The following is a 576,716-nucleotide window of genomic DNA, read 5'->3' as shown; positions in this document are numbered from 1 at the left end:
TCTTGTTCTTTCAGCTCGGACAGATCATCTTCTCTTCCGGCGTACCCTCTCGAGCATGCGGTGCTGCAGGCGTCTACTGTTCTCCCCACGAAACTTCTACTCTGTGGTCCTTCCAGTTCTCATTGTCTTGGGAATAGTTGGACGTTTCCAGACACTCAGACACTTTGGTGCTTTGGTGGACTGTTCAGGTAGCTGAGCGGGGGACTGGAGAACAGGCCTGGCATTCAGGGCGGGCAGGTCATGGAGGAGCGTGCCTGGCGGCTTGTGATGGCAAATGAGTCGGATGATCTGTGGAATCATGGGGATGGGAGTCGTGGGTGACACAGACACAACGGGAATACATTGGAAACCATGACGACAGTAGTGGCTTCTGGGAGGCTGATGAGCCAGGAACCAAGGAGTCCAGCCTTGGGCGGAGGTTCTGGGACTGGACTTCAGCTCTGGGGAGGCCTTGCAGAGTCAGGGCTGCACCAATAAGCTCTAGGCGAGGGCTAAGTGGTTCTAGGTTGAGCTTCCAGGGCAAGGGCTGGGGTGTTTAAAAAGGGAGACACACACGGTTTTGTCTAAACAAAAGTATATCTCCAAGTGCTGTGTTCATGTAGACTTGTCTTGCTTTGAATGTCAGGATGATGTAGAATTACATTGCACCATAAAAGTATATGCATAGTAAAAAAAGAACAAAGGAAAGTATCTCTGCTGGACAAAGTACAAAAGAATACCAGGAAGCAAGGTTAGATGTTAAAAAGTCCAAACGTTTTTTTTTTTTTTTTTTTTTTTTTGCTTTTGATTTATTTTTAAAGGAATGTCAATGCCCTGGCAGGGGCTGGAAAATAATTGTGTGTGTGTGTGTGTGTGTGTGTGTGTGTGTGTGTTTGTGTGTATAAGGATAAAAGGAACATGGAGACATATTAGAAAGCTTTTTTTTTCTTAAATCACAGGCTTCAAACCACTTGAAAGTGAGGCTAACAAAAATAACTATGATTTAATAATCATCGACTCTTTAAGCACATTCAGTGAACGCAGAAAATTCAATTATTTTAGGACATTTAAAGTTATTTCAACCTGTTTGGCTGCTTTGTGTTTGATTTTGTGGACTAGGGCGACAGATTCTGCATAGCTCTTTGAGAAGGAGGAGAGCTGGTGCTGGGGACATGTTTGTGATCACAGCAGCTCAGGAGGCTGAGGCAGGAAGATGGAAAATTTGAGGTCAGCTGGGCGTGGTGGCGCACGCTTGTAATCCCCGTGATTGGGAGGCAGAGACAGGAGGATCGCGCGGGTTCAAAGCCAGCTGCGCTGGCGTAAGAGACCCTGTTTCCAAAAATATAATAGGTCTGGGAGTGTAGCCCGGAGGTAGAAAGTCTTCCAGGAACCCCAGTACCACAAAAAAGAAAAGAAGAGAAAAGAAATTGAGGTCTGCTTGGACAGTTTAGTGAGACCCTATCTCAAAAATAAAAAACATTAAAAGGGCTGAGCGTGTACCTCCTTCCCAACACACGGAGGTAGAAGGGTGTAGTGATGACTGGCCCCCTGCCCTTTGGCTCACCATTTGAATTATACCACCAAGTGCTCTCTCTCTTCCTGGCTGGAGGGGAGACTCCCTGAGCTCATTACCTAGAATTAGTGCAAGAATCAGTATTTCAGCTGTGGAGAAGACTCCGTTGATCGTCCTTTTTGCTTGTTCTTATCTTATGGCACTGGGGGTTGAATCAAGAGCGGTTTCACCACTGAGCTACATCCCCGGCCCTTTTTTATTTTGAAACACGGCCTAAGTCACCACCCACTGGTACCACTCATACCCATGATCCTCCTGTCTCAGTCTCCCAAGTACTGGGATTGCAGGTGTGTGCCACCATGCCAGGCTGTTTTTTATTTTATTTTTTCCCAAGAAGATGGCCATACACAGAGAAAATCCTACTTTTAATTTGCAGAGGAACATTGTCATCTAAATGAACGATTACATTCTGAAGGCTCTGTAAGCGGGTTTAATATCCCGCGCTGTGTGACTCACATTCTCTGAGATGCCTTTTCTACATCTGTAAAATGGGACAATTAATCTCCTACTGTGTCACAGTCGGGTTATGAAAATAAGTCACAAAATGCCTGCAGTACACTTCTAGTTTCTTTTGAAGAAATATAAAATATTACCATTGTGTGGAACTGGTAAAGCTTAATATATAAGTCTGCATTTTTATAGCGATGGAACATGATATGAAGAAACTAATTAACAAACTTGATTATAATATATACTGACATAGACTGTCTGGATGATAATAAAATTGTCCTCCAAAACAAAATTCCCAAATTGAAGAACAAATTAAAATAAATATTTTATAAAGCTTTAAAAAAATCCTAAATCTCTTTGGCACCAACTATAATCCTAAGCCAATATTTTCCAAACTGCATTTGTAATTTGTTATTTTTATTTTTTATTATGATACATTACTCCTCCTCCTCTCTCTCCTCTTCTTTCTGCTCCTCCTCCTCCTCCTCTTACTCCTCCTCCACTTCCTTCTCCTTTTTCTTCTACTTATTTATTTACTTATTTAATTTGTGGCGCTGGGAATTGAACCCAGGGCATTCTACCTCCAAACCACAGTTCAGTCCTCAGCCCTTTTTATTAATTAATTTTATTTCTTTTGCAACATGATCTTGCTAAGTTGTTGAGGGCCTCAATAAATTTATGAGGCTGGCTCTGAACTTATGATCTACCTACATCGGTATCCCAGCACTGGGATTATAGGCATGTACCACCCTGCCTATATGCCTGGGTGTGTCATCTCTAAAGTTCTCTGATCAGAGAACACATTTGGAAGAATTTACTATTGGATAGAAAATTACTATTGGATAGAATTTACTATTGGATAGAAAAAAATTGGAGAAAGCTTATTTATTTATTTATTTATTTATTGTGGCACTGAGGGTGGAACACACGGGCCTTCTACTTCCAGGCTATCCTCCCAGCACCATTTTATTTTTTATTTGGAAACAGGGTCTCGCTAAGTTGCTAAGAGCCCCAGTAAGTTGCTGAGGCTGTCCTCAAACCTGCAATTCCCCCGACTCAGCCTCCCAAGTACTTACAAAACAAAGCAGGCTTGAGAGACTTGCTCAGAAGTATAACACCCTTTGGTTCAATCCACCACAAGGGAAAAAAAAAAAAAAAAAAAGAACTACAAAATTTAACACCAGCCCCTGGATGCGAGCTTTGAACTGTCACGGAAACCTTTTGTTGACGAAAGCGCGCATCCTGTGCTCTTCGTGGCGCCCCGGCTCCCGCTGCTGCTCTGTGGCCTGGCCCCGGCTGTGTGCTGCCCAGGGGGGCCCTGTCATTTTCCTTGCGTCGCATCTTCCAGGCACCGGGGACCCCCACGCTGGTTCCGTCTGGTGCCCGTGTCGCTCCTGTCTCTTGGGATGCTGAGGGATTGGTTTGAACAGGATAAGAAAGCTCTTCCAAGGAACGCTGGTTCTCTAATGAGAAAGTGAGCCACATTTAAAATCTCTCCCGGGGAAGTAACTGGCAGGAAAACACGATGCTCTGGAGTTTGTGGCTTGTCAGCCAGGAAGAGACAGTGGTGGGAAGTGGGGGAGACACCAGACATCTGACTCCAGCGGGCGGGTCTGAGTCCTTCGGGAGGAGCATTTTCTCCTGGTCCCTTTAGTGATGCTTCCGGCTTCATTTCCAGGTCTGAGAAATGGCGGGGAGAAGGGCCACTGCCCTGCACCACGCGGAGCCCTGGAGGGAAACTGAGCTCTATTTCTGGAAACATTTTGGACCGTTTATCCAAAATCGATAAATATTAAATGATTTCTCTCCAAACATAATATGTATCTATTCAAGCCAAATGTCATACATTCCCCCAAGAATATGAAGGGAAGAAGCAATCAAGGTTTTAAACTTAAATGATTTTTTTACTGGTTTGGGACTTAGATTTTTTTTGGGTGTGTGGTACTAGGGATTGAACCCAGGGGTATTCAACCTCTAAGCTGCCTTTTTTTATTTTGAAACAGGGTCTTGCTAGGTTGCTGAGAGTCTTTGCAAATTACTGAGGCTGGCCTCAAAACTGTGAGTCTCCTGTCTCGGTCTCCCGGCTACTGGGAGTATAGGCATGTGCCACCAAGCCCAGCTAGAATTTAGTTTTTTTTTTCTTTGTGGTACTGGGGATGGAACTCAGGGCTCTTCTACCTCCAAGCTGCACCCCTAGCCCTTTTGCTTTTATGTTTTGAAACAGTATATCACTAAGTTGTCTAGCTGGCCCCAAACCTCTATCCTCCTCTCTCAGCCTCCTAAATCCTAGGATTGCAGGTGCACACGCCACCATCTTTTTGATGGTTACCCTCTTCTCAAAGTTTAATAGGCAAGATGCGTGGAGTTCTTACCTGGCCCTCTTCCTAAGGGTCTGCAAATCATTAGGCCATCTCTGCTTTCTGTGATCTCTAACATGGGAAGCACCTTTGCAGGGCTGAGGGTCACCCGTGCAGGCAAACGTTTTGCCCGTGAGCTACACACCCAGCCCTCATCTGTAAAATGGGAAACCAAAGCCGGGCGTGGTGGCGCACACTTGTAATCCCAGCATTCGGGAGGCTGAGACAGGAGGATCGTGGTTCGCGGCCGGCTTCAGCTATTAGCGAGGCCCTTTGCAACGCAGTGAGACCCCGTTTCAAAATAAAGAATAAAAAGTAGGGCTGGGACTATAGCTCAGAAGTAGATTGCCCCTGGGTTCCATCCCCAGTACCACACACACACAAAAGGTAAAAGAAATATCTGTCTGGTCCACATTTCAGAACACTCATAACCATGAAAAATCAGTGCCGTCCACATATGTACTCAGATTACATTTCTGGGTGGGAAATCAGCGTTATTTTTCTAATGCTTTGTGTAGGGTAGAAACCGGCCGGCTCTCCGCTGTCTTTGGCAACAGCGACGAGCAGATGAGTAGGTAAGATGTTCTGTGTTTTGGAGGTGCGCGGGCAGGCAGTTGGAAGCTGTGGCCCAGGGTGAGTTGTTTTGGCTGCCAAGGGAAAAATCTGCACCTGGCAAAAGAACAGTCCTGGGGAACTGGAGGAGCATCTCCCAGGCCCGTCAGACCACGTTGCTGGAGAGTAACACCATGTCAGAGACGTGGGAATGAACAGAGGGAAGGTTCACCCTGTGCGGCTATTGCTGGCAGGCCTCGGTTGGTTCCAAGACCCGCTGTCGTGGGATGGAGGGGGACGAGGCTCTCCAGGTATCAGAGAGCATCGTGACATACCTGAGAGGCACATCCCGACAGACACCATCTCTCGCCTCCGAAATGCAAGGTTGCAAGTGACCCAGACCTGGTTGTATTTACACAATGGTCCTCTCCATGGTACAGAGTGCCTTTGGGGCCACAGACCAAGAACAAGAAAGGAGATTTAAAATAATCGCAACAAGCAATCACATTTCATCGTCTGTACTGAATACTAGAGAGGCTGTTGAAGTGAGCGCAGTTCTTAGCTGTTGGCTAAGCAGGGACTTAATTTGATTTGGTAAGGAAGAGGGAGTTAAACAGTAGCTGATTTCTTTCTTGTCTGGGAAGGGATCCATATCAACCAACATTTATTTTCTTTCTCTTTCTCTTTCCTTTCCCTCTCTCCCTCTCCTTCTCCCAACCACTGTCTCTCCCTTTCTTTTAGCATGCTTTCTCTGAGCTATTCCTCTAGCTCCTTTTATTTATTTTATTTATTTTATTTTTTATTTTTGGTGGTACTGGGGTTCCTGGAAACCCTTCTCCTCCGGGCTACACTTTCAGACCTATTTTATACTTTTTCAAATTTGGAAACAGGGTCTCTTAGGCCAGTGTGGCTGGCTTCGGACCTGCGCGATCCTCCTGTCTCCGCCTCCCAAGCGCGGGGATTACAAGCGTGCGCCACCACGCCCGGCCTCTAGCTCTTTTTATATTTTACTTTGGAACAGAGTCTCAGTAAGGTATCGAGGGCCTTGCTAAGTTGCTGAGGCTGGGCTTGAACCTAGGATCCTCCCATCTCAGTGCCCCAAGCACTGGGCGTGCAGGCGTGCGCCACTGTGCTGCGTGTAGTCTTTTCTTCAGTGAGTTTAGATCACACCGCGCATTCAGGCAAGCATACATTTTCCCCTTGGAAAGCGCTTTCTCTAATTCTTGCATTTGTCTACTCAATACCAGTCTCAATCCCTCCCCACACCAGCTCTGCCACCATTGATAGAAAAACACGGCCCCGGAGGTGCAGGAGCGACCCCACGCGAACCCTGAACTATACCCACAAGCCTTTTTATTTCATGCTTTGAACAGGGTCTTGCTAAATCGTCATATGCTGTCCTCAAGCCTGTGATCTTCCCGTCCCAGCCTCCCAAGTATTGGGATTACAGGCACGTGCCACCATGCCTCCTGGCTTAGATACAGGACTTCAAAGAGAGGCAGAAAAATCAGGATTTGAGACCCAGGAAATGAGGTACACCTCAGCAGACTTTCGGTTCCTGAAGGCCAGAGGCAGGTCACCTTGGTCTAAAGCCAAGCCCTGCTGGACAGCAGCCTTCATCTGTGCTGTGAACGGATGGGATCCTGGCCGTGCTGTCTAAACCATGCATGCCATTGGTGAGCCAGCCCTCTTCCTATGCCGGGACGTAGGCATCTTTCCTGGGATTGAAGCCGGGGGCTTGCTATGTTCAGTCTAGAGGGTAACGAGACCACCTCGTGAATGCTGGCAGCAGGGTTCTTAGCACTGTGACTGGGTGCCCTGTGTGTTCACCACTGTGTATCTGGGCGTTTGGGAAGTGGGTGTAGATGCGGGTGGGTTCTGATGCCTTTGTGTGGCAATCCTGTGGGCGCTGGACAGAGGCAACCTGTTCAGGGTTTTCTTGCGAAGATGTGACATGGTTTAATAGTGTGAGGTCTCCAGTGACAGGCCTGCCCACGGGGAGCCTTGTGCCGCAGCGGCTGGCTCAGCTGGGTGTCGGGGGCCCAGAGACGTGAACCACGGCAGTGGACGCAGGCTGAAACTATCGAAGTCTGCTGCCAGTGTCTCGCGCTTCTCCAGACGGAGCAAAGCCTTTCTCTGGAAAGCTGGCCCACAAAAACTGTCTAATAAATCTCAACTGGTTCGTAATTTGCATATGTGACCAAAGCCAGGAACATTTCGTGTTTTCTTGCATTCTGTCCTTCTGGGCTTCTCTGGGTCTGTTTCCTTCTTTGCACATTGTTGAGGCCATGACAGCCACCTCTCTTCAGAGTGACATTTCCTTCTCACGATGTCCACAGGCACCATTAGTGACAGAAAACAAACTCTCTGCCTCTTCTACTTCCCCGAGCAGGCTCCAGTAGGAGGAGGGATGCTTCTTCCTGATGGGCTGGATCCCTCTGGATAATAAATTTACACCATAGACCTCTATCTCCCCCTGTATTCCATGAAGTTCACCCGGAGCCTGGAGCAGTCTCCCCTGGTAAATCCCGAATATAAACAATTCCGCAGAACTCAGCCCTCGTGTTTCTGCTGAAGCTCACGACTTCATTTTGATATTTCCGTTTTGTACTCGACACACGCAGTATCTTTCCTGCTTGCTCTATTGTTTGGTTTTCAGATAGGAGATAAGGAATGTCTTTGTCCATTTTCTGCTGCTGTAACAGACTACTTGAGACTAGGGTATTTGTAAAGAAAATGGGGATTTTGACTCACAGTCCTGGAGCCTGGGAGGCCCAGGAGCGCACGGCCGCATCTTCACTGAAAGCGCTGGTGTTGCGTTCTGGCAAAAAGGCAAGCCACCTTGTGTGGACGAGAGAAAGAAAGTTCAACCCCCATGGTGGCCAGCCAATTCCACAAGAAAGGCACTAGTCCATTCACAAGGTCTCTTCCCCTGAACCTAAACACCGCCTCCCAACATTGCCTCGTAGACGCCACACCTCTGTGTGGGTTTTGGTGGGACCAGAGCATATTATGGAAACCACAGCAAGGTGGAGAGGAAAAGAGGCTGCTGTGAGTCTTGGTAGAAGAGGCTGCTTCTAAGCATTGCAGGCTTCGCTTCTGAGAAACACCGTTGGCCATGGCCTGACATTAGGACCACAGCGCCAGAGAGGTATGAGTTTGAATCCACCTCTACGTAGATATTAGTAGTCTCTTTATGCCTCAGTTTCCTTGTGTGCAAAATAGGAATGGAAATATGGTAAAATGTGCCTAAGATTGATACAAGATAGGCGTTTGGAGAGCTCGGGAAAGTGGTTGATGGGAAACACGGGTCATTACCTGGTCACAGCATCCAGCCACACAACTCTGAGACCCCCACAGTGGCACGCAGCATTCCTGCATCTCCCTTGGGAAGCTCTGAGGAAATCTGTGAAATGGAGGAGGAGGAAGCAGAGCAGGGGCTGCTGGGAACTCACCACCAAACTCCAGTGCTTCCCAGGGCCCAGCTGGTCTGTCTGTTGAGGGCGCACCTTGGGTCCTGACCAGCTACACAGGCTCCTGCAGGAAGGGGACAGGTGAAGAACCCCCACCCCGCACAAGCACCAGCACTGCCAAGGTAGCCACCCAGCTCCTCTGAAATTGTAAAATGGTAAAAAAGAGATAAGAGGCACTTCAATGACCATTTAAAGAAACTGTTTTGAATTTGTAGATTGTCAGAGGAGAGGAGATGAGGCTCTGAGGCTGACTTGATTTCTGTCCCTTTGGTCCTAGTGATTGAACCCAGGGGCATTCTACCTCCAAGCTATGCCTTCAGTCTTATGTTATTTTTTTATTTGGAAACAGAGTCTCACTAAGTTTCTGAGAGCCCCACTAAGTTGCTGAGGCTGGCCATGAACCTTTGATCTTCTTGTCTTAGCCTCCCAAGTCCTGGGATCATTGGCGTGCGCCACCATGCCTGGCACCCTCGGACCTTTTTGTTTTTTATTTTGAAACAGGGTCTTGCTGTGTTGATGAGGGCCTCATTAAGTTGCTGCGGCTGTTCTCAAACTTGCGATCCTCCTGTCTCAGCCTCCTAAATACTGGGATTACAGGTTTGTGCCACCATGCCTGGCTCCTATCAACTCTTGATAGTCTTCTGTTTGCTTCTAGCATTCCAGTATGAGGCCTCCCTCCGGTCCTGAGGCTTTTGCAATCTCGCTCCTGCTCAGAGACTTTCTGCATGCTGTTCTCCTGCCCTGGAACTCTGGCCTTCCCACTCTTGGCTAATTTCTACATATATCTCCTGTCTTAAGAAACAAGGTCCCCGTGATATAAACACTCTCATGGCAGCTTCTGCTTTTGCATAACAGCACTTATCACAAGATCTATCTTTGTTTTCATGACTATTTGCTTATCTGTCTCCCTAGAAGACTTCAAGCCTTGGTGATATCTCTCTTCCCACCCCCGTGTCTTTAGCGACTAGCATGTCCTAGCCTGTGAAACAGGCTTATTAATCTATTCTGACTCTGGAACAGGCTTATTAATCTATTCTGACTCTGGAACAGGCTTATTAATCTATTCTGACTCTGTAGGTGCTCCCTGTGAGTATCCTGCTCCCTCTGGAGGTGAGTGTGTAAGGATGCATTTCTTCATTCATTCATTCATTCATTCATTCAACACTACCTAGGTGTTACTGAATCCCAGGCAAGAATCAGTTTCCCTTTATCTTTCCTCCATCCCGTGTGTCTTAGTACTCCTTCGCAAGTGTTTTTCGAGTTCCTCAGGGAAGTGGTCCCTGGCAGGGAACATACTTGTCACATCTGTCTGGCACGCTGGAGGCACCAAGTCCAGGGAAGCTTTTCCATCTCTCTCCGTCCTGCTCGGCTCTGCGCTGCTGCTCTGACTGCTCTCAGTTCTGTCCCAGCAGATATGGACTCATTTGCCAAGGGTGAGAACAGTTGGGCCTGGAGGGTTCTTTCTAGCATCCGTGTGTATTTAGTTAAACATTTATTGGGCAGCGACTATGTGCTAGGCTTTCGTAGACTTCTTCTCACTGAATTCTTATGAGAAGCTCTTACAGTGGGTTTTACCATTCCTACATTATAGGTGAGAAGACTGAGGATCAGGGAATTAAATGACTGTAAATCACAGAGGTAAAATTACTATCGTTTTGTTCTGGTATGATGTCTGCATTTTAAAAAACTGCACATTCACGTTTAAGAACGAGCGCAGCCAAATGCTGAATTATGCAATTATGTAATTCTGTTGGAGGGCTGAAAACACACTTAAGGGATCTAATTTATAAGAGTAAGATGACAGTGACCCAGAGAGCCTGCAAGTTGTTCAGAATTTTCCCTGTGGCCTGTGCTTCGGATGGGGCTGTACATGATTCACTCTGCAGCCAGTCAGGCAGAACGTGGTCCCGCCCTTCTAGACGGACATCTGTTCAAATAGAAATTTCCTGTTTATTGAGGCTTCTGCTCTGTTGAAGTAAAGGTCTTGATACGGCCGAACAAGTCAATCATTATAAACCTTGTTAGTGTGACAGCCCCCTGTGTATTGTTTAACTGGAAATGAAACACAAATACACCAAGCCCCTGCAGTATCCGCTTCACGGTGCATAAATCGACCATGCATCATGTCGCTTGAAATTTGATGGCAATCTACCAAATGGCAGAAAAGACTTCATCCTCAGAGGGTTATGCAAATGAGCACGGGATCTGAACAATAAGGTGAGGAGACCCAGCCTGTCCTCGGAGGCCCTCCCCCGCCTCCGTCCCAGAAAGCATTCCCTAGGGTAATTTCTCAGTGGCAACTGGTGAATTATCCAAATACAAATGACCAGTGTTCAGTTCCACATGCAGATCTGGCTTCAGAGGCACTAAATCGGATTGAATGGCTCTTCCTGCTCTCCACTACCCAAGCGGTATTGTTAGTGCTTGCAGCGAATCCTTCTCAGACCCTTATTAAGCCCTCTTAATTGCTTTCCTTGGCTTTCTTTCCCTTTTATTCAAGCCTCAGAGGTGAGGGATAATCTGCTCTTAGTTATGGCAAGATCAAGATGCTCGGCTCCCTCTCCGACTCCCCCCTCCCCAGTCGATCACACAGCCCCGCCACAGTTCAGCCGCCCCTTTCATTTTGGAGAGGTCTACACCGACCACTAGTCAGCTGATGACCGGTTTGGACTGCAGGTAAATTATTTTACCACTGCTCATGTCTTCTTGGTTTGGGTCTCCATGGATGGAGCATTTCTTTAGCCAGCTCTCCTGGGAAGATTTCTTCATAAATTATCAAAATCAAAGCTGGGAGTCTCAGTGTATCAGTCCAATTTTTGGTCTCGAGTGGATTAAATCACCCAGGACAAGCAGTTGGCCGCCGGAATCAGTCCTTCCGGGTCATGGCCCAACCCCGTCACGGTGCCCTGAAGGCAGCGCCAGGTGCGTGGCTGGAGGAGTCAGCACAGGCCCACTCCCGGGTCCTGGGCGGAGGAAGATGGCTGAGGTCTGCAAAGATGGGGCAGCCGGCACAGCAGCAGACGGCGGGCAGGTGACGCAGGAGTCAGGGCCAGATATCATGGAGGGTCTGCTTCCAGTCAAACTTCCAGCCTTTGCGCGGACTTTCTTAAGCATCGAAGGTGAGCCGAGGCTGGAGTTGTGCGACCATCTCTTTGCTCAGTGACTTTCTTGAAAGCATTTAATGATTTTTTTCTCCCTTTATAAAATCTGACCTACCCCTTTTCATTAAATGCCCAGTTTTTTTTTTAAACAGAGAAGGAAGTTATTAAATGTTATAACATACTTTATTCCTATTTCTTTCTTAAGAAGACATCTCTATAACTTTTGAGGGGATATTCCATATGACTATTTGATTGTATGTGTGTGTGTGTATATATATATATATATATATATATATATATATATATATATATATAATTTTTTGGGGTACTAGGGGTTGAACCCAGGGGCATTCTACCTCTGAGCTACACTCCCAGCCATATTTTTTATTCTTTATTTTAAAACAGGGTCTCACTAAGTAGTTGCAGAGGGCCTCACTAAGTAGCTAAGGCTGGCTGAAAACCGAGATCCTCTTGTCTCAGCCTCCCAAGTACTGGGATTACAAGCATATGCCACCATGCCCGGCTCTATTTGATTATATTAAAATATATTCTCATGATAATCTTATGAAATGCCCAAGCAGAAAACACAAATGGCATCCTTTTGGGTTAGGCAATTTTTCTGAGTTAAAAAATAGCAAGTTCTATCTCTTCTCTCTTTTTGGAAGGCAGATGATTTTTATCCTGAGGAACAATTGGTTTTGAAGGGGAGCTGTTGATTTCTCAGAAGAAACAGTTTGGTTTCTCATTTCAGGATAAGAAATTACTCAAAAACCTTGCATATGGTTCACGAATAGCTAAATCTCTGTAGATTTCAAAACTGCAGTATTCTATAGGAACAGATGCATGCAATGTAAGCTTACAGAATGCCGACACGTGCTATAGATTTAACAATCCATTCATCATCACTTCTAGGGCCAGAGAACATGTTGATTCATTTTAGGCTGTCTCCACGGAGGAGGAAAGGAGCAGCATTTTAAGCTTTTTGTTTTGAGAACGGAGCCGGAAATCCCTATCACGGTCCTCATTCGTGCATGAGTTTTGCTCTAATGCCGCTCCTTCCTGAGCAGCGTCGTGAACTATAATTCTCAGCCTTGTGACTCTGTGACTTATAGATGGTCAAGACCACCCGTGTGGGACGGTCAGGCATCACTGTGTTAGAAATACTTGAAGAATACAAAAGAAAACGAAGACATAGTTCCTGCCCTTAGGAATTCATTCACCTCTAGCAGGAAAGACAGGGTCTGCGTTTGTGAAGGGTATTTATTTAAAGACCTACAGAGACGTGCTTGTCAGGATTTGTACATCAGCGTAGTCATCATAGCCGCCATTTTCAAGTGTGCTATGTATTAGAAATTTTACGCAGAGCCTGGTAGAGGACCTCACTAGCTCTATTTACAGATGAGGAAGCCGTCGCTCAGATTGGTCACAAGACCTTCCTGGGATCACTCAGCCGAGAAATGACAGAATCAAGATGGGAACAGGAAGCAGGTGTGGTGGCGCACGCTTGTAATCCCCGCGCTTGGGAGGCAGAGACAGGAGGATCGCGCAGGATCAAAGCCAGCCACGCGCGCTGGCTTAGGAGACCCTGTTTCCAAATGAAAATGTAAAAATAAGGTCTGGGAGTGTAGCCCGGAAGTAGAAGGGCTTCCAGGAACCCCAGTACCACCCAATAAAATAAAATAAAAAAATAGCCAGACGTGGCAGTGCACACTTGTAATCCCAGCATTCGGGAGGCTGAGACAGGAGAATTGGGGTTCTCAGATAGCCTCAGCTATTTAGTGAGGCCCTTTGCAACTCAGTGAGACCCTGTTTTAAAATAAAGAATAAAAAATAGGGCTGGGGGTGTAGCTCAAGTGTAGAATGCCCCTGGGTTCCATCCCCAGTACTGAAAAAAAAAAAAAGGAAAAAAAAAAAAAAAGAAGAATTGGGGGTGTAGTTCAGAGATAGAACACCCCTGGATTTTTTCTTTCTTTCTTTTTTTTTTTTTGGTGGTACTGGGGTTCCTGGAAGCCCTTCTACCTCCGGGCTACACTTCCAGACCTATTTTTACATTTTTATTTGGAAACAGGGTCTCCTAAGCCAGCGTGCGCGGCTGGCTTCGAACCTGCGCGACCCTCCTGTCTCTGCCTCCCAAGCGCGGGGATTACAAGCGTGCGCCACCGCGCCCGGCCACCCCTGGGTTTTATACCCAGAATATCCCACACCCAAAAAGAACTGGCCACGTGTGCTCCCAGCCTCATGTGCTGACACGCCGGCTACAGCTGCGTCTCCGTGGCACCATCGTGTCTCTCGTTCACAGTCTCAGCTGAGCACCTCACAGGACATGTAAGTGTTTGGCACATAGCAGGTACTCAGGGATGAGCCGACAGACCGACAGAGCCCTGCGAAAGCACACAGAAGAGTTATCTTCTCCTAAAGCTGTCGCGTCCTTTGAATTGAATTTGTTTTCTCTGAAAGCCTTTGTGAGCCCGGGTGCAAGACTTTTCCTCTTTAGGCACGTGGTTCTGCTCTTTCTTCATCTTCTTGGTCTGCATCTGCCTTTGGCAAACTGCGAGGCTGGCGGGGTTTCGGGAGAGTAGTGTTTGGGTGGTACTGGCCGGAGCATCCCCGCCATGTCTGGCTCCATTCGAAGCCAGGAGCTTGGCTGCCACAGGGAGGGGTGTCATTCTCTGGACAGCTGGCCTCCTCAGAGGCTCTCGTGTGTGTGAGAGAGAGAGAGGGCAGACCTTTATCTGAGCCGGAGCCTGGGCTGCGCATGCCTCCTTAAGTGCAGGCTGGGAAATGCAACTTATTATCTCTCATTAGGAGATTATTCTAATTTACGGCCGTAGAATGAAGTTATGTGCTTGCTGCACTTTTGAACTCATTACTGAGTTATTAAATCATAGCCACATGCTGTTCATGTAGCAGGTGTGCTGAGGACGGGAGCTCAGACAGGGTCTGGGGTCTGAAATGTCAGTCTGGCAACCTCATTCCCGCTCCTTCTACCGTCAGATTCCATCCTGAATTTGGAACATCTGTTCCTGTTTGTTTATTGAGCCCTCGAGACTCACTCATCCCAAATCATGCTTAACTTCACGAAATTGCCATTTTAAGGACGGTTTTCTGCCACTCTCCTGCAGATGAACGGGGCGCCACGGACAAGCACGGGGTGGGAGGATCATGACATGTCTGTCCTTTTCATTTGCCACAGATGATTAGAAGACATACACTCTACTCACAGCGGGAACATGGTTTCAGAGGCTCGTGGGCTGCGGTGACCCCTGGTGACCCAGCCAGCCTCTCAATATTGTTTTACACTTAGCCTCTGGAAGGAGGAAGGCAGGGCCGGAGAGTGACCAAGAAAGCAGGGGTCGCCACCGATGGCGTCTATGCTGGACCGCTGGCCACGACTTCCTGTTGCTACCAGGGACCATGTGCCGCATGGCGGAAAGAGCAGAAACCTATTATTCTCGCTGAAGGTTGGTCCCTTCTGAGGGCCGTGGGGGAGATCTGGCCCACGGCTCCCTCCCAGCTGCAGGCGGGTGGCCGACCAGGAGCGTATCTGGGAATGCCTGACTTGTGGTCACCAGTTCCCAGGTTCTACCCACACCTTCACAGGACACTCTCCCTGGGTGGGTGTCCATGTTCACTCTGGCTACCACAGCCGGTCATTCTGGATTCACCCCGACTCTGCTGGCTACTTTCTTTGGTCTTCGTTAGACCGCTGTGCTTGACTCACCCACACCGGAAATACTCCCCTTTCCAGCAATCTCCAGGATGGACAGTGGTCCAGGACCTCATTAAGCATCTAAGATTTAAATATTTGTATTATAGACACTTGATTGCAATAGTTTTGGAAAAGTAAAGCTGATAGTAATTGGAAATGTGTCCACGGCATGATACTCAGAGCTGATGGCCCATTCACAGAGAGTATTTAAAATATTCCTTAATTTTTATTTTTTGACACACTAATAATTTCCCCAGAAGGATGACTGAGGGTCAGTTTCACTTGCTATCATATAATCATCACCGAGCTACCAAGTGATCATCTTTTTTTTTGTGTGTATAATATTAGGATTTGAACCCAGGGCGGTTCAAATTTGAACCTTTTGAGATACTCCCAGCACCCTATTTATTTTTTGTTTTAAAACAGGGGTTCACTAGGTTGCTGGGAATCTTGCAACATTTCTGAGGCGATCCTTAAACCTGCAACCCTCCTGTATCAGCCTCCCAGGTACTGGGATTACAGGCATGTGTCACATACACCGTCCAAGTGATTATTCTTATTTATTTATTTATTATTGGTACATTGTTGTCATATATTTTAATGGGGTACAAGATGGTAGAGGTGTATATGCACACCTCACTCATTTAGCCCTTCCTCAGTTCCCACCCTCTCCCCTCCCTCCTTCTCATGTTTGGCTTAGCGATGAACTTTGATATGTTTATGAATGTACATCCCGCACATCAGGGAATTTCCCTCTCAGCCCCCTCAGTTGGGTTACCTTATTTGCTCATCTGTGGTTTTTCCTTCTTCGTCTAGAGTTCCTCCCATGACACTTTCTCTCTCCAGCTTTCACATATTAGGGAGAGCGTCCGATTTTCTACTTTCTGTAATTGACTAATCTTACTTAGTTCTCCAGTTCCATTTATTTCCCTGAATATGATTTAACTTTGTTCTTCTCTGTGGCTGAGTAAAATTCCATTGTGTACATATCCCATAGTTTTGTAATCTGTTCATGTGTTGGTTGTTGGACATCTTGGCTGGTTCCATAGTTTAGCCATTGTGAATTGTGTGGCTATGAACATAGAGATGCATGCTTTAGTTTGGTAGTTTGGTTTCTATTCTTTTGGGTAGATACCTGGATCATATGATAGGTTCGTTCCCATTCTTCTGAGGATCTTCCATACTGTTTTCCAAAGTGGTTGCACTAATTTGCAATCCCACCAACAGTGTATTAGAGTTCCCACTTCTCCACACCCTCGCCAGCATTTGTTGTTGTTTGTGTTTTTAATGATTGCCATTCTAATTGGGGTTAGGTAAAATCTCAGGGTTCAACATCATTAGCATCATTGCTAATGATGTTGAACATTTTTTCATACCTTTTTTGGCCATTTGAATTTCTTCTTTTGTGAAGTGTCTCTTTAGTTCACTTGCCCATTTTTCTTTTTTTTTTTTTTTGCGGGTCTGGGGATGGAACCCAGGGGCATTCAACCTCTGAGCTATACCCCCGGTCCTAGTTTTTATTCTTTAATTTGAAACAGGGTCTCACTGAGTTGCAAAGGGTCTCACTAAGTAGCTGAGGCTGTCCACGAACCGCGGTCCTCTGATCTCAGCCTTCCAAATGCTGGGATTATAAGCGTGCGCCACCATGCCCAGCTCACTTGCCCATATTTTTTTATTGGGTTATTTGTTTTATTAGCTGTGAGTTTTGAGTTCTCTGTATATTCAAGATATTAGTCCTCTATCAGAGGAGTAGTTGGCAAATTTTTTCTCCCATCCTGTCAGCTCTCTGTTGAGGTTCTTAAGAACTACTTTGGCTATTCTGGTTTTTGTTGTTCCAAATGAATTGAAGGACTGATTTCTAATTTAATGGCTATTGCATTGAATTTGTAGATCACTTTTGGAAGAATGGCCATTTTGATGATATTTTTCTGCCTATTCAAGAACTTGGAATATCTTTCCATCTCCTAAGGTTTTCTTCAATTTATTTTTAAATGTTTTATAATTTTATTTGTAGAGGTTTTTTTTTTAACCTTCTTGGTTAGGTTTATTTCTAAGTATTTTATTTTATTTTTTGGGGGATATCATGAGTGGAAGTTGTTTTCTGGATTTTTTTTCCCAGTAGATTAGTGAATGGCATAATGAAAGCTTCTGATTTTTTAGGATTGATTTTGTATCCAGACGCTTTGCTGAATTTGTTGATCAGTTCTATAAGCTTTTTAGTTGAGTTTATTAAGTCTTCTTAGTATTTTGTCTTCTTCAAATTGTGATAGTTTTATTTCTTCTTTTTCTATTTGTGCTCCTTTGAGTTCCTTTTCCTGTCTCATTGCTCTGGCTAGAGTATCAAGTACTATAGTGAAAATAAATGGTGATAATGAACATCTTTGTCTTATTCCTGTTTTTAGGGGGAATTCTCACAGTTTTTCCCCATTTAATGTGAGGTTGGCTGTGGGCTTATTGTAGATTGCCTTTATGATGTTGAGGTATGTTCCTTCTATTCCAATTCCCTTCAGTGCTTTTAATATAAATGGGTGTTGGATTTTTTTTATTTTTTTAATTTTATTTTTTATATATTTTTTGGTGGTACTGGGGTTTCTGGAAGCCCTTCTACTTCCGGGCTACACTCCCAGACCTATTTTTACATTTTTTAAATTTGGAAACAGGGTCTCTTAAACCAGCGCGCGTGGCTGGCTTCGAACCTGCGCGATCCTCCTGTCTCTGCCTCCCAAGCGCGGGGATTACAAGCGTGCACCACCACGCCCGGCTAGGGTGTTGGATTTTGTCAAACAATTTTTCAGTGTATATTGAAATGATCATGTGATTTTTCTCTTTTGTTCTTTTTATGTGATTAATTACATAAATTGTTTTTTGTATATTGAACTGGCCTTGCATCCCTGGGATGAACCCTACTTGGTCATGGTGTATGATTTTCTTAATGTGGTTTTAAATTTGGGTCATAAGCTGGGCGTGGTGGCGCACGCTTGTAATCCCCGCGCTTGGGAGGCGGAGACAGGAGGATGGCGCAGGTTAGAAGCCAGCCGCACGCTCTGGGTTAGGAGATCCTGTTTTCAAATAAAAATATAAAATAGGTCTGGGAGTGTAGCCCGGAGGTAGAACGGCTTCCAGGAACCCCAGCACCACCAAAAATAAATAAATAAATAAATAAATAAATAAATAAATAAATAAATAAATAAATTTGTTTTGTTAGTATTTTGTTTAGCAGTTTTGCATTTAAGTTCATCAACAATAAAGGCTGAAGTTTTCTTGAGCTGTCATAATTTGGTTTTGATATTAATATGATGTTGGCTTTGAGGAATGTATTTGGGAGAGTCTTGTTTCTTTCTATTTAACTAAATAGATTGAGGAGTATTGGGATTAGCTCTTCTCTAAAGGTTTTATAAAATTCACTTGGAAAACCATCTGGTCCTGGGCTTTTGTTTGATGGTGGGCTTTTTTATTGCTGCTTCAGTCTTTTTGATTGCTATTGGTTGGTTTAAATTTTCTCTATCTTTTTAACACAGTTTAGGAAGGTTGTATTTATCTAGACATTTGTCAGTATCTTCCATATTTTCCATTTTGTTGGAAAATAGTTTTTCAAAGTAGTTTATGATAATTTTCTGGATTTCCATGTTGTCAGTGGTAATATCTCCTTTTTTATTTTTTATTTTCATTATTTGGATTTATTTCATCTTTCTTTTGGTTAGGTTGGTTAGTAGTTTATCTGGCTTGTTTATTTTTTCAAGAAACCAGCTTTTGATTCTGTTGATTTTCTGTATTTTTTTTTTTTTTTTTTTTTGGTGGTACTGGAGTTTCTGGAAGCCCTTATACCTCCGGGCTACACTCCCAGACCTATTTTTTATATTTTTTTATTTGGAAACAGGGTCTCTTAAGCCAGCGTGGCTGGTTTCGAACCTGCACGACCCTCCTGTCTCTGCCTCCCAAGCTTGGGGATTACAAGTGTGCGACACCACGCCCGGCTCCGTATTGTTTTTTATTCTCTACTTTGTTGATCTCTCCTCTAATTGTGTGTGTGTGTGTGTGTGTGTGTGTGTGTGTGTGTGTGTGTGTTGCTTGCTGGGGATTGAACCCAGGGGCATTCTACCTCCAAGCTACACTCCCAGCTCAATTTCTATTCTTTATTTTGAAACAGGGTCTCCCTAAGTTGCAGAGTGCCTCACTAAGTAGCCTAGGCTGTCTGCAAACCTGGATCCTCCTGTCTCAGCCTCCCATGTACTGGGATTACAAACATGTGCCACCATGCCTGGCTGCTAATTTTCTGTCTTCTGCTGGCTTTGGGGTTAGGCTGTTTCTTTTTTTCAAGGGCTTTGAGGTGTGTTATTTATTTGATGATTTTCTTTTCTTCTTATGTGGGCACTCAATGCTATGAATTTTCCTCTTAATACTGTCTTCAAGGTGTCCCCGAAGTTTTGATATGTTGTATTTCTATTTTTTTTTTGTGTGTGTGTGTGTGTGGTACTGGGGATGAAACCCAGGGGCCTTCGATTTCTGGGCTACACTCCCAGACCTATTTTATATTTTATTTGAAAACAGGATCTCACTAAGTTGCTGAGAGCCTCACTAAGTAGCTAAGGCTGGCTTCGAAACTGCAGGATCCTCATGTCTCAGCCTCCCAAGTACTGGGATTACAAGCATGTGCCACCATACCTGGCTTGTATTTCTATTTTCATTTGTGTGTGTGTGTGTGTGTGTGTGTGTGTATACTGGGGGTGGAATCCAGGGGCTTTCTACCTCTGGGATATACCCCAGCCTTATTTTATAATTTATTTGGAAACAGGGACTTACTAAGTTGCTGAGAGCCCCACTAAGTAGCTGAGGCTGGCTTCGAAACTGTGTGATCCTCCTGTGTCAGCTTTCTAAGCACTGGGATTACAAGCGTGCACCATCAGACTTGACTTTCTATTTTGATTTGTTTCTAAGAATTTTTTAATTTCACCCCTTACCTCTATGACCCATTCCTTGTTCAGCAGTGTGGTATTCAGTATCCACATGATTATGTGGTTATTCTTGGTCTTCTTGTAGTTGTTTCTAGTTTTATTCCATTGTAGTCTGAAAAGACGCAGGCAAGTATTTCACAGGTTTTGAATTTGCTCATGCCCACTTTGTGGCCCAGGATGTGATCTATTTTGGAGAAGGTTCCATAGTCAGCTGAGAAGAATGTGAACTCTGCTGTAGATGGATGTAATTTTCTGTATGTGTCTAATAGGTCCATTTGGTTTATGGTGTTCTTTAGGTTTGAGGCTTCTTTACTGACCTTTTGTCTAGAAGACTGGCCTATCAGTGTGAGAGGAATGTTAAAGTTTCCCAGTATTATTGAATTAGGATCTTTGTGTGATGTAATGTCAAAAGAGTTTGTTTTTAAAAGTGGCAGAACCTTTGTTTGGGGCATAATTGTTGACAATTGTTATTTCCTCTTGTTGGTTTGTTCCTTTTATCAGCAAAAATGACCTACTTTGTCTATTCTGAGAAGCTTGGGCTTGAAGTCTAACTTTTTTGATATCATAGTTGCTACTCCTGCTTGTCTGGAGTACTGTTGGCATGGATTACCTTGCTCCAGCCCTTCACCTTTAGTTTGTGACTATATTTACTTATAACGTGTGTTTCTTGCAGACAGAAGATAGGTGGATTCTGTTTTTTAATCCATTTTGCCACCTATGTCTATTAGTTGGGTATTGAGCCCATTTATAGTCAGTGTGATTATTGAGAGATACTTTTTAATACCTAACATTTTGAGTTTTAACTTCTGTTTGAAATAGTGTTTGTTCTTCTTTGCTTAGTTGTTTGTTTGGTGGAAATTTTTATTTCTCTGTTTCTGGCATGTATTACTTATTTCTTCTTTGCAGTTAATCTCTTTGAGTATCTTCTCTAGTGCTGTTTTGGAAGACATAAATTCTTTCAGCTTCTGTTTGTTGTGGAAGATGTTTATTTCCCTGTCGAATTTGAGAGATAGTTTTGCTGGGTAGAAAATTTTTCGCTGCAAGTTGGTTTTTTTTTTAAGAGTTTGGAATATTTTGCTCCAGGTCCTTCTGTCTTTCATGACTTGATTTGAGAAGTCTGGAATTATTCTAATTGGTTTGCCTTTGAATGTCACTTAGTTTTTTGCTTTTGTTGCCTTTAAAATTCTCCCTTTTGCCTCTACATTAGTCAGTTTGACTATTATGTGGTGTGGTAAACCTTTTTTATGATCTTGTCTAAAGAGGATTCTATATATTTTCTGTACCTGTGTATTGACCTCTTTTTCTATGTTTGGAAAATTTTCTTATGTTACTGCCTTGAAAATGCCTTTGGTTGATTCCTTTGGTTTCATCTTCTATTCCCTCTTCTATGCCTATTATTCTTAGGCTAGCTATTTTAAAATGGGCCCGTATGTCTTCAATGTTCAATTCATGCTGTCAAATTGTTTTTTCTAAATTATATAATATATGTTCATTTTTGGAATGATCATCTTCTAAGATTCTATTTTCCATGTGGTCTAATCTATTGTTTATAGTCTGTATTGATGCCTTCACTTCAATTATTGCATCTTTGATTTCCTTCAGAGCTACTTTCTTTTTCTTTTTCTTTTGGTGGTACCGGGGTTCCTGGAAGCCCTTCTACCTCTGGGCTACACTCCCAGACCTATTTTATTAATTTTTTAAATTTGGAAACAAGGTCTCTTAAGCCAGCAAGGCTGGCTCCGAACCAGCGCGATCCTCCTGTCTCTGCTTCCAAGCGTGGGGATTACAAGCGTGCGCCACCACGCCCGGCTTCAGAGCTACTTTCGGATTTCTGTTCAGGGTGTCAGATTCATTGTTTATTTGTTCCTTTATTTCTTTCAAGCTCTCTCTAAATTCTCTTTGGAAATCCTGTATCATTTCTACTACTAAAGTTCTGATTGTTCTTCTGGTGATATCTTCAGTTCTGTGTTGTTTGGTTCTGTTATTGTGAGTTTGTGGGAGCTTATTGCTTCCTTGCTATTCCTTCTTCTTATGATTTAAGGATTCTTAAGTTTGTAACTGTTGTTTTTGATAGCTTTCTCTCACTCTGTAGGTGTCAGGTGGTATATATCAGGGCAAGTTGTATTGTATTCAGTGGTGAGGGTTGAGTTTAGAGGAAGGTGCTGAAGTAGTAAATGCAAGAATAGGGTAAAATAACAGATAGGGTGGAGTAGAATGAGAGTTTGAGTGTGGTAATGTAACATACAGTAGTGATTGTAGATAGTGTATATATAGGAGGATTCTAATAATCCTCCTATACTCAAACTCCTAGAGTTTGAGTGTGGTAATGTAACATACAGTAGTGATTGTAGATAGTGTATATATAGGAGGATTCTAATAATCAGTGTATTTAGATGTTATGATATGAAGTAGATTTAATACAAGTCAAAGAAAAGAGAAGAAAAAAAGGGACAGAGGAAGGAGAGTAGATAGGTAAGAGTGAAGAAGCTTGTAAAAGGGGTGGGGAAGAAAGCAAATAAATAAGCACACATACACAAACAAAACAACAACAAAATGAAACGACCCTACAAATATATGAATTTTGAGCTGACTTAGCCTCTGCAGTCCTCCCGAGTGTGCGTGGATGCTTTCAGCCATTTAAGATTCACTTTTTATATTAAGTTATTGAGCCTTTTCCAGGCACTCTCATTTGCTCTGAAATGATGTTGTTGAGTGCCGCTCTGGATCTCTGGAGGACATGCTGAGCTCAGCTTTCGCTGCCAGTGGTCTAGCTGGGGTCCAGGCAGTAGTGTCTCCCTGGAGTGTGGGGCAAGGAGCTGACCGCTTCCAATTCCACTGAGCTGCAACCACTTACTTTGCTTCAAGGCATTGGCTATTTTGCTGGGAGTCTCTGGAGGCCAAAACGCCAACTGTCCTGTCACGGTGAGGCAAGATGGCACTGCTGCGGCTTCTGGGGCTGCAGTAGTTGGAGGAGGGCAGGGGACTTTTCTGCCCTCTCTTTTGCCTACTAGCTTTTCTTCTGCTGCCTTTCCATTCTCGGGTGCTTTGTTTAGTTTTACTCTGTTTGTTATCTCTTGAAAAGACGCTGTTTTCACGGCAGTAGAGATTGAGTTTCAGCAGGACTGAGATGTGCTTTTTCCCTTGGTCGCCATCTTCCTGGAAGTCTCTCCAAATGATTATTCTTTAACAATTTATCTCAATAAGTAAATATATTTTTTTTTGTAGAACTGATGAAATTTGAGCAGCACTCTCAAGTTACATCCTCACAGTCAAAGGGAAATAAACTTGAGAGGCAGCTGCCTCATTATTGTGTTGGGGGAAAGGCAATGATGAGAAGAGCTCCCAGTCGCTGTTCTGTGTTCTGTTCATTTGTTCATCCATGCAAGGAATATTTATTGAGTACTTAATAAATGTTAGGCATTGAGCAAGATGTCAAGGATAAAATGATGACCAAATAGAGCTCTTAGCCTTATCTAACTTACCTAGTGGTAAAGCCAGACATGGGATGAATAACCATCTGTATTCATCATCACAAGCCATAAGTGCTGTAAGAAAAATGTATGAGTCGCTGTGAGAACTCAGTATAGACAGACTTGACTTAGCCTATGGGTCAGAGAAGGATTCCCAGAGAGAGAGTAAGCTTGAGCTTAAACTTCAAGGAATAGTAGAAGTTAACTAGACAAAGAAAACAGAGTGAAATGCTCTACAGCTATGGAACAGTGTGTGCTGAGGTCCTGAGGTGGGAAGGAGCAGGAGTGTGTGCTTAAAGAACTTAGGTCTATATGGCCAGAGTGCCCAGAGGAGCAGAGGGCTGTGATAGGAAGCTGGTGAAACAGGCAGGGGCCAGACCAGCCAGCCTGCTGGTGAGTGTTAAGGACTTTGTGTTTATCCTCAAGCATGGGGACGTGTGTGTGTGTGTGTGTGTGTGTGTGTGTGTGTGTGTTATTGGGATTGAACATAGGCATTCTACCTCTGAGCTATACCTCAGCCTTATTTATTTATTTTTAATTTTGAAACAAGGCCTCACTAAGTTGCTGAGACTGGCTGTGAACCTGTGATCCTCCTGTCTCAGCCTCCCAAGTACTGGGATTACAAGTGTGCACCACCACGCCCGACTTGAGGGAACCGTGTGAGGGCTTTCAGCAGTATCATGGTGAGTCACGTGTATGTTTTGACACACCACTAGTTTTAGTGTGGAGAATGAATGAGGGGCAAGAGAGGAAGTTGGGGGCAGAGAGGAGGCTGCTGGTAGTGCAGGTGTGAAGCCATGGGCACTTGGGTCAGGTGGTAGAGGTAGAAACAGAGACCAGTAGTTATTGGTCTGAGGCTGTCTTCAAAAGTAGCACTCCTGTCTCACCTTAGTGGGTTTTTTAAGTTTTTGTGCGTGGTGCTAAAAGATTGAAACCAGAGGCATTCTGTCTCTGATCTACATTCCCAGCCCTTTAAAACAATTTTTTTTAAAAAACAGGGTGTCACTAGGTTGCTGATGATCCTGCTACATTGCTGAGGCGGTCACAATCCTCCTGCCTCAGCCTCCCAAGTACTGGGATTGCAGGTATGTTTTATTATACCCTGCTTGGCTTTAATGCATTTTTTAAAATAGTATTTTTTACAATTATTTTCACTGCAAAGCAATACCTACTTATTACTAAAGATTCTGGAATTTCTAGTCCTCTCTTCCACTTTCCTGTTTTTATAAACAAATGAAGAAAAGGCGACCCCAGAAGATGAAAGTGTCTCATCTTTAGGGGCAGAGCTGGGTCGCTTTATATCAGGGCCATAAATTACTTTTTTTTTTTTTTTGGTGGTACTGGGGTTCCTGGAAGCCCTTCTACCTCCGGGCTACACTCCCAGACCTATTTTTACATTTTATATTTGGAAACAGGGTCTCCTAAGCCAGCGTGCGCGGCTGGCTTCGAACCTGCGCGATCCTCCTGTCTCTGCCTCCCAAGCGCGGGGATTACAAGCGTGCGCCACCACGCCCGGCTATAAATTACTTTTTAATTTAGGCATTTCTTTGATATGGAGGGGTACGATCTTGGGGAAACTAGAAACATTCTATTGTTAGTGTTTTTATTATGAGCATACCATTTCTTCACAAAGGGTCTTTGACAGCTGCGCACTGGGGGTCTTTGCACAACACAAACATATATAGGGCACAGGCCATCCTCCTCCTTAAAGTTTCTTTTTCTCTAAAGTTTCTTAGTTACTTAATTTTCTTTCTTTTTTTTTTTTTTTTGGTGGTATGGAAGCCCTTCTACCTCCGGGCTCCACTCCCAGACCTATTTTATATTTTTGAAACAGGGTCCCTTACGCCAGCGCGGCTGGCTTCGAACCTGCGTGATCCTCCTGTCTCCACCTCCCAAGCACGGGGATGACAAGCGTGCGCCACCACGCCCGGCTTAGTTACTTAATTTTCTGAAGACCATTTTTTTTTTTTTTTGGTGGTACTGGGGTTCTTGGAAGCCCTTCTACCTCCGGGCTACACTCCCAGACCTATTTTTACATTTTATATTTGGAAACAGGGTCTCCTAAGCCAGCGCGCGCAGCTGGCTTCGAACCTGCGCGATCCTCCTGTCTCTGCCTCCCAAGCGCGGGGATTACAAGCGTGCGCCACCACGCCCGGCTATAAATTACTTTTTAATTTAGGCATTTCTTTGATATGGAGGGGTACGATCTTGGGGAAACTAGAAACATTCTATTGTTAGTGTTTTTATTATGAGCATACCATTTCTTCACAAAGGGTCTTTGACAGCTGCGCACTGGGGGTCTTTGCACAACACAAACATATATAGGGCACAGGCCATCCTCCTCCTTAAAGTTTCTTTTTCTCTAAAGTTTCTTAGTTACTTAATTTTCTTTCTTTTTTTTTTTTTTTGGTGGTACTGGGGTTCCTGGAAGCCCTTCTACCTCCGGGCTCCACTCCCAGACCTATTTTATATTTTTGAAACAGGGTCTCTTACGCCAGTGCGGCTGGCTTCGAACCTGCGTGATCCTCCTGTCTCCGCCTCCCAAGCACGGGGATGACAAGCGTGCGCCACCACGCCCGGCTTAGTTACTTAATTTTCTGAAGACCATTTTTTTTTTTTTTTTTTTTTTGGTGGTACTGGGGTTCCTGGAAGCCCTTCTACCTCCGGGCTACACTCCCAGACCTATTTTTACATTTTTATTTGGAAACAGGGTCTCCTAAGCCAGCGCGCGCCGCTGGCTTCGAACCTGCGCGATCCTCCTGTCTCCGCCTCCCAAGCGCGGGGATTACAAGCGTGCGCCACCACGCCCGGCTCTGAAGACCATTTTGATACAGAGAGGGCTGGGTCATAATTGGAGCTTTCTATTCTTGTGGGAAAATTTGTAGTTCCATAGCTCATTGAGTTACTGATATCAATCTGTGTAATTCTACAGTTGGAAAAGACAGCAGTACTTTCTGTCTTAGTGCCATGTCAGGGGAACAGTGATAAAAGGTAAAGAGCAATTCCCTTGCACTTCCCGAGAAAGCAGAAGGTGCAAAGCCCCCGAGTGACCTGGGGAACAGCCCGGCAGTAGTATCAGGGGGGCAGCAGAGAAAGGATTGAGGAACTAGAAGAGGGTTCCCTGTGCTTTGTTTCCTAGGACAGCTACGGGGTGAGATCTCAGAGCAAGGAATGCCAGACACAAGTGTTCATCTGACCCCAAGCATTCCTGCTGAAAACCAGACAGCTACCTGAGGATGGAGAGGAGGATCCTGTTGCAAATAAAATTAATCTCTCTGGCAGTTTCTTGCTTTCAAAACTAGAGCGAATCAGGGATTTATCTGAGGTTGGTAGTGATTCATCTTCGAAGGAAATGTTTAATCAAACTTTGGACACCTAGGACCAACTTGGAAGATGGGATTGTAGCCTCTTATCACGAGTATTGCCTCATCAGTGTTTATATTTAATGAGGCAAAGATGTGATCAAACTGATTATATTTTTGCTTGTCTATTAATGTTAATGATGTAGGCAAGCTGGCTAGTAAGTGTAATGGTGTTTTTTTTTTTTTTCTTTTTATCAAGTACGGTTCCGGGGAGACAACTTAGGAGAGAACTTATCTGACAGACACGGATATTTTTGGCAGCTGTATTTTGCTGCTGCAAATGTAGGCTGGGTTCCCGGGGAAGCCGAATCTGGATGAAGAGGGGGATTTCGGGGGTATGGAGCACCCTTGTGATAGACATCAGTGGAGGGGAGAGAGCAGCCTCAGGCCGTGGTGAGGCTGAGCTGTGAGGTCCTGCCTGCCCTGCGGGGAGTTCTGAAGCAGCAATGCTCCTTTGGGGGTGTCTTGATGGGGCCAGGGATTAGGCCATTATAATCCCAGAGTAAACGTGTCAGATGCTGGCCATGCTAGAAGGGGTTGTGACCTTGGGAGAGGCTGTCCATGTGGAGGTCTGGCAGCTCAGAGTTTCTTCTGTCCATCCTCCCAGAAGGCGAGTGTAAGTTCTTTACTTTTTTCCCTCCCTCCCTCCCTCCTTCCCTTCCTTCCTTCCTTCCTTCCTTCCTTCCTTCCTTCCTTCCTTCCTTCCTCTCCTTCCTCTTTTTTCCTTGCCCCTAGCACCATAGGGTCTCCTGAGCAGCATCTAATACTATTTAGTTTCCTGAGATATTGGGCTCAAAAGGTTGGGCTGATTGAACTATAGCCTGGACCCACCGTATAGATCTTTCCTTCTCTGGTTCCAATTAAAAGATAACTGTTTGCTCTGGCCTCTTGCTAGAGGCTGGGAACCTGGTATATGTGCCGCAGCACTATTTACAGGGGTAAAATTTGCTTTCTTTAGAGCTCAGTGATCTTCTTAGGTCTCGTCCTTCCCTCTTAATGGCAAGTCATAGTGTTTGTCCTTACTTTGGAGGAACAGTCTTGGCCGGCCACAGTTCATTAGATATCTAAAATCTTCACTGATTGGTTGGGGCCCTGAGCTGTGGGAGGGTTATAGCTCCTGTACTGGAGAGCCCCAGTGTCCTATCCTGGCTTTCAACCTTCATGGCGCACCAGGTTATCTACTATGGTTTGATTAGTGTCATCAATATAGTGGGAGGTGCAATTAATAAATGGTGTGAGCTCGTAATCCCAGCACTCGGGAGGCTGAGACAGGAGGATTGTGCTTTGTGGACAGCCTCAGGTACTTAGTGAGGCCCTTTGCAACTCAGTGAGACCCTGTTTCAAAATAAAGAATAAAAAATAGGGCTGGAGGTGGAGCTTGGTGGTAAAATGCCCGTGGGTTCCATCTCCAGTACCAAAAACAAAACAAAAGTCTGTAGATTGCCTCTGGGTTCAATCCTCAATACCTCAAACATGCCCACATGAACGAACACATACCACACACACACACACACACACACACACACACACACACACACACACACACACTGTGATGTTTGCCAAGATATTCTGTCAGCCCAGTTATCGTTGAAGTTGATTGATTGTGGACGATGGTGGGAGAGTTAACACCGTCCTGGTGTAAGGCTGTAAGTGTTTACTGTTGTTCATTTCAGGTTACACTGTTTCTGGTCTTTTCTGGTAGGGAGAGAAGGAGCTCAGGAGGCCTGTCGGTGGCTACATACTACATACCTACGCTACTGTGGCCAAGATTTCTCTGAGTTGAGTTTGTGGTAACTGTAATTTTCTAGGATAGTGGCAGTTTTGTGGCAGGGACCAGATAGTCAGTCAAGTGCCCAGATGATAGGCAAGGAGTCCCACCACCTTCACTTTGGATTCTGTGAGCCCTAAGTCTGCCGTCACCACCGGGAGCCTCACTTCCCATGTCGTTGATGTTGGGGTTTGGATTCCACCGTGCGCCAGGTCTCACTCCATAGGCTGACCTGATGTGGGTGTGCCATCGGGAAAGCACGTCATCCCATGACACATCTGGGGACCAGAAGTGTTCGTCAGGTGGGACAGCGACCCTACTGTGCGCACTGGGACCTGGCTCAGAGCTGTTTGTTGCTGACCACACTGTTGACCATTCTACTCTTAACAAGGGGGCAGCAGTACCTCGACTTTCTGGATTTCTGTCCACTTCACAGGATGCCAAAGGAAGGAGGCATGTGCCTTGGGTGAGCGGCTTTCTTTGGCTGAGGCAATGGCCATAGGGACCGGCAGCTGGGCATTCTCCTGGTGGCAAATTCCTCATCCTGAAGGGGTACCTGGGGGGCATCACAGTGTTCTCAGTATACCTGCTCACCCTCCAATCCTGCCGTCAACCTGTACCAGAGGATGTGGTGGCTGCTTGTGAAGTTCCCAGCCCCTCACTTATGTGGGCCCTTTCCAAGACCCTGAGCCCAACTTTGTAGTCTTTCTCCTAAAAACAACACCCCCAAGCTGAGCATAGTGGTGCACACTTGTAATCCAAGTACTTGGCAGGCTGAGACAGGAGGATCACAAGTTTGAGGCCAGCCTCAGTAAGTTAGTGAGGCCCTCAGCACCTTGATGAGACCCTGTTTCAAAATAAAAAATAAAATAGGGCTGGGGGATGGAGCTTGGAAGTAGGATGCCCCTCTATTTAATCCCCAGAAGCACACACATACACACACACGTAGATTCTTCACAAGGCCCCGGTCTCCCCGATCCCGCTCCATCCGCTCTGGCTCTGGGTCGAGCTTGGTGTCTTGGGTGCGTCTCTGAGTTTGGGAATGCCGTCTACACTCTCCAGCGCTGGTGAGCTTTGAAATTTGGGTGTTTTCTCTTCCTGTCTGGAGCTCATATCTCTCTCTCTATCTATCTATCATCTATCTATCTATCATCTCTATCGTGTGTTTGTGTGTGTGTGTGTGTGTGTGTGTGTGTGTGTGTGTGAGTGCATGCACGCCCATACCTTTATCATTGTTTCATTTCAGCGCACAGGCTGCCTCCTCCCCGAGTCCTCCTTTATCTCTGAAGCAGGGCTGGGTGTGTCTCACGGGTCCAGGTCCCCCTGAGCTTCTCTAAGGTGGCAGACTCCACGCTGTTCACCGTGTCCTTGGGATGTGGCCATTTGTGTCATTTACTGGAAGTCCAAGAAATGTTGAGTGCCTGTCTGAGATGGGCTCGATTCTTCAGTTCTAGAATGAAATTCCTGAAAGGCTGGATGTGGTGGTGCACGCCTGTAATCCCAGTATTTGAGAGGCTGAGACAGGAGGATTGCAGGTTCAAGGTCAGCCTCCGCTACTTAGGCCCTTAGCAACTTACTGAGATCCTGTTTTAAAATAAAAAAAATAAAATAGGGCTGGGGATATAGCTTAGAGGTAGAAGCCCTTGGGTTCAATTTTCAGTAGCATACATACACAAAATCTTTGGAAAAAAAATATATATGTTATATATATATGATATATAAATATATGATATATAAAAGATATATCTAAATATATATAGTATATAGATATACATACACATATATATGAAGATCTCTCTACATAGTATATAGATATACATAAGTATATATGGAAGTTTTAAAAGTTCCCCTAAATACATATTTATGAACACTTGGAGATATTGCCTTTAAGCCAAAAAATCTCGGCTGAATGAACAGAAATAAGAGAATAAATTCAATATACTTTATTCGGGCTGCCAACAGCCTCCCAGTGTGGGCTCCGAGCCAATCTGCTGGGGTGCGGATGAACAGAGAAAAAATCTCAACGGAAGTTGTTCAGTTGTTTTAATGAGCCTCAAACCTACTGGATCAAGTGAATATTCATCTGATCAACCGAGTGACCCGAGTTGGTGAGGCGCAGGCTGTCGAAGGCCACTCAAGGTTCATATTTTCTTCTAATGTCCTTGGGCTGCTCTGCCCTTTTTTCTTGTGCTCTGTGGCAGATTCTAAAAATAGTCTGGTGTTTACTGAAATGCACCACAGCAGATTAGGACGCATCCTGTGTAGATGGGGTTGCTTTCATGTTTTTAAACTTGAGGTTAAGTTACTTCGTTCTTTGAGTCAGATCACTGAGCACAAAAATAGCCTGCGGTAAGTCCTCACGTTTGAGCTGAAGTTCATTGGAGGACGCGGTGGTTTGCGGAGGGAGTGGGAGCGACGGGGAGGCTTACGGGAAGGATTGGGCTGGCCTGGAAGAAGCAGGAGCGAGGTACAGTTGGCCCTTGGTGTCTGGGGGTTCGGCATCTGCTGGCTCAAGCAAAGATGTATGAAAACATTAAAAAAATTGTATCTGTTCCAAACATCTACAGCCCTTTTGTTTTTAATTTCTATACCATGTAGTATAACAGCAGCCTTCTACATAGCATTTGTATTGTACTAAGTATTAAAGTAATCTAGAGGTCACAGTATACAGAGGATATGCATGGTTTATATACAAAGAAGACTAGATTTTATATAAGGGGCCTGAGCATCCATGGGTTTCGGTATCTTCAGGGGCTAGGGAGCTAATACCCTGTGAACACCAATGGGAAAATGGATGTGGGTTTATTGGACTGAAGACAGGCTTCTCCCAGGGAGCCATAGCCACCAAATGAGGGCCCAGGCGCATCTTCATGGTGGTCACTGCGAGGCCGTCACATCCCAGAGCCCCTGGCTGCATGGGGCACAGGAGCCAGCCTGGCCCGGGCTTTAAAACATCTTCCTGCCTCCGGCAGAGCACAGAAGCCACATGAAGTTTCTGGATCTGAAGGGAGCATGTATGTCTGAGAGGGTGGTATCTCAGCAAGCATTTATACATCATTTATTTATAATCATTTATAAACACAGATGACCTCCATGTGACCCCGGAGAGAGGGCCGTCCCCCGCCATGCTGAAGGATGGGTATCGTGCACACCTGAGTCAGTAGACAGAGATTAACGTCCACTCTGACCACATTTCCTGGGGCCAAACATCTCAGATCATTATGCGCTCACGAGGAGCCATAGTTTTATTTAATTGCATTTGTTTATTTACAATAATTCGATAATATTTCCTATGAGTACACATTTAAATAATTATTCAACCAAAATGATGTTTCCAGGGTTAGTCTGGCAAAGGTGGCTTGGAATCAGAAGTCGCTGTGATGGACAGTGCCTTAGTAGAGGGTGCGGATTTGAATTTCCTTGTGACTCAGCAGAAGTCAGGGCAGACTTACTGCGTGTACTTAACTATGGGTGGAGTTTTGTGCAGTTGATGTCTCTTCAAATCATGAAATTAGTACAAAGTATCCTGGACCTCCAGCCAGAGGACACTGGGTCCCAACCTCTAGAAGGGGACCGTGGCGTTCCCCTTGAATCCCTGGCCAGCGGTACATGAGGTTTTAGTCACTGTATTGAGCTTTGGGTTTCCTTGAAGAGGAGATATTCCAGGGGTGCTGGGCATGGGGACTGATTCTGTCAGGCTGGAACCCCTTGTCCTGTGAGAATGGACTGTCCCACGCCTCACTCAGCCCTTTCATTTGAGCTGGAGCCGTTTCTGGGCTGCGGCCTCTTCCCGGTGGTCTGTCCAGGTGCGGCTGTGTGGGAGCCCACCTTGACTGGGCGGGCGCCTCTGTGGGCGGCGCTGCCTTGGGGTGACTGGCGGCTCAGTGTGAGGTTGTGCCGGGTCCTGAAGCCTGCTTCAGGGAGCCTCAGGAGTGTTTCTGGATCCTAGCTACTCAGTTTCTTTATTTGGGCTACACACACAGCCTTCGTGCAAGACAACATAGTAAGACTCTGTTTCAGAATGAAAAATAAGGCAGGCAGGTGGCATACTCGCTTGTAATCCCAACATTCGGGAGGCTGAGGCAGGAGGATCGAGGTTCAAGGACAGCCTCAGCTACTTAGTGAGGCCCTTTGCAATTCAGTGACACCCTGTTTCAAAATAAAGAATAAAAAATAGGGCTGGGGGTGTATCTCAGGGATAGAGTACGCCTGGTTCAATCCGCAGTGTCACATATACATTGAATGAATGAATGAATGAATGAATGAATGAATGGATGAATACATACATACATACATACATACATACATACATACAGGCTGGGGATGTAGCCCAGCAGTATAATACCCCCTGGGTTCAATCCCCAGTGCCACAAAACACACACACACACACATACACACACACACACACACACACACACACACACACGCAAACACAAAACCCCTCTTATCTTAAATTCTAAATCCAGAATTATAAAATTGAGACTTTCTGTCTATTCTGTTTTTTCATATGTAGACTATAACACGTGTTAATGTCTATTTTAACTCTATCTTTGTAGGTAACAACACAAAACAGGTGGTCCAGTAACACTTCAGACCCCAATTCTTTTTTTGTGTGTGGTACTGAGGATTGAACCCAGGGTCATTCTACCTCTGAACCACATCCCCTTCAGCCCTTTTTATTTTTTGTTTTGAAAAAGGGTCTAGGTTGCTGAGAACCTTGCTAAGTCGCTGAGGCTGGCCTTGCACCTGCGATCCTCCTGTTTCATACTGAGATTACAGGCATGTGCAAACATGCCCTGCTCCCAGCTCTTTTTCATTGGTGCATTATAATCCCCAACAGTGAGATTTACCGTGATATGTTTGTTCACGCACATATAATGACCTGGGCGATTGCATTCCCTAGTATCCCCCCTTTTCCTTTCCCCTCTCCCCAGGAACTCTGTCCTCTTCTCTATTATACACCCACATTCTTTAAGGGCGCTTTAGGGGAGCTGGCCTGTGAGAGCAATGCCCTGTTCCGCATACACTGGAGACTCATCGGCCTGGTTCTAACAGTTGGGAGCAGAAAGCAGGAGAGGGAAGGAGGAGTCCACTAGGCCACATGCTGCTCCGGGCTGAGCGGTCAGTGTAGTTGCAAAGGCTCCACGCAGGAGCAGCTGTTTCTTGAGCTGGGCCCACGGTGGTGCGCACCTGTAATTCCAGTACTTGGGAGGCTGGGTTGAGGCCAGCCTCGGCAACTTAGCAAGACCCTGTCTAGCTCAGAGATAGAACACCCCTGGGTTCAGGGTACTCGCGTCCCCCAACCCCCTCTAAAAGAATCGTTTCCTGAACCTGCGTAGCATCTCGAGGCCTGAGCTCCACACAGCAGCACTGTCCTAAGAGGAAACTTAGGGATCCTACCTGCTCCTTTTTAATGTCTCTGCGTTTCAATATGTGGATTCTAGTCCACTGTGGTAGGAGAGCCAGGCCCAGAGGTTGGTACAGGAATGAGTTCACTGGTCAGAATCGGCCGTTTGACCTTCCACGCCAGTCTTGGAGGACTCGTCTCCTCCCAGGAATGAGAGCGGACCCTGCTATTTTATTATTTATTATTTTTACTCTTTTAGATGTATTTTAATGTTTGACTTCTTTCCTGTGTTTATTTTTTAAAGGTTATGAGAATTTTATTTTTATACTTTTATCGGTGCATTAGAGTGGGAGGAATTTTTACTTTTGGTTTTTATTTTGCGTGCTCTTATTGGTGGATTATAGTCTCACTTTGTAATGCAAATCACATGGGTGATGACATACACGCACACGGTCCTTGGTGGGCCCCTTGCCGCCTTCTCATTTCCCTCCTTCCCAACACAGAGCACCAAGGCTGATGTTGCTGGAGTCAGGTGCATACACCTAGTCAGTGGTAATATTTCCCTTACTGAGCCTCAGGCTTCCTCCTTCCCTACCCTTAGCTCTCCTTGGCTCCACTGCTATTTGTGACCAGTAGTAATGTCTCCCAGTGGAAGCTACAGGGTAATGGGACTCCGGCTCCTGCCGTGCGGCCCCAGCACCCCCCCGCCCCCCGCCCAGGTGTGCCAGGGGAGAGGGCAGGTTGCTGAAAGGTTCACTGGGAACAGCTCACAGGAGTTCATAGCTGCTCCTAGAAGAGTCTGGCGGCCCCAGGCCAACAGGTAGCACCTCTATCTCTCCAGGTGCTTCTGCAAGCAGCGTCCTCCTCCCCCAGGGCGCCAGGTCCCGCGGTGGCCGGCTGGATGAGCGACAGTGTCCTTTCCACAGTGCCCTCGGTTCCATGCCTGCTCCCCCTAGAGAGGAGTCTTCTGTGTTACGTTGCAGAAGAGGTAGCATCGTCAGCATCGCTGGCTGGTTTGTTTGCAGGACCAGCATCCCAAGGAGCGCTGGTCCTGCAAGATACCCGCTCTCCATCTCAATGTGCACACGCGAAAGCCAGCATCCTTCAAGATAATGCGGACCTGGAACTTCCAGCCCAGGCTTGATCTCACTGTTCTTTAACTTGGCTAGGATTTTGGGAACAGAAAAGGGCATTCAGGAACATGGCGTTTTACTATCCCCCTGTTCTTTGAGGATAATATAGGGGAGCGATGGCTAGCATTTCCCTACAATTTCCTCCCCATCAGAGACCATATTGAGGTCTTGCATGGCCAACGTGGGATGCCCACCTTGCGTCTGGGATCAACTACATTTCTCCCTGCGAGTTTCTGCTCTGGGGTCCTGGGAAGCCGAAGAGAACAGTCGGCACAACTCTTATTACTTCTGTTCTACGCCCAGTAGTCACGTCTTGATTCTGGAACGCCTTAAAGTACTTGTTTTGCTTACACTCTGTGGGTGCAGAAGTAGGATTTTGAAAAGCTGCTGTGCTTTCTTCGGCTAATTTAGGAGCCATCTGGAAGAGGCCTTGGGGCCGGTGGACGAGCTGTTTCCCCAGCCTCTGGGAGCTGTCCCCAGGGAGCGAATGCTTGCACACGCAAGCTATAAATCACGTCTTGCATTGGTGCTAAATTAACTTTGAAAACTCCTAAACTCCTGAGCCAGCTGATAGCAGGATCCTGGGTGGCAGGAGGCTGAGCCCCGTGCTTGGTATTGATTAAATAAATCGTATTTGTTTCAAGATTTAATGCATGCATCAATAGAGGCGGCAGTGGTTACCCGATGCTTCGACAGGCAGAGTCAGAGGGAGATGTAGACGGCCCGGGTCACAGGTAAAGCACAGATTCCCTGGCCCCGGCTCAGGCCCCTGGGACTGAGGAGCAGAGTCCTCATTTGAAGAGCACCACTGTCTAGGTGCACAGCCGGGTTAGGGAATCACTGTGACTAGAGAAGGGACTCGGGAGCTTGAGCGTCTGCTACCCGGTTCCAGCGTTCACCCTGATGCCGTGTGACCCTTGACACATCACTTACCCGTCCCGTCTGGTTTCAGCTTTGGCACCTACGTTGTGATAGGATTGAGCTGATTTCTTTGAATAAAATGCTACGTAGAGTCCAGTGATATAAGCAGATAAAAGGAGGGCAGCTCAGGGAAGCAGTGGTTGAGTGACCCTTTTATTAGCCAGTGGTCCTTAAAGGCTACCAAAGAGTTCTAGGGGTTTCCAGAACAGTCTGGAACAATCTGGGAGAGTGGTCCTTAGGAGGTTTTTGTCCTGGGAGTTTTCAAATTGTGGCCGTAGCGTCCCTCTGTCTTTGCTGTCTCTCGGTCTCTCTTTTTTCCATATACCTGTCTATCTCTCTCTGTGTTATTATGTCTATTCTCTCTCTCTCGCTCCTTCTCTCCTAGAACAGGTAAAAGTCCGCTCTACGTATTTGCTTCCAGTTCTCAGGCAAAACATGGTAGAGATTTGAGAAGAGAATACTGAAAACCTTTTGAAGATGCGAAGTTGTTTTGCTCTGTAGATTTTAAAAATCTTTAATAGAATTTTGGGTTCAGTTTGTGATTTTTCCAAGTGGAATCTATCAGCTGACAGGCTTTAACAGTTCCTAACCACCTATTTGACCAAATTCCTGGTAGGCAAATTAGGCACACATTGAATGAAATTGTCTGATGTGTGGTGTGATGTAGATGGCACAATAGGCTTTTCTTTTACTTTTATTGCATTTAATCAGTCAAACACCCACTGGATTCTGGGTTATTTTTGTTTGGGGGATGCCAGGTATTTAGTATATTAGAACGGCAGGAGATCAGCATGACCGAGCTCCTTTAGGAGTAAGAGGCCTTAATTAGGTTCCAGACTTGCCCTGGTTTATCACAGGACTGAATCCTACAAGATCTGAATTTAGCACACCTAACAGTTTTATTTTAAAAATAAAGTCACTATTTCCAACATCAACAATAATGACACTATCATGTGACTTCTAGCTATCTTAGTACTTTTACTCCTAAATACTGTAGCCCGTTGTTCTTAAGAACAAGGGTATTCTGAAAGTACAATCGCAAAACATTCTAGTACAAAAGAACAGAATTTAGAGAAATTCACCTTTGGATAATACTATTTTCAAATGTTCAGCCCAGAATCAAATCTCACCAATTGCTATTCTTTTTCTTAACAGATCCATCTTATATTAATTTTTATATCACTGGGGATTGAGCCCAGGGACATTCTACCTTCTAGCTACACTCCATTCCTATTTTATTTTTTATTTTGAAACAGGGTCTCACTAAGTTGCTAAGAGCCTCGCTAAGTTGCTGAGGCTGGCTTTGAACCTGTGATCCTCCTGTCTCAGCCTCCCAAATTCTGGGATTGCAAATGTGTGCCACCATGCCTGGATTCCTATCTATTTTTTAACGCGAACATGAGAATCCTATAGTTGTAGTATGAATAAAGTGATATATGAGAATTTATCTGCATAAATTAAACTATTTTTACACATTAATTCAACATTATTTATTATTATTATTATTATTATTATTATTATTATTATTATTATTATTTGTGGGTCTGGGGGTGGAACCCAGGGACATTCGATCTCTGAGCTATATCCCTTGCCCTAGTTTTTTATTTTTTATTTTGAAATAGGGTCTCATTAAGTTGCGGAGGGCCTCATTAAGTAGCTGAGGCTGTCTGCAAACTGCAATCCTCTGGTCTCAGCCTCCTAAATACTGGGATTACAAGTGTGCACCACTGCAGCTGGCTTTTAATTTTTACTTTTAAGTAAGTAAGAGAAATGTGTGTGTGTGTGTGTGTGTGTGTGTGTGTGTGTGTGGTACTGGGGGTAGAACCCAGGGGCTTTTCTACCTCCTGGCTATACTCCCAGCCCTATTTTATACTTTATTTGGAAACACGGTCTCACTAAATTGCTGAGAGCCTCACTAAGTAGCTGAGGCTGGCTTTGAACCTGTGAGATCCTCCTGTCTCAGCCTCCCAAGCTCCGGGATTACAAGTGTGCACCACCACACCTTGTAATTCCTCTTCCTTTACTTTTAAGACAGGGTCTCACTAAATTGTTGAGAGCCTTGCTAAGTTGCTGAGGCTAGCCTTGAACCTGAGGTCCTCTTGTCTCAGCCTCTCAAATACTGGGATTACAGATGTGCTCCATTATGCCTGGTTAAAACATTCTTTACTCTAAAGATCTCACAATCCAGAGGTGCCCAAAGAAGTAGGGTGAATGATAAGGCTATGCATGGTGATATAAATGACTAAGCCCTGTTAGCAGAAGTGGGGAGCTCTGGAGAGGAGACAGCTTGTGAGGACTGAGCAGGTGGGTGGACATGTCCTGGCATCACTTGGGTCCGTACCTCTGGAGAGAGATTCAAGTTACAATTTTAGACATGTCCCACGACAGCCAAATTGTGGAACCAATCAAGGTGCCCACTAACAGATGAATGGATTACAAAATTATGGGATACACACGCAATGGAATTCTATTCAGCAATAAAGAAGAACAAAATGGTGTCATTTGCAGGAAAACGGACGGACCCGGAGAACGTTACGTTAAGTGAGATCAGCCAGTCACAGAAAGGGAAGGATCATATGTTTTCTCTCATACGTGGAAGCTTGTAGGAACTCCAGATAACGGAGGAGAGACCGCAGTGGATCCTGGGAGGTGGAAGAGGAAGAGGAAGGGGAAACTAACAAAATAAACACTCCCACGATGATATATACATATATGAGAATACCCATGCCAATCTCAGTATCGTGGGTGGGGAGGGAGCGGGTGGGGGGACTCATTAACTGCTGTATTATGAACTATATTATACCAGCAAAAATATAGAAGGAAAGAGAAGTCTTAGGGGAAGCCAAAGTCTTGAAGGAATACATTTTCTTTTAAAGGGGAGAATTTAACAAATAGAGGACGGAAAATGAGGAAAAGGATGAGAAAGATCCAGAAAGCCCCATCATATAGTCTTACATAAAGCCTACTTTTCTTGTCAAGTGTTTTTTTTTTTTTTTTTTTTTACTAGGCTATTTATTTATTTATTAGAGGATTGGGTCATTGCAATTCACGCATCGCGATGCCTAAAAACGATCGACAATCCATCCTCTGCTTTGGATGAGAGGAATTGAAGAAAACAGTCCGCATCCAACTTTAAATAGAAAGTTAAAAATTCACCATGGCCTTTTCCTGTTGACACTACGATATGAATGACTCTTATTGTTTGGGAGTTTTATTTTCTTTTTTGCTGAAAATAGGTGACATCCTGGAGCTGTGCCTCTCACTATTCTATTAATTGAGCAGTGGCAGGTTTATGTTTTGAGGCCTATTCTAGCACTAATGGACTCGCCGGATGAAAAGCACGGACACCAGTCCAAGCTCGGAGGTGATCAATTTTTCATGCTCATTATCATTTAGATGAGGCCCTTGTAGGGGAGGCTGCAGCCTGGCCGCCTGACTTGGCGGAGCTGACAAAGCCTCCCTCCTCTGGGTAGCCACGGGGAGACTCCGCACGCCACGTGAGAGTGAGCAGCTCTTCAGCCTCAGAGTCAAGAGAAAAGCAGATGGAGATTTGTGGACATAAAATGAGGGCCAGACTGATATTATTTATTGCAAATTTATCACCAGGAAACTTTCCAGTCTCATAAACTTCTTTTTGTGTGTGTGGTGCTAAGGATTGAACTCAGAAGCATTTTACCTTCGAGCTCTATTTTATTTTTTATTTGAAAACAGGGTTTCGGTAGGTTGCTGCAAGCCCTGCCGAGTTGCTGAGGCTGGCCTTGAACCTGCGATCCTCCTGTCTTAGGTTACAGGTGTCCTGGGGTTACAGGTGATGCCATCAGCCCTGGTCTTCATCAATATTTTTATAGTTGCTTAACCTTCATTTTTCTTTGTGTGACTGTTCTGAAGGAACAAAGATAAGCATAAAAACTCAAACTCGAGTACTTTAGTAAACCTTTTGTTGTTGTTGTTGTTGTTTGATTTTTGTGGTACTGGGGGTAGAACCAGGGGACTTCTACCTCCGGGCTACACCCTCAGCGCTTTTTTATTTATTTTTTTGGTACTGGAGATTGAACCCGTGTGTCGCCTCGGAGACCGGCCTATGGGAAGATGGAGTTCCGTTCTGTCCCCTTGTTAATCAAACTGGATTTTTGTCAGTTAACTAGATGAAACACTTAAAATATGAAATAGGAATGTCTCAAATAATTCCCCCTTCTTTTATTCTGAAGTATTTAAGAGCCATAACAATGATGCCCGGGCCTGTCTCCTAAGGAATAGGGTTTACAAAGCTACCCCACAGTTGTGTTTTCTTCTTAGTGTTCAAAAGTAGCTTTGGCATTTGGCATTTGCTACCAGGCCTCCAAGCCTAAATTCCCGTCTCTTAAGGTGAGCGCAGGCCGTCCCTTCTCCCAGGGGATTACCCAGCAGCGTGCCCCGTGGCTTGCAATGAGGACGCACGCTCACATCAGATTTCTGTTCCACACAAAGCAAGATGAGGCTGAAGAAAGGACTATTGACATGTGCGAGGACCGAGATGGGGGGCCGGGAACTACTGCTGCTCCTCCATATCAGATTGCATTTTTTTTTTTAAAGCATTGAAAGGATTCTTTTCACCACGAAAGCCTCCGGCAGTGATAGCGTGATTTCCAAGACCGTACATAGCACCAGGCTAGCTCCTGCAAACGTGCCCAGCGTCCATCTCGGCACTGCTCATTAGGACAACAATGCAAACCAGCTGTCCCCTGGTGCGTGGAGAAGAAGGATGCAATTAACTGGCCATCCTCCACCTGGTTCCAGACTTAGCCATCGCCTTATGAGCCTGGAAGGGCAGCCAGTTTGCATGAATTTTAGTCATTAAATGCAAGTCAGGGGGTGAGGGGCCATGGGGAGGCCTGGTATTCTCTGAACTGCCGTAGGGGGCAAACACTGAAATGCTCTCTAGAGCTGTGGCATCTGGAAAGGGAGCGACTTAGCAAGAGATGGAATGAAAAGCGTTCCTGATTGTGAGGGCCAGAAATCCATGCATTTCTGTAAGAGTAAATACAAAGCCACTTTGGGATGTAATGCATCTGTTTGAATTTTTCTCTTTAGTAATAGTGTAATAGTAATAGTGTTAATAGTGTCATTTAAAGTGTGTACCACCCGCATCTCTTGGAATTATCCATATATCTTTATTGAAACATTCATGATTCACTGGAACTCAGGCGTTCTTCCTTTGTGAATTTGTCAAAAATACTACGATTAACTCAGAAATAAAAGCAATGACTAGAACCCTTCCGTCATCATTATTCCATCTTTTAGAGTCAAGCACATAATTGGTATCTGACCGTTTGGGCCCTGGAACGAAGTGTCTAATGATATGGCTCTTGGAAATGTTACAGGCCTACGCGTTTCTGGAGTAATATCACATTCTCAATAGAGCCATCAATAAAACAATCATTTTCAGCACTGAAGACTGAAAAATCTGTTGTATTACACTTTCCAATCTCTTCAAAATCACATTTTAAAAATCCATTTTGTTGCGAGATGACCAATCTCATCTGATTTATAAGCCGTGGTCTCAGAGGAAATCTGGACGGCTCGGCGTTGGAGCCAGGGCACGGATGTGCGGGCTGGAGGCGGACACTTCCTGCATTCCGATCAGTTTCCAGGATACGCCTTGGAATGTATCCGTTGACAATTTTTAAGCCACCTAGCAAATAATCATTTATTTGGCAATGCATGACGTCTGCATTCCATTAAAAGCTTATTTTCGGGGTTCTGTGCACCCACACTTTCTAGCTGGTCAACACAACTCGTAAATGGAGGATGCTCTTCTAGAAATCGCCTGCTTTACCATTTCTAACACTGAAAGCATTTTATGAATTTTCACTTTTTCAACTGCCAGATGGCCTCAAAATGATTCCATCTTAGAAGGGTTTTTAGCCTCTATTTCTCCCCTGACTCTCAGGAATGTTACAATATAGTCTTGAAAAAACAAATTAAGCTCTATCTGATGTACCGGGGTGGCACAGACCTAGAATCCCAGAACTTGGGAGGCTGACACAGCAAGATCACAGATTCAAGGCCAGCCTCAGCAAGTTAGTGAGACTCTGTTTAAAAAAAAAAAATAAAATAGGGTTGGGGATGGAGCTCAAAGTAGATGCCCCTGCGTTCAATCTCCACTACAAACAAACAAACAAACAAACAAACAAAAAACAAAAACAAAACTCCTCTGAGGTAAAGGTTGTTGTAGTCTGTAAGGTACAAGACGTAGAACTCTGTACTAAATGTAGTAGAATTTCTTTAGATTACTTGCACTTTATGTATTTTTAATCTCTATAATTTTGGGGGGTTATTGGGGATTAAACCCAGGGCATTCTACCTCTGAGTTATACCCCCATCCCTATTTTATCTTTTATTTGGAATCAGGGTCTCACTAGGTTGCTGAGAGTCTCAGTAAGTGGCTGAGGCCATCCTTGAACCCGTGATCGTCCCGTCGCAGCCTCCCAAGTACTGGGATTACAGGTGTACACCACTATACTTGGCTTAATTCTTTTAACGTTTGAAAGTTAGATACGTACATGCTGCCCATGATCTAAAACAAATAAACAATTTATTGATCTTGGAGTTCTACGGCCTTAGTTTAAAAAGCAAATGGAAAGTGAAGCTCTCCAAACCATAATTGAGAGTTATCATTTCAGGAGAAGCTGTTGATTTATCATGTGACTGGACTGGCTCGCCCTTGAGTACCTCTGACCAATCATAGATTCGCTGGTAGTTTTCAAGTCCGCCGGGCCCTCACCAGGTAGGCCTCCCGATCTTGAGGATGTTCTTACAATGTGGCTCAACATGCCCTGAAACGTTCAGCCTTTTGGGAATCACTCCCTTGGCCCTGATCTCTAATGGCTTCCACTCTTCTAAAACCATGGTGTGCTCTTATTTTCTTAGTGTTCTTCTGTCTCATCACCTTTTTATTTATTTGACTTTTCCAGTAAAAATTATTCCGAAGCCTGGGCCTTGAAGTCCGGTGTGTTCTGCCGTAACTTTCACACTGCTTTGCCCACCTTGACTTACCTTTCGGTGGCGTTGTTCTGCTTATCGAGACAGCCTGATGTTTCTGCCCGGCCCTCACGCCACGTCTAGACTCGCACGTGCCCCTTTCGCCCATGGGTTTTGCCTCTGCGGCTTCAACCATGAATAGAATCTATTAAAAAAACCCACATCTTTCCAGAACATGTACAAATTTTCCCTTGTTTCCCCCTAAACAATGTAAAAATGATTTAATAGTATTTATATAGTATTAGGCATTATAATTCATAGAGATGTTTAAGGTATCTTAGGAGGATGTGTGTAGGTGGTATGCAAATACTACTCCGTTTTATTTATTTGTTTATTTTTTTGTGGGTCCAGGAATGGAACCCAGGGACATCCGACCTCCGAGCTCCACCCCCTGCCCTATTTTTAATTCTTTATTTTGAAACAGGGTCTCGCTAAGTTGTGGGGGCCTCACTAAGTAGCTGAGGCTGTCCGCAAGCCGCGATCCTCCTGTCTCAGCCTCCCGAATGCTGGGATTACAAGCGTGCCCACCACGCCCAGCTACTCCATTCGCCCGGCGACTCCATTTTATGTAAGGCATCTGAGCATCCATGGAATTTGGTAACCTTGGGAAGTCGACTGTAATTTCTTTCTCTCTCCTAGCCCAAATATGAAATTCCTTAGCTTGCTTTACCAACCCTGTTTCTGCTTATTGCTTACCCAAACTGGTAGCCAGAGTCAGGTACGATGCTGACAAATCCACGTGAATTTCTAGCAGGATAAACACCAACATCCTTAAGACGGCCTACAGGACCCTCTGCGAGCTGGGCCCTTCTGTTGTCCTGCCTCCTGTGGCCTTTGAGTTCCTTCAACATAGCCCTCTTCTTTCTCCAATTTTTAGCTATTTAGGGAAAATTTTCTTTTGGTAGGGTACCAGATTGAACCCAGGGGCATTCTACCTGTGAGCTGCCTGCACGTTCTTTTTATTTGTTATTTTGAAATAGGGTCTCACTAAGTTGCTGAAGGTCTTACCTAAGTAGCTGAAGCTGGCCTCAAGCCCGCGATCCTCTTGTCTCAGCCTCCGAGGTACTAGGATTATAGGTGTGCACCACTATATCTAGCTTAGAAATGTTATCACTTTTAGGAAAAGTGAAATATCTTTTCCTAATTCTGTTCCATAGGCTCATACAAATAAACATGTTCCTATATGGTACTGTCCCAGACAGCATGGTATAGAGGAAGGGACATGATTGTGGAGGACAATTTAGTTGAAGCCACGAGAATTGGGGCCCATTATGTGTCTGGTGCCGTGTTTATTTGCAAAGTAGGTAAGATAACGGGTTTAGTCCAGTTTAGAGAGTACTTGCTGAGCACCTATTATCTCCCATACGGTGCACCATCATTTGCTACCCTCGAGGAGTTTACCTGGGTGTGGGAAACTCAGGGAAGTCTAAGAAAATATCGCAGGCAGGACTTTTGTTAGGAATGTAGTTCACTGAGGAATTGGCATGACTTTTTCCCCATTGTCATGTAATAAACACTCAGGAATGTGCTGATTATTTCCAGTTACTAACCCAAGGCGAGCAGCAGACATTCAGCTAGAGCTTTCAAAATAGATGTGACCTAGAAATGTATCGAGAGTCCCCGAGGGTGGAGGACGTGGCGCGATTCCTGGAAGAAGCTCCCGCCGGCCATCGGGGACTTCGAGGGCGCTCGTTGTGACCAAGGAAAGCTGCTCGCCGTCCTTCCTGACACCGGGGATGGCGCTGTGCACCCGCCCGGGGCAGCCTTCCGGGCACAGATGCCTTCGTCCCTTCACATCCTTTGCCTGTGCTGGTCATCTTTCTGTCATCCCTTTCATCAACTGCAGAGGAGATGCGCATGGATGACCATATATGAGGTCAGGATCTGCGAGGGACACTTATGTACTGCACTGGGGGTACAAATTGGCACAACCTTTTGGAAAACTGCTATTAACCAGTAAAGCCAAAGATGAGCATTCCTGTGACTGTATTTCTATACTTAGCCGCATATTCAGTAAAAAATGTGTGTCTATCCACCAAAAGACACACACGGGAATAGTCTTATCAGCCTTATACATTATGGCCCCAAGTAAGAAGCTATTTAAATGCCCATCAGTAGTAGACTTGATACACTGTGTCGTATTTGCACAGTGGAATACTATACAGCAATAAAAACAAGTATTTAGAGTGAAATCTCCAATATGGATAACTATCTCTTGCCCAAAATACAATAGGAAAACCAAGCTAGTGTGGGAGTCGGGATCGAGCCTGGTCACTAGGAGAGAGCGCAGGGTGAGATTCCTGGCCGCAGACGATGCCGTTTCTTGACCCGGCACCTGTTAGTTTGTGAAAATTCATTGTGCTTTACATTTATAACTCGTGCGCGTAGTGGTATCTGAGGCTATACTTCAGTATAAAGTTTAAAAAGACTTAGCTCTATTTCTTTTTTCTTATTGAACTCAGGATTCCTAAAGGCAGCTTGACTTACAGAAGCAAAATATGGAAATTACCATGTAGAAAAGGAGTTGTCTTGTTAGACACGGGAACTGGCACGCAGTTTGGGAAGCAGCGACCGGGCCGGCAGCGGTGTCTTTGAACTGAACTCTTGGGATCAGCTGCTTCAGAACCCACTTTCTTCCTCATTTTACTGTTGTTACAGCTGCTACTCTTCACCTGGATCTGATAACCTTAAGTTTAAGACATTTCATTCTATTCTGTTTGCCACGGAATTGGTATTCCTACATAAAATTGTTGGCTGTTCCCGGAGAGTCTTGTAAAATGAGACACTGGAGAGCGAACACATTCTTATCCTAAGAGTTACATTTTGAATTCCAAAGTTGCTGTAATTTCACCTATTCAGGAGATGGAATATTTTGAAGGTCCATGTAAAATTAGGAACTATAAGATATCGAAGATGACTTTTAAAAATAAGTCCAATGACTTCTTTTTTTGCAGTGCTGGGGATCAAAGCCTTTTGCATGCAAGGGCAAAGCTCTCCCTCTGAGCTACACCCTAGCTCCTCAGTGATTTTTTTTCTTTGGCCATACCGGGGATGGAACCCAGGGGCATTCTACCTCTGAGTGACATCCCCGTCCTATTTTTTATTATTTTGAAGCAGGGTCTCACTAAGTTGCAGAGAGCCTCACTAAGTAACTGAGGCTGGCTGCAAACCTGCAATCCTCCTGTCTCAGCCTCCCAAATGCTGGGATTACAAGTATGCGCCACCATGCCTGGTTCTAGCTCTATTTTTAATTTAATTTTTTTTTTTTTTTTTTGCGGTGCTGGGGATGGAACCCACCTCCAAACTATGCCCCCAGTCCTATTTTTCAGTCTTTTTATTTTTTGAAACAGGGTCTCACTGAGTTGTGAAAGGCCTCACTAAGAAGCCGAGGCTGTCTGTGAACCACGATCCTCCTGTCTCAGCCTCCCAAATGCTGGGATTACAAGCGTGCGCCCCATGCCCAGCTTGCAGTGACTTACTAAAATTGTATATGTCCTTGGTCACAAACCTACATCAGTTTCTTCTTTCTTTTTTTCCTTCTCTCTCTCTCTCTCTCTCTCTCTCTCTCTCTCTCTTTCTTTTTTGGTGGTACTGGGGTTCCTGGAAACCCTTCTCTGGGCTACACTCCCAGACCTACTTTATACTTTTTTTATTTGGAAACAGGGTCTCTTAAGCCAGCGCGGCTGGCTTCGAACCTGCGCGATCCTCCTGTCTCCGCCTCCCAAGCGCGGGGATGACAAGCGTGCGCCACCGCGCCCGGCTACGGCAGTTTCTTAACATCTTGTCCTAATCACTGTCACCGGGAGCCTTCGTGGCGTATTGGATTAATAGTGCTACCTGTGAACGTGAACTCCAAAGCAGCACCTCAGAGAGGTTCTTTGTACTTAGACCAGTACTTAGTTTGTCCTCTTGAACCAAGACTCTCACTGCTGTCTGGACTCCTTGGCCCAAAGGATGGCATGCACGTCAGCGTTCTAGCACTAGGGAAAAACACCCGGAAAAATCAGCTTCGAGGGGTTTCAGCCCTCAGCTACTTGGACCCGTTGCCTTTGGGCCTGTGGTGAGACAGTATGTCATGGTAGGAGCCATGGAGGAGGAAGCTTCTCACCTCGTGGTGGCCGGGAAGGAAAGAGACAGAGAGGAACAAGGGGGTCTGGCTCATAAGACCTCCTTGAGGGGTGCACCCCGGTGACCTAACTGCCTTCATTTCACACCTCCCAGGGCTCCCATCACTGACACCGACACTATCTTTGGGGGCCCAAGCCTCTCATGTGGCTCTTTGGGGCTCCAGTAAGATCCAAGGTGGAGCAGCGGGGTGGCAGCGGCTGCTCCCCTGGGCACGGTGTTGATAGCACTTGAGGTTCATTCTGGGAAGCCAGCAGCTGCGTTCATGGCCCCTCAAAGACAAAACCAAGAGGAGACCCAGGGAAGGTCTGATGACAGGAAGTGTGAGGTCCAGGCCTGGCCATTGCTGCGCTACCGCCTCCTGCCCAAGAACTTTAAACACGGGGACTTCTGTACGCGAATTGGCCCTTTAAAGGAACTGTGAAGCTGTGTTTGCTAGGGTATAAGGATAGAATATAGTTCAGTTTTCTAGCTTGAGTTTTTTCTTTTGTTGGTACCGGGGATTGAACCCAGGGGCATTCTAGCTCTGAGCTACATCCCTAGTTCCAAGTATTATTATTTGTTTTGTTTTGAAACAAGGTCTCACTCAGCTGCTGGGGCTGTCTTCGAACCTGTGAGCCTCCAGAGGTCTCAGCCTCCAAAGTTCTGGGTCTACCGGTGTGCGCCAGCACACCCAGCTAGCTTGGTTCTTGATGTATACGTGTCCTGCATGTGCTACATAAGCCTGCATCCTCTGAGGGTTGAGGATGAGCCTGCCTTGGACATCAACAACCCATGACATAAAGGAGGAGGACTTTCAAAGCCTGCACTTGTGAATTTTCACAGGTGTCTAATGTATTCTGATGACATATAGAAACTTTATTTTTATTTTTTTGTGGCACTGGAGATTGAACCCAGGATTATTCTATTTCTGAGCTACTCCCAGCCCTATTTTATTATTTTGAAACAGGGTCTAAGTTGCAGAGGGCCTTGCTAAGTCACTGAGGCTTGTCGTGAACCTGAGATCCTCCTGTCTCAGCCTCCTAAATACTAGGATTGCAAGCGTGTGCCCCACATCCAGCTATTATAGAAACACGAATGATTCTAAATTGGGCACCTCCGTCAATCTGGTCAACTGTTGTTTCAATCTTTGACTGCAGAACTTGGCATATTAACTATGTGCCTAACCAGCCCTGTTGATCTGGTTGGAGAATGGCGAATAGGACTATTCTGCCAGGTAGTTCTGACCAAACAGAGCCACTTACCACTGGAAACGCAGCTTCTCCTTTCACTGGGATAAGATTACATAGAACCTCACACCAAGACTTTTTTTCGTGTGTGTGTAATACTGGGGATTGAACCCAGGGGCACTCTACTCCTGAGAGATGCCCCCAGCTTTATTTTGGTTTTTAGTTGGAAAGAGATCTCACTAAGTTGCCGAGGCGGGCCTCTGGCCCGTGATCATCTGGGATCTTAGCCTCCTAATGCCGGGGATACAGGCATGTGCCACCGTGCCCGGCTCCAGGCCTGTTTTTGTTAGCACTGGAAGGTCTGCCACTCTGTGGTAGCATTTCATTCATTTAGTCAACATATTGGATGCCTACCCTGTGCCAGGCCCTGGAATCCAGGTTAAACAAGACTTCTGCCTTAAAGGGCTCTTGGACTGTTGGAGGAGGCCAGCCACTGAACAGCCGTCTCACTGGTCGCTGGGAGAACGAGGCTCCGCCAGGCTGGGAGGGAGCTCACTGGTGGCCGTGTGCTGAGAGGCGTCAGAATGACAGGTGCTGTGGATCACACAGGACTGAGGACACAAAATCAAAATTCTGTGCCAGCAACTTGGGAGAGCAGCAATTTTATTAGAAAATCTACCTTCTGTTTCTTTGCTTGGAAACCTCTCATTCCACATCAATTAGACCTTTAATTTAGATCTTTCCACCCAAAGTACTTAGTGTTGGGTAATTGTCTCCATTTCTCCACTAATTTCGCCTTGTGGTTAAGATACTTAAATGGTCAAAACAAACAGATTGGATGCTTTTGATTTACACTTAAGCTAATTTCTTTTGAAGTACTTTCATCGGTGCATTGTGATTGTACCACGCTGGGAGGTTCAGTGTGACAGGAGGACACACAGCCAGGCGTGGTGGCACACGCCTGTAACCCCAATACTGGGGAGGCTGTGATAGAAGTATCACAGGTTTTTTTTTATTTTAACTAAAGATTTTTTTAAACAATTTTTAAATTGAACATAAATAGTATATATTTACACTATATTTGGTGCCCTCTCCCCCCCCGCCCCCGTTTTCTCTTCCCCCCTTCCACCAATGCTTGTCCAGGTTAACCATGTCTTATTCATAATTTTACACATGTTCAGGTGTAGACCCTCATTAATCAAGATCGGCCTTTCTCCTCTCCTATCTTTCCATTAAAACTTAGCTAGTATTTCCACTCCAATATCTGGAGTCTCACTGGTATCCTCTGTGTTTCCTAGTTTGGACATATTAGAGGAAACATATTTATCTTCTCCTTCTGTGCTTGGCTGATCTCACTTAACATAATGCTCTCCAGGGCTTTCCATCTTCTTGCAAATGATATAATTTTGTCCTTTTTTATGGCTGAATAGAATTCCATTGTGTGTATTTCCCACAGTTTTGCTATCCACTCATCTGTTGATGGTGATCTGGGTTGGTTCCATATTTTGGCTATTACAAATTGTGCTGCTATGAACATAGGTATGCATATGTTGCTGTATTTCTCTGAATTCAACCCCTTTGGAAAGATACCCAGGAGTGGTATAGCTGGATCATATGGTGGATCTATTCCCACCTTTCTTAGGAATCTCCACACAGATCTCCATAGTGGCTGAACTAGTTTGCACTCCCACCAACAGTGTAAAAGAGTTCCTCTTTCCCCACATCCTCGCCAGCATTTGTTGTTGTTTGATTTCTTTATGCTTGCTACTCTGACTGGGGTTAGATGGAATCTCAGTGTAGTTTTGATTTGCATCTCCCTGATGGCCAGTGATGAAGAACATCTTTTCATGTATCTATTAGCCCTTTGTATCTCTTCTTTTGTGAAGTGTCTATTTAGTTCATTTGCCCATTTCTTGATTGGGTTGTTTGTTTTGCCAGTGTAGAGTCTTTTGAGCTCTTTGTATACTCTGGATATTAGCCCCCTATCAGAATGGTGGTTGGTAAAGATCCTTTCCCATTCTGTAGGCTTCCTTTTTAGGTTATTGATAGTTTCCTTTGATGAGAAGAAACTTTTTAGTTTGATATTATCCCACTTGTTTATTCTTGCTTTAATTTCCTGAGCTTTGGAGGTTTTGTTGAGAAAGTTACTGCCTGTGCCAATATGTTGTAGTGTTGAACCTATGTTCTCCTCTACTAACTTCACAGTCTCAGGTCTAATTTCTAAGTCTTTGATCCATCTTGAGTTGATTCCTGTGTTAGGTGAGATATAGGGGTTTAGATTCATCTTTTTACAAATGGTTAGCCAGTTCTCCCAGCACCACTTGTTGAAAAGGCTGTCTTTTCTCCAGCATATGTGTTTGGCCCCTTTGTCAAAGATTAATTGACTAAAGATGTGTGGGTTTGTTTCTGTATCTTCTATTCTAATCCACTGGTCAGTATATCTGTTTTTGTGCCAGTACCATGCTGTTTTTACTACTATTGCTCTATAGTATAGTTTGAAGTCTGGGATTGTAATGCCTCCTGCATGTTTCTTGTTATTGAGAATTGCTTTGGCTATTCTAGGTCTTTTCTTTCTCCATATGAAGTTCATGATTAATTTTTCTAGGTCTCTGAAGAATGCCACTGGTATTTTAATGGGAATTGCATTGAACCTATAGATCAGTTTTGGCAGAATGGCCATTTTGATGATATTTATTCTGCCTATCCATGAGCACGGGAGATCTTTCCATCTTCCAAGGTCTTCTTCTATTTCTTTCTTTAATGTTTTATAGTTTTTGTTGTAGAGGTCTTTTACATCTTGGTTTAGGTTTATTCCTAGGTATTTTATTGGTTTTGAGGTTATAGTGAATGGAATTGTTGTTTTTGTTTCTTTCATTGTGGATTCGTTGTTGGCATAAAGAAAGGCCACTGATTTCTTTAGGTTGATTTTGTAACCTGCGACTTTGCTGAATTTGTCAATCAGCTCCAGAAGTCTTTTGGTTGAGTTCTTTGGGTCTTCCAGATAAAGGATCATGTCATCTGCGAATAAGGATAATTTTACTTCCTCTATTCCTATGTGGATTCCTTTGATTTCCTTCTCTTGTCTGATTGCTGCAGCAAGAGTCTCAAGGACTATATTGAAAAGGAGTGGTGATAGTGGGCATCCCTGTCTTGTTCCGACTGTAGCAGAAATTCTTGCAGTTTTTCCCCATTCAGTATAATGTTGGCTTTGGGTTTGCAGTATATTGCCTTGATGAAGTTGAAGTACTTTCCTTCTATCCCAATTTTTTGCAGTGTTTTTTTAACATAAATGGGTATTGGATTTTGTCGAATGCTTTTTCAGCATCTATTGCTATGATGATGTGGTTTTTGTTCTTGGTTCTATGTATGTGGTGAATAACATGTATTGATTTGCGTATGTTGAACCAGCCTTGTTTTTCTGGGATGAAACCGACTTGGTCATGGTGTATTATTCTCTTGATATAGTTTTGAATGCGTATAGCTAGTATTTTGTTTAGAATTTTTGCATCTATGTTCATTAAGGATATTGGTCTGTAGTTTTCCTTTCTTGAGGTATCTTTATTTGGTTTGGGGATTAATGTGATACTGGCCTCATAGAAGGAATTTGGAAGAGTTCCATCTCTTTCAATTTCCTGGAACATGTTATGAAGTATTGGTATTAGTTGTTCACTGAAGGTTTTGTAGAATTCAGCTGGGAACCCATCTGGGCCTGGGCTTTTCTTTGGTGGAAGAATTTTTATTGCCATTTCTATTTCTTTGGTTGTTATTGGTTGGTTTAGGCTTGCTATGTCCTCTTGGTTGAGTGTAGGAAGGTTAACTGTTCTTAGAAATCTATCAATTTCTTCCAGATTTTCAAGTCTATTGGAGTATAAATTTTTAAAGTAGTTTCTGATAATATTTTGAATTTCTTCACTATCTGTGGTGATATCTCCTTTTTCATTTCTAATTTTGATAATTTGAGTTGATTCTCTTTTTCTTTTGGTTAGGTTGGCCAGGGGTTTATCAATTCTATTAATCTTTTCAAAGAACCAGCTTTTTGTTTTATTGATTCTTTGAATTGTTTTTTTGTTCTCTATTTCATTTATTTCTGCTCTAATTTTGATGATTTCTTGTCTTCTGCTGGCTTTGGGAATAGACTGTTGCAGAATTTCTAGGTCCTTGAGTTGTGTCATTAGGTTCTTTACTTGGTGGTTCTCCGTCCTTTTTATGTGGGCACTCAATGCAATAAACTTTTCTCTTAGTACTGCCTTCATGGTGTCCCATAGGTTTTGGTAGGTTGTGTCTCTGTTTTCGTTTGTTTCCATAAATTTCTTTATTTCTTCCCTAATTTCTGCTCTTACCCATTCGTCACTCAATAGTACCCTGATATCCAACAAAACAGACTTTAAACTAAAACACATCAAAAGAGACAAATCAGGGCACTTCCTTTTATTAAAAGGAACAATACACCAAGAAGATATAATGATAGTAAATATTTATGCCCCAAATATGGGTGCAACCACATTTGTAAAACAAACCCTTCTGGACATAAGATCCCAAGTAGACCCAAATACAATAATTCTGGGAGACTTTAATACACCTCTCACACCACTGGATCGATCTTCAAGGCAATAGATGAGTAAAGACGCTTTAGAACTAAAGGAAACCATAAATCAAATGGACCTAATAGACGTTTTCAGAGTATTTCAACCAGGAACTACAGAATACACTTTCTTCTCAGCAGCCCATGGAACCTTCTCCAAAATAGATCACATCCTGGGACACAAAGAAAATACCAGCGAATTCAAAAAATGTAATATATTTCCATGCATCTTTTCAGACCACAATGGAATCAAAGTAGAAATCAACAACAGGAAACTCGAAAGAAAGTATTCAAATTCATGAAGTATCACAGGTTTGAGGCCAGCCTCAGCAACATGGGCCTTCAGGAACTTAGACCCTGTTTCAAAAAAATAAGAAATAAATTTATTAAAAAATTTATTTATATAAAATATTTATTTATATAAAATAAATAAGAAATAAAATAGGGCTAAGAGAGGAAGATCGCAACTTTGAGGACAGCCCCAGGACCAAAGCAGACCCTCAGCAACCTAGTGGAAAGCTGCTTCAAAACAAATTTCTTAAAAAAGGGCTTGAGGGTGTGGTTGGAGGTCGAATGCCCCTGGGTTCAACTCCCAGTACCAAAAAAAGCCCCACACCTCTGGCACCTAACAACTCAGCCTTCTCCAGCTTGGGTCAGCTCTTAACAGCTGTATCAAACATCCTGAAATTTTAAAGAACTCTTTAGAGCAGACAATCTGTGATCATATTTTGCTGGCTGAAAAGAAGTTGAAAAAAAGCACAATTCATTTGAGATTGACCGTAGTTATCATGTTCCTTTGGTTGAAATATCAAATTTTCCTCCAGAGGATTTTCCTTCATCCAGTCAAAATGTCTTCAAAATATTTTTATATTTAGGTAAAGAACTAAGAATTTTCATTAACTTATTTCTTCCCTAAGGAATGAGAGTTTAAAGTTTTTTTTTTCTCCTTTTTATTGATTTGGAAAACATTCTGGTCCTCCAACTGTGAAACACTTAGGTGGAAGAAGTTTTAGGATACAGAATTAATCCTGAGGGGTACCTGACGACAAGATGAGAAATCTTTGACTGTGTGTGTGTGTGTGTGTGTGTGTGTGTGTGTGTGTGTGCATGTGTGTGGTTCCAGGGATTGAACACAGCGGTGTAATACCAGTGAGCTGCACCCTCTGCCCTTGTTATTTTTTACTTTAAAACAGCGTCTTGCTACGTTACTGTGTGTTGGCCTTAACCCTGCGATCCTCTTGTCTTAGCCTCCCAAGTCCTGAGCTCACGCGAGTAAGCCACTGCACCCAGCTATTTGTTTTTAAAGGTGCGGTTCTCCTTTATGGTGTTTGAGCATTTAGAGTGTTTACATGCTCGGCGTGGTTTAGCGAGTCTTGGGTTTTGAAGATAGAGCTCTCTGCTGTGGTTTGGATCTCGCATGGCCCCAGGCCTGTGTGTTAAAGCTGTGTCATTATTAGGGAGTGGTGGGAACTTTAAGAGATGGGACCTGCCCTGAATGCAATGGCGTATGCCTAGCGTCCTAGCCACTTGGGAGGCCGAGGCAGGAGGACAGCACGTTTAAGGCCAGCCTGGGCTACTTAGCGAGACCCTGTCTCAAAATCAAAGAAACAAAAGAAGGGCGGGGGATATTGCTCAGTGGTAGAGTGTGAGATCCAGAGTTCAATTCCCAACTATTTAAAGAAAAAAATAATAATAAGAAGAAGAGAGATGGGCCCGACATAATAAGAAGGAGGTTGGGGCCCCTGGGCTGTGCCCTGCAGGTGGCGTGGGAAGCGGGTCTCTTCCACTTTCCCTTCCACGCCTGGCCTCAGGGGGCCCGAGTCCCCGCCCGTGCTCCCACCGCGATGTACTGAGCGTTACAAGCGCAGCCAAAGCTCTGAGCCAGAAGGAACCACGTGGGTACTTGTCGGGACAAAAAGCCAGCGCGTGTCAGTCCCACCACCTGCGCTCTCCTCCGCTCTGCTTCCTTTCTGCCTTTGTCTCGTCATCGCCAATTCGCAGAATGGCATGTGTGAGAACGAACCCGATTGGGCTGTGGCTCGGGGTCCACACGGTATCCTTACACTTCTTAAATGCAGGTATGGGTGGCCGGAGCGCGGCCTCCTCGTGACCCTCGGTTTCTCCTGCCCTTCTCTCGTCCTCCCTCCGCATCTGGACTTTCTAAATTGGGCGTCATCTTTAGTAGGGGGATTGTTCTTTAAAAGTGTCAGGTGTCAAGAGGCTGCAGACAAGCCGTCCTTTCTGTTCCCTGGTCTGTTCTCCACCCTGTGGCGTCTGCTTAGGAAAACAGGTGTGAATTCAGGGCAGAACCTGTAGGAGTCACGATTATGTGTGTGGGTAAGGGGCTGTTTGCTCCGTAGTTCAAATGAATACCACGGAATTATTAAAAGAATACAGAGAACTCATGTGACTACTTTCTTTTATTACACTATTATAAGTTTATTTTATAATTAAGATATAGCATACTATAGTAAACTGCATATATATATGTATATATATGTATGTATATATATGTATATATATGTATGTATATATGTATGTGTGTATATATATATATATATATATATATATATATATATATATATATATGCTATATATATATTACTGGGATGGAAGCCAGGGGCTTTCTGCCTCTGGGCTACACTCCCAGACCTATTTTATATGTTATTTGAAAACAGGGTCGCTTAAGCCAGTGAGGCTGATTTTGAACCTGTGCGATCCTCCTGTCTCCACCTTCCAAGTGTGGGGATTACAAGTGTGTGCCACCACGCCTGGCAAACTGCACATGTTTTAAGAGCTGTGCATGCATGTGGTACTGGGATTGAGCCCAGGGCATTCCACCTCTGTGTTACCTTCAGCCCTTTGTTTTGTCTGGGGTCTTGTGAGGTTGCCGAGAGTCTTGCTAAATTGCTGAGGTTGATCTCGAACCTGTGATCCTTGTGTCTCAGCCTTTCAAATACTGAGATTACAGGTGTGTGCCACCATGCCCAGATGATTTTTTTTAAATATATCCCTATTTACTTAATGATTTCTCTTCTATTCTCTAGGATATCAATAAATAGAATAAGAAATAAATTAAGATAGAGAACATTTCCAATACTGCAGAAGGCCTTTTCAAAGCTTACCCTGAGGTTTCCACAATTTGTGTTTCTGTACTCTGAATTATTTCACTTTTTTTGACCCTGTTAAGAATGGAATCAAGAGTATGTACTCTCAGCCTGCTGTGGTGATAGCATCTGTAATCCTCGTACTTGGGAGGCTGAGACAGGAGGACTGCAGGTGTGAGGCTTAGCAAGACTTGGCAATATGAGATCCTGTTTCAAAATAAGATTAAAAAGAACTGAGTGTGTAGATTGAAGAATGGCCCTGGGGTCAATACCCAGTACTAAAAAAAAAAAAGAAGAAAGGACTGTGCATATTAGTCCCAATTTACCACCCAAAGGGAAATCTCTCCATGAGTATTCTATGAGTGTTCTAGGCTCAGAAGAAGTAAGTGGCTTGTTTTTCTAATGCCAGCAAACAGAACTACTTTGGAACTTCTTTTCCACATATGAATTGAAATGATCACATATAGACTCCAGGGGGATGGATTATACTGGGTTCTGTAATAGCCGAAAAGGTCAGTGTCCCTCCCTCCCTTCTTCCTTTCTATACTAGAGAGTAAACCCAGGGTTTTTTTTTTTTTTTTTTTTTTTTTTACTACTGAGCTACACCCAGCCCTATTTTATTATTATTTTTTGGAGACAGTGTCTCACTAAGTTGCTGAGGGTTTTACCAAGTTGCCCTCCTGAGGGCATCCTGCTGTCCCGGCCTCCCTGTCCTGGGATCCCAGGCGCACACCACCAGGCCAGCTTCGGTCTTGCCCTGTGTGAACTGCCCTCTGTGGTGCTGTATATGCTGCTCTGTGACACGGAACAAGAGCGACACGTGGAGAAGACACTGGACGTGGATCCAGTACTGCCTTGAGAGCTTTGAGCGCCACAAAACTATGCAGTCAGTGGCGCGAATCATTTGAGAGATCTCGGGAAACTGCTCTGTTCCGGATAGCGGTGTGAGATGTAAATCGAGATGCTTCTGAATGTTTGCACTTCAACTTCTGAATCGCATTGGACTGCAGCTAATAGGAGCCAGACATCAGGGATGTTTGGCTACCACTCTAGTCCACTGCTCACTGAGCGGGAAGGCCTGGGATGAAGAAATGATCTGGCCACTTTCTCCTGCCCTCTTTCTGCTTTCCAGCTGTCATGAACTGTTTCCCCTGCCATGCCGTCCGCCGTGGCACCCTGCCGTCCGCCGTGGCGCCCTGCCTCACCTTAGGCTCAGAGCCATGGAGTCAGCCCACCATGGACGGAACCTCTGAGACCATGAACCAAAGTAACTTTCCTCCTCCAATCGTTCTCATCAGGTGTTTTGATCACAGTGACCCAAAGGTAACTAATAGGGTGCCGACGCCGAACATAGAGTTTATTTTCTGAAATCCTAACAGTAACTTTGAGGGATAGATACTCTAATGCGCTTTATGGATAAATGAGAAGACTGGTGCTTTGAGAGAAACCAGCTGAGACTCAAACACCAACTGTCTGATTCCAGAATTTGAGGTTTTTCAGTTATTGCCTCCCCCCTAAAACCTTCTACTACATTTTGTTGGCTGACTTTAGGTTTAGCGGGCTTTCTGTTCTGTCCCTGGAGCTGATACAAGCAGTTGGAGCTTGTGCTACCGAGGCTTTTAAGAGCTTTTCCAACTCTAATTTCTAAAACGGTGCTGTGATTGGACCATGAAGGCCAAGTTGTTGGTGCAGCTGTGTGGGAGGGATTGTGGATTCTGGACTCCAGAGACCTGGGTTCATTTACCAGCCCTGACCTCCTGGTGGTCTTAGTACCTTTTTAGATTTCTCTGCCTCATTTATGAACTAGAGATAAAAATGTGTACTTCTCATCATTACTGTGGCCATTAGAGAGAATCCGTGTAAAGCATTTTGCATTTAATACATAGTTATCATCATTATTTCTCAAGCTGACTTGGCCCAGCCTGCTGCGTGTGAGCAGGGATCACCATCACAGGCCTCACTAGTGATTTGGTGGAGGATAAGTAAGATGAATTTGACTTCTGATTAGCTTTTAACTAAACTGAGACATGCGTGAGATTTCACCAGATCCTCATATCTCTAAAGGAATGTGTTATTTTGGATTGGGAAAATGGATTAAAAAATCAGTCAAGCTTCTTTGAAAGATGCTCTCATTTGTATCAAGAGGAGAGTACTGTCATTATTTGTAACTAGACATCTTATTCTTTCTTAAGGGGAATCCATTTTTCTGCAGGTTTTACACCTTAAGTTACCCTTGGAATCAGGGAGGTTGTACACATACACACACATTATTTTGGCTGCTTTAGGAAAAATAGAAATCTAATGCGCCTCTTAGTTTAGATTCTAAAGATCTCATCACATATTTGAAGTCTTCTGTGTATCCAGAAAGACAATACTGTGCGTTCTCACTTATATGTGTAGCTGAAAAGTTGACTCAAACAAGGAGAAAATAGAACAGTGGCTTCCAGAGCCCGAGCAGGGCGTGGGGGAGGGAGAAATGGAAAGAGGATGGTTCATGGGTCCCGTGGTACAGTTGGACAGGAGAAATCACTTCTGCGGTTCTATAGCACAGTGGGGTAAATACAGTTGACAAGATTAATTGAATGTTTCAAAATAGGTAGCAGAGCCGGGCGTGGTGGCGCATGCTTGTAATCCCCGCGCTTGCGAGGCAGAGACAGGAGGATCGTGCAGGTTCGAAGCCAGCTGCATGCATTGACTTAGGAGACCCTGTTTCCAAACTAAAAAAATGTAAAAATAGGTCTGGGAGTGTAGCCCGGAGGTAGAAGGGCTTCCTGGAACCCCAGTACCACAATAAATAAATAAATAAATAAATAAATAATAAAAACAAAATAGTTAGCAGAGAGAATTTTGAATGTTTCCAACACAAAGAAATCAGAAGTGTTTGAGGTGATAAAAATGCCAGTTACCTTGATCAGATCATTAAACATTATATACATAAAAGAAAAGCATACCAGACCTCATGAATATGTACAACTACTATGAGTCAGTTAAAAAATAGTCAGGGGTCTCTTGCTGTGTGATTGTAAACGAGGAGCCTCCCAATTATCCCAGAAAGAAGTTACTTAAAGAATAGTTACAGCCAGGTGCAATAGCACAAGCCTGTGGGTCCAGTATTAGTGAGGCCGAGACAGGAAGATTGCAGTTTCAAGGCCAGCTTCAGAAATTTAGTAAGGCCCTCAGCAACTCAGTGAGAACCTGCTTCAAAACAAAAAGTAAAAAAGAACTGGGGAATGTAGCTTTGAGGTAGAATGCCCTCAATCCCTAGTAACACACACACACACACACACACACACACACACACACACACACACTAATTAGTATAGTTTACAACACTGTATTTTTAAGTCTTAATATAAATCCTCAATAATAAGGTTAGAGTAAATTAGTCATTTTTCTTGCATACCATATGTCTTTATAATTATTAAAGAATTGCTGCCTCTTCTGCCCAGGGTGATATTTTTTTTGAATGAATTTTTTTTCTACTGAATCATTTGAGAAGCTTTTAAATAAAAGAAAGTAACTTTATAATGTTTTCAAAAGGAGAAGAAATGTTCACTCATCAGCTTTTTAAAAATAACTAGATATTAACCTAACTGTGGGGATGGGAGGGGGAAGAGGGAAATCCTGGAATGCACATGATGTCCTTTAACAAGCATTTCAGTGTCAATCACTATTCAAGCATGAGGAGGAGGGAGGGGAGGGAATGGGGTGGGAACTGGGTAAGGGCTAATTGGGTGATGTGTGCATGTATGCCTTCACTATTTTGTACTCCATTAAGATGTATGACTACAATGCACCAATAGAAAATAAAATAACTAGTATTAAAGCTTTATTGACAAAAATAGAGCTTTCTGTTGAAAGAGGAAAAAACTGGGTTGGGAAGGAGGCATCACAAAGTAGATATGGAACAGCAGAAGACGAGAGAGAGAGAGAGAGAGAGAGAGAGAGAGAGAGAGAGAGAGAGAGAGAGGCAATAATGTTCTCAAGAAAAAGAGACCAGGGTACAGAAGAGAATAAAGAAAGGGATGAACCAATGGTGGGATAACTGAAGGCGGTGTGTGCATCACTCAGGGACTGTTGAGTTCCATTGAGATTGGATATTTCAGTGTTGTAACTCCTTTCCTTTCCTTGCAGCTGGAATAATCAAATTTTACTCCAGGAGAAGGGAGGTGCTAAATATCTCTAGACCAGTAGTTTAGGGCCTTTACATCCACTAAAACTGATGAATTCATGAGCCATTAAAAAGAAAAAAAATAAACTCAACTCTAGCCTGGCCCACGCCCTGTTCATCTTTTCGCAATGGATGGCCCCGTTGGCGTTGAGAATGGATGCTGCTTGAATAAAGTTCGGTTGGGCTAGCGTTGTTGGGCAACTAACAGTGTCCACTGCAGTGACCCCGGGGACAAATGCTGGGTGTGATCCCAAGAGGAAAAGACCAGTGAAACTTCTAAAAATCGGGGGGAGCGAAACAAGCAGATAAATAAGTACAGCTAAAGGTCATGAATATCAGCCCCCAAACCAAACAAATAAATGTCATGGTTTTCTTTCTTTCTTCTTAAAGCATATTTAACCTAGAGGTATTCTAGCATCAAACTATACTACCCCAGCACTTAAATATTATTATTTTTGTTCTTGCTTTAAAACAGCATCTCACTAGATTGCTGAGAGTTTCCCTATGCTGCTGAGGCTGTCCTCAAACCTGTGATCTTTTCTGTCTCCCAAGAACTAGGACTGTCAGGGGGCGAGAGGGGTCCATTCCTGACCTTAGGAACTCAGAATCGGTAGGTACTTGGCTTCTGTGGCACAAAAGAATTTCAGTATGTTCCAGTCAGAGAAAAAGACAGAGGTTTATTTAAACCTCTCTCAAACCGGGTGTGGTGGTGCACCCTTGTAATCCCCGCGCTTGGGAGGCGGAGACAGGAGGATTGCGCTGGTTCGGAGTCAGACTCGCTGGCTTAAGAGACCCTGTTTCCAAATAAAAAAAATATAAAATAGGCCTGGGAGTGGAGCCCGGAGGTAGAAGGGCTTCCAGGAACCCCAATACCACCAAAACAAAACAAAACAAAAACAACAACAACAACAACGTAAAACCTCTCTCAAGAGGGAGAGATGAAAACCTTTGGGGTTTTCACAGTCCTTTTTATAGGAGACCCCATTAAGAGGTGGGTAGGGGCGCATGGCAGGGAGGGGAGCATTTCTCATTTTTTGAATCCTCACCTGCCATTTCATCTCCAGGTGATGTCTGGGCACCACCAATGGTCAGACTTTTTATTTTTTTAATCCTTTGCTTACCAAGCATCTCAGGAGTTTCAGGTGGGAAGATAGGTCCTTGTGTTTACAAAGTGTGGGTCTATTGAGGACCTCTGCCTTAGAAAGGCCAGGCCAGGCCGGCCATTATGATTATAAGTGTGGCTGAGTAGAGGCTTTGTCTAAGAAAGAGCAGACCCTGTAGGGTGAAGATCATGAAGTTTCTAGATTATTTTTTTTTGTGTGTGGTACTCGGGATGGAACCCAGGGACTTTTCTACCTCCGAGCTACATTCCCAGAACTATTTTATTCTTTTATTTTGAAACTGGGTCTCACTGAGTTGCAGAAGGCTCACTAAATTGCTGAGGTTGTTCTCCAACTGTGATCCTCTGGTCTCAGCCTCCCAAGTAATGGGATTACAAGCATGCACCACCAAGCCTGGCTGTCTAGATTTTAAAACTATATCTTCCTCCTTTCTTTACAGTTTGCCTCTTTTTTACCCACCATTTTTATTCTTCCTACACTTCCTCAGATCTACAGGTGTACTGCCCTGTCTGGCTTGTAGTGATTTCTTTATTTTGTTTATTTTATCGGTACACTATAGTTTCACATCATAATGTGGGTCATGTTGACAATGGCATACATTCACACAGTACTTGGTGCCCTCCCCGCCTCCATTTCCCCTCTCCCCTCCTGACAGTGGGTGTCCAGGCTGACCATGCTACATTCACACTTACACACATATTCAGATGTGGCTCCTCCATTAATCACCCTCGGCCTTCTTCCTCTCCTATCCTTCCATTCTAGCTTTGCTGAGGTTTCCCCTCCATTATCTGGAGTCCCTCTGGTATCCCCAATGCTCCCTAGTTTGGGCATATTAGAGAAAACATATGTCCCTTCTCTCTGTGCTTGGCTGATCTCACTTAACATAATGTTCTCCAGGTCTTTCTATCTTCTTGCGGATGACATGATTTTGTTCTTTATTGCTGAATAGAATTCCATTGTGTGTATTTCCCAAAATTTTGCAATCCATTTATCTGTTGATGGAGACCTAGGTTGGTTCCATATTTTGGCTATTATGAATTGTGCTGCTATGGACATGGGTATATGTCACTGTAGTTCTCTGATTTCACCCTATTTGGAAAGATACCCAGGAGTGGTATAGCCGGATCATATGGTGGATCCATTCCCATTTTTCTAAGGAATCTCCACACTGATCTCCATAGTGGGTGAACTAGTTTGCACTCCCACCAACAATGTAAAAGAGTTCCTCTTTCCCCACATCCTTGCCAGCATTTGTTGTTATTTGACTTCTTTATCTTTGCCATTCTGACTGGGGTTAGATGGAATCTCAGTGTAGTTTTGATTTGCATCTCCCTGATGGCCAATGATGTTGAACATCTTTTCATGTACCTATTGGCCCTTTGTATCTCTTCTTTTGTGAATCTATTTAATTCAGTTGCCCATTTCTTGATTGGGTTGTTTGTTTTGCTAGTGTAGAGTCTTTTGAGCTCTTTGAATATTCTGAATATTAGCCCTTTATCAGAGTGGTGGCTGGTAAAGATCTCCCATTCTGTAGGCTTTCTCTTTAGATTCTTGATGGCTTCCTTTGACGAGCAGAAACTTTTTAGTTTGATGCCATCCCACTTGTTAATTCTTGTTTTAATTTCCTATGCTTTGGAGGTCTTGTTGAGACAGAAACTGCCTGTGCCTGTATGTTGGAGTGTTGAGCCTATGCCCTCCTCTAATAGCTTCATAGTCTCTGGTCTAATTTCCAAGTCTTTGACCATCTCGCGGCATGATTTCAAATAGAAGAGTAAACTCTGCAGAGCTCTTTTCTTCCGGGGCAAGGGACTCCCAGGAGAGGACTTCTACTGGTTGTCTCGCAGTCCTCTTCTGTGGTTTGTACTCCTCACTACACAATGGCTACGAGAGAGGAGGCCAAGGAGAAGACCACAGCAGTCTTAGACACTTTGCCTCCAATGATAAACCTGGATAAAATTTCACCAGTTCTTATCTGGACCCAGTGGTCCAGGAGACTTTCCTAGTCAAACTGAATTGGGAGGAAATTTAGTTCTAACCTTAGGTCCCCCGCCTAAGCCTTGAGGGCCACCCCACAGGCACATTCCTGTTTCCTACATCTCCCATCCCCCTTCTATGTGCTCTGTGCAGTGTGGGTAGCCTCTGTGCCCTTCTGTATCCTCGTTATATGTGGGCATGGCCCATGCCGCTCCCTTCCAAGGCCTCATCACCTACTGTGTTGTGTTGCATTCCTGCCTCCTTTGTCTGGGGCAACCAAGCTTTCTGCTCTGGGCAGCAGCAAGGAGAAGCTCATGAGCAGGCAGGGTGGCGGACTGGAGAGAGACACTGGGATGTTAGTGGGTTTGGCAGTTGGCCTTACTGCTGTTTGATGAGACAGTTGAGTTGTCTTCCATGTTGAAATGAGGAATATATATATGCAATATATATATATAAAATATATATAATATAATATATAATATATAATTATATTTATATAATATATTTTATATATTATAAAAATATATTATATATATATATATATTTTTTTTTTTGTAGATCTGGGGATGAAACCCGGGGACATTTGACCTCTGAGCTACACCCCCAGCCCTATTTTTTTATTTTTTATTTTGAAACAGGGTCTCACTAACTTGCGGAAGGCCTGCCTAAGTAGCTGAGGCTGTCGGTGAACTGTGATCCTCCTGTCTAAGCCTCCCAAATGCTGGGATTACAAGCGTGCGCTACCACACTTGGCTAGGAATTAACATTTTAATATTGATCTCGACATTAAGTAATAATCAAAATATCTTCACTCTTATATAAAAATTATGAATAAAATATTTAAAACATGTTTTTGAGGTACTTGGTATTGTACCCAGGGGTAGTCTACCTCTGAGCTACGGCCCCAGACCTATTTTAGTTTTCTGTTTGGAAACAGAATCTCACTAAGTTGCTGAGGGCATTGCTAAGTTGCTGAGTCTGGCCTTGAACCTGTGATCCTCCTGTCTTAACCTCCAAGCTATTGAGATGATAGGCATGTGCCACCATGCCTGGCTATTTTAAGTATTTTTTCCTAATATTTTCCTCAGGAATGAATTGGCTTTATTATGCTAAGGCAGTATTTACCTGCTTTACTTCTCTGGCTTACACTGTAAGGTACCGTTATAGAAAGGTGTGTGTGTGTGTGTGTGTGTGTGTGTGTGTGTGTGTGTATGTGTGTGTAAGGTACTGGGGATTGAGACCAGAGGGATTCCTTTTTTATACAGTGTTTTTATTGGTGCATTATAGTCTCACACCATTATATAAATCATGTTGACAGTGACATACACGCACACAGCACTTGGTGCCCCCCACCTCCCCATTCCCTTCTTCTCAATACAGAGTACTGAGATTGGTGTTGGTATATTCATATATATATATGCTTTTCAGTGGTAGCATTTTCCATTAATGAACTCAGCCTTCCCCCTCCCTTCCCTTGGACTGCCTTCTTGGCTCCACTGACGTTCTCCTCCATTATCTGGATCCCGAACCCAGAGAATTCTACCTCTGGGAGACACCCACAGCTCGTTTTATTTTTTGATTTGAAACAGGGTCTTGCTAGGTTGCTGAGGCTTGTCTTGAACCTGCAATCCTCTTGTCTCAGCGTCCGCAGTACTTAGATTATAGCTGCGTGCCACCACATCCAGCTTAGAAATTCTTAACGAATGGCATCATACCCAAATTATTTCTCAGCAGCCCCTAGGCTTAGTCCGAGATCTGTGAGAGGGAGGATAGGAGGAGGAACTAGAAAGAATGACCTATAATTTGGTGATAGAGGATATTTCTAGGAAGAGGCAGACGTTAGGCTGGGCTTTGAAGAATGAGATGTGTAGTTAATAAGAATAAGACCTGAGGGAGGGAGACCAGGGGCTGAGAGGAGTTGAGTATAAAACATGGAGGTATAAAAGATGAATCCTATGCAGAAAAAGTTATCCTTGGAAGACTATAAAATTATAGCTTGACACTTTGCTTGTACTCTTAAATCTCTTCTTTATGCTTATATAAAACTCTTCTTTGTGAAAATATTTTTAACTAAGTCTAGCAGGGTGAGGATCCCCCCGTTCTATTTTAAATTTGCGACTGGATTCTGTAGGTAAGACTGACAAATGGAATTGGGCTTAACTACATTAATTCTTCCAGTTTAAAAATAAAGGTAAGTAATGACGCCACATCATGAATCAGTGCCTTGGGGTGGAGACGAGGATTGGTGGGTGACGGTTCAAAGTAATTTCTACTGAGAGGAATTAAGACTAATAAAGGATATTTGATTTTAGTTATGTCTTAATTCTTCATGTGCCAAATTAAAGTTCCAGGCTAGGAAATTAATTTCATATCCTGATGATTTCCCCAAAGTATCAATCATTATACAGTAATTCTCCTAAAGCCAAGCAATATAAAACTACAAGTCATACAAATGCTACATATTAAAGTTGGATTGTATTTCTGCGCTGTCTTTTACTGCTTTTCATCCTTGTCTCTTGCCTATCTAATACATTACTGCTAAACGAAACGAAGTGAGTGCATACACGCCTTGACCTGGCATGTCAAGGAAGGGGCGGTTAGAATGCTTGTGGAGAACTTGTTACAAGTTTGGCTGGTCTTGGGGTGGCTGCAGATGTGTTCTTCTGGCCTGCCATTTGACAAGAGAGTATTTGAAAGTAATAAAAGGTGGCACAGCTGTAGCTCAGGATGGCTGGCTGGTACCATGTTTCATGTCTGTAGATGCTGGTTGGGGAAGGGGATGCCAAGGATGATGTGGAGCCTCTGGCTGCTGTGGTCAAGCCTGGCCAGTGTCGGTTTGATGTCCCTTGAAATCTGAAAAGGCGCTTTTATCACATCATGACAGGGAACATTTCTTATTCTTTGATCTCCTAGTTTATTTATTTATTTAATCTTAAGTATTCTTGCAGTACTGAGGATTGAAGCCAGGGACATTCAACTTCCCAGCTACATACCCAGCCCTATTTTTATTCTTTATTTGAAACAGGGCCTCACTAAGTAGCTCAGGCTGGACTCGAACCTGTGATCCTCTGGTCTCAGCCTCCCAAGTACTGGAATTATAAGCATGCATCACCACGCCCAGCTGATCTCCTAGTTTAAATCTTATAAAACTTTGAGTATATATCAGCTTACATTAAAAGCCTAATTCATCAAATATTTGGAAGTGCTCTTAGACACCATTTTGTCCAAATCATAGGAAAAACTTAATGAATTGGAAGGAAATTCTGGTTGCATTTTAAAGGAATGGATTCAGACAAAAAAGTAACAGAAGTCAGGAAAGGGAACTGTGGATATAGTTTGCTCTTGGTATAGAGCACAGCTCTCCTCCAGAGAGGTTTAAATTTGAAAAAGCAAAAAAGGGCAACAAGGAGACCTAAAGGCTAAGAAGCCTCTAGAAACATTGTCCAAGGTAGTAAATGTAAAATTTCCATTGAGAGCAGGGCAGTGAGTTGGCAGGTCGGGCAGCTGATAATCCTAGTACAGATGGCTCCAGGGATGGCCGGGAGAAAGCAGCGATGCTTAGCTAGTCTTCAGAAATGCTTCTCTTTGCTATTGCTCTACCTCTCCAATCCAAGGATACTGCCAGGTATGGTGGTGCACACCTGTCAGGTATGGTGGTGCACACCTGTAATCCTAGTACTTGGGGACAGAGACAGGAGGATCGCAGTCTGAAGGCCAGGCCCAGCAACTTAGAGAGACTCTCAAGAACTTAGTGAATCCCTGTTTCAAAATAAAAACATAAAAAGAGCTGGGGGTGTAGCTTGGAGGTAAATATGGCTCTGGGTTAATCCCTGATGCTAAAAAAAAAAAATTGATCTGCTGGGCGTGGTGGCTCACAATTGTAATCCTCGCGCTTGGGAGGCGGAGACAAGAGGATCGCGTAGGTTTGAAGCCAGCCACGCTGGCTTAAGAGACTCTGTTTCCAAATAAAAAGATATTTAAAAGAATAGGTCTGGGAATGTAGCCCGGAGGTAGAAGGGCTTCCAGTAACTCCAGTACCACCACCACCACCAAAAAAAAAAAAAAAAAAAAATTGATCATATTCAGATGTGCCTTACTTAATGATATTGGTTTATATTTTTCTCCCCAATCAACTGTAAAACACATTTAAGATCATAGAATTATTTTCACCATGATGGGATAATCAGAGAGAACTGAGAGAACTGTGAGTTCTTTCAGGGGAATTTTATCTCATTAAATGTAAAAAAAATTTTCATACATAAAATATTGTCTTGCTTTTTGGGCTCATAGGCTACAATGAACTAAAATAATAAAGAATGCCACCAAGCTCAAGTCTCTGTGAAGACGCTTCCAGGAGTCTTATTGTTTGGGGACTGTGACTATTTGCAGAGCTCCCACCCTGTGGTGACCCAGCCTGGGCAGCCATCTTCAGGGACGGAGCAGGGAACAGGGCTGCTGTGGAGTAAACCACCAGATACAAGGCCACTTCCAGCTGTGTCCTTCATCTTCCCACAGGTGGAGATGGGCTCCGTGTGGCACTGCACACCTGGAATTCTAGTACTTAAAAGGCTGAGGTCGGAGAATTGTAGGTTCAAGGCCAGCCTCAGCAGCAGCTTAAGTGAGACTTAGGGAAACTGTGTTTCAAAATATAAAATAAGCCGGGTGTGGTGACCCATGCTTGTAATCCCAGCTCTTGAGAGGCTGAGACAGGAGGATCACACAGGTTCGAAGCCAGCCTCAGCTACTTAGTGAGGCTCTCAGCAACTTAGTGAGACCCTGTTTCCAAATAAAGTATAAAATAGGTCTGGGAGTTTGGCCCAGGGGTAGGAAAGCCCCTGGGTTCCACCCCCAGTACCACAAAAATATATATATAATAAAATAAAATGGGCTCTGGTGTAGCTCAGAAGTAGAATGCCTCTAGGTTCAAACCCTAGTGTAAAAATAATGAATCGGAGATAACTTCTGTGTCTAGGGTCTCATGAGGCTCTGGTCAGAGTTGAGTCTCAGGCTGGGCTCTCATGTGGAACCTCTGGAAAAAACTTGTTTCTAAGCTCATTCAGGTTGTCGACTGAACCCAGTTCCTGGCCGCTGTGATGTGAGGTCCTCACTCCCCTGCTCACTGCTCCCAGAGGCCACTGTAATGGTTTGGATCTAGAACTCTCAAGACCTCACAGAGAGTGGGCAGCTGATCGGAGGTGGCTGCTGAGGAAGGGCCCCTGGGGTGTGGTTTTGGGGTCGTATAAGGCCCTCCTTCCCTGTTCTCTCTCTGGTTTCTGGTCTTCATGATGTGAGAGAGGAGCGTTTGCTGTCTCTCCCTCTCTGCTTCTGGCTGCCATGCCCTGAGCTCCACAGACCCAGCCCGACACAGACTGAGACTCTGAAATCTCCAAAACTGTGAGCAAATCTTCCTTCCTGTAAATTATGTGTGATCTGGTCTACTGGATTGCAGCAGTGAGAGCGAGGACTGATGGGGACAGCCACATGCACTCCTTATCACAGGGCCTCCTCTGTGCTCAGAGTCTCAGGTGCATACGTCCTCATTTCCCTTGGATAGAACCCAGAGTGGGCTTTGTGGTATAAAATGGTAGCTGCTGTTATAACTTTTTGAAGAACCCCCATATTATTTTACATAATGGCTATAGCAATTTACATTCCCACCAACAGTGTACAGGAGTTTCTTTTTCTCCACATCTTCACCAACACTTGCTATCTCTTGACTTTTGATAATAAGCGTGAGGTGATATCTCATTATGATTTTCATGAAAATCCATTAATGTTGAGAACCTTTTAATATACCTGTTGGCCATTTTTAGGAAAAAACTCTATTCAAGTTGACATTTAAAAAATTGGGTTATTTATTTATTTATTTATTGCTATTGAGTTGTATTGATTTCCTTACATATTTTAGATATTGACACCCTACCAGACATAGGGTTTGCAAACATTTTCTCTCAGTATGTAAGTTGTATTTTTATTTTAAAATTTCATTTATTGGTGTATGTTAATTATACAGAATAGTGGGCTTCATTGTGGCATAGTATGTGCATGTATACATGACATAACTCGGTCCCTGTTATACCCCAGCTCCTCTCTGTGGCCTTCCCTCCTCCCTCCTCTCCTTGGCCCTAATAGCTTCCATTCTACTTTCATGATATTCCCCTCTTTTTCTTTTTTCTCCTCTAGCTTCCATGTATGAAGGAAAGCATGTAATATTTCTCTTCATGTGTGGGCTTATTTCTCTTAACATGATGCTCTCCAGTTACATCCAATTTTCTACAAGTGACACAATTTCATTCTTCATTCTTCTTCATGGACAAATAAAACCCCATTTTGTGTGTGTGTGTGTGTGTGTGTGTGTGTGTGTGTAGTGATATTATATTTATATCACCTTTTCTTTATCCATTCATCTTTTGATGAACAGTTTTATTTCATAACTTGACTATTATGAATTATGCTTTGATAAACATGGGCATGGCATGCATGTATCTATAATGTATGCTTAATTTGATTCTTTTGGGTAAATACTGAAGGTTAGAGAAAGCCCCATATTGATTTCCATAGTGGCCTTACTAATTTACATTCCCATCCATAGTGTATAGGAGTTCCTTTCCCTCTACATCCTCACCAGCATTTATTGTTGTTTGTATGATTGATGATTGCCATTCTAAATGGAGTGAGATGGAACTCGGTGTAGTTTGCATTTCCCTGATAGCTAAGATGTTAAACTTTTTTTAATATATAACTATAGACCATTGTGTTTCTTTTTTGAGAAGTTTTTTTAAAGTTCATTTACCCATTTATTAAAAATTTTTTTTTTGTGGAATTGAGGGTGGAACCCAGGGGCTTTTCTACCTCTGGGCTATAATCCCAGACCTATTTTATATTTTATTTGGAAACATGGTCTCACTAAGTTGCTGAGAGCCTCACTAAGTAGCTGAGGCTGGCTTTGAACCTGCGCGATCCTCCTGTCTCAGCCTCCCAAGCGCAGGGATTACAAGCGTGCGCCATCACACATTTGTTTGTTTTTTGGAAATTAATTCTCTGTTAGAAGAGCAGCTGACATCAATTTTCTTCTAAGGTGTAGGAGAAAATTGGTTGGTGTTCATGCAGAAGCTTTTATTCCATTTCAGATTTAGTTAGTTTGTTTAATTAATTAATAAATTACTTTACTTATTAATTATTTATTTTGCGGTACTGGGGATGGAACCCAAGGGCATTCTACCTCTGAGCTACACTCCCAGCCCTACTTTTTTGTCTTTTTATTTTTGAAACAGGATCTCACTGAGTTGTAAAGGGCCTCCCTAAGTAGGAGAGGCTATCTGCGAACCACGCTCCTCTGGTTTCAGCCTCCCAAATGCTGGGATTACAAGAGTGCTCCACAACACCTGGCCAGATTTAGTTTTAATAAAGTAATATGAATCATTTAAATATAAAACTTTAATTTGAAATTCTGAACTCTGCATAATACTCTTTCATATCACAGTTAAATTAAGTACAAACCATAAAAATGTTAACACTGAAGTTTTCAACAGAAATCTCTTAAAATCCCCCAGAAAAGCTATTTAAAGAAACAACAGCAAGTCACTTCCTGCTACAAAGTTAAAACAGAAAGAAAAAAAAACATTCACACACTTGGATGGAATTTTCAGTAAATAATTTTAACCATAATACTTATTGCAAAATTAAAAGTTCAAAGGTTGTGTGTGGCTCTATGTAGCATTTACAATTTGTAATGAAAATACTAAGCCAAATCTTTTTGATCTAACCAGAACAACTCCATTTAAAAAAACTATTGGTTAAATTTGCAACCTTAAGGATACCAACTGTGAATGAAATAGGTGCATAACTTAGCTAAAATTGACGTGAAAAACAGTAAAAACTACATGCTTTTAAGGTTGAATTGCACAAGGAAAATATTAGGGGGAAAACATTCATAGCCATGGTTATTATTTTTGATACCATGCAATTAATCGAGTCTTGCTTTTATTTCCTGAGTCATAGGAGTCTTACTGAGGAAATTAATAGTTTCAGTTCTTATATTTACATCTCTAATTCATTTCAGGTTGATTTTTGTAGGTTATGTAAAAAAGGAATAATTTAATTTTTGTACATGTGGATATATAGTTTCCCAGTATCACTTATTGAATAAAGCATTCTTTCTTAACTGTATGTTTTTTGCATCCCCATTAAGCATTGGTTGATTATATGCTTTATATTTTGTCTCACTGATTGAAGTGTCTGTTTTTATACCAACACCATACTTTTTTGGTTACCAAAGCTTTATGAAATTGTTTGAAACCAGGAATTGTGATTCTTCTAGCTTTCTACTTTTGCAGGATTGCTTTGGCTATTCGTACACTTTGGTGGTTTTGTACCAATATTGCATTTGTTTTTTTCATTTTTGTTAAAAATGCCATTGGAATTTTTTAAAAAATTAGAAATTGAATTAACTCTAGATTTTTTTGAATTGTATGGTCTTCTAGCTGGGCATGGTGGCGCACGCTTGTAATCCCTGTGCTTGGGAGGCGGAGACAGGAGGATCGCGCAGGTTCGAAGCCAGCCTCGCTGGCTTAAGAGACCCTGTTTCCAAAAATAAAAAAGCATAAAATAGGTCTGGGAGTGGAGCTTGGAGGTAGAAGGGCTTCCAGAAACTCCAGTACCACCAAAAAAAGAAATAATAATAATTAATATTATCTTCTTATTTGTGTCTTTTTCAGTTCTCATCATTAATATCTTATAGTTTTTAGCATGCAGACTTTTCACCTCTCAGTTAAACTTATTCCTAGGTATTTAAATTACTTTGATGCTTTTGAAAATGGGTCTATTTTCTTGTTTTCATTTTGAATACTTTGTTTTTAGTTTATAGAAATGCAACTAATTTTATGTTAATCTTATATCTTAATACTTTGTTGAATTATTTTATAAATTAAGATAGTTGTTGGTAGAGTAATTAGGGTTTTATATATATGTCACTACAAACAGAGACAACTTAACTACTTCCTTCTTGATTTGAGATCTTTGATTTATTATTTTACCTGATTGCTACAGATAGGACTTCAGAATTTTGTCAAATCAATGTGATTAGACACCTTAACCTTTTTTTCTGATCTTAGAAGAAAAGCTTTGAACATTGAATATGATATTGGTTGTGGGCGTCTCATATGTGTTGTTTATTAGGTTAAGGTATGTTTTCTCTATGTATAATTTGTTGGGAGTTTTTATTATGAAGATAGATTACATTTCGTCCAATGCTTTCTCTGTGTCTATTGAGATGATCTTATGATTTTATCCTTCATTATGTTAATGTGACATATTACATTTTATTGATTCATGTATGTTGAACCATCCTGCTTGATCATGATTACTACATGATTAGTTTGAGAAGAATTAGTATTGGGCTTTTCTTTAAATAATTGATGGATTTCACCATATAGAACTGTAGTCAAATCCATAAGGAGATGAGGTTATCTCTGGGTCCATAGCTGGTACCACACTTGGCAGCCCTGCCAAGTGATGGTGGGCCTGCCCTTTCAAAACAGACCTTATCTCTCTTCTACAGAGTTTTCTCAGACTCCTGTTTGGGTCCCAAAGCTCCTGCTCCTACTGTGGCATTTTTTCCATGAATGGTTGCTAAGCTATTATTATTATTATTATTATTATTATTATTATTATTATTTTGTGTGTGTAGTATGAACGATTCAACCTTGTAACTCTGAACTAACTCCAGCCCTATTTTTTTTTTTTTTTTGTGTTACTGGGGTTGCTGGAAGCCCTTCTATCTCTGGGCTACACTCCCAGACCTATTTTTATATTTTTATTTGGAAACAAGGTCTCTTAAGCCAGCGCGGCTGGCTTCGAACCAGCGCGATCCCCCTGTCTCCGCCTCCCAAGCGTGGGGATTACAAGCGTGCACCACTATGCCAGGCATCAACCCTATTTTTTTTTTTAACAGTCTTAGTAGTTTGCTGAGGCTGGTCTTGAACCTGCGATCTTCTGTCTCAGCCTCCCCAGTACTGAGATTGCAGACGTGCTCCATCATGCCAGGCTTGGTTGCCAAGTTCTTGTTGAAGGAGGAGGTTATGAGCAGGGAACCTTCTGTGCTGTCGCCTCACTAACATTTTCTTATCTGTTTAATTTGTGCTCTTTTTGATCTAGAGCACTGCTAATTTTCCATAAAATGGAAGCTATTATCATACTTTAAAGATTCATGTGCCTAAATTATTATTCCATATCAGTAAATTTTTTGCATAGTGATTTTTACTAAGTGGATGCATACAATTGAAAAGAAATACAAGGAGACTTCCGGGAAGATGGCGACTGAGAAAAGCGAGACTTAAGAGCCCCGCTAACAACCAATCTCCATTACCACAAAATCAGCGCCTTTCGTAGCCAGAAAACACCATCACCAGTGAAACAAAAAATCACCAGGCTCCAGAGAGAAAGCGGACTGAGAACAGAGCCACAGAGGAGATAATCGGCCTCACGCCCGAGGACGTGGCAGACGCGGCAGCAACGCCATACTGCTGGTGGCACCGGCGAATTCACAGGACGGCTACAGCAAGCCGAGGTGAGCCGCTGCGGAACCGCCAGGCGGGATTTCTCCGCGCAGAGAGCATCTAAAGCTCCCAGTGGCCGAGCTCAGCACACGCTGCAGGGATTCAGAGTGGAAATCAAAACCAAGAAGAAAAACACCAGCCCCACAGCCGAGGGCGTAGCAGCGGCGCCATATTGGCACCAGTGGCAGCAGCACCGAATTCAGCGAGGCCAGTACAGCTACATCTGCGTACTCAAGAACAGTGAGTCAAATTGCGGGCCACAGAGGAGAAATCCCAGTACTGTACTCCCTGGGACTTGACCCAGTGGGGGAGGGGCGGTGGCAGAGATATCACACCATAGGAGAACGTGCAACCTGGCACCCCCCACAGTCTAAAGCAGCCTCTATCGACTCCCTGGGTCGGAGACTCTGTGATACAACCCAGTGAAGGAGTAGTGGGGTCTGAGATACTACAGACTCGAGATCCAGAACACCTTAAGGGAAGTCATAGTGACCCAAGGGAAGAACCCAGAGAAGGCACAAACTTCCGAAATCATGGGAAAGAGGAATAACACTGGAGCAATGAATGCCCACAACCCCACAACATCAGAACCCGATAAAACAGAAAATCAGAGATTTCTAGAAGATCAAATCAGGAAAATAGCTGTAGAAATAATAGAGGTGCTTTGAAAAGAACTCAGAGAGAGCCAAAAAGAGATAAAGGATGCAATTAATGAAGTAAAGGCCTCAATTCAAAGCACAAACAACCGATTAGAACACATGAAGAACAGAATCTCGTGCTTAGAAGATGATCATTCCAAAAATGAACGCATAGTTTCTAATCTAGAAAAAAATATCCAACAGCAGGAATCTGACATTGAAGAAATATGGGTCCATTTTAAGAGAGCTAACCTAAGAATAATTGGAATAGAGGAGGGAAAAGAAAGTGAAACCAAAGGGATCAACAATCTCTTCAAGGAAGTAATAGCAGAAAATTTTCCAGACATAGAGCAAGAGGTCGATACACAGGTCCAGGAAACTTATAGAACTCCCTTTAGACAGGATCGGAGAAGAGGATCCCCACGCCACATAATTGTCAAAATGACCAATGTGGAAGCCAAGCAGAGAATCTTAAAGGCAACAAAAGCAAAGGGCCAAGTGACATTCAGAGGCAAACCAATTAGAATCACTCCACACTTCCCAAACCAAGTTATGAGATCCAGAAGGGCTTGGAGTAACATATTTCAAACTCTGAAAGAAAACAACTTCCAGCCAAAAATTTCCTACCCAGCAAAACTTTCTATCAAATTAGATGGAGAAATAAGAAGCTTCCATGACAAACAGAAACTGAAGGAATTTATGTCTTCAAAACCAGCACTAGAGAAAATACTCAAAGAGATTAACTACAAAGAAGAAATAGGTAAGACACTCCAGAACTAGAGAAACAAGATTTTCCATCCAACAGACAACTAAGATTGGTTATCTGTGGAGATTCATTATTTATGTTAGTCTTTTACCTATCTCTAAAGGGTATTGTTTGCCTTTATTGTTGTTAATTTCTAGGATTTCTAGTTGGAATATTAATATACCTTCAGATATAGCATTTGGAAATATTTTATCCCATTCTATTAGTAACTGTTAACTCTGTTTACATTGTCTTGGGATATACAATTTTTTTTAGGGAGTTTGTATACTCCTATGTTGCCTGTGCCATTGAAATCATAACCAAGAAATCACTGCCAATTTCAATGTTGTGAGGTTTAATGACCCAGATTTTCTCCTAAAAGTTTATAGTCTTAAGATTTATATTTAGGTCTATTATCTATTTTGAGTTAATATTTGTATATGGGATTAGGTAAGGGTCCAATTTTATTCTTTTCCATGTAATTATTATTTTTTAACAATATTTAGTTAAAAGATTAATATTTCCACCACCAAATGTTTGTGGAAACCTTGTCAAAAATAACTTGACAGTATAGGGAAGAATTTAGCTCTAGGCTTTTATTTAACTCCAATGGTTTATATATCTGCCTTTAGAATAGTACTACACTGTTTCAATTATTGTAGCTTTATATGGTTTGAAATCAGAAAATATATATCTTCTAGCTTTGTTCTTTTTCAAGATCGTTTTGGGTGCCTAGAGTCCATATTCCATATTAGGATAGATTTTTTTCTGAAAAATAAATATATAAATATATGATAGTTTCACCTAAAAAATAGAAAAAAAATATTCTCTGGTAAGAAAGAAAGCAAAAAGAAATATTGAAATGTTATCTTTAAGTCATCAAAAGCTTGGTATCAGACAAATGAAACTGTTATGTGAGATTATCATTTTTAATTTTAGATAAATTGCCATAATACTAGATGTCTACTACTAAGCCAAGCATGGGGCATGGGAGGGAGGGATAGGGAGAGAATGGGGTGGGGATTGGGTGGGGGCTGACTGGGAAAAGTGTGCATGTATGTCTACAAAAGTATGTATCCTACTATGATGTATGAATACAGTGCACCAATAAAAAAAAAAAAGAAAAGAAATACAAAATACAGGAGAAAAGAAAAAACTTTCTAGGAACAAAATGAATGCTGTTCTGAAGTAGATTCTACTTTCAGAATCTCTTGAAATATTTACAGAAGATGAATCTGAAGCCAACACCCAGTGAGCAATACCCGTAGAACTTAGACTTTATCTAAATTTGGAAGCCGGAACTCAGGACTGGTGATGTGGACAATCCTAGAGAACATAATTTTGGAAGATAATTTCAGAAATCTGAAGTAGAAGTTTGAATCATATTTACAATGTAATTGCTAGAATTTATTTTATTTTTTTGTGGTACTGGGGATGGAACTCGGGCATTTTACCTCCAAGCTACTTCCCTAGTCCTGTTTTTTTGTTCTGTAATTTGAAATAGGCCTCACTGAGTTGCAAAGGACCTCACTAAGTAGCCGAGGCTGTCTGTGACGGCAATCCTCCTGTCTCAGCCTCTCGAATGCTGGGATTACAAGCGTGCGGCACCACGCCCGGCTTTATTTTTTTTAAATGTTATTTATTCAACTTCAAAAACATTTCAACATTTTAAACATACAAAAAAGAATATTGTGAGTCATGTTTAAGCACAGAAGGTTCTTGAACTTTCACTGATGCAGTGGCTGTTGCTTTGTTCACAATAAAGAGGTCTATGGTTTGTTTTTAAAAAAAGTTTATAAACTACTGCACTTAACTAAAAGAAGAAAGAAAGAAAGAAAAAAACCCAGTCTCATGCCAGCTGACCTCCCTTTTTCCAGAGTAAGAAAGGCAGCAGAATGCTACGTCTCTATGTACAAAAACAAGACAACCTGCAGCTACCTGGATGCGCCCTGCAGTGTCCACAGGTCCAGCCTCACGGGCACACCCTGAGCTCTGGCCTCTGCCCCGCAGCCTCAGCACCAAGCAAGGTACGTGAAGTTTGTCTGGGTTGCTTTGTTCTTTTTACAAACTATAGATATGCACAATTGATAACTCAGGATTTCTAGCCAATAACCATAGTTAACACCACCGTACAAATTTCCAAAAAGATGCCAGAAATATCTCCAAATGCCTTGCCACACCAACCACAAAGGGCCCGGAGTGAGGAAAGCACAAGGGTGCTTTTGCATTTTTAAAAATGTTTGGAAATATGCACAACTTTAATGGAGTTTCAGGGTGCTCTGGACACCCACGGCCACATGTAATTGTCAAGTAAACCACTGACAATTTCTAGAGCACCTTAGAGACTACAATAGGACCACAATCCAATTTTGTAATGAAACCTAATGAGGGCAACAGATGCGGCTCGTATAAGAGACGTGTAAACCATGGCGCGCCTCTACTTTAAGATACTCACAAGGAGACAGATAAACCATCTTTTATTCCTCCTCCTCGTTCTGCTCCCCCTGCTCCTCCTCCTCCTCTTCCTCCCCCTCTTCCTCTTCATCTTGTCTTCCTCCTCCACCATTTTCTGGGGAACTTTAGCGGGACCCTTTGCCCCTTCCCACTGCCCTCTAGACTCCCAGCCAGCGAAATCCTTCTCATACTTCTCCTTCAGCTCCACAGCTCTGGTGATGTGCAGCTGCACATCACTGTCACTCAAAATTCTGCATCTCACCCAGCTTCTTAGCCACGTCTCCAGTAGAGACGCCAGGGTTTGTGGATTTGATCTGAGGGTGGAATTCTGAACAGAAGAGGAAGAATCTAGATCGTCTTTGGGGGCGTTAGGGTCCTTTTTCTTCTTGCCTGTCTTGGCTGGTCCATAATCCTTCATTTCCCAGTCATAGTGTCTTTATCCGCCTTAGTCATTTTGTCAAATTTAGATGTCTCTTTCCCAGACATTGTCTTCCACCTCTTGGAGCACTTCTTGGGAAGTTCTACAAAATGGATAGGGACTTCTGAGTTTTTCTTCTTATGTTCTTCTCTGCATGTTTGCACACAGAAGGCATGCGCAGACATCTTGCCCTTTGGTTTCTTGGGGTCACCTTTTGCCATCCTGAATGTATTGTTTGCTACTCTGCCTAGAATCCTTATATAGTATATATTGGCACTTTTATAATGGTTATGATTATATTTAAGAATTAGCATGTCAGGTTACCAACCTTCTTGGTAACTAAGAGATTTTATAGATGTTATCACTGTGCGCCTATAGTAGGTTAACTTGGGGTTCCAGTTACTCAGCAGGGTCAGTCTTTTCCTCTGCTAGTCTCATCCTCTATCCAGTAGTGAGCTGGCAAATGTTTAACAACCAGCTCACCAAAAATAAGTAAATAAATAAGATCCTGATTTGTAGTATTTGCTGATTTCCATGTGAATACATCCTTCATGACCCATTTCAAGGTACTAAAAATTTAACTGCTGGATTTCAGATTTTCTGAAAATTTAATAATTGGCTTTTGTGAGCTGGTGATATGGTTTTGACTAGTGGTTTCCCCTCCAAAATTCACACTGAAACATAATACCTGGTGTAGTAGTACTAAGAAGTGTGACCTTAGCTGGTTGCGGTGGCACACGCTTATAATCCCAATATCATGGTAGGCTAAGACAGGAGGATCACAGGTTTGAGGTCATCCTCAGCAACTTAGCAAGGCCCTTAGGAACTTTGCAAGATCTTGTTTTGAAATAAAAAGTGAAATAAGACTAAGAATGTAGTGTGGAGGTAAAACACCTTTGGGTCCAATCCCCATGTGCACGTGCACAAACACACACATACACTCACACAGGCATCATCTCTGGGAGGTGATGAGGTCATGGGAGCTCCACCTTCACGAATAGGATTAACACTCTTATAAAAGAGCGTAAGGTTCCAGGGGTGCCCCTTGCCCTTCCATCTTTTACACGTGTGGCACAGTATTCCTCTTTGGGATGCAGTAACCACGCCATCCTGGAAATGGAGGTCAGCCCCCGAGCAGACACTGAGCGCCAGTGCTCTCACCTCACCTTCCCACCTTTCAGAACCACAGTAAATGATTATCTACTGTTTATAAACCACATAGTAATTTGTTTCTTTATAAATTACTCAGTCTGTGATATTTTGTTATAGCAGCACAAACAGACTAAGACAGCTGGTATAAACCTGCCATAACACACCACTGTCCAAATCTGTCTCACACATCTACAGCTCACAAATTTCCATCTTTATTTGTGTGTGTCTTTGTGTTTTCCCCATGTTTTTAACTGTATTATGTTTGTAGAAGAGCTGAAACTTCAAGAAAGTTCTCATTCTTCTAATTTTCACATGACAGACTGTGTAGTTTAGAATTCTCCTTTGCATAGAGAGCAGGGAGTCCTATTGATGGGGAGGAAATGAAGTTCACTACCCCCCCCCCAAATGAAACAAATGAACATGTATGTGTGACAGTGAGAAAAAGGAGAGACATTTTCATACGAAGATAAAATTGAGCCGGTGTGGTGGCACATGCCTCTCATCTCAGTACTTGGGGCACTGAGAAAGGAGGATCACAGATTTGAAGTCAGCCTCAGCAACTTAGTGAAACCCTGTTTCAAAAAAAAAAAAAAAATTGGGCTAGGGTTGTAGCTTGGAAATAGAATTCCCCAGGGTCCAATCCCCAGTACCACCAAAAAAAAAAAAAAAAAGATAGAAAGAAAGGAAGACAAAAATGGGTAGATCTCTAAGAGCCAGGGGGCTTTAGTCTGTGAATAACGGGGCCACAGTCAGCAAAGGGGCTGGTGGGAGCAAGAAGCACTCTTTGACCAACACTGGTTAGGCTGACAGGGAGCGGCAGTGAAGACTAATGGAGAGTCTAAGAATAAACTTTCTATTTTCTTCACTTTATAACAACATGTCATGCCGGGCGTGGTGGCGCACGCTTGTAATCCCCGCGCTTGGGAGGCAGAGACAGGAGGATGGCGCTGGTTCGAAGCCAGCCGCGCTGGCTTAAGAGACCCTGTTTCCAAATAAAAATATAAAAAATAGGTCTGGAAATGTAGAAGGGTTTCCAGGAACCCCAGTACCACCAAAAATAAATAATAAATAAATAAATAAATAAATAAATAAATAAATAAATAAATACAACATGTCAACTGTTTACTAGTATTTGGATAATTGTGACTTAATTCACCAGGGCATATGGTTGTATGGCAATTAGTTCTCCAAGAACATGAAAGATGTCAGCGATCATCAAAACTTTGGCTCACCTTTAGGACAAGGTGAAATACCAACCCTTCTAGTTCTGTTCTCCTAGGGAGATAAAAAACAAAAAAGGTCAGTCTTGGGAGCACAGGTAACTCAGACATTGCTTAAGGTGCTCTTCTGCTCCAATGATCTATTTTCAATTAAAAAATTAACATTCAAATAAAGTGGGTTTAGGGGTATATGTAATGTAGTTTGGGGAAACTTAAAGCTACACTGATATGAAAACTTTTAGAAATTGCTATTTCTAGAAATGGTAGCATATACCATAAGAATTGGTTTGATTCTTTTTTTAAGTTGGTACATTATAATCATACATTACGATGAAGTTCTGTTGACAGAGGCATACATGCACACGGCCCCCGGTGAGCCCTGCCCCCTCCCCGCTCCCTCCCTCCCTCCCTGCGCCCCATTGTGAAGGCCTGGATAAATCTGTGCATGTTCGTTGACGTATTTCCTTGATCAAGTCTCTCCCTCTTCTGCCTCCTTCCCTTAGGTCCTCTCCACCACTCCACTAGGGTTTCTCCTCCTTTGTTTGGCGTTCTGGACTCCTGTGTCCCGATTTCTCCCCAGCTTCCATATATGTGAGGGAAAATACCTGACCACTTTTATGACTGACTAATCCCCTTAGCATAATATTCTCCACTTCCATTTAATTGCTCGCCAAAGACATAATTTTCTTCTTCTAAATATTGAGTAGAATTCCGCTGTGTGTATATCCCAGAGTTTTGCAATCCATTCCTCTCTTGATGGACACCTAGACTGGTCCCATAGTTTGGCTCCTATGAAGTGTGCTGTTGTAAGCATAGATATGCATCAATTCTTCATGACTGAAACCTGGGTGTAGCCTTTGTGAGTCTCTCTATTCTGTAAGGCATTATTGCAGAGTCATCAATTCAGGCCAAGGCAGAGGTGTTCTAATTAAGTCTGAGGAACTAATTAGGATGATTGAATCGTGACCTAGTCAATGAAGGTTAGAAACAGTCAGAGCTTGAACAAACCCAAAGTACATCATGGGAGAGCGAGGCTGTCAAAGTGCATGCACACTTAAACTTAGAGAAGTGCCACATATTTTGAATTCACAAAATGGATAGTCACTCTGTAGCGTTTTTATGGAGGTACCCTTGGCAAGAAGTAAGGCAGGCATATTTAACGTGTACGCTGTGATGCAATCCATCTCCTGCCTTCCTCCCCAGCCCCTGTCCTGAGAGCACAATTGAAGTTTGGGATTTTGCAGAATGCACATTCAGTCTCTAATAATCTGTGAATACAGTGAATTGTATTTCTTGATTTTGAAAGATGAAACCAATTTTGCATGTTGGAGATAATCCCTATTGGGTCATAATATTTTATCCTTTTAAAACATATTGTTTGGTTCCGTTTACTCGGATTTTAAGGGGTTTTGCAACTTTCCTTACAGAATGGGTTGGAAGTATTCCCTAGCAATCAATTTTCTGGGAGAGTGGGTAGAAATGGTAACATTTCTTCCTTAAATGCGAATTAGAGATTGCTCTAGGCCTGGAGTTTTCTTTGTGGGAGAGGTTTTGATTAAAAATTCAACTGCTTTAATAGATAACGAACTATTTAGGTCAGGATTTTCTATTTCTTTTTGAGTGATTGTAGTCTCTGTCTTTCAAGGACTTTGTCTATTCTATCTAAGTTGCCAGGTGTATAGGCATCAAATCCTATATATGTTTTCCATATTATCCTTTTAGTGCCTGAGTAAACTGATGTTGCTACACATTCCAGGTATTGACATTTTTGCTTTTTCTCTCTGTTTTCTGGGTGAACCTGGCTAGAGGTAATGATTTTCCTGACCTTCTTCCAAAGCTGCTTTGCAGTTTCATTTTTCTCTATTATTTTTCTTGTTCTACTTACTTGATTTACTTACTCTCACCATTCTTACCTTCTTTCCTCTTATTTTAGTTCTATTTTTCTCTTCTTTTTCTAGCTTCTTAAGATAAAGCAAATGGTTTGGTTTCTTTATTGTATATCATAAGCATTTGGTTTTTTAATTCCTTTTAAGTTACTATTTTATTTTTATTTATTATTATTACTTTTAGTATTGGGAATTGAACCCAGGGACATTCTGCCTCTGAGCTATACCCCCAACACTATTTTATTTTTTATTTTGAAACGGGGCCTCACTAAATTGTGGAGGAGGGCCTAAGTGGGTAAGGCTGGTCGTGAACCTGCGATCCTTCTGGTTCAGCCTCCCGAGTTCTGGGATTATAGGTGTGTGCCACCACACTTAGAAAACTGAGAAGAAATCAACACATTTCTAGACACATGCAGTCTACCTTCATTGAGCCAAGAGTCTTCCAACAACATACTTTTCTATTTTCTTCTTGGCCTTTGGGCTTTGCTGTCATACAATTGACTTCTCTATATATTCCAAATTCCACAAAACGTTATTGTCAACATTGCTTTCAGAAGTCGATTATCTTCTAAAGACATTTTAAAATTTAGAACGTAATATTTTATATTTTATGTGGTGAATACTTCCAGTGTTCTTTTTCTTTTGTGTATATTCAGGCTTCCATGAGACTGTTTTTTTCTTTTGCTTCAAGGACTTTTAACATTTTTTTTGTAGCATAGGCCTGTTGGCAATGAATTCTTTCAACTCCTATATGTCAGAAGAAGTATTTTCTTTGCCTTTTTATAAATTACCTTTTATTTTTGAATAATTTTAGAATACAGAAGAGCTTCAAGGAAAGGAGAGTACCCATATTCCCATCCTTCAATTTCCCATATTGTTATTTTTTATTTCTATGGTACATTTGTCAAAACTATGAAACCAAATGTTGGTAATTACTAACTACTCCACCCCTTTATTGGAATTTTATTAGTTTTCTATTAATCTCCTTTGCTGTGACAAGATTTAATCCAGGCATCCCACAACACTTGTCACGTCTGTTTAGTCTCCTCTCATATGTGAGTTTCTTAGTTTTTTTTTAAGTCTTATATGACCTTCCAGAACTTAACACAATAAGTTCCTATTGCTTTCTTTTCTTTTCTTTTCTTTTTTCTCTTTCTTTCTTTCTTTCTTTCTTTCTTTCTTTCTTTCTTTCTTTCTTTCTTTCATTCTTTCTTTTTTTTGGTAGTACTGGGGTTCCTGGAAACCCTTCTACCTCCGGGCTATACTCCCAGACACCTATGTTTTATATTTTTATTTGGAAACAGGGTCTCTTAAGCCAGTGAGGCTGGCTTCGAACCTGTGTGATCCTCCTGTCTCCGCCTCCCCAAGCACAGGGATTAGAAGTGTGCGCCACCACTTGTCCTATTGCTTTCTTTAGCCCCTCAGTCGATGTGCTTTGTTATGGCAACCAAGTGAGAAAGAACCAAGCTCTGGGTGCACGTCTCTCTTTTCCTTCCTTCCTTCCTTCCTTCCTTCCTTCCTTCCTTCCTTCCTCCTCCTCCTCCTCTTCCTCCCCCTCCCCCTTCTCCATCTCCTTCTTCCTTCCTTCCTTCGTTCCTTCGTTCCTTCCTCTTTTCTTTTCCTTTCCTTTGTTTTCTTTCTCTCACTAAGGATTGAACTCAGGGCATTCTACCTCTGAGCTACACCTCTAGTCCTATTTTATTTATTTTTGATTTTGAGACAGGGTTTCTCTAAGTTGCCGAGGGCCTCAGTACTGGCTGAGGCTGTCCTCCCGCCAGCGCCCTCCTATCTCGGCCCCTGAGTAAGTTGGGATTGTAGGTGTGCGGCCCTGCCCAGGCTCTTTTACCATTTCTGTCACTTTTTTTTTTTTTTTTTGGTGGTACTGGGGTTCCTGGAAACCCTTCTACCTCTGGGCTACACTCCCAGACCTATTTTATATTTTATTTGGAAACAGGGTCTCTTAAGCCAGCGTGGCTGGCTTTGAGCCTGTGTGATCCTTCTGTCTCCCCCTTCGAAGCATGGGGATTACAAGTGTGCGCCACCATGCCGGGCACCTTTGTTTTCATAAGGTACTTACAGTGGCACAGAATTGCCAACTGATGGTTTTCAGCACTTTATGGATATTGCATCGCTCTCTTCTGGCTCGTATTGTTTGTGATGAAAAATTACCATAATATTTTTCTACACATAATATATCTCTGGACATAATGTGACTTTTTTGTCTGTTTTTAAGATTTTACTCTTTATCCTCTTTTTCTTGGCGCTTGGGGTATGTTGAGCTTTTAGAGTTTTGATAAATTAATTAATTTATTTTTTATTTATTTATTTTTTTGGTGGTACTGGGGTTCCTGGAAGCCCTTCTACGTCTGGGCTACACTCCCAGACCTATTTTTATATATTTTTTACTTGGAAACAGGGTCTCTTAAGCCAGTGAGGCTGGCTCCAAACCAGCGTGATCCTCCTGTCTATGCCTCCCAAGCACGGGGATTACAAACGTGCGCCACCATGCCTGGCTAGAGTTTTCATTAATTTAAAAAAATTTCAACAATTATTTCTTCATACATTTTCTTTCCTTACACTTCTTTAGGAATTCCAGTTATTAGCTTAAGAAGCCACTTAAAGTTGACTATTTATTATGTCTTCAAATTCACCAGTAATTTCTTTTGCAAGGCCTATTCTGCTACTATTTCCATTCAAAAATACACTTCTTTGTGAGTGTTACTGGGGATTGAATGCAGGGTCTACCTCTGAGCTACACCCTGCCCTATTTTTTTATTCTTTATTTTGAGACAGAGTCTCACTAAGTTGTGGAGGGCTTCACTAAGTAGTAGTACCTGAGGCTGGCCTTGAAGCTTTGATCCTCCTGTCTCAGCCTCCCAAGTATTGGGATTACAAGGGTGTACCAACACACCCTGCCCCACATATACTTTTTTGCATATCGTTTTAATCTTAATTTGTAGAAACCTGATTTGAGTCTTTTATTATCTTTTATGTTTGTACTTAACACGTTGGATCTTTTTCCGGCTTTTTGAACATAATGTTTTTCATGTCCTTACTTATCAGTTATATCATGTGTGACATCTCTGTGGGTTTGGTTGATTAATCTTTGTGTTCCTAATTATGGATCATATTTTTCCTTCTTTTATGCACGCCTCATTGGATGCTATATAGTGCCAATCTTACCTTGCTGGGGCTGGGCGCACTGTGCTCTGTAGGTGCCCTGGAGCATTATTTTGCGGATGCTGTTGAGTTACTTGGAGGCTGTAACACAGCCTCATTTAAAGTTCAGTTAGTTGAAGTAAGAGAAATGTATTGTCTAGGTTCTAACTTTCTCCTTTATTGAGACAAAGCCTGGAGTGTTTTACCCTGTGTCCTGTAAGTGATTAGGTTTTCTATTTTAGCCCGGGGCAGCAGGAATTGATCTCGTCTCTGTGTGAGCCCTAGATACTGATCCTTCTTATCTTGTTTACACTCTTCTTTCCCCGTCTCAGATGGTCTCCTCACATGCATGATCAGTAGTGGTTGAAGACTAGGAGAGGAATGTCTTAGAGAAGAACAGCTTAAGACAGCCGGAGCGTACGGCATCCCCGTGAGGTCTCTCCTCTGCCCTGTGAGCTCTAAGCACCGTGGCCCCCAGAACTCCAGCTCCATCTTCTAATGGTTAAGGTCTGATGGCTGCTAGACTCTGCCCTGGCTCTTCCTTGTGTGACATCCCCTCGGAACTCTCTCCAGGAAGTAACATAGGCAATCCTAACACTCCCCTTATTTATTTTCCATCACTTACAAGTCGTTGGCCTTTTTCTCCTGATCTTCTGAAAACCATTGTTTCATATATTTTATGTTTCTTTGAAGTTTACATTTGAAAGAACACTGTGTTACCTAAGATACTTTCAATGTCTCCATGCTATTGTACTAGACTCTCGTGTGTGTGTGTGTGTGTGTGTGTGTGTGTGTGTGTGTGGCACTAGGGATTGAACCCAGGGGACCTCTACCACTGACCTACAAGGGGACCTCTACCACTGACCTACACTTCCAGCCCTTTTTACTTTTTATTTTGAGGTAGAGTCCTGCTAATTCACCCAGCCTGGCTTTGAGCTTGGAAGCTGATAGAGCTAATAGTATAAAGATGCTAGCTAGCTTGACAGCAAGGAAAGAGACAGAAATGTATAAAACTATGCCAGGCGTGGTGGCGCACATTTGTAATCCCCGTGCTTGGGAGGCGGAGACAGGAGGATTGCACAGGTTAAAAGCCAGCCTCAGATACTTAGTGAGGCTTTCAACAATTTAGTGAGACCCTGTTTCCAAATAAAATATTAAAAAAAGGGGTATGGGAATATAGCCTGGAGGCAGAAAGCCTCTGGGTTCCACCCCCAGTACCACCAAAAAAAAAAATAATACAGAAATGTATAAAACTGGATTCATAAAGCAGGGGCACATCTGTTTGGCTCTCCAGTGTAGGTCAGTGTTTCTTGAGAGTATTATAATGTTTTTTCACAGCATATTATTTATATATCCACATATGTTATTTTATGATATAATAGTCATGAGGACTAGCCTTAAGCACAGAGAAGACAGAGTAGTGAAAGGATTAAGTAAGGCGTGAGCATAATCTATGAAGTTTACCTTTGTGGGTTTCTTCATTCTGTCATGGTGGGCAAATAAATCGCTGCACAGGTGGATTCACGGCTGTGCCTCTTTCTATGCAGTGGGTTCCCTGCTTAAGCTCTTTTGTGACGCTATATTATCCAAACTTTTCTGTTGCCTTCATTCTTTTGCATCTGTTCATGTGGAAACAAACTAGGGTTTGGCGATTCTATAGAGCTGAGTCACCAGATTCCATTAACAGAAGAACTGCTCTAAATTTTGCCCAGTACTCTTATTAAAGAATAGCTTAGAGTTTATAAATTTGGACAAGCATATGAGCTAAAATAAAATAGCAAAAACATCTACACATTTATACTTGTGTAGAAATAGGAGGGGCAAATTTATCTTATCTATCATTTATTTGATAAAAATATTTCATGATATAACTCTTTGTCTTTATTGTTAATTTGGCATTTAGTTTCTTTTTGTGGTGCTATGGGTTGAACCCAGGGACCTTCTACCTCTGAACTACATCACCAGACTGATTTTAATTTTTATTTGGAAACAGGGTCTTACTAAGTCACTGAGCGTCTCACTGAATTGCTGAGGCTGGCTTTGAACCTGTGATCCTTCTGTTTCAGCTTCCCAAATACTGGGATTATAAGTGTGTACCAACCCCCTCCCCAAATTTTTAAAAGCTATATAAACATCTTAGTAAATTTTAGTGATGTTGTGGAATATCACATAATATGAAAGATGGAGGGACTAGCTGGACATGGTGGCACACGCCTGTAATCCCAATATTTAGGAGAGTTCAACAGGAGGATCACAGGTTCAAGACCAGTTGTAGCAACTTAGTGAGACTGTTTCAAAATGAAAAACAAGCCTCATATCGTGGTGCATATTATAATCCTAGTACTAGGGAGGCTGAAACAGGAGGATCTCAGGTTTGTGACCAGCCTCAGCTACTTGGTGAGACCTCATTTCAAAATAAAGAGTAAAAAATAGGGCTGGGGAGAGCTCAGAGGTAGAATGCCTTGGGTTCAGTCCCCAATATGGCAAAACAAGCAAATAAAACCAAAACCAAAATAAAAATAAAATAGGGCTGGGAGTGTAGCTCAGAAAAAAGATGGAGTGACTCAATTTTCAAAATTAGAGAATAAAATCTCCTTGAAATTTGATATATTTAATACAATAGAGAATACTTTTAAATTATGTTCCTATCTGTGAGAACTAACAGTATAGTATGCCATTTAATACATCTTGTTAAAAATAAATTTTATCTCATACCCTATTGAATGTTATCTTAGGATGTAAACAAATAGTAATTATGGGCCCTGTTACACACACACATACACACACACACACACACACACACACAGGTTGAAAGCTAGCATCCTTTTGGGTTTTATTGTGTTTGATTCTCATATTTACCTCAGCAATTAAGATAGATATTAAGAATTCAATAAAGATATGTTAATTAGATTTGATTTTTGTTCTCAGAAGCGTTTGTTCCATAGGATAGGTTAATATTTGAGTAGATGAGGTATCATTTTAGGTTGTGAAGGTTGGGGTGGGATGTTGTAAAATCACCGAGCTTTGAAATGCCATGTATTTGCAACTGATTTGAGGAATTTGTGAGTCTGTATGGCAGCTTTCTGGAAAACACATTTCCTTCAAATGTGATTGTAGTTAAGTTACATGAATGAAATAACACACTCGTTTCTGTAGATAGGCTTCCTTTCACCCCCCACCCCCCAATCTTCGTACTGGTGATTAAACCCAGGGACATTCTGCCCTTGAGCTACACCCCCAACCCTTTCTATTTTTCATTTTGAAACAGGACCCTGCTAAGTGGCTGAGGCTGGCCTCGAGCCTGACCCTCCTGTGAGCCTCCTGGCTCAGCCTCCCGAGTACTAGGCTCACAGGCATGTCCCTGATTCCATTTTTTTTCATTTGAGTTTTTATTTACGGTATAGTCCACCTAGTATTATGTTATCACAAACACCTTTATAGATATTTGTTGAAATCTAAGGAACCCAAAGAGTTAATATTTAGTTTGAACATTTCCCCCCACCAATACAGTTCATTTCATTTCCCTGTGCAAATCACTATTGCTCTGAGCTCAGCCTGGCTGCTAATTGAGTTACTTATTTAAATGGCAAAATGGCTTCTTAATAACTTCTTTAATTATTTAGCTATTTAACAGAGCTCAATATTCTTGTCTAGAAGACAGTGACATTGGAACCGTTAGCACATCATTCCCAGTGTTGGCATTATTTCTAGTTATGATAATAACCCAGAATCTATAGTAATGCGTTCATATTATATTTGACTTGTTTTCTTTGCTTTTGTGTTGCCTTGGTGCAAAATTTAGAGCCTCAAATGTTGTCATAGGCCATCTTTAGCCACTAAAAGCACAGCTTAGCCCTAGACTCATTTATTTTGAATTAGGCAAAGCTGGCACTATCCCCCAGGGATGAGTGGCTTTTCTGAATTGTGCTCTGGCCTCCTCAATAGAAAACAGCTTTCTCTCCCCCAATGAACAAACACTGTCGCTTTAATGGTTAGACGTGAGGCTGTCTGTCCTCTCGACGCCATGCCAGTGATTACGCCCTCCTGGTACTCCCAGTGAATCATTTACCGCACGCAGTACGAGGAGGCGGCTCCGTGATGGGGCTACTCACAATCATTTCCAGATACCAAGCTCCGGCCAGATCCTCTCTGCGCCCTGGCTCTGTGACACTGTTGATCTGGTGTTCTCTTATTTTCTAATTTGTTCCTTGATTACAGAGTTCTATGCCTAATACATTTTCATGACACCCTGTAGAAATTTCTATTCTCTTTATGGCCCAGTGTGACATGAGGGCCCAATGATACCTTCACAAGGTTCTCGAACAGGGCAGGGAAAAGAAATGTTCAGTTCAGTTCTTGGATTTTTACAGCCCAGAACCTTGGCAAGGGGGGGAAGCTATGCCCGCTAAATCATTTCGCAGCCAAGTGTGTTTTAGAATCTTGGAATTTCCTTTTTTGGAGTACTTCATAGTGTGGGCCCATTGGGAAGCTGATAAAACAGATTGCCTGTAACAGAGTCAATATAAAAATAGTCTGCAAGAATGCGTGCCACCATCTGTGTTGTCTTCTCTAGAAACTATATCCCCATCTCAGATTGAATTTCAAATTAATATGCTTATAAATATTAATTGATGGGAAGAAATTAGAGAAAGTGTAAAAGTGTATATGAGTATTATGAATATACATACACACGCATATTTTAACACATACATGGTTTAGGGTGAGATTTCTTTTGGATTGGTAGCTATCATTGATTTGAAGTTTCCTTTCGAAACCTGTACTCATAGCCTGGTGTGGCACATACCTATAAATCTAGTAACTGGGAGGCTAAGGCAGGAGGATCACCAGTTCGAGGCTAGTCCTAGCACTTAGGAAGACTCTTAGCAACCTAGCAAGACCTTTCAAAATATAATAGAGATGAGGGTGTAGCTTAGAGGTAGAAACCCCTGGGTTCAACTCCAGTAAAACACACACACACACACACACACACACACACACACACACGTACTCATAAGAGTGTGTATAAGTTTTAAATATATTCTTTCTTATGCTTGCAATTAAAAAAAAAAACCCAGAGGTTAATGACGGAGCCACATCAAACACAGCATCTTTGGTGATTCACAAAAGCACTTAGGAAAGCATTGGCTTCGAGATGATGTACGGGTGTTCACGGGATATATAGCGACCCTCTATCAGGACGCTAGCTGATCTCAGAATAGAGAGAGAGAGAAGAGAAGGAGAAATTATTTATTAGGCACAGAAAAAAAGTAAAGCTGATGTGGTATAGGGGCAAAGTCTTAGCTAACCAAAATAAATTAGTATTTGAGGAAAACAAACAGATGTGCACAACAGTACACTTGGTACCATTTGCTGTGCTAGTAAAACCGACTCATGGTTCCCTTTTATTTTTATTTTTATTTTTTGTAGTGCTGGGATCGAACTGAGGGACATTGTATGGGCGAGCTACCCACCAGCCTTATTTTATTTTTTATTTGGAAACAGGGTGTCATAAAGTTGCTGAGAGCCTCACTAAGTTGCTGAGGCTGGCTTAGGACCTGCGATCCTCCTGTCTCAGCCTCCCAAGTGCTGGGATTACAGGCGCATGCTACCATGCCCAACTATAGTTATCTCTTAAAAGGCACTCCCCCTTTAAAAAGGAACCAGTAGCCATGGATCCTAAAATTGCTTTCTATTCTGATTTATTGACACTGAAGCTTCATGCCTGGAGAAAATCTCTCTGCAAACCTTGTGACATAGTGCTTATTATGAATGCTCCCAAGAGTTTTCTAATTAAAATGGTTTTCTTTCAGCATAAAGTTTGTAGGAGATTTTTTTATTTTTTTGGTGGTACTGGGGTTCCTGGAAACCCTTCTACCTCCGGGCTACACTCCCAGACCTATTTTTATATTTTTATTTGGAAACAGGGTCTCTTAAGCCAGCGAGGCTGACTATGAACCAGTGCAATCCTCCTGTCTCCGTGTCCCAAGCTCAAGGATTACAAGAGTGCGCCACTACGACTGGCTAGGAGAAATATTTTTGAAAACGAAGTTTGATAATCTATTCGTTAATTCTTCACATAGTTTCATTCCCTAGTTTAGTGGAAAGTCCTTTTTTTTTTGTGGTACTGGGTGTGGAACGCAGGGGCTTTTCTACCTCCGGGCTATACTCCCAGACCTATTTTATACTTTATTTGGAAACAGGGTCTCACTAAATTGCTGAGAGCCTCACTAAGTAGCTGAGGCTGGCTTCGAACCTGCGATCCTCCTGTCTCAGCTTCCCAAGTGCGGGGATTACAATACCCAGCTGGAAAGTCCTTTTAATTGGGCAACCTAGGAAAGATGGTCTTGGGAGGCGGCAGAGGGGGATGGTGCTGCTACAACATCCCCAGCCGTCCTCCTCATTCAGAAGTAAACAACTGAGCCACACTGGATTCATTTGTCTTTCTACTTGCTATTCTTGGCTTAATGCCAGTTAGCCTAGGCACTTAGATCTAGCCTTGAGGTGGAAACCAACAAACAGCTCGCCCTTCCTTCCTTCCTTCCTTCCTTCCTTCCTTCCTTCCTTCCTTCCTTCCTTCCTCTCTCTCTCTCTCTCTCTCTCTCTCTCTCTCTCTCTCTCTCTCTCTCTTTCTTTTCTCTCTTTCCTTCTTTTTTTTTTTTTGGTGGTCTAGGGGTGGAACCCAGGGGCTTTTCTACCTCCGGGGTATACTCCCAGACCTATTTTATACTTTATTTGGAAACAGGGTCTCACTAAAGTTGCTGAGAGCCTCTCTAGGTAGCTGAGGCTGGCTTCGAACCTGTGCGATTCTCCTGTCTCAGCCTTCCAAGTGCTGGGATTACAAGTGTGTGCCACCTCGCCTGGCTGAAACCAACAGCTTTCTACTGGGTGTGGACTCTAGCATGCCAGAAAGACCTGTTCATTCTAAAGAGGTGTCTACTTGCATAGACTCCTTCAGGGACCAGGGAAGCAACCTTGTTTCCACAATTAGAGTTGAAATCTAAAGAGATTTCACAACGAATTGAACATGCATTAGTGGGCAAATTACTTTTACCAAGTCATGTCTTAAGAACAGATTGAGAGAGAAGGGAAGGACAGACTGAGACGTGGAAACGAGAATTCTTGAAGGGAAAATGAGATAGGGGAGCCTGAGGTGCTGAGAGCCTGTCCATTACCAGGCTATTTACATTCAAATATAGTACTTTCTGAGATGTATTCTCTGGTTGAAAAAATACACTGAGGATGTTGGTGTGTGTATGAGTGCGTGTGTGTGTGTGTGTGTGTGTGTGTGTGCATGATAATCCAGGTATGATGTGTCTGTGTAAACAAGTTAAGAAAATACTTCTGTATTATACTTCTGTAGAACAAATGGTACCTTCTGTTGTGAGCACAGGCCATATGACATGGCAGGTGGGAACCTAACTCCATCTCTCAAAGTTTTCCCTAGCCTGCATGGCTGCGCTCTGGGCCTTGTCTGTACACACCTGTAGGCAGCAGTGTGACACCAGTGGTAGAAACTGTCCCTAATCACCCACATGGGTGTGTCCAGGTGATGAGCAGGGTCCAGAATTATTTTTATACTGAGGCTCGGAGGCCTCAGTAGCGGTCTTGCCTCACAGAAGGCTCCAATGCCGGCCGCTGGCCCTGGTACCAGCCTAACCCCTCGGCAGGCTCCAATCCAGGCCTCAGAGGCCCCAGCACCAGCCTTTCCTCACGGTGAGCTCCAATCCTGGCCTTGCTGGCCCTGGCACTGGCCTAACCCCTCGGCAGGCTCCATTCCTGGCCTTGAAGGCCCCAGCACCGGCCTAACCACTCGGCAGGCTCCAATCCCAGCTTTTCTGTGTCTGTTGCTGGCCTCACCCCTTGGCAGGCTCTAATCCCAGCACCCTCTTTGCCCAACCAATTGTCCCATGTTCTCGAGGGTGGGAGGTGGTAACATTCTGCCTCTGGGGTTATTATTTCAAAGGTTCCAGGTGTAATGCATCAGATCTCTGCCTCCCCCGAGTACTAGCCACTGCCATTGCCACTGCCTCCACCATTTCAAATCCTTCCCAGGCTCTTTTTCCACTCTGAATGTTGTCCAGTGTTCCTAAGCATACGTGACGGTAGCATTCGACATTTGGTGTAATTTCTCCCAAAAAATAAGGTTGGTAGGATCCGATTTCTGCTTCACCTGAATACAAGTCTCCACCTCCATCGCGCAGACCACTTTCAACACCGCCTTTCTCCTTGGTCTCCGCTAAACTCTCTCCTTACAGGTGATGTCCAAGATTCTTAACAATATAGAGAAACAGCAGTCCTCCTTCACGGGGAATTTTTCCATAAGTTCAATTGCATATAGATAAGTTTTGTCAGCATCTCCAGTGTCCTGGCATCCGCCACAGCTTTCTTAACTCCTCTCCGATATTTTTCCTTTTTTTTTCCTTTTCCTTTTTTTTTTTTTTTTAAATAAGAGAAGACAGTATATGTGGTTTGAGGAGGTAGTGGGATCAGGCACTCATAGCACTGTGACCTGGTCAGTTTCCCCATGGGTCCAGCGTGCTCCGCACTACTCCGCCTGGGACCCAGAGTCCCCCGACCCGGGCCCCGGCTGGCGTGCCCCGCACGACCCCTGCCCGGGACACAGGGTACTGTGCCCGGCTTCTCCAGGGGTCTGGCGTGCTACACGCTATCCGGCCCGGGGCCCAGAGTCCCGCGACCCTGGCCCTGGCTGGCGTGCCCCGCGCGACCCCCGCCCGGGACCCAGGGTACTGGGCCCGGTTTCTCCAGGGGTCTGGCGTGCTACGTGCAGTCCGGCCCAGGGCCTTATTCTTTATTTTGAAACAGGGTCTCAATAAGTTGTGGAGGGCCTCACTAAGTAGCTGAGGCTGTCCGTGAACCGTGATCCTCTGGTTTCAGCTTCCCGAATGCTGGGATTATAAGCGTGCACCATGATGCCCGGTTAATGTTTATTTTTCAGTTGTGGCAACTTTTAGTACAGAATAAACTAAAAAACTGGTGATTGACCATGGGAGGCAAAACATATACATACAGGTTTTTGGTAAATCTTTCATAAGGAGATTTACATGTGGTTGTTTTATGAAACAATTTCATATTTTGATGAACAAAAGATGACTTGCCTTGAACTTACAGCCTCCTGCATTGTAGACCTCTGCCCCTGACCTGCACCACTGACCCAGGCGGAGCTCTCTTGTCAGGAGGTCTGATCCCTGGGGGCACGGCCCCTTTTGGCTGAATTCACTCGCAGCACTACAGCCTGTGTTGGCTCACTGTCGCCCTCCTTTCTTTTCCCTTCAGTCTGAGGTTCTCCTGGCTCAGTACTGTGGCAGTGCTTTTCTATCCTGTTTCCTATAACCTTGGTGTTATAGTTTGAAAATAGAATGTCCCCTGGAAGAACTCATGTACTGATGTTCAGAGGTGACATAATTGAATCATGAGGGTTCTAATCTAATTAGCAGATACATTCATTACTGGATTATTTGGGTGGTAATGCAGGCAGGGAGGCTGTGCTGGGGGAGTAGGTCACTGGGGCTGGCCTTGGAGATGTTCCTGGCTCCCTGCTCTCTCTCTGCTCCCTGTGCCAGGTCCTGAGCTCTAGGCTTCACCTGGCCTAACATGGACTGAACCTCTGAAATCTCCAGAACTGTGAGCAAATAAATCATCCTTCTTCTAAGTTGTGGTCATCAGCTATTTTGGGTTATGGCAGTGAGGATGCTGACTGAAACAGTTGGTATCCTCTTTAAACATTTTGTGAGTTTCTTCTTATGTGAAACCATAAACAATTTTCATTTTTCTTTGTGGTCCTGGGGGTGGAACCCAGGGGCTTTTCTACCTCCGGGCTATACTCTCAGAACTATTTTATACTTTATTTGGAAACAGGGTCTTACTAAGTTTCTGAGAGCCTCACTAAGTAGCTCCCAAGTGCCTCCCAAGTGTGGGATTACAAGCATGCGCCACCACGCCCGGAAAAACCATAACAAATTTCAACAATTTTCTCTGTATAATGAGGGGGGGAATTATAATTCTTTTTGAACTACAGTGTTATTTGGTAACCATAGCATCTACATTCTTCCATCACTAAATTAATTATATTGTGACTATACTTTGTTATATTATAGACTAAGAATTGAAACTCCCAAGTCAGTGAAAGAAACATATTGGCCAGTATCCTCTGCATTTGAAATGCAATCGGCATGCTTTACACACAATTCAGTTCCATACATATTCTACAATTTAAATTTTTATTGATGCATTAAAATTATACATAACAGTGAGATTTATTATTATATACTTGTACATACATATAACAATTTGGCTGATTTCATTCTTCAGTGTCCCTTTCCCTACTGCAATCCCAGTCTATTCACCATGAATAGGTGAATTTTGTCAAAGGCCTTTTCTGCGTCTGTCTGCATGGCTATACAATTTTTTACTTAATCCTAATTATGTAAATTACATTAATTAATTTGCATATGTTGAACCCACTCATGGAATGAAACCAACTAGATAATGAAGTACAATCTTCTTAATGTGTTGTTGAATACAATTTACTAATATATTGTTAAAAAAGTTTGTATGCTCATCAAAGATATTTGCCTATAGTTTTCTTTCCTTGATGTGTCCTTATGTGGTTTAGGAATTAGGGTGATACTGGATTTATAGAATGAATATGTAAATGTGCTATCCTTTCTATTTCATGCAATAATTTGAGGAGCACTGGCATTAATTCTTTTTTAAAGGTCTGGTAGAATTCAGTTGAGAATCCATCTCATCCTGGGCTTCTTCCATTGGCCAAACAAATCACAAAATCAGCCCAGATTACAAGAACAGGAGGAGTCATCACCTGTTAACAGGAGGAGTTGCAAAGTCACATCATGAAGGGACTTGGGTTGGAAGGATGGGCATACTTACCGGCCATGTTGTAAATGTATTATACTCAACACTAGTACCTACTTTTTTTTTTTTTTTCAGTTCTGGGGATCGAACTCAGGGGCATTCTACCTTCAAGCTATACCTCTAGTCCTATTTTTTGTTCTTTATTGTGAAAGAGGGTGTCACTAAGTTGCAGAGGGCCTCACTAAGTAGCTGGGGCTGGCCTGAACCTGTGATCCTCCTGTCTCAGCCTTCCAAGTCCTGGGATTACAAGCGTGCACCACCATGTCCGTTATACTAGTACCGGCAAAATCCGTATACAACTTGCACATCTGTTAACAATTTATGAAGATTTATTTTATATCATGCCATAGTTATTAAACCTCTTTATTTTTACCCACATAATAGATGGAAAAAATAAGATTGTAACTTTAGTTTTCTCATTTGAAGAGATGCTGGCATCTTTTCTGGTGACTGAAAGCCATGGAACAGCTACATTCTGAAAGAGAATTTGAGCAGCAACAAAGCTGTTGTGGACTGTAGCACGCATTTAAAGTGCTGAACAGAAATACAGAAGGCTTGACATTTATTCTGACCTTTCAAGAGAAACAGGACAAAGTAATGTGGTTTGGAGGACAATCCAAACTTGAGGGAGCTTGATATTCCTCGTATGGCCTGGCAAGGGGATGCTGAATCTTGACCGGAAGCTCCTCAAACCTAAAGATCCAAGAAAATGATCTTGTGTGAATCACAAGGGAAGATCATGCTGATTTTGCCTGTTCAGCATGAATGTTACTGCCCATGCTGCGCTAATCCACCAGGTCAAATGGGCTTACCATGCAGAGATGCTAAAACATTTGTAGAATTGTGTGCAGCACAACACATGAGTGGTGTCTGGGTGGAGGAGAATCTGCTAGAGGACTGTCTGGGGAATCTCCATACGCGTGGTCAGGAAAGCATTTTGTGTTGATTGTCCAGTGAACATCCGAAAAACACTGTGGTTTTCTTTTGCTCTCCTCTATGTGACACAAAATGGCATGCATTTGCCAATTCAAACCATGGGTCCCATTAAAAAGATCAGCCCTATCTTTGTGCTTGATTTTCTTTTCTCCTTTTAGCTGGTTGTGTTGCAGAGCAGCAAAGTCACTGTTGGCATTGTTCAAGGATCCTAAAGACATTACAAATGCTGTAGGTAATGATATTCCCAAGCCATTGAGATCCCCAAACAGCTTCATTTCTGGAGATAAATTCATGGCAGGAAGCATATTCCCTAATGAACACAATCTCTCTTGGAAGACAGCCATCATGGTGTTGCTGGCACCCAGCACTGGTGGAGTGCCACCACGGGTGGTTACAAAATTGATCTGTCCACCTATAACATTGCGCATGCAGTGGAAACAAAGAGAATCCAGAAGTTATTTAGACAATGAAAATGCTATGCAAAGTGTTTAACAGATCCTGAGGTCATTACATTTTTGCAACAAAATAAAAATGCTGGGGAAAGTGAAGGAGTAGAAGAAAAATGCTAATCTCTCTCTCTCTCTCTCTCTCTCTCTCTCTCTCTCTCTCTCTCTCTCTCTCTGTCCAGCTATTTTATTTAATCCACTTGCTGCTGTTTGGAACAATACTGTAGTTAAATTGGGTTCTCTGTGGTGCTAGGAAAGAGTTAAAAGCATCAAAATCCAAACGCAAATGATGCAGATGAGCATTTCGGTTGGCTGGAGGGGCTGAGTGCTCTTTGCTGATGAGGACACTGCAGGCCCCCTGGGTTGAGGGACTGGCCCAGCCTCACACACAGAGCTGATTAGTTCCGGGGCTAGAACTGGACCCATGAGGTCATGCCTCCAACCGACTGCTTCCGAGTCCCGCTAAGAGCTACAGTGTTCAGTCTACACGGGGTGTTGTTCTAAAATCTTCCTTCAAGTGAAATCAGAGGTCTATCTTGGAGCTAGTGGAGTAGACTGGGGTGAGGGGCATTTTGTGTTTTCTTCCTTGCCCTCTCTAATTTCTCCCAGAGCAGGGGAAGATGTTAAGGGTGGTTACCACAGGGCTTCTGAGCCTCAACGTGGCAAACGAGAAATGCAATCTAACGCCAAGGTCATGACCACAAGGGCAGGGACTGTTGGCTGAAGACTCAGCAGAGAAGATCAGGCAGATGAGACAGATCATCAGGCTAAGTGCAGATCTACTCCCAGGTGGTAGAAGAGAGCGTGTATTAACACTGCCGTTCACATTAAAACATCTAAGCTGGGCCCGGTTTGGTGGCACACGCTTATAATCCCAGCATTTGGGAGGCTGACACAGGAGGATCATGGTTAGTGAGACCCTTTGCAACTCAGTGAGAACCTGTTTCAAAATAAAGAATAAAAAATAGGGCTGGGGGTGTCGCGGAGGTAGAATGCTCCTGGGTTCCACCCCTAATATTGTAAAACTAACAAATGAACAAAACATCTAAGCTGCAGCCTTCTGAGTTGTCAGAACTGAATAAAACCAACTGTGCTATTGACTAGGCCCACTTACCCTTGGGTGTCCCCACCCTGAAAGATAGGATCTCTAAAATGAAAATTATAGAAGACTGAAGAAAGAGATTGAGGACCTTCAAGGCTACCTGTTCTTGGATAGGCAGAATAAATATTGCCAAAATGGCCATACTACCAAAAGCAACTTACAGATCCAGGACAATTCCGAATCCTCCCACCCCATGGTCATCTTTCAGGTTTCTCAGTTTTGTAAGAATATTCTTCAGAACTTATTAAGAACCATGTCAGGTCAAGAAAAGTTCCTCAGGAAAAAGTCTCTGAGGTTGCTCCTAGGTGGGGGCTCAGGGCTCCCCGCATCTCCAGGAGGCTCCCGATAGCCTTGTGACTGCAGTTCATGTGGAGAGGCCCCAGACAGCTTGCAAGTCCCCCCTGCAGTGGAGTCCACGCTGGGCTGGCCGATGTCAGGGTCTGGGGAGCGGGTATTGTTGCCTTAGTGGTCTGCTCTCACTGGGGACCCTTTGAGGTTACATAATCCTCGACACCTCTGCTCCCTTCTCACTGGAGCTACTTGGTTGGATCCAGGGCAGATCTTTGGGGCCAGCACACAGCGGCAACAGGATCAAAATAACTGGGTCACAGTTCTCCAGGTACCTACATCCAGCCTGAGCATTCTCTAGGGTACGGGCTGCAGGCTCACGATGGGGTTGGACTGTGCTGGGAGTGGGGTCTTCTCACCGGGGCTGTACAGGGGAATGGAGGGCGGACCTTCTATACTCTCCCCGGCGCTGCACAGGAGAGTGCAAGGCTGGCTGTCTCTTTTTTCCATGGGAATGGCAGACAGGCTGTGTCTTCTGCTCCCCTGGCTGCCCTGTCTGTGTCTGTGTGTCCTCCTTAGCCAGCCAGGGGAAGGGGGAGGTGTGGAGGGCAGGCAGGAGGGACAGTCAAGGCAGGAAGATCCTTTGGGGATGGAGGCAGCCCAACACCCCAGTGCTCAGGCCTAACCCAGAATGCACACCCTGCCCCCCGCTGGCCCTGAGTTGGACAATAGGTGGCCATAGCATCATCAAGAGTTCTATTCAACACAGACAGCCAAGTCTGGTATGGTACCAAGTCAGGTAACTCATGACTCTCATCATCATGGGGTTCAGGTGTTTGGGGAGTGGCTGGTGAGAAGTTGGTGAATTCTCTTCACTCTGTCTCAGCCATTTGCCTGAGGATTCTGTCGGCCATTGGCCTCTGGGTCGCCACGAGGATGGCAGCCCACATAGGAACAGCCTGAACAGCCGCTGCACCTCCTTCTCCCGCAGGCCAGTGAGCCCGTGCCCCCTGCAGGCATGCTCCATCCAGATAGACTTGGTCGGTGGTGTCTGGTCTAGAACAGCTGGACCACACTTGGGGCCTCCCCTGTCCTCAGTATGTCAACGTTGGTAGAATGAGGCGGAGTTTAGACCTATCCTTAGGCACTTCCTCATGGTTACCTTGGTTCAGTGAGGAGATGGCGGCCAGGGAGACCCGGGCAAAGGTGCCCTGCCATGGCCCTCAGGATCTTATAATGGATCTTGAGGGCAGCCTCGCTACTGTCATTATCAATTATTTTTCTGTGTAGATGGGTGAGAATCATTAAAAAACAAAACAATTGTATGGGGGGAGGGCAGCAACTACTGTGTGAATATATGTCATTATCAACACAATCCGCATTATAAGGTGGCACTACAGTGCAGCAATAAGAGGAAAAAATAAAAAATAGAGAGAGACTTGAAAAGAATCCAGCACAACTGTAGAGCAGACAAGCCCGCTTTCACTTGAGATCGCGCCACTGTGTTCAGTGCTGGGCCTTCTGTCTGCTGGCTGAGCTCTCTAGGAGGGTCTCTCTGTGTGTAACTGGTCACACCTCTGTCCTCAGCACATTCTGCAAGGTCCTTGGGCCATGAACAGTGCCAAGAAGGTGCAGCTGGTCCTCCAAGACAGTGGTCTAGCGTGGACCACAGAAACTGCCCGACGTCTCAGGCTATCCAGTCAGTGTCCAGGCACCAGAAATCGCAAGACAGAACCAGCTTCCAAAAGGCTTCAGGATGGAATGACAAGCGGCGACTAAACATTTTTAGGATTTGGGTCTCAGAAGACTCCCGATCCAATGGTTCTGATGATTCAGCCTGTGTTACCACCTTTCTTGCCAGTTAAGGGTTACTTAAAGTGTAAGTACTTTTTCGGCACCATGCTCGAAATAAACATGTCCTAAAGCAACGCTCAGCAAGTGCTGTGTGCTAAACAAAAACAAAGGCTCCTTTGCATAATTTTATTCCTATAATTAAAGAAGTTAATTATACTTACATTTACCACACTTAACCAGAGTCATCTAGAACTGCTCTTGGACTGTGGTCCTCTCCTAAAAGAGAAAATGTAGCAGGTAATGCATGTCTAGGAATCATACAAATTCTATTGCTATGAATGACTGGTTTCTTCTCTTAAAGATTTCTCATTGAATCCAAATCTAGTCTGTTTCCCATCAAAAGAGGCTCATTCTGTTTCGAAAATGAGTGTATTGGCCTTCAGTGTTTGAATTCGAGCGCCAGGACTCATATCATTGGGTTTCACCCATGTCCTACCCAGCCGTGACTTGACTGCTCCCGGTCTCACCTGCTGTGCTTGTACAGCTCAGACGATCGCAGACATGAATTCAACGGCCCAACAGGGAACGCTGGAGTGAGGATGCCCTTTTTCTTATGAGCAGGACATACTTAGTCTGTATTATTCAATGACCTTCTGGGAGAGTGGCTGCCAAGGATGCGCTCTAGAAGTCCTTGTTCCAACTCAGCACAGCATCTGTGGCAGACTGCCATTTCCACAACTGGTTCCAAATCCTTTCCCCTTCATCCCTTCAAATGTGCCAACTGTTGGATGCGAGGGCTGTCTCCTGCCCCAAGGCCTTCTCAAGGCATCTACCCTAGGTTATCCTCTGGTCTCTTAGCCAGCCTTCCATTTGCCCTCCCTCTCCTCTTTGTGGCCCAAAGCTTCTAACCCCAGGTCCTACTCCCCGTGGCTCACTCCCAGCCTACTCCTACCTCAAGAACAGAAGGAAACCATCTCATCAACTCTTGTCTCCTAGAATCTGAGTTCAAGCTCCAGGGCACCCTGGAGCTCTCTTAGCCAACCTCACAGGAGTGAGCTACACACAGCCCCGTCTGGCTCACCACCTCCAAAGTTCCCTGATGTGCTCTCACTCTGCACTAGGGTCAGAGTTAAAGAGGAAATATGGGGTTGGGCGTGGTGGCGCTTGTAATCCCCGCGCTTGGGAGGCGGAGACAGGAGGAGACAGGAGGATCATGCAGGTTCGAAGCCAGCCACGCTGGCTTGAGAGACACTGATTCCAAATAAAAATATAAAATAGGTGTCTGGGAGTGTAGCCCGGAGGGAGAAGGGTTTCCAGGAACCCCACTACCACCAAAAAAAAAAAAAAAAAAAAAAAAGAAGAGGAAATATGGGGAAGATACTAGCAATATTTTCAAATCTCTCCTTCTTTCAATTTTGCTGTAGACAATGAGACCAAGGACTGGCAATAGTGACCCGGAGGAATGAAAGGCTTTGAGAAGACCCATGAGAACAGTAATAGAAGCCGCTACTAGCACCTTGTTTTGAGTGATGGTTGTATGCCAGGTATTATACAAATATTTACATATATATTCCTTTATGCATATTTATGTGTGTATAAGTATACACAGTCCACATATATTTCACATATATTAATGTAAAGCTTTATACATATTTACGCATTTATCCTCACGATGACCAACGCCCAAAGCTAAGATGCTTCCCTTTCTGTACGAGTTCCCCAGCATCACCCACCACCCTTCCGGAGCAAGTCTATAACATGATTTCTGCTTCGGTAGCCTGGCTTGACCTCCCACATGAAGGAGGCGTGTTTATATATTTGCAAATCGTTCCACCCAGGGGAGCTGGGGAAGAGGAGTGGGGAGCAGAAGGCCCGCTGGGCGGCGAGCGATGGAGGTGGTACGCTTACTGCGCAGGGGCAGATGATGCTGGGAAACAGGTGGTGACATTTGGCCTCGGGCCTCCAGGCCAGAAGCAAACAGCAGTGAATCTGGAGCCTGGCAACACCGTGGAGTCAGGGGGAAACTTTCTAAACACACCCAGGCGTGGTCACCGCCCTTCTGTAGAGTTGCTGATTAACTGGCCTGGGCTGGGGCCCAAATGGCAGAATATTTTTAAGAACAATTTTTTTATTGGTGCATTGTAGTCATACATCTTAATGGGATAAAAGACTAGTGTAGACATACATGCACACATCACCCAATTAGCACTTACCCGATCCCCACCCCATTCCCTCCCCATCCCTTCTTTCCATGCTTGGCTTAGAGATTGACTTTGATATGTTTGTGTAAGTACATCAAGGATGTTTTTTTTTTTTTTTTTTTAACTGGTGCGTAGTAATTGCACATCTTGGTGAAGTTCAGGGCGATGGGGGCATGCATGCTCACAGCTCTCTCCCGGTTCCCACCTCTCTCCCTCCTCCTCCCCACCTTTGTGTGCATGGTACTGTGATGAGTTTGAGTCCATCATGTCTACTGAAGTGTTCCCCTCCTCAAGTCCCCCTCCCCTCCTGCCTCCCTCAGGCCCCTCCTCGGTCCACTCAGGTCTCCTCCTCTGTCTGGAGGCCCTCCTGTGTCCCAGCTTCTCCCTGGCTTCCACATATGAGCGAGAACTCCTGACCTTTCCGTTTTTGTGACTGACCAGTCTCACTTCTGAGTGCCCAGGTGGCTCCCATATGCAGTAGGACTGAGAACCATGGCCTGGAGTCCGCCTCAGTCACCCCTGGTCTCTGAACTCAGACCCTTATTTATGGGACTCCTCATTCCTTCAGGAATTTCCACAAGCTTCCCCACTGCCTGGTAATTATTGTATGCTATTCCACCTGATAAGCTCTGAAGGGGCTGGGGAGGGGGCACCTCAGTGGGACAGCCCTTGCCCAGCATGTGCAAGGCTCTCTGTTCTACCCCAAGCACCAAATTAATAAGAATAAATAAAAAGCCCCAGCCCCAAGGACATGCCTGCTGAAAGCTCCCTCCAGCCACTGAATTTACTGAGCGTCCCTGCGGATCCATAGTGCAGAACTGACCTCACTGCCCAACTTCATGACTGGTCAAGTAGAAAGATGAATGTCCTGTCATTTCACTTGAATTTTTGATGTTATATACAACAGTGAAACTGTAATTTCTCTTGCTATGAATTGGGTATTTTCTACATTTTTATTTGGGTATTTATTTATTTATTTTTGTGGTACTGGGAATGGAACCCAGGGGAATTCTACCTCTGAGCTACATCCCCAGCTCTATTTTTTAATTAATTAATTAATTAATTAATTTGTTTGTTGGTACTAGGGATGGAACCCAGGGGCCTTATACCTCCGGGCTACACTCCCAGACCTAATTTTTTATATTTTTATTTGGAAACAGGGTCTCTTAAGCCAGCTGAGGCTGGTTTCGAACCTGTGTGATCCTCCTGTCTCAGCCTCCCAAGTGCGGAGATTACAAGTGTACACCACTATGCCCGGCTTAATTCTTTATTTTGAAACAGAGTCTCACTGAGTTGCAAAGGGCCTCACTAAGTGGTAGCTGAGGTTGTCCTCTAACCGTGATCCTCCTGTCTCAGCCTCCCAAACGCTGGGATTACAAGCATGAGCCACCACGCCCAGCTTATTTGGTATTTAATGATATTAAATAAATCCGTAGTAGAGCTACAGTTTCTGATGCACTGAAGGACAAATTAGCTTTTGAGAAGGGAATAAAACTTGAGAATGTAGAATAAGAAAACAGTAAAATAAAACAGAATGTTCCATTTTTTTGTAGTGCCACCAAACCAATAATAAGAGGAACATCATCTATCAATCAGATCATCTCTCCAGGCACAAAGCCACCTTGCATTTGAGACAGGTGTCTACCCTGCCAATGGCAAGTGAGTCTTTATTCTGCAAAACAGATTGAGATCAAGAAATGTGAAGCCTTGCCGGGCATGGTTGCGTACGCTTGTAATCCCTGCGCTTGGGAGGCTGAGACAGGAGGATCGCACAGGTTCGAAGTCAGCCTCAGCTACTTAGTGAGGCTCTCAGCAACTTAGTGAGACCCTGTTTCCAAATAAAATATATATAAAAAATAGGTCTGGGAGTATAGCCTGGAGGTAGAAAGCCTCTGGGTTCCACCCCAAATACGACAAAAAAAAAAAAAAAGAAAGAAAGAAAGAAAGAAAGAAAGAACGAAAAAAGGAAAAAGAAAAAAGAAAGAAAGAAAGAAATGTGAAGTCTTTCCCACAGAAAGGAAAAGAGGAAAGTCAACACACTCGAAGAAGGAGATGTACCAGGTGTTGTGTGCGCCTATGTTCCTACCACTTGGCACTTCAATAGGATGGATGTGCACCAATGCAAGTTATAATTATATCAACATTGGACATTGACTTAAAAAGATTATATGTGGATGGGTTTTCTGGCCACCCATCCACTTGGCTCCGTAATCTTACCTACTCTAAAATTTAAGTTAATCTGAGCATATACTGGGTGATTCCATTTGCATAAAAGATTCCAAAGTAATAAAATGTTAACTAAAGTTAAATATTTAGAGAAGTATGCTCAGGCAGTAAATCTAGGAAGAAAAGGTAGCTCTTTTCGGGGGAGGAGCTGCTCTTGTTTGGTGTGGGAGTGCAGAAGGAACTGTACCCTCTTTCTCAACAAGGGGATGCTCACACAGTTTCAGTGAGCTGACCGCTTTCTGTTCTGTGGTTGCAATGTGATTGGTTAAAAAAAAATCTTACTGCTTCAGAAGACTTCTGAAAGTTCTCCAGTGGCAGTCTCCCAAGCACCAGGGCTAGTAATTAGCAACTGTCAAGATTTAATCTCCCTCCCCTCCAAATTACCATCAATTGGTCTTCTTCTTCTTCTTTTTTTTTTTTTTTTTAAAGAAAAACCTCTGACAGGTAATAAAGTTTGAAAAGATGACTTAAGTTTGTAAATTTTAATGCATAGCAGTGGGATTTTGCAGAGCAAAAAATAGCAAGTATTTACTCCATCTAAATAACCTAATTCAAGTCACTGATTATCTTCTGCACTGATAAAATTTAAATTACGTCAATAAACTTCATGCTAACTTTCCACCTAGCTACTTTTACTGGAAATAAAAATAGAACCATTAGGTGGGCATGATGGTTCAGACCTGTAATCCCAGTACTTGGGAGGCTGGGATGGGAGGATCGCAGGTTCATGGCCAACTTCAGCAACTTAGACCCTCAGCAACCTAGCTCTTGAGAGCCTATTTATAGATAAAAGTACAATAAAATAGTGTTGGGGGTGTAGCTCAGAGGTAGAATGCCCCTGGGTTCAATCTTCAGTACCATAACAAAACAAAACACAACAAATCAGAATTATTGCTGTAATTAACAAATACCTGCAGGACTCCTGGGGACCTGGGGTGCCTGCAGGACAGCGCAGCAACTCACTTCAAGCACAGGGTGTCTCCCTACCAGGGGTGCTGGACACGTGCAAGAGGACACAGAGCCCAGGTGGAGACCAGGCAGGGGCATGGGTGCTGGGCAGGTGGGGAAGCAGAGGAGAGGAGCCAGGCCCGGTGGGTGAGGTGCCGGAAGCACTTATGTTGCCAAAGCACAGGGCTTGGCAAGAGGCCCTGGGGCCTAGGATGACCAGGAAGGATCAACACATCTCAGATCGGGAAAAGCCCTTGAGCGCTGTGAAGGAGGTCCCCAGAGGAAGGAAGGGAAACTCGCGCCTTCAGTGCCTATGAAAGCATTCTTAAGGATAAGAACCAGATCCAGGTAAAGCTTACACCGCCCACTTCCTCAGGCTCCCGAGGAAGAGAGACTGCCGGGTTTTGCATGGATACTGGTCTGTCATAGGCTCATATCTACAGACCATCAGCAAGAGAGAGAAAAATGTATGCAAAGACAGAAAACAAAACTTGTAAAAAGCAATGGCAATGAGCAGCAGCTGCCCCATCTGCAATCGGACCAAGGGAGAATCTTCTGTTATTCAGCTGCCCCAGAGCTGCCTTCTCAGCCACAGCCCTCTCCCTCCCCTCCCTGGTTTCTAGCCCTTGAGGTGCAGGGGCACCCCCTCAGCCCCCCCCCCTTCCAGGGCAGGACCAATGCATGGCTTCCTCCCTCCGAGCTCACTTGAACATAAAGCAGCCCTGGTTAGACTAGGACACCGGGCCTGCGAAGCTGCCCCTGGCTGGGCGGAGTCTCATCATCTGCCCCAGGTCCACTGGACACTCATCAAGCCAAGGGCCCCGGGTCTGGAAAGAGGGCGCCATGTGGGGATTGCATAAAACCCTCAGTATCATCTCCATAAGCACAGCGGCACCGTCACCACTTCAACGACATTGCTCTTAAAGTTGACAATGAAGGCAAAAAACTAGTGTTGTCCACCACGGGCTCCTGGAGGAGAGGGCGGGCTCTCATTCCACACGGAGCTCAAATCCAAGTGCTTCTGAAAACTCATCCACCCCCTAGATTTGCCACCAGGATCCCTCCTGTCCCAAGCCTTGCCAGTTGTGCAGTTTTGGCGCTGGACAGTCAGAATGTTTTCGGCAGGAGCTGCTCCTGGGTGGCATTAACCACGAAGGGCGTGCAGCCACAAAGGAGGCCCATCTGCAACAGAAGGACCGGGAGGTGAAGGTGACCCTGCTCTTCTGAAATGAGGCAAAAAGCATTAGTCTGAGGAAGATGACGCTTCTAACTGGGGATTTCCTAATTTTCCTCAGATCTATGACTCAAATGCAAATCCCTCCATTAAGCTTCTCAACTAGAAAGAAAGGTTGCAGGCTGCGTTGGTAAGACCAGCTGGCTCTTTCCCTCTGGTGTGTGTCGCTCCCTGGCACTGCTGGAGCCTGGGATTTAGCCGTTCCTGGCCTGATCAACTTGTAGACACCAACAGCAGAACAACTTGGTGGGCTGGCATAATTTGGAAATAACATCCAATTACGGAGTAGGATGTTAAGAGTGAGGACTAATTTTTATCCTCACATTTCTCTTTCTGGCTGCAAAACTGGTCCAGAAATTTAGTAATCCACTTTGGCCTGAGAAGGAGACTGGCATTTCGGCCTTCCAGGCCGCCTTGGGAGGAAGCCGCCATCTCTTCAAATACACAGGCAGGTTCAGAACCCAAGGCAAGAGGGAAAATGACCTTTTGGGAGATGACCTCAAGGTATCATCCTATGTTGCAGCATGCTTTGTTTGTTAGATACATGGCTGTCAGAACATACTGATCCACAGGAACCAGGCACATCCTGTGGCGCCACCCCTGTGGGACAGATGCCCCCCAAAACTGCGCCCCCACAGAACAGGACAACACAGACAGCAGTCTAGAATCAGGAGAACAGCACCCTGCCCTCGAGGAGCCCCAGGCTGGAGTTTCCATCTTCAGTGGATGTGGGGGCTGAGATGACTCGGGTTTGGACACAGTAAGCAGAGCTGAGACAGAAGGGATGGTGACCGGGAGGGACGGCCCCACCTCCACCCCCATGTCCCCAAGTGCTGTGCTCACAGGCAGGCCAACTGTCCAGCTCACACCATCTGTACATCCAACTGTGGTCTTCCTTCCTGGACCCAGGGGCCAACATGATGAGGATCAAGGGTAGATTTCCAAATTAGAAAAGAGGGAGAGACCACTGAGAGAGAACAGGTCCCCCTTGGGTACCCAGGGTGGAATGAGTGAGGTCCTTGAAGCATCTTCACCTGCCCTCAGCGGCCACCCAGGACCCCAGCAGCTGGAAGGTGGGTGATTCCTGAGCCCTGGAAGGCTTGCCAAGCAGAGGGGACTTCTGAGCTGCACCAATGGGGAAACACGTTATCAATCTGTGTGAGTCAAACCCAGCACACAACAGCTACGTGCCAGAGTCACCGAATGAACTCCACAGAGCAGAAGGGATATTTGCAAAAGGACACCCACTACATATACTATGTAAAGAAGGGAAATCCTAAGGGCAAGAAATCATCGTGGTGAAAGAGAGCCCCCAAGCTTCAGAGGGGAGCCAGGAGCCACCAGCCCAGTCCTGCCTTTGGACATACCTGACATTTGTGATCTCACCCAGGGAGCCCAGCCTGGGAGGGCTGCCAGCTTCTAGGGTCTGGTATGAGCTGGGTCCTTCATCTCTATGGGGTGAGAAAATTTTAAAATCAAGTCATGAGTTACAAAACAACAGGGTTGGGGTCCGAGGAAGGCATAGTTGGCCATTTCCAGGTTCTGCAAATATCAGGGTATACCAAAACAAACAGACAGATGTGATGCCATTGGGTCATAGAAACTTCCAGAGTCACCTTCACCTATGAGGCTGTTTCTTTGCAGAAGCATCTATATGTGGTGCAGGGCTGCTTAAAAAAACCCTGACAGTCTTAGTACAGAATACCTAAAATTAAGTGTTATCATCATATCTTATTTGCTTGAAGTTTCCTTAAAAAAAAAAAAGAAGAAACATAATAAATAGTTAAAATTCAAGTCCTCCAACATTCTCAGTCTCAGGCAACTTGGCCTCCAACATTCTTAGTCCCAGTCATGGCCTTAATGGATGTTCTTAGTCACATAAACTCCACCAAAGATTTGGTTTGAGGTAAGAAATTTAAAGGAGGTGAATAGCCGGGCACAGTGGCGCACGCTTGTCATCCCCGCGCTTGGGAGGCGGAGACAGGAGGATCGCACAGTTTCGAAGCCAGATGCGCTGGCTTAAGAGACCCTGTTTCCAAATAAAAATATAAAATAGGTCTGGGAGTATAGCCTTAAGGTAGAAGGGCTTCCAGGAACCCCAGTACCACCAAATAAATAAATAAATAAAATAAAATAAAAAATAAAAGAGGTGAATATTTTGTGGAGTTTCCAATTTTGCTTGCGTTGCTTTCGCTACCTCTGTATACATGGAGACATCTAGGTGGATGCCCTTCATATCCCCTTTGTTTTCTTCCATTATGCCAGAATGACTATCTGAATAAATATGTCAGAGCCGGAGCGATGCTGCATGCTTCTAAGCCAAGCACCGAGGAGGCGGATGAGGGCGTACGCAGGTCAGAGCGAAGTAATGTGGAGAGATCCTGCTTCAAAATAAAAAATAAAAACGGCAGGGGGGTAGCTCAGTGACAACCTGCCCATACCCTGGGCCACCCCTTTTAGTCCCCAGCTACACACACACACACACACACACACACAGAGGCTTCCAGAGCCTCCGAGTTGTTAACCCAGCAGGTAAACTATACATGTAAGGATTGGAAAGCAAGCCAGTGGTCTAGAGAGGAGGCAGGGTTGGAGGAACTAAGCTTCCAGCACAAGGCAGGGCAGTCTCGACTGGAGTGGGTAAGAGTGCAGGTGTCGCCTATCAGAGAGGAATAAAGAACATGGCCAAGGTCTTGTCTCTAGGACCATGCAGTCAGAAACACCAGAGAGCCGGGTTAAAGGCGGCAGGGTGGAAGGGCTCGGCTCAGTGGCCAAGTCGGTTTGAACACAGGCCTTTGGGTGGAGGGCCAGGGCAGGGCGTGGGACCAGAGGATGAGGCCGGGAGATGAAGGCCAGACTTCTCTCATCATGGCGGTTGAACTTGTGGGGAACGCCAGGCCACACAACCTAAGAAGTTAACTTCCATGTGTCAATATCACACAGACAGGGAACCTGGGTCATCTACATGTCATTTTTCTCAGAAAGTACTTGCCTCCTTAAGCAACACACACATATTTCTCTGCCAATAAACACCCCTTTTTCCTTCAGGGAAAGGAGTTAAGGAAAAAAACCCTTAAGTTCCTCTTACATATTCATCTTAAAATGGTGTTTGTGCATCTTGTACTCCAAAAAGAAGACAAGGGAGCAAAGCCGGGTGGCGTTTTAACCTTTAGCCTCGGTCAGCTAATTTCATGGCCCACGTGTCCGAAAGTCCAGTTGGATACCCGACACATACGCAATTCCCGGGACTTCCTCCTTTCTTCCTGTCTCTCTAGTGAGAATCAGTCAGTGCGTGAGAGGGATGGGAAGGCTGACCTCAGAGCTGGCTTCCCCAGCAGCAGCACCGCTGACAGTGGGGCCTGGGGGCCTCTTTGTTGGCGCTCCACCTGTCTTTCAGTGTGGGTTGATTGATGACACCCCGGCCTCCACTGCCACAAACCAGCAGCAGCCTCGGCAGGGACTACAAACCACAGTCAAAGGGACTTGAATTATTTTGGAACTAACTATGTGGTTAATGTACCTCCATCTATTGGGGATAGAGAGTTGGTTCTTGCCATCTTCCCTGTATGGCGCTACAGAATATTTCACGAAACCAGACTTGGATCAATTCCTTTCTTTCATCATAGGCAACTGGTGTAGTTGGCAGGTTTCACAATGCATCGAGGGTAAATGTTGAATGAATTTCCGAGTTTAAAATTCAGTGAATGCAATTTGAATGGGACGATAGCCGAGAAAGGAAATCGTGATATGTTCCTCCGCATCTCCAACATTCTAGCACATTCTCAAATCTTTTTATGTGGGGAATATTTCTGGTAATGACATAAAATACAGAAGTTCCATCACCTATTTTATGTGAATTGGAATTTTGAAAAAAATTAAAACCAAAGTGTCTTAAAGTAATATTTTGCTGGGCGTGGTGGCGCACGCTCGTAATCCCAGCATTCGGGAGGCTGAGACGGGAGGATCGCGGTTCGTGGGCAGCCTCAGCTACTTAGTGAGGCCTCTGCAACTCAGTGAGACCCTGTTTCAAATTAAAGAATAATAAAAAAAAAAACTAGGGCAGGAGGTGTAGCTCGGAGGTCGAATGTCCCTGGGCTCCATCCCCAGACCTGCAAATAATAATAATAATAATAATAATAATAATAATAATAATACTTTCAGTGCTATAAAATTATAGTGTGCATGTATGCCTCCACCATCTTGTACTCCACTAAGATGTATGACTATAATGTACAAATAAAAAGTTAAAAAAAGAAAAATTATACACAGCTATTATCTGGCATGTTCATTATAATACCTAGACACAAAGACAGCCATGGGAAGAAAACCAATAGCAATTTACCAGATGATTAGAAGACTATATAAATAGTCCAATCACTGTACAAAACCTATTAGCGTAAGACTTACATACATTTAGTACACAGACATCCTATTAATATTTAACAGTGCCATCATGCATACATATATGACATACTTAAGTATGGTAATAGTCTAGAAAATTAATACCAAACAGAACTAACACTTCCTAAATTTTTTATATTAAGAAGATGGTAGCTGGGTGCTGTGACGCACTCCTGTAACACCAGTAGTTGGGAAGGTAGTCGGTTAGCAAGACCTTGTTTCAATATAAAAAAATAAAAGGGGCTGGGGGTTCAGCTCAATAGTAATGCATCTAGATTCAATTCCTAGGGCAACAACAAAAAAAAAAAAAAAAAAAGAAAAAAGAAGAAAAAGATGAGCTATCAACCTAAAGTATGAGAGCTACTAACTCTAGTAAAATTTCATGATATTACATGGTCACAAGAAAAAGAGAGAAACAAAAGAAAGGAAGAGAAAGAAAGAAAGAACTACGCTGGCTTTTTTATGGAGCCTACCAGAGGAGGAGAGACCAATGAGGGGCTGTTTCAGCAGTGCGGGTGAGAAGTGGTGGCCAGGCCGGTGAGAGAGAGTGAGGAATGCTGGGGCCCCACCAACTCGGAGCTTGACAGGAGAGAGCACGTTGATGGCTGGCACTGCAGTTGAAAGAGGAGGCCAGGTGAGTCTGTCCTGAGCTCCAGGTGTTACATATCATCCTGAGATGGAAAGGGGTAGTGCTGACCATGGACAGGGGAATCGGTACTTCTGTTCTCACTAGTTTGCATGAAGATTTGTGACACACACACACACACACACACACACTTATTATGTTGGATGGAGATAACATATCTAAGAATTACCTACAACCCAGGAGGAGGGGCCACACTCATAATCCCAGCACTTGGGAGGCTGACACACGGGGATCACGAGTTTGAGGCCTGTCTCAATAACCTACTGAGAGCCTTAGTAACTTAGTGAGACTCTACTTCAAATAAAAAGTTTAAAGGGCTGGGAGGCTGGTTCAGAGCTAGAAGGCCTCTGGGTTCAATCCCAGTGAACACACACACACACTCTACATACAGATGTGGTATTTAGCACCAGGGGATTTAATGGGCTCCGTTAGGTGCAGAAATATGCATGCGCAGGACTTGATCACTCCAATAATTTGCCAACTGAAAAAATGTGAGGAGCCTGTGAAGGTGGAGGAGGGAGAGGAAGAGGAGGAGGAGGAGGAGGAGGAAGAGGAGGAGGAGGAGGAGGAAGAGGAGAAGGAGGAGGAGGAAGAGGAGAAGGAGGAAAGGAGGAGGAGGAGGAAGAGGAGAAGGAGGAGGAGGAAGAGGAGAAGGAGGAAAGGAGGAGGAGGAGGAAGAGGAGGAGGAGGAGGAAGAGGAGGAGGAGGAGGAGGAAGAGGAGGAGGAGGAGGAGGAGGAGGAGGAAGAGGAAGAGGAGGAGGAGGAGGAGGAAGAGGAGGAGGAGGAAGAGGAGGAGGAGGAAGAGGAGGAAGAGGAGGAGGAAGAGGAGGAGGAGGAGGAGGAAGAGGAGGCGGCAGCCAGTGAGGAAAGTGGTAAATAGGCGGATGTGGTGTTCAGAAGACTAGAGAAGAAAGTGTTTCAAGAAGCCAGGGACGGCCAGTTATGTCAGATGTGGCTGAGAAATCTTGGGGAGAGAGAGGCCATTGATGCCCGTCCTGAGTGCTTTTCAGTGGCAGGGTGAGGGTGAAGGTCTGCCTCGATGGAGTGGAGGAGAGGTGAGGTGTCCAGGTGCGTTTCCTTCAGACCCCTCCTCGCTGCCCCTCCCCGCACAAAGCAGGAGCTTGATAGCGATGGCGATACCTGCTGCACGGCGCAGCGCCATCTCCGTCCCTCCCCCTTCCGCCATTCCACCGGTGTCTCTCCTCAATTACCTAAGGTCGCTTTTGTGTCCCATTTTCTCTGAAGTTTCCTCATATGGGAGAAAACATTCCACCTCTGACGTCCTGCAGCGGACTCATTTCACTTAGAATATTATCCAACTCCGTCCGCTTTCCTACTGAGTTATGATTTGTTCTTCTTTGGGACAGAGTGGCCTCCCAGGGTGCGGCTACCCCACATTTCCATCACCCATTCACCTGCTGGCGGACACGAGGCTCATTTCATAATTTGGCTGCTGTGAATCGTGCTGCTAGGAACACGGACAGGCAGGTGTCACTGAAACATTCTGACTCTGCTTTGAAGAGGGGTACGAAGCCGTCTTTGCTTGCCGATGGGGCCGATGAAGCGACGGAGAAACGGATGCAGGACAGAGCTGTACGCACAGCCGCTGGCGACAGCGGGGGCCGGTCCCAGTGGAGGAGCCTGTAGCGGGCAGAGGGGTGGTAAGCAGGTGGAGTCGACGCGGGAGGGCGTGGCTTTCGCTTACTAGCTCTGTTTTCACCATCAAGCGCGAGGTATTGGTGGTGTTGCTGATGATAAAGGCAGGAGAGAGAACGCGGCCTCAGTGGCAGCGGGGAGCTCGGAGTCTGGTCAGGCTCCCTGAGAGCCCCGGCATCTCCAGATGGCCAGGGCGGCCAGGGGTCAGTTTATATAGATATATGTGCGTACATACACGCACACTTTAAATAAGCACGTGGTATTCATCAGGCAGATTTTAAACAACAGCGCAAAACTAAATAGTTCTTATCCTGCGCATCAATATCTTGCTTTCGTATTTAGAATTCTTTTTCTTGGTACTGGAGTTTGGACCCGGGGGCTTTCTACCTCTGAGCTGGACTCTCAGCCTCTTTCATTTATTTTATTATTTTCAAACGAGTCTTACTAGTTCGCTCAAAGTCTTGCTGAGTTGTGGAGACTGGCCTCAAACCTGTGATCCTCCTGTCTCTGCCTCCCAAGTACTGACTGGGATTACAGGAGTATGTTCCCATACTTAGTTTGGAATTCGTTTTAAGAAATAGATAACCAGGATTGGTTGGAATTAAGGGATAAGGACGTTCTTAAGGCTCTCGAAAAAATAATTTATACCTTTATTAGCAGCATGTGAAAAGCTCTGTCTCATAGTGCCTCCTCTAATGGGCTTCTGGACCCAGAGGTGGCACAGTGCCAGCAATGGATATTTATTTATTTATTTATTTATTTATTTATTTATTTGCAGTCTCCAATTAACGGTTCAGCTTTTTACTTACTTTGTTTTAGAAAGTCTCAGAGCCAGGCACTATGACTTGCACCTGTAAACCCAATATTTGAGATGCTGACACAGGACGATCACAGGTTTGAGGCCAACCTCAGCAACTTACTGACACTTTCTAATGAGAGCCTGCTTCAAAAATAAAATATTTAAAAAAGGGCTGAAGGTGTAGTTCAGAGGTAGTTCAATCCCTGGGTTCAATCCCTGGTACCTAGAACAAACAAATAAGCAAAGAGACAGAGAGAAAGGCAAACACCATTTCTGCCGAAGCCCAAGGCCTCACACACTCTAGGGTTGCTCTGCTGTTTGGGGACAGCAGAGTCACCGTACGAGATCCCGCTCTCACCGTCCAGGTGTGTAGCTTTCTCTTAGGATGTAGACTTTTGGTTTGGTGCGAGTGCTTTTTCAAATCTTTTTCAGTCGGCGAGAAAATTTGGAGTAAGTTATTCATGATTCTGGCCCACATTAAAATTTTATTCTTAATTTTGGGAAGAGTGTACTTGTGCATGCATACACATGTATGTTGGAAATGTTTTGAAAACTTGGACAAGGAGCCAGGTTTGGTGCTGCATGCCTGCGATCCCAGTACTTGGGAGGCTGAGACAGGAGGATCACAGGTTTGAGACTAGCCTCTGCAACTTAGCAAGGCCCTTAACAACTTAGCTAGTGCCTGTTTCAAAATAAAAAATATAAAGGAAGGGCTTAGGGTGTAGCTCAGAGGTAGAATGCCGCTGGGTTCGACCCCCAATACCACATGCACAAATTGAATAAAGGATTTTTATTATTTATTCGCTCCACCCTCTCTCTATGGAGTGTGTATACTGGATTTCTTAAGTTCTGTGATTTTGAAAACAAAATACATCTGCTTTATTAGTACTTTATTTTATTATTGACCAAGGGGCCTGCGTGACAATAAGAGAATTTACTGGTATCTGAGACACGGTGACAAGTGACTTTTTGTCTTGCTTTAAGGTTATTTTAAAGGTAAGATAGAGTCCGTATGCGCATCGGGTAGCACTTTTTAACTTTTCTAAATGAAAAAGAGCTAAGACTCTTGTCCGAGATCCACGAACTTGCACAACCTCTCTGCTGGCCATTTGCTTCTCGGCAGTCGGGCTTTTAATGTTCTTGCGGTAATTCCATCAGTCACTAAAAAACACCCCATCTTTCTTTCAGTCACACTGTACTTTGTGCATATACTGAAAATTTAAATGGTCTTTTTCCACATTACCTTGATAACTGTTATCTTCTTGAACGAATATTTCTACAGCCCAGTCTCCATACAAGTAGGGTTATTCCTATGAGTATCGTTTTACAAACAGTTTTTTGCCCAGCTTCTGTATGGAGTACAATTCTGGATTTTCTTAGCATATAACTTACTGATGGGTTCCTGTTTTCCAAACATCTTTTGCTCCACATAAAGCTTTACTGCATTTTTGAAGGCTTTTTCTATTTCCACTGGGTGTTGAACATTCTAAATCTTTTGTTTAGGTACTAGGAATTGAACCCAGGGGTCCTCTACCTCTGAGCTATACCCTTAGCCCTATTTTACTTATTATACATACATTTTCTTTGTAAGTAGGAGTCAAACCCAGGGCCTTGCACACTGTAGGCTAGTTGCCTACCACTGAGATACTTTCCCAGCCCTTATTTTTATTTCAAAACAGAGTCTCACCAAGTTGTTGAGGCTGGCCTTGAACCTGCGATCCTCCTGGTCTCAGGCCTTTTAAATACTGGGATTAGAGGCACTTACAGACTGAACACTGAACGCATTTGCCATGGGCTGTTCTTTTTCTCTGTGATTTTTTTCATATATATTTGTGAAGAAGAGGAAACTCATCCTTTCAAAAAGGATAGATACTTTGTGTTGTTTTACCAGCAGAACAGATGGATTTTTATTATTTTGTTTACTTAGTTTTCTCTTCCTTGTGAACAGTGGCACACGTTTGTGAGTTGATTGTGTGTGTGAAGGCTGTTTCAGGACAGGGGCAGTAACATCTGCTTAGAACAAAAACCTCACAGTAGAGTTTAGTTATGTTAAACTGTGAGATGGGCCGGGCGTGGTGGCGCACGCTTGTAATCCCCGCGCTTGGGAGGCAGAGACAGGAGGATCGTGCAGGTTCGAAGCCAGCTTCTCTGGTTTAAGAGATCGTTTCCAAACAAAAAGTATGAAATAGGTCTGAGAGTGTAGCCCAGAGGTAGAAGGGTTTCCAGGAATCCCAGTACCACCAAACCAAACCAAACAACAACAACAAAAAAAACCAAAACAAAAGAAACTGTGAGATGAACGGTGTGGTGGTGCATGCCTATAATCCCAGTACTTGAGAGGCTAAGACAAGGATCAAGACCAGTCTTGTCAGTTTAGCAAGATTTTCAGCAGTTTAGTGAGATTGTTTCAAAATTAAAAAATAAAATGGGGCTGGTGGTGTAGCTCAGAGGTGGAGGATGCCCCTGGGCTCAATCCCCAGTGCCACAAATTAACAGCAGCAGCGACCGCCACCAGCAGCACCGCGCTGAGGGATGGCTTACCCAGGCAGCTGCCCTAGCAAGCCTCCCTCCCCATCGCAGCATTCAGGAGCACATGCCACGGCCCCGTCAGCAGCGGGGCCCGGTGCAGCAGCTCCCAACAGAGAAGGCAGGTGGGCAAGGTTTCTGTAAGTATTCTACAAAATCCATCAGGACGTGAGCTTCTTAATTTGAACCTCTGAACCTGGACTTCAATTTTGTCAGGAAAAAAATGGGATTTACTTGTCTGTAAACTTGTCTACGTTGTTTCCCATGGTATCCCTATTCTCTTGCACAACAGTTGCTCAAAAGAGATCAGATGAGTTAATAAACGGTGAGGTACAGAATGGCAACTTATTTGAATGAAGCCAGATGGGATTTCTGGGATTTCTGATTGTACCTCTTGTTCTTTAGGCCGTCTCTCTTTTCTCTCTTATAAAGACAAGAAGCATCATCTCTGCTTGCTGTACATCTGAGAACTCTAACAATGACAAAAATACGGATAGTGCATCCTATATGCTAGGCATTTTGGTACTGGGGATGGAACTCAGGGGCATTCTGTCTCTGAGTGACACCCCCAGCCCTGTCTTTTATTCTTTATTATTTTTTTTGTAAAAATATTTATTTATTTATTTTTTTATAACAATTTTTTATTGAACATAAATAGTATACATTTACACTATATTTGGTGCCCTCCCCCCGCCCCCATTTTCCCTCCCCCCCCACCAATGGTTGTCCAGGTTAACCATGTCTTATTCATAATTTTACACATGTTCAAGTGTAGACCCTTATTAATCAAGACCGGCCTTCCTCCTCTCCTATCTTACCATCCAAACTTAGCTAGTATTTCCCCTTCAATATCTGGAGTCCCTCTGGTATTCTTTGTGTTTCCTAGTTTGGGCATATTAGAGGAAACATATTTATCTTCTCCTTCTGTGCTTGGCTGATCTCACTTAACATAATGCTCTCCAGGGCTTTCCATCTTCTTCCAAATGATATAATTTTGTTCTTCTTTATGGCTGAATAGAATTCCATTGTGTGTATTTCCCACAGTTTTGCTATCCATTCATCTGTTGATGGTGATCTGGGTTGGTTCCATATTTTGGCTATTACAAATTGTGCTGCTATGAACATAGGTATGCATATGTTGCTGTAGTTCTCTGAATTCAACCCCTTTGAAAAGATACCCAGGAGTGGTATAGCTGGATCATATGGTGGATCTATTTCCACCTTTCTTAGGAATCTCCACACAGATCTCCATAGTGGTTGAACTAGTTTGCATTCCCACCAACAGTGTAAAAGAGTTCCTCTTTCCCCACATCCTCGCCAGCATTTGTTGTTATTTGATTTCTTTATGCTTGCTACTCTGACTGGGGTTAGATGGAATCTCAGTGTAGTTTTGATTTGCATCTCCCTGATGGCCAGTGATGAAGAACATCTTTTCATGTATCTATTGGCCCTTTGTATCTCTTCTTTTGTGAAGTGTCTATTTAGTTCATTTGCCCATTTCTTGATTGGGTTGTTTGTTTTGCTAGTGTAGAGTCTTTTGAGCTCTTTGTATACTCTGAATATTAGCCCCCTATCAGAATGGTGGCTGGTAAAGATCCTTTCCCATTCTGTAGGCGTCCTCTTTAGGTTATTGATAGTTTCCTTTGATGAGAAGAAACTTTTTAGTTTGATGTTATCCCACTTGTTTATTCTTGCTTTAATTTCCTGAGCTTTGGAGGTTTTGTTGAGAAAGTTACTGCTTGTGCCAATATGTTGTAGTGTTGAACCTATGCTCTCCTCTACTAACTTCACAGTCTCAGGTCTAATTTCTAAGTCTTTGATCCATCTTGAGTTGATTTCCTGTGTTAGGTGAGATATAGGGGTTTGGATTCATCTTTTTACAAATGGTTAGCCAGTTCTCCCAGCACCACTTGTTGAAAAGGCTGTCTTTTCTCCAGCGTATGTGTTTGGCCCCTTTGTCAAAGATTAATTGACTAAAGATGTGTGGGTTTGTTTCTGTATCTTCTATTCGAATCCACTGGTCAGTATATCTGTTTTTGTGCCAGTACCATGCTGTTTTTACTACTATTGCTCTATAGTATAGTTTGAAGTCTGGGATTGTAATGCCTCCTGCGTGTTTCTTGTTATTGAGAATTGCTTTGGCTATTCTAGGTCTTTTCTTTCTCCATATGAAATTCATGATTGATTTTTCTAGGTCTCTGAAGAATGACACTGGTATTTTAATGGGAATTGCATTGAACCTATAGATCAGTTTTGGCAGAATGGCCATTTTGATGATATTTATTCTGCCTATCCATGAGCACGGGAGATCTTTCCATCTTCCAAGGTCTTCTTCTATTTCTTTCTTTAATGTTTTATAGTTTTTGTTGTAGAGGTCTTTTACATCTTGGGTTAGGTTTATTCCTAGGTATTTTATTGGTTTTGAGGTTATAGTGAATGGAATTGTTGTTTTTATTTCTTTCATTGTGGATTCGTTGTTGGCATAAAGAAAAGCCACTGATTTCTTTAGGTTGATTTTGTAACCTGCGACTTTGCTGAATTTGTCAATCAGCTCCAGAAGTCTTTTGGTTGAGTTCTTTGGGTCTTCCAGATAAAGGATCATGTCATCTGCGAATAAGGATAATTTCACTTCCTCTATTCCTATGTGAATTCCTTTGATTTCCTTCTCTTGTCTGATTGCTGCAGCAAGAGTCTCAAGGACTATATTGAAAAGGAGTGGTGAAAGTGGGCATCCTTGTCTTGTTCCTGACTGTAGCGGAAATTCTTGCAGTTTTTCCCCATTCAATATAATGTTGGCTTTGGGTTTGCAGTATATTGCCTTAATGATGTTGAAGTACTTTCCTTCTATCCCAATTTTTTGCAGTGTTTTTAACATAAATGGGTGTTGGATTTTGTCGAATGCTTTTTCAGCATCTATTGCTATGATGATGTGGTTTTTGTTCTTGGTTCTATTTATGTGGTGAATAACATGTATTGATTTGCGTATGTTGAACCAGCCTTGTTTTTCTGGGATGAAACCGACTTGGTCATGATGTATTATTTTCTTGATATAGTTTTGAATGCGTATAGCTAGTATTTTGTTTAAATTTTTGCATCTATGTTCATTAAGGATATTGGTCTGTAGTTTTCCTTTCTTGAGGTATCTTTATTTGGTTTGGGGATTAATGTGATACTGGCCTCATAGAAGGAATCTGGAAGAGTTCCATCTCTTTCAATTTCCCAGAACATGTTATGCAGTATTGGTATTAGTTGTTCACTGAAGGTTTTGTAGAATTCAGCTGGGAACCCATCTGGGCCTGGGCTTTTCTTTGGTGGAAGAATTTTTATTGCCATTTCTATTTCTTTGGTTGTTATTGGTTGGTTTAGGCTTGCTATGTCCTCTTGGCTAAGTGTAGGAAGGTTAACTGTGCTTAGAAATCTATCAATTTCTTCCAGGTTTTCAAGTCTATTGGAGTATAAATTTTTAAAGTAGTTTCTGATAATATTTTGAATTTCTTCACTATCTGTGGTGATATCTCCTTTTTCATTTCTAATTTTGATAATTTGAGTTGATTCTCTTTTTCTTTTGGTTAGGTTGGCCAGGGGTTTATCAATTCTATTAATCTTTTCAAAGAACCAACTTTTTGTTTTATTGATTCTCTGAATTGTTTTTTTGTTCTCTATTTCATTTATTTCTGCTCTAATTTTGATGATTTCTTGCCTTCTGCTGGCTTTGGGAATAGACTGTTGCAGAATTTCTAGATCCTTGAGTTGTGTCATTAGGTTCTTTACTTGGTGGTTCTCCGTCCTTTTTATGTGGGCACTCAATGCAATAAATAAACTTTCCTCTTAGTACTGCCTTCATGGTGTCCCATAGGTTTTGGTAGGTTGTATCTCTGTTTTCGTTTGTTTCCATAAATTTCTTTATTTCTTCCCTAATTTCTGCTCTTACCCATTCGTCATTCAATAGTGTATCATTCATTCTCCATGAATTTGAATACTTTCTTTCGAGTTTCCTGTTGTTGATTTCTACTTTTTTTCCGTTGTGGTCTGAAAAGATGCAAGGAATTATATTACATTTTTTGAATTTGCTGGTATTTTCTTTGTGTCCCAGGATGTGATCAATTTTGGAGAAGGTTCCATGGGCTGCTGAGAAGAAAGTGTATTCTGTAGTTCCTGGTTGAAATACTCTGAAAATGTCTATTAGGTCCATTTGGTTTATGGTTTCCTTTAGTTCTAAAACGTCTTTACTCATCTTTTGCCTTGAAGATCAATCTAGTGGTGTGAGAGGCGTATTAAAGTCTCCCAGAATTATTGTATTTGGGTCTACTTGGGATCTTATGTCCAGAAGGGTTTGTTTTACAAATGTGGTTGCACCCATATTTGGGGCATAAATATTTACTATCATTATATCTTCTTGGTATAGTGTTCCTTTTAGTAAAAGGAGGTGCCCTGATTTGTCTCTTTTGATGTGTTTTAGTTTAAAGTCTGTTTTGTTGGATATTAGGGTTGCTACCCCTGCTCTTTTTTGGTCACTGGTGGCATGGTATATCTTTTTCCATCCTTTCACCTTCAGCCTGTGGATGTCTTTGGCTGTGAGGTGTGTTTCTTGCAGACAGCATATATTTGGATTATGTTTCCTAATCCACATTGCCAATCTATGTCTTTTGATTGGTGAGTTAAGTCCTTTGACATTAAGAGATATTATTGAAATATGATTTTTGTTTTCTGCCATTTTGTGTTCTGTCTACTCTTGGGTGGTGTGATCTTTCTTCTTTACTTAAGTGGCCCACTTATTAACTTCCTCTCTTCTCTGATTCTGAAGTCTGCTTCTTTTTTCTTCCTTATGGTTTATTTCTTTAAGAATTTTCTCTAGTTTTGGCTTTGAATTCATGAATTTTTTTGAGATTCTGTTTATCGTGAAAGACTTTGGATTCACCATTGATCTTGAATAGTAGTTTTGCTGGATAGATTAGTTTGGGCTGGAAGTTATTTTCTTCCAGGGTCTGAATCACGTGGTACCAGTCTCTCCTAGCATTCCTGACCTGGGTTGTATAGTCTGGGGTGATTCTTATTGTTTTGCCTCTATATGTCACCCGTCCTTTTGTTCTCGCTGCTTTTAAGATTCCTTCCTTAGCCTCTATATTGGTCATTTTGGTTATTATGTGGCGTGGAGTGGTCTTTCTTTGGTTTTGTCTCAGTGGAGTTCTGTATGCCTCCTGGACTTGAAGATCGAAGTCTCTTTCCATATTTGGAAAATTCTCTGAGATTATTTCCTTGAAGATATTACAGATGCCCTTGGTCTGTACCTCTATCCCTTCCTCAATGCCTATTATCCGTAAATTAGGGCGCTTCATATTATCCCATAATTGCTGGATGTTTAGGTTTTGTTGCTGTAAAGATTTCTGTATATCGCTGACTGTGTTTTCGGTTTGGGATGTACTGTCTTCTAATATTGATATTCTGTTTTCCATTTCATCTAATCTTCCAGAATTTCTTTCTATTGCTGTCTTCAATTCACTTATTGCCTCTTTCATTTCATTCCAGACCTCTTTCTGATTCTTTTTTAGTGTTTCTACTTCACCTTTAACCTCCTCTATACTTGTTTTGAATCCTTTCATCATATTGAACAACAAGATTCTGAACTCCCCTTCTTGCATTTCTAGTAGGTCAGTATTCGTGATTTCTGCTGTCTCTTCATAATTCCTGGTTCTCATATTTGTAGCGTTCTCTGTCCTGTTTTTCTGGTTTCTACCCATCATTCGTGAGTATTATGCTTAGTCAAATCTTAATATTAGGAGTTGGGGTATCGGCTAGTCAGCAGAGCCTTTCCAGTGTTGAGGGTGGGTGATGTGGGAGGAGCTGGGGTGATTAGTAAAGGAGTCGGATTAGGTAGAGGATATGTTTAGGTTGAGAAAGACTTTAAGTATGGTAAGGTGAAATCTTGCTAGGAATGAGAGAGAGTTAACTACTAGGACTCTTGTCGTTCGTGGAGTAATTATGAATGTAAGAAATACTTAGAGTATTAGACCAGGAGGTATATTATGTGGAAAAGTTTTGGGGGAGAAAAGTATGTAGGGTTAGTGTGGGAAGGTTTGTAAATAGGGGTGATGGAAGGAGCAGACAGACATAGAAAAAGAATAGAAAAAGAAATCCACACAAGATACCAACACTATTATGTAATCCAAGAAAAAGGGAGAAAGACCAATCAAAGGAGGAGAATGAAAATAAAGGAAGGAAAGAGGAAGAAAGAGGACAAAAGAACAGGAATAAAATAAAAGGAGCTAGCAGCTGTGTGAAATAAAAAATACGGCAAACTATCCAATATATATATATATAAAAAACAACATGTGAAAGTAAGAGAAGTGTGGGTTGAAAGAAAAAAAATAACACAGCAATAACCATACCAAAACAAAAGCACTGTAAAAGCAATATAAAACAAAACATCCACATTAAAAGTAAAATAAACAGTCCTCCTTATTTACGCATATGGGGTCAGGTCTATATAATATGTGCGTATCTGATTGCTTTGGTAACTTTCAGAATACCATCCAATGTCTCTTAGTTTTCTTTGTACTCTATTTTTTATCTTCTTAGGTCACTCTGGGTGTTTGGACACCTTCTCTCCTTTAGCTGCTTTAGGTTTATGTGTCCGGATGTCTGGTTTCACTTTTATTTGATTCTGTACAATTCACAGGTTCTGCGAAATTCTAACCTGTGGTCAGTACCTCTGCACTCACCACCCTAGACTCCAGCCTGTGCTTCCCTACAACATGGGTGGAGCATGACCAAGGTATAATTAGAACCTCCCCCTGAGGTCCTGTGCAGATATTGTGGCCCGATGGATTTTCCTGTGTCTCTGGAAATTCCAGCTGGGTTAGCCGGTGTGGTCCCAAGATGTACCCTGGGCAAATGGGTGCTGGTTCCTGGGTGCCCACGCTTGCTGCCAGAGCTCTGCCTATTCCAAGGGTGCAGGCTGGGTGTGCTGCTTTTACTGGACCCAGGAGTGAGTGGATGCAGCTGTCTGTTGCTGCTGGTATGCTCTTCCAAGGTGTATTGAGCTGAGTTCTCGCTTAGAACTAAGCCTCTGGCTAGCAGGAGGGTGGGAACACCCAGCGGTGGGCCAGGAGTGCAGGATAGGTGCTCAAGGATCCAGTGCGTGGTGCTCAGTAATGGTCTCTGCCTCCCGCGGGATGTAGAAACTGGGGGTGCCCCAAGGAGATTTCCGGTTTACACAGGGCTTTCGCAGCCTTGAAGGCAGCCTCTGGCAAGGTGGCGGGGGGGCTAGACACCCAGGTAGGCTCCAATTTAGTGGAGAGAGTGGGACAGGCAATGACTGCTAGCAGGGAACTGGGGCGCAGACAAGGTGTGCAGAGGGGAGTGCTCGGGTCTGAGGCTTGGGCGTGCTGGGGGGTTGGAGTGCAGCGCATGCTAGGGTCCGCGCTTCCCTGGGCGCCCGCAGGTACCTGTCTTCCTTGGTTCAGGATTCGTGGGAGTCTCTATGCTGTTGTGATCCAGTCGCTGGTGAGCACACAGAATTCTGACGTGGGAGCTGCTCGCTGTTTTCAGTCCCGGATTATCTTGCTGCGGGACTATCGGGCAGGCAGCTCCGCAGGCCCGCGAAAGCAGCCCGCGGCCGCCGATCAGCGTTTGCAGCTGGTCCGGTGTCGGGTCTATGTTCTTCTTCTTCTTCAAGTTCAGAGTTCCCCCGAGGTACCAGGATTTGTTTTGGTTCCTGGTATGTATTTATTTTGTTGATTAAGACACAGCTTTCTAAGTATCTGAAGTTTTATTTGCTTCAGCTACTGAGGAGTACTGTGTCCCTCAGTCGCCATTTTGAAAAAAAAAAAACTTATTCTTTATTTTGAAACAGGGTCTCACTAAGCTGCGGAGGAACTCACTAAGTAGCTGAGGCTGGCCACGAACCGCGATCCTCCTGGCTCAGCCTCCTAAGAGCTGGGATTACAAATGTGCGCCATCACACCCAGCTTGCTGGGCACTCTTCTGTCTCTTCTGTTCTTCACTACTAAACTATCACTGTCGACAGTACTAGGTACAATTAGCTCCAGTTGACAGTTAATGGACTGAGGTGAAGAGAGACCACGTCACTTGACTGAGGAAACGGTTTACAGTTTACTAACTGTCCTCTCCCCTCCTCTTCCCTCCCCTCTTCTCCCCACTCTCCTCTTTCTCTTGTAGTACTGGGGATTGAACCAGGGGCTTTCTACCTCCAAGCTACATCTCCAGCCCCCCCCCCCTTTTTTTTGCAGTACTAGGGATAGAACTCATGGGTATTTTACCTCTGAGCTACACTTCTAGCCCTATTTTTAAATTCTTTATTTTAAAACAGGGTCTCACTGAGTTGCAAAGGGCCTCACTAAGTAGTAGCTGAGGCTGTCTGTGAACCGCCATCCTCCTGTCTCAGCCTCCCAAATGCTGGGATTCCAAGAGTGCGCCAACATGCCTGGCCCTCTTTATTCTTTTTTTATTTGAAACAGGATCTCGGTAGGTTTCTGAGAGTCTCACTACTTGCCGAGGCTGGCTCCGAACCTGTGATTCTCCTGTCTCAACCTGCAAGTACTGGGATTACAGGTGTGCCGTCATTCCTGGCTAGCACTCTGTCTTATACTTCTATTTTTACTTCAGTATCCAAAGCACATTGTGTAACTCCCATCTGTGTCATTCTTCTTGGACTTGGTCTGTATAAACAGATGAAGAGGAAAAGCTTTTCACTCGTTTATTAATTTGTTAAATATTTGTTGAGCACATGCTCTTTGCAAGAACTTGAGCTAAGGGGGGGGATGACTATGATAACTCCTATTCTTCAGGAAGAGGCAGAATATCAAAGGGATAAATTTGGATACAAGTGTTATTCTAAAAATGTCTGTTTATTCAGATAGTTGAGAGCTGTGATGCACTAGGCATTGTGTTTTGCGTGCTTTGAACATGCAATAACCAAGAGGCAAGACCTGCTTTTAAGGTGATTTTAGCCATTGGGGTGGCTGACACATGACCAGTTAAGAAGTAATACATAGTAGGCTTGCCATGGTGGCATTCACTTATGATCTTTGTACTTGGGAGGCTGAGGCAGGAGGATCACAGATTTGAGGCCAGAGTGAGACAACTTAGTGAAACCCTGTTTCAAAATAAAAAAATAAAAAGGACTGGTGGTTAGCTGGGTGTGGTGGTGCACGCTTGTAATCCCAGCATTTGGCAGGCTGAGACAAGAGGATCGCGGTTTGTGGCCAGCCTCAGCTGCTTAGCGAGGCCCTTTGCAACTCAGTGAGACCCTGTTTCAAAACAAAGAATAAAAGATAGGGCTGGGGGTGTAGCTCAGAAGTAGAATGCCCCTGGGTTCCATCCCTAGTTCTACAAAACAACAACGACAACAACAACAACAAAAACAGCAATAACAACAACCACCCTGGTGGTGGTATAGCTGGGCTCCATCCCTAGTACAACACATACAGAAGATATAAAGAGTTGAAATTTCGAGGTATATAAGATGGATAAGGGCCTGTCAATGGAGCCACGGAGCTGGGGAGTGTACTGTGGACACTGAGGCATCAGGGCACTAGTGAGGGTCAGGGTATCAAGGGTCCTACGCTCCACACACAGGCATTTCTATACTCTCCCTTGCTGCCGGGTATCCTGCCCAGGAGCGCTGGCCCCTCTGGCTTCTTTGTTCTTTGGTTGTTAGGTTTCCTTTTGCTTGATTCTCTGCTTTGCTGCTCCCTCTGGCCTTGGTTCATCTTCTTAGTTTTAGTTTCTAACTTTGTTGGAAGCTTAGTACATTAGTACATTCTCAGGTACTATTAGTACATTCTTGGTACATTCTGTCTTTTTTTTTTCTGCTTGGGGTTCTTGGATCTGGAATGTTCTTGAAGTTCCCAGGAGGAGCTGGGCATGGTGGTACATGCCTGTAATTCCACTACTTGGGAGTCTGAGACAGGAGGATCACAGGTTCAAAGCCAGCCTCAGAAACTTAGAGCGGCCTTCAGCAACTTAGTGAGATCCTGTTTCCAAATAAAAAATAAAATAGAGATGGAAGTGTAGCTTGGAGGTAGAATACCCCTGGGGGTTCAATCCCTAGCAAGAGAGAGAGGCGGTGGGGGGAGTCAATCATGTGGTCATGTGGGTATCAGCCAAGGGAATCTTTTCCATATGGAAAGAGCTTATTGAATGTAATTTTACTGTAAGATGCTCTGGCCAGATCATGGTAGTGGACACTATCTTAGTGTTCATTTTTTGTTCCAATTTCTCTTTTTATGTGGGGATTTTCCTATCTCAAGCCAGGAAGTATAATTTTTCTGTGATGTCGCCAAATATTAACACGTACATGATTGCATCTGGTTAGAATTGAATAGAAATGATGACCAGAAATTCTCATGACAACAAAATATGACATTTATTTTTTCCCTTCAACTTATGGTGATTGGAGCATCTATAATTTTCTTCTTTTCTGAACTTTCCACTCACTTTTGCTAATTTCCTTTCTAAGTTCTTCTGATAATATATTCATGTTATTAAAGCATTATATGCATTTTTGAAACCTTCAACTTTATGTCTTTCTAATTATGCTTCTCTGTTGCTCTGTACAAAATCTAGGGGAACAGAATCTTTTGGCCTCTAAGAACCATCAGGTGCATAATTTTGCAAAATTCTGTTTTGACATTTAAAAATCAAATATTTTGAGAACCTAGGGTAAAGTATAAAACAGATAAATTAAATTTTTTTGGTGGTACTGGGGTTTCTGGAAACCCTTCTACCTCTGGGCTACACTCCCAGACCTAATATATATATATTGGAAGCAGGGTCTCCTAAGCCAGCGAGGTTGGCTTCCAACCAGTGCAATCCTCCTGTCTCCGCCTCCCAAGCGTGGGGATTACAAGCGTCCCCATCATGCCCGGTTAAATAAAAAAAATTCAATGAAATGTGGCTATGATGCAGATATCTATGTGCTTAGAATTTAAAGTTTATAAGCCAGGTGCAGAGGTATATGCCTATTATCCCAGTACTTGAAGGGCAGAGACAGGAGGATTGCAGGTTCAAGGCAAGCTTCAATAACTTATCAAGGACCTCAGCAACTTAGCAAGACATTTTTAAAAAATAAAATAAAGTAAAATAAAATAGGGGTGGTGATGTTGCTCAGAGAACGGCCCTGGGTTTAATCCCCAGCCCCTCTCCAACATAGGATTTGGGTTTGTGCCAAAAGATCATAAATTAGACTCAGTTTCTGGATGAATTTATTTAAAAAGCAATACAAGTAAGAATGGAATCATACACGTTTCTACTTCTTCTTAGTAGAAACCAAGAATGAACGCCAAGTATTTTAGTTCAGGTTCAGATATAACACTTAGTGATTGGTTCACTCATAATTAGGATAGATTTTTTCCAGATATAAACAATGGTCAGCCTTCTCTAACAGATATTTATAAATACAAATTTGATATGAAATAGCACAGTATGGTGGAGAAAGCACTCTATTTGCACTCAGATGTTGTAGGGGAGAAGTTTTGTTTGTGTAGTCTTGGCAACGCCATTTGGTCTGTCTGGGCCTTTCCTCCTCCTCTGCGAAGTGAAAGGCTATCCTAGATGTATATTACTAAATTTTCTACTGAAAAATTTATAAGCTCATCTCAGATAAAATGGAAAGTGTTATTGAAGGGAGACACCATCCATATACCGTGACCCAAAGGACACAAGGTCCCGTGTCCTCTGACTTCGATTTGACATATAGTGTAACTTTCCAAAGAGTTTGCTTGTTGTCTTTGAGGTTCCGTAATAAGGTAGAGTGCTTTTCCTTTCAGCTTATTTCTTTTTACTTTCATAATTTTACTGATGCATTGCAATTTCACATCATAATGTAGTTCAGAGTGATCGTGGCATACATGTACACAGCCATTGGTGAGTTTTACTCTTCATTTTAAGTTCTCATTTTCTTCAAATACTTTCTCAAGCTTTCTAGAAATTATACTAAGAACTTGAAACACCCTATATTACTTTTTATTTATTTATATTCCTGCTAAAATAAGTTTTGAATATAATTTTGTTGACAACAGGAGGTATGTTACTTATTCACCGCAAGCACCACTTTGGGTAAAATGCTAATTATTAGTGCAGAGCTGTGATAATTAGGGTAAACAGATATGCAACAAAATACCCAGCTTTGTGACTAGAATAAATTGTTATGTAGTGGGAAGAGTGACCATGGGATGATTTTTACAGTGATAACGTAAGAAAAAAATACAGTAAACCATTTAAGGCTATAAATACCTGGTTATCAAGGGGGCAATTAGTTAAATAAATTTAAATGTATTTTTGCATTTGCTAGGGTGATATCATGCTGGTGCATCGCTTTTAGAGACGTTGGCTTAGCATTTTCTAATTTAATCTGGAAGCCAAGCTGTTTCAGTGTCACAGTGTATAATTATTGGACAGCTAGCAGCAATTTTTTAAGAGAAAATTTCACACTATTTCTGAAACTAGTGTCATACATTGCTAGTTTGAATTAGTTTGTGAAAGTTATTTATAAATTATACACTTTAAATTAATGAGAGATAACATTTCATTACTAAATTAGGCCTGGGAATTTACTTTTGCAAAGGTGATATATCTACAAATAGATATGTTAGGAAAAGGTAAAATATTTATTTTTTTAATATTCTTTTGTTAAAAAAAAGTACTTATGAATCCCCTTTTTCTGTTCTTTCATTAGGACCTGAAGCTCAGTTTTTAATATTCATTAAAAAACAAATAACATGTTAAAATTCTTGTTGCTATGTAACTCAGAATACCGGATGCCCACAGATTAGAGGAAGGAAGGTTTATTTGTTCACAGTGATGGAGATTTCAGTCCATGTTCCGATGGATCATGTGTGCAGAGGCCAGGGCACAGTGAGAAGTAGAGATAGCAAGGGCAAAGGGCAAGGGAAATATGTAATTCCCAAGGCACAGCCCCAGTGACCTCCCTCCTCCAGCTATACTCTACTTGTGTACCTAACCATCTAATACATCCATTAATCCATCAATGAATCCATCCACTGATGAGATTAGAATCCCCATAATTCAATTATATCACCTCTGAACATTTTGGCCAATACATGGCTCTTTCAAGGAGATTCTCTATTCAAACCATTGCAGCATGACCTTGGCTTAACATTCCCATAGGGTCTTCCCTGTTATATTTTGCTAAACCTCCCCAAGTTGATTCCAGCAGGCTTTCCCATGCTACTTTCTCTTTCCTTAGCTGATTTTCTTTTCCATGACAACTTTTAAGTGACACTTGGCTGGGAGCTTTGTGTTCATCAGAGGAACCTCCTTTCTAGACACATATTCTCCTCCCAGACACATATTCTATGAACAGACAAACGACAAGGATAATCTGTATCTTATCTATTCAGTAATAATATTTATATTTTTCCTTCTTAAGAAGCACCTTAGACAAGACAGTGGTGGGCTGATTTGTTAAGAATCTATGTGGAACCCCATGTAGGCTCTGCATGAAGGTGTGTGCCATAGGCCTGTAATCCCAGTGCTTAGGAGGCTGAGACAGGGGGATCACAGGTTTAAGGTCAGCCTCAGCAATCTTGCGAGACCTTCAGCAACTTAGCAAAACCCTGTTTCAAGATAAATAAAAAGAATTTAGGGTAGCAGGAAGTAGTTGCACATGCCTGTAATCCCAGTACTTGGGAGGCTGAGACAGGAGGACACCAGGTTCAAGGTCAGCCTCAGCAATTTAGCAAGACCCTGTTTCAAAACAAAAGATAAAATAGGACTGGGGGTGTCGCTCAGAGGCACAATACTTCTGGGTTCAATCTCTAGTACTACAAAAATCCCAACCCCCAAAATAAAATAAAATCTATGCAGAAAATAAAGTTGTGGTGAGATTATGGAGGCATTGGCAAGACATGGAGCTTAGATGAGGGGCATAGTCAGCAGATAGGGATCTGGAAAGGCTGAGAGTGTAAAAAGTCTAAAGAATTAAAGGCTAATTTTAAAGCAGGTGATACAGACAAGGGAGACCTGGATTTGGTTATCTGGCAGAATTTGAGCATGAATGTAGTAAAGCAACTCAGGCAGCTTAGTTTATTTAAGTCAGCACCACGGACAGCTCCCACGGCTGCCTCCAAGTGCAGGTGTTGCCTGACAGTTGCCTCTGGCAGAAAGGTACCCACAGTGGTAGAAGTCCGTGGCCCAGTGACTAACGCTTGCCATCATGCCAGTAATGTGGCGGCACACTCTGAAGCGGATTCAGAGTGAGTCATAGAGAGTTGATGTTTCTTTGTGTGCACATTAGAATTACAGTAGTCAGTACTTGTGTGTGTATCTTGCAGTTTTGGGGTTGAACAATTAGCTTGTCCTCAGGGACTGGAAAGGCAGGATGCTATCTTGTAGAACTCTATGGAAATTGGGGGCAGTAAAGTATGATGGTTAAGAGCTCAGGCATTTCTGGCTTTGAGTGTCAGCACTGCTTCCTAGTTATCTGGGTTACTAAAACTTCCAAAGGCACAGTGTAATTATCAGGCGGGTACTCCATCTATAACACATGGTTGATTGATATTATAGGGCTGTTGAGATAATTAAATGTTTACACACATACACAAACATACATATATGGGGGGATGGTACTGGGGATTGAACCCAGCCGCTTTCTACCTCTGAGCTATACCCTAAGCCCATTTTATTTTTACTTTTATTTTGAAACATGATCTCACTAAGTTGCTCAGGGCCTTGCTAAATTGCTGAGGCTAGCCTTGAACCTGCAATCCTCCTGTCTCAGTATTCTTCCAAGTACTGGGATTATAGGTGTGTGCTACCATACTTGTAAATGTTAACACTTACAATAATACTTATTATTATATTAGCACATGAGATTTGCTATATAATTGTGCGTATTCCAGCAGACTTTTCAAAATTAGCCATACCACCACAGTGAGGATTCTGGCAAATATCCTAAGTCTTCTAGGCTTACTTGTATACTTTCTAACAATCTATTGATAATATTTCTTATATCAGAAAAGCATGAGAAATCCTTATTGTTTTGTTTCAATGAAAAAAAAAACTGTTAAAAATTCTTTACCAGCCAGGCATGGCAGTGCATGTCTGTAATCTCAGTACTTAGGAGGATGAGACAGGAGGATTGAAAGTTTGAGGCTAGCCTCAACAACTTAGTAAGGCCATCGGAAACTTCGTGAGATCCAGTTTCAAAATAAAAATATAAGATAGCGTAACTCAGAGATAAAGTGCCCCTGGGTTCAATCCCCAGCACTATTCTCCCACACACATTCTTTATCATATAAATTAAAAATCAGGGCTATAAACCTAAAGGCACAAATGTGTCTGCTTCTTTGATGAGTATTGGCATCATTAACTTAGGTATATATGCAATGATTTCTGATTCACTTCTTTTAGTCTTGGTTGTTTTGTTTTAAGGCTGGGGATTGAACCAGGGACATTCTACCTCAAAGATACATCACAGTCATTTTGAAATTGAGTCTCACTAAATTGTTGAGGTTCTAAGTTTCTGGCCTTGAACCTGATATCCTTCTATCTAAGCCTTCTAAGTGCTAGGATTAGTGGCATGTGCCACCTGGCATGCGTTCTCTCTGTCTGTCTCTCTCTCTGTCTCTGTCTCTGTCTCTCTCTCTCTCTCTCTCTCTCTCTCTCTCTCTCTCTCTCTCTGTGTGTGTGTGTGTGTGTGTGTGTGTGTGTGTGTGTGTGTTACTAGGCCTTGAGCCCAGGGAAATTCTACCTCTGAGCTATACTTCCAGCCCTTTAAAAATATATTTGAAATAGAGTCTTGATAAATTTAGGAGGCTGTCCTCTAACCTGCAAACCTCCAAAGTACTGGAATCACAGGTGTGCACCACTGTGCCTGGCCTCTGGTTCTATTTAAATTTTTTTTTTAAATTTTGAAACAGGATGTCACCAAGTGGCTGAAGGCTTTACTACATCTCTGAAGCTGTTCTGGAATCTATGGTTTTCCAGTCTCAGCTCCCCTCCCTAATCCTGGAATTATAGTCATACACCACCAAGCCTGGACAGCTGTTTATTAATCATGTAAGGAAAAAACTTGCGACAACAATATTTGAACTTACTGTACAACGATACAGTAAAAACATCAAAATGAATTGGGTGGAAATAGTAATAAGTATAATTATGCTATAAAAACACATGCCTTTCAAATACTAATTGTGGTGTGTGTGTATGTGTGTGAGAGAGAAAGGGAGGGAGAGAGAGAGAGAGGGAGAGAGAGAGGAGGGAGGGAGAAAGGGATCTTCTTTTGTGGCTGACACAGAGGAGAGGGTTCACTGATGTTCTAGTGAGTGTCTACAATGTGCAAGCCATCGCCTAAGGTGTAGGTTCCCTTCAGAACTGTCAGGCTTGGAGCATAGTAGAGTGAAGAACATTAAGATTTATTTTGGGACCAGGATAGTTTAGGCATGAATTTCAGTGCAGAATCTTAATTCTCCTGTCACAAGTCATTGAACTTCCTTGAGCCTCTGATGCTGCTTCAATGAAATTTAGATAATGCTTATTTTGAAGATTAATTTGAAAATTAGAGATGGCATTCAATAAGTGGCAGATAACATATTTACTAAATTAAGGTAGCAATTTAGCCAGTTGTTTGTGCCAAATTGGCTTATAATAAAAGTTTGCATGTGATTTTGCCAAAGGCTAAAATTATTTTTTTAAAGATTCTGCTTAAATGTCAATTTAAGCTTTTAAAGTTAAAATGTTCTAAGGGCTTGGTTTATTCAATTTAAATATGTAAATGTGAACATATTTTTACTTTTTTTTTTTTTAATTTAAGTTCTTTTTATTTATTTGCTTACTAATTATTATTTTTTATATAACAATTTTTTTATTGAACATAAATAGTATACATTTACACTATATTTGGTGCCCTCCCCCCCCCGCCCACATTTCCCCCCCCACACACACCAATGGTTGTCCAGGTTAACCATGTCTTATTCATAATTTTACACATGTTCAAGTGTAGACCCTTATTAATCGAGACCGGCCTTCCTCCTCTCCTATCTTACCATCCAAACTTAGCTAGTATTTCCCCTTCAATATCTGGAGTCCCTCTGGTATTCTTTGTGTTTCCTAGTTTGGGCATATTAGAGGAAACATATGTATCTTCTTCTTCTGTGCTTGGCTGATCTCACTTAACATAATGTTCTCCAGGGCTTTCCATCTTCTTTCAAATGATATAATTTTGTTCTTCTTTATGGCTGAATAGAATTCCATTGTGTGTATTTCCCATAGTTTTGCTATCCATTCATCTGTTGATGGTGATCTGGGTTGGTTCCATATTTTGGCTATTACAAATTGTGCTGCTATGAACATAGGTATGCATATGTTGCTGTAGTTCTCTGAATTCAACTCCTTTGGAAAGATACCCAGGAGTGGTATAGCTGGATCATATGGTGGATCTATTCCCACCTTTCTTAGGAATCTCCACACAGATCTCCATAGTGGTTGAACTAGTTTGCATTCCCACCAACAGTGTAAAAGAGTTCCTCTTTCCCCACATCCTCGCCAGCATTTGTTGTTATTTGATTTCTTTATGCTTGCTACTCTGACTGGGGTTAGATGGAATCTCAGTGTAGTTTTGATTTGCATCTCCCTGATGGCCAGTGATGAAGAACATCTTTTCATGTATCTATTAGCCCTTTGTGTCTCTTCTTTTGTGAAGTGTCTATTTAGTTCATTTGCCCATTTCTTGATTGGGTTGTTTGTTTTGCTAGTGTAGAGTCTTTTGAGCTCTTTGTATACTCTGGATATTAGCCCCCTATCAGAATGGTGGCTGGTAAAGATCCTTTCCCATTCTGTAGGCTTCCTCTTTAGGTTATTGATAGTTTCCTTTGATGAGAAGAAACTTTTTAGTTTGATGTTATCCCACTTGTTTATTCTTGCTTTAATTTCCTGAGCTTTGGAGGTTTTGTTGAGAAAGTTACTGCCTGTGCCAATATGTTGTAGTGTTGAACCTATGCTTTCCTCTACTAGCTTCACAGTCTCAGGTCTAATTTCTAAGTCTTTGATCCATCTTGAGTTGATTCCTGTGTTTGGTGAGATATAGGGGTTTAGATTCATCTTTTTACAAATGGTTAGCCAGTTCTCCCAGCACCACTTGTTGAAAAGGCTGTCTTTTCTCCAGCGTATGTGTTTGGCCCCTTTGTCAAAGATTAATTGACTAAAGATGTGTGGGTTTGTTTCTGTATCTTCTATTCTAATCCACTGGTCAGTATATCTGTTTTTGTGCCAGTACCATGCTGTTTTTACTACTATTGCTCTATAGTATAGTTTGAAGTCTGGGATTGTAATGCCTCCTGCGTGTTTCTTGTTATTGAGAATTGCTTTGGCTATTCTAGGTCTTTTCTTTCTCCATATGAAATTCATGATTGATTTTTCTAGGTCTCTGAAGAATGTCACTGGTATTTTAATGGGAATTGCATTGAACCTATAGATCAGTTTTGGCAGAATGGCCATTTTGATGATATTTATTCTGCCTATCCATGAGCACGGGAGATCTTTCCATCTTCCAAGGTCTTCTTCAATTTCTTTCTTTAATGTTTTATAGTTTTTGTTGTAGAGGTCTTTTACATCTTGGGTTAGGTTTATTCCTAGGTATTTTATTGGTTTTGAGGTTATAGTGAATGGAATTGTTGTTTTTATTTCTTTCATTGTGGATTCGTTGTTGGCATAAAGAAAAGCCACTGATTTCTTTAGGTTGATTTTGTAACCTGCGACTTTGCTGAATTTGTCAATCAGGTCCAGAAGTCTTTTGGTTGAGTTCTTTGGGTCTTCCAGATAAAGGATCATGTCATCTGCGAATAAGGATAATTTTAATTCCTCTCTTCCTATGTGAATTCCTTTGATTTCCTTCTCTTGTCTGATTGCTGCAGCAAGAGTCTCAAGGACTATATTGAAAAGGAGTGGTGATAGTGGGCATCCTTGTCTTGTTCCTGACTGTAGCGGAAATTCTTGCAGTTTTTCCCCATTCAATATAATGTTGGCTTTGGGTTTGCAGTATATTGCCTTAATGATGTTGAAGTACTTTCCTTCTATCCCAATTTTTTGCAGTGTTTTTAACATAAATGGGTGTTGGATTTTGTCGAATGCTTTTTCAGCATCTATTGCTATGATGATGTGGTTTTTGTTCTTGGTTCTATTTATGTGGTGAATAACATGTATTGATTTGCGTATGTTGAACCAGCCTTGTTTTTCTGGGATGAAACCGACTTGGTCATGATGTATTATTTTCTTGATATAGTTTTGAATGCGTATAGCTAGTATTTTGTTTAGAATTTTTGCGTCTATGTTCATTAAGGATATTGGTCTGTAGTTTTCCTTTCTTGAGGTATCTTTATTTGGTTTGGGGATTAATGTGATACTGGCCTCATAGAAGGAATTTGGAAGAGTTCCATCTCTTTCAATTTCCCAGAACATGTTATGCAGTATTGGTATTAGTTGTTCACTGAAGGTTTTGTAGAATTCAGCTGGGAACCCATCTGGGCCTGGGCTTTTCTTTGGTGGAAGAATTTTTATTGCCATTTCTATTTCTTTGGTTGTTATTGGTTGGTTTAGGCTTGCTATGTCCTCTTGGCTAAGTGTAGGAAGGTTAACTGTGCTTAGAAATCTATCAATTTCTTCCAGGTTTTCAAGTCTATTGGAGTATAAATTTTTAAAGTAGTTTCTAATAATATTTTGAATTTCTTCACTATCTGTGGTGATATCTCCTTTTTCATTTCTAATTTTGATAATTTGAGTTGATTCTCTTTTTCTTTTGGTTAGGTTGGCTAGGGGTTTATCAATTCTATTAATCTTTTCAAAGAACCAACTTTTTGTTTTATTGATTCTCTGAATTGTTTTTTTGTTCTCTATTTCATTTATTTCTGCTCTAATTTTGATGATTTCTTGCCTTCTGCTGGCTTTGGGAATAGACTGTTGCAGAATTTCTAGATCCTTGAGTTGTGTCATTAGGTTCTTTACTTGGTGGTTCTCCGTCCTTTTTATGTGGGCACTCAATGCAATAAACTTTCCTCTTAGTACTGCCTTCATGGTGTCCCATAGGTTTTGGTAGGTTGTGTCTCTGTTTTCGTTTGTTTCCATAAATTTCTTTATTTCTTCCCTAATTTCTGCTCTTACCCATTCGTCATTCAATAGTGTATCATTCATTCTCCATGAATTTGAATACTTTCTTTCGAGTTTCCTGTTGTTGATTTCTACTTTTTTTCCGTTGTGGTCTGAAAAGATGCAAGGAATTATATTACATTTTTTGAATTTGCTGGTATTTTCTTTGTGTCCCAGGATGTGATCAATTTTGGAGAAGGTTCCATGGGCTGCTGAGAAGAAAGTGTATTCTGTAGTTCCTGGTTGAAATACTCTGAAAATGTCTATTAGGTCCATTTGGTTTATGGTTTCCCTTAGTTCTAAAACGTCTTTACTCATCTTTTGCCTTGAAGATCGATCCAGTGGTGTGAGAGGCGTATTAAAGTCTCCCAGAATTATTGTATTTGGGTCTACTTGGGATCTTATGTCCAGAAGGGTTTGTTTTACAAATGTGGTTGCACCCATATTTGGGGCATAAATATTTACTATCATTATATCTTCTTGGTATAGTGTTCCTTTTAGTAAAAGGAGGTGCCCTGATTTGTCTCTTTTGATGTGTTTTAGTTTAAAGTCTGTTTTGTTGGATATTAGGGTTGCTACCCCTGCTCTTTTTTGGTCACTGGTGGCATGGTATATCTTTTTCCATCCTTTCACCTTCAGCCTGTGGATGTCTTTGGCTGTGAGGTGTGTTTCTTGCAGACAGCATATATTTGGATTATGTTTCCTAATCCACATTGCCAATCTATGTCTTTTGATTGGTGAGTTAAGTCCTTTGACATTAAGAGATATTATTGATATATGATTTTTGTTTTCTGCCATTTTGTGTTCTGTCTACTCTTGGGTGGTGTGATCTTTCTTCTTTACTTAAGTGGCCCACTTATTAACTTCCTCTCTTCTCTGATTCTGAAGTCTGCTTCTTTTTTCTTCCTTATGGTTTATTTCTTTAAGAATTTTCTCTAGTGTTGGCTTTGAATTCATGAATTTTTTGAGATTCTGTTTATCGTGAAAGACTTTGGATTCACCATTGATCTTGAATAGTAGTTTTGCTGGGTAGATGAGCCTTGGTTGGAAGTTATTTTCTTCCAGGGTCTGAATCACATCATACCAGTCTCTCCTAGCATTCATGACCTGGGTTGTATAGTCTGGGGTGATTCTTATTGTTTTGCCTCTATATGTCACCCGTCCTTTTGTTCTCGCTGCTTTTAAGATTCCTTCCTTGGCCTCTATATTGGTCATTTTGGTTATTATGTGGCGTGGAGTGGTCTTTCTTTGGTCCTGTCTCAGTGGAGTTCTGTATGCCTCCTGGACTTGAAGATCGAAGTCTCTTTCCAAATTTGGAAAATTCTCTGAGATTATTTCCTTGAAGATATTACAGATGCCCTTGGTCTGTACCTCTATCCCTTCCTCAATGCCTATTATCCGTAGATTAGGGCGCTTCATATTATCCCATAATTGCTGGATGTTTAGGTTTTGTTGCTGTAAAGATTTCTGTATATCGCTGACTGTGTTTTCGGTTTGGGATGTACTGTCTTCTAATATTGATATTCTGTTTTCCATTTCATCTAATCTTCCAGAGTTTCTTTCAATTGCTGTCTTCATTTCACTTATTGCCTCTTTCATTTCATTCCAGACCTCTTTCTGATTCTTTTTTAGTGTTTCTAATTCACCTTTAACCTCCTCTATACTTGTTTTGAATCCTTTCATCATATTGAACAACAAGATTCTGAACTCCCCTTCTTGCATTTCTAGTAGGTCAGTATTCGTGATTTCTGCTGTCTCTTCGTAATTCCTGGTTCTCATATTTGTAGCGTTCTCTGTCCTGTTTTTCTGGTTTCTACCCATCGTTCGTGAGTATTATGCTTAGTCAAATCTTAATATTAGGAGTTGGGGTATCGGCTAGTCAGCAGAGCCTTTCCAGTGTTGAGGGTGGGTGATGTGGGAGGAGCTGGGGTGATTAGTAAAGGAGTCAGATTAGGTAGAGGATATGTTTAGGTTGAGAAAGACTTTGAGTATCGTAAGGTGAAATCTTGCTAGGAATGAGAGAGAGTTAACTTCTAGGACTCTTGTCGTTCGTGGAGTAATTATGAATATAAGAGATACTTAGAGTATTAGACCAGGAGGTATATTATGTGGAAAAGTTTTGGGGGGGAAAAGTATGTAGGGTTAGTGTGGGAAGGTTTGTAAATAGGGGTGATGGAAGGAGCAGACAGACACAAAAAAAGAATAGAAAAAAAATCCACACAAGATACCAAGACTATTATGTAATCCTAGAAAAAGGGAGGAAGACCAATCAAAGGAGGAGAATGAAAATAAAGGAAGGAAAGAGGAAGAAAGAGGACAAAAGAACAAGAATAAAATAAAAGGAGCTAGCAGCTGTGTGAAATAAAAAAATAAGGCAAACTATCCAATATATATATATAAAAAACAACATGTGAAAGTAAGAGAAGTATGGGGTGAAAGAAAAAAAAATAACACAGCAATAACCATACCAAAACAAAAGCACTGTAAAAGCAATATAAAACAAAACATCCACATTAAAAGTAAAATAAACAGTCCTCCTTATTTACGCATATGGGGTCAGGCCTATATAATATATGCGTATGTGATTGCTTTAGTAACTTTCAGAATACCATCCAATGTCTCTTAGTTTTCTTTGTACTCTATTTTTTTATCTTCTTAGGTCACTCTGGGTGTTTGGACACCTTCTCTCCTTTAGTTGCTTTAGGTTTATGTGTCCGGATGTCTGGTTTCACTGTTATTTGATTCTATACAATTCACAGGTTCTGCGAAATTCTAACCTGTGGTCAGTACCTCTGCACTCACCACCCTAGACTCCAGCCTGTGCTTCCCTACGACACGGGTGGAGCATGACCAAGGTATATTTAGAACCTCCCCCTGAGGTCCTGTGCAGATATTGTGGCCCGATGGATTTTCCTGTGTCTCTGGAAATTCCAGCTGGGTTAGCCGGTGTGGTCCCAAGATGTACCCTGGGCAAATGGGTGCTGGTTCCTGGGTGCCCACGCTTGCTGCCAGAGCTCTGCCTATTCCAAGGGTGCAGGCTGGGTGTGCTGCTTTTACTGGAACCAGGAGTGAGTGGATGCAGCTGTCTGTTGCTGCTGGTATGCTCTTCCAAGGTGTATTGAGCTGAGTTCTCGTTCTCGCTTAGAATTAAGCCTCTGGCTAGCAGGAGGGTGGAAACACCCAGCGGTGGGCCAGGAGTGCAGGATAGGTGCTCAAGGATCCAGTGCGTGGTGCCCAGTAAAGGCCTCTGCCTCCCGCGGGACGTAGAAACTGGGGGTGCCCCAAGGAGATTTCCAGTTTACACAGGGCTTTCGCAGCCTTGAAGGCAGTCTCTGGCAAGGTGGCGGGGGGGGGGGGAGCTAGACACCCAGGTAGGCTCCAATTTAGTGGAGAGAGTGGGACAGGCAATGACTGCTAGCAGGGAACCGGGGCGCCGACAAGGTGCGCAGAGGGGAGTGCTCGGGTCTGAGGCTTGGGCGTGCTGGGGGGTTGGAGTGCAGCGCACGCTAGGGTCCGCACTTCCCGTTGCCCACAGGTACCTGTCTTCCTTGGTCCAGGATTCGTGGGAGTCTCTATGCTGTTGTGGTCCAGTCGCTGGTGGGCACACAGAATTCTGACGTGGGAGCTGCTCGCTGTTTTCAGTCCCGGATTATCTTGCTGCGGGACTATCGGGGCTATCGGGCAGGCAGCTCCGCGGGCCCGCGAAAGCAGCCCGCGGCCGCCGATCAGCGTTTGCAGCTGGTCCGGTGTCCGGGTCTATGTTCTTCTTCTTCTTCAAGTTCAGAGTTCCCCCGAGGTACCAGGATTTGTTTTGGTTCCTGGTATGTATTTTTTTTTTGTTGATTAAGACACAGCTTTCTAAGTATCTGAAGTTTTATTTGCTTCAGCTACTAAGGAGTAGGTTTCAGAGGCTTTCATTCACGGTCGGGTGGCTCCTGGGCAGCGAGACAGAACCTCATGGCTGGAGCAAGTGCTGGAGCAAAGCTGCTCACCTGCCAGAGGCTAGGAAGCTAGCATATTTTTACTTTTTAAGATTTTAAAAATATCATTAAAATGTGAGGTGATGGATATGTTAATTACCTTGATTTAATCATTCTGTAATATATGTACATATATACCTGTCTATAACAAAATATTATATATTTTTATATTTTGTACTTTTGTATTTTTATTTTTTATTTTTTTATTGGTGCATTGTAGTCATACATCTTAATGGGATACAAGATGGTGGAGGCATACATGCACACATCACTTATTTAGCCCTTCCCCAATTCCCACCACATTCTCTTCCCCTCCCTCCTTCTCGTATTTGGCTTAGTGATTGACTTTGATGTGTTTGTGAATGTACATCATGTACATTAGAGAACTTCCCTCTTATCTCCTCCCATCCCTCTTAGTTAGGTCCCCTTATTTACTCATCTATAGTTTTTCCTTCTTCATATAGAGTTCCTCCTATGACCCTTTTCTCCCTAGCTTCCACATATTAGGGAGAACATTCAATTTCTTATTTTTTGTGACTGACTAATCTCACTTAGAATAATGTTCTCTAGTTCCATCAACTTCCCTGCAAATGATGTCATTTTTTTCTTCGTTATGGCTAAAATTCCATTGTGTGCATATCCCATAGTTTTGTAATCCATTCATCTGTTGATGGACTGGTTCCATAGTTTGGCAATGGTAAATTGTGTGGCTATGAACATTGATATGCCTGCATTACTATGGTACTTTGATTTCCATTCTTTTGGAAATATCCAGAAGTGGTATTGCTGAGTCATATTGAAAGTTTCTTCCCATTCTTCTGAGGATCTTCCATACTGTTTTCCAAAGTGGTTGCACTAATTTGCAATCACACCAAAAATATACCAGAGTTCCCACTTCTCCACATCCTTGCCAACATCTGTTGTTTATGTTTTTAATAATTGCCATTCTAATAGGAGTTAGGTAAAATCTCAGGGTAGTTTTGATTTGCATCTCTCTAATTGCTAATGATATTAAGCATTTTTTGTACATTTACTGACCATTTGAATTTCTTCTTTTGTGAAAGAAATTTAGTTCACTTGCCCATTTTTTATTGGGTTATTTGTTTTCTTGGTGGTGAGTTTGAGTTCTTGTATATTCAAATATTAATCCTTTGTATATTCAAATATTTTGGCTATGGTGAATTGTGCAGTTATGAACATAGATATGCATTCATTAGTTTGGTAGTTTAGTTTCCTTTCTTTTGGGTAGATACCCAGAAGTGGTATAGCTGAACCAAATGGTAGACTTGTTCCCATTCTTCTGAGGATTCTCCATACTGTTTTGCAAAGCGGTTGAACTAATTTGCAATCCAACCAACAATGTATTAGAGTTCCCACTTCTCCACATCCTTGCCAGCATTTGTTGTTGTTTGTGGTTTTTTTTTTGTGTGTGGTACTGGGGGTGGAACCCAGAGGCTTTCTACCTCTGGGCTATACTCCCAGACCTATTTTATATTTTATTTGGAAACAGGGTCTCACTAAATTGCTGAGAGCCTCACTAAGTAGCTGAGGCTGGCTTCGAACCTGTGTGATTCTCCTGTCTCAGCCTCCCAAGTGCAGGGATTACAAGCTTGTGCCACCACACCCGGCTGTTGTTTGTGTTTTTTTTTCTCTTTTCATTTTCTCTTTTATTTTTTTAAATTTATTTTTGTTGGTGCATTGTAATCATACATCACATTGGAATATAAGACTTGAGAGGATATACAAGCACACATCATTCAGTTAGCCCTCATCCAGTCCCCATCCCATTCCTTCCCCCTCCCTCGATCCCATGCTTGTTTGGTGATTAACTTTGATACATTTGTTTATGTACCTCCTGCTTTTTAAAGAGGCTCCATCCTCCCCTATTCCATACCCTCTGATTGGTCACCTTAATTACTTCACTGTAGGGCCCTTTCTATAGTTCGACCACTTCTTGTTACCCCTTTCCTCCTAGTTATTGCTGATTAGGGGAAGCATCTGATTTTAATTTTATGCGATATTTCTCTGTACATGCTGCGTTGCAAATACCGATCCCACTCTTGACAGCCCTAGTTGTGGCCTGGCTACCTGGTGGCTCAAGCAGCGGCCTTGCCTCATGGGAGGCCCAGGTTCTGGCCTCGCTGGCCCTGACACTGGCCTAACCCCTCAGCTGGCTCCGATCCCGACCTCAGAGGCCCCAGCACCGGCCTTCCTCACGGCAGGCTCCGATGTTAGCCGATGGCCCTGGCATCGGCCTAACCCCTCGGAGGCTCCGATCCAGGCCTGGGAGGCCTCAGTAGCGGCCTTGCCTCACGGAAGGCTCCGATGCAGGCCAATGGCCCCGGCACCGGCCTAACCTCTCAGCAGGCTCTGAACCCGGCCTCGCTGGCCCCAGCACCGGCCTAACTCCTCAGCAGGCTCCGATCCCAGCCTTGGAGGCCCCAGAACCGGCCTTTCCTCACGGCAGGCTTCGATCTCGGCCTCGCTGGCCCCAGCACCAGCCTAACCCCTCGGCAGGCTCCAATCCTGGCCTCAGAGGCCTCAATAGTGGCCTTGCCTCACGGAAGGCTTCGATGCCGGGCAGTGTCCCCGGCACCAGCCTAACCCCTCAGCAGGCTCTGATCCCGGCCTCGGAGGCCTCAGCACCGGCCTTACCTCGCAACAGGCTCTGATTCAGGCCTCGCTGTTTCCAGCACCGGCCTAAACCCTCGGCAGGCTCCGATCCTGTCCTCAGAGGCCTCAATAGTGGCCTTGCCTCACGGAAGGCTCCGATGCCAGCTAGTGGCCCCGGACCCGGCTGAACCCCTCAGCAGGCTCTGATCCCGGCCTCGGAGGCCTCAGCACCGGCCTTGCCTCATGGCAGGCTCTGATCCCAGCCTCGCTGGCCTAAGCACTGGCCTAACCCCTCGGCAGGTTCCGATCCTGGCCTCGGAGGCCTCAATAATGGCCTTGCCTCAAGGAAGGCTCTGATGCCAGCCGTTGGCCCCAGAACTGGTCTAACCCCTCGGCAGGCTCTGATCCCAGCCTTGGAGGCTCCAGTACCAGTCTTGCCTTACGGCATACTCCAATCCCGGCCTCGCTGGCCCCGGCACTGGCTTAACGCCTCAGCAGGCTCTGATCCCGGCCTTGGAGGCCCCAGCACCGCCCTTGCCTCACAGCAGGCTTCGATCCCAGCCTTGCTGGCCCCAGCACCGGCCTAACCCCTCGGCAGGCTCCGATCCCAGCCTCAGAGGCCTCAATAGCGGCCTTGCCTCATGGAAAGCTCCGATGCCAGCCAGTGGCCCCTGCACCGGCCTAACCCCTCAGCAGGCTCTGATCCTGGCCTCGGAGGCCCCAGCGCTGGCCTTCCCTCACAGCAGGCTCCGATCCCGGCCTCGGAGGCCTCAATAATGGCCTTGCCTCACGGAAGGCTCCAATGCCGGCCATTGGTCCCGGCACCGGCCTAACCCCTCAGCAGGCTCCGATCCTGGCCTTGGAGGCCCCAGCACCGACCTTGCCTCATGGCAGGCTCCGATCCCAGCTTTGCTGTGTCCGTCACTGGCCTCACCCCTCGGCAGGCTCTAATCCGAGCACCCTCTTCGCCCAACTATTTGTCCCACATTCTCGAGGGTGCGTGGTGGTGGTAGCATTCTGCCTCTGGGGTCATTACTTCAAAGGTTACAGGTGTAATGCATCAGATCTCTGCCTCCCCTGAGTACTGGCCACGGCCATTGCCACTGCCTCCACCGTTTCAAATCTTTCCCAAGCTCTTTTTCCACTCTGAATGTTGTCCAGTCTTCCTAAGCATGTGCGACGATAGCATTCAACCTTTGGTGTAATTTCTCCAAAAATAAAAAATAAAAAAAGCTTGGTAGGCTCCGATTTCTGCTTCTCCTGAATACAGGTCTCCACCGCCAACGTGGAGACTGCTTTCAGCACCGCCTTTCTCCTTGGTCTCTGCTAAAGTCTCTCTCCTTACAGGTGATGTCCAAGATTCTTTTTTTTTTTTTTTTTGGTGGTACTAGGGTTCTACCTCCGGGCTACACTCCCAGACCTATTTTTACATTTTTATTTGGAAACAGGGTCTCCTAAGCCAGTGCGCGCAGCTGGCTTCGAACCTGCGTGATCCTCCTGTCTCTGCCTCCCAAGCGCGGGGATTACAAGCATGCGCCACCACGCCCGGCCAGTTCATTTGGATAAGTCTTTTCTGCATCTCCAGTATCCTGGCATCCGCCACCTCCTTGACCCCTCTCTGATATTTTCCTTTTTTTCTTTTTCTTTTACTTTTTTACAGGGTCCTTCAGGGTGGAGAGGGGTTTGTCTAGGGGTTCCCCGCCAGCGCCTGCCCACCCGCCCAGGGTCGGGGCCAGCGGGCCCAGACCATGGGGTCCTTCCTGTGGAGAGGTGGGTCGCCTAGGGGCGCCCTGCCAGCACCTGCCCACTCTCCCAGGGTCGGGGCCAGGGGGCCCGGACCACGGGGTCCTTCCGGGTGGAGGGGGGGTCGCCTAGGGCACCCCGCCAGCGCCTGCCCACCCGCCGAGGGTCGGGGCCAGGGTCCCAGACTACAGGGTCCTTCTGAGTGGAGAGGGGGGTCACCTAGGATGCCCCGCCAGCACCTGCCCACCCGCCCAGGGTCGGGGCCAGGGGGCCCGCTGTTGTTTGTGTTTTGAATGATTGCGATTCTAGTTGTAGTTAGGTGAAATCTCAGGGTAGTTTTGATTTGCATCTCTCTGATTGCCTATGATGTTGAGCATTTTTTCATGCATTTGTTGGCCATTTGAATTTCTTCTTTCATGACATGTCTATTTAGTTCGCTTGTCCATTTTGTTATTGGATGCTTTGTTTTCTTAGTGTTGAATTGCTTGAGTTCTCTGTATATTCTAGATATTAGTTCTCTATCAGAGGTGTAGGTGGCGAAAATCTCCCATTCTGTTGGCTCTCGGTTGAGGTTCTTGACAATTTCCTTTGCTGAACAGCTCTTCAGTTTCATGCAATCCCATGTATTGATTTGCCTTTTAATTTGTTGTGCCTTTGGGATCTTGTTGAGAAAGTGTTTATCTGTGCCTATGTGTTGCAGTGTTGGACCTATGCCCTCTTCAAGGAGCTTCAAGGTCTCTGGTTTGATTTCCAAGTCTTTGATCCATCTTGAATTGACTCTTGTGCAGGGTGAGAAAGTGGGATTAATTTCCAATTTTTCTGCATATGGTTAACCAGTTTTGCCAACACTATTTGTTGAATAGGCCATCTTTTTTCTAGTGTATGTTTTTGGCTCCTTTGTCAAAAATCAATTGTCTGAAAGTGTGTGAACTTGTTTTTGGGTCTTCTATTCTGCTCCATTGGTCTATGTATCTGTTTTTTTGCCAGTACCTTGCTTTTTTTTTTATTACAATGGCTTTGTAGTATAGTTTAAAGTCAGGTATTGTGGTTCATCCTGAATGTTTTTTGTTGCTGAGAACTACTTTGGCTATTCTGGGCTTTTTCTTATTCCAAATAAATTAAGGACTGATTTTTCTATGTCTGTGAGGAATGATGTTGGTAGTTTAATGGGCATTGCTTTGAATCTGTAGAGCATTTTTGGAAGGATGGCCATTTTAATGATATTTATTCTGCCTATCCATGAACATGGAAATTCTTTCCATCTTCTAAGATCTTCTTTGATTTCTTTTTTTGATGTTTTATAATTTTCTTTGTAGAGATTTTTACCTCCTTGGTTAAGTTTATTCCTAAGTATTTTATTTTTTTTTGTGGGAGATCCTGAGTGAAAGTGTCTTCTGAATTTCTTTTTCAGTGGATTTATGGTGGTGTACAGAAAAGGTTCTCATTTTTGAAGATTGATTTTGTTTTTTTTTTTTTTTTGGTGGTACTGGGGTTCCTGGAAGCCCTTGTACCTCCGGGCTACACTCCCAGACCTATTTTTACATTTTTATTTGGAAACAGGGTCTCCTAAGCCAGCGCGCGGGGCTGGCTTCGAACCTGCGCGATCCTCCTGTTTCTGCCTCCCAAGCGCGGGGATTACAAGCGTGCGCCACCACGCCCGGCTGAAGATTGATTTTGTATCCAGACATTATGCTGAATTTTTTGATCAGTTCTATAAGCCTCTTGGTTGAGTTTTTTTGATCATCTAGCTATAGCATCATGTCATCTGCAAATAGTGAAAGTTTGAGTTCTTCTTTTCCTATTTGTAGTCCTTTGCTGTCCTTTCTTGCCTTATTGCTCTGGCTAGAGTCTCTAGTATTATATTGAAGAGAAGTGGGGATAATGGACATCCTTGTCCCTGATTTTAGGGGGAATTCTTGAAGTTTTTCCCCATTTAATATGTTGTTGGCAGTGGGCTTATTGTAGATTGCCTTAATGATGTTGAGATATGTTCCTTCTATTCCAATTCTCTGCAGTGTTTTTATTATAAATGGATGTTGGATTTTATCAAATGCATTTTCTGCGTCTATTGAAATGGTCATGTGATTTTTGTATGTTGATCCAGACTTTCATGCCTGGGATGAACCCTACCTGGTCATGGTGTATGATTTTTGTTATGTGGTTTTGCATGCATGTTGGTAGTAGTTTGTTTAGTATTTTTGCATCCAAGTTCATCAGAGATATAGGCCTGTCATTTTCCTTCCTTGAGCTATCTTTATTCGGTTTTGGTATCTTTATTGGGTATTAGTGTGATGTTGGCTTCATAGAATGTATTTGGGAGAGTCAATGCTTTTTCTATTTCATGAAATAGTTTGAGGAGTATTGGGGTTAGCTCTTCTGTAAAAGTTTTACAGAATTCACTTGGGAAACCATCTGGTCCTGGGCTTTTCTTTGATGGTAAGCTTTTTATTACTGTTTCAATCTGTTTGATTGCTATTGGTTGGTTTAAATTTTCTATATATTCTTGACTCAATTTAGGAAGGTTGTATTTATTTAGAAAGTTGTCAATTTCCTCCATATTTTCCAATTTGTTGGAGTATAGTTTTTCAAAAGTATCTGATGATCCTCTGGATTTCTACACTGTCAGTAGTAATGTCTCCTTTTTCATTTCTTATCTTCATAATTTGGGTTGTTTCTTTTAGTTGATTTTTTAGTTAAGTTGGCTAGTGCTTTACTTATCTTGTTAATTTTTTTAAGAAACCAGCTTTTGGTTTTCTTGATTTTCTGTATTTTTTATTCTCTATTTTGTTAATTTCTGCTCTAATTTTAATAATTTCCTGTCTTCTACTGGCTTTGGGGTTTGATTGTTCCTGCTTTTCAAGGACTTTGAGGTGTGTCATTAGGTTATTTATTTGAAGATTTTCTGTTTCTCTTATGTGAGCACTCAGTGCTATAATTTTTCCTCTTAATTCTGCCCTCAAAGTGCCCCAGAGGTTTTGATATGTTGTATCTTTATTTTCACTTGTCTCTAGAAATTTCTTGATTTCACCTCTTATGTCTTCTATGACCCATTCTTCGTTCAGAAGTGTGTCAGTCTCCACATGTTTATGTTGTTTATCTGGGTCTTCTTATAGTTGATTTCTAGTTTCATTCCATTATGGTATGAAATGACACAGGGAAGTATGTAACATTTTTTGAATTTTCTAGTGCTCCTTTTGTGGCCCAGGATATGATCTATTGCCGAAGGCCAGCTTAGTCCAATCGGGGCGCGAGTTTACTCGCGGTCGAGAATCTCAGCAAAGATGGGGAAGGATAGAGTGAAATACTGCAGATTCTTACTGCAGCGGTTCTTTCCCTTCTAGGAAAATAATCCTATTAGCGGCACTCTTGAAAAGAACCTGATATGGATCAATGCTCCTTGTGCAGTCGAACACTTTATTCTGGACACAAGATTTTTTATATATTCCCCTCTCCCAGTGAATTTCTAGTAAAAAAGTGCAAAACACACAAGGTACAATAGAGAGATACACATGCAGATTACCAACCCTGGACAAGACAAAAGTAAAGGCCTGTGATATCACAGGTCTTTGTGATTGAGATCAGTCCCATTATCCCAGGTGGGTCTTGTGCCTCGATTCAGCCCCCTTTGGCCTTGCAGCTGCAGAGGCTTTTATTGGCTAATTCCAGAAGAATAAAAGTCATACTCAAAATCACTTGTTAAGAGTCTGGTTAGTTTTTAAGAGTTTTCTTTAATCCTTTTGGAACTTTCATTCCTAGGGCTTAGTCCAATGCCCTTCTTTATCTATCAACCTCCTTTGAACTGAATGGGGGACGAAGTCCGAGATTCCAGCTTTCATATAGTTATCGTAGGGAAAATCCGTGTTCCTTTATGATGATTTAGAGAATTTCGATGAATGTCTGCTGGATTTTGTCTGCAATACAATCTGCTGTCTGAAAGCTTAAGCAAACTCATAACACAGTTTAGCAGGTAAATACCAAGAAATAATATGAAGTTTTTAGATTTAGTTGTCAAATATACCTCTCTAGCTGCTGAGCACTTTTCCTCAAACGATAGGCTTATTAGAAGCCTATTCCTCTTTTAATAATCCATATTCCTATCACTAACCCTCTGCAACTTCCTTTTCTTTTCTGATTACCCTAATCCTCTCTTTCCCATTTGGGACAATCTTAGGATACGCTCTTCTTCATACAAAAATACTTTCTTATTCTCACCATATTTTCTTTCTTTCCCCTTTACACATCTATTTTATCTGTCCTTTGTTTTGACATAGCTATTTTTAACCAGGTGGTGTCGCTATATCTCCAGGCATTGCTATTACTAGGTGCAAAAGCCAAGATTCCTTTTAGCCTTTGCTCTATTGTATTGTAGGTCAAAGATGGGGGGGGGGGTTTCTGCATTTGTAATTACAAACTGGAATGCTGCTACTGCATCTAACTGGTTATTACCATTTGAACAAAGCTGAAAGTTTACCAGAAAGTTTATTTTTCATGGACTCAGTTTCTCTCACAGTCCTGATCTTTTACCACCGGAGCAATTCGTGTGGAGAGTTAAAAGAATCATTACTAAAAGAATAATAGTTATGAAAGAATATCTAAGAGTGGAGAATACTTTTGGCCAGCGACCACAACTTCTCTTGGGGCAATTTCTCACGTTGAGAATCGCCTATGGACTGCATGAATAAGAATGCAGATGCTGAGAGGGCAAAGTCTTGGCAATCTATTTTGAAGAAGGTTCTGTGAGCAGCTGAGAAAAATGTAAACTCCGCTGTAGCTGGTGAAATATTCTATATGTGTCCAACAGGTCCATTTGATTAATGGTGTTCTTTAGTTCTGTGGCATCTTTACTGACTGTTTGTCTGGAAGATTGCTCTAATGTTGTGAGAGGTGTGTTGAAGTCTCCCAGTATTTTGTATTGGGATTTATGTGTGACTTCATGTCACAAAGAATTTGTTTTATGAAAGTAGCTGCACCTATGTTTGGGGCATAGATGTTTATTATTGTTACTTCCTCTTGCTGGATTATTCCTTTTACCAGTAAAATATGACCTTCTTTGTCTCTTCTAATAATTTTGGGCTTGAAGTCTAACTTGTCTGATATCATAGTTGATACTCCTTCTTGCCTTCAAGTTTTGTTAGCATAAATTACCTTGCTCTAGCCCTTTACTTTGAGTTTGTTCCTATCTTTACTTGTAAGGTGTGTTTCTTGTAAGCATCAGATGGATGGATTCTGGTTTTTATTCCATTTTGCCACTTAATGTCTTTTTATTGGGGAGTTGAGGACATTTACATTCAGTGTGATTATTGAGAGATAACTTAATTCCTAACATGTTAAGATTTTATTTCTGTTTGAAATACTGATTTTTCTTCTTTGCTTAGTTGTCTACTGGATAGAAAATCTTGTTTCTCTGGTTCTGGTGTGTATTTCCTATTTCTTCTTTGTAATTAATCTCTTTGAGTATTTTCTCTAGTGCTGTTTTTTTTTTTTGTGTGTGTGTGTGGTACTGGGATTCCTGGAAACCCTTCTACCTCCAGGCTACACTCCCAGACCTATTTTATATTTTTTATTTGGAATCAGGGTCTCTTAAGCTGGTGCAGCTGGCTTCGAACCTGCACAATCATCCTGTATCCACCTCCCAAGCATGGGGATTACAAGCATGCACCACCATGCCCGGCTCTCGTGTTGCTTTTGAAGACGTAAATTCCTTCAGTTCTGGTTTTTTATGGAAGCTTCTTATTTCCCCATCCAATTTAATAGATAGTTTTGCTGGGTAGGAAATTTTTGGCTGGAACTTGTTTTCTTTCAGAGTTTGGAATATGTTACTCCAACCTTTCTGGATTTCATGTCTTGGTTTGGGAAGTCTGGAGTGATTCTAATTGGTTTGCCTCTGAATGTCACTTGGCCTTTTGTTTTTGTTGCCTTTAAGATTCTATCCTTGGCTTCCACATTCGTCAGTTTGACAATTATGTGGCGTGGGGATCCTCTTCTCTGATCCTGTCTAAAGAGAGTTCTATAACTTTCCTGGACCTCTGTATCTATCTCTTGCTCTATGTTTGGAAAATTTTCTGCTATTACTTCTTTAGAGAGATTGTTGATCCCTTTGGTTTCACCTTCTTTTCCCTCCTCTATTCCAATTATTCTTAGATTAGCTCTCTTAAAATGTGCCCATATTTCTTCAATGTCAGATTTCTGCTGTCAGATTTTTTTCTAAGTTATAAATTATGTGTTCATTTTTGTAGTGATCATCTTCTAGGAGTCAGATTCTATTCTCCTTGTGGTCTAATCAGTTGTTTACAGTTTGAATTGATGCCTTTACTTCAATGATTGCATCTTTATTTCTTTTAGACTCTGTAAATTCTTTCTGAAGGTCCTGTATTATTTCTACAGTTATATTCCTGATTTGATCTTCTGGAGATCTCTGCATTTCTGTGTTATCAGGTTTTGATATTGTGGGGTTGTGGACATTCATTGCTCCATTGTTGTTACCCTTTCCCATGATTTCAGAATTTAGTGCCTTCTCTGGGTTCTTCCCTGTGTCACCACCACTTCACTTAGGATGTTCTGGATCTTGATTTTGTGGTAATCTCAGCCACCACTACTCCTTTACTGGGTTGTATCACAAATTCTCAGACCCAGGGAGTTAATCGAGTCTGTGCAAGACCATGGGGTTGCTGGGCTAGGCGTTTTCCCACAGGGAGCTCTGACTAGGGTGTGGTATCTCTGCCACCGCTACTCCTTCCCTGGGTTGGACTGTAAAATCTCAGACCCAGATGGATTATCTAAGCTGTGCAAGTCCCTGGGGGTGCAGTGCTGGGATTTCTTCATTAGGGACCACAATTTCACTTACAGTTGTTTTGTGTGCTGATCTGGTGCTGCCGCAGGTGTGGTGAACTCGCTGCTGCTGCTGGCAGTATGGTGCTTCTGCCATGCCCTCGTCTGTGATGCTGCCATATTTATTTTCTGGTTTTGAGCTCTGTTCTGAGTCCCTGGAGGGCATGATGAGCTTGGCCACTGCGAGTTTTAGATGTTCTTTGCACTGAAAGAACTCCTGAATTACACCTGAATGATCCACAGCTGCTCACTTCAGCTCCTTGTTTACCTTTCCTCTCCCTTGTTTTTTCTTATGTGGGCACTCAGTGCTAGGACTTTTCCTTGTAAGGTGTCCCAGAAGTTTTGATATGTTATAATACTATTTTCATTTGTTTCTAGGGATTTTTTAATTTCACCCCTTACTTCTATGACCCATTCCTCATTCAGCAGTGTGGTGTTCAGTCTCCATGTGTTTATGGTGTTACTCTTGATCATCTTGTAGTTGATTTCTAGTTTCATTCTATTGTGGTCTGAAAAGACGCAAGGGGAGATTTTCACAGTTTTTTAATTTAGTAGTGCTCACTTTGTGGCCCAGGATGTGTTCTTCTTTAGAGAAGGTTCCATGAGTAGCTGAGAAAAATGTGAACTCTGCTGTAGTTTGGTAGAATATTCTCTATGTGTCTAATAGGTTCTTTTGGTTTATGGTGTTCTTTAGGTCTGAGACTTTTTACTGACCTTTTTCTAGGAGATTGGTCTAGCAGTATGATAGTAGTATTGACATCTCCTAGCATTATTGTTTTGCGATCTATATTTGACTTAATGTCACAAAGAGTTTCTTTTATGGAAGTGGCTGCACCTGTTTTTGGGGCATAAATGTTGACTATTGCTATTTCCTCTTGCTGGATTGTTTCTTTTAGCAGTAAAAACTGACCTGCTCTTTGTCTTCTGATAAGCTTGGGCTTGAAGTCTAATTTGTCTGATATCATACAACTATCATTACTACTCCTGCTTGTCTTCAAGTTCCATTGGCATGGATTACCTTGCTCCAGTCTTCCACCTTAGTTTGTGACTATCTTACTTGTAAGGTGTGTTTCATTTTTTATTGCAGTACTGGGAATGAACCATAGGGGTATTCTACTTCTGAATGCCCCCTCCAGCTCTCTTTTATATTCTTTATTTTGAAACAGAGTCTCACTGACTACAAGCATGCATCACCATGCTCAGGATAAGCTGTGTTTCTTGCAGCCAGCAGATAGATGAATTCTGGTGTTAAACACATTTTACCACTTTATGTCTTTTTTATTGGGGAATCTAGATCATTTATATTCAGCATAATAATTGAGAGATGGTGTTTAATTCCTAACATTTTGAGTTTTAATTTCAGTTTGTTATTCTTTGATTAGTTGTTTATTTGATGGAAATTATTATTTCTTTGGTTCTGGCATTTGTTACTTATTTTTTCTTTATAATTAATCTCTTTGAGTATTTTCTCTAGTGCTGGGTTAGAAGACTAATTCTTTCAGCTTCTGTTTGTTGTGGAAGATTTTTATTTCTTCACTGAATTTGAGAGATAGTTTTGCTGGGTAGGAAATTTTTGGCTTCAAATAGTTTTCTTTCAGTGTTTGGAATATATTGGTCCTGTATTTTATGATGTCGTTTGGGAAATCTAGAGTGATTATAATTGGTATGCCTCTGAATGTCACTTGGTCTTTTGCTTTGGTTGCCTTTAAGATTATCTTTTTGGTTTCTATGTTAGTCAGTTTGACTATTATGTGATATGGTGAATCTTTTCAGTTTCCTGTACCTGTGTATTGACTTCTTTTTCTATATTTGGATAATTTTTTGATATTACTTCTATGGAAAGATTGTTGATTCCTTTGGTTTCACCTTCTATTCCCTCTACTATGCCTATTATTCTTAGGGTATCTCTTTTAAGATGGGCTTATGTCGCTTCAATCTCCTATTCTTGCTTTTGAATTGTTTTTATAAATTATATACTATAGCCAGGCATGGTGGTGCATGCTTATAATCCCCGCACTTGGGAGGCGGAGACAGGAGGATCGCACAGGTTTGAAGCCAGCCACGCTGGTTTAAGAGCCCTGTTTCCAAATTTAAAAAAAGAGTATAAAATAGGTCTGGGAGTGTAGCCCAAAGGCAGATGGGCTTCCAGGAACTCCAGTACCAAAAAATTATATACTATACATTAATTTTTGGAGTGATCATCTTCTAAGAGTGAGATTCTATTTTACATGTGTTCTAATCTCCTGTTTATAGTTTGTATTGATGCCTTCACTTCAATGATTGCATCCTTCACTTCAGAGCTTCTTTCTGATTCCTGCTCAAGGTGACAGAGTCTTTGTTTATGTGTTCCTTTATTTCTTTCAGGCTCTCTTTCAATTCTTTTTGAAAAATTTGTATTATTTCTAATATTAAATTTCTGATCAGTCCTTCTGGCAATCCCTGGAATTCTGTGTTGTCGGTTTCTGTTATTGTGGGATGGTGGCAGCTTATTTCTTTCTTAATATTCCTCTTTCTCATGATTTCAAGTTTCTTCAGTTTGTATATTTGTTGCTTTTGATAGCTTTCTTTCACTCTGTAGGTGTCATTTGATATACAAGGGCAAGATGTGTTGTAGTCAGTGACGAAGGTTGAGTTTGGAGGAAGGTGCTGAAGTAGTAAATGCAAGAATAGGGTAAAGTAGTGGATAGGATCAAATAGAATGAAGGTTTGAGTTTAGTAAGGTAGTATATATTAGAGATTAGAGATAGTGAATATATAATAGGATTCTAGTAACCAATTTAGAGTATTCAGTATAGTGATATGCAGTGGATTTACTACAAGACAAAAGAAAAGTATAGAGAGAAGAGTAGATATGAATGAGGGTAGGAGCTTGTAAAGGAGCTGGAGAAGAGAGCAAACAAGCATATATATACAAAAACAAACAAACAAAACAAAACAACAATAGAATAAAATGACCCTACAAATATATGAATATTGAGCAGACTTGGTTTCTGCAGTCCGCCTGAGTCTGTATGGACTTTTTCAGCTGTTTAAGGTTTTTATTCTGTAATAGGTTCTTGAGCTTGTTCCAAGCACTCTTATTTGCTGTGTCACCTATAGTAAGATGTCACCTTATAGTCCTGCTTTTTGTTCTTTTTCAGTGATTGGGGCCCTGGCCTGGTGTCTTTCTCTGTGCTAGCACCAAATGCTATTGGCACCTTTCCTGCTGCAAGCCTGGTCTTTGAGCTCTCAAAAAAGACCTGTCTCTGAGACTTTCATTCTATGCAGGTGGCCAGTATCCCTGGTACTGGATCTACTGTTCAGCATGGGTCTCTATGATTTCCACAGATCCTGAGTCTGTGTCTCTCTCTACTCAGGCAGAGTGCTGCTTGGACCAGATCTAGTGTATATGTAGGAGTCTGCATTCTTCACAGCTAGGTCTGGGTTGGTCTGACTTCCCCCTGGCCATCCTGACTGAGTGGTCTGTGGCAATCTCTGGAGGTCCTACTAGGGCTCTGAGCCCTGAGGACTATAGGCCTTTTTGCCTGATTGGCTCTGGGAGCTTTCTGATAATCCATGCTTCTTCTGTGTCTGACAGCAGACTCCACCCCTACCTTCACTAGGGTGAACAACAAAGCCCAGACCCTGTGAGTCTATCGCTTGCTGGGTGAGTCCCTGAAGCCACTCTGGGTGGTCTCCTGTGGAAATGGCTGGTTCACTTACAGTGCTGTTGAGTGCTGCTGTGAATCTCTGGAGGATGCAGTGATCTTGGCCACCATGCTTCAAGTCATAGCCAGGGTCTGTGCAGAAGGAGCCAACTGCTTACAATTCTGATGAGCTGCAGCCACTTTCTTCAAGTCATTGGCATTTTTGCAGGGGGGTCTCTGGCAGTCCCAGTGCAGCGAGGCAAGATGGCACCACATCGGACCCCATGGCCATAGCCATTAAAGGTAGGCAGGGTACTTTTCTGCTTTCTGTTTTTCATTTTAGCTTTGTTTCCATCACCTTTCAGTTCTTGGTGCTCTGTTCACATTTATGCTGTTTTTTTTTTCCCTCTTGTCTGGATGCTGTTTTCATGGTGATAGTGATCAAGTGTCAGCAGGAATGAGATGTGTTGCTTCCCTTTATTGCCATCTTCCTGGAAGTCCCAAAATATTGTTATATGCCATAAATATATACAATTTTTTCTTTCTTAATTTTAATAGCTCTTTCAGTTATTTTATTTTCATGGACAATGTTGAGTGTGTGTGTGTGTGTGTGTGTGTGTGTGTGTGTGTGTGTGTTCATGTTTTGCTGGTAACTGAACTCAGAAGCATTTTACCTCTGAGCTAAACTTGTAGCTCTATTTTATTTTCCATTTTGAAACAGTCTCCCTAGGTTTCTGAGTCAGACTTCAAACCTATGATTCTCCCACCTCAACCTCTCAAGTACTGGGATTATAAGCATGTATGACCACAGCTAGCTGAACAATATTTACTATTTACTGCTTTTTCAGATTATGTGATGGTGCATATTTGTATACAGTTGAACATCTATATGGTTGTTAAATTTAAACAGCCTGTTTTTTAGTTGAGTATGTTGAGGCACACCTGTGATTCTAGTACTTGGAAGGCCGAGACAGAAAGATTGCAGGTTTGAGGCTAGCCACAACAACTTAAGGCCTTTAGCAACTTAGGGAGACCATGTTTCAAAATAACAACAACAACAACAACAACAACAACAACAACAATAATAATTATGATGCTAGAGATGTAGTTCTAAGATAGAATGTCCCTAGATTCAGTCTTCAGTACCAATCCTCCCTCCCAAGTACAACAACAGCAACAACAACATCCCCCAGCCTGTTCTTCCAGTAACTTTTCCATTTCTGGCTGTTATATTTCAGCTGAGCCTCTCTGTCCCAGGGAAACACGTTTTCCACGGTGCAGTGAATCACTGCTGACTGATTCACCATCTTGGGCGGAAGCTCGGTCTAGTGGCTCACGCTGTGATGTGTGAGTCAGTTGTTCTGTTTTTCTTTCCCTTTCGGCTCTTCGAGAGTTGGTTAAATTCCTTGCCCAAAGGAGATGGTACTTCCCCACATCTATTGCACAGAGGGACTGTCAAAATGATGAATTTGTGCAAGGGGAAGTAGGGAATGGGATGATGGGGAAAAGCAAAAAGAAAAAAATAGTCCTTTACTTAGAACCATGCACGTGCTATTGGCCTTTCCCCAGCTCAGTATTGACTTCAGGGACTAAGTGGGAAACCAGAAGTGGCTGAGTATTGGGACTTCAGCTGCAGGCCAGAGGAGATAATTACCTGTAGAGCCCCCTCTGCAGTGGTGGCTCCGAAGTGCCTGCAAAGGAAATGGGGATTGATTGTTAATCTGAAGCTAGGAGGCCTGTTAACGCTTCGGTTACAGTGGTGCTTGCTTTTAAAACAGCATTTGACTGCAGGTTTTTGTCAGTGTGGTTTTATTCTCTGACAGAAGGGGCACACGAGGCCAGCAACAATCATTGTGCTAATACTTTATATTCCTCCATAAGCTTTCATTTATGAACAGGCTACAGATTTGCATTTAGCATATAGAGTAAGTAGGTCTTTAAGGTAAGCTGCACAGCTCTCAGGTTATTGTACAGGTATTTGAAAAGAATCTGTAGAAAGGAAATATTTTCTTTAAAGATTTATTAATAGAAGTATAAATTCAGCCTTAGACTAAGCCAGCCATCTACTTATTAAATGAGGATATGCCAAGACACTGAGTTTAATGATTTGATATATTGATTATTAGGCAAGCTAGGCATGATGGTACATGCCTGTGATTCCAGTACTTGGAAGGCTGAGACAGGAGGATCACAGGTTCAAGGACAGCATCAGCATCTTAGTGAGGCCTGTAGGAACTTAGTGAGACCTTGCTTCAAAATTAAAAAAAAATAGGGCTGTGGATGTAACTCAGAGATAGGATATCCCTGGGTTCAACCTAGTAACACACACACACACACACACACACACACACACACACACACGTAAGATGGGCATGGTGGTGCATGCCTGTAATCTTAGTACTTGGGAGGATGAGAGAAGAGGTTAACAGGTTCAAGGCCAGCCTTAGCAACTTAGTAAGACCCTATTGCAAAATAGAGAATAAAAAGGGGTTAGGGTGTAGGTCAGAGGTAGATAACCCTGGATTCAATACCCAGTCTCCCTACAAAGAATACAAGCAAACTGGCAGGACTCATTTGATATACCTGCTTTTGTGTCATATTACTGTTTCATTTTTCTCCAAACCTGGATGCTAACTTGCAGGTGGTATTCCTCATGGTACTTTCCCCTCTGGGCTGTTTGTAGGGGTGTTTTTGTCAGAGCCTTGGATTTTTATTGTGTCTTAGTTTGGAATGCAGAAGGAGTCCCTAGGATGAGAGACAGAATATACAAGCAGTTTATTTGGGAGACGATTCCAGAGGATAAAGGGAGACAGGGAGAGCAAAACCTGCGTGGAGCAGGTTGCTTCAGTGCGCTCTGCGGGTCGACCCCAGAGCGCTCTGGACAGCACCGGCCTCAGAGTTAAACACCCAGAGCCCAGGAGCATGGGTGCCTAGCCGCATCCCAAAGCGGGGGCCGGCTGCTGCCCGGGCCTGAGCTTCTACAGCTTGTGGTCACCTTGAAAAACAGACTCACAGACCACCACCAGCAACAAAACCAGCAGCGGCAATAACAACCCAGACCCAAACCAAGAAAGCCCAGGCGCTGGGCAGGCAGCCCTCCGCACGGCGCGGGCCGGGGGCTCGGCGCACTCCGGGGCCCCTGTCCTCGCACTTCTTTTTCCTGGTAGAAATCTTCCCAGTTGTGTTGCTTCTACCTTTTGGCTATTGTCAACGTTCTCATGAACACTGGTGTACAAGTGTCTGCTCAAGTTCTTGCTGTGATTTCTTTTGGATATATTCCCAGAATTGATATTTATAGTGCTTTTCTTAATTGTCCTAGAAATTGAACCCCAGGTGCATTGTACCTCCGAACTACACCCCCAGAACCAATCCATTCATTCATTCATTCATTCATTCATTCATTCATTATTTTGTGCTGGGGATGGAGCCCAGGGGCATTCTACCTCTGGAATACTCCCTCAGTCCTATTTTCTTAATTTTTGTGGCACTGAGCATTTAATACGGGGACATTTTACCTACCAGCTGTACCCTAGTTCTTTTTTGCTTTTTAAACAAGGTCCTACTAAGTTGCCGAGGCTGGCCTTGAACCTGCGATCCTCCAGTCTCAGCCTCCAAACTACTGATATTACAGGTGTGTGCTACCATGCCAGGCTCCTTGATACTTTTTTTTTTTTTTTTTTTGTACAGGGGATGGAACCCAGGGGCATTCTACCTCTGAGCTACGCCATCAGCCCTATATTATATTCTTCATTTTGAAACAGGGTCTCACTGAGTTGCAAAGGGCCTCACTAAGGAGCTGAGGCTGGCCATGAACCGCGATCCTCCTCTTTCAGCCTCCCGAATGCTGGGAGTAGAGGTGTGCACCACCACGCCCGGCTTCCTTGATACTCTTTTGAAGAGCTACTTTACTGCTTTCTACAGCAGCTGTAGCACTTTACATTCCCACTGGAAATACCAAAGGGTTTTAACTTTTCCACACTCTCAGCACTTGTTATATTCTGTTTTGTTGGATAATAGCCACCCAAATGGATGTGAAGTATTATTCTTTTATTCTTTTTTCTATTCTTTGAAGTTCAGCTCTGTTCTTCGAACATCTTTGTTTTATTTATCATCTTTATTTTCAAAGTATACCTCAAAGTATTTATATAAATCTAGTTATGCTAAAATGTTCTTTTAAGAAAATTTATTTTTGTATTTAAATTGATGGCCTAACATTCAAATCAATATAAAAATATAAAAAATACAAAGCATGTAAGATCTATGGAATAAAATAAAATTTTATTATATATATCTTAGGAATATCTATCTATCTATATATCTATCTCTATATATATCTTAGGAATAAAATAAAATTTATGATAAGATAATTTATTCAACTGCTTAATCGTATCATGGTGACTTTTTATTTTTATTTTTTTGGTGGTACTGGGGTTCCTGGAAGCCCTTCTACCTCCGGGCTACACTCCCAGACCTATTTTATATTTGTTTTATTTGGAAACAGGGTCTCTTAAGCCAGCGAGGCTGGCTCTGAACCAGCGCAATCCTCCTGTCTCTGCCTCCCAAGCGCGGGGATTACAAGCATGAGCCACCATGCTCAGCTCATGGTGACTTTTAAAGCTTAGACTCCAAATCCAGACAGTCTATGGTTAAATCCTGATGCAACTTAATTTCTATTTTACTTTGGAAAAGGCTCATCACCTCTAAGAAATGAAAATAACAACAATGACTTGGAGTTGTGCAGATTAAACATTTATCATGCAATGTTGAATAAAGAGAGATCTGAGGCTTATCTCTATCGAATAGCCTAATAGGAAAGGAATATTCATAAGGAAATCACTGTAGTGAATGCACAATTGCAATCTAAGAAAAGTTCTGGGAAGAAATAAGAACATAGTTCTAGAGAGTTTATTTTATTTTGTATTTATTTTTAATTATTTTCTGTTATTTTATTTTGTTTTTGGTACTGGGAATTAAACCCAGGGGCATTGTGTCTCTGAGCTTCACCCCAGCCCTAATTTCATTTTTTATCTTTTTGTTTTGAAACAGGGTCTTTCTAGGTTGCTGAGAATCTTGCTACATTGTTGTGGTTATTCTCAAACCTGGGACCCTCCTGTCTCAGCCTCCCAAGTATTATAGGTTTGCACCAGTGTGCCCCGCTAGAGTTTATTTTTAAAAAGGTCAGATCTAGCCAGACCTCGGAGAGGTCTGAAGATGGGGGAGAAATTAACTGGATAAAATAGTTGGGGGAAGGATAGCAATGTAAACAGAAAGAACGGTTGTCTTATCAGAGAAGAAAGAATACACTGGGCATCTGCAGAAAATAGCACTAAACTCAGCGTGAGAGAGTCAAGATGAGTTTTAGAAGGGGAGATCCTGGCTGGCTTTTTGAAGGGGAAGGAGATTTTGCTAGATGTAACTAGAGGAGGCGGCCGGTACTCTGTACCAGGAGGAGGATTTCGGAACTATTATTCCAGCTCTTCAGTGAATGATCTGTCACCACGTGGTGGAGTGGGGGGCTCCTTAAAGTCTGGGGTGGGTAGCAGAAGTGGAGAAGGTGGAGAAATGGGCAGAGGTAGAAGCTGAAAGATGTCCAAACTACACAGAACTAGTCTTTTATCTGAAGGAGTCCTGGAGGAATGTGATCAGATTTGCATATTTGAAATATGACCACAGTCAGTGTGGGAAGCACTTTGGGAGTTGACATGCAATTAGAAGCAGGAAAGCCAATTAAGGGCGGTAGGGCAATTATTTTGATAGTCCTTTCAAGAAGTGATGAGGACCTCAGCGCTGTGGCTGTGGGGACAGGCAGGATGCAGATTTGAGAGATTAAGAGTTAGACTGACATTTAGTGGCCCATGTGATGTGGAAAATGAGGGGGAGACGTGTAGACTAATGCACTACTTTCTGTTTTGGTGCCGGGAAGGACTGAAAATCTTTTGTTTTCAAGTGTGTGTGTGTGTGTGTGTGTGTGTGTGTGTGTGGTACTAGAGACTGAACCCAAGGTCTCTCTACCTCTGAAATACACCCCAGCCCTATTTTAGTTTTTATTTTGAAGCAAGTATATGCTGTTTTTTAAATTTGTTTTTTATTTTTATGCGGATCATATTGAAAATGGCGTACATTTATACTGAGCTTGGTGCCCTCTCCTGCCCCACTTCCCCTCTGCCTCCCAACAATGAGTGTCCAGGTTGACCATGCTACAGTCATGCTTTTACACATACTCAAGTGCAGCGCCTCCATGAATCAGCCTCAGCCTTCTTCCTCTCCTACCCTTCCATTTCAGCTTTGCTGAGGTTTGCTGTTTTATTGACTGAATACATAAGATTTCTCAGGGCAAAATGATAACAATGGCAAAACTCCTCAGTGTCAAATCAGGAGGGAGAGAGTAAGCTGAGCATTTAGAGTTTCCTTAAAGGGGCGAGTGTCGCTCTTGACCATTGGTGTTCATTGCATTTCATCCTGTCTTTTTATTTAATTTATTTTTTTTTTGCAGATTTTTTTTTTGTGGTACTGGGGTTCCTGGAAAGCCTTCTACCTCCAGGCTACACTCCCAGACCTATTTTATACTTTTTTATTTAGAAACAGGGTCTCTTAAGCCAGCGCAGCTGGCTTTGAACCTGAGTGATCCTCCTGTCTCCGCCTCCCAAGCGCGGGGATTACAAGCGTGCCCCACCACGCCCGGCTCATCCAGTCTTTTTAGTATATAATTTTAAAATTCAACATGGTTGTCATTCCAGATATATAAAATATATTACTTGCCCACTGAATATATATGTGAATATTTATTTCTCACTTAATATGTGTGTATATATGTATATATAATAATACACTTAGTATGTATATGTTTGTTTTTATGTATGTATGTATATGTGTATATATGGAAGGATCGATAGATGATAGATAATTTTTGTGGTACTGGGGATTGAACTCAGGGCTACACCCCAAGCCTTTTTGGATTTTATATTTTGAAAGAGGGTCTCAGCTAGGTTGCTGAGAATCTCCTGAAGTTTCTGAGGCTGGTCTTGAAACTGTGATTCTCCTGTCTCCACCTCCCATGGGCCAGCATTACAGGAGTGGGTCACCATGCCTGGCTCAAATGCCTTTATTTGAAATTTAGGCTTTATTTCATTTTGTAGGCCTGGTGGTGGCTTTTTAGGCACTCGTGTGCTGTGTGAACGTGCATTTTATTCCTACAGAGACGGTTTCAGAATTCCTATCAGCTTGGCCTTCGGAGCACCCTCATTCACATGAACATACAGTCATTTAACATTTTGAGGTTATATATAAAATTTGTATGTCAAACTTATTATAGGATGGAAGAGAGACATACACACAATTAATTATAAAAAGGAATAATAAATATTCCAATAGAAGTCTATGAGTCTTATCATAGAATGAACAAACTCTACAGTTTTTTTTTTTACTAAATCTAAATACCTAGTTTAGGATGATATTTTAAATTAAATGTGATTGTTTTCTCTTCTTGATTTTGCACGAAGTAAAAAAGCTTATTTTTGGATGAATGATTGTCTTTTTTAAATACGTTTAGCTAAAAGACTTAGGTTATACGTTTTCCTACCTTTGTGCTAAGAGGATAGAAAACTGACATTTAATAATTATTGGCTATGTGCATGGCCCTGTATTAGGTGGAATTATTCATGTCATTTACTTTAATCCACATTATTTCCTTCAAATAGCGATATTTATCCTTGTTCAACAGAAGGGGGAAATTGAGGTATAGGAGAGTTCAATTACGTTCTTTTCTTTTGGTATTGGAGATTGAACGCAGGGAATTCAGCCTCTGAGCTATCCCCTCAGCCCTATTTTATCTTTTGTTTCATTTTGAAACAGGGTCTTGCTAAGTTGCTAAGGGTTTTGCTAAGTTGTTTAGACTGATGAGTTGTTAAGTTGCCTCAAATCTTCAATCCTACTGTCTCAGCCTCCATGGTTTTAGGACTACAGGAGTTCTCCAGTATGCCCAGCTGTACCACTCTTTTTGAAAACTCGACTCATTAAGTAAGGATTCAGAGAATTAGTATTCAAACTGAGATAGTCCTAATACCAACAACCACGTGTTTTATTATATTCTAAATATATATGATTCTGTGAGTCTGATCTTTAAGGAAAACAGACCTTGAAAGGTGACTTTTGTATTATGGAGAACATCTAGATATCTGTAAGAGATATCATATACAATGTTTCAGTACCTTATGGTGCCCAATAAAGCAATGCCTTGACTTTTCATACTAATGTGAAAGGCTATAATGTTGAAAATGACATTCGTACAGTATGACATACTTCTTTTGTGATATTGAACCCTGGGACGTTTTACTTTTTATGCTTTTATTTTTGAAACGGGATCTTGCTAGGTTGCTAAGAGTATGTTGCTGAGGCTGTCTTTGAACCTGCACTCATCCTGTCTCAGACTCCCATGTACTGGGATTACAGGTTTGCGCCACCATGCCTGGCCATACTATTCCCCCCCCCCCCCACTAGTTTTATTGTTTTCCTTTTCTTTCCCGTTTGGTTTTTCTCCATATGTATGACATAGGAGAAAAACAGCTGACTTACATCCCAATTCTGTCATATGCCTGTGGTAGCAGTAATGAATGCTCTCTAAAAATTACTGGCCAGCTAGGAATGGTGGTGCAGGCCTGTAATTCCACTACTTGGGAGGCTGAGACAGGAGGAGTGCAGGTTCCACAAGAGCTTGCTTCAAAACAAACAAACAAACAAACAAACAAACAAAAAATTAAAAATGGATAGGGGTGTAGCTCAGAGGTAGAATACCTCTGGGTTCAATCCCTAGTACCAAACTTAAAGAAAGAAATAAAATAAAAAATAAAAATATTACTGGTTCAAGGGAGGAAGAACACAGTAAGACTTGCACCTCTTTCCTCGGTTGTTTTTCATGTGTCCCTCTGATCATCCCTGCGGACGCAGCTCTCTCTCTCTCTTTCTCTGTCCCTATCAAGCAGGACAAGCATGGCCCTGAGAGATAAATATGTGTTCATTTGACAGGAGCAGGAGCCAGTGGCTGAACTGATCTCATGCTATAGTGTCAGCTCCTGAATGATGGAGCGTGGTCTGTGTGATTAATGTACTTATGTATTCAACGTGTATTTGCAATAGATCCCTGTCATCTTCCTGCATCTGTCTCTCATCCCTCAGCCATGCATGCGCGGAAGGCATTCTAGAAAGCGTGCTTGTCAATAAAACAAGCAAGAGGTTGCAACTTCGAGATCTCTGCTAGGATAACGGTGTCAGGGAACAAATGATTGGAAAACATTTAAACAACTTGTGTAAATGTTATGTTTTATATGTATACACATATTGTGGAGATAGACAGTCTGCAGTTTCTCAGTAGCAATAGCTGAGACTGATAACTAACGGTAGCTTTACCACATTAGCTTGGGCTACTTCTTAAATTTTTGCATTTGGTTGTGCTTCTTAGCAATGTAATGCACAATGTAATAAAAAACAATTCAAACTCATAAATGATGTTTTATTTCATAGAAATACACTGTGCATTTAGCACTAAGCAACAGTATCTGCTAACTAAAATGATCTGAGCTGAAAAAGAGCACTAGAAGAAATGGTAAGTACTTGTTACCAGAGAGACCAAATATATTCTTTGTTGACTCTTCTATCTTTTTGAACCCTGACGGTGGAAGCAGAGGTAAAATCAATGAAAAGTATTCAATTTTCATGTCATACCAATATAGAAAACATATTTTTGATCAGGTCCACTTAGACACTTAGATTTTTTTTTTTTTGGTACTGGGGATTGAACCCAAGAGCATTCTACCTCTGAGGTCCACTCCCAGTTCTATTTTATTTTTTATTTGAAATAGGGTCTTGCTAAGTTGTTGAGAGTTTTGCTCATTTTCTGAGGCTGACCTTGAACCTGTGATCCTTCTGTTTCAGCCTCCCAGTACTGAGATTACAGGCATGTGCCATCACGCCCAGCTAGGTCCACTTAAATTTAGCAATATTGTACTACAAAACCTAACAAGATATTTAAGGCAGTGCCAATTAGCAAAAGTGTTTGTATGAGAAAAACGTGATTCACACACTTTGAGGATGACTAAATTAAAGTTTACAATGTAGACCTAGCATACAGGTAACAGATCTATATGCTGTTTGCTTACATTAGGAGCTTTTCAGACCACGTATAGAAACCTGGCATTTCTCCACTGGCCAGAAGTAGCCAGACATGCTTAATAGAGTACATACTGCTTTGTGCTCTCAGTTCTCAGGGAGCCTCCTTTATCCTGACCTCTAGATGCACCACAAAGTCCTGATCCATTTTTTCCTGAGCTGATGGCTGTGAATCCTGGAGAACTGTGCCTCTTGTTGCTAGGCAAGGACTTCAGAGCTCTCCCTGTGGGTCCTTTTGGGCCGACCACTTAGTGCCAGGCTTTGGGAGACCACTCTTCTGGGTGTATTGTGAGGGCTGTACTTGTCCTTGCTGATGGCCTTCTGTCCTCAGCCCTCAGCTATCTTGTGTCTTCTGTCTATGCACCTGGTAGAATGGGAAGGAGCCTTAACATACTTACTGGAATCTAGTAATTTTTGCAGGGAAAGGTTTTCTAGAAATAACACATAAAAGACTAATCCCTCCATGAAATACTTCTGACTTAGCCTGGTACCTGGGAATAGACATTTTTAATTCTTCACTTTCAGTGTTCAACTCAATAATAGATCAAGATGAAACCTAATCTAAAGCCAAAAAATGCATCATCTGCCTAATGGGCAGTTGTATTCGCTTCCTGGGCATTACAAGGCTTCCCACAGTTATCTGGAACTGATCAGTGACTTAATATATGGCCAGGAAGACTTTAGGCTGGTGGCCATGTTGGGACTTTGGCTTGACTCTGGTCAAATTCCAGTTCCAACCAATCATATAAACCTAAGGGTGTGGCACTATGATTAATACAGTAGTAGAATCACGTCTGCAACAGAAAGTGGGAAGCAGAAAACAATACATGTCTCCCTCCATGTGTTGATATTGGGAATTTGATGTCTCACTTACCTATTTAATTATCTTATTGACTTTTATTCCTTCTGCTAAGAGTTGTGAGTCCAGGAGGGTAAAATTTTTGAATAAAGTCTCTGGGATTCCTAGATGCAAGCAAAGCTCTGGGTAAAACGTGCTCATGCCTAGAAACATTTTATAAAGGGCAGTGTCAAGAGGAAGCTAATTTTGCTAAATGTTTGGGATGAAGCTGTACTTGGGACAGTGGCTCCATGGCTTTATTAGGCAATTTTGCTAAGCTCATCTATTGTTCAAGAGAAATTAACTGCAAGAGAATGAGAAAGTAATCCCAGTACTTGAGAGGCTGAGACAGGAGGATTGTACATTCAGGGCCAGCCTCAGCAACTTAGTAGGACTCTCAGTAACTTATCAAGACCATGTTACAAAATGAAAAATAAAAAGAGGTGGGGTGTGGCTCAGAGATAAAACGCCCCTGGGTTACATCTCCAGCATATGTGCGAGTGGACACACATGTGTATACACACACACACACACACACACACACACACACACACACACACAGAAATAAAACACTGGGAGTGTCTGAGAGAGCAGGAGAGGGCCTTTGAGAACCAGATTGGGTTGTAGAACATCACTCTAGAGAGTCAGTGGTGCTGGTCGTGTTGACCCTCTGGGTAAAATCCAGAGGAGCGCAGAGCTTCTAGCCCTAAGAACATGGACACTTTATTTTGGAGGCTTTAACTTAAGGATGGTTATATTAAGTAGAGACAATAAAACTGAGGCTTATCAGTCTTATCAGTCTTAAAGGGGAGAAATAGCTCTTCTGTAGTAGAAAATAATGCCAGCCGTCCATTGTGTGCCATTATGTAATGAAAAGAGAAACAGGTAACTAAGATTATTTTAGTCCTTATGGTAAACATACAACACATCTGTAATTTTGTTTTTTAGACCAGATTAGAATAATCATCTCGTTATTTGCTACTAATGGATTTAAAACCTGGAGCTTCTATGGCCAGTGAGAGGCCTAAAGGAAGCCTGTGCTGTCAGATTTCACAGTCTTTCAAGTTTTCCAGTAAAACACATGACAGAGAATAGATCACCTAGACTTCATTTCTGGGCAAATGGAAGCTACCTACCCGAGTCCTTAGATATATTCTAAAAAAGCAATTGATCTATAATAAACAAATTACCAGCTGCTGACCGATCTTCATAACAGCTGACTTTATGATGCTTCCAATAAAAACATTCAGTGGAGTTGGGTTGTGGTGGATGCCTGTCATCCCAGTACTTGGGAGAGTGTGACCGTTGGGTCAAGGTTCAAGGCCAACCTCAGCAATTTAGCAAGAGCCTTGGCAGATTAGCAAGACCCTGTTTCAAAATGAAATATAAAAAGTACTGGGGGTGTAGCTGGGAGGTAGAATGCCCTCAGGTTCAGTCCCTGGTATGGAAAGAAGGAAGGAAGGAAAGAATGAATGAATGAATGAATGAATGAATGAATTCAGTGAGTCCCCTATAGAAGGAAGTCTACACTGTCCTTCAAAGTCCTTGGCTTGAGTAATCTCTGAAGCTCTTAGTATGGTCCTGTTCTACCACCAGCCACTAGGACAGCCTCTCCCACCATCTTTTTTAATATTCCTCATTTGCATAGTATCTTGTATTTTTCTGTCTTTAGCTTCTATTTCTCGGATGGCTAAACATATCATAGCAAAATGTAATTATTTAAAAACTTCTACTAAGCTAGCATGGTGGTGTACACTTGTAATCCCAGTACCTGGGATGCTGAGACAGGAGGATCTCTGGTTTGAGGTTACCCCCAGCAATTTGTCAAGACCCTCAGTAACATAGTGGGACCCTGTTTCAAAATAAAAAATAAAATAGGGCCGGGGGTGTAGCTTGGAGGTAGAACCTCTGAATTCAATTCCCAATGCCCCTCCAAAGAAAAAGGAACCTCTACTAGAGTATATACATCTTGAAAAAGGGAGAATTTTTAAATTTTGAAATATCTTTCTTTATATATGGCCACACAAAAATTGTATTCCATGAATATTGTAATAAAGTAGCAGATGTTCACTTGGGGTCATGATTGGTAATGGTAATTAGCTATCATGTATGGAGTATCTACAATGTGTAAGACATTGCATTATACTTTGTATAAGTAATTTCTCATCCCAGAATAGCCTATCTGGGGAGAAAGGAAGTAGCTGGCCTGTGACTCAATCTGCCCTGATTACTAGGGGAGCCCTCCTAGGGAGGAAAAGAGTAAGCAAGTGACCCAGTTCAATCTTGAAACCTAAAAAATAGAGTCTAATGTTTTTCCATCAGATACACTCCTTTTTTTGTTATGGGGTTTGAACCCAGGGATGTGTTACCACTGAAATACATCCCTGGCTCTATTTTATTAATTTTACTTTGAAATAGGGTCTTGCTTAGTGGCTGAGGTTAGGCTCAAACTTATAGTCCTCCTGTCTTAGCCTCCCAAGCTCTGAGTATTGGGATTACAGGTGTAAACCACTGCATCTGGTTTACAGGAAGATATTCTCAGTCTATGGATGCTTTGAGTAGGACATCCCAAGTTTAGAATTGTCTATTGTGAGCAAGCCAAGAATCTCTGGGTATACGAGGCCTGACTCTCTGGTGAATGTCATATATTCTATACAAGTATATAGAGCATAAAAGAGATTTTTTAAAATGTAATTTAATTGTTCTTTACCCTGTGGGTGACCTCAGAGAGCTCATCTATTGTTCTGGGCCAGAAAGCACTTGTACAAAGCAATGAAGTGCTCCAGGTGTCCCAGACTTCTCCTTGCTTTGCTTGGGCCTCTTATTTTATCCTCCTGGATCTTGTGAGTGAATATATTGTATCATCTGGCAAAGGAGAAATAAGGACACAGGTAGACTAAAGGCTCCTAGGCGTCTGAGAGTCATACAGGCAGATAACATTGGATTGCCCTGATGGGTCCAGTGTAATCACCAATGTCCTTAAAAGTGGAAGAGGGAGGAAGTCGGTGTGAGAGTGCCGCCGTGTGGGGAAGGCTTGCCTGGTCTTTCCTGGCTTTGAAGATGGTAGGGGTTTCAAGCCAAAGAATGCACACAGCTCCCAGAAGCTGTGAAAACTGAAGGAGTGGATTCTGCCCTAGCGTGGCCAGAAGGAACACAGCTCTGACAATATTTCAACACTTGATTTCAGCATGGGGAGACCTCCAATGGACTTCTTGTTTTGTTTGCAGTGCTAGGGATTGAGCCCACGGGTATTCTATCTCTGACCTAGACCTCTAGCCCTTTGTTATTATTATTTTTTTTATTTTGAAGCAGGGCCTTACTAAATTACTGCATGCTGGCTTGGAATTTGTGATCTTCCTGTCTCAACCTTCCAAGTACTGGGATTACGGTTGTGTGCTACCATGCCCGGCTAATCAGACTTGTGATCTCCTGAACTACAAGATAAAACTATGTTGTTTTAGGTCACTAAATTTGTTTTAACTTGTTACAGGGACCAACAGAAAACTTACACAAAAGGATATATCCTATATGGCCCCATTCGTAAGATTACTTGGTTAGGCTGGCATGATTATTAAGGAGGCGGGGCCCGCATTTAAACTCAGGTTTGTCTGACCCTAAACAAAATTTTGGTTCTTTCTGCTCTGATTGAGGACTTCTGTTCTCATTAAAGGATTCGGTTGAGTTTTCTCTTATATAATCGCGGCAGTGTTGGCTTTCTGGTTCTATGGGTCATGGTCTCTCCTTTTACATTCCGATTCATTTGCTTCCTTGTGGAAGAAATCATTTCTCCCTGCTGTCATGCCTAGCAGAGCATGCTCTTCAGGTTTTTGGATGGGGCTTAAGCAATAGTAAGATTAATTTTACCTGTGGGGATAAGAGTGATTCTGACCCAGGAGTTAAAAGACTTGTACACATTTCTAATTTCTATAAATAAAAGTTTCTTACCTACCTAAATTAAATAGGGTTAAAGTTCGATGAGCATATTAGTGTCTTTAGGATGATATGTATGTCAAGAACAGCTCTTATTACTTATGTGATTAAATAAGAGACATTTGGAGTGAGAACGACCTTCGTTTCTATTCAAGTGTCTACTTATTTGAATGATCCTGGAATAATTATCTTTGTGCTTCTGTTCCCTCATTTTTAGGATGGGGATAATGTAAGCAAGGTTCAAATGCGAATTACTCTGGAGCACATTGTGATCTGCAAAACACTATATAAGTATAAGATGTAATAATGATGATTGTTAGGAGATTTGGAGAAAACATATGAGTTTATATGAATGTGATTTACTTGGTATATAAAAAGTTTGGCTGATTATTATGGCCCTAAGGGATTACTACTGTCAGTTTTGTTCAAACAGTTACTGGCTGATCAAGGAAAAATTATGAATCAATTTCAATAACAGACATTATTATTAGCTTTCCCAAACTAATTTAGAGCACAGAGGTCCCTAAGTATTCAAAACTCATAACATTTATTGTTGATAATAATGATTCACAAACTTGACTACACATCAACATCAGAGGAGGAAATTAAAAAAATATATCCTGGGTCCCATACTGAGTTATTTTGATTTTTGTGGTTTTTTTAAATGCCTGATGATTCAAATTATTATTTGGGTATTGACACTATTAGTATATGTTAGTCTTTTAGTGGCCAATGGTGTTATTTAACTTAGGTACTGATAGTAATTTTTCCTGTTTTGAAAGTATTCTTGGTTATCCAGGCATGATGGTGCAAACCTGTAATCCTAGTAGGAGCATAGAGACAGGATCACTGGTTCAAGACCAGCCTCCTCAGCAATTTAGTGAGACTCCCAGAAAACTAGCAAGACTCTTTTAAAAATAATAATTGAAAAAGGGTTAGGGATATAGCTTGGAAGTAGAATGTACCTGGGTTCAGTTCTTAGTACTGCACATGTGCACAGACAGATGTACACACACACACACACACACACACACACACACACACACACACAGAGTTAATGTGAGCTCTGTATCTCCACACAAAGAGCCTTGCACTGAGAATTGCTGCTTATGATGTTTTTACAAGGAAAAGCACTGCATCTTTCACAGCCACAGGGAGTGGCTCCTAGTTGAGTAATTTGGAGAAATAACACTTTTAATTATTCATGTTACATGCTTAGAAAACTTGGAACTGGAAGAAACCACAAAAATTATCCAGTCTACTTAGTGTTTTTTTTATATAAAGAAACTTAGACCAAGGGAAATTTAAAGTCCATTTCAAGGTGACTCTTTGTCATCTGGGGTTAGAATTCCCCAACTCTGTCTTTTTCCTTGATGGTTAGAAATTGTAGAAGGCATAATGGAAATTCAAGTAGTCAAATCTCCCTTCTTAGCAGTAGCACAGCCTCCTCTCTCTTACTAGAATTCTTAATAAGTGGCAAAATGAAGACTCTAAAATTTTTTCTTTTGTGCAAAGCCAGGATTTTCAGAATTCAAAAAGTGAAAAGAGCATCTGAATCAACAAGAGTGTTTGTGTCCTCAATTGGTTTAATGTTATTTTTCTCTTCTTGTTTATTATCCAGCATGAAAATTACTGTAATATCAACCCCTCTAACATCATTAATGGGGCTAATTCCAATCAGAGGAAACAGATTGAATGTTAAAATGCATAATAAAGTCCACATGACAAAGCAAATGGAAATTTGAACCTTGTTGAATAACAAAGCACTTTCCTTCTTGAGCTTTTATGCACCCAGATACAAGAACAAATTCCTCCTATGTTTCCTATGTTAGTCTTAGCAAAGTCAACTGGTAATGTTTCAGAAACTATACATTTCAGAATGTTTACATGTATTATTTCTTTTTTTTTTTTGGTGGTACTGGGGTTCCTGGAAGCCCTTCTACCTCCGGGCTACACTCCCAGACCTATTTTATATTTGTTTTATTTGGAAACAGGGTCTCTTAAGCCAGCGAGGCTGGCTCTGAACCAGCGCGATCCTCCTGTCTCTGCCTCCCAAGCGCGGGGATTACAAGCGTGCGCCACCACGCCTGGCAGGTTACATGTATTCTAAGTTTCTCTTTTTTCTGCCTCTCAAGTAACATAGATGATCTATTTGTTATCTCTACTAAACTCTACATTTTTTTAAATACCTGGAACATGTCTTATTTATCAGTGATCTATTAGCTTTCCTCATGGCTGATTGTCAAGATACAGTCTGTCAAACTGAGCTGAAGACCAAAGGAAAACCTTGAAAGCCAGAGTTAAGCAACATTTTTACAATTTGAGAGCTATTTTTATTTCTCGAAGTATTCTCATGAAGATGTCTTTGTATTAAAATTTATATTGAGATTGATCTCTTTGCTTCTTATTGAATTAATTTTGATATGCTTCTGATCATGACATCTATAACAATCAAGAGATGCCAATGTTTTGAGTTTTCAGCATTATGAATTAGATTATTTGTAAGAGGCTTGCATTAAAACTAGACCTCTGATAATATAGTAATAATTAAAATGGGTTAAAGGTCACCCTTTTAACCCATACTAGGCACTATTCCAGGTGGTCAGGCTCTAACAGTAAGTGAAAGAATTCCAAACCCATTCCTTCTCCATGTATAGGACAGAATAGAAATAAACATGTACTGTCAGGTGGGGAGTGTGAGGAATAGAAAAACAGGAAGGGATAAAGGATGATTGAACAAGAGTGCCCAGGGAGGTAGTGAAATGCTCAGGGTTGACAAGTGCAAGATTTATCTAGGTGGTGTTCAGGGCCAGTAGGGTGTGGTTCCCTGGGCATGTGGCCTAAGGGGCTGTTTGTGTAGACTGAATCTCCTTGCTTGCTCTCGTTTCCAGCCTCCATGATGTGAGAGCAGAGCCTTGTGCTCCCTGTGTATGCATCCCGAGGCCATGCCCTGAGATCTGCGGTCCCCGATCTCACATGGACTGAACTCCAAAATCTCCAGTGAAATAATGAGCAAATGAATCTTCCTTCCTCTAAGTTGTATGGTCAGTTCTTTGAATTATAGCTGTGAGAATTCTGACTAAGGCAGGGACAGTGGTCACAAGAGTTTCTCAGTAAGCATTAAGTAAAAGCATCCAGAATTTATTTTTATTTTTTTATTATCCGAGTGTGATATTCTGAGTTATTTCAGCATATTGGAATTTTTCCTAAAAGTTTTATACATTTATTGGTGCATTATTGTCCATATCGTAATCTAGTTCAGGGATAGTGGCACATGTATGCACAGCACTGGTGAGCTTTCCCCTGGCTCCCTTCCCACTCCCACTTCCCCATGCATGATATTAAGTCTGCCCTTGGTATCCTCACATATGTACATAATATCCATGGATATTAATTTTCCCTTTCTTCCACTCTACCCTGGACCACCTCTCTTGATCTACTGGGGCTTCTCCTTCATTATTCAAAATCCTTCTTGTATCCCAATTACTCCCTAGCTTCTGCACATGAGAGAAAACATATGACCCTTCTCTTTCTGTGATTGGCTAATTTCACTTCACACGATGTTCTCCAGGTCCATCCATTTTCCTGCAAATGACATAATTTTGTTGTTCTTTATTGCTGAGTAGAATGTATTCATCTGTTGATGGACACAAATTGGTCCTAGGTTGGTTTTATAACTTGGCTATTGTGAATTGTGCTGCTATACACAAGTATATGCATGCGTTACTATAATATTCTGATTCAGTCCCTTTGTAAAGATACCCAGGAGTGGTATAGCTGGATCATAGAGTGGATCCATTCCTAGTTTTCTAAGGAATATCCACACCCATCTCCATAGTGGATACACTATTTTGTAATTCCACCAACAGCACAGAAGAATTCCTATTTCCTCACATCATCACCAGCACTTATTGTTATTTAACTTCTTGGTGATTGCCATTCTAGATGGGGTTAGAGGAGATCTCAGTATGTAGTTTTGATTTGCATCTCCCTAATTGCTAATGATGTTGAACCCTTTTCATATATTTACTGGCCACTTGTATTCTTTGTTGAAGTGCCTATTTAGTTCAGTTGCCTCTTTCTTGATTGGGTTATTTTTTTAAGTGTTGAGGCTTGTCAGTACCTTGTGTATCCTAGCTATTAGTCACCTACTAGAGGGATAGCTGGCAAAGATCTTCTCCCATTCTGTAGGATCTCTCTTTAGACTCTTGATGGTTTTCTTTGCTGGACAGAAACTTGTTTAATGCCATTCCATTTATTAATTCTTGTTTAGTTTTCCTGAATTTGAGGGTCTTATTGAGAAAGTTTGTAACTATGGCTATATGTTGGAGTATTGAACCTACCCTTCCTCTAGTAATTTTAGTCTCTGTTCTAATGTCCAGGGTTTTGATCCATCTTGAGTTGACTCTGGTTCAGGGTGAGAGTTTGGAATTTAACTCCATTTTTCTGCAACTGGGCAACCGGTTTTCCCAGCACCATTTGTTGAAAAGGCTCTTTTCTCTAGCATATACCTTTGACAACCTTGTTGAAAATCAACTGGCTCTAAGTGTCTGCATTTGTTTTTGTATCTTCTGTTCCACTGATCTATATGTCTGTTTTTGTGCCAATACCATGCTGTTTTTATTACTGTAAATCTTTAGTATGACTTGAAGTTAGGTATTGTGATGCCTTCTGCATGGTTTTTATTGCTGAGAATTATGTTGGCTATTCTGAGTCTTTTGTTTTTCCATATGAAATTTAGGACTCAATTTTTTTTGCTCTTTGAAGAAGTGTGTGTGTGTGTGTGTGTGTGTGTGTGTGTGTGTGTGTATTACTAAGGATTGAACACAGGGCATTGAGCTATACTCTTAGCTCTATTTTATTTTTTTTTATTTGGAAACAGGGTCTTACTAAACTGTGGAGATCTCACTAAACTGCTAAGACTGGAATTACAAGTGTACACCACCACTTTTGTCATATTCTGCATCTTTTTTTTTTTTTTTTTGGTGGTACTGGGGATGGAACCCAGAGGCTTTCTACCTCCAAACTATACTCCCAGACATATTTTATATTTTATTTGGAAACAGGGTCTCAATAAGTTGCTGAGGCTGTCTTCGAACCTGTGCAAGCCTACTGTCTCAGCCTCCCAAGCGCTTGTGCCACCACGCCTGGCTGATATTCTACGTCTTTTAGAAAAACACTTGAGGCAGCCAGGCATGACGGTGCACATCTGTAATCCCAGTACTTAGGAGGCTGAGACAGGAGATTGCAGGTTCAAGGCCAATCTCAGTAACTTAGTGAGTGAGACCTCTATTTCCAAATAAAATATAAAATAGGGCTGGGGGTGTAGCTCGCAGGTAGGATGTCCCTGGATTCCAAACCCTAGTACCAAAACAAAACGCTTAAAGCAAAAGTAGTGTATATGATATTTACTAGAAGAGAAACTATCATTTATGAAATAATGTCTGTACTACTTGTTTTCTCAAATGCAATCTTATGTACAGATGCTAATTAGAACTTCTCAGTTTAGACGTTATAATTATTACTATTTTGCCACGATGAGACTGAACTTGGCATGCCACTTGTCTATGATTAAACTCAATTGACAGAACCAAAATGCCAGTCAGAACCATCTGGCTTCAAACCCCAGGCTCTTTCCCTACACTACGCTACCTTAAAAATGGAAAAAAAAAAAAGCCATTAGGGGGCTGTGTGTGTGTGTGTGTGTGTGTGTGTGTGTGTGTGTGTGTGTGTGTGGCTGTGATCCCAGCAACTCAGGAGGCTGAAGCATGAGGGTCACAAGTTTGAGGCCAACCTGGGCAACTTAGTGAAACTGCCTCAAATTAAACGAGTGAATGAATAAATACAGTAAGTTAGTCAATAAAAATGAGTGTAGAAAAGTACACCGGTGTCTGCACCAGCCACTAGGAGGCTGCTTCGGTTCCTTGAATGAACCACACCGCTGAGTCTTTGCAGAGGGCTTTCAGAGGCTGTGGTGCTGCACACCCTAATCTCTTAGTACTCCGGAGGCTGGGCAAAGAAGGTCATGAGGCCGGCCTCAGAAACTTAGACTCTCAGCAACCTAGCTAGCAACACCCTACTTTGAAACTAAAATCAGAATAGGGCTAGGGTGTGGCTCAGAGGTACAAGGTCCCTGGGTTCAAGCCCACTGTCTCCTGTGCGCATGCGCACTCATAGGCGCACACACGCACGCATGCGTACGAGGCCTCGCCCCTGAACTCCTCCCGGGCCATGGCCTCCTTGTCTCCTCGCTCAGGCCTGGCTCTTGCTTTGCCTCCTCCGTGTCTTGCTGCGTTTTCCTGTCCTCCTTGCGCCATCAGCTTCCTGCGTGTCCTCGGCCTCCAAATTCAGGATGCGTCCATAATTTATAGCACTGCATTTAGCACCTTACACAATGTTTGTTGGAAAAAGGGATGGGAAAAGTGAATATAAAATTTATTTTAAGAAACAAATTGATAGCGGGGATCAACACTTCTTTTTGTATGTGTGGTGCTGGGATTTGAATCCAGGGGCATCTACCTCTGGGCTGCACCTCCAGCCCTATTTTATTTTTTATTTTTATTTTTATTTTATTTTTTGTGGTACTGGGGGTGAAACCCAGGGGCATTTCTACCTCTGGGCTTTACTCCCAGACCTGTTTTGTTTTTGTATATTTTATTTGGAACCAGAGTCTCACTAAGTTGCTGAGGCTGACTTTGAACCTGGAACCTGTGTGACCCTCCTCTCTCAGCCTCCCAAGTGCCGGACTTACAAGCCTGCGCCACTTGCTAAATTGTGGAGGGCTTCACGAGGTTGCTGAGGCCGTGGACCTGCGACCCTCCTGCCTCAGCCTCCCAATACCAGGATTACAGGCATGAGCGAGTGTGCCCAACTTTAAACATTTTTTTTTCTTTGAATATTTGTAACACTAGGTTTAAATGCATCTAACATAAGTATATAAGTTTATGTGTATATTTATTACTATGATCCATTATAGAAGACATTTCTGAGGTTCACTCCTCAAATTCAGGAATTTTTCCCTTCTACTTTCACTATTTGATATCTTTTATACATCTTTGTATTTTTGGTCTTTAAACAGTTTGTGTCTTAGTTAAATGAACGATGCTCATATATCTTTTGGGACAGAATAGCCAAAAGGGGAAGAGAGAAGAGTGGGGCCCCGTGGCCTGAGTTTGAGAACCCCGGCTCTACTACTTTCTGGCTGCATGGCTTTTGACAAGTCAGTTGGCCTTTCTTTATATGGAAAAATATTAGGGAATAGAAGAGTTTATCTCCTCTGACTGCAATGTGTAAACCTGGCATGGTGACTCAAGCCTGTAATCCCAGGACTTGGGAGGCTGAGATGGGAAGATTGTAGTAGGTTTGAGGCCATCTTCAGCAACTTAGAGACAACCTATTTTGAAATAAAAAAATAAAACAGGGCTGGGGGTGTAGCTCAGAGGTAGAATGCTCCTGGGTTCAATCTCCGGTACGCTCATCACAAAAAAACAAAAAACAAAAAAACCCCCCAAAAACCAAAAAACCCTAAAATAGAAACAATATAAATACAGCACTTTAGACACTTGGGAAATCTGCTATGTAGTAGAAGTGGTTATTTTTTCCTTTGTTTAGGACATTTTAGTGTCAAATTATAAAACACCGTATGAGTAAGGGGGACACTATGAAACTTGATTCTTATTATTCTAGGGCAGGTTGCATAGAGCAAAGGATCCACGAAACCCTTCCTAGGAACTTAGCGGCAGCACCCTGGGACAGTGTGGCTTAGACCTTCCCTTCTCCTGGTGTATTGCTATCAGATGCTGGCTCTTCCAGGACTTGTTACTGACAGGGTGAGATTGAAGGATGCTGAACTAAGTAGGAGATGGTCCTGGGGCTGATTTTGGTGATAGATTTTTGTGATATGGCTGTTTGCAACTTTCTTGCTTACTTTGAGTAAGTTCTTAGGTACTCTTTATAATAATTAAATGTCTTACACACACAGGAAGGATTTAATACACTATAAAAGCCTTTTTCTCTCTGGGTCCTGGACCCAGATTTGGCTTCATAAAAAACAGACACCCATATAAAATTAGGACTTTGGTGTTTACACACTCTTGTCATAATGTGTAGATCACTGTGTCTCTGGTCTATAACAGTTAATAGATGACAATTATACTGCTTTCCTCAATAGTAGGTCCCGTTAATCTTGGCTGGTGGTGGACCTCCTACAGGAACTTATTATAAATCATCCCAGTAAGTCCTAGTTAGTCAAGGGTGTATGAAGACTCCCTAATCTGTGGAAGTGTGAAATGCTGGATTAACAGATACCTGTGTTTCGGATATGCGCAATCATCCTGTCTCTGCCTCCCAAGTGCGGGGATTACAAGCGTGTGCCACCATGCCCGGCTATATTTTAGTTTTCTAAACTACAAATTAACTCATATTATACTATAATGTTAAGAGAGCTTAAAAGGCCAAAATTATTCAAGACACAATGTGACAGACTTTGCAGATAGGGCATCAGTAGTACACTTCTGCAGAAAATAGATCCCATGAGATGACACATGGTGGTACTAATGACCTTCTTCATTTTCACTGAGAATGTCATATACTTCACTGGAGAGCTTCTTATGTCCTTAAATGGTATATGTATGCGGAGATAAATCAGAAGAAAATGTCCTCTTGAGAAATGGGTCATGCTCATACAAAACATGGTTGGGTTTTACTTTAGTGACTACCGAATATCATTCTAAGGCTGTTTTTATTGATAACTACTTGATATTTTCATCTAATTTTAATTAGCAACTGGGAAATTTAAGTGGGGAAGATGTAATATTTGCGCTCTACACTTCTGTGAATATATGTCATATGCACCTCATACAAATGCTGAAGTTTCCCAGGCATAGAGACCCCTGGCTGCCCATTTACTCATGGGGACTTCAGGAATGTGGAGGGATACCGCTATATTCCTAAGTGGGAAATGAGAACTAGACCTAACTAAAGAAGCCAGGAGAAAAAAAGATGGAGAATTTATTTATAGAACTTGTTATAGTAACTTTCTTTTTTTTACTGTTTCTGGATTTCATCATTTCTTCTTATACCTTCAAGTTACTATATGGCATAATTTTATTTTATTTTATTTATTATTTTTGGGGGTACTGGGGATTGAACTCGGGTATTTTACCTCTGAGCTATATACTCCTAGCCTTTTTTCATTTTTATTTTGTATTTTATTATTTTATTTATTTATTTATTTATTTATTTATTTATTTATTTATTTATTTATTTTTGGTGGTACTGGGGTTCCTGGAAGCCCTTCTACCTCCGGGCTACACTCCCAGACCTATTTTATACTTTTTTATTTTGGGGAACAGGGTCTCTTAAGCCATTGCAGATGGCTTTGAACCTGCGTGATCCTCCTGTCTCCGCCTCCCAAGCCCTGGGATTTCAAGCATGCACCACCACACCCCGCTTCCTTTTTATTTTGAGACGGGCCTTGATAAGTTGCTGATGCTGGTCTTGAACCTGTGATCCTCTTGCCTCAGCCTCCCAAATGGTGTAACTTTTTTATTCCAATAAAGCTTTGTTTTCCCCATCTCTTTTGTACTATTGTTTTAAAAACATTAAATTTGCCGGACTGGTGGCACATGTTTGTAATCCCAGTATTTGGGAGGCTGAGACAGGAGAATCACAGGTTCATGGCCAGCCTCTACTATACTTAGTGAGGCCTCTGGAACTTAGTGAGACCTTGGTTTAAACTAAAGAATAAAAAATAGGGCTGGGGGTGTAACTCAGAGGTAGAATGCCCCTAGGTTCCATCCCCAGTAACAAACACACACACATGTGCATGCGCACGTCACACATTCACACAACATTGAATTATATATATATGAGTCCAATGACAATATAGGCATTGCTTTATGTAATTGGCTTTTTGATTATTTAAGAGAGCATGTACAATTATTCTGTATTTTATAACTTACTACAAACAATCTGTCTTAGCATTCTTTATTTTATATTTGTACGTATGGATTCAGATTACGATCTAGTATCCCTTGCTTTCATTCCAAAGACTTCACTCTACTATTTTTTTGTAAGCCGTGTCTGATAAAAAACAAATTAGCTCAAATTTTTATCTTGGCATGTATTCATTTTGCTTTCTTTTAAAAAATGAGTTATCATTCAGAAACCATAAAATTGTCCCATTTAAAGTACACAACTAAGTAGTTGTTAATATAATCACAAAGTCGTGTAACCATCACTGCTATTTAACGTCAGAACGTTTTGAACTTGAGAAGATAATCTATGCCTATTAACAGTCAATTACCTACTCCCTCTCCCCCAGCACCAGGTACCTACTTTCTGTTTCTATTTATTTGCCTATTCTGGACATTTCATATAAATGGAATTACATGATGTTTGAATTATTTTACTTAACATAATGTTTTCAAGGTTCATTTATGTTGCATTAATTATGCATCAATACCTAATTCCTTTGTGTGTGTGTGTGTGTTACTGTAGATTATAGGCATGTGCCACCATGCCTTCTACTTCATTCTTTTATTGTTTTAACAGAATGCTGACGTTTTATTTGGGAAGTGCAAAACCAAGGAAGTAGGAGTGAGAAATGGTAGCAAGGCAGGGAAAAATGGGAGGCAGCACAAGGTGACACACTTCCAAGCTGGGCCCTGCTTCCTGACAGGACTCAGGAGAAGGTGTGTCCAGTGTCTACCTGGAAAGTCCTCCCCGCCCATGGCTGTACTGTTGGGGAGAAACTGCTTTATAGCAACTCATGGGAGAGAGAAAAGGCAGAATTTATCTGCCTGGCTCTCTTCTACATCAAATTTCCTGTAGCCAAATTTTACCCCATGAGTATTAATATCCCCACACTTGGTTGCTATGGCTACATGGATGCCAGAAGCCCTGCATTCTGAATCTGGTGGGGATATTTCATTCCTTTTTATGCTCAAATAATATTCTATTTGTGAATATGCTATATTTTATTTTTTTCATTTATCAGTTGATGGAGATTTGAGATGCTTCTACCTTTGGGTGTTTTGATTAATGTTGCTATGAAAATATGCATTTTTATACTTTTGTTAGTGAAAAGAAAATCTTATTTTTTATTTTTTTTTAAAATTTATTGGTGTATTATATTTATACATCATATTGGGGTAAAATACTTGTGTGAACATACATGTACACATTGCTAATTTAACCCCTACCCAATTCCCACCCCATTCCCTTCCCATCCCTCCTTCCCTTGCTTGGCTTAGTGGTTGACTTCTATATGTTTAAGTACATTGTGTGTTTTAGAGAATTTCCTTCTTCCCTACTCCCATCCCATCATTTAGGTTTCTTGTTTGCTCCTCTATAGGATTTCCTTTTTCATCTAGAGTTCCTCCTATGACCCATTTCTCCTTACCTTTCACAAATTAGGGAAAGCATCCGATTTCTAACTTTTTGCAACTGGCTAATCTTGCTTAGCATAATGTCCTCCAGTTCCATCCATTACCCTGAAAATGATGTAATTGAGTTTTTTTAATGGCTGAGTAAAATTCCATTGTGTACATATCCCACAGTTTTGTAATCCATTCATCTGTTGATGGACATCTTGGCTGGTTCCATAGTTTGGCTATGGTGAATTGTGCAGCTATGAACATAGATACACATGGCATTAGTTTCGTAGTTTAGTTTCTGTTCTTTTGGGTAGATACCCAGAAGTTGTATTGCTGAATCAAATGGTAGATTTGTTCCCATTCTTCTGAGGATCCTCCATACTGTTTTCCAAAGTGATTACACTAATTTGCAATCCCACCAACAACGTCTTAGAGTTCCCACTTCTCCACATCCTCACCAGCATCTGTAGTTGTTTGTGTTTTGAATGATTGCCATTCTAGTTGGAGTTAGGTGAAATCTCAGGGTAGTTTTGATTTGCATCCCTATGATTGCCAATGATATTGAACATTTTTTCCATGCATTTGTGGGCCATTTGAATTTCTTCTTTTGTGAAGTGTCTATTTAGTTTGCTTGCCTATTTTTTGATTGAATGCTTTGTTTTCTTAGTGTTGAGTTTCTTGAATTTTGTGTACTAGGTCTCTATCGGAGGTGTAGGTGGCTCCCATTCTGTTGACTCTTGGTTGAGGTTCTTGACAGTTTCCTTTGCTGAACAGAAGCTCTTCAGTTTCATGAAATTTCACGTATTGATTTGCCTTTTAATTTTTTTGCCTTTGGGGTCTTGTTGAGAAAGTGTTTATCTGTGCCTATGTGTTGCAGTGTTGGACCTATGCCCTCTTCAAGGAGCTTCAAGGTCTCTGGTTTAATTTCCAAGTCTTTGATCCATCTTGAATTGACTCTTGTGCAGGGTGAGAAAGTGGGATTAATTTCCAATTTTCTGCATATGGTTAACCAGTTTTGCCAACACTATTTGTTGAATAGGCCATCTTTTTTCTAGTGTATGTTTTTGGCTCCTTTGTCAAAAATCAATTGTCTGAAAGTGTGTGAACTTGTTTTTGGGTCTTCTATTCTGCTCCATTGGTCTATGTATCTGTTTTTGTGCCAGTACCATGCTGTTTTTATTACAATGGCTTTTTAGTATAGTTTAAAGTCAGGTATTGTCGTTCGTCCTGCGTGTTTTTTTGTTGATGAGAACTACTTTGGCTATTTTGGGCTTTTTGTTATTCCAAATAAATTTAAGGACTGATTTTTCTATGTCTGTGAGGAATGATGTTGATAGTTTAATGGGCACTGCATTGACTCTGTAGATCACTTTTGGAAGGATAGCCATTTTAATGATATTTATCCTGCCAATCCTTGAACATGGAAGATATTTTCATCTTCTAAGATCTTCTTCAATTTTTTTTCAGTGTTTTATAATTTTCTTTTAGAGATCTTTTACCTCCTTGGCTAAGTTTATTCCTAAGTTTTTTATTTGTTTGTGGGAGATCCTGAGTGAAAGTGTTTTCTGAATTTCTTTTTCAGTGAATTTATGGTTGGTGTACATGAAAGCTTCTGATTTTTTAAGACTGATTTCGTATCCAGACACTTTGCTGAATTTGTTGATCAGTTCTATAAGCCTTTTGGTTGAGTATTTTGGATCTTCTAAGTATAATATCATGTCATCTGCAAATAGTGAAAGTTTGAGTTCTTCTTTTCCTATTTGTACTCCTTTGTTTTCCTTTTCTTGCCTTATTGCTCTGGCTAGAGTCTCTAGTACTATATTGAAGAGAAGTGGTGTTAATGGACATCCTTGTCTTGTTCCTGTTTTTAGGAGGAATTTTTGAAGTTTATCCCCATTTAATATGGTTTTGGTGGTGGGCTTATTGTAGATTGCCTTAATGATGTTGAGATATGCTCCTTCTATTCCAATTCTCTGCAGTGTTTTTATCATAAATAGATGTTGAATTTTATCAAATGTTTTTTCAGTGTCTATTGAAATGATCATGTGATTTTTGTCTTTGATTCTGTTTCTATGATGAATTGCATGGATTGATATTTTTATGTTGAACCACCTTTTAATCCCTGGGATGAACCCTACTTGTCATGGTATATGATTTTCTTGATGTAGTTTTGAATGTGCGTTGCTAGTATTTTAATAGTTTTGCATGTAAGTTCATCAGAGATATAGGCCTGGAGTTTTCCTTCCTTAAACTGTCTTTATTTGGTTTGGGTATTAGTGTGATATTGGCTTCATAGAATGTATTTGGGAGAGTCCCAATTTTTTCTATTTCATGAAATAGTTTGAGCAATATTGGGGTTAGCTATTCTATAAAAGTTTTATAGAATTCACTTGGGAAACCATCTGGTCCTGGGCTTTTCTTTGATGGTAAGCTCTTTATTGCTTTTTCAATCTCTTTGATTATTATTGGTTGGCTTAAGTGATCTATATCTTCTTGACTCAGTTTAGGAAGGTTGTATTTATCTAGAAAGTTGTCAATTTCTTCCAGATTTTTCATTTTGTTGGAGTATAGTTTTTCAAAGTAGTTTCTGATAATCCTCTGGATTGCTACACTGTCAGTAGTTATGTGTCCTTTTTCATTTATTATCTTCATAATTTGGGTTGTTTCTCTTTTTTAGTTAAGTTGGCTAGTGCTTTACTTATCTTGTTAATTTTTTTTAAGAAACCAGCTTTTGGTTTTGTTGATTTTCTGTATTGTTATTTTATTCTCTCGTTAATTTCTGCTCTAATTTTATATTTATTTATTTATTTATTGGTGCAATGTATTCATACATCATAATGGTACAAAGAAAATACTTTTGTAGACATACATGCACACATCGCCCAGTTAGCCCCTACCCGATCCCCACCCCTTTCCCTCCCCATCCCTCCTTCCCATGCTTGGCTTAGTGGTTGACATCTAGTTTTATAGCAATTTATTCAATATTAACAATGTTAATCTCACAAAACAGTTTCATTTGTCTGATACCAAGCTTTTGATGACTAAAAGATAACAGTTCAATATTTCTTTTTGCTTTCTTTCTTACCAGAGAATATTTTTTCTTTTCTTTTTTTTTTAGGTGAAGCTATCATACATTTATTTATTTATTTTTCAGAAAAAATCTATCCTGATATGGAATATGGACTCTAGATACCCAAAACAATCTCGAAGAAGAACAAAACTAGAAGATGTATATTTTCTGATTTCAAACCATATGAAGCTACAATAATTGAAACAGTGTAGTACTGTTCTAAAGGCAGATATATAAACTATTGGAGTTAAATAAAAGCTTAGAGATAAATTCTTCCATATATTGTCAAGTTATTTTTGACAAGGTATCCACAAACATTTGGTGGAGGAAATAATAATCTTTTAACTAAATATTGTTGAAAAATAATAATTACATGAAAAAGAATAAAATTGGACCCTTACCTAACACATATACAAATATTAACTCAAAATAGATGAAAGACCTAAATATAAATCTTAATACTATAAACTTTTAGAAGAAAATCTGGGTCATAAAACCTCACAACATTGAAATTGGCAGTGATTTCTTGGATATGATTTCAATGGCACAGGCAACAGAAGAGTATACAAACTCCCTAAAACATAAAAAAAATATTGTATATCCAAAGACAATGTAAACAGAGTTAAAAGTTACTAATAGAATGGGATAAAATATTTCCAAATGCTATATCTGAAGGTATATTAATATTCCAACTAGAAATCCTAAAAATAGCAACAATAAAAGCAAACAATACAATTTAGAGATAGGTAAAAGACTAACATAAATAATGAATCTCCACAGATAACTAATCTTAGTTGTCTGTTGGATGGAAAATCTTGTTTCTCTGGTTCTGGTGTGTTACCTATTTCTTTTTTGTAGTTAATCTCTTTGAGTATTTTCTCTAGCGCTGGTTTTGAAGAGATAAATTCCTTCAGTTTCTGTTTGTCGTGGAAGCTTCTTAATCTCCATCTAATTTGATAGATAGTTTTGCTGGGTAGGAAATTTCTGGCTGGAAGTTATTTTCTTTTAGGGTTTGGAATATGTTACTCCAAGCCCCTCTGGCTTTCATAACTTGTTTTGGGAAGTCTGGAGTGATTCTAATTGGTTTGCCTCTGAATGTCACTTGGCCCTTTGTTTTTGTTGCCTTTAAGATTCTCTGCTTGGCTTCCACATTGGTCATTTTCACAATTATGTGGCGTGAGGAACCTCTTCTCTGATCCTGTCTAAAGGGAGTTCTATAAGTTTCCTGGATCTGTGTATTAGCCTCTTGCTCTATGTTTGGAAAAATTTCTGCTATTACTTCCTTAAAGAGATTATTGATCCCTTTGGTTTCACCTTCTTTTCCCTCCTCTATTCCAATTATTCTTAGCTTAGCTCTCTTAAAATGGGCCCATATTTCTTCAGTGTCAAATTCTTGCTGTCTGATTTTCTTTTCTAAATTATAAACTATGTGTTCATTTTTGGAGTGATCATCTTCTAGGAGTGAGATTCTATTCTCCATGTAGTTTATTCAATTTTTTATAGTTTCAATTGATGCCTTTACTTCAATGATTGCATCCTTTATTTCTTTTAAACCCTCTCAAAATTCGTGTTTTTTTTGGTGGTATTGGGGTTCCTGGAAGCCCTTCTACCTCCGGGATACACTCCCAAACCTATTTTATATTTTTGAAACAGGGTCTCTTAAACCAGCGCAGCTGGCTTCGAACCTGTGCGATCCTCCTGTCTCCACCTGCCAAGTGCAGGGATTACAAGCGTGCGCCACCACGCCTGGCTCAAAATTCTTTTTGAAGGTCCTGTATTATTTCTACATTTATATTCCTGATTTGAACTTCTGGAGATCTCTAAATTTCTGTGTTATCAGGTTCTGATGTTGTGGGGTTGTGGTCATTCATTGTTCCATTGTTATTCCTTGTTCCCATGATTTCAGAAGTTTGTGCATTCTCTGAGTTCTTCCCTGGGTCATCACTTCACTTAGGGTGCTGTGGATCTCGAGCCTGTGGTAATCTCAGTCACCACTATTCCTTTACTGTGTTGTATTGCAAAGTCTCAGACCCAGGGAGTTAATCGAAGCTGGGCGAGACCTTGGGGGTGCCAGGCTGGGTCTTTTCACATAGTAAGCTGTGACTAGGGTGTGTTATATCTGCCACTGCTACTCCATCATCTGGTTGGACTACAAAATCTCAGACCCAGGGAGATTATCGAAGCTGTGCAAGTCCCTGGTGGTACAGTGCTGGGATTTCTTTTTTAGTGGCTGCAATTTCACTTATGGTTTTGTGTGCACTGATCTGGACCTGTCCCATGTGTGGTGAACTCACCACCTCTGCTTGCAATATGGTGCCGCTGCCATGCCCTTGGCTGTGAGGCTGGTGTATTTTTGTTCTGGTTTTGAGCTCCATTCTGAGTCTTTGAAGGGCATGATGAACTTGGCTACTGGAAGTCTTAGACGTTCTTTGCACCTAAAGAACTGCTGAATTATACCCGAATGAGCCGCAGCTGCCTGCTTCAGCTCAGTGTTTACCTTTCTTCTCTGGAGCCTTGTGCTGTGAGAGAAGATGGCACTGGTGTGGCATCCGCTGTCGCAATGTGGATTGGTTTCTTTTCTGGTATTTGATTGTTCTTTCAGTCTTCTTTTTCTCTGTTCCTTTATTTACAGTTTTTATTTCTCTGCTTATTTTTTTTTTTTTGGCTATGAAATTGGCTGATTTTGTGGTAATAGAGATTGAGTGTTAGCAGGACTCGTAAACGATGCTTTTCTCAGTTGCCATCTTCCTGGAAGTCTTTAAGAAAATCTTTTAAACAAATTTTAAGGGAACAGTTGGACATCAACATGCAAAAAATTAATCTAGACATAGTATTTATAACCTCCACAAAAAATATTTCAGAATTGATCTATACATAAATCTAAAATTCATTATCATCAAGATAATATTAACCTCTTAAAGCTAAGATTAGTATAAGACCTAACAGTTTCACTTCTGGGCACATAGTCAAGAGAACTGAAAATATGTTTGCAAAATTTTTTTTTTTCTATGGAAAAGCAATGTACTACTTTTTAATGGCTAAACAAAATTCCATTCTGTGTATATATCACATTTTCAGTATCCATTTATGTATCAGTGGATACCTTGGTTGGTTCCATAATTTAGCTATTGTGATTTTGGCTGCAATAAATATTGATATACCAGCATTCTGACTTTAATTCTTTTGGAATTATACTAAGGAGTAGTGTACATGTGTCACATGGTGGTTCAATTTCTAGTTTTTCAAGGAAATTTTATAAATCTTCCTTAGAATTTTTGTTTTCATGATTATTTTTTGGTGGTTTTGGGGATGGGACTCAGAATTATACCTCTGAGCAACACCCTCAGCTGTATTTTATTTTTATTTTAATTGCTGAGGCTGTCTTCAAACCTGTGATCCTCCTGTCTGAGACTCCCAATTACTGCAATGGTAGGCGTGTGTCACAAGGCTGGCTTTTATAAAAAAAAATTAATAACTTCTCTCTCTTTGCTGATATTCTTGGTTTGAAGAGACATTGACATCATACTTTCTTTTGCTTCTTTAAGCATGATCTCTTTACTCTTTGAACATCTTTATAATAATTGCTTGAAGTCTTTGCATAAACCCAACATTTGATCCCCTTGAACAGCTTATATTGTCTTTTTCTACCCCCTTTATCATATATTTCTTTTTTTGAAAGTTTTCTATTTTTAAGAAGACATTTTTTTTTGGTGGTATTAGGGGTGGAACCCAGGGTCTTTTTTTTTTTTTACCTCTGGGCTATACTTCCAGACCTATTTTATACTTTATTTGGAAACAGGGTCTCACTGAGTTGCTGAGAGTCCCACTAAGTAGCTGAGGTTGGCTTTGAACCTGTGCGATCCTCCTGTCTCAGCCTCCCAAGCGCGGGGATTACAAGCGTGCTCCACCAAGCCCGGCTAAGAAGACATTTTACTAATACATTTTAGTGACTGTAGATACCTATTTTAAACCACTGGGGCTTATTGCTAGCTTCTTCATGTGTTGAATGACTTGAGTGGATTGATTTGATGAAATCTATTCCTCTGGAATGTGCAGCCTCCGATGTCTCTCTGTGAGGATCTTATCTTGGGCATGCGTATAGGCTTGCTGATCATCAAGGACAGTTGCAGTTTTGGCCAGGCTTTCTTGTGTCTTTCCCTCTTAACCTTCTAGCTTAAAGCTGTTAGAACATCTAGTTGATTATTTGAAGCATAAGTGATTTCTAGATGTAGCTCTAGTACTTTTTATGGTACCTGAGGGCATCGATTGTTTCACAGTATGGTACAATTGCGTTCCACGCCTTGGCAATTCTCGGCAAGTGATGGTTGGCCTCTCTGGTTGTCCTGGGGATGCCGCCGTGGCTACGGGAAGCTGCAAGCTCCAGGAGAACCTAGATCTGCACCTGCAGCAGTATTTCAAGGACAGGTGGTCTCTGGCTAAGGATAGTTCAACTTATGATTTTTCAGCTTTATAGTGGTTGGTGAAAATTCAATATGTATTCAGTAGAAGCTGAATTTTGGATTTTGATCGTTTCCCAGGATAGGGCTATGTGGTATGATTTCTTCTTCTTTTGCTGGGCATCAGCCTTGGTCTGCTTCTCCTAGGCAGCTACACAATCATGAAAACAACAGACACACCTCTAATCTCGGTATTGGGACTTGGGAGGCTGAGAAAGAGGATCAGAGGTTTGCAGCTGATATCAGCAACTTAGTTAGGGAGACCCTGTTTCAAAATAGAAAATAAAAAAAGTTTGAGGTGTAGCTTGGAGATACAATGCTCCTGGGCTAAATCCAGTATGTACATGCAAACACACACACACACACACACACACACACACACACACACACACACACAAGATCATAGGCACGCACCACTATGCTCAGCCAGATAACATTTTTAAGAAAGTAATTTCTATAGTTGAAAAACTTTTAGAGCTACAAGGAATAGATCATCCAAACAATGATGGGTGATTTTGATAGAAGAAGAAACAGGCCCACTGCAGATACATGACCTGCCAAGAGGGAACAGTGGCCAGTGTTGAACCAGAAGAGTTTAATTTTTCTGACTCCTAGGTGCTTCCTTGCAGTTTTAAGAAGACACTTTACACTGTCAAGCATCATGAAGAGAAAGCTAAGCAATTTATTAAGTTGTGCCCTGAGAGCCCACAATTGATAAACAGCTCAAATAGTGACTTTTGGGCATCACGCATTTGCTCAGTGAAAACCTTTGCACACGGTATGAATATGAAGATAAGTTCTCTCTCCTGGAAAATTTAGGTTGAGTGTAATATAAACAAAAGGGCTGCCTGGTTTCCCAAGGCACATGTGGAGTAGACCAAGGCAGGCTTCTGATTGGCTCAGCCTTCGGGGTCTCCATGGGCCTCATTAATTTGGTGTGCTTAGTTTCTGTGACAATAGAAGGCTGGCCTAGTCAATTACTTGCACCTGCATTTCTCAACTTGTCACCTTTCCCCTCTCGCTCTGGGTATGGAAATAAAGGGGGAAGAAAAGCCAAGTGGAAGAGAGGCTTGGTTTGTTCCTTGCTCACATCCAGCAAAAGGATGTAGCTTTTCCTTCAAGTAAGTGAAGGTGAGCTGACTCACTTAGGACAGAAAAAACTGGTTTGCTTACAAAATGTGAGAACACCCAAATTTTAAGAACAGGCAACTCTTTGATGCAATGAGCACTTAACTCCTTTTTAATGGAGTTTTTTCTTCTCCTGCATATAAAGATAAGCAATGTTATTTCTCTGTGCTTGCAAATATTATAACAGTTGATACTGCCATTTCCACCCCCCTCCCTCTGCGCCTCCCTTCTTCCCTCCCTCCTGTTCTCCTTCTCCTCCTCCTCCCTTCTTTCTCCTCGTTCTTCTTGCTCCCTCTCTCTCCCTCCCTTCTCCTCTTCCTCCTCCTTCTCTGTCTGTCTCTCTTTCTCCTTTACTTTTTAAGTTGAACCCAGGGGTGCTCTACCTCTCAGCTCTACCCTCAGCTTTTCTTATTTTGAAATAGGGTTTCTTGTTAAGTATTGTATACTGGCCTCAAACATGTGATCCTCCTATTTAGGCTTCTCAAACAATTGGGATTACAGGCATGAACCACTATGCCCAGCTCAATTCCAGTATTTTAAAACAGTTGCTGCAGGGAATAGTTTTATTCCAGACTGACATTAACATTCACATATTTCTGTTTTTAGAATGCAAATCATAGCCCCATTAACTTTTCCTAGGGGAAAGTGAAGGTTAGTAATAGTGAAAATAAGGACAGGCAAAACATTCTGTCCTATAATCCCAGTACTTGGAAGGCTGAGACAGGAAGGTCTCAGGTTTAATTTAGTAATACCACAGCAATTTAGTGAGACTCTGTCTCAAAATAAAAATGGCTGGGCATGTAGATCAGACGTATAATGCCCCTAAGTTCAATACCCAGCACCAAAAAACAAGAAAAAATTCTTTCTGTCTTAATATTGTTATTGGAATGTCAGAATCTCAACGTTCCTTCAATTTTATAAAGAATTTTAGGATCCTTATGTAAATAATGAAACTTATAGTGAGTCTATTTTAGTAAAAAACAAATTTCATGATGAAAATGTAAAGAATTTGTTGTTAGCTTAGTTTTTCTATTCACATGCTATTTTTAAAATAATTTATAGTTAGCTATAGAATGGTCTCTTGAAAAGTGGCATAAATGGTGTTCAGCGTTGATATGATTGAGTTCTGAGACTTGTATTCCCAGCAGTGGATAACTCCATTGTAATATATTTACCTGGGTGGTACCCAGTAGGCTGATAGGGTGTGGCTATAGGTGGACCCTGGGGCGCAGCCGTAAGGATTACATCTGGATCCCCTGCTATCTCTCTCTTTCTTGCTTCTGGATTTCATGAAGTGAGGAGCACAGCTGACGTGCTCTTCCTCTTTCTGCCTTCCACCGCCATTTTCTGAGATCTGCGATCCCCGGCCTCACATGACTGAATCAGAAACTAAGAAAATAAAAAATTTTCCTCCAAGGTATTTGGTTAGTCTTTTAGATTATAGCTACAAGAATGTCAACAAGACCAACACCCCCCCCCCAAAAAAAAAAAAAAAAAAGGTACCAGGGAAGTGGGATTGCTGCTATGTCTAAGTCTGACCATTTGGATTGTGACTCTTTTTTTCTTTTTGTAGAGTTGAGGTTTGAACCCAGGGACATTCTACCCCTGAGCCTTACCCCAAGTCCTATATTTTATTTTGAAACAGGATCTCACTCAGTTACAGATGTCCTCACTTAAGTAGTGGAGGCTGGCTGTGAACCTGTGATCTTCCTGCCTCAGCCTCCCAAGTACTGGGATTACAGTGTGCCACCAAGCCTGGCAGATTGTGACTCTTTAGAACTGGCTTGTGAGAGGAATTTGGGGAGGCCAGAGTGTGCCTAGAATGATGGATAGTAGAGATTGTGCTAAGGAGATCTTAGAGGGCAAAGATGACTCCATAGGAAATGGAGTAGAGGCCACGTGGGTTACACTTTGGCAAAGTACTTAGACACATTTAACTCTTGTTCTGAAACTTTGTGTGAAGCCAATTAAAGACAATGGGCTTAATAAACTGGTGGAGGAAACAGCAAAGTATCAAAACAGCAAAATATCCAAATTGCATTATGAATATTGATGTCTATGTTTAGCAAACTGTGCACCAAATTTTGGGAGCAGAAAGTACAGCAGAGACTTTATAGATTTGCACGTTGGCCAGAAAGACATGTGTAGAGCTAGAGATGATGTCATGGGAGGAAGTAAGATGGCTGAAAGGAAGGATGAAGGAATTGGCACCTGGGTGGCCTGGATGGACTTGGGGCCAGTGGCCACCTGGACAGAGTGGCCTTGGGCTGTGATTAAAAAGGTCCCAGTGGCAGTGACTGAGAAAGGCGTGACTCCTTTTTCTGTTGGAGGTCCATCTTGGAGCCCACATTAATGCTGGTTTTGCCCCCCAGATTTCAATAAAGGGCCTGAGAAGCCAGGCAATTTATGGTGAATTTGGAATCCCTACAAGCAGGCCCAGATGGGTACTTTGTGAAGCTGTGTGGGTGAATCCAAGGTTGCAAGGAAAGCCCCCCAAATTTAGAAAAGCCAGAAACATGAAACAACTGTGAGGAAAGGCTGCTAGCTGAGAGCTGTAGAGCAGGTTGGAAGAGGCCATGAATTTCCCATTGAAAGGAGCCATGTGGCAGGGGTGGGGCTGCCAGGGCCTCTTGGAGGTCGCTCCTCACCACCATGTGCCCTGGATGCCGGGAGCTGCAAGATCAAATGCCGAGCCTGCTGGATTTACTGCTCTGCTCCCATCTCTTCTTTCTGTGGCTTCATTTCTCCCTTTAGGAATGTAAATGTTTGCACCTTGCCATTGTATATTGGATACATATAAGTTGCTTTTCATTTAGATCTTCATTGTCTTTTTCAGGGGCTCACAAGAGTTCACCTTGAGTCTCAGGAGACTTTGGACTTTGAGATTTTTCAGGGATGTTAGAACTGTTAAGCCTGGAAAGCCTTGAAGAGGACTGAATGCACATTGCGTTCTGAGCTGGGCCAGGGGTGAAATGTTATGGCTTGATATAGAATGGCCCCCTGAAGAGCTCATAATTAGTGTTTGGAGCTGATATAATTGAGTTTTGAGACTTGTAATCCCAGCAGTGGATCAATCTATTGTAATAAATTTATCTGCGTGGTACCCAGTAGGTTGGTAGGGTGTGGCTGGAGGTGGTCCTCGAGGGTGTGGCTTGCGGATTATATATGGTTTTTCCCTCTGCTCTCTCTATTGCTTCTGGATTCCATGGTGTGAGGAGCACAGGCAATGTACTATTCCTCTCTCTGCCTCAGACCACCATGTCCTGAGATTCGTGGTACTCAGCCTCACATGGACTGAACCTGAAACCATAAGAGAATATATCATCTTTCCTTTGAGTTTTATGGTCAATCTTTTACACGATAGCTGCAAGAATGCTGACCACAACAGAAACTAAGTTTTTTAAAAATATTTTTATCATTTCCTTCTTTCCTCCTCCCCTTCCCCCCTCCCTCTTCCTCACTCCACTCAGGTTTCTCCTCCTTTATCGGGAGTCCCTCCTACGTCACAGTTTCCTTCTAGATTCCACATATAAAAGAGAACATACTACCGTTCACTTTTTGTGACTGAGTAATCTCACTTAGCATAATATTCTCCAGTTTCAGCCATCTACCTACAAATGGCATAATTTTGTTCTTCTTTATGCCTGAGTAGAATTACATTGTGTATAATTTTGCAATCCATTCATCTGTAAGCACTCAGTACTGTGAATTTTTCTCTTAATGCTGTGTCCCAGAGATTTTGATATGTTGCTATTTTAATTTGATTCTAGGATTTTTTTTTAATTTTATTTTATTGGTGCACTGTATTCATACATCATAGTGGGATACAAACTTTTGTAGACATACATGCACACATCACCCAGTCAGCCCCCACCCGATCCCCACCCCATTCTCTCCCCATCCCTCCTTCCCATGCTTGGCTTAGTGGTTGACATCTAGTATTATAGCGATTTATCCAAAATTAAAAATGATAATCTCACATAACAGTTTCATTTGTCTGATACCAAGCGTTTGATGATTTAAAGATAGCATTTCAATATTTCTTTTTGCTTTCTTTCTTACTAGAGCATATTTTTTTCTGTTTTTTTAGGTGAAACTATCATATATTTATATATTTATTTTTCAGAAAAAAATCTATCCTAATATGGAATATGAATTCTAGATACCCAAAATGATCTTGAAAAAGAACAAAGCTAGCAGATATATATTTTCTGATTTCAAACCATATAAAGCTACAATAATTGAAACAGTGTAGTATTGTTCTAAAGGCAGATATATAGACCATTGGAGTTAAATACAAGCCTAGAGCTAAATTCTTCCCTATATTGTCAAATTATTTTTGACAAGGTTTCCACGAACATTTAGTGGTGGAAATAATAATCTTTTAACTAAATATTGTTGAAAAATAATAATTACATGGAAAAGAATAAAATTGGACCTTTACCTAATCCCATATACAAGTATTAACTCAAAATAGATAAAAGACCTAAATATAAATCTTAAGACTATAAACATTTAGGAGAAAATCTGGGTCATAAAACCTCACAACATTGAAATTGGCAGTGATTTCTTGGATATGATTTCAATGGCACAGGCAACAGAAGAATATACAAACTCCCTAAAAAATAAAAGAAAATATTGTATATCCAAAGACAATGTAAACAGAGTTAAAAGTTACTAATAGAATTGGATAAAATATTTCCAAATGCCATATCTGAAGGTATATTAATATTCCAACTAGAAATCCTAAAAATTAACAACAATAAAGGCAAACAATACAACTTAGAGATAGGTAAAAGACTAACATAAATAATGAATCTCCACAGATAACCAATCTTAGTTGTCTGTTGGATGGAAACTCTTGTTTCTCTGGTTCTGGTGAGTGTTACCTATTTCTTCTTTGTAGTTAATCTCTTTGAGTATTTTCTCTAGCGCTGGTTTTGAAGACATAAATTCCTTCAGTTTCTGTTTGTCATGGAAGCTTCTTATTTCTCCATCTAATTTGATAGAAAGTTTTGCTGGATAGGAAATTTTTGGCTGGAAGTTGTTTTCTTTCAGAGTTTGGAATATGTTACTCCAAGCCCTTCCGGCTCTCATGACTTGGTTTGGGAAGTCTGGAGTGATTCTAATTGGTTTGCCTCTGAATGTCAGTTGGCCCTTTGTTTTTGTTGCCTTTAAGATTCTCTGCTTGGCTTCCACATTGGTCATTTTGACAATTATATGGCGTGGGGATCCTCTTCTCCGATCCTGTCTAAAGGGAGTTCTATAAGTTTCCTGGATCTGTGTATCAACCTCTTGCTCTATATTTGGAAAATTTTCTGCTATTACTTCCTTGAAGAGATTGTTGATCCCTTTGGTATCACTTTCTTTTCCCTCCTCTATTCCAATTATTCTTAGGTTAGCTCTCTTAAGATGGGCCCATATTTCTTCAATGTCAGATTCCTGCTGTTGGATATTTTTTTCTAGATTAGAAACTATGCATTCATTTTTGGATTGCTCATCTTCTGTTCTCCATGTGGTCTAATCGGTTGTTTGTGCTTTGAATTGAGGCCTTTACTTCATTAATTGCATCCTTTATCTCTTTTTGGCTCTCTCTGAGTTCTTTTCGAAGCACCTCTATTATTTCTACAGTTATTTTCCTGATTTGATCTTCTAGAAATCTCTGATTTTCTGTTTTATCAGGTTCTGATGTTGTGGGGTTGTGCACATTCATTACTCCAGTGTTATTCCTCTTTCCCATGATTTCGGAGGTTTGTGCCTTCTCTGGGTTCTTCCCTTGGGTCATTATGGCTTCACTTAAGGTGCTCTGGATCTCGAGTCTGTATTATCTCAGACCCCACTACTCCTTTACTGGGTTGTATCACAGAGTCTCCGACCCAGGGAGTCGATAGAGGCTGCTTTAAACTATGGGGGGTGTCAGGTTGCAAGTTCTCCTATGGTGTGATATCTCTGCCACCACCACTCCCTCACTGGGTCAAGTCCCAGGAGGCCCAATACTGCGATTTCTCCTCTGTGGCCCACAATTTGACTCACTGTTCTTGAGTACGCAGATGTAGCTGTACTGGACTCGGTGAATTCACTGCTGCTGCCGCCGCCGGTGGCAATATGGCGCCTCTGCCACACCCTCGGCCATGAGGCTGGCGTATTTTTTCTTCTCTGGTTTTGATTTCCACTCTGAATCCCTGCAGCGTGTGCTGAGCTCAGCCACTGGGAGCTTTAAATGCTGTCTGCACCGAAAGATCCCGCCTGGCTGTTCCGCAGCGGCTCACCTGGCTTGCTGTAGCCGTCCGTTGAGTTCGCCGCTGCCGCCGGCAGTATGGCACTGCTGCCGCGTCCTCGGGCGCGTGTGTCTCCTCTGTGGCCCTGATCTCTGTTCTCAGTCCGCTTTTTCTCTGGAGCCTGGTGGTTTTTTTGTTTTTCTGGTGATGGTGCTTTCTGGCTATGAAAGGCTCTCTTTTTGTGGTAATGGAGATTGGTTGTTAGCGGGACTCTTAAGTCCCGCTTTTCTCGGTCGCCATCTTCCCGGAAGTCTCAGCCACTATTTTTTATTTTTCCTCTATTTCTTCTACGATCCAGTTTCCATTAAGAAGTATAGTATTCAGTATCCATATAGTTATTTAATTTCTCTGGGTCTTCATGTTGCTAATTTATAATATCATTCCATATGGTCTAAAAAGATGCAGAGAATTATGTCACATTCTTTGAATTTGCTAGTCCAGGATATAGTCTATTTTGGAGAAGCTTCCATGGGCAGCTGCAATGAATGTGTATTTAGATGTAATTGGATGGAATAGTCTGTGTATGGCGAGTAGGTCCATTTGGCTTATTGTGTACTTTAGGTTTGAGGCATATTTGCTGATCTTTTTATCTGGAAGAGTGATCTAGTGGTATGAGAGGAGTGTTGAATTCTCCCAATGTTACTTTTTTGAGGTCTATGTGAGACTTAATGTTATGAAGAGTTTGTTTTATAAAGGTTGCACCTATGTTAACAGCAGAACTGTTGACTGTTCTTATATCCTTTTGTTGAATTGCCCTTTTTGACAGTAAAAAAATGACCTTATTTGTCTTTTCTGATAAGTTTAGGCTTGCGGTCTGTTTTGTCTGATATAACAGTTACTATCCTTGCTTGTCTTCAAGTTCCATTTGCATGAATTACCTTGTTGTGGACCTTCACCTTTAGACTTTGAATATATTTACCTGTAAGGTACATTTCTTGAAAATAGCATATAGATATATTATAATCTTTAATGCATTTTGCCACTTTGTGTCTTTTAATTGGGGAGTTGAGGCCATTGATATTTAGTGTAGTTATTAAGAGATGATTTTAATTCTTATCATTTTGAGTTGTATTTTATGTTTGAGGTAGTATTTACTCTTTGATTAGTTGTTCATTTGATGGAGATTATCTTTTCTCTGTTTCTGGCATTTATATTTTATTTCCTTTTGTAATCTTTTTTCTTTGACTATTTCCTCTAGTTTGGAAGACACAATTTTTTCAGCTTCTGTTTTCCATGGAAGATTTTTGTTTCTTTGCCAGATTTGAAAGATATCTTTGCTGAGTAGAGTAGTCTTGGCTTAAAATTGTTCTCCTTGAGGGTTTGAAATATATCTATCCAGGCTGGGCATGGTGGTGCATGCTTGTAATCCCCATGCTTGGGAGGCTGAGACAGGAGGAGCATGTGAGTTCAAAGCCAGCCTCAGCTACTTAGTGAGGCTCTCAGCAACTTAGTGAGACCCTGTTTCCAAATAAAATATAAAAAAGGTCTGGGAGTATAGCTTGGAGGTAGAAAGCCTCAGGGTTCTACCCCCAGTACCACAAAAAAAAAAAAAAAAAAAAAGAAAGAAAGAAAGAAAGAAAGAAAGAAAGAAAGAAAGAAAAGAAAAGAAATATATCTATCCAGGCCCTCCTGGATTTCATGACTTGGTTTGAGAGTTCTGGAGTGATTCTTATTTTTCTACCTCTGAATGCCACTTGGTCTTTTACTGTTGTTGCATTTAAGATGTTTTTCTTGGCCTCTACATTAGTCAATTTGATTATTATATATGTGGTGTGGTGATCTTTGTACTGATCTGGCCTAATTGGGGTTTTATATGTTTCTTGTACCTATGTCTTGACATCCTTTTCTATGTTTGAGAAACTCTGATATTACTTCTCTGGAGAAATTTTTGATTCTTTGGTTTTGGCTTCTATATCTTCGTCTATGCCTATTACTCTTAGTGTGTTATCCCAAATCTCTTGGATGTCCAACTCATTTTTCTGAATTGATTTTTCTCTATTATAATTTTTGGAGTGGTCCTCTTTTAGGAGTGAGACTGTTTTCTATGTGGTGTAGTCTACCATTGATGGTTTGTATTGAAATTTTCAGTTCATTTATTGTATCCTTCACTTCCTTTAGAGCTTGTTTTTGATTCTTGTTCAGAGTATCAGTTTCTTTATTGATATGGCCTTTCATATCTTTCAGACTTTCCTCGAACTCTTATAAAATCTCGAATCATTTTAACTGTTAAGTTCTGAATTCTCCTTCCAGCATTCTCTGCAACTCCGAGTTGGTGAGTTCTCTTGTGGGATTGTGGGGTTCTTTACTTCCTATTCTTCTTTCTCATATTTTCAGCTTTCTTGTGTCTAATCACTTTCCCATTTATAATATCCTATTCTGGAGGTAAATATTTACCTCAAGGTCTATCTTAAAAGTGAAACCGTCAGCCATACGGGTAGTTGCAGCTTTCTGTTGAGTATTTATCATCTTACAATGTCACCTCTGTGATCTGTGTTCCATATCCCCCCTCTTTTGTTGTGCCCATAGACCACCAGCACTGGGTTGCAGCTACTCCAGGACTCTGCCTGCTGTAATGGTGGTATTGATGGATAGCAGATGTTAAGGACTGGGGACCTGCTTGTTGCTTCCTTCATAAGGGAGCAGTTTCTGAGGTACAGACCAGTGCAGTTTGTGTCCAATGTGTTTTTTAAACTTCTTTGTGTGGGGTGCTGGACAGCTCTGCCTGTCACCTGGGATAGGCTTCCTGTCTTTAGTGTCTAAAAGTCTGTCCTGTTGGTTCTAGTATCTGGTTTAGCCTCAGAAGTATTGGTTTAGAGGACTCAGCTGGTATATACAAGGGCAAACTGTGACCTAAACAATGGTGAAGGGTGAATGGAGAGAAAGGGTTTAGAGAGGGGGATGTAAGAGTAGGGAGAAGTAGAAAATTGTATCAAGTAGAATCAAGAAAGCAAAGAAAAAAGATAATGAAATAAAGGCACTGAAAAGAAAAGAAAATTCGAGTACACAATATAGAATCCATAGATATAATGATAAAACATGGAAAAAATAGAGTGCAGGGGCAGTCAGGTACCCTGGTTACCAAAGAAACAAACAAAACAATCAAATCCACATACACATACCAGAGGAAAGGAAAAGAAAGTGTGAGCGAGAGTGAGAGAGAAACCTTAGGAATTACTTAACAGAGAGTGAGTAGTTTCCTTGTTGGATAGGGGCTGAATGTTGTGACGTTGGATAGTCCTTTGTGAATTTTTCTTTCTTCTTGGATAAAGTCATAAAAGAGAGATGACTGCTGCTCTAGAGCTTTGGTTCAAGTGTCTGCTTTCCTGCCAGCTGGGTTTCCTACTCTGTTAATGAGGCAGAGTGGGGAGGGGCTGTTCTCTACTGCTGGCTGCCTGGGAGGGGTTCTCCAGGTGAAGGGTGGAGAACTTGCCCTGCAATCACAAGGCTCCTAGGTTCAATCCCCAGCGCCCCAAAAATGGGAGAGAAGAAAAAAAAAAAAAAGAAAGGAGGGAGGAAAGAGAAGTAATGAAAAAGAGAAAAGCAAAAATGTTAAATCTGTAGACGACAACAACAGCAAAAATCCCAAAAACCAAAACTTGCACTTGGCCTCTGTATCCCACTTGGGTCTGCTCGGATATTTCCCGCATTTAAGGCCTGCTTCATACTGTAGATTGCTGAGCACGGTCCACTTGCTCAGAAGCCCCTAAACAAGAAGCCAGAGCAGCCGCAGCGCTAAGGCCTCTGCGGAGACCCTGGCAGAGTGTCAGCGCAGATCGGGCGGGTGTGCAGAAGTTCCCAGCTCTCCACAAAAATGTCTGGATTGCTGTGCGACTTCTGAGCTGGAGGCTTTCCTCAGGGTTTCATGTCCGCAGCCAAGGTCAGTGTATCTTCCCATCCTAGATATTACAATCTCTTTGCAGTTGTCCACGGTGCGGGGCTGCCCTCACCTCGTGGCTCAGGGAGAGGCGGGTCGTGGGTTTGGTCACCGTTTTCTCTCAGGTGGCCGGGTGGGACTGACCGATTCTGTGTCGAGTGCCCTCGCTGTCTGTGGCGTAAGCCTGAGGTTGCTGGATATGGAATTTCTGGGGTTTCAGGTCCCGCCGACAGGAGGTGCACACTTATTGGGACTTGTTGCTTCTTTTCTCTTTTTCTTTGGCCTTTTTGTCTAAAAAACATCCTTGTAAATATTCTTGCCTTTCTGTCTTTAGTTCCTACCTCCCATGAAGGTATTCTAGAATGTGGGCTACAGCTCACTCCACAGTTCCTGAGGTGAGCTAGAGGCGGGCCTTACTTGGTTGCCATCTTGTCCAGCCCTTCTCCGTCCATGGAGCTCACCCTGAAGGGGACGGTGGATGCACACTGGCTCACGAGGAGTAAGTGAAGAACTGAGTCTCAACTCAAGACTGACACAAGGGGCAAGGCTCTCTCCATGGCCCTACATGGTTGATTCTAGTTTTATCTCTTTCCATTTTAGTTCTCCCAACTTCTGTATAATGACCAGGGTCCCCTTCCTTAAACCAGTAACAGAACTTTCTTCCCTAGATCCTGTCCCTCAAGCCAATCATTTTTCTTCTTTTTACTCTTCAACATCTTGATAGATTAATCTACCTATCCTGACTGAACGTCTTTACCTCTGTATCCACTGCCAACTGGCTTTTTGCCTCACTCATTATACAATTCTTTTTCAAGAGCAAACAGTTACCTAGGAGCCAAATCTTATAACTTTATTTACACATTTTGAACTTGAAGTGTTAATGGTCAGATCTTGAGTGTATAGTTTAAATTTTTACATATTTATACACCACTCAGATCAAGTTATGAAATACTTGCAGCCTTTTACGAGGCTCCCTCATGCTCCTTGAGAGCCACATGATGAATCCCATTCTCAGGTGCCCTAATGGTAACTTCTGCACTACATCAAAAGAATTCGGATATTTCTGTGTGTGGTGGCTCATGCTTATAATACTTGGGAGGCCGATACAGGCCAGTCTTACCAACTTAGTAAGGCTCTCAGCAACTTAGACCTGTTTCAAAGTAAAAACTAAAATGGGACTGAGGGTGCATATCAGAGGTAGAATGCTCCTGGGGTTCAACCCTCAGTTCCAAAAAAAAAAAAATTATTCTTATTTTGCTTAGCCTAGAAATAGAATTACACAGTCATACCCTTTGGATCTGGTTTTGTTTACTCAGGGCTATATCTAGTACATTCATATATAAGTGTTACACATCTCTAAAATTCATGCTCTAAAATTGCTGAGTACAATTCAAGGTAGAAATAAGTCACAAAGTACTTATTCATTATACTCCTGGTAGGCCTCTGTGTTATTTTTATTTTTTGCTATTTTTAGTAAAGCTGTTATGAGCAATTCTGTATGTGACTTTTGGTGGGGAGAACACCAGCTTCCTTCAGTATGTGCAGAGGAGGGAAATCCTTATCTCACAGATTGGCCAGTTACTAAGCTTTAGTAGATAGTGCCTTAGCTTTGGACCTATATGTACCCTCATTGGCAATGTCTGAGTATTTTTTACTGTTTCATGTCATCTCTGCCGCTTGGCATTATCAGTTTTATTTAGATTTTAAGTTATATTTTCCAATTGCCCATTAAGTATTAAAAATAAAATTCTCAGAGTGGTGGCGCACACCTGTAATTCCATACTTGGGAAGTTGAAACAGGAGGATTGAAGGTTGAGACCAGCCCCTGCAATTTATTTGGCCCCTCAGCAATTTAGTGACACCCCATTTCAAAATAAAATATAAAAAAGGCGGGGTGTAGTTTGGAAGTAGAATGTGTGCAGTCCTCAGTACTAAAAACCAACCAACCAACCGACCAACCGACCGACCTACCGACCAACCAAGACACCCTCTATATTATAAAGAGCTTGAAGCCAGGTGTAGGAGTTCAGGCTTGTAATCCAAGTACTTGGGAGGCTGAGACAGAAGGATCTGGGTTCGTGGCCAGCCTCAGCTACTTAGACCCTCTGCAAATTAGTGAGATTCTGTTTGGAAATAAAAAGAATAAAAAATTGAACTGGGGATGTAGCTTGGAGGTAGATGCCCTTGCATCTAATCCCCAGTAATACAAAATAATAAATAAATAAATAAATAAATAAATAAATAAATCAATCTACCTATAACATAGCAATTTTACTCCTAGGAATATACCCAAGAGAAACGAAACATATATCCACACAAAAACATATATACAAATGTTCATAGCAACTTTGTTCATATTTTCAAAAGGTTGAAGGAATCCAAATATCTGTAGACTAATGAATGAATGAACAAAATGTGGTATATCTATAAAATGAAGTATTATTTGGTAATAAAAAGTAGCCGGCCATGGTGTCGCACACTTGTAATCCCAGCACTCGGGAGGCTGAGACCGGAGGATCACAGTTCACAGGAAGCCTCAGCGACTTAGCGAGGTCCTTCACAACTCAGTGAGACATTTTTTTTAAAAAAAAAGTCCAAAAAATAGGTCTGGGGTGTAGCTTAGAGGTACAGTGCCCCTGGGTTCCATCCCCAGTACCGAAAAAAAAAAAGAAAGAGAGGAAGAAAGAAAGAAAGGAAGGAAGGAAGGAAGGAAGGAAGGAAGAAAGAAAGAAAGAAAGAAAGAAAGAAAGAAAGAAAAAGAAAGAAAGAAAGGAAGACACATGCTAGGTCTGCACAAACCCTGAGTGCTTGATGGTTGGTGAAGGAAGCCATCACAGTGGACCAGGCTGCACATGATTCATTTATATGGAGCAGCTGGAAGAGGCACTGTTGGTTTGCTAGGGCTGAGGTGGGTGGGGAAGGACGGTGGGGGATTCAGAGATGCTAGCAGTCTCTGAATCTTCAGCATCCAAAGGGATGATGAAGATGTTCTAAAACGGACTGTGAACTGGCCGTGTGGCACCTGCCAGCAATCCTAGTCCTTGAGAGGCTGAGGCAGGAGGACCAACTTTCAAAACCAAAAATTAAAAATAGTCTGGGGTGTAGTTCAGAGGTAGACTGCCACTGGGTCCAATTCCTAGTATCACAAAAATAAAACAAAGCAACAACAAAAAAAACTCATTTTGGTATGGTTGTAAAGCTAGTAGCAACCTACTGAAATGCATGCTTTAAATGGGTAGGTTGCATATTGTGTGAGTTGTATATCAATAAATATATTTTTTTGGCACTGGGGATTGAATTTAGGGGCATTCTACCTCCAAGCTGCACCCCCAGTCCTATTTTTTATTCTTTATTTTGAAACAGAGTCTCACTAAGTTGTCTCACTAAATAGCTGAGGCTGGACACGAAACCAGATCCTCCTGTCTCAGCCTCCCAAATGCTGGGATTACAAGTGTGTACCACCATACCTAGCTTAAAGCTTCTTATAAAAGAGAGGATTTTTTGTTGTTGTTGTTGTTGTTGTTGTTGTTGGTTGGTGGGTTGGTTGGTTTTTAGGACTGAGGACTGAATACATTCTACTTCCAAACTATACTCCCAGCCTTTCTAATTTTTTATTTTAAAATAGAGCCTCACTAAATTTCTGAGGTCCAGATAAATTGGAGAGGGTGGTCTCAAACTTTCAATCCTCCTGTCTCAGCCTCCCAAGCACTGGGATTATAAACATGTGCCACTATGCCTGGCTGGTAGCTATCTTTAGGCTTTTGAGGAACTGTGGGACTGTTTCCCAGGGTGGCTACAGTACTTTATTTTCTCATCAATGTGTGTGGGGTCCGCCTTCCCCTTGTGATTGACAACTCTTGTTACTAGCTGTCTATTTGATTGCCATTCCAGTGTGTGTGTAGTGGTTGGACAGAGATTTGGGGTTGCATTTCCCTGACATTTAAGGATGTTGAACTTCTTTTCATGTGATTACTGGCTATTTGTATGTGTATTTTTTGAGAAATGTCTACTTAGGACTTTCTCCCATTATTTAGTTATATTATTGATGTTTAATATATAATGCCATATCATCCATCTATCTATCTATCTACCTATCTATCTATCTATCTATCTATCTATCTATCTATCTATCTATCTATCTACTTTGTATACTGTGGGTTTTCTTCTCACTTTTATTTTTTCCTTTGTTTTGTCGTATTGAGAATTGAACCAAGGGTTTTTCTACCATTGACCTACATTCCTAGCCCTTTTAATTTTTTTAATTTTTAAATAAGGTCTCTCTAATAAGCACACACGTTGAATATGAGATCCTTTTGCCTTAGCCTCCCATGTACTGGGATTATAGGTGTGTTGTTGAAAACTGGATATTTTATTTTTTTAATTTTTAATTTTTTTTTTTTTTGTGGTACTGAGCTTCCTGGAAGCCCTTCTGTCCCCGGGCTACACTCCCAGACCTTTTTTTTTTTTTTTGAAACAAGGTCTCTTAAGCCAGCGTTGCTGGCTTTCGAACCTGCACGATCCTCCTGTCTCGGCCTCCCAAGCGCGGGGATTACAAGCGTGCGCCACAACGCCCGGCAAAACTGGATATTTTAGATATAAACTCTGGTATTATATTCTTCAGCCCCTGAAGTTTATTTTTTATTTTTTGTTTCTGTTTATTTCTTTAGCCACCTTCTTGGATTCATTCTATGTTTCCTTCAATATTCCTCACTCTTTGGAGTTTGTTTACTTTCCTTGGTTTCTCAGACATCTCAGATAAAATTAAATATTTGATTTTGTAGTTCACAAGGCTTTTTATGTTATTTAGGTGAGAGCAATAGTATCTTGTGATTTCCCTGATCTAATCAGAAGCAGAACTTTCCTAGGATTTTAAGAGACTATATATTTTTCCCATTACAGGAGTCTTTTGAATTATAAGACCCTTAGACCCATCTCCTAAGTTAGGAAATGGACACTATGTAAGCTCAATGATGTATATGGGCTTATCAGCAACTTTTAATTTTTGTTTAAAACCAGATCATTTTTCCTCCAAACCAAGTGGTTTTCCACTTTAATATATTGTTTGGAGCCAAGAATAAGGAAGGAATGTTAGAAGTGAATTGAAAGAATCATGATTTGGTTGGATTGTCAAGAGTGCAGTTACCTGGAAGGCAGTGTTTACCAGTTCTACGCTGAAGTCAGTGGGGAGAAGTCTATGAATTTTATGCTCAAAGTCTTGGTTCTGATCCTGGTTTTGCCACTCTTCTCAGAAGCTGGGTAAGTGGATATCAGAAGTCACTAAGAGCAGCCTTCTTTGTACAGAACTCCAGGGCATGCTCTCAGACGGGACACATGCATCTGTTATGATCTGGCCTCACAGGATTTTAAAGAACTTTCACTTCTCAAACAAAGTGTCTGAAACATCAGCTACTGATACTTGAAGCATAAGTTAACTCCAATTTTGAAGAAGAATTTCTCAACTCCAAAAAATACGTATGGTTGGGCGTGGTGGCACATGCCTGTAATCACAGCAAAGCAAAACAAAACTGTGATACTATTCAAATTCTTAATAAAGTCAAATCAAGTGTAAACTTTACATATAAGAGATAGAGTCATGTTGGCAGGCGTGGTGGCGCACGCTTGTAATCCCCGCACTTGGGAGGCGGAGACAGGAGGATTGTGCTGGTTCGGAGCCAGCCTTGCTGGCTTAAGAGACCCTGTTTCCAAATAAAATATAAGATAGCTCTGGGAGTGTAGCCCGAAGGTAGAAGAACCCCAGTACCACCAAAAAAAGAAGAAGAAGAAGAAGAAGAAGAAGAAGAAGAAGAAGAAGAGGAGGAGGAGGAGGAGGAGGAGGAGGAGGAGGAGGAGGAGGAGGAGGAGGAGGAGGAGGAGGAGATAGAGTCATGTAATCTGTGGAAGAATGTACCTTAATGGACAAAATGTCCTGATGTCCTGGGGATATTTTTAAAACAAATGAAGTTAGAATTAAAACTGATTTTTTTCATTTTTTAAATTATCTTTTAAAATCTATGTTACTCACAAAAAGTATCATATACAACATATAAAACATTACAACATGTGAGTTATAAATCATAATTGAGTAAGGAACCTCTTTGAGCCCACTTCTCACTCCAAGAACTAAAATATTAAGAAACTTCTGGTTCCCAGTTCTTTTTTTTCTGCCCATCTCTGTCTCCTTGCCACCTCTATACCACCAAGGCCCCCAATTTTCTTTTATTATGTTTCTTTAAAATATAGCTGTATCATAAATATACCTATGCCTAAATATGCCCGTTAGCTTTGTTATTGAGCTCCATAAAGGTGGAATAATACTATGCATAGTTTATTGGGACATTTACATGCTTTTTGGGGTAAATAATACATTTTCAAGGTAGACTTATGTTGTTGCAGGAACCTAGAATTCACAGTGTTTTGTCTGTTTTTAAATACTTTTACTGGTGCATTGTAATCGTACATCATAGTATGGCCCAATATAACAAAACATACATGCACACAGCACTTACCATGTTCCCCTCCAGATCCCACTCCACCGCCCCATACATGCTAGTGAGATTGGTAGTGACACCTTCATATTTGGACCTAATATTATTTGAACTGCTTTCTTCCCAGCCCCCCTTTTTTACCCTTTCACTTATCCCCCAGGTCTCCTTCTGCTATTCTACTGGGCGCGCTCCTCATTTGTCTGAAGTCCCTTTTGTTTTCTATTTTCTGTCCAGTTTCCACATATGAGAAGAAACATATGACTCTTGACTTTCCAAGATTGGCTGATATCAGCACACTATTCTCTAATTCCACCCATTTTCCTGCAGTGACATAATTTTGTCCTTCTTTATGCCTGAGTAAAATTCCTTTGTATATACCTACCATGCTTTTGTTATTCATTTTTCTTTTGATGGACGCATGGGTTGATTCCATAATTTGCCTATTGTGAATTCTGCTGCTGTAAACATGGATTTGAATGTCTCACTGTTTGTATTCTGCCTTTATTATTATTATTATTATTTATTTGGTGGTACTTGGGATGGAACCCTTCTACCTCTGGGCTACACTCCTAGACCTGTTTTATATTTTATTTGGAAACAGAGTCTCTTAAACCAGCGAGGCTGGCTTCGCACCTGCGCAATCCTCCTGTCTCCGCCTCCCAAGCGCGGGGATTACAAGCGTGCGCCACCGCGCCCAGCCTGGCTTTAATTCTTTTTGGAAGGATACGAAAGAGTGGTATAGCTAAATCAGATGATGGTTTTACACTGGTTGTACTAATTTGCAATCCCACCAACAGTGTATGAGTTTCTTTTTCCCCATATCCTCACTAGCAGTTATTAATTATTGTTTGTTTTCTTGACAGTTGTCATTCTAACGAGTTAGATGGAATCTCAGTATAGTTTTTATTTGCATTTCCCTGGTTGCTAATGGCGTTGAACATTTTTAATGTATTTATTGGCCATTTATATTTTTCTTTTGAGAAGTATCTGTTCAGTTCAATCTACCATCTTTTGATTGGGTTATTTGTTTTTCGTTGTTTTTTAGTTTTTTATAGATTCTAGATATTAGTACTCTTATCAGAGGAGTTTGTGATAAAGATCTCCTGTTCTGTAGGCAGTCTCTTCACACTCTTGTTCTCTTTGCTGTGCAGAACTTTTTAAATTTGAAGCCATTCCATATATTATTTCTTGTTTTTATTTCCTGAGCTTGGGGGTATATCTTGTTTAGGAAATCTCAACCAGTGCCTGTGTATTGGACAGTTGGTTCTATCTTTTCTTTCAGTTATTGCAAAATTCCTGATCTTTGATGCATCTTGAGTTGGCCCTTTGCAGTGTGAGAAACTGGGATCTAATTTCATCCTCTATTTATGGAAATCTGATTTTTCCAGCACCACTTGTTGAAAGGCTGTCTTTTCCCCAGCATATATTTTGGCATCTTTATCAAAAACCAACTGTGGTAACTTGTTTGTGTAACTTCTATTCTATTCCATTGGTTTATGTGTCTGTTTTTCTGCCAAGTACTATGCTGTTTTTATTACTATAGTTCTTTTTTTAAATTTTTATTGGTGCATTATATTCATACATTATATTGGGGTAAAAAACTTGTGTGTACATACCTGTACACATCACTGATTTAACCCCTACCCAATTCCCACCCCATTCCCTCCCTGTTCTTCCTTCCCTTGCTTGGCTTAGTGGTTGACTTCGATATGTTTAAGTACATTGTGTGTTTTAGAGATTTTCCTCTTCCCCCTCCTTTCTCCTCCTTTAGGTTGTCTTGCTTGCTCCTCTATAGGATTTCCTTTTTCATCTAGAGTTCCTCCTATGACCCATTTCTCCCTAGCTCTCACATATTAGGGAAAGCATCTGATTTCTTATTTTTTGTGACTGACTAATCTCACTTTGCATAATGTCCTCCAGTTCCATCCATTACCTTGTAAATTATGTAATTGTGTTTTACTTTATGGCTGCTCTCCCTAATATGCTGAAGCTAGGAAGAAAATGGGTCATAAGAGGAACTCTAGATGAAGAAGGAGATACTATAGATGAGCAAATAAGGTGACCTGAGGGGATGGGAGGGAGAGAAGAGGGAAATTCTCTAATGCACATGATGCACTTATCAGTGTCAGTTACTAAGCCAAACATGAGAAGGAGGGAGGGGGAGGGGATAGGGTGGGATCCGGTAAGGGCTTATTGGGTGATGTGTGCATGTATGTCTCCACCATCTTGCATTTCATTAAGATGTATGAATACAGGCCAGGCGTGGTGGCGCACACTTGTAATTCCTGAGCTTGGAAGGCAGAGACTGGAGGATGGCGCAGGTTAGAAGCCAGAGGCACTGGCTTCAGAGACCCTGTTTCCAAATTTAAAAGTAATATAAAATAGGTCTGGGAGTATAGCCCAGAGGTAGAAGGGCTTCTAAGAACCCCATTACCACCAAAACCAACCAACCAACCAACCAAACCAAACCAAACCAAACAAAAAGATGTATGAATACAATGCACCAGTAAAAAAAATTTAAAAATAAATAAAAATTAAAGTGGCTAAAAATAATTTCTATAGCAGGGTACGATGGTGCATGCTTTTGATCCCAGTATTGGGAGGACGAGACAGGAGGATCACAGATTTGTGGCCAGCCTCAGAAACTTAGCAAGACTCTCTGCAACTTAGTGAGAACCTATTTACAAATAAGGAATAAAATCGGGCTGGGGGTATAGCTCAGAGATAGAATGTTTCTCTGAGTAAAATCCCAAATGTCACACAAAACAAGAAATTTTGTGTTTATTTTGGTCTGTAACTTTCTTTCTTGGGATATCTTTACTCATTATGAAGGTGACTGGCTTCCTAGAATGAGTTTGAGAATATTCCATCTTTTTCTGTTTCATGGAATAATTTGAGAAACATTGGATTTAGTTATTTTTTTAAAGGTCTTACAGAATTTAGATGGGAATTCTCTGGTCCTGGGCTATTCTTGGTTGGGTGTCTCTTTATTGCTGCTTCAACTTCTTGTTATTGGTCTGTTTAGATTTTTGTATTTTTTGGATTAAATTTAGGTAGATTGTATGTGTCTAGGAATTACTTGACTTATTTGAGGTTTTCTAGTTTATTGGATATAAGTTTTCATTTTCATTATTGGTGCATTGTGATCATACATCATGTTGGAGCTCAGAGTGTTAGAGAAATATATATATATACACAGCACTTAATGAGCTCCTCCCACCACATGCTTGCTGTTTACACCAGCATTGGTAAGTTGGTGTATGTATACCATGTCCATGGAAGTATTTCTTCGTCAAGTCTCCCTCGCTGAGCCCCCTCCTTCACTCCTTGTTTAAACTTCTGATCCTTCTGTCTCATGCTCAGCTTCTCTCTTTCTTTTGGTTAGGTTGGCTAAGGGTTAATCAATCTTGCATTTCTTCTCCCAAAACCTGCTCTTTGTTTTCTTGGTCTTTTTCATTGTTTTGTTTCTATTTTATATCTGCTCTGCTTTTAATTATTTCCCTTCTACTTGCTTTGGGGTTAGTTTGTTCCTATTTTTCTAGTCTTGAGACTCTATGTTTTGTTTCTTTTTGCCTCTATTTTTTTTTAACATGGCACTTAATATTAAAGTGTTTTTCTCTTAAAACTACCTTCAGAGTGTCTAGAAATGTTGGTAAATTGTGTCTCTTTTCATTTGATTGTAGAATTTTAAAATTTATTTCCTTTATTTTTCTTATGATCTAGTGCTTATTCAAAGAGTGTTGTTCAATCTTCACGTAGTCATGTAATTCATCTGGATCTTCCTGTTATTGGTCTATACGTTTAATTTATTATTATCTGAAAAGGTTCAAGGAATTACATCAGTTTTTTAAATTTGCTAATACTTGCTTGGTTGCCAAGCTGTAATTCACACATTTTCTTTTTGGTTTCCTTTTAATGTAAATTTTTTTGCTGGTGTGTATTAATTGTACAGAATAATGAGTTTCATTGTGGCATCTTCACGTATGTGTGTAACATAATGTAATCAATCTCACCTCAGTGCCCCCCACTGCTGATCAGTCCCTCTCCCTCATCACCATCTTTTACCCCAGCGGTCACCCTTCTATTTTCACGAGACATCTCCCAACCTCCATTTCCTCTCTAGCTTCCACATAGAAGAGAAAACTTATAGCACTTGTCTTTTCAAGACTGGCTTATTTTGCTTAACATAATCCTCTTCACTTCTACCCATTTTCCTGCAAATGACATATTTTTGTATCTTTCTTTCCTTTCCTTTTCATTTCTTTTTTTTTTTGTACTCAAGATTAAATGTAGGGACGCTCTATCTCCGGTCTACACTCTGTCCTTTTTATTTTGAAAAAGGATTGTGCTAAGTTGCCGAGGCTGGCCTTTCTTGATCTTTCTGTCTCAACCTCCCAAGACTGGGATTACAGGTGAATGCCACCATGCCTGGCCATATTTTATTCCTTATATATATAATAAAACTTTATTGAATACATACATTTTCAGTGCTGAAACTTATACCACAATTATATTTGTCTATTCTCAGCGGGTATTTTTTACTCTTGTGCCGTTAAAAATTTTTTTCTTACAAAAATATTTAAACAACATAATATGTCTGAAAATGGTTTTACTTTTTAAAAACACATACTTAAGCCAGGCGTGGTGGTGCACGCTTGTAATTCCAGTACTTTGGAGGCTGAGACAGAAGGATCACAGGTTTGTGGCTAGACTCAGCTACTTAGTGAGGCCCTCTGCAACTTAGTGAGAACTTGTTTCAAAATAAAGAATAAGAAATAGGGCTGGGGATGTAGCTTGGAGGTAGAATTTCCTTGGGTTCAATCTCCAGTACCACAAACACACACACACACACACACACACACACACACACACACAAAATTAATGACTTATTTCTATTTTTATATTGGAAATGTTATCAATTCCTATACAATTTGGATATAATATATGGGATGATTATTCTTGTAACTTTCTTCCTCGAAAGCCCTTCATCTTCTCTCATTCCCAGGCTTCATACATTCCTCTTTCTCTCTTCAGGTTTCACCTCCTAATCCTCATTTACGTTTGCTTCAGTCCTTATTCATCCCTGAGGTTGCATCTCAAAAGCAGTACTTTTTCCAGGAAGCTTTTCTGACTAACCTGGGTGCTATGATACGTGGTTCCGGACCTCGTAACAGGCTTCTATACTGTGCACTGGTCCCTTTTCAGAACACGCATTATACTCACAAATATGATAGTTTCTGGCTTCCTGTCCTCCAAGAGATTTGGAATCATAGACCCATGCCTCATTTTATGATTTATCCTCAGAACCCAGACAGGGGCCTGGAGTAGAGATATTCAATAAACTTTTGTTAAATGAATAAATGAAATCGGTCCCTTCTGCTCACCGAAATCATCAGCAAGGGCAACTATTGGTCAGTAGTGAAACAGTAATGTTTTTCCTGGGTCAGGTATTTTAATACTGTCAATTCTGGAGTATAGAGACGAGCAGAGAACTGAACAAACTGGGCCTCTGTTTACTCCTCGTCTCCACGGCCCATGGAGGCACACTCCACAAAGACAGCTATTGATTTTTACCATTAATCTGCCAGGCAAACCAGCAATAATTGCTTTAGGAATTTGTCCTCGAATATTTCCTGTTAATTTCCCAGGAGTAAGACCAGCTGCTTCCCCTCCTTTAACAAAGAACGAGAGAGCAGGTGGAAATTAGCATACTCCTAAATGATTGCTTGAAATATATTATTGACTCCAGTTTGGGATAGTGAAGAATAAGAAACACAATACAAATTATTTAAAAATTTCAAAGGACTTTAATTTGCAGTGTGAATAAATAAATAAAATAAAGCCCAAGGTAGAAAATTGTATTCAATTTATGGAAATACTTTCCCATTCCGTTTAAAAATATTTCATATTTTTCAGGATTGGCAAACGAAGATTACTAATCCCTTCCGTGCTCAGACAAAGAGATGACGGGGGTTGACTCAGCAGTCTTCACGGCTTCTTGTGTCTCAGAACTTGTTTTTTTGAAGCTATTTTCTTTCCCCTGAAGTACTTACTTTTAAATATCCTTTAGAGGTGGTTTTCTGGGATCAACCTCTTTGTTTTTGTCTGCCTAAACATTTCTGTAATCGCTAATTTTATGTGTTGGCTTGGTTAGTTTATGAAACTCAGATATATGGTCAAACATATCTGGTTGCTACTTTCAAACTTTCCTCCCTCCTTCCCTCCCTCCCTCCCTCCCTCTTCTATATTAGAAATCGAAACAAGGTTTACTCTACTCTGAGCTGTACTCCAGCTCTTTAATATTATTATTATTATTTATTATTATTATTATCATTATTATTATTATTTTGGTGGTACTGGGGTCCCTGGAAACCCTTCTACTTCTGGGCTGCACTCCCAGACCTATTTTATATTTTATTTGGAAACGGTCTCTTAAGCCAGCGCAGCTGGCTTTCCTGTCTCTGCCTCCCAAGCGCCATGATCACAAGCATGCACCACCACGCCCGGCTTATTATTTTTTTAATTTGGAAACAGGGTATCTCTAACTTGCCAAGGCTGGCCTCAAACTCGTGATCTTCTTGTCTCAGCTTCCATGGTACTAGAATTAGCACTGGGGATGAAACCCAGGAACCTTCTACTTCTGGGCTATACTCCCAGACCTATTTTATACTTTGTTTGGAAACAGGGTCTCACCAAGTTGCTCAGAGCCTCACCAAGTAGCTGAGATTGGCTTGAACCTGTGCCATCCTCCTGTCTCTGCCTCCCAAGTACTAGGATTATAAGCGTGCGCCACCACGCCCGGCAGCACATTCCTTCTTAAAACCCTATTTCTTTCTCTTTTCTGCTGGTTCTTACCCACAGTGCCTAGCTTTCCTATATGTTCATTGTTATTGGACTGTGATTTTTTTTTATCTTTCATGAATTAGTAAACTTAGTAATCTTGATGTAGCCTAGGGGTAGATTCCCCCATAAAGGATGTGTTTCTAATTCTGTCAAGGACTTGGAGCACTACTTGTTGAGGACTGTTGTTTTTATCGGGGGGAGTGTTACTGGGGATTGAAACCAGGGGTATTTTACCTCTGAGCTATATTATTTTTTATTTTCAAATAGGACCTTATCAAATTGCTGAGGCTGGCTTTGAATCTGTGGTCCTTCTCTATCAACCTCCAACTACTAGATTAAAGGCATGGATCACCATGCCTGGCTCTTGGGGGACCGTGTGTGTGTGTGTGTGTGTGTGTGTGTGTGTGTGTGTGTGTGTGTTTATGTGTGCATGTGTGTTAATGGGAATCAAACATTCTACCTCCAAGCTACACCCGCAGTTTTTTTTTTCATTTTTGAAAGTCTCACGAGATTGATGAGAGTCTCCCTACTTGCTGAGGTTGTCCTTGAACCTGTGATCCTCCTGTCTCAGCCTCCCTAGTACAGGCTGTTAGATCAGAGCAGGGATGCTGGCAGCCCCCAGCCCTGAAAGTTCCAGCTGGCTGATGGATGTAACTTCAGTTAAACAACAGTGGCCTGACTCTAACTGCCCTGGCTGATGTGTACAGCCACAGACACATGTGTCAGCCGGTTCCCAACAGAGGTGTCACCCAGTTCCAAGAACTCTCATACAGAACACTGCGTAAGAAACAACCACCTACCTGCCCAGAAAGCCCCTAACTCCTCGTTCTCCCCCACCCTCAGAAAACAGCCCCATAAAAAGCTTCAACCTGCTGACCCGGGATACGCACTTTACTGGCCCCACCTTTGGACCGGTGAACCTCGCCCAAGAGTGCAGAATAAAGCGCCTCTTGCTTTTACTTGGATGCTTGCTTCTTCCTCTGCGTTGCAACCTTACACAGGCGTGTGCTACCACATCGGCCTGAGGACTATTTTTTAACTCAAATTTAAACTAAAAGTTTGCCTTGAGGCTTTTGGAGCCATCTGGGATTGTAAATTTGGCTCGCAAATCTGAGGCTATAAATTTTGGAGGGGAGATTCCCTACCTGCTCTTTTTTTTTTCACGCTGAAATCAAGCAGTTTATTCTGTGGTTTTGAGATAATATAGGAGGGCCCTGCTAGAAGATGTGGCTTATTTCTAATCTACCTGTTTTGAGATCCCGTTCAGAGCTAGCTTTATGGAGATGGTGCTTTCTTACTAGGTTGATTTTCTTGGGAAGATCAGGGTTGGAGTTCCAATCACGAATACTGAAAGTTAGCTCTATTTAGACTTTTTCCTTAAGTGGCAGCGACCTGAAGTGGTCTGCTGACAGCCTTGGGTTGGTTTTTCTTTCCTGTTCCCTCCCTCCAACCCCCTCCCTCTCTGCCTTCCTTCTTGGTACTGGAGATTGAACCCAGGGATGTTCTACCTCTAAGCTATACCACCAGCCCTTTTTTTTTGTTTTGAAATAGGATTTCATGAAGTTGTTGAGGCTGTCCTTGAACCTGTGATCCTCCTGTCTCCACCATGCCCAGTTCCTGGGTCCCTTTCTTTACTCATTTTGGTCTGAATATGCCTCTTTCTTTTGCTGCTGTTATACATAAGATAAACAATTCATCTTTTTAAAAATTAAAAATATTTTATCTAGCATTTCAATATTTTTCACAATAGTAGAACCAGATGACAGTCCATCAGGTTGTTAGAGGACTATAGTGCATTGCTCCGGCAGGACTTGAGAGGGCCGATGGAGACTGAGAGGCTGTATTTGTCATGCTGAGGCTGACGCAGATACTGGGGAGATCGTGAAGGGTCAGGTGGGTGTGGAGGTGCGTTGGACAGGATCTGCTTGGTGATGCCCCATGGTCTGGTCTTAGCAGGGGTATAGCTTGCAACGCTCTACTGTATGTGGGTGTCTACATCACTGATAGAGGCCTCCATGCCCTCAGGGGCTGGGGTAGGATAGGAAGGCAGCCTTGTCTGACCTGGGGCTGGGAGACCCAGTCCTGAAGGTTTATGTTCAGCCCCAGCAAGGACCCAGGGAGGAAGTTGCTACATTTCTTTCTTTCTTTCTTTTTTTTTTTTTTTTTTTTTTGTGTGTGTGTGTGCTGGGAAATGAATCCAGGGGCATTCTACCTTTTAACTACAACCTCAGTCCTATTTTATTATGAAACAGGGTCTCACTAAATTTTGATTCTGGCCTCAAACCTGCAATCCCCTGTCTCATCCTCCCAAGGACTGGGATTACAGGCATGTGCCACCATGCCTGGCTGTTACATTTCTTTTTTCTTTCTTTCTTTTTTTTTTTTTTTGGTGGTACTGGGGTTCCTGGAAGCCCTTCTACCTCCGGGCTACACTCCCAGACCTATTTTTACATTTTATATTTGGAAACAGGGTCTCCTAAGCCAGCGCGCGCAGCTGGCTTCGAACCTGCGCGATCCTCCTGTCTCTGCCTCCCAAGCGCGGGGATTACAAGCGTGCGCCACCACGCCCGGCTACATTTCTTTTTTCTTAAGAATTAATTTGCTTTTCCTTTTATATGCCATTTTAAATTATTTTTATATTTCTTCCTTCTTGATTAGGCTTGGTTTAATAATTTTCTTTTATTTCATCAACTTTTTTTTTTTTTTTTTTTTTTTTTTTTTGGTGGTACTGGGGTTCCTAGAAACCCTTCTACCTCCGGGATAAACTCCCAGCCCTATTTTATATTTTTTATTTGGAAACAGGGTCTCTTAAGCCAGCGAGGCTGGCTTCTAACCTGCGCGATCCTCCTGTCTCCACCTTCCAAGCGCGGGGATTACAAGCATGCACCACCAATCCCAACTTATTTCAACTTCTGTCTTGAATTATGTCAATTAATTTCTAAGATTTTCTGGTTTTGATGCATGTTGTTTATGTTTTGAATCATTTACTTAATGACTTTTGTTTTTAAGTAGAAAGTTGCAGTTTTCATCTTGTGAACATATCTATCTCATATCTTTTTTGTCTCATATACATATGTAATTATGTATTTTGTGGCACTGGGGATTGAACCCAGGAGACATTCTACCTCGGAGGTACACCCGCAGCCCTATTTTAATTTTTATTTTGAAATGATCCTGCTGAGTTAATATACCCCTTGAACTTGTGATCCTCTTGCTCAGCCTCCCAAGTGCTAGGGTTACAGGTGTGTACCGCCATGCCTGGCTAATTTTTTTTCGTGTGTGTGTTTGTGTGTGTGTGTGTGTGTGTGTGTGTGTGTGTGTGTGTGTGAGAGAGAGAGAGAGAGAGAGAGAGAGAGAGAGAGAGAGAGAGAGATATTGATTGAACATCCAGGGCCTCAGCACAATAAGTATGCACTCTACTACTGAGTAACAACATCTCCAGTCCTATTTTTTTATTTTGAAAACAAGGTCTCACTGTTTCCTTGGCTGGCCTTGAGCCTACCACCTGCCTGCCTCAGCCTCCCAAAGCATTATTTTAACTAAATAGATAATTCATACAATAAAATTTCTACATACATAGTGTTATGGAAGTTGTTTCTTGAATTGTACACAGGTTCATAATCGCTGCTATTCATTAAAGTTCTAATGTTGCTTCTCCTTTAAGATTCATGTCCTATTTTTTCCATTTTCCAAAAATTCTGTTGTATTTATTATAATATTGCTAAATTAATCTGGTTATTTGAGACTTTCTTTTAATTTGTATGTATCTTAGACTATTAGGTGTACAAATTATAAACACTATTTCTACTTTAAGATGCCTTTACGTAGTACAAAATGTTTCTTACTCATTTCAGGGTAATTTTATTTTTTGTGGTCCTGGGGATTGAAGCCAGGCGAGTTCTACCTCTGAGCTATATGCCCATCCCTATTTTACTTTTTAGTTTGAAATAGGGTCTTGCTATGTTGCTCAGAGTTTCTCGGTGTGTTGTCGAATCTTGTCAGGATAATTTTAAATGTTTTCCCTAAGCTCTACATCTGTTGGTCATATCACCAAATAATGCGGGGTACCTGGAGAAACAAAACAATTTAAGCAGAAAAAAATGTTTTATTTTGAAAACATTTCAACACAGTGTAAGTGTGATGGGTCTCCCTTCTCATTTGTGGGCAATTGTAGGGTGCAGTGGGATCTCCTTAGTTCATGGAAAATGCATGGTTTCTAGAGTTTTAATGATGATTTATGAAAGTCAGGTTTATATTTTTTTAAATTGGAAAATGTGTTCTTTTTAGAGTTTTTCCTATGTTTACTTCTGTACTTTTGATTTTTATTCTAAAACCCATTTACATGAAAATAAAATGTTTACCTTTAAAATGAATCATCTCTATTTCTCTTTTCTGATTTAAAAGTCAATTTTAAATCTGCCACCATAGGCTTATACAGAAACAGGGTATCTGAAAATTTTGGTTAGTTGGGATTCATGAAATTGTTATAGGTGAAGCAAATATCTTCGTTTTTATGCATTTGTTCTTAGTAATTCACATCGAGACAACAGAGGATGAAAATATCATAGACCACATCACTTCCAGTTATATTGTTTAAGCAAAATTGTGACTGATGTCAGTTCTGGAGGTTTGTCTATTTTAGGAGTTCTGAATAAACTCTGCTAAGCTGAATAAACAGAACTGTACTAAAGTAATGAATTCTGATTTATCTGATATTTAACAAATACATTGTAATCTTGCTCATATCTCAGTGATCTTCTTTCTTAGTCTGTGCATTAATGACAGTTACCTTTAAAAATCAACTTTCCTAAGAGTAGTTAGATATGATAAATACACTCCAGTTCAATTGATAAACACCTGTACCTAGTGACCACTGCTAAGTCAAGATTAGCTGTTAATATGTTTTTTTGTGTGGTCCCCGGGGATTGAACCAGGGGCAGTCTACCTCTGAGGTACTCCCCCAGCCCTGTTTTTTATTCTTTATTTTGAAACGGGGTCTCACTAAGCTGTGGAGGACCTCGCTAAGTACACTGAGTAGCTGAGGCTATCTGAGAACCTGCGATCCGCCTGTGTCAGTCTCCCAAGTACTGGGTATACAAGTGTGCGTCACCACACCCAGCCTAGCTGCGGATTCTTATGCTAGAACCAGATGGTCATGATTATAGTTGATTTTGTATTAAACCTTGAATTAAATTAGGAAAAAAATCCAACTTTATTTTTCATTTCATAATTGTTTGTGATTTGCTAGGTCCTTTGAAATTTTATGTTAATTTTATAATCAGCTTGCTAAATTTATCAACAATGCCTGTTGGCATTTATTATTTATTTATTTATTTATTATTTATTTATATTTTGGTGGTACTGGGATGGAACCCAGGGGCTTTCTATCTCCAGGATACACTCCCAGACCCCAGACCTATTTTATATTTTATTTGGAAACAGAGTCTCACTAAGTTGCTGAGAGCCTCACTACAAAGCTGAGGCTGGCTTTGAACCTGCATGATCCTCCTGTCTCAGCCTCCCAAGCACTGGGATTACAAGTGTGCTCTACCACGCCCAGCTTTTGGCATTATTTTTTAACTAGATATTGAACCCAGGGTTATTCTACCTCTGAACTACTTCAAGCCCTTATATTTTGAAATCAGGTCTTGATAAGTTGTTGAGGGTCTCGCTAAATTGCTGAGGCTGACCTTGAAAGTACAATCCTCCTGCTTCAGCCTCTCAATTACTGGGATTGCAGATGTGTGCCACCACACCCAACAGCGTTGGCATTTTATTTATTTATGTATTTTTATTTTTTATTTTGAAACAAGGTCTCACTGAGTTGCAAAGGGCCTTTCTAAGTAGCTGAGGCTATCTGCAAACTGTGATCCTCCTGTCTCAGCCTCGCACATGCTGGGATTACAAGGCGAACCAATACGTGGGATAGCATGAAACTGAAGAGCTTCTGTACAGCAAAGTAAACTCTCAAGAACCTCAACTGAGATCCAACAGAATGGGAGAAGATTTTTGCCAACTACTTCTCCAATAGAGGACTAGTATCTGGAATATACAGAGAACTCAAGAAACTCAACACTAAGAAAACAAATAACCCAATCAAAAATGGGCAAGTGAACTAAATAGACAGTTCATGAAGGAAGATATTCAAATGGCCAATAAATGCATGAAAAAATGCTCAACATCATTAGCAATCAGAAAGATGCAAATGAAAACTACCCTGAGATTTCACCTAACTCCAACTAGAATGGCAACTATTCAAAACACAAACAACAACAAGTGCTGGTGAGGATGTGGAGAAGTGGGAACTCTAATACATTGTTAGTGGGATTGCAAGTTAGTGCAACCACTTTGGAAAACAGTATGGAGAATCATAAGAATGGGGATGAATTTACCATTTGATCCAGCAATACCACTTCTGGGTATCTACCAAAAAGAATGGAAACCAAACTACAAAACTAATGCATGTGTATCTATGTTTATAGGTGCATAATTCACCATTGCCAAACTATGGAGCCAGATGTCCATCACGGATGAATGGATCACAAAACTATGGGATATGTACATAATGGAATTCTACTCAGCCATAAAGAAGAGCACAGTTACATCATTTACAGGGAAATGGATGTAATTAGAGGACATTATGCTTAAGTGAGATTAGGCAGTCACAAAAAATAAGAAATTAGATGCTCTCCCTAATATGTGGAAGCTAGGGAGAAAATGGGTCATAGGTGGAACTCTAGATAAAGAAGGAGATACTATAGATGAGCAAATAAGGCGACCTAGCTGAGTGGATGGGGGGGGAGAAGGAAATTATCTAATGCACATGATGTTCTATAAACAAACGTATCAATGTCAATCACCAAGCCAAACATGAGAAGGAGGGACTGGGGCGGGAACTGGGTAAGGGCTAATTGGGTGATGTGTGCAGGTATGTCTCCACCATCTTGTACCTATTAAGATGTATGACTACAAAACACCAATAAAAATTAAAAATATCTCAAAATCTCAAAAATAAAGCAAGAACAAGGGAATTAGAAAAACCAGTTAAAAATTACTGCTGAGTTATAGAATTCATACAGAGAAGAATAGCTTAGTTTTAAAATGTATGCCACTACAAATCTGGGTGCAGTGGTACATGCCTGTAATCTCAGTATTTAAAAGGCTGATATAGGAGGGTCACAGGTTCAAGGCTTGTGTGTAGCAACTTAGTGAGACCCTGTTTCAAAAAAAAAATAAAGTAGGACTATGAATATATTTGAGAGGTAGACTACCCCTGGCTTCAATCTCTAGTACCATAAAAATAAACAAATCAATAAAATGTATAACATTACAACTCATCAAATTAAGAGATAAAAAGCAAAACGTGATGATCTCTGACTAAGAAAGCATTTGATAAAATTCAGCATCCATTCTTTTTAAACACTATTAATATGATACAATTCTATTAACCAACTATCTTTAACATAAGAAAATATAATTTTATACTTATAAAGAACAGCATTTAGAATATCTGAAAACTATTTTTTCCATTTAGGAACAAGAGGAATATGTCTGTTATAACCCTATGCTTTAATGAAGTGTGGCTAACCTAACTAAATTAGAGAAGTAAATGGGGGGTATGAAAGTTAGAAGGGGGGGGCAAAATAAACACTTGCGGGCAGTGTGGTTACATGCTTTAAACCCCAAGTGGGACATCTGAAAATTTAATAGAGCCATAATAAAATTATGAGGTAGTGGAGAAGATCAAGGAAAAAGTACTAGCCTTTCCATGTAAAAAATAAAACAATATTAAAATATAATTAAAGGGAAGTTTGTAGAAACCATAGCCACAAATGGTTAAATATGTAGGAACAAGCCTAATTAGAAATATAAAACACATAAATGAAAAATTTAGAGTACCACTGAAGTGCTCAAGAAGACAGAGAAATTAAAAGACATTCTGATTCTTGGATGCAGGAATTTAATATGATTGATATTTATCTCCTCCCCTATATCCATAATTCAACATGCTCCCAAGAAGTTTTTTAAATTACCTGAACAAGCACAATCTATTTTTGTTCTGTTAAACATTGCTGGGAGATTCTGGAAAACATATTTTTTCTTTTCAGATATACTCACGGAATAATGAGTAGTATAGGCTATTAGACACTCTCTATAGGGGGTGATCACAGGTTTGAGACCAAGCTGGGCACTGTAAAAAGAGCTGGGGTATGGGGGGGGTAGGTAGAACACTCATATGGTAAACAGAAATTAAAGCCATGGTGTATTAGGCTAGAAGACTATTAGCTTGACAAAGATAAAAACAAATAGTTGGGACTTGCATTTCTGTGGTATATGGGTTAATGATAAAACTAATAAAAATAAATATTTTTTTCTACTTCTGAGCTACAACTCCAGCCTACTTTTACTTTTTTATTTTGAAACAGTTCTCAGGGCTGCTGTCACACCTGAGATCTTCCTGTCTCTCAAGTATCTGGAATATAAGCATGTGTCACCATGCCCAGCTCTAACATTTTGATTAGTGTATATTAACCATACAGAATAAGGGGTTACACTGTGGCGTATTTATTCATAGGGATAAAATGCATTTTGTTCATTTCCCTCCCCTCCCAACCTCTCCCTCATCCCTGCCTCTTTTTTAAGAGCCTCTCTGTAATCGAGTGTTGTCTTTCTCTCCCTAGATTCCGAATGTGGAGTGTGCTACTTGTCTGTCCAAATCTGACTTGTTTTGCTTCACGTTATGAGCTCTGGTTCCATCTCTTTTCCTGTAAGTAACATGATTGCATTTGTCTTTATGATTGAATAATACTACTTTGTGTACACACACACACACACACACACACACACATCACATTACATTTAAAAAATTTATTCATTTGTTGATGGGCTGCTCGTCTGATTCCATAGGTTGACTATTGTAAATTTAGTTTTTAGAAGTAACTCCATACTGATTCCAAAATTGCTGTACTAGTTTACACTCCCATCAGTAGTGTATAAATGGGCCTTTCCCCCCACATCCTTGCCAGTATTTATGGTCTTTTGTATTCTTTTTTCTTTTTGTGGTACTGGGAATTGAACCCAGGGGCATTTTACCTCTGAGCTACATCTCCAGCCCCAGTTTTTTTAAAAAAAATTGAAACAGGGTCTTGCTAGGTTTCTGAGAGTCTGAATAAATTGCTGAGGCTGGCCTCAAACCTGTGATCCTCCTGCCTCAACCTCCTGAGTACTAGTATTACGGTGTGTGCTATATATACAAGATGTACACCTGCCTATATTCATAATTTGTATGCATGTGTCCTCATATTATATTAGACTCTCTGGAAGGATACACAAAAATTGTTAATATGACTGTGTTGGGGGCAAGTTGGGGATAGGGATTGAGGAAGGCTTACTTTCATTTTATATCTTTTGTATTATTTAAAATTTATACCATACGATTATATTACCCATTCCAAATGAAGTCTATTGATCAAATTTTTAATGCATGTTGTGAAAATGGATTCACCAATATTCTGAAATGCTCTCTGTAGAAAGGTTGAACTTGGTAACTTTTAATAGTACATACATGAGGCATGTGTCATGATGCTTTGATGTATTTATCCACAGTGAAGCACTTGTGATTATTTTAATAGCCTAGAACCTGTATTAGCTTTCTCCAGCAGTATAGCCCCCACATGTGGAAGCTCTAGAGCTTATTTAATTCGAAGTGTTCTACACAGAAAGAGAAGGGACATATGTTTCCTCTAATATGCCCAAACAAGTGAGCATTGGGGATACCAGAGGGACTCCAGATAATGGGAGGGAAATCTCAGCAAAGTTTGAATGGAAAACTAAGAGAGGAAGGAGGCTGAACTTGATTGATGAGCGGCTATTTCCAAATAGGTGCAAAAGTACGAATATAGCAAGGTTAGCCTGGGTATTAAGTATTGGGAGGGGGGAAGGGGAACGAGGGGGGAGAGAGCACCAAATGCAGATTAAATGTATAACATTTACTTTCAATAAAAAAAACAAAGTGTTTGTTCTAAAAGAAGTGCATTAAAGCTCAGTGGGGTGAAGGGGTTTACCTTTGCAGACCTTCTCCGTGACCATCCATTGTGGCCTCTCACTTGTCTACCTAACTCACTTACAGAAGTTTTTTTTAGCTGGTTCCATCCTGGACAGTTTGCTTCCATAGATGGATCTGAGAGGAGCTCATGAGTATTCTAGAGAGAATATATATATATATATATATATATATATATATATATATTTATTTTATTTATTTATTTATTTTTATTATTATTTTTTGGTGGTACTGAGGGTGGAACCCAGAGGCTTTCTACCTCCGGGCTGTACTTCCAGACCTTTTTAATATTTTATTTGAAAACAGGGTCTCACTAAGTTGCTGAGAGCCTCACTAAGTAGCTGAGGCTGGCTTCGAACCCGTGTGATCCTCCTGTCTCAGCCTCCCAAGCGCGGGGATTACAAGCGTGCGCCACCACGCCCGGCTTCTAGAGAGAATATTGAAGAACAGCATTTTTTAGTGTTGAGATGTGATCAGTTGGATGAGAAATTAAAACTTGGCCAGTGATGATGTAAAAGCACGTTCCCTCTTCTCAGGCTGATCTGGTGTCTGTGTGTGTTTGGAGCCTTTAAGTAATTCAGGAAGAGGAGGTGTTTGGGAGAGACTGCCCTGGTCTACCTGGCTAGACATGACTCCCTTTAGTCCTTGTGATGCAGTGAGGACTCGTTCCTTAGAGGATGACAGAGGTCCCAGGCTGTTGCAACATGAGACATGACATTGCATTGGTCAATATTCTGTGCAGGTGTAGCATATATTTTCAGGTGAATGAGGATACTTTCTGAGTAGCATGCTTCTTTTCTGTATGCAGGGCAATGAAACTCACTCATTGCATTTAAAAATTAATAGATGCCTAATGAATTAATTAAACTTTTAAAATAGTCCACTTATTGTTTAAGGTAAATTTAGCTGGTTGATCATAATTAATAGATAAGTGAATTTTAAAAATTAATGAAAAAACCCTGCCTGCATCTTATTGCAGCGGTGTGTTATGAAGACCCTGGTGTAATAAAGGAGGAAGCAAGGCCCGTGACTTGGAAGCGCCTGGTGATTTTGCCAACCTGACCGTGAAGTACGTATCCCACTGGTCACCCCTGGCCCGCCGTGCGCAGGTGCGGCGGGAGCTGCTGCCTGATTTACAGCTTGCCGCACAGCCGCGCTGTAGCATGTAGTTTATAGCATAGGCTAATTAATTTTAGATGAACTAAGGAGTAAGTTTCCAAGAAACTAATGAAGAAAATACTGTCAGAAACATCTCCAAGTGCAAATCCAAAGAGAACTTATTTCAAAATAGCTATTAAAATAGGGATGGGGATATAGCTAAGAAGGACTTGGACCCTGGGCTCAATCTCCAGTACTACACACACACACACACACACACACATACGAGAAATTATATCGTTTTTAATACTATTATGAAATTCTTTCTTGCATGTTTATTGGTACAATTTGATTATATATCATAAAGAGGTTCAAAGGGACACAAACATGTTCATGTACACAGCACAGATCAACCCTATACCTGAAACTCTTAAATAGAGTCAAGACTAAGATCAGACTCCTTAGTCTGGGTTAAGAAGCCTTGCACATCCAGCCCTCCCCTTTAGAAAGCCTACTTAGCCCCATCCATGGCCACGTGCCCTGCCACCCATTTTCTAATGGCATTAGAAATCCAAATGTCCGTGTGTTCTCTTACCTCCTTGCTTGCTCCTGTGTCCAGGAGGTTGTGAGACACTGTATGGCGGGTTCCTGCCCGTTCGGGCAGAATAAAAATGGCTAGAGTTTTGGGTAAGTCTACTTAGAAGATATTTACCACATTACTCAGCACCGTATTTATTAAGTTTTATAGGCTGAAATGTGCTGCACCCTAATTCATATGCTGAAGTCCTAGCCATCAGAATATCAAATGATGACCCTACTGGAGTTATAATTCAATTATGATGATGAGCCGGTAGCTCAGAGATGCACAGCAGAGGTGTCATATTTCTTTATGTATGTTTAGTTTAGGTTAATAATTAACTAAAACATTTACATATTTTTTAAGGCCAATAGAATAAATTCCTTGAAATGCAGGTTCTAGTTAATTTGTAGTATGAGATGATTTATAAGAGACAAATTTATTCTGGTATTATTAAAATGTTAATACCGATAGGCTATATTTAAAATAAGATTATAAGTCTTTTAAACATAATCGAAGAGTTTTATTTTACATATCAATGACAGGTTATTTAATCTATTTAAAAATGGAATCTTTTAGAACTTCCTTCCTTTTCTCCAACACGATAGAAGTTGTTCTTGGTTCATCAAGTGGGTTAGGCACTTCTCGCTCATGGCTTAGAAGAATTTTACAGTAGGAAATGTCAGTGCTTCTAAATCTTCTAACACAGATGCAATAAAAATAGAAATAGTTCATTTGGGACAAACAAAGCTAAACCTAAGTTAGGAAAACACACGTGAGCTTGACACAGAAATGCTGTCAGGGAAGTCAGGCCAGTCAGCAACAGGACTGCAAAGCTCCCAGCCAGAGAGGAGACTGCATGTGCAAAAGGGAGGGGATCCTTTAACGCTGTAAATGACATATTTAAAATTTGTATTTGTTCATATTGTCAAAGTAGCTTTTTTCCTGGTAAAAACTTGCTATCATATCTTTTCCCATTCCTTCATTTTTCAATCTTAAACTGACACGTCTTAGATGCACTTTCTTTTCTTTTGCTGAAAAGCCTGTAGTTAGCTTGAAACATCTACTCAGAGTCTGTGATTTCTGATAAAATATTATTGTGCTTAATTATGAGTAATCATTTGGATTAACATATTTTACCTTCATTTGACATTATACTTATTTGTCCCTTACTCATGACTATTTATTTATTTATTTATTTATTTATTTATTTATTTATTGTGGTACTAGGGTTGGAACCCAGGGGCATTCTCCCTCCGAGCTACACCCCAGCCCTATTTTTTAATCTTTTTATTTTTGAAACAGGGTCTCACTGAGTTGCAAAGGGCCTCACTCAGTAGCTGAGGACTGTGATCCTCTGGTCTCAGCCTCCTGAATGCTGGGATGGTAAGCGCGCCTACCACACCTGGCTTACTCATGACTATTAATGTGGTATCCAGGTTGACTTTATTTTCTCTAAGTAATTGGAACAAATTTTATTTTATTCTGGTATCTTTAAATATGTCAGTAATGTCAAGCTGTTTTTTATTTTTATATATTTTTCTCTGGGTATTAAGAGTTAGACTTTCAAAGCAGGAGTTTGATTTTTTACTGTTATTCAAAGTCAGAGCTCTCTATGTATCTGTAATTACATGTATATCTGTATATACAGAGAAAAGCACAGAGAGAGAGAGGGAGAGAAAAAATGTTCAATTTTAGAAGAAGGATTAAGTCCACTTTCAAACAATTATTGATCGTGCTCTTGTGCTTTACCTGTTGATAAAAATATTTAAATAAAATAAATGGAAATATTAGTAACCATACACTACAATTTTTTATGAATATAGTACATCACGCAGTGGGTGAAGTAGTGGCGGATAGCTGCCTGTGTGCTCAGAATCCTTTTATTTTTCCTCTTGAACACACAGCTGAGCTAACTTCCCAGTACATTGCAGGCAGGCTGGACTGTGTAACTGATTCTGGATAATAGAACGTGGGTGGAACTGATGTTTGCTTCTCCCAGTATTGTCTTCTAGAACATTCTGAATGGGCCTTGATACACTTTATCTATGAAGATGGAGAAAGTCTGACAGGGAGACTGAGACAGAGGGCAGGATGAGGGGCTGCAGTGCCAGGTATGGAAGGAGCCCGAGTCCCTACGTCTCATCCCCACCAACATAAGTAGCAAACTTCTGAAGACCACAGAATTATGCACATTATAACTTTTTTGTCAAATTTTAAGGCAATTGGTTTATATATGCACCTGATGATAATCTGCAAAAATTGTTAAATATATCAAGGTATAAAATTTATTTCTAACTTGTAAGGAGCTCCTAAGATCTTAAAATCTCATTTCTTTAATAATTAATTTTGGTAAATTAAAACAGTTATTAATGATTTAAATATTCACTGGGTTCTAGAGGATTCCTAAGGGGAAAAGTTAGGTATATAATATCAATGAGGAATGTGGGAGCAGGAAACCTCATCTCTCAGCCCAAATTTGTGTCAGCTTCTATCTCTTTCTAATCTTGACATTTCACTATCAGAGTTTTAGTTGAATAAATTATTGTGTTGCCCCTTAGATATCTTTTTACAACTGCAAGCTCTGTTCTACTCCCACTCCAGATGTCTGTTAGTTAAGTTTCTTTGATTACACATCCAGAGATGGATCTTGACTAACTCAAGGGAAGGGCAGGGTGCTCTAAGGAGACTGATGGGTTCAAAGAACTGAACTGAAGGGTGTATTCATTTTGAGCCACCCCCCCGCCCCATGCCATTTTGGCATGGGGCTGTATTTCTATTTTCTGTATTTCTATCTTCTAATAAACTTCTTTAAATCTTCAAAATAAAAAAAAAAAGAACTGAACTGAAGGTGAGGTATTATTCCTCATAAAGAAAGACCAGGAGGTTGGTTGGATGGCCTGGGTCATCAACAGAGCTGCATGTAGGCGGTCTCCTTGGGCTCTGCCATTGAGTAACCTGCACCAGTTGACTTTCTGCCCTTTGGGGGTCTCTGCTCCTGATTCAGATACTTGGGAGAGATGCTGAAGTCAGCTTAGTTGTGGTCGCTGGTGGTTCCTAGTGCCTAGGAAGGAAGAGATACTAGCACTGACAGCCCACAAGGGACTAGGAAAAGAAGAAAAGGAAATTCTTTGAAAAAATTTGAGGGCATTTAATTGGTACAAGAGGAAAAAAATTGTACATGGCATTGACATGGCATATTGACAACAAAACGTACTCATTAGAAAGGGGAACCTGTTAAGCCATCAATTTCTTAGATTTCAGAGGCTGGTATTTGAGTAAACATGAAGAAACAAACAGTATTTTTTATATGTTGGCTACATACTTTCATAAAAAATAGTAGAAAAGGATGACTGTGGAGCCCAGGGGCAGAGCTGGTGTTGTAAGAAAAGCGCTGTAAAGAGGGGAATGAGGAAGGAGCAAGGTCTGCGTAGAACTCGCTTTCCCATGAGCTTTGCCTAGGTGTGGAAGCACTGTCACCAGGGGGCTTGCTGTCAGTTGCTTCTCATTCCAAGGCAACTTGCTTGCATTTAGATATTTTGTGTAACTTCCTAGTAGCAACACACCAGAGTCTTAAGAAACAAAGACCAACTGCCAATAGACTTCTCCTGGAATTCTGGATGATTTATTTTATGGTAGAAATAAATGAGAAGTACTGTTACCACATGTCGAGAAAAAAGGGGAAAATCTTAAATCATAAGTTATACACCATCAAGTTAACTTCCAGACTTGAACAGAATGAATTTGGAAAAGAAGGAAACAGAGGAACATATAGAGAAAGCAGAAGGGTACAGAAATTAATTCCTTAGTGAACATGAGACTAAAATCCATGTATTGTAGTGTGGTGACTACACTTGCTTCCTTCCCCAGCTCCCCAGCTCATAGGTATCTAGCTCACTTGTTGAAGATTCTCACTAGCTTTTAGGGGTGTCCTACTTCCAAGGTAAACCCCCAGTACTTTTTAGTTTTTGCTTTGAAACAGGATCTTACTAGATTGCTGAAAGTCTTGTTGTGTTGTGAAGGCTGTCCTTGAACCTATGATCCTCTGTCTTAGCTTCCCAAATACTAGGATTACAGGTGTGTGCCATCAACCTGGATTTATTTTGGCCTTTAAAGATAGAGTTGATGATATTCATATATCTACAATCCTCTAAAAATATTGCATTTTCCAATGATTTCCCCAAATAAAATTCATTTTGAGCTGGGCATGGTGGTGTACACGATAATATTTGGGAGGCTGAGATAGTAGGATTTCAGGTTCAAGGCCAGTCTCAGCAAGTCTGTAAGACCTTGATTCAACATAAAATATGAAAAGGGTTGGGGGTTCTGATGATTAGTCTGGATTGTTAACTTGACTGGATCATGAAACATCTAAGATTATATGATGGTTCTGTTGATGAGATGACTGGCTATCGATGTAATGGCAGGCTGAATGGGGAGTCTTGCCCTGGATGTGGGCAGCATGGTTCCGTTAGGCGCAGGACCTGGAGAAAATAAGGAGAAAGCCACGTGGGTGCACGTGTGGTTCTTCATGAAGAAAGTACATCTGCTCCCATCTGAGATGCTGGCCTCAGCTCTTAGAACTGGACCTTCACCACTATTTCTTCAAAGATAGTTTCCCAGCTTTTCCATCTTGGAATGGGGTGAATTAGTGCTCACTTTGATTTTGAGACTCCATCTTTTGGATCCCTCGACCACCTTCTGATTCCTCTGGGATTTGGGACTACACTGCTTCGGACTATAAGCTGATTTGACAAATCCCCTTTTATTACATATGTGCTTTGAGTTCTGTGACTCTAGTGAACCCTGAGCAATACAGGGGTATAATTTGGAAGCCATATGGCCCCAGGTTCAATCTCGAGTACCAATAAAAACAAAAACAAAACACCCTTCTTTTGAGTAAAAAGTATAATTTATTTCTTTTCTATTATGAAAAACATTTGAGTGATTTTATTGTCTTCTAGACTTTTTAAGTAATGGGACATTATTAACTTGAGTCTCTGTTTAAGGTACTTAAAAATGCAAAATAGAATGAATCCTCAGCTGCTCAGATTCTTTTTAAATTAAGACTTTGTGATATTTTTTTTAGAAGGAAATTACGTTTACCTTTGTGTCATGATCAGAGGAAAATGTAAGCAATATTGTTGGCCTGTGTCGATCCGTGAGTAAGAAACCAACCCTTGCAGTCTTACTGAATGCAGTCATTTAGTGGCTGAGGATAGATGGCTCCCATTTATTAGTGTTCCTATAGGAGGTCACGCATTTCTCTAACACTAGTGTTCCCTGCACTAGTGTTCATGCTTATTCTTGGATCAGAGGGCAAACTGTTTTAGGGAACGTTCTTTGAAAAGTGCTTCTAAATTTTGCAATAGGAATTTAATGGTAACTGGTGATTCTCCATTTAGAACATCCCCAAAGCTCTAGTGAGGTCGTGAATATGCTTACATGAGCATAGTACACAGTTCCCGAGGAATCCAGCCCATCTTTAACAGGCTGGGATGACGAGGGAGGGAACAATGTGAGTTTCTTAGGTACCGTGGGAGAGCGTTGATGCGCTGAGTCGTTGCTAGGACTGGAAGGGACCAGTAATTGCCATATCACAAAATGTAATGTTAGACTTGGTAAGAGAAAGTTGTGTCCACTGTAGTAGGTGACATTTGAGGTTACTTGTTATGGAAGGCTTGAAAGGAGTGGAAGTGGATCTTAGGGAATGGTGAGGGCAAGTGGAATGCCAGTTTAATTCTCACTGTAGAACTGATAATTTCAGAGAGTGATATTCAAAGTTTCAGATGTGCCCTTGCCTTTCAGAGGTTTTCCTTAGTCACCCAACCTTCTTTTGATTTCTTTGGTAAGGATAACACTAAAGGCATATTCACACGGATAGTGGATCAGCTCACCCAGGGTGTCCCGCTGGTACATTTACATGGTGTAGCATCCGCAGACAGTTGTGCCAGATGGACCCAGAGTTGGTTCCCTTGGGAGAGATAGAAGGACCTCAAACCTGCTTACCACCTACACAGTCTGTGGAGCTTTGACAAATGACAGTAATAAATAGCAAGCCAGTAAAAAGACAGAAAGTTGTGAGCATTTGACCTGTCAGCTATTAAGTTTTTCTCTTTAAAAATTTTTTTTGCAAAGCCGGGTGTGGTGGCGCACGCTTTTAATCCCCACACTTGGGAGGCGGAGACAGGAGGATTGCGAAGGTTCAAAGCCAGCTTTGCTGGCTTAAGAGATCCTGTTTCCAAAATAAAAATACAAAAAAAAAAAAAAAGGTCTGGGAGTGTAGCCTGGAGAAGGGTTTCCAGGAACCCCAGTACCACCAAAAAAAAAAAAAAAAAAATTTTTTTTTTGGTAGTACTGGGAATTGAACTGAGGGGTGTTCTGTCTCCAAGCTATATTCCAAGCTCTTTTTATTTATTTATTTATTTATTTATTTATTTATTTATTTATATTTTGAAACAGGGCCTCACTATGTTGCTGAAGTTGAACTCGAACCTGCAATCCTTCTGTCTCAGCCTCCCAAGTATTGGGATTACAGGTGTAAACCACCACGCCTCACTTGTTTTGTATATTTCAAATACATTTTGGTAAAGCAAATCACTGCAAGGAAAACTCTTTTGTTAATATAAAAAAAGGGTCTTCTAGAGGACTACAGGTTTGAGGCCAACATCGGCAGTTTAGTGAGATCCTCGGTAACTTATAGAGACCTGGTTCAAAATAAAATATAAGCCGGGCGTGGTGGCGCACGCTTGTAATCCCCGCGCTTGGGAGGCAGAGACAGGAGGATTGCGCAGGTTCGAAGCCAGACTCTCTGGCTTAAATGACCCTGTTTCCAAATAAAAAATATAAACTAGGTCTGGGAGTGTAGCCCAGAGGTAGAAGGGTTTCCAGGAACCCCAGTACCACCAAAATAAATAAATAAATAAATAAATAAATAAATAAATAAATAAATAAATAAAACAGAGTCAGGGCATAGCTCAGAGGTAAAAAGTACCTGCATTCAGTACTTAGTCACACACACACACACACACACACACACACACACACACACACACTTCTCCTAGGTTCCTGGTTTGCTATCTAGACTCCAGGGTGGGAAGCCGCAGGCTCCTGTCCCATGCCCCATTTTCCTTTCATGTCTCTCTGGGTGTTGTCTGTGAGCATCCTCTTATCCTGTACCCCACTTGCTGCATTTGGTCCTTCTAGACTCTGTTTAGTCATGGACAGGATGACAGAGGCTTCAGTGGTGCTCCAGGACCCTTTCTTCTCTCTTTGCCTACCCTGATCTTCAAGGTCAAGTTCAAACCTCATTGCCTTTGGCCATGAAACCTACTGTGACCTCCTTTATTTTCTGAACTAATAACGTTTGTGCCTCTGCTATTCTACCAGTGTGAATTTCTCGTCCTCTTTGTATTGCCTAAGTTTGTTATTATTAATACATGCTATGTAGGCTGGGCATGGTGGCGCACGCTTGTAATCCCCACGCTAGGGAGGCTGAGACAGGATGATCACACAGGTTCGAAGCCAGCCTCAGCTGCTTAGTGAGGCTCTTAGCAATTTAGTGAGACCCTGTTTCCAAATAAAATATAAAATTGGTCTGGGAGTATAGCCCTGAGGTAGAAAGCCCCTGGGTTCTGCCCCCAGTACCACCAAAAATAAATAAATGAATGAATGAATAAATAAATAAATAAAACATACTGTGTAGTAGTTCCTAACCACATTATAAAGTCTTTAAGAGGGCAGACAGTGACTTGTGTGGTTTCCTGTCTATTATAATTTTGGGGCAAGGATGCTGGGAATTAAACCTAGGGACAGTCTACCTCTGAGTTACAACCCAAACCCTTTTTATTTTACTTTGAAACAGGGCGTAAGTTGCTGAGGGCTTTGCTCGGTTGCTGAGGCTGACCTCCAACTTGAAATTCTCCATCTCAGCCTCCCAAGTATTTGGATTACAGGCATGCGCCATTATACCTGTTTGAAGTTTTTTGAGTTCTTTATATATTCTGGATATTAAGCCTCTGTCGGAAGAGTAACTAGCAAGGATTTTCTCCCATTCTGTACTCTTGATTGTCTTGTTTCCTATGCAGAAGCTTTCTAATTCAATGCCATTCCATTTATTGATTCTTGGCTTTATTTCCTGAGCTTTAGGAGTTCTACAGATGGAAGTTTCTGCCTCTGTCTCTATGTTGTAGTGTTGACCCTACATTTTCTTCTTGCAGTTGCAGTCTCTGGTATAATTCCTAAGTCTTTGATCCCAGTGAAAAAAATGTATTGATTTTGTGGTCACTTTAGAGTGGTTACTAGGTTAGAGTGAGGTAGCCAAAGTGCAGTCCTTTTACATCTGAGTACCTGAGAAGGATTTCCACATGAAGGATTGAACCCAGAGGAATTCTAGCTCTGAGATACACCCATGCCCTTTTTAATTTTTTTTTTAATTTTAAAACATGGTCTTGCTAAGTTGCGGAACATCTTGCTACATTCCTGAGCTGTTCTCAAACCTGAGATCCTCCTGTCTCAGCCTTCTGAGTACTAAGATTACACGTGGCTTTATGTTCCTATATGTACGTTGATGTGTTCCGGGAAATTCTACTGTCTACAACAGGTTAGGCCTCAGTTACAAGAAAAGTTTCTAAAGTCTGTTTTTCTAAATTAGTGTTGTGGACACTGTGAGATCTGACTGTGAGGCTTGGCCAGAGGGGATTGAAAAGAGAGGACTTTTGGAACAGTGGGAAAAAAGCCTCCAACCATCATCCCAACCCCTGCCCCATTAATTCACTTGTCCTGGCCTGCTGCTAAACCACCAATCAGAGAAATACACAACTGCCCCGCCTTCTCTTCTTCCTGATAGCCCCTAGTCTGTAAAGAAGGGGGCTCCTGACTTTTGTGGACTGTCTTTCCAGTCAGTCCCTCCCAAGCTTCAGTCCAATTAAAGAGCCTGTTCTGGTCTGTAGAGCTGTGTTTCCCCTTTATCCCTATATTCCCTACAAGTATGATTATTACTGTGGCAGAGTTTGGTGTGGTAGAGGAAATCTTACATTGGGAGGTCTGAGTTAAGTTTTGTCTGTTTCTCTCTTGGGCTCCTGGAGGCATCTTTGGCCATTGAAATCCTCAGAGGAGTTTCCTTATCTTATAAACTGAGTGAATAATGAGGTTATGATCTGTTCATTTGATATTTAAATTTGAAAAGGATCAAAACCAGCCCCTTTGAGAGTGGACCAAGATGGTGGCGGCAGTGGGGGCCAGTATTTGGGAGAGGCAGATAGATCCATTTCAATCCACCTTACATTTTTGAAGAAATCTCCCTGAAAGTAGACTTATTATGAGTCTTATGGACTCAATGGTGAGTCTTAGGGACACAATGGTGAGAATGATGGGTCACACTTAATGCCTTTCATGGATACTTGGTCTTTTAATTCATACAATGCTCATAACACTCCCATTCTTCTCTAACTAAGCCACTAGCCAGATAGCACTTGGTTACCTGAGGCAAAACAGGTCTCCGCCAGTAACCTACATTCAGGATCACTGTCATAGCAGTTGTTGATGGTCGAGGTGCAGATGCTCGAGGTCCAGGGAGTCAGACGGGCATGAGCCCGACTGTCACCTAGAGGAATTGTTCGATAGCTACCAGAGGAATGCCCCTGGCTGAGTTGATGTTCAGCCTCACAGACAGTGGGTCAGAGCTGCTCATCTGGCCACTTGCCAGGTCAGGTATACCCTGAGTTGATATCACCGATTATGTAGGTCTGTTGCTTCGACCATTATCTTGCTTTCTCAGCTGTTCCATCCTATGGACATGTGTCCAGGATGTGTGTTTGTTACTTGGTTCTTATCTTGTCTTCCAGTTGTTCCATCCTGTGGATGTGTGCCTGGGATGTGTGTCTGTTAATTTGTCTTGGGCATGTCAGTTACCTCCTTCTTCTGCCCCATTTCCTTCTGCATATCTGGCCAGTCCATCTGTCCCTACACTATACCTATATCCTGATATGTAGTTCATATACTCACAACATTTTTGACATACACTTTGTATGTTCACAACAAGACTGCTGCACATGCTCAGGAATTCTAGACAACATACTATGTAAGAAAAATGTTTGGGGCACATTGGAGGGAGACCTGGATGGCCAGGCCAGACCACGAGTCCTGGTAGGCCTTGGCGCTCATGGCAGCCGTGCTCCTCTATGCAGTGCTGGAGACCGTGGTGCGCCTGGAGCAGCAGATCCTGCTCTCCTTGGTAAAGCTGTGGGCCTCCTCCTTCAGAGGGGAGACAAAATTCATTGCTGTGAGGTATTTGGGCTTTTGCAAAAGACACGAACTGTTTTCTCCTACTAAAAAAAAAAATATATATATATATATATATATATATGGAAGAAAATGGGAACCTCTATAGACATCCTGCCCATGGTGATGGGGAGTGGAGCCTGCTGCACAGTGAGATCAGGACTGGCGCATGGCCATTGGTGAGGCGAGTGCCTGGGCCTGCGAGGCCAGTTCTGGGGCCTGCTGCACAGTTAGGGCCGGTGGGCCCTTGCAGTCTTGAGGTCAGGAAGCACCTGAAGCTGCCGCTACCTCATCCCGTCTTTCAACAGGATTCCCAGATCCAGGTGACCTCTATTAAAAAAGTGGGTGTGAGTGGATCATCTCGTCAAAGTCACTCAATTTCTGGCTGTCAGGATTTCAGCAGATGGGAATCAGTGTGGAAAATAAAAGAAGGACTTCCAAGGAAGAGATAAACTGTAGTTGATCGGATGTGGAGAAGTAAAAGCTCTAATACATTATTGGTGGGATTGCAAATTAGTGCAACCACTTTGGAAAACAGTATGGAGGATCCTCAGAAGAATGAAAACGAACTTACCATATGATCCAGCAATACCACTTCTGGGTATCTACCCAAAAGAATGGAAACCAAACTACCAAACTAATGCACGTGTATCTGTGTTCATAGCTGCACAATTCACCATAGCCAAACTATGGAACCAGCCAAGATGTCCATCAGTAGATGAGTGGATTACAAAACTGTGGGAGATGTACACAGTTGAATTTTACTGAGCCATAAAGGAGAACAAAATTATGGCATCTTCAGGGAAATGTCACAAAAAATAAGAAATCAGATGCTTTCCCTAATATGTGAAAACTAGGGAGAAATGAATAATAGGAGAAACTGTAGATGAAGAAAGGACCCTATAGAGGAGCGGTTAAGGTGACCTATCCGAGGGTATGGGAGGGGGAAGATGGAAACTCTTTAAGGTAGATGACGTACTTAAACATATCAAAGTCAATCACTAAATCAACCATGGGAAGGAGGGAGGGGAAGGGAATGGGATGGGGATTGGATAAGGGCTAATCGGGTGATATGTGCATTTATATCTCCACAAGTTTTTTTTATCCCATTAATATATATGACTACAATGCACCAATAAAAATATATATTAAAAACAAAACCAGCCACTTCATAAAGAATTATCTCCATGATTTCTCTTTGCTTTAAAAAAAAAGAGCAGTTCACAAGACCTAAGCGGTTCTTTAAAAGGAGAAGATTAAATTAGGGTGTGATAATAACACTTATGTATACATACATACACACATATTACAAGGAAAGGAAGGGAAAAACTTGTTATCAAGGATATTTATCACATAGCAGTTAGAAATTTCCTGCCCTGTGCTAAGTAGAGTTACCATACCAATGCATGTATCCTGGGAATAACTATTATTTGCAAGTCAGTTACAGAAGATTTCTGCAGTATAGCTCTAAAGACAATCTTCTGTAGATTTTTAAAAATAACAGTGATACTGAATTCAGGATTTTTCTTTCTTTTTTGGTGATATAGAAATTGAATCCGCTGGCATTCTACACTTGAGCTACACTCCCAACCCTTTATTTTTTTGACTTGAGACAGGCTCTCACTAGGTTGCTGAGAATCTCACTATATTGCTAAGGCTGTCCTCCAACCTGTGACCCTCCTTCTCAACCTCCCAGTTACTGTGCCACCACTCCCCACTAACTGAAAGATTTTTAAACATTTTTTAAGATACGCTTTTATTGGTGTGTCATACTGATGTATAATTATACATCAGAATGAAGTTCAAGGAGATACATGCACACAGACAGCACTTGGTATTTTCTCCGTATCCCAGCCTGCTCTCCACTCTCCTATGCATTAGTGAGATTGGTAGTGATCTTCTTTTTCCATCTGTGGACACAGCATTGCTCTCCTTTTTCCTGTCCTTGCCTCCCTCCCCGACTTCCCTTCCCCTGTTCTATTGGTCTCCCCTTATCTATCTAAAGGCTAATGAAAAGAATCATGAAGGGGAGCTTTAATTATAGGCAGTAAAAGCCAAATTAGCATCCAAGGTCCTGGTCTGTTCCCTTAAGAACTTTTTGAAAATAACAGTAAAACCCCCCCTCAAGACACTGACCTACTGACCTAGCTGGGCATGGTGGCGCACATTTGTAATCCTAGTATTTGGAAGGCTATGACTGGAGGATCACAGGTTGAGGACAGACTCAGCAACTTAGAATCTCAGTGGCTTACTGAGATTCTATTTAAAGAAACAGAAAACAAAACTAAAGGGCTGGGGGTGTAGCATGGCATTAGAATGCCTCTGGGTTCAATCCCCAGTGCAACATTAAAAAAAAGTAGAATAAGGGTACAACAGAACGATAGAGAAAATGAGCAGGAAAACAAAGAGTTCAACTGCGAAAATGTTGTCATGGGTTGCCTTGAGAATTACAAAAGAAATTTAATATATTCCCTTGATAAACTAGAGCACAAAGTAGAGAGTAAAGGAGGAGATAAAATGTGAGCAGACAGATCTTAGGAAAAGGTAAAGCAGAAAGCCCCCAAGTCCCCCTAAATCCTCAGACTCAAAAAACAAATGCAGTAGAAAGGGACCTAGAAGATGATGATAAGAAAACAGGATTGAATGTTAATGTGGGTAGAGTGTCCTGAAAGCAACAAGGCCTAAGTGTGAATGGAGCCCCTGAAGAAAAAAAACTGCAGTATTGGAAGAGAACAAATATTTAATGGTGCATGAAAATACTTTTCATAAACAAAAGTATTTAATGCACAAACTAAAGTACACATCAAGTCTGGCATGGGAAGCTTCTAGCTGTCTAACAAAATTACTCACCCTCTTTTATCTCTTGGTGCACGTTCATGATGCAGAAAGGCGGGTGTGTTGTGGCATAATCATAACACATGAAAACATAACTGGCTCAACTTAGTCCCCAGCACCTCCTCCAAGAGCCCCTCCTGTCTCTCCATGACACCTTTCTGTTACCCTCAGAGTCTCCTTTCTACTTTCATGGTGTCCCCTCTTTTTTCCTTTTCCCCATGAGTTTCCACATGACAGAAAGCATACAATAGCTCTCTCTCTTTGAGTCTTACTTATTTTGCTCAAAATTATTGTCCCTTATTCCATCCATTTGCCTGAAAATTATATAATTCCATTCTTATTTGTGGCTCCGTTGTGTGTGTGTGTATGTGTGTGTATATATATATATATATATATATATATATATCATATTTCTTTATTCATCAGCTGGTGGACAGCTAGCCTAATTCCACACCTCAGCTATAGTGCATTGTGCTGCAATAGCCGTAAGTATGCAAGTATCTCTAAAATACTTCTCTGCCAAATTCTCTTGTTAGCTACTTCTGGGCATGGAGCTAGATCGCACTTTCCAATTCCTTTATGAGCAGCTGTATGGCAGTTCCATCCAGTGGAATTAGGTATACTTAGAGATTGTCACAGCATAACCCAGGTCTCTGGCTTCCCAGTCTGTGATTTGTGTTTTCTTGCCACCCACTCTCTAAACACTAAACCAAGACCACACCTCTTAAGTCAGAGTTATGGTATGATTCTATTCCTGTTGCTTATCTTCCTAGTAAGTAGTGAAAGCCAGACAACTACAACAAATACATGCAAAGCACAAACATGTTGATTTCTTGCCATTGTAAGTGAGCCAGGCCAAATGTTCTAGAGTTGTGGAGGAGGAGCTTTCTTCTTTCAGTCATTCCGGGACTCAGGCTTATTGTTCCATCAAGGGCTACTGACATACGTGCTTGTCAACACCGGCCTTGACCCTTTGCTTTGGTCTGCATAGTTGCTAGTGAGCTCAATGAAAAGAATGAAGAACATGGAGAGATATGTCAGGAAGGTATTATTGGCTGGTCTTAGTAGTAACACATCTCTATTCCACTGTACAGCTTCTAAGATCAGTATTTCCAGTGCTTACACAGAATATGTCCATGGAGAAGGGACAAGGAAAAATCCTCCAGAGGCTGCAGAGAGAGTCTGTGGGAAACAGTTAATTTCTCTTAAAGAACATGTCCAGATAAATGAGAAGCTTTCAACTTTAAGATTGCATAATGCAGTTGGGTGTGGTGGTATTAGCCTGTAGTCTCAGTACTTGGATAGGCTGAGATAAGAGGATGGCAGATTTGAGACCAGCCTCAGCATCTTAGCAAGATTCTCAGCACCCCAAAAGAGACTCTATTTCAAAATAAGAAAATAAATATGGCTTGGAGTATAGCTCAGAGGTAGAATTCCCCTGAGTTAAGTTCCTTGTAACACACACACACACACACACACACACACACACACACACACACACGACTTCATCATGCTTGCCCAGTTGTCTATCAAGGGTAGGCATTTCTCAGTCTTTAATTTTCTGAATGGGGATCTCTGTTGTGGTGATCTTGTTTGTATTCTATTGTGGTTTATTTGATATGTGTGTGTATGTGTGCGCACGCGTGCATATGTGTGCATTCATGGGGAGGGGCAGTTGTTAATAACTTATATTTTTAAACTATTCATCCTCAAGGAACCAACATTGGGCCTGATACTGAGTCAAAGCAATAACTGAATTAATACTGGGTTTTCTCCAAAGGAAAGTGTAAATATTTTTCTTGTTTGCTCTGTAGGGTGTTCATGGCACATTCTACAATCCAGAAGAGCAGATAGTAGTAGAAATTACTAGTGTCCAGGAAAAATTTTTATTCTTGGACACTCAAATAAATTATCCAGCCTCTTTTGTACCTTGTGACTATATCTAGTCAATAGAATGTGATCGAAAGTAAGGTGTCCCTCTTTTAGACACCCATGGACACTCCTGTGTACTTGTTCTCCTTCTAATGGGCTACTATCATGACTGCCATGATCAAAGAATGAAGAGCTGAGTGGTTATGTGAATTAGAGGACCCCAAATCCTAACCAGAAATATTTATTCCCTGAGTAAGAACTCAGTTCCTATTATTTTAACCATTAGATGTTGAGGATATAGTAGGCAGATTAGCCTAAGCCATCCAAGGAACCAGGCAAAATTGAGGTATTTCTTCATGACATTATGAGACATTAAAGTTAAGAGAAAAATCATTTGGGAGCTAGCCAATAAAATCAAAACACATTAAAATGGGAAAAAAACTGTTGCTGTCCTAAGAGTGATGCATAGTGGCATTTGATACTAATGGAACGATTCCAACTAGTCCTAAAGGAAAGGAAATATGATTCTAGAATATTATATTTAAACAAACTGCCATTCAAGTATAAAGCATATCCAACACACAAGAACTTAGGGACTTATTATTTTCATGAATCTTTTATGGAAGAAATTATGAGATGAACTTGAGTTTTCCAAGTGATAAGAGGGAAATTATGGCAGAAGAACTAACGGTGAAAAGGGGATTTATGTAAATATAATTTATGCCAAATTGATTAGACACACAAAAGAAGGGTTCCAATAACACTAATGGGCACCATGTCCAACAAATACAGACAGTTATGAGTACTCATGTCTAAGTAATAGTTATGAGTACTCATGTCTAAGTAATTAAGAAAATGCTAGTGAAATTACAAGTAGAAGTGGAACTACATTGGTTATAAGAGACTTCCGCTTCCTTTCTCAGTCCATAACAAATCAAGGGGATAAAACAATCAACTAAGGGTATGGAAGATAAGTACAAGATAGAATTGGTTTTTAATTTTTAATATTTCTGTTGGTGCATGTTAGTCTCACATCATAACGTAGTGTATAGTGATAGTGACATACATGCACACAGCACTTGGATGGGCGCTCCTCCAGATGCCTCCATTCCCCCTACTCATACAGGGTATTGAGATTGACATTGGTATTTGCAAGGCAGGTTTGTAAGGTAGATTTGATTATATATAATTCAGTGTACACACACATTTAACTTTGTACCTTAAAAATAGGGAATGTGTCTTAATTTCAACCACTAGTATTATAGTCATAAGAAATGATCATGTCAAGTCAGGTGTGGTGGCACATGCATGTAATCCCAATACTTGGGAGGCTGTGACTGGAGTACTACAGGTTCAAGGCCAGCCATGTTTCAAATTTAGTGAAGCCATGTTTCAAATAAAAAGGCTGAGGGTATAGCTTAGAGGTAGAATGCTCCAGGGTTCAATCCCCAATGCCAAACAAACAAACAAACAAACAAACCAATGCCGGGTGTGGTGGCGCATGCTTGTAATCCCCGCGCTTGGGAGGCGAGGACAGGAGGATTGTGCAGGGTCGAAGCCAGCCGCGCTGGCTTAAGAGACCCTGTTTCCAAAGAGAAATATAAAATAGGTCTGGGAGTGTAGCTGGAGGTAGAAGGGCTTCCGGGAACCCCAGTACCATAAAAAAAAAAAATCAGAAAATCAAGAAATTCCACCACATTTAAGTGTAGAAGTTTTCTCTTAAAACAACTTATCAATATGAAACAGCAGAGCATATTGATAATGAGAATACTACGTAACAGCCAAGGCGTTTGCAGTGAAAGCAAGGGTCAGAAGATAAACCATAGCTCTGTAGAGCTACATTAATGAATAAGAAAGAAGAGTCATAAATGAATTAAACATGTAACTAAAGGAGATAGAAAAACACCAAGAGGAAAGCAGAAATAAAGACTTAATAAAGGTAAAAGTAGAAATCAATAAATTAAACCTGAAAAATGGAAACACTATTTATGTAGCTAAGAGATGGATCTTAAAAATAAATAATGCAAGAGCCAAATGCTAAGTAACCAGACGTGAAAAGGAAGAGAGCACAGCTATACTAAATAAAAACAAGAACAGAAATAGCCCTGGCTGCAGATGAAATTAAGTGCCTCAGGAGAGGCTGGCTTTCTAAGCCCCATGCAAACACAGCTGAAGTCTTTTGAAATGGATTGGTCTCTAAGAGAATAAAATCTACCAAGCCAGGCATGGTGGTGTATACCTATAATCCCAGCATTTGGGAGGCTGTGACAGGAGGATCGCAGGTTTGTGGCCCATCTCAGCAATTTAGCAAGGCCCTCTTTAACTTAGGCCATGTTTAAAAATAAAAAATAAAATAAGGCTGAGGATGAAGCTGGAGGTAGAATGTCACTGAGTTAAGTCCCCAGTGCCACAAAACAAAAACTACCAGAACAGATCTCACAAAAGGGAGAAATAAATGAAAGACTAATTAACACAGAGAATATGAGGTAGACAAAGAGTAAATTATCTAAAAAGAACTCTGTCCAGATAGTGCCAAAGGGAGTAAATCTCATGTTGTTTAATAGCTCTAGGGCCCAAGTGAAGGAAAGCTTCTGAATCCACCCTCAGAACCAGTACCAAAGTCCAACAGAAATAGCATGGAAGACGAGGTGCAGCACAAGGTTGGTGTGGCAGTCTGAAATAAGTAATTAGCAAAGAAAATCTAATCCTCAGTAGAAAGAGGTCATTTCAAGAGTATGAGGATGGTTCTGTGTTAGAAAAGATATGAATATATGTAATCTTTGTAATAGGTCTAAGGTGGATCTTAGTTTTCTGAACATTTTGGAAAAAGGATTGGAAAATTAAATCTAAACAAAAGGCCACCTTCCGTTGACACTCTCTCTCTCTCTCTCTCTCTCTCTCTCTCTCTCTCTCTATATATATATATATATATATATATATATATATTACACGCACACACACACATACACACACACACACACACACACACAAAAGAATAGGCAAATCTATAAAAATGAAAGCTGGGTGGTTTTCTAGGGCTGACTCTACTGGGTAGGATAGGATTTTGGGAAACAAGTGGGTCTGGAGTTTCCCTTTAGGATGATACATGTTATAAAATTAGGTTGGGATGATAGTTGCAAAACTTTGTGAGAATACAAAAAGCCTTTGGATTGTATACTTCAAATAGGCGAATTGTTATGTTTTCATCCTGGACTATATATATATATATATATATATATATATATATATATATATATATACTGGGAATGGAACTCAGGGACCTTCTAGCTCCATGCTATACCTCCTATTTTATATTTTATTTGGAAACAGGGTCTCACTAAGTTGCTGAGAGCCTCACTAAGCTGCTAAAGCTGGCTTTGAACCTGCGATCCTCCTCTCAAGTACTGGTATTACAAGTGTGTGCCACTGCACCCGGCTCAACATTCTGGATTTTACATTTTGAGTAAAATGTTATATTTTTTTGGTACTGGTGATTAAACTTGGTGGCATTCTACTTCTGAGCCACGCTCTCAACCCTATTTAATTGTCTTATTTTGTATTTTTTAAAAATATTTTTTATTGGGGCATTGTATTTATACATCATCATGGGATAAAACACTTGTGTAGACATACATGCACACAGGTCTTTCTAAGTTGCTGAGGCTGGCCTTAAATCTGTGATCCTTCTATTTCAGCCTCCCAAATAGTGGAATTACAGATGTGCACCACCACACTTGGCTCTAAGTAAAATGATCTTAAGTTGATAAAATTATAATTGGTCCAACCCTATGGCTAACATTTATCTTTATGGGAGAATCAACAAGTATTTCTCCATAAACAGTAGGAAAAGGCAAGGGTTTCCATTAGCAATACTCTTATTTCATACTGTTCAGAGAGACTAGTCAATCCAATTAGAAAAAAAGACATAAATTAGGGATATAAAACTTAGAAGGAGAAAACAAATCAGGGTAAAAAATAAGAAATAATAAAATTTGATAAGACTTGTAGATATAAAATCAATATATACATATTGATAGCTTTTATAATTTCACATGATAATCACCTAGACTATTTAGTTGAGAAAGGTCATTTTATATGTTTACTGAAGTAACCAGCTCTGTGACCTAAGATAGGATACTTAATCTCTTTGCATCTTATTCTCCTCAGCTCCAGAAAGAATCTCTACCTTAACGAGGTTTTCTAATGATTAAACGTACTAACCATTCAATAAATGCTGGCGATCTCCTCATCCTTATTCTAAGAATAGGTTATAGTACCTCTCAGAATTGGTTCACATGAAGACTTATTAGAAAGAGTAGAAACTGATAAACAAATTATGTCAGGATATCCACATTGCCCCTTTGTAAATGATGTCCATGCACCATCTCCTGGAGTAGAAAAGGAGCATCCTTTTCAGGGACATTGTTATTAATGGTGTGAGATGATGTTGTTATGTTGAGAATAATTGTGGAGCTACCTATGAGCTTGGTGAGAAGGCATCTTTGGTGCATTATGAGTGACTTTCCAGGGACCGAGAAGGGGGTGTGTATTGATGGAGCCAGACTACAGCCACACATGCATCTCAGGTTTCTCGTCTATTTTCATTACCACAATTGCAGGTTAAATCTTACATTATTGGGATAAAAATATGGCATAAATGCATACTTAATTCTGATACATGAGTAGCAGATATTTTTACTAAAATGATAGAAAAGATATATTAGTCTTAGAAGTAAGTATTTCAAGGGCTAAGCCTGGATAATACTGTTGAATCAAATAATCCTGCTCTCACTACAGTCATTTTACTGTCGTAATATTATTATGTCGGACTTTAGAGGTAGCATACTTTTTCCTATTTGTATTAAAGTCACAAAGTAGATTATTGTTATTAAGCATAATGTTTTCTAAAAAAAAACAAGTGTATCAGCATTTTTATCTTTAAATAAGTTCCACCCTTAAAGTTAGTCATTTTAGAGTGCTAATTACTTATTCTATTTATACTGCTGTTGGTCAAATTGTTATTTGAAATTTCATCTTGCAATTAGTATCATAGCTGGCACTTTCTTTTGAATATGCAGAAATAGCTAGGTGTAATCTAGAGAAATGTATGCTTGAGTTGAATTACATTGCTTGGCATTAAAATGAGGGGAAAAAACCTTAAGTTTTACTGTAAAGTAGCAAGACTGGCTTTTTGGTATGTGGTTTATGCACTGTCTTCTGTATACAGAAGAAAAGACTTTAACTGCCGAGAGGGATTGCACCCTCATCAGACTGGCTTGATGGAGTAGCTTCATGATGAGACGTTCTCATCCCTTGCCATGTGTTTCTGATGCCTGAATCAGACCCAGATCATCAGAGCTATCTCTACCTGGTGTACTAGGGGTACTGGACTGAAGTCTCACAGTGTGGGTTTCAATCCTGACATGGCTACTGAGTGATACTCAAGCTAATCAATCCTGGCAGCTTTGATGGCCCCTGTTATCTGAGACATAACAAGCTGCTAGGATAAGTGAAATAATATGAAATAATATGAAATGTATCAAGACCCAGTGGCATATACACACTTACCAAGTATCAGTTCCTGATGATGAAAACTCCTCAAATAATCCATTATGGAGATGGGAGATTGTGACAAAAGGGGAGACAGAGTGACTCAGTCACTCTGAGACTCAGAACTCAGTCACTGGGAAGACTGCTTCTTGACAAGGGAAGAAAAACAGCAAAACACTTCAAAACAATGAAAGTTGAAATTCTCTGGAATCAGAGCCAGAAGAGAGAGCAGGGGACTGCAAAGTGTTCCCCACATCTCACTTGGTAAACCAGTGGCAGTGATGGTGGCAGTGCCATCTTATCCAGGGTACACCAACTGGCAGCTACCAGTGCTGGGCCTTCCAGAGACCTCTAGCAAAGAAGCAGTAGCTTCTTGTGAAACCAGCAACTACAGCCCATCCTCAAAAGCAGGTAGCATTTCACTCCATGTTCAATAGAGACTTGGTTACAGATGACCCAGCCAGAACCTGCAGCTGCAGTTGAACCCATCTCTTTCTGTGGGGATCTGGAGTGGCACTTATCAACACTGTAAGTCAACAAGCCAGCTTAGCAGGATATAGCCCTGCATGGCTATAGGGACTTGTGTGGCAAGACTTTGGAGGTCTGAGACTTTGAAAATCACCCCTGTGGATGTGGGTAGTGGGGGCTACTGTTGGACACAACAGAAATGTGAATTAGCAGATAGCCCCTAGAGACATTTGGGCAGAAGGGATGCATGTACAGTCTGTAGTTCTCTGAGCCCTTGTAGGGACTCCAAGTATCACTGCAGGGTACCCAGCCATGGCTCCTAGTGGGAAATAACTCAGCCTACTTAGTTGCTGTCTTGGAAAGCAATAAACTTGCATCTGTCGGTGTTGGGTGCTAAAGAACCAATAGAGGCCAGCAATGTGGTTGCAGCTGCCCAGAGCAGCAATGTTGTCCCTGGCACTAAAACACTGAGCTCTCCAAGTTCCAGGCTTAGACCTATACAGTCTCTCCCTGTCAGAGCTTGGGTCTTAGGCAGAGTGGCTGAAGCAGCACCATCTTGGTCAGGCCACACCTGGGGGCAGAGAGGCCAGGTGTCTGGCAGGTTTCACTTGATTACAGCTACAGGCTTGAAAATCAACAATCTCTCTGCCAGCAGAGTTTGTGTCAGGCATGTATGCATGCTAAAGACTGACAATACTTCACATAATTCTAAGAAGGAAATCAGAGGAGATGTCAGAGGGGCCATAAAAACTGAGTGAACCGTGTCACAAAGACAGAACAGAACAATCACTGGCTTTTCTGAGCCTAAGTTCACTGGCCTCAGAGGCCAGAGGACAATGCTCTACAATATTATGGGTTCACAATCAGCAGAGCGGTGGTGGTATTTGTGGGACACTAAATACCAACAAGCAGACTGTAGGCTTTGAACAGAAAATCATAGTCTCTGGCCCTGTGGAGTTTGAGCCTGGAGAACACAGCAGCCTGCAGCCAATTATAGACTCCTGTTTGCCTGCACTAAGAACTATATCTAGTTAAAGAGGATCTGGGGGACAAATTCAAATGTTTGTTTATATGAGTCAGATTGACAGAGGCAAATATATGCCCCAGCATAGACCTTATTATAAAGGGATAACAAATAGATATAGGACTCACACATAAAGAGAAAGAAGATGCCAAAACAACAGAAACACAAACCTGAGAAGTCTGAAAATATGTGAGTGAGAAAGAGTGGAAGACAGTAAATTCCCCCAACAAAAAGGGCTATCATCAATACAAATCTATAGGAAATACAAGAAGAAAATTTCAAATTTTGATCATCAGTGTGATGAAAGGCCTCAAAGAAAGTGTATAAGAAATGAAGGAGGAAATTGAGGCTTTAAGAAAAAACCAACAAGAGGCTTTGAGCAAAACAAAGGAGTCAATAAATGAATTAAAGACCAACCAACTCTGGCAGGCTAGAGCACATGGAAAACAGAGTGTTACTCTTGGAAGATAGTTCATTCAAAACTGAAAACACGGTCAACATTATACAGAAGACATTACAACAATATAACCTGAACATCCTAGAAATATGGGACAATGTGAAACATCCTAACTTATGGATAAAAAGCATTGAACAAAGTCTAGAAGTACAAACTAAGGGCATCAGAAACCTCTTCAGAGAAATAATTTTAGAGAAATTTTCCAAACAGAGAAAAAGACATGAACATCTATGTACAGGAGACATTCAAGACATCATTAAGAGAAGATTAAAGAAGGACCTTCCCATGCCATGTAATAATAAAAAATAACTAACATAAGAGATCAAGGAAAGAATCTTAAAGTAGTGAGAACAAAAGAATGGGTCACATTCAGATAAAAAACAATAAAAATTACTCCAGACTTCTCAACTCAAGTCATGAATACTAGGAGGGACTGGTATGATATATTCCAGACCCCGGAAGAAAACAACTTCCAACTAAGACTGCTACATGAAGCAAAGGTAACATTCAAAATTGAGGAAGAAATAAAGACATTCCAAGATAAAGAAAAACTTAAAGAATCCATGACTACCAAGCCAGTACTAGAGAAAATATTTATAGAAATAAAACACAAAGGAGATAAAAGAAACAAATTTCAGAACCAGAGAATAGGTAACTCTACCAGGTGAGCAACTAAGCAAGGAGAAATAACACTACATCAAACAGAAAATAGAACTAAAAATGACAGGAAACAAAAGTTCTATCTCAACACTGAATGTCAAAGTTCTTAACTTCCCAACTAAAAGATATAGATGGGCAATGTGGATAAAAAAACATAATTAAAATATATGCTGCTTGTAAGAAACTCAATTTAAAGCCAAAGATTTCCATATGCTAAAGGTGAAAGGATAAAAAACGATATACCATGAAAATGGAGGCCAAAACAAGCAGAGGTAACAATGATCATATCTGAAAGACAGAATTTAAACTAAAAGACATCAGAAGAAACAAAGTAGGTCACTTCTTATTAGTAGAAGGAACAATCCAACAAGAAGACATAATGATAATAAACATTTATGTCCCCAATATGAGTGGAATCACTTTTGTAACATGAACTCTTCAAGACATCAAGTCTCAAATGGGTCCAAATAATAATATTGGGAAACATTAACACACTACTCCTGCCACTAGATTGATCTTTCAGACAAAGAATGAGTAAAGACTCTTCAGATTTAAAGAACACTATAAACCAAATGGGCCTAATAGACCTATTCAGAATATATTTTTCTCTTGTTTTAGATTTTTTCTTTCTTTCTTTATGGTTTTTTTTTTTTTTTTTTTTTTTTGGTGGTACTGGGGTTCCTGGAAGCCATTCAACTCTGGGCTACACACCCAGACCTATTTTTTACTTTTTTAATATTTGGAAACAGGGTCTCTTAAGCCAGCACGGCTGACTTCGATCCTGTGCGATCCTCCTGTCTCCGCCTCCCAAGCGTGGGGATTACAAGTGTGCGCCACCACGCTCGGCTTTTTTTCTTTTTTATTGGTAGTCATACATCATAATGGTGTACAAGATGGTAGAGGCATACATGCACACATCACTCATTTAGCCCTTCCCCAATTCCCACCCCATTTTCTTCCCCCTTTCTTCTCATGTTGTCATAATGATTGATTTTGATATGTTTATGAATGTATATCAAACACATCAGGGAATTTCCCTCTTCCCCCCTCCCATCACCCTCAGTTAGGCCGCCTTATTAGCTCATCTGTGGTTTTTCCTTCATCCAAAGTCTCTCCTATGACCCTTTTTCTCTTTAGCTTTTGGATATTAGGGAGAACATCCGATTTTTTACTTTTTGTGACTGACTGATATCACTTAGCATAATATTCTCCAGTTCCATCTATTTCCTCAAAAATGACATAACTTTATTCATCTTTATGGCTGAGTAAAATTCCATTGTGTACATATCCCACAGTTTTGTAATCCATTCATCTGTTGACGGACTTCTTGAGACCTAAAATGGATCTTCTTGGGTGGTTACATAGTTTGGCAATTGTGAATTGTGTGGCTATGAACACAGATACATGCATTAGTTTAGTGTTTTTTTCCATTCACTTGGGTAGATACCCAGAAGTGGTATTGCTGGATCATATAGTAAGTTCATTTCCATTCTTCTGAAGATTCTCCATACTCTTTTCCAAAGTGGTTGCACTAATATGCAATTCCACCAACAATGTTCTTGAGTTCCCACTTCTCCACATTTTTGCCAGCATTTGTTGTTGTTTTGTGTTTTAATGATTGCCATTCTAATTGAGGTTAGGTGAAATCTCAGGGTAGTTTTGATCCTCATCTCTCTGATTGCTAATGATGTTGAGCATTTGTTCATACATTTATTGGCCACTTGAATTCCTTCTTTTGTGAGTGTCTGTTTAGTTCACTTGCCCATATTTTGATAGGGTTATTTGTTTTCTTAGTGGCACGTTTCTTGAGTTCTCTGTAGATTATATTTATAGATATTAGTCCTTTATTTGAAGAGCAATATCTTGGCAAATTTCTCTCCCGTTCTGTCAGCTTTCTGTTGCAGTACTTGATGTTTTTCTTTGCTGTATAAAAGCTCTTGAGTCTAATGTAATCCTATGCAGGATGAGAAAGTGGGGTTTATTTTAATTTTTCTGCATATGATTGCAAACACCATTTTTGAAGAGGCTATTTTTCCCAGTGTATGTTTTTGGCCCCCTTGTTAAAAATAAATTGGCTCTAAGTGTGTATATTTGTTTCTGAGTGTCCTATTATGCTCTATTGGTTTATGTGTCTGCTTTTGTGCCAATACCATGTTGTTTTTATTACTATAGCTTTGTAGTATAGTCTGAGGTCAGATATTGTAATGCCTCCTGCATGGTTCTTGTTGCTGAGAATAGAATTAATTGGATATTATGTTTTTTGTTATTGTTGTGTCAAATGAACTTAAGGACTGATTTTTCTATGTCTGTGAAGAATGACCTTGTTAATTTAGTGGTTATTTTATTGAATCTATACAGAATATTTCAACCAGCAACATCTGAATACACATTCTTCTCAGCTGCTCATATAACCTTCTCCAAAATAGACCAAATTCTGGTCCACAAAGCAAGCACCATCAAATTTTAAAATGCATTATAGTTCCTTCATCTTCTCAGATCACAACAAAATAAAAAATAGAAATCAACAAAATGAGGACCAAGAGAAATTACATAAATACATGGAGACTGAATGATACATTTTTCAATGAAGATTGAATCGTAAAAAGAAAATAAGGGGGGAAATAAAAAAAAATCTTGGAGTTAAACAAAAACAGAGACATGATGTACTAAATTTTGTTGGACACTTTGAAGGTGGTATTAAGAGGAAAATTTATAGCACTAAGTGCCCACATAAGGAAAACAATTATCACCAGATAAGTAACCTAATAACACACATCAAGGAACTACAAAAATAGGTACAGTCTAATCCCAAAGCCAACAGGAGGAAGGAGATAATTAAAATCAGAGCAGAAGTCAATGAAATAGAGAATAAAAAATAATACAAATACAAAGGATCAACAAATAAAAACCTCATTTTGATTAACAAGACTGACAAACCCCTAGCCAACCGAACCAAAAGAGGGAATCAACCTAAAGTATTAAAATCAGAAATGAAAAAGGAGACATCACACCAGACAGCGGGGAAATGCAGAAGATCATCAAAACCTATTTTGAAAATTTATATTCCTAAACTGGAAAACATGGAAGCAATCGACAGATTTCCAGACACATACAACCTACTTAAACTGAACCAAGAGAACATAGCAAGCAAAGAGATAGAAGCAGCAATAAAATGTCTATCAAAGAAAAGCCTAGGTCCAGACAGATTCTCAGCTGAATTCTATAAAACCTTTACAGAAGAACTAAACCCAGTACTTCACATTATTCCATGAAACTGAGAAAGATGGTACTTTTGCAAATTTCTCCTATGAGGCCAGTATCACATTAATACCAAAAAGAAATAAAGATACTTCAAGAAAAGAAAATTATAGATCATTATAATTGATGAACACAAATGCAAAAATTCTAAACAAAATTCTAGCTATGTGTATTTAAACCCATTAAGAAAATTGTATATCATGACATAGAAGTTGGTTTCATTCCAGGAAAGCAAGGCTGGTTCAAAATATGCAAGTCAATACATTTTATTAACCACATAAATATAACTAAGGACAAAAATCACATGATCACCTCAATAGATGCTGAAAAAGCATTTGAAAAAAATCCAACACCCATCATGTTAAAAACATATTCAGAAGGAATTAATTTAAATATATAATAAACCCCAAACCAACATCATATTGAGTGGGGGATAGCTGCAGGAATTCCCTTTAAAATCAGCAACAAGACAAGGATACCCACTATCACCACTCCTTCTCAATATAGTCTTTGAGACTCTTGCCAGAGCAATAAGAGGAGAGAAAGATATCAAAGTAATTCAAATAGTAAAAGGAGAATTAAAATTATCTTTATTTGAGGATGATATGTTCCTATATTTAGAAGACTCAACTAACAAAAAACTCAACCAAAATACTACAAGAGCTGATTAACAAATTCAGCAAAGTAGCAGAATACAAAATAAACCTAAAAATAAATCAACAGCTTTTCTTTATGTCAACCATGGATTTACTGAGAAAAAAAATCCATAAAACAACCCCATTCATGATAACCTCAAAACCAATAAAATATCTATGAATAAACCTAACCAAGGAGGTAAATGATTTCTACAGTGAAAATTAAAAACAGTAAAGATAAAAATTTATGAAGATCTTAAAATACAGAAAGAGCTCTATTGTTCTTGGATGAGCAGAATAAATATTACCAAAATGGCCATTTTACCAAAAGTTATCCATAGAATCAATGTGATTCCTATCAAAATACCAAAATTCCTCTTCACAGACCTGGAAAAATCAGTCATAAAATTTTGTATGGAGAAACAAAGGACTCAGAATAGCCAAAGCAATTCTCAGCAATAAGAATGTAGGAGGCATCACGATTCCTAACCTCAAATTATACTACAGAGCTACAGTAATAAAAACAGCATGGTATTTGCACAAAAATAGACACATAGACCAATGGAACAGAAGATACAGAAACAAATCCACACATTATATCCAATTGATTTTCAACAAAGATGTCTTTTGGAGAAAAGACAGTCTTTTAAACAAATGGTGTTGGAAAACCTGATTATCCACTTATAGAAAAATGGAACTAAATTCTTACCTCTCACCCTGCACAGGAATCAACTTGAGACTGATTAAAGACCTGGGTGTTAGACCAGAGACAGTAAAGCTACTAGAGAAAGGCATAGGTCCAACTCTTTAATACATAGGCATAGGTAGACACTTCCTCAACAACACCCAAAGCTTAGAAAACTAAAACAAGAACTAATAAGTGGGATAATTAATGAGTGGGATATTAAATGAAAAAGTTTCTACTCATCAGAGGAAAGCATCAAGCGTTTACATAGAGGGCCTACAGAATGGGAGAAGATTTTTGCCAGCTGTCCCTCTCTGGTAGAGAACTAATGTCTAGAATACACAAATAACTTAAAAGGCTTTACTCTCAAAAAACAAATAACCCAATTCAGGAATCATTAACTCACTTGAAAAGACACTTCACAAAGGAAGAGATGCAATAAAAATGTATCTCTTTAAAGAGATAAATGAAAAAATGTTCAACATCAATAGCAATAAGGGAGATGCAAATCAAAACTACATTGGAATTCTAACTCCAATCAGAATTTCAATAATAAAAAAATCAAATATCATTAAATGTTGGCAAGGATGTGGGTAAATAGGAACTCTTGCTTCAGTATTGGTGGGATTATAAATTAGTTCAGCAGCTATGGAGAAGTAGTGTAGAGATTCCTCAGAAAACTGGGAATAGATCCACCATATGATCTAGCTATACCTCTCCTGGGTATCTTTCCAAAGGGGCCCAAAACAGAGAATTACAGTAACATATACATAGTCATGTTCATACAGTACAATTTATAATAGTCACATTATACAACCAACCTAGGTGTCCATCAATAGATGAATGGATTACAAAACTATGGGAAATACACACAGTAGAATTCTACTCAGCAGCAAAGAACAAAATTATGTCATTTGTAGGAAAATGGAAGGACCTGGAGAACATTATGTTACCTGAGATTAGCCAGTCACAGAAAGTAAAAGGTCATATATTTTCTCTAATATGTGCAAGGTAGGGAGTAATTGGGTTACCAGAGGTACTCCAGATAATGGAGGAAAAACTTCAGTGGATTCAGGTAGGTATTTTAACGGAAGGGAAGGGAGAAGATGGAAATAATACCCTTGATTATGTGTACATATGTGAATGTACCAACACCAATCTCAGTATTTTGTATTGGGAAGGGGAGAAATGGGCAGGTGAAGGTGGGACACAAGTGCTGTGTGCATGTATGTCACTATCAACATGATTTACATTATGATATCAGGCTACAGTGCATCAATAATAAAGAGGCACAATACTATATAATGTAAATGAGGACTTATGAAATATGTTACCCTAAAAACAATCTTTTGTTCACACATGCATGGAATCAGTTGTATCCATGTGAAAGGCTTCTGTGGGGAGGGGGCAGATGCATGTATTTGTCACTGTGAACCTCACTATGGTGTGTAATTACAATGCACCAATAAAAATGTGATATAATAGAGATGATAATCATATTTTCTAGTTTGTTTGTTTTTTACATTTGTGTGGTCGAACCCAAAGGTGTTTTACCTCTGAATTATACCCTAGACCTTCTTTTATTTTCAAACAGGGTCTCACTAAGTTGCTTAGGCTGGCCTTGGACATAGAATCCTCCTGTCTCAACCTCCCAAGTACTGGCATTACAGGCATGCGTCACTCCACCCAGATAATTTCTTTTCTCTTTTATTCTCTTATTTTCTTTTCTCTTTTGTACTTGGGATTGAACCCGGGGACATTCTACCTCTGAAATACCCTCGTAGCCCTCTTTTTTATGTTTTAATTTTGAAACAGGGTCTCACTGAGTTGCTGAGGGTCTTGCTAAATTGCCACGGCTATCCTTGAACCTGCCATCCTCCTGCCTCAGCCTTCCAAGTACTGTGATTACAGGACTGAGCCACTGCACCTGGCTTCTTATTAAATATTTGTAGGAGCTGGGTGTGGTAGCACATACAGGTTTGAGTCTAGAAATATGTGTATCTTATGGAGACCCTGTTTCAAATAAAAAAATAAAAGAGGGCTGAGGCACAGCTCAGAGATAGAGCCCCTCATGTGTTCTACCCTCACCCAATACTGGAAAAAAACAAGAAACAAAAATACACTCAAAAACAAAAACAAATGCACAAACAAATTAAAAAAAAACACCTAAAGTAGGAACCATACAATTCCTACAGACTCGTTCTTTGAGTAGACACCCGTTGATTTGTGAACGTTTACTATGGCACAGTCAATTTCTTTCTATATTTCATTTCTACATTTAGTCTTAGCCATGAGTTCATCAGTTTCTGGACCACGCAGCCTATGGCAAATGCTTACACCTGAAGCTCTACCTAGGAAAAGAGACATCTTCAGAGGTTCCAGGGACTCAGTGTAAGGAGTCAGGCTTACAACTGTCTCTTTTCGCCTTCTAATTAAATCTGTAACATTTAGTGCTGACCGGAGACTTCGATATCAAGTACAGTGATCTAATTAAGTCACTCTCAAGAGGGCACACATAAAGTGGCTTAAGTAGTCAGGATAGAACTATAGAAGTGGCTATAAGACTTGAATCTCACAGGGACAGAGGAACTCTACTTTTGATTTAGGCTTTTCTCTCTTCCAGATATAATATTATGAATAGAAAGCAATTGCTGCCTCTCTTGGGGGCTTTACTTTTCTAATTTTCCTCTGAACCAGGGAAAAGTTGAAATTTGATATTTGGGGAACATCACTGTTATCCACCATTTCTTATGTGTTATTTCACAGAACGAAACTCAACCAGTATTTTGAGTAGATATAAATGCTGTTTGAAAGGATAACCCAGTAGTAAAATGTTCATATTATTTCATACATTCATGCAGTTAACCATTAGGAGGCCAGGAGACCTCCAAACCCATCAGCGTGCTTTCTGTTTTGAGGCCACTACCCAAATTCTAGGCTCATGGTTCCTCAGTATCCAGAATGCTTTAGTATAGTATTACTTGCATTCTCATCTGTGGATTGTCTGCCACAAAACCCATAGCTGCTAATGGAGAGGGCTGAGTCTACTGAATTAGCGTACCTGGGGGGCATATGTTTAATGAACTTTCATTCTTGGAAGCAGCACTCTTTGGATTAGAAGAAGCAATTCATGTCTTCAAGGTAGTGAAAGTGAAGTTGACATAGTTGAAGTTACTTTTCTGATTAGTGTGTTAATTTATTCAATAATCACATATTGAGTGACTCCCATGAGCCTGACTGTAAGGATAGAGAGACAAATTTACGAGTGATTGTACCACTTAAGAACAAACAGTTGGTTTGGAGAAAGACAGATGAGTAGACACTTAATTATATATGGTGGAAATTCGGAACCAGAAGGTTTTATATCAATTCTGTGCAGAATGGGTGACAGGTGACTTGGTGGGACAGGGAAAGGCTTCCTGCTGGAGACCACACAGGGTTCTGTTGACCAGAGATGGGAGGGGAGAGGCCTGAGTGCAATACTAGCATATGGAGGAGATTTAGCTGTGCTGGGGAAATTTTGGTTCATTAAGAGGGTACAAAACCAGTTTAGGGGAAATGAAAAAAGTCAATAAAATAGTTATGTATAGAGGAAATTTTCATGCTGGTCTAAACTTTGTAAGCAAGGTTTAAAAATAATGCTGAACCATGGTTAGATTATTTAGAGACTGATCTAGGGTTTACAGGTCAAGTTGGATGTGAGAGATCTAGAGATGAACCCAGGGGGCCTTTGTAGATCCAGCATCTGTGGGTGGGATCTAGATGGGGGTCAAGTAAATGAAAACACATATAGTTGACATTTTGGGTGAGAAACTGTCCTGCTTGGTGGATTGATTGTGGCCTAACACTCGTACACGAAATGATAATTTTCTAGTCATAGCTCAAGAATCAACCATTACTTAAAAATGTAATATTGTTTGTGTGTATCTGTGAATTTGCTTGTGGAAAACACATAGTCTTTACCTGATGTAATGATTTAAACACCTGATTTTATTAATACCTCTCCTTCATGTAGCATATGTAGAAACACCCTACTATGACATTGTTGACGATACCAAAGCAGGTTTAGGGAAAGTGCATTCCACTGGTAATTACTCTGTGTTTTATAACTTCACTGGGCTCCTGGTCTAGGCTTCAGGATGATATACAGGCTGCACTAATGGCCAGAAGGTAATAGGAATTCTAAGATGAAGGGGAAAGTAACCAAGAAGCAACCTTGATGAAGAGAAAAGTAAGATAAAAAACACAGTCCATGTGGGACCCTCCTGACACCATGGGCAGCTGAGGGTGTGCAGACTCATCTAAGTACTAAATGTTTGGAACTCAAATATTTCAAAGAGAATTTCTTTTTCAAAGATAATCTAAACAAACATCCTTAAAAATCCCTACATTCAAATAATATTTTCGAAGTGGAGAGTGACACAGATACACAGTTCTTCAGATCCTGAAAACTAGGGGGCTCGGCAAATTCTAGCCTACAGATAAAATTTGGCCTGCTGCCTGTGATTTTGTAAGGAAAATTTTATTGGAGCTTGGCGTGGTGACACATGCCTTGGGAGGCTGAGATATGAGGACCACAGGTTTGAAGCCAGCCTCAGTCACTTGGTGAGACCTTCAGCAACTTGGTGAGACCTTGTTTCAAAATAAAAATAAAAAGGGCTGGGGGTGTGGGTCAGAAGTAGAATGCCTCATAAATTTTTTTTGAAGCACCATCAACTTCATTTATGAATAAATCTTTGGTGGCCTTCATATTAAAACAGGGCTGCACAGTTGAAACAGAGATGTTGCAACAGAGATGTAAAACCTAAACTGTTCACTACCTGGCCTTTTACTGGTTTCTGCTCTAGAACGAAAAAATTTGCTGGCCCCTGCTCTAGAAAGACATATAATATGAGGGCAGTCCTGGTCTGTGCCTCTGGGGCTCTCTGAGCTCGGATTTGTTCTTTCTGTTTCTAGCTAGGGAGGAGGAAGGCATAGCCTGCCCTGGTATTTCTTCTCCCTGTAGACATTTGGTGGCTCAAGGTTGGTGAACCAGCTTCCCACCTCCACTCCTTCCCCATCAGCTTCCCTGTGCTCTTAGCTCCAGCCACAGTGGCCCTCTCACTGTCTCTCAAACAGACCTTGTCAGGTCCACTCCAGTTTTTTTTTTTTACAGCCTGGAGCACCTTCTCTCCCTCTCTCCTGGCATTGGGGATTGCACCCAAGGCAGTCTACTTCTGGGCCACACCCCAGTCCTATTTTATTTTTTGTTTTAAAACAGGGTCTTGCTAAGTTGCTGAGGCTTGCCATGAACCTGCAACCCTTCTGTCTTAGCCACTAAGTACTGGGATTCCAGGTGCATACCCTTATATCTTTCCTGCCTCAGCCCCCCAAGGACTGAGATTACAGCCATACACCACCATGCCCAGCTGAGTATTGTTTCCATAGTCCATGGATTGTTAACGTATTTCTCTCTTTTGTGTTTCATTTTGTGAATTACCATCTGTAACGACTGTCTACATTTACTTATTTATTGTCTACCTTTCTCATTAGATTGTCAACTCTGACACCTAGAACAGATTTTGGCTTATACGAGGCCTCAGTATTTGTCAAGACTGGCTGTTTATATATGATGCTATGCAGAATGAAGTGTTCCTTATATTCCGGTGGTTGACACTATCCACCCTCTGCCTTGAGGTCCTACCAGAGCCAAGTCAGTGCTGGCATCTTGGTTTGACTGTTGAAACTGTGAGCTAACAAAACCTGTTAAGTTAGCTTGTGTCAGGTATTTTGTTATAGTGCTGAAAACTGACTAATGGACTAGTAAAACCTAAACTATCTCCTTTTTAATGAGTGAAGTTTTATTCATGGCCAGGTTTTAAAATGACCCTCCCTGTAAAAGAAAGCTCAGTTTTATTTGCTGATGTAATTTTTAGAGAAATTCCATCTCTAGTGACATAATATTCTCAGGTAAGTAAACTGATGTTACAGAATATAGGTGGGCAAGTCTTGGTGGCGAATAAAAAGTTCTTTGACTCTAATTAAAGAGATCTGGAGCCGGGCATGGTGGTGCACGCTTGTAATCCCCATGCTTGGGAGGCGGAGACAAGAGGATCGCGCAGATTTGAAGCCAGCCGTGCTGGTGTAAGAGACCCTGTTTCCAAATATAAAAACGTATAAAATAGGTCTGGGAGTGTAGCCCGGAGATAGAAGGGTTTCCAGGAACCCCAGTACCACCAAAAAAAAAAAAAGAGATATGGAGCAGGGTGTGGTAGTACACATCTGTAATCCCAGTACCTGGGAAACTGTTTAGGGGGATCACAGATTCAATGCCAGCCTCAGCAACTTTGCAAGACCTTGTTTCAAAATAAAAAAGAAAAAGGGCTGGGAATATAGCTCAGAGGTAGAATACCTCTGAATTTAATCCCTAGTATAAACAAAATCAAACAAGACAAAAGAACAACCCCAAAAACAAAAACAAAAGAGATAGTGTTCGGCAAACCTCTAGTGTTTTCATATAAATGAGGTAGTATTAGATGTTGTCAGGTGTTGTTCACTTATGAGACATGTTGGGCTCTGTGTGCTTAAGTGCACCACCAGCAGCACTCTTTAATTAGGAAGGTGCCGGAGCACTACTTAGTAAATCACCGCTGTAGTGAATTAAATGACCTCCTTCTCTCTAGGGGGACAAAACACAACTTTGTCTCCTCCGGAACTTGGTTTATATGTGATATGTGTGGGAACGGAGACACACATTCTTTCATTTAAAGTGGATGTAGTTTGCTCACTCTGACTGGCATTCACTGGATCCTCAGTGCTCCTTGAAGTTGCTCTCAGCTCCCTGTCTGTCTGTCTGCTCCAGCTGACCTCACTGTTAGGTCGCTGCTCGGTTGTGTTGGATTATGTGCTGTTAACTGAGCATTTCTGTTAAGACACCTTTATTCTTTCTTTTGTGGTAATGGGAATTAAACCTGGGGCATCTTACCTCCAAGCTATACCCCCGGTTCGTTTTAGTTTTTATTTTGAAACTGAGCCTCACTAAGTTGCCGAGGCTGGTCTCCAACTATGATTCTCCTGTCTTCACCTCCCAAATACTGAGATTATGGGCATGTGCCACAAGGCCAAGCTAAGATACTTTTCTTAATATTATAAAATCTCTTTATTTTATAATAATGAATTGAAATAATAATATGGGCGAAATTGTGTCCCATCAAAGTTGAATCTTCCTCAGTGTGGAAGTGGGGCCTCTAAGGAAGTAATTCAGGTTGAACACTGTCATGAGGGTGACACCACATTGGATATGACTGGCTTCCCTATCAGATAAGAAAGCTATCTCTCTCCACGAGCACAAGAAGAGACTCTGTGGTAACACAGGGAGGATGGCCATCTGCAGTCAAAAAGAGAGGCCTTGCTAGGAGCCAGTCTTCTGGCACTCTGTTTTAAAAATGTTTTTATTACATTGTGTTAATTGCATATATTAGTGGGGGTCTGTGAGATCTGTCAACGTGTGCACTTAGGCTGTACTGGTCAAGTCTAGCTCCCCAGGTATACCTTCCCCCATTTTATAACTTTATTTCCATGTTTTTGACTCTTTTTTTTTTAAAAAAAAAACTTCCATCTATGAGATAGAAGAGGTGGTGGTCATCTTTCTGTGTCTGACTTATTTCACTTAACGTAATGTTCTCTAGTTCCATCAATGTTGCTGCAAAAAATTATGTAACATTTTCTTTATTCATTCATCCATTGATGGACCCTAGGTTGACCCTATCTTTTATGTTGTGGCTAGTGCCACAATAAATGTGGGTGTGCAGGTGTCTGCACTCTCTTTAGGATGTAGACTCCATCTCCTCTGGATATATGACCAGTAATGGGGTAGCTGAATGACAGGGTGCACATATTTTCAACTTTTTGGCAGCCTCCGTCCTGTACTAATTTATATTCCCACTGATAGTGTATGAGAGTTCCTTTTTTCTTCATATCCTTCTCAGCACTTATTTATTTATCTTTTAAATAATAGCTGACCTGACTGGGGTGAGATAATATCTCCTTGCAGTTTTGATTTATATTTTCTAATGGCTATTGACATGGGCCATTTCTTCATATTTTGGCTATTTGCATTTCTTGTTTTGAGAACTGTCTCCCTAGATCATTTGCCCATTTCTTAATTAGATTAAGTTTTACAATATGTTCTTTGAGTTCCGTATACATGCTGGATATTAATCATTTCTTAGATGAGTAATTAGTGTGGTTTTGAATTTAGAATGTTCCCCTGGCCCTCACAGAAACACGGGAGCAATGTGGGAAGTGGGGCTTGGTTGCTAGTTAGTGGTCCCTGGGGTATGACCTTGGGGACCATACTTGGCTCTCTTCTTCTTGCTTGCACTTGTTCTTTTTCCTGCTCCAGCCTCCATGACATGAAAGTGGAGCTTTGTGCGCTCTCTCTCTCCCTCCCTCTCTCTCTCTCTCTCTCTCTCTCTCTCTCTCTCTCTCTCTCTCTTTCCAGCCACCATGGCCTGATCTCTGAAGACCTGGCCTGACATAGACAAAACTCCAAGATCTCCCCAAAACTACAAGTAAATACATCTTTCTTCCTTGAAGTGGTGTGGTCAGTTACATTGGATTACAGCAGCAAGAATGTCGACTGAGACAGTCGGCAAATATTTTCTCTCATTTTTTGTCTCTTTATACTGCTGATTGTTCCTTTTGCTAAGCAGAAGCTTCCCAGTTTAATGTAATTCCATCCGGCTATTTTTGCTCTTATTTCCTATGATTTGGGGGTAATTTAAAGAAAATTGTTAACTGTGCCAATGTTTTAAAAGTGTTTCCGCCATGTTTCCGCTAAGTAGTTTCAGAGTTCTAGAGCTTACATTTAGTTCTTCAGTTCATTCTGAGTTGATTTTTTGTGCAGGGTGAGACATAGGTTTAACATTTTAATCTTATGCATATGAATATGCAGTTTTCCCAGCATCTTTTATTGAAGAGGATGTCTTTCTTCAATATGTGTTCTTGGCACTTTGAAATGCACCAAGTGTTGTATGCATTTATATTTCTATCACTCTATACCTCAATATGATACATAATTACAATGCACTGACAAAAGTATATCTATAAAAAAGAATTAGTTAGCTATAAGTGTGTTGGTTTGTCTGTTCCATTGCTCTGTATGTTTGTGTTTTTGCCAGAGCCCTGCTGTCTTGGTTTCTTTGTTAGTGTGTGTTGAAATCAGGTGTTGTGATACCTCCAGTTTTGTTCTTTTTGCTCAGGATTGCTTTCCATATGAATATTCGGATTTTTTTCCCTAAATCCGTGAAGATTGTCATTGGTATTGTGACAGGGATTCCATAAAATCTGTACCTTGCTTTGGATAATATAAATGTTATAACAATACTAATTCTCACACTGGCACTTTGGTCTCTGGAGATTCACAGTCACCAGAACTGAGAAAAGAAATTTATGCCATTTAAGATATCCAGTCTCTAGTATTTTGTGATGGCGGTCCCAAAAGTCTAATAGTGTGCTGTCTATTCTAAGAAGCACGTTTGGTATGATTTTTTACTTTTGAGAGTGGTTGATCTACAGTGCTGCAGAGGACTGCATGGAATAATCATACAGCCCTGTGAAAACTCAATCCATCACTGAGAATCTGAGATGTGACAGCTATGAATAAATGCACACTGCAGTGACAACCAAAAGCTTTCCACAATTAGCTTGGGTTTAGTAAAGACTACTCAACATGGCTCAGGTAATAAAGTACTTAAGAAATTGATTAAGAGCTGTAAGGTGTAATGTAAGCTTACATTTGTGAGTGTTCCCAAGGTCCTGCTATAGTAAAGTGCCAGTGCAATACCAATGTGCCAGTACCTAAAGATAAGGCCCCGAGTGTGTGCACTCGAGTCCTTGGCCCAAGATCTTTGTAGGAGGTGCGTGTTAGTCTGGAATGGCCACAGGTTCTGTGCAACATTCCGGGCTGAAGCAATGTGGGTGTATGTGCTGAGGGGCCCCAGGATAGTTGCTTAATTCAAGGTTAGGTCCCCTCCTGATCCTATGCTTTCTCCTTTAGAAGAATTGAAATTTAGGTTGCTTGGCCCTTTTCTTTTTACGGTACTGGGATTGAGCCCAGGGGTATTCTATCTCTGAGCTAAACCCCAAGACCTTTTTTGTTTGTTTGTTTGGAAACAGGATCTTGCTAGGTTTCTGTGAGTCTTGCTATGTTTCCCAGGCTGGCTTTGAACCTGTAATCCTCTTGTCTTGTCCCAGTACTTGGATTACAGGTATGTGCCACCACTCCTGGTTCCTTGGTTCTTTTTATTCATACCCTCTTAGAATTATTTTTCTCTGAAAGTTGATTGTGTTGTGGGTAAAAATCATTCAGTTATTGTAGCTGAGAATCAGTGGAGGGTGAGTTGATCCACATAAACGCCAACCTCTTCACTGAAGTACTTTCAACAGTTTTAAAAGCTGGGTTGACTCTCCTAACAACCTGTGTTGTTAATGTTAGGTCCTGGAGAGTTGGTCAAGGTTACTTATGTAGGTATTTGAAGGTGAAGGTGATGAGTTTGGATGTTTTTCTTTCTTTCTTTTTTTTTTTTTTGAGGTACTGGGGGTGGAACCAAGGGGCATTCTATTTGTGAGCTACACCCCCAGCCCTCTTTTTTATTCTTTATTTTAAAACAGGTTCTCACTGAGTTGCAAAGGGCTTCACTAAGTAGAGGAGACTGTCCGTGAACTGTGATCCTCCAGTCTTAGCCTCCCAAATGCTGGGATTATAAGCATGTGCCACCACACCCAGCTTGAATTTTTTTATTTTTTGTGAGTGTAATAAAAAACACAGAGTAGTGGCATTACTTGGTTTACATTGTGTATGTGTGTGTGTGTGTGTGTGTGTGTGTGAGTGTGTGTGTGCGTGCACACACATATTGCTAGAGATGGAACTCAGGGACATTCTAGCTCCAAGCTACACTCCCCAACCCTTTTTATTTTTTATGTTAAAACAGTCTCACTAAATTGCTGAGGCTGGCCTTGACCTTGTTTCTATCTTAGCTTCCCACGTACTGAGCTTATAGACACAAACCACCATGCCTGGCTGGCTTATACTTTTTTAAACACAAAATATTTATACACATTTATAAGCTATGGTAATTTGATACATGCATACACTGTTTGATGATCAAACCGAATGGGCTGGAGCAGGTCAAGAGTGGAAGCTGAGAGGAGAGTTGTGCTGCAGGGAATGGGGACCCGGGCACAGGTGTGGGGCTAAATGGAGGGAGGGACAGCACAAATGCTATGAGCCAAAGGAGTGGGTGGTGACAGCAGAGAAAGGGCGGGATGGAGGGTGACATGTGTATCTGGGGCTCAGGAATTGCATAGTGGTTCCGGGTCCAGAAATGGAAAGTGCCACATGAACGCAGGTTTCAGGGTAAAGCCAAGAATTCTGTTCTGGACGTGTTAGTTTTGAGATTCCTATTAAATTTTCAAGTGGAAATGTCAGGAAGTTAGACACATTAGCACGGAACTCAATGAAGCGAAGTCAGTGAGAAGATTTGGCCGTTAGGTGGTGAAATGACTGAGTAGTGGTTAGAATCACAGGAGTTGATGAAGTCACCTGGAGAGAGGAACTAGCAGAGGTAAAAACATGGTTAATTCATGATCCTTTCTCTAAAAATATGTATATTTATATGTCTATATTTCGGTGTTAATCAGCTTTCTGTCACTATAACAAGTATCTGAGGCAATCATCCTATAAAGAGGGGAGGTTTATTTTGGCTCAGAATTTTGGAGGTACAAGTCTGGGGTTGTTTGGCCCCATTGTGGTTGGGCTTGTGGTGAGGCAGGACATCATGGTGGGAGCCTGGGAGTGGAACAAAACCTCTCACCTCATGGCCAGGGAGCCAAGAGAGAAAGAGGAAGAGACTGGGGCCCACATCCTCTTCAAAGGCGGGCTTCCAATGGCCTGAAGACCTCCCGCTCCGTGTCACCTCCTGAAGGCTTCACCACCTCCCAGTAGTGCAGCCGTTGCCCAGAGGCCTTATGGGAACACTTAAGATCCAAACGATGGCAAGGCCTATAGCTCTATCAACATGCAAAAGCTTTAAGAGAGCTCCAAAATTGTATATGCCTCCCTCACCCACTGCCCCAAGTTCTCTTTTTGCCCTTCCAACTCTGGATAATTTCTTTCCTGGGAAGGTAGTTGAATTCATAGCCAGATCTTGGCTTCCTTTCTACACTTTGGTTTAAATTAAGTCAATTTTGAATTGACAGGAATGACTGAGTCTCCTGTTCTCTTAGTAGGAAGAATCACCATTTCTCCATGAAGCTGTTTCCTGTACATCTGAATATGACACTCTAGAGTCATCCTGTAGCTAGATTCTGTGGCTTCAAAATCCCCTTGTGCTTAATAATTTATACTCACCGAGGAAGCCTAGAATTGTATGTTTAAAAATTCTTGCTCTAGCATGACATTCTGGTAGCCCTCCACGCCCACCCACAGTGAGGTTTACAGACACCTGCTCAAATAACGGGCCTTCCCAGCCTGCCTGGTTCAGGGAATGAGAAATGAGTGCATCCAGCAATGCCATAAAGACAGCGGAAAGGGACTTGGCGAGCTAGCAATGACATTTGATAATTCCCAAGAGGTAAGAAATAGTATCTCAGTTTTAAAAAATTTACATTGGTTTGAACTGGTACATTAAAATATAAAAGTGGTGCATAACAATGGGATATCAAGTGGTATTTCCACACAGGTATACACTGCATAATGTTTAAATCAGGTTAAGCATCACTAGGTCCTCAGACCCACCCCCTTCCATCCACCCACCTACCTTCCTTCCTTCCTTCCTTCCTTCCTTCCTTCCTTCCTTCCTTCCTTCCTTCCTTCCTCAGATTGAACTCAGGGGCTTTCTACCTCTACACCCAGCTCTATTTCATTTTTTAAATTTAGAAACAGGGTCTTGCTAAATTCCGGAGGTCAGCTTTGAATCTGTGATCCTCCTATTTCAGTCTCCCAAGTTGTGGAATTACAGGCATGCACCACCACCCCTGGATCATTTATTTTTTCTTTACTATGATTCAAAGTCCTTTTTTCTTGATAGCATCCCATAAAAAAATATAGTTAGCTGGGCATGGTGGTGCACACTTGTAATCCCCATGCTTGGGAGGCAGAGACAGGAGGATCATGCAGGTTCGAAGCCAGCCTCGCTGGCTTAAGAGACCCTGTTTCTAAATAAAATATAAAATAGGTTTGGAGTATAGCCCAGAGGTAGAAGGGTTCCATCCCCAGTACCATAAAAATATATATATATATATATATATACATATATATATATATATATATATATATATATATATATATATACTGTTGAAAATGTGATTTTAAAAATTGTGATTTTTCAGCAGAGTATGGTGGCGCATGCCTATAATCCCAGCACTTGGGAGGCTGAGATCGGAGGTTTGCAGGTTTGAGGTCAGCCTTATCAATTTAACAAGACTTTGTTTCAAAATAAAAATTAAAAGGTCAGGGGTGTAGCTCAGAGGTAGAATGCCCCTGGGTTCAACTCTAGTGCCCCCCGAAATTGTGATTTTTTTACCTCTAAGATTTGATGTCCCTTCACAAAGAATACCTTCCCCATCCTTTCTTTTGTTTTATAGTCCCACAATTTAATGTTTTTAAGCATGAAGTAAAAGTGGTATTTTTGAGGAACATGAAGGAGAGCAATGCTTACACTGTGTGTGTGTGTGTGTGTGCGCATGTGCGTGTGTGTGTGTGTGCGCGCGTATGTGCACGCGTGTGCGTGTGTGTGCGTGTGTGTGCGCGCGCGCATGTGCTTGCGTGTGTGCACGCGTGTGCGTGCGTGTGCGTGCGTGTGCGCGCGCGCGTATGTGCACGTGTGTGTGTGCGTGTGTGTGCGCGCGCATGTGTGTGCGTGTGTGCACGCGTATGTGCACGCGTGTGTGTGCGTGTGCGTGTGTGTGTGTGTGTGTGTGTGCGCGCGCGCGCGTGTCCATGCCCGGGATTGATCTCAGGGGCATTCTACCTCCAACGCACTCCCCAGACCTCCGGTTTTATTTTTTTATTTGAGAACAGGGTCTTGCAATGTTGCTAAGGCTGGCTTCAAACCCGCGATCCTTCTGTCTCAGCCTCCCAAGTACTAGGATTACAGGGGTGCGGCACCACGCCTACCTTTTTTTTTTTTTAACTTTTTTTTATAATGAAAACAGCAGCAACTTTGGTAATTGTGGAGTTAACTATTGCTTTTGTTCCTCTCTGCAATTCTCTTCACCCCATAGATCATGTAGCAAACGCAGTTAGACCATGGTCCGTCGAGGGGATGAGACGAGAAGCTTATGAGCACCAGTTCCAGAGGAAAGTCTGTCAAGCATATTCATATATATATATATATTCACATATATTCATGTATATGAAGATTGTATATGTTTCTATCCGATGGTGACTTTTTGTCTCAGAGAGTTGATAAATATCTTGACACTCAGTTCAGCCTCTCAAAAAAGCAAGTCTATAAAAGTGTGCAAGTATCTTTGGTAGAATGTACTTTTCTAGTTAGGGAAATTCCATTTCTTGCAGTTAAGGATGGCCTTTGAACCATACTGGTAGATGCACTTTCCGCCATTTGGTTGCTAGGACCTGCCTAGAGTTTCCCTGATAGGAATACATGTCGCTTTCTCTCCAGACCTTGAATTACACTACTGGGCCCCCTTTCAGAAGATGGTCAAAGCGGGTTCAGGAAACCTGGATGCTGGATTTCTGCCCTGATTCCATTCAGATAGGCTATAATAACAGCCCCATAATCATACTTTATGGTCACTAGTGTCCTTGTCTAGACAAGAGCACTTGACCTTTTACTTCCAATCCCATTACTAGCTTCCTGGAGTCATAAACTCTCTAAAAGTGAGTGAGTGAATTTAAAAATATTGTTGAATGCCATCTTTCCCTCTGTTAGTACAGGATACACAGTCAGACGGGCTCTGGAATGCAAATGTATGTACATTGAAAAAAGTCCTTTATTACATTGGGCTTGTGAGAATTTATTGAAGCTCCTTTATTTAATTTTACTTCTTCTTTCTGGTATTGAGGAATGAACTTAGAGGCATTTGACCTCCAAGCTATACCCTCCAGTTCTTGCTATTTTTAATAGTACTGGGGATTGAACCCAGGGTCATCCTACCTCTGAGCTATACCCTGAGTCCTATTTTATTTTGAAACAGTGTCTCAGTAGGTTGGTGAGAGTCTCACTACTTGCTGGGGCTGTCCTTGAACTTGCAATCCTCCCATCTCAGCTTCCCACGTACTGAGATTACAGGTGTGCATCACTAGGCCTAGCTGCAGTTTATTTATTCATTGAGAAAAGTGAATTAGTCTTCCATCATGCAAGAAATGTTTTATTTTTCACTGGTCTACAGGGAAAAACAGAACTACCAGCAGAGGTAGTAATTAAGGATTACTACCTTAGTAAAGGAACCCTTTTACTGCATTCTGAGTTGTTCAAGTAGAATTTTGAAGGGAAACAGGCTTTCTCCTCACTCTCCTGGATCCAGTTACCTCTGCCAGTGACCCTGCAAAGCCCGCTCGAAGTCCTGTGTATTAATACCGTGCTCTTCATCACACAGAAGACAATGACTTTTAAAATTTATATCTTGCTAATGATTTGCTGACAGTCCCTCCTGGCCAGTTACTCCAGTTTGTAGGAATAAAACCAGATGATAAAAAAAAATACCTCCAAGTTGTATTTCCGTGGGAATTTATCAAATGTCTAGCAAAAGTGGCTTTGACATTCTTAAGTCTCAGAGGTTTATGTCTTGTGCCAAAAGGTTATTTAAGATTTATCAGAATCAAGTAGGACTTTATTGGAAGAGAGAGAACTATAATGGCATATCTCTGCTGTACTCCAACAGCAGTATCCTGCTAGTTCAGTTAGATAAAATCTTCTCGCAACCCACAGATCCAGGTTATGCCATTTTTGACTGATATCATGTAAAGATTTTTAAGGGAGGCTTTCTGGCTAATAAGATGAATACTTTTAGTCACACAAACCATAATATCCAAAATGAGTTCTCTCCAGGATGTTTTTAATTGGTACTTTTATGTCAAGCACTATTACATATTTCATCTTCTTTCTGTGGTTAATATAATAAGCATGTATAGCACTCCTTGTTTAAAAATTGCTTCAAATAGTTTGATTCTAGAAATTCACAGTTTTGCAAAATGGACACTCATCATGGATTTTTTTTTCTCTTTGCTGTACTAGGGGTTGAACCCAGGGACATTCTACCTTCAAGCTACACCCCCAGCCCTATTTTTTATTCTCTATTTTGAAACAGGATCTCACTAAGTTGCAGAGGCCTCCCTAAGTAACTGAGGCTGGCCGTGAACCTGCAGTCCTCCTGATCAGCCATCCACATACCGAAATTACAAGCATGCGTCACCATACCTGGCCTCATCATGAATTTTAAACATTTTTTGGTACAGTTTTATTGTTAACTACTTCATTTACATTATTTTTAGAGTATAAATTCTATTATGGATTAGGAATTAACATGCAGACTTTCTAGGTGGATGTGAGTTTAATATATAATGATCACAACATCTTATCATCTACTTAAATATGAGATCATTTTGGAATTTTAAATCATACATCTATCAGAAGTACTTTTATTTTGGCACTACAGATTTAACCCAGAGACAGTCTATCTCAGAGCTACACCCCTAGCCTTATTTTATTTTTTTGAAACAGGGTCACTCTAAGTTGCTAAGGCTTCAAATCTGTAATCTTCCTGTTTCAGCCTCCTAAGTACTGGGATAAAAGTGTGTACCACCACGCCGGGCACTTCTGTATGCAAACAAAGTCTTAATAAGCTTCTGAAGAATTTGTTAATATAACCAACAAGTTCCTGTGCTCAAGAAAAAGGTAATTCACATTCTTCTCAAGAGCTTTTATGAAATTTAGCAAATTTGAGTACAGAGCAGGCGAAAAGGAAGTTTCAGCAGATTCCTAACATGCAAAACAACACGCCTGAGAACGGTGAGATAAATGTATCAACCAGATAGTATAATATCAATCTCTTCCCCAAGCCAATAAAACCAGAGAGAACAAACGGAATGCCACATGGCCTGCAGAGTAAAAGGACATTCTCTAACCTTCCATTTTCATGGAAGTTTGAAAATAAATGAACACCAGAGGATGACTGGATCCTCCCTGCTGTGGAGTCAGGTTAGACTGCGCACAGAAGTGAAAGCCAGGCGCAGTCCTGTCCCGGGGCCGTCTCTAAAAGGGAAATTACACAGTATGGTCAGAGCACAGCACTGGTTATCTACAAATCAAAATGAAGGGATCTGGCAGATGTGTGAAACAGAGTTAAAGTCTCAGGAAGGCCACTACTTTTGGAGAAAACAACTTAGAAAAAGGAATATGCTTAGGCCCATGCCCATAATCCCTTCGGAGGTTGAGATGGAAGGATCACAGGTTCAAGGCCAGCTTCAGCAACTTAGAATCTCAGCAACTTAGCAAGACTGTGTTTCAAAATAAAAAAAATAAAATAGGACTGTGATGTAGCTCAGAGGTAGAATGTCCGTGAGTTCAATCCTCACTAACACACACACACACACATATACATGTACATGTGTGCACTCACACATACATACACACAAATACACATATAAAAAGGAAAAAAAAAACAGAAAGAGGGAATGTCGTTTGGGGGCCTAGTGCAAAAAGGAAAAGAAGACATCAAATGGTCTAAGTCTTCCATGAAAGCAGAAAGCATTGTAGAATTGGACCTGTGGCAATTTTTAAAACCAGGTTTTATTGAGGCACAGTTTAGATGAAGGGAAATTTACCCTGATTTCATGTTAAAATTTGACAAAATCTAAGCCAGCCGTGGTGGTGCACACTTGCGATCCCAGTACTTGGGAGGCTGAGATAGGAGAATCCGGGTTTGTGGCCAGCCTCAGCTACTTAGTAAGGCCCTCCACAACTTAGTGAGGCCCTGTTTCAAAATCAAGACTAAAAGGAAGGCTGGGGTGTAGCTCGAAGGTAGAATGCCCCTGGGTTCAATCCCTAGCACCACACACACACACACACACACACACACACACACACACACACACACCCTTGACAATATTTGCCCAATGTAGGCATGTGACCACCACTAACACTAAGATTAGAATTTTTCTATCAACCTAACGCTTCTTCTGTGCCCCTGTGATCATTTTCCTTTCTACATCTTCAGCTCCACGAGTCTCTTTTCTGCGTCTATAGTCTTACCTTTTCTAGAATATCATGTAAATAAATCATAATGTATAATCTCCTAGATGTGCACTTTTCCACTTAGCATAATGTGTCTGAGATTTATTCATGTTGCGGAATGTGCCTTTCTTCCTTCCTTCCTTCCTTTCTTTCTTTCTTTCTTTCTTTCTTTCTTTCTTTCTTTCTTTCTATCAGTGATTGAACCCAGGGGTATTCAACCTCCAATTCCCTCCCCCCCCCACACACACACAATTTTTTTTTTTTTTGAGACAGGTTCTCATTAAGTTGCTGAGACCAACCTCAAACCTGCCGTCCCTTTTATCTCAGCCTCCTAAGACTGGGACTACAGGGGTACCCACCACGCGAGGCCGTATTTTGTTTTAATTGCTGAGTGTTGATCTGTTGTGGAGTGGCACCACAACGGGTTTGTGCATCAGAAGAGACTGAGCAGGCGGTCTTGTCCCTTTACACTCATTATTGGCTGGTGGATATTTGAGGCGTTTCCAGTTCGGTGGTTATGATACATCGCTCTAAGGATTTCCATCGGGTTTGGTGTGGACATATTTCTTTCTTTTGGACAAATACCTAGGTAAGAATGATGGCTAATTGTTGTATTTCAACCTGGCCGTCCCACAGGGGCTCAGTAAGAGATCAAACAGTGTTCTGGGTGTTTCAGTGTGGGTGTCTTTGGATGAAGTTGATACCTAAGTCGGGAGATTAAACAGGGCAGGGTGTCTCACCGCATCATCTGGTCTGAATAGAACGAAAAGGCTGGCCCTCCTTCGTGTCAGGGAATCCTCCTGCCCGGCAGCGTTTTTCTTAATGCTGGACTTTGTTCTGTTTTGTTTTACTATTTTATTTGTGCGCTGTAGTCTCACGTCACAGTGTAGTTCCCAGCGATAGTGTCGTGCATTCACCCAGCACCTGCTGGGCTTCCCTCCGCTCCCCGCCCCGTCCAGGACCATAGAGTTTCTCTAGGGAGTAGTCGGGATACTGAAAGGTCTTCAGGTAATGGGGAGAAACCCCAGCAGAGCCTGGCAGTCTTTGAACAGGGAATTTTTTTCCCTTGTTTTTGGACTTGAAATGAAACTTGGGCTCTTCCTGAATCTCCAACCTGCCAGGTTTTAGACTGCCATTACACTGGGGACTTTCCTGACCTGGGGACCCACCCTCGATGCAGACAGGCCCTAGGTAACAGGTGCACACAAAGACATTGGGTGCCAGACAATTCCTTGTGAGTCTCTCTCATTCTCTCTCCACACGCACATTCTGTCGTTCCCCATTTCTTCAGAGAACCCTGATTAATACAAAAAGCAAGTATCAGACTTTTTTTTTTTTTTTTTGCGGTACTGGGGATGGAACCCAGGGCCATTCTACCTCTGAGCTATACCCCCTGCCCTATTTTTTATTGTTTATTATTATTTTTTGTGGTACTGGGGGAAGAACCCAGAGGCTTTTCAACCTCCGGGCTACACTCCCAGACCTATTTTATACTTTATTCGGAAACAGGGTCTCACTAAGTTGCTGAGAGCCTCACTAAGTAGCTGAGGCTGGCTTCGAACCTTGCAATCCTCCTGTCTCAGCCTCCCAAGCGCTGGGATTACAGGCGTGCGCAACCACGCCCGGCTAAGTATCAGACATTTTAAGGAGCTTCCAAACTTTTTTTTCAAGATGGCCTCAGTCTTGCTCCAGAACTTGGCTCTGTTGTTTTTTTTTTCTTTAACAGAGAATACCTGAGCAATATTATACTTTTAATTTATATTTTCTTAATGACTAATGATATTTATCATCCTTGTATGTATTTACTTATGATTCATATATTTACATATCTTCTATTGCTCAATTTTTTTCCTATTTTGGAGGGAAAGAGAGATTATTTTCTGATTATTGAGTTGGAAAAGTTTTTTCTATTATCTGAATTTTAATTATTTTCCATATATGTGTTTTGCATATGTTTTTTCTAAAGATTTGGCTTGTCCTTTTAATTAAGATAATATTTTGGGGAGTAGGAGTTTGTTTTAAATTTTGATGAAGAGCCGGGCGTGGTGGTGCACTCTTGGAATCCCAGCACTCGGGAGGCTGAGACAGGAGGATCGCGGTTCACAGACAGCCTCAGCTATTGAGGCCCTTCACAATTCAGTGAGACCCTGTTTCTAAATAAAGAATAAAAATTAGGCTGAGGGCAAAGCTTGGATGTAGAATGTTGCTGGGTTCCATTCTTAGTACCACAATTTTTTTATGAAGTCTAAATTATTAATTTGGTTTGATAGTTCATACTTAATGTCTCGCCTTACCTAAGATATAATGACCTAACTCACAATCATGTTTTCCTCCTGTATTTCTTCTAGGTTTGGCTTTATATTTGTTTTTTATGATCCACTTTAAGTTGTTTTCCTCACATGGTACAAAATATAGTTCAAGTTTCATCTTTTTGTGTTTTTTTTTAATACTTTTATTGGTGTGTTGTAATCAGACATCATAGTGAGATTAAAAGTGAAACGGACACGTGCGTACTTGGTGTATTGAACTTGGGGGTGCGGCTGAGAGGTGGCGTACTTGCCTAGTGTGCACAAAGCTCTGGGTTTGGGGGTGCAGCTCCGCAGTATAGTGCTTGTCTAGCACCCACAGGGCCCTTGATTCAGTCCTCATAATTTCAAAAGAGAAAAAATAACAATTCAGGGCGCAGGGTGGGATGTGGAAGGAAGCTTCGCTTTTTGAATACAGACACCCAGTTGTTTTGTCAGCTTTTATTGAAAATGATCATTTCACTATTAAATGTATTTTAGGTAATATACTGTAAAAACTCTGGACACTAAAGTGACTTGGTGGGGATTGCTGCTGCCTACTTGATCACTTACTTATTGTTTACGGTGTGACTGAGCTAATCTATTAGCAGGCTTGTTTCCTCTACAGAGGACGCCCATTGTTTTCAATCTCCTGTTAAACCCATCTACTGAGTGCTGAGAGAGATGTTTAGATTCTTTGAGGTATTTATTAAAAATCAAGATGGAATGGGAATATGTGATAAGCATATTTTCAGTGTGTAAATTTTCAATTTTAGAAAATTCATTCATTCCTTTTAGGAAAATGAAGTCTGCTGTCTCTTGGTATCTTTTCATTCTCTTGGTTCAATATTTGCTTTGTTTTATTAAACAGATTAATCATGGTTATTTTAGGATATACAAAGGTAACTGCGATAATACTGTATGATTTTATTTTTTGTTTTTCCTTTTGATGATGGGCCTGACTTTTCACATGCATAGTAATTTTAGATTGAATGCTGGACAGTGTGCATTAAAGAAAGAGTCCAATTGATACTATCTTCCTGGAGGGTGGTTTTTCCTCTTCTGTGTTAGTCTGATGTGGTTTGAGGTTGAGTTGAAGATGGGTTAGTCTCCATCTATCACTTCCCCCTTTACTTGCGTTTCCATCATCGACACCCTACTTCCAGCTCCTTGCTTTGCAACTCAAAGGCAGCGCATGGGAAGATTTGAATATCCCCGTATGTCTGGGTACCGTTCCTAGATGGCCACTGAAGAAGCCCTCTGCCAGTCCAAATGGGCTGGTGAGACCTCATGTTTGGTTAGAGATGCTTGTGCAGAGCTTCCAGCCCCACTGCTCACCACCCAGGCTGGTGTAAGGATGTTGTTCTAAGTGTCCCTTTGTCTTGGTGGAGGATGGGGTGACATGAGAGGGGGGGGAGAGGGGCACATTGCTGCCGGAGGAAGAGCAGCAGCTATGGCTTGGTCGCCTGGTAGCTGGGCTGCAGGACACCTAGAAACTGGAGGGGCCACACTTCAGTGCCTCCCGCCAGAGCCCAGGGGCCACAGACAGGACTCTGGATGCAATAATGTCCCAGAGGGCAGGAAAAGGCCAGGAGCTCTTCTGGGCCACCCTAACTCCCTTGGTACCCAGATTCCAACACAGAGAACCATGGAATGGGGGTGAATAAAGACAGGGTTGGATTTTCCTGTGAGAGGGATTTGAGTGAACTGGGAGACTCCTGCAACTTGGAAAGCCGGAATTACTTTTTTTTTTTTTTTTGTACTGGGGATTGAATCCAGGGGCCTTCTACTACCTCTGAATGACGCTCCCAGACTTATTTTTTATTTATTTTTTATAATTTATTTGCATTGGGGATTGAATCCAGAGGCATTCTACTTCTAAGTAATACTCTAACTCTTTTTTATTTTTGAAACAGGGTCTTGCTAGGTTGCTGAAATTCTGTATAAATAGCTGAGGCTGATCTTAAACCTGAGATCATCCTGTCTCAGCCTCCCTAGTGCTGGGATTATAAGTGTGTGTCACCATGCATGGCTATTTTTTACTTTGAAACAAGGTTTCACTAATTTGTTGAGGGTTTCCCTAAATTGCTGAGGCTGGATGGAGCTATGATCCTTCTATCTCAGTCTCCCAAGTACAGGGATTATAGCTGTGCACCACCCAAGACTGAATTACTTCTAATTGGCCGTGTGTTGTGTGTGTGTGTGTGTGTGTGTGTGTGTGTAATAATGGGGATTGAGCCGGGGGCATTCTACCTCCAATTTACACCCCCAGCCCTATTTAATTCTTTATTTTGAAACAGAATCTCAGTAGGTTGTGGAGGGCCTCACAAGTTGCTGAGGTTGGCCATGAACCTGTGATCTTCCTGTCTCAGCCTCCCATGTACAGGGATTATAAGCGTGCACCACCACACCCAGGTCTTCATTGGCCATTTTTAAAGCCCCTTTCCCTAGTTCACAATTCTTCTAATGCCTTTGTGCCAATAGGAACACCAGAGCAAGAGGAAATTCAGAAAGTTAAAAGTTTTTTTTTTTTTCACATGGATCTGCGACCTTTAAAATTTGATTACAGTGTAGATAATTAATTCTCACAAGAAAATTATCTTCTATTTTTCTGGGAGAAAAATTATTATTTTTATAATGTCAACTCTGAGCTCCACAGGGACGCTGTTTCAAACTGATATTGTTCTTCACACTTGCTTTAAAAATCGAGCAAAATAAACATAATTTCCACCTTTGTATTGGATTCAGTATATAATTTTGCGAGAAACATTTTCCTTTTTTTTAAAAACTGTGGGTGGAGCCCAGGGGTATTCTACCACTGTGCTACATCCAACCCTGTTTATTTCGAGACAGGATCTGGTCATTTGCCTAAGCTGACCTAGTAGCTGGGATCACAGGTGTGTATTGTCATGCCTGGCCATTTCACATTTTTTTGGTTCTAAGGTTTGAACTCCGAGGCATTCTACTCCTGAGCTATACCTCCACCTTCTTTAATTTTTTATTTTGAAACAGTTGCTAAGTTCCCGAAGGTCTCACTCATTTCCTGAGACTAACTTCCAACCTGTGATCCACCTGTCTCAGCCTTCCAAGCACTGGGATTACAGGCGCACACCACCACACCCCGCTATTTTATGTATATGTCAAGGCTGTTTTGCCTGATATTCATATCCATAGATATCAAGGTACGTGTCTGAATTTTAATCTGTAGCTTTCTTTGTTAATAAATCTGACATTATATGCATTGCATTGTATGTAATTTTTCCTGTAGTAAGAAGTCTCATTTTAAAAAATGGTTGTCAGATCTTCAATTTGAATCACTTGTTTTCTAAATGAAGCATTTAAGACACTCTTTAGAGCTTCAGGGAAGCCAGGTGCAGTGGTGCACACCTATAATCCCCGTACTTTGGGAGGCTGAGACAGGAGGATCGCAGGTTCGAAGTCAGCCCCAGCAACCTAGCAAGACCTTGCTTCAAAAATACAAAATAAAAAAGGGCTGGAGGTATAGCTTTGAGATAGAATGCCTCTGTTTAATCCTCAGTACTAAAATGAAATAAAGATGCTTCACGGAGTTATAGAGGTGGTCTGCAGCCTCAGGGCTGAAGGCACGTGCGCCCGCCTCCAGCCGGTGTGTGCCTCTCGAAATCCAGACACGTGCGTTGTGACATCGGTGCTTGCACTGGCCCATCTTTATTCTGTCAATATTGACAGACAATATTAACACTTGAGTATCTTGGCATTTCCCTTCCCGGTGACTCACTCGCTGGGAACAAGTTCACATGGCAATCTTCAGTGGGCATCTGATAAATATTGGTTGGGTGAATGAATGAGCATGTGGGCTGATTTGCATGAGATGGTAAATGAAGTGTGGTGTGTTTTTTAATAAAATAAATAGTTGTGTGATAAGCTCCTATTATTTTTCATCATGCCCATGGTATCTGTTTATCACTTATGTCTGATATTTGACATAATATATGTACCAATGAAAATTGAAGTAGAAGATAAAGGGAAGAAGAAACTTATTTTTTACTTTGGGAGAATGGGAGTCAAAAGTAGAAAAGCATATGATTTTATTAAGAGTAGTCCTATGAAGTGCTCATTCAAGGGTGCCACTTTTCTGTAGCTTGGAATTAAAATCAGTGTCAGTCTGAATTTTTTCTTCTCTTTTCGAGACAGGGTCTTGCTATGTTGCCCAGCTGCGCCCACTCTGGGCTCAAGGGATCCTCCTGCCTCAGCCTCCCAAGGATCTGAGGCTCTGCAATGTGGCCACTGTGCCCGGCTCACTCTGGATTTCTTTAGAGAAGAAATGACCAGCAGGAGACATGGGGCTCCCTCACTCGCTCAGGTTTGGGACCTGGGCGGGGTGCGTGGAGGCCTGGGTAGTAGGAGGAGGGTCGTGGGTCAAGGTTCACCCTCAGGTTAGTACTGATGCGAAATAACTGATGCGAAATGACAGGACGCTATAGACGGAGATCCTGACTAAAGCAAACTCGGGGTCTTGATGATTCCTTCCAGTTTATGTCTGGTGTGTGTGTTTTCATCTTTTCTTCATGCGATTATCAACAAAGCCCTTGAAATGAGATGAGCTTGAGTAATGAACCTTGGGGATGCCAATGAAAAGGTTGTGATGGAGAAAAGTCAAAAGTCACACGCCCTTGTCCCGTTTGTTTGAAGTGGCTGTTGTGAGCTACTGCGCAGTTTGGGAAGAAGCAATGGTATAATCAAAGGGATTGGGGAGATGGCTGAGCCTCTGGATTGAGGCAGACGGAAACTGGAGGGATGGAGGCTTGCCAGGCAGTAGACCCTGAGGCAGTGTTCTGGCTTTAGGAGGAGAACAGGAAGGAATAATAAGTTCTAACTTTTACTTTAGGAACTTTAAAAAGTAGCAATTTAAAAAGTTAATTTACTTTTACAACTGTTAGTTCTGAACCCAAAGCCCCTTGTAGCATTAATTAGATGTTGCCCCCATTATAACAGCTGAAAAGGTCAGATGCTTGGTTTTGCAGTCGCATGCCTATAAACCCAGTCCTTGGAAGGCAGCGAGAAGTGCATCTCATGTTCAAGGAAATTAGTGAGGTCCTCAGCCACTTGATTAGACCCTGTTTTCAAAATTAAAGCAACAACAAAAATAGGGGTGGGGTGTAGCTTAGGGGTAGAATGCCCCCGAGTTCAATCCCCAGCACCACTGTCACATACACACAACCAAACCGAAGCAAAATTCTCCTTTCTGTCATTGGGTTTGAAGTATGGAGCTGCAGCAGCCGTCTTGTGATCACAGGCAACCAGCCTGAGAAAAGTCATACAAATGGAGGGGCGTACAGTCGAAATATTGTCATCACCCAGTTGTGGAAACAAACCTAGAAATGTCTTCTGCAATTATTTTTACAGGACACAAGCTACTTTATTATCAAAGTCCATTTTTCTATGATGTTTAGATTCAGTAACGTGTGTGTGTGTGTGTGTGTGGTGGTACTGGAGACTGAACCCCAGGGACATTCTGCCTGTGAGCTAACCTCCAGCCCTTTTTGCTTTTTGTTTAGAAATAGGGTCTTGCTAGGTTTCTGAGAGTCTCACTAAGTTGCTGGGGCTGTGGTCTCAAAGGTCTTCCAAGGACTGGGATTGCAGGTGAGCTCCCCCTCTCCAGCTTGCTAAATTCTGTTGGTGCAGACTAAATTTCACTGATTCTATCCTCTCTTTTCTCCATCTACTCTTGAACTCACCAGTGAGTATTTCTAAACTTTGGTAATTTCAGTTCTATAATTTCAGTTCTGTTCTTTATGTTTCTTACATTGCTGAGATTTCCTATTTTTCAAAAAGTTCCATGAGAATTCTTTTACTAATGGCTGCTTTGAAATCTGTGTCAGGTAACTCCAGGGTTAGACTGAGCGTGGTGTCTGTGTCCCTTGACTGTCTTTCTTCATTCTCTTGATTCTCGGCATGGGCACGATGAGTGAGTTTTTAAGTCGTGTGCTGGGCATTTTAGAGTTATGAGACTGTGGAACTAGTGAGTCTTTTCCTTTGCTTGGCAGCCTTCTCGCTCGCTGATGTGTGATCCAAGGGGCTGTGGTGTGTCTGTCCAGCTCCCCACTGGGCCCCACTAGCACCACTCTGACCAAAGTAGGATGCTGACCTGCAGAAGGTTGCTTGGAAGTCCGGTGCCCGCCATGCCCCATCGACATCTCACCAGGAAAAGCCAAGCGCTGTCTTGTCTGATTGTTTGCTAGCGGGGCTGTGCCATCAGCCCTCCGTTGACTCCGTTGCCTCCAGAGGATGGAGTGGAAGGCTGACGCCCAATGCTTTGTTACTATGGGGTGAACCCAGCATCTCAGTCCCCACGGGGCCCATGACACAGGGATGGGGACATGCTGGTGGATGGACTTCCCTGTCTTGAACCACCTCACTGAGATTCATGGCTGGTGGAGACTCATGAGGTCTCTCTCGCACGAGTGATGGGAAGGGAAGTGGATGCTTTCCAGCTCCGTCTTGCACGGTCTCCGTCATGGGCTGATATTGGGTGGGGGTAGAGACTTCGTTAGGCCAGGCAGGTTGAAGCCGAGTAGGAACCAGCTTTGCCTCATACCATGCCATTAGACTTGCTACAGTGGGCCAGCTGTGATGGTACATGTTTATAATCCCAGGACTCGGGAGGCTGAGACAGGAGGCTCTTAGGTTGGAGGCTGGTCTCAGCAACCTAGTGAGATCCCGGTAACTTAGTGAGACCCTGTTTAAAAAAATGGCTGGGGGTGTGGCTTAGAGGTAGAATGCCCCTGGGCTCAATTCCTAGTGCCCTGGTTCAGACCCCCTTTCCCCCCAAAAAAAGACTGGCAGCTGTGGGGTGGAGAGGAAGTCTTGGCTGCCACTGTGCCCCCACCCTGATAGGGAATTGGACCACTATTGGTTTTTACCAGGTAAGGAAATCAAGATCAACTCCCTGTTTGACTCCTCAGAAACCTCCAGGCAGAATTTGCATGGTCCCATGGGCATTTGGTAGAGGAGGGCTGGCGTATATAGAGAATCACTTCTCTGCATATATGGAGGATCACTTCTCCATATATCTGCCTGTGATATATGGAGCAACCAGAAATCTCAGACCTCACCACCACCAAGCTCCTCGGGGCCGTGCAGGCCCCTGGCTTTCCACCTTCAGAGCCTCCCTGAGCTTGCCTGTTGGGCTTTCCCCGGGGCTTTTTAGTTGTCTGAGTCGCTCCGTCTCGGTGGAGACACTGTTAGAGCCTTATTACTTGGCTCTTCTGATACCTGTGGCCCTTTCATCGTGTGTGGTGCAGTTCTAGCTCCCTGCAGTAGTTACAAGGCACGGCAGGTAGGTGCGTCATAGTAAAGTTGCAGTGGTTAAAACATGCATTTGGTTGATTTTCCCTTCTCATTGGAAACTGAGGCACTGGAAGGAACAGTTATATGGGTAACAGAATCTCAGAGGGGGTTTTCCTCACCCTTAAGAGAGTCCTCTCAGCTGGGTGCAGCGGCTCTTGCCTGCAATCCCAGTTCTAGGGAGCCTGAGGCAGGAGGATCAAAGATTTAAGACTAGCTTCAACAACCTAGCAAGGTCCTGTTTCAAACAAAAAGTAGAAAAAGGGCTAGAGGTGTAGCTCAGAGGTAGAATACCCCGGGTTCCATCCCCAGTAAATGGACACACACACACACACACACACACACACACACAGGAAGAAGAGACAGAGGAGAAGGAGGAGGAGGAGGAAGAGGAGAAGGAGAGGGAGTAGGAGGAGAAGAAGAGAAGATGAAGAAGAAGAAGAAGAAAGAAGAAGAAGAAGAAGAAGAAGAAGAAGAAGAAGAAGAAGAAGAAGAAGAAGAAGAAGGAGAAGAAGAAGAAGAAGAATTCTACTTTTCTTCCTTCTAGATGAAGTAAATTTTTTTCCTTGGTCTTCTTAAGTCCTTGCTAATTTCACTGTGCATGTGTGTATTCGTGCATAGCTATGTCTCTGTGTGCATGCATAAGCACATGGGTATACACATCTGTATATATTTGGTATATATTCGTTCTCGCCTTGTTTATGACCAGATTTACCCCTTGACACATGTGCCTGGGAATCACTTTTTCATCTGTTAGGATACTGACCTCCCCCCACCTCTAACACTGGTACTAACTTTTCTTTATCTTGGCTGCTAAAATGATTACTTACTGAGCTTTACTACTGACTTACCAGGACATGAGAGGTTCTTACCTCCAATCACCCTCAGTGGCTTCATTAAAACAGCTTTGTTGCTAGAGAAGTTGTTACTAGGCCTGTTGCCATAGTAACAAAATATCAATATCTATAATGAAGAGCCCAACTTCAGCACTGATGTTTTCTGGCAGCATTCAAAACTCACACCTCCTTGCTGCCCTCCTGGCCCACATCTTGGCAAGGGAGGGTATGCATTCCCTCCTTGGCCCAGGTGAAAGTTCAGACAGGTAGCTCCACCCCTAACCCAATAAAAGGTAAGTTGGCCACCTCTCCTTGCCCTGAAGTGGTTTCCAGACCTGTTGGCGCATTTCCCCAGGGAGCCTCATTCTGAGGGCAGCAGGTACATTCATACCCCCTTGGCACCTGGGATCTGAACTAAAGACTGAGTGGAGACTGCCCCACTCCTGTCGCTTGACCACAAGGATACCCAGATATTTTCTATAACAGACATCACGGTAATGGGCTGTGGGGACTCACGGGGTTTCCCCCTTGTTCCTATCAGAGCTCCTTTTCTTCAGAGGGACAAGCAACAGGAGGTATTTGGGGTCTTTCTGCATTTAATATTCGGCTTTCCTGAGCACTGGATGGGCACACCTATGTGGGCATAGCTGTGGCCACACCACTTGTTGTGTATCTTTAGCCTTTAGTACGATACCTGGCATGTGATAGATACCAGCCAACACTGCCTAATGGATGAGTGAGCGAATGAACGAGTTAAGCCCTATCACGTTCTGCCAAAAGTCTAATTTCAAGGGCGGAGGAGAAAAACTCCTGGGTAGTGTCCTGTTTTTGACAAACTTAGGGACACACTGTGACCTGTAAACATGTTGATGAGCATCCTGGGTAAGACAGAGATGCAGGACTCGTGAGTGTTTACCACCGTCTACTGAACAGCATCATAAAGTGCTTGGCTAAGCAGAGAGACATCTCGGAGATTGCATTAATCAGAGTTAAAAATGGCCAAGAACTGTCAAAAATGAGTCAAATAGGTATACAATGACATCCTTAATAGGAAGAAGCAGGGGTCAGCATCACGAGAATGTGCATATTTGTATGATGCTAAGTGGCTCTGTGAGGAGACTGATCGTTTAAACATTGGGCTGTGTAATGAATTAATGCCTGATAGAAAGATGCTAAAAGGTCTTTCATGCTCCTGGTTTATCCCAGAAATAGGCAACTTTAAAGTAGCCAGGATCTTTGCTTTGTTGGGCATATAGTTTAGTAGGGAAGATGGAAAACACACTGAATTTGGCGATTTTGGTTGAGTGCTATAATGGTGGTTTGCCTAATAATTATGAGAGCCTGTGAAATAACTCATACAGCCGTCTCCAGAAAGAATCCTCAGAAAGTGGAGAGTCATTTTTTGGTCTACATGGAAGCCAGAGGAAAAACAGGAAGCAAAAAGCGACTTTGGATAAATGTGGAGTGATAGAATAGTGGAAGGGTTGGGGGAGGATTAGGGAAATCAGCCACCTAATGGCTTGGCGATGCATAGAGATATTACTGCCTGTTTCACTAGCACTAAAGGGGGGGAGGAGCGGGTAGCAGGATGAAGGCAGAAAGAAACACAGATGCTGAGTGCATGTATGGGTCACACTGAACTTCACTGCTGTGTATAACAGCAATGCACTAATAAAAGTACAAGACAGAGAAAGATTTCCTAAAGAATGAATAAAGGAGAGACTTCAGGATAGTGAGGTCCTCAGAAACTTAGTAAGATCTTGTTTCAAAATAAAAATAAAATAGGAGACAGGCATGGTAGTGCATGCCTTTATCTCCAGTATTTGGGGCTGAGGCCAGAGGATCACAGGTTCAAGGCCAGCCTCAGCAACTTAGTGGGACTCTCAGCAAGCTAGCAAGACCCCATTTCAAAAAAAAAAAAAAGAAAAAAGGGCAGGGGATGGAGCCTGGAGGTAGAATGCCTCTGGATTCAATCCCCAGTACCACACGCACACACAAAAGAAAGAAAAAGAAACGAAGAAAGGAAGGAAGAAGGAGAAAAAGAGAGGGAGGGAAGAAGGAAGGAAGGACGAAAGGAAAGAAGGAAATCAGACTTCTGGAGTTCACCAAGGGAATCCTTTTTTTTTCCTCTCTCTCTCTCTCTCTCTCTGTGCAGTTTCACTGCGTTTTCCTGCTGTCCCTCCCTAAGTCATCGTTGCATCCAAGTAGGATCATGGGACTGAGATCTAGACAACTAAATGTGGGCAGGAAACAGAGATCCCCGAGGCTCTAGACCTGGAGTTGGGCGACCGTGGCCTGGAGACCAGCTCTGGCCTTTGCCTCTTTTGTGTAAATGAAGTGTTTTTTTTTTTAAGATTATTATAGATTCATGGATTTTATTGTTTCAGTTTCATTAAACATTCAACAATCTTATCATTATCTTTTAAAAATTTTTTATTGGCGTGTTTTATTCATACACCTTAATGAGGTACAGGATGGTAGAGGCACACATGCACACATCACTTATTTAGCCCTTCCTCAGTTCCCACCCCATTCCCTCCTTCCTCCTCCCACCAGGTATGGTGGTGTCTGCTTATGATCCCAGGACTAGAGAGGCTGACATAGGAGGGTCATAGGCTGGGGACCAGGCCCATAAATTCAGTGAGGCCCTCAGCAATTAGAGAAGCCCGTTTCAAAATTAAAAAAATGAAATAGTTTAGTCAAATCTATATTGTTTTTGGTAGGCTTCAAAACCACTTCGAATGCTCATGAAATAAAAAAAAGACAATGTCAGGCAATATATTAAGGGTATTTTTGGTACAAACTGCTCTAGCAATTTGGAGCAGGAAGCATTCAAGGTATCTTCCCTTGGTTGGTGTATTAGTTTCCTGTTTGCTGTTGTAACAAGTTACCATGAAGTAAGACACTTAAAACACACAAATTATTGTTTTAATGCTTAATGTTTAAATGCATTGTTTTAATGTTCAGCTGGGTGTGGTGGTGCACCCTTGTAATCCCAGCGCTTGGGGAGCTGAGACAGGAGGACTGCACAGGTTCAAAGCCAGCCTCAGCTACTTGAGAGAGGCTGTCAGCATCTTAGTGAGGCCCTATTTCCAAATAAAATATAAAATAGGTCTGGGAGTATAGCCCAGAGGTAGAAAAGCCCCTGGGTTCCACCCCCAGCACACACACACACACACACACACACAACACAAAATTAATTCTATAATTCAGAAGTGTGATTGGGTCTCACTGGACAAAGATCAAGAGCCAATAGGGCCGTGCTTCTTTCTGGAGTCCACATCCTTGCCTTCTGTTTCTCAGAGTCTTCTGTTTCCTCGGCTCGTGGCTCCTTCTCCCATTTTCAGCCTTGTCTAGTCCTCACATTGAATCGCTTCTGACCGAGTTGTTTGGCTCCTTCTTCACTTCTAAGGAACCTTGTGATTAGGATGGGATTATCTGGGTAATCCAGGATAATCCCCCTATTCAATGGCCAGTCCATTAGCAGGCATAAATCCTTCCTAAACCTACCATTCCATGTAAGTTAACATATTTAATATTCCAGGGATTAAGGCATAGCCATCTTGGTGGGTGGGGAGAGAATTGTTCTGGTTACCATGGTGGGAAAAATTGTCATTCTTAAATCATTGGAACTAACCTGTGGGCTCTGTCATTACTGTAAAAGCCAGAAAAGAAAGTGCTAGCATTTTTCTAGACACTCAAATTTCCATTTCCTGCCTATCTGTTTCTATTTTAGAATATTATTTATCTTCCTAATAAAAGGAAAGTGAAATATCCCATTTCTTTAGGTTTGTTGGCTTTTGGCTTCTCATTTTGAACAGACCTTTAGAGAAAACCTAATATTGTAAAAGTGATAGGTTTCAATTGTTTTAAAGACAGGGTCAATAGGCTTGAATATAAACTTATTTATGTTTAGAAAAATAGAGCTTTATTGTATGGAGTTTATATCCTCTTTTGAAGTCGAATAATTTGGTCACAGAATCAGATCAGAAAGTAGCTAGGATAAGATATTTTCATATTAGAGGAAGATTAATGCTAGTCTTACTTTAAATAGTTGATAAAAATTAATTTTGTATACCAATCTCAGCAATATGTACTGGGAGGGGAAAAGGAGCAGGGCGTCTCTAGAGACAGATGCCTGGGCTGTGTGTATGGGTGTTTCTATCACTTTGAATCTCATTATGATATATAATTCCAATGTACCAATAAAAGCATATTAAACATTACTAAAAGATTATTTTTGTTCTCTCAGTAGAAAGTGAGAGAAATTTTGAGGAAGCTTCCAAATTTTGTGTCCATTATCTTCTGAAACTCTTTACACAGCGTGGGAAACTTGCGCTGTGTTGGATTACTTAGCTACAGCTGTGATAGCTCTTTGGCTAGGAGAGACTTCAATAATTAAATAGATAATTGCTCTAATGTGGGCCCAATCTGAATGTCTACTCCTGGCTCCACTTAATGGCAGCAGAGTTATTAGCTAGTAGGTCATAGTTCTTGTTCAACAGATATTATGTTGGGAAAAACAATTTTTCTGTTTAGCACAATTTAAAATAAACATTTCTCTGGAAAGTGTACTTCTTGCAAGTCTCCTTGGTAATGGAACGCCTATAGCTTTCAATTCAAGGTTGCTTTCACCTCAAGCACTCCACCTGCCTCTGTGTCACTGCTCTCGCCCATCCTCAGAGCTTTACAGGCTGTCGCGTTGTTTGTACATAGAGCCCACTGTGTGCTCTTGAAGGACAAGGCTACTTGAAACAATGGAAGCAGTGATCACTGCAGCCTAGAGGGTGACTTTGATCCTTTGCTCCCAGCATAACGAATTCTGCAGCAGGTGGCTTCTACTCCGGAGCAAGCCTAGAAACCAGGGCCAGCTTCCTGCTCACCTCTCCCGATCTGAAACCCCCCGCACATGCCGACTGCTTGCAAATGCAACTGTCTAGGTTATGTACAAAATGAACATAATCAGTTTTTATTTCCCTTGGTGATACACCAACAGCTACATTCGGCTTCTAATAGCCTGCAATTCAGTAATAATAGCTTGGTTCGGTTTAGTTTATTGAAGACATAAAAATACTTGGCAGCCAGAGAGGCTGGGATGCGTGGCTCAAGAGGACAGGATTCCAGCAGGGACCGCAGGACCTGTCCGTGGAACGTGGGGCTACGCAGCAGTTAGTAAGTGTGATCTATCACGGAGCACAAGCAGCATCCACCCACGTGACTTATGTAATTACCGAAGGGGGTTCAGTCCCTGGCCTGGTCGGAGGCGTCTCCGAGTTTTGCTGCACACATTTCACCTCTTTAATAACATTCAATTTGGCAGAAAATATTTCAGCTTCCCACTTTTCTCAGGAGAAAACACTTCATTTTTATCCTTTAGGAAAAAAAAAAAAAAGAAATAGAACAATACCAAGTTTCTTGGCTCACTAGCTGGCTCAGAGCTTAGGCATTACAGATGTCTGCTGTTAACATGAAGAATTTTCTGAATTCAGCTTGAATAGTTCAACCCAAGAAGAGTAGCTGGGCGTGGTGGCGCACAGCTGTCATCCAGTACTTAGGAGGCTGAACGGGAGGGTCCCGAGTTGAGGCCAGCTCGGCAACTTGCAAGGCCCTCGGCAACTCAGCGAGACCCTGTTTCAAAATTAAATAGGGACTGGGGTGTAGCTCAGAGCTAGAATGCCCCTGGTTTAATCCCCAGAACCATAAAACAACAATAACAAAAACAAGCAGAACTAGTTGGGAATCATTCTCATCAAAAATTTATTTTATAGATGTGAAAATTTTAAAAACTTTAGATTGAACAACATTTGTTAGACATGAGATTCTACCATTAGGCATTAGAGAGTTTATATAATGTTGGTAAGGAAATCTTATTGTTATTTTATTTTCCATGTCAGTGAAATAACAGGATTTAGACTGAGAGGACCTAGGCACCATCACCCCTATCTCCCAAATGCACTGTATCTCACACTTGACCGTGAGCTGTGGAAGCCTGTGGTCTGTTCAGAGCTTTGTTTTCTCCATCTACCAATGGTTGGGCGTGTTACCATAATCTTCATCTGTTACACGGTGCCACACTCAGTACTTAGGAGGCTGAAACAGGAGGATTGCCAAGTTGAGGCCAACCTCAGCAACTTAGCAAGGCCCTCAGCAATAGGAGTGTTGTAAAGCAAAATGGATAATGTATGTATAAGTGGTAGATCCACTGTAGAGAACTTGGTGACCCTGTATGATATGGGAAGTGTGCCAGCGGCCACCAGTAAGCCTTGCTCCTTGAAGGGTCCCTCTCCTGGTAATGGTGGGATTGTGTTATCCCACACACCCCTGCCAGACTTCTTCCTTGCTAGAGATACGACAAGTGGGGAACTGTGGATTAAAGTGGGGGTTCACAGATGTGGGACAGTGGGGGAATGACATGAGGAATCCTGGGCTAAGATGGAGGTCTTAGCCAGGCATTGTGGTACTCACCTGTCACCCCAGTGCTTGGAGGCTGGGGCAGGAGAAGAGCAGGTTAGAGGGCAGCCTCAGCAACTTAGCAAGACCCTGTTTCAAAATAAAAAATTAAAAGGTAAGATATTGGGTGATACACTAAAAATTTTGACCTTTGGTGATCTCTTCTGTTAAATATGAGAATAAAATCCTCTTGTGTCCTGCCACAGAATTTTCTTCTCTAAAAAACACAATGCTTATAGGAACTCTTGGGAGACTTCAAGCCTACAGATGAAAGTTAGCATTACTCTTCTGTTTGGACATTACAACCATTAGCACTGATCAGTTATTTGAGATAACAATTATCTCTTGACAGAAACTTAATGCTATTCTGGTAAAGGAAATAATCCCTTACATTTATTTTCTGTGATAAATGGCTTTCAACATAGTTTCAGTGAATAAAATATATAATTCTATAAATCTTTATTTAGTCAGAACCATGACTACTTAATATAGTGGCCTTTTCCTTTGAAAATTATGAGTCTTTCTTGTGAACAAAGACTTTAGAGCTTACATGCTAGCAATTGAACGATTACTTTTAAGAAAGCTTAAACAAAGTGTTTTAACAACACAGATGTATAAGAAACTCCACATATGTAAGTTCATGTTTTCAAAGTAAATTAGTTGGGGCCAGGATTGTGGGGCAATGACTTTATGTAATTATTCATTGCTTCTTCATAGCATTTAAGGATGTTTAAATTAACTCTGTTATCTGATAAATATGGATTTGGTACTTTGTTATACTATGGTATTGAAAATGAATGATTGCTAGAAAAACGTAGGGAAGGGAAGCAGTTTTTTCTTTGTTCATTTTAGTGAGATTGAGAGCTTTTACTTGATGTGAAATAATTGAAATCTACATAGATATACTGAACTTTCGAATATTGAAAATATCTTTTCTGTATACTTTTACTGAGATAAAATATGCAGAACATTTTTTGTTGTTGTTTTTAACCATCTTTAATTGACATTAAGTGGCTTTGGTGGCATTAAGTACATTTACATCATTGTGTAACCATTGCCATTTTCCATCTGTAAAATATTTTCATCGTCCCAAACTAAAGCCCATAAAAATTATATTTTTAATAATAATATCACCTTGATCTATTTTCTATTACCATACAATTTACCCTTGGTATTCATATGTGTGTGTGTGTGTATGTTAACTTTACATAGTGATGTATTATACCTTTTGCAGTATTGCAAATAAAGAGACACTTTTCCAAAATAATATATTTATAATGTCTATCAGGTAAGCTGAATATATATATATATATATATATATATATATATATATATATATATACTCGCATGTTAGGAACTTTTGGTAGTCAGCTTTCTAGCACTATGACCAAAGATTTGAGGTAATAAATGTATAAAGATGAAAGGTCCATCTGGCTCGTGGTTTCTGAGGTCTCCGTCCAGGTCCAGTGTGTGAGGAGTGAGCTGCTCACCCCATGGCAATGGGGAAGCACAGGATGAAGGAGAGAGGCCAGGCTCCACCTCCACTGACCTAACTTCCTTGCATTAGGCCCTACCTCCTGAGGTCCCCCACTTCCGAATAGCACCGCAGGCTTGGACCTTCAACACTGGGCCTTTGGAGGTACTTATCCAAACTCCTACATTATTATTATAAGCTCATCATTTTGCTTTTGACTATCAGAAACTTTCCAAAGCAATAATTACCCCTGCATTGAGAACTTTTCTCCTGAAAACTTTCCAGTAACTTACTTCTTTAGTTCAGTGATTGTTACCTATGTTGAAATGAACAGTAGCGAGTGATGTCACTCTGGGTGTGCTGCAACTACATTTTTTAGAGACAATATAAAGATGATGCAATATTTGTAAGATAACTTAAGCTTTATAATATTGATATCTTTTGCACTCTCCTACACTGTTAAGGAATGGTATATTGACTCAGTCTCTATAGAGACTAATAGAGGGGTGTCAGAAGTTTAAAAAGTGTATTTTCAATCTGTCAAATACAACTGTAAGAATTCATTTTATGTGTGTATATTTATATGCACATAAATTTTATATGAATGTATATTTTGAATGCATTAATTTTATGTGTGTATATTTATGTATGCATAAATTCACTATAGTACATGACATCTTTTCTTGTCTTTTTATTTTCTGCCAGTGTCTTATCTTGGCTGAGCAGACATTTTTCATTGGAATGAAGTCTTAACCTTTCGCTTGTATCTAAACATTATGCCAAACTCAAGGTCATCTAGCTCTTCTAGAAGTTGATAGGTTAGTTTTTTTGTATTTAGGTATATGATCCCTTTTGACTTAATATTTGTGAAAAGTATAAAGTCTGTATCTAGATTTGTGTATAGGGAGAGTGTCCAGTTGTTCTAATACTAGTAGGTTTTTTTTTTTTGTTTTTTTTTTTTGGTGGTACTGGGGTTCCTGGAAGCCCTTCTACCTCCGGGCTACACTCCCAGACCTATTTTATATTTTTGAAACAGGGTCTCTTACGCCAGCGCAGCTGGCTTCGAACCTGCGCGATCCTTCTGTCTCCGTCTCACAAGCACGAGGATTACAAGCGTGCGCCACCACGCCCGGCTAATACTAGTAGTTTATAAGACTATCCTTTCTATTTTGAATTGTCATTCCTCCTTTGTCAAAGATATGTGAACTACATTTACGTGAGCCAGTTTTTAGACTCTCTGTCTCTTCCATCTATGCATTTCTCTGTTCTTTCACTGCTATTTCATTATCTCGATTATTATAATTGTATAGTAAATCTTGAAGTTGAGTTACACTCTTCTTCAGTATTGTGTTAGCTATTCTATGTCCTTTTACTTCCCTTATAAAACTTAGAATTAGTTTGTCCACAAAATAACTTGCTGAGAATTTAATTGGAATTACATTGAATCAGTAGATCAAACTAGAAGAAACGGCAATAAGGTTATTTTGATCCGTGAACATGGAATAGTTCTCCCTTTATTTAGATTTTTTATTTATCTTATCAAGAGTTTTGTTCTTTTCCCATGTACATCTTCAACATGTTTAATTAGATTTTCACTTGAGTCTTTCTTTTTCTTTTCAGGTGCTAATGTAAGTGGTATGGTGCTTTTAATTTCAAATTACCAATTGTTCATGGCTAATGTGTAGGAGAGCGATTGATTTTTAATACTCACTTTGATTCTCCAACTTAGCTCTATACATATATTAGTTCCAGAAATTTGGTGGTTGATTCATTGGGATTTTCTGTAGACAATTATGTTATCTGTGAAAAAAAAAGTTTTCTTTTTTCCTAACCTATATACTTGTTTTTTTTCTCTCTCTTATCTTACTGTATTATACAGCCCCCTTAATAACATGGTGAATAGGAGTAACCCTTCAAGGGGACACCATGCATGACCTTGTTCTCAACCTTAGAGGAAAGCATTCATGTTTTCATCATTAACTATTGATTTTAGTTGTAGAATTTTTTATTTTTATTTTTTAATGGACCTGGGGATTGAGTTCAGGGACATTCTACCTCTGAGCTATACCCCAATCCTGCATATTTTATTTTATTTCCTTTCTTTTAAAATTGGGTCTCATTAAATTGTTGAGAGTTTTGTTACATTTTTGAAGCTGTCTTCAAGCCTGTGAACCTCCTATCTCAGCCTCCCAAGTACTGGGATTACAGGCACATGCCACCCTACTCAGCATTGCATTTAAAAATATTGATATTTTTCTTTATTATCAAAACAGTTCCTCTCTTTTTAGTTTGCCGATAGATTTTTAAAAATCAGGAATTGGATATTTAATTTCCTTAAATAGATTTTCTATATTTGTTGATATGATTGTATGGTTGTTTTTCTTTAGCTTATTGCTGTGATGGTTTGCATCAATTCATTTTCAAATGTTGAAACAGCCTAGCATTCCTGGAATTGAATCAAGTTAATACTTTTGAAGATGTTTTACGTCTGTGTTCATCTTATGTTCATAAGAGATTAGCTGTAATTTTCCTTTTGTGTAATGTCTTTTGTCTGACTGTGGTATTAGTGTGATTCTGTTCTCATAGAATGAGTTTAGAAGTGTTCGCTCTGCTGTTTTAGAAGATGGAAGAGATTGGTATAATAGTTATATGGTGTTATTAGTAGTAGTAGTATTATAATTAATGTTTTAAGTGGCTGACCTTGAGTTTACATGATATATTTGTACCCAGTTCTCCTTCAGTTACTATCATAGACAGCACGTTATAGGTAGTGTATATACCATAACAATATAGTATTTCCAGGTTTTGTCTCTTATTGTATATAATGTCATTGCCACTCATTTCACTTAATTAGAAGCTATAATCACTGAATGAAGTGTTACTATTATTATTTTGAATAACTTGTAGATCAATTAAAATTAAAACATATTTTACCTTCATTTATTTCTTTTCAAAATCCTTCTTTATGTGGATTCAATTTTCTGATCTTTCTTCTTTCTTTCTTTCTTTCTTTCTTTCTTTCTTTCTTTCTTTCTTTCTTTCTTTCTTTCTTCTTTCTTTCTTCTAGGATGTAGTTTAACATTACTTGAAAGTCAGGTACAGGGTTCTTATTTGTATGATTTCTAAAGAAAATTCCTGTAGTTCTATAGATGAAGTTTTGCTCGTGTGTGTGTGTGTGTGTGTGTGTGTGTGTGTATTACTAGGAATTGATCCCAGAGACATTCTACCTCCGAGCTATACCCCCAGTCCTTTTTAATTAATCAATTAATTGATTGATTGATTGATTTAGTTTTGAGACAGAGTCTCACAAAGTTGCTGAGAATATTGCTAAGTTGCTGAGGCTAGTCTCTATGTGATTCTTTTGTCTTAGCCACCTAAGCCCTGAGATTACAGGCGTGTGCTACCATGCCCAGCATCTTCTGGATTTTAAGAAGAATTTCTTTTTCTCCTTTATTTTTTCCAGTTGAAAATGATATACCTACACGTAAATTTTTTTATCTTTCATATTTCTTTGTGTTTTCTGAGATTCCTGAATCTGTGTTTTAGTGTCTATTGTTAAGTCATTACTTATGTGAAATTCTTACTTATTATTGCGTCAAATATTCTATTTCTCTTTCCTTCTTCTTGTATTCTATTGTACATATGTTACAATCTTTGTAATTATATTGTACTTCTTTCTCTTTGAATTTTCATTTTAGAGGTTCTTTGATATTTCTTCAGACTTACCATTTCTTTCTTTGGCCACAACCAGTCTTTTAATGAGGCCATCGTAGGTATTCTCCAATTCTGTCGTAGTGCTTTTGATTTCTAGTGTTTCCTTTCAATCCTTTCTTAGAGTTCCTATCTCTTTGATTACTTTATCTTTCTGTTCTTGCAGGTTCCTTACGTTTTCCATTAAATCCCTTAGGATATTAATAATGGCTCTTCTAAATTCTCAGTCTCTTCAGTCTTTTAGTATGCCTTGTCATTTTTTGTTGAAAGTCTCAGTACATTATGTCATAAACCTTAACTCCACAAAATAAAAATTTATTTTAAAAAGTCAGATGTAATATCCTGAGTAAAAGGAACTGTAACAAATAGTGCTTTACTGTTGTTGAGAGTTATTATGAGTGGGTACTCCTTTTATCATGAATCTGGCTAGGAGTTTAGGCTGTGTTTACTCTTTGCTGTGCTTTAGGTGTCCAGAGCTTAAGATTTTCTGTGATATTCTTATTTTTTATCTTCCTTCCTGTCTTTTGGGTTCACTAGATACTTCTGGTCTGATGTGCAGTTCTTCAGTTATATGGCTCCTGTTATTAGACAGAACCCTATTGATGTGGGAGTAAGGTGGGGAGAGGGAAAGCATTCTGTTGTCCTATGATTAGGTTTCTGACTTTTAGAGTACCTCTGTCCCTGAGTGGTGACCTTTACAAGTATCTCTCAGTCCTCACCCTTCCTTAGATGAGACAGAAAGAGTAGAGCCAGAGGTGGGTGTTTTGCTTTCCCCAAGTGAGAGGCTAGAACAGGTTGTGGCTGGATCATTCTCTTTTCCCAGGTTGAATAGGTCCTGGTATAATTGTGCTCTGGTGATATATTCCTTTAAGAGCAGGGCTTAGTAAGAAGAACACTATGTTCCAGGCTGTTGGAAGTGGCTGTTTTCCCCTGTGTCTGCCAGAATCATGTGGGAATTTCTCTTCACTCTGAGTGAGAAGATTCCTACAGGTAAAACTCCCCTAAGTGTGAGGTCCCCACAATATTGGGCCTACTGAAGGGCCTACTGAAGTTTTTGACTCTGACTTGCCATACTAACCGTTCAGCAATTTTTCAATGATAAGTGGGGGTTTTATGTTCCGCTACTGGTTCCAGTAGGTGGTTTTGCTCTAGTGAGTTGTGTGTCTCTGTGTCTGTCTGTCTGTTTCATCAGTTATCAAGATAGTAGTTTGCCTTGTGTTCTCAATTCCTTGACAGATAGAAAAAGAGGTTTTGATTTTTAATTTATTCATTTCCCTTTTGTTGTATGAGAAGGGGCATTGGCATCCAAACTTCTTACATGCCAGACCAGAAACTGGAATTTGAGTTCCTCTATATTTTAAATATGCGCTAGTTATTTTAAAACCCTTGTTTAGATTTTCAGTGGACCTAGTCCTACTGTCTATTTTCATTTTCATGGGTGGCAATATACATGTATCAGTAATTTTTATTATAATGCAGGCATCTTGAATGTTCCAGATCCTCTCTCTTACTGTCCTCCAGAAGGAACTCTCATTTTCCTCTAATAGGAGTGTAGGATTAGGGGTTGCTATGTTTTGAATGTGTACCCCAAATTCATGTTTTAGAAACCTAATCCTCATATTCATATGCTAATGAGTTTGGAGGTGTGGTCTTTGGTAGAAACTGAACTGAAGAGGGTTTATAGGTTTAGGTAAGGGCCAGTTTACTTCTCTTTCTTCACAGGACCACTCAGGCTTTTAATTAAGTGCCTTAAAAGTATCAGTGTCTACATTCTAGAAAGTTTTCGGAAGATAAAGATCTGTTCTTCTGATTTTCCTAGGCTAGAGCTTCATACTCTAGCTCTACGCATATCAAGATACAATAAAGGCCCTCATGGGCGAGATTCTGGCTTGGGAAGGAGGAAAGCCCTGCTCCGGCACCCCAGGCCTTCTTTACTCTGAGGCTCTCAGGGATGTACTATGGCCTTTAAGACTTCTTTTCCTAACTCCTTGGCCTCCCAAGACAGCTCCCAAACTCAGCAAATATCCTTTGAGAAAATCCAATAGTGCATTTGATTTCCCTCAAGTGTGGAATTTATTATTGTAGTTCCGCATGTCCCCTCAAGTGTTTATACGCCCCTGTTCACCCCACAGAGACTTTGCCTGGGCTGAACATGATCCATAGCTCACTCACAGGTTGATAAATGCCCCTAAGTGATTGTAAGTTTTTCTAAGAAATGCTGTCTCTTTTTTAGGATTTTAATTTATCAGAGTTTTCTGGTTGTCCACAGGGGCATTAACAGGTTCTGACTTCTGACATTCAACTGGTTGTGGAAATAGCCAACCTCAGGCATTTTGCTTGTGGAATAGATTGACCAATATAAAATGTGTTCTTATTGAACTATGCCATTTTTTTTTCAAAACCACTACTGCTTTTTAGAAACTGTAATCACCGAATAATGGTGAATTAAGGTGGTAATGAGACAAACAGAAAATGACATTATTACTAAAATCCCATGTAGTAGGGAGGAATCTGTAAAGCTTTCTATTGGTACAGATTTTGTGTGATAGAAAATATAGTATGAAGAAGAAAACGTTCCTTTTTTGTGTAATACTGTGGGTTAAATTCAGGGCTGTTCTAGTCTATCTGAGCTACACCCCAGCCCTATTTTATTTTTTATTTTGACATAGCATCTCACTAAGTTGCTGAAGTCTTCACTGAGTTGCTGAGGCTGGCTTTTAGCCTGTGATCCTTCTGTCTCAGCCTCCCAAGTACTGAAATTACATGTCTGCGCCTCCATGCCTGGCTCTTTTCATTATTTTAAGGTGGTCAGTGTACTATTTTTTCTACCTCATAACTTTGGCTATTGCATTTTCAAATCAGTTCCATCATCCTGGTAGTTATTAGGAGTTTCTACCACACTGGTGAAAACTCGGTCACTGGCAAAGGTGTTTTGTTTGCTTTACTTTGGCTTTTGGTGGTAGTGGTGGGGTCAGCAGTCCCTTCCTTTCCCATTGACAGTGTATCAAGGCCTGTTAGCCAGGCATCTGGGCAGGTTATCATGTACTTCCCATTCCCTCTTCTACTGTTTCTGCATTTTTTGGCATGTTTCTTGGTATAGATAGGTGCTGATATTGAATGAAAAAAGAAAAAAAAACTACCATGTTATTGATAGAAGTAGAAAATGCAGTGTGTTATGGGGGTGGTGATCTGGTTTGGGGGACTCTTCTCATAAGAAGTGCTTCTGTCCAGGTTGATGGAGTTTGCACCTTATCATTGAAGTTTCACTGTTTAAATTCCATTTCAGGGGAAATAAGGATAATTTTTGCCCTTAGTAATTAGTATGAGTAGTGGTTATTAGATATAGCTATGTAGCCCAAGGCAGACTTTAATATTCTGTCTTCTTAGTTTAAAGGTATACAACTACATTTTAGTTTAAGAAATAGCTGTTAAATTAACAATTTTCTACATATTCTTGGTCCATAGAATAATGGAAGAAGCTGAATGCAGATAGGTGGTGTTATGTGTTCTACCACAGATCATTTTAACTCAGAATACACATGTATCTTACCAATTGTCAGTTATTGTCATCTATTGAGAAAAAAGTTTCCTAAGTATGTCAGTATAACATGAGAGAATGACCTATAGCTGCTTGTATGCTGGGTATTTTAATGGGTTCTTGTTTATATAAGGGCAATAGCAGACACGTGTGTTATGGCTCTTTTGTCTCTGAGCTTCCCAGACACCATAGTAATTTGGTTCTCAGTGTTATCATCAACCTCACTGCTTATCAGCAAGGACTATCTTTTTGTTGCTTTGCTTTCAGCTGTTTTGTGGAGATACTTTCTACAATCCACTGTCTGTATTTTCTATTTGAAGTTTTAGTTCTCTCTTTCATACCTTTCTCTACTTTCCTCTTGACATGTGTCTCTTCATCTTTTTTTGGTCTGCATTTTGTAGGATTGCAGTTGATTGGACTGTGCACATCAATGTATTTTGCATGTACAGAGTATTTCTAAGAAATGTAGGAAACTTGTGCTGGGGTTTCTGTATTATGGATTGGAAACTGGTGCCTGTAAAGTTGTTTCCCACCAGCCTGGTGCAGTGGTGCACACCTTTGATCCCAGTGCTTGGGAAACGGAGGCAAAGGAATCACAGGTTCAAGTCCAGCATATAAAAATTCAGCAAGACCCACTTTCAAAACAAAAAAAAAATAGAGCTAGGGGTAGAGCTGGGGGTAGAAGGCTCCTGGGTTCCATCTCTAGTACAACAAAAATAAATTGCCACCACAGAGACTCATAGGTATTACTAACCAAGGTAAGAATTATGCTCTGGAACAAGAACTATGATGTAGTCTTAAAAGCAAGAATATCCAAAAGGTTGTATATTTTAAAATCAAAATGCCACTAGGGAAAATGAGCATTTTTGGTTTTTTCACCATTGAAATTACTGAGGAGGCAAGTACAGACAGATCATAGTGCCAACTCACTGTCACAAGCCAGGTTAATGCAGGAAACATAATTTTTTCCAATATCATCTGGAATGCTATTCAGTAAGGAATTTATACAGAATTATAAGATTAAATCATGGCTTTGAACCAAAGGGACAGAGTTCTGTCAGCTACTCTTGTTTCCATAATTGCTTCTGTCAAAACTGTCTCTTGTATTCATCAAACTGGACAATAGTCTAGTCACCAAAATTGCTTTGTCTGTCACATTACCATGGGCTTGCTTGCTGGTAGGAATGGACCTTCTGTTTTTAAAATCTCAACTGAAGGTATCCAAGCAGTGCAATTTAATTCACATGCCTTAGCTGCAAGAGAGTCTGGGAATTAGAGTTTACAGACATCCAGGATTTTCCAAGGAGACATGAGGAAGGAATTAAAAAAAAATAATCCTCAGCATTTACTATTCCCAGTCCACTTGAGTCTAAAACTATTTAAATAATTATTTAGATGAACTGAAACGAGAGTCATCTAGTAATATAATAGATGTGTAATATCTAAATAATTTGCATGAACAAAGATATAGTCTAATTTCTTTATAAATAACTAAGCCCTGCCTCTTTGCATTTCTATCCTTTGCGAATCATGTGTACCTCTCCCCAACTTCTAAGCTCCTCTGGAGACCTGTCCATGGTATAGTGAGTTAGATTAGGGTGCTGCAGCCTCTTAAAGGGCCAGGAAGTACTTGAGCTCTTATGGGCTACGTATAGTCTCTTCCTCCTCTTCTTCCTCCTGGTCTTTTTTCTTTTTCATTTTGATTTTACAGCCATTAAAAGTTTTAAAAAAACATTCTTAACTTGAAAGACATAGAAAAAGAGGACACTGCCAAACACCCAGGCTGACTGAACCCTGATGATTTTTTACTTGAAAATTAAAGAGCCCAACATGGTGCTGGTGCATGTGTGTAAACCCAGTACTTAGGGAGCTGAGAATGGAGCATCCAAAGGCCAAGACCAGCTTCAACTACTTAGTGAGGCCCTCCACAACTTAGTGAGACTCTGGTTTCAAAATTAAAAAAAAAAAAGACCTGGGAGTGTAGCTCAGAAATATAGTGCCCCTGGGTTCAATCCCAGGTACCACAAACACAAAAAAGCAAGCTGGGCATAATGATAGTGGTGCATGTGTGTAATCCTAATGCTTAGGAGGCTGAGACAAGAGGATCATAGGTTCGGGACTAGGCTCAGCAGCTTGGCAAGGCACTCAGAAACTGAGGGAGGGGGGAAGAAACAGGGTGGGAATTCAGTTAGGGCTAATCAATCAAGTGATGTGTGCATGTATGCCTCTACCTCTACCATATTGAATTTCATTAAGATGTATAACTACAATGCACCAATACAAAATTTAAAAAAAGAGGACACTGTCAGTAAACTGTGAACCCTTCATCCGTAGCATGGACTGTTCTACCTCTAATTCATAGTTACTACATTTGCTTATGTCTTTTCTAATCATAACGTCCAAACCATGAGGAGGTGGTGCCGTTACCAGGACAACCAGGCATCCAGCCTCCAGAGAGCATTGTCAGTGGAATTCTCCATTCCTTTGTCAGTTTCCAATTTTGCTCCTTACTGACCTCATACAGAGTCACAGGAAAGAAAATATTTTATAGCCTTCTTGTCCTTAACTGTCTGTTCCTCCAAAAAGACATAGATATGTGTAAATATTCGCTGGAACGCAATGGCTTAATACATTCTGTTTCCACAGACAGATCCTGAAACATTTGTCTCTTTTAAGAAAAGAAAATAGTTAATTTTCTGATCAAGATCAACCAACATTTTTATACCCTGAATCACAATTGATAGAAAGAATGATGGGTGGGGATGAGACGCTCACTACAGAGATCGAAGTACATGGATGCTGGTACCGAATCTGAAAATGAATATACCAAAAGTATGCATTTATTATCCCTAAAATTTATAAATTAAAATCTACCATAATGTAACACCCTCTTGGGTTGTGGTTTACCTCTTTGGCTGAATCATTACTGCACATGTTAAGCAATGGAACACACCTTTTTATTGAGAAAAGAGAATGATGTTGATATAGCCCAGATATAAATTAATCATTAAGGTACTAGTGACTGTAAGCAGCCTATGAATTCCTGAATGTTACAGATAAATCAATACTGCCTATTAAACCCTCATGTATCAAAATATTGTACACTTGCATGTTTAGGTTGACATCTTGAAAAGTTTTATAAAGATCAATTCAGACTCATAGCATGATGGATAATCTTTAGGCTTAATGAGGCCTCAAGACCCTGACCAGCTTGGAACATGTCATCTTACCTAGTTCTTTGAGAAGGTATATTTTTCTTTTTAAACATGATCGTAGGGAAAAAAAGCTATTTTTTGAGGCCACCCGCAGACTGTATCCCATGCAGTTTTCCAAACTGTGGCTGCCTTATGGAGAGAGGTGGTATCTGATTTGTACCTGGGACAGTGATATGCCTGCCTCTCTGAGGGGCTTTTGTTTACTCTGAATACTCTTAAGATATTCCTAGTGGTGTGACATAGCACACATCTCTCCTGTCTATCTTAGGTTTGGAATAATTTTTACTCTTAAAAATAACACACTAAACCAATTAGCTTTTCTAAATCGATTTAACCGAATAGCATTAAAAAACTGACAAATATAATCTGCTTGTTTTAAGACAGAAGTGGATTAGTCAACAAAATCATATCTCTAGTCAGGTCCAAATCAAGTTATAAAACCTAACCAAATAGTGAGTGCTGGAATAAGTCCTATTATTAGTATGCATAGTCATACTGATTTCAAATGTAAGCAATGTGGGCCCTTTCGGCAGGGAAATATAAAAGTTTACAGTTGGAGAATGTCTTTTCATGATGTGGTACTGAGATTGGTGTTCCTTTGAAATACAAGGCTCCCTCGAGTCTTAGCCTAATTGTTATGTTTCTTGTAGTCACAGGAAAGAATGGCTATCTTCATTTTTCTGTACCATCTTTTGGGCATGTTATTGTTTAATGTTTTTTGACTTCTTGGTTTTATTTTTGAATTGAGCACGGAATCAAGGGATGTTCTACTTCCAAGCTGTGGTTCCTGTACTTCCTCCTGCCTTCTTACAATTTATTCCATACAGGGTCTTGCTAAGTTGCTCAGGGTCTCACTAACTTGCTAAGTCTATTCTTGAACTTGCAATATTTTTGTCTTAGCCTCCCAAGTACTGGGATTAGCACCACCATGACTGGCTGCCTGCCTGCTTCTTGTTAGAGTCTGTATTAAAGCCAACAAGACAAAACTCAAGTATATCAAATTATTTTTACAAAATTTATTAAAATATGTTAATCTGTTTTATTCTTTCTTTATAGAAGTATTTTTTGGGATACTGGGTATTGAACCCAGAGACTTTCTACTTCCAAGCCAAAACTCTAGCCCTATTTTACTTTTATTTTGAAATAAGGTCTCCCTGAGTTCCTGAGGCTGGCCTCAAGCTGGGATCTTTCTCTTTTAGCTTCCAAAGTACTGGGATCACAGGCCACCATTCCTGGCTTGTAGGAATATTTTTAAAAGAATAATGATGGATAATAGTGACAAAAAGGATTTAAGAATTGTCAGAGCCAGGCGTGGTGACATACACCCGGAGTCCCAGTACTTGGAAGGCTGAAACAAGAGGATCACAGGGTCAGGACTATCCTTAGCAACTTAGCATGACCCTATTTCAAAATAAAAAAAGAAATAGGGTTGGAGGTATATGGCTCAGAGGTAGAATGTTCCTGGGATCAATTTTCAGTACCAAAAATAATAGTAGTTATCAATACATCTTAATTTATTTTTTGTGTGTGTGGTACTGGGGGTGGAAAGCAGGGGCTTTTCTACCTTCGGGCTATACTCTCAGACCTATTTTTATACTTTATTTGGAAATAGGGTCTCACTAAGTTGCTGAGAGCCTCACTAAGTAGCTGAGGCTGGCTTCGAACCTGTGCGATCCTCCTGTCTCAGCCTCCCAAGTGCTGGGATTACAAGCGTGCATCAGCTAACAAGCATGCCCGGCTAAACACAGAAAATTTAAAGTCAATTATATTTTCATTTGCTAATATGAATCACCCTTGTGAGACATTCTCCTATGATATCTATCGGAGAATCTGTCCATTTTCTCTGCCAACCCTTTGGATACCACCTATTTGAAATAAAGTTTAGAATTAAATTAAGGTCTCACCATTGTTAAGATGTGAGATGCTATTAGATATTAGATCGTCTGATCTTCCTAAGCACCTACATTCAAATGCCTTGCTTCTCAGTACTCACGTTCATGGGTCAGCCCCTTTCCTTGAATCTGACATGGCTCTGTGACTTTTTTGCAGCCGGTAGAATGTGGCTCTGCCTGACTTCTGACGTAGGGTCTCGAGATCCCTTCGAGAATTTCACCTAGGATTCTTGGCACCAGTGCTCTCACCAAAGCCTGCTGTCACCATGCTGTGTGTGAAAGCCCAGACCGGCCGCACAGTGGGACCTTTAGGGGACATAATCATCCCCCCGGAGGAGCGTAGAAATTATCATGGAGGTTTAGCTGGCTAGACCTTCAGGTAACTCCATTTCCAACTGAGATCTAATTAAAATCCATTTAGAACTGGGGCTGCATCCCAGTCCTTGGGAGGCTGACACAGGAGGATTGCAGATTCAAAGCTAATTTTAGCAACTTAGAGAGACCATCAGTAACTTAGTGAGATTCTGTTTCAAAAAGAAATAAAATAAAATAGAGTTGGGGGGTCTGCCTCAGAGGTAGAACACTGTCCCCAGTAACACACACACACACACACACACACACACACACACACACACACACACACACAGATCCCAAGTAAGAGCTGTCAGTGACCCAAACATTACACAGAAGTGCAAGAAACAATAAAGTGCTGGTTTAAGCCATTGACTTTTGGGGTGTTTTATTGCACAGCATAAGTAACCACAGATAAAGGATAGTTGTTTTTTTATTTCATTTCTAATTATAATACTCAATGGATTCCAAGTAAAATTTGCACTTAAGATTTTGTGAACCTATTGGTATTCCTGCTGTCTTTGTTTTGTGTATACAATTCTCAGAAAGTCTGAGTGGAGCAGTATGTGTGCGTTCTGCTCTTAGAAAGTGGATCTTAAAGGAGAATGGGATCAGCTCTCTAGAGGTGGCAACGATCCTGAAGAGTTTAAGTAAATATTTTGAAATAATTGCTATAGATTTGGTAATTTAATTTTGAGACATTGTATACACTGAAAATACCCAACATAATAAAGCCAGGCTTTCAAAGTGGAAAAAGGGGGGAAAAAACTAAACAGAGATTCATTGAGAAAAATATTTACCAAGGAGATGACAGATGAAGGGGACATTGCTGTAGGATTAATATTTCTTTTGACAACTGATGGTTGATGTCACCTATGAGTCAACAACAACAACAACAACAACAACAACACATGGGATTGAACCCAGGGAGATTCTGTCTCTGACCTACACTCCCACTTATTTTTTATTTTATTGTTTAGAAACATGGTCTCACTTCATCGCAGAGAATCTCACTAAATTGCAAAGGCTGGTCTTCAACCTGTGACCCTCCTGTTTTAGCTTTCCAAGCACTGGGATTACAGGCCTTGAATCACCACACCCAGCTAAATCAGAAGCTATTTTATGCAGTTAGCAGTCAAGTTTATGGGAAGAATGGGAGATTCCCAAGTGTTTGTGAGCCTGACAGATATGTGGTATGACAGTGTGAAGAGCTTCTTCTTGAACTTTATAGTTCAAAGAATGTGGAAAAATGAAACATTTGGTGTTAACCTCACAAGTACTTGCTGTTCATGCAGGGGCTTACCAGGTCATATATAGCAGCCACTGAACTGGATGTATTACCTTGCTATACTAAGAGTGGCCTCCTGATGAACTGGAAAAAAACTTTTATACTTGTGTCGGATTTAAATTTATATAGTTTAAGCACTGTGAAGAATTAGATTTAATGACTGCACAGTGTTGGTGCCCATATATGGTTAATAGCAAATGTGTCTTGATTTTTCAAGATGAAGGGTAACGGGGAAAACTTACACTACAGTATCAGTATTCTGACTTATGATTAAGTCCTTAAAAAAGAGGGCCTACAGATTCCCTATTGGTTAAGCATCGGGGCAGGTGTATAGAGCCCAGAGAAGTTACATTTGCCTGGAGTGTATGGTAGGAAATTGTCTAGGAAAGGGCCCACATATCTTTTCTAGGTGTTGCCATATGTTGTATCTGAACATCTAATATGGTGTATGTCGTACGATGGTGTTAATTACTTTCTTATTGTCTGTTCCCATCACTAGATTGTAAACTTGGAGGGCAGATAATATTCTTCATTCACATTTGTTCTTTATACCTAGTATAATCTCTGGCATATAACAGGCAAACTATAAATAAATAAGTAAATATATAAATAAATAATATAGCAAGAGTAAAAATCTATATTGTATAACAGTTTTGTTCAGTTATTTGCGTATATGTTTGAGTTTCTTTTCTTTTTTGCAGGAACCCAGAGGCATTCTACCTCCGAGCTATACCCTCAGCCTATATTTTATTCTTTATTTTGAAACAGGGTCTGACTAAGTTGCAGAGGGCCTCGCTAAGTAGCTGAGGTTGTCAGCAAACCTTGATCCTCTTGTCTCGGCCTCCCAAGTACTGGGATTACAAGGGTGTGCCACCACGCCCGCTGTGTTTGAGTTTTCCATCAGGTTATAAAAATAATTTTTTTTGGTGATACTGGGGTTCCTGGAAAGACTTCTATCTCCAGGCTACACTCCCAAACCCATTTTATATTTTTATTTGGAAACAGGGTCTCTTAAGCCAGCGAGGCTGTCTTTGAACCTATGTGATTCTCCTGTCTCCGCCTTCCAAGCGCGGGGATTGCAAGCATGTGACACCATGTCTGGCATAAAATTATTTTTATATACTTATTGTTGGTACATTATAGTCTCACATCATGTAGTTCATAGCGATGGCGACATACTTACACACAGTACTTGGTGAACTTTCCCTGGGCTAGGTTGTAAATTTTTTTTTTAGAGAAGAGAGGTGCCTTATTTTTCTTTCTTTCTTTTTATTTTTGTGGTACTGTGGAATGCACCCAGGGGTATTTTACCTCTGAGCTACACCCTTGGTCCTATTTTTTTTTAAATTTTGAAACAATGCCTTGGTAAGTTATTGGGTGCTGGCCTTGAAGTTGTGATACTCCTGTTTCAGCCTCCCAAGTACTGGGGTTATAGTCAGGTGCCACCACATCTAGCTATTTTTCTTTCTTTAAATGGTTCCTAGCACATAACTAGAACTCTAGAAGCGTTTAGTGATTGAAAGGAAGCAAACCATAGTCCTTTACAATCAACTAAAAGTTTCATTTACACCTTTCATCAGATAGGAAATATTGAAATTATTGCTATCAATGACCTTGAAGAGAGCAAGATTCCGCATTACAAATATGAGATTGTCATAGCTCTCTTTCTGGTTGCCTAGAAACAAAAACAGGAAGCTTTATGCAGCTATGAGAGTTTGTACTGATGAGATTATCTGTGCAAAGTTCAGCCTGCCTCCCTGGATTTTCAAGCCATCAGTTTTGAATGGTTTTCATTGTGTCAAGTTAGCTGAGTTTGGCCTGTTTCATAGTAGTACCAGCATGAACACTTAGCTAAAAAGAAAATAAAACTTCATGAGCAGTACTTATAAAAGACCGATTACGTTGGATAACAACCATATTGGCCAATAAAAACATCTCTATGTTTTTTTTGTACTTTTATTGGCGACTTGTAACTTTACGTCATCGTCAGATTCAAAGCAACACGCACACCATACATGGCGTGTTCTCTCTCATCCCACTCTGTTGCCCCCTCTCTTCCCATCCAGGTGAGACTGGAAGTGATGCCTTCCTATTTGGTTGCAACATTATCTGAAGTTTCTTCATCAGTCCTCTCTATTCCCCTCCCCACTTCCTTCCCCATTTTTTCCCACTGTTCTCCTGCTCTCTCTCCCAGTTATCTGAAGTCCCTTAGGTTTTCTCTTTTCTCTATAGCTTCTAAATATGAGAGAAAACATAGTACCCTTGACTTTCTGACGCTGGCTGGTCTTAGCCTAATCTCTAGTTCCATCCATTCTCCTGCAGATGACATAATTTTGTTCTTCTTTATGCCTGAGTAAAACTCTGGGGTGTGTGTGTGTGTACCACATTTTCCTTATTCATTCATCTGCTGAGAGACATTTAGGATGTTTTTCAGACCTTACACAGTGACAGCAAACACAGGCGTGTAAAGGAAAAGGGAAGAATGAGAAAGGGGAGAAATAAATGAAAATTGACATTTGGCATCTGACAAAGCAGTACTGTCAAGATGAAGGAATTTAGATGATTCTGACCTCTTGAATAACCCATGGGTGTGTATGACTGAGTGGCAATGCCGCCCAGCGGCTGTTTAATTTCTATTTGGAAGTGCCTTTTTTGTGCTCTGGTAATCCGAGGAGCCAGATGTGCAGCACGGTACCGCGAGAGTGATGGGCTGGAGCCGCAGTCTGTATCTACACTCACCTTTCCCTGGCCTCAGGCATTTATACATGTATGATAACTTTGTCTTCATGGGAAAAAAAGACTAGTCTGCTGATTTGATCTTGTTTTCCTAACTGCTGCTGGAGAAGAAGCTTCAAGGAAGAGTAAAGAGGGTTAAGCTCGGCTTCTGAAGGAGAGCTGCAGAGCCAGGGGATCTGTTCCAGGGAAATCGATGACCATTTAGCAGCCGTTTTGGTCACAGCTGGGAGCAGCTTCTCAGCGGGTCTGTATGTTCTTCAAGTGCAGTTTCTCACACGTTACCTTATTTGAACATTCACAGCAGAGGTAGTCAGGCTAGGCGGGTTATTACTGGTGAAGAGCGTGCAGCTGAGACAGACTGTCCACATAACACGGTCATCCAAAGAGTTGGTGTCTACTGCAGCTGTCTTGACATCAATGCCACTGCAACACCTTCCTTCATTTGTAGCAGTGGGATATTAACTCCAGTGCTCATGGTCAAGTTAGCTGATGATCCTCATTTGAAATTTATTATGCTACCTGGTGTGCCTTTTGGGGCATATTTTCACTATATCATAAAAACTCGGAAAATGCTATTTTGTAGTAACCAGGGCACAGGAAATATTCAGTGGCAATGTATTAATTACCTGAAAAAACAATTGCTACAGTCATGGAGTCTATAACATAGTAAGCAGGGAATGTTACAGAGCTGCGTGTTTATGATACCGCTGGTCAGCAGAGGTTAGCTGTCCACGTCTTTCGGATTCAAGGCTCCTCCGCTGCTGCTGCTACACAGATGTATGTTCGGTCAGGGCACCCTTGCTGGCCCTCACTGTGTTTAATAATGTTTAGATGATGAACTAAGCTTGAGACTTTTGTTTATTGCCTTCAGAAATTTTATTTTTGAGCAGATGTATATGAGAGGGCCTCAGTTTCCAGCTCTGTATTATAAAATGCATACCAAAGGATGGGATTGTGTAAAATAAATAGATTGATAGATAAATAAATAAATAAATGCTATTATTATTCAAATTAATGGTGATAGAAAGGAACTATGCTGTTCTCTTTAAATATTCATTCTTAAATATTTTGTGTGTGGTGATGGAGATTGACTTCAAGGGCATTCTACCTTTGAGCTACACCCTATTCCCTATTTTATTTTTATTTAGAAACAGGGTCTCCCTAAGTTGCTGAGGCTGGCTTTGATCCTCTTGTATCAGGGCCAAGCATTACAAGCATGTACTGCCACTTCTGGCTTCTTATTTAATTTTTATGATACGGCCTGCTATATTATTATTATTATCCATCTGTTAGATCAATCAGGATGTTAATGTAAATAGAATCCAAGATGTTTATAATCACACAGCTTGTGTTAAATTTGTTCATTTTAAATCAAAAGAAACTCAAATCATTAGATATTTTGTGTGTGTGTGTGTGTGTGTGTGTGTGTGTGTGTGTGTGTGTGTGTGTGGTATGTGTGACTGTGGCACTGGGGATAGAACCCAGAGACATTCTACCTCTGAACTATGCCCTCAGCCCACTTAAAAATTTTTATTTTGTTTTGAGAAAGACTCACTAGGTTGCTGAAAGCCTTGCCAAGTTGCTGAGGATGTCCTCAAACTTGTGATTCTCCTGTCTCAGCCAACCAAGTACTGGGATTACAGGTACCACACCTGGCCAGTGACCATTGAGATTCAATGAACATTACTGTTCATTCTTTTCTTCTTCAGTGCTTTCATTTCATTTTTAACATTAAAAATAAGGCTCTTTTGTTTGTAATGTCCAACAATAACCAACATTAGTATATTATTAACATTAAAATATTGATAAATAACATACCACAATATTTACTTATCAACCTAAGAAGTTATATATAGGTTTCTGGCTTTGACAGAATTGAATTTAATTTAGTTATATCAACCCTTTTTCTCCCAATATCATTATATCATCTTTTTTTTCTTAGTATTACTTTAACTCACTTTAGATAATATAATTAAGTCACCATTAAATAATGTACTTAAACCTCTAGCATTTGTTCCTTAAATTACAGTCATAATTCTTGACTCTAAGACCTGCTATTAATAACTTTACCCTTCCCTTCATTTTACATCATCCTGCAACAGCCACCTTTTAACTGTCACTTTTGCTTTTACCTTATCCAAACTTATCTTTTTATTTCTTGCAACCATAATTAGGCCCTTTATGTTTTGTGTAGAGATTCTAAAGTTGGACTGAGAAGCTGTATGTGAGTTCTCTTGATGGTCTGCGATTTCTTGCTCTAGGGCTGTGGAACAAGGCATTACTGTGGCTCTACCCACTCTCTTGCTCTAGACGGCTGCCGGACATTCCCGGGATATCAAATACTCTTCAGGGGGCCAGGAGAGAAAGAAGGAAAGTAGCAGCGACAAGGGATCTCTTAAGTTTACATTTACCAAGAAATATGTAGATTTTGGCATGATTCTCACTTTTTCTTTCCCCCAGCCAATGGGCAAAAAAATCCTCCTTCTTTCTATTACCTTTATAAAAATCTTCCTGGAGATCATAAAAGTAATCGCTGATTTTTACTAAACAGAACTCTGATGTTTTTATGTTATGAACAATTATTCTTATAGATCTTTTGCTTGTCTTATTCATTTAGTTGTATATGATGTATTATTTTGTGATATCACTTGTATTTTTTTAATCTGTGTTTTGGGTCTCTATGTTAAAATTGTGCATATTTTTTTCTGTATTGCTCCCAAAGAGAATTGCTGGTAATATACAAAGTTTCATGTAATGGTTAGTGCAAGCTTTTCACTTAAAGTATTATATAATAAAAGAAACTCATGAGTCCTAAAAATAATAAGAGCCCAGGGCCTAAAGATATGATTAACCTTAGGATAAATTGGTACATACAAATGTATGCTTCCTGTAATTAAACACTCAAATTTCTCATATACTTTAAATGACAACTGGTATCTTTCACTAATAAAAATGATAGTAGATATAATTAACGAGCTTCTTTCAATTTCCAGTCATGTTACAGGTACTACCTATTGTGATCTAAGCTCTGGGTAATCACCATTTATTATTATTATCATCCCCATGTTCCACACTGGGAGGCAGACTCTGGGATGAGAAGTGACTTATTAAAAACACACAGCTAAGTGAATGAAACTCAGATTTTAAGCTAACTCTATCCAGTGCCAGACTTTGCAGTCTTTCAATTACATACCACTATTGGGACTGTTTGTGATCTAAAAATGCTATAGATTTGAATATTTCATTAAAAAAATTGCCTATTTGCGGCTGCATTTTAACAATGTGATTCTAACCAAGGCTTGCAACAGCAAAATTTAAAAGATGAGACAAAAAAAAAAAGCCAAAGAGAATTTGTGAGCTCTTGAAAAGACAGCTTTGGCAACCCCTTCCGTGTGCTAGGTAATTTATAAAATGCCTATGTTTGGAAAGATTTATAATTCTTCCTCCTATGTTTGTTGTAAGCATCTCTCTTCTGTCATAAAGGCTCTATTGCTTTGGCAAAATAAGTTAGAGCAAAATTCTAAAAAAAATGTGTCTAAAAACATGTTCCTCCTGCTGTAGGAAGTAAAATTTTAGAAATTTGACAGTTGGGCATCCAGATTTGAAGAAGAAAAAAAATAGTAGGCATGCCAACATTTTACTTTGAATAGAAAACACAATCCAAAATTAGGAAAAGGTGACAATCGATTCAGAAACTCACGGATGAGCTGGTGTTATAGTCACATGGCTTGGATTCCATTTTGAATACGTAACATTTCATGGGTTCTAAGCAAGGCTCTGAGATAGATACAAAGATCCAAATAGTCTCCAACCTTCTTGCCAATTTTTTTCTGAACTGGCGTGCATTTAGCAAATATTTCAAATATGACTGAGGGATTAATGCAGTGATGAATTAACTGACAAAATTATCAGGGATTTTTATATACCTTAGTCATAAAAAGAAAATGTATTACTTATTTATATCCAAGTTAATGTCTGATACTTAACATTTATTTTTAATTGATTCTTAACTGACCACAAAATTAGTGGGGTACCATTTAATATTTTACGACATATATACATTGTGTAATGTTTGTATAAGGTTAAACATATTAATATCCTCAAGTATCATATCTTTGTGAAATATATGACTCATAATGGTTATCTGCAGTCACCTCACTCTTTCTCCTATTAAATATAACTTAGTAGCTGGGCATGGTGGTGCGTGTCTGCAATCCTAGTGTTAGGGAGATTGAGACAGGAGGATTGAAGGTGCAAGGACAGCCTCAGCAACAGTGACACCCTGTTTGAAAATAAAAACTAAGCCTATAGGTGTAGCTTCAAGGTAGAATGTTCCTTAGTTCGATCCTCAGTAGAAAAATAAATAGAACTTAGTGTCCACCTATCATCTTTTCAAACCCCCGCTCCCTGGACTCTAGTAATCACCATTTTACTCCCAACTCTATGAGATTAACTATTTTAGAATCCATGTATGAGTGAGATCATGTAATACTTGTCTTTTCATACCTGGCTTGTTATACTTACTGGATAAGTTCCATCCATGTTGCTGCAAAAGACAGACTTTCATTATTTCATCACCATCATTATTATTATTACTATTATTATTATTATTATTATTATTGGTGGTACTGGGATTCCTAGAAACCCTTCTACCTCCAGGCTACACTCCCAGACCTATTTTTATATTTTTTATTTGGAAACAGGGCCTCTTAAACCAGCAAGGCTGGCTTTGAACCAGAGCGATCCTCCTGTCTCTGCCTCCCAAGCGCGGGGATTACATAAGTGTGTGCCACCACGCCCGGCTATTATTTCATAATTTTTATGGCTGAATAGAATTTCATAGTAAAATATGTACCACATGTTCTTTATCCATTTATCAATTAATGGACACTTAAATTGGTTCCATTTCTTGGCTCTTGTGAATAGTGTTCCAAGAAATGTTGGATGTAGTTATCTCTTTGACATATTGATATTATTTATAGTAATATTATTAATGTATATATATGTACATATATCGGACTGATATATAGTCTGATATATATGCGGCAGTGAGATTCCTGCATCATATAGCAGTACTATTTTTAATGGTTTTGTGTCGTTGAAATTGAATTGATGTTGCAAGGGAGACAAAATCCAGTAAAGGAGTATAAGACCAGGCACCTTTAATTAATTGGCACCTTTGGGCGAGGTCTGCCAACGGGTATTGGGGGAAGAGCCTATCAGTCAGCAGAGTCAGACCAGAGAAAAGATGTGAGGCTATTTAAGTAGCCAGGGTCTTGGGGTGGGGCTAGCAAAGCAGGAGAATGCCAGTCCTCTTGCTATTGCTGGAGTCTGCTTCACCTCTTCTTCTGGCTTCGGGGGCTCCAGGGCCTCCCGTACCAGCTCCAGGGCCCCGTGAGGGGGCGTGGGGACCCGACCTATCAGTTTTGAGGAGCCTTTATATTGTTTTCCAGAATGGCTGTACTAACTTACATCCCTACTGACAATGTACAAAGGTCACGTTCTCACCAGCACTTGTTATCTTTGGTATTTTTGATGCTTGAGAGGTACTGTCCCATGGTTTTTATTTGCATTTCCATATGATTAGAATATTTTTTTAACATGTAGCTATTGGACATTTGTATATCTTCTTTTGAAAAAGCCTATTTAGAGATGTTGTCTGTATTTAAATTGAATCCTTTGATTATTGTTAGTGTTTTTGATGTTCCCTATGTATTCCGGGTATCAACCCCTTGTCTGTTATATAGTTTTCAAATATTTTTCCCATCTTAAAGGTTTTTCTCTTTGTTCTGTTGTTTCCTTATCTGTGCTGCAGAAGGACTTATCTATTTTTGTTTTTGTTTCCTGTGCTTTGGGAATCTCGTTCAAAAATATACTTACTCATTTTAGTGTCCGGAAGCTTTCCCCCCTGCTTTCTTCTATAAATTTCATAGTTCAGGGTTTTACATCTAAGTCTTCAATCTATTTTGAGTTGGTGTTTGTAACTGGTGAAAGATAGGGCTCTGTTTTCATTCTTCTGCATGTGGATATGAAATTTCCTAGGACCATTTATTGAAAATACTATAATTTCTCTTATAATTGTTCTTAGCACCTTTGTAAAAGAATAATTTGAGGCTGGGCATGGTGGTGCACACTTGTCATCTCAGTACTTGAGAGGCTAAGACAGGAGGATCACGGGTTTGCAGCCAACCTCAGCAACTTAGTAAAGCCCTCTGCAACTTAGTGAGACCCTGTTTCAAAAAAAAAAAAAAGTAAAATAGAACAGGTGTTGTAGCTCAGAAGTAGAATGCCACTGAGTTCCATCCTCAGTACCACACATAAAACCTTATTTGACTCTACATGTGTGGGTTAACTTCCAGGTTCTCCACTCTGTTCCATTGATCCATGTGTCTATATGCCAATACCATGTAGTTACGTTTTGAAGTGAAGTTGTGTTATGATGCCAACTTTGTCCTTTTTGCTCAGGATAGCTTTGGATAATTGGGGGTTTTGTGGTTCCATATGAATTTAGAATTGATCTTTCTAGCTCTATAAAGAATGCCATTGGCATTTCGATAGATATTGCATAGACCCTGTAAATCTTTTTAGGAAGTATGGATATTTTAATACTAATTCTTCCAATCCATGAAAATGTGACATCTTTCCACCTTTTATCTTCTTCCATTTCTTTCACCAATTTTTAAATTTTAATTTATAAATATTTGACCTTTTCTGTTCAATTTCTTTATAGGTATTTTTATTTTATAGCTATTGTAAATGGAATTGCTTTCTTATTTTCTATTTCAAATAATTTGCCATTGGATTCTAGTAATGCTACTGATTTATGTATTCTAGAACATGTTTGGAAGAATTCCTTCATCTTCTATAGTTCGGAATAGATTAATGAAAATTTCTTTTTATTATTTTTTAAATATTGGTAGAATTTAGCTGTGAAGCCATCTGGTCTTGGATTTTTTTTTTAGATGGAAGACTTTTATTACTAGTTCAGTCTTATTATTTGTTATTAATCTATTTGGGTTTCCTACTTCTTAATGATTCAGTCTGGGAAAGATGTATGTGTCCACTTCCTCTAGGTTATTTAATTTGTTGTCATAGCTGTTCTTAGTAGTCTGTAAAAATGTTTTACATTCTTTTTTTTTTTTTTTTTCGGGTCTGGGGATGGAACCCAGGAGCATTTGACCTCCGAGCTATACCCCCTGCCCTAGTTTTTTTATTCTTTAACTTGAAACTGGGTCTCACTAAGTTGCAGAGGGCCTCACTAAGTAGCTGAGGCTGTCTGCGAACCGCGATCCTCCAGTCTCAGCCTCCCAAATGCTGGGATTACAAGCATGTGCCACCATGCCCGGCGAAATGTTTTATATTCTGAAGTTTTAATTTTAGTCTCTCCCTTTTAATCTCTGATTTTATTTCAGTCTTATCTTTTTTCTAATTTTGCTAAAAGTTTGTTTTTATATCTTTTTGAAGAAACAGCTCTTTGTTTTGCTGACTCTTTTTTATCATTCCTTTTTGTATTGTTCATTTATTTTCATTCTGGTAGTATTCATTTTCTTCTACTAATTTTGGAATTTGCTTTCTTAGTACCTTGAGATGCAATAAGTTGCTTGTGTATGTTTGTATGAGAGGTATACTTTTTTTCTTAGTAATGCTTTTGCTGTATTATTGAAGATGCAGAGTTTTGGTATGTTGTATCTCCATTTTAATTTGTTTCACAAACTTTTAAATTTATTTTTCACCCATTGGTTGTTCAAAAAGTAAGATTTTAGCCAGGTCTGGTGGCACACACCTATAATTCTAGGATCACAGGATCAAAACCAGTCTCAGCGACTTAGCTCAGAGGTAGAGTGCCCCCTGGATTCAACTTCCAGTGCTGCAAAACTAAACCAAACTAAAGGCAAAAACCAGAAAAATGTATATTATTTAATTTCTATATATTTATGTAGTTTCCAAAGTTTTCCTTGTTATTGATTTCTAGTTTTGTTACTTTGTGGTCAGAATAGATAGCTAATATTTCAGTGTTTGAGGATTTATTGATATGACTTACTACTGCTTTCTTTTGGATTTCATTTGTATGAAAAATCTTATTCTATCCCTTCAATTTCAGTACATGTATGTCTTTATAGATGAAGTAAGTTTTTTTGAACAACAATAGTTACATCTTTTTTAATCTGTTCATCTACTCTATGTCTTTTAATTAGATAGTTTAGTCCATTTAGGTTCTGAGTAATTATTGATAGACAAGGTCTTGCCAAAGCCCTTCTGTCAGTTCTTTTCTAGTTTTGTTGTATTTTATTTTTTTCTCACTCTTAGTCTTCATTTGTAGTATAGTGTTTTACTCTAGTAGAGGGTTTTTTAATTACTTGATTATTATTCTCAGTTTGTCTATTTTCAGTTTTTGTTTTATGATTACCATGACGCTTACCAAAAATAGTTTTTATTTTTACAAGCTATTTTGAAATGATAGAAACTTAACATGATTGTAAATATAAGAACAGAAACAAAATAACAGGAGAAAAATATCCTAACAAGAAAACTCTACAATTGCACTCAATTCCTTCTTACATTTTGATTTTTTGATGTCCCGATTTTGATCTTTCTGTATTGCCTTTTACTTTGTTGCTGTGCTGCAATTACACCTCACAGTGAGGTTGGTTCATTGTATTGAAAATATACATGCACACAGCTTTTTGTGTATATCCTTCCCCATACAAGTTAGTGATATCGGTAGTGATACCTTGACAGATGGCCATAGTATGATTCGAACTGTATCCTTCCCCAGTCCTCTCGAACTCTTCCTCCATCCCCCTTCAACGACTCTACAGATCTTTCTTTGCATCAAAGTCCCTTATGTTTTCTATTTTCTTCCTGGCTTCCACAGTGAGAGAAAAAACATCACTCTTGACTTTCTGAGACTGACTAATCTCACCTAGCAAAATAGCCTCCAGTTCCATCCATCTTCCTGCAAATGATATAATTCTGTATTACCTGCATCTTGACATATTAAGTTCTTTCAAATGTCTTTTTGAGTTCATACTAAAGATACAAATGATTTCTGCACCAGGTTCACAATATTACAGCATTCTGTAAGTGTTTGTATAATTTCTTCTCCCGGAAGGTTTAAACCTTGCCATGTTTTCATCTTAGTTATTCATTCTCTCTCTCATTCCCCTTTAGCATTTCTTGTAGAACAGGTTTAGAGGAGAGATTCTTTCAGCTTTTGCTTGTCTTTCTCTTCTTCACATTTAAAGGATGGCTTTGATGGGGGAAGTATTCTGCTTGGAAGAAGTTTTCTGCCTTAGCACTGTGAAAATCTCGTGCGACTCACTCCTGGCCTACAGGGTTTCTGTTGAGAATTCGGCTATCAATTGCATGGGATACTCTATGTGATTTTTTTTTTTTTTTACCCTTGGAGTCTTTGAAACTTCTCTTTATCTTTCACTATTGAAAACTTGATAATAAGATATATTAGAGTGGACTTGGTTGAGTGAAATTTGGCTGACCTTAGACCTTCCAGTATTGGATGTTGTGTATTTTATTTTATTTTGGTATTGGGGATGGAACCCAGGGGCATTCTACTTCTGAGCTATACCTCCAGCCATATTTTATATTCTTTATTTTGAAACAGGGTCTCACTGAGTTGCAAAGAACGTCACTAAGTAGCTGAGGCTGGCCTCAAACCACGATTATCCTGTCTCAGCCTCCTGAATGCTGGGATTACAAGCGTGCGCCACCACACCCGCTCTGTGCCCTTTAGGATTGGGGATTTTTAATTATTTCTTTGAGTATACTTTCTAAGCCTCTTGGTATTCTGAAGCCATTCTTAAACCACATTAACTCAAATGGTTGCTATTTTAATATTGTGCCAAATTTTCCCTAAGCTCTTTTCATTTTCCTCCAGTGGAGTTATTTTCAGATAGCCTGACTTTTTTTTTTAAAGAATGTAATTCTTTTCTAAAAATATACTTCTCTTGGTGTCAAATACAGACACATAGTACTTGTTGTGTTTCCCTTTCTACGCCAGGCCACTCCCCCTCTTCCCAGTATGTATCATCGATATTAGTATTAATTACTTCACATATGCACATAACCTTATTGAAATGGCCTCCTTCATCCAGTTTTATTTTCCCTTTCCCCAAATCCCTTTCACTATTCTACATGTATTTCTCTTAAATCATCTGAAGTCACTTTTGTTTCCCAACTTTTCTTTAGCTTCTATGTGTACAAAGAAACATATAACTCTTCACTTTCTGAATCTGGCTAGTATCATTTACCATAATAATCTTTAGTTTTATCCATTTTCCTACAAATGACAAAATTTTGTACTTTATGGATCAATAAGATTTCATTGTGTATATACCACAGTTTCATAATCCATTCTTCTATTGGTGAACATCTAGACCGATTACATAATTTGGCTCTTGTGAATTCTGCTGCATGCGGTATTCTGACTTGAGTTCCTTTGAAAAGATACACGAGTGGTATAGTTATGCCATATAGTGGTTCCATTTTGCTTATTTGTTCAGGGAGCTAGTTATTTTGGGTACTGGGGATTGAACCTAGAGAATTCTACATCCACAGTATATATCCAGCATTTTATACTTGTTATTTTGGAACTAGGGTCTAGCTAATTTGTACCTGCCATCTTCCTGACTCAGATTTTCAAGTATTAGGGTTGTTGGCATACACCACCACATGCCTTCTATACTATTTTTATTCTTTCTATCCTATTTTTAATTTCATTTAATGTATCTTATGGACTATCTTATAGATAAGAATTAATATTTAATCTTTAAAACTGCTTTTGACTCTGTACGTTTCTCAGATTATAAAAAAAATTTCTCTGCATTTTCTTTTCTGGTTTAATTTTTTTACTCACTCTGGGATATAATGATGTATCAGTGCAGGCTCCTCAGTTGTACAAAGTGAGCCAGGCTGGGGAGGATGTTATTTTTTAATTTTTTTATTGATGTGTTTTAGTCTTACATTTTAATGGGATACAAGATGGTGGAGGCATACATGCACACATCACCCAATTAGCCCTTACCCAATTCCTGTCCCATTTCCTCCCCTCCCTCTGCATTCTGGGCTTAGTGATTGACTTTGATGTGTTTGTTAAAGTACATCATGTGCATTAGAGAATATCCCTCTTTTCCCCTCTCATCCCCTCAGGTTGCTTTATTTGTTCATCTAAAGAATCTCCTTCTTTATCTAAAGTTTCTCCTATGACTCATTTCTCCCTAGCTTTTGCATATTAGGAAAAGCATGCAATTTCTTATTTTTTTGACTGACAAATTTCACTTAGTATATAGTCCTCCAGTTCCATCCATTTCCCTGTAAATGAGATAACTGTGTTTTTCTTTATGGCTGAGTAAAATTCCATTGTGTACATATCCCACAGTTTTGTAATCAATTCATCTGTTGATGGACATCTTGGCTGGTTCCATAGTTTGGCTATGGTGAATTGTGCAGCTATGAACATAGGTAGTATTCGTTTGGTAGTTTGGTTTCCTATCTTCTGGGTAGATACCCAGTAGTGGTATTGCTGGATCAAATGGTAGATTTGTTCCCATTCTTCTGAGGATCCTCCATACTGTTTTCCAAAGTGGTTGCACTAATTTGCAATCCCACCAACAATGTCTTAGAGTTACCACTTCTCCACATCCTTGCCAGCATTTGTTGTTGTTTGTGTTTTGAATGATTGCCATTCTAGTTGGAGTTAGGTGAAATCTCAGGGTGGTTTTGATTTGCATCTCTCTGACTGCTAATGAGGTTGAACATTTTTTTCATGCATTTATTGGCCATTTAAATTTCTTTGTGAAGTGCTGCTTTAGTTTACTTGTCCATTTTTGATTGGGTTGTTTTCTTAGTGCTAAGTTTTTTGAGTCCTCTATATAGTCTAGATATTAGTCCTCTATCAGAGGAATTTTTGGCAAAAATCTTCTCCCATTTTGTTGGCTCTTGATTGAGGTTTTTGAAAGTTTCCTTTGCTGAACAGAAGCTCTTCAGTTTCATGCAATCCCATGTGTTGATTCACCTTTTAGTTTTTTGTGCCTTTGGGGTCTTGTTGAGAAAGTTTTTACCTGTGCCTATGTGTTGCAGTGTTGGACCTATGCCCTCTTCAAGGAGCCTCAAGGTCTCTGGTCTAATTTCTAAGTCTTGATCCATCTTGAATTGACTCTGTTACAGGGTGAAAAAGTGGGATTAATTTATATTTTTCTGCATATGGTTAACCAGTTTTGCCAACAACATCTGTTGAACAGGCTATCTTTTTTTCCAGTGTATAGTTTGGGCCCCTTTGTCAAAAATAATTGGCTGTAAGTGTGTGGCTTTGGTTCTGAGTCTTCTATTCTGCTCCGTTGGTCAATGTATCAGTTCTTGTGCCAGTACCATTCTGTTTTTTTCTTACTGTGGCTTTGTAGTAGAGTTTAAAGTCAGGTATTTTAATTCTTCCTACATGATTTTTGTTACTAAGAACTACTTTAGCTATTTTGGGTTTTTTGTTGTTCCAAATAAATTTAAGGACTGATTTTTCTATGTCTGTGAGGAATGATATTGGTAATTTAATGGATATTGCTATGAATCTGTAGGTCACTTTTGGAAGTAATGGCCATTTTGATGATAAGGAAGAAATTCAAATGGCCAATAAATGCATGAAAAATTCTTAACATCATTAGTAGTCAGAGAGATGTAAATCAAAACCACCCTGAGATTCTACCTAACTCCAACTAGAATGACAAACATTCAGAACACAATAACAAATGCTGGCGAGGATGTGGAGAAGTGGGAACTCTACTACATTGTTGGTGGGATTGCAAATTAGTACAACCACTTTGGAAAACAGTGTGGAAGATCCTCAGAAGAATGGGGATGAACTTACCATATGATCCAGCAATACCACTCTTGGATATATACCCAAGAGAAAGGAAACCAAACCACCAAACTAATGCATGAATATCTGTGTTCATAGCTGCACAATTCACCATTGCCAAACTATGGAACCAGCCAAGCTGCCCATCAACAGATGATGGATTACAAAATTATGGGATATGTACACAATGTGATTTTACTCAGCTATAAAGAAAAACACAATTACTTTATTTACAGGGAAATGGATGGAACTGGAGGACATTATGCTAAGTGAGATTAGTCAGTCACAAAATATAAGAAATTGGATGTTCTCCCTAATATGAGAAAGCTAGAGAAAAAGTGGCTGATAGGAGGAACTCTAGTTGAAGGAGATTTTAGAGATGAGCAAATAAGGCAACCTAACTGAGGAATGGGAGGGAGGAAGAGGAAAAATCTCTAATGCAGATGATGTACTTTAACAAAAATAGCAATATCAATCACTAAGCCAAACATGAGGGAGAGGGAGGGAATGGGATGGGAACTGGGTAAGGGCTAATTGGGTGACGTGTGCATCTATGTCTCCATCATCTTGCATCCCGTTATGATGTATAAATACAATGCACCAATAAAAAAAATTTTTAAAAAAGAAATCTTTTCATCTTAAATAGTTAGACATAGAGTAACATAAGTCTCTGTAATGTTAGTTTTGATCTTATAAATAGTAGTTTTCATATTGATTTAATAAAATTATTTGGTATTGCATTTCCTAATCCAGGGTGGACTTGGGGGCAAGGAAAGATACAGGGATACTGGTATTGATCCATGCATGCTCTCATTGATAATACATGCTTATAGAAAGAAAATACTAAAACTGAAACTCATAGTATGCTCTGAAGTTTCAAAGAGTACCAAGAATAAAATACCAGCAAATGTAATTGGGCACATAATCTCAAAGACAGTATACTTTCAAATTTCTTCGCTTTTCTCAGCTGATTTAAAAGCAATTAAACTATATGTATATAATTATATTATTAGGCTTGTAACATAAAAGTTTGATATATTAGGAAATAACACTAGCTGAGCATGATGGTGCATGCCTGTCATCCCAGTCAGTACTTGGGATGTTGAGACAGGAAGATTGGAGTTTGGAGGCCAGCTGCAGCAACTTAGTGAGACCCTGTTTTAAAAATAAATAAATAAATAAATAAATAAATAAATAAATAAAATAAATAAGGCTGGGGGTATAGCTCAGAGGTAGCATGCCTCTGGGTTCATTTCCCAGTGCCGTAAAATAAGCAAACACCTCCCTCTCTCCAAGAAAGAAAAACCACAAATGAGTTGAAGGAGAGAAAGCTGTATTGTGATAATGAAATGGCAGCCTTGCTACCTAGAATTCACAGAAAAGACTAAAGTGAACAGCTGGTAAGTAGGAAGATGAATAAGGCATAAATATATACTTGCTTTGTTAGTTATGAAGTTGTGTAAATAATGATTAATTATTGGGCCTGTAACGTATGGAAATATATCTAACACTAATAATACAAAAGATCAGAAGAGGAATAAAGCTGTATAGGAGAAATATTTGTAAATCCCATTAAGTGTAGGTCATTATAAATCTATTAAAAAGTCCAAAAATCTAAACTGCTGTTCTAAGCCCTACACTAATGATTAAGAAAATAACTCAAAAATACTCAGAAAAAAATATATTATGTTGTGAGACTATAATGCACCAATAAAAGTCTAAAAATTGTGAAAGGAATTAGAATTCTGCACTAGAAAATACTCAGTTAATGCAAAAGAAAATACCAAAGTTGTTATGAATAGTGAGCAAAACTGACTGGCAGTAAATGACATAATTGAGTCCAAATATATTATTAATAACCTTAAATATGATGGATTGAATAATCTAATCAATAGGTAGAAAATGTTGGGCTGGGTTGATTAAAAAAAGCTGCAAATAAATAAATAAATAAATAAACACCTAATTAACACTTTAGGTTTAAAACTATAAATAAATAGAAAGTAAAGGAGAATAGTTCAACAATGTGAAGCACAGAGTCTCCATGTAGCCCAGCAATCCCGCTCCTAGTACAGACATAATAGAAGAGAACACATATGTCTGTGCAAATACTGGGACCTGAATGAGCACAGCAGCACGGTTCAGAGCCTGACATGAACAATGGCATTGTCTACCTACCGATGAAAGGGTAAACAAAAGGTGGTGCGTCTACAGCAAGGAGTGTTATGCAGGGAAAGGAAGCACGGGCCTGCGCCACAAGAATGAACCCTGAAAACATATGCTTAGAGGAAGGCGCCAGCCCCAAAGCCTGTCTAGTGTATGATCTTCTTATACTAAACCTAGAGTAGGAAAATCTATAAGAGCAAAAGGTAGATTGTTGTGGCATAGTTTGGGTAACTAGGAGGAGAGCGGGGGTGGGGTGGGGGGGTGAGTATAGGCTTTCTCTTGGGGGTGATAAAATGTTTTAAAGATAATTTTAGGGGTGGTTATACAACTCTGGATAATTAAGGACATCTAATTGTACCCTGTACGTGGATAAAAGTATACCCATGTGAATATCTCGATGAAGTAACTTTTTGGGGTATTGGAGATTGAATCCAGGGGTATTATATCTTGGATCTACACCCTCAGCCCTTTTTATATTTTGTTTTGAAACAGGGTCTCTTTTAATTGCTAAGAGTCTTACAAAGTTGCCGAGGCTGGTCTCAAACCTGTGATCCTCCTGTCTCAGCCTCCCAGATACTGGTATTACAGACATGTGCTATCATGCCCAGCCTAATAAAATAATTCTAAAGATGCCATGTCCAAGGGAGAGTCGGACAATGAAAGCCAAGTTTCTGTTTTTCTTTTGTACTGGGGATTAACACAGGGGGGTGTTCTACCCCTGAGTTAGAATCTTAGCCTTTTTAAATTTTGAATCAGGTCTAGCTGTTTCGGAAGCTAGCCTCAAACCTGTGATCCTTCTGTCTTCAGCCTCCCAAGTACTGGGATTATAGGCATGTTTTATTTCTAAGGAAATATTGATAAAAAAAAGGATTAGAGAGACTTTAACGAAAGGTAGTAAAGACAGCATGCATTTCAGAATGAACTCCAGGGCCCTAAAGGCAAACCTCAGGGATGGAGCAAAACTGAAATACCAAATAAAAAAACGTGTTAGTCAGACACACAGGAAGCTGACTGAATGCTGAGGTGTACTCGTGATTAGCAAAGATAATTGTGAGCAGTCATGTCCGAGAAGCCTGACTCAACACACGGCTCTTGGAGCTTTTTTTGTCAGGGCTGAGCTATAGTTCAGTTTGGAGATGAGGGAAAGAGAGGGAGGCCACTGGGTTTGGAGCACTTCTTATTGTCTTGCTAGCCTGTAGCACTATCTGCTGAAAGATCAATGTCCAGTACTCAGACCAGCTATAGTTTATAAATTACAGGATAATTTTCAGTAAATAATTTAGATGGTCAAGAATATGCAGCCCAAAGCAGTCCCACCTAAGAAAGCACTGCAGAGCAACCCTCAGGCCTCTCATCCATCCTTGAGCTAATAAATGCCATCAGTCACTCAATATTTGCAGGGAGTTCTGGTTAGGATCAAAATCACCTTAGGTGTCCCTGAGGATAACCAAGTTATCCTTTGAACCATATTCTTTGCCTAATCATGAGGGCTATTTTCCAGGGGCTTATAGTTCTCTTGGTTGATAGAAAAGATGCTTGAGCAGTTTCGGTAACTATACAGGCTTATTACTCTTCTATCAAATCCATCAAATCTTTTTTTTATTTTTTTTAATTTAATTTAATTTAATTTAATTTTTTATTTTTTTTATTGGTGCATTATATTCAACTTATTGGGGTAAAAAACTTGTGTGTACAAACATGTACTCATTGCTGATTTAACCCCTACCCAAATACCACCCCATTCCCTCCCCGTCCCTCCCTTCCTTGCTTGGCTTAGTGATTGACTTCGATATGTTTAAGTACATTGTGTGCTTTAGAGATTTTTCTCTTCCCCCTCCTTTCTCTTCCTTTAGGTTATCTTGTTTGCTCCTCTTTTCTCCTTAACTCTCACATATTAGGGAAAGCATTTGATTTCTTATTTTTTGTGACTGGCTAATCTCACTTAGCATAATGTCCTCCAGTTCCATCCATTTCCCTGGAAATGATGTAATTGAGTTTTTTTTGATGGCTGAGTAAAATTCCATTGTGTACATATCCCACAGTTTTGTAATCCATTCATCTGTTGATGGACATCTTGTCTGGTTCCATAGTTTGGCTATGGTGAATTGTGCAGCTATGAACATAGATACACATGCATTAGTTTGGTAGTTTGGTTTCTTTTCTTTTGGGTAGATACCCAACAGTGGTATTTCTGGATCAAATGGTAGGTGTGTTCCCATTCTTCTTAGGATTCTCCATACTGTTTTCCAAAGTGGTTGCACTAATTTGCAATCCCACCAACAATGTCTTAGAGTTCCCACTTCTCCACATCCTCGCCAGCATCTGTTGTTGTTTGTGTTTTGAATGATTGCCATTCTAGTTGGAGTTAGGTGAAATCTCAGGGTAGTTTTGATTTGCATCTCTCTGATTGCCAGTGATGTGAGCATTTTTTCATGCATTTATTGGCCATTTGAATTTCTTCTTTTGTGAAGTGTCAAATCTTCATTTAAGTATTGCATATGTGTTTACATCCACTAATAGTGTGTGTGTGTGTGTGTGTATGTGTGTGTGTGTGTGTGTGTGTGTGTGTGTGTATTGAACCCAGGAGCGTTCTACTTCTTAGCTACATCCCAGTCCCTGTCTTTTGTTTTGTTTTGTTTTGTTTTGTTTTGTTTTGAAACAGGGTCTTGCTAGGTTGCTGAGAGTTTCATTACATTGCGGAGGCTCTTCCTGTCTCAGCCTCCCAGGTCCTTGGATTACAGGTGTGGACCACCATTCCCAGATTCCACTACTAATTGTTAGAGGGTCCTTACACTGGCTCTTATTGTGAGAGTATAAATAAACTCCAATGTGAGCAATGCTAATGATGAGAAATTTCAAAGCCATGGCTTAAGGCTTGAAAAACCAAAGGATACAGGTGCAAGGCCAGCCTTGGCAACTTAGCAAGACACTGTTCTAATAAATAAATAAATAAAATAGGGCTGGGGGTGTAACTAAGAGGTACAACACCCCTGTGTTCAATCTCCAGTACCACATTCAAAAGCAAAACTAAAAGAGTTGGGTATTTAATCTGGAGGTGAAAAAGTTTGACTTCAGGAGAGAAAATGTGGTTTCTAAAGAGGGAACACAATAAATATCTTCAAATATCTAGAAGACATGTCTGTGGAAGAGAGGTTAAACTCTTCTGTGTGAACAGAGAAAATAATGGATAGAAATACAGATGTTAGAGTTGTCAAAAGAGCTAAGGAGAAAAGGAAATTCCCATTTTTATAGACTTTTACTAGTACATTATAGTCTCACATCTTAATGTAAATCATAGTGACAATTACATACGTGCACACAGCACTTGCTGGGCTTTCCCCTGCTCCCTACCCATTCTCCTCTTCCTCATACAGGGCGTTGAGACTGACATTGGTACTCTCACATATCCACACAATGTGATGAGAAGTCATTCCTTCATTGATCCTCCCTCTCTCCTCTCTCCTCCCCAGACCACCTCTCTGGCTCCACTAAAGTTTCTCCTTCATTATCTGAAGCCCCGTGGATTCCCAATTACTCCTTAGATTCTGCATATGAGAGAAAACGTATGACCCTTCATGAACTCCCTGTGATCGCTAATCTCAGCATAATTTCTCCAGGTCCGTCCATTTTCCTACAAATGACATAATTTTGTTCTTCTTGATTGCCGAGTGGAATTCCATTGTGTGTATATCCCATAATTTTGTAACCCATTCATCTGTTGACGGACACCTTGGTTGGATCCTCATTCGGCTATTGTGAATTGTGCTGCTCTGAACATTTCCATAGATTACAATAATTTCCTGATTTCAGTCCTTTTGGACAGATACCCAGGAGTGCTGTATCTGGAAGAAATTCCTCTTTTGCAAGTAATGAAACACAGACTGAGCTATCTCTTATCAAGAACACTGTAGGGCTGGATGTGGTGGCATACGCTCGTAATTCCAGTACTCGGGAGGCTGAAACTGGAGGATCGCAGATTCTAGGCCAGCCTTAGCAAGTTAGTGAGATCTTGTTTCAAAACTTAAAAATCAAAACAGGACTGGGAATAGAATACCCTGGGTTATCTCTATCCCTAGAAACACCCACCCCCCCACACAAGAATCCTGTGGGTGTATTCAGTGTGATATGTGGTGGACTGGCTCCTGGAATGCTCGTGACAACTAAGCAGCTTGTTAATCCAGGTGTGATTGTGAACAGGCCCCTTTTACAAAAGGGCTCCAGGACCTGACGTGGCTGTGTACTTAGAGCAGTGCTTTCTCAGCCCTAGTTAAATACTACAGTTACCTACAAAGCTGTTTTAAAAATACTAGTGCCTAGACTTTGCCTCCGAACTACACAAAATCCAAATATTGACGATGCATTGCACCTATCAGTTATTTTAAGAGCTTCCCAGGTGCACTGGGTGCCGTGACGAGGACTGTGATTCCAGTACTTGGGAGGCTGAGATGGGAGGACCGCAGTTTCAAGACCGGTTCAGCAATTTAGCAAGACCCTTGGCAAATTAGCGAGACCCTGCTTCAAAATATAAAAATTAAAATGCGCGCGCGCGCACACACACACACACACACACACACACACACACACACACACAATCAGACAGAATATTGGGATTCAGTTAAGATTGGAATAGAAGGAAGGACCCTGCAGGGAAGGGCCTTCAACTGCTATTGAGCACGTGAAACTTGGGAAGCTTATATATTCTGTCTCACAGTGTATTTTGTACTCCACCAAGAAAACAAAGCCAGGAACTAGGTTATACTAGATAACTAGGTTATCTAGGAGAGTATAAAACAAACCGAAATCTTAATTTTGTGTTTTTCTAATTTTACCTATCTGCCTTAATTTGCCCCCCCCCCCAAGTCCTTCTTCCCCCTCCAGCCTGAAGCATTGTTAAGCTGCATGTTCCCTATCAAGTGGAAAACAGATCGTGTGCAGCTTTGATTTTCCTTAGGAGAACCTGAGCCCATAGAGCTTTCTAAACTATACTTATACTCTTCATTTAATGAGGTGATTATTTTGCCAAGTGTTGGCCTAAGAGGTTTACCATGTGTGCAGCATTGAAGTAAATTGGTGCGTAGTAGATATGACAGTCATTTAGCTTTCCTGTTAGTTTATTAGATTTGATCCTTTTAAATATTTTACCACTTAGCCATGAGCCCTTGAATTCACTTTAATGAGTTTAGTCCTTTATCAGCTTCTTTCTTGAAAAATGGTTTCACTGCTTACCCTGGCCATCAAATGACTGTGAGCTTCTAGTTAATAATGTATTTTTCACTGGGATTTCCTGGTCAGAAGAATAAAACCCCTTTCAGTCAATTATTGCCACAGAATTTCCATTTAAATAATGATGATACATGATGAGCATTGGAAAATACCAGATATAAATCCTAAACCTGACATTTTTTAGAGAGAAGATTTCTAAAATGTGTAACATGCAGGAATATACTTTATGATGTTGGTACCATTTCATACATATTTTAAAAGATGAGCAATGACTGTTTTGTTATATTGTTAAACATACTAAAAGGTAAGGGCTGAAAGTAATGGATTTTAAAAGATTGATTTTTTATGTCTAGTTTCTCATCCTGCTTAGTAATCATTGTGGGGTTTTTGTTTGTTTTATTTTGTAGTAGGGATTGAACTCAGGGGTATTCTACCTCTGAGCTACATCCTCAATCCTCCTTATATTTTTTAAATTTTAAAATAAGTTCTCACCAAGTTGCTGAGGGTCTTAATAAGCGAGGCTTTCCTGGAAGTTATGATCCTCCTGTCTCAGCCTCCAAGCACTGGGCTTATAGGTGTGTTCCAAAGTAGCCTAGCCCGAATCCTTGTTCTTTAACCTGGGATCCGAGCTGAAAGGCTGCAGATCTTTTGTTTACCAACATTTGGCTTAGAGAAGGAGTAACAATGCTGAGAAACCAACTCTGTTCTCAATTCCTGATGTAAGCTATTTGCTGCTGGCATCACACGTGAGGACAGTTGGTGTTCCTCACTTTGGCCTCTGTGTTCCCAGTGCTGCCCTTGCCCTGTGCCTCAGAAAATACATAGGCAGGCAGGAAACCACACAGTAGGATCATGTGAAGAAAAGGACAGAACCAGCCACCGAGACAGCTGGCTTTGAAAAACAGATCAAGGACTTCCCAACAGGTTTGCCTTTAGACAGCGCATCTGATGGCAGAGTGGATCTTTTCTTATAAAAAAGTTTTTTTTAAAGCCAGGTGTGGCGAAGCATGATTGTAATCCCTGTACTTGAGGCACTGAGACAGGAGGTTCGAAGGTTCCAGGCCAGCCTCAACAACTTTGTGAGGCCCTATTTTAAAATTTAAAAAGGACTGGGAGCCAGGCACAGTGGTGCATGCTTGTGACTCCAGTACTTTGAAGGCTTAAACAAGAGGGTCACAGGTTTAAGATCAGCCTCAACAACTTAGCAAGACTCTATTTTTTTTAAAAAAGGCTGGTCTTTGGGAGGGGGTAAAGCTTAGAGGTAGAATGTCTCTGGGTTCAATCTCCAGTACAATAAATAAATAAATAACAGAAAAACTGTGTGGAACAGAGGAAGTAAGTCATGTCCACACTAGAATTCTATCTGGCTCTTTGATCCAAGTTAATTGCTATAACTTTTGTGCTCAGTAAAGAAATTCATTGGCAGGAAAGTGGAATTAGCATGGCCAGAAAGATCATGTATATTTATGATTATTTCTATTTTAGTTGGCTGAATAATAATAATAATATTACATTAGGGTTTGGGTTTTCAAGAACCTCTGAAAGACTATCCAGTGTTTTTATTCAGAAATCTCTTAAAGGAGGAACCCCTTTCTTTGGAACTAATTCTGAAATAATAAATATTATCCTCATTTTTCTACTAATACTGATTTTCACGGCTCTTTCTTAGAATTTCCTTTGACACAGGAACACAGATGAGCCATCTTGAACCATTATACACTTTCCTTTTCAGTCTTTTTCTTTTGCAAGCTTAAGAAAATTTTATTATTACAAAGATGGAAAGAAGGGACAAAATAAAGCACTGCGTCAGAGAGACACAGTGGAGTGCCTTGAAGACACTGACGTTTTTGAGCATAGAACAGTTTTAAAAGGATTCATTATCTCCCATCCTGCTTAACCAGTAGAGAGTCTTTCTATCTGCTCCTGACCTGATGTAGGTGTGGGCCCACCCATTATCTCTGGTGCAAGCCTTTTGGTATGATTATAAGGATTCACTCTCTCTCATCCTGCTGGACCAAAAGTCTTTATCTGCTCCTGACCTGATACAGGTGTGGGCCCGCCCATTATCTCTGGTGCAAGCCTTTGTTAGACCAAGATGTGTTACTTGGTTAACAGAGTCAGGGGCCACATGATATATGCCCTCTTTGATGAAGGCCTGTAACATCCTCCTGCATCCTTGGGGAATTTTAGCTTATCTGCTAAAAGTTATTTATTATTTAAACTTTTTTTTTTTTAAATATGAAGGCTCTGGGCTACAACTCTTTTGTGTACTTGGTAATCAGTTTTGGTGAGGGGAACTATGCACTGTAAGAGCTGCCTCCCCTCCTTGCCTGTGTGCTTGCACAGCACCCAAACCCTGACTACGTTTTACGTTTTGAAATTAATACCAAAGCAATTTTCCAATACTAGCACATTCCCGCATCTTTCTATTAAATTCCTGACACCTGTCAGGCAAAAGGGACTGGGGACGAAGAAAGGCATTCGAGCTCCTTCCATGTTGAGAGGGGTCGAAGTGGGGCCCCAGCCTTGAGGGTGTGAGGAGGTCACTTGGGAGGGTGAGATCAGCTGATGTTTGAGGTGTCCATGGCTGTCCAAGGGGCTCCAGCGGGTTTTCATCATATTATCTGGAGCATCGTCTGGAGCTTGATGGCTTTAATTCTGTTGAAGACAAACTTAACCACACAGTTTAGTAACCAAGGGCCAGATGTAAGTATGAATAGAATGGCCTCCAGAGGTCTCAAAAGAGGTCTCAAAAGGCTTAATAGAAACTTACTGCAAGTCTTTTAACTAAGTTTTATATAAAATCATCTTTTTTACATATTTGTGTTTATGTGTCTGTATTTTTACGTATGTATGTGTGTATATATGTATATATGTATGTATGTATGTGTTTATTGGCTTGGTTATTTGTACATATGTATGTGTGTATATATGTATTATGTGTATGGAATGTTTATGTATTTATCGGCTTGGTTATTTGCATTTTCATCCTGTTCTGGAATAAATAAGTTGTCATTTATACAGAAAGTATAGCAAAATTAAAGAAATTATAATGGCAATAAAAGGAAAAAATATCAACGTGGATTAGAACATGTAGCAACTACAATGTGCATAATCTAATAAATATTAATCAGTGAGCTATTAATTTCACTCTAAGGAACCAACTTAAGAAAATAGAATTGATTAGTTATGAAATTCGCAGCAGCCATACGAGAAAACCAAAGTAATTTCTCAGGAGATGTGTGAATGATCTCAGTGCTCAGACTAGTCAGTCCTTTCCCCCTGGAATTAAAAAATAGATATGGCACAAGCTAATAAGTGAATAATGGTCTAAGAATATTATATGCAAAGAAATATTTATTTATTTTTTAAACAAATTTTTTATTGCACATAAATGGTATACATTTAAACTATATTTGGTGCCCTCTCCCCCTGCCCCCATTTTCCCTTCCCCCCTCCCACCAATGACTGTACAGGGTAACCATATCATATTCATAATTTTATACATATATGTTTCCTCTGATATGCCCAAACTAGGGAACACAGAGGATACCAGTGGGACTCCAGATAATGGAGGGGAAATATCAGCAAAGTTTGAATGGAAAGATAGGAGAGGAGGAAGAAATATTTATTTTTTTAACAAACAATTTTTGGGGGATTTCAATTTAAAATATGGTTCTTAACATTGTTAATGACATCTCAATATTTTAGTGATGCTACTGATGGATATTATTAATATATTCATGTGTAAATTAAATGGCTGATTCATAAAAATCAAGAAAAGCTGAAATTTCCCAGGTGTGATGGCTCATGCCTGTAATCAGTACTTGGGAGGCTGAGACAGGAGGATGACAGGTTCGAGGCCAACTTCAGGAACTTAGCGAGGTGCTTGGCAACTAAATGAGACCCTGTATATATATGCTTTATTTGATATATGCCCAAGGGTGTGTGTGAGTATGTGTGTGTGTGTGTGTGTGTGTGTGTGTGTGTGTGTGTGTGTGAGTGTGTAAACATATGCTTTAGTTGGTGCATTATAGCCTCATGTAAATCATGCTGACTCTGTCACACTGCACACAGCTGCCCGTCCCTTCCCATCACTGTCTCCTCATCTCCCCTTTTCCCCAGACAGAGGACTGAGGTGGACAGTACATTCACATGTAGCCAATGGTAGTAATTCCATCAATGAACCTCGCTCTTTTCCCTTCCTTTCCCTTTGACCATCCCCCTGGCGCCACTGAGGTTTCTTCTCCATTATCTAGACGCTGTTTCAAAATTAAGATAAAATATGACTGGGGGTGTAAGTAGGTTGCACGGTACCCCTGGGTTTAATCCCTACCATACCACAAAAAAGAAAAAAAAAGGCTAAGATTCCTCGATATGTGGGGATTTGTCTTAGGTCAAATTTCTTTCACCTCGTTTAGATATTAAAGAGCTCTGTGGTATTTTTGCGTACCATCTTTAGTGGTTTAATATAACAGGTCAGTAACTCAGTTTGTAGACTTTGAACTAAAGTGGTATATGTGAATGAAAAATCGACACCATGTGTTAATACTATTTCTGAGTTTTCAATATACATTGTACTTGGAACCTAAGTCAGATCCTTCCTAAAACTAATAACAAGCAGTGGCGCCAGGACTTGCTGACATATTAGATGTAGACTGAGAGAGAAAGGAGCTAAGGAGGACTCAGAATTTTGGACCTGAGCAACCAGAAAGATGGAGCTGCTTTTGAAGGAGATGGAGAAGATGAAGGAGAGTGGAGGGGGGAACAGATTTGGGGAGGAAGATACATCAGTCTGTGAAAAGTTAAGCTTAGTACGTCTTTGTGACAGCCACAAAATTGAAAATTTGCAGTGACAGACGGATATGATAGTGTGAAATTCAAGGCACCTCTCTGGTTAGGAGGTATAAATCTAAGAGGACCAAGACGTAAGTGGCATTTGAAACTACAGGTTGGATGGATGAAGTGAGCCCAGGTCTGAGATAGGAAGGGGGTTAGGAAAACAAGACAGATCAGCAAATGAGGCTGAGAGATGACCAGCGACACAGAAGCCATGCCAGAAGAGCCGGGTGTCGCCTGGAGCGTTCCACCTCTTAGCTATACCCCCAGCTCCATTGTATTTTGAAACACGGTCTCACTAAGTTGCTGAGGCTGGCTTCAGTCCTAGCACTCTCTTGTCTCAGCCTCCCAAGTACTAGGATGACGGGTGTTGCACCATCATGCCTGGCTTCTTTTAATTTCAGTTTAATGTGTTGACTTTTACTTTTGTGAAGTAATGAGTGTCTATAAATTGAATGATGTTAAAAGACTTTTAGGAGAAGTTTAAATCCTCCCTGTCCTAATCCCAAGGGGCAGTAGCTTTTAACTCTTTCAGGTGTTTCTGCCTTTTGCAGTGTTAATAACTGAGCCATCTTTATTCTGCCCCAAATGTCTGCGCATCTCTTATCTCCCCTAAATTCTAATTGGGCTTCACTCGATTGGGATTTATGGAATCTTTTCCAACAAGCGTGAACTCTTTGAAGCCTCTACATCTTCAAACTGCAGCAGTAACATGGGAACGCTACAAAAAGCACAGGCTTTTGGAGACTCAAAATGATTTCAAAGTGAGTATCATTGCAAACGAAATTTCTTCTCAGGAACGGGGGTATACTTTTTATTACACTAGAAGCGGGTAGAAAACTCAGAGAATCTATGCAGTTTTATTTGTATTTCCGCATTTCCAGAACCCTTTACGTCTAGATCAAGAAATAGAGTACAAAAGCTGACCTATCACTGGGGCTCGGAGGCGAGAAATAAAACTTCTAGTTTTGTCAGGTCGTTGATTTTATGACACTCACCTTTTCCCCAGGCTTCAGAATCTTTCCCATTTTTATGCATCTTTTTCTCTGTTTTATTTTGAAAACCCCTCTAGGGATCTCTTACAGATTTTCCCTCCAAAAAAGGTTAGAAACCTTTTGGGAGTCCTTCACGAACACATGAAAATGACACAGTAAAGGACAGAGTTTGTTCTCGGAGTACCGTACACGCTCTACGGTATCTACAAACTCTAGTGTTTAGATTATTATAGATATCTGTGGATATTCCACAGATGATAATTAGAAAAATGTTACCCTTTTAGTCACTGTGATTCAGAGAGAAAAAGAGACAAACCTGTGGTTGATTGCCTTCTTAGAACTCAGAGAAAATTTTATAGGACTGGGTATATATTTTTATATTTTAACTGAGGAGCTTAGTTATACTGATATGGTAGATTTTTTTTCTCTTTTAGGGACTCTGATATGTAAATATTTATTGCATTTGAAGTACCTCTAGCTTAACTAATTTTCTAACATCTTCAATGAATTATATGTACAACTACAACTGGACTTTAAACTTTCATTAAAGTATTAAGCTGGGAATGTAGCTCAGTGAGAGAATGCTTATCTTAGGTTCAATCTCCAACATCATACAAAGTATTGAGACAGTAGCCTCCTTAAAAATTAAAATAGAATAAATTTAGATTAAGCTTCTACATTTCTTTCTCAACACCTTCTTCTGTGTGTTACTAACCTAGTACTTTGTAATGAGAAAACTTAGCTTGCCTGCCTTCCTTCCTTCCTTTCTTCCTACTGGGAATCAAATCATCAAATCCATGGACATTCTAGCTCTGAGGTACAACCCTAGCCCGTTTTTCTTTTAGTGGTACTGGGAACTGAACTTAGGGATGTTCTACCTCTGAACTATACACCTAGCCCTATTTTATTTTTTATTTTGAAACAGAGTCAGACCAAGTTGCTAAGGGCCTCACTAAGTTGCTGAGGCTGGCCTCAAACCTGTAAGCCTCCTGTTTCAGCCTCCCAAGTACTATGCTTATAGGTGTATGCCATCATATGTAGCTAGCCTCAGCCTTTTTACTTTTACTTTTATTTTTAAATAGGCTTTCATTAAGTTATTGTGGCTGAACTCGAACCTTTAATCCTCCTGTCTCAGCTTCCCAAGTACTGGGATTAGAGGCATGCACCACCACCTTGGTTTAGGAATTTCTTAAAAACGCAGGAACTATTTTCCCTCTTTATTGGATTAATGAGGCTGAGATAGTATTGGGTGTTACTAATTTCAGAGTAAGAAATATATATAATGCTAGGGAAGATAAATATTGGGGCCAGTATACCCAATCTTTATTTCTTATCTTACAAAATCCTCATTTGTCTGTATGAGTAGAGAGTAGTTCATGTTTGCCAATCCAGGGTTCCCTATGGTCATCTTTGCAAAGATGCAGAATATCCCTATTAAGTAAAGGCCGTTTGACTTGGGTTTCAAAGACGGAAAAGCACAAATGAGAATTTCATACATTACCCATGTTCCTTTTCCCTCACCTACGTGCAAGATAAACTATTCCCGTTGTTGGGAGCGATCTTTGTTGGTAAATGATTAGCAACTATCACTGGACCTCCTCTTGGACCTTGGCATAACCGCTACTGCTCTCCACAACCTCTAGTTTCCTGTTGTTTATTTGATGGATAAACTATGAAGGTTCAGGTTGTCACTCACCTGGGAAGCTTAACAAGCTGGTGAGTACCATAGTCGTCTGCCTTTTCCCGACGTTCAGGAAGGCTGCAAAGTCCTTCCCACTTACTCATTTATATGTGACAGTGATCACATCGTCATTCTCCGGAATCTGCTAAGCCAGAATTAGTTGATATTTTTTCAAGATTTAGTTCGGGGAAATGGAGAGCTAATTAATGGAGGCCCTATTGCATTAGTCTACTTACTGTGACAAAATTTTTCTAATAGTCAAAGTAAAAAACAAATTCTACCTAGGTCCTTATGACGAGGTCAAATTATTCTATTTCTTTTTCATTGATTTAATAAATATGTGCGTAAGGTGTCCAGGTACCAGGTCCTTTCCTTAGTGTTGGGGGCACAACTCAACCACAACACATCATATCCCTATTCTCATGGGGATATGAAGGCAGAGATAATCATGTGGGAGGTGATGATGGTAAGAATAAAAGTATAGCAGAGAAATGGAGTCAGAAGATGAGGCGCTATGTGCTATTTTGAATAATGTCATCTTATTTATAAGGTCACCTTATTTACAAGGTTCCTTTTGTTAACTTGTCATTTAAAACCTAAATGAAGACAAAAGCCCTGCCTCTGTCTGTGAGGCGGCATGCTTCTGACATCAGAAACAGCAGATGGAAAGGCTTGGAGGTGTGTGCAAAATTGTCATAGAAAAGCAGAGCAGAGACACCTGTGTGGCTCCAGTGAAGCTGAGAAGGCAAATGTGGCAGATGAATCTGGGCAGGGTGGTGCATGCCTAGAGCCATATTTTACAAAGGGCTTTTAAAAAGGGATGGCTTGGCTATTATGAATTGTGCTGCTATGGACATGGGTATGCATATGTTACTGTAATTCTCTGACTTCAACCCCTTTGGAAAGATACCCAGGAGTGGTAGAGCTGGATCATATGGTGGATCCATTCCCATTTTTCTAAGGAATCTCCACACTGATCTCCATAGTGGGTGAACTAGTTTGCACTCCCACCAACAGTGTAAAAGAGTTCCTCTTTCCCCACATCCTTACCAGCATTTGTTGTTGTTTGATTTTTTTATGCTTGCCACTTTGATTGGAGTTAGATGGAATCTCGGCGTAGTTTTGATTTGCATCTCCCTGATGACTAATGATTTTGAACATCTTTTCATGTATCTGTTGGCCATCTGTAACTCTTCTTTTGTGAAGTGTCTATTCAATTCAGTTGCCCATTTCTTGGTTGGGTTATTTGTTTTACTAGTATAGAGGTCTCTGTCAACAGATGAATAGATTGCAAAATTATGAGAAATACACACAATGGAATTCTACTCAGCTATAAAGAAGAACAAAATCACGTCATTCACAGGGAGATGGAAAGAACTGGAGAACATTATGTTAAGTGAGATCAGCCAAGCACAGAAAGCGAAGGGACATATGTTTTCTCTAATATGTCCAAGCTAGGGACTATTAGGGATACCAAAGGGACTCCAGATAATGGAGGAGAAACCTCAGCAAAGGTGAAAGGGAAGGATAGGAGATGAATAAGGCTAAGGTTGCATCCGAAAGTAAAAGCATGAATGTAGCATGGTTAACCTGGATGCTCATAGTTGGGAGGGGGAAGGGGAAGTGGGGGGGGGGCACCAAGCACAGTCTGAATGTCTGCCATTTTCAGTATGATCCACCAAAAAATAAATAAAAAGCATAAGAAACTGAAAAAAAAAGGGGCTGGATTGAACCAGTATCCTCCCCTCAAAAAGAACTAGATGAGATCATGAGAGATGGGAATAGAAAAGATCTGGTCCTGTTAGTCAATCATGGTAAGTGGTAAGGATTTAGATTTTAACCTGACTGGCCACGTGAAGTGAGACTGGAGGCTTTTGGTTTGGGAAATGAGAGGCCACAATGTCCTTTATAGAAGTTTGGTGGAGTAAAGAGAAAACAGGTGGATTGAAGTGGGTTCCGGGGAGCATGGAGTAAAAAATGAGCCTGCCTAACACCTTGGAGGAGTTCTACTCCAAAGGGAGGCAGAACGTGTCCACAGGTTAGAGGAAGGGCTTGTTTATTTAGTTTGCAGTGATTGTTTCTAAGGTGGGGGTACATTGCAATTGCAACACTTTTAATGTGCTGAGGCAAGTAAGAATAGAATTGTTCTTCTAAGGGAGAGAAACAATGGTTTCTGGAGCCAGCTTGTTGAGTAGGTGAAATGGGTTTGTCTCAGGAGCTAAGATCTGTATGAGCACAGAGGCTAGGAAGTTAGTAGACATGTTGTTGGAGAATGTTTTGACTCTTAGATACTTGGAAATAGGTCAAAACACATTTCCTAACTTTTGCAGATGTTCAAAATGGGACCATTTTTATCCAATACAGTCTACCATAGACATAAGCTCAAGTTCTTGATCCAACTTTTTTAAAGCACACAAGATAATAAAAAAAAAATACAGAGTTGAAATTTAGAAGAATTGTGAGCCTAGAAAACCTGGAATTTGGGCAAATTTCCCCTACAGAGTATCTAGTAATTTTGTTTTTGTGTTTTTTTTTTTTTTTTTTTTGGTGCTGAGGATTGATTCCAGGGAATTCTATCTCCATACTACACCCAATACTATTTCACTTTTTATTTTGAATCTGGGTCTCACTAAGTTGCTGAGGCTGGCTGTGAACCTGCTATCCTCCTGTTGCAGCCTCCCAAGTACTAAGATTACAGATGTGTGCCACCACACCTGATTGAGTATCTTGCCATTTTAAAAGATGTGGTTGGGGGAACTGAAACAAGGAATAGAGCTTCTGACACTTCATGGGACTGGGGTTGGGGGAGTAGAGTGGCAGGTCTGTTAACTGACTCCCTGCCTAATCTGCTTTGGGAGTTGGGACTGAAAAGCTACTACAATTAGAAAGGGCAACGAGGGGGAGTCCAGGCTCTCATAGGAACTTATATCCAGCTTCGAATGACCTCACTTTCCATCTTTTATTTTATTAAGAAGATGCTCTGGCTAAATGAGATCAGCCAGACGTAGAAAATCAGGGGCCACATGTTTTCTCTCATTTGGGGAAGTCAGAGAGAAAATAGGGAATAAAAGGTGCTTTGTGGAAAAGAGGAGAGAGACCAGTAGAACAGTGGAAGGGAACCTGGAGATAGAGGAAGGGAGGAGACAAAGGGGAGGGGAGACACAGAACAAACAATGCTATGTTTAGAGGGGAATCATAACTACCAACTTCCCTAGCACGTATGTGGAGGGAGGGCTGACGTGGGGGGGATACATCAAGAGATGCTGTATACATATATGAACACATCACTTTGGATCTCACTATATTGTATGCATCAATAAAAAAAGCAGATATTCTGGGATGGCCGACTACAAGAGCAGAGTGAATCCTTTGTAGAGAAAGATGTTATCATATTGTGTCTTAAATTATTTCTAAAATGTCACATAAAATATATGGCAGTCAATCAAAATATCCAGGCATATGAAGAGATATTAATGCAACTCCAAGTAAATGAAAGCAGTAAACAATAAGAAAATATTTGAATATGACCCAAATAGCCGTGTTATCATACACTGAGTTGGTTTTGTTTTGGTCCCGGGGGTTGAGCCTGAGGCATTAGACCTCAAAGCTACACGCCTAGCCCTTTTATTTTGAAATGGAGTTTTACTGAGTCACCCAGGGTCTCCCTAGATTGCTGCAGCTGGCCTCAAACATGAGATTTTCTTGTGTAAGCCTTCTAAGAACTGGATTACAGGTGCGTGCCACCACACCCCGACTTTAAAACAACGATGTCACTGCCTCCTGAGTGCAGTAGGCAGCGCATCAGTTTCATAAAACAACTATGTCAACAATATTCATTGATTAATAAAAGGCTTGAGAATTCTTGCAGAGGACTGTAAATAGTAAGATGAACAATCAGAACATTCCACAACTGTAAAAGCCATGATTGGAAATACAGTATTAAACTTATGAGTTTAGCAACTGATTAAATATAAATAAAAAGAAAAAACTAAGCCATTTAGGTCAAGTATAAAAATAAATAGATACTGGACTAAAATGTAATTACATTAGATATAAATTAAGGATACATGTTGACATATAGAATAATAAAAACAAGTCAAATGTTATTCTAGTTAGATGTTTGAAATATCAGCATATACAAAAGTTGAAAGTAAAAAGATTAAAAAAGGTGTAGTAGGCAAGTATTAGTTAAATAAAGTTTGCTTAAATCCATCATTAATTTTAGACCATATATGAAGAATAAAGCATAACTAAAGATAACAAAGAACTGGGTAACACTAAAAGATTTAGTTGACCAGAAAAACGTAACTATAGTAAATTTAAATGTGCCTAATACAGTAACCTCAAGATATTGAAAATAGAGAAATACAGGAGAAGAAGAAATAAATCTGCAATCACCATGAAGCGTTTCAATATTCCTCTCTCAGGATCTAACAGAACACCCAAAAAATCAGTAAGATTCTTAAGGATAAGGAAGAATAAATAAGAATATTTGAACAAAAAGATAGCAAATTTAACATTATAAAATGCTGATTCTAACAACTATACTGTGCATTGGAATCTATCGACCAAAGTGGCAAAATGATGGCTGAGCAGACAGATGCTCTAGCATTTGAGTTCCCACAGAGGCACAGGTGTAAAAAGTTATCCACAGACCAGGCTACTTCCACAAGTGCCAGGGAAGTCAAGTGAGATACACAGTACCTGGTTTTAGTGTAACGGTTTAAAAAAAAAAAAAAAGATGCCTTGAAAAAGGCAGAAGGAATGAATTTTCCATGTCTTCCCTTTCCCCAAGTCCAAGGTGTCCTGCCTGGTGATGCCTCCCTTCCTAGAGGAGAGATAGGAGATTAAGTATAGACTTTAGACTTGAACCCAGCATTGGCCCACCATGGTGAAGCGCAGGGTTGGTCATAACCCTGTAACTCTGCTCCCTAAGCTGTTCTACAAATTGAACCTCTGGACAAACCTCCTTAATCACAAGGCCAAGAAACCACGTCTACCAGCCCTCCCCAGCCTCGGCAAACAGTGAAGAGCGGAAAGTGTCTGCTGAACTGCTTTGCCCTGGAGTTGGGTGCCATGCCTGCCATGGCGAGAGCCAGCAGCAGGCACCCAATGCCCTCAGCGCCCAGGCCAGTGCTCACAGACGGGGCCTCTGATCTTGCCCTCGCTACAGGCAGAGCCCTTTGCCACCCTTGGACAGCAGGCAGCTGATGGTGTCACAGCCTTGGTTCTCCTGTCGTGTGTTGGTCTCAGGAGGCAATGGGTTACAGGTGTGACCCAGTGGTGTGGCGCTGTTGGCCAGGAGGCTGCCTACCTCATTCCTTCCCCAAATCCAAGAAGCATGACACAAAGACAGTAATTGTACATGTGGGGGCACAAAAAGGGAGAGAGGAATCAAATTGCTGCACAGGAGCCAGGGACCAGATCCCTCCATGGTGAGGCCCAGAGCCGGCAGAATCCTGGGTCCCCATCCAGAGGGCGGTGGCTGTGGATGAGGCATTTGGCCTTAGCCTGGCCCTACGTAGAGGCTTGAAACAAGGACTACTCTCATTAGAGTCCTGCATTTTATTCTGAACAAAATACAAACTGTACTTCGGACAAACCTGGGCCAGAATCGTCTTCTAGTGTGAAGAGAATGGTGAAACACCAAGAATAAACCGAGAAAAACATGCACTTAGGGTGCTGTCTCATGCTAAAATAATGGAAATGTCCACAGTCTCAGAGGGGAAAAAATTAAAACAAACAAGCAAACAAAAGACCCACAGATTGCTTAGAATTTCTGGAAGTATACACACAAATAAAGTCAGATTACTAATACTGAAATAAATACCTAATCCTTAAATGTGCAGATAATATCATAAACCAAAAAGCATAAAAAAAACTTTTAGGTAACCTTGCATTTGTCAAATAGACAAAATAAGGTGCCATAAACTCACCACATAGAAACCAATAGCTGTAACTCTCAGATAAAGATTTCAGAATAGCAGTTTTAAAGAAACACCAAGCTTCAAGAAACAACAGCGAAGTGATTCAGTACTCTAACAGAAAATTCACAGAAAAATGAAAAAAAAATTGGACAAATTCTTGAGTTGGAAAGTACAACTAAGCAAAATAAAAACTATGCTAGAAGACATCAATAAATAGATTAAATGAAAGAATTAATAAGCCCAAAGATGTGCTATTTGAAGGAAAACAAGAAGAGAGAATGGAAAGAAATGAAGAAAGCTCATGGGAACTTTGGGACAGTAATAAAAGCAAATATTTTAGTTACTGGGGGTCGAGAGACTGGAGAATGCAAAAGGACCAGAATGCTGTTTGAGGGGAATAATAGACAATTTCCCAAACACAGAGACAGATAAAAATACTCAGGCACAGAAATGCCAACGGTCATCAGTCTGGTCATTTCAACCGAGTCTATGCCAGGACATATTATAATCAAGCTCTCAAAGGTGAAAGATAAAGAGAGAATTGTCAAGGCAGCAAGAGAAAAGAAACAAATAACAAATAGGGTATGCCAGTACACCTATCAGTAGACCTGTTAGACCAGATGAGAGTACCATGATATTTTCACAGTAGCAAAGCTAAAATTATTGTCAATCAAGAAAACTCCACCCAGTAAAGCTATTCTTTAGATATGAAAGACAGAAAGATATTTGTAGACAAACAAAAGCTGAGAGATGTATTACCACCAGAGGTGTCCTACAAGAAGTACCAAAGGCGAGCCTGAGTGGTGGCGCACGCTTGTAATCCCAGCATTTGAGAGGCTGAGACAGGAGGATCATGGTTCTAGGACAGCTTCAGCTACTTAGTGAGGTCCTTTGCAACTCAGGGAGACCCTGTTTCAAAATAAAGAATAAAAAATAGGGCTGGAGGTGTAGCTCAGAGGTAGAATGCCCCTGGGTTCCATCCCCAGTACTACTACTGCTACTACTACTAAGGCTAAGGGTGTAGCTTGGAGATAGAATGTCCCTGGGTTCCATCCCCAGTTTACCGAAAAAGAAAAGTAAAAAAGAAAAAGAAGTGCTAAAGAAAGTTCTTCAAACCAAAAGAAAAACACACTAGATGAGTAACAAGGAAATATTGAAAGGTATAAAACTGACCAGTAAGCCTAAGTATACAGACAAGTTTAAAATGCTCTGATATTGTAAACAGGGTTTATAAACCATTTACATATTTTAATGCAAAGATAAAAATAGAATAACTAAAAATGGTAACTTTATTAATGTGTTTAGTGATAGATAATATAGAAAGATATAAAATGGCATCAAAAATTCAAAATGTGCTGGGCCTGGTGGCACCTGCCTATAATCCCAGTACTTGGAAGTTTGAAACGGGAATCACAGGCTTGAGTCCCGTCTTAACAATTTTAGTGAGACTCTCGGTAACCTTAGTGAGACTGTTTTATGACAAACAAAAATTTTAAAAAGGGCTGCAATATAGCTTAAGGTAGAATGCCTCTGGGTTTTATGATCAATGCTAAGTCATCATTTCAAAACTTTTTTTTATGTGCGTGTGCCTCTTAGCTATACCCCCCCCCAGCTCATTTTTAATTTTTGTTTTGAAACAGGGTCTCACTAGGTTTTTGAAAGTCTTGCTAAGTTGATGATGGTGTCAAACCTGCAATTCTCCTGTCTCACCTTGCCAAATACTGGGATTATAGGCATGTGCTACCAGACCTGGCTCAAAACTTTGAATAATTATTTTTTCCTCTGTAAATCTCATAGTAACAAAGAAAAAATCTATGATAGGCAAAATCTAGAAATAACAAACAAGAAATCCAAACATACTACACAAGAAAATCATTTAAGGAAGACTATAAAAGAGAAAAGAAGGGGGGAAGAGAGTGTGAAAGAAAACAACTACATTGAAACTAGAAAATAAGTAATAAAATAGTAGTAGTAAGGACTTATGTATTAATAATCATCTTAAATGTGAATGAATTAAATTCTCTAATTAAGTAACAGACGGTGGCTGAATAGATAAAAAATTTAGACTCAGATATATGAAATATATGTTCTGTAGAAAAAAAAATTCTTTTTTTTTTTTTTTTTGCAGTACCGGGGATAGAACCCAGGGACATTCTGCCTCTGAGCTACACCCCCTGCCCTATTTTTTGTATTCTTTATTTTTGAAACAGGGTCTCACTAAGTTGCCGAGGGCCTCACTAGGTAGCTAGGCTGACCCGCAGTCCTCCAGTCTCAGCCTCCGGAATGCCAGGATTACACGCGTGCACCACCACGCTGGGCTTCACTTCATCTCTAAAGATTTGCATAGACTGGAAGTGAAAAGATGAAATAAGATAAATCATGCAAATTGAATCCAAAGCAAAGAGGGAGTAGCTATAATTTTGTCAAATAAATGAACTTTAAACCTAAGAATCAAGAGAGAAAAGGAAGCTCACTATATTAACTAACCAGAAGAAATAACAATTCTAAGTATATATGTACCCACACAGGAACACTCACTAAGTTGACCTAAAGACACAGAGAGACATTATTCCAGTACGAAGCTGGAACTTCATCACATCACATTCTTCAGTGGACACATATCCAGACAGAATATTCAACAACAACAATGAAATCAGCAGAATTAAACTAACTACACTGACATTTTATCTACAAGCTACAGAATATACAATTTTTCTCATCAGCACATGAGGTAGTCTTTAGAATAAGTCATAAAATAGGCCACAAAACAAATCTCAACCAATTTTTAAAAAATTAAAATCATATTGACTATCTTTTCTGACCACAATATAACAAAATTAATTACTAATAACATTTTAAAGCATAAAATACATGGAAATTAGGCAACTTACTCCTGAACAACCAATGAATCAGGGACAAAAATTATGAATTTTTTTTTAAATTTCTGGAAACCTGTGAAAAACTAAATATACCAAAACCTATAGATACAGCAAAAGCAGTCCTAAGAGGGATGTTCATAGCTCTCAGCACATACCTCAAAATATGTGAAAGACCTAAAATAATCTATCACTCCATCTCAAATGACTGGAAAAATAACAATCCAACCCCCAAGTTAGTAGAAGAAAAGACATACTATAAATCAGAGCAGAAATAAATGGAATCTAAAACACAAAAGATCAATACGATAAAGGCTTGGTTATTCTAAATGAGTTTTTAAAAATTGACAAGCTTTTAGCTAAACTAACCAGGAATAAAAGAAAACTCAAGTAGGTAATATTGTGGGTGAAAATAAGGCATTACAACTAAAACCACAGAAACACAAAGGATTATTAGAGATTATTATGAACAACACTACATCAACAAGTTTGACAATCTGGAAGAAATGGACAAGTTCCTAGACACACGCACCCTCCCAAGACTGACCCATGAAGAAAGAGAAAGCATGATCAGACTGCAAACCATTAACAAGGGTGAAGTAGGAGTAAAAGGTCTCCCATCCAGAAAAGCCCATGACCCTATGAGCTCACGTGTGTGTGCGTGTGTGTGTGTGTGTCCCATCCAGAAAAGCCCATGACCCTATGAGCTCACGTGTGTGTGCGTGTGTGTGTGTGTGTCCCATCCAGAAAAGCCCATGACCCTATGAGCTCACGTGTGTGTGTGTGTGTGTGTGTCCCATCAAGAAAAGCCCATGACCCTATGAGCTCACGTGTGTGTGCGTGTGTGTGTGCGTGTGTGTGTGTGTGTGTTACTGGGGATTGAACTCAGGGACATTTTACCTCCAAGCTATACCCTAGCTACATCTATATATCTCTTGCGAAGTTGCTGAGAGTCTTGGTAAATGGCCAACGCTGGCCTTGATCCTGGAATATTCCAGTCTCAGCCTCTCAAGTCCTGAGATTACAGGCTTGTGACACCACACCTGGCTCAGATGGTTTCACTTCTGATTTTTTTTTTAGGATGGATTTTTTCTTTTTTTATTGGTGCATTGTAGTCATATATCTTAATGGGATAGAAGATGGTGGAGGCATACATGTACACATCACTTATTTAGCCCTTCCCCACTTCGCACCCCATTCCCTCTGCCTCTCTTCTTCTCATGATTGGCTTTATGAATGTACATCATGGACATCACAGAATTTCTTTTTTCCCCCTCCAATACCCCTCAGTTATGTCTCCTTACTTGCTCATCTAAGATTTTTCCTTCCTCCTCTAGAATTCCTCCTATGACTCTTTTACCTACTAGCTTCCAAATTTCACTTCTGATTTTTTTTAACCAAACATTTAAAATAGAACTAATACCAAATCTCCTTAAGTTATTGCAAAAAAAAAAAGAAGAGGAAGGAATCCTTCCAAAATTATCCTATGAGGATAAGACCAGCATTACCTTGATATCAAAACCATACAAGGGCTCAACAGCAAAAAAAACCCTACAAATCAATATTCTTGATAAACATAGATGGAAATATATTTTATTTTTTATATTTAAATGAGTTTATTAAGAAGATAGAAATACAGAAGATAGTTACAGCCTCATGTTACTCACGGGTAACATGAGGGGGTGCTTCAAATGAAATCACCCATGAAATATATTTTAAAAAGAAAACTAGTAAACAGAATCTAACAGCACATTAGAAAGATTATTCACCATGACAAAGTGAGATCCATCCAGGGCTTCCAGGATGATTCAGCATATGCAAATCAATATACAAGAGGCACTGTATCATCTCAACAGATGTGGAACATTATTTGATGAAATGCAACATCCTCTCGTAATAAAAACTCTGAACAAATCAGGTATAGAAGGAGCATAAATCAATATAATAAAGGCCATATAACAAGACAGCATCCAACATGCCAAATGGGGAAAAGATAAAAGACTTTTGCCACTTTTATTCAACATAATACTGAAATTCCTAGCCTGAGCAATCAGATAAGAGGCAGAAATAAAGGACATCCAGACTGTATGGGAGCAAGTCAGATTGTCATAGTTTGTTCTTATATATAGAAAAACTAAAAAGCTCCACTAAAATTCCATTAGACCTATGTAGCAAATTCAGCAATGTTGCAAGACAAAATCAACATACAAAAATCAGAAGCACTACTGTATATCAATAGGTAAATATCTGAAAATGAAATCAAGAAAGCAATTCCATTCACAGTAGGTTCACAAAAGTTACCTAAGAGTAAATTTAACCAAAGAGGAGAAAGATCTCTATAGTGAATATGACAAAACATTCATAAAAAAATTAAATAAGACACAAAGAAAAGGAAAAACATCTTGTGTTTATGGATGAGAAATATAAATACTATTAAAATGTTCCTATTTCTCAAAGCAATCCACAGATTCACTGCAATACTTATCAGAATATCAATGACATTTTCCCTATAAATAGGAAAAACTATTTTAAAATTTGTACAGAAACACACAGAAACACAAACACAAACAGCAAAAGAAATCTTGAGCAAAAATAACAGAGCAGGAGGCTTTTGGCTTCAAAGCATACTATCAAGATGTGAAAATCAAAAGAGCATTGTACTGGCATGTTAATTTAACCAAAGAGGAGAAAGATATCTATAGTGAATATGATATTCATGAAAAAAATTGAATAGGACACAAAGAAAAGGCAAAACATCTTGTATATTTGGATGAGAATATAAATACCATTAGTATATCCATATTTCTCAAAGCAATCCATAGATTCACTGCAATCCTTATCAACATATCGATGACATTTTCCCCAGAAAACAGACACATAGACCAACGGAGCAGAATAGAGACTACAGGTAAATCCATGCTCCTGTGGACAGCTGATTTCCAACACAGTGGTATGCCATGTGCAGATGAGCAAAACTAGAGCCCCATTTCTCAGAGTTGTAGCAATCAACTTAAGATGGATAAAATAACTAAAAATAAAACCTAAACCTATGGAACTACTAGGGAAAAACAAAATAAAATGGGAAATGTATCAGACATTGGATTGCGAAAGATATTTTTTGGACCCCTGAAGCATACAGAAAAAATACAAAAATAGACAAACAGGATGGCATCAAACTAAAAATCTTCTGAAAATCCAAGGAAATAACCAGAAAAAAAATACAAAAATTGACCAACGGGATGGCATCAAACTAAAAATCTTCTGAAAATCAAAGGAAATAACCAAAACAGTCAAGAGACAATGACAGAGTTGGAGAAAAAAATTGCAAACCATATTCTGACCTGGAGTTAATATCCAGAATATACAAAGAACTCAAATAACACAATAGCAAAAGAAACAACCCCCTCCAAAACAGAAACAAACAAAACTAAATAATACAAATTAAAAATAGGCAGTACGTTTAAACAGATTTTGTCAGCCGGGCGTGGTGTTGGTGTTGTGATTGTAATCCCAGTACTTGGAGGCTGAGGCAAGAAGATTACAAGTTCAAGGACAGCGAGACGCTCAGCAACCTAGGGAGACCCTGTTTCAAACTCAAACATAAAATAGGGCTGGGGTATGGCTCAGAGGTAGAGCTCCCCTGGGTTCAGTCCCCAGTAACACACACACACACACACACACACACACACACACACACACACTTCAAAGGAAGACATACCGATGGTCAACACATACACAGAATGATGTATAACATTACTGACCATCCAGGAAAATGCAAATCAAAACCACAATGAAATATCATCCACTCTAGGTAGATTATAAAGACAACAAAAAAAGAAAAGAAAAGAAAAGAAATAAATAAAAGCATACTGCTGAGTATGTAGAAGAGGGACCTTTCATATTCTTGTTGGCAACGTAAATTAGTGCAACCATTGTGGAAAATAGCATGCAAGGTCCTAAAAAATATTAAACCTAGATCAATCATATTGTCCAGCAATTCATGACTAGGTTTATATTTAACGGGAATGAAATTACTCTGGTTAAGAGATAGCTCCCCTGCCCTGTTTACTAGCATAGTATTCGCAATAGCTAAGGTACAGTCAGCCTAGGTGCCCATCAAGGGATGAAAGGAAAAAAAACATATGGTACATATTAGAGACAACACGGATGATACTGGGGGCCGTGATCTTATGTGAAATAAGCCAGACATGAGAAGACGAGTACCGCACAATCTTATTCATGTACGTAATCTAAAATATTCAGAGTCATAGATGCTGAGTATAGAATGGTGGCTGTCAGAGGCTGGGGAGAGTGTGGGAGAAGGCGAGATAGGGAAAGGCTTATTAATGTGTGACAAACTACAAGTTGTAGTAAGGGGTGAAACGTTGTTCTGGTGTCCAATTGTACAGTAAGTAAGTTTACCATAGATAGTGTTAATGCACATTTTTTAAAAGCCAGAAAAAATGATTTTGAATATTTTTACCACAAAGAGATGATAAATGTTTGAGGAGTCACATATGTTACCCTGTTTTGGACATTACATAATGTAGAGATGTATCAAAATATCAGCTGGTAACGCATAAATGTAGAATTTTATGTATCAGTTAAAAATATTAAAATAAGGAGAGCTTAGCAAAACTACCAAATGTTGGGTCATAAAGAATGTCTCAACAAATTCCAGCAGACTGAAAACTTAGAACACATGTCCTTTCATGATAGTGGAATCAGGCTAGAAGCCAATCATTGAGATAACTAGGAAGTCATCATGTATCTCAAAAATTAAAAAAAAATTTGCTTTACTAAATGATTCATGGATCAAAGAAGAAACCACATGGTAATTAGAAAATACCTTGAGATAAGTTGTAAGAAAAACAGCATCAAGTCTTATGAATGAAATCAAAGCAGTGCTCATAAGGAACATGTTAGAAAAATGCAAGATACAGTCAGTGATCAAACCATTTACACCAATAGCATAAGAGAAAGATTAGCCTGGTGGGGTGGCGCACACCTGTAATTTCAATATCTGAGAGGCTGAGACAGGAAGGTCACAGGTTTGAGGCCAGCCGCAGCAACTTAGCAAGGGTATAGTTTGGAGTTACAGTGTGTAACATTGAAATTGAGTTGGGGATTGCAAAGGAGGCAAAAACAGCCAAGTTTTTGTGTGAGACCAGGCCTCTTTAATTCATTGGCACCTTCGGGTGAAGTCTGCCTACTGTGGGGAAGGGGCTGGCTGGTCAGCAGACTCACACCGCAGAGAGAAAGTTAGGGTACTTATGTAGCCAGGGCCTTGGGGGTGGGGCTCGCGGCGTGGGAATGCCAGTCCTCTTGTGACATCTGGAGTCTGCCCAGTGACATCTGGAGTCTCGCAGTGTCTCTGCTTCTGGATTTCAGGGTTCTGCCTCTGTCCCAGCTGCAGGGTCTCATGACGGTAGGAGGGAAGGGACCGAGGGGGAAGGGACCCGACCTATCAGAGAGTCCCTGGGTCCAATTTCCAATAACCCACAGAATGACATTAGAGAAAGATCAGAGTGTAATGATGGCCACCTGAATGCACCTGTCCCCATTTTGTTCTCACAAAATCCTAAGATCAGTGAGTGCAAATGAAACCTCACAAGCCAGGCTGGCTGTGGTTTCAAAAGCCAGACGATGTTGAACTTTACATTTCCTGCAAGTAGGAAAATAAATGACTTCCAGCAGAGCTGGCATTATTACTATAAACCCATGGGGATGCTTAGGGATTTGCAAACAAAAAGAGCAGACAGGGACAGAAGACATGGGACAAAACTATTGTTACCACACTAAGGAAGAAGCCTGGGACTTGGAATTTTACAGCTCCAGCAACAGGGGAGGAGGTTGAGAGTGAGCAGGAGCATCAGCCCCAGACAGACATCACTGTGGGAGTAAGCTAAACCACGCTGGTGCCCTCTGAATATGTGGTGGGGAGCCGAGTGCAATGGCGCATCCTGTCATCCCAAGACTCCGGAGGCCGAGAAAGGAGGACTGATGCAGGGTTGAGGCCAACCTTAGCAACTAAGCAAGACTGTGCTTCAAAACAAAACAAGAATAAATAAATAAAAATTTAAAAAGAGCTGGAGTGTAGCTCAGAGTTAGAAATGCTCCTGGGTTTAATTCCTAGTAGCATGAAACAAAGGCAAAATGTGGTGGTGGTGGGGAGAAGGGAATAAGAGGGGAAGGTTAAGATGCTCGTGTCCCCGTGACCCCTTATTGAGAAATGCAATGGAAGAGTTTTCTCCAATTTCGACATCACCAGTGCAACACCGGTGAATTGAGAGACAGTGAGCATGCGCTGTCATTGGGCAGCTGAGACAAAGACTGGGGCGGGGCTGGAAAAAGAATGTGCAGACTTTGTATGTTCTGACAAAGCCGACATGAGGCAGTTGAGTCACTTGGAGGTAGGCTTTCAGTGGTTGCTCAATAAATAGGTCATGGTGGGTGGGAGTCAAAAGTTAGGTAAAACGGGGTCTTAGAAGCACAAAAACCATACATATAAAGGTAGCCAATAGATTAAAAATACAAACTTTTCTAATAACAGAACTCAAATAATAAAAAAGAAATACCAAATGGAGAAATACAGCATCATATAATACAAATGCAACAATAAAGTAAGATCATATGATCGAGATCGAGTTATATCAATAAAAGTAAAGGAGTTTAGCCTTTCTATTGAAAGAAAACTATTTTAAAATGACTTATAATGTCAAATCTAATGCCAAACCATGTACAATAAATATAGCTAAAAGAGTAATTTGAAAGGCGACGGAGGACATCACATGTCGATACATGAAGGTATCGTATCAATCTCACTAACGTGCATGGGGCGGGCGGGGGTGGGAGGGAGCAGGGTGTCTCACTATGATGTATAATTATAATATACAATTATTTTAAAGGCTAACATAAATGAAAAAGGATGGGCAAAGATTTAGCAGAGGTAAAAATTAAAAGAAAGTAGATATTCTGCCGGGAGTGGTGGTGCACACTTGTAATCACCGCGCTTGGGAGGCTGAGACAGGAGGATCGCACAGGTTCAAACCAGCCTCAGCTACTGAGTGAGGCTCTCAGCAACTTAGTGAGACCCTGTTTCCAAATAAAATATAAAAAAGGTCTGGGAGTAAAGCCCAGAGGTAGAAAGCCTCTGGGTTCCACCCCCAGTACCACCAAAAAAATAAAAAAAGAGAAAGTAGATATTCTGATTCTACTTTATCTAAAAAGTAGAACTCTGGACAATAAATGCTAAATAAGGCAAGAAGGATGCATAGAAGGGCACTTTCTAATACTGCAATGTGCACTGTCAATGTAAAGGGATGAAAATTTATGTTATAAATGTCTGTGTACCAAAAAGCACAACAGTTCATACATAAAGGGAAAAAATAGTGTTTCCAACTCAGCAAACTTGAAAAATATTGATGGAAACCCAAAGAAAGTATAAGGAGGCAAATACTAAATATAAAATAATAGAAATTACTGATGTAGAGAATGGGAAAGTAGATTAAATCAAGAAGCTCAAATCCCACATCCTTGGCAAAACCAACAGCTAGCAAATTTAATGAGGAAGAAAAGTAAGTGAAATAATAGGTAACAGGTAGAAAACAAGGACTGCTATGAGGAGGGAGACGGAACGCCATTTTTATCTCTTGTGAAGTGTGTATTCAGTGCAGTTGCCCATTTCTTGATAAATATACTTTATTTGTATTTTTTTTTCGAGTCTGGGGATGGAACCCAGGGGCATTTGACCTCTGAGTTACACCCCCTGCCCTATTTTGTATTCTTTATTTTGAAACCGGGTCTCACTGAGTTGCGGAGGACCTCACTAAGTAGCTGAGGCTGTCCATGAACCGTGATCCTCCGGTCTCAGCCTCCCGAATGCTGGGATTACAAGTGTGCACCACCACGCCCAGCTCTTTATTTGTATTTTGAAACGGTGTCTAGCCAAGTTGCTAAGGCTGGCCTCAAACCTGTAATTCTCCTAGCTCAGCCTCCCAAGTCCTGGATCACAAGGCATGTACCACCATGTCCAGCCCACTCTCAAGTAAAAGGAATGGATGCATTCTTTCTTAACACACACATACAACAAACATATTCATAAATATATAATACATTTATACCATCTAAATTGGAATTTATGTGTATATTATATATAATTAGTGAAAAATTGAAAAAATATGTTTAAAATGAAAATACACGACACAGAGATGTTTGCAACATGTGTTTGACAAAGAAATTAGATCTACCATATAAAGATCTCTTAGAAATCAACGTTAATAAGAAATTAGCAAAAGATTTGAGCAAATACTATATACAAACCTTATTAGCTGTATGTGATGGTGCATGCTCCCAGCATTTGGGAGGCTGGGACAGGAGGATCGCAGTTTGCAGACAGCCTCAACTACTTAGGCCCTTTGCAACTCAGTGGACCCTGTTTCAAAATAAAGAATTAAAAATAGAACGGAGGGTATAGCTCAGAGGTAGAATGCCCCTGGGTTCCATCTCCAGTACTGACAAAAAACAAAAAACATAAAAACCTTATTTACTTCTTTTTCACAGTACCAGGGGACTTCTACTTCAGAACTATACCCCCCAAGACCTATTTTCTATTCTTTACTTTGAAACTGTCTCACTAAGTTGCAGATGGCCTTGTTAAGTTTCTGAAGCTGGCCACACACTAGCAATTCTCCTGTCTCAGCCTCTCAGATTCTGGGATTGCAAGTGTACACCACCATGCCAGGCTTAAAAACTGAATTGAAGTGAAGCACAAGAACATAAAAAGTTGCTCTCAGTGTCCTTGATCACATAAATGTGTCAACTAAATGTTTTATAGAAGAAACACACACACACACACACACACACACACACACACACATACCATTAGACTAATTAAAGTAAAAAAGAAAAAGCAACTCTTGCTAAGAATACATTCTATCTGTGCTGATAGTAAACTCTGCTGGTATGAATATAAGATGATATCACCACTTTTGTAAGAGTGGAACATTTTCTTTTTCTTTTTTGTGGTTCTGGGGATTGAACTCAGGGGCATTCTACCTCCAAGCCACACCCCCAGCACTATTTAATTTTTTTCATTTTAAAATAGGATCTTGCAAATTTTCTGATGCTGGCTCAAACCTGCAATCCTCTTGTCTCAGCCTCCCAAATACTGGTTTTACAGGCACACATCACCACCTGGCTAGTGTAGCATCAACTAAAGTGAACATCCTGTTGTCACTTAAAACAGTGGTTTTATTCCTAGGTATTTACTCAACAGAAATGGATGCACATGTCTCTGGAAACACTTGTTCATAACAATTTTCATTATGGCCCCAACCTGGAAGCAGCTTAGGCGTGCATTAGAAAAATGGATGAACAGATTTGGTATATTCATGCATTAGAGTACGATTCAAAGAGGAACAAACTACTAATATGTGCAAAACATGAAAGAACTTCAAAAATTAAGTAAAGAAGCTAAATGCAGCACATGCACATGCGTGTGCACACGCACACACCCTACTTGCATAAAATTCTAAAGGAGGCGAAACGCTAATGATAAAATGCATCACTAATACAATATAATAATGTTAATCATAGTTGTTTTTAGATAGATGTAATTATTCCTATTTGCCTATTTAGATATTTCCCTAATTTGCATTTTGACTTCTTTTACAGTGATTATATTTGGTTCAAAAATATATGTTATGGCATTTAGATGTCTATTTTTCATAGTTTTTTTCTCCCTCAAGTACCCACACTCCAGCACATACCTGAAGAGCACGGCTTGGCTAGGAATCTTTGAGAATTACATGAATTTCTCGCCACACAGGGTCAACCTGAAACACACTTCCAAAGAGCTTGTCTTTGTACATGAAAGCTCTCCAGTTTCTTTTGATGTTCCCCCTCTTTTCACTTTAATACTGTCAGACAAAATACAGGGTAAATGGCTTCAACAAGGACGGACTTATTTTAGATGCAGGTTGAAATAATATTTATGGTGCTGTTAAGCGGATTATAACTTAATCTACTCATAGAGAGTAGAAGTGGATTATATGTCTTTTTACTTATTAGAGATAATTACTAAGAGCAGAGGCTATAACTCAGAGGTAGAGAGTTCTGGCCTAGCATGCAAAAAATGATTAGCTAAATAGCATACCACAACTTTTGTAAATCTTGTAGTGTGTGTGTGTGTGTGTGTGTGTGTGTGTGTGTGTATGTATGTGTGTGTGTGTTACTGGAGATTGAACTCAGGGGCATTCTACCTCTGAACTATACCCCTAGCCATATTCTATATTTATTTATTTAGTTAGTTAGTTATTGCAGTACTATGAATTGAACCCAGGGGGATTCTACTTCCAGCTGTACCCTCTGCCTTATTTTTATTCTTTATTTTGAATAGAAGCTCACTAACTTGTGGAGGACCTCACTAAGTCGCTGAGGCTGGCTATGAACCTGTGATCCTCCTGTTTTAGCCTCCCAAGTACTGGAATTACAAGCATGCACCACCATGCCCCACCTATTTTTTAATTTTGAAACAGGGTCTTTCTAGATTTTGAGGGCTTCGCTAATTTGCTGAGGCTACCCTCAAACTTGTGAGCCTCTTGTCTCAGTCTCCTAAGTACTAGGATTAGAGGTTTGAGTAACTTGTTCTATTTGATACTTTTGAACAAGATCTATTTCTTATTTCTTATTTCTTTGTGTTTGAGCTAAAATTGGGCCTAAGAAGTTTTCTCTTGAGTTATAAAATAAAAAAAATACAAGTTTAGAACATGAATAATACTCTCTTACTGTGTGGAGTTGATTAATCAGTCATGAAATATCAGATAAGAAAGAGCCTGTAACACATTTTATAGCTAATTAGATTACTTATTTTGGAATACAAAACTTTTAAATTTTTTATTGATGCATGTATTCATACCTCTTAATGGGGTATAAGATGATGGAGACATACATGCACACATCAACCACCCCATTCCCTCCCCCTCCCCTCCTTCTCATGTTTGGCTTAGTGAATGACATTGGTATGTTTGTTAAAGTACATCATGTGCATTAGAGAATTTCCCTCTGCCCCCCTCCCATCCCCTCAGTTAGGTAGCCTTATTTACTTATCTATAGAATCTTTCTTTGTCTAGAGTTGCTTCTATGACCCATTTTCTCCCTAGCTTCCTCATATTAGGGAGAGTATCTGATTTCTTGGTTTTTTTGTTACAGAATAATCTCACTTAGCATAATGTCCTCCAGTTCCATCAATTTCTCTGTAAATGAGGTAATTGTGTTTTTTTATGGCTGAATAAAATTCCATTGTGTACATATCCCATAGTTTTTATTAAACGATTCATCTGTTGATAGACATCTTGGCTGGTTCCATAGTCTGCAATGGTGAACTGTGCTGCTATGAACATAAATAAGCATGCATTAGTTTGGTAGTTTGGTTTCTTTTCTTTTGGGTAGATACCCAGAAGTGGTATTGCTGGATCATATGGTAAGATTGTTCCCATTTTTCTAAGGATCTTCCATACTGTTTCCAAAATGGTTGCACTAATTTGCAATTCCACCAACCATGTATTAGACTTCACATTTCTCCACCTCCTCACCAGAATATTTTGTGTTGTTTGTGCTTTGAATGATTGCCATTCTAGTTGGAGTTAGGTGAATATCAGGGTAGTTCACTGCAGAAGGAACATATCTCAACATTATAAAGGCAGTCTACAATAGGCCCACAGCAAACATCATATTAAGTGAGGAAAAACTTTGAGAATTTCCCCTAAACACAGGAACAAGACAAGGATGTCCATTATCACCACTTCTTTTCAATATAGTACTTGAGACTCTAGCCAGAGCAATAAGGCAAGAAAAGGAAATCAAAGGAGACAAATAGGAAAAGAAGAACTAAAACTTTCACTATTTGCAGATGACATGATACACATTTTTTGACTGGTCATAAGGAAGAACAAATTCACCCTGTTTGCTGGAAAGTGGATGAACTCAAGAATATTATACTAAGTGAGTTGAGCCAGACTCAAAAAACAGGCAGATATGTGTTTTATCTTATATGTGGAAGCTAGAAAGATATTCAGATCTAAGGGTGACATCAGAGATTCCAGGGGAGTGACTGAGGAGGATTAGAGAAGAGATAAGGGGGGAGAAGTTATCAAGAATGTAATAGTTCAAATAATGTTATGAATGTATATAAAATTAGCAATTTTAATCTTAAAGACATGCACAGGGAGGGAAGAGGAGGTGAGAAGGACCCAGTGGGAAAGTCCCGTTCATGTATTTTTCTTCCACTCTATACTCCAAAATGATGTAAAATTGCAATACACTAAATAGCCAAAATAAATAAAATAAATAAAGGAGTAAAAGCAAACTATTTGAAAACTTGTTCTCCAATAAACTTAAACACTTAGAAGAAATCGACAAATTTCTAGACACATACATCCTACCTAAATTGAACCAAGAGGATATAGAAAACCTAAATAGACCAACAATAAACAGAGATTGAAGCAAAAATATAAAGCCTTTCAATAGAGAAAAACTCAAGACCAAATTCTCAGCTGAATTCAACATGACCTTTAAAGAATTAAGCCCAATGTCCCTCAAATTATTCCATATAAAGAGAGTGATGGGATACTCCCAAACTCATTCTGTGATGCCAGGATCACCTTGATACCAAAACCAAATTAAGATACCTCAAGAAAAGAAAATCACAGACCAATATCCTTGATAAACATAAGAGCAAAAATTCTTAATACTAGAAATAGACATTTAAATCACATCAAGAATATTGTGTAACACAACCAAGTTGGTTTCATTCGAGGGATGCAAGGCGGTTCAAGATAGCACAAATTAATAATTATATTTAATCACATAGATGCAAGGATAAAAATTATGTGATCAATAAATATCTAGAATTTATAAAGAACTCAATGCTAAAATTTTTTAAAAATGGGCAATTGAACTGAATAGACACTTCTCAAAAGAAGAAATACAAATGGTCAACATATATGAAAAAATTTCAATGCCATTGGCAATCAGGGAAATGCAAATTAAAGCTACACAATGGAATTTTACTCAGTCATAAAGAAAAACACAATTACATCATTTACAGGGAAATGGATGGAACTGGAGGACATTATGCTAAGTGAGATTAGTCAGTCACACAAAAAAGAAATCGAATGCTTTCCCTAATATGCGAAAGCCAGGGAGAAATGGGTAACAGGAGGAACTCTAGATGAAGAAGGAGATACTATTGATGAGCAAAGAAGGCGACCTAACTGAGGGGATGGGAGGGGGGAAGAGGGAAACTCTCTAAAACACATGATGTAAACATATCAAACAAACATATCAAAGTCAGAGGAATGGGGAGGGAATGGGGTGGGGATTGGGTATGGGCTAATTGGATTTTATGTGCATTTATGTCTCCACAAGTCTTTTATCCCATTAAGATGTATGACTACAATGCATCAATTAAAAAATACTAGATTAAAAAAAGCTACACTGAGATTCTATCTAACTCCTATTAGAATGACAATCATCAAGAATATAAACATTAATACATGCTGGCAAGGATGTGCGAAAATAGGAACCCTTATATATTGTTGGTGGTAAGGCAAATTAGTATAGTCACTATAAAAATCAGTATAAAGTTCCTCAAAAGATTAGGAACAGAACCACGAGAGTGACACGTGCATATCTAAGTTTGTAGCAACACAATTCACAACAGCCAAATTATAGAACAAACCTAGGTGTCCATTAGCAGATGAATGAATAATGAAAATGTATACACACAACGGAATTCCACTTAGCCATAAAAACAGTCATGCCATTTGCAGAAAAACTGATGGAACTGGAGGAAATTATGCTAAATGAGAGCAGCAAGGCGCAGGCAGTAAAGGGTCCTATGTTTTCTCTCATAAGTAGAAGTTAGAGAGAAATTAGGGAAAAAGGGAAGACTTCAGATAAATGGAAAATAACCCTGTAGAATAGTGGAAGGGGACTGGGGAAAGGAGGTGGGGAGGGAAAAATAAGGCTTGATGAAGGAAACAGCTAAAATGATGCTATGTTCATAAATGAAGGTGTCACCACGGTCTCACTAATATGGATGGGGAGTGATGAGACGGGGCTCTGGAAGGAAACATATCAGGTGCTGTGTGCACGTATATTGTGTCTCTTTGAACCTCACTCTGATGTATAATTATGATGCACCAATAAAAGTATATAAATAAGCATATAATGCATATTTTAAAGTAAACTTACCTGTTGTTTAAAATTTAGTGGAATTCTTTTCAAATGTTATCTTTATTGTTTCTCTCTCTTTTAAAATAAAATATCCAGAACCTGAGTTAATGATACTTATATATTACTTGACATTATAATTGGTAACCTTCTCAAACCAATGCTCTAAGTCAGTAGTTTTATCATGGCTATTATGATTGCTGTTATTCGATGTTTGGAGTATTACTACAATTTTATTTTTATTTTTAATTTTAATTATTTTATTTTATTTTATTTTTGTGGGTCTGGGGATGGAACCCAGGGGCATTCTACCTCTGAGCTACACCCCCTGCCCTATTTTCTACTCTTTATTTTGAAACCGGGTCTCACTGAGTTGCAGAGGGCCTCATTAAGTAGCTGAGGCTGTCAGCAAACCGCGATCCTCCGATCTCAGCCTCCCGAATGTTGGGATTACAAGCGTGTGCCACCACACCTGGCTATTTTTAATTTTTAAAACAAATCATTCCATTGTTACCTCTAGGCTATGTCCCCAACCCTTTTTATTTTTATTTTTATTTTGAAACTAGGTCTCCCTAAGTTATCGTGTGCTGGCCTTGAGTCTGCAATTCTCCTGTCTCAGCCTCTCAAACACTGGGATTACAAGTGTGTACCTCTTTGCCTAGCTTCTATTTAGAATTTTAACTTTAGAATTTTTGATTTGTAGTCCAAAAATGTAACGTGAAATTTATCATGTTAATAACTTTTGTGTGTACAATTAAGTAGATTAAGCACAGTCATTCATCATTTAAGGACATGGATACATTTTAGGAATGTGTTATTAGGTGATTTCATTGTTATGCCAGCATCATAGAGTGTACTCACACAAACTGCCCATCCCTAGTTAAGCCTTAAAGTAGCCATGTCTATTCCCAGTATAATGCATAGGTCAAGTTTTTCTTAACATTTAACATTTAACTAAATGGTAAAGGTTCTAATAATTGTGTTTTGGGGAGGACTTGTATTTGTATTTCTTTGCTGGAAGAATTGGAAGGAGGCAGAAAGACAGTCTGCTTTGGGACAGAAGGTTACTGAGGTGACCAGAGTTAGTACATATTTGTAGAATATAAATTCAATAGGGACCTCCAGGGAAAATGAAGTTCCTGAGGTCAGACAGGATACAGGTTTGGATTATTATTATTTGGGCATTAAGATTAAGTGGAATGTGCCTGTTATTTATGTAAAACCCCATCTGCTTTCAAGTTATTTGTGTTTTTATTATGAATTTTATTTATTGCTAATAAGCTTACATATTTATTTTTTTATTGGTGCACTATAGTCTCACATTGGCATATATTCACACAGTACTTGGTGCCCCCACCTTTTCCCTTTCTCTCCCTCCGGATACCTCAGCAAAGCCAGGAAGGAAGGGAAGGGGTGGAAGAAGGCTGAGGTTCACTAATAGAAAAGCTACATGCGACTGTGTGCATACACGTGAATAAAACATAGCTAACCTGAACACTAAGTTATTTGTATTTTCAAGAGGTGTTTTCTAAGAGGGATGATCTACCTTCAAAGACAGGAATAGTGAATTGAAATCTAGTGGCAATAATTTAAGGAAGGCACTGTACCTAGTATCCTCGTTAAAATGTTTCCAGGTAGGCTGTGGCCCACTTGCAATTTGGTTCCTATTTTCCTTCAAAAGTAAACTGCATCTCAGAGCCCTCCCATCACCTCAAACACTTTTGCAGGCATTAAAGAGTTGGATCTGTGTCACTTGGTGTGGTTCCTGTGCTGCCTGGCTTGAAGCCTGTGCCTGGTTTTGGACTAGCCATTGAGTGAAAGGAGAAAAGAATCCTTATAATCAGTCTGTCCTACTAGATAACATTATTTAGAGTAAAGATCATTTTTGTTTCCTTTTGTTTCTTCTTTCTGGTAACCCCTAATCTTGCCCACACCCACTCTAGGTCCCTTAAAATGTCTGTGAGCAGGTGATGGGGGCTATAGTGAAGGAGGATAGTTCTTGTGATGCTGCTCAAGGGACTTGAGGGTCTCCAGAACTGTTAGGAGCTGTGTGATTGTGAAGCTTGGGGGAGTCTCACTGAATACATGGAGATAATGTTACCAGCTTCAAGAGGAAGGACCCTAGACTTCTCCGTTGGTAACTCCTGTTACTGGTGTGCAGAACTGGGGGGAATTTATGACTTGAAGGCTAATCGAGACATGCTTAAGTGTTCAGCAGATGGACAGAAGAGTGGTATTTGAAGAATTAGAAATGGACTGTCAGGGGATTCATACTTTATAATTGAGTTCTAGTGTCATCTTATCCTGTATGACATTTTGGAATCCATATCTGGGTTATTGCAGAAAGAAACTAGGAATTTAATTTCTGGCCTGAGGTGTTTCTTGTTTTTCTTTGGGGGGTTAATGCTTGGCTTCACGAGTCTTCATTTAAAATGATTTGTGGGATCACCTTCCAAAATTAAATACTTAGGAATAAATCTAACCAAGAACATAAAAGTCTTCTACCATGACAACTATGGAACACTAAAGAAAGAAATTGAAGAATTTAGAAGATTAAAAGACCTCTATTCTTTTGGATAGGCAGAATTAATGTTTCTAAAATAACCATTTTGCCAAAAGCAATCTACTGATTCAGTGCAATCCCTATCAAGCTACTAATGTATTCTTCACAGAAAGAGAAAGAATAGTCCTAACATACATATGAAAGAATAAAAAGTCCAGAGTAGCCAAACCAATTCTGGACAACAAGAGTGACACTGGAGCCATCACAGTTTCCGACTTCAGAGCCTTAGTAACAAGCATGGACAGGTGTCGTCTCCCAGACTTGTAGTCCCCATACTTGGAAAGCTGAGACTGGATTGCAGATTCAAACCCAGCCTCAGCAACTAAGCAAGGCCTTCAGCAAATTAGTGAGAACTTCTTTCAAAATAAAAAATAAAATAGTGTGTATCTTGGAGGTAGAATGCCTATGAGTTTAATCATTAGTACTGCAAGCAAGCTAGCAATCAAATAATAACACCATAAACTAATGGAATAGACTGGAGGATACAGAGACAGACCCACAGGGATAGTCATCTTATCCTTGACAGAGTTGTTAAAAACATACTTTGGGGAAAAGATGGTTCTTTTTTTTTTTTTGTTTGTTGTTGTTTAATAAATGGTCCTGGGAAAATTGGATATTTATATAAAGAAGTATAAAATTAGACCCCTTTTTCTCACACTACAAAAAACTCAACTCAGAATGGATAAAGACCTATAAGTTAGACCAGAAACTTTGCAATTACTAGAAGAAAACATAGGAAGAACTCTCCAACATATAGGCAAAAAGAGTAGAGACTTCTTTAATAAGATCCCTAAAGCTCAGAAAATAAAAAATGAGGATCAATAAGTGGGATGGCATCAAATTAAGGAGTTTCTGTGCAGCAAAGGAAACAAGAACATTAAGAGAAAACTTACTGAGTGAGAGAAAATCTCTGCCAGCCACTCCTCTGAGAGAAGACTAATAGTTAACACTATGCTGGGCATGGTGGCACAGGCCTGTAATCCCAGTACTTGGGAGGCTGAGACAGAAAGACTGCAGGCTCAAGAAGCCTCAGAAACTTAGTGAGACTCTCAAAAACCTATTTCAAAAAAAATAAAAAGGATGTGGGTGTAGCTCAGAGGTAGACTGTCTCAGGTTCAATTCCCAGTACAACAAAACAAAATAAAACAAAAACCTTAACAGTAAAAAAAAAAAAAATCCCTGTTCCCCCCAAAAAAGTGAGTGATCAAGCTGAGCAGACACCTCTCAAAGGAAGAAATACAGATGGACAGAATATACATGAAAAAATGTTCAACATCATTAGCAATCAGGAAAATGAAAATCAGAAGTACACTGAGATTCTATACAACTCTAGGTAGAATGTCATTCATAAAGAATACCAGCAGCCAGGCATGGTGGCACTCGCTTGTAATCCCAGCAACTGGGAGGCCGAGACCAGAGGATCACGGTTTGTGGCCAGCCTCAGTTACTTAGTGAGGCCCTTCCTAACTAAGTGAGACCCTGTTTCAAAAATAAAAGACTAAAAAATAGGGCTGGGAGTATAGTTCAGAGGTACAACGCACCTAGGTTCCATTCCAAGTACCGCAAATAATAATAATAATAATAAAATAATAATAATAATAATAATAATAATAATAGCAATAATAAATGCTGGCAAGCATGTTGAGAAATAGGAACCCTAATATACTCTTGGTGGGATTGCAAACTAGTTCAGACACTGTGGAGATCAGTCTGAAGTTCCTCAGAAGACTGGGAATGGAGCCTCTGTATGGCCCAGCTATATCACCCCTGGGCATCTTTCCAAAGAAATTGAAGTCTGAATATTATAGTGGTACATGCTTACCCGTGTTTACAGCAACACACCTCACAGAAGTCTAACCATGGAACAAATCTAGGTGTCCATTGATAGATCAAGGGGTTACTAAATTGTGGTATATACACAAAATGGAGTTTTACTCAGCCATAAAGAAGAACAAAATTATGGCATTTGCAAGAAAATGGATGGGACTGGAGAATATTATACTATGTGAGATTAGCCAGTCTCAGAAAGCCAAGGTTTGGCCGTCCCAGAGTCTCCGCATGCCTTCCATCTCGCCGATTCTCCCTCAGCCTTGCCGAGCCTCACCATGGTGGACACATACATGGGCACCTGGAAGCTAGTGGACAGCAAGAATTTTGATGACTACATGGAGGTGCTCAGTGTGGGCTTTGGTACCAGGCAGTGGCCGGCACGACCAAGCCACCACGATCTTTGGACATCAGAGCACCTTCAAGTAAACAGAGATCAGCTTTCAGCTGCGGGTGGAGTTTGATGAGACATCAGATGACAGGAAGGTCAAGTCCACTGTGACTCTGGATGGAGGAAAATTGTCCCTGTGTAGAAGTGGGATGGGCAAGAGACAGCCCTTGTGCGGGAGCTAAGGGATGGGAAACTGGTTCTGACGCTCACCCCAGCGTGGTCAGCACCGCACTTAGGAGGAGGGCACCCAGCATCTCCCACTGGTCCTCTGCCAGCTGGCGACCCTGGATCGGCACCACAAGCTTCACCTTTGTTCCTCTGGCATTTGTATAATCCACTTTGGTTGGGAAGTTCTTCTGGAGCCAACTGCACCAGCCTGGATCCAGTTCCAGTTCCCACTGTGTATGTGGTTTGTTTGTTACTTTTTAAAAACCATATCCAAAGGGTGCTCTGAGCACCATAAAACAGATCAAAGGCCAGAAAATAAAAAGAAAAGAGCCATGGTTCATGTTTTCTCTTATATGTGGAAGCTAGAAAGAAAACGAAACCAAAGAGACCTCAAATAAATGAGAGAAACCAGTGGAATAGTGGAGGGGGATCTGCAGAGGGAAGAGGAAGGGGCCGGGGAGAGTTGATGCAGGAAACAGTTCAAAGGATTCGGAGGGAAATTCACTGAGTACTATGTGTATTAGGAGGCTAGATAGCACCAGTGAAAGTCTACGTACCAGCCGGGTGTGGTGGCACATGCCTGTAACCCCAGTACTTGGGAGGCTAAGACAGGAGGATCGCAGTAAGGAGGCCAGCCGCAGCAACGTAGCAAGACTCTGAGCCCATTTCAGAAACAAAAATAAAGCCGGGTGTGGTGGCACACACTTGTAATCCCAGCATTCGGGAGGCTGAGATCGGAGGATCGCGGTTCGCAGACAGCCTCAGATACTTACTCACTTCCGGTGAGCATGCATTTTAATTTAGTGAGGCCCTCTGCAACTCAGTGAGACCCTGTTTCAAAATAAAGAATAAAAAATAGGGCAGGGAGTGTAGCTTGAGGTCAAATGCCCCTGGGTTCCATCCTCAAACCTGCAAAAACATAAAATAAAATAAAAAATAAATAAGTAAAAATAAAAACAGTGGGGGTATAGCTCAGAGGTAGAATGTCCCTAGGGGTTCAATCCCCAGTAACACCACACACATGAAAAAATGGGCAACTTTTAAACTCAATAAACATTTCTTAAAAGGAGAAATACAAATGGCAAAGAAATATATAAAAAACATTTAACATCATTAGCAATAAAAAATGCAAATGAAAACTACACTGAGATTCCATCTCTCGCCATTTAGAATGGCGATCAAATAAGTGATGCGTGCATGTGTGCCTCTACCTTCTTGTACCCCATTAAGATGTACGGCTACAATGCATCAGTAAAAATAAACAAATAAAAAATAAGAATACAAACAATAAACGCTAGCAAGGATGTCGGAGGAAAGGAACCCTTCTCCACTGTCGGTGGGACTCTGAATTGTCAGCCCACTCGGCTAGACGGGGATGGGGGGTTGGCTCAAGATGGCGCCTAGGCATGTTGCCAAGTCACGAGGCTCAGGAGGCTGGCAGTGCCCTGAGCCTGCGCAGTGAGCCCTATCAGGCGCCCTACGGATGATCAGTGATGCAGCGCCTCGTGCTACCACCAGCCCGCCTAGGAGAGGGTTAGAAATGTGCATGCCCTGGCTGTGGGAAGCTTGGGGTTGGTGGAGTGATGAGGGAGGAGTTATGAGACTGATATATATTTGCCTGCAACAGACTCAGCATTTGTGTGTTCTTTCCCAGGGCTCTGCAGGACGGAGCCTGAGGGACGCGACACTGAATTAGTACAGCTGCTGTGGAGATCAGAATGGAGGCTCATCAGCAGACTAGGAGTGGGACTCCCATATGACCCAGCCATACCATTTCTTTTGATATCTTTCCAAAAGAATTAAAGTCAGAATACTGGAATGATACATACATACCCATGTTGATAGCAGCACAATTCAGAACAGCAAGGAATAGGCTGATTATGGAACCAGTTTAGGTGTCCATAAACAGATGGAGAGATCCTGAAAATGTGGTAGATAAGGACAATGGAGTTTTACTTAACCAAAAAGGACAAAAAATTATGTCATTTGCAAGGATGGAACTGGGGAATGTCGCGCTAAGTGAGATCAGCCGAGCTCAGAAAGTTAGGGTGGGATGTTCTCTCTCGAATGTGGAAGCTTAGAGAAAGTAAGAACCTAAAGGACTCTGAAAACAGGAGGGGACACAGGAGAGGAACGGGAGGGAGAGCAGAGCGCTGGGAAGGAAACAGACTAAACAGAGTGATGTGTGTGTCTGAGAGCATCAAACGACCCCCACGTTATGGGCAATTACAGCACACAAATAGAAAATCGAAATGGGTTGCTTCTTCACAAACATAGAGCTCTCGTCTACGAGCCAAGCCTACATTCTGGCTTCTTGTTTATAGGGAAACGTCAGTCTTCCAATGTTCAATGTTGTATCGACAATATAGTATGAAATAAACCTCTTTGAAGTCATAGAAAAATTGATTTGTGCTGATGTTTTTGCTGAATCCAACAGAATTTTGACGCATTTCATGATGATTTAAAATCCACTTTCTCTTGGGTTTCAAATTTCTGCCAGACTACTGTTATTGGCCAAACTCATTTTGGATATATAAAATAATAAATTTTACTGTTATGAGAAAAACTAGCAGCGTGCCTCTTCAGAGAATTTATGCGCTATAACTAACAATAGCCTGTAACCTAAAAGTTACTACAAAAGAAATGGAACAGAGTGATGACTAGTCAAGCCTGGCTACTGTGGAATTTTAATTTCAACACCTGAGAAGGGTGAATTTTTCACTTCTGGTCATTGTGACTTTGAAGCATTAGGACATATTGCTTTATAAAACCTGAGCAACTCTAATGATAAATTTGCTTGATTTGGGATCTTTGGCTGTTTACAACATCTCTATGGTGATTTCCACAACATTTCACACTTAATATTAAAAGTGAGTATTTTCTGCTACACTTTCCACCCACTCTTTTTCTTGCAGAAATTGTTTTGGTTGATCCACAATAGCTAAATATACTCACATATATTCTGGCAGTTATGTTTACAAACAGATATAATTGCCCAGGAATTTGGATTGTTTTTTCTGGGATTAAATCATATTAATTAAATATCATTTAAAAAAACACATGAATTAAACACCAATTTTCTTATATATTACCTTCCTTGTTTTAATAATTATGAGTTCACCTAACCATTTTTTCTTGTGGTACTAGAGATTGAACCCAGGGGCCTTTTACCCCTGATCTACACTACTCAGCTCTATTTTTTTTTTTCTATTTTGAAATAAGATCTTCCTAAGTTTCTGAGGCTGGCCTTGAACTTTTAATCCTCCTATCTCAGCCTCCCAAGTACTGGGATTACAAGTGTGCACCAACATAACCAACTCTTACTGCATAAGACTCATCATGATAGTCAAGTCAGTAAATACTGGGGAAAGTAAGACATATTCTTTAATAATAAGTTATAGTAAAATAGCAAATATTTAATTAGTCCTTACTATGAGTAAAGCACTTTACAAACAACAATACTCACAGTAATTCTCTGAGATAGGCATTAGTCTTACTCCAAATTTACAGATGAGAAGAGTTAAGAGAGGTTATGAAGAACCCCAAAGTCACATAGCTAAGTGATAGATACAAAACTGGTATCTGAATCCATTTTCTCCCAGGGTGGGCACTCTGGGACTCAATGCGTTCTGCCAGTTAGTGGTTCCATACACAGAGAATATTTGTTTGTTGCTTAAATTGTTTAGAACTAGTTATATATTCAGAAATAACATAAGGTGTGCATGGAGGTGTATATCTGTAATCTCAGTACTTGGGAGGCTGAGGAGGATCACCGGTTTGAGGCCCAAATCAGCAACTTAGTGAGACCTTCAGCAATTTAGCAAGATCTCATTTCAAAATAAAAAAAATAAAATAGGGCTTAGGGTAGAACATCTCTGGGTCCAGAGCCTGTTACCATACCCAGAGGGGGGAAAAAGAAAGGGAGAAAGACAAAGAAAAGAAAAGAAAGAAGGAAGAAAAAAAGAAAAAAAGAAAGGAAGAAAGAAAGATTGATTGTAGGTGAGGATGAACATTTGTAATGAAAACTCTTATTTCTACTGACAGTAGGTCACCTTGTCCACCCCCTACGGCGATATGTCAAGGTGTTGCTACCTGCTTTACCAATGTGAGCAAGGAGGGAGGAGTGGGGTGGAATGCTAAAGGAAACACACCAAAAGTTGGGTTTGTGTCTGTTTTCATCACTTTGACACTTAGTATAATGCACAATTGCAATGCACTAATTGTACTGCACTAATAAAACAAAAGTTTTAAAATATGCTTTTGTGAGGCAAAGGAAAATAGTGTTTGAAAAGAGAGCTTACAGAATGGGAGAAAATCTTTGTTGGCTACTCCTCCGATACAGCCCTAGTATCTAGAATATAGAAAAAAAAAACACCTAATGCTGAAAATACAAATAGCCCAATAAAAATGGGAAATTGAACAGAATAGACGCTTCTTAAAAGGATAAATACAAATGGCAAAGAAATGTATAGAAAATGTTCCACATCATTAGCAACCCGAGAAATGCAAATCAAAACTAAGCTGAGATTCTAAGTCCATTACAATGGTAATCATCAAGAGTATAAATAACAAATGCTGGTGAGGATGTGGGGAAAAAGCAACTCTTTATATGCTCTTGATGGGAGTATAAATTAATACAACCACTATGGAAATCAGTATGGAGGTTCCTTAAAAGACTAGGAATGGAGCCATCATATGACGTAGCCATATCACTCCTCAGTATCTTTCAAAAAAAAAAAAATTAAACCCAGAATACTATAGCAGTACATGCATATCCATGTTTACAGCATCACAATTCACAATAGCCAAATTATGGTTCCAACCCAGGTGTTTTTCAACAGACAAATGGATAAAGAAAACATGGACTTCCTCCTAGCTATAAAGAAGAACAAAATTATGGTCATTTTTGAAAACATAGAGGGAACTATAAAATATTCTGAGTCTCAGAGGCAGTCTCAGAAAGTGAATGGATTTTTTCTAAGCCAGTCTCAGAAAGTGATTGATGTCTTCTGTCATATGTGGTAGCTAGAGAGAAAATAGGAAACAAGAGGGACTTCAAATATATGAGGAAAAAGACCAGGAGAAGAGTGGAAGGGGACTGGCTGGGGCGCGGGGAGGGAAAAAAGAAGGCTTGCTGAAGGAAGCGCTCAAATAATGCTACTTAAGGTATCACTACCAGACTCAGTGCCATGAGCAGGGAGGGGAAGAGCAGGCTGGAATCTAGAGGAGAACACACACGTGCTGAGAGCCTGTATATTTGTATCACTGAACCTCACTATGACGCAGAATTACAGTGCACCGATCCAAGTCTATCTAAAAAGAAATAAATGTATATAAAATTTGAATCTGAAAAGGGAAATCAAAGAAATACTGAGGTTGTACAAAAATAAAAGTAAAAATGAGTACAATTCAGAAAAAAGAATGGGCAAATGCTACGGAATTTTTATGTTGGGAACCTGCTTTGACATTTAGATCATCGCATTGAGGCCAGAGCTGAGATCTCACCAGCTCTGGTCCCATCTTCTGTAAGCGCTGGTGCCTTTCTGAGCTGGCCACCAGCACCACGAAGCGCACCGGAGAGGCTGCTCTGCACAACCCTGGAGTCCCAGCACAGTTGCCACAGGAACACTGGTTAGAAGCAGAGTGGCACTTTAGGTTTCCATTTCAGCCATTAAACTTTGAAAGCTCTGTAGCACATGCAAAATGTGGAGTGCCTGAGGGTTTAAGATGATCCATTATTAATTCCTCACAATTCTTTCAAAGCCTAGTTGTTCAAAATGAAATCTAAAACCCAAATATATAATGTGGATCCTCTTGGCATATTTTAGGAAAAGAAAAAAATACGTTCTGCTCCCATGCACCAGCCGCTACATAGAAATTGATGCTACAGAGGTTAATTCAAAAGAAATCCCGGCCCTGTCCTCTCAGAGTTTCAGACTAGTCCAAACCATTAGCAGCCAATATTTACACAAATAAGTATATGGTTGCAAACTGTGAGAAGTACTTCAAAAGAAAGAAAATATTGTAAACCCTATTTTCATAATAAGTATGAGAAAGATCTTGCTGTGTGCGTAACTACAGCCTGAAATTTTTTAGAGAGGAAGAAGTGAATTTTAAAAAGAATCTGAATATTCAGCCAGGCCGGTGGCATATACCTATAGTCCCAGTATTTGGGAGACTGAGTTCAGGAGAATCACAGATTCGAAGCCAGCCTCGGCAATTCAGCAGGACTTTGTTTCAAAGTAAAAAAAAAAAAAAAAAAGGGCTGGAGGTGTAGCTCAAATGTAGCATGCCCCAATTTAAAAAAAATTGAAAATTCATAAGATACTTTATGGGAGCTATTAATTTAGAAATTTTATTTTAAAATTGTTATTTCTTAATTAGCAAAGAATAGTCTCAGCATTTCAACTTAAATATTCCAGGTGGCACTGCTGTTGTGCATGGCCTGTGTTTCTTCATATCATGTTTAAATTTTTTATCTTCATTCTTTCATTCATTTGGCTTTCCCAAAAATTCTATCATTTTTTTCCTCTAAAATTGCTAGCTTTTTTGCAAGTCTCCAAGTAACAACAGGCATTATATCTGTATATATATTCTCATTTAGTTATTTTAACAACCATGAAAAAGTTATCAGACTTACTTAATATGAGGAAAAAAGACCCAGAGAAATTATCAAATTATTTAGTTGATGAGTGCCATGCTCTGACATTAGAATTATGGATGTAGAGGGGCATTTTCAGCGAAAATAACCACATTTGATAGGTTTTAGCACATTTTTATCAGTGCCCTGGATATGCCATGTTTTTTTTTTTTTCTGAGATCTCTCTATCTAGTACCTCTATCTCTTCCTTTCTGTTATGTGAAAACATTGACAGTTCTTATAGATGGAGGAGAAAGGGGCATTGCTGTCTTTATTTATTTATTTATTTATTTATTTATTTATTTATTATTGGTGCACTGTATTCATACATCATAGTAGGATACATATTTTTGTAGACATACATGCACACTTTTCCCAGTCAGCCCCCACCCAATCCCCACCCCATTCTCTCCCTATCCCTCCCTCCCATGCTTGGCTTAGTAGTTGACATCTAGTATTATGGCAATTTATCTAAAATTAAAAATGATAATCTCACATAACAGTTTCATTTGTCTGATACCAAGCTTTTGATGACTTAAAGATAACATTTCAATATTTCTTTTTGCTTTCTTTCTTACCAGAGAATATTTTTTTTCTATTTTTTAGGTGAAACTATCATATATTTATATATTTATTTTTCAGAAAAAAATCTATCCTAATATGGAATATGGAGTCTAGGTACCCAAAATGATCTTGAAAAAGAAGAAAGCTAGAAGATATATATTTTCTGATTTCAAACCATATAAAGCTACAATAATTGAAACAGTGTAGTACTATTCTAAAGGCAGATATATAAACCATTGGAGTTAAATAAAAGCCTAGAGCTAAATTCTTCCCTATATTGTCAAGTTATTTTTGACAAGGTTTCCACGAACATTTGGTGGTGGAAATGATAATCTTTTAACTAAATATTGTTAAAAAAATAATAATTACATGGAAAAGAATAAAATTGGACCCTTACCTAATCCCATATACAAATATTAACTCAAAATAGATAATAGACCTAAATATAAATCTTAAGACTATAAACTTTTAGGAGAAAATCTGGGTCATAAAACCTCACAACATTGAAATTGGCAGTGATTTCTTGGTTATGATTTCAATGGCACAGGCAACAGAGGAGTATACAGACTCCCTAAAAAATAAAAAAAAATAAAATTGTATATCCAAAGACAATGTAAACAGAGTTAACAGTTACTAATAGAATGGGATAAAATATTTCCAATTGCTATATCTGAAGGTATATTAATATTCCAACTAGAAATCCTAAAAATTAACAACAATAAAGGCAAACAATACCATTTAGAGATAGGTAAAAGACTAACATAAATAATGAATCTCCACAGATAACCAATCTTAATTGTCTGTTGGATGGAAACTCTTGTTTCTCTGGTTCTGGTGTGTGTTACCTATTTCTTCTTTGTAGTTAATCTCTTTGAGTATTTTCTCTAGTGCTGGTTTTGAAGACATAAATTCCTTCAGTTTCTGTTTGTCATGGAAGCTTCTTATTTCTCCATCTAATTTGATAGAAAGTATTGCTGGGTAGGAAATTTTTGGCTGGAAATTGTTTCCTTTCAGATTTTGGAATATGTTACTCCAAGTCCTTCTGGCTCTCATGACTTGGTTTGGGAAGTCTGGAGTGATTCTAATTGGTTTGCCTCTGAATGTCACTTGGCCCTTTGTTTTTGTTGCCTTTAAGATTCTCTGCTTGGCTTCCACATTGGTCATTTTGACAATTATGTGGCGTGGGGATCCTCTTCTCCGATCCTGTCTAAAGGGAGTTCTATAAGTTTCCTGGACCTTTGTATCAACCTCTTGCTCTATGTTTGGAAAATTTTCTGCTATTACTTCTTTGAAGAGATTGTTGATCCCTTTGGTTTCACTTTCTTTTCCCTCCTCTATTCCAATTATTCTTAGGTTAGCTCTCTTAAAATGGGCCCATATTTCTTCAATATCAGATTCCTGCTGTTGGATATTTTTTTCTAGATTAGAAACTATGAGTTCATTTTTGGAATGATCATCTTCTAAGAGCGAGATTCTGTTTTCCATGTGTTCTAATCGGTTGTTTGTGCTTTGAATTGAGGCCTTTACTTCATTAATTGCATCCTTTATCTCTTTTTGGCTCTCTCTGAGTTCTTTTCGAAGCACCTCTATTATTTCTACAGTTATTTTCCTGATTTGATCTTCTAGAAATCTCTGATTTTCTGTTTTATCGGGTTCTGATGTTGTGGGGTTGTGGGCATTAATTGCTCCAGTATTATTCCTCTTTCCCATGATTTCGGATGTTTGTGCCTTCTCTGGGTTCTTCCCTTGGGTCACTATGACTTCCCTTAAGGTGTTCTAGATCTCGAGTCAGTAGTATCTCAGACCCCACTACTCCTTTACTGGGTTTTATCACAGAGTCTCCGACCCAGAGAGTCGATAGAGGCTGTTTTAGACTGTGGGGGGTGCCAGGTTGCACGTTCTCCTATGGTGTGATATCTCTGCCACCGCCCCTCCCCCACTGGGTCAAGTCCCAGGGAGTACAGTACTGGGATTTCTCCTCTGTGGCCCGCAATTTGACTCACTGTTCTTGAGTACGCAGATGTAGCTCTACTGGCCTCGCTGAATTCGCTGCTGCTGCCGCCGGTGGCAATATGGCGCCGCTGCTACGCCCTCGGCTATGGGGCTGGCGTTTTTCTTCTTGATTTTGATTTCTACTCTGAATCCCTGCAGCGTGTGCTGAGCTTGGCCACTGGGAGCTTTAGATGCTCTCTGCGCGGAGAAATCCCGCCTAGCTGTTCCGCAGTGGCTCACCTCGGCTTGCTGTAGCCGTCCGGTGAATTCGCCGGTGCCTCCGGCAGTATGGCGCTGCTGCCGCGTCTGCAGCGTCCTCGGGCGCGAGGCCGGTGTATCTCCTCTGTGGTTCTGTTCTCAGTCCGCTTTCTCTCTGGAGCCTGGTGATTTTTTGTTTCACTGGTGATGGTGTTTTCTGGCTATGAAAGGCGCTGATTTTGTGGTAATGGAGATTTGTTGTTAGCGGGGCTCTTAAGCCCCGCTTTTCTCGGTCGCCTTCTTCCCGGAAGTCCATTGCTGTCTTTAGAAGTGTTCTCTGCTAAAAATTTTATCTCAAATTATAGAAGACAGATTTGAGGTCTAAAGTATCTTTTTCACCTCTCATTCCAGTTTTCTTAAGAGATACTCTATTTCTGATTCAAGACTGTTTCAGCACATTAGGTAGGTATGCAATGTTATTTTCTTGTTTCTAGTGATGATGACATATTTGATGACACCACTTTCAATTTCACTGCTGATTTAGGAGGCTCGTGAAGACCCATCTGGCCACGACCTGCCAGCTGGTGCCAGCTGGTGAGGCAAATGGCAATGTGGGCTCGAGCTGTGTCTCCTGGCTTGGCATCAAACTCGGATCACTTTTTGGTATAAACTGTGGAAACACACACTCAAAAGTGATCTCCATTTATAGATACATTAATTCAACCATTACAGTTAGGGTGTAGAGAAAAAAAGGTGGTAAACAATGTTAATGCAATGCAGTTTTATCGAGCTATTTAAAAAAAAAAAACACACACACTTAAACCCAACAATTATTAAACCAGAGATGGCAAAGTTAAAACCACTGTTAATAATGTCCTCTATGTTTTTATAATTGTACCTATATTTCTTACCATTCCTGAGAGGTCTGTGGTCTCCTGAATAATGCATACATGTATTCCAAGGCAGAAAATAAATATTGGCTGTTTCAATCAGAGGGCTTTGAGTTGAATCTAAAATCTTTTACCCACATTCTATCTTGATCTTGGGCAAGTCATTTACATTTACATTTTAAAAGCACTAGGTTCTTTACTGGAAAATAGGTGCTAACATGATCTTTCCTACTTCCTTTTCAGGGTATTTAAAAGAAAACATAGCAAAAGTGAGTGTATACAAAGTGTTTTATGGCTGGTAAAGTCCATACAAAAATTAGTCATCTTTCTTAAATATATATTTTATTAGTGCATTGTATTTATATATCATAATCGGGTAAAAAACATGTGTAGACATAAATTCACACATCACCAAGCCAGCCCCCACCTATTCCCCACCTCAGTCCCTCCCCATCCCTCCCTCCCATGCTTCGTTTAGTGGTTGACTTTGATATGAATAAGTACATCCTGTGCTTTAAAGAGTTTCCCTTTCCCCTCCTTTTATCCCCACATTTAGGTTGCCTTATTTGCTCCTCTATAGGATCTCCTTTTCCACCTGGAATTCCTCCTATGACCCCACTCACCCTAGCTTTCACATATTAGGGAAAGCATCCAATTTCTTACTTTTTGCGACTGACTAATCTTGCTTAGCATAATGTCCTCAAGAGCCATCCATTTCCCTGAAAATACCGCAATTGTATTTTTTTTAATGGCTGAGTAAAATTCCATTGTGTACATATTCCACAGGTTTGTAATCCATTCATCTGTTGATGGACATCTTGGATGGTTCCATAGTTTGGCTATGGCGAATTGTGCAGCTATGAACATAGAAACACATGCATTAGTTTGGTACTTTGGTTTCCTTTCTATTGGGTAGATACCCAGAAGTGGTATTGCTGGATCAAATGGTAGATTTGTTCCAATTCTTTTGAGGATCCTCCATACTGTTTTCCAAAGTGGTTGCACAAATTTGCAATCCCACCAACAGTGTTTTAGAGTTCCCACTTCTCCGCACCCTCGCCAGCATTTGTTGTTGTTTGTGTTTTGAATGATGGCCATTCTAGTTGGCCATCTTTCAGTAAAAATGTTAATAAAAGTGTTTCATGATAATATAGTTGCTAATACTTTCCCTTTGTATTTGGCAACAAAGCAATAATAAGAATAACTATAAAGCTGGGCATGGTGGCAAATGCTTTAATCCCAGCTTTTGGGAGGCTGAGATAGTAGGATCACAGTTTATCAACAGCTTCAGCTACTTAGGTCCTTTGTAACTCAGTGAGACCATGTTTTAAAAATAAAGAATAAAGCCGGGCGTGGTGGCACACGCTTGTAATCCCCATGCTTGGGAGGTGGAGACAGGAGGATCGCGCAGGTTCGAAGCCAGCTGCGCTGGCTTAAGAGACCCTGTTTCCAAATAAAAATATAAAAATAGGTCTGGGAGTGTAGCCCAGAGGTAGAAGGGCTTCCAGGAACCCCAGTACCCCCCCCCCAAAAAAAAAAAGAATAAAAAATAGGACTGGGATGCAGCTTGGAGGTAGAATGCCCCTGAGTTTCATCCCCAGTAACACACACACACACACACACACACACACACACACACACACACACACTAGCTATAAATAGAAATCTGGCCCTGTTCACAGTTCTTCTGGCTTCCTGTGCCCAAGTTGAGGAAGCCTGGTAGACTCAAGAGCATTTTTCTGCTTGAAGAGAGGCTCCCTGGGTATATAAAGAAGTGTCCAGTATTTGCAGCTGAAATGCTGTGTTTTAATTTCTGACCACTGATACTTTAAGACTGCTAAGTAAGATAACTACTTTAACCTTAGAGATTAAGATTTACATCTTATTATAGGTATGAGTTTCACTAAAGAAGATTAATAATACTAGCTACTATTTATACTTTTTTGTACTAAAGGTTGAGCCCTTTTAAGTCCTGACTACCCCCCTGCCATGTTTTATTTTTTTAATTTGAAATAGGGTCTTATTAACTTGCTGAGGCTGGCCTACAATCTTCCTGTCTCAGCTTCCCAAGTACTGGGATTACAGACATTTGTCAATGTGTCTAGCTTTATTGTTCATACATTTAAGGTAGAGAATGTTATGTCTTAGGCTGTTCAGGTAGATACTGCAGGAGAACCAGAGAGTGGGCTTCATTTCTCAGAGTTCTGGAGGCTGGGAAATTCATGATCCACATACAACCAGCACAAGGACTCTCATGTACCCACATCCTTGCCAACAATTGCTTTTATTTATTTATTATCTTGACAATGAACATCCTGACAGATGTGAAGTGATATTTCATTGTGTTTTTTATAGCATTTATTTGATGGTTAGTCTGACTACATTACTTTGATAGTTGAATATCATTTAATATATAAGTATATGAAAAAATGGGAACTGTGGGATGCAGCACATCTCAGTAGCTGGAATAAAGTTCAACTACCAAGAAGGCAGCATCTTGACAAACAAAATAAATCTCATGAACCAAAACAGAAACAGGTACCATGGCAGAAGGAATCCAGTACTGTGAGATCCACTGCAAAAAGCCTGAACACACAGCTAACCTGGTGAGCCACTGGCCCAGCCGCCAGCGTCATTTTGGGCCACTGGCCTCAACTGTGAATGCCATCTCCAACCAGCACTGCCGATTTCAGCACCACAGCCCCAAGAAATCCATGAAAAATAATTCAAGAACTTGAAGTGCAGAAAGCGGCACCAGAGCTCCAACATCTTAAGCGACCAGCACCACTCTTCAGAGACACAAAAAAAGATTCAAAAGCTGTGCGCTCATCAAAGGTGGCACCTGCAGTAGTGCAACATGCCCTCCAGAGACCCCCATACCAGGAGAGCCAGAAGAGACTCGTCTGATGTGATCCAGACCCTGGAAGAAAACAACTTCCAACCAAAACTGCTATATGCAGCAAAGTTATTGTTCCAAATTGATGGAGGAAAAAAAAAGTGTTTCAAGATAAGCAGAATCTCAAAAACTTTATGAATATAAATCTAACACTAGATAAAATACTTAAAGAAATAAACCATAAAGAAGAAAAAGAAAGCAAATTTCAGAACCAGAAAAGACATGAAGTTGATCAGCAGGGCAACTAAGTAAAGAAGAAATAATCTTATACCAAAGAGAAGATAGAACACAAAGTGACAGGAAACAAAAATCATATTTTAATAATAACCCTGAATGTCAAAGGAATTAACTTACCAATTAAAATACATAGACTGGTAATGTGGATTAAAAAACATAATCCAAATATGTGCTACTTGCAAGAAACTCACAGCCAAACACATTTGTAGACTGAAAGTGAAAGGACGAGAAAAGACATATCATGCTAATGGAGACCAAAAATGGGCAGGGGTAGCAATGCTGATATCCAACAAAACAGACTTTAAACTAAAGCACATCAGAAGACACAAAGCAGGGCACTTTCTTTTATTAAAGGGAACAATTCACCCAGAAGATATAATACTGATAGTAAATGTTAATGCACCAAATGTGGGTGCACCTACATTTTTAAAACAAACCCTTCAGGACATCAGATCTAAAACACATTGAAATACAATAATATTTGGAGACTTCAACACACCTCTCACTCCACTATATTGATCCTTAAAGCAAAAGATTAGTACAGACTCTTTAGAAATAAAGAAAAACTATAAACCAAATGGAACTAGTAGACATATACAGAATATTTCAACCAGGAACAGCAGAATACACAGTATTCTCAACAGCCATGGAACCTTCTTTAAAACAGGTGACATCTTGGGTCACAAAGCAAGCACCACCAAATTCAAAAGATGTAATATAATTCCCTGCATCTTTTTTTTTTTAAGACAACATCTTTTATTTAAGATTCTACAATTGGGCAATACTTCATTCTATAAAATAGAATGAGTATTCTGATGAGCTTAGCATCAGAAGTAGTTAATTATTATTATTATTATTATTATTATTATTATTGTTGTTGTTTTATTTTTTTATTGGTGCACTGTATTCATACATCATAGTGGGATACAAAAAAACTTTTGTAGACATACATGCACACATCGCCCAGTCAGCCCCCACCCGATCCCCACCCCATTCCCTCCCCATCCTTCCTTCCCATGCTTGGCTTAGTGGTTGACATCTAGTATTATAGCAATTTATCCAAAATTAAAAATGATAATCTAACATAACAGTTTCATTTGTCTGATACCAAGCTTTTGATAACTTAAAGATAACATTTCAATATTTCTTTTTGCTTTCTTTCTTACCAAAGAATATGTTTTTTCTTTTTTTTAGGTGAAATTATCATATATTTATATATTTATTTTTCAGAAAAAATCTATTCTGATATGGAATATGGACTCTAGATACCCAAAATGATCTCGAAAAAGAACAAAGCTAGAAGATATGTATTTTCTGATTTCAAACCATATAAAGCTACAGTAATTGAAACAGTGTACTACTGTTCTAAAGGCAGATATATAAACCATTGGAGTTAAATAAAAGCCTAGAGCTAAATTCTTCCCTATATTGTCAAGTTATTTTTGACAAGGTTTCCACGAACATTTGGTGGAGGAAATAATAATCTTTTAACTAAATATTGTTGAAAAATAATAATTACATGAAAAAGAGTAAAATTGGATCCTTACCTAATCCCATATACAAATATTAACTCAAAATAGATAAAAGACCTAAATATAAATCTTAAGACTATAACCTTTTAGAAGAAAATCTGGGTCATAAAACCTCACAACATTGAAATTGACAGTGATTTCTTGGATATGATTTCAATGGCACAGGCAACAGAATATACAAACTCCCTAAAAAAATAAAAAAAATTATATATCCAAAGACAATGTAAACAGAGTTAAAAGTTACTTATAGAATGGGATAAAATATTTCCAAATGCTATATCTGAAGGTATATTAATATTCCAACAAGAAATCCTAAAAATTAACAACAATAAAGGCAAACAATACAATTTAGAGATAGGTAAAAGACTAACATAAATAATGAATCTCCACAGATAACCAATCTTAGTTGTCTGTTGGATGGAAAATCTTGTTTATCTGGTTCTGGAGTGTGTTACCTATTTCTTCTTCGTAGTTAATCTCTTTGAGTATTTTCTCTAGCGCTGGTTTTGAAGACATAAATTCCTTCAGTTTCTGTTTGTCATGGAAGCTTCTTATTTTTCCATCTAATTTGATAGAAAGTATTGCTGGGTAGAAAATTTCTGGCTGGAAGTTGTTTTCTTTCAGATTTTGGAATATGTTACTCCAAGTCCTTCTGGCTCTCATGACTTGGTTTGGGAAGTCTGGAGTGATTCTAATTGGTTTGCCTCTGAATGTCACTTGGCCCTTTGCTTTTGTTGCCTTTAAGATTCTCTGCTTGGCTTCCACATTGGTCATTTTGACAATTATGTGGCATGGGGATCCTCTTCTCCGATCCTGTCTAAAGGGAGTTCTATAAGTTTCCTGGACCTTTGTATCAACCTCTTGCTCTATGTTTGGAAAATTTTCTGCTATTACTTCCTTGAAGAGATTGTTGATCCCTTTGGTTTCACTTTCTTTTCCCTCCTCTATTCCAATTATTCTTAGGTTAGCTCTCTTAAAATGGGCCCATATTTCTTCAATGTCAAATTCCTGCTGTCAGATATTTTTTTCTAGATTAGAAACTATGTGTTCATTTTTGGATTGATCATCTTCTAAGAGCGAGATTCTATTCTCCATGTGGTCTAATCGGTTGTCTGTATTTTGAATTGAGGCCTTTACTTCATTAATTGCATCCTTTATCTCTTTTTGGCTCTCTCTGAGTTCATTTCGAAGCACCTCTATTATTTCTACAGTTATTTTCCTGATTTGGTCTTCTAGAAATCTCTGAATTTCTGTTTTATTGGGTTCTGATGTTGTGGGGTTGTGGGCATTCATTGCTCCATTGTTATTCCTCTTTCCCATGATTTCAGATGTTTGTGCCTTCTCTGGGTTCTTCCCTTGGGTCACTATGACTCCACTTAAGGTGCTCTGGATCTCGAGTCTGTGGTATCTCAGACCCCACTACTCCTTTACTGGGTTGTATCACACTGTCTCAGACCCTGGGAGTCGATAGAGGCTGCTTTAGACTCTGGGGGGTGCCAGGTTGGGCATTCTCTATGGTGTGATATCTCTGCCACTGCCACTCCCCCACTGGGTCAAGTCTCTGGGAGTCAGTACTGGGATTTCTCCTCTGAGGCCCGCAATTTGACTCACTGTTGTTGAGTACGTAGATGGAGCTGTAGTGGACTCAGTGAATTCGCTGCTGCTGCCACCAGTGGCAATATGGCACCGCTGCTACGCCCTCGGCCACGAGGCTGGATTATTTCTTCTCAGGTTTTGAGCTTCGCTCTGAGTCCCTCGGCTCGCTGCCCGCCGCTTCTCTGTGGAGCCTGGTGGGCTGTTGAGTGCATTGGTCTGTATCCGTAGCTGTCCGGTGAACTCCCCGCTGCTGCCCGCAGTAAGGCACTGCTGCTGCGTCCTCGGGCATGAGGCTGGCGTATCTCCTCTGTGGCTCTGAGCTCTGTTCTGAGTCCCCCTCCTCTCTGGAGCCTGGTGATTTTTTTGTTTCTCTGGTGATAGTGTTTTCTGGCTATGAAAGGTGCTGATTTTGTGGTAATGGAGATTGGTTGTTAGTGGGGCTCTAAAGCCCCGCTTTTCTCGGTTGCCATCTTCTATTCTCCCTGCATCTTTTTAGACTACAATGGAATGAAAGTAGAAACCAACATCAGGAAAACCAAAAGAAACTATTTAAATACATGGAGATTGAATGATACATATTGAATGATGAGTGGATAAGATCAGAAATAAGGGGAAATATAAAGAAATTGCTGGAATTAATTGAAAATAGAGACACAACATACCAAAAGCTATGAGACACTTTGAAGGTGGCATTAAGAGAAAGTTTATAGCATTGAGTGCTCACATAAAAAGAACAGAAAGTCACCAATTAAACAATCTAATTACATATCTGAAGGACCTAGAAAAACTTCAACAGTCTAATCCTAAAGCCAGCAGAAGTCAGGAAATAATTAAAATCAGAGCAGAAATAAATGGAATAGAGAATGAAACAATAATTCAAAGAATAATCAAACAAAAAGCTTATTCTTAGAAAAGATTAATAAGATTGACAAACCCCTGGCCAACCTAACCAAAAGAGAGAGAATCAACTCAAATCATTAAAATCAGAAATGAAAAAGGAGACATCACCACAGATAATGGGGAAATTCAAAGGATTGTCAGAAACTATTTTGAAAATTTATACTCCATTAGACTGGAAAACATGGAAGAGATTGATAGATTTCTAAACACATATAACCTATCTAAATTGATCCAAGAGGACATAGCAAGCCTAAACCAACCAATAGCAAGCAAAGAAATAGAAACAGCAATAAAAATTTTGCCATCAAAGAAAAGCCTTAATAGGTTTCCAGCTGAATCTTCAAAGCCTTCAGTGAAGAAATAATCCCCATACTTCACAACTTGTTCCGGGAAATTGAAAGAGATGGAATTCTCCCAGATTTTTCCTATGAGGCCAATATCACATTAATAAATAAAGATACCTCAAGAAAAGAAAATTACAGACCAATATCCCTGATGAGCATAGATGCAAAAATTCTAAACAAAATACTAGCTATATGCATTCAAAAACATATCAAAAGAATTGTATACCATGACCAAGTTGGTTTCATCCCAGAAAAGCAAGGCTGGCTCAACATACATAAATCAACACATGCTATTATTCACATAAATAGAACAGAGAACAGAAAGCACATTATCATATCAATAGATGCGAGAAAAGCATTTGACAAAATTCAGTACTCATTCTTTTTAAAAAAAACTGTAGAAAATTGGAATAGAAGGAACATATTTCAACATCATTAAGGCAATATACAATAAACCCAAAGCCAATATCATACTGAATGAAGAAACACTGCAAGAAGTTCTCTAAAATTAGGAACAAAACAAGAATGCACACTATCACCACTGCTTTTCAATATAATTCTCGAGACTTTTGCCACAGCAGTAAGAAAAAGAGAAGAGTATCAAATGAATTCAAATAGGAAGGGAGGAATTAAAACTATCCTCGTTTGCAGATGACATGATCCTTTATCTAGAAGACTCAAAGAACTCAACCAAAAGACTACTGGAGCTGATTAATCAATTCAGCAAAGTTGCAGGATACAAAATCAATTTAAAGAAATTAGTTGATTTTCTATATGCCAGCATTGAATCTGCAATGATAGAAATAAAAAAAAATCCATTTACTATAACCTCATAACCAATAAAATACCTAGGAATAAATCTAACCAAGGAAATAAAAGACCTCTACAATGAAAAGTATAAAACATTAAAGAAATAAATTGAAGAAGACCTTGGAGTATGGAAAGATCTCCCTTGTTCATGGAGAGGCAGAATAAATATCATCAAAATGGCCATTCTGCCAAAAGTGATCTATAGATTTATTGCAATACCTATCAAAATACAAATGACATTCTTCATAGACCTAGAAAAATTCGTCATGAATCTTATATGGAGAAATTCTCAGCAATAAGAACCAGGCAGGAGACATACAATCCCTGACTTCAAATTATACTATAGAGCAATAGTAGTAAAAACAGCATGGTATTGGTGCAACAACAGGCATACTGACCAGTGGAACAGAATAGATGATACAGAAACAATCCCACACACCTAAAGTCAATTCATATTTGACAAAAGAGCCAAACTTATACACTGGAGAAAAGACAGCCTTTTCAACAAATGGTGCTGGGAGAACTGGCTATCCATTTGTAAAATGATGGAACTAAATCCTTACCTCTCACCATGCACAGGAATCAACTTACAATGGACCAAAGACTTAGAAATTAGGCCAGAGATTGTGAAGCTATTAGAGGAGGGCATAGGCTCAACACACCAACATATAGGCACAGACAGTAACTTTCTCAACAAGACCTCCAAAGTGCAGAAAATGAAAGCAAGGATTAACAAGTGGGATGGCATCAAACTAAAACACTTTTGCTCACTAAAGGAAACCACCAAGAATGTAAAGAGAAAGGCTACAGATCGGGAAAAGATCTTTATTAGCCACCACTCTGATAAAGGGCTAATATTCACAATATACAGAGCTAAAAAGACTACACCAGCAAAAAAAATAACCCAATCAAGAAATGGGCAACTGACTTGAATAGACACTTCACAAAAGAAGAGATACAAATTGCCAATAGATACATGAAAAGATATTCAACATCATTAGCCATCAGGGAGATGCAAATCAAAACTACGCTGAGATTCCACCTAACCCCAATCAGAGTGGCGAGCATAAAGATGTCAAATAACAACAAATGCTGGTGAGGATGTGGGGAAAGAGGAACTCTCTTTTACACTATTGGTGGGAGTGCAAACTAATTCAGCCACTGTGGAGATCAGCGTGGAGAGTCCTTAAAAAACTAGGAATGAAGCCAGACGTGGTAGCAAACGCTTGTAATCCCAGCCTTCAGTTTTCTCCTTAGGGCAGTCTTTCATACTTTAGTAAAGCAAACCTGATAAATTACAGAATAGAGGGGATAGCTGAGATGGCAGAACAAATGTATAAATATCAACATGCCCTATCTCATTTATCTTTACATACAAATTAAAATCATAATGAGCAACATCCCTTAGAATGGTTTATATCAAAACTGCTGACACCAGCTAAGAGTGCTTTGGTCACAAGAACCTGCATTATTACAGAAATGCAAACAGTCTATTCCATTGTGTACATATCCCACAGTTTTGTAGTCCATTCATCTGTTGATGGACATCTTGGCTGGTTCCATAGTTTGGCTATGGTGAATTGTGCAGCTATGAACATAGATACACATGCATTAGTTTGGTAGTTTGGTTTCCATTCTTTTGGGTAGATATCCAGAAGAGGTATTGCTGGATCATATGGTAAGTTCATTCCTATCCTTCTGAGGATCCTTTGTACTGTTTCCAAAGTGATTACACTAATTTGCAATCCCACAATCAATGTTTTAGAGTTCCCATTTTTCCACATCTTTGCCAGCATTTTTTGTTGGTGGTGTTTTGAATGATTGCTATTTGAGTTGGAGTTAGGTGAAATCTCAGAGTAGTTTTGATGATTTTAATTTTTTACATTATGCTTTTCCAACATTTTTTACAGTGGTTATATATCATTGTCATCATCAGAATAAAAAAAAAATGACTGCTATTGGGCGTGATGTCACACACTTGTAATCCCAGCATTTGAGAGGCTGAGACAGGAGGATTGCGGTTCGCAGCCAGCCTCAGCTACTGAGTGAGGCTCTGTAACTTAGAGAGAGCCTGTTTCAAAATAATGAGTTAAAAATAGGGCTGGGGTTGTAGTTTGGAGGTAGAATACCCCTGGATTAAATCCCTGGTACTGCAAAAAGAAAATAATAATTGCTATAAAATAAAAAATAATATGAAAAAGTACTTTTTTGAGTACTGGGGATTGAACTCAGGGGCATTCTACTTCTAAGCTACACCCCCTTTTTATTTTTAATTTTTATTTTTTAAATTTTTTTTTTTTTTTGCAGTACTAGGGATGGAACCCAGGGGCATTCTACCTACAACCTAAAACCCAAGTCCTATTTTTTAGTCTTTTTATTTTATTTATTTTTATTTATTTATTTAATTTTGGTGGTACTGGGGTTCCTGGAAGCCCTTCTACCTCCGGGCTACACTCCCAGACCTATTTTTACATTTTTATTTGGAAACAGGGTCTCCTAAGCCAGCGCGCGTGGCTGGCTTCGAACCTGCGCGATCCTCCTGTGTCTGCCTCCCAAGCACGGGGATTACAAGTGTGCGCCACCACGCCCAGCCTAGTTTTTATTTTTTTGAAACAGGGTCTCTCTGAGTTGCAAAGGGTCTCTCTCAGTAAGGAGCTAAGGATGTCCATGAACCACGATCCTCAGGTGTCTGCCTCCCGAATGCTGGGATTACAAGCATGTGCCACTGTGCCTGGCTTATTTTTATTTAAAAACAGGGTCTTACTAAGTTCCTGAGGGTCTTGCTGAACAGCTAAGGTTGTTTTTTATCCCAGGTGGACTACCACACCTGGCCTGTCTTTGAAGCCAGATAATTTAAGTGCAAATACAGATGGGATGGAATTTTTCAAGTCATTGACAGCGTTCTAAAACTCAATTTTGTCTCTAAGATGTGGATAGTCATTGTTATGCATCTTAGTTCTGTTTTGAGGAGGGACATAATGAAAACAAGACATCTAGAAAGACCGTAATGTGCTGAGATGTTGTTTCTCATTTTATTATCCCTTGGAATTCTTCCCTACTGTTTTTACTTTTACATGTTGGTACCAAATAAGAATGATGCTGTCTTCAATGACCGAGAGGATCACAACATAGCTCATTCATCTTTTAAGTAAAGATTAGAACTGGCACAGTTCCCTTCATCAGACTGTACCCGGATCAATACTTCGGCATCTTTTGTAGGGTAAAGGAAGTCAGCCTCCTGTTTGAGTTCTGCGACAGTCCTGTGGATAAGGTCTATGATTCCAGTTGGGACTCCAAGCCAGAGTACTTGCTGCTTATGAGGCAGGTTATTCACAAGGCAGCTGTCCAACTCTTGGGACATAACAAATGAGTGCGCTGTGAAGAGCTCTGCTCTTCTTCAGCTCTGAAAAGAATTCTCCTGCTATAGGATCTAGTTAGGTAGGAATCCTTTGAATTTTAGCTACACAAGGTTTTAAAAATTTTCTAGGCAGCTTCACATGTTTATTCAGTTAATAAATTTCGGTCTGCCTTGGATGCTGGAAAACATCTGTTCACTGCTGTTGGAGGAATCATTCTCAATTGAAATTTGTGATAATTACCTGCAGACTCAACCCTCTTCTCTCGCGAAATTAGTCTGGTTTGGGTCAAAATTAATTTGAAGTGATAACATGCATTGACTAAATAGTTTTCCCTTCTGGGGTCAGTGATAAAAGGAGACAGAAAATATTTAATAAAAAGCTTAATTGAGACTAATGCTGTTGAGGTTATTTTGTGTGTGTGTGTGTGTGTGTGTGTGTGTGTGTGTGTGTGTGTGTGTGTGGTACTGGGGATGGAACCCAGGTGAATTCTACCTCCAAACTACATCCACGGCCATATTTTTTTGTTCTTTATTTTGAAACAGGGTTTCACTGAGTTGCAAAGGGCTTCACTAAGTAGCTGAGGCTGTCCATGAACTGAGATCTCCTGTCTCAGCCTCCCAAATGCTGGGATTATAACTGTGTACCTCCACATCTTCTTGAGATCTTTTTTAAAAATATGTTATTCACTATATGTAGTGAGGATTTTTGTTAACAGAGAACTGTGACAAATTTAGAAGAAACATGACTCTTTCATAAGAATATGCATTAACATACATACTGGAGAAAATATGGCCTTTTTAACATAGGCTGCCAGATAAACTGGATGGAAAACTAAATACAAAAGATTAAAAGTCCAGCCTGGTGGCGCATGCTTGTGATTCCAGCATTTGGGAGGCTGAGACAGGAGGATCACAGTTCACGGACAGCCTCAGTTACTTAGTGAGGCCCTTTGCAATTCAGTGAGACCCTGTTTCAAAATAAGGAATAAAAAAATAGGGCTGGGGGTATAGCTCAGAGGTAGAATGCCCCTGGGTCCCATCCCCAGTACCACACACACACACACAAAAAAAGACAAAACTTGAGCCTTACCTCACCTTGTACAAAAATCAACTAAAAGTACATCAAAGAACTTCATGTGAGACCAGAAAATACTAGAATAAAGTATAAGGGTCATGTTCAAGACATTGTTATAAGCCAGGCGTGGTGGTTTATGCTTATAATCCCAGTACTTGGGAGGCCGAGACAGGAGAATCAAAGGTTTGTGGTCAGCCTCAGCTACTTAGTGAGGCCCTGTTTCAAAATAAAAAATAAAATAGAGCTGGGGATGCAGCTCAGAGGTAGAATGCCCCTGGGTTCAATCCCCAGTACTGTGCAAAAAACAAACAAACAAAACAAAACAACAACAAAAACCCTGACATTATTACTGGCAGTAATTTTCTCAACAGGACCCCCAAAGCATGAGGAAACAGAAGCAAAACTTGACAAAAATAGAATTAAATTAAACTAAAAAGTTGTACCACAAAGGATACAGTCCATAAAATGAAGAGACAACTGACAGGTTGGGTCCTGTATCAATTAAAAAGGAGACTGGACCTGTCAACAACCTCTGGAAAGGGAACATAGATTTGCCAGCTATTTATCTGACAGATGGCTCACAAGGAACAAGGAACTCAAAGCTTAACAAAAGCCTAAGAAATACAGTGAAAAATGGGCAAATTATCTGACTAGACCCTGCTCGTAAGAAATATAAATGGAGCCGGGCGTGGTAGCACATGCTTGTAATCCCAGCATTCGGGAGGTGGAGACTGGAGGATCATGGTTTGCAGATAGCCTCAGCTACGAGGCCCTTCACAACTCAGCGAGACCCTGTTTCAAAAACGAAAAGACTAAAAAATAGGGTTGGGGATATAGCTCGGAGGTAGAATGAATGCCCCTGGGTTCTATCCATCCCCAAAATATAAATATTTATTTTTAAAATAAATAAATAAATAAAAGAAATATGAATGGCCAATAAATATATGAATGAATATTCAAAATCATCTGCCACTAGATAAATGCAAATCAAAACAGTGAGATACCATTTCAACTCAGTTACAATGGCTATTGTCAAAGAACCCACAAACATAATAAATACTGGTGAGGTTGTGGAGAAAAAAGAGTTTCACACAATGTTGGAATATTTATCAGCATAGCTATTACAAAGAACAGTAAGGAACTCCCTCAAAAGCCAAAAATAGATTAACCACAAAATGCAGCTAACTCATCTCTGGTACCATGTTCAGAGGAGATTAAATCAAGACACAAAAGAGATAACTGCACACCCATGTTTATTGTGGCACAGTTCACCAGTAAGATATAGAATCAGCTATACTGCCCATCAAATGGTTAATGAATAAATATAGTATACATATGCAATGAACTCTTGTTCAACTATAAAGAATGAAATCCTGGCATTTGCCACAAACGGGATGAAAATGCAGGACATTGTGTTAAGTAAAATAAGCTGGGTGTGGAGAGAGAAGTACTGTTTCTTATATGGGAAAGCTAAAAATGTCTATCTTAAAATAGTAATTACTGGACAGTGGAAAAAGTCTGTGGATGAGGGATGGGCTGGTGGGGTGAAAAAGCAAGAATTTGATCCATGCACACTTTATACATATATAGAAATATCACACTGAATACCATTAGTATGTACAGTTAGTACAGATTAATAAAGAATGAAATGTAAAAATTAATAAATATAGCATAAACCTAAAAGAATGGAGTGGAAGTTTCCTTGGGTCATAAAAACTTGTTTTTTGACCTACCGCTGGGATTCTGGGTATTTCCCTGGACTCTTGGTACTTGATTTCTGATTATTAAATGGAAACAATAATTCAGGTTCTCAGTACTTGCTCAAATTTTTTGTTACTTATATGCAATAAGCTATGTGAAAATATGTTGAGATATATGCAGTGGTATATGAAATAGTTAATGAAAATGATTCAATCCCTTGCTTTGCTCAAAAATTTAATTTCTTACTTTTATCTAATAAATCCCAGAGAGCATCAGAAGCTATACTCAAATGATTTGCAAAGGAAGCATGATTTTCAGATACTTTTTATACTTTTATTAGGTGCACTGTGATTATATACTATATTGGGCTGTTTGAAACAAACATAAACGTGACTCTTGAGACAAATTCCTCCAGGTCCTTTTCTCCCCCTCTCTACACATCTTTGATATTGAAATTGGTAATTTTGTACACAAACATGTCATTATTATTTATTTATTTTTTATTTATTTATTTTTTGGTGGTACTGGGGTTCCTGGAAGCCCTTCTACCTCTGGGATACACTCCCACGGGCTACACTCCCAGACCTATTTTTTTTACCTTTTTATGTGGAAACAGGCTCTCTTAAGCCAGCAAGACTGGCTTCGAACCTGCGCGATCCTCCTGTCTCCGCCTCCCAAGCACGGGGATGACAAGCGTGCGCCACCACGCCCGGCTACATGTCATTATTTTAACTGCCACATTCTTTATTTCTCCATCTTCCCCCTTGCAGCCTCTTCCATCCATCCCCTGGAGCCTCTGCTCTTCTACCTGATCCTGATATCAACATTATTTCTGAATATCTCTCTAGTTTCTACAGAGATAAAAGCATGCAGTTATTTGCTTTTTGAGACTAGCTAATTTTGCTTAACATAATATTCTTGAGTCCCATTCATGTTCCTGCAAATGACATAATTTTGTTCTTTTTATTGCTGTGAGTAAAATTACAATATATATCCATATGGATGTGATGATTTGGTGATCTATTCATTCATTGGCAGATGACTAGAACCAGAAACTTTGAAACTGCTAAAAGAGGGCTCAGGACCAATTATCCAACATATAGGTACTGGTGGAACTTCCTCAGGAAGACCCCTGAAGTCAGGAAATTAAAACAAGAATTCGTAAATGGGAATTAGTAAATAGGATAGCATTATATCAAAAAGCTTCTATACAGCAAAGGAAAGCATTGAAATCTACAGAGAGCCTACAAAACAGGAGAATATCTTGGCCACCTACCCTTCTGATAAAGGACTAATATCTAGAATATACAAAGGGCTTAGAAAACTTAACATATACTATTAGAGTGATTAATCTGATGTACAGTACGATGCTGTAGTGAATCTATTTTTCATGAGTTGAATAAAATGTAAAAGCAGAGTTTCTAAGGGCACCGCTGGTGATCTCCGGGTTCATTACATTGTGCAGCTGTGTGCCTTTCATGAAGTTGGTTATGACACTTGTCTGAGCTGGTGTTTATACTGACAGTCTAATTGCATCGCCACTGAGCTGGTCAGCATGCTTCAGACCTTGGTCTAATGGACCTATGAGAAAGAAAATACTCTTTTCTGTCTGGCTAGTTATAAAACACTACCATGAGAGAGAGAAAGCAAAGAAAGAAGAGAAGGAAGGGAGGAAGGAAGGAAGGAAGGAAGGAAGGAAGGAAGGAAGGAAGGAAGGAAAAGAGGGAGGGAGGGAGGAAGGAAGGGGAAGGAAGAAACGAGAGAGAGAGAGAGGGAGAGGGAGAGGGAGAGGGAGAGGGAGAGGGAGAGAAAGAGGGGGTAGGAATAGGCTTTTAAATTTTAGCTTTGCCTTTGCCACATGTTTCACAAAAATCTTTATGTTCAAGAGGCACGTAGAATTTTATTAGAGGAAGGAACAGAAGTACAAACAAATGTGCTGTCAGGCTTGATACATAAAAATATATACAGAGGCCTGACTGGTAATATCTTTTAGCCTAAGTCATGTTCTTGAGTAAATTATCTAGAATTTACATAAGATCTGAGTGAGACAAGTTTCCATCTGTGACCTGACAGCGTGTAGATGAATAGTTAGTGTTTTTAACAAGGCACATTTCACATTTGACATATCCATATCTCATGGACAAGTAAATCTCCTCAGGCTTGAACCTCCTCTAAACTTCCCTTACCAATTAATGATAGGAATAATTATTTTGCATCTTCTTTGTAAGAAGAACGATGTCTATTACAGTCTCTCAACAATACTTTACCATTGTTTGATGGTTATTTACTTTGAAATTCTAGTATGTATTTTTTATGTCTCTTTTTCCCCACATCTATTTCATCTTCAAACTTTGATCTGATGACTTTTTATACAGAGAGGATATGACTTATGCTTCTAGTATAACAAAACAGTCATTTTCTTAAATTAGAGAGACAGGATGATTTATTTTACATTTGGTTCTTTTCCAGAAAGAAGTCCACATTGTGAATTATTTTGTATTTGGGATAATTATAAATTTGGAATTATTTTGCAAGTAGAAAAATATACGAGTAAGTTTAACATTATCCAAGAGACTATATAGTACTAGTATATTTATTTATTTATTGTGTTTTAGTTACTGGCTTTTGACTGAATTTAAGGGAAACACATCTTTCAAAAGTTTAATTTTGTCTCTGATATTTATAGTTTTTATAGTTATTTTAATTAATACGTTTCCTTGTTATTATAAAGTCATGTATTCACATTGAAATCAATTTTTTTAAAGTACTGGGGATGGAACTCAGGGGCATTCTACCTCCACGCTACACTCCCAGTCCTATTTTTTATTCTTTATTTTGAAACAAGGTCTCACAGAGTTATGGAGGTCCTCATTAAGTTGTAACTGAGGCTAGCAGTGAACCGCAATCCTCCTGTCTCAGCCTTCCTAATGCTGGGCTTACGAGCATGCGGCACCATGCCTGGCTCATATTTTTTTTTTAATATGCATGTACAAAGCTGTTAGCTAGTTCAGCTGCCAAGATAGAGAAACGCTTCTTTGTGGAATGAATAGCAAAAAAACAATTTATGAGGAATGTACTTTTATATACACACACAGCACACCACACAGGAACACAATATGGATCATAAATTTCAACATATTTTAATTTTGATACTTCTTCCCCTTTTCCTTTCTCCACTAAAAAAAAAAAAACAAAAAAAACAAAAAATAAACAACAAGAGTAACATTTTCAAAATCCATATCACAGAACATTTACATAGGAACAGTTTCTGATACATTTGATCACATGAACAATATGATAGGGTTTCAGGTCAGTAATTTCCAGTAACAAACTTTTTTTTTACTTATTGCAGTTCCTTCCTTTCCCCCCATGAGACAGGACAACTAAGGCTCAGCAGAAATCCCCACTAGGTTGTCAACATTCTTTGCTGTCCTTAGACTTACTATAATTGCCTTAGCAAAACTAAAATGGAGGGTATATGATACACTTTTGGAAAGCTGTATTCTGATTCCCTCCAGATGCCCAGTTATGTGCACAGATTTCACTCTTTGTCGTAGGTATATGAAAAAACAATCTCATGTGTTTTACAGATGTTAGCTTTTATGTTTTGACTTTTTCCTTTTTTTATTGGAGCGTTGCAGTCATACATCTTAATGGAGTACAAGATGGTAGAGGCACACGTGAACACATCACTCGTTTAGCCCTTCCCCAATTCCTACCCCATACCCTCCCCCTCCCCCTTCTCATGTTTGGCTTAGTGATTGATATGTTTTTGAACGTACCTCATGTATATTAGGAAATTTCCCTCTTACCCTCTCCAATTCCTCTTAGTTAGATCACCTTATTCGCTCACCTATGGTTTCTCCTTCTTTTTCTAGAGTTCCTCCTATGACCCTTTTTCTCCCTAGCTTTTGCATATAGTATAATATTCTCCAGTTCCATCCATTTCCCTGTAAATGGTGTAATTTTGTTCTTCTTTATGGTTGAGTAAAATTCTATTGTGTACCTATCCCATAATTTTGTAATTCACTCATCTGTTGATGGGCATCTTGGCTGGTTCCATATGTTGGCACTTGTGAATTAGATGGCTATGAATATAGATATGCATGCATTAGGGGGTCAGGAGAGGGGCTTCTGGCAGCCAGTAGTAAGAACAAAGTAAAGAATCGAACCAGAAATGACGAATCTTTTCACACAATTGTTGTTCTTCAAGGTTATGGAGTATAATCTTTGCTTAGAAAGAAGACATCTTAGTCCTCAGGATCAGTTAGTTCAGTGTGTAGACATGTGAGTCACCAATGTCAGAGATCACAGAATATCTCCTTAGAATCCTGCCTACCCAAGAAGAGGAAGGTCCTCCTTTAGGCAAGCTGATTTTCTTAGTGTCTTAATTGATCTTGTGGAGAAACACTCTATGAACTCTATTTTGTTGGCAGTTGTAGTACACTTCCTTGGTATTAAAAAGAAACTTAGTCACTGCCTTGGTCATCCATTGGTGTGGCGACTTTTGTTCAGTGGGGATGGTGAGGTGACATTTGATATGCAAGGATCCAATGTTATCCACAAGTGATGCAAATGTCCTCAGAACCTGGTAACCTAATGGTGGACTATCTGGAAAGGTCGCCTTAACCTGTGAATGAGAAGACATGGTGGACCCTTTTCTTCTTTCTCAACTCACACCCAGTTGCACAATCCCGCTCCAACTAGTGCCAACAGCCCTGTCCAACATGTCGAATCGCTGCACCACTTATTTCCCTGACAACACCAGCTCCAGCCAGCTGACCTGACTCTTCCTCCTTTATTGTGTATTTTTAATGATCCCACAAGTACTGGTAACTGCACAGTATTTGGTTAGATTCTGTACTGTGATTTACTTTATCATTCACTATAACTCTTTTACTGATTTTTAACTATTTTTGATAATATTGTAGGGGCTATCTTTGCCTAGATAGCTATTCTTTCTTTATTGAATTAATTACCTATGAATATCCTCTGACTTTCAGAAATTATTTATTTGCAGTCAGGAATATCCATAAATACAATTGCATTGTTTCACAGCTGTGTAGAAGAACTAAGGAAATGCTTCTCAAATTATTACATGAAACAGAAAGACATGGAATACTCCCAGACTCATTGTAGGAAGCCAGTATCACCTTGATAACAAAACTCAATAGAAATACCTCAAGGAATGAAATCACAGACCAATATGGTTGATGAAAATAGATGCAAAAATTTGTTAAAATACTAAGCAATTCACATTTGAAGCCATTATCAAGAAGATTATACACCATGACCAAGTTGGTATCACTCTGGGATTTGAGTCTGGCTTAACACATCAAGTCAATAAATGTAATTTATCACATAAATAGAACCAAAGCAATGGATAAAAAGAAACCAAAATGACCTATGTTTGCAGATGACATGATTCTATATTTAGGAGTTCCATAAACTCAACTTGAGCTGATAGACAAATTCAGCAAAGTAGCTGAATACAAAAATCAACTTATAAAAATCAATGAATTTTCTATATACTAACCATGAGGCCAGTGAAAAAGAAGTCCAGAAAACAATTCCATTCCCAGTAACCTAAGTAAATAAATACTTGGTTAGAATAAATTTAACCAAGGAGGGAAAAAAACTCTGATTGAAATTATGGGCCACTAAAGAAATAAATTGAAGAATACCTCAGAAGATCAAGACCTCTAATATTATTGGAAGGCAGAATAAATATTGCCAAAATGTCTATTTTACCAAAAGAAATATACAGATTGAATGCAATCCCTATCAAAATGCCAAAGTCATTCTTCATAGAGCTCAAAAATAGTTATTAAATTCATTTGGAAGTGGGAGGCTGAGACAGGAGGATCCAGATTCGCAGCCAGTCTCAGCTACTTATTGAAGCCCTTTGCAACTTAGACCCTGTTTCAAAGTAAAAAGAATAAAAATAGGGCTGAGGGTGTAGCTTAGAGGTAGAATGCCCCTGAGTTCAATTCCAAGTACTGAAAAAATTTATATGGGAAGACAAAGACCCAGAAGACATAAGTAATTCTGTGCAATAAAAACCTTCCTGGAGACATCATGGAGCCTGATTTTAAATCATACGACAGAGCTTTAATAAAAACAGCAGGACATTGTCACAAAAACAGACACATAGACCAAGGGAACAGAATGAAAGATACAGAAACAAATCCTCACACTTATACCCAGTTGAGTTTTTACAAAGGAGCAAAAAATATACACTAAAGCAAAGAGACTTTTCAACAAATAATGTTAGGAAAACTGGGTATTCATATGTAGAAGAATAAAACTGGACCCCCTCCAACTCTCACCCTGCAAAAAAACTCAACTCAAAGTGGATGAAAACCCTGTAAATTAGATCACAAACTTTGCAATTGCTAGAAGAAAGCATAGGACCAACTCTTCAAAATATAAGCACTAGTAGAGATTTGTTAAATAAATCTCCAGAATTCAGGAAATAAAACAAATCAGTAGATGGGTTCAAATTGAAAAGCTTCTGCACAGCAAAGAAAATAATCAAGAGTCTAAAGACAGAAGGCCTACAGAATGGAAGAATATCTGCCAACGCCAACTCTGATGGAGACTAATACTCAGAATATATAAGGAACATAAAAACTTAATACTAAAAATGAACAAGTAAAAAAATGGACAATTGAACTGGATAGTTCTGAAAAGAAAAAAAAACACAAATGGTCAATAAATGCATGAAAAATGTTCAGCATCATTAGCAAGTAGACAATGCACACCAAAACTGCACTTAGATTCCATCGAATTAAGTTAGAATGGCAATCATCAAGAATATGAATTCTGGTAAGCATGTGGGGAAATAGGAACTCATACACTGTAGATGGGATTGCAAATTAGCATAGTACCTATGGATATTAGTATGGAAATTCCTCAAAGGGTAGAAATGGAACCGCCATTTCTAGAAACTTACCACTTCTAGGTAATTTTTCAAAAGAATTAAAGTTAGAATACTATAATGATATATGAGTATCCCTTTTTTAGAGCAGCACAATTCATACTAGCCAAATCGGCACCAATTTAGGTGTCCATCTACAGATGAATAGATAACAAAAATGTGGTTATAGACACAATGGAATTTTACTTAGCCATAAAGAAAACGGAACTACGGAATATTATGCTAAGTAAGATCAGCCAGCGCCAGAAAGTCAAAGATTGAATATTTTTCTTATATGTGGAAACTAGAGAGAAATTAGGAAACTAAAGAGAGTTCATATAAATGAGGAAAGATACAAGTAGAATAGTGAGAGGGGGTTGGCGGAGTGAAGTGTGGAAAGGAAGAAGGAGAATCGATGGGGGAAATAGTTTAATGTTATGTTCATATATGATGGCATCACTGCCAATCTCACGAACATGTATGGGGAGAGGGAAAGGAGTGGGCTAAGAGGAAGAAAGCACCATGTACCTTGTGTTTTTTTTATATTTTTACTGGTGCATCATAGTCTTAAATCATAATGTAGTTCAGAGTGATAGTGACATGCCACACTATGATTTATGATTAAAATGTACCAATAAATATATTTATAAAAATGAGATGAATTTTAGTCTCCTGATTAAAATTTTAACAAGGAGAGAACCTTTGTCAATATGAAACTATGAATTCACCTTTTTTTTTTACTAAAAATTATTATGAGGGATGGCGGAAGAATAATCTGAATCTTAAGAGAAGACTAAAGTTATGATGTAATAGTGAGAAGATTTCTTGTGGAGTAAAACAAAAAATAAAAATGAAATAAACAGTCCCTGTGTGTTCTGCTTCTTGAAAAATTATGATTATCTAAGTGTATGTTTGTTCTTAGTAAGGTTGGGAGGTAATACGGGTTGAGCATCTCTGTTATGAAAATCTGAACTCCAACTTGCTCTAAAATCCAAAACATTTTGGAGGCCAATGTGACACTCAAAAAAGTTTTAGATATTGGAATAAACCAGACTTCCAAGTTTCAGATTAGGTATACAGTACTAGTAATCTTCATGTAAATATTTCAAAATTCAAAAAACTCTGAAATATGAAATACTTCTAGTTCCAAACATTTTGGATAAGAGTCGTTCAACTTGCACTAACTTTATCTACTTAAATGATCATATTCAGCTAAATGTAATTGTGTAGATTTGTTTCGCAAATCAGTGTGTGCGACATTAAGTTATGTCTACGGCAAGATCTGAGACATGCTACTATAAACCATAGTACCTTGGTGTTTGTGCAGACAGTAGAGGCAAGATGGTCACTCTGACCTGTCTTCTCTAAGGTGTGCCATTAAGCCTAGCTGACCTTCCCTTAAAAATAGATCACAGGACCCTTGTTCCAGAAATAGGAAATAGGAAAGTTCCTATTTCTTGATAAAAGATGCCATGCCTCTTCTGAACAAATACCTTTCTAAGTCCTTCAATTTCCATGCCCTTTTGTCCTCCAATCTTGCTTCTGTTATGACTGTCTATAAAAATATAGCTTTTCCTATTTCCCTGGGTCTTCATTTCTGAAGGCTCCCATGGCATGTAAAATGTTTAATACATTTTTATGCTTTTTTTTTCTTCTTAAATGTCTTTTGTTATAATGATCTCAGCCATGAATTTAGTGATTGGTGAAGAAGACACTACTTTTTTCCTACAACTGTGTGTGTATTTGCACATATATGTATTTGTGTGTGTATGTATAGGTGTGTGTGTGCAGGTGAGGGTGTGGGTATGGGTATGGGTGTGATACTGAGGATTGAATCCAGGAACCTTCTACCTGTGGGCTACACTCCCAGCCCTAATTTTATTTTTTATTTTTAAACAAGGTCTTACTAAGTTGCAGAGGGCCTGGCTAAGTTGCTGAGGCTGGCTGCAAATTTGTGATCCTCCTGTCTCTGCTTCCCAAATACTGGAATTACAAGTGTGTGCCACCACCCCTGGATCTTATAACTACATTTTAGGGCTCCAACGAGGGGATTGTTTTAAGAATCACCGTGGAGCTGGGCTCACGTGAAGGTCTATGCCTGTCATCCCAATATTTGGGAGGCAGTGACAAGAGGATTTCAGGTTTTAAGCCAGCCTTTACAGTGTAGATCCTGTTTCCAAATAACAACAACAACAACAACAACAACAACAACAACAACAACAACAACAACAACAGTAGTGTGCAGTTCAGTGGTAGAATGCCCCTAGGGTCCCACCCAAGTCCTGCTAAAAAACAAGAGTATTGCTGTGGAGAAGGAACAGGACAGACTGTTGGCTGCATCCTAACCCCTTGTCCTGTTATTTGTTGCAGACTCTGGCGTTCCACCGGGTGGATCACTACCCACTCACCTTCTGTTTCTCCCAGCTTCTTTGATCCCTAGTGTGACTGTGGTGTTGAGTTAGGACCAGTGAGATATGAACATAAGTATAAGTATGGAGTATGATTTTAGGAATCTCCTTTAAATACTTATTTTTAAGGACTAGAAACAGGGCTACTTTATGATTTAGTTACTTGGGTCAAAAGTGCTCTGTCTTCATATACACTATGTTGTATTTTTTTTCTCAATATAAAGTTATAATTGCAAACCTCATAGTTACCTTTTCTTGATTTGTACTAGTTTTTATATTTATTTATTTATTTATTTATTTATTTATTTATTTATTTTGGCGGAACTGGGGTTCCTGGAAGCCCTTCTATCTCTGGGCTACACTCCCAGACCTATTTTATATTTTTTATTTGGAAACAGGGTCTCTTAAGCCAGTGAGGCTGGCTCTGAACCAGCGCGATCCTCCTGTCTCCGCCTCCCAGGCGGGGGGATTACAAGCGTGGGCCACCACGCCCGGCCTAGTTTTTATTTTAAACTTTTGAATTTTATGTTACACTTCTACCTCTCCTAACCAGGATCATTTAAAAGACCATGCAAAGTCAGGCATGGTGGCATACACCTATAATCTTAGTACTTGGGAGCCCAAGACAGGAGAAGCACAAGTTGGGTGCCAGTGCCCCGCAACTTAGTGAGATTGTTTCAAAATAAAAATAAAATAGAGCTGGGAGCCGCGTGTGGTGGCACATGCTTGTAATCCCAGGATTCGGGAGGCAGAGCCTGGAAGATTGCAGTTCCTTCACAACACATTGAATCCCTGTATCAAAAAATAAAAAAGACTAAAATAGGGCTGGGGGTGTAGCTCAGAGGTACAGATACAATGCCCCTGAGTTCCATCCCCAGTACTGCAAAAAATAAAAAAAATAAAAAAAATAAAAGAGCTGGCCTGTAGCTCAGAGGTATCATGCCCCAATTTAATCCCCAGTCTCTTCTCTTCCTCTCTCTCTCTCTCTCTCTCTCTCTCTCTCTCTCTCTCTCTCTCTCTCTCTCTCTCTCTCTCTCTCTCTGTCTCTCTCTCTCTGTCAGATGGTCAGTTCTCAAATACTTCCTCCCACTCTGTACGTTATCTCTATTGGCTCTTTTATTTGTTCTATAGAAGCTTTCCAGTTAGATAAAATCTCATTTGTCTATTTCTCCTTTTGTTGCTTGTGATTTTACATTCTTGCCCCAAAGAAACCTTGCCCTATGATCAATATCAGAGCATTTCTCCTTTGTTTTCTTCTAGTTGTTTTATTGATTCAGGTTTTACATTTAAGTCTAATCCAATCTGAGTTGAATTTTGTATATGGTAAGGGATAGGGGTCCAATCTCATTCTTAATACGTGTAAACATCCAGTTTTCCCAGCACCATTTATTAAAGAGAATGTCCTTACTCAAATGTGTGCTGATGGTGTCTTTGTCAAAACTTATTTGGCCCTCAGTACATGAAATGTATTGCTGAGTTTTCTATTCTTCTATTGGATTGTGTTTATTTTACTCCAGAAATAATTCCATTTTGGTTACAAATGGCCAAAAAATATATGAGAACAAGTATATCACAAATCATTAGGAAGATATGAATCAAAAAAACATCAAGGATCGCCACTTCAGTTAGAACAGGCATAAGCAAAAAATATAACAGGTGCTGGAGGATGGAGAGGGGACCCTTGTACTCTAGTAGAGGGATGTAAATTAGTATAACCACCATGGAAAACAATATGGAGGTTCCTTAAAAATAAAATAGATCCAGGCATGGTGGTGCATGCTTGTAATCCCAGTATTTGGGTGGCTGAGACAGGAAGATCACAGGTTTACAGCCAGCCTCAGAAACTTAGTGAGGCCCTGTTTTAAAATAAAAATAAAATAAAATAGGGTTGGGGATGTAGTTCAGAGGTAGAATTCCCCTGGGTTCAATCCCCACTATCATCACTAAATAAATAAGATAAATAAATAAAAACAGAACTACTTTATGATCTAACAATACTGCATTTAGCTATATTTCCAAAATAAATAAGATCTCCATACAAAAGAGATACCTGTTTTTTTTTTTTCCAGCACTCTTTACAGTAGTCAAGGTATCTATGAAGGGATAAAAGGATAGGAAAATGTGATACACATACACAGCGGAATACTATTCAGCTATTAAGAGAATGAAATATAAGAAAGAATGAAATTCAGTTATTAAAAGAACAAATGTCATTTGCTAATATGGATGTATCTGGAGGTCATAACATTAAGTGATGTAATCCAGGCATGGAAAGTCAAATATTGCATCATTTTACTCATACATACAACACAAAAAAGCTGAGCTCATATAAATAAGTGAGCAGAGTAGCACTAGGTTAGCACGGGCTGGCAAGGTTCAGAAAGAGACAACTGAGACAGGTGGAGTGATGGGCGCAAAGTCATAGCCAGGCTGGAGGAACGAGCCCTGTGCCAAGTTGCACAGAAGGACGTACATTACTGGAACGGTTTACTTCCTCGGTCCTCCCTTTCCCCCTGGCCATCTTCCTCCCCCAGTCCTCGTCCATTCTACTGGCTTCTCTCTTCAATTATCTAAAGTCCTTTTTGTTTTCTATTTTCTCTCTTGCTTCCACCTATGAGAGAAAGCACATGTCTCTAGGTCCATATATGAAGGTCTCATTACCAATTGCACTAACAAGTATGGGGAGGGAGGACGTGGAGGGAAATAGAGTGCTGTGTGCATGTAAGTGTGATCGATCACTTCGAATCTCACTATCATGTATAATTCTAACTTACCAAAGAATGAAAAACTTCACAGGAAGGTGGCTCTATTTAACCACATTGTATCACATAACTCACAATGGCTAAAAGACAGGATTTTGAATATTATTACGAGTATATGATAAATGTTTGAGATGATGGAAATCTAAATATCCTGAGTTGATAAATACACGATGTATAAATATAATGAAACATCACACTACCCCATAAAGACATACAATCATCTCTCAATAATGAAAAGAAGAGTCTGTAATATCAAAGAAATAGTACATCTTATTTTGGACTCACAATTTTGCTCCAAAATCTTAAATTTGGTTCTAAAAATCTTTCGAGATATAGCAAAACTGCATAAAAATATTGATTGATTTTTAACTTTGTTAGAACTTATTTCTTCAAATGGCTATAGTTTTTATTTTTACTTAGCTTCAATTCATCGGAGTAAATAAGAACAATCAAAATCATTTAATCCAATGTCCACTCAGGGCCTAGAATCTTCCAAAGTTTTCAAAAAGCAGATAATCATAAAGTAATGAACTCACTCATATTAGAGATATATTTTAAAACCTTAATGAAAAAACTTTAAATGTTTCTATTAAGTAAACTACTTCCCCAACCTCTGCCAAAAAGTAAAAGAAAATCCAATAAATGATTGATTATTTCAACAACAGTGAAGGAAGAAGGCAGGGGAGGAAGAAGGAGGAAATCCCGAGGAACCGAACTGACCAAATCATGTATGTGCACGCACAAATATATAACAAGGAGCCCCACCGTGATGTAATTCACAATACACTAATAAAAAATTACTTTGGTTCATACTATTCCCTTAGTCATGGTTGAAAAATAAATTACCAATTCTTTCATCCTTATCAAAGCAAACTTCTTCCTTTCAAGGTGGTCCCATTCTGTAAATTCATGTAAAATTTATTATTTTTTTCTAAAATTCTTGTCTTCTCATTTTTGTTGTTGCTGGTTAAGTAAGCATCTCCTCATACTCCACGTTTGTTTTCAGATCGAGGTTAATGTAAAAACAGTGTGAAAGAGAAAGGTGGTTTGATTTACTTCTGTTCCAATTGGCACCAACGTAATTATACCAATTGCTTCACCTACACTTATGTTTAATGTATTAATTCAATGATAACAAGCAACAATATAACTTATTCATTTACTAGTCTCGTGCAAAATGTGCCTTTTAAAATTCTTTTTTATTAGAACATCTTAATGTACAAATTGATGTCCTTCCTTTTGTACTTGGTGTTATGATTCAGCCACTTTATCTTATATTAGTGTTTTCACAAGAAAGAGACACTTACCTTAAAAGAAGGCGTTTTTCTTCTGCACAGTCTTCCTAGCTGAAATGGGATGTAAACACCTGAGTCAGAAATGAGGTCAGCAGATGCCTCTGAAAATGTACTTCTTACCTTCATTAGTATGTAAACTTATTTGAACTTGGGAAAGGGATCAGTGGAAAGCAATATGGACTCGTTTATAATGATTCTTTTGCTTTGGGAAATCATTAGCTTTGGAAATTATGCTATTAGTATGACTAAATCTCTCCTTAAAATAGCCAACATTGAGGGAGAATTATGGGTTGGATAAAAGGTACTCATTCAACGTGCAGAGGACACAAGTGGTGGCTTAATATATTCATAATGAGATCATCAAACCAGGAAAGGAACAAAAATATAAGTCATTTGAGGCTTTCCTGAAAAATATTTTAATCACATAAACTTAAAAGTCAGACGTCTTCCTCCTTCCCTCTCATTATGATTCTCCCTCTCTTTCTCTATCTCTCCTGGTGCTGGGGATTGAACTTAGAGGCACTGGCCTCTGAGCTACATTTCCAGCCTTTTTTTTTGTTGTTGTTGGTGGTACTGGGGTTCCTGGAAGCCCTTCTACCTATGGGCTACACTCTCAGACCTGTTTTATACTTTTTATTTGAAAACAGGGTCTCTTAAGCCAGCGTGATCCTCCTGTCTCCGCCTCCCAAGCGCAGGGATTACAAGTGTGCACCACCACGCCCGGCCATTTCCAGCCCTTTTTATTTTGAATGGTGTCTTGCTAGATTGCTAAGAGTCTTCTTAAGTTGCCGAGGCTGGTCTCGAACCTGTGATCCTCCTGGGATTACAGGCGTGCCCCTGCACCTGCTTGACTGGCTGTCTTGATTATGCCATGCTTGCTTGCTGCTGACCTGCTGACTTTCTAACAATGCCACCTTCATGCTCATTATGTAAACGAGGCTTTTTTTTTTTTTTTTCCTGAGTTCCAGTGTCCTTTTGGCCCTCTGAGCTGGATTGGGCAAATTCATATCAAACCTTAAGGCGGGCCCTCCACCAAGCTCCCTGGAATGGAAGAAGACCTTAACAAACAGCAAGCACCAGAATATGGCACCCTAAAAGATGTCACTTTGGAGCCAGGGGCTGTGGTGCATGCATATCATCACAGAACTTGGAAGGTTGAGACAGGAAGATCATAGGTTCAAGGCCAGCCTTGGAAATTGGGTGAGGTTCTGCTTAAAAAAAATTTAAAAAGGGCTGGCAGTTTACCTTGGAGGTAGAATGTTTCTGGTTTGATCTCCAGTATTCCCCCAAAAGTCACTTTAGCATAAGGATAGTTTTGCATAAGGATAGTTTTGATCTGAAGGCAATTAGCTCTGTACCCTCCTTGGACATAGAGCTTACTTAGTCTCTTTATTCCCAGTCAAGCAGACAGATGATTTAACATGCATGAGCAACCCAGCTGAGACCAGTAGAAAACTGCCCTGCTGAGCCAAGTCAGCCACAGGACCATATGATGCTCTGCAAAATCGTGGGCGTTGCCTTTGGCAACGAGGAGACCTGCTATGCATCAGCGAATTACAGATATGCTGGGTCAGAGGTGACTGGACCTAAGAGACCCAAAGAGAAAAAGCAGAGAATTAGGAGAAATACAGCTGGGCAGACGGTGTCCTGAAGGCCTGGGCGTATCAAGCAGGGACACCACTTACGCAGGACCTGAGTTTCAGGCATGAGCTGGGCTGAGTAGGACAGATGTTGACAGAAAAGAAGGATGTAAGCACAGAGGCAGTGATAAGACTCAGATTTTAGACTGGTCAGCAGAGCAAGGATCAGAACCTCCCTGAAGTGGCCGACCGACCCTAGATGTGCTGGGTCTCACTGGCTGGCTCTTCATTCTCCTGGGTCAGGGATACAATTGATTCCAGACTCAAGGGGGAAGCCAAATATCTGGTGACTGAACTTTTCTCTTAAGTATTATTGTAGGTTAGTTGCCTCATTTTTGTTATTGTAGGTTAAAGGCTTAATTGCCTAATTTATTAAGAAGTAAAAAGGTAGAGAATCTTAGTTCCTCAGCATCTTGTCTTCATGTGTTAATTTATCAAGTCTCTAGAGAATGGACCCAGGACCAGGCCTCTGCTCTCTCCAGCAGCTTGCAGTTGTGATGGAGAGGTTATGAAGAGGACAGGAGAAAATACAATAAGTAGGTAGAAAGGAGACATGAAGGAAAAACAAGGACATGTAATTTTGATATAAAGTTCTACATACTTTTCCAGACCTGTGAGCCCCCAGACCAGCCTCTCTCTTCCAGCTCTGCTACTCTTAAATTTCTAGGAAATCTGTAGGTCTGTCTTGAGCACTGATAATTATCCCACCAATCAACAAATTAAGCAAAGAGAGATACAATATTTTGAGAAACCTATATTTTAGGGGGCTTTCCAGTGTTATCTATTGGTCAGATAATGGAGACCACTTCTTGATTCTCAGGGTCCTGAGAATGGCCAGACCACCATAAACTTCTTGAGATCAACAGAATGATGTCATCCATGTAGGCCTCCCCACAACCTCTCACCAAGTTCCATTTAAAAGAAGAACTAGGTTGGTTCCATATTTTGGCTGTTACGAATTGTGCTGCTATGAACCATGGGTATGCATATGTTACTGTAGTTCTCTGATTTCAATCCCTTTGGAAAGATACCCAGGAGTAGTATAGCCAGATCATATGGTGGATCCATTCCCAGTTTTCTAAGGAATCGAATGGATTACAAAATTATGGGTAAAACACACAATAGAATTCTACTCAGCTATAAAGGAGAACAAAAAGACAGAAAGAGCACAGAAAGAGATAGGACATATGTTTTCTCTAATATGCCCAAACTAGGGACTATTAGGAATACCAAAGGGACTCCAGATAATGGAGGGGAAGTCTCAGCAAAGTTAGAATGAAAGCATAGGAAAGGAAAATGGCTGAGGTTGATTAATGGAGAAGCTATATCCGAATATGTGTAAAAGTATGAATGTAGCATGATCAACCTGGACACTCATTGTTGGGAGGGGAAGGGAGATGGGGGAGGAGAGGAAACCAAGCTCAGTCTGAATATATGCCATTTTCAATATGTTCCACATAAAAATAAATAAAAACTAGTACATATTAAAGCTGAATTAAAAGCAAAAAATAAAATAAAATAAAAGAACTAGGAACTGAGCACCAGCCTCAGAAACTTAGTGAGCCCCGGTTCCAAAATAAAAATAAAATGGGCTGGGGATGTAACTTGGAGGTAGAATGCCCCTTGGTTCCATCTCCAGTAACACACACACAACACACACACACACACACACACACACACACAACACACACACACGAATAAAAAAGTCTCTTATTCTCAAGATAGACTCTTTTCCTGTTTGAGTGTGTGTGTGTGTGTGTGTGTGTGTGTGTGTGTGTGTGTGTGTGTGTTGTGTGTGTGTTACTATGATACTAGAGATTGAACCCAGGGGCATTCCACCTCTGAGTTATACCCCAGCACTTTTTATTTATTTATTTTTTTTGTTGTTTTGTTTTGAAATGGGGTCTTACCTGCAATCTGCCTGTCTCAGCCTTCCAAGTCCTGGGATTACAGGCGTGTGCCACCATGCCTAGTTTACATTCTCCTTAGAATGTGCATTCTTGCTGTGGTTTCTCTGCGCTTCTACTGACACATGCTGGATTTATTTTCTGTAATGCATGCCAAGGGCCCTACTGGTCCAGAGTTGAGCTCTCCCTCCCTCTAGGAACTGCTAGGACCTTTTTCTAGAGATATCTCTTCTCCCATGACAATTACAAGACAGAGGAATGCAGCAAACAATTAATGGACAATTGAGTGACAGAGAGAGCATGGAGCCAAGAGGACGGAGCACTTGGGGTCGGTGAGGGTGGCGGGGGAAGCAGGCATGTGAGGGACTGTGAGGAGAAGGTCCTGAGGCTGGGCTGGGGCTCAGGCATCCCAGGGCAGGAGAGACTTTTGGTTGGAGTACAGGGCTAGGTTGGAGAAAAGGCAGTTAGTCAGAGAGGAATGAACTATGGTTTTATAAGTCTGATATGCCAGTTTTGCTTTTCTCCCTATGAAACAACCCAAACTACTTTCCTAAGGTTAAAATACTGCCACAAGCAAACTAAGATGTGTCATGATCCAGTCAAACACAGCATGTAGCTGAGTGTTTACTACGTGATCAGCTTTGACCTTTAATATTCGTGTACTAAAGGGTTGGTCACCAGCCTGTGGTACTTTGGGAAGGTGGTGAAACCTTTAAGAGGTGGGGGTCTTAACTGGATGTGGTGGCGCATATCTGTAATCCCTATACTCGGAATGCTGAAATAGGGGATTGCAGGTCAGAGGCCAGCCTCAGCAATTTAGCAAGACCCTGTTTCAAAATAAAAAGTCAAAATGCCTGGAGCTGTCACTCGGAGGTAGAATGCCCATGGGTTCAATGCCCCATACCAAAAATAAAAAAAAATTAAAATTAAGAAAAAGTTAAAAAAAGAAGTAGGTCCTAGTGGGAGGAAGTTAGGCCTTGGGGGTGGCCTTGATGGGAACCCTGGGCCCCAGGCTTTCCTTCCTTCGCCTGGTGTCGTGGATGTAGGAGGTGAGCGGTTACCTTTGCGGAGTGCTTCCATCATGATGTGCTCTCTGGACACAGGTGCCAAAACCCCAGAACCAACCCAAAGTGGACTGAAATGGTGAGCTGAAATCAACCTCATCTTGTAAGTTGATCATCTCAGAGGTTTTTGACAGTGACTGAAAGATGATAAACACACTGCCTTGGGGAGAAGACGCCCTCTATTTGCCCCACTTGAACCTGGTGAGGGAGCCCTGTGGCCCTCACCCCCACAGCCATCATTTGCTAGGCCTTTGGACTCACCCACGCCTCCCTCAAGCTGGCCTCTGACTCTCTAGGATAAAGTTGTCGAGTGGTTTTCAGACTCTGCCCTTGCCTCATCTGGGCTTAGGCACGTGCCAGATGCAGGTGGGTGGTGGAATGCTCAAGGCCACAGTTCATGGACTGTTACTATTAAGAAGAGAGTGTTTATGATTCAACCCAGGGGTGAGGCTTCCATTTGCACTGCAAGGGACTTTTTGTAAATTCAGTCTCTGAAAGCCTTTGAAGACATTTCCCGCAGTATACTGAGAGAGGACGTGACTCTCTGGTGCCTGTCATTTGGGCTCGCTTCCGCTGCCAGTGATGGTGCTTTCGCTGTCCTGCCCTGGCTCCAAAGGAATTTGCTGCAGTGGGACTTTGAACTAAGCCCCGGGCTTGCTAATCTGAGGGATGCTGCTTCTAAAGGTCGTAAGGAAGGTGTGGGGCATTCGCGCACGAATGAGGCAGAGAACTACACACCTTGACGACATCGGTTGCTTTGGATATACCGTGGAAGTATTGAACACCTGTGTTGATTTCTCAAGCTCAGAAATGAATATTCAAAGATAGAACCGATGGTTGTAGAGACTGAAGAGGGACATGGGGACGGCTGGAGGGAGGTACGTGGGGTGCTGTTTCTCATCCTGTGCTTCGGTAGTGCCTGTGAGGCCTGGGTCTGAGGGTGCGAGTGGACAGGGCTGTCTTGCTCTCAGTGCAGTCCCCACTCTGTCTGAGTTACTGTGGGAATCTAGCACTCTAGAGGGTTCGGCCATCCGAGACCGAAGAGGGGCCTGCTTTCTCTGAGGAAATAAATCAAGGCAAATGCGGACTGAATTTCTTGCTGGCCAGGGTTGAAAAAAGTACAAAAGCAGCATTTTATAAATTTGAGAACTTGGGAAATTTTCATTTCCTTGTTTCTCAACACTATGGATTAAATCTAGGGTCGGTCTACCTCTGACCCGCATCCCCAGATCTATTTTACTTTTTAAAAATTTTGGCTGGGCATGGTGGTGCATGTTTGTAATCCCAGTGTTGAGAGCCTGAGACAGGAGGATCACAGGTTCTCGGCCAGCCTCAGGTGCTTAGTGAGGCCCTACTCAACTTAATGAGGCAACAACCAAGGGTCTGAAAAGAGCCTGGACAACTGGAGAAAGTCTTTGCCAGGTTCTCCTCTGATAGAGTATACACACACACACACACACACACACACACACACGCGCACACACACGCACACATATATAACTTAAAAAGCAACACCCAAAAATCAGATAACTCAATCAAAAAATTGACAATTTAACCGATACTTCTTACAAATGGCCAAGAAATGTTCAGAAAAATATTCAGTATCATTAGCAATCAGGAAAATGCAAATAAAAAACTACACTGAGATTTCATGTAACTCTGTTAGAATGGCAACCAACATGAATAAAACAACAATAAATGCTAGCAAGCTTTTGGGGATATAGGATCCTTATTTCCTGTTTTCCACTGTTGATGGAATTACAAGTTAGCACATCCTCAGAAGACTGGGTATAGAGCCTCCATATGATCCAGGGGTACCACTCCTGGGCATCCTTCCAACAGGACTGAAGTCAGAATATTATAGTGATATATACCTATCTACGGTCAACAGATGAATGGGTTACAAAAGTGATATATAGCACAATGGAATATCACTCAGCCATAAAGAAGAACAAAATCATGTCATTTGTGGGAAAATAGACAGAATCAGACAATATTATGCTAAGTGAGAGTAGCCCATCTCAGAAAGTCAAGAGCCATGTTTTCTCACATACATCGAAGCTAGAAAGAAACTGGCGGGGATAAGAGACTTCAGATGAGTGGGGCATGATACCAGTATAATGGTGGAAGGGACTGGGGGCAGGAAGTGAGGTGGGGCAGGAGGAGACTTGCCGAGGGAATCAGTTCAAAGGAGCCTATGTCCACTCATGAAGCTATCCACACCGATTTCAATATCACGAAGGCGGCAATATCTGGAGAAAAGTACACTGGGTGCTTTGTACATGTATGTTTTTTTTCATTCTAAACCTCAATATAAGGCACAAATAAAAGTGCGTTTTAGAAAAATAAAAAACGTCAAGGGCTAATGGTGCATATGTAGCAAAGAGATACAGAGCATCCCAACTGCCAAGCATCCTTTGCAGTAGTCCCAATGAAGAGTGAATACTGCTGGGGTAATTTTAAAGGGAGAGATAAGAAAAAAAATAAAAGGGAAGTAAGGAAATTGATAAGGCATGTTTTTTTTTTTCCTGAGATTTGTCTAACAAGCGAAGGTAGGGAATGGGAGGAGGGGGAGATTTAGGCATTTTATTGTAGCTGTTAGACTGACAATCCTTCATGTAATATATCTAGAAAGGGTAGCGTATTTTCAAAAGTACAACTGATTGGCAAAAAAGAAAGTACTCAAATGAGAGTTGAACATGGTTCTTGAGGATGGCTTTTGAAATGTATGCATGCTTATACTGAGCTGTATGCTTGATTATAGAATAAGCCAGTAACTATGTCCCCCAGTCTTCATTCTCACATTTATTTATTACACTTCAAGGGAAAATGTCTTAGATGTTGAAATGATTAAGAGGCAAGTAACTGGAGATTCACATCTATTTCTGTATGCAAGGGGTTACATACAGAAGGAAGAAGGAAGACAAGTTTGGTCTTTTGTCTTTAATTTGGTCACATAAATAACTACCTTTTTTCTAATAAAGTAATTTCATAAACACCATTTTAGTGGGATTTTATTCTCTTCTATCTTATATGTTCTCCCAGAAGAAATGTGTAATGTGAGATTTTTAATGTAGAAAGATAAGAAGTCAGTGTGATATATTATAGAAAAGAGTATGAGTGCCATCTCTAAATAAAATGTTTTGAAGAAGACCTTCTTGGGAACACTTTGTCATGGAACCTGCCAGACATTCTCAGGGCCAAATAGGCAGAATTTAGAGACTATTAAGAGACTTAAATATTAATGTGACTTGTACTTTCATGGGCAACCAAATGATTGTTATTCAACTAGTGTTTCTTACTCTCTAACAAGAAATAAAAAAAAATACCCTCTCATCTTCCTCTAATACTCAACAGTGCCCTTAATTATGTCACTGATCTTGCTGTAACTGCCGCACTTGACACCTAATATATCTGATTCTAAATTGGTTTGTCGTCGAATTTTGAAAAGGATCAATAGATTCATTTACGCCAACTCTCGCTCTGCTACTGAAAACGTGCCCGCACATGCAAAGAACGAGATTACCGGATTTGATTCACAACCTCGTGGCTGGTTCAGAAACAGCAGTATACCTGGAAGATTGTATAACAAATGAAGAATTAAACTAGGAGTGCTGCTGGCCAGACCCGACACTCATCCACAGCTGCAGTGGATGAGAGGTCGATTTCTCCTATTACTAAGAAACACCTTTGTTGGGGTTTTATAAACTCAGAAACAAGCCCTTAATCATCATAATTTTTAATAGTGGTAATGGTTATTATAGAATCAAGTATCGTGATATTTACATGGTTGTAACTTCTATTAAGAAAAAGAAACAAGCCCTTAATCATCATAATTTTTAATAGTGGTAATGGTTATTATAGAATCAAGTATCATGATATTTACATGGTTGTAACTTCTATTAAGAAAAAGCATGCCAGTAGAGTTTTCTTTGTGTGTGTGTGTGTGTGTGTGTGTGTGTGTGTGTGTGTGTGTGTGTGTTGGGGGGTACTAGGGATTGAACCTATGTCCATTCTACCCCTGAGCTGTCCTTCAGCCCTTTTTACTTTTTAAACAGGGTCACACTAAGTTGCTGAGGTTGGCTTCAAACCTGTGATCTTCCTGACCCAGCTTCCCAAGTATTGGGATTACAGGCACATGCCATCTCACCTGACTTATTCTTTTAAATTTAACTTGAGCACCAGCACTTGGGAGGTGGAGACAGGAAGATCACAGGTTTAAGGCTAGCCTCAGCATCTTAATGAGACCCTGTTTCAAAATAAAAACTCAGAAGGGCTGACAGTATAGCTAGGAGGTAGAATGCTGCAGGGTTCAATCCCTTTACTAGTCAAGAAACAAACAACAAGACAACAAAATGCATGAGTATAATTTTACCCCCAGAAGCCTGACGTGGTGGCACACTCTTGCAATCCTAGCATTTGGGGGTTAAAACAGGAGGATGACCATTCGTGGCCAGCCTCAGCTACTTAATGAGGACCTTTGCAACTCAGTGAGATCCTGTTTAAAGATAAAGAATAAAAAAATAGGGCTGGGGTTGAAGCTTGGAGGTAGAATGCCCCTTGGTTCCATCCCCAGTACTGCAAAAAAAAATAATTTTACTCCCAGAAACTCACATATAAAAGAATATAATGTTTTGTCTTTTATTAATTTTTATTATATGTATCATATAATCAATATTTTATTATATCAATATCTATCTATATCTATATTGCAATACTGAGACTTGAACCCAGAGGCATTCTACCTCTGAGCTATACCCCCTAGCCCTATTTTATTTTGAAACAGGGTGTCACTAAGTTGCTGTGGGCCTCACTAAGTAGCCGAGGCTGGCAGTGAACCTGTGATCCTCCAGTCTCAGCCTCTCAAGTACTGAGATTGCAGGCGTGTGTCACCACGCCTGGCTAAGATGTATATTTTATATTTATACATGGTTTAAAGAATAATTATATTTTATTTGGAAACAGGGTTTCACTAAGTTGTTGAAAGCCTCACTAAGTAGCTGAGGCTGGCTTCGACCTGTGCGATCCTCCTGTCTCAGCCTCCCAAGCGCAGGGATTACAAGCATGCGCTACCATGCCCGGCTCCCAGTTACTTTCACATAGACTGTGTGAGTGCTCTGTAATAGCTGAATGAATGATTGTATCTGGGAGTAACCTGATAAAATGCCAGGATGATAAGGATAAAGAAAAAATTTTATTAGAGAGCAGAAAATATTTTTTTACACAGTGATGAGAATTTGACTGGCTTCAGACTTATCTCGTTGGTAGAAGACATGAAGCAATACATTTTAAAGTTCTGTGGGGGGAAACAACTTCAATCCAGAATTTTATAAAGTGGTAAATAAAGTTTTATCAAGTATGAAAGCAATACTCAGTATATACTTAGGAATCAGCAAGTGTATCTCTAGTCTTCTTTGCTCAGGGAAGGTTTGAGGATATATATAGTGGAAAAATAAATGAAGGTACACACAAAGTAGAAAGAATAATATGCAAAAAAACAGGAACTTTACCCAGTAATGCAATGAAAAGAAAACTCAACATGTCTTAGTAATGGACTGACTTAATTCAGAGTAATCAGAGAAAGAGCCTTTTAAGAAGAATATTGCAAGAGATATCATGGATACAATATCTACCCAGAAGCCCCTTCATCCTTACCAACTCCTTACCCCAAGGCAATTCTAGGGATGCTTGTAAGATGTAACAATGGTCAGTGTATAAAAAGCAAAATAGCATTTATTCTACATTACTTTTTCTGAATAAAAAGACAAGGCCTTGCCAGGGGAGGCATTTTTACTTTTATATGTGTTTTCTTTCTTCCGGGAGTTGAGGCTACCAACGTGTGAACCAAAAAGATGAAGAAATCTATGTAATCAGAATACTGGAGGAAGGCCAGGTGTGGTGGCACACACCTATAATCTCAGTACTTGGACGTTGAAACAAGAGGATTGCAGGTTTGAGGCCAGCCTCAGCAACTTACTGAGACCCTTTTTCAAAATAAAAAATAAAAGGGGCTGGAGGTGTAGTTCAGAGATAGAATGCCCCTGGGTTCAACCCTCAGTACTAAAACAAAACAAAACAAAACAAAAAGAATAATAGAGGAAAGTGGAAAAGTTCTAAGTATCTAATGCTATCATTATATGTTGCTCCAACTTATATCAGCCTCAGCCCAGGAGGCCACTGTGTGATGTAAATAAATCCCTGTCTGCTTAAGACACGATTGCTTTATTTTCAATTTCATTACGCCGAACCCCTTTCCAACTGATCCAGAACCAAAGTGGCTTTAAAATATAGTAAAGCTTCATCAGAGCATTCTCTTAGTGATAAGCTGAGGGCATTATTCTTTCAAAAAAGTTATGAATGAAAATGAAACCAACCAGAAATTTCTTCAAAAGCAGAAATCATGTTAACGGGTTGGAGTATAAAGTTATGTTTTTATGATATAATGATTGAACATTGGTGAGAGTTTAAAATTTGCTAATTTTCTTGATATCTTATTTATCAGGACACATTGGGTGAATTTGCATCTAAATTTCTTCTCTGTGGATTTAGTCGTGCAACTTGGAGTTCCTCAGGAAGTGGGTTATATAAGCATAATATTGTCATTAGCATTTTTCTTCATTTTATCATGAAAGGAGTCATAAAGAGCATCATTCACTCCAGCTATCTGACAGTTGTCTCAGGACAACCTCTGAAGTAAATAAATATTTAGTTTACAGTATGTGAAAAATTATAATCAATCGATAAAAATACAAGCAGCAAATGTAGAGAGGAGAGTTGGGGTAATATTGCAGGTAAACTTATTTCCTAATGTTTTATTGAGGCAGCCAGGAAATATGCTTTGGAATGGATATTGATACTGGAAGTACGGAACAGAATACCAGAACCACTCAAAATGCCAATTTCATATTATGTACGGGAAGGGGAGGGACTGGGGTAGAATCTGGGGGAAACCAGTCTAGGTGCAGTGACATGTATCTTTCTATCACTCTTAACCTCATTATAATGCACAATTATAATGCACCATGCCCAAGTCATAAATATAAAAGTGTTTATATCTTGGGACTGTGTCTAATTAATTCACATTCCTTTTTTACCGTTTGATTTTAGACATCATGTTCACGTATTACTTTTAAAACAAAATATTGCCAATTAACTCTAATTCTGAGTAGAACTTAATGTGTTGAGACCATTTGTTGGAAACTGAGTTCTTATAGTTTCTCCCTTTATTTGTTTATCTCACATGCACAGATGAACGGCCCGTGATGAACATTTTCAAGAATTATTGCCACAGGGTTGGCTGCTAGGTTTGATCAAGAAAGCAATTTATACAAGAATTTGAAAATGAGAGAAAAGGAGAAGTCATCACTGCCTGGCGCCAATGGACGGTGTGCGTATGGGCTGCTGCGGGCAGGGGCTTGCAGTGGATTCTGAGCGTCTACCTGGAAATGGTCCCCGTGGGTGCTGTGGGCAGTTGGGTTCAGCCAGCTGCTTTCCTTCACTTCTGGGGGCAGTTCTTCCTCACCGTTTTCCCCCAGTCCTCCAGAGCTTCCCTCAGGTTCCAATCTAGCATTAAATCCCTTCCAAAATTACATCATTTACAGGGAAATGGATGGAGCTGGAGAACATTATGCTAAGTGAGATTAGTCAGTCACAAAAAGTAGGAAATTGGATGCTTTTCCTAATATGAGGAAGCTAGGGAGGAAAAGGGTCATAGGAGGAACTCCAGAGGAAGAAGAAACTATAGGTGAGCAAATAGGGTGACCTAACTGAGGAGGATGGGAGGGAGGAAGAGGGGAATTCTCTAATGTACATAACGTCCATAAAGATATCAAAGTCAATAAGCCAGATATGAGAAGAAGGGAGAAGAGTGGGAATGGGTGGGACTTGGGGAAGGGCTCAATGGGTGATGTGTGCGTGTGTGCCTCCACTATCTTGTACCCTGTTAAGATGTATGACTACTATGCACTAATACAGTTCCTTCCTGGGTATGCCACAACACCCAGCTGAAGAAGTGTTATTAAGACTCTTAGTCAGGGATGGTGGCCCACGCCTTTAATCCCAGTACTTGGGAGGCTGAGACACAAGGATCGCAGTTTCTAAGCCAGCCTCAGCAACTTAGCAAGACCTTGTTTTAAAATTCAAAATATAAAATCGGGCTCAAAGGCAGAATGCTGCCCAGTTTAATATCCAGTAAAAGACATACACAAACAAAGATCCCGTGGGTCCAAAGGGCCAAGGTTTATGAGCATAGAGAAAGCTAAGGGTATGGGGCCACTTGATGGGAGCAGTAGTAGCCTTCAGTAGAGGCAGCACCAACCAGGACACATTCCAAAGGAAAGGAATGATATCAGTTGATCCCAGCCCTATGATCCTCCCGTTCTTTTCTCTCCTGTGAGTGCCTCCCACCAGCCAAGATAAACTGGAACCTGTAGATCTAGGGACACTGACCCCCCCTCCCCCCTCCTGCCGCACAGAGCAGGACAGACCATGGCTTCCAGCAGGGCTGTTCTGTGTCCCGTTGAGTCTCATGTCCATCCTTTCCTATCTTTGCATGATTACTGTCTTCTATTCAGTTCATCTCATCACCATGATATGATAGTTGTGAGTCTCTGAAAGGAAAGATAGTATCCATGTTTTTGTGGATAAGAACTAGATTAAATGCTGGGGAAAAAAAACGAGTCACTTTCTCAAAGTTTATAAAAACTTTTACATCAAAGTCATTTCAGTTATGAATTAACATTATTAGTTTTGTTGAAGGAAAAAGGAAATTTCAAATATTGACTGAGGATTATAGATATGATAAGGCTTTCCTTACCCCAAGTTAATATATACTGAGTTTCATGTGGGGTTTTATTTCTCTTCACTCAATCACAAAACCAATGTTTACTGATGACTTGTGTCATTCATCATGATAGGTGAAGAATAAAGATACAAATAATGGCAGTAGTTGCCCTGGCCACTCCAGAGTTTGAAGCCAGTCTTAACATTTTAAATCAACTTGTCTCTTTCCTGTTGTCCAGCACGATTTTATTGTATCGTTAGTCACTGTGTTCCTGGGGAAAACTAATATTTGCCGAAGTAAAACATAATTTGGACAGTAAATCTTCCTCCTTAAGTCTGAAAGTGAAATTTCAAGGAGTAAAGAACACTTCTGTTTTTCATAGGGAAGTCTAGTTTCTATTCATTGTCCTTAAAAAAGGTGATGGCATCTGCTCACCCCATCTGTGTGTGCTTTTACATGCATTTCATATATGTAGAATTTTAATATAAGTGCAAGTGTTCCGAGGTGAGTTAGTAGATAACTTGACCAAACCAGGAGCTTTCCCATCTTGGCTTCTTTTTCTAGCCACAGGATCCAATGTAATCTGGCTCCAGGCTTGAGGTAGCAAAGAAAGTGCTTTATCTATGGTCGTTCTCCACTGAACTCAGCAGAGAGGTGACTCACACTCACTCTGAGCTGATGAGCTAAGGGTGAGCGACAGATGGAGCCTCTCAAGATCTCCATGGCTGTTATAGGAGCCTTGTCTTAGGGATACACCAGGGTGAAGGGCTGGCCTAGTCGTTCAGATATGTGACCATTTAAAAACAAGACCTCCATGGAGAAGCTAGGATTTGTCTGACTTTTCTTGAGCATTTGTTTGTTTTGTTTTGTAGTACTGTAGACTGAGCCCAGGGGCATCCAACCTCCGACATATGCTCCCAGACCTTTTTATGATTTATTTTTATTTTTTTACGGGTGCATTGTAGTCACACATCTTGATGCAGTTCAGGATGATAGAGGCATATATGCGCATAGTCCCTGATGAGCCCCCCTTGCTCCCACCCCAGTCCCTCTCCTTCCCCTTCTTCCTGTGTCTAACACACCAATTGGCTTTGATACGTTTGTGTATGCTCATCATGTCTGTTGAGCAGTTTCCTTTTCAGGTCCTCTTCCTCCCCATCCCCCTCAGTTAGGTCCCCTCCCCTACTCTACTAAGGTTTCTCCTTTGTCTGGGGTCCCTCTTGTCTCCCAATTTCTCCCGACCTCCCACATATGAGGGAGAATTTCTGACTATTTTTCATGACTGACTAATATCTCTTAAGATATGTGGCAAAATTGAAGGATATGCATTAAAATTGAAAGAATATTGGATTAAGAATCAGGAGTCTTGAATTTGAATTCATTTCAGCTATCAACTAGCCTGACAAGTAAGTTTCTTTTCTTCTTAAACATTATTATGTTTTTTTACAGTGCTGGGGATTGAACTCGGGGCATTCTATCCCTTTGTTATGCCCCCAGCCTGATTTTATTTTTTATCTGGAAACATGGTCTCATGAAGTTGCTGATAGCCTTGCTCAATTGCTGAGGCTGGCTTCAAACCTACGGTCCTCCTGTTTCAACCTCTAGAATACTAAGGTTACAGGTGTGCACCACCACTCCCAGCCTGAAACAAAATTTTTACAACCTGTGAGGTCACTTCCCTATTCAAACTTAAATTCTATAACTTGGGAACCATATTAGTTCATTTAGAGTTTTTTTTAGTGAGGCCATTGTGATTTCATGGATAGTTTCTGATGCTATTTAAAACTCAAACTATCTTTTTAAATTACTCAGTGATACTTGCTTGTTAAGACACAGTAATGAGGACTTTGGTCAGAGCCATTTTAATGAAATTAGATTCAACTCTGAATAACAGCATAGGCATGTGAGAAATGATACCCAAGGACCCAGGTGGAAGTTGGTTAATGGAAAATGGTGAATGGAAGAGAAACTTAAGAGGGAAGCTCAGGGGTCCTGGGGATTCTGGCTAACCTGACTTAACAGGATTCTTGCTGGAAGGTATGGTGGAACCTAGTGAGATATTGAAGCCAACCAGGTCGCGTGTGTGTGTGTGTGGGTGTGTGTGTGTGTGTGAGAGACTGTGTTCGGGTTTGTTGCTCAATTGACTTAGCAAGATTCTTGCTAAAACTGGATTTTAGAAAGGGTGCAGATGGGCCTAGGAGAAGGTCCAGATACAGTTTTGACAAGCAAAGAATCTGTCATGATTCCCCACATGAATTCCAATTTTTTTTTTTTTTTTTTTTTGGTGGTACTGGGGTTCCCGGAAACCCTTCTACTTCCGGGCTACACTCCCAAACCTATTTTATATATTTTTATTTGGAAACAGGGTCTCTTAAGCTAGCACGGCTGGCTTCGAACCTGTGCGATCCTCCTGTCTCCGCCTCCCAAGCACAGAGATTACAAGCGTGTGCCACCACGCCCAGCTTGTTTAAAAGGCAGATTGTGCAGTGAAGACATTGAAATTTTAGGTGATACATTGTTAGTGACTTCATTTTAGTCTTAGCCTTTAGAAGCTTTCAAGTTAGGTAATGACTGAAAAATTAGTGGTGGAGAGATGATGCTACTTGTGAATTCCAAAGGTAATTCTGAATGCTACTTGTGATCTGAAACAGAGAAATTGTTCATCTAGGGTATTGCTGTGGCTGAACAGAGATGGTTCTGGGCCGGGCTGTGGTTGGACCTCTGTGTCTCTTTCTGAGCTGGTAGTAGAGGAGTGTGCGATGGATGCAAAGGCGTCGTTTAGTTTCTGTGCGGTATCCCTTTCAATTAAGTGGAGCATGAGGGCCCGAGGATGTGTGTGGGCTATGGAAATATGTAGGAGAGGAAATAATTTAGTTTCCAGAACCCAGAATAGGGAATATATTCAAATCCTACACTTTAGGGAAGATAAAAATATGTTAATACATAAATGTCACTTCTATTCTTGATACTATAATTTTAATTCATTATTACAAGTAGGAGAGGAAACTTAGTTTCTATAATCTTAGCCCAGAATGGTATTTCTGCCTGCTTAAAAATTTTTCTTTAAGTCATATGACTGAGTGTGATGAACATATTCTGAAATAAAAATGAGCTATAGCATGAAGTCAGAATGGGACATACTGTGCTCAGATTTTATATCCCACCAGTGGTGTAAATATTGTGAACTAAAGCCAGGAACATATGGCTTAAAACCCAATAATACAGGCAATGAGGCAAAATATCCCTGTATCTATGTGCTACCTCAAATTAGAAGTTAGATTTCCTATTCCTCCCTGAAAAGAACATATTTCTGATGTCATTTATGAAGTGCTTGAGAAAATAAGGCTTATTCTTAGTGATTTTAACATAGAGCCCATTTTGTAAATATATATCTGCTTTAAAAAGCAAGCACACCTACGTAATATGGAGGTAGCAGAATACACTCTTCCTGAACTTCCAGAGCTGTCCCCACAAAAAAAAATTGCTGGAGCAAAACCAAATCATTTTACCAAAAATCTAACCAAAATTCCCATGCGTTTGAATGAATTGTTTTAGCATCTATTCTCATATGATAGAGAAATACATTCTTAATCTTTTCTATCTCTGGATAAAATATGCAAAGGATTTGAATAGTCAATTTATAGGAATAATTTATTTACATTATTATGGGGAATGCTAAGCAAAACTCACAAAAGCATGTGATAAAAAGTCTTCTGGTACTAGAGATTGAACCCAGTAGAATTCTACCTCTGAGCTATACTGCCAGCCCTTTAAAAACAATTTAAAAAATTTTTTTTGAAACAGTATCTCCCTAATTTGTGGAGACTGGCCTGGAACCCATGATTTTCCTGTCTCAATCTCCCAAGTACTTACCAGCATGTGACACCACACCTATCAATTTACATACCTTGTTTTTCAGACTAAAGATTGAACTCAGGGCATTCTACCTCTGAGCTACACCCAACTCTTTATTTCATTTGAAAAAGGGTCTCAGTAAGTCATGATGCACTGGCTTCAAACTTGCATGCAATCCTCCTGTCTAGGCCTCCCAAGGACTAGGATTCCAGATATGCACCACCACACCTAGATAATTTAAATACCTTTAAATTTAAAACTTTAAAATATTTTTAAAAGGAATAAACTTACTTTGTAGTGCTCAAGAGTTTCAAATTAAGAAAAAAATAGGGCTGGGGGTTTAGCTCAGAGGTAGAATGCCCCTGGGCTCTGGGGGTTTAGTTCAGAGGTAGAATGCTCCTGGGCTCTAGCCCCAGTACTGCAAAAAAATTTATTTGATCATAAGAATGTTTATGATCAAGCAAAACCAAAATAAACTGGAATTTATTTATTATAAATAAAAATATAGTCCAAGAGGACTATTCTGTAGCATTTGTTATTAACTTATCCACTTCTGTGTTTATATATTTTTGGGGGGGCAAAGGTAAAATTCACAGAGGAGAGAGAATTGTATAGATGTGGTATAAATCTCTGTCAGTATTTGCAGCTCTGGTTCTCTCTCTCTCTCTCTCTCTCTCTCTCTCTCTCTCTCTCTCTCTCACAAACACACACACACACACACATCTCTCTCTCTCTCACACACACACACACACACACACACTTCTTTCTTACTTGTGGTCTTTGTCCCTCTCCTATGTTTCTTTTTTCTTTCTTCCCTGGTTCTTTTTGTTCTTTTCTGTCTTTTTTTCCCTTAAATTTCATGCATTTAGACTCTTAACCCTTCCTTCCTTTTTATTTTACACTTAATTTTTGTTTTTATTTTTATGCTTGCCTTACATTATCGTGTGTGTGTGTGTGTGTGTGTGTGTGTGTGTGTGTGTGTGTGTTACTAGGGATTCAACCCAGAGGCATTCTACCTCTGAGCTGAGCTCCAACCAGCACTATTTTATTTCTTTTTCTAAGTTGCTGAAGCCTCCTCTTGTGTCAGCCTCCCAGCAATGCCTGGGTCACTTTTGCTTTTAAATATGTATTTATTGGTAACAGAAATTGAACTCAGGGATATTGTACCTCTGAGCTACACCCTAGGCCTTTTTATTTTTTATTTTGAAACAGGGTCTCACTAAGTTGCTGAAGGATTTGCGGAGTTTCTTTTTTAAAATTTTTATGTGGATCATATTGAAAATGGCACACATTCAGACTGTGCTTGGTGCTCTCTCCCCGTTCCCCGCTCCCCGCTCCCCCTCCCAACAATGAGTATCCAGGTTGACCACGCTACATTCATACTTTTACTCATATTCGAATGTAGCTCCTCCATTAACCAACCTCAGCCTTCTTCATCTCCTACTCTTTCATTTTGGCTTTGCTGAAGTTTCCCCTCCATTATCTGGAGTCCCTCTGGTATCCCTAATACTCCCTAGTTTGGGCATATTAGAGGAAACATATGTACCTTCCCCTTCTGTGCTTGGCTGATCTCACTTAACATGATGTTCTCCAGGGCTTTCCATCTTCTTGCAAATGATATAATTTTGTTCTTCTTTATGGCCGAATAGAATTCCATTGTGTGTATTTCCCAAAGTTTTGCTATCCATTCATCTGTTGATGGAGATCTAGGTTGGTTCCATATTTTGGCTATTACAAATTGTGTTGCTATGAACATGGGTATGCATATGTTACTGTAGTTCTCTGATTTTAACCCTTTTGGAAAGATACCCAGGAGAGGTATAGCTGGATCATATGGTGGATTCATTCCCAGTTTTCTAAGGAATATCCACACTGATCTCCATAGGAGATGAACTAGTTTGCACTTCCACAAAGAGTGTAAAAGAGTTCCTCTTCCCCCACATCCTGGCCAGCATTTGTTGTTATTTGACTTCTTTATGCTTGCCACTCCATTGGGGTTAGATGGAATCCCAGTGTAGTTTTGATTTGCATCTCTCTAATGGCTAATGATGTAGAACATCTTTTCATTTATCTATTGGCTATTTGTATCTCAGTGAAGTGTCTATTCAGTTCAGTTGCCCATTTCTTGATTGGGTTATTTGTTTTGCTAGTGTAGAGTCTTTTGAACTCTTTGCATATTCCGGATATTAGCCCCCTATCAGAGTGGTGGCTGGTAAAGATCTTCTCCCATTCTGTAGGCTTTATCTTTAGGTTCTTGATGGTTTTATTTGATGAGCAGAAACTTTAGTTGATGCCATCCCACTTATTAATTCTTGCTTTAATTTCCTGTGTTTTGGAGGTCTTGTTGAGAAAGTTACTGCCTGGACCTATATGTTGGAGTGTTGATCCTATGCCCTCCTCTAGTAACTTCAGTCTCTGATCTAATTTCCAAATGTTCCATCTCGAGTTGATTCCTGTGCATGGTGAGAGGTAAGGATTTAGTTCCATCTTTCTACAAATGGATAGCCAGCTTTCCCAGTACCATTTGTTGAAAAGGCTGTCTTTTCTTGAGCGTATAAGTGTGGGTCTTTTGTCAAAGATTAATTGACTATAGGTGTGTGTGTATGTTTGTTTCTGTATCTTCTATTCTGTTCCATTGGTCAGCATGCCTGTTGTTATGCCAATACCATGCTGTTTTTACTACTATTGCTCTATAGTATAATTTGAAGTCAGGGATTATGGTGCCTCTTGCATGGTTCTTATTGCTGAGAATTGCTTTGGTATTCTTGGTCTTTTCTTTCTCCATATAAAATTCTTGACGGATTTTTCTAGGTCTATGAAGAATGTCGTTGGTATTGTGATAGTAATTACATTGAATCTATAGATCACTTTTGGCAGAATGGCCATTTATTTTTTTTGTGGGTTTGGGGATGAAACCCAGGGGCATTTGACCTCCAAGCTATACCCCCTGCCCTATTTTTTATTCTTTATTTTGAAACAGGGTCTCACTAAGTTTCAGAGGGCCTCACTAAGTAGCTGAGGTTGTCTGTGAACCATGATCCTCTGGTCTCAGCCTCCTGAATATTGGGATTACAATGTGCACCACCATGCCTGGCTAGGATGGCCATTTTGATGATATTTATTCTGCCTATTCATGAGCATGGGAGATCTTTCCATCTTCCAAGGTCTTCTTCAATTTCTTTCTTAAATGTTTTATAGTTTTCAGTGTATATCTTTGGTTAGGTTTATTCCTAGGTATTTTGTTGGTTTTGAGGTTATAGTGAATGGAATTGTTTTCTTTATTTTTTTCATTGTGGATTTATTGTTGGCATATAGAAAAACAACTGATTTCTTTAGATTGATTTTGTATCCTGCAACTTTGCTGAATTGGTTAATCAGCTTTAGTAGTCTTTTGGTTGAGTTCTTTGGGTCTTCTAGATGAAGGATCATGTCATCTGCAAATAAGGATAGTTTTCATTCCTCTCTTCCTATTTGAATTCCTTTGATTTCCTTCTTTTGTCTTATTGCTATGGAAAGAGTCTCGAGGGCTATATTGAAAAAGAGTGGTGATAGTGGGCATCCTTGTCTTGTTCCTGATTTTAGAGGAAATTTTTGCAGTTTTTCTTCATTCAGTATGATGTTGGCTTTGGGTTTATTGTATATTGCCTTAATGATGTTGAAATGTGTTCCTGGATCTCTGAAGGGCTTGCTGAGCTCAGCTGCTGGAAGTTGTAGCTGGTATTTGTGCAGGAAGAACTGATGACTTACAACCCATGGATCTGCAGCTGCTCACTTCAGATCCTTGTTTTCCTTTTCATCTCTGGAGTCCAGAGCTGTGAGTCAAGATGGCGCTGGCATGGTACCTGCCACTGCAAGGCAGGCAGGTGGTCAGTCTTCTAATCTTCTTATTCTCTGTCCCTTGTCTTTATCATTTTATTCCTTTACTGATAATATTTTCTGGCTTTGTAGAATGCTGTTTTTGAGGCAGTGGAGATCGGGTGTCAGCAGGACTCAAAAAGTGCTGCTTCAAGGCTGGTCTTGAACCTGCCATCCTCCTGTCTCAGCCTCTTAAGTACTGGTATCACAGGCATGCTGCACCACGCCCAGCATCTCCTCTTAATTTTGTTTTATATTTTATTTCACCTAGTCTCAAAAGTTTTATTTTCCTTTTTTCCTACTTCCCTTGCCACCTCTCTCTCACTTTCTGGTTTGAGTCATAGGAGGAAAAACATTTCTTTTCATGAGTTAATTAACAGCACTCTCTACCATAATATAATTGAGGTTTTAACTGTCTTCATACCCCAAACTAATTCTGCAAAATACCAGTATACAAAGTCAATCCAAAAAAGTTAGTAGCTTTCTATATACCATCCATAAATCTACTGTCAAAGAAATCCAGAAAACAACCCTTAAAACATAAAAATTCCTAGAAATAAACTTAACCAAGGAGGTAAAAGATCTCAATAATGAAAATTACAAAACACTAAAGAAAGAAGTTGAAGATCTTAGAAGATGGAAAAATCTACGTTGCTTTTGGATATCGGACTAAAATTATCAAAATGGCCATTCTACCAAAATGATTTATAGAATTAATGCAACCCCTATCAAAATACCAATGTCATTCTTCACAGACATAGAAAAACTTGTTATAACTTCCACATGGAGAGAGAAACACCCAGAATAGCCAAAGCAATTCTCAGCAACAAGAACCATGCAGGAGACATCATAATACCTGACTTCAAATTATATTACTAAGCTATAATAATAAAAAACAGCATGATACTGGCACAGAACCAGACACATAGACCAATGGAACAGAAAATACAGAAGCAAATTCATACACTTATAGCCAATTTATTTTCAACAAAGGTGCCAGACATATATGTCAAAGAAAAGACAGCGTTTTCAACAAATGGTGTTGGCAAAATTGGTTATCTATTTGTAGAAAAGTGAAATTAATGTCTTATTTTTCACCTTGCACAAGAGTCAACTTGAGATGGATCAAAGATTTGAAAGTTAGACCAAAGACTTTGATGTTACTAGTGGAGGGCATAGATCCAACACTCTGGCATATAGGTACAGATAGAAACTTCCTCAATAAGATCTCCAAAGCTCAGAAAATTAAAATAAGAATTAATGAATGAGATGGCATTAAACTAAAAAGATTCTTCTCATCAAATGAAACCATCAAGAGTCTAAAGAGAGCCTACAGAAGGTAGAAGACCTTTGCCAGCTATCCCTCTGATAAAGAATTAATATCTAGAATATACAAAGTACTTAAGACTCAACACTAAAAACAAATAATCCAATCAAGATGTGGGCAATTGAACTAAATAGACATTTCAAAAAAGAAAAGATACAAATGGCTAATATATACATGAAAAATGTTTAACATTATTGGCAATCAGGGAGATGCAAATCAAAACTGCACTGACATTCCATCTAATCCCAATTAGAATGGCAATCATCAAGAAGTCAAAAAACAGAGCCGGGTTTGGTGGTGCACATTTGTAATCCCAGCATTCAGGAGGCTCAGAAGGAGGATCGTGGTTCGTGGACAGCCTCAGCTACTTAGTGAGGCCCCTTGCAAATCAGTGAGATTCTGTTTCCAAATAAAGAATAAAAAATAGAGCTGAGGGTATAGCTCTGAGGTAGAATGTCCCCTGGGTTCCACCCCCAGTACTGCAAAAAAAAAAAAGTCATAAAACAGCTGGGTGTGGTGGCTCATGCTTATACCATCAGTACTTGGAAGGCTGAGACAGGAGGATCACAGATTCATGAACAGCCTCAGCTACTTAGTGAGGCCCTCTGCAACTTAGTGAGATTCTGCTTCGAAATAAAGAACATAAAAATAGGGTTGGGGATGTAGCTCGGAAGTAGAATGCCCCTGGGTTCAAACCGCAGTTTTGAAAAAAAAAAAAAAAAAGAAAGAAAAAGAAAAAAAGGGCTTAAAAAAACAATAAATGCTGGTGAAGATGTGGGGAGAAAGCTTTCTATACTGTTGGTGTGATTGCAAACTAGTTAGGCCACTATGGAGATCAGTGTGGAGATTCCTCAGAAAACTAAGAATGGATCCACCCTATGATCTCGCTATACCACTCTTGGAATAGCTCCAGTGACTGAGAGCAGAATATTATAGTATTATATGCATATCCATGTTTATAGAAGCACAATTCACAATAGCAAAATTATGGAAACAAATTAGATGAATAAATGAATACTTTACAAAATTATGGGGTATATACATAATGGAATTCTACTCAGCAATCAAAAAGAACAAAAGAATGTTATATTTTCCTGGAAAATGAATGGGCCTGGAGAACATCAAGTGAGATTAGCCAGTCACAGAAAGTGAAGGGTCACGAGTTTTCTCTCATATGGAAAAGATAGGAAGCGATTGGGATGGTAGAGAGACTCCAGATAACTAAGGAGAAACTTCAGAGGATCCAGGAAGGTGGTCTAGGGGAAAGGGAGGGGGGGAGAGGGAGGACCAATAAAGGAAACAGGTCCATGGACATTATGTACACACGTGAGAACATCAAGGCCAAACCTTGCATGGGGAAGTGGGGGAGAATAGGGAGAGAGCCAGGGAAAAGCTCACCAAGTGCTGTGTGCATGTACATCATAGTCAACATGATTTACATTATGATGTGATACTAAAATCCACCCATAAAAGCATTTTAAAAAGTTGGTTATCAGAGTAGTACAAATGTATATTCCATTGGAAGGCCATAATTAGGAATAACCAAGCAAATTATCTCAGCAAATTTAAAATATACGTGCATGTGTCTATTTATGAATTAGATGAATTAGACATACTGAGAACAGTCCCAGGTTTAGAAATGCTGGATGGGGTATAACAATTATTCTTGAAAATGAGCAGTTGGAATCATGAAATAACAGATTAGACAAAATTAGACATGGGCTCTGACACTCAGAGAAGGGAAACAAAGGAACATTTTATCTGAAAATCCAGGCAACACATGCAGTTTGCGTGAGAAGCTCTAACATTCTCTCTTAGTATTTCAAAAGAAGAAAACACAAAGAATAAGTAAGAAGGAGTATTTGAAGAAGTAGTAACAGAATTTTCTGGAACTGATGAAAGGCATAAACCTTCAGTAAACCCAACGAAATGAAAGCAGATTAAAAACTCTAGTTTTTAATTTTCTATATATCATCTATCTATCATCTATCTAATCTATCACTTATTATCTATCTGTATGCAACTGATAAAGATAACATCTAAATTTTTGCAATATGCATATCTTAATTTATTTAAAATTTTTAATTTCAGAAAAATGAATAGAGGAGGAAGAGGAAGGGTGTAAAAAAGAAAAAGAAGAAAGAGGAGAAGGAGATAATCTTAATTTAGCTCAAATGATGATCTCAGAGCTAGGGTGGTATACTCTGTAATCCCAGAGGAGGCTGAGGCAGGAGAATTGCAAGTTTGAGGTCAGCTTGGGCAATTGAGCAAGAGTCTGTATCAAAATAAAAAATGAAAAGGATGAGGGTGTAGCTTAGTGGAAGAAAGCTACTGAGTTCAATCTCTAACAGTGAAAAAAAAAGATAGCCTCAGGTCTCAGGTTTAATTTTAAAATGATTTTGGCAGAGACCTGGCCATGCTAGGTGAAATGGCAGAAGGGATCTGAATTGTTATCTTTAATCGCATCTTGAAATCTACATGTTTTAGCTAGTTCATTTGACAATTAAGGAAACGGGATAAAAACCACAACCTTAGAAATTACATGCAGAACTAAGGCCTGCGCTGGCCAGCGGAGTAAACTCAGAGCCCTAGACATAAACCAGGAATAGAGTGTAGAAATGCCCGGACAACTTCACACACATGAAGGCCACAACTCTGTCCCTACCGGCAGAAATTGCAGATTTAAAAGGTTAATAGCAATGTTGCTGATGATTTTTTATATAGGTGGCATTTAGTGTTGTTACTGAAGATAACTTTGAAAGCAGTAGAGAGAAACTCAGACTATTATATAATTGTCAATAACTATGCCAGTTAATATAAAAATCGTCATTATTTGAAAAAAGTTTTGCAAAATTCCTAAAATCAATATGAGAGAAATTTCATCTTTTGCTTTTTTACCCTTTCTTTTAAATGGTTCCTTTTCTTCTAAACTCTACTTTTCCCTTATTTCTTTCTCATTCGCTTATTTATTTAGCAAATTTTTGTGTGTGGTATTAGAACCCAGGCACATTCTACCTCTGAGTTCCATCCTCATCCTTATTTTATTTTTCTATTTTGAAATGGTCTTGCTAAGTTGCTAGGGTTGGCCTTGAACCTGCAACCCTCCTTTCTCAGCCTCCCAAGTACTGGGAACACCATGCACCAGTGTACCTGGCCATTTATTAATTCTTTACATCAGTGGCATACTGTAACAGATAAGATTAAGTCAGTAAACAGCGTTGTAGATATTTTGATGAAATGTATTTAATATGATTATTAGGGTGAAGACTTGTGACAAGTGCTGGGGGAACAAACTGGAGGAAAATAGTATTACTGGAAAGCTCAGCAACTGGAATGAAATGACTTTTATGCCCACAGGAGCCTTTTCCACATGCTTTCCGTTGCCACGCAGCTGCAGTCAGCTCACGTTTTTCTTCTCCTTTGACGCCACGTGTCCAACAGGAGTGCGCACTGGATTACTGATAAGTGTCTGAATGAGGTGAGACCTAAAGTTGCTTGACTCATTGACTAGAGAAACTTCCCAGGTCAGTTCATGGAAAGGTAGAAAGTAGGCAAAACCCAAGTTGACAATACAGAGCTGAGACCGTGGACATTTTAAGGAGGAACAAGAGAGGAGCTTCGGGGAGTGCCCTAGGATTCGGTTTAGTACTGACATGTGCATGTATCTCATGGGACTATTTAGTAGAAAATGTCTTATTTCTGTAATGGGAAAAATGAATTCTTAACCCAGTGCTGCTAGGGCCCACTTACAGCTCATAAGCAGCACCCTACAGTATCAATTTCCAAATAGCTTTTTGACATCCTGGAACAAAACTCAAGAATAGATATAGACATAGGTAATATTCACAATGTTTCACATTCAATAAAAAATGATTAGCCCTACAAATAAAACGGGAAAATACAACACCTAATTAGGAGGGAGATCATGTAAATAAAATGGACACAGGTGATAGAATTAATAGACAAAGAATCTGCAACCATTATTGCAATTGTGCCCCATATGTTCAAGAGGAAAGAATACACACCAAGCAGAAACATGGAAGATACAAATTAGGCCCAAATTGAATGTCTAGGTACAAAAATGACAATTTCTAAGTCTAACCCTAACAAACTTAATGTGAATGTCTAGATACAAAAATGATAATTTGTTAAGGCTACAAACAAACTAAATGTGATAATCACCAGGCTAATTACTGAAGAAGAAAAGAACAGTGAGCCCCTAAGACACAAAAATTGAAGCTATCCAAAGGAAATTCAGAAAAAAAGACTTCTCAAAAATGAACAAAGAACTTGTAACCTCTAAAACTATTTCTAGCATGGAAATGTACATGTGGGGGGCAAGGAGAAAATATTTGCAAAAAATAATGGCTGAAAAAGACCACATTTTAGGAAAACTTTATATGCAAAGATCCAAGAAGCTCTTTAAACCTAAAGAAAACAACATCAAAACATATAAAAATACTGTCTAAAATGAGCAATAAAGAGAAAAATCTTAAATACAGCCAGAGGAAAACCAGACAATAATACACAGAGAAAGATAGGTCTGACAGAGAGCTCTTGTTGGAAATAATGAAAGACAAAAGGTAGTGGAACAATTCTTTAAAATAGTGAAAGAAAGAGACTGTGACCTTGAGTTCTTTGTTCAAGGGAAATGTTCTTTGTTCAGGGAAATGAAGGGAAAATGGGCCGTCTTAAGTCATATAAAAGCTCAAAGCATTAACTGGCAGTAGACCTGAATAATAAAAGAAGTGGGAAAGTCATTTCTCCAAGCAGGAGGAAGATGGTGATACACTGTAGATCCATATGAAGGGATGAGGCAAACACAGATGATAATGACAGTAAAATATAAAGACTTTCTTCTTATAAATCTCTCTATAAGATAACTGACAGATGAGTGCTTTTGGCCAAAATTGAGTAACAGGACCAGAATTTACTCTCCTATCTAAACTCACCAAAAAATTGGAAAAAAAAATAAAAAGTTGACTTTCGAGGCACTGAGCATTACAGAACAACGTACAAGAACAGAGTCCTAAGTGATTCAAGTAAAAGACTATATCTGGGCTGGTTGTGGTGTCCACACTTGTAATTTTAGTACTTGGAAGGCTGAGATGGCAGGATTACAGGTTAGAGGCCATCAACAGAAACTTAGTGGGACTCTTAGCAATCTAGGGAGACTCTATTTCAAAATATAAAATTAAAAAAGGCTGGGGTGTACCTTGAAGGTAGAAAGGGTTCAGTGTCCAGTAAAACACACACATGCACACACACATACACTTGCACACGCACACGCACAATTTGATGCACTATATACATAAAAATGCTTTTGACCCAAAGGCTGAAAGTAAAAGGAAAAGAAAAGATATGCCACACAAAGCTCCAGCCAAACAGACATCTTCTGTGTGGCCACTCTAGTGTGACAAAAGACATAATTTAAAGATAAATTACAAAAGACAAAGAAAAATATTTCATAATTATCAAGGGTATGCCTGCTAGGAAGGGGTACATCTACTAGATTTTATGCACTCAGTATTATGACTTCCTTTTACTGAAAGATTAAAGAGATAATTATATTAAAGACTTTAATTTTACTCTTTTTTATTGGTGCATTGTAATTTTACATCATACTGCGGTGTACAGTGATAAGAATATACATCACGTAATGTATGGACCAATCCCCTCCAGGTTCCACTCCTCTCGCTTCCCTTTCTTTTTTACAATTTTTTTTTTTATTGGTACATTGTAGCCATACATCTTAATGAGGTAAAAGATAACAGAGGCATACATGCATACATCAGGCATTTATCTCCCTCTCCTTTCTCATACATGTCTTGGAGATTGGCATTGGTAGTTCAACATATGTACATAACATTATTTCAACTCTTACTTTTAGAGATGCTCTCTTAATTGCCAACAGAAAAAGCAAACAAAAATTCTGTAATGATAGAGGTAACACAGCACAGGGAGATTACAGTGAAATTTTACTTATTAGAAAAGAAGAGACCACCCTTGGAGGTCCAGGCCGCTTGGCCCCGACCCCGGGACTGTGGGCAAGTGTGCGGGCACCCTTTTGCGACCTCCCCCACTCGGAAAGCTCCTGTAGCCTGGGCCACAAGGCCCCGAAGTCGACCTCGGGTGGGTGGGCGGGTGCGGGCAGGGCACCCTTAGGAGACCCCCTCCCATCCAGAAAGAAAAAAAATTTCATTGCTACCAAGTGCCTGATCCCACATCCTCCCCAAACCACACATACTCTCTTCTCTTATTAAAAAAAAAAAAAAGGAAACAAACAAAAAATATTCGAGAGGGGTTAAGATGGCCCCGGCAGTAGCTAGAATATTGGAGATGCAGACAAAACATATCCATCTGAACTGGAACTTTTGGAAAAATTCCCCGCGAAGGAGGACTGCTGCTTCTCTACATCGTTAAGAATCCTGGACATCACCTGTAAGGAGAGAGTCTAGCGGAGACCTAGGAGGAAGGCGGTGGCGGCAGCAGTGGCTGAGATGGCAGTGGAGACTTGTATTTGGGAGAGGCAAACATCTGATCCAACCCACCCTGATCCTCTGAAGAAATTACCCCAAAGGTCAAATGCTACTATCACGCATGCTTAGGAACACTGGACATTATGTGGTATTGGAAAAGAGCTTGGGAAAGATTTGAAATGGTGGAAGCAGTCGCATTGGCAGTGGCAAGTACTCAGGGGAGGCAGAGATCTGAGGTAATACACCTAGAACTTTTGAAGAAATTACCTCAGAGGCAGAATACTACCACCACACACCCTTGGGAACGTGGGAAAACCTGCTGGGTGAAGAGGATGCTCGGATCGGAGCCTGCCGAGGGGTGAGGCCAGTGCTGGGGCCAGCGAGGCCGGGATCGAAGCCTGCCATGAGGCAAGGCAGGTGATGGGGCCTCCAAGGCCAGGATCAGAGCTTGTCGAGGGGTTAGGTCGGTGCCGGGGCCAGCGAGGCTGGGATTGGAGCCTGCTGTGAGGCAAGGCCACTACTGAGGCCTCCGAGGCTGGGATCAGAGCCTTTCAAGGGGTTAGGCCGGTCGGGTCAGTGAGGCCAGGATCGGAGCCTGCTGTGAGGCAAGGCTGGTGCTGGGGGCTCCAAGGCCAAGATCGGAGCCTGCCGAGGGTTTAGGCTGGTGCCGGGGCCAGCAAGGCTGGAATCGGAGCCTGCCGTGAGGCAAGGCCGGTGCTGGGGCCTCTGAGGCTGGGACTGGAGCCTGCTGAGGGGTTAGGCCAGGGCCGGGGCCAAGGAGGCCGGGATTGGAGCCTTCTGTGAGGCAAGGCCAGTGCTGGGGCATCTGAGGTCAGGATCAGAGCTAGCTGATGCATTAGGCCAGTGCCAGAGCCAGCGAGGCCAGGATCAGAGCCTTCTGTGAGGCAAGACTGGTGCTGGGGCCTCTGAGGCCTGGATAGGAGCCTGCTGAGGGGTTAGGCTGGTGCCGGGGCCAGTGAGGCCAGGATTAGAGCCTGCCCTGAGGTATGGCTGGTTCTGGGGCCTCCAAGGCTGGAATCGGAGCCTGCTAAGGGGTGAGGTCAGTGCCAGGGCCAATGAGGCCAGGACCGGAGCTACCATGAGGCAAGGCCACTACTGAGGCCTCTGAGGCAGGGATCAGTTCCAGCCGAGGGGTTAGACTGGTGCCGGTGCCAGCAAGGTTGGGATTGGAGCCTGCTGTGAGGCAAGACCGGTGCTGAGATCTACGAGTCCCAGATCGGACTCTGCTGAGGGGTAAGGCCGGTGCCGGGGCCAGTGAGGCCGGGATCGGAAACTGCTGTCAGGCAAGGATGGAGCTGGGACTTATGAGACCAGGATAGGAGCCTGCCGAGGGGTTAGGCTGGTGCTAGGGTAAGCAAGGCCAGGATCGGAGCCTGTCATGAGGCTAGGTCAGTACTGGGGCCTCTGAGGCCGGGAGAGGAGCCAGCTGAGGGGTTAGTTCAGTGCGGGGGCCAGCAAGGCCAGGATTGGGGCCTCCCATGAGGCAAGGCCGGTGCTGGAGCCAGCGATGTCGGATCAGAGTCCTCCAGGTGGCCAGGCCACTACTGGGGCCATCAAGAGTGGGATCAGAACTTGCAATGCGGCATTCACAGAGAGATAGCACAGAAAATAAAATCCAGATGCTTCCCCTAATTAGCAAGAACTAGGAGGAAAGGGGTAACAGGAGGAGGTCGAGTAGTAGAAAGGGCCCTATTGAGAAGCAATTACGGTGACCAAGGGAGGGGATGGAGGAGGATGGAATCTCTTTAAAACTCATGAGGTACATAAACAATTATATCAAAGATAATCACCAATTAAGCATGGGATCGAGGGAGGGGGAGGGAATGGGATGGGGATTGGATGAGGGCTTATTGGATGATGTGTGCTTGTATATCCTCTCAAGTCTTGTATTCCAAAGTGATGTATGATTACAAATAATAATAATAAAAATATATAAAAAAAGAAAAGAAGAAAGAAGAGACAGGGGATTATGTCACATTTTTTGAATTTACTAGTGCTCATTTTATGGTCCAGGATGTGATCTATCTTGGAGAAGCTTCTGTGAGCTGCTGAGAAAAATGTGAACTCTGCTGTAGATGGGTGGAAAATTCTATATGTGTCTAACAGGTCCATTTGATTAATAGTGTTGTTTAGGTCCGAGGTATCTTTACTGATCTTTTGTCCAGAAGATCTATCTAATGGTGTAAGAGGTGTGTTGAAGTCTCCCAGTATTATTTTATTGGGATTTATATGTGACTTAATATCACCCAGAGTTTGTTTTATGAAAGTAGCTGCACCTAAGTTTGGAGCATAAATGTTGATTATTGTTATTACCTCATGGTGGATTTTTCCTTTCACCAGTAAAAAAATGACCATCTTTGTCCCTTCTAATAAGCTTGGGTTTGAAGTCTAACTTATCTGAAATATTAGTCACTACTCCTGCCTGTCTTCATATTCCATTGGCATGGATTACCTTGCGCCAGCCTTTTATCTTGAGGTTGTTACTATCTTTACTTGTAAGATGTGTTTCTTGCAAGCAGTATATAGATGGATTCTGGTTTTTAATCCATTTTGTCACTTTATGTCTTTTAATTGGGGAGTTGAGGCCATTTACATTCATTGTGATTATTGAGAGATGATTTTTAATTTTTTCTAGTGCTTTTTTTTGGTGGTACTGTAGTTGCTGGAAACCCTTCTACCTCTAGGCTACACTCCCAGACCTATTTTATATATAGTTTCTGAAACAGGGTCTCTTAAGCCAGAAAGGCTGGCTTTGAACCAGGGCAATCCTCCTGTCTCTGCCTCCCAAATAAGGGGATTAAAAGCATGTGCCACTACACCCAGCTCTAGTGCTGGCTTTGTGGACATAAATTCCTTCATCTTCTGTTGTGGAAGATTATTATTTCCCCATCTAATTTGAGAGATAGTTTTGCTGGGTAGTAAATTTTTGGCTGGAAGTTGTTTTCTTTCAGAGTTTGGAATATGTTACTCCAAGCCCTTCTGTCTTTCATGACCTAGTTTGGGAAGTCTGGAGTGATTCTGATTGGTTTCCCTTTGAATGTCACTTTGTCTTTTGTTTTTGTTGCCTTTAAGATTCTTTCTTTGGCTTCCTCATTGGCCATTTTGACTATTATGTGGCATGGAGAACTTTTTCTCTGATCCTGTCTAAAGGGGGTTCTATAAGTTTCCTATACCTGTGTATCGGCCTCTTGCTCTATGCTTGGAAAGTTTTCTGCTATTACTTCTTTGGAGAGATTGTTGAGCCCCTTGGTTTCGCCTTCTTTTTCCTCCTCTACACATATTATTCTTAAATTAGGTCTTTTGAGATAGGACCATATTTTTTCAATGCCTAGTTCCTGCTGTCAAATTGTTTATTCTATGTTATAAACTACTTTCAGCCATTTGATATTTGACAAAGGGGCCAAAAACATACACTGGAAGAAAGATAGTCTGTTCAACAAATGGTGTTGGCAAAACTGGTTAACCATATGCAGAAAAATGGGAATTAATCCCACTTTCTCACCCTGCACAAGAGTCAATTCAAGATGGATCGAAGACTTGGAAATTAGACCAGAGACTTTGAGACTCCTTGAAGAGGGCATAGGTCCAACACTGCAACACAGAGGCACAGATAAAAAAACTTTCTTAACAAGACCCCAAAGGCACAACAAACTAAAAGGCGAATCAATACATGAGATTGCTTGAAACTGAAGAGCTTCTGTCCAGCAAAGGAAACTGTCAGGATTCTCAGTCGAGAGCCAACAGAATGGGAGAAGATTTTTACCACCTATGCCTCAGATAAAGGACTAATATACAAAGAGCTTAAGAAACTCAACACTAAAAAACAAATAACCCAAGGACTGGGATGTAGCTCAGTGGCAAAGTGCTTGCCTGGCAAGTGCACCACCCTGGGCTCGATCCCCAGTCCAAAAAGACAAAAAAAAAAAAAAGAACCTCTTTAAAATACAAATAACCCAATTAAAAATGGGCAAGTGAACTAAATAGACACTTCATGAAAGAAGAAATTCAAATGGCCAATAAATGCATGAAAAAATGTTCAACATTGTTGGCAATCAGAGAGATGCAAATCAAAACTACCCTGAGATTTCACCTCACTCCAACTAGAATGGCAATCATTCAAAACACAAACAACAACAGATGCTGGTGAGGATGTGGAGAATTGTGAACCCTAAAACATTGTTGGTGGGATTGGAAATTAGTACAACCACTATGGAAGACAGTATGGAGAATCCTCAGAAGAATGGAAATTAATTTACCATTTGACCCAGCAATACCACTTCTAGGTATCTATCCAAAAGAAAGCAAACCAAACTAATCCATGTGTATCTATGTTCATAGCTGCACAATTCACCATAGCCAAACTACGGAACCAGCCAAGATGTCCATCAACAGATGAATAGATTACAAAGCTATGAGATAGGTACACAATGGAATTTTACTCAGCTATAAAAAAATAAAATTATATCATTTTCAAGGAAATGTATGGAACTGGAGGACATTATGCTAAGTGAGGTTAGTCAGGCACAAAAAGTAAGAAAATGGATGATTTCACTAATATGTGAAAGCTAAGGTGAAATGGGTCATAGGAAGAACTCCAGGTGAAAAAGGAGATCCTATAGAGGAGCAAACAAGGCAACCTAACTGAGGGGATGGGAGGGGAGAAGAAGGAAACTCTCTAAAGCACATGATATACATAAAAAAAAAATCAATGTCAATGACTAAGCCAAGCATGGAGAGAGGGACGGGGATGGAATGGGATGGGGAGGGGGTAGGATTTAACGGTGATGTGTGCAACGGGTGATGTGTGCATTTCTCTGACTGCATTTCTCTGACACAAGCTTTTTATCCCATTAAGATGTATGAAGTCAATGCACCAATTAAAAAAAAAGAAAAAAAGAAAAGAAGATAAAAATTGTTAATGTGTTAACAATTCACTGTACTTATACATTATAATGAGATACAAAATGATATACATGTCCCCGCACACAGCACCTCGTGTGTTTCCCTCCACAACCCATACTGCTCCCTCCTACCTCTCCATACGTTAGTGAGATTGGTAGTGATCCCTTCCTACATGGACATAGCATCATCATTTGATCTGTTTCTTTCATTAAGTCTCCTTTGTTTTTTAACCATTTTCCTTCCCCAACCCCTTTCACATTATTCTACTGGTCTCTCTTTATTTATCTTACATCCCTTGTGTTTCCAATGTTCTCCCTAGCTTCCATATACAGAGAAAAAATGTGACCCTCAACTTTCTGAGACTGGCTCATCTCAGTATAGTATTTTCTAGTTCCATCCATTATCATTCAAATGCGATAATTTTGTTCTTATGGTTAAGTAAAATCCCATTGTGAGCATATAGCACATTTTCTTTATCCACTCATCTGTTGACTTGATGGATAACTAGACTGGTCCCATAGTTTGGTTATGGTGAATTGTCCTGATATAAACCTGGGTGGGCATGTGTTACTAGAGTATTCTGGCTTTAACCCTTCTGGAAAGATACCAAGGAGTGGTATAGCTAGACCATATGGTGGCTTCGTTCTTAGTCTTTTGAGGAACCTTCATAATCATCTCCATAATGATTGTATTAAATTAAATTACATTTCTACCAACACTGTATAAAAGTTCCTATTTCCCCATATCCTCTCCAGAATTTAATGATTTTTGTATTCTTGATGATTGCCATTCTAACTGGAGTTAGAATTTCAGTATAGTTTTGATTTGCATTTCTCTGACTGTTAATGATGTTAAACATTTTTTACACATTTACTGGCTATTTATATTTCTTCTTTTGAGAAATTCTTTATAATGCCAAATATGAGTATAAATTTTACAATACACTTAGAAAGCTGTTTACCAATACATAGTAAAAGAATCCTACTACCAGGTATTTATCCAATAGAAATACCTACATATAATTACAAAAATACATGCATAAGAATGCAGACAAGCTGGGCGTGATGGCTTAGTGGCACACACTTGTAATTTCAGCACTGGGAGGCTGAGACTGGAGGATCAAGGTTGGGGACAGACTCAGCTACTTAGTGAGGCCCTTCTCAATTTAGTGAGACCCTGTTTCAAAATAAAGAATAAAAATTAGGGCAGGGGATGTAGCTCGGAGGTCAAATGCCTCTGGGTTCCATCCCCAGACCTGCAAAAAAAAAAAAAAATGCAGACAACATCTAAGTTCATAACAGTCCCAAACTGAGAATAACACAAATATCCAAGAATAATAGAATATGTAAACAATATGTATTATTCACACAGTAGAATACTTTGCAGGTACAAGATTGGACAAATAACAGTTATATCCAATAACATGTATGAAACTCACAAAACTAATGACAAGTCCAAGAATAGAGATATAAAATAAGACATGCTGTGTAATTCCATTGATAAGAAAAACTTCTCAAATTTCCTAAATTTAATTACAAAGGCTAGAGGGTGGAGGGAAGAAAGATTAGGAATGTTACTCAGTTAATAGCTGGGCAAAATTCCTATCACAGCCAATCACTAGAACCACCCTGTCCTATCCAGCAGCAACAATTTATTCTTTCACGGACTGCCCTTTTAACCCATGGCTTTTCCTGCTTTGCATTATTCTACCCCTCTTATCTATAGCCAGTGTAGGTTACAGTACTTACCTCACTTAAGGTTTATGAAAAATACTCTAGGCTCTTTCCCAGTGGGCATTATCTTACAGCTACCTAATGTTACTGTTGGTAGTTTGGGGAACTTGTGCCAGGACCTGGTCCTTTATCAGTTCCTCCTCCTCGTCCTCGTCCTCCTCCTCCTCCTCCTCCTCCTCCTCCTCCTCCTCCTCCTCCTTCTTCTTCTTCTTCTTCTTCTTCTTCTTCTTCTTCCATCTCCCTCTCCCTCTCCCTCTCCCTCTCCCTCACCCTCTCCCTCTCCCCCCCCCTCCAGCTAGATGCCCAGTCCTTTATAGTTTCTGTTTTGAAATAGGGCCTTTTGCTAAGTTGCTGAGCTGACCTTGAACCTGTGATCCTTCTGTCTTAGCCCCCCAAGTACTGAAATTACAGGTGTGCACCATCATGCCGGCTGATTACTTGTTTTGTTTTGTTTTGTTTTCTAGCATCAGTCATGGATCAATAAACCCTCTTATTTCAGGAATCCTTTGATCGCGAGAGTTTTGGTTAAACAGTCTTTACATACAGATCAATAAAAGGCAAATTAAATGATAATGTTAGAAGGTAGAATAGTGGTTATTTCTGAGAAGACTGTAGTAAGAAAGACTTCTTTGCTTATTGACCTGAGCTAGAGTTCTGGGGAAAAACAGGAGCAAAAAAGGAATAATATTTAATAATACCTAGAATATTTTAGAAGAGAGAATATATGAAATTTAAAAGATATGACATAGCTCATTTCTCATGTTTTTTTCTTTCTTTCCTTTTTTGTGGTATTAGGAATTGAATCTAGAGGCTAAACCTCAACACTTTTGTTTGTTTTGAAACAGGTTCTTATTAGGTTGCTTAGAGTCTCATTACGTAGCTGAGGCTGGTCTGGAACCTGTGGCTCCTGTCTCAGCTTCACAAGTACAGGGATTATAGGTATGTGCCACCATGCCCAACTCAGATATGGATTTATAAACTGATAAAACTTGATGGTCTAATAACCTGCATTCGTGTTTCCAAATTCTCTCGCCTTTTGGTGAAATCACAAGCATTTGATGCTACCATATACTTGTTTGAGATTAAATTTTATTTTAATATCTTATGTCTCTGCTGGGTTTGACATCACCATTCTGTGTAATTATTTCAAAAGAGACCTCATTAGACAAGTGTAAATCATAATTCCCAATGGAGAAAAGTGCATTTTTATTAATAATTTTCCCCTAACTTAATGTGGAAGTTTTGAACTGTTTTTTCCTTTTGCCATACCTTAAGTCCTGAAAACAATAAAACTCAGAGCTCTGGGCCCAATGGGGAAGCCTTCCCTTCCCATCGGAGGCAAAGAGTGCTTAGGAATTGAGCTGGAAGTGCAGAAGGGATAGTACTGTGTTCTGTGTCTCCTTGGATAAATTGTGACTGTAGTTTGGATACCAATCAGCCGTTTCAAAAATATTTCTTGTTTAATTTTTCTTTGAATTTGTCATTAAGAAGTAAAGAGTCGCCGGGCGTGGTGGCGCACTCTTGTAATTCCCGCGCTTGGGAGGCGGAGACAGGAGGATCGTGCAGGCTCGAAGCCAGCCCAGCTGGGTTAAGAGACCCTGTTTCCAAAAGTAAAAAAAAGTATAAAATAGGTCTGGGAGTGTAAACCGGAGGTAGAAGGGTTTCCAGGAACCCCAGTACCACACACACACACACACACACACACACACACACACACACACAAAGTAAAGAGTCATTTGAATTTGAATGGGGCTGGTTTTAAGAGAAGCAGCAGAAGGAAGTACATACCTATCTGTACACAGAGCAGATAGAGTTTATTTGCAGATAAAAGTAAATATCTATATAAAACCTGTCTATATTGTATCTATCTATCATATACTTTATCTATCATGTATCACCTATCTATATTACCTATCTACAAAAAAGTGTGGCCTGACTTAATTAGAAATATAATGTATGCAGAAGGAGGAGTGTGGAGGGATGCGGGGGCTCACCAAGTGCTGAGTGTATGTATATCCTTAACACTACGACCTACATTATGATGTTAGACTACAATGCTCCAATGAGAGCATACTTTTAAAAAGCAAAAAAAAAAAAAAGAAAATTATTATTAGTAGTATTCTGGGATTTTGAATGCTATATATGTTTTGAATGCCATATATATATATACATACATATATATATGTATATATATATATATGGCATTATCATATGCCATATCATATGCCATATGGCATATATATATATATATATGTATATATTTGAATGCTATGTATGTAGGCTTTCATTTTAAATACAAAAACATAAAAAATTAAAATAATTTTCTAAGATAAGTCATATCTCATGATATTTTCTTTCAAAATATGTGATGCAGGATATTATAACTACTGGTAGTTATTGTAGAATGGCTTTACTGACTTAGTTAAATTATAGAAACTCTTAAAATACTTACATCACCTCATTTAAACTAAAACAAGAACTTTTATCAGATATACATGCATATACATGCATACAATAAATAAAAACAAGTGACATTTATTTTTGATGTTCTATAGTCATTTAAATAAAGATAGAATTATTCCTGTTGCATGTTACATGCTGGTAACAGATATGTCCTTGCTGATTTGAAATAATTAGGATTAAAAAACACTGCCTGAGAGCAGGGGCTTACAGTAAGGGAGAGGAACAACAGAAACTTAGCTCTTGCTGGGCTTCCTTTTTCCTTTCTTTCCATGTTCCCTCTGAGTATTTGACGAGGATGCAGTTGGTATTTAAATGCACTTTAAAAAATTATACATGTGCCACATTACATCAACCTTTGATTGGGGCTCACTCAATTTTCTTATTAAAAAGAACAGAAGAATATAGAATACACTAAAATGTAAGAAGCACGAGGACAGGAATTTCTCTTTACTCCTGTATGCCGATTTCCCAGAAAAGCACTTAGTAGGCACTCAAGAAGACAAATGAATCGTGCCATTTTAACTTCCTTCCAATGGAGCAGTCCTAATATTCCCTAGGTCCTTTCCCCATATGGTTATAAACTCAGAAGCTGCATTGTGTATGTGTCTATGCGGGGGTGTTGCCAGTTCAACTTCCTCTTTGTTAACACACTTTTATTAATGCAATATATTTATATGATAATTATACATCATAATGCGGTTGAGAGTGATAGAACACACATGCTCACAGCACTTGGTGTGTTTCTCTCCGGATCCCACTGTATTCCTCTGCCTCCCCAGCTATTGAGATTGTCATTGATAATTTCATATATATCCATAGAATTATTTGAACTGTTTAATTTCTTATGGGACATAAGATTTGATGATCCTGTTTTTATGACCCTTATCGTTTCTGCCTACATTCTGAAAACTTGTCTATGTGTTCAGGAAAAAGGTTTGCTTAGTAGCTCATACATTTCTGAATTGGAATTATTAGCTTTTATATTACCTAGATGATTAAATTTAATTTTCTTAGAGCATCTAACAATCTGCTGGACTTCTGTTACCCTTAAGTTTTTCTCCTTTTTCTTCTACTACTTCTTCCTCCTCTTTCTATTTTTCTCTTCTTTATTCTTCTCCATTAGTACTAGAGATTTCACCCAGAGGCATTTGACTTCCAAGCTATACCCTATTTCTTTCTTTTGTGTGTGTGTGTGTGCATCTGGGATTGAACCCAGGGGCATTTGACCTCCAAGCTACACCCCCTGCCCTATTCTTTATTCTTTATTTTGAAACGGAGTCTCACTGAACTGCAGAGGGCCTCACTAAGTGGCTGAGACTGTCCATGAACCCCGATCCTCCCATCTCAGCCTCCTGTCTCAGCCTCCCGAATGCTCGGATTACAAGCTTGCGCCACCACACCTGGCTCCCTATTTCTTTTTGTTTTTTATTTTGAAACAGGCTTTTGCTAAGTGGCTGAAGCTGTCCTAGAACCTGTGATTCCCCTGTCTCAGCCTCCCAAGTACTATTTTCTTCCTGAAACTATCTCCTCCTTTGATTTTCATAATCTAATTTTTTATCCTTCTCCCTTTCTACTCTTACCAGCCATTCATTCCAGATTTCCTTCAAGGGCTGCTCTTTATCTCCTCCAAGAGCCACAGTTATAATTCCATAATGCTCCATCTTCATCTCTTAGATTTTTTCATTCTAAATATAATCCCTACCATTTCTTAAATAAAAGTCTCTCCCAATGTTTTGCTTACATTTGGATCATTCTCAAATTTAAACAAGAACTATGCTGAGTTCAAGGGCCTAATAAACATTTCAGTTTGGAAGGCCCGCAGGCACCTCAAATCAATCACATTGAAAAATTAATCATTACTTTCCACCAGATTCCTTCTGCATCTTCTTAGTGAGTGGTATTATTCCTTGCCTTGTAGTTTCATATGTTTTATTCTTACATACACCCCTCTGTGCATGCCATCAATTCTGTAATTGCATTCCATAATTTCTGGATCCCAAGATCTTTTGTATTCATTGTATCTTCTCTCTGCCTGAGTTCAGGCTATTGTCAATTTTTTTGGCCTGGATTTTAAATCTTTGCTCACTGATTGTTCATCCAGACCTGGGTAGTGTTTGCCTTCAGCTAATTTTCAGAAGAGTCGGGAGAGGTCGCAGAGGGATCTCAAGGCAGAGCAGGTAGAAAGAATCCAATTGGGATGCATAATCGACAGGGTGGATTGGAGTGCTCTGGAGAGAAGACTTAAGTGCTGGAAGGCCGTAGTCCTGAGCCAGCATAGGACCCTGGAGGATGGATAGGCAGAACAGTACCTAGAAGAGAAGATGGACATTAGAGCTACATGTTACATCTCTGTATGGGATACACTCTCTCAACAAAGATGACAGTCAAGGAGATGGGCTATTCAACTGAAGTGAAGAGACAGAGTCCTGTTGTCCTTCTATGAACAGGAATTTTAGGGCCAGATACCAATCAGAGTCACAAACAAACCTGAATGATTCAAAGCATCAGAGTGGATGGGATGTAACCTGTCCCGTCCCTAAGGCTCTGTCCTGCAGAGCCCCGGGAAAGAAGACACAAATGCCAAGTCTGTTGATGATGCTTCCTTCCTTTAATGCTTCCCCCTCTCAATGCGCACAGCAAGCAAATATATATCAGTCTCATAACTCCTCCCTCATCACCCCACCAACCCCAAGATTCCCACAGCCAGAGCATGCACATTTCTAACCCTCTCCTAGGCGGGCTGGTGGTAGCACGAGGCGCTGTGTCACTGATCATCCGTAGGGCACCTGATAGGGCTCACTGCGCAGGCTCAGGGCACCGCCAGCCTCCTGAGCCTCCTGACTTGGCAACATGCCTAGGCGCCATCTTGAGCCACCGCCCCATCCTGGTCTAGCCGAGCGGGCCCTGACAGTAACCCAGGAAGCAACTTTCTTAAATGAGCATTCAGGTGGTCCTGTTGAGTGGCCAGAATGAGAATGAGCATGTTGAGCTTCCAGAGGTAAATGTCTGCTTCCTCTGAGAATCTTTTTGGGCCATCAGATTGGTTGTCCTAGAAATGGACAGCTTTGTGAGTTTCCAGTGTTTGAAACGATTCAAGCAAGACTTCATGAGGGCCATGAAGCTATTGCATGGGCTGTTTCTGCATTACATAGCCGAGGGGCATAGATGGTTGCCAAGTTCCTTTATTGAGTATTATAGTTTTACCTTCTCAAATTTGAAAGCTACAGTTTGGTTTCACCTGGAGCTCTGTAATGCTCTCACAATCTTCTCCTGTGTAGCAGATATTAATTTGCAGACACTGTCCTTGTGTACCAGATAGCTATGAATTCGCAGAAATTAATGCGCTGCATTCCATCCCTGCTGAGAAGTGGTTTAACCCAAGTCTTATTCATATAAATGCATTTGTCTGAAATGCTTTTTTCCATCCCTCCTGATGGAAATGAGCTGTCTGTTAACGGGTTATTTCAATCACAATCAGCGGTTGGTTGGTTTGACTGGGCGGGCCTTTTAGTTGAGAAAGTCGCAGGTGGGCAGCGTCCTAGTCAGGAGACTTGGCCAGTGGAGCTGCATAAACTTAACTGGCCCTCCTCGGAGAGACCAGGGCCAAGCAGCAGCGACAGAAGTCGCTCTGGAAGCTTCTAGCTGAGGAGGCTGCACTCTTTAGTTTGTTGTCAAATGGAACATTTGGAGGTGGTAAATCATTGCTGGAGCCAGCGTGCTTGGCAGCCGCGTTCCTGCCTAGGTTGTTGGCAGTACAAGCGGTGGCTTCATCGTCTCATACGGTTCTGATGGGGACATGTGAGCCATCGGTGACTGATCGTTTGGGGAAAACCTGACAGAAAACAGAAATTTTCCTTATTTTCCCTTGGTATGATGAAGTGAGCAGAAGCTGAATGAAATAAAGTTGTCTCATTTATTATACGGGTGACTCACATGCTTTCTGACTCATGCCAGTAAAATCACTCTGCCACTAGCAGAAATATGCCAGGGCCCAAGAAGACTGCGCTCCGTGCGCCTCCCCGCCCCCCTCGCAAGGCCTGGCAGAGCTGATTTTCAGATGTGCCCTTCCGCCTTGTGGCTGGGGCAGTAAGTCATTTCGCTGCAAGATGAGTCTGCTGGCGGTGGCTGTGCCTCCGTGGAGTAGGACGCGTTAATCACCTGCCCGTGACATCACTAAATTAATAGCTCCTGAATATACGTGACATATTACAGCTGTGTCATCCTCTGTTCTCTCCATCCATCAGGTAAAACAAGGATGCAGTGGAAACCTGTGCTTTGGGGAACAGATGCCGTTATAATTGCGCTGTTAGAGGAGTGTGATGTCGTGCTCTGCATTCTGTCTCTTCTACCTGTTTTTTGATGGAGCTACGTTTGAACCGCAGCCGTTGTTTCCCCTCAGCTTAGTTTTAAAACTCCATATGCAGGGGTGCTGCCAAGAGCTGGAATAAAAGTAGAATGGGATGTCACTGTGATGCTTTTCCCGGTACATGCTCTAGGAAGTTGGCTTATTAGCTAGGAATAAAATCCATTTGAGTTGTCTTTGTGCATTCATGTTTAATGATAAAAGTTGACTTTTTAGAAAAGTATTTTTAGCTTATATCTATTGAGATCTGTTGTAAGATAAAATTGTCTACTTATCAAGAGCAGGTTTTATTTTTTACCTTTTCAATTGGCACATTATTAAACTTCCTATAAAATAGTGCTGGCTAGAGCTTTCCAGGCAAAGATAGCATTAATGCACAGGTCCTGAGTTAGGAAACAATCTTGTGGGTAATTCTAGAAAGGAAGAAGGAGGCTGATATGCCTAGAGGTAACAGGCAAGAGGTGAAGGCGACAGATGGGGCAGAGGCTCAACCATGCAGCGTGTTGAGGATTCTAGTCTTAGTGTGATGGAGAGCAACAAAAAAAATCTCAAAGAAGCACCATAATCATATTTGTTTTTCCATTCACCCTCATCTTCTCATGTTTATATGGTAGAATTTTCTAGAACTGCATGACATGTGATGATGTCATCTCCCTGACACCTAATGAGACTTGTGTTGGCATATTTTTACCTTTTAAATTTTTCTCAGCTTTAATTTCTAATAGGTAATATAGCTGTAGATATAACCTGTATAAATAAGTACAATGACATTTATTTTTTTTTTTTTGGCGGTACCAGGAAGGGCTGTACTTCCAAGCTACATCCCCAGCCCTGCTTTACATTTTACTTTGGAAACGGGGTCTCACTAAGTTGCTGAGATCATGACTAAATTGCTAAGGCTGGCTTTAAACCTGCAGTTATTCTGTCTCAGCTTCCTAAGTACTGAGGTTATAGGTGTGAACCACCACACCTGGCCTATGTTTAAGAATATAATAGAGTCCTAAGACCAAAACGTCTAAGAACGTCTGACCTAGGTTACTGAAATCCAGGTAATGCTACTTGTATTGTTGGAATATACAAGATAAACAATTTCTCAAGATCTCTGAACTTAAGGTTTCGATCATTATTTAAGACAATGAAAAGCTGTCTCACTAATCATCCCTCAAGGAAACAATAAGAATTCTGAGTGAGGTGAAATTAGATGGACTCCAGAGAATTTTAAAAGCACATATGTGTTTTAAAATAGAGTAGCTTTAGATATCAAGTCACACAACCATTGACTGTTTTTGTAAAGTTTGAGCATCTCATTTAACTTCTGTGTGCTTCAGTTTCCTCCTCTACACAGCAGAGATAACGCCAGCTACATCACATGGTTGTTAAAAATCCATGAGACATCCCGTTTAAGGTACTTAGGACACTGCTTACCCTGTGGTAGCGTTCCACAAACGCTAACACTGACCTGTGACCCTTACTTCCACCACTTTGACTAAAGGAATAAGAACTTAAATTTAGAATTGGGGTCAAAATTTCTTCTGTACTTCATCCGTATTGTATATATTTTAAGATATCCGTCTTTGTCAAAGGTTGAATAATGTCCATTGTGTCTATGTCACATTTTCTTTATCTATTCATCTTTTGACGAACACTTAGGTTAATTAAGTCTTTTGGAAGTAACAATGAAAGCCTTAGGTAGAGTTTAATTTTGTATATGTACATTTTCATTACATACCAATTTGGATTATTCTTAGGGAATATAAGACTTGTATTTAGATAAATGTGTGTATATAGTTTAAGAGAAGACCATGACAGAGTTACATTTCAGAGAAAGGTTCTGAAACACTCTGTTTCTGAAGTGGAAATGGTCAAACTTTTTTTTATTAAATGGTAAAAATAAAACTTTGGGCATTGTAATTTTTTTCCAAATTTTTAGTTGGATTAGATGGGGTGGCAGAGCACAGCATAGTGACAACACTCAAAAGTGATGGGCTAGGAACCCAAAAGGCTTGGTAACGCTATTCGGATGTAAACTGAATAATCTGACCTGTAGCTAGATTTACCACTGGTTGGACTGTTTATTCTAACTCTAAAAAAGAATAGGAGACCAAGTGGCTTACTATACATCATGTTCAATTATCTGGAATTGTTATTAAAGACAAACTGCGCTTCCAAATTCTGAACATTCATTTTGACTCCAATTTACAGACCTAAGGTTGGTGTTAAAAGCAGCAACAATACAGACAAATGACTTTTTGTTTCTAAGTCAGGTCCAGTTAGCTGAGGATAATGATTTGTGACATGAACCTGAAGAAACTGCTATAATTGACATAGTCCAAAGTAGCAATCTGATTACAGCACTGCAACTCAGCTTTCTCTTAAACTAATTCCATCTTGGGCTTGGGGGATGATGTCATTGTCTCTCACTATCTACATCTTCCATGCACACAAATAAAAATTAGAATCAACTGACATTTCACATGTAAAGATCTGAATGCACAATTTGGTTGGCTTTCATGTTCGGAGACTTCACAATTCAGCTGGAGAAAGAGGACAGAGATTATGCTAGGTCGGTGTTGGGCCATAACACTGGAATTATCTGAATTCTTCAATTGGCTTCCAAAGGAAATGTTATTATTTAGTGGGCATGGCCCCAACCCAGAGAGAGTTTGGTGGCACCCAGGGAGATAACCCCTTGCAACCCCTTAGGGTTGCAGCCTAATTGTCATGATGGAAGCCAGTAGAAATACCTATTTTTTCTAATTCCAGTGTAGTCCCAATGATAATCTTTGTCCTATACAATTTTTTTTTTGGTGGTACTGGGGTTCCTGGAAGCCCTTCTACCTCTGGGCTACACTCCCAGACCTATTTTTACATTTTATATTTGGAAACAGGGTCTCCTAAGCCAGCGCGCGTGGCTGGCTTCGAACCTGCGTGATCCTCCTGTCTCTGCCTCCCAAGCGCGGGGATTACAAGCGTGTGCCACCACGCCCGGCTCTGTCCTATACAATTTATACCGGAAACTCCCCATCCTAATGTCTCATGATCTCAAATGTAGTCTATGATCCCAGTTGGATGTCTGGTGAGGGCACCCTTTTAAGGAAATGTGATGCCTCCTCATATTCTCACATGATAGAAGGGAAAATGAGTGCACTCGGGCTTTTTTTTTTTTTTATATAAGGACACTAATACCATTTGTGTAGTCTCTTCTCTCATGACTTAATCACCTCCTGGTAGAATCACCGCAGGGATTAGGATTTTCACATATGAATTTGGGGGATACACAAATATTCATACATAAAAGCATCTTGCTAAATAATTCCAGTTTATAATACATCCAATTGGGATCACAGACTAAGTTTGAAATAGTTAGGCATGGAAATAGACAAAACGCTCAAAATCCTTTTCCCTAGATGGCACTATCCATGCCTTACTCTTTTATTTTCACCTAACATTGCAAAACCTAAGTATTTTCTTATGTTTCAAATACCTGTTGATTTTATGTTGAATCCATGTGTATCCCCCACAGCCACCTCGAATCACCCTCTCCAAGACTGATCTTTGATGTCTATCTCCTCTTTTCTCCTCCTCTTCCTCCTTCTCCTCCTCCTTCTCCCTTTCCTCCTTTTTCTAGGGATACTGGGTATTGAATCAGAGGCATTCTACCTCTGAGCTATATACCCCATCTTTTTAAAGGATTTAAAATTTTAAACAGGGCTGGCTATGTTGCTGAGGCTGGCCTCAAATCTGCAATCTTTCTATCTCAACCTCCAAAGTTCTGGTATTACAGGCATGTGCCACCATGCCTTTCTCATGATGTCTGTCTTCTATAACTGCTACTTATGTTATAGAATTACATAACTGCCGTAAAACTAAGTTTGCTAGGCAACCATCTTTGAGCTCTTCCTAGTCCTGCCTTTTCTCATTTTCCAACTTAGTTTGCAGCAGAGCCTGCCATTTGACCTTTCAGACACTGGCGGTCTCTCCCTCTCTCTCCCTCTCTGTCTTTGCTTTCAATGAAGCATTCACTCTCTTTTATGAAAACTATCTCCTCCTAAGTATTTGATTTTCTAAATGATCCTCAAAACAGTCTGCCTTACAGTCAAGATTCTTTAATGATTTCCTTAGTTTTATGAGAGGGAAAAGTGAATTAGCACTTTTCGAGCACTCACCACACCTTACGTACTACGTGTGCTAGGAATGGGAATTACTAATCTGCAGAACCCCTGTGAACAGGCTTAACAGCCCCCTTTTCAGGTGAGGAAACTGTTCTGAGAAATTTGGGTCCCTGAATTTATAAATGGAAGTGGCTGGATCTGAGCCCAAGTTTGGCTAGTTGCTTCCTTCCTGATTCCCTTTTATATCCCATTTGCATTCACAGTCTCTTCAGTTCTCTCAAGACTCTTACTCCCGGCCATCCCTTTATTTACAGGCTCCTGCGCTCTCTCGATAGCTCTTCTGCAAGACTTCCTTTAGCGAAAACTTACTCTTTTACATTTCCTGTTGTCCTCATCGTGTTCTACTGGATCACCTTCATTACTGGGAGATAGAATTCTTTATTGCAATTACCTTACTGCACTTCATGTGCAGTAACTTATTTCTTAACAGCATGGAACTCTCTGAGGGGAGGGTTTGTATCTTTTCAACCAAGAATGTTTGTAACACAGAAGTAGACACAGTGAATACAGGACTGGGTGGATGGACGCTGGATCAAGCAATCATAGTTATCACAACTTTGCCTTTTGTCTTCCCCACTAGAATATAAATTTCATGGCAAAAAGCATTTATATGATTTGTGCACTGCTGTGTCCCCTGTATTTAAACCTGAGCCAGACTGATGAAAAATCATTATAATAAGAATATGCTGAATCAATTAATTTCCCCATATCACGGATTCCCAGCTTCCTATAAAAGAGGGGGATATTTTCTCAAAGGCCATTTTAATTACAGTCAGTTTGGTTAATTTAAATTTCTGAGTGCCAAATATGAACCTGGTTCCATGCTAGGTATTGGAAATAAAAATAAAATGGAGTTCAGGTGTGATGGTGTATCTCTGTAATCCCAGTTCTTAGGAGGGTCAGGCAGAGAATAGCAGATTTGGAGCCAGCCTCAGCAAATTAGTGAGAGACTCAGCAAATTAGCTAGGCCTTGATTCAAAATAAAAAACAAGGAGGGCTGAGTGTATAGCTTGAAGATAGAATGCCCCTGGATTGAAGCTCCAGTTAAAACAAAAAACAAACAAAAATAAAATTTGTAGTCCTAAGGAGCTCATATTTAAATAGGTGATAACAGATAATGGTAATAGAGTTTTTATGAGATATATTGATGACTAAAATAGCCTTCTGGTGTTATGTCAATATTTAGGTTTACACAAATTATGTCTCTTAATTATAACAAATTATGTTATCTTCATGGATTAGATTGTAATCCTTTGGTATTATTTGTATGATTGAGTAATAATTATCCACCACAAGGAGGAGGCAGTGGCCACTGCATCATGGCAGCATCTGACTTAAAATTTCCATTGTGTGAATTCATAACAATTTTGAAAGACCCAAGGTTTTGAAAAACAAATTTTTCCTTAAGTATGAAATATTTCATTTCCATTACTTGGATATATAATTTATTATAGGGCCCTGTTGATATATCTGAAACAAATATTTAAATAAAGAATCCACAAAAAAATCAATATTTTTCTTAAATCTCAGTCTGTAATTGTCCTCTATTATACAGGGCCCAAGAAAGGTGACATTGTTAGCTTCAAGACATTTTTACTTAAATTTTATTTCCCCAAGTTAGGAAAAAGAATGAATTTTTGGTGTTAAATAAAACCTATGGTGAAGGAAATAGTATTTAGAATTGTTAATGATACCCTGTAATTTTTTTTTTTACAAAAGGGCTAATTTTAAAGAATGTTACTTTATTTTAATATAATAAAATGACCTATCTTCTGTGAGCATCATGGTTTATACCTGAAATCCCAGTTATTCCCATCTACTTGGAGGCTAAGGCAGGAAGATCATAAGTTTGAGTCCAGCCTTGGTAATTTAATGAGACCCTGACTCAAAATAAAATAAAATAAAATAGCCGGGCGTGGTGGCGCACACTTGTAATCCTCGCCCTTGGGAGGCGGACACAGGAGGATCACACAGGTTTGAAGCCAGCCTCGCTGGCTTTAGAGACCCTGTTTCCAAATAAAACATATGAAAATAGGTCTGGGAGTGTAGCCCAGAGGTAGAAGGGTTCCATCCCCAGTACCACCAAAATAATAATAATAATAATAATAATAATAATAGTAATAATATTTTTTAAAAGGGCTGGAGATATGGTTCAGTGGTGGAGTGTTCCTGGGTTTGATCCCCACCAGAGTTCAATCCCCTGTAACACACACACACACACACACACACACACACACACACACACTCACACACTCCTCACACAATTGAAAAAAAAGAGAATGAAAGAAAAGAGAAAAAAGAAAAAGAAAATAAAAGGACCAGGATCTAAATCTCTGAGTTTTTATTTATTAGTAGAATGGGTTGCATCCATTCCTATTTTGAGCACTTGTTTAAAATAATACATACACTAATCATCAGCATCACTGAATTGTAAACTATTTCCAGGCAAGAGATCTGGCTCTTCATAAATAATCAAAAAATGTTGGTCAAATAGTGACTTAGTGGTGAAAAAAAAATCCACATTTCCAAAACCCTTTAAACAAAATATCACACTTCTGGAGTGTCCATTTATCTAGCAAAGACAGATTGCTCAAGTGTTTTCTTGGTCACTTTCTTCTCATTCTCCTAGTGCCTCTCCTTCTCAGGCATAAGCATAAGGAAAAGGCTGTAACTTACATTCTTGACCATAAAGCTGACAGTGATACCAGTTAACACGCATTAGCTTAACTTGTGAAAGTCCTGAATTGCTGGCAGGGCTGTAGCCTTTACAATGAAAATCAATGTGTTAAATTGGTCAGAACAAATAAGGTGACAAAGGGTAATGAGGAGTGGCAGAAAGAAAGAGAAACTTGCAATTTGGGAGCCATAAAGCCATGGTCAGTTCAGCTCAGCAGCATGATGAGATATACTAAATAGTTAATTATATGTTTTAAAAGTGGTGGAACCTAAAATATTATTGTTTTCTCTAGTGAAGCTCAAAAAGGGGATTCTTATTGAGTATTTGGCTTGAGCCAAAAAAAAAAAAGGAAATTTCATTCAAATTAGAATAATCAAGAAAGCCTTTTGCAAAAGACATTTGGGAGATTGAAGTGGGCAACTGGAGCACTTCCAGGAAAATGCCACATTTTCACCAGATTGGAAAACAATCCATGGTTTACTAGCCATGTAACTCTGTCAATAAAGCGTTCTTGTTGATGCTTCTGTCAAAGTATATTAAAGATCTAATTTGATAAATGCAAAACTAAATATGATCCTTTACCATCAAGTTCTTATAGGATAGAGAAAATTATGCACTTTTACTTCTGAGTCAACTTTTTTTCTGGGATACTGGTGATTTAACCAAGGATGTTGTATGGACACTCTAATCCCCCATCTGTTGGAAAATATGGGGACAAAGAAAGCACAGCTTAACAGACTAGAACAGGCTCTATTTGGGGTAAAGCCTTGGAGGGGACTGACTATGAGAGAGTCCACAAGAGTCAGAAGCCTCCTTTCTTACAGACTAGGGGACTTCTATGGTGCTAGGAAGTGGGGGCAGTTACAGGAGTAGTCATGTATGCTGCTGGTTGATGGACTAGTGACCAGGTCATCTCAGGGCAGGGTAATGGCCAGGGGATGTTTCTTTTATTCCATCTCTTGGGTTTCTTTGTTCTCAGTTCTCTCTGGCCAGACCTCACAGTGCCCACATTTCAGAGGTTTTATAATATTTATACTGGGAAATGAATCACTATTTTTACTCTAGCTGCTTCCTGCATGACAATGGGATGAAGGTAGGGCTAGGGCTAGGAGCTGTGTTGCAGGCGCGGTGAGGATCTTAGGGGCCCTGTGTATTTGTGAGGAGAATGTTTTGGCCTTTCGTCTGTAAGAGAAGAAGCTCATTACCAGAGTGGTTAGTAATATTTTCAAATTTGTGACATAATTGTGTTGCTAATGCATGACCCAAAAAGTAGGATGAGGAGGAAAATGAGTAAAGGAATTAAAAAGGGCAGTAGCCATGCTATCCAGGAGGAACCATAGCCAAAGATTCCTTTGATTGGTGAGTAATTGTCTAGTTGTTTTGAATATCAGATATTAGACTAGTTCTCTTTTCTGAATTATCACTAATATTAAAATAACACATTCCAGAAATTCTTGACATACTAAGTGGTGGAGTAATAGCAGGCAATTAATTGCTGCCCCTTTGTCAAGAGTTGCCTGCCATGCCTCACCTAGTTCTTCATTGATAGCTGCCAAAGCTACGGTTGTGTCGTTCACGGTTTTGTGATTAGACAGGCCAGATGATTTATTAAAATATAAGCACCTACCATTGATCTGGGGAAGCCAATAAAGTGGCTGACAATCCCGTCACAAGAGCTGGAGACCAGAGATATAAATTGATATCACAATCAGAAGGTAGAGAGCATGTGACCCACGAATGAGTTGATAACAACAGAGAAGGTAAAATCATTCAAGTTTTCCAACATAACAGGCAACCTTGAAATCCTTTCGAAATGGTGGAATAAAGGAAATTAAAACAAAAGATTGACCGATATTTAGGTAGGCTCATCCCTGTTATTGGGACTGGGCTATTTACAGTGTGATTACATTCAAAGTTACGAGATGCTGGTCCCATATGTAGACAATCTCCTGAAATAGTCATTGAGATTGGAATGGATTTTTCTGAACCTGTGTCTTACTGTGAATGATATGAGTGTTGCTATGAGTGTTCAAACCAAGAGAGTCACTGGGTTAAGATTGTCTGCTTTTGGATTCCTTGTTCTGTTAGGCAAAGACCAGTTAGATGTGAGGTCAGGACCTGTTTAGCCGAATTAGGCCTGAACATACAGAAGGAAGATGTGCTTAGTACGTTTTTCTGTCATATGTGTCCAGAAGTTAGTACACAGGAGAGCAGAAGCGGGGTTTGGAATAGCTTGATCAAATGTAGGAGCTGATTTTTTGTATGTTAGGAAAGTACCAGACCAGGAGACTCCTCCGGTTTGGGTAAATTCAGTTATTTTTTTCCCCACTTCTCTTTTACACACTTATAGTTGCTGAGGTTATCTTAGAGTCGACTCTGAGGAAATGATAGAATTTTTTTTTCTGCTTTGATCCGTGAGGATTTTAAACCCGGCTCTTTGATCCACTTGGTAGATGACTCCTTTGTCCCTATGACAGGGTCTTCAGGCAGGCTGCAGTTAGTCCAGCAGAAGACTATCAAGGGAGCGCTCACAGTTATGGTGGTGCTGCTATGGACAGACACTGTTAGTAGACAGCTCTTAGCCATAAGGCTAATAATAGAGGAAAGAAGAATTAATGAGGACAAGCCCATTACTTATCTTATGCCCCCCAGTAGAGGTGTTTTAGGATAAATTTTAAATCTTTTATATATTTAGAGGTGTAATGACTGGGGCTCTCTCTTTACACTTATTAGAATCCTATGACCGGCTTGGTCGTATAGACCCTAGCAGTGTCCACCATAATTCCAAGCAGAAGCCATAAAACAATTTTGCATTAGCAGAACCATTATATTGAGAAGGATGCTGAGGATATCAAGAATCCAGAATAGGGCATGTCTTAAAGCCTCTTGATTTTTCCATGTGGATGGAGTTTGGATTTCTTGCTCAGAGGAAGTTTGATCCTAGGAATAATCAGTCAAGTCACCTTGCAAGGATGGTTAGTCTGCCTATATATGCTGGGCCCAGGAAGAGGTGAGAAGGCAGTTTTGGCTCACAAAGATAAAAGGATTAGATAAGAGCTTCCACTGTGTATGGAAAGTATGGATGGGGGTAAATCATGAAGGGCAGAGAGAGCAAGGAAGAGTGAAAAGACGCAAATCCAGGTGGGGCATCATCTCGAAACATGCCCCGGAGCCACACCTTGTGGAGTGCATGCAAGATTTGTTCAGGTGTTTTGAGGGGACCACGAGGAAAACAAGTGTGTTCTTGAGTGAAGTCTAGAGCAAAACTTTGGAAACTCTTGTTGAGAAAGGGACACAAGTTAGCCTAGGTCATTCTGCTCAGATTTGTTTTCTTCTGGTAAGGAATGAGATGGTCCTTTTCCTGGATGTTTTGTAATTTTTAACTGCAAAGATTCAGAAACTGTTTCTTTTTCCCGGGGTTCTGCTGACTCACCAATGCAGAGGAGGTGGACTCTGGGCCCAACAACTAGTAGAAAAGAGAGTTCCTAAAGGGGTGGCCTCGGGACCTGGGGTGGAGGGGACTCAGATGAGGAGGGCATGCTTATTGAGGGAATTCCCACTTCAAGTAGCCCCGTGGTCCAGACACTAGACAAGGACTCTTTGGTGGCTGTGTATAATGGCATTCTTTAGCCCATTGCCATGGTGGAAGCAGTTCCCTGGGGTGGGGGGCAGTCTCTGAGAATGGCATCTCACAAAAGCAGTCACTCAGGGGAAGGCCTGTCTGAAGAAGTCTGCTCAAGTCTGTGGGCTATAGAGGCATCTGATAGTTTAGGTGCAAATGCCCTTTATTGTTGTTGTTGTTGTTGTTCTGCTCACTGTTGTTGAAAACTTTAAAAGCTTCCTTGAGGAGATCCTCTTGAATGACCTAAGAACCTTCTTCCATCTGCTTTAACGTCTTTCAAATGTCTGGAGCATATTATGAAATAAAAAATAGATGTAAAAAAGTCTGACCTCCTGTGGTTTGGGAATTCATATTGGTGTTTTTAATCATTGCCTCCCTGAGATGAGACCAGAAGATGGCAGGCATTTTATCGGGCTCTTGTGCCACCTCTCTAAGTTTATCATAATATGCCACAGCGGGGAATTTTTTTTCCATGCCTGCCAAAGGCAGGACATCATATGGTTTCTACTATTAAGAGAATTGTCTCTCCCTGTTGGTAAGCCTAATCAGGACTGGTTCTAGGGACAGCATCAATGCCCAAAGAGTAAGTGCTGGGGCCTGTTGATGGAGTTTATCAGTGTGGGCTCCAGGAGCTTGTCAGATGAGCTCCTTTTCCTTGGGGGTAAGGGTAGATTTAAGAATGCTATAAATATAATCCTAGGTTAAATTGTATTTTTGAGATACTCAAAGAAATTTGATGGGGTTCTGAGTATATTCCAAATACTAGTCCTCTCTGTGAGGGTTGGTGGCAAAAATCTCATTTTGTCAGTTCTCCAAGTTCTTGATAGTTTACTTTGCTGCACAAAAGCTCTTTAGCTTAATACAATCTCACACATTGACTCTCATTTTAATTTCTTGTGTCTTTTGGGTATTGTTGAGGAAGTTTTTACCCCTGTCTATAGGTTGAAGTGTTGGTCCGATGACCTCTTCAAGTAACTGCAAGGTCTCTGGTCTAATTCCCAGGTCTTTGATCCATCTTATGCTGGGTGAGAAAGTGGGGGTTGTTCTCCATATGGAAAATCAGTTTGCCAGCAGCATCTGTTGAAGAGGCTATCATTTTTTCCAGTGTATGTTATTGGCCCCTTTGACAAAAATCAAATGGCTCGACGTGTGCAGATTTGTTTCTGAGTCTTCTATTCTGAGCCAATATGTCTGCTGTTGTGCCAATACCATGCTGTTTTTATTACTATCTCTCTGTAATATACCTTGAAGTCAGGTATTGTGATGCCTCCTGCATGGTTCTTATTGCTGAGAACTAATTTGGAAATTCTGGTTTTGTTTTTTTTTTTTTTCCAAATCACTTTGAGGACTTTTGGCCACTTTAAATTTTTTATGTCTTCTTGGTTCAATTTAGAAAGGCTGTATGTGTCCAAAAATTTGTCAATTTCTTCTAGGTTTTTTATTTTGTTGGAGTATAGTTTTTCAAAGTTGTTTTTGATAATCTGCATTTTCATGCTGTCTGTGGTAATATTACATTTTAATCCCTTATTTTAGTAATTTTGGTTTGATTCTCATTTTCTTTTGGTTAGATTTGCTAGTTAATGTATCTTGTTCATTTTTTCAAGAAATCAGCTTTTGCTTTTGTTGACTTTTTGTGTCTTTGTTTTATACTTCACTGAGTTCTGCTCTGACTTTAATGATTTTCTGTCTTACTGCATTTGAAATTAGACTATTTCTGCTTTTCAAGGGCTTTGAGGTATGCCATTAGGTTATTTATTTTGTGATTTTCTATTTTTATGTGAGCACTCAGTGCTTTGAATTTTCCTCTTAATACTTTGTCCAAAGTGTCCCAGAGATTTTGATATATTTTGTCTCTATTTTCATGTTTCCAATAATTTCTTAAACTCTCCCCTTATTCAGTCTAAGACCCATTCCTCAACAGCAGTGTGGTGTTTAGTATCCATGTATTTATGAAGTTTCTCTGGGTCTTCTTATAGTTTATTTCTAGTCTAATTCTGTTATGGTCTGAAAAAATGCAGAGGATTATGCCATATTTTTTGAATTTGCTAGTACTTGCTTTGTGGCTCAGGATATGGTCTATTTTGGAGAAGGTTTCATGAACAGCTGAAATCAATATGTATCTAGCTGTAGTTGGATGGTATAATCTATATGTGTCTAGTATGTTTGTTTGGCTTATGGTATTCTTTAGATCTGAAGCATCTTTACTATTTTTTGTCTAGAAGATTGGTCTAGTGGTGTCAGAGGAGTGTTGAAGACTCCCATATTATTGTATTTGAGTTTATTTTAGACGATGTCGTGAACAATAGGTTTTATAAAAGTGGTACCTATGTTCAGAAAATAAATGTTGACTATCATTATATTCTCTTATTGGATTGTTCCTATTATCAGTAAGAAATGACCTGCTTTTTCTCTTCTGTTAATTTTATGCTTGAAGTTGATTTTGTCTGATATGAGAGTTGCTAACCCTTCTTGTCTCTGAGTTCCATTAGCATTGATTACCTTGCTACAGCCTTTAATTTTTAGCTAGTGACTATGCCTTACTTTACCTGTAAGGTGTGTTCCTTGCAGACATCATAAAAATGGATGATGATTTTTAATCCATTTTGTCACCTTATGTCTTTTCATTGGAGAGTTGAGGACATTGATTTCAGCATGATTATTTATTTAATGATTTTCTATTCTTATAAAACGTTTGATTATTGAGAGATGATTTTTAATTCCTAATATTTGAATTGTAACTTCTGTTTAAGGTAGTGTTTATTCTTCTTTGTTTAGTTTTTCATTTGATAGAAATCATTCTTTCTCTGATTCTGGCATTTGTTTTTTATTTCTTCTTGTAATTTATGTCTTTGAACGTTTTCCCTAGGGCTGTTTTGGAAGCCATAAATTCTTTTAGCTTCTGTTTTTCATGGAAGATTTTTGTTTTCCCATCAGATTTGATAAATTTCTTTGGTGGGTAGTCATCTTGGCTGGAAGTTGTTTTCTTTCAGAGTCTGGACTATGTGGCTCCAGGTCTTCCTGGCTTTGATGACCTGATTTGAGAAGTCTGAAATGATTGTTCTTGTTTGTCTCTGAATGTTACTTGGTCTTTTACTATCATTATATTTAAGATTTTCTCCTTGGCCACTACATTAGTCAATTTGATTATTATGTGGCATGATGAGCCTTTTCTCTGATCTTGTCTAATAAATTCTATATGTTTCCTGTACCAACGTATAGACCTTCTTTTCTAAATTTGGAAAATTCCATGATATTTCTCTGAAGTGATTTTTGATACCCTTGGTTTTGGTTTCTAGACACTCTTCTATTCATATTATTCTTAGGTTTGCTCCTTTAAAGTTATTCTATATTTCTTGGATGTCCAGTTTATGCTGTCAAATTGATTTCTCTAAATTATATGCTATGTCTTCATTTTTTGAGTGTTCATCTTCTAGGACTTAGATTTCATTTAATGATCTAGTCTAGCATTGATGGTTTGTATTAATGTTTTAATTTCATTTATTGCATCTTTCTTTCTTCAGAGCTTTTAATTTTTTATTTCTGTTCATGGTATCAGATTCTTTGCCAATTCAATCCTTTTCTTTCAGGCTTTCTCTGAAATATTTTCTGAAATCCTGGCTCATCATTACTATGAAGTTTCTGAACTTTTCTTCTGGTATTCTCTGCAACTCTTATTTGGTAGGTTCTCTTGTTTCAGGATTGTGGAGATTCATTATTTCCTTGCTATTCCTCTTTTCCTCTTTCTCATAATTTCTGTTTTTTTAGGTTATCTTTGTTGGGTTTGATCTCTCTCTCTGTGTGTGTGTGTGTGTGTGTGTGTGCGTGTGTGTGTATTTCCTATGTCTAATTTATTTTCCTGTATAGTATCTTATTCTGGAGGTAGATATTAACCCCATGGTTTGCTTTAAAAGTGAATATCCTCAGTTGGTGTAGTGGCACATTCTTATAATTCCAGTACTTGGGAGGCTGAGACAGTAGGATCACAGGTTCTTGGTCAGCCTCAGTTACTTAGTGAGGTACCACAACTTAGTGACATCCAGTTTCAAAATAAAGAGTCAAATATGGCTGGGTATATCTCAGAGATAGAATGCCCCTGTGTTCAATTCCCTATACTGATAAAAAGTGAATATCCTCTGCTCTATAGATATTCACAACTTTCTGTTTATCACCCTATAATGCTGACTCTAAGGTCTCTGTTCCATATCACCCCTCTGTTGTTTTTTTTATTTTTTCTCCTGTAGATTGCCAGTACTGGCTAGCAGTTACTCCAGGACTTAGTCTTCCCACTGTAATAGTGGTGTTGATGGCTTCCAGATATTAAAGACCAGGAACCTGTTTGTCACCTCCATCATAGGAAGTAGTTTCTCAGGTGTGGGCAGAGCAGTTTATGGACTATGTGTCTTTAAACTTTTATGTGCAAGGTGCTGGGCATCTCTGTATGTCTGCTGTGATTTTTTTTTCTTAGCATCTTTCATTCCTTCCTATTGGTTCACCTATGTGGTCCAGGCACAGCAGTGGGGGTTTAGTGGAGTCTGCTGTATATATTAAAGGGCAAATTGTAATCATTGGTAAAAGGTGATTAAGGGGGTAAATAAAGAAGTAGAAAATATAATCAATTAGAATAGAGTTTGTGTGGGTAGGCAATATATAATAAAGAATAAAGATAGTGAAAATATTAGAAAATCATTTTATAATGTTTAAATATAGTGATATAAAATGGATATAATACAAGGAACTAGCAGACAGGTTCACTAGGAGTTTGACAAAAAAAAACACAATTTCTCAAATGTACACATACAAGTGGAAAGGAAGAAAAGAAGAGAGAAAAATAAATAAATGCAAAATAAAATGAAACTTAATTAAAAATTGCTTAACTGAGAATGAGTAAAATTTTCTTTTTGGAAGAGAATATTCCCCTGTGGATTTGGATATTTTCTTGTCTTTCTTTTTTCTCTTCTTGGTATGAGGCTTGCTTAGATGAGATGTGTAAGATGCTCAGGCCTGCTCACTTGCCCACTCTGTTTCCTACTTTGGTATGGAGGCAGATTGAGGTGGAAATGCAGGAAATGTCTGGCCTCAACTTCTGGATGATGGGAAGAGATTCTTTTAGGCTGGTGGTTGGGATAAAAAAAAAAGACCGCATAAATAAACAAATATAGAGCAGCAGCAGTAAAACAAAAAACAAAACAAATAAAAAAGAAAAAGGAAGAACAGGAAAATAAAAAGAAAAAGAAGAAGAAACAACAAAAAGGCAGAGAGAAAAGAAAAAAATAGAACAACAATAAAAAAAAAAAAACTCTCACACTTGGCCACTTTAGCCCTTTTGGGTCTGGTTAAGGTCAGCTTATTATAGTGAGTTTCCATGCACATTCCAAGCATTCTAATTTTCTTGGAAACCTGCAAAAGAGACAGCAGTATGCAGTCAAAATGCTATAGTCTCCTGCCCGATGTGTCTATCTGTCTGTCTGTCTGTCTGTCTCTCTTACTGTGTCAGCATGGAGCACCAGGCCCCAGGCACAGGGACTGTCCCAAAGCAAGTGCAGAGACTGCACTCTCCACGGCGAAGGCTGCAGTCTCAAGAAATCTGGAGTTTTTCTTAGAGGTCCATGTGCAGTGGGCAACCAGGGTTTGCATGAATTCCAAAACCCTCTTTATGGTCTTTTTTCAGTTGCCCCGAGAGGAGTCTGCACTCACCTCTCTGGGGTTCGTGCCTGGGAGACACAGAGGTTTGGGAGAGAAGGGATGAAGCCATGGACTTGTTCATCCTTCTCTGTCATGTTTTGACAGGGCTCTGTGGTTCTGTGGCCAATGTCCTTCATGTTCATGGAGGAAGTCTCGGGTTGCTGGATATGAGATTTTGTTGGATTTCCAAAGTTCTCCTCATCCCCAGTGCAGGCTGTTGTTCCCTCATCCCTGCACATTACGGAATTTGTTGCTTCTTTTCACCTCCTCAGCCTGGGTGTTTAAAATTGGTCTTGTTGATATTATTGCGTTCCTCTATCTTTAGTTCTCATCTCCCACGAAGGCAGGCTGGGATATGAGATGCTGTTCAGTCCAGAGCTCCCTGAGATACCCCTTTAAAAACAACGCTTGCCTAAGAATCTTTACTCTATCACCACCACCATCACCATCTTCCCGCCCTCCCATTTAGTGACTTCAGAGGAGAAAGATGGGTATGGTAGCTCATTTCTGTAAGCCCAATCCCTGGGGGGCAAGACAGGAGGGTCACAGGTTCTAGGCCAGCCTTAGCAATTTAGCAACTTAATGAGAAGGTGATTGACTCATTCATAATTTTTCAATAGATATATGTTTTATTTTTAAGTTTATCAAGTAGGTAGAATTCTTTAAGCATACATTAATGTGACTATGCCTGTAAATATCTCAAATCCAATGAGATTGTGCATTTTAAGGCAGTTCAAAGCTTGTTTCATGAGTAAACTGATGTTTCAAGGCCTCTAAAATAAAACTTCAAAGTCTCATAAGAGAAACATAAAATGAAAGAGATGTCAAAAAGTTGCTCAGAAAGTTTTTAAAGATCAAATACATCATTTTAACTGAAAATATGAAAGACTACAAAGTTGAAATGAAAATAGTAAAAATGTACACACTCCTGATTTTGAGGTACATGATTGTAATTTTAAATTGATTTGCTAAATGAGAGAAAATTAAGATAAATTATAAAATCAATAGAAATTATCTGGACATCTAGAAATAAATAAGAAAAACAATTTCAGATTATTTCAAAAACAGTGATTCATCAAGAAGAAAGAAGATTTTTACGTATGAGGAAAGAAAGGGAGCAGGATGGGACCCAGAGGGAAATATACCAAGTGCTATGTGCATGTGCCAACCTCTCCAAACCTCCTTATGATGTATACTTACAATACTCCAATAAAAGTATATTTTATAAAAGAAAATTTCCACATAAACTCATCACTAAGCTCTTGATTTTTTATCCAAATATTGAATAAGAGCAAATTACTTATGTTATATATAATTATATACAATTATATATATACATATGTGTACTACACACACACACACACACATATATATATATACACATATATAATTCATTACTACACAAGCAAATTTGAAGTACCTTGAAGCCTTATAATTCATATATATAAGAAACCTGATAGAAGTTTTCACAAATTTAATAACATTATAAAAGTTTACATAATAGTGCTAATTTATGCTGGATTTTTATAAATGAGACTAGATTTATCTTTATAAATGAGACTAGATTCTTGTGGCTATTTTGACTCATATTCTAGAAAACTCTTCATTTCTCCAAGACACTAAAATGCCGTATATTCCAGGGTCACTGATAACCAGTAAGCAACCAGTGAATAAGTCCTTCATCATATTAGGAGATTTAACTTCACTGTGTTAGGGTAATTTTGGTGGAAATACACATGACACTTTTGCATAACATTGAATTTATGATAGATTCTTGTATGTTTAAAATTGGTAGTAGAAGTCAAAACATGCTATTTTCATTTCAAATGAGCATAAAACATGCAAAGTATTGCAAATGAAATTGACATCATTTTGTGTGGTACTTGGGTTTGAATCTGGGTCATTTTACTTATGAGCTACACCCCACCTCTATTTTATTTTTTATACTGAATAAACTTCTCATTAAATTGCAGAGAGTCTTGATCAGATGCTGAAGCTGACCTTGAACCTGTGCTCCTTTTTTCTCAGCCTCCCAAGAACTGAGATTACAGACTTGTACCACCACACCTGACTGACAATATTTTTGTAAACAAGTAATAGGCAGGTTGGCCTTCACTATAATCAGCATATGCTCAAAACCTGACATATTGAACCAAATAAGGAAGCAATAATGAAAAAAGAAGACCAACTAAGAGACAACATGTTGTTTCAGGGCGAGATGATGGTGGCTAGATTAGCCAGTGGCAATAATGAAGGAGAAAAATGGATTGATAGGTATATTTCAGAGATGGAACTACAAGCCCAAAGGATTAGTACCATTCATCCCACTCTTACTTTCTAGATGTCAAGATGATTTTTTTGAAATGTCTGAGTCTGAATCTCAAATACCAAACAGGTACTTTTATTCTGTTTAGATTGTCATAATGTATTTGGATGCTGGTCTGAAGAATTAAACTTACCCCATGTACAGCATTGCTATTTACAAGTATTAGCATTTTATTCTGTGTTCAATTTTCTACCCCAATACTATGATTAATAGTTTAGAAAAATAAAAGTCCAACCTAATTCCTTAAAAGTATCTCTCTGACAATAGTATAGCTCCCTTGGACTGGGATGAGCAAGGATTAGAGTCATTTATTCTATATGTTCTGATCCTTCAGCTAAAATGGTAAGTCTTTTGAAAACTATAATATGAGCCGGCCATGGTGGCGCACACTTGTCATCCCTGTGCTTGGGAGGCTGAGACAGGAGGATCACACAGGTTCAAAGCCAGCCTTAGCTACTTAGTGAGGCTCTCAGCAACTTAGTGAGACCCTGTTTCCAAATAAAGTATAAAATAGGTCTGGGAGTATAGTCTAGAGGTAGAAAAGCCTCTGGGTTCCACTCCCATTACCCCCCAAAAAGAAAACTATAATATGTTATATAGAATAATTTTATCATGGTATTCATAAAGGCTTCTTGGAAAATTGTGTTTTGAGGACTAAAATAATTCTTTTGGTCTCTTAGTTGGTCTTTCTGTTTCACTTCTTTCTTCATTATATTCTACTCTACATGCATTAGTCAGAGTGACCTTTACAAATACAAATCAAATTTGGTCATTTGTCTTCTCAAGATGCAAAGATTATTCCCCCTTCATCTTTTAATAAGATGTGAATGCTTTATTCTATCCCATGCCTGTCCCTCAGTTTCATCTTATGTTGATCTCCAGCTCACTTGCTGTTCTCTAGCCTAGCTGCATTTTCCTTCTGTTCTTAGAAAATACTAACCCCTTTCTGCTCCCTCTTCTTTTCCTTAGAATATCTTCTTCACTCCTATACCTCTGCTTCCTAGCATCTCAACCTTCCCTTCTTGGATTATAAATCATCCCTATGTTTGGACTTTCTCTAAAATATGTATTCAGATATAGGCCAAATGGTTATGTTCCATCATGGTAAGTTTTCCCCATGGCATTGATCAAAATATGTTACTTGAAATATATTTATTTGTACTAACCATGTGCTTATTCCCTCAACAAACATGTGTCAAGCACTTATCACATGCCTGGAGTTATGCTGAGCATTTTTGCAAAAGTGAACAAGTCCAATCAAAATCCTGAAATTTTCTTGTAGAATACTGTAGTGATGCATGCAAATCCATGTTTATAGCAGCAAAATTGACAGGAGCCAAATTATGGAACCAACCTAGGTGTCTGTCAATAGATGTATTGGTAACAAAAATGTGGCATATTATATATATATACAATGAGATTTTACTCACCCATAAAGAATAACAAACTTATGTCATTTGCAGGAAAGTGGATGGAACTAGAGACTATTCCATCACTTAGCCATTGGCTAAGTGAGACCAGCCAGGCTCAGAAAGTCAAGGCTTCTGTTTTTTTTTTTTTTTCGTATGTGGAAGCTAGAGAGAAAATAGGAAAGGAAAGAGACCAGTAGAATAGAGGAAGAGGGAGGTAAGTAGGAGTCAAGAAAGAACTGATGAAAGAAACAGTTCAACTTATGCCATCCCATGTAGGAAGACATCACTACCATCATGTACAGGGAAGGGTGGGGCCTGAAGGAGAACAGCAAGACCTGTGTGCATATTTGTTTATATGACTTTGAACCTCGTGATGAGGTTCTGCACTAATAAAGGTAAATAAAATTATTCAACTAGAAAAAAATGACTGTTACATAATAGTTGCTAGAGTTTTATGTACACTTTAATCTTAAAAAATGAAAGGAGTGGGAGTTCTAAGTAATATTTGGAAAAAAAACACTTGGTAGAAGTAGGAGGAAGTACTCTGCCAATATTTGGAGGAAAAAAAAGAGAAACATTCCAGGCAGAAGAAATGGCTGGAGCAAAAACTTTGAAAATAATTCACTGCTTTTTATTTTGGCTTAAATTGTACCCTCTTATTAAAGACTCCTCTGATTACACTATATTTTATTTTTTTATTTTTGTGGTACTGGGGATTGAGCCCAGGAACATTCTATCTTTAAGCTGTGCCCCAAGCCCTATTCATTTTTTTTTATTTTGAAACATAATTTCATTAATTTTCAGAGGGTCTAGATAAATTGCTGAAGCTTGCCTTGAAACTGTGATCTTCCCGTCTCAGCCTTCCAATTACTGAGAGTATAGCCATGTGCCACTGATTGCACTCTAACTCATGTAGCTCACCCCAAGCCTTCGTGCCCTCCAGCCTCTGACTTGCTCTTCTTGTGGTTGTTATCTAAGTCCTTGCCTTGCGGAATTCTGTGTAATTTGCTGTTTTCAATGTTTATTTTTATGTCTGTCACCCCTTACTAGGAAGAGTATTCCACAAAGGCAAGGAAGTATTTCTCATTTTTTCCCTCTGCCATATTTTAAGCATCTCTCAATCTCTCATAGTACTTGGGTTATGGTTGAAAGACTGAGTACTTAAAAAGTTAGAATCACAACTACATCAGTTGAGGAGGCCCTGCATGCCATGTTAAAGAGTGAAAACAACTAGAGAGGTACATATTACACTGATAATTCTGAGAGATGGAGTGGGAGGAAGGTGGTTTTGTGTGAAACCACATCTGTATCAGATGGAGTTCAGCTTGTGTTGATGGGAGAGAGAGATCAGAGTGGGAGACCATCTCAAAGCCTGTGGAAATATTTCTTATTGATAAGGGCTGAAATAGGATGGTGTTAGTAGGAAGGAATGAAATAGATGCAGCAGAATTTTGAATATAACAACAACAATAAAATCCAAGAAGTCTTGATGTTTTTTCACTGTTAAGTCAATTTTCTATTATTGGAAAATGAATGGTAATGAAAGAAGATTCAAAATTCTTGAGGGAGAAACTACAGTACTTCCTTTCAGGCAAAAACTCTAAGAAAATAAATAGCTCAGTGTTTCAGGCACTGTGCACAGGAACTGAGACTGTAGGTAAGGTCACCAGGCCACCTGGAAGAGGAAAAGCTGAGTCCAGAAAAGGAGTGCTCAGAAGCACAGGACACTGGCATTGCCGACTTGTACAGAGATGGAGAAGACACATGCATGGGAGGAGAATCTGAGTGAACTGAAACTGATTTTTAAAAATGAGGACTTATGGGTGCATGTGTATAATCTGATACTTGGGAGGCTGAGACAGGAGGATCACAGGTTAGAGGAAAGAATATGCTAACTAATTGAGACCCTGTTTCAAAATAAAAACTTTAAAAGGGATGGGATATAGCTCAGAAGTAGAATGCCCCTGGTAATTACTTCATTTAGACTACTTTACACCGTCCCATCTTCTCTCTTTAAATTATTTAACTTTTTTCTCTGCATGCTTAAAATTGGAGATTTCACCAGTTTTCAAATTCATTGGTCTGTTCTTATGATGTATTCAATCGGATACTACTCCCATTCAGTACATTTTTAGTAAAAAATATAACATTTTTATTTCTATAAATTTTCAAATAACTTTCATATATTTCTTGTATTCTTTTCATATCATTAATCTATTCCCTTGGTGTTATTTTTTACTTAAAAAGTTGTTCTATTCTCAGGGTAATCTGTGGGTCTACTTATATTGGATTATTTTTCTCACTTAAGTGTAGCTCACATTTTTTGCTTCTTTGTTTCACTCATTTTGGTTTGTCAGAAAAGTTTGTTTGTTTGTTTGTTTGTTTATTTATTTATTTATTTGTGGTGGTACTGGGGATTTAACCCAGAGGCATACTACCTCTGACTTATAACACCAGGTTTTTATTTTTCTTTTCTGTGGTACTAGGAATGAAACCCAGTTCTATCTCTGAGCTACACCCCCAGCTGTATTTTTTGTTATTCTTTATTTTGAAACAGGGTCTCACTGAGTTACAAAGGGCTTCAGTAAATAGCTAAGGCTGTCTGTATACCTCCATGCCCAGCAACAAACCCTCTTGGAATACAAATATTTTTATAAAGTCTGAGGGTGTAGTGTGGAGGTACATCCTCTGCATTCAGTCCCCAGTACCGCAAAAATAGCTTCTGCATTATATGTAAGGGCTGTTTACTAATTCCAGATATTATGAGTCCATGGAGAAGTATCACTTTCTATGCCATCTGGGTTGTCTCTCATCAACATAGATGCTTGATGAAACAGAAACTGTGGTTTGACTGCTGTTGGCAGCTTAGTATGGATGAGATGAGCCAGCACCAAGAGCAGAAATACTTGTTAGGACATTGCAACAGCGCTCAAGTTCTCTTATGGGAGGCTTTCAAAGAAATGGGTATCAGAGTTACTGGAAATGTATTTGCTGTATATACAAACTGTAACCAACATAAAATTCTCCTCAATTTTACATATATATGTAAATACATAAAACACACATACACACACTGCTTTCTACTAAACAAATGGAGAGAAATTCAGAGGCATTGTTCTTTGTCTTAGAATGTTTTACTCTAATTTTCAGGTATCTGAAAATTGATAATACTCTAAAATTTACCTTTTGTAATCAGTTTTCAAAATTAAATATTCATGTTTTCTTAATTATTTTAATTTTTATGTTAATTTAATGTGAAATGGAAGGTTATTACATAAATTACTTGTAAATTTATGTGGAATCTAGCTTAATTTTTTCCTTTTCTTCTTTTGTCAGAGCTAAAATTGTACTTCTATGACTCAGATTATATTAAAACTTAATGAAAATGCCTGGTGTTATTGTGTGTATTATTTTCCACTGCTAATTCTTTAAGGAGATTTTTCTATAAGGAAGCAATACATAAACTAATCTTTCTTTGAGCACTGTGTTTCATCTTGATGAAATGCACTGAAATGATGTATTATTTATGGGAGAAACTGAATAACTGGGGATAGGCCAAGGGCAGAAATAGAGCTCAAGAATATATATCATGCAGAGCATCTTCTTTCTAAGACTTTTTGCTGACATTATCTCAGAAACTCTCCTCATGGACGTAGGAGATAGGTTGCTATAAGGGAATATTAATTACCTTGTTTATGCAATGCAAAAATAGCATATCGTGGTTAAGATACTTATTTATTATTAGTGCACAGCTGGGCATGGCAACAGAGGCCCTTAGTTACAGTGCTTTGTAGGCTGAGACTGGAGGAATCACAGGTTCAATACCTGTCACCACAATTTAGCAAGACTCTCAGCAACCTAGCGAGACCCTGTCCCAAAATAAAAAAAAATATAAATGGCTGGGAGTGTAGATTAAAGAACAGATTCTGGATAAGACAAAACAAGTTCAAATACAATTATTTGGCCTTAGCTTTGTAATTTTGGCTACTTCACTGCTTTAAGTTTGATTGCCATCTGTAGCATGAGTGTGATTTTTAGAAGTTAGTTGAAATAATATCAAATAATTAATTGTTTGGCACATAGAAAGTGATATGCAAGCTGGGCGTGGTGGCGCACGCTTGTAATCCCCACGCTTGGGAGGCTGAGACAGGAGTATTGCACAGGTTCAAAGCCAGCCTCAGCTAACTAGTGAGGCTCTCAGCAACTTAGTGAGACCCTGTTTCCAAATAAAATATAAAATAGGTCTGGGAGTATAGCCTGGAGGTAGAAAAGCCCCAATACCACCAAAAAAAGGAAAAAAAGAAAAAGAAGAAAAAAGAAAGTGATATGCATGTTTGTTTTTATTTTCATATTATCATCAATTATCAAGGGATTCTTGGGGCATTAAATACTAGTAACAAAATTATTAATTACCTATAAATTATTTGTATATTTTTCAAATGCTCATTTTTTTTCTTTTGCATTTTGCCAAATTACTTATTGATTAAAATAAGGTTGAAATTTTAACATGTTTCATGTAAGGCCATATGTTTTCATTAAATGCAAATCTTTTGATGACAATGAAAGAGATCAGAGAAGAATCTAGACCTTTGATGTCTTGGCCGCCTCTGTTTTTCTCCATTTAGTATGATTTGAGCTGTGGGCGTATTGTAGATTTCCTTTATGATGTTGAGATATGTTCCTTCTATTCTGATTCTCTGCATTGCTTTTACCATAAATGGATGTTGGATTTTATCAAATGCTTTTTCAGCATCTATTGAAATTATCAAGTGATTTTTGTCTTTGGTTCTGTTTTTATGATGAATTACATGGATTGATTTTCGTATGTTGAACCAGCCTTGCATCCCTGGGATGAACCCTACCTGGTCATGATGTATGATTTTCTTTATATGTTTTTTGAATGCATGTTGCAAATATTTTGTTGAGAACTTTTGCATCCAAATTCATCAAAGATATAGGCCTGCAGTTCTCCTTCCTTGAACTGTGTTTATTTGGTTTTGGTATTAATGTGATGTTGGCTTCATATAATGTATTTGGGAGAGTTCCATTTTTTTCTATTTCACGAAATAGATTGAGGAGTATTGGTATTAGCCCTTCTATAAAGGTTTTATAGAATTCACTTGGGAAACCATCTGGTCCTGGGCTTTTCTTTGATGGTAGGCTCTATATTGCTGCTTCAATCTCTTTGATTGTTTTGGTTGGTTTAAGAGTTTTATATCTTCTTGACTCAGATTAGGAAGATTGTATTTATCTAGAAAGTTGTCATTTTCCTCCAGATTTTCCATTTTGTTGGAATATAGTTTTACAAATTAGTTTCTGATACTCCTCTTATCTTCATAATTTGGGTTGATTATCTCGTTTTTTTAGTTAGGTTGGCTAGTGGTTTGTCTATCTTGTTAAGTTTTTCAAGAAACCAGCTTTTGGTTTTGTTGATTTTCTGTATCTTTTTAAATTCTCTACTTCGCTAATTTCTGCTCTGATTTTAATAATGAATTGATTTTCGTATGTTGAACGAAGTCTTTTACTGGCTTTGGGGTTTGATTGTTCCTGCTTTTCATAGGCTTTGAGGTATATCATTAGGATTTTTCTTTGATTATTTTATGTTTTTCTAAAATGAGCACTCAGTGCTATAAATTTTCCTCTTAATACTGTCTTCAAAGTGTTCCAGAGGTTTTCATATGTTGTATCTTTATTTTCACTTGTTTCTAGAAATTTCTTAATTTCACCTCTTACATCTTCTATGACCCATTCTTCATTCAGAAGTGTGGTGTTCAGCCTCCACATGTTCATGTGGTTTTTTGGGGGGTATTTTTATAGTTTATTTCTAACTTCATTCTATTATTGTGTGATAAGACACAGGGATGTATGTCACATTTTTTGAATTTTCTAGTGCTCACTTTGTGGTCCAGGATATGATTGATTTTGTAGAAGGTTCCATGAGCAGCTGAGAAAAATGTGTACTCCTCTGTAGTTGGGTGAAATATTCTATATGTGTCCAACAGGTCCATTTGATTAATGGTGTTCTTTAGTTCTGAAGCATCTGACTTTTTGTCTAGATGATCGGTCTAATGGTTTGAGAGGGGCGTTGAAGTCTCCCATTATTATTGTATTGGGATTTGTGTGCAGTTTAATGTCACAGAGAGTTTGTTTTATGAAAGTAGCTGCACATATATTGGGGGCATAAATGTTGATTATTGTTACTTCCTCATGCTGCATTGTTCCTATCACCAGTAAATATGACTTTCTTTGTCTCTTCTAATAAGCTTTGGCTTGAAGTCTAACTTGTCTGATATCATAGTTGCTATTCCTGCTTGTCTTCAAGTTCTGTTGGCATGAATTGCCTTTCTCCAGCCCTTTACCTTAAACTGTTTCTATCTTTACTTATAAGGTGCATTTCTTGCAAGCAGCAGATAGATGGGTTCTGTTTTTAATCCATTTTGCCAATTTATGTCTTTTTATTGGGGAATTGAGGCCATTTACATTCAGTGTGATTATTGAGAGATGATTTTTAATTCCTAATATGTTAAGATTTTATTTCTGTTTGAAATACTGTTTGTTCTTTTGTTTAGTTGTCTGCTGTATGGAAGTTTTTGTTTCTCTGGTTCTGGTATGTATTACTTATTTCTTCTTTGTAGTTAATCTCTGAGTATTTTCTGTAGTTATGGTTTTGAAGAAATAAAATCCTTAAGCTTCTGTTTGTCATGATAGCTTCTTATTTCCCCATCTAATTTGAAAGATAGTTTTGCTGGGTAGGAAATTTTTGGCTGGAAGTTGTTTTCTTTCAAGAGTTTTGAATGTGTTATTCCAGGCCCTTCTGGCTTTCATGACTTGGTTTGGGAAGTCTGTAGTGATTCTAATTGGTTTGCCTCTGAATGTCACTTGGCCTTTTATTTTTGTTGCCTTTAAGATTCTCTCTTTAGCTTCTACATTGGTCATTTTGATGATTATGTGGCATGGGGAACCTTTTCTCTGATCTTGTCTAAAGGGAGTTCTATATGTTTCCTCAACCTGTGTATCGACCTCTTGCTCTATATTTTGAAAATTTTCTGCTATTACTTCTTTGAAGAGATTGTTGATCCCTTTGGTTTCACCTTCTTTTCCCTCCTCTCTGCTGATAATTCTTAGGTTAGCTCTCTTAAGATAGGCCCATATTTCTTCAATGTCCAATTCCTGTTGATGGATTGTTTTTTCTATGTTATAATATATACATTCAGTATTGGAGTGATCATCTTCTAGGAGTGAGAGTCTATTCTCCATGTAGTTTAATCAATTGTTTATAGTTTGAATTGATGCCTTTACTTCAATGATCGCATCCTTTATTTCTTTCAGTCTCTCTAAATTCTTTTCTAAAATCCGGAATTATTTCTACAGTTACATTTCTGATTTGATCTTTTGGGAATCTCTGAATTTCTGTGTTACAGGTTCGGTTATTGTGGAGTTGTGAGGGCTCATTGCTCTGTTGTTGTTCCTCTTTCCCATGATTTCAGAAGTTTGTACCTGTTGCTTTTGGTAGATTTCTTTAAGTCTCTAGGTGTCATCTGATATATTCAAGGGCAAGTTGTGTTCAACAGTGAAGTTGAGTAAGGAGGGAAGTGAAGGTAAATGAATGAATAGGGTATGGCCAGATAGGGTCGAATAATATGAGTATATGAGTTTGTTAAGGTAGTAAATACTAGAGATGAGAGATAGTACCAATTTAGTAGAATTCTAGTAACCAATGTATAGTTTCTGGTATAGTGATATGGATTGGATTCAATACAGGACTAAGGAGCGATAAAAAGAAGAAAAAAGATAGAACAGGGATAGAGAGGAGATAGATTTTTACAACAGAAGAAGCTTTGGAGAGGATTTGGTGTGAGGGTTAAAAAAACAACAAAAACAAACAAAGCAAAACAAAAATCATAAAAACAAACAAAACAATATAAAAAACCCAGAAACCCCTTCCAAAAAAAAAAAAGCAGAAAAGCAATCAGATACACACACACACACACACACACACACACACACACACACACGAAAAATCCCAAACAATCCCAACAATGAATTGATGTGACTCTACAAGTAAATTCAGCATTCTCTTTTGGTGTAGATACCAATTACTATGGGGACCTTTTCCTCTGTGAATCTGGTTCTCTGAGTCTTCTCAGTCTATGCAGATGGTCGGTATCAATGGGGTTGGATTTAATATTGAGTGAAGGTCACCCTCCACACTTTCCACAGATTTGGATTCTAGGTCTCTTCCTGCCTCTGTTGGTAGCATATGCCTCTGAGACCAAACTCAATGTAGGAGTCTTAGTTCTACACAGGGATGGGCTTGTCTAACTCCTCCCTGTTCCCCACAATTGGGATGTCTGTGGTGTTCCTGACAATCCTACTCATTGGGTTTAGAGTTAAGCATAAGATTCCCCCAACACTGTACACTGATCTGAGCCTGAGTCTGTCTGGGCTTCTGATATGATCAACAGCAGATCCCACTCCCACCTTTTCTGGGTTCTTCTCCAGTTCACCATGACTTCACTTATTGTGCTCTGGATCTCTGGGGGGGGGGGGTTGTTAAACTCCGCCACCACTGCTCCTTCCCTGAGATGTATCGCAAAGTCTCAGACCCAGGGAGTTTTTTGCAGCTGCACCAGACTCTGAGGCTGCAGAGCTAGGGGCTTTCCTTCAGGAAACTACGACTAGGGTATATTAATTTCTGCCACTCCTATTCCTTCACTGCATTAAACCGCTAGATCTCAGACCCAAAGAGTTTATCCAAGCTGGTTGAGACTCTGAGGAGAAATGCTGGGATTTCTCCTGTAGGGGGCTGCAATTTCACTTATGATTGTAGTGGAGCTGGGCTGGAGCTTCTGCTGGAGCTTTTGTGGGTGTGGTGAACTCACTGCTGCGGATGGCAATATGGCGTCTCTCCCACACCCTCGGCTGTGAGTCTGGTGTATTTTCCCTCTCGTTTGAGCTCCGCTCTGAATCCCTGGAGACTGTGATGGGCTTGGATGCTGAACATGTTAGCTTGTCTTCGCTTTGAAAGCACTGCTGAATTACATCTGACTGGACTGGAACTGGTCGCTTTATCTCCTTTGCTTTTCCTCCCTGGAGTTTAGGTCTGTGAGGCAAGATGACGTAGGTGCAGCTGCTGCGGTGGTGGACCAGTTTCTTTTCTGCTTCTCTGGTTGTTCTAGACTTCTTTTTTTCTGTCTCTTGTATTTATAGCCTTTATTTCTCTATTGATAATATTTTCTGATTCTGTAAGGCGTTATTTTTGCCGCTCTGGAGATCGAGTGTCAGCTGTACTTGTAGAAGGTATTTTACTCAGTTGCCATCTTCCCTCACAAAGTCTACACTTAAGATTTTTGTTGATGCTTATTTTTTTCCACTTTTAAAAAAGTTTTTAAAACCTAGAAAGTAATCAGAAGACCAGAAAGACTTTAGATAATGGAGGAGAAGCTCCAGTGGAGTGAGGGATGTTGTCTAGAGAGGGGCAAGAGAAGGAGAATTAAGGAATGAACACTTCTTCTGACTTTATGTACATAAGTGAGACTACCAATGCCAATGTCAATATTCTGTATGAGGACAGAGAAGTGGGGAGGGAGCAGAGGGAAGCCTATCAAGTGCTAAATGTATCATCATCACTATGAACTACTTGATGCGAGACTAAAATGCACTAATTACAGTATTAAAAAGTCTTTAGTTATGAAATTGCATGTGTTTCCATTTTTGTCAGTTTGAGTGCTATACTAGCTTGAGAAAACATTTTGTGAGAATCTTCTACATATCCTACAATTAAAACCAACAAACTTATGTTGTAGGTGTGAATGAGTTTATAGATGAGAGAGAGAAGTGTTAAGCTGAGGCAGACACATGGCAGATTGACATATGGCAGACTCCTTCAAGAATGGGTCACAAGCCAAAAGATGAGGTGGCCCTGATTATTTTGGCATTATACACAGAGTATTTCTCCTCAGGGATGCTCTTCATGTAAAGCAACATCCAATGGATGGTCTGTTTTGCCATTTTTATTAAAACAATAAGCCAATTTTTTTGTACATTTATATAGTCTTCATAGAGTCGTCTATAGAGTAGTATTTTATGTATTTATTTATTTATTTATTTATTTATTTATTTATTTATTTATTTATTTATTTTTGGTGGTACTGGGGTTCCTGGAAGCCCTTCTACCTCTGGGCTACACTCCCAGACCTATTTTTTATATTTTTGAAACAGGGTCTCTTACGCCAGCGCGGCTGGCTTTGAACCAGTGCGATCCTCCTGTCTCTGCCTCACAAGCGTGGGAATTTCAAGTGTGCATCACCACGCCCGGCATAGAGTAGTATTTTAAAAGTTGGGCTGATTTTCTTTTTTATTTTTTTTAGTGCATTGTAGTCATACATCTTACAAGATAGTAGAGTACAAGATAGTAGAGGCACACAGGCTCACATCACTCATTTAGCCCTTTCCCAATTCCCACCCCATTTCTTCCTCCCTCCTTTCTTCTCATGTTTGGCCTAGTGATTGACTATGATATGTTTGTGAATGTACATAATCAGCATCTTGCTGAATATAAATTTACACTTTCTTTACATCCAGGTTATCTCTGAGTCATCCTTGTGAATAATAGTTAAATTCAACCCAAGATTCATTAGTACTTCTTGGCCATTTGATGAGCAATTCAGTGACACTTTGTTTATGACAGTTCATTGTTTTTTATTTCCCTCTTCTTAATGACTTATAAGTACTCTTAAATAAGTGCCATGTAAAAATTTTAAGCTTATCAATTTTAACATTTTGTTTTCTAATGTGACTCTGTTTAAACTAATAGGCTAAATATGCTTTATTTTTATTTATTTATTTGTTTACTTATTTATTTATTTATTTTTGGTGGCGCTGGGGGTGGAACCCAGAGGCTTTCTACCTCCGGGCTATACTCCCAGACCTATTTTATATTTTGTTAGAAACAGGGTCTCACTAAAGTTGCTGAGGCTGGCTTCGAACTTGCGCGATCCTCCTGTCTCAGCCTCCCAAGCGCGGGGATTACAAGCGTGTGCCACCACGCCTGGCCTAAATATGCTTTAAAAACATGGGGAAATATATTTTTATTCATATTGTTTTAACACCTATGTGGCAGATAGAAGGCAGTCAGCATATGTGAAAAATCCATTGAAATTCTCAGATACAAGTCCATTGTAAAGTCCTTCCCACAACCTGGGCAGAACCGCTATGTTTCAGCAACAAAGAAAGACCAGACTAGGAGTCACATGTGAAGTTCTTTGAAAACTACAGTGCCCATTTCAGCTGAATATGACTATTCAACATCTGCACAGATTTTTGTTTCAAAATTTCTGACAGAACAGTTCCCCCCTTTTTTTTTGCAGCACTGGGTATGGAACACGGCGGCATTCTATCTTTGAACTACACCCTCCAGCCCTATTTTTTATTCTTTACTTTGAAACATGGTCTCACTAAGTTGCAGAGGGCCTCACTCGGTAGCTGAGGCTGTTCACAAAACAGATCCTCCTGTCTCAGCCTCCCAAGTACTAGAATTACAATTGTGTGCCACCACACCTGGCTTCTTTTTGTTCCTTAAAAAGCAGAAATCATCAACATAAAGATACTGAGTCAAGGAGGTGTGGAGGGTGTAGCAGTAGCATGGGAATCCCACACTGTTATCTGTAGTATTTCCATAACACCTTTGGTTGCCTTTTTAAAGAAAACCTTGTCCTTAATCATAGTATCAATTGTAAATTATGACAGATTCAAGCTTTCACCACTGGGGACCCAAGATTAATTCTGGCAACCAGGAATATATTCTGAGTTCTCAGGGGAAAAAAAAAAAGACATTCTTTATTCATCTTTTAGGCAGCCTTCTCAATTCTAAGAACTTTTTGCCTTCAATACTCTGCCTCCTTTATTTTTAATCTAGTCTTAGCCCCTTGTCCTGACTTTCTTGCCAATTCTATACGATATGAAATGGAAATTCCTCAGGGTGGAGAGTCTACTTTTGAAATCCAATTGTCTGTACATCAACAATCTGATAACTTTACTGTACCAATGGGTCTCTTCCCACACATAACAAATCCCCTGAGTAAAAAGGGTCAAAGGAGCCAATTATAATATCCTGCCCTAAGTGTTTCATTTTAATATATGTGTTTATGGTGTTTGGAATTTTAGAATGTTCTCAATTGCTGCTGTATTATTTTCTCTGTGTGTGGGACTCATGGTGGCAGTGAACTCTGAAAAGAACATATTTTTTACTCCATATTCATAAATTAACAATTGTTATTTATTTCCAGCTACACTTGCATTAGTCCTCTTTGGAAATAAAGGCGATAAACACATACATATTGATATCTTACTAATTACCAAGCTCTATAGGTATTTCATCTTCATTATAAAGGAGAGATGCGATTCATTAGCGAACTTTAAAAACAATATGGGGAGAATAGATTTAAGACTTGAAGTGAAACCCAAAGGACTCATAGAGCACAGCCCACAAGAAGAAACAATTTGGGCATATACAATAAAGTAAATAGTCATGCAGTGCATGCTTTCTTACTATTACAAATCTCAGTACTCTTTTATTTCTCTAATTCCTGTATCCACTGTATCATATATGCCCATATTGTTTCTTCTTGTTTTTTATTGGTGAAAATCATGTCTCTCAATACTAGCTACCTTTGAAGAATCTGTACTGTATAGGAAAGTCAGTAACATGCATTTTAAGGTTTTGCTCTTCAGGCTACCTCAAGGATGTAGAATGAAGGCACGATGTTTACCGCCATTTGTTAAGTTATGTGTGTGACCAAAGGAGGTTTGAGAGTGCTTTGTAAGTATACAAAACTCTGAGACATGAAATTTGAGACCTAATAAAACATAGCTATTTAGCTGTAAGATAGAAATACACAAATATATGCGGAGAGATGTTTGCTAGAATCCTAACTGGGACTTAAATAAAGGTCACTCTTTCTAAAGCCCTACACCTAATAGTACTTTAACGTATATCTTGATGAATGACTTCTTTGGAACTACTTCTGAAGAAGATTAATGCTATATGTTCTATGGCATGTATCATGTGCATGCTAATTTAAGTACTTCGAGAGCTCTCTCTCTCTCTCTCTCTCTCTCTCACACACACACACACACACACACACACACACACACACTACAAATTTCTTAAACTTGTGTTTCCAGGAACGATAAGTTCAATTGCAATATATGAAATAAACTTACAAGAATCGATGTTGAACACTGTTATATCCTATATCAAAGAAAGAGGTGATTGGCAGACCCATTACTTGCTTCCTGTCAGGAGGATCGCACAGGTTCGAAGCCAGCCCCAGCTACTTAGTGAGGCTCTCAGCAACTTAGTGAGACCCTGTTTCCAACTAAAGTATAAAATAGGTCTGGGAGTGTAGCCTGGAGATAGAAAGCCCCTGGGTTCCACCCCCAATACCACCAAAAAAAAAATTGTATGCAATGCTGTAAAGTGGATATGGAAATTATAATTTAAAATTCTAGATAGAAAAGAAACTGAAAAAATGAAAATCTGAAAGCATGGTTTTTGAGTAGCCTACTTATCACTAGGCCTGACATTTCAATTACAAAGTTATGTCACACAGTCATGGGATGAAGTTGTTAGTCTGACCCATCAAGTTCCTTTTGTATCCACATCTTTGCTCAGGATTAAATTAATGTCACTTGCCGGGCGTGGTGGCGCACGCTTGTAATCCTCGCGCTTGGGAGGCGGAGACAGGAGGATCGCGCAGGTTCAAAGGCAGCCTCGGTGGCTTAAGAGACCCTGTTTCCAAATAAGAAAATATAAAATAGGTCTGGGAGTGTAGCCCCGAGGTAGAAGGGTTTCCAGGAACCCCAGTACCACCAAAAAAAAAAAAAAATTAATGTCACTGTTTCAAGTCTGCTCACATTAAAAGGAGAACACAGGAGCTTGTTAAGAGCATAGGGAACTAAGCACAGCATTACAACACAGAACCCATTAGCAGAATAGTAAGTAAATCTGTCAACCACCATTTTATAGAGCATGTTTGAGTGAAAAGCAATGTTCTTGCTTATTTAGTAGAAAAAGAGGAAGTAATAAATATCAGGGGGTGATATTGGAGTCATCTACAAATCAAACATCTTTTCTTTAGGTTTAAGGTAATGGCAGCATTTTTCCACTTTATGGAGACCCTATTAACTCTGGAAGTATCTTTAAGGTTCCTAGTTTAGTAAAGAAATTTTCATAATCAAAAGAATAAAAAAAAATAAAACACACACACACACACACTCACAGAAAAATAAATAAAAAGTCATTTCCCTTTGGAAGATTAAAAAAAAAAGAAAAAGTTCAATGAGAGTGGAAAGAAGTAAAATTCCTGGCTTATAGTGCATAGAGGAACTTAAACAGGTTTTAGTTATTTATTTTTAAATCATTGAACAGGAATCATAGAACTTCCAGTACCTTACAGAAATAGGATTTTTTTTTTCTTTTATGGTATCCGGTGGTCCTGAACCTGCAAAACTGCAAGAGGGACAGGTATCATTTTATACCATTTTCTAAGGACTCAGAAGTTTTGGACATCAGTGCCATAGTATATTTATTTTTTCTGTGCACCTAAAAGCAGAAGTGCGGTTATAAATTATAATGTAGGATATAAGGAAGAACCAAAGTCAGAAGATAGGTTAGTTATGTGGGGGGCCTTTTAAATGGCTCTATGAGTATGACTTTATCCCAGAATAGAACACTTGTTTTTGGTTATGCTTTCCTTCTGGTGTTCAGTACAAAGGAATTAGCCCAATGTTTGGCCAGCATAAATTATTATAAAACTTTTGCTGTTAAAATCAGTCAAGCCTCCTCAGGGTCACTTCTAGGAAATCTATGAGGCTTTTTCTCTACCAGTTGTGCCATCTGCCAGGATGAGTCATGGTCTCTGACCGTTCATCTTCCTTTAAAGCACAGGGGACATTTTCCTCTCCAATGACACTTCTATTTGAAGAGTAAGTGCTGATGGTCCCCAGTCTCTGAGGCCTTCCTTTTGCCCTCTGTTTTGGGAAGTCAGATGACTCACTAGAATTGCATACAATTGCACTTTACAGCATTGCATACAATTTTTTTGGTGGTCCTGGGGGTAGAACCCAGGGGCTTTCTATCTCCAGGCTATACTCCTAGACCTATTTTATACTTTATTTGGAAACAGGGTCTCACTAAGTTGCTGAGAGCCTCACTAAGTAGCTGGGGCTGGCTTCGAACCTGTGCGATCCTCCTGATAGGAAGTAAGTAATGGGTCTGCCAATCACCTCTTTCTTATATAGGCTATAACAGTGTTCAACATCGATTCTTGTAAGTTTATTTCATATATTGCAACTGAACTTATCTTTCCTGGAAACACAAGTTTAAGAAATTTGTGGGGTGTGTGTGTGTGTGTGTGTGTGTGTGTGTGTGTGTGTGAGCTCTCAATAGGGTGTAGGGGCCTTAAATATTGGCTTATCTCTTTGCCTTTTTTTTTTCTGTTTTCCAGTTCTAAGTTCTTTAGCACCCATATAATCAGTTTAATCAGTCCTTTTTAATGAAGAGGAGCCAATATTATAAACATTATCCATTTTCCAGGTAATGGAAATCAAAATATTGTTTAGGTTATTTTTTAAGTTGCACAACAATTACAGAGATATAAAAAAATACAAAACAAAATTATTAATGACAAAATAAATCCAGTTTTTATAATAATCCCAATAATATTTACACAAACAAATCTCCATTTAAATTTGACTTCATATATATTTTGCCCAATTTTAAGTCAGAGTGGCATGAGTTAGAATGCCAAGTATTTCATCACCTCTAATTATCTTTGCTTGAAGATGCTCATAAAACAATTTAGGAATACACAAATATAAACCTTAAAAATATACTGCTATTAATAATTTTTACATAGAGGACATAAGATTATTAAAGTATCCTCTTAAGCTTTTCATTTTAGAAGATACGTAGGAAACGCAAATATATTTAACTTACATAGAATTCAGTAATAGTTAATATTATAGTTACATAGATGTTAACATAAGCTCGGTATGGTGGTGCATGCTTGTGATCCTAGTATTTGGGAGGTTAAGACAGGAGGATTGTGGCTCGAAGCCACTGTCAGCCACTTAGTGAGGTCTATCACTCAGTGATACCCTGCTTCAAAATAAAGATTGAAAAATAGGACTGGGTTGTAGCTGAGAGGTAGAATGCCCCTGGGTTCCATTCCCAGGACCACAAATACATATATGTTGACATATAAATTAACCTTCAACTTTACTATGGGAGTGAAAGTTAGTATTTATGGATCAGTAAGATAACTTAAGTCTATATAGGTTAACAGTATTTATGAAAAATCAAAGAAGAGCTCTATATATTTTATACATTTAGAGAACAGTATTAATAACCAGAAATAAGTTTATTTCCTGATAGACAATTATAGCTGTCTTATATAATAATTAAACAATTATTCAGTGAATGCAAACAAATGTGAACCAAATCTTAAATGATGAACCTTTAAAGGATATTAAACATAGATGGCAGAAGTTTTAGTAACTTAGTTAACAATTTTATATGATTAAAGTACACAAATACAATGCACACTGCATAAAGAGATCACTTATTGGTTAGCTTGCATGTACATAAACCCATAATGTTTAATTGTATAAAATTTTATGAAACATTTAGATAAACTTCAGTAACACAGCATATTTAACCTTCAGAGGTAGAAGCATCTATGGTTCCAGAATGTAGGGTGTCAAATATATCAACTCAAAAGTTATAGTTGTTCATTTAACCTGAGTTACAAAGTAATCATTAAAAAGGTATAAAATACAGACATTTAAACTCTGATTTTGCTAAGAGGCAGCTTGTGAAATAGTCAAAGGTCTAGGAATGACAGTAAAAACAAGATATTATCTTGATAAAACACAATCTTTAAGCTAGTTATTAGTAAATGAAAACCCTATTGTTTTAGATATAAGGATGATAAAAAAATTATCTTAATGAAATGAAAGATAAAATTTCCCTAGGCTAGCTAGCTTTTATAAAATTTTACTAAGAACAGATGAATATCTTGATAAAATATAATTGTTTTAAATATAGACTCAATGTATTGAATATGACTCTTAGAAAATTCTTTAAGTAATCCTTTTAATTTTAATCAATGTATTACCCATATAAATTTTTTTTTTGTGTTACTGGGGTTCCTGGAAACCCTTCTACCTCCGGGCTACACTCCCAGACTTATTTTTATACGTTTTTATTTGGAAACAGGGTCTCTTAAACCAGTGCGGCTTGCTTCGAACCTGCGCAATCCTACTGTCTCCGCCTCCCAAGCGCCAGGATTACAAGCGCCAGGATACAAAATATATATGAAGTCCATATAAAATTTTTATAAGTTGTCCTTCAAAAATCATCTCTTAGCTTTCTCAAAGCCTCTGTGACTTGCTTAGTATTCTGATTTTGTTCTCACCTCACTTCCCCTATTGGCATAGTTCAGTCATTTAAAATAAAATCTTGTTGCATAAAATCCTTTTCCATATAAAAACTTTCTTTTAAACTTTTTTAAAGCTTTCTTCATTGAAATACTCCCTCATATCTATTAGTAACTCATTCTTTATTTGGGTTTCCTTTTAACAATTTTTTAAACTTATATTCAAAACAATTTGTGTGTGTGTGTGTGTGTGTGTGTGTGTGTGTTACTTTGGGTGGAACCCAGGGTCCTTCTACCTCTGGGCTACATCTTTAGCCCTATTTTATTTATTTTTATTTTTAAAAGGATCTTGCTAAATTGCTAAAAGCGTCACTAAGTTGCTTAAGCTGTCCTTGAACCTGCAATCCTCCTATCTCATCCTCTCAAGTACTGAGATTAAAAGTGTGTGTACCATGTCTAGCTTCAAAACAATTATTTTAAAATTTTAATTTTGATGAATTAATTCTTTAAGGTAAGATAAAATATGTAATATTTAGAACACTTAATAATATTTTAAATAATCATTTACCAAAACAGCCTAAGAATTTTCAGTCTTATGTATTTAGAATCACATATTAATTACAATTTGAACTCTTAGTAATTTGTTTTAGTAACTTTATGTTTAGTTAACATGGAAAAGAATACAATCTTAAACTGCTTTTTACATATATAAAAACACATTTAATAGACACAAATATATTGTCTTTTGTTGATATTAAGAAGCCAAGAATACTTTATATTTAGCAAATAATACTTAGCATTTTAACTTACTTATACATGATTTAGATTTTAAGACATTGATAAAACTTATATCATTTGTATTTATTTAACTTTTCCATTTTAATAACCATAGTCAGCACTTTTAGTCTTGTTTTTAACAAATAAAAATTCTAAAAACAATGAATATTGAAATTTAGACATTAAATTAGAACATATGCAATCGTGAAAATTCTGTTATTAATTTTAATGACACATCTTACTTTTATTTTACAGATTTAAATTATTTGTTAAAGACTTAAGTCATGTAAATTAAAATGTATTTGAATATATTTTTAACATAGGAGTGCTCTTTTATATAAGCCAATTTTGGTATCATGTAGATAGTTACACAGACAATACACTATGGTTACAAATGCATATAAAATAGGCAGCAAACACATATCTTATACCTTTAATTTGCCAGAGATTGTACCCTCATAGATAGAAGACAAGAGAATTATATTTACTAAATTTAGAGCCAGATTTAGAGCCTTCTAAATCAAAATACAACTTATCACAGATGTCTGTCATGTGACACAACGAACAATAGATTATGGAATAGAAGACAAAAACATGGAATCCCATACAGCAGGGAGTGTGTGGGCCCCGTCTACCAATCAGGATGACACTGAAACAGAGCTCAGGGTGGCTGCTGTTACCAAGAGGCATCAAACATTACCACATTATAGTCCTCGGGAAAAGGCCAAATATTTAGATTTCTGCCCTTTTGTCTTCTCACTTACAGAGCACACCTCATTCTCTAATTTACCAGCCAAGTAACCCCAAACAGACAAACAAACAATAACAATAAAAACTATCTTTTCTTCTTTTAAGTCATTTGCCTTCCATTTATTTAAAATGCACCCAAGGGCCAGGCGCGGTGGCGCACACTTGTAATCCCCGCGCTTGGGAGGCAGAGACAGGAGGATCGCACAGGTTCGAAGCCAGAAGCGCTGGCTTAAGAGACCTTGTTTCCAAAAAATACAAAAGTTTAAAATAGGTCTGGGAGTGTAGCCCGGGGGTAGGAGGGCTGCCAGGAACCCCAATACCACCAAAAAAATAAAAAATAAATAAATAAATAAATAAATAAATAAATAAAATGCATTCAAGGGATAAGTTCTTAGATGCTGAATTACCCATGATCTTGTAATTTTGTGCACTTTAAAGGTTTTTATTGTGTTATTCTGAAAGTAAATAGAGAAGAAAAAGCACAAAACGTGGGTATAAATCTCTATTGGGATTGGACTTCGTGCCCCCCCCCCCCCGTGTATCTACCTATGACGGATGCACCTGCCATGGAAATATGCAACTAAATCAATTGCGAATTATTGGTGATTCAAGGACCTTTGACCCCAATTTGCAGTTCCCAGGGTGCTCTACCACCCCCTACCAAATCCTCAGAACTAGCTTAGGGTCCTCAGGTCAGGGTGCTTAATTATACTCCTACAGGATCTTTTAAGCTAGTTTGGGGTCCTTAAAAAAGAGAAAGAGAAAATGAAACAAAACAAAACCTCTCCTTAAAAAGAATATCCCTCAGGGATCCTCCTCAGTTAACTTTGATCACTCTTAAAATTTATAACCTCACACATACAAGCACAGAAGAAAACAACACAAAACAGTATAATTGCAAAGATTTTCTTTTGTGAGGACTTGACATTTCCTAGATAAAAGAAAATAAGATGTTAATAAAAAAACTTACATATATATAGCTGATGTTTCTTTTCTTAGACTAGGAGTCAAAAGGTTGGCTGTTCAAGTGTATTAGGTCTAAATATGTGCTTTTTTTTTTTTTTTTTTTTTTTCCGGTACTGGGAATGGAACCCAGGGCATTCTACCTCTAAGCTATACCATCAGCCCTATATTTTATTCTTTATTTTAAAACAGGGTCTCATTGAATTGCAAAGGGCCTTACTGAGTAGCTGAGGCTGGCTGTGAACCCGGATCCTCCTGTCTCAGCCTCCCAAATGCCGGGATTACAAGCGTGCGCCACCGTGCTTGGCTTAATATATGCTGTGCTCAGGAAGGTCGCTCCCCTGACTTTCTACATTAGAGTCGATTCCCTTCAGCATGTGTCTCAGAAGTACCCTACAGTTGACAAAACAAGAACATGCAAAATGCTTGAAGACCAATTCCTCATGTCCATTTATCCAGATAAGGAACAGGGTATGTGAACTGGGCGTGGTGGCGCACGCTTGTAATCCCCGCGCTTGGGAGGCTGAGACAGGAGGATCGCGCAGGTTCAAAGTCAGCCTTAGCTACTTAGTGAGGCTCCCAGCAACTTAGTAAGATTTTGTTTCCAACTAAAGAATAAAATAGGCCTGGGAGTATAGCCCAGAGGTAGAAAGCCTCTGGGTTCCACCCTCAGTACCACCCCCCCCAAAAAAAAGAAAGAAAAATAAAAAGGAAAAGGGTATTGTTAGATGAATTAGGTTCTTACTTCAGACCCACCTCCCCAATAAACTAAGTCTCCTGAGAGCCCCTGGTCTGACCAGTTAAGCTACCATCCCCCTCTGACTGCACCTGGTCACTTACCTGGGAGACCTGCCCCCTCCTGGTGCCCTTGGCCAATCAGTGAAAGGGACATTCCACTCCGACCCCGAGCCAATTACTTGGCTGTGCGACCCCCTCCCATGGGACTCTAGCCAATTAGTTCAAAGGGCATTTCTCCTAGCCTATTAGCCCCCAATCTGTAACCCCAAACCCCTATATAACCCTGATCCCAGCATGCACTCCCTCTCTTTCTGGATTCTTCTTTCTCTCTCCCTGTCTCCCTGTCTCCCTGTCTCCCTGTCTGTCTTTCTGTCTGTCTGTCTGTCTGTCTGTCTCTCTCTCTCTCTCTCTCTCTCTCTCTCTCTCTCTCTCTCACTCTCTCTTTCTTCCTTTCATACCAGCCCCTCCAATAAATCTCTTGGCTACAAGTTGGTCTCTCTTGTGGTCAAACTTTGTCCTTTCAGGTATGTTAGCCTAAAGACAGACAGAGACAGAGACAGAAAAAAAATCAGTCCATAAGTCCCATAGCTAGTGGTTGGTTTTAAAAGCAACACTCTCTCAGTCTCTAATGGGGGTCGAGGAAATGTCTCTTACATTCTAAACATGATCGACACAATAAGACATCAACAGACAACTGAGAAGCCTATACAGTGCCCTACTACAGAGAAAAGAGAGAAAAAAAGGAAAAAAGAAAATAAAATTGAGCTCCTGCACAGCCTTTGAGCTCAAAGACCTTTTGGGGCCTCTGAGGATGGAGTCAGCTGCCACCCAACTGCCATTTGAATTTGCATGGCTTGGGGAATTTCCCCTGCTACCCAAGAATATGGAGCAAGGACAAACAGGGCAGACTGAATTTATGTTATTTTGGTCCATGAAAGTGAAAAACAGGAGTGTTACACACAGACAGACAGACAGACACACACACACACACACACACACACACACACACAATTTAAAAATAGGGAGAAAACCCAAAAATATTTCAGTAGACTTAGCAAGGTCGATGTCTCTGAAATCTCCATGTTCATTCACCAAAAAAGTCGGGATGAAGGATCTGTTCTTCACTCGGGATCAGGAGGGTCCTTGGCTCCATGGCAGAAAAGAATTTTTAGCATGTGCCAGTCAGAGACAAAGACAGAGGTTTATTTATAAAAAGTGGGAGATACATGTTCAAAAGAAAACTTGAGCCACTTCAAGAGATGAAGATAGAGTGGGGTCTTTACAGTATTTTTTATATAGAAGATCCGGATAAAGGGTAGCTAGGGGCACATGGCAGAGATTGGGTGACCCATCTCCTTTCTTTGAATTCTCAGGTTATCACCATCACTGGTGGGCACTGGGGGATGTCTGGCCTTTACAATAGGTGAGACTTGCTTTGGGGATCCTTCATTTGCCAAGCGTCTCAAAAAGTTTAGGTGTGAATATAGGCCATTATTATTAAAAGTGTGGCCTATTAAGGACTTTTGCCTAAGAAAGAGCAGACCCTGTAAGGTGAAGTTAAGGATTATGATGTTTCTAAATTTTAAAACTTTATTTTCCCTTCCCTTCCCAGTCTGTCTCCTTTCTAACCATCATCTTTTTTAATCCTATATCAATAGGCAGTATTTTAAAGTAAAAAATGAGCCTTTTCCAAAAATGGTAATGATTCCTTGATGTAAAAAATTATTTAAATCACTTTATAGCCAGGCGTGGTGGCGCATGCCTGTAATCCCAGTACGTGGCAGGCTAAGACAGGAAGATCACAGGTCTGGGGATCAAATAGGGTCTTATTAAGTTTCTGAGGATCAACCTTATGAAATTAATGAGATCCTCTTTTGAAATAAAAAATAATAAGGCTTAGACGTACGGTTCAGGGATAGAATGGCCCTGGGTTTGATCTCCAGTACCAAGAAAAAAAAAAAAAAGAATATTAAGGATTTGTAGCTTCTTGCTTGCTTCGAGAGAAGACAGCCTTTCTTGAGGGAACTAAAGACAATGACCGTGGGGCCACTGTAAGGAAAGGAAGAGCTGAGATGTGCTCGGGAAGTGTGACTCACCTTCTCCCCTCTCAACTTGTCCAGATCAGGAGTAAAGTCTCAAGAGAATTTCTTATCGTGTCATCCCGTGACCAACTGGTGGTTTTACAGGCCTGTAATCTTAGTATTTAGGAAGCTGAGACAGGAGGATTGCAGTCTCAGAAATCTATCCAGACTCTCAGAAAATTAGTGAACCTTGTTTGAAAAACAAAACAAACAACAACAAACAAACAAAAACAGGGATAAGGGTGTAGCTCAGAGGTAAAATGTCCCTGGGTTCAATCCCAAGTATAGCCCCCTAGCCCACAAATTACTTTTGTGTGAGTCAGAATTAGAGTACTCAGAAAAGATATTAGAACTCCAGTATTCAAAATAAATCAGAATATAAAGGATAGAAAATGACTGCAATATGCTAAGATGCTAATATAAAAATAATAGCTACTATTGCAAATGGACACATTTCACATTAACATGTTCAATGTAGGCTTAATTTCTCTTGATAGTATTTTTTAGAGTGCAGGTCACCACTTATTAGAAAGTCTTGAAAAAAGCAGATCATGAAAGCATTGAAATAGAATAGACTAGAATAAAATATAGTATAAAATATCAGCATGAACTGTGTGTAGTGATAGGAAATATTGCTTTATAAATATTTTCCTTCTATGTACCTGTCAATAAATCTATCCATCTATTCACTCATCCATCCATCTCTCCATCCATCCATCCATCCATCCATCCATCCATTCATCCATCCATCCAGGGAGTGAGTCATGATAAAAAAAAATATTTCAATGATGCTTGTGTTTTTTTTTTATTATTGTTTATTTTTTGTACTGGGGATTGAGCCCAGGAGTATTCTATCTCTAAGGTACACCCCCAGCTTTACTTTATTTTTTATTTTGAAACAAGGTCTAAGTTGCTGATAGTCTTTCTAAATTTTGAGGCTAGCCTCAAACCTGCAGTCGTTTTGTCTCAGCCACCCAAGTAATGGGACTACAGGCATGCACCCCTATGCCCAACATAGTGGTCACATTATTTAAAGTGAATTATGGAAGGTATTATAGTGGTGGCGACATTTTACCTGATTATTAGCAACAAAGGACTATAAATTTTAAAGGCAGAAATAAGGTTGATATTTCAGGAAATAGGAATAGCATTTGAAAAGATAAAATAGCTCTTTCAAATATTATACCAGTAAATTATAGTATTTTATGTTCTGAGATTGTGAAAATATTCTTTGGTAACACCTTTACTTGTATCAATTCACATTTGAAGTAATTCACCTAATGGAACCATCATTACAATCAGTTTTAGAACATTTGTTTATTTTATTTTTTAATTTTTTATTAGTGCATTGTAGTCATATATCTTAATGGGGTAAAAGACCTGTGTAGACACACATGCACACATCACCCAATTAGCCCTTACCCAATCCCCACCCCATTCCCTCTCCATCTTTCCTTCCCATACTTGGCTTGGTGATTGATATTTTTTTTAAATTAATTTATTTTTTAAATTGGTGCATGGTAGTCATATATCAATCACATTGGAGTACAAGACTTGAGAGGATATACAAGCACACATCATCCAATTAGCCCTCCTCCAGCCCCCATCCCATTCCCTCCCCCTCCCTCCATCCCAAGCTTCTTTGGTGATTTACTTTGATACATTTGTTTATGTACCTCCTGCGTTTTAAAGAGGCTCCGTCCTCCAGTATTACGTACCCTCTGATTGGTCACATTAGTTGCTTCACTATAGGGCCCTTTCTATAGCTCAACCTCTTCCTGTTGCCCTTTTCCTCCTAGTTATTGCTGATTAAGAGAAGCATCTGATTTATATTTTCTGCGATATTTCTCTGTGCATGCTGCGTTGCAAGTACCGATCCCACTCTTGATGGTCCCAGTAGTGGCCTGGCTACTCAGTGGACTGATCCAGACCTCGCTGGCTCAAGCAGCGGCCTTGCTTCATGGGAGGCCCCAGTTCTGGTCTCGCTGGCCCCTGCACCAGTCTAACCCCTAAGCTGGCTTTGGTCCCGGCCTTGGAGGCTGCAGGAGTGAACTTGCCTCACGCTAGGCTCCGATGCTGGCCATTGGCCCCTGCACTGGCCTAACCCCTTGGCAGGTTCCGTTCCTGGGTTAGGAGGACCCAGCACTGGCCTCGCCTCACGGCAGGCTCCGATGCCAGCCTTGCTGGCCCCAGCACCGGTCTAGCCCTTCGGCAGGTTTTTATCCTGGCCTCGGAGGCCCCAGTACCGGCCTTGCCTCACGGCAGGCTCCAATGCCGGCCTCGCTGGCCCCAGCACCGGCCTAAACCCTCGACAGGCTCTTATCCCGGCCTCGGAGGTCCCAGTACCGGCCTTGCCTCAAGGCAGGCTCCAATCCCGGCCTCAGAGGCCACCAACCTTGCCTCACGGCAGGCTCCAATGCTGGCCTCACTGTCCCCAGCATCGGCCTCACCCCTCGGCAGGCTCCAATCCCGACCTCGGAGGCCCCAGTACTGGCCTTGCCTCATGGCAGGCTCCGGTGCCGGCCTCACTGGCCCCAGCACCAGCCTAACCCCTCGGCCGGCTCCGATACTGGCCTCGGAGGTCACAGCACTGGCCATGCCTCACGGCAGGCTGCGATGCCGGCCTAACTGGCTCCAGAACCGGCCTAACCCCTCAGCAGGCTGTTATCCTGGCCTCGGAGGCCCCAGTATCGGCCTTGCCTCATGGCAGGCTCCGATGCCGGCCTCACTGGCCCCAGCACCGGCCTAACCCCTCGGCAGGCTCTTATCCTGGCCTCGGAGGCCCCAGTACTGGCCTTGCCTCAAAGCAGGCTTCAATCCCAGCCTCGGAGGCCTTAGCACCGGCCTTGCCTCACGGCAGGCTCCAATGCCAGCCTCGCTGGCCCCAGCATCGGCCTCACCTCTCGGCAGGCTCCAATCCCGGCCTCGGAGGCCCCAGTACCGGCCTTGCCTCATGGCAGGCTCCGGTGCCGGCCTCACTGGCCCCAGCACCGGCCTAACGCCTCAGCAGGCTCTTATCCCAGCCTCAGATGCCCCAGTACCAGCCTTGCCTCAAGGCAGGCTGATGCTGGCCTTGGAGGCCCCAGCACCGGCCTTGCCTTACAGCAGGCTCCGATGCCTGCCTCACTGGCCCCAGCACTGGCCTAAACCCTCGGCAGGCTCTTATCCTGGCCTCGGAGGCCCCAGTACCGGCCTTGCCACATGGCAAGCTCTGATGCCGGCCTCGCTGGCCCCAGCACCGGCCTAACCCCTCAGCAGGCTCCGGTCCCGTCCTCGGAGGCCCCAGTACCGGCCTTGCCTCATGGCAGGCTCCGATGCTGGCCTCGCTGGCCCCAGCACCGGCCTAAACCCTCGGCAGGCTCTTATCCTGGCCTCGGAGGCCCCAGTACCGGCCTTGCCACATGGCAGGCTCTGATGCCGGCCTCGCTGGCCCCAGCACCGGCCTAACCCCTCAGCAGGCTCCAGTCCCGTCCTCGGAGGCCCCAGTACTGGCCTTGCCTCACGGCAGGCTCCGATGCCGGCCTCGCTGGCCCCAGCACCGGCCTAACCCCTCAGCAGGTTCCGGACATGACCTCGGAGGCCCCAGCACAAGCCTTGCCTCATGGCAGGCTCCAATGCCGGCCTCGCTGGCCCCAGCATCGGTCTAACCCCTTGGCAGTTTCCAATCCCGGCCACGGAGGCCTCAGTAATGGCCTTGCCTCACAGCAAGCTCCGATGTTGGCCACTGGCCCCAGCGCCCGCCGAAACCCTCAGCAGGTTCCGATCACTGTCTCTGTGGTTATTATTTCAAAGGTTCCAGGTGTAATGTATCAGATCTCTGCCTCCCCTGAGTATTGGCCACTGGCATTGCCACTGCCTCCACCGTTTCAAATCCTTCCCAGGCTCTTTTTCCACTCTGAATGTTGTCCAGTGTTCCTAAGCATGCGTGATGGTAGCATTCGACATTTGGTGTAATTTCTCCAAAAAAATAACGTTGGTAAGATCCGGTTTCTGCTTCTCCTGAATACAAGTCTCTACCACCATCGTGGAGAACTCTTTCAAAACCGCATTTCTCCTTGGTCTCCGCTAAACTCTCTCCTTACAGGTGATGTCTGAGATTCTTAACAATATAGAGAAATAGCAGTCCTCTTTCACGGCAAATTTTTCCATAAGTTCCAGTGCATTTAGATAAGTTTTGTCTGCATCTCCAGTGTCCTGGCATCCATAACGGCTTTCTTACCTCCTCTCCGATATTTTTCTTTATCTTTTTCTGTTCTGGGCCCGGTTTCTCCAGGGGTCTGGCGTGCTACTCGCAGTTCGGCTGGAGCCCAGAGTCCCGCGACCCGGGCCCCAGCTGGCATGCCCCGCGTGCAACCCCCACCCAGACCCCAGCGTCTTACTGGGCCCGGTTTCTCCAGGGGTCTGGCGTGCTACGAGCAGTTCGGCCTGGGGCCCAGAGTCCCGAGACCCGGGCCCCATCTGGCGTGCCCCGCGCGCGACCCCCGCCCAGAACCCAGCGTCTTACTGGGCCCGGTTTCTCCAGGGGTCTCTTGATATGTTTTTAAAAAATAATTTGCCTGGAGGACCCTGGGCCCTGGGTGGTGGTCGCGCGGGGCACGCCAGACCCCCAGAAGAACCAGGGCCCGGGTCGTAAGGCCCTGGGCCCCTGGCGAGGGTCTCACGGGGCATGCCGGACCCCCAGAAAAACCAGAACCAGGCTGCAGTGGTACCGAGTGCCTGATCTACAACCTCCTCAAACCACACATACTGTCTTCTCTTATTTAAAAAAAAAGGAAAAGAAAAAGAAAAAAGAAAAGAAAAATATTGGTGAGGGGTCAAGAGGGCTGCAGCGGCTGCCAGGATACAGGAAATGCAGACAAAACTTATCCAACTGAACTGGAACTTTTGGAAAAATTCCCCACGAAGGAGGACTGTTTCTTCTCTACATCCTTAAGAATCCTGGAAATCACCTGTAAGGAGAGAGTTTAGTCGAGACCTAGGAGGAAGGCAGTATTGGAAGTGGTCGCTGCGATGGTGGTTGAGACTTGTATTTGGGAGAGGCAGAAATCTGATCCTACCAACCTTATCTTCTGGAGAAATTACCCCGAACATCGAATGCTACCATTGCACATGCTTAGGAACACTGGACAACATGCAGAATGGAAAAAGAGCTTGGGAAAGATTTGAAATGGTGGAGGCAGTGGCAATGCCAGTGACCAGTACTCAGGGGAGGCAGAGATCTGATGCATTATACCTGGAACTTTTGAAGAAATAATTCCAGAGGCAGAATGCTACCACCACCACCCTCGGGAACATGGGACAACCTGCTGGGTGAAGAGGGTGCTCGGATCTGAGCCTGCCGAAGGGTGAGGCTGGTGACTGAGACAGCAAAATTGGGATCAGAGCCTGCCATGAGGCAAGGCCGGTGCTGGGGCCTCCGAGGCCAGGATTGGAGCTTGCCAAGGGGTTAGGCTGGTGCCAGGGCCAGTGAGGCTGGGTTCGGAGCCTGCCGTGAAGGAAGAGCATGCCAAGGGGTTACGTCGGCGCTGGGATCAGCGAGGCAGGATCGAAGCCTGCTGTGAGGCAAGGCCATTACTGAGGCCTCCCAGGCCAGGATCAGAGCCTGCCAAGGGGTTACGTTGGTGCCGGGGCCAGGAAGGCTGGCATCAGAGCCTGCCATGAGGCAAGGCCAGTGCTGGGGCCTCTGAGGCTGGGATCGGAGCCTGCCAAGGGGTTAGGCCAGTGCCGGGGCCAGCGAGGCCGGCATGGGAGCCTGCCATGAGGCAAGGCTGGTGCTGGGGCCTCTGAGGCCTGGATTGGAGCCTGCTGAGGGGTAAGGCCAGTGCCGGGGCCTCCAAGGCCAGGATAGGAGCCTACCAAGGGGTTAGGCCCGTGCCAGGGTCAGCGAGGCTGGGATCAGAGCCTGTCTTGAGGCAAGGCCGGTTCTGGGGCCTCTGAGGCCAGGATCAGAGCCAGCTGAGGGGTTAGGCTGGTACGGGGGCCAGCGAGGCCAGAATCGGGGCCTTCCATGAAGCAAGGCTGGTGCTGGAGCCAGCAAGGTTGGGATCAGAGTCCTCCGGGTGGCCAGGCCAGTACTGGGGCTGTCAAGAGTGGGATCGGAACTTGCGATGCAGCATGCACAGAGAAATATCACAGAAAATAAAAACCAGATGCTTCCCCCAATTAGCAAAAACAAGGAGGAATGGGGTAACAGGAGGAGGTCGAGTTACAGAAAGGGCCCTATAGTGAATCAATTAAGGTGACCAATCAGAGGGGATTGGTTGGGGGAGGATGGAACCTCTTTAAAACTCAGGAGGTACTAAACAAATGTATCAAAGATAATCACCAATCAAGCATGGAATCGAGGGAGGGGGAGGGAATGGGATGGGGACTGGATGAGGGCTAATTGGATGATGTGTGCTTGTATATCCTCTCAAGTCTTGTATTCCAATGTGATGTATGATTACAATGCACCAAGAAAAATATCAAAAAAGCATTTGCCCGTTTCAGACACTTCATGTAAATGGATAGTAGTATTACAGTAATTAATTTTCATATGTTAAACTTACCTTGCATTCCTAGAATAAATCCCACTTCTCACTATAGAATGAATTTTATATATTAGCTGATTCAGACCTCTCAAACTTAAGTGTAATTTCATAATGTAGAGTAATATTATCTTAGTATTTTTCAAATATAGAATACAAAATTATTAATTCTAACCACCATGTTGTTTAACATCTCTCCCCCCAAATTGCTCATCTTTCCTTTCTGAGGCTCTGTACATTTCAACCAAAATCTCCATAATCATGTCTTCAGCCTCAGGAACCGCCATTCTGTCCTGTTTCTGTGAATCCAGCTGTTCTAGAGCCCACATATGGGTGAGCTCCTGTGGCATTTGTTCTTCTGTGCTTGGCTTATTTCACTGGCATAATGTCCTCCAGGTTTATTCATGTGGTAAATAGCAGGATTTCCTTCTTTCCTTCTTTGAAAGGCTGAATAACACTCCACAGTGTGCGTGTACGTGTGTGTGTGTCCAGTCAGCCATGATGAGCACTACGATTAATTCTTTTACTTGACTACTGTGAATAATGATGAAATCAACATGGGAGAGCAGATATTTGTTTGACTTGCTAACCTTATTTTAGCTGATTTTAGTTCCTAGTATGTTTGATCTTGTTAATGGTTTCTGCATCTATATTCAAAAGAGATAATGGTTTGTGGTTATCTTGTAATTTTTTTCTTTGGGTCTGATGAAAACCTAAAAAAAGTAATTGTTGGACTTTTAGAACTTTTTAATATGGTCCTGGTCATTGTGAATATTTATTTAGGATCAAGCATTTCCTAAATTATTTGAAAACACAATCCTAGTATTTTAAATATCTCAAGGGGCAGATGTTCCATGGCAAATGCTTTGTGAATATTATTATTCTATAATGAATGATCATGGTGTGGTTTGGTTCCTAGAATGGTTTAGTATTTTTGAGTTTATGTGTTTCAGAATGAGGAGAAAATTGAAAATTAAAATTATAAGAATTTTATAAGAGCCTTGCTCTAGAGCTTCTGGGGGAACATAAGAAGAGGAGAATTTATGAAGGAAACAGTTCAAATAATTTTATGTCCATATATGAAAGTATCAATACCAATCTCATTGAACGCATATAGGGAAAGAGAAAGCGGGTTTGGGATCTAGAGACTCACACCAAGTACTACGTGTGCGTGTGTTTGTATCACACTGAACCTCAATGCGATATATAGTTACAATGCACCAATAAAAGTGTATTGAAAAACTTGAGAGACTTTTATATAAAGTTGAATAAACTGTTTTCATTCCACAATTTGAATTCAAGAATTTTCAGCTAATAGGTAGGTTGTCCTCATGGAATTCAGTAGCTTCTCTCCATTCTGAATACTGATATCAAGGATAGGTAGGCTATCCGTGATGTTCATGTAAATATTCTAGACACAGTAGTAGAAAAATCAGGTAGTGTCACTTAAAACATCCTATTTCTAAGTATGAAGTACACTCTTTCAGTATTCAACCATGTTAGGTCCCAGATGTGCCCCCACCACTCTTTTAACCCCTGTCACCTCAGACCTTGGTAGAAACTTTTCATCTACTCCGTGCCAGATTTATTTTGCATGTTTATTACCTTCTTGCTTCCTCGGCCTGCACTTTCTTTGTGGCTTCATAGCAGGGGGTACACAGCCCTGACATAGTGCCAGCCACCCACATGTCCTCAAAACATTTGTGGTGGTCATTAGACTAATGAGCATATGTGCTGTGGTGTTGAGCGCTATAAAAATAATCAAGGGAAAGTCACTCATCGTGTTATTTTTCTAGCCCAGACATTAACTGCTTGAAGTGAAGGGTAGGCACAGTTTGTTCCTCCTGAGTTATTGCAGAGCCAGAGCCAGTGCTTCCCGCGCAAGCACGCTGCAGGAGAATGTGGATAAACGAAATGGCCGGATTAGGTGACAGATCCTCTGTCATCTCTTCAGATCAGCCTGGCTGTTCTTCTGTTCGAGTCTCTCAGAAGGTAGAGGCTTCACTTAAATTGCATCCATATTTTTTAAAAAGTCTATAATAGCCTCGCCAATATCTTGACTCTGAAGGTGGCACTTTTAGCCTTTTGCAATTCCAAACACAGCGCTCTCATAGCCTGGTCTTAGAACACTGTGTCCACTCATGCCAATGGAACATCGTAGACTGTTCTAAGGCAGCCTTTTCTATGCCTCTTCAGGATTTTTAAAGTCCTGTCCAGCCACCTTGTTCTCTCTGTGCCTTTTCTGGTGATAATTGTTGGTCTCATCCAGGGACAGGTATCTAGCTTGGATATAACAATGTGACACCTTTGCTAAGGCACTGATTGGTACTGATTTCTACAACCTCCTAGGAAACAAGCAATAAGTTATCATTGTCTTCAAGAGAAGAAAAAAAAGAATTGCAAAAAAAAAAAACCCTAAAACTCTTTGTTTCTCTTCTACTTTCTATCTTTTTCTTGGACAGAGCAGGTATTGAAGAACACAGGATTGTTGTAATTTCGTGCTATATCCCTAGGCTGATTTTAGTTCTTATTTTCAAACAGGTTCTCACTAAGTTGCTGAAGCCAGTCTCAAACCTGAGATCATCCCGTCTCAGCCTCCTAAGTACTGGGATTATAAGCATGTGCCACGACACCCAGCTAACTTTCTATCCTCTTGAGATTTACTGTTTATAAGCTTGTTAGGAGTCCCTTACCCTTTCTTCAAGGTTAGACTTCAGGCCAAAAAATTGAAGAACATTTAAGAGTGGATTCTATTGGTTTCAAGATTTCAGGAAGCTCTGACATAGATCTTCAAGGGCGGGTGGTGTCAAAGAGCACTACTGGTACCTCCTAATGAGCCGACCCACTAAAGGGTTTCAATTTTTTTTCTATGTGTGGTAGGTCCTGTAGATAAAGAATCATCTACATTTTTTCTCTATAATCTTGAAAATGAGAGGCAAATATTAACTTGCTTTCCAAGATTTATGCTTTTATAAATAATAAATCTATGACCTCAGGGTTCCATATCAACCCCCCAAAGACTTTTTTTTTTCTGTTCTTTTTGCAATATATTTGAAATGTCATTAAAATTTTAGGAGAAAAAAGATATTGGCCAAATGGGAACTATCAACAGAAATGCAGGTTTTTTTTTAGTCTTTTTTTAAGTGTTCAATACAATCTTAATCATTCATATTTGTGAGCTTTATACAATTTATAGGCACAGATAGCACTGTATCACTTGTATTTTTGTGTGTGTGTGAGTTTGGGGATGGAATCCAGGGGCAGTAGACCTCCAAGCTACAACACTTGCCCTATTGATATTCTTTATTTTGAAACAGGGTCTCACTGAGTTGCAAAGAGCCTCACTAAGTAGCTGAGGCTAGCCTTGAACCAGTAGTCCTCCTGTCTCAGCCTCCTAAGTACTAGAATTACAGGATTGTGCCACCACACCTGGCTTGGATTACTCTTAAGTGTGAAACACAACATAAAATAAAACAAATGTGAAAAAACAAATGTCCATTTTATTTATCAATATGGAAAGCATTTACTTTGACCTAATGAGGTGCCTTATGAGGTCTCTGTTTACTTTCCTCTCCACTGAATACAGACATGACTCAATGAAACCACTCAAGGATTATTTGACTTCTGCATACAATTGCCTAATTAATGAAGAAAGGATAAATATATATTTTTCTTTTGCCTCTCCCCTTTTATGTAAAATATATTTAGATATGTTTTATATGTAGTGAAGACACGATACGTGTTTGAAATATTTAATACCCTACAAAAATTTATTATTGGTTCATCCTATAAAAATTACTAGTTTATAGGTATTGCTAGTGTTAAATAGCCACTTACTATTATGCAAGAGAAATAGTTTAACTTTCAGAATAACGTGTGTGTGTGTGTGTTTGTGTGTATGTGTGCGCGCGTGCGCGCGCGCATGCTATTGGACTTAGGGGCATTCTACCTTCAAGCTACATTACCAGCCATATTTTATCGAAACAGGGACTCTCCAGGCTGACAAGTCTCACTACTTGCTGGGGATGCCCTTGAACCTGTGATCCTCCTGTCTCAGCATCCCAAGTACTGGAATTACAGGTGTGTATCAGCACATCCAGCAGAATAATATACTTTTTAAAACATTTTGAATTTTTAAAATGAACTAAACCTAGAGTTGTACAAACAAGAAAAAAATGTTCATTGTTCTGGGCATACTAAAAATAAACAGATAAAAACACTAGCAGATTGGCAGTTTCATAACACCAGTGCCCCAGTGCAAGTGAGCTACATCGACCAGCCCATCCAGCTGCCATGGGCATGATTTGGAAGACAGAGACCAAAGTCTGCCCAGCATCTGCCACTTTGGTTGAGTCTGAGTTTCAGTTGCAGATGAACTGCCTGGTTTGTTTGTATATCTTGGTCCAATCTCTCTGTCTTGATGATAGTGGAATAATTGAGGCTATCAAGAATCTCTCACTTTAAACTATTTATTGATTTGCTGTTGAATTGTTTTGTTCAAAGATGTTCAGAAGACTTGCTTTGTTTGGTCGTATGGGAATTGGGATGTATTTTTGTTTGGTCTTATGAGAATCAGAATGTATTTTTGTTTGCTTTGGAATTTTGAAATCAGTTGTGCTCTCCTATCCTTCCCCTAAGAAATAGCAGAAATATTTTGGTTATTGTTCTCTCCAAAAAGTTCTATTAAAATGCAAACTCTGGACATTAATGTAGATGAAAACTCTTCTCTTCTAATAAAACTGCTCTACAAATTAGGATTCAAATCACATATCTTGGGTTCACCAAGATATTTCAACCTATTTACTGATCAGTCACAAATATCACCCCATTTCTTCACAATATCTAGCTCTATCTTTTTAATTTATCTAGCTCTATCTTTTTAATTTTGGCATCATTTTTATATGTGGTATGAGGGAAGGGAGTTTGAAGCTAGGGTTCTTCTACCTCCAAGCTCACTTACTGGCTCTGTTTTATCTTGAAACAGGGTCTTGCTAAATTGCTGAGAGTTTCCCTAAGTTACCGAGACTGGTCTGGAACCTGTATTATTCCTGTCTTAGCCTTATGTATACTAGGATTATAGGTCTCTGCCGTCTATAATCTGGCTAGATTTGTTGTATTCTAAATTAACATTAGAAGATAAGAGAGACAGAAAAAATTAGCCTACACCCCATAAGATACAGAAGATTTTTTTTTCAGGGAGTACTTTTCTTTGCATTGCTATATTCTTTTGTGTGTGTGTGTGTGTGTGTGTGTGTGTGTGTGTGTGGTACTGGGGGTGAAATGCAGGGGCTTTCTACTTCTTGGCTATACTCCCAGCCCTATTTTATATTTTATTTGGAAACAGGGTCTCACTAAGTTGCTGAGAGCCTCAATAAGTAGCTGAGTTTGGCTTCAAACCTGTGCGATCCTCTTGTCTCAGCCTCCCAAGCGCGGGGATTACAAGCGTGCGCCACCACGCTGTACCCTTAAGGTAGCTTCATTCTTTGCTATTATTTCAGTCACAGCTCTTAACTTCAAGCTTCCCCCTTTTTGCTCAACTCATGTTATTTCTCCTCTGGCTCCTCACAGTCCCTTGTTTGTTCAGACCTAACATTTATGAGAAGTGCCCTTTTTTATTACTGTGTTACCTAATAAAAATGCTGCAGTGATTTGCTGGAAAGGATTGAGGATGTATTTCCTTAGCAGATGGTTTTCATGGCACATATATATATGAGGACAGAAAGGGACAAGTCCCTCTGAAGAACAAGGATCATGACATTTGCTTTTCGTATTTTCTTGTAGCAGCTAACATAATGAAAAGACACCCAGCAAGAGACTAACAAATCTTCAGTGAATTGAGCTGAACATTCCTCATGGTGTGTCTGATTGGAGCTGATGGTGGATTCGCTGCCTTTCCCAGGTACAAGAGGCAGCCTCAAGGTAGGTCTTGGATGTGCATAGAGGTTACTGGGGTATTTTGATAGTTTGTGACAAATAATGGCACAGTGTTATTTCAAATAATCATGGATGCTCAGCATATTTGGCGCAGATGTATTTTGTCATTTATTTTTTTCAAGTATTTTTGTGTGTGTGGGAGGGATGGTACCCATGGACCTTCTACTGCCAGGCTATACCCCCAGACTTATCTTGATTTTTATTTGGAAGTAGAGTCTAGCTAAGCTGCTGAGAGCCTCATTAAGTTGCTGAGGCTGGCTTAGAATCTGCAATCCTCCTGTCTCAGCCTCCCAAGCACTGGGATTATAAGTATGGGCCACCAAGCGGGACTGTATTTTCTCATTTAGACAGACGTTTGCTAAGCATCGGGTCTCAATACAGTGATGCTCAAGATGTTATTGCTGATTTGAAGGAGCTCGAATGGATGTAATGCTTTCTACAACAATGGATTTTTGTTGCTGTTGTTGTCTTTTAAGGGCACTGGGGATTGAATCTAGAGGCATTCTACCTCTGAACTATACACCCATCCCTTTTTATTTTTTATTTTGAAACAGGGTTTTACTAGTTTGCTGAGGCTGGCCTCGAACCTTCAATCTTCTCAAATACTGGGATTACAGGTATGTGCCACCATGCCCAACTGAAACAATGTTTCTGATGCAGTGTAATCTACCTTTCACTTCAAAATTTGGAGGAAAATCATAAGCAATGGTGAATTGCACTGTTACTGTATTACTCAAAGTACTGTTTATTCTTTATTCAGATTTTTTCTAATAGTTTCTTGTCAAGTAATTATTTGGACAATAAATTTCTCTATTTTCTATGCTAAACATATAAATGGAGTCTGCAGATATCTTTACTACCCAAGTCATATTTAACCTCACTAAACATTCAACTTTTTAAAGAACAGGTGGTCATCTAGCATAACATTATCTTTTTTTTTGCAAATATTCTCAATTTAGGCTATTTCTGAATACACATTTGAGGTAGAATAGAAGAAAGCAAAAGGTATAAAGGAGAAAAAATGAAGGACAGGAGCTTTGAGCTGAAGTTCTGCATACCCTTCCTAAGCCAATTCTTTACCTGAGCCATCATCCCCAAATTTCTGGAAAATCTATAAATTTTTACACACAATCTTAAAGTGACTGAAAATTCACCAAGTTATAAAAATTAACCTGTGCACTATTAATTAATCCAGTAATATATCTATTTTTAGAATAGACTGAGCAAAGCAATATATAAAAGCTTATAAGTACTTTTACAACATTATCTATTAAACTGATAATAGAAAACACATCAACCTACAAATCTCGAGACTTGCTGGACCACCATTCTTCACCATAGGATAACAGCTGAGGTCATCCCTGAGTACCTCCCATGCACCTGCCCATGCAGAGCCCTCACTCAGTTTCATTTAAAAGAGCCTGGGAACCCCCACTGTGTTTATCACACTCTAGAGGGCCTGCACCCTCCCCTGAACATGTCATCCCAGCATTCGGGAGGCTGAGACAGGAGGATCACAGTTTTTGGACAGCCTCAGCTACTTAATGAGGCCCTTTGCAACTCAGTGAGACCCTGTTTCCAAATAAAGAATAAAAACTAGGGTTGGGAGTGTAGCTTGGAGGTAGAATGCCCCTGGGTTCTATCCCCTGTACCACACACACACACACACACACACACACACACACACACACACACACAAAGAAATTGGCCTTTGGATTCAAGAAATTAATGGTAGCTTTCAAATGATATTTTATTTTATTTTATTTTTTTTAGTGAGAACCTGTTTTATTTTTTTATATATTTTTTATTTATTTTTATTTATTGGTGCATTGTAATCATATATCACATTGGAATACAAGACTTAAGAGGATATACAAGCACATATCATACAATTAGACCTCAACCACTCCCCATCCCATTCCCCCCCACTCCCTCTATCCCATGCTTGTTTGGTGATTAACTTTGATACATTTGTTTATGTACCTCCTGCGTTTTAAAGAGGCTCCATCCTCCCCTATTCCATACCCTCTGATTGGTCACCTTAATTGCTTCGCTATAGAGCACTTTCTATAACTCGACCTCTTCCTGTTGCCCCTTTCTTCCTAGTTATTGCTGATTAGGGGAAGCATCTGGTTTTTATTTTCTGTGATATTTCTCTGTGCATGCCACATTGCAAGTACCGATCCCACTCTTGATGGACCCAGTAGTGGCCTGGATACCCGGTGGACTGATCCAGACCTCGCTGGCTCAGGCAGCAGCCTTGCCTCATGGGAGGCCCCGATTCTGGCCTCTCTGGCCCCCACACTGGTCTAACCCCTTGGCAGACTACAATCCTGGCCTTGGAGGCCCCAGTAGCAGCCTTGCCCCACAGCAGGCTCTGATGCCAGCCGTTGGCCCTGGCATTGGCCTAACCCCTTGGCAGGCTCAGATCCTGGCCTCGGAGGACCCAGCACCGGCCTTGCCTCATGGCAGGCTCTGATCCCAGCCTCGAAGGCCCCAGCACTGGCCTTGCCTCACGGCAGGCTCTGATGCTGGCCGCTGGCCCCGGCACTGGCCTAACCCCTCGGCAGGCTTCGATCCCAGCTTCGGAGGCCTCAGCACCGGCCTTGCCTTGCAGCAGGCTCCGATGCTGGGTGCTGGCCCCAGCACCAGCCTAACCCCTCTGTAGGCTCCGATCCCGGCCTCAGAGGCCCCAGTAGCGGCCTTGCCTCACGGCAGGCTCCAATGCTGGTCATTGGCCCCAGCACTGTCTTAACCCCTCGGCAGGCTCTGATCTCGGCCTCGGAGGCTCCAGCTCCGGCCTTGCCTCACGGAGGCTCCAATCCCAGCTTTTCTGTCTCCATCGCCAGCCTCACCCCTCGGCAGGCTCCAATCCAAGCATCCTCTTTGCCAAGCCCTTTGTCCCATGTTCTCAAGGGTGTGCTTCTGGGGTTATTACTTCAAAAGTTCCAGGTGTAATGCATCAGATCCCTGCCTCCCCTGAGTGCTGGCCACTGCCATTGCCACTGCCTCCACCATTTCAAATCTTTCCCAAGCTCTTTTTCTACTCCGCCATCGCGGAGACCGCTTCTGACACCGCCTTCCTCCTAGGTCTCCGCTAAACTCTCTTACAGGTGATATCCAAGATTCTTAACAATGTAGAGAAGAAGCAGGCCTCCTTCGCAGGGAATTTTTCCAAAAGTTCCAATTCATTTGAATAAGTTTTGTCTGCATCTCCAGTATCCTGGCATCTGCCACGGCCTTCTTGACCCCTCTCCGATATTTTTCTTTTTTCCTTTTCTTTTCCTTGTTTTTTTTTTTTTTTTTTTTAAATAAGAGAAGCCATTATTTGTGTTTTGAGGAGGTTGTGAGATCAGGCACTCAGTAGCACTGTGACCCGGGCCCAGTTTTCCCGGGGAACCAGCGTGCCCCGCCTGACCCCCGCCCGGGACCCAGGGGCTTGCAACCGGGCTCAGTTTCTCCAGGGGTCTGGCGTGCTCCATGCGATCCTGCCTGGGGCCCAGAGTCCTGCGACCCGGGCCCCAGCTCTTCCAGGCTCCGGCGTGCCCTGCCTGACCCCTGTCCGGGGCCCAGAGCCTTGCGACCTGGCCCCGGTTTCTCCAGGGATCTGGCCTGCTCCGCATGATCCCGCCCGGGGCCCAGAGCATGATATATTATTTTAATAAAAGGGCTTATGTCACCTCTAAAACACTGTTGATATTTTTGAAAATTATTTTTATTGTACAAGGTGAAAAAGAGATATGTGTTATAGTAGCAATTCCATTCTCCAAGGATTTTTCCTGCAGAGGCTGATACCCTGAGCCTCAAGTATTTACAATTATAATTTAAGCACATTAACATTTAAAATACTAATATTATATGCAAGAATGTATAATGAATACTCCAAATATTTTGAGTGATAGAATTAGAATAATTGGAATGGAATTTTCAGTAGCACTGGAATTCTACTGCCGTTCATCTTTAAAACATGCCTCTTAATATTGCTGCTTTGTCAACGACACTGAAGTAAATTGTGGATACACTAAATATTTAGAAAAAAATTAACAATCATCATTTATTTTTTAACTTATAGATAATACTGCATGATTTTTTCCATTTATATACATAATACTTTCAAGCTTAGTATTTTGAGATGTACAAAATTCTTTCTTTTTTTTTTTTTTTTTGTAGTGCTGGATATTGAACCCAGGGGCATTCTACCTCTGAGCTAAATCATCAGCCCTATTTTATTTTTTACTTTGAAGCAGGAACTCACTAATTTGTGGAGGACCTCCCTAAATTGCTGAGGTAGGCTTCTAACCTGAGATGTTCCTGTCTCAGCCTCCCACTTATTGGGATTATAGGCATGCACTACCACGCTTGACTGTAACAATGCCTTTTAGAGTATATCAAAGCATGGTTTCTAGATGCTTCAAAATCTGAACTCATTTTAGAATCATTGCTTCAGATTTGTTCTTTTATTTAGCAAACATTTATTGTGAACCTTTTGTGTGACAAGCACATCTTTCAGGCACCTTCAGTACAGTGGTTTTCAAAGCAAAGCTGTTCTCGTAGAAAAAAAAAATTGTCCTGGTGATTGAACTTAGGGGCTATCTACATCTAAGCTACACCCCCAGCCCTTTTGATTTTTATTTTGAAACAGGGTCTCGTTAGGTTGCTGAGCATCTGCTAGGTTGTTGAGGCTAGCCTTGAACCTGCAATCCTCCTGTTTCATCCTCCCAAGTACTTGGATGACAAGAATGTTCCACCATGTCTTTCTTCTGGAGCTTTTATTCTAGTGGGTCAGATAACTATAGCCATTACCCAAGCCAACAAAGAAATCTAAGACAGTAAAACCTGCTAAGAAAACATATAGAAGAACCTCACTCATTCCTTATATATTTTATTAAGCAATAACATTAAATGTCTACTTAATCTTTTCTGTTATTTATAAGAACTTATTATTAACTTTGATAAACACCACAAGAATTGTTTTAATGAAAATAACTTCTAACTTAAAAGTTCTCTTTCTGGAAAGGATGAAAAAAGTCTGTATTAGCCAGGTGTGGTGGTGCACACCTGTAATTCCAGTACTTGGGAGGCTGAGACAGGAGGAGTACAGGTTTGAGGCCAGCCTCAGAACCTTAATGAGGTCCTCCACAGTTTAGTGAGACTATTTCAAAAAAATATATAAAGTAGCCGGGTGTGGTGGTGCACGCTTGTAATTCCCGCTCTTGGGAAGCAGAGACAGGAGGATCGCACAGGTTCAAAGCCAGCTGCGAGCGCTGGCTTAGGAGACCCTGTTTCCAAATAAAAATGTAAAAATAGGTCTGGGAGTGTAGCCCGGAGGTAGAAGGGCTTCCAGGAACCCCAGGAAACCCCCCCCCCAAAATATATATACATATATATATATATGATGGGCAATAGGGCTGGGGTTGTAGCTCAGAGGTAGAATACCCCTGGCTTCATTCTCTAGTGCCTCATATGTATACACAGTCTTCTTTGTTCTGATCATCTGCATTCTAAATTCATTGGCTTAAGCTTGGTAAATTAATTCACAAAAGATTCCTCTTAATAAAAGAAAACATGATTATTATTTAATGTAAGTTTTATGTAACAGTAAAGTTTTCTTAAAGAAATTAATGCAGGATTTCTGAGGAGTAGCAAGTCTCTCGGTCCTTGGGAGGCTGAGAAGGAAGGACCTCAGGCTCCAGGCCAGTCTTAGAAACTTAGCAAGACCCTATCTCAAAACTAAATATAAAAAAGTTTGGTAGTATGTCTCAGTGGTAGAGTTCCCTCGGGTTCAGTTCCCAGTATCCACCTCCCCGTCCCCCACCTAAATGAAGACATGAAAATAACTGGTTCATCTTGACTATGTGAGAATATAATTAAGTCTTCCCTATCAAAGGATCACTTTAACCTAAAATAACTTTTATTTTGCAAAACCACCATTTTATAACCTTGTATAAGTTCCTGTTTCTTTATGTGTCCACTTCCTGAAAACGTCAACTGCTCTCCTGGCATTCTATTCTGGATGAATTAGCCAATCACTTAAAAAATGTACAGAAATTTGCATTATGGATAAAAATCCAGTGGATTTCCCACTCAGTGCGCTTGCTTACCAGACTTTTGTTGGTAACACAACCTTTATGTAAAAAGTAAAATTGCCCTGCCAAACCATTTTTAAACTTTTGTCTCTTCTAATAACACCATGAAAATTCATTTCTAAAATGTATGCCTTTCTAAAATTCATTTCTAAAATGCATGAAGGTTATGGGGAAATGTGATAGGACAGAGGGGTTTACACTAAAGTAGTGAAACTGGGAGATCTTAGTGAGGCTTGTTGACTCAGCTTCCTCTTGGGATTCCTAAATCTTTAGAGATAAAAATGTTCCTTCCCTCCTGTAATCAGCTTCAGGGGAGAAAGGCAAGGTCAAGAGCCTTTTCTGAACCTGATGATTCTCAAGTTACTTTACCTTAACAAGTCAGCAGAGGAAGGCATCATGTCATAGTGTCCTGTGGATTCTGTCAGCTCATTCTCATCCTGTACCGGTGAGTCTCTGCTGCGTCCTCAGTACAAGTACTATAAGAATGGGTAAAACAATAGCTCTGGCCCCTCTCAACTTTAGTTGAGGGTAATCTTTCTGCTCTGAATGATTTTTCATAGCATTCTATAGATACTAAGAAAATATCTTCCTGGAATCTCAACAAAATACACGATGCAAATTGCAGCAGAAAGACAATTTTGTGTTTGAGTATAAAACATAATTTTCTGAATATATTGTTTCATTCATCACTTGGAGAAAACGCATACAGATTTGTTCTAAGATTCGATTTTTAACATAGAATTGTTAACTACGTACAGAGAATTTTATGCACAATTTTCCTAGAATATTGCCTTAAATGTTCTTAGGTTCAAGTATCAGAAACAACTGGGGTTTTTTATTTTTAGTCACACAGCTTCATTAATCTACTTATTTTTACTACCTATCTCTAGTTTATAACCTATGGTAATTTTTAATACTAGTAATTTAGGGCCAATGTTAGAATTTTATGCCAAAATGATTGATGTTTATTATGCAATCAGTTAACATTTCTTGAATATGTTTATTAAGTTCTATATGTACCAGTATTGGAATGCCTAGGAAGATTTGGGAAAGCTCTGATTATTAATAAATTTCAAAAGAAAGTAATTGGTATATTTCAAAATAGTTGTGTCAAAATGGCGGCAGACATGGGTAAAGAAAGGACTTGATTTCTGCCTAAAACAGGCAGCTATTCCAATGTAAATTAACCTAGCTCAAAGTAATTAATCAGTCAATAGGAGAGGAGAACTAGGCCTTTCTCTATCTAAAGACAGATCTTAAGAGAGGAGAACTAGGCCTTTCTCTAAAGACAGATCTACACGATGATCTAGGGAGATTGGAGCAGGGTTTGACCTTGCCCTTCATGAAAGGAGATGATTTGCCACACCTTGCTGGGGGAGGTACCTTTCAGGGTTAAGGGGAGGTACCTTACAGGAATGTTCACTACATCAGAGTCATGCAAACAAGATGGAGGTCATGGGTATAAAAAGTCCGGTCCATGTGTAACCCCTTTGGTGTATTCATTTTGAGTCACCCCCTCATGCCATTTTGGCATGGGGCTGTATTTCTATTTTCTGTATTTCTATCTTTCTAATAAACTTCTTTAAATCTTCAGCAACTGTCCAAGCTATGCATATTTATTCTTATCTTAGGACAAGAACCCACGGTAATTTTCTGTTTTTGGTCGGTTTTTGGGTTTTGTTATGGGTTGGGGGAAAGTGTGTCCGGGACCCTTGCAGGGCTCCCTGGGGAACAGTTTCCCCAAACCATATTCTACCAATCCGTAACACTATACAATATTATTTTTATATTGCCTCTTTTTAAAAGCAGGAGAATAATTTACCATTGCTGTTGTTTTTATGCATCATTCTTATTTGATTCAACAAAACAAAAATGTAAAAAAGAAGAAATCAGCTGGGCATTGTGGTGCATACATGAGACAAGTAGATTGCAGGTTCAAGTCTAGCCTCAGGAATTTAGTGAGTCTCTCAGTAACTTAGAGACCTAGTATCGAAATAAAAAATAAAAAGGTCTGGGAATGATGTAGATCAGAGGTAGAATGCCTCTGGGTTCAATCTCTAGTAACACACACACATATACACAAAACATGGTAAAATGTATTTCTGGCTCTTTTCCTCATATTTACGTGTGTGTGTGTGTGTGTTTGTACTCGGTATTGAACCCAAGGGCATTCTACCTCTGAGCTACAACCCAGTCCTTTTTAAATTTTTGTTTTGAAACAGGGTCACCCTAGGTTGCTGAGTCTTGCTATGTTACTGAGGCTGTCCTTGAACCTGCAATCCTTCAAATTTACTTTTAAGTGATGATCATATTTGAGGTCCTATGACATCATACTAAATTGACTTTTTCTTTTATGCCTACTAGCAAATGATCTCTTGGTATGTGTATTAGTCTGTGCAGGCTCTTACTGTACAGTACCACACAGGCACTTACGTCTCACAGTTCTGAATGTTGAGAAGTCCAAACCAAGTGGCTGATTGGCTTCTTCTTCTGGTTTGTCTGCAACATCCAGCTATCTCACTTTGTTAATCTCACTTTGTTTGAATCTTCTTGAGGTGGAGGAGAACTTGGAGAATGAGATAAGGAAGAAGAGAAGAGGAGGAAGAGTGGAAGAAAAGAAGAGTAGAGAAAGCTCTCATGTTCAATCCCCATCAGATTAAGTCTACAATAGATGTGTGTGTGTGTGTGTGTGTGTGTGTGTGTGTGTGTGTGTGTGTGTCTGTGTGTGTGTGTGTGTAGGGGGTGGAATCGAGGGGAAGTCTACTTCCATACCACATTCCCAGCCCTTTTTGTTTTTTATTTTGAAACAGGGTCTCTCTAAGTTGCCGAGAGCCTCGCTAAGTTGCTGAGACTGGCCTCAGACCTGTGATCTTCCTGTTTCAGCCTGCCAAGTACAGGGATTCAGGTGTGCACCCCACACCTGGCATGGCAACACACTTAGGACCTCATCTCCTAAAGGCTGATTTCCAAATCCGATCACAAATACCAACAAACTGGGGATTTGAGCATCAGCATGCATATTTTGGGAGAACACAACTGGTAAGTCCAAAGAAATTGCAATTATTTTGTTAATTTGCTGGCAGAAAAGATGAGAACAACACACGCGATTTCTCTGTAGCTTTTTCTCTTAATTTTAAGTGAAATATTGGAAATTCCCTTCTTTTTTGTCTTCCTTTTCCTTTTTGTTTTGTTAAAATGATCATCAGAGTTATTTTCCTTCCTCAGGCGCCTTTTTTGGAAAGTGTAATTATTGCAGGATTATCTCAGGACTTTGCTAGTGGAGACAGGAGTCCCCAGGGTGGAAGGACTAGGAAGAAAGATTCCAGCTCCCCCTCTTCCTCTTGCCCTCCTAAGACACAAGAGATTGGTCTCTCTTTGGATTGCACTCCATGGTTATTAAGATTTGGTAACTTTATGTTGCTTGCAATTAGCTATTTAAAAGAGGCTGAAGGATACAGAAAGGATATGGAAATCATTATTGGCTATTTTTATTTTTATGTTTTTGTGGTGTTGGGGACTGAACCCAGGGGCATTCTACCTCTGAGCTATACCCTTAGCCCAATTTTTTTATTCTTTATTTGGAAACAGGGTCTCATTAAGTTGCAGAGGGCCTCACTATTTGCTGAGGCTGTCATTGAACCTGCAACCCTTTTGTCTCATCCCCCCAAGTACTGGGATTAAAAGTGTAGACCACCACGCCCAACTATTGACTATATTTTTACAACTTAGAAAAATATTCTCAGGGTAGAAAGCATGATAAAATCATCACATTTATCTATGTATATATGAGTTTTCTTATGCTATTGGAGAACAGAGAGAGATTAAGCCAAATTAAAAAGATAGTGTATTGCCGGGCGTGGTGGCGCACACTTGTAATCCCCGCGCTTGGGAGGCGGAGACAGGAGGATCGCACAGGTTCAAAGCCAGCCGCGCTGGCGTAAGAGACCCTGGTTCAAAAATATAAAATAGGTCTGGGAGTGTAGCCCGGAGGTAGAAGGGCTTCCAGGAACCCCAGTACCACACACACACAAAAAAAAAATAGTGTATTTTCTTTTATTTGTGGTACTGATGATGGAATCCAGGGACATTCTACCTCCAAGCTAACCTTTATTTTGAAACGAGGTCTCACTAAATTGTGGAGGGCCTAAGTACCTGAGGCTGGCCTTGAACTGTGATCCTCCTGTCTTAGCTTCCCAACTGCTGGGATTACAAGCATATGCCACCATAAGTCCTGTGGACTTATGAAAATTTAGAAGTGAATCATTGGAATAACAGTGATCTAAATGACAGAGAATCTGATGAATATGACCTTGCTTCCTCAACTAACTAGTGAAACAACTGGTCACAAAGTTTATCTAAGATGTCTTCAGAATATGCTGAAGGCTATTTTAATAAAAACGACTTTTTAAAAGTTTCAATGATGGTGAATTGGTGCTTAGTACCAATTTAAAAAAGGATTAAGAGAAGTTCACTGCTGAAAATTGGATTTAGTTTTAATAAGATACTGGATTAAAGTAGTGCTAATAGAAGAAATATAAACCTGAGTGGAGTGACGGCAAAAGTTAAGAGAAAATTAGCCAGTCTTTCCCATATGTTGTCATCTGTATCTTTTGGACACTGATAATAAAGATTATTGAAGACCCCATAACACTTGCAATACTATCTACTCCTTATAAGATATTTTCAAAGTAGGTTTTAAAATATTGGCATACGCAAGGCCCCAGGCCCCGGGTGGGGTCATGCGGGGCATGCTGGATCCCCAGAAAAACTGGGGCCATCTCGAGGCCCTGGGCCCTGGGTCCTGGGTGGGAGTCACGCAGGGCACGTTGGACTCCCGGTAAAACCGGGGCCCGGGTCTGATCCGGGCCCCAGGCGGGGTCACCTGGGGCATGCCGGACCCCCGGAAAAACCTGGGCCCCTGACGGGGTCGTGCAGGGCACACCGGACCCCCAGAAGAACCGAGACCCAGGTTGCAAGGCCCTGGGCCCTGGGCGGGGGTCACGCGGGGCACACAGGGACCTCGGAAGAACCAGGACCCGGGTCTCAGGACCCTGGGCCCTGGGCACGGTCGTATGGGGCACGCCGGACCCCCAGAAGAACTGGGGCCTGGACTGCAGGAACCTGGGCCCCAGGCGAGGTTCATGCAGGGCACGCTGGACACCCAGAAAAACCGGGGCCCGGGTCTCAAGTCCCTGGGCCCAGGGTGGGGGTTGCGTGGGGCACACCGGACCTCCGGGAAAACCGAGGTCAGGGTCGCAAGGCCCTGGGACCCGGGTGGGGGTCACGCGGGGCATGCCAGTCGCCTGGAAAAACCAGGGCCCGGGTCCCTGGGTGGGGGTTGCCTGGGGTATGCCAGACCCCCAGAAAAACCAGAACCAGGCTGCAGTGGTACCGAGTGCCTGATCTACAACCTCCTCAAACCACACATACTGTCTTCTCTTATTTAAAAAAAAAGGAAAAGAAAAAGAAAAAAGAAAAGAAAAATATTGGAGAGGGGTCAAGAGGGCCGCGGCAGTTGCTAGGACACTGGAAATGCAGACAAAACTTATCCAACTGAACTGGAAGTTTTGGAAAAATTCCCCACGAAGGAGGACTGTTTCTTCTCTACATCCTTAAGAATCCTGGACATCACCTGTATGGAGAGAGCTTAGTGGAGACCTAGGAGGAAGGCGGTGTTGGAAGTGATCGCCACGATTGCGGTGGAGACTTGTATTCGGGAGAGGCAGAAATCTGATCCTACCAACCTTATCTTCTGGAGAAATTACCCCAAATATCAAATGCTACCGTCGCGCATGCTTAGGAACACTGGACAACATGCAGAATGGAAAAAGAGCTTGGGAAAGATTTGAAATGATGGAGGCAGTGGCAATGGCAGCGGCCAGTACTCAGGGGAGGCAGAGATCTGATGCATTACACCTGGAACGTTTGAAGAAATAAACCCAGAGGTAGAATGCTACCACCACACACCCTCGAGAATGTGGGAAAACCTGCTGGGTGAAGAGGGTGTTCAGATTGGAGCCTACCGAGGTGTTAGGCCGGAGTCAGGGCCAGTGAGGCCAGGATTGGAGCCTGCCGTGAGGCAAGGCCGCTACTGAGGCCTCCGAGGCCAGAATCTAAGCTTGCCAAGGGGTTAGGCCAGTCTCAGAGCCAACAAGGCCAGCAACAGAGCCTGCCATGAGGCAAGGCCGCTACTGAGGCCTCTGAAGCCAGGATTGGAGCCTGCCCAGGGGTTAGCCTGGTCCTGGGGCCAGTGATGCCGGGATCAGACCCTGCCATGAGACAAGGCCGCTACTGAGGCCTCCAAGGCCAGGATTGGAGCCTGCTGAGAGGTTAGGCCGGTGCCGGGGTCAGCAAGGCTGGAATCGGATCCTGCTGTGAGGCAAGGCCGGTACTGGGGTCTCCTAGGCTGGAATCAGAGCCTGCCCAGGGGTTAGGCCAGTGCTGGAGTCAGCAAGGCTGGGATCAGAGCCTGCTGTGAGGCAAAGCCAGTGCTGGGGCCTCCAAAGCCGGGATCAGAGCCTACCGAGGGGTTAGGCCGGTGCCAGGGCCAGCAAGGCCAGCATTTGAGCCTGCCATGAGTCAAGGCTGCTACTGAGGCCTCCGAGTTTGGGATCAGAGCCTGCTGAGAGGTTAGGCCGGTGCCGGGGTCAGCAAGGCCGGGATCGGATCCTGCTGTGAGGCAAGGCCAGTACTGGGGCCTCCTAGGCCGGAATTGGAGCCTGCCCAGGGGTTAGGCCGGTGCTAGGGTCAGCAAGGCTGGGATCGGAGCCTCCTATGAGGCAAGGCCAGTGCTGGGGCCTCCGAGGCTGGGATCAGAGCCTGCCGGCGGGTTAGGCCAGTGCCGGTGCCAGCGAGGCCGGCATCGGAGCCTGCCATGAGGCAAGTTCACTACTGAGGCCTCCGAGGCCGGGATTGGAGCCTGCCGAGGGGTTAGGCCGGTGCCAGGGCCAGCGAGGCCAGCATCGGAGCCTGCCATGAGGCAAGTTCACTACTGAGGCCTCCAAGGCCAGGATTGGAGCCTGCCTAGGGGGTTAAGTTGATCCAGGGGCCAGCGAGGACGGGATCAGAGCCTGTTGTGAGGCAAGGCCGCTACTGAGGATTCTGAGGTGGGGATCGGAGCCTACCGAGGGGTTAGGCTGGCGCCGGGGTCAGCAAGACCAGGATCGGAGCATGCTTTGAGGCAAGGCCAATGCTGGGGCCTCTGAGGTCAGAATCAGAGCCTGCCTAGGGGTTAGGCCAGTGCCAGTACCAGCAAGGCCAGGATTGGAGCCTGCTGAGTGGTTAGGCCAGTGCCGGGGCCAACGAGGCCGGGATTGGGGCCTGCCATGAGGCAGGGACAGTGCTGGGGCCTCCGAGGCCTGGATTGGAGCCTGCCAAGGGGTAAGGCCAGTGCCCTGGCCAGTGAGACAGGGATCAGAGCCTGCCATGAGGCAAGGCTGCTACTGAGGCCTCTGAGGCCGGGATCGGAGCCTGCCCAGGGGTTAGGCTGGTCCCGGGGCCAGTAAGGCCGGTATTGGAGTCTGCCAAGAGACAAGGCTGGTTCTGGGGCCTCCGAGGCCAGAATCAGAGCCTGCTGTGAGGCAAGGCCAGTGCCAGGGCCTCCGAGGCCGGAATTGGAGCCTGCTGAGGGGTTAGGCCGGTGCCGGGGACAGCAAGACAGGCCTAGAAGCCTGCATTGAGGCAAGGTCGCTGCTGAGGCTCCAAGGCCAGGATTGGAGCCTGCTGAGGGTTTAGGCTGGTGCCGGGGTCAGCAAGGCTGGGATCGGAGCCTGCCATGAGGCAAGGCCGGAGCTGGGGCCTCTGAGGCCAGAATTGGAGCCTGCTGAGGGGTTAGGCCGGTGCCGGGGTCAGCAAGGCTGGGATCAGAACCTGCCATGAGGCAGGCCAGTGCTGTTGCCTCCGAGGCAGGATCAGAGCCTGCCGAGGGGTTAGGCCAGTGCTGGAGCCAGCGAGGCTGGCATCAGAGCCTGCCATGAGGCAAGGCCGCTACTGCGGGCTCCGAGGCCGGGATCAGAGACTGCCCAGGGGTTAGGCCGGTGCCGGGGCAAGCGAGGCCAGCATTGGAGCCTGCTAAGGGGTTAGGCAAGTGCCAGGGCTAGCGAGGCCAGGAATAGAGCCTGCTGAGGGGTTAGGCCAGTGCTGGGGCCAGCGAACCAGGAATGGAGCCTGCCATGAGGCTGGGTCAGTGCTGGGGCCTCAGAGACCTGGATTGGAGTCTGCCAAGGGTTAAGACTAGTGCCGGGGCCACTGAGGCCGGGATCTGAGGCTGCTATGAGGCGGCACTGCTACTGAAGCCTCCGAGGCTGGGATCAGAGCCTGCCGAGGGGATAGGCCGGTCCCGGAGCCAGCGATGCCAGCAACAGAGCCTGCTGTGAGGCAAGGCCACTACTGAGGCCTCCGAGGCCAGGATCAGAGCCTGCCCAGGGATTAGGCCAATCCCAGGGCCAGTGAGGCCGGGATCAGAGCCTGCCATGAGACAAGACCGGTCCTGAGGCCTCTGAGACTGGGATTGGAGCCTGCCACGAGGCAAGGCTGCTACTGAGGCCTCCGACACCGGGATCAGAGCCTGCTGAGAGGTTAGGCTGGTGCCGGGGTCAGCAAGGCCAGGATCGGAGCCTGCTGTGAGGCAAGGCCAGTGCCAGGACCTCCAAGGCCGGAATTGGAACCTGCTGAGGGGCTAGGCCGGTGCCAGGGCCAGCGAGGCCGGCATAGGAGCCTGCATTGAGGCAAGGCCGCTGCTGAGGCCTCCAAGGCCAGGATCAGAGCCTGCTGAAAGTTTAGGCCAGTGCCGGGGTCAGCAAGGCTGGGTTAGGAGCCTGCCGTGAGGCAAGGCCAGAGCTGGGGCCTCCAAGGCCGGAATTGGAGCCTGCTGAGGGGTTAGGCCAGCGCCGGGGTCAGCAAGGCTGGGATCGGAGCCTGCCATGAGGCAGGCTAGTGCTGTTGCCTCCGAGGCAGAATCAGAGCCTGCCGAGGGGTTAGGCTGGTGCTGGAGCCAGCAAGGCTGGCATCAGAGCCTGCCATGTGACAAGGCCGCTACTGAGGCCTCTGAGGCCGGGATCAGAGCCTGCCGAGGGCTGAGTCTGTTGCCGGGGCCAGTGAGGCTGGCATCGGAGCCTGCCAAGGGTTTAGGCTAGTGCCAGCGAGGCCAGGAATGGAGCCTGCTGAGGGGATGGACAGTCCTGGGGCCACCAAACTGGGATTGGAGCCTGCCATGAGGCAGGGCCAGGGCTGGGGCCTCCGAGACCTGGATTGGAGTCTGCCAAGGGTTAAGGCCAGTGCCGGGGCCAGTGAGGCCGGGATCGGAGCCTGCCATAAGGCGAGGCCACTACTGAGGCCTCCGAGGCCAGGATCGGAGCCCGCCGAAGGGTTAGGCCGGTGCCGGAGCCAGCGAGGCCGGCAACAGAGCCTGCTGTGAGGCAAGGCCACTACTGAGGCCTCCAAAGCCAGGATTGGAGCCTGCCCAGGGGTTAGGCCGGTCCCAGGGCCAGCGAGGCCAGGATCGGAGCCTGCCATGAGGCAAGGCTGTAGCTGGGGCTTCTGAGACTGGGATCGGAGCCTGCCATGAGGCAAGACCGCTACTAAGGCCTCCGAGGCCAGGATCGGAGCCTGCTGAGAGGTTGGGCCAATGCCAGGGTCAGCAAGGCCAGGATCAGAGGCTGCTGTGAGGCAAGGCCTGTCCTGGGGCCTCTGAGGCTAGAATCGGAGTCTTCCCAGGGGTTAGGCCGGTGCTGGGGTCAGCAAGGCTGGGATCGGAGCCTGCTCTGAAGCAATGCCAGTGCTGGGGTCTCCGAGGCTGGGATCAGACCCTGCTGCAGTTTAGGCCAGTGCCAGGTCCAGCGAGGCCAGCATCAGGCCTGCCATGAGGCAAGGCCGGTACTGAGGCCTCCAAGGCCAATATTAGAGCCTGATGAGGAGTTAGGTCGATCCGGGGGCCGGTGAGGCTGGGATCGGAGCCTGTTTGGGGCAAGGCCACTACTGAGGCCTCTGAAGCGGGGAAGGGAGCCTGCCGAGGGGTTAGGCCAGTGCCGGGGCCAGCAAGGCCGGGATTGGAGCCTGCTGAGGGGTTAGGCTGGTGCCGGGGCCAGCGACTCTGAGATTGGAGCCTGCCATGAGGCAGGACCAGTGCTGGGCCCTCCGAGGCCTGGAATGGAGACTGCCAAGGGGTCAGGCCAGTGCCGGGGCCAGTGAGGCTGGGATCGGAACCTGTCATGAGGCAAGGCCACTACTGAGGCCTCTGTGGCTGGAATCAGAGCCTGCCATGAGGCAAGGTGGTTATTGAGGCCTCCGAGGCCAGGATCAGAGCCTGCCCAGGGGTTAGGCCGGTCCCGGGGCCAGCGAGGCCTGGATCAGAGCCTGCCATGAGACAAGGCCACTACTGAGGCCTCCGAGGCCAGGATCGGAGCCTGCTGAAAGGTTAGGCTGGTGCCAGGGTCAGCAAGGCCAGGATTGGAGCCTGCTGTGAGTCAAGGCCAGTACTTAGGCTTCCAAGGCCAGAATTGGAGCCTGCCCAGGGGTTAGGCCAATGCTGGGGTCAGCAAGGCTGGGATCAAAGGCTGCTATGAGGCAAGGCCAGTGCTGGGGCCTCCAAGGCCGAGATCAGAGCCTGCCGAGGGGTTAGGCTGGTGCCGGGGCCAATGAGGCCAGCATCGGAGCCTGCCATGAGGCAAGGCCAGTACTGAGGCCTCCAAGGCCAGGATTGGAGCCTTCCGAGGGGTTAAGTTGGTCCTGGAGCCAGCGAGGCTGGGATTGGAGCCCGTTGTGAGGTAAGGCCAGTACTGGGTCTCTGAGGCTGGGATTGGAGCCTGCCGTGGGTTAAGGCCAGTGCCAGGGCCAGCGAGGCCGGGATCGGAGCCTGCCATGAGGTAAGGCTGGTGCTGGGGCCTCTGAGGCTGTAATCGGTGCCTGCAGAGGGGTTAGACAGGTGCCAAGGTCAGCAAGGCTATGATCGGAGCCTGCTGTGAGGCAAGGCAAGTGCTGGGGCCTCCGAGGCGGGGATCAGAGCCTGCTGAGGGCTGGGGCCTGTGCCAGGGCCAGCAAGGCTGGCATTGGAGCCTGCTGAGGGGTTAGGGCAGTGCCATGGCCAGCAAGGCCGGGATCTGAGCCTGCTGAGGGGTTAGGTCTGTGCCGGGGCCAGCGAGGCTGGGATTGTAGCTTGCCGTGAGGCAGGGCCAGTGCTGGGGCCTCCGAGACCTGGATTGGAGCTTGCAAAGGGCTAAGGCCAGTGCCAGGGCCAGTGAGGCCAGGATCGGAGCCTGCCATGAGGCAAGGCCCCCACTGAGGCCTCTGAGGCTGGGATCAGAGCCTGCCCAGGGGTTAGGCCAGTGCTGGGGCCTCAGAGGCCGGGATCGGAGCCTGCCATGAGGCAAGGCCTCTACTGAGGCCTCCGAGGCTGCAATCGGAGCCTGCTGAGGGTTTAGGCCAGTACCGGGGTCAGCAAGGCCGGCATCGGAGCCTGTCGAGGGGTTAGGCCAGTGACGGGGCCAGCGAGGCTGGGATTGGAGCCTTCTGTGAGGCAGGGCCAGTGCTGGGGCCTCTGAGGCCTGGATTGGAGCCTGCCAAGGGGTAAGGCCGGTGCCAGGGCCAGTGAGACCAGGATCGGAGCCTGCCGTGAGGCAAGGCCACTACTGAGGCCTCCGAGGCCAGGATCTGAGCCCGCCAAGGGGTTAGGCTGGTCCTGGAGCCAGCGATGCCGGCAACAGAGCCTGCCATGAGGCAAGTCCGCTACTGAGGCCTCTGAGGCGAGGATCGGAGCCTGTCCAGGAGTTAGGCAGGTCCTGGGGCCATCAAGGCTGGGATCGGAGCCTGCCATGAGGCAAGGCCAGTACTAGGGCCTCTGAGGCTGGGATCGGAGCCTGCTGAGGGGTTAGGCCGGTGCTGGAGCCAGCGAGGCTGGCATCAGAGCCTGCCATGAGGCAAGGCCGGTTCTGAGGCCTCCAATGTCAGGAATGGAGCCTGCCAAGGGGTTACGTAGGTCCCGGGGCCAGCGAGGCCGGGATCGGAGCCTTTTTTGAGGCAAGGCCAGTACTGGGCCACCAAGGCCTGGATAGGAGCCTGCTGAGGGGTTAGGCTGGTGCCGGGGCCAGCAAGGCCGGGATCGGAGCCTGCCATGAGGCAAGGCCGCTACTGAGGCCTCTGAGGCGGGGATCAGAGCCTGCCAAGGGGTTAGGCCGGTGCCGAGGTCAGCAAGGCTGGGATTGGAGCCTGCCTTTAGGCAAGGCCAGTGCTGGGGCTTCCGAGGCCAGGATAAGAGCCTGCCAAGGAGTTAGGCTGGTGCCAGGGTCAGGGAGGCTGAGATCAGAGCCTGCCTTGAGGCAAAGCCAGTGCTGCGGCCTCCAAGGCCGGGATTGGAGCCAGCCGAGTTGTTAGGCCGGTGTGGTTGCCAGCAAGGCCAGAATCAAGGCCTCCCATGAGGCAAGGTTGGTGCTGGAGCCAGCGAGGTCAGATTCAGATTCCTCTGGGTGGTCAGGCCACTACTGGGGCCGTCAAGAGTGGGATCAGAACTTGCAATGCGGCATGCACAGAAAAATATCACAGAAAATAAAAACCAGATGCTTTCCCTAATTAGCAAAAACTAGGAGGAAAGTGGTAACAGGAGGAGGTCGAGTTATAGAAAGGGCCCTATAGCGAAGCAATTAAGGTGACCAATCAGAGGGGATGGGATGGGGGACGATGGAACCTCTTTAAAACTCAGGAAGTACATAAACAAACGTATCAAAGATAATCACCAATCAAACATGTGATTGAGGGGGGGAATGGGATGGGGAAGAGGGCTAATTGAATGCTGTCTGCTTGTATATCCTCTCAAGTCTTGTATTCCAATGTGATGTATGATTACAATGCACCAATAAAAATATAAAAAAATATTGGCATATATTTCAGATATTTATAAAGGAAAAGAAAGCACAACAGTCAGAAAACCTTGTGATTATAAAAAGCATCTTGAACACCTATGCTATTGTGTACTACCAGTTATGACTAAGGGATTTTAGGAAAACGCTCGAAAATTATATGTTGTGGACTGGGGCGATGATCAGCGATGGAGAAGCTGCCCGGCATGTGGCAGACCTTGGGTTTCTAGCACCGGCAAACTTCAGTCGCTGTTTCTCACCATTTAACTCATGTACAAGATTACATTTTGTCAATCATTGCCTAGCTTGCCATAGTACCTTCAGCTATACTGAACAATGTGTTAGTCAGCCTGAGCTGTCATAACAAAACACTGTAGACTTGATCAATCTAAATTTATCTACCCCAGTTAGGGGTGATAAGAAGTTGAAGTCCAAATTGCTGGCAAGGTAGGTTTTATTATGAACTTGCATGTGGCTGCCAGCCTTCTCTCTGTGAGCTCCTATGGCCACTTCTGTGTGTGCTCACTTAAGGAAGGGAACTCTCTGGTGTGTTTTCTGATAAAGGCACTGATCACATTGTGAGAGCTCCATTCTTACCATCTCATCTCAGCCCATTTACTTCTAAGTGCCCCGTCTCTGAGTACTACTCTACATATGAATTTTGAGGAGACACAAATTTTTCATCCAAAACATGTGACTATTCATAAATGATATATTATTTAGGTTTAATTGAGTTTTAAAATTTATATAATAAATAGAACTAGATTATCTATTATTCACATTCCTGTTTCTTTCATCATATTGAAATCCATCCCATTAATACCTGTAATCAAAATTCATTAACTTTTACTCTTGCATTTTATCTCACACTCAATATATTTATGCAGCTATTGATGTATATTTGGGTGATTTCCATTTTTAAGAATTTTGGAAACAGTATGGTAGCACATACCTATTATATCAGTACTTGGAAGGCTGATACAAGAAAATTGCAGGACCTCAGTACCATAGCAAGATCATGTTGAACCATTAAAAATAATAAAAAATAGAAAGGGCCAGGAGTGTAGCTCAGTGGTAGAATTTTTCTGAGTTCAATCTCCAGTAACAAAAAAAGGAAAGAAGCCGGGCATGGTGGTGCACGCTTGTAATCCCAGCATTTGGGAGGCTGAGACCGGAGGATCACAGTTCGCAGACAGCCTCAGCTACTTAGTGAGGCCCTTTGCAACTCAGTGAGACCCGGTTTCAAAATAAAGAATAAAAAATAGGGCAGGGGCTGTAGCTCGGAGTTCAAATGTCCCTGGGTTCCATCCCCAGACCTCCCAACACCCCCCCCCAAAAAAAAAGGAAAGAAAATTGCTGTGAACATTTTTGTTCATGCTTTCTGGCTATACATAGGCAATGGCTTTTCTTTTCTTTTTTTATCTTTTTATTTTTTTTTATTTTTTGGTGTACTGGGGTTCCTGGAAGTCCTTCTACATCCGGGATACACTCCCAGACCTATTTTTATTTGGAAAAAGGTCTCCTAAGCCAGCAAGGCTGGCTTCGAACCTACGCGATCCTCCTGTCTCTGCCTCCCAAGCGCGGGGATTACAAGCGTGCGCCACCATGCCTGGCAGCAATGGCTTTTCTAGTGTAGAGAAGATGTAGAATTACTGTGTTGTGACTATACACAACTGGATCTATTTTACGTTATTAAATTGTTTTACAAAAGATTTGTTGTAGCAATTTATAGTCACAGCATCAGAATAATCAGCATTTGTCGTTTTCTATTTTAAATACTTTCCTGTGTCTGGATAAGTAAGTAACAGCTTCTCAGGTGTTTAAAGGCCACTCATGATTTCTTTATTTTGAAATGCCTTTTCTTGTCCTTTGCATATTTTTGCTATTATGGTTGCCTATGGATTCATATGAAATCAACATATTCTGGGTCATTTTTATGTTGTATTTTAGATATTTTTCATAGAAAATTTTGTATTTGAGACTCAAGTTTATGACTTCTATTGGAATTTTGAGTAGAAATATATTCAATATAAAGCTAAACTTGATAGTAATTGATCTTGTACGAAAATGAGTCTTTCTGTTCATAGACATGTTGCATTTCTGAATTTCTTTAAATCTTTTTGTATATTTCTTTGACCAAGTTAACTTTTATTTCCCTAAGAATCTTTTTTTTTATGTGTGTGGTACTGGAAGTTGAACCTAGGGGCATTCTACTTCAGAGTTACACCCGTAGCTCTATTTTATTTTTATTTGGAAATAGAGGCTTGCTAGGTAAATGAGAGTTTCACTACTTGCTGAGGTTGGCTGTCCTCGAACCTGCAATCCTCCTATTTCAGCCTCCCAAGTACTGGGATTATAGAATTGCACCACCTTACCTGGCTTCATAAGAATCTTATATACAGTTTGAAGATTATTCCTCTAAGTGACACAATTTTTTGCCTACTGTAAATGGTGAATTTTTATAATATATTTTGTTTTCTTGTATATAGAAATGTGATCAAGAGTTAGAATGTAGCCTTTGTATCAAACTAGAACACTGAACTCTCATTAAATCTATCTAAAAGTCAGGCAGGTGGTATGTATCTGCATTCTCAATACCTTAGAGGCTGAGAAGGAGGATCACAAGTTTGAGGCTAGCCTCAACAACTTCATGAGACTCTCAGAAACTTAGCCAAAGCCTGTTTCAAAAGAAAATAGAAAGGGCTTAGGTGTAGCCCTGAAGTAGAATGCCCCAACATTCAATCTCCAGTACAAAAGAACAAAAGCTATTAATATGTCCAAAGGATTTTTGGACTCTGTACACAGACTAATAAGTCACTTATGAAAAAGACAGTTTTGTTTCTTTCTTTCTAATCCCTATACTTTTTTATCGTTTCTCTTTTCTATAATCAGTATTTATAGAAGAATTTATTGTAAGATTATTGATAGCCTTGGCTTGTTAGAGATTTTAGAAATATTTTTTGTTTTCCTTTTTATAGATGAGTAATTGTGTTAGTCTGTTTTCTATTACTATAATGTAATACCTGAGGCTTTGTTAATCAGATAGGTTTCTTGAACTCAGAGTTCTTGCTTGAGGTTCTAGGACATAATCCTAGCATTAGCTCAGCCCTGGTAAGGACTCAATGATAATGGCTTTATGGTGGGTCTATTTGCAAAAGGGAGAGTTTGCATCATTAGAGAGGAAGCAAGAGCCAGGGCATGGGCTAGGCTTGTTCTTCTTATTATAGCCTTCTCACAAGATCAGACTCTGGGCCACAGAACAACCTCCTCGATTGCTTCTAAAGGTGATGCCTGATCTACACTTATGACCTCCTATTAGGTCCCAACTCTTAAAAGTCCCACCTACTTTTACATTGCTACACTGGGGACCTAGCTTCCAGCACATGAGTTCATGGGGGACAAACACAAACCATTCCTGAGCTATAGTGACAATCCATATGTGTTCTGGATCTAGCATATTCTGTCCATCATTCACTTGATGATGGAAACTTGGCTGGCTTCTTGTACTTGACTTTTATGAATAAAGCTATGAAAATTTCTCTTGGGAAAATACTTAGGGAGGGAATGACTGATCTGTATAAATTTACATTCTTATCAGATATGTATGGAAGTGTCACTTGTCCCACAATGCTTGGCATTCTCCAAAATTCTAGTTTTAGCCGTTCTCATGGGTATATAGTAGTAACGTGCTGAATTGTTAAATGGTGCTTCCTTGAAGCCTAAGTTGATGAGCAGTCCAGTTCACTGATTCTTTCTTCATCTGTGTTTAATTTGGTTTTAAAGTTATTTTTCTGAATTAATTCAGTTAATTATTTTAACAGGTAAAGCTATTTTCCAAATCTGATTTATAAAATGTTATAGTGTGATTCTTCCAGGCAATTTATCTTATATTTGTACTTCTTTTGATATATTAAAATAATTCCTTCGTGTTTTATTTCTATTAATTTCCCTATTTATAGATGCTGGATCTCATTTTCCCATTTGATCTTCATGCCTTTTATATTCATGTTAGCTGATTTCCTCATGGACTCATTAATTTCGTCCCCAAGTTTGAACACTCTCTTGAATGTTGTGAGTGTTCAGACTTTGCACTTGTTCTTGTTAGGCTCTCAAAAGCACCATAACCTGGAGCCAATAAAATAAATTATTTGTTGTAAGTGAGCACGGTTCCGGACACGCAAGATCTTAGGGCTATGTGACTGAAGGCTTGTGGCGGGAGGACTCAGGGTGACATTACTTCTTCTTACTAGTCTCACCCAAAGCCAGAGGTAAAGTAAAAATATCCCTTTTTCTTTCTTCAGAGGGTACAGTTTTTCTAATTCATCTCCCAAGCATGTCCTTACTGTTACTATAAGTATTTCTGTAGTGAAATACTAATAAAATAGCTATGCTGTGTTTTAAAATATGTAGCCATCTGTACTGATGTACTTAGTGTGGTAACATGATTTACAGACCCAAGTTAGCCAGCTTATGTGGTTCTTTTCTGAGTGACTGTTGGGTTGGTAGAAATTTACTGTTGACCTCCACATTTAAGTCATACATCCACCAACAATGACTTTATATAATTGCCTTGAAAGTGAGTAAAAGCTGCACCAGAAAGGATAATTCCTTGGGTTGAAGATTGATGTGACAGCCACTGTGCTACAAATAAAATGAAATGTTTCGGTGAGAAAATATGGGTCATTGGAGCCTAAAAGATAGAGGATCTCAGACTTCAGGTCATGCTGATACACAGCTCTGGGAGGAGTGAACCCCCACAGAAGACCACAGTTCAACTTAACGATAACTATTGCACCAGGAAGGTCACAGGAGTGGCCTAAATATCTGTATTCTCTCCATTTTTCTCGGGCTCCTGGCCTGATCCTTGTCTGCCCTGCCCATATTTTTATTAAACCACCCTGGCCAATAAGTAACAGCTAAGATTCAATTCTATTTTAATTATTGTCAATAATAGCCTTTATTATTGATAGCTACCTTTAGGGAACACAATAACTAATAATGTTAATATATTTCAATGTCTTTTTAAGTTGATTTTTTGTCACCAGTTCCATATAACTTTTTTAAATTTTTTTAAATTGTGTTTTTAATTTATTTATGTGAAGTGCCATTGATTATAAATTATCTGTTGTGTTAAGTTCCTTAATAGAAACAAAGTCTTCAATTAGAATCTAATGAAAAAAAATGAATCCTTCTCTATCCGTCCGACTAGCTATATAGGTGCATTGTAGTCATCCATCTTAATGGGGTACAAGATGGCAGAGGCATACACCCACACATCACTCATGTAGCCCTTCCCCAATTTCCACCCCATTCCCTCTCCCCTCTCTCCTCAAGTTTAGCTTAGTGATTGACTCTGATATGTTTGTGAATGTCTATCATGCACATTAGGGAATTTCTACACAATTCAAATCATTCTTTTCTATGCAAAGATTCAATAATATCTAAAATACTCTAGACACACTGCTCAAAGCCTTTGACAAGACCTAGAGCATGTGCTTCAAGATCCCCAGCTGTATACTCAAGGTCCTCCATTGTCTTCTTCCCCAAGGCCTTCTTTTTAAACCTCCAAATGCCTCCCTGTTCCCATATTCCAGTGGTGTGTGCTCTCCCTGGACTGTTTCTGAGAAAGAAGGCTGTTATCCACATTATATGAAGTGACATGATTATAAACTATCTGCTTGAGTTAAGCTCCTTAATAGAAACAAAGTCTTCAATTAGAATCTAATGAAAAGAAATTAATCCTTCTCTATCTGCCCAACTTCTTACGTAGGTGCCTTCTTTCTTTGCTTTAGAATAACACGATCTTTTGAGGAACCACCATTCTGATCTCCATAGTGGCTGTGGTAGTTTACAATCCTACTAGAAGGGCTCCTATTTCTCCACATTCTCATCAGCATTTATTATTGTTTGTAACCTCGATGACTGCCATTCTAACTAGAGTTAGATGGACTCTCAGGGTGGCTTTGATTTGCATTCCCCTGGCTGCTAATGATTTTGAGCATTTTCATATATTTATTAGCTATTTGTATTTCTTCCTTTGAGAAGTATCAAGTCCATGTTCCTGAAGGGAGGTTGGCCAGTGGCACAAAGTCAAGGTTAGTATGATTTTTCTCATGTGTAGAAACTAGAGAGAAAATAGAAAACAAAAGGGACTTTACTTAAAAGAGGAGAGAGACCAGTAAATAGCAGGAGGGGACTGAAGGAGAGAGGTAGACAGGAGAAAAAGGATAACTGATGAAGGAAACAGTTCAAATAATGTTATGCTCGTATATGTAGATGTCACTACCAATCTCACTGCAGTGTGTGGGGCAGGAAGGAGGAATGGGGAGGAATCCAGAGGGAAACACACCGCGTGCTGTGTGCATGTACGTTTATATCACTTTGAACCTCACTGTGGTTCATTACGATCCAAGAAAAGCATCAAAAAGCTGAGCTCAGTGGCACCTTCCTGTAAGCCCAGTATTTGGGCAATTGAGACAAAAGGATTGCAAGTTAAATACCAGCCTCACCAATTCAGTGAGACCCTCAGCAACTCAGTGAGACACTATTTCACAATGAAACATAAATAGAAAATAGGGCTGGGTTGGGGTGTAGCTCAGTGGTAAAAACAAATAAAACAAAACAAAAAACCCTGGATTCAAACTCCAAAATAAAAAAAGTATAAAAATTTAAAAAAATCATTAGCCTACCTAAAAAATAAAAATATAATCTTATTTTAAAAAATTACAATGACATTGAAGAAATTATTTGATATGTACCATTGTGAATCATCTTAATGCAATTATCTAGCCAAAAAAGTGGTGCATGCAAGAAAGAAATACAATAAATAGAAACTTCATATTTTTATAGTTTTGCCTACGTGTACACATGCTGATTTTTATGAAGAATAAGAAAATGAAGACTTCTGGAAGATACTTGGTTTCTGAAGACACAGTGGTCCTGTTCATAATATTTTTCAAACTCTGATCTCCAGTTGATTTCTAGGTCTATAATCTTCTCAAATTAAAACATTCAATCAAAAGAAAAAATTATTTCCAGGACACTTAATTGGGTCTAACAAATGATCGTTTCAACCAGAACTGGTATGTGCAGGTTCTTTGTAGTCAAAGACTGTAGTGCTTCTACAAGGATTGCGGAGTTTGAGCAGAAAGAGTTGAGGATTCCAGGGTCTGGCAAGACAGGACCTGGAAAAGTTGAAAAGGGTGTGAGGTTCCACCCATGGTCTGTGAGGGTCACTGGAGGTTCAAAGCAGCAGGACTTCATAGCATTCTCTCTGTAACTTAGATGAATAACTCCTTTGTCAGTAAAGAAGATAGATTGGAATGCAGATTCTAATCAATCCACAGGATAAATTTTTCAACTTGAACATAAGAAACGGCAGAGCAAACACACAATAGGGGAGGTAACAGAGTTAATTGGGAGGTAAAATGGATGGGGCCTGTTTATTGGTGGATTGGGGAGAATGGGAAAGAGAAGGAGTTTGGACAACTGGGTGGTTGGAGATGCTATCAAATTAGGCAAAAATGTGTTGGTCACATTCTGAATACAGGGTAGTATACGGCACATGAGAAGCTGTCAAAATAAACAGTGTGCTGTGGCCTTAAGCAGCTTACCATCTAGTCGGAGGGAAAATACATGTCTCATTATAGCACAAGACAGTATGCAAAAACCTCGAGGACAGGGTCAGTGTCGTATTCATTATTATGACTTGAAATGTAAGAGGTGCTCAGTAAACGTTTGTCAGAAGAGCTGAGGCTGAGGGAAGGGAAGCGGGGGGCGGGGGGGAAAGGCAAATGCATTTTCCATAGTCACGGGCTCTGTGTTACACCCCTTGGCATGAGACAGTTTTGAGACAGTGACTCACTATTCTCTCAGGATCTGTCAGGTTTACATATAATTTTGAGTAGCTTTTCTTGATTTAGGAGAGCAGAAATAAATAGTAGAAAGGAGACAGATAAGGATGAGAAGTAAAATATAAGTTTAATATAAGAACCTGGTGCTAAAAATAAAGTTCTTTCTTCAACCTTTGTTCTCCAAACCAGTTATCTTTCCCAGGTCTGTTATCCCAGATTACTGGGAAATCTGTAGATACTAAAGTTAACAACAACAACAACAACAACAACAACAACAACAACAACAGCTACAGCAACAAAAGTCCTATGATTGCCCTGTGAATATGACCGATTTTTGTTGTTGTTGTTGTTGTTACTGGGGATGGAACCCAGAGGCATTTTACCTCCAAGTTATACCCCCAACCCAGTTTTTTCTTTGGAAACAGAATTTCACTAAGTTGCTGAGAGCCTCACAAAGTTGCCAAGGCTGGCTTTGGACCCCATCTCAGCCTCCCAGGTACTGGGATTACAAGTGTGTGCTACCATGCTTGGCGATAAAACAGATATCTTGAGACCCCTATAATTTAGGGGATTCAGTATCTTTATTGATCAGATAATGGAGACCTCAATCAGCCTGAGGACCCTAAGGATGTCCAGCCCACCGAAACTGCCTGGAGACCACCAGACTGAGGTCAGCGTCACAGGCCTCCTCCTGCCCACCCCTCATAAAAGTCCCTCATAAAAGAGCCCTAAACCCTCACAGGTGACTTTCACTTCAGAGGTGGGCCATGTTTACCCTTGAATGTGTATTTTCACTTTCCAAATAAACCTTTGTGTCTCTTACATGATTTTTTTTTTTTTTGTCACATAAGCTCAGAACCCTGCTGGGCCCCAGCTGGGTTTCCCTCTTTCCTTGGACCCTCAGGCACTCAGCCCTCCTCCTGAGACATTCCCAGATGCCTGCTGCCTGTCTCACAACTGACCTAAAGCTTCTTTCTTTAGGACCATGAGCCCCTTAGCCCAGAGGTTGTTCCCCTCCAAAGAATCCTGAATCACTTCAATATTTCCAGCCACTGAATGTTAGAGGATCTTCTGATGTTTCTTTCCTCTCTTCTTGCAACAATCACAAAAACATAAGAGCTGCTTCTATATGTGTGCCTGTACACCCGCAAATACACACAGACGCATCTGTGCGGGGAGCAGAGAACAATGCTCTGTTGACAATGCTGAAAGAGAGAAAAGAAATATACATATATATCTTTCTCTGAATCAACTTCAAAGAAAATAGAAAATAGAAGCCACAAGCAATAGGAACTAGGAAATGTGTCTAAAAGTTGTGGAAAACCACCCCAGTAAAGTACCTTTTTCGAAACAGTTTTATACAGGGTGCATTTAATGAGGCACATTAGCTATTTTTTATGTTAAATTGGCTGATCACTTTGGTTTCTTCTATATTTTAGTGTCTCTAGGATTCAAAGCTAAAAGAAAAAACTTGCCAAGGCAGATCCTATCTATAAAGATACATACATTTGCAGGCCTGCCAATAATATTGATAAAATATTCTCAAAACTCTCTTGTGAAACAATGGAAAAATACTGAAAAAATTAGAGTCACTGCCTGGAGAAAAAAGATCCAACCACAAGCACACGGACACACAAGTAGGGCCATAATGGCATTTTGATTGCTTTTGCTAATAAACTTTTCCATTTCCTTAAGATGGGAAGATTGCAGATTGCTGGTTCAATTTAATGTGGCATTTCTGTTGCTTACAAAGTATGATGTGCTTTTTGGAAGGAAAAGATTCCTAAAAAATATTTATATGCACTGTACCACTTTCTCCCAGGCTTACCACTTCCAAAATCCAGATAGAAGATTGGCTGAAAATTGCATTATAACACACTCAAAAACATATTAGACACATATATCATATGCATAACGTTAGCCATCATTAAATGTCCTGCATAAATACATTTACATATTAATACTAATAAAAGAATTAGCTCTATTTTAGCTAGCAACACTTAAGTTTTCTTCTAAATGGTTTCAGTTTATTCATTAGTGGCTGAATATAAGCTGATTATAAAATGCCATCATATTGCTGGGTGTGGTACCATGTGCTTGTAATTCTAGTACTTGGGAAGCAGAGACAGGAAGATCACCAGTTCAAGGCCACTCTCAGAAATTTACCAAGACCTTCAGCAATTTGGCAAGATCCTGTTTCAAAATTTAAAAAATAAGTTAAAAGGCTGAGGGTGTTACTTGATGGTAGAATGCCCCTGGGTTCAATTCCTAGTACCAAAAAAGAAAAATAGAAATTGCCATCATGTAATGAACTAATAATGACCAAACAAAGTAATTAAATTTTGAAATAATTGAAACTAATGGGTTAATAATGGGAAATTATATAGCATTCCCCCTTTGTTCTTTTTTCACTATAAAAGCCGTGTGTAGAATGTAGAGATACATTTATAATGAGGTTAACATACTGTAATTTCCTTAGCTTTGGAAATTTGCCAGTTATAGCTCTGAAATGCGTTTCCATAATATATTGAGCACCTAACTCCCAGGATTCAGGCATATACACGAGTGTCATGTGTGTGTGGGAGGGAAGTTCATGTGTGTACTTTAAGAGCTTCCTGGGAAATAGATGAGGATAATCAGTTCGCAAACAAGTGCATTAGAGCACATCCGTGCTTCTCAAGTTGTCTCTCTGTTCATCACAAAGTGGAAGAATAGAAATGATTTAATGTGATGCTTCCCTCAAGTATTTGATAACAAGAGCCTCTGTGTATGTAACTGTCTCAGCTGCTGCTCTGAATCATTTTCTACACTGACATTCAACTCCTTGTTAGATGCTGTCCCTGCCCATGGATCCAGGCTGCTGGAAAACTTCCATACATTACACTAGGTTAAATAAAAATATTTCTACTTAGTATTTCCTTTAGTGATGAAGAACAGAGTAAGTGGAACTAGGCCACCTGCTTTCAAATATGAGTTCAGTATTTGTTAGCTGTGTGGCTTCTAGAAAATTACCTAACTTCTGTCTTCATTTTCTCCTCTTAACATGGCTACAATCCTAGTACTCAGGAGGCTGTTCAAGGCCTGTGCAGGGTAACTTAGCAAGACCCTGTTTCAAAATAAGGACATAAAAAGGAGCTGGGGATGTAGGTAAGTCTCAGTGTTCAATCCTTAGTACCACACACAACACACACACACACACACACATAAAGATAATAATTGTAATAACGCTCTAGGATTGTGATGAGGTTTGAATGAACTAATATATCAAGAATCATGCACAAAGATGTGGTGCATTGTACATACCCATAGCATTTTCTCTTATTATAATTAGTTTTGGTTGTAAAGCAGTGCAGCAGTGCCCCTGTCATGTGAAGAGAAGAACATGAAATTCCAATTTTGTCAGGCTAATAGCAATATATTGTGGATACTATAATTTTTCCCTTCTCAGAATTTGTTTCAAAGGAAAAAAATTAACACACTGGACCACGCTATGATGTATAATTGCGACACACCGTAAAATAAAAATATTTTATAGTATTAATTTCTCAAGAGTGTTGCACACCTATTAAGTGAACGACATCGCTATGACCACTGTGTAACAAATTGATCAATAAAATTTAGTCCACAGGCTTTATAGAATTTGTAACCTAAAGTAAATTTTCCATACAGTCACACTGAAATCTACTACTAACAATCCATATTTTTGTATAGGTCTGTCAATAAATCTCTTAAATCTTCTGTGTAGTCATGAAAAACACTGCAGGTATTTCAATCAATGTTTTGCAGAAACCTGGATTAAAAAATGCTCTGAAAAATAGATGATGCTAGTTTTCTATGATTGATAGTATGAAAGTAAAGCACCAAGGAGGGAAAGGGGTAGAGGAGGGTGAGCGCCCGCTTTTAGGTGGAGGACAGCGTAGGAAAGAGGGGGCAGGAGGCAGAGCTCGAAGACTAGCGCCATTGCCACAGTGCAGAGGTACAAACCGGTAAGAGGGGAAGGAGGCTGCCTGGTTTGTTTATTTGTTTGTCTGTTTTTTGATGTACTGGGGATGGAACCCAGGGGCATTGTACCTCTGAGCAACACCGTAGCCCTATTCTTTAGTATTTCTGTTTTATGAACCAGGGTCTCACTAAGTAGCTGAGGCTGTCCGTGAACTACCATCCTCCGGTCTCTGCCTCCCAAATGCGGGAATTACAAAGTGTGCTCCAGCACACCCGGCAGGCTGCAGTGATCTGGAAAGAAGGAACGACACAAACAGATATGTAGACAGAGGAAGGCCATCGCGTGTGGGAAAGACCGCTTGAGTGCGGAGATGAATGATTTGGAGTCTCTCAGCTCTTGCTATGGTGTGGGTGACCCCACAGGTCCAGAGGTGGTGGAACGTGCAGGAGGTGTGTCTTAGTCAGAGGTCCTTGGGCCATCGGAAGATTGCCTCGAAAGGGCCCGTGGGGCCCTGGGTTTCTCTGTCTGTCTCTCCCCTTTGGTTCAGGTTGAAACCATTCTGCCCACACACACTTCCGACATGATGGTCTACCAGCTGGCTCTTTCACTGGAATTGAGGTAATGACAGAACGCACTGTGAGCTAAATAAGCCTTTGCTTTGCTTTACTCTTCTTCTAGTTGTTTAATTAATCAATTAATTTGGTACTAGGGACTGAACTCAGGGGCATTCTTTCTCTGAGCTACATCCCTAGCCCTTTTTATTTTTTACTTTGAAACAGGGTCTTGCTGAGTTAATGTGGCTGGCCTCAAACCTGCAAACCTCCTGTCTTAGCTTTCCAAGTGCTGGAGTTAAAGGCATGAACCACCAAGTCTAATTAACCTTTTCTTTTCACAAAGTAGCTGTCTTAGGTATTTCGTTGTAGTAACACAAGCTGACTAAAATAGACCTAGATCTCAATGTCTGCAAAATTTGAACCAATTTCTTTACTCCAACTTTCCTAAAATATGAATAAGCTTAAAAATTTTACAAAATATCAAAAACCGTCTTTCCATTATAATCAGCAACATAAAAACAGAACTGGCCAGGGCTGAAAAAGAAGCTACTCATATTATTTATCAATGGCTCATCTGAGAAGTTTATTTGAGGTGAATTTTTTCATAAGTCCTGGAACCTATGGGACACTATGGAGAACTCATGTAACAATTAATAGCAATATATAGTTTTAAGCTGAGGTGTGGCACAGAGTAGGAAAATATCCAGAAAATCCTGGCATTTTTACCTGGAATAGCCCCCCACCTTTAATTGAGCTTTACAAGAAGTCTTACAGAATAGAAGAAATGAACTCCCTTTAACATATTTTCCCAGAAATGATCCTCCCTAAAATGAAGAGATATTACTGATAAAGTTACAGCATCCACTTAGATGGTATCAGGAAAAAGCCAAGGTAGAATAATCAATGGCGGGGCGGGTGGGAGGGGGATGCTGTACTCTCAGGAACATTTTACAATTGCTTGGTGAACTGAAAAAGGCAGTAATTGGATGACAGGGAGAAACAGAAGAGGGATGAGTGGCCTGAAGCTGAGAAGAGAAAATTGGGGAATAAAGTGTGAGACTGTCCCCAGCACTGCGGCTGGTGGGAGGCTCCTGGGCTGCGGGGAGCCGTCGACAGAGCCTCCTTAGGTGCTGCCCAGACACAGAGCTCGGAGGTGAAGTGCTGGCTGCATCCCAGCTCCTCAGCGGAGCGTCCTTGTGCTGGGTACAGCTTCCACATGGGTCATAGAAGAGCTCATAGTCACACTTACAGAATAAAGAGATTATTTCATTCATTACCATTAACTCACAGATAATATCCTAAAGATTATCGAACATGTATGTTTAGTTTTGTCATACATTTTTGTTCATCAAATCTCTTTCCTTTTTTCTTTCTTTCCTTTTTTTTGTCCCCCCCCCATTCCTTCCTTCCTGTCTTTCTTTTGTGTATATGTGGTACGGGGGATGGAACCCACAGGTGTTCAATCTCTGAGCACATCCCAAGCCCTATTTTATTTTTTAGTTTGAAATGGGATCTCACTAAATTTCTAACAGCCTTGCTAAGGTGCTGGGCTTGGCTACGAACCTGTGACCCTCCTGTCCTCCTGTCTGAGCCTCCTAAGTACTGAGATTACAGGCATGTGCCATTATGCCAGCTCCTTTTATTTTTTCCTTCCTTCCTTCCTTCCTTCCTTCCTTCCTCTAGGGTTTGAGCCCAGGGGCATTTTACCTCTGAGCTATATCCTAAGCCCTATTTTTTATTCTTATTTTGAACCAGAGTCTAAGTTGGGAGTCCCTCAGTAAGTAGCTGAGGCTGGCTACAAACCTGTAATCCTCCTGTCTCAGCCTCCCAGGTACTAGGATTACAAGTGTGCTATACCACATCTGGATCTTTTTAATTTTTTAAGACATAATACAAGGGAAGAGGGTAGTTATGTCTCATTTTATTGTTCTGTTTATAGAAGTTATTGAATACAGAAACCAATTTGGCTTTAGAATTTATATTAAGAATTTTTCTTTTTCTTTTTTTGTCTTTTTAAGATGAGCTTACTTTCCAGAACATATATAGATATACGTAGATAAATGTTTTCTAGAAAATATATACAATGCATGCTATACATGTGTTCTAGAAAAACATGTATATTATATATACAATGTATATAAAGTATATAAAACGTATACAATTATATATGTTCTAGAAAATATATATAGACTACATAGATATACATAGATATCTATAGTTCTATAACTATATGTGATATACATAAATATATGTGTATTAATAATTACATATAGAATCTATATATACCCATGTATATGAGATATATACAAAATGCATAGTCATACAGACACACACGTATTTATATGTATTTATAACAAACTGAAGATAAGTACTCCTGACACAGCCATCCAACCACAGTTGGCCATGTGGTCACAGTTGGCATTTATCAACTACCTTCTTTTCTCCTATATTTCCTTTGCCCTCTGCAAGCACCTCAGCTGGTCTTGGTTCTGCCCTGGTGGTACTACTCAAACCTTCAGTTCTGGACCCTGGGCCACTGGTAGTCCTATTGGGATTGCATCGTTTGCCATTGACTTGGACCTCGGAACATTGAAGTTTCGCAGCTCTGTGTGGGCAAGGAGCATTTCATAAGATTTTAGGTTGGGAAGATATTTGAATGCAAGGTCCCCGAAACAGTCATTGATCTCTCCCATAGTCTCTGCAGCAGATGAAGCCCACCGTGTACTTAAGTACACCTCGGGCTCCAGATACCTTCTGTGTGGCTCATCACAGAACACGGTGTTGCCCGCCACTCCCTTGCTCTTTCTTCTCACTCCGTGGAGGCAGACACAGAGCCACCATCTACTAGAACCCTGAAATGTCCTCGTGTACCTCTTGGGCAACTCCGGGGTTCTACATTTCTTCTTTCCCAAAATGCCTTGTAAGGGGAATCAATATATATTCCCTTTAGATCATTTATTTTAACATGCCGTTATGAAGAAATGGACAAAAAGAATTATATATGTGAGGAGTGGAATGAAGGGGAAATGGGATTTGTTAAGTCCACAGTCCTTTAGGAATACAAATTATTCTATCAAAACACAGGAAAGAGAACCTTTGTCTCATTTTAATTTTATGTTTTGGAATAAGAAGTATTCATAGAGAAATAGGTCTCTTCTCCAGACAGGATCAAAAAACAAGCTCAGAGTCACCAAGTACTGTATTCAGGGACACAAAGGAAGGGGTACAACCCATCAGAATACCCACGTCAGCCTAGAAGAAAATGAGGCACACACACACGTATTTTTATATGTGTGTGTGTATTTGTGTGTGTATATGTACATATATATACACACATATATACATACATACATTGTGTGTGTGTGTGTGTGTGTGTGTGTGTGTGTGTGTGTGTGTGTGTGTTACCGGGCACTGAATGTAGGGGTGTTCTGCTTTTGAGCTACGACTCCAGCCTTATTTTATTTTTATTTTTATTTTATTTTATTTTATTTTATTTTATTTTTGTTTTGAAACAGAATCTTGCTAGATTGCGGAGGGTCTTGCTACATCGCTTAGGCTGGCCTGGACCCATGATCTGCTTGTCTCGGTCTTCCAACTATCGGGAGTACACGTATGCACCACCATGCCCCGCCTGTCGATTCTTTTTCAGATTTGGGATTACTGCTAAGACATGAGACATTCTGGAGCCTCTTTCGTGTTCTCATCTTTGTTGCTTTTGCACATCAAAATTCTTGTTTCCTAATAGCTGCAAAATGCTTAAAGTTAGTAGGTCTGTGCCCTTACTTATCTTATTTTTTGAAACAGAGAGAGGAGAGTTGAAAAACTATGTTTCTCTAACTAGGTTTGCTGGGAGTATAGAATCCTATGGGAAATATTGGTAGTAACAACTTTCAAGAACAAAGGGGGAAAAAAAGTCTTTATGTCCTACAGACAATTGCAAAGATTAAACAGGAAGCCTGAGATACAGGAAAAGAAGTATCCAACTTATTTCGTATAGAGAACACAGACTGTTCTCTAACACCCAGATAAACTAGCACATACCTCTTATCACCTGATAAACACATAATTTTTTCAAATAAATGCATAAACTAAACTCCATGAGCAATTCTGGGTGATATGGTACCGATACTTCAACCATAAAAATAAATCAGACATTAGCTCACTTATGGTTAGCCGCTTAAAAGAAAAATCTCTGTAGCATATTAGCTAGATCTCTGAAGTAGACAACAAGCTTTCCTGATGAATTCAATATACTTAAATTCATGCCAGATAGAACTGCATGATTACATGTAGTTTATTTCCAAGTGTTAATTTCCTTTTTGCTGTACATTGCATACATGAACAACTATCCCCTATATGTGCGATGGAAAGTGCAGTCAGAAACCTATCTCGCCATTAACGGGATTGTAATAATTACCTGAGAGAAACACTAGCAGAATCTAAATAGATTTCTGACAGTTTATGGGTCATTTATATTAATTTCTGACAGCAGAAAGTGTATGAATTAGTTAATATGAGTAGTATTGCCTCCTTAAGGGATATCAAATGCCCAGTGTCAACTCAAAAATTAAATTTAAATTTAAACCAGACCGTGACTAGTCTGGTAAATGACCCTGTTAATTTTTCAATAAGCCTTATTGAATCCATAGTTAATCAATAAAGGAATCTCTAAGGGAAGCTGTGGTAAATGTGAGTGGAGATCACCAACTTTATAGGGAATGTGCTGTATTGGAGGATGCTTTCAAACGCCCAGTAACAGCTTCATTTCTTATGTAACTGGTTTTGCCATTATGGTATAATTTGGGACTAAAGTTACAAATTCGCAGGCTTGAAAAAAGGAGACGATGACCCAACTAGTTCTTTATACATAGAGTTGAAGAAGCTGTTTTTGATTCTGAGATCCCTGTCTCAGCCTCCCAAGGACTAGGATAACAAGCTTGTATCACCAAGCCTAGCAAAATATGCTCTGTGTGTGTGTGTGTATGTGTGTGTGTGTGTGTGTGTGTGTGTGTGTGTGTGTGTGTGTGTGTGTGTGTTACTGGGGATTGAACCCAGGGACATTCTACCTCCAAACTAGAACTATACCCCAGATCTATTTTATTATTTATTTTGAAACAGTCTTACTAAGTTGCAGAGGGGCTCACAAGTTGCTGAGGCTGGCCTCAAACCTGAGGTCCTCCTGTCCCAGCCTCCCAAGTACTGGGATTACAAGCTTGTACCACCTGGTTTATAATATGCTATTTTTGTGTGGTGCTGGGGATTGAACCCCCAGGGGCATTCTACCTGAGAGCTATACCCCCCCCGCCCTATTTTTTATTCTTTTTTTTGAAATAATATCTCACTAAGTTGCAGAGGCCTCACTAAGTAGCTGAGTCTGGCCATGAGGGCAGATCCTCTTGTCTCAGCCTCCCAAGTACTGGAATAGCAAGAGTGTGCCCCCATACCTGACTAAATATGCTATTTTAAATCCTGGATTTACTCTGCATTCATTCAGTAACTCATTCGTTCTCTTATACCTTATTTCTCTTTCTTTGTCTCTTTTATCATTACTTACTCTATGTTTAACAAGGTTAACAGATTCCTGAAAATTGTATCTATAAACCGATTGCCAGTGGGGATGGAAATCTCCAAAGCCCCTCACAAAACAAACAACAACAACAGACCCACAAGTGAAAGCTCATTGTCATACTATAGAAATGAAAGACATCATTGCGTCTGAGTTCTGGCAACTTCTCTGTTGATTTCTTATTTTATTTTAGACTTTTGTGGTACTGGGAACTGAACTCAGAGGCATTCTACCTCTAAGCTACACTCCTAATCCTCAGCACTTTTTAAAACAATTTTTGTTTTGAAATAGAGTCTCATTAGGTTGCTGAGAATCTCGCTAAATTGCTGAGGCTAGTCTTAAACTGCAATTCTCCTGCCTCAGCCTCCCAAGTACTGAGATAATCAATTGGGATTTGGGGCATGCACCATCACACCTGGTTGCTGATTTCACTCTCATATGCTTTCTATTTCTTCCATTGGGTTATGCTTCCTGGCATATTGCATGGCCTATTTTATTTTTATTTTTTGTATTTTTATCTTTTTATCAAATTTTTATTGGTGCATTTTAGTCATGCATCTTAATGGAGTACAAGATGGTGGAGGCAGACATGCACACATCACCCCGTTAGCCCTTACCCAATTCCCGCCCTATAATTTGTATTTTTGTTGGTGCGTTGTAGTTACATATCACAGAGAGATTCACAGTGATACAAACACCTGCACACATATATCACTTGGTGTCTTTCCCTCTGGATTCCATCTTGCCCCTTAGATTTGGACTCTACTAGGCCCTTTACCTCCCACACCCTGGCAGGCATTAGTGAGACTGGTGGTGACGCCAGTGATGCCTTTATACATGGATGTAGCATCATTTGAACTGTTTCCTTCATCAATTCTCCTTTTTTTCCCCTTTGCATCTCCCTCCCCCAGTCCCATTACACTATTCTACTGGTCTCTTTCCTCATTTATATGAATTCCCTTTGGTTTTCTATTTTCCCTCTGGCTTCCATGTATGAGAGAAGACATATGACCTCTGATTTTCAGAGATGGCCTGATCTCACTTAGCACAATATTCTCTGGGCCCATAGCCTCTTTAACACAACACATGTAATGGCATAGAGCTCTCGTGACTTTTGAAAGATGTGGAGAAATAAATGGAAGCATTGGCATGGAATATCAGTGGATATACTAATTATTTACCCAAAATAAGATGTTACCCTTTTTATTCCTTTCCTGAACAAGTTTGCATACATTATTGCTAAGCACAAATTACTGAGTTCATCTTCCTCAGTCCTTAAAGATCGTGACTGTCACCGTCCCCCTCCTAAAGCAAAATTTGGATTCTGCCAGGCCCTTTATATTTGTCCCTATTTCCCCCCAGGACTTTTGCTCTTTCCTGATTAATCAGGAATTAACACAAACATAACAAAGCTTGGCTATGTTTTCTAAATTTCTTTACATAGTTGTCACAGTATGGGTGATTTACTGTTAATTGCCCTCTGGTGGGATGGGAGTAGGTCCCAGGTCTTTCAGACAGCGCAGGGGAACCCCTTAGACTCAGGCACCGAGGGGCTCGAGCTGACATGCTTTACTTCTTAGTGCTCGGACCTGGAGCGTGCTCCCTAATCTTTGCACAATGACTTTTTATGCATCCATGCATTTAGAGAAACAAAATTGTAAGAGTTGACTGTCGGGGCCCACTCGGCTAGACCGGGATGGGGCAGTGGCTCAAGATTGCGCCTAGGCATGTTGCCAAGTCACGAGGCTCACGAGGCTGGCGGTGCCCTGAGCCTGCGCAGTGAGCCCTATCAGGAACCCTACGGATGATCAGTGACGCAGTGCCTCGTGCTACCACCAGCCCGCCTATGAGAGGGTTAGAAATGTGCATGCCCTAGCTGTGGGAAGCTTGGGGTTGGTGGGGTGATGAGGGAGGGGTTATGAGACTGATATATATTTGCTTGCTGTGCGCATTGTAAGAGAGGAAGAAGCATTAAAGAGGAAGCATCATCAACAGACCCGGCGTTTGTGTGTTCTTTCCCAGGGCTCTGCAGGACAGAGCCTTAGGAACGTGACAGTTGACTATATCTGACATCCTACCTTCCCACTCTCAAAATACGTTTTGGTTTTGGCAATAAATTATATAGCAACACAATTGATTAAAATTTCAAGGTATATAGACACTACATGTTGGTGTTACTTGTACCGTGTGTGTGTGTGTGTGTGTGTGTGTGTGTGTGTGTGTGTGTTACTAGGGATTGAACCTAGGAATATTCTACCTCTGAGTTACACCCCAGCCATATTTTGTTTTTTATTTTGAAGTGGGGCTTTGATAAATGACTAAGACTGGCCTCAAACTCGACATCCTCCTATCTCAGTCTCCTCAGTACTGAGGTTAGAGTTGTGTGCCTCCATGCCCAGCTTGACTTGTAATTTTTGCCATAGCAATTGTAAGATATAAAATAGCTTAGTTTGTATTGTCTATTTAGTATTAGAAAGTGATTACTACACTAATATAGAGCCTATGTGAGAAGAGATAAAACATGCAAATTAGATATCATCTGAATATTTCAGAAATTATGTTATTTCTCTATCATGCAAACAAGCTTGTCAGAAAATGTGATTATTTCTCCATAATCCCTGTGCCTGGTTATTACTGTAAGTTTTTTCTTTTTTCTTGTCATTTTTTCCCTATTTATGCTAACCTCTTTTTAATTCGATTGGTGCATTACATAATTTTTGTAGAGATAGTTATATTCTCCAAAGATTCCACTTGCTTTTTTTTTAGCCCCTTTACAATAGCTACATGGAATTAGGGGGGCCACTTCTGGCCAATAGTATGTGGAAGGAATTCTATTCTCCTCCTGGTTGAGCTTTCTAAAGGTCTGCTATAATTATAACTAGTGTAGACATCGGTGAGCGGGCCCTCTGTGGAGCTCTCTAGAACAGAGACCCATCCCTCTGCAAGGGACACGTCCTGAGATTGAGAACCTACCCTTAGTATGTAAGCCAAAGAGACTTAGAGATTATTGGATGTTCCATGCTATGGTCTGGGTGTTTGTCCCAACCAAAACTCACATAGAAACGTAATCCTCAAAGTCATATGCTTTTAGATTTGAAGGTGGAAGTTGGGGAAGGTTATCAGGATACAATGAGGTCATGAAGGTGGGGCCTCATGATTACATCAGTTGTTTCATAAGAGGAAGATAGATCAACTTTAGCAAGTTTGCTCTGTCTTGCCATGTAAGAAGGATGACTCTGCAGAATGGAGGCTAGCTGGTACCATGCTCCAGAACCAGGAGCTCCATTCTTCTCCTATCTGTGCTATTCAGTTAGAGCAACAGAAAATGACCAAGTCATCTCAGCATTACCCAGCCTGCTCTGACCAATACAGAAACGGTATCAGGAGATACATGCTGCTATAACAAACACATCCAAATCCCAAAGCACCTCCTGAGGCTCTGTGGCTCCAAGAAAAAGTTGATTGTATTGTAGAACTGTTGTAGATTTAAATTAGCACTCTACTTTTGGATAGGCAAAATATTTGTCAAACTGAAGCCTGTGATGTTGTGGGAGGCTGGAAAATACAGCTAGTACGTATGGGTTGATTCCTGACTGTGTTTCACAAGATGTCAGGCAGAGGTGATATTGGCAATGAAATTGTCAATTTTCAGTTTAATGAAAAGGGATTAGGACAGTTAGGACTTCCACTGTTGGAAGAGTCAACTGCTTTGACACCTCACAGACATAGGCTTGAGAAAGCCTTTTGTGAGAAGGATGCTCACTAAACCTTTCAACTAATTAAAATGCCTAAGGGAAAACTTAACCTAAGTATATTAGCTCATAAAATTGTTCTTTTAGTAAAATCTAAAGACTCAAGGCACTGCCCTCACATTAGAGAAAGAGAGAATTGTAGAAATAAGAAAGCAAACAAGACTTTTATATATGAGAGCCACAGGTGAAAGAGAATACTGTGTGCATGTGCTGGCATATTGAGCTAAGTGGAATGCACTGCACAGGAAGCACTATTAAGAATATGAAGTAGTTATATTGCCAAAGTCACTGGACTAAAAGATATGTCCTTAAAATTGACCCTGGTGCTTAGATCACTTGCAAGGAGAGGCAGTAATTTCTGTTCACTAATGAACAGGAACGAAAACTGTTGTAGGCTAATGTCTTATGGGGCGGAATTGAGCTCAGAAAGTTACAGGGCACCAAAAAGCATCCTATTTCCTAGTACTGTATCATGATGTGGCCATAGATGTCAAGGTCAAATCAATGTCATTTTTCACCCAGGTAAGACTGCCCATAAAGCATGTACAGTGGGATTTGGAAACAGGTCCAAAGACATCACTACCTTGCATCGTCTATTGTCCTTTCCAAACAGAGATCGCCGTTTGCGGAGCCTCAGCTACTTAGTGAGGCCCTTCTCAACTCAGTGAGACCCTGTTCCAATAATAAAAAGACTAAAGCATAGGGCTGGGGGTATAGCTTGGAGGTACAATGCCCCTGCATTCCATCCCCAGTAATTCAAAAGAAAAAGAATTAGAATCTTCTATCGTTGTCTTTCCACCAGAGAGTCCAGTGACAGGACTTCTAGGTCCAATCATGGCTAGACCTCAAGCATGATCCATCATATCAGGATGAATTCACTTATGTTGAGTAGAACATAATTGATGATGATACTGTCTACAGCTTATTCCTCCTATTCACCCACCTCCATCCTCCTGGCAGGAAAATAGAACAGTGAAGTTAGGCATGGTAGCAAATGCCTGGTTCAAGGCCAGCCTCAGTAATGTAGCAACTCTCAGCAATCTAACAAGGCTCTGCTTCAAAATAAATAGGGCTGGGGACGTAGCCCAGAGATAGACAGCCTCTGGGTTCCATTCTCAGTCACACACACACACACACACACACACACACACACACACACACCTCTGCCTAAATATAAACATGCTGCTTCAGATGCAGCCAAGTGTGGATAGAAGAGTTTTTTTTTTCTCACATAATGGTGCATCAGAGGTTGGATGCACGCAGGGCAAGGTTACTATGAAGGGCCTCTGGGATTCCATAATGGGACCTGCTTTGTTCATTCCTTCCAATCAATGCAAAACAGCAGGTTGCAGGTTCCATAAGCAAAAGCACAGACATTTAATCACATGAGTGCACACAGATCCAAAAGAAGAATTATTGATGATGCTGTGGCTGGACTTAACTTCAATTAATACATGATTAGAATGCCGTATACAAGAAAAAACACATTATAATAAAAAAAATAAGGTAAAGTCTTAGCAGAAACCTCCAAATCAAAATTCTAGAGGTCATTTCTCAACATACTCTTAATCACATACCCTTCCAATCAGACCACTTTGTCTATTCATAGCAATACTCACTAGCTGGTGTGAGGCCAAGGTTTTATTAATATTTACAAAGTTCTTTTCACAAATATAGAATAGCTTATTGTAAGAAGGACATAATTCAAACCGTAAGAGGGCCTGATAAAATGCAAAATTGTATTGTGCAAATCTATCACCAGCTCAAACAAAGACAGCAAATTTATCTTTGTTTGCTCTTATGCCTAGACCAGGTCAAAACCTTTTGAATGCCCAAACTACCTTAAACATATTAACCACCATCTTAAAAAATAATGCACATCAGGTTGCATTCTCAATTAATGGTCCATCTGCTCATGGCTAATGTATGGGACAAGTTGCTTATTTCAAAAACCACCAGTGGTTAGACTTCAAGAGACAAAGGACAGGAGGGTGGTTGATTTTCATATGCATTTGATAGACCCATCCTTTCTTTGGGATTCTCTAGCTTTGAATCTACAACTATCTCAACAGGACTGAGACAGTAGGAAGGAATAAGTTTAGGAAGTCACAATTTAAGAACAATTTTCAAGCCATCCTTGCTAACCTTCCCTATCCCTCCATCCCAAGATAATAACAGAACGATAACAACAATAACAGAATGATTCTGACTCATATTTAAGTTTAATTTAGCAGCAATTGCATTTCTGAGAACCAAGTACTTTGAGACATCTTAACATCTATATATTGTGTACTATTCTGTCCCTCCCTGTACAGCTAAATTTTGGAATTTGTGATATTGTAGATAAAACTTTGTCTAGGCATAATTCTATTTTCACAATTTATTCTTTCAAAACCTGGGATCTATTTTAGGTCTGGCAAATTATTATTCATTAGGATAACCTGGACTGAGATTATAGGATTAGTAGATTATGGAGTTAGTAGATTTTGCTGTTAGTAGTTAATTTAATGTTGTAATATTCAATTTTGCACCACTGGTCTACTTCTTATTTGTGATTAACTACAAACTTCACAAGGAAAATATGGATATTTTATTTTGAAACATCCCTTTTTAAGATGGTTCTTACAAAGTTAGCAAAACAAAAGCAGCAAAGAGCTCTGGGAAGCCTCTGGTTTTAGATTACGTGCCTAGTATTCAGATTGCTTTGTTTTTTCTACATCATTAGCCAGGTGTATTAGTACCCATGCTCCAGAGATAAGAGAATATTTATAAATTTTGTAATATACATTGAGTTCTTACATAGGTATTCAATTATATATGTTTTTATGAATAATGTAATGGATTACATTTATTATTTTAATAAAGATTAAAATGTATTGGTGAAGATGTGGGAAGATTGTACATGACTGATGGGAATGTAAAATTGTATAGTCAATTTGGAAAAAATATGACAATTCCTTAAGAAATTAAAAATAAGCCTGGTGGCTTACACTTGTAATCCCAGCATTTGGGAGGCTGAAACAGGAGGATATTGGTTCATGGACAGCTTCAGCTACTTAGTGAGGCCTTTTTCAACTCAGTGAGACCCTATTTCAAAATAAAGAATAAAAAATAGGGCTGGGGGTATCACTTAGATGTAGACTGCCCCTGAGTTCTATCCCCAGTACTGCAAAAAAAAAAAAAAAAGAAAGAAAGAAAAGAAATTAAAAATAGCCCACTCCTGATCAATCTAAAGAACTGAAGTTAGGATCTTAGAAATAATATGCACTCTTATACTCAATTGTAATATTATTTATAATGATCAGGGTATAAAGACAGCCTAAATGTTCATTGATGGGGGACAATGTATATGTATCTATGTAATTGAATATTACCACTGCTCTTTAAAAATTAGTAAATCCCACCATTTTTCATGACATGGCTGAACCTTGAGAACATTAGCTAACTGACATAAGGCAGTCACAAAAGGACAGATACCACACGAATCCAAGTATTGCAAATACCTGAAATAGTTAGACTCATAGAAATAGAGAATAAAATGGAGTGAGGGGACAGGGTGTTCCTGTTTCAAGAATGTAAGAGTTCAGTTGAGCAAATGAATCTGATCTATAATACTGTATCTACAGTGAACAATACTGTATTTTAAACCAAAAAATGTTAAGAGGCTAGCTCTCATGTTAAATGTTCTTATAAAAATTTAACAAACATATCAAGGTCAATCACTAAGCCAAACATGAGAAGGAGGGAGGAGGAGGGAGTGGGGTGGGAGGTGGGGAAGGGCTAAAGGAGTGATGTGTGCATGTGTGCCTCCACCGTCTTGTACTCCATTAAGATGTATGACTACAGTGCCCCGATAAAAATTTTAAAAAATTTTAATTTTAAAAAATTAAAATAAAAAAAAGAAATCCAAGGAAAGGTGGCACTGTGTGTGTGTGTGGGGGGGGGTAGAGATCCTTGGTTGGCAGGGACAGGGCGAGATGTGGGGGAGATACAACGGGAATACGTGGAAGTCTCAGCATGGCAGTGGTCTCATGACTGTATACAGTGGCCAGAATGACAAACCAAGCACTAATGGGTGGATTTTCTTGTGTGTTAATTATACCTCAATAACAGTGAAAGAACTACAGAACAGGAATGTTAAATTAACTTGCAGTGATATATTTGCTAAGAAGGAAAGGTAGGAGAGGCCTTGTGCTGACATTTTTTCAGGTTTCTCTCGTGCTTTAAGGCCTAAGTCTCCTGGACAAGAGGCTCTACAAATTACGTATTCCAAAGGGCCCCCACCCTACTGATTGGAAAGGGAAGATCTAGCCTGAGGAAGCAGCATTCCTAACCAGCATCTCAGGTGATTCCCATACACAAGATCCCGACTTTCCCCTTCTGGCTGTGGAAAAAGTAGAAGATGCCACAAAGCAGAGATAAGCAGTTTGTAAAGAAATCAGCCTTCTGCAAAGGGCAAGTAGGCTAAGTAAAGATTCCTTTGGTAATTGGTAAAGAAAACCAAGGGAAATTATATAACATAGATGAACTATTGAAGAAGTCACTAACAAACAGGAAAAAGTCTATCTATGAAACCCACATAAGCCAGAAACTATTAATATATGTACAAGAATGGTAAGAAAGGAAGAAGTAGACAGCCTTACCTTCATTATGTCTTTTATTTTGTCTATTTTATTTTTTCTATTATGTCTTTATTTTATTTGTTTATTTTTTATTTATTTTTATTATTTATTATTATTAATTATTATTTATTATTTGTTTATTTTTTATTTTTATTATTTTATTATTTATTATCTATTTATTTTATTATGTTTATTTTATTTGTCTATTATGTCTTTATTATGTCTATTTTACCATGCTGTTTTTACTACTATTGCTCTATAGTATAGTTTGAAGTCTGGGATTGTAATGCCTCCTGCGTGTTTCTTGTTATTGAGAATTGCTTTGGCTATTCTAGGTCTTTTCTTTCTCCATATGAAGTTCATGATTGATTTTTCTAGGTCTCTGAAGAATGTGACTGGTATTTTAATGGGAATTGCATTGAACCTATAGATCAGTTTTGGCAGAATGGCCATTTTGATGATATTTATTCTGCCTATCCATGAGCACGGGAGATCTTTCCATCTTCCAAGGTCTTCTTCTATTTCTTTCTTTAATGTTTTATAGTTTTTGTTGTAGAGGTCTTTTACATCTTGGGTTAGGTTTATTCCTAGGCATTTTCTTGGTTTTGAGGTTATAGTGAATGGAATTGTTGTTTTTGTTTCCTTCATTGTGGATTCGTTGTTGGCATAAAGAAAGGCCACTGATTTCTTTAGGTTGATTTTGTAACCTGCGACTTTGCTGAATTTGTCAATCAGCTCCAGGAGTCTTTTGGTTGAGTTCATTGGGTCTTCCAGATAAAGGATCATGTCGTCTGCGAATAAGGATAATTTCACTTCCTCTCTTCCTATGTGGATTCCTTTGATTTCCTTCTCTTGTCTGATTGCTGCAGCAAGAGTCTCAAGGACTATATTGAAAAGGAGTGGTGATAGTGGGCATCCTTGTCTTGTTCCTGTCTGTAGTGGAAATTCTTGCAGTTTTTCCCCATTCAATATAATGTTGGCTTTGGGTTTGCAGTATATTGCCTTGATGATGTTGAAGTACTTTCCTTCTATCCCAATTTTTTGCAGTGTTTTTAACATAAATGGGTGTTGGATTTTGTCGAATGCTTTTTCAGCATCTATTGCTATGATGATGTGGTTTTTGTTCTTGGTTCTATTTATGTGGTGAATAACATGTATTGATTTGCGTATGTTGAACCAGCCTTGTTTTTCTGGGATGAAACCGACTTGGTCGTGATGAATTATTCTCTTGATATAGTTTTGAATGCGTATAGCTAGTATTTTGTTTAGAACCAACAAAACAGACTTTAAACTAAAACACATCAAAAGAGACAAATCAGGGCACTTCCTTTTATTAAAAGGAACAATACACCAAGAAGATATAATGATAGTAAATATTTATGCCCCAAATGTGGGTGCAACCACATTTGTAAAACAAACCCTTCTGGACATAAGATCCCAAGTAGACCCAAATACAATAATTCTGGGAGACTTTAATACGCCTCTCACACCACTGGATCGATCTTCGAGGCAAAAGATGAGTAAAGATGCTTTAGAACTAAAGGAAACCATAAACCAAATGGACCTAATAGACGTTTTCAGAGTATTTCAACCAGGAACTACAGAATACACTTTCTTCTCAGCAGCCCATGGAACCTTCTCCAAAATTGATCACATCCTGGGACACAAAGAAAATACCAGCAAATTCAAAAAATGTAATATAATCCCATGCATCTTTTCAGACCACAATGGAATAAAAGTAGAAATCAACAACAGGAAACTCGAAAGAAAGTATTCAAATTCATGGAGAATGAATGATACACTACTAAATGACGAATGGGTAAGAGCAGAAATTAGGGAAGAAATAAAGAAATTTATGGAAACAAACGAAAACAGAGACACAACCTACCAAAACCTATGGGACACCATGAAGGCAGTACTAAGAGGAAAGTTTTGCATTGAGTGCCCACATAAAAAGAATGGAGAACCACCAAGTAAAGAACCTAATGACACAACTCAAGGATCTAGAAATTCTGCAACAATCCATTCCCAAAGCCAGCAGAAGACGAGAAATCATCAAAATTAGAGCAGAAATAAATGAAATAGAGAACAAAAGAACAATTCAAAGAATCAATAAAACAAAAAGTTGGTTCTTTGAAAAGATTAATATAATTGATAAACCCCTGGCCAACCTAACCAAAAGAAAAAGAGAATCAACTCAAATTATCAAAATTAGAAATGAAAAAGGAGATATCACCACTGATAGTGAAGAAATTCAAAATATTATCAGAAACTACTTTAAAAATTTATACTCCAATAGAGTTGAAAACCTGGATGAAATTGACAGATTTCTAAGCACAGTTAACCTTCCTACACTCAGCCAAGAGGACATAGCAAGCCTAAACCAACCAATAACAACCAAAGAAATAGAAACGGCAATAAAAATTCTTCCACCAAAGAAAAGCCCAGGCCCAGATGGGTTCCCAGCTGAATTCTACAAAACCTTCAGTGAACAACTAATACCAATACTCCATAACACGTTCCGGGAAATTGAAAGAGATGGAACTCTTCCAAATTCCTTCTATGAGGCAAGTATCACATTAATCCCCAAACCAAATAAAGATACCGCACGAAAGGAAAACTACAGACCAATATCCTTATTATGTCTATTTTATTATGTCTTTTCTTTTAAATTTTGTATCATTACTTTTCTTTCTTTTTTTTAACTTCCGATACCTGGTTTCTTGTGTAGGAGAGCTTAAGAAGTCAGAAATAAAGCCAGGCGTGGTGGCACATGCTTGTAATTCCAGTACTTGGGAAGCTGAGACAGAATGGTAGCAGGTTTGCAGCCCGCCTCAGCAACTTGTTAGGCTTTCTGCAACTTAGTGAGACTCTGTTTCAAAATAAAGAATAAAATAGGACTGGAGGCATAGCTAAGATGTAAAATGCCCTGGGTTCAATTCCCAGTGCCACAAAATAAAAACCTAGAGTTTGTAGGAAACCCAGTGCCTGGGAGGCCAAAATAGGATGATCATGGGGTTGAGGCCAGTGAGATCCTCAACAATTTATGAGATCTTGTGTCAAAACAAAATAGGGAGGGAGGGTCAGTGTCTAGCTCAACAGTAAAATGTCCCTGACTTCAATCCCTCGTACAAAAACAAAACAAAACAAACAGAGAGAACAAAACAAAAATAAAAGCATAAAATGGGGAGAAATGCTCCCTCCTGGCTCACAGTTCCTACTTTTGGAGGCACATGGAAATTTGAAAATAAGCCAAGCACGATAGCACACACGTGTAATCACAGTACTTGGGAGGCTGAAACAGGAAGAGGGCAGTTTTGAGGACAGTATCAGCAATGTAGAGATTCAGAAACTAGTGAGACTCTCTTTAAATGAATAGGGCTGGGGTTGTAGCTCAGAAGTAAGATGTTTGTCCCTTCAATCCCCAGTAACACACACACATGAAAGTAACACACACACATGAAATTAGAAATAATTTTGAGGAGTCGTAGACTCCTTAGCCCAACCTACTGGGTTTATTACTGTTGTTCCTAGAGTTTCAGAATGGCATAATTTAAATATTCTGAGAAAAGACCCTGGACATCTTTATGTTTAAAGGCTTTTATGAAAAATTTAACAAATAGAAAGTGATTCAACTAATTTGTAACTTAAAAATTATTATAAAATAAAACCTAGTTTAAGAACCCCACACAAACTAAAGTGTTTGCATTCCTAATTATAGTGCGCCCTCTCTATGCTAGAAGAAACAGCTCTCCTGATTCCAGAGTAATTCTTTCCCTTCAGTAAAAAATAGTTTATTACCTAGTTGTGAATCCTTATACACTATAATTTTCTCTATACACACGTTTTTTGGTATTGGGGATTGAACCCAGGGGTATTCTATCTCTAAGTTACAACTCCAACTCTTTTTATTTTTAAACAATGTCTCACTAAGCTGCTAAGAGTCTCATTACATTGCTGAGGCTGGCCTTGAACCTGCAATCCTCCTGTCTCGGCCTCTCAAGTACTGGGATTACAGGTGTGCACCACCATGCACCATGCCAGACTTGCAACTTTTTATAAATGTGAACAGTGTGTAGGCTCCACTACCTTAAGGATTTAAAATAGTTTCTAAACCTCCCCAAACTTCCCCATTCTTTTGAATTTACAAATGTTCCTAAGATTCTACCCCTCTCAAGAAATTATCATAAATTTGTACCCTTGCAAGAATGTCAGATAAATTGAATTATATTGCATGTGGCCATTTGAATTTCGCTTTGTTTGCTTAACATAATACATCTTAAATTCACCCACATTATTGTATCGATCAGACGTCTATTATCTTGTGGGGGTTTTTTTGCCATACTGGGAATGAAACCCAGGGGCATTCTACCTTCGAGCTACACCTCCAGCCCTATTTGTTATTCTTTATTTATTTTTGTGTGGTTTATTTCTTTATTTATTTTTGTGTGATAATTTTCTCCCGATTAAATACTAGATATAATTTTTTGGCAAGAGAAGATACATAAATTTATGTGTATTTCTTAATGTCTTACACCGGGAGACTTATAAATGATAGGTCGTTAGCCAGCAGGTAAGGTGGCTCATGCCAGTACTTGGGAAGCTGAGTACTCTCAGTACTTAAAAGGCTGAGACAGAAGGATCACTATTCGCAGCCAGCCTCAACTACTTAGTGAGGCCCTCCACAAAACCCTGTTTATGCTGGGAGTATAAAATTATATTGGAGTAGAATTACCCTGGGTTCAATCCCTCGTGCTACAAATATAAATAATATTTAATAATAACATTTACTTAAATAATAATATAAGTAATACATAAATAAATAAATGTTAAGTTGCCTTACTATTTGTGTACTTAAGTATGTCTTAAGATAATGCCTATCAATCTTTAATTATAAATGTACATTTCTTCCGGTAATTAATAATAAACTTTTCTATTTTTATCTTTATGTTTTATTTCCATCTATCTCTATTTAATAAGAAGATTCTCTGCATATACACAAGTTATTTTTAATGTTGTATGTTATAAGCACCAGGTTCGCTCTTTTGTTGGGCCCTTGGCAGTTGTTGCAAGTTGGTTCCTGTGGGATGTCCCCTTTCTCTCCAGAACTCTAAGATCCCCGGGATCTCCTACTGTTTCTGCACTATGATTGGATTTGATGCCTCTTGCCGAATTTCAGCCCTGAATTTGAATTGTTATCTGTGGGCTGGTGGGCCCTGATCTCCTGGTCCCGCCAGTCTCTCTCCTCCTCACGTCTCTTAGGTGGTGCAGATGGCCTTCTTTAATCTCCCCTGCTTCGAGGTCACATACAAATACGCCATTTATGTATTTATTTATCCATGTATTTATTTACTTATTTGTGGTACTGGGAATTGAACCCAGAGGCACTCTACCTCTGAGCTATACCCTTAGCCCTATTTTATTTTTTATTTTGAAACAGGGTCTCACTAGGTTGATGAGAGTCTATTTGCTGAGGCTGTCCTTCGACCTGTGACCCTCCTGTCTCAGCTTTTCAAGTACTGGGATGACAGGTGCTCACCTTCATGGTCAGCTATACACACAATCGTTTTAGAAGGATACTACTAATGTTTATATTGATAAAACATTTTATTAAGTCAAGTTTAGGACTTTGGGTTTCTATCCTTAGAATAAATGAGTTTCACCGGGCGTGGTGGCGCACGCTTGTAATCCCCGCTCTTGGGAGGCAGAGACAGGAGGATCATGCAGGTTCGAAGCCAGCTGCGCGTGCCGGCTTGGGAGACCCTGTTTCCAAATAAAAATGTAAAAATAGGTCTGGGAGTGTAGCCCGGAGGTAGAAGGGCTTCCAGAAACCCCAGTATCACCAAAAAAAAAAAAAAAAAGAAGAATAAACGAGTTTAAGGAGAACTTGTTCTGGATCCATTTTAGAACAATATTTGGAGTGGTACAAGCTTCCTCACATGATAAAGTACCATGATATAATCTAACAGACTATGAAAACATGCTAACATAACACAGTGGCATGATGACATGCTGTGACCACATAGCAGGACACGATGACACACTGAGCCATCACAGCTCACTCTACGCAAGGTAAATGCCAGATGTGGTGGTCCACACCTTTAATAGCAGTATTTGGGAGGCTAGGACAAGGGGATTCCAGGCTCAGGTCCAGGCTCAATAACTTAGGGAGACCCTCAAGAACTTGGTGAGGCCCTGTTTCAAAATACAAAATAAAGAGTTGGAGGACAGCTCAAGGTAGACTGTCTCATGGGTTCAATCCCCAACATTATATATACATATACATACATATATACACACATACATGCATACATATATATATATATATAATATATACATACATACATATATATAATATATATGACAGACTTCCTGAGTGTAACAAGAAAAATAATAGATGTCACTATCACTACTCCATGCTGCCATTGAAGATGGGAGGTTTCTCAGTTTCTTTAAAAGAAGCAAATATTTACTAAGCCAGTTATTGTGAAGATGTTTGTCTTTATCCTGTTGCAGTACAGTTTTATCTGATCACAGAGGCTTGTGTGTCCACCTGAAGTAAGGGAATAATGACCAGATCCTTCTTAAGTACATACAGTAACTAGCCCAGTTAGAAATGGTGACACACAGCCGGGCGTGGTGGCGCACGCTTGTAATCCCCGCACTTGGGCGGCAGAGACAGGAGGATCGCGCAGGTTCGAAGCCAGCCGCGTGCTGGCTTAGGAGACCCTGTTTCCAAATAAAAATGTAAAAATAGGTCTGGGAGTGTAGTCCGGAGGTAGAAGGGCTTCTAGGAACACCGGTACCACCAAAAAAAAAAAAAAAAAAAATGGTGACACACAAATTACTTTACTGTAACAAGGCACCAAAACTTGCCAAATACTCTACCTTGCCAAATACTAAGCCTAAAATACCACTGGGGGTTTGTAGAATTTTTCTGAAATTTGAGCTATAAAATAAAAATGAAAAATATATTTAATAGATCTAGACCAGCTATCTAATATATGCACTATTTTTTCAAGACCCTAAACTATGGTCACTAAAACTTGATATTAAATTGGTTTAAATAGCTTTGATAGCTTAATTTTCCCCAATGGAAATCTTAACATTTCTGCAGTATATACTGCAAAAAAAAAAAAAAAAACATTTAAAAAGTCAGCGAGTCCACCAGGGACATGTCACTTGCCAGGTTCATCTACTTCTTGCCAATTTGCCTTTGGAATCCTCGACAGTTAATGCTGCCTGCTAACATAATTCCCCACCACTTGGAAACAACATATACTCAGAAATCTCTCATCTTAATTAAGAGACTCTTACCCAACTAAGAGCTGTTGTCAGGACAATTTTCCCCTCACTTTGTTTCAATTGCCTGTTTAGACTACAGATGAATTGCTGATAAAATGATTTGGGGGATAAGTGAAAGGGATTTTTTTTTATCTTTGTTAATATGTTTTCTTTTTGTTTTACTCTTTATAAGCAGCAAACACATTGATTATAAGAGAACAATATTAGGTACCATCCATTCAATATTATTTATTGTTGAGGATTTCTATAAAATTCTTACCACTCTTGAAGGTGACTTTTTTTTTTTTTTTGGTGGTACTAGGGGTAGAACCCAGGGGCTTCTACCTCCGGGCTATACTCCCAGACCTATTTTTTATATTTTATTTGAAAACAGGGTCTCACTAAGTTGCTGAGAGCCTCACCAAGTAGCTGCTGAGGCTGGCTTCCAACCTGTATGATCCTATTGTCTTAGCCTCCCAAGCGCTGGGATTAAAGTGTGCACCACCACACGTGGCTGAAGGTGATTTTTTAAATTTATCCTGAACATTCTTCATGCAAATAAACTTGTGAGTTCTTTTGGTAGCACAAACCTATAACCCCAGGACATTGGAGACTGGAATGGGGAGATCTCAGGCCCAAGGCCAACCTTGGAACTGAGACTTGCAGCATCTTAGAGACCCTATGTCAAATGAAAAAATACAATTGGGTTGGGGCTGTAGCTAGGGGTTGAATGCTCTTTGGTTAATCTCCCCCCAGAAAAGAAAAAAAATAACTAATATTGAGAAAATGAAAACCAAATAAAAGCACAAATAGAAAGGATCTTTTTTTCCCTAAGGATTTGTTACTCCAAAACATGTACAAACAAAACCCACTCAGACAACGAACTAAAGAATTAAATACACCAATGGGATTTTATCCAAATGAGATTTGGGGTCACTTAGGAGAAGTGTTATATCAAAGTGCAAATTTATCTGAGGAAGGATGGTGAAGTTTCAGTGTTAAGAAGTGAATACTGACCTTTGGTCCCTGGAACTTTGTGGCCCCTGATGATACTCATATTTAAATTACACAGGTGTATCTTGAATTAAAAATTCTTCCTGCTGACTTCTGATTTAGCATGCAGGATACCTTTCAGATACACTAAAGCCAACAAGCAAAGAAAGAGAGAGGCATGTCACTAACAGTATTCTCAGAAGGACATCTCAGCTTAAGACTTGGCAAAGCAAGGCTTAGAACAAAGTGTGTTTGGTTTATAAAGCTCCTTTCTAATGTCAATGTATTTATCAAAACTTCTTGGCACTGCCGTAAGGCAAGGCCGGTGCCGGGGTCACAAGGCCGGAAATGGAGCCTGCCTTGTGGCGAGGCTGTTACCAGGGCCTGCCAGGCTGGAATAGGAGCCTGCTGTAAGGCAAGGCCAGTGCTGGGGCCTCTGAGGCCAGGATGGGAGCCTGCCTTGTGGTTAGGTCGGTGCCAGGGCCAGCGAGGCCGGGATAGGAGCCTGCCATGAGGCAAGACTGGTGTTGGGGCCTCCAAGGAACAGGATTGGAGCCTGCCATGTGTTGAGGCCAGTACTGAGGCCTTCGAGGCCTGGATAGGGGACTGCCATAAGTCAAGGCCGGTGCTGGGGCCTCCAAAGCTTGGATCAGAGCCTGCCAGGAGGGTAGGCTGGTGCTGGGGACACCGAGGCTGGGATCGAAGCCTGCTGTGAGATAAGGCCGGTGCTGGTGTCTTCAAGAGTGGGATTGGAGCCTGCAATGTGGTATCCACAGGGAAATATCACCAAAAATAAAAAATTAGGTGCTTTCCCCAATATGCAAAAACTAGGAAGAAATGGGTAATAGGAGGAAATCTAGTTGAAGAAAGGGCCCTATGGAGGAGCAATTAAGGTGACCTATAAGAGGGGACGGGAGGGGGGAAGATGGAATCTCTTTAAAGCACATGATGTACTTAAACAAATATATCAAAGTCAATCACTGAATAAGCATGGGATCGAGGGAGGAGCGGGAATGGGATAGGGAACGGATAAAGGCTAATTGGGTGATGTGTGCTTGTATAGCCTCACAAATCTTGGATTCCGTTGAGATGTTTGGCCAATAAAAATATATTGGGGAAAAAAAACTTCTTGGCACATGGGTCAGAAGAAACAAGTCTGGAAAGAGACGGAATGAAAAGGCCAAATAAGAACTGCGAACTTTGAGGCCAAACTGTGGGCCCAACCTAGGTGTCTGTTAACAGATGAATGGATGGAGAATGAATATAAACACAATGAGGTTTTACTCAGCTACAAAGAAGAACAAAATTATGTAATTTGCAGGAACAATGGCTGAAAGTAAAGAATATTATGGTTAGGTGGATCAGCCAGTCTCAGGTAGTCAAGGGTCACATGTTTTCTTTCATATATGGACACTAGAAAGAAAATAGGAAACAAAAGGGACTTCAGGTAAATGAGGAGAGAGACCAGAAGAATTAATGAAGACGGTTGAGAGGGGGAAAGTGGGGGGGGGGGGCTGAGAAAGGAAAAGAAAAAGTTCATGTCCATAAATGAAATTATCACTACCGAACTCAATAACACGTATAAGGAAGGGGATGAGGTCGGATGTGGAAGAAAATATCAAGTGCCGTGTGCGCGCATCTCTGCATCCCTTTGAATCACACTATGATGTATAATTACAGTGTACCAATAAAAATATTTTGCAAAGGGAAAACAGTTGCATACTTCATGTAACAAGAAGTTGAGACTTATTATAATTCAGTCTTAAACTAGTATCATGATTAAATGTTTTCATAGATACATTTACATACATGGTTAAATATGTATATCCACTTATGCACACCTGATTTACACAGTCACCGATAGGTAGATGCTGCCACACATCTTAGAGTTGAGATCACAGAAGTTCAGTCACATGCAGTAAGTTACCATACACATTAGCAGGAAAGGGCAAAGCTCTGAGCACAACAATTTAAAGCCTTGTCTGATTTTTTTTTTAATTTTCCCGATAAACTTCTCAGTAAGATGGAACTTTAAACTAATGGGTCATGCCTCCTTAATGTTTTTTAGCCTTCTCAGAAAGAAAGAAAAAAATGTTTTGGTTTCTTCTCTTGACCCTTGAGAAATTCCAAGAACAGTCATTACTTAGTCTGGATGACTAAGGGCAAATTCTGGAGGATGACATACGCAGGCCCTCGGGGGCCTCTGAGATCTTTACACCCCTCTGAGTATCCTCCTTATTTCAGGAGCAACTTCAGTTTGTCAAATTTAGAGAATAACCTAAAACTTATAACTGGATTTTTTTTTGCATTATATTATAAACTCCTTCTTTTTTTCCTTATGGTGCTCTATATTGAAACTCAGCCCTTTTTTATTTTGAAACAGCTTCTCACTAAGCAGCTCAGGCTGGCCTCTAACCTGAGATCCTCTAGCCTCATCCTCCCAAGGACTGGGATTATGGTCATGTGCCCGTATGTCTAGCTCTTTCTCTCTCTTTTTTTTTTTGTACTTAGCTTCCTATCTCCAAGTAAATGATACAAACAACAAGAATGCAAAGAAACCTGCAGAAGGTCCATGTTAGTGAGAAGTAATGTAAAAACCTTTTTGTTTCACACTATATATAATAATCAAAATTATATCTTCAAATACTTTCAATAAATATGGATTTTTATTGTGAATGAGTTTACATAATATAGGAGTGTAAGTACACTATGAGCTGTGCTTCTAAAATTTTAAAAAGGGTCATGAGAAATTTGTTTAAGAAATAAGTAAGCTTTTTGGGGTAATTGTGTGATTGTTTTTCTGTATTAGTTATTATTCAGATAAAGTCATAATGTGATTATAGGATTGTGCCAGTTGAAAGCAACAGAGCATATCTCTGGCCAGTTTTAACCATTGGACACTTATCAAAAGGATATCAGGGCCGGGTGTGGTGGCTCACGCTTGCAATCCCAGCACTTGGGAGGCTGAGACAGGAGGATGACAGGGGTTCGAAGCCAGCTTCAGCTACTTAGTGAGGCTCTCAGCAACTTAGTAGGACCCTGTTTCCAAATAAAATATAAAATAGGTCTGGGAGCATGGCCTGGAGGTAGAAGGCCCCTGGGTTCCATTCCCAGTACCTCCCCAAAACAAACCAGGATATCAGGGATCACAGAACTGGTGGGAGACTGGAGGACAAGGCAGAATGGGCATCATGGAGCAAACTAGAAAAAAACTAGAAATCATTTTGAGTAGATTAAAATTAGTAACTTCTAAAAATGCTAATTTTAACAGAGTAGATAAATCACTTAGAGGCAGAGGCCAATATATTCAGTAACAATAAATGACAATAAATAATTAAGAATACATTGACGGGGGTGGTGGCACACGCTTGTAATCCCCGCGCTTGGGAGGTGGAGACAGGAGCATCATGGAGGTTTAAAGCCAGTCCCGCTGGCTTAAGAGACCCTGTTTCCAAATATAGCTAAGTTTGAATGGAAAGATAGGAGAGGAGGAAGGCTGATCTTGATTAATGAGGGTCTACACCTGAACATGTGTAAAATTATGAATAAGACATGGTTAAGCTGGACAACCATTGGTGGGAGGGGGGAAGGGAAAACGGGGGCGGGGGGGGAGAGGGCACCAAATATAGTTTAAATGTATACTATTTATGTTCAATAAAAAATTGTTAAAAGAAAAAAAAATAAAAAATAAAAAAAGTATAAAATAGGTCTAGGAGTGTAGCCTGGAGGTAGAAGGGTTTCCAAGAACCCCAGTACCACCAAAAAAAAAAAAAATGTATTAAGAATTTAAAAAAGTCAGCCGGGCATGATGGCGCACATTTTGGGAGGCTGAGACCTGAGGATTGTGGTTCGTGGACAACCTCAGCTAGTGAGGCCCTTCACAATTCAATGAGACCTTGTTTCAAGTTACAGAATTAAAAATTGGGCAGGGGTTGTAGCTTGGAGGTCAAATGCCTCTGGGTTCCAGCCCCAGACCCGCAAAAAATAAATAAATAAATAAATAAAATTAAAATTAAAAATCTGTCTAGAAAGTACAAACTACTCAACAGAAAAGTATATAAAGAAAATGGGCAGGTAGTTAAGAGATAAAATCCAAAGGTCTAATACAAATAAAATGTTTGACTCCACTTGAAATAAATAAAATAAAAATTAAAATGAGATTTTATTTCATACCCATCAACTAGATCAAAATTATGAACTAAAAATGCTAAGTGTTGTTAAGGCTCAGGAGTCAGCATGCCTCTCTTATGCTGTTGTTGGAACTTTAAGCTTCCTAAACAATCTTATGGAGGGATTTGGCAATATCTGGTAAAATGGAAGAAAATATCACCATATGGTACCTTATCTCCACCTGTGGACAGATGCTTTACAGCACCTTTTACACACGTCCATGTAGTACCATGATAATAGTGGTCAAAAGAGCTTTTTATGTAAAGGCAGTAACATTAAAAATATAGATGCACACATGTAGAAGAATAGATTAATTTTATGACATGTTCATATACTAGAAAGCTCTTGAAGGGAAAATATTAGAGTTAACTATACTAATATGGACACGTTTTTGCAAAATACTATGCTGAACAAAACAAGTTGCAAAACAATGTGTGGCGTCTGAAGCATAGAGAACCCACCCTAGAATTTCTTGCCTTTGAAGCCTTTGAAATGATTAAGTTTGGCCCTCCAGGTAATCCGGCCCTGACAGTATCCCTAGCACATAGTCAACTGATTAGGGACCTCAATTACACCTGAAAAATCACTTCACAGCAGAACCAGAGACCCCGATTACATCTGCAAAATCATTTCACAGCATAACCAAAAGTTCTGTTGAAAACTTAGAACGACGTCCTAGCCAAAGGATGCCTCAAAAAGCCAGGGGATTTTATAATGAGATGGATACAAATATTTAAAGCACCAGTGATTAAAAAGTCAGTTTTCTAGTTGTCACGGGGCACTTTAGGGTCACAACCTCATGGAAATTTGGGAGATGGGCCCCAGCACTGGAAATATCTCGTGAGCTTTAAGAAAATAATTATTGAAGAACTAAGCAGAGTTGAATGAAGCAGAGCCCTTGGGACAGCTGTACGGTGCATGGGCACTTCGGTGAAGTCCTTGTTGGGCTGAATATCATACAAAGACCCTCTAGGCGTCAGTATTGTTTCTCTTGGCATCAAGTCAGGCTGTGTTTGACAGGAGCAAGGCTTTCCTGCTGCCCACAAAAAGTTTCCTTTTCGTCTTTTAATAATTCTACCTGGTGTAAAGAGTTTCTTTAGCCAACACCTATGTCACACTAGTATCTCATTAGATGTTAAAGAGATATTTTGTGAAAAAAAGTCTTCAAGGTAAACAACATCCTTGATTAAAAAAAAAAAAGTCCCCGTGCTTGGAAGGCTGAGACAGGAGGATCGTGCAGGTTCGAAGCCAGCCTCAGCTACTTAGTGAGGCTCTCAGCAACTTAGTGAGAACTTGTTTCCAAATAAAATATAAAATGGGTCTGGGAGTATAGCCCAGAGGTAGAAAGCCTCTGGGTTCCACCCCAAGTACTACCAAAAATAAATAAATAAGTCAACCAGGATAAGCCAGGCCATTAAGAAATCTTAGTGGCTTAATACAACAATGTAAGCCAATTCAGTGGCCTAATAAACCTGCTTACTTCTCACTCACAAAAGGCCACCATGAATGAGCTGTAGGCCTGACTCTGTAAGCCTATGTAACACAGACTGAGTGATAATGGTCAATTACTGTGTATCACCAGAATGCTGGAAGGCAGATGCCTTACATATTTGCCAGATTACTGGTACTTTTGAATTGAGTTAGTGTTCCAGAATAGAATCTTAGAATTGGCTGCACTGTGCCAAGTACCAGAAACCACATCACTAAAGAAGCTTTTGTGAGTTTTCAAAATTATACTTTTATCTGTGCAATGCACTTTTACATCACAGTGGGATTCAAAGTGACACAGACATGCATGCACACAGCACTTGGTGTGTTTCCCTGGCTGTAGCCCCCAACTCCGTTCCCTCTTCCTACCTCCCCATGCAAGTTCATGACTTTGGGAGTAACACCTTCTTGTATGGATGGTACCCTGCTTGAACTGTTCCCTTCTCAGTCCTCGTTCCACCTCCCTCCCTCCCAGTCCCCCTCCACCATTCTATTGTTTCTCTCCTCTTTTGATGGAGGTACCTTTTGCTTCCTATTTTTGCTCCAGTTTCACATAGGTGAGAAAGCTTACAACCCTGACTTCCTGAGTCTGGCTCATCTCATTATTTGTGGGAGTTTTTTCTACTGACACTTTTCTCATCTGTTATGAGACAACTGCTAAAGGTTTAAATGTATAAATATGTATATATTTGTTTATAAAAAAGATATATAGTTAAAGAAATATATATATTTAGATATAGAAATAGAAATAGATATAGAAATGTATTTGCTTAGAGACATACACATTTATTTATATATGGCAATATATATCTACTTATTGTATTATATGCTAAATATATTTATGTATAATAAACAATATTTATATATTAAGTGATATATATCAAATAAATATATATAATATATTAAATTATCTATCTATATTTATAATAGAGAAAGAAAGAGGAGAGTGTTGCAATGGGAGATTGGTACTCAGAGGCATTCTACCTCCAAGATACAATCCCAGACACTTTATTTATTTATTTTTGTTTTGAGACAGGGTCTTGATAGTTTGATGAGGATCTTCCTACATTGCTGAGCATGTCCTAGAACCTGTGATCCTCCTGTCTCAGCCTTCCAAGTACTAGGATTATAGGCATGCATCATCATGTCAAGTGAAAAACTTACTATATTTTAAAAATATGTTTGGAAGTACCATTAATTTATTTTATTGATGGCTTCAAGATTTGTAATTAGTCTTAAAATTTCAAATCCACAGGTTGATAATTATAGGTTGTCTTAAAGAGTATTGCTGTGCAGTATTACTGATTCCCACAATTATTTTGGGGGTGAAGAAACTTTTGTACTAGAGTTAATAATGTCTACTTGTAAAAGGGATTAAAATATTGCTAATTTTTATATTACATCTGATTATAATTCATTATATTATTGCAAACTTTTTAAATAGACAAAATATTTATAGTCTCTGAAAATAGGAGTCTTAGGAAAATAAAATCATTTCTTGGGAAAAATAAGATGGTATTTTTATTCAATGTCCATCAGTAGATTCCTCATGGAACTTAAATATCTGAACAACAAGATTAACCTTTATGGAGCTGAATAGATTGAGTAATTTGCATGACAATGGGTTTCTCAGAGCTCCTGAGAAATGTTCTTGCCTCCTGCATCCTCAGCTAGAAAGTGTGATATTTCATATTTCTTTGAGCTTCGGGGACTTCAGCATTGGTTAGCAATTAAATTGGAACAAATGTCCTATTCTTAATCTATGAGTCAATGTAAAACTTAATCACACTAAAGGAGGGATATGCCAGACAATCTTGCTTTGTAAAAATTTTCATGAACTGAAAACAATTTAATTAATTGTCCATGGAAGTACAATTCTTGGGGGAAGGTTAGCAGGGGGCTCTGTTTTTCATTCTCCAAAAGTTAGTGGATATGTTGTGTCAGATAAAACACGTTAAGGAAACTTGGAAGCTTGAATATAAATTGACCAAAATAGTATTGGTCCGGTTTATTTTAATAAGGATAGTCTTTTGGGAACTCAAGGTGAAGTGATTAATGACCCCTTGTCCTATGTAACACCACGCGAACCACACATATGCTCCTGCTTTACAATCTAAAGTATTTCTCAGCCACTTTCATCCAGAAAAGCTCCTAGTCTTGTGGTCACATCTCACCAGTATAGGTAGGAGATGAGGAGCGGGGCAGGGGAGCTCACAGAAGGCTGGTTGCACAGGGCAGGGCAGAACAGCCTCAACAACCCTTGTGGGTTCTCCCAGGAGGTGGCTGCTCAAGGAGGGATGGAGGAGGCAGAGTAGCATTAGAGAAAACTAGTCCAATCAGGCAAGACAGAAAAATTAAATGCAGAAAGTTTACTTTTAAAATGGTGTGTGACATGGCTGCTATATTTTTTAACCTCTATCATGAGATTAAAACTTTAGACTCTAGTATCTTGACCCTGACCTACATCAGTTGTTGTGGGTCTTCCAGTTCTCCAGCAGGTGTTTGAACTACTGGAACTTCAGAGGATGGGTGTTATTACAGATTTTTTTTAAATAAGAAAGACTTTGACTAAGATGAAGGGAAGAAAAATGGGAGATAAAAGGCTTGTCAGTGTTCTTGAGCTCGAGTGTGCAAAAGGATCATAGTCATAGGACCTGTCTCCAAATATTCTAACGGCATTTCTGCACAGGGAGCTAGGAATCTATGCTTTAACCAACAATCTGGCTTAAATTTGATTATTTTCATACATGGGCAGTATTTTGAAAAATTCTGAGCAGTGGTGATAAAATATTCAGAGAGAATAGGTCTGCAAAAACTAATTGTGTGCCGAGCATGGTAGTATAGTGTATAATCAAAACACCTGGGAGGCTGAGACAGGAGGACCAAAAATTTAAAGCCAGCCTCAGCAACTTAGTGAGACCCTCAGTGACCTAGAAGGACCCTGTTTCAAAATAAAAAATAATAAAAATAAGGCTGGGGGTATAGCTCTGAAGTGGAATACTTCTGGGTTCAATCACCAGTAACACAAACACACACGCACACACACACACACACACACACACCACACACACATATACACAAAAACTGTATGTGTATTTGGATAGAATATAGTCAGTATTTTTATTCTAAAAGTGAGCTTGCAGATAGAAGGCAGAATTCATTTGAACAATACATATTCTTGTACTGGATACTTGTCTATGACAATTGGAAATATTAGTTAAAAATCCCTTTTGGATTTAAGTTAAGATTATCTTTTGGATTCTTAAGTATAACTAGGAGCCAGTATAACAGACACTATTAATAAATAGATTACATATTAATAAATAGATTACATATTTTATTAGAAAGATAAAAATACCATGGAAAGAAAAATCAGATCAGGGCAATAGGACCACTGGTGCCTGGGAGAAAAGGTCTAATGTTAAAGTGAATGGTCAGGGATGACACTCCCTGAAAAGGTGACATCTTAGCAATGGATTTAAAAAAGTAAAGAAATTGACCATGACAATATTTGGGGAAAGAGCAAGCTGGGAGGGCCTCACAGAAGCCTTGGTGGAAAGTTTAACTGGCCTGTGATAGCAGTGAAGGAAATTGAAGGGAATTAAAGAATTAAGCCAGGCATGGTGGTGCACACTTGTCACTTTGGTATTTGGGAGGCTGAGACAGGAGGATCTCAGGTTTGAAGCCAGCCTTAGCAACTTGAAAGGCCCTCTGCAACTTAGTGAGACCCTGTTTCAAAATAAATAAATAAATAAATAAACTAGTCGTGGTGGTGCACGTTTGTAATCCCACCATTTGGAAGGATCACAGTTTTCAGACAGCTACATAGTGAGGCCTTTTGCAGCTCAGTGTGACCCTGTTTCAAAATAAAGAATTAAAAATAGGGCTGGGGGTATAGTTTGGAGGTACAATACCCCTGGGTTTCATTCCCAGTACCACAAAAAATAAAATAGTAATAAAAAATATAAAATAGAGCTGGGTGTGGAGCTTAGACATAAAGTATCCCTGGGTTTAATCCCCAGTACCACAAAAAAAAAAAAGAAAAGTAAAGAAAGTAAAGAATCAACTGGAATAGAGAGAGCCCCGTAGACCATCTTGAAGACCTCTGTGTTTGCTGTGAGAAAATTTGAGTCCTGGAAGGGAAGGTTGAGGGAAGAGTCACATGATCTTAACACATTATTGTGGGCACTGTGAGGTCTGGCCGGAGAAGACCTAGGACAAAGGGACCCAGGAAAGGTGGGAAAGTGGACAGAAATGCCCCTAACGATCCTCTTGCCAGTAGCCCCATAAATTCAACTGCTCTGGCCCAGTTGCTGGTCAAGCCCACCAATCAGAAAAAAAAAAAAAAAAAAAACCTGCTTTTCTCTCCCTCTCTTCTAACCCCCATAAGGAAGTGGGCTCCTCACACTTGAGGACTCTCTTCACAAATCAGTTGCCTTTTTTCCAGGTTGTATTTCTGAATAAAGCCTGCATTTTGCTGTTGAGGTGTGCTTTCTTTGACCCCTGTAATCCAACATTATGATGTTAAGATCCGGGACAGAGTTGGAGGCCAGGTCTCTCTTGTCCCAAGAGATTTTTGACCAGCTATGGCCACTACCCTTTCCCCTCCCTGCCGCCTACATAGGGCTCCCACATTTGGCAGGTCCTTTGCTGCTCCGGGGTCCTGCAGCCAACATCACCACTACTTTGGCCTGGTAAGTTCTGCCCCATCTGCCTTTCTGAGGTATCTAAAAAGGACTTTCTTAACAGTACAAACCATACGATCTCCTGCCTTTTGGCAGGAATGGACACTAATGCTTATGAGGTGGTGACTTATGACAAGCTAATAGAGGTGAATCAGGAGCCAAAGGAGAATCCTGCCATCTTTCTGTCTCCCGTCAGAGGCAATGCTTAAATACGTTAACATGAACATCTATACTATATCTCATAATCTGCTACCAGTATTTGGAAAAAGCTACAGCAGATGGAAGAGGGCCCTCAGTCTACTGAAGATATTCCTCTAAGGGCAGCCTTTAAGGTCTTCAGCAATAGGAAGGAGGAACAGAAAGCCCCCAAAGAGAAGCATTTGTGCCGTAAGTATCAGACGCTTGCCTCCATAGCTCCCAAAGCAGAGAGGGATTCCCAGACAAGCCTCCCCATCCCCCAGATAATTGCTCACTTTGAGGCAAAGACAAGCACTGGGTTATAGACACCCGGATCCAAAGCCACCCTGGAGTCCCTGTGCAACAACGGAGAAGGGGCCATTGGAGGTGGGAGTGTTCATCCAGGACGCCCTCCTTACTCGAGGGTATCCCACACTCAGGCCCCAGGCCACTGCCTCAGGACTCTCCTCTCTTATAGCCTTATCCATTCCTCATTGACAGGGCCTGGAGTCACCATACCCATGGCTGGCAAGCCCATGGAACCCTGGGTAAAAGGAACAGTGTCTGATAAGGTTATCTCCTGTCTTCTGGATACTGGGGCAAATTTATCTGTTTTAATAGAATTCTCTGGACCTTTGCTTCCTCCCTCCATTTCTTTTGTCAAGTAAAAAGGAATCCCAGAAAAACCTCAAGAAGACTTGGTCCCTATTTTTTCATTTTGGACGAACCTTCCTTCTCCATTACTTCCTGGTGATTTCACAAGGTTCTACATCCCTAATCAGCAGGGACTTACTTGACAAATTGGGTATGTCCATAGGAATAAATAGCTTTACCAAAAGTCACTGTTTTTTACACTGATCTACGCCACTGCTTTAAGGGGGGATAACAATTCTTAAAGCATCTATGCTTAATTAAACCCAGAAATATGGAATGCAAAATCCCCCCAAAATAGCCATCTACCATACACCGATAAAAATTTCATTGAGAGATCCTTGCTCCATCACCCTCCCCCAGCCAGTCTTCAGGGTTCCAGCCTGTTTTTTCTCCACTTCTATCTTCCCAACTCTTAATTCCCACTGCCTCACATAATACCCCTATCCTCTCTGTCAAGAAACCTGGTGCTCTTTTTGTTTAGTGTGGGAACCTCTGACATGTGGACAAAGCCATAATCTCTATCCTCTAATAGAGCCTAAACCGTATACTCTACTACCTTTTTCTCCCCCTGTTCATATTTCCCATTACAGATAAAACAGTGACGGTTCTAGTTCTCTTAGCCCTGGATTGGATACTTCTGATTCCTTTTATTTTTCTAAGTCAAAATGACCATTTCATTTCTTCCTGCAGCCAAACATAGAAAGGCAAATTAACCATACATGCAAGGTAACTTAATTGATTGTTCCTATGATAAAATTTTCTCTAAATAAAAATCTAGACTTCCTCCTTATGATAGATCAGGAAACTCTAAGATACACTTTATTCTGAATTCTTATTGTCCTAATATCCTTTTCATTGCATGAGATCAGCTGATGCAAACTTGTTTTATGCCTCTTAGTTGGAATTATGCTGGACACTGCTAGAACCTGTAAGTTACCTACACCCACCAGCGTGATTGCCTTCTTCTGCCCTTTGACCTTTGTTGTCCTGTCTCTCCTCAAGGGATCTGCTAAAGGTGTTTCTCTCCACTCCTGCTATTCCAGACACTTTCAGACCATCTTCACTTCTTCCACTCTAGTACTGGCTAAATGCTACTAGAGGTTAACACCAACTCAAGGTGCTGCATATGGCAAAGCCTACTGAACAATTAAAATCACCCCCCAGCCATAACACAGTGTGAGGTCAATAGGGGAAACCAATCTGCTTCACTTCACAAACACACTGTGGATGTTCTAATGGAGGGGTGTCCAGGACTAGAAAATAAAATATCAAAATATTTTTGTTACTGCCAAACTCTCTCCTCCTGGGAAAAGTCCACTTTCTGTCACTCATACTCACATCTTATACCCCCTAAAAATAGACAAATTCAAGTTCTAGGAGTTATCTTCATCCTTAATGTCACCCATCATTTACTTAATTGTTCTAACCTAATCCTAGAGAAAGACTGCTAGTTCTGCTTGTCAACCTCCTCCCTTTCTATACCATTCCTCCTAATATCTCCATCATTTAAGTCTCGATTTAATCACTTCTGAAAACCCCCTATGCACTGATCCTGTCACTTCTGGAATCCATTTACCCACAGACTTACCTCTATTATGCATCTCCCAAAAGGGCATAGAAAGGTGGGGAATTTATAAAGTACCCACAACCTGTCATTTAACAGTCCAGGTACAAAGCACTCAGCCTTTGTGTCTCAGTAAAGCAGGAGTTATATTTTTCTGTGGTGGATTATCCTATCATTGCTTACCATCCAACTGGACAGAGTCTTGTACTGCAGTGTGGGTAACTCCCTCAACTGAATTTGTACCTACTAATTAGTCCTTTGCTATTCCCCAGAAACACACACTTGCTCTATGTGGGCAGTCCAACCTATTCCTCTCCTAATATTTCTAGGAATAACTGGCTCTAGCTACTGCCACAACTACTTATAAGAAACCCCAAGAACAATGGACAGATGATTTAGAATAAGTCACTCAATCTATTTACAAGCTACAGGATCAGATTTACTCCCTAGCAGAGGTAGTACTACAAAATCGGTGAGGTTTATATCTCCTGACTGCAGAAAAAGGTAATCTATGTTTCCTGGACAGTAATGGTGTTTCTGTGCAAATCAATCTGGCACTGTCCATGATAAGGTCCACAAATTAAAAGAAAAATACTAAAAAGGGGGGAAATTGGTTAATTCCTAGGGTTCCTGGGCACAGTCTTTCAGTTGGCTCCCATAAGTGGCTCTACTAGCAGGACCCCTTCTTATAATGATCTTAGCAGCCATCTTCAGGCCCTGTCTGGTAAACTGGATCTTGTCACAGATTTAAAAAAAATCACTAACTACTTTGTCAACGAGCTTCTTCTCTTAAAGACCAAAGGCCACTACATCCTCCTCCCATATGCTCAAGACCTCTAAAGATCTTCACAGTGCCTGCAACTCAGCCCAGGTCTACTTTCATCTCATTGTCATTCAGGAAGAAGCTCAAATTAATACATTAATACGTTTGCCCTTTTTCAATAAAAACATTACAAAACATCTGGAAAATGGGCACTGTTAGATCTGTTGTGAGATCTGGAAATAAGCCAGAAAATAGAAAACAAAGGGACCCAGAAAATTTGTGAAAAGTAAAGAGAAATGCCCCTAACCATTTCCCTGCTCCTAGCCCCATAAATCCACCTGCTCTGGCCCAGTGTCAAGCCAATCAATTAGAGAAATATCTGACTGTTTCACTCTCCCTTTCTCCAGACGCCCCACGAAAGGCTCCAAGTCTGTAAGGAAGTGAACTTCTGACACTTGTAAACTCTTTTTCCCAGTCAGTTACCTCTTTCCAGGTTTTATCTCTGAATAAAGCCTATTCCTTTCTGTTGAGCTGTGCTTTCTTTATCCTCACATAACCCAACAGTTATTAGAGTCATTCTGGCTGCTGGATTGAGAATTTGCTTAGGCTGGGGTACAGGGTGTGTCAGTAGAAATAGGGGAGAAATTCAGAAGAAAGATGATCAGTGGTAGTGGTGAGATTAGTAGAAGAAACTGAGTATCCTGAAGAGACATTCAAAAGAGTCATGTCTCACCCTGAGGGAATGAGATATGATAGTATGACAAAGGGTATGAAATATGACTCCTAGATTTTTGGCCTCAGCTACATGGAACGATAAACTGCTAACTGAAATGAGGAGGATTTTAGGGAACACGACAAAATCTTCTCGTTTTCCTCTATTCTCAACAATATGAATGTAGTGGACTCAATGTCATAGATTGAGTTCAATCTCCAGAAACAAAGAAACATACAAACGGAAATAACATTTGTCCTGTCTACCATGTAGTATACTTTTTTGTAAGAAACAATGGAGAAAACGAACTTGAAAAAATCTTAGTCTGTTATATTAGCAAATTTTAAGATTTTACAATTTTACCTAGACTTCTTAAGTTTTAAATTGAGAGTTTTTAACAAAATTGTAGCAATGCAATAAAATATAATATCATTTGTTTTATAACTAATATATGCCAGACCTTGCATAAGGCAACTTGAAGACTCTTTTTCTAATCCTTATGGCAACGTTACAGATGTGGAAATAATGTTCATGCAGATATTAAATAATATAACCATAATTTAAGTTCAGACTCTTTGCAACTCTTTTCTATCTTACTGGTAGATAGAAAATTACCAGTGAGAGCTGATGAATTACAGCACTTTCTTTTTTAAACTTTTACAAATAATATTACTATAGCAAGAGAATTGAGTCAGCAAAACTGGGAATCAATGACCCAGAAGATGCTGAGCCAAAACTTAATTACAAGACAAGGCAAATTTGAAGACTTTAGATCAGTGAGGAAGAGTCAGCTGATATTAGTAAGGACATTTCACGAGGACTCTGGAATTAATATTTCTATAACATAAAAGAATCCAATATATTCAAGGGCTTTTTTCTGAAGGATAAAGAAATTAGATTCAATCCTAAGTGAGGAAGGGGTGAGATATGAAGGGAAATATATAAAAACCTGTGTGCATGTGTGCTCGTATCCCATTGAACCTCACTATGGTGTATAACTGCAATGCAATAACAAAAGTACTTGTTTAAAACAGATATTAGATTCCTACCCAATTCATGCAATGGATGCTATAATGTACTTCTTTAGGATTTATTTTTCTGATACAACACATGGTACTTAGAAAAAACACATTATTTTTGTTCCTTTAGTGAATTGACAGGGATATTGGCTATATCACTCTTACAAAACCAAAAGAAGGTGACAGCTGGATCAGCATAGGAACTTTGGTTACTATATACTTCACCTAATAACCGAATTGAATATTCTCTGCTTTTGTTTTACGGTTCATTTTGCTGCGGCATTACCTGCCACTCTTTCTTTTTCTCTTCTCTTTGACTTGAAGATAAAAATTGTTTTGAATGGAAAAGCAAAGAGGAAATATTTTGCCTTTTAAATAATCCATGAAGCTTATAACTGTTTCTCCTTTGGCCTATAAATTATTTTCAGTATATAAAGTGAAGTTGGATATCAAAAATACTACTTTGATTTGATATTTTGATATTTTTATTCTTCAGCCAAACAAAATTAAGTAAATTAACTATTAATATCTGTTTTTTTTTATTCCCACACGGTGCAAGTACTTTTTATTCTTTGGTTTTAGTATTACTCCTCTTACAGATTTTGATTTATCCTTCTATCACTTTATACACTTATTTCACGGTAATTAATCTACTTTTGGTTAAAGGGAAGCAAAATGCTTTAACATATTTCTTTCAAGGGTTATAGAGTCACTCTTAAATAAAAAACACCCTATTGCTACAACTGGACGCCCTTATTCTTTGGGCTACACCTCAGGTAACCAAAGACAGTGAGTCCTAAAATAACCTTAAGAATAAGTACACGAACACCAACCTTCAGTAACAAAGGATTAGTCATGTTCTTACTCAGAATCCACTCCCTACTTCTCCAGCTTAATTACCCTTCTTTTCTGAGCAGTCATATCTATTCTTACTATTAATTTGACAAAACCAGTATAAAAAAGTTCAAAATCATTGTCTTATTTCATATTCAAGATGACCCTTTATTGTTGACACAGAAGATATAATTACCCCACCGTGTTGAAGAAGTCAAAGCAACTCATCTACCTAATGTTAAACAGCTGCCATTTAGCCTTTTGCGCTGTATCCAGGTCTTCTACATCATTTATCGCACCATCAGCAACAGATCCTTTGTAATCCTGTACGCTGCATTAGGGTAGCAGCACACTTCCTCACTGAGATTGCCCCACTGTGTCCCATGGGGCAGGTTCTGCCCTTACCTGTGTGGCCTGGAATGTCCCCCAGAACCATCCATAGAGCCTCAACATGGCCTCGGGTCTCTGAGTCTAGTCTTGAGTTTCTCTTATTAATTAAATTTCATCTAACTGGTATAAAATATAAACATTGTACATTTTAATGGGGGCAATATGCTGTTTTGAAACACATATGTGTTGAATAACATTTAAATCGGGTTAAACATATCTATCAACTTAAACATGTATCATTTTTCATAGTAAGACAGTCTCAACAACTCAGTGAAGCTCTCAGAAACTTAATAAGATCCTGTTTCCAAGTAAAAAATAAAATAGTGCTGGAAGTGTAGCTTGGAGTTGCGTTCAATCCACAGCCTCCCCCATATGCACACATCCTTTCTTCTAGGTTTTTGAAATATACATGCACTTTTGTTATCTATGGTCACTCTACCGTACAAAAGCACATCAGAACTACTTCCTCCTACCTGATAATGACATAGTGTCCACTGATCAGCCTCTTGTCCTTCCTTCTTACCCTTTCATGCTCTTGTAAATGCCATTCTATTCCCGATTCTCAAGAGATCGACTCTTTTAGATTCCACATATGAGTTAGATCATGCAGATTTTCTCTGCCTGGTTATTTCACTTAACAGAATGATCTCCGGTTCCATTCCAGTTGTCACAAATAATAGAATTTCCTTCTTTTAATGGCCGAATAGTATTTCATGGTGTATATGTACCATACTTTCTTTACTTAGCACCTGATGGACACTTTAGTTGTTCCTATTTCTTGGCTGTTACTGAGTAGTAGCAGGATTTTTGCATCATACAGTAGTTCAATTTTTAATATTTTGAGAAGCCTCATTCCGTTTCTTATAATGGCTGTACTAACTTACATTCCCACACACATTGCACAAGAATTCCCTCTTCTTCACATCTTGGCCAGCACTTATCTTCTGTCGTTTTTAGTAACAGCCATTTTAATAGTGTGAATTGATGCTTCATTGTGGCTTTAAGTTGCTTTTGTAGATCTACTCAGCCATTTTTACATCTTTTTTTTTTTTGTGGTACTGGGGTTTCTGGAAACCCTTCTACCTCTGGGCTACACTCCCAGACCTATTTTATATTTTTATTTGGAAACAGGTTCTCTTAAGCCAGCATGGCTGGCTTTGAACCAGTGTGGTCCTCCTGTCTCCGCCTCCCAAGCTCCGGGATTACAAGCATGCACCACCACGCCCAGCTTTACATCGTCTTTTGAGTAATGTCTGTGTAGGTCCTGGCCTGGTATCATGGTGAACTGGACACTCATCCACACATGTCAGCTGGAGTCTGGAGCCCTGGGGACCTGGGCTTATGACTCTCACTGGGTTGGCCCAGTCACTCCTTCCTCCCAGCAGCAGGTATCTCCCAGTGGCCTCTGCTGCCTGGGTAGAGGGAGGGTTGGTGTTAGTAGGGTAAAAGTGTTCTTCCTGACCCATCTTGCGTCATTTCTCACTTCCCTGCTGTACAGGTGCTATAACCTCTCACCTGGATTCCTTGCGTACTGTGAAGGCGTTTCCATGCATAGAGAGTTGTTCATACCAGTGTTTTATGAGGGAAGAGTGCTAGAAGGTCCTACCCTACCATAACCCTGATGTTACCATGCTACCTATTTTTAAAAAAAATATTTATTGGTGTATTATAGTCATACATCTTAATGGAGTACAAGATGGTGGAGGCATACATGCACACATCACTAATTTAGCCTTTACCCAATTCCCACCCAATTCCCTCCTACCTCCCTTCTTCTCATGCTTGGCTTAGTGACTGATATGTCTGTGAGTGTACATCATGTACATTAGGGAATTTATCTCTTTTCTAAGCATACCGAGTGGAAGGAAATAATTTTACTTTCATGAAACAAAAAGAATTCAAGTTGAACTAGAACATCTACATGATGCAGGCATGCAGGTGGGGTGGGGTTTGGTGTTTTGTGGTGCTAATAGACAAGCAGGAACAGTGCATAGGAAGAGGGAGTCAGGGTGCAAGATAGGAGGATTAGTACTGGTGGCAGAGCAGGCTGCTTCCACAGACTGTCTAGGGTTAGATTATCATAAAGGAGAGGCATTCTTTATGAGCTGCTGAGGAACCTCTGTTTAGTGAGATGCAAGTAGAGGGTAGAACTTCATTTTGGTAGCTTCGATTCTTTAAACTTGATACTGGCTTCAGACTACATCACATTTTTTGTCCTGGTCCACAAAACTTAGGTATATATTTGATTAGAAAACTAATACAGCCAGATCTTCCTAAGAACATGGTGTAGTAGATGTAGTGCTTTGTTTGTGTGTTTTTGTTTCTAACATGAGATGTTATTGCTCCTGGTAGGTAAGTTGTAACCTCTACCCTTTCCTTTCCTCCTTCTGCCCTTCACGCCTCTATTGACAGTGGAGGGTAAACTGCAGTTCTTGATAAGAGGGTATTATATGTCAAGGCAGAACTGGAAATGGTTTCTGGAAATTAAAATCAGCTATGGGCACTGTGAGGACAAATTCATCTTTCTTGTGAGAAACATAGACTGGCTGCTGTTACAAATATAGAGGTGAGAAAATAGAGAATTATCTTTCCGTTCATGAGGGCCAAGCACTATGTCCTTAAGCCTATAAACAACAAAGCAATTTTCATGAGGCATAGAGAACAGGAAAAGAATTTATTTTTTGCCTCTAACCATGTTAGAATAAAATGATAGGAAGGCAACTTTCATATATGTTAAAATGTTTGCAGAAATGCAGTTTTATGGGGGTGAATAAACCAGTTCCTAAACATCAGTCAAAGAAATTAATGATGATGCTTGAAAAGGAACAGGATATTGATTTTTTACTCAATTATTATTTTATACTTCATATATTATAATCATAAAAATAGAACAGAAAAATGATGATCAGAGGCTAACGAGGAGCTTACCAAAATAGTTGCATATCTTAAAAAAAGATGAGGAAATATTTGAAAAAATGGGATGCATTGAAATCAGCAGGCCCAGATGGCATGCACAATAGGGTATGAAAGAGAACCAGCTTGTGAACTTACCAAACCAAGCTGCTCCCGTCAGTAATAAATCATGGGCATCTGAGTGGGAGGACCCTTGTCTACTTCATGGGGAAATAAAGATCTTGCCACCAATCCACACTAAATGAAAAATCGCAACGAGCTTTGTCAGGAAACTCTCTGTACACAATGAAAAACATTCCAACGAGCCCACTGAAAGCAAATACAATAAACCAATAAACAGAAGAATTTAAAAATAACATGGTCTGAGTTTTACCTTTTGTTTTTCCCAAAGTGAAATCAGGCTATTTTAAACTATAAATTTAGTGACACTTAACAGTCTACATGATTACAGCAAAGCAGCAGGTTGAGATAAGAATGTCAATTGACTGGACTGGAAGAATCAATTAATTGATTAATTAATTTATACTGGGGATTGGATATACTTCTGAGCTACATTCTCAGCCATATTTTATTTTACTTTTTTTTCACTGTAAACAGGGTCTAAGTTATTGAGGGCCTTGCTAAGGTTCTGCAGCTGGCCTTGAACATGTGAGCCTCCTACCTCAAGTTTCCAAGTAGTGGAATTATGGATGTGAACCACCATGCCTTGTTTGCATTGAGAGCATTTCCTCAAAGGCATTTTGGAAGGCATCTTGGAGAGCAACTGAATGCTACCTTGAGCAAATTTATCCTGAAAAATGGGTCAACAAACTGGACCAATACCAGCAATAATATATTTAGTATATTTTACTGATGCTTAATTTTGTATAAAAATGTAGATATTTGTTCCACAAAAATTAGGTACATACATAATTAGAAAAAGAACATAGCCATGTCTTCCTGACAACATGTTATAGTAGATGTAGTGTATTTTTTGTTTTGTTTTTAATATATGAGACTTTATTGTTTATGGTAAAATAGTTATAACTCCTACACTTTTCTTTCCTTCTTTTATTTTTTACTTTATTTATACTGAAGTATAAACTGGTGCTCTTGATAAATGACACTGTCCAATTGGATTTGAATACTAATTTTTAAAGAGAGATATGTATGGGTGCAGGTGGGTGGCACACTAGGGCAGAAGGACCTACCATGTACTATAAACATGTACAGAACTAAGTAGAAGAAACTTGGAGCCACAATTAAAAAGACTTATTTCATTTTCTCAAGAAAATTATAATTTATACTAAAGAATATAGTGACAACTACAATCATCTATGAAATGCTCACCATGTGACATCATCCTGGGTCCTTCAGACACATAAATTAAATGTAATCAACCCCTTAGTTTGAAATATGTGACCATCGAGTTGAAATATATTTCAGTGTTTTACATTTTTTTGGTCCTGGGGATTGAACCTAGGGTCATTCTATCACTGAGTTATACTCTCTGTCCTTTTTATTTTTTAAATCTTGAAACAGCGTCTCACTAAAGTACTGAGCGTTTTGCCCTTTTTATTTTTTTAATTTTGAAACACAATCTTGCTAAATCGTTGAAGGTCTCCTCTCATTTCTGAGGTTGGCCTGGAACCCTTGATCTTGTCTCAGTCTCCCAAGTACTGGGGTTATAGGCACTACCACACTGGGTAGTGTGCCTTAAACAATATTCAGTTATGCTATTATCAGAGTTCTTTCTAGAGAAAAATATGCAGGCAACATTCAACAAATAATGTACTCTCCTCCGCATGGTTAAAAAAGTGTTCAGTTTTCCCAATGTCAGAGGGACTATTCCCTTTCCTCCCTATTTCAAGGGATTTGTGAGACTAAATTCTATGTCACCGGTGATGTTTTTAATCAAAAAGGAGCTATACTATGTTTAGCAAAGAGAATAGGATTGTTAGAATTTATCTCCAGAATAGAAAAGTACAGGGCATGATGGGGTGATGATGATGGCAAAATATATAGGATTATCACGTTTTGTTGTTGGAAACTGCAAAATACTAACTTTCCATTGATGCCGACTCTCCTGTCAGTGTGTCTCAGGTGCTTCACCTGCAGGGGGGTGGGGCAGTTAACCTCTGTGGGGGTCAGAGGAAGAAAAACAGTGAGTTTCTGAAGTTCAACACCTGGAAACAAGGGAAAGAAAAATAGGTAAGAATGTTTTTCTTATATTTTGTTTCTTATTGTGATGGTAGAGGTTTTTGATCCAAGGTGATGAACCTGCCCTTTTCCTGGTCAGCTCTCTCCTCATTATCTTCCATAACTATAAACATCCCCCATATAGTCTTCTTTCTTTTACTCTCCTCTCAGTCCTGGAGCCTCGGAAATGTACATGGTCTTATGCAAACAACAACACAAACATCTGTGAAAGGGCTCCTTCACTTATCTTCCTTTGACAGAAGCTAAACCTCAGGCATACTTTATGTTAGCTTCTGCAAGGACTTGATGCAGCTTGTGCAAGAAGAAATAAGAAAATTTAAATCCCGAAGCCTGTGTACCTTTTAATATACCATAAAAGACTGGCCCGTGTGTTGTTCTTGTTTACTGCTTTGCTTGAGCAGACCTCTCCCCCAATGTCTGATTTCTCTTCTGGGATCCCCTGACTGCCCACTGGCTTTTGCTCCCTTGCTCATACCATCTGAGTTTCAACTAGACTAACTTCGCTTTAGCTCCCTTTAGCTCTTCTTCAGCTGGGCTATAGAATAATTTGGCAGACTTCAGGTAGCCAAAGATGCCTCCATAATCTGTGTGATTTGGGGGAGCATGGGGACATCTGACATCTATGTAGAAATTCCTATGCTGTACAAATTACCTGTCTTTCATCACGATAACCCAATGTGGCAGAAGGCTAAAGGCTTTGTTTTGTCAAGGAAATATTCAGCTGCTATAGCGCTTTAGCTGTACTCATAACTGCATAGAGAGTATCACTAATAATCCTTCATGAACACGTGGAGGTAATTCCCTATTCTCACTTGGGTCATTTCCTTGAATTTTTATCTTTACTGTGGCTCCCTTTGGTCTTAGCAAGGCCACTGCAGTGGCAGGTATCCTACCTGGGCAGCGAGTTGTGTTGGAGCCTACAGGTTTTGGGCAGTCAGGACTCAGGCAAAGACCCTGTGACCATTCAAATGGCTGACTAAGGCATATCCGGAGGCCAGCTTGCCCTCACATTCATCCTGGGGGGACAGGCCAACTTGGTCTCACATCTTGTTTCTTACATGATGAGGAAGCCGAAATCCATAAAGCCTTGGGGTCTGGTAGACAGGAGCATCTCACTCAAGCGCTCCATCACTCCTCTCTCCATGCATGAGGTGCTTTCCTGTCACTCCAATAAATCCTACTTTACCACTGCATTTAGGTTTTCTGGCTCATTATTTCTATACAGAGCTCCAAAAGGACCCATGGAGAAACTGACAACATAGCACGTTTCACATGGGGGAGTCTCCTCTGTTATTTTTCTATCAGTTGAGTGCTGGATCTTTAAAATGAAGGCCTAGGCACACGAGAAAAGCTTGGTTTGGCCAAGGGACATCAGTATGAAACATTGATAAGCTGAATGACTTTTGGCCAGGAATAGTCTTCTTCCCTTTCTTCTAGAGGATTCCATGTTCTTGCTGGTCAGTGAATCCCTCTTACATTAGAGGAAATGTTCGAATTGTAAGGCAGGGATCTGTTTGGATTCCACCACAAGTATGCACGTTGGTTGTTTGCTGGACAGTGAGGCACATTTTGCCAGACCCATGTCAACTCCATAGTAGTCATCAAGGTCTATCCCCTGGAAATAGACTTGGTACTATGAGATACCTCTAGTTCCACCAAATCTTTTCCTAAATTGGGATACTTCTTGTGACTTATCTGTGACAATTTGCAGTGTAGCCCCAAACTTTTTAGAGTTATTAGCAAGGCATTCCAAAAGGACATGCTCTCAAGAACTCGGCTCGTGTTCCTGGCCCGTCTCCTTGTCTGTGAAATGAGATTTGTTCTTCTCTTGTTCTGGAGTTAAATAGAAAAATTTATCCTCTTCTGTTCCTTGGCAATGAAGAACATACCTTATAATATCCCTATTTTTATAGACTATTAGAATCTCTACAGCTGCCATTTCCAAAGCCTTTAGTGTATCTTCAACTCTGAAGGAGTACTTGCCCATGTCCTAATTTCATCAAAATATCATCCAATCAATTTATTCTCTTAAATAAATTTAACTTTGAAGAGGACTTTAAGTAGATAACTCAATAGCTTGGTTGAAAACATGTTCTCCACCATATTCTATATGTAAATAAAAATACTGGGTATTTGGGAATTAAATTCAGGGGTATTCTACCTCCAATCTACACCCCAGCCCTATTTTTATTCTTTATTTTGAAAGCAGGTCTCATTAAGTTGCATAGGGACTCACTATAACTGAAGATGGTCAGGAACCTGAGACCCTCCCATCTCAGCCTCCTAAATACTGGGATTACAAGTGTATGCCACCATGCCCAGACACCAACTAATTTTAACACTTTTTATTGCAACCTCTGATCAAACATATCCGACTGAGGTAGTT

General features: G+C 40.6%; 2 pseudogenes across 2 annotated transcripts in view; both read right to left on the bottom strand.

The window, feature by feature from the left end:
- Positions 1–77,832: 77,832 nt before the first annotated feature.
- On the bottom strand, positions 77,833–78,448 carry LOC308276139 (high mobility group protein B3-like; annotated as a pseudogene). The gene has a single exon. The product of its transcript is annotated as a high mobility group protein B3-like (transcript).
- A 493,264-nt stretch (positions 78,449–571,712) lies between these two features.
- The window catches only part of LOC308276137 (eukaryotic peptide chain release factor subunit 1-like), a 5,836-nt pseudogene continuing 832 nt past the window's right edge, over positions 571,713–576,716 (bottom strand). Inside the window, exons 2-5 of the transcript in view lie at positions 576,657–576,716; positions 575,975–576,436; positions 574,830–574,914; positions 571,713–571,842 (exon numbers count right to left, since the gene is read on the bottom strand). The exon at positions 576,657–576,716 is cut by the window's right edge and continues 614 nt beyond it. The product of the transcript in view is annotated as a eukaryotic peptide chain release factor subunit 1-like (transcript). The remainder of the gene's footprint in view (positions 571,843–574,829; positions 574,915–575,974; positions 576,437–576,656) is intronic.

The sequence above is a fragment of the Muscardinus avellanarius genome (genome assembly GCF_963383645.1).
Source record: "Muscardinus avellanarius genome assembly, chromosome: 17".
Taxonomy (NCBI): Eukaryota; Metazoa; Chordata; class Mammalia; order Rodentia; family Gliridae; genus Muscardinus; species Muscardinus avellanarius.
Note: the sequence above shows the minus strand (reverse complement) of the source record. Positions and strands in the feature narration are given on the sequence as shown.